Consider the following 541,331-nt stretch of genomic DNA (forward strand, 5'->3'; position numbering starts at 1 on the left):
AATAAAAATCATAGACATTTTCCTTTACCTTTTGAACTATGATTCCTTGCAATCATCCTACAGTGCCTAGAACAGAAAATAGCAACATTTCCTTAAAAATTGGTCTATTATTCTGTAGAGGCAAATTATTTTTGACAAAAGAGGTTCTTATGGCAGAGTGTTGACCAAACTTTTCCATTATCCTTTTCTTCCACCAGGAAATGTAGCATGCCAGGGCAGACTATCAATCTTTGAAATAATGAATGTGGTACTAAATATATAAAAATTATAAGGGTCATCTCAGTGGATACGTGTGTATTATTTTTTTTCCATTACACTCAAAAATTAGAAGTCAGTAAAAACTTCTACATTTTTGAGAGAGAATATATATTTTTTAAGAAAAACATAACCAATGTATAATTAGAACTGCCAGAATGTGCATAAAAACATCATTTTTATGTTTATGTTTTTGGCAAATTGTTCAATGAAAAAGAGGTTAAATTTCATTTTAATGCGTATGCTGACAGCACACTATGTGATTCATCTGCAAGGGTATCTATGAGAAAACACATTATTTTTTACTTCTCAATACCTTAAAAAGTAGAAAACGTGTTTCTGAAGTGGCACAAAAGTTCAATCTACAACAAATTTGGAAATTAATTATTTTCTTTATTTTCCTAATTGTGCTGGATGGACAAAGAAGTATATGAAAGATTGATACTCCGATGCTCTGCTCTGTACAGTACTGAGCAGATTATGCTTTGAATAGACTTGACAGACACAACAGTAGGAAATTGCTTATATCTGAGCCATGCTGTGTGATGTTGGAAAATGTCTCATCAGTCTCAAGACATACATTGCAGAAGTGGGTTTCAACAGGAGTGAATACTGGTAAGAAGAAAAAGCAATTTCTGTAAGCAAATTCTGCTAAATGAAGAAAATAGAGGTATTTGTGGTAGTACCACATTAATCAGACTTCATCTGAGCCTCAAGGTGTGTCTAGCCTAGCTAAATGAGCTGAAGGCCTCTTGCCTTCAGTGGCACATACAAGAATCATAAAGTCATGATTCACAATTGTTTCTCTCCTCTCAGACCAGACACTGAGTAGTGATGATGGTTCAGGTGATGTCAGAGAAGATCTGGCCTGAGTCTAGAGTACAGTTCAAATCCATGTTATGGACCTGCAGGAAATTGTTACAACCATTCTATTATTGTATTTGATAAGTTTCTGGCTGACAGCTCACAATCTATAGCCCTTGCCCTTGGGGGAGACATCAACTGGTCAGATGTCAGCTGGAAACTCAACGCAGCAAAGAGGATGGAGTCTAGGAGGTTGCTAGAGTGTGTGGAAGAAAAATCCATGACATAACTGGTAAGTCAGCCTGCCAGGAGCAGTGCCCTGCTAGACCTGCTGTTTACAGAGAAGGGCTGGTAAGACATGCAGTGTTTGGAGGTTTTCTTGGGCATGGTGATACTCAGTATTGGGCCAGTCTTGTTTAATAACTTTATCGATGATCTGGATGAGGGGATCAAGGGCATGCTCAGTAAGATTGCAGACAACATTAAGTTGGGTGGGAGTGTTGATCTGCTGGAGGATTGGAAAGCTCTGCAGGAGGATCTGGACAGGCTGCATCGATGGGTCAAGGCCAATAGACTGAGGTTCAACAAGGCCAAATGCTGGGTCCTGCACTTGGATCACAACAACCCCAGGCTGTGGTACAGGCTGGGGGCAGAGTGCTTGGAAAGCTGCCCAGTGGAAAACAGCCTGGGAGTGCTGGTTGACAGCAGCTGAACACGAGCCAGCGAGTACCTAGGTGGCCAAGAAAGCCAATGGCATCCTGGCCTGTATCAGCAATAGTGTGACCAGCAGGACCAGGGCAGTGATTGTCCCTCTGTACTCAGCACTGGTGGGGTTGCACCTCAAATCCTGCATCCAGTTCTGGGCCTCCAACTGCAAGAAAGACATTGAGGTACTGGAGTCCAGAGAAGGGCAATGGAGCTGGTGGAAGGTCTGGAGCACAAGTTCTGTGTGGGGTTGTTTATGCTGGAGAAAAGGAGGCTCAAGTGACACCTTTTGCTCTCTACAACTTGCCTGAAAGGAGGCTGTGGAAAGGGCAGGGGTGGGGGGGTCACTCTCTTCTCCCAGGCAACCAGTGACAGGGCAAGGGGAAATGGCTTCAAGTTGCACCAGAGGATGTTCAGGCTGGACATCAGGATAAATTTCTTCACAGAAGGGAGGTGAAGAATTTGAAGGAACTGCCCAGGGAAGTGGTGGAGTGACTGTCCTTGGAAGTATTCAGGAAATGAACACGACGTTTCATGTGGCACTTAGTGTTGCAGTTTAACTGACGTAGTGGTGTTCAGTCAAAAGTTGGACTCAAAGACCTTGGAGGTATTTTCCGACCTGAATGATTCCATGATTCTATGATAATTAAATGTATACATTCTTTTCTGTCTCTTTAGGCTTGTTTCATGTGTTAAATGTAAAACCATCTCTAGAGAAAGATTATGCAAAGGATTTTTTTCTCTGGAGTTGCTACATATAGAGAGCAAAAATAAGAGCTGGAAAAGTAGAAAAAGCAGAATTGTGTCTTTAGTCCTCTTATGAGCAAAATTTTAGCTACCTATTTAAGCATGGTTTTCTTTAGCTCTTTTCATATTATTTTTCAACCATGCTCTTTGGAAAACAAAGCCGTAGAATATTCAGAAATGAAGCTGGTGTTATTCAAGTTAAATTAAAAGCATATGCATGAGTCACACCCTGAGTAGGGAGTTAATTTAAATAGTAACAATATGTTAAAAATATTTTAATGAATAGTTAGCTCAGTTCCTTCTTTGCATACCCTTATGGTAAATTAAAATATTGGCAGCATTTAGACTTTAAATCTGTGTGATTTACGGCATTGTTGCTGTCCAATATGAAAATCGTGTCCTACAATGTTGAGAATTGTACATTTCCTCAAATTCTCCATCTTTTACTTAGACAAGACTCAGATGATGTCAGCAGAACTGTTCATTAGGGTAGGCCTGTGGTCCTCAAGGCTTTGTAAAACCTGGAATTGGTTAGCATGTGAAACTAACCCTTCCCAAGAAAAAATGGAGACTTTCAGCATAAGTGAAGCAAGTAGAATTTTACTCTTGGAATTCATATGTATATATCTGGTGGATTTGTAAACAAGAAATTTACTAGGTTATTAAATGTCAGGCTCAATTGCTTTAAAAGTCTGACAATTGCTCTCAAGAATTAAGATATGTTTTAATCCAGCAGAAATTATTTTTTAAAAAAGAAGTTAAAAAGAGAACATATTTCAATTTACAAGCATTTTTCAGAAACTGAAAATATTGATGCTTTTGTTAAATAAGGCAATATTTCAGAGTAATTTTTTCATTCTGTACTTCAGCCAGGACATCTTTCTGCTTTTTATCAGAGAATCATACCTTTACAAACAATAGCAGTCTCAAAGGATGTTTTCACAAGTTGCCTTAGTTTTAGCACCTTGCCCTGTTTTACTTGCCTACAGATATGAACTTATATCCACTCCTTCAGAGTTGAAGGCTCTTGCTTTCTTTACCTCAAAATGAACATTTTATAATTTATATAAAGTAGAGCTATTTTTTAAGATGTGGAAAAGGTGACAAAGAACTGTAATTCAATAATTAAATATAAATTTGGAAGAGAAATATAACTTCAGATCCCTTGTCCAAAATATACCCAACAGGGACCTTAGCCTGCTCCTCACATTTGAAATCCCTAGTTATTACACTGCTTTTTATTTATGATTTTGGGGAAAAAAAAACCAGAATGGAGTGTCCTTAGTAGAGATGCAGAGATGCTAAAATAGTCATGGTATTAGAGTACCTGAAAGGAGAGCTTGAGGAAGCTGATTTTGTTCATTCCATATTGGAGACTTTGGAGGAAATCCCATTGATGTCTACAACTACCTGGAAAGATGGTGCAAAGAGGATGAACCCAGGCTCTTCTTATGGATACACAGACAGGATGAGAAGAAAAACTAAGAAGATGGAAATTTTGCACTGAATATAAGGGGGGATAAAAAACTCCATGAGAATTTTCAGACTCTGGACCAGGCTTTCCAGAGAAAATTTTGTTCCTTGAAGATATTCAAAACCCAAAAGGACAGGGCACTCAGAAGCATGATCTGGTGGAGCCTGCCCTGACCATGGTGTTAGACGAGATGATCTTCATAGATCCCTTCCAACCTAGGTGATTTTATGGTTCTCTGGAAAAGAAATTACAATAGAATTGAGAAATCTGATGAAATGTTTCACTGAAGTATCCCTGTTCCTCTTATTGAGATATTAAAAATATGGAAGGGAGAGATGTGTTTTATAAATTGAGTAAACCCTTCTTTCCATGATATTAATTCAGACAATATTTTTTTTTTTAATTAAATAAAAATTAAGTAATTCTTCCTGGAAACACTACCCTATTTGCTTTTTTGGATGAATGTGAAAATAAGTCATGAAATAGACAGCTCTTAACCAGAAATTCTGAAACAATTGCACATTAATTTGGCATTTCAGATCAGGTTTATGCCGTAACATTTAATGTCTATCTTAGTATGTTTACACTCTTGCTATGTCCAAGAACTATGTCATTCTATGATATATACCACATATGCTTCATGTGTATAGCTTGTTTTTGTTCAGGCTTTAATGTATTTTTCTCCATATCAAGCACAAAAAAATGAAATATAGATAAAACTAATGAAAATGAAATGCCTAGGCCAAAGCTTTCATCAAGTGTCAGCAATTTATGGAGACCAAGTTGAAAGTGAACATAGGCAGAATTATGAAAAAGTAGCATTTTTATTGGAGCATTTAAAACTATTGAAGCCAAAATTCCTTCACTCTGGTGGAAGTGGATTAATTCCCAACTCTTATTTTAGTAACAGATTTTTCATCCAGCAATATTAAAATAACTCCACACCTCACAAATCCTCTGCAGCAGAATTCTTGCCCTCCTCCTCTTTCCTGGCATCAGCAGTGTACTTTTTTGCTACTGAGATTGGGATCTACTTAGAGAAAAAGAAAGGGAGACTTCATTCACTCCCTGCATTTTCATTTGAGTGATCCCAAATTCTTATTCAAGTGCTGATTTACACAACCTGGGATGGGGGAAAGAGATACAACAATTTATAGAATTAGATAATACCTTTAAAATGTGTGCACAGCAAAAGAAATCAGCACTATGTTACACAGCAGACCTTCCCCCCATTGCCAGGTAACTGAAGCAGGGGGACATTTATATTCTTACTGAGGTCAGGGGTGTGATAATCATATAATGTAGAGCTATCTAGTCTACTTGTAAATCCAGTAAATCCTGTAGGCTGCTGAGGGATTTAAGGGTGATGCAATGCAAAGAGGGGACAGCAGTTTGGTACGTAATTTTTGAGAGCTTCTGAATGCATCTCAGACTAATTGTGCTTAGAGTTAAAGCTATTTTTAAATATTGGATATCTTTAAATCTAAATATGCTTTCATTCTTGCAAAAATTCCAAATTTGGTCTGAATTTACTGATTAGTTGTGAATAAATTTCTTTTGTATGTCTACATCCACATAAATGTTGGGGGGGGGGGGGCAAAATGTTAGATTGGGTACCAGTGTATACAGATTTTCTTTTCTCCTTCAACCAGTAGATTTCAAATGTATCTTTGACACGTCTGACTTTACATTTTGGCATTTGAAAAAAAGGCTTGCTTCCCCAGTTTTTGCTCTTCTAAGGACTGTGGGAAAATGGAGCAGAATAGGACTGACATGATGGCTTTAGAGGCTTCACCTTTAGCTTTTATATATCCACATGTCTACATAAGCCATCTGAAAGGCAGGAACTTCAAGTCCTGGTCCACTCTAAACATTTAACTCAGTGTCTTCCCCCTCTCTCGAGCTCTATCAAGTTGGAAGGTTCTATGAGGTGATGTGTTAGGATACTCCTGTTTTAACTGCTCTGCTATGCATTGAGGTACTTTACATTTCCATGTTACACTTGTGCCTTTTGTAAGTACCCATTCCATAGTCAGAAAAAAGAAGTACAATTCTGAGTTTAAATCACCTGGACTGTTTCTACAATACACCTAAGAGGAAGAGGTTATTCCAAAGTGGAATAGAGCATATGGTCTAGCAGAAACTCAGAAACAAGTTCCATTTAGATGCTTAGATCATACAAGTAAGTAGAATAAATTATATTTGCATTTCATTTTCTTGCTTTTTTCTCTCAAATACACCTGCAGTTTTCTATGTTAAATGTTATGAATTACTGACTGCGATTGCATTTTATTTGCCCTGGCTTAAGTCTAACTGGTAAGCAGCAAAACATTCATCAGACAAAAGTGTGAGGAATATATAAACTTGATATCTGGGACACTAGAAACAATATCCATACCTGCCCAACTCAACATTCATTGGTTTTGCACAGTAACCGAGTGTCTGTATGATCTGTGCACACCATGAGATGTGGAGGACAGTGTAGGCAGAAGTGTCCTCTGTGACATTAAAAGTTATCTGGCATACAGTAAGAGAACTTGGTGGCATAAGGCAGGAATGCACATTTATAGCGTGAAGGTCAAAGAAAAATGTCATGCTTATTTTAGCCCTTAAGGTAATAAAACTTCAAAGTACTTATTTTTTGCTATCATTAAAAGGAAGCTGGGGATATCTAGATGTGTACATCTGAATTTGATCAGATGAATTTGACTTGTGGGCTGTGATGAATGCTATTTAAAGTGAGTGTAAAAACATCACAGAAAAGGAGATCGCTTTTTCTCTTAGAATGGCATATAGCTTGGTTGTTAAGGTATTGTCTTGAAATGAGTTCAAAAATGTGGTATCTGGACCTATTTTTCCAAGCATGATTGAGAAGTCTAACCTTGACCTAGTGGCTAAAAGGGAGAGAAAGAGAACAGCAGCAGCCTAAAGAATTTTTATTTTGCGAATCCTCCCTTTTTTTGTTTTACTTAGAATATATGAAACCTTTCATCTCAGGCCAATATGTTGTATTGTATTAAACTATTTTGCTACATTTTCATTTCAGCAAGGATGAGAAGCAAAAAAATATTCGTAGTTTGATCCAAACTTTTTTCATCTTGGCTATTAAACAGAGAAAGCATCTATTCAAACAACATTAAAGTCCTGGTACTGATCTCATACCAGACTAAATCAGAAATCTCTCCAATACGGTTATTTGGGTATGCTGGTACAAAATGGTGCTATATAAATGAAATCAGAATCAGGCCTTGACAGCACCCCCTTGTAGAAGAAACATGCTGAAACCTCATCTAGTCAGAAGGAAATGAGCTGCAAACAAACCTTGTACCAATTTAAATGTTCCTCACAAGCTCCCATGTGAAAACATTCTTTCTCAAAAAAAAAAAAAAAATAAAGAAAAAAAAAAAAAGAAAAAAAAAGAAAAAAGAAAACAAGAAAACAGTTTTATTTCAGGCTAAAGCTAAATCAGCTAGGCTGATTTTAGTTTTATTTGCAAATTAATTCTTTAGGGTTGAAGTATTTTTCAAATAGTGTCACAGACTGGTTTGGAGACAAAAGGACCTTAAAAGTCATCCAGTTCCAATTTCCCTGCTGTGGGCAGGAACACCTTCCACTAGATCAGGTTGCTCAAAGCCCCATCCAGCCTGGCCCTGGACACTTCCAGGAATGAGGATCCACAACTTCTCTGAACAGCTTGTTCCAGTGCTTCACCACCCTCTCAGGTAAGAATTTCTTTTTAATATCTAATATGTAATCTACCCTCTTTCAGTTAAAAGCCATTGCCTGCCCCTTGTCTCATCACTACATGCCCTTATATAAATAAGTTCCTCGTGGCTTGCTTGTAGGCTGAACTGAAAGGTACTGAAAGGTACTGAAAGGCTTCTACAATGTCTCCTTGGAGCCCTCTCTGCTCCAGGCTGAGCAACCCCAACTCTCTCAGTCTTCACAGGAGAGGGGCTCTCACCCTCTGACCATCTTGATGACCCTCCTCTGGATCTGCTTCAACAGGTCCCATGGACTCGCTCACCTTCAGGTTCCTTAAATGGTCCTAGAACTGATCTTCTCCTGCATTGGGTGGTGCTTCACTCTCCCAGTCTCTGCCTTGCCTTCTGTGACTTGGGTGGTGTGGCTGGTGCATTTGTCTGTGAAGACTGAGGGACAAAAGTCATTCAGTACCTCAGCCTTCTCCACCTGGGTAACCAGGCCTCCTGTTTTCTTCCAGAGGGAGACCATATTTTCCCTAGTCGTCCTTTTAACACTGACATACCTATAGAGACTTTTTTTTATTGTCATTGGCATCTCTAGTGAGATCTAATTCTCAAAGGCCTTTAGCTTTCCTAACCCAATCCCTGGCTGCTTTGAGCAACTTTTTCTGCATTCCTCCCAGGCTACCTGTCTGCTTCCATCCTTTGTGAGTGCTTCCTTTGTGTGCTGAATTTGTCACAAACTTCTTGTTTTTCCATATGGCAGCTTTCTTAACATTTTTGCTTGCCTTCCTATTCATTGGGATCCATTGTTCCTGAGTTTAGAGGAGGTGATCCTTGAACATTAACCAGATTTCTTGGGCCTCTCTTCCCCCAGGGTCTTTGTGCCATGGTAATTTACCAAGCAGATTCTTGAAGAGGCCAAAGTCTGTTCTCCAAATCCAGAGAAGTGAATGTTCTGTGCAGCTTCTTTACTGCCCTAAGGACCTTGAACTTTACCATTTCATGTCCTCACAGGAGACATTAAATTATCGTGAAGTAGTTATTTCAGACAGCTACCAGTCTGACAGATACCAAAGCAATCCTTATCCTGTGCACATTCCTTTCCTTTTTCATCTCAGCTTCTCTCTGTTCTCTTTTCTTCTTTTTAGCAAATTTCCCCCTTCCTTACATGTTTTAGATTACTTTTCCCTCATCATCTTCTTCTAAGCCTTAATTGTAGAAAGAATTCTACAAGATTTTTATTTCATATTCAAGGCACCTTGCAAAACCAAAAGAAAAAACTGTGAGAACAGACCAATAAAAACCCCAAGATATTGCTTAGCTAGCTTAATCACCTGTGATGCCACTGTCAAAAATATGAGGAGTAGTGACATAGCTAGACGAAGCAAGGCTCTGTTTTGAAGGGTTGGTCTGACATATGATCCTTCAGGGGGAAAAAAAATTAAACAGAAAATAAAGTTGAGATAACACAGATGGGGCATAAACTACAATACATTGTTTCTTTCTATTTTGAGCAGTTGATCTCACAGCTACATCTTCCCAATAACAGGGAAAACATGGGAAATTACCATGATTGTGTATTCCTCATTGATGAAGACTTTGAAACCATTTTGGAAGGAGTCGTGGGAACATAGAACTGTAAGAGTCTGAAAACAAGACATGAATGAATGACTAGCAGCTGAATGGAAACATGAGACAAACTATATGAACTCAGATTAAAGGTCTGTTTTGCTTAGTAGCCTTTCCCCACCAGTGGCCCTTTGAATGGGCTTCCTCCCTCCTTAATGTCTCTGTTCATGTTCCACAACCACCTCTGCCATCTTTTGATCCTGATGATAAACCCTAGCTCTTTCTCTGGGATAGCAGTCAGTTTGCCCTCAATGGCGTTCATGATCGTGTAGACCTTTCTTATACCACCCACAGACTTGTACCCACAGACTGGCAGCCTGTGTGGCAAAACCAATCAGCAGCAGGAGCCCCATCTAGCTACAAAGATAATGTTTCCTTCTTTGTGTTTCTGTTGGCCTCAGACAGTCCCTTCAGGGGAAGGAGGGAAAGCTGCTGTCATCGTGTGAAGTCAGACAATGAAGAAGAAATCTTCACCTGGACTTCAGGTTTCCAGACCCTGAAGTTCCCTGAATTCTGTTAGTACTTCTTGCACCTAGAGTTTCATACCATTGCTTCTTTTGCCTTTTATGTGGTCTTATGTTATGCAATACACCTTTCCCAGTTAATAATCATTACTAGAAAACGCTTCTTTCTCACAGATTCTTTTCTTACTGACTCTGAAACAATTCATGTGGGGCAGGGAATACTCCTTGTTACTTTTAATAGTATAACTTGAGATGCTGGTCACCCTACACTTTCTGATCACAGCCCTAAAGGACAAAGTTAATATAGAAAAAGCATTCATTTACAAGAAGCAGATTTTACAAAACAAAGCAGAGTAAACAAAAAATAGCAAAAGAATACAGCATCGGGGGTCTCTTTCACCAAAAAACCTGTAACAGGATAAGGAAAAAAAACACTGATTCAACTGTAATTGAGAACAACTAGAATGGCATATATGCTAAATCTTTCTATCTTTCATAGGTTTGTAAGAAACAGATGTTTTCTTACACAATGATGGTATAAGAACAGTTCAGTGTCTCAGCACTCAACCTCTACACAAGTTTATAATTTGCTAAAGAGCAGTTACTATACCAAAATATCCACTTTCTAACAAATTTTTGTATTTTCACTAAATTATAAAACATATAACGAACTTTTGAAAAGGCTTTGATCCTAATACAGCTTTCTTTGTTCAAGAAATCAAGAAACTCAGAAAGGTTTTCAGGCACGTCAATTAAGATTTCTTGAGACACAGAAAAATCTCAGATAACTTTTATCAATTTTAATTTTAATCTGAAAAGAAATGGTTAAAAATGTTCTTATAAGTTTGTGTTGCCTTTTTTTTATTTCACAGAGCTATCAGATGAAGCTAGCAGACATTCTTGAAGTATGCCCAAATCACATTAATTTATACCAGCTGACAAGATGATCCAGTGCTCTGGAAATCTCATTCAACTTTTTCATGTCCACAGCACAGATTTTTCCACAAAAATACATTTTCTTGACATTTTCTAGGCCTTCAATACATCTAAAAATAGAAGCAAAGTCACACATTCAGACTTTATGATAATTTCTGTTCTGGTAATTTTAAGAAAAATAAGTATGTGTTAATTGTCTCCTTCAGTTGCCTGAAGAGAATCATGGAGATTTCATGAACAAATTATAATATAAACATACTTTATTTAGCACCTCATTCTTTCCCTCGTATGAAGATTTATGGATGTTTTCAGAGCTAGGATTGTTGTGATTACATTGTTCTGAAACTGACTTTATACAACAATTTCAATTCTGGAGCTCTCCCATATTAGTTTTAATGCACAGAGTAATAAGTGGAAAAGAAGTCAGAGATGTATTTTGGCTTTCCTAGCTCATATGAACCTGGTATTTATAAAGGCCTTTGTTTTTCAGCAAGAGATGCCTTCCCAGCAGTCAATGGAGCTTCATACTGGAAAACAAAAAATCCATAATCGAAATGCATTGGCACTGTCGTCTCCCTTAAACCATTAAATAGGGTGTGTTTCTTAAAAACTCTGTTAAATTGATAGAATTGATAAAGGCCAGTGTTTTCTTAATAAACATTATCAGGCTCTGTTTCAGACTGTCAGCAGGTAGCTAAGTAAAAGTTATCTCATTCTTGTAGAACTAGTGTTTGGTAGGGGCAAGTGGCTGGGGCGGCTACATGATCTTTACAAAAAAAGCTTATTTAAGGGCTACATTTGTCACTTCAGTTCTCAGCACCTCCTGCCATCATTGACAGCAGTTTCTTATCCAAATTTATGCTTTGCAGGGTCTCAGAGTGCTTTTTAAGAGCGTATGGGCATTTTGGTGCAAGTTTGTCTGTAGCACAGTAAAATTAGTATTAATGGTGCAAGAAAACTAGAAATGAATTGAACTCTCATGAGTGAATGGATGAAGGGTTTCTCAGTGAAATGAAGCAACCTATTTTCCTTATTCCTAATAAATGTAAATAAATTCTCTTTGTGTTGTACAATTTCTATTTTGTTGAGTGCCTGTTAATGAACAGTGCGGTTTAAATTGAGTCATGAATTGGAAGAGTGCTTTTTTACTTTAAAATGTTCTTTATCCAGAGTTAGTCACAGACTAGTTTCTATTTGAACTTTCTCTAGAGTTTACCAGATGTTCTGTTTGAATTCCATGTTACTGTATTGTGTTCACTGAAGTTAACAGATGGGCTTTTCACTGAACTAATGAAAACTTAATGAAATCCATGTATCTATTTAGCATTTGAGAATACAGTATAATGTGATGCTTTCTGTTGCTGTTTGTCATTCATGCTTAAATTGGCAGGACAAATACAAGCCTTTAAGAGACTGTGAGTTTGCAAGCAGCTAGAAGGTTTTGCTTCTCTTCTTTCCTACTATGTGCCCCTTGCTATCTTGTGGCAGCAGATAACTCCACTTTCAATAGTGCCTAGGTTTTGCTTCTGTTTCAGATAGTAAAATAGGAAAGCAGAGGGTCAGAATACGAGGTGTGTTCAAAAGCATGTGTCAACAGAGTTGGTTAAACTGGAGGGTTCCTGATTTCAGGAACAGAAATCAGTGAGGAAATGAAAACACAAAACCAAAACCAAACATTTTAATCAGTTTTTGTTGAATAGCAGCAGTGGACAGATAACCCCAAATAATACACTTCCTGCTGTCGGGTGTGTGAGTATAGAGGGTTTTGCAATATGAAGTCTAACTAGAAGCCAGTTCCAAATGGTGCTCCCCAGAGGCTGATAGTGTTCAATGCATGCAAGGATGGAGTACACCCAAGTACTCCAAGTTTGTGGGCACTAGTGTATCATGGGGAGCAGCCAGCATGGAGGAGCTGAAGACAGACAGATCTGGACAGGCTAAAGAAATGGGCAGAGAAGAACCTCATGCAGTTAAAAAGAAATTGATACAAAGTCCTCCACCTGGGATAGAATAACCCCAGCACTACAGACTGGGATCTGTGTGGGGAAAAAAGAAGCATTGTGGATGTCCAGAGTTCCCAGTGGTCAGCAAATTGAGCACTAACCAGCACTGAAAATTCTCAACAACAAAGGTGAAGTAACACTGAGCTATGTTAGCAAGAGTGTAGTTAGCAGGTAGGAAAAAAATAATTTGCTTATTTCCCTCTAGTCAGCCCTTGTGAGCTACTTCTAGAAGTGTCTGGGTTTGGACTCCTCAAAGCAAAAAAAACATTGACAAACTGGAGGGTCCAGGGCAAGGCAACAGTGCAGATTAGTAGGTGTGACACACACTGAGGGATTGAAACAGCTGGGTTTGTGCTTCTTGGAGAAGACAAGGTTATAGGAGAAATCTTAACACTGACGTCATCTGTCCAAGAGATTTATAGAGAAGATAAAGCCAGACTCTTCTTGAAAGTACATAGCAAAATAATGTGGGACAATGGCCACAAATTTCAAATTCTGGTTAGTTATTGTTAAATAATTTTTTACAATATAGTCAAGAGCTAAAATGCATCACCCACAGAGGTTGTAGGACCTCCATCCTTAAAGAGAATTGCAATGCAATTGGAGGTGATTGGGCAACCTGGTCAATTAGGTGGATTCAGCACCAAATCTGGATCTACTTCAGAACTCCTTTCTGGATCCTATCACAATGATTCTGTGCTTAAATTTAGGTCTTTTTAACACCTTATAGTGGCATTCTCCTTAAAAAAAAAATATTCTGAGAAAATAATTATTAAGGTCATTACAAGCAATTTTACTCTTCTCTATCTCCAAAGGTACTTTGAATACTCCTTGTTAAAGAAGGCAGTGTTTTGAAAGCAGACTAATGGCTTTAAGTTTGAACAGGAAGATTCTTTCCTAATGAAAGTCTTTGGAAAATTCTGGAATAGAATATTCCCAAACTTTCCAAGTAATGAAAATGGAGGGTCCAGTAATCATTCTGAATAGAACACATCACTTCTTTTCTAAAATACTCACATATCAATTGTATTATGTTTTCACTAATGGTGATAGAAATTTCTGCATGTAATCTTGGGATTGTGACCTTGTAACATAGAGCTACAGCTGTTTTCCTTTATAACTGAAGATGGACTCTGGGCAGAAAAAACTAGCTGTATCACTTTCTCCCCTCAGCATAAAAAAAAAAAAGAAAAGAAAAAAAAAAAGAAAACTTTTTCTTTTAGGAAGGTATACTTGAGGAAATTTTGCAACAGATCATTTTCCCACAGGAAAATGGGGATTTATGAGCACCTGGCTTCCCAGCTCCTTGGCTGCTCATGTAACAGAGTCTTACAGTGCAGGTCCTTGGAGTACCCTGGTCTCATGACATCTTCAGGCAGATGCAGGCAGCCATGGCCCAGGGTGCTTCCCAGCTCCCAGGCTCCAGTGCTCCCCAGCAGGCTCTCAGAGAGCGAAGGAGTCTGGAGAGCACAATGCATTTCAGAAACATGGACTTGTTCCTGTAGTGGAAACAGAGAGTTTGGCTTTTCATCCCCTTCCCAACACTTTTCAAAACACAAAATCGTTTGCAGAAATAAAGTTAAACTTCCCAGCCAGCTGCATGTCTGTGCTGAAGATCCATCCAGTCTTGACTAAGCTTTTCAGTCTGGTCACAGGGAATGTGGTGGTGGCTGTGTAACTTAGGAACACTCTCCTAAGACAGAGCTGTCTTCAGATTTTCCAAAGAAATGGGTGATGAGTATCCCAAAGATGGTACAGGTGTCAGAAAACTGCTTTCTCTTATTTTTTTTAAAAATACTAATGACTTCATAATACATTCATCCAGCACTGACTCATGGAAACACAAGACAACCTGAGAAAAATCATGAAAGTAAATGAATATTACAGTTGTGTTACATTCCCTGAAGAAAACACATGTTCTCTGTGTTCTCTGCTCATGGAATTGTGGCTGGGGGAAGTGAGAACATTTGACTCCATCCATATATCAGTGTGTGAAACCATTCTTTAAAATGTTTGCTACTTTACATTATACCAAGAGTAGCTTTTGGAAATTATTAGGCAGTGTAATATATAGTGCCGATGATACTAAATATGATGAACATTTGAGTTGTTGCAGTCTGACAAGAAGAATTGCCATAATGAAGACATAAAGATGTGTAATACATAAATCAAGTTCAAACATCAAAATTTTTAGATCTTGGCCAGGTCTAAAGAGGACATGTGTTATTCATACATCTTTGAATTACAGATGTGTTTGCACACCTCTGAGAAAACAGATGACATTCCCATATCCAGTTTGAATAATTGTATATATTTTTGTCTTTGAGCGGGGCTTTACTTCAGTTTGCCTGTAGCATTTTTCCTCTTTCTTTGCATTTGTTTTCCATGTTTGGTATGTAAGTTTTTAGGGCCCATGAAGGAAAAGGACCCAGACAGGTATTGGATGAGTGGAGATAAGAGCTTCTTCCCTGAAAAGCTAATTCTCCAAAAAGATGAAATGCAAAAATCCATCATAAGATAAAGATATGGCTGATCAACAGAATATGTGAGCAGATCAGTTTCAAACACCCAATTTCAATGCATTAACTAATTTGCTTTGATTTTGTCCTTTACATTGTTAAAAAAGTTTCAGTGGAATAATATCCAGAATGCTTTGTTAGCTGGAAGATGGTGGAAAGGTGCTGGAGGTGAAGGAAGATGGGAAAAAGAAAAGGGCACAAGGGCCGGCATGTTGAGTGAGAAACCTACAGGGGTAGCAGTGCCTGAAGGTCCCTGCTGAAGATGACTGCCTCTTTCCCTATTCCAGTTTATTTCCTGAGGTTTGTCTGATTGGAAAGGAGAGGAACTGTATAAGACATAGCTCAGTAGAATTTGTTCTCAAGATCTGCATTGAGTCCAGAGAAGATATTTTTAAGTTCAGGAACTGCTAATGCAGTGACAGTGGGTGCTCTGGCTTCCAGGCTGTGCTCCATAAAGAACAGCCAATTTAACGTGCTCCCCTGCTCCCAGAAACAGAGTGGTTCCTTCATGGGTCACTGGTTTGTCCCTGACAGGCATTTGTTAGGTTCCTGAGAAGGTAGCAAGGCATAGCATATCCAGTCCAGAAACTCCTGTAAATCTGGAAGAACGTTATGTCAAAGTGGCTGACAGCTGGTGTCTCATCTATGTCACTTGTGTCACCTGGCACTGCAGATTCAGGAGCGCCTGCTGCCTTTCATTAGACCACCATTGCCTTGGTTTTGAAGTGCTTCAGTGAACTGCCCAGTTAGAAAAGAGTAACTGCACTGCTCTCTTTGGTGCTTCTTCTGACAGCAGAGGCAGGTGCTGCCCCATGGGAAGAGGCACTCTGATTTGCTGTACCTCGACATCTCATGCTGACATTATTCCTGGAGAATAACATCACAATGGGTCCCTGGCCTGGACAGGAACATGTCATTCCCTTAATCTCCTGGCTGACATTAGTGCTAGCTCTGCCTTTCACTATACCATACAAACTATAAGCTTGAAGGAGCAGAAAAAGAAAATCCTCCATTACTGTACTTTTCCTCTCAGAAAAGAAACAAAACCTAAGTGCTATGGGGCATGCTTACATACATTGTCTGCCCATCAAAAGCATTTCAGAGAACCCTTTAAGTCATTAAGTTACACAGAAAGTGTGGCCAGTTCACTTCAATTGCAAATTTTTTCTGTACATATAATTTGTTCATGGCCATTATATGAACATGAAAACAGAGACAATCATCATTAGATAAGATTTTAAAATGTAATTATCAGCTCCTATTTCTGGCCATTTAAAAGCATTTGACTGCCTTTTCTCTTTTGATTTATTCTTATTTCCTTCAAAAAAACGGTGGTGATATTTCCCACTTAAAGCAGTGGCAGTGTGGAAGTGCTGCCCATGGTTAATCTCCTATTCTTGGTTATCATGTTTGCTGGCTCCCAGCTCAGTTGGAGCCAGTTTACTGGCTGGCCTAATGGGATTTCCAGACCTGCATCCTCTCCTTATGGTGGCTGTTCCTCACACACCCTCAGAGCTCCCAGAAAGCATGTCAAAGAAGGGGTTTTCCTTCAGAAGAATTTATAAAAAAAAAATTGATTTTAGGGAGGAAGATAGATCTGTACTTCTCTGGTCTTAAAAGAAAGGGATTGACCTCTCTGTCTCCAGTGACCTCTCTATTTCTCAGCTCAAGCATAAATCAGTGATCTCAGTTTCAGCACTGAAGCTGTCATTTGAGAGTGGCTTGGACAGTGCAATCACATAAACCTTAAAACACATTTTCCTGTGCCAGATTTGGACTTTGAAAATATGCGTATTGAGAAATTAGGCTGACTATGTGCCAACTCACCATTATACAGAGACACATCCAGAAACTCAAAATTATGAGTCTGTGAGGATTTGTGAGATTATGAGAAACAGACAGCAACAAAGGAGGTACTGATTTTCCATATTGCCTTCAAAACCTTTCATAGCATGTTTTGAAAGAAAATATTAAATTCTTAAATTAATGTACCTTTTACCTAACTAACTAACCTATTCCTGGGATTTAAAGACAGACACCGTTTGTCATTAAATGATAATCAAAATAAACTCAAAAAGCTGAAGAGCCTATACTTACACTGAACTCAAAGGACACTTAAGATTTCTACCAGTGGCACAAGCACATCTTAGGTTTTATTGCTTTATCCCTCCTAAAGATTTTATGTGGATTTAACAGACTTCACTCACCATGCAACCTTACAAAAGGTTCATGTCTAGTGGTTTACTTCAACAACTATGAGCTCTTAAATCACACCTGAATGTGGCCCAGCACAAAGGAAGGGAATAAATCCCTGCAGCCATTTTAGTCAACATTAATAATATTAACTCATAATTGTCCAGAAACAGAAACTACACATTTCCAGAAATAGTAAGCTGAGACTCAAACTCATGAATTATCTGGTCAATGAGAGAGTCACAGAAGAACAAGCACTTCAAGAACGTGTTACTTTCATTCACATGTAGCAAAACAGATGTGTAGCAAAAAGAAAAAGTATATTTTTAACCTGCAAAGGTCCTTCATAATTTGCTGAATGTCTATTTCCATATTCTTTATGTTTACAGCACTACAAATTAAAGCTGACACTTTTGCAGCAACCTGTGCTGTTTTTTCCTATATGTGTGAAATAATGACAGAATATCATTAAGACCCACATTTTCCTTCTAACGGCTGTGCTCAACTGCAGCTTTCCAATAAATTGTTAATGCTGCAGGGCTTCATCTCTCTAATTTTCCAGTGACTAATTCAAAGAAAGAAATCTGGTCTCAGTTGTTCTCATTGTTACAAGTTTAGATTATTAGAACTACATTATTAGCACCTTTCAAAAAAACTTTGAGAAAAAGTGATAACACATATCCATTAGTAACATTAAATTAAAAAAGGCACTAACGAAAGACATCTTATGGAGTTAAAATTTACTTGCCTTTTTAGAGCTTTTTGGTCTTTTAAGGATTATTTCTCTTTCCAAAAGCTGTAGATACTCGATAACAGCACTTCAGATCTATAATATCAAAGTTTGTCAGAAGAATGATAGGCAGAATGATAGGCTCCTAGAAGCAAATGAGGGAACATTTTTGCCCATTATCAAATTCACACAGAGGATTTTCCACCTCATAAACATAAAGAAAAGTTTTTTGAGGAAGTAGGGAAAAGTACTTCACAAAATTTTTCTAGAGGGTCTTAGAAATTTTATGCTTCTAACAGTCATTCAGGGAGAGCTCTTTTTCAGTGACTGTTCCACACTATTATGTATAGGCCTATACATGAACTTGAAAAGAAAGCTGGTTTTTTTTATCCTCTCAGCACTCCTTTCACATATCTGCATCTCTTCTGAAATCTTACTTTCTAAGACTGAAAATTGCTTTCCAACCAATGTCATACCAACCCTGAATGTAGCAAAGTATTGATTCCTTTATCTTATATGTGGTATATATGGGTAACATTTGCCCTGTTTTGAGATAAATCACACTTTTGATGTGTTGAACCCAAATATATGTATGTGTGTGTGTGCGTGTGTGTGCGTGCATGTGTGTGTGTGTGTGTGTAAGTGGGTCTGAAATTACATTTTTAACCTCGTTTTAGACAGGAAAGGTAAATTTCCTTTTGTGTGGTGCTGCTGACAGCATTGCTACAGCAAAAAGGGCTGTCCTTTGTAGAGTATAGATAGTCTTGTTGGTCTAGACATTTTTATCTGCAGACCCAGTGGGCCAAGTGAATCAGACCATAAGTGACATTTCCTTTAATAGACACTTTCCAGAGTGAAAACATCAGGAGTAAGGTGGCCACATTTGACACTACCCCAGAGAATGAGAGTGGAAATGATAAACATTGCACTTTCTTCATTTCTTTCTTGGGATTTGGCCAAAAAGGATCTACAATTTGGATTTGTCACTTCTCATTCATTTTACATTAAAAATTTGCCTTTTCTAATGTAACTGGGGCCATGTTGCCTCCCTGTTACTTTAAGGGAGATGAAGTTTACACAAGAAAAACTGACTCACAAAGGAAATAGGGGCACAAGACTCTACAAGACAACATAGCACAGTGATGAAATGAAATGCCACATTGAAATTATTTTTGAGTTTTTATTAAAAATATGTCATTATGCTTTAAAAGTTACAAACACAATGGTAGCATTGAATCAAATGGATATAATTTAGTTTTGTAGGTGTAGCTGATTTCATCTGAGGATCTCCTAGTGCCCTCAGAAAGGATGTCAAGATATACTCCAGCATCTACCACATGAGCTACTTTGATTTTGGCCTTTTACATATATAACAAAAATAAATCTGCTATATTTACAACATCCATTTAAAGAGCATGATCTGTTAAAACTTTTCGGTACAGGGAAGTTGGACCACCTGAGATACTTGTAACCTGAGAATCAAGGGAAGGATTGAAATGACCTTGCAGTTCTAAGGCATCTAGTTACCCCTAGAATCAATGGAAAGCAGTAAACATCTCTACATTATTTTGTGAGTCTTTGGTTTAATATCTACCATAATTACAATTGAGAGCATGAACACCCCTTCTGAAAGGAATACAAATGTGTAGCATGACAAAAGCTCATACTGGAAGGATTTTGGACACTAAACTGAACCAACAGAACAATTCAAGAGATGGTTTCATAGAAGCTCACAGAAACAGTCACCATTCCATTAAAACAGCTGATTTAGAAAGAATGTATTTGTACCCTTGCAGTAAATTTCCCACGTCCTGCTGTGAATGCCATTCCTTTGAGAAAGGAGCCCTCCAGCCCGTACCATCAGAATCAAACACTCAAAAAATGTGACGGGAGGAGGTAGAGGCGTCAGCGGATGGCAGCTCCCTTAGCCCAACCGCCAGATGAGAAGCAAATGTATTAAGAGCTCTGACGTCAAATGACAGGCATCTTTCCAAGAGAAATTTTGTCAGAACTTCATATAAATCAAAAGACAGATTGCGAAGCTTTTTATTGGCAATTGCACTTGTTCGTGAGGTAAGATAAATGAATAGGCAGAAGAAAGGTAAGCCAAAAGGCGTCTTCATTTTGCAGACCTTGCCTTGCAGCTCTGGAATTTCCTGAACTGACAATTGTTAAGAAAATCCAGAGATGGTGTGTTCACATCCACGATTAGTTGCATAGTAAAATAAATTGCAATCAAAAGAAGGGCTTCCTAAGTGGATGTTTAGATGGAATTCCAGACAAAGAAAAGCAATGGAGAACCTTTTAGCCAGGATTTTTGCCAGCTTCGCTCTTTGCCAGCCAGGACCTTAAAGCCAGGGAAATTCAAAGTTGTTCTAGACTACTTGTGTCTTTGGATGTATTATCCTGAGTTTTATAGTGGCATATAGTTCAGCCAGGAATGCAAATTGTGGTCTTGGGTTCAAAAAACTCTCTTGAGAGTTTTCCAAACTGTTGCTGCTGTGACAGTTGGAGAACAGAAAAGTGTTTCAGTAAGAGTCCAAGGGACAGTCTGTCCTCAATATCCCTGCTGCCAATGTGACTTCATTTGCCCAACCCTTGATTTCTTCTCCAAGAGAGATAACAGAACTCAAAGACAGCAGATAAACACTGCAGTCTGTACATCAACAATTATCTTGAAGATCACAAAATTCAGTGCTTTTTGATTATTTAGTCAAGCCTGACAGTTTTAAAATACTGAAAAAATATCTTTGCATAGTACGCTGGATAAATAGTCTCTCATATTATTCTATTCAAAATTATATCAGTAAACAAAATCTAGTAAAGAACTAGTAGGCAGAAACTGCCAAGGAGTGATTTATCTTTTCCTCACAGAGATATCCACTCAAGGTGCCTGTGTCTCTCCTTTGACTAAAAGAAATCTGTGGAAAAAACCTGAATTTAGGCATTGAACTTCAGGTCTGAGGTGTGTCTTTCCACTATGCCCAAAGATGCTCATGTTAAAGATTATAACAATAACACTACCTTCATGCTCACATGCCTTGCATATATCTCTGTTTTTATATTTGAGTTGTCAGGGCCTTTGTTGCTTCTGTCAGGTTCTGTGAATGAACTTGGTCGTCTTCATCTTTTCTAAACAAACAGAAACAATTGCATAAATTTTTTTACCTTTACCTAGTTTTACCAGGTATTTTGTTTTTGTCTAAATCTAAATCTTGAGTAGTGAGGCATAAACCAACAGTCTTGTCTAAAGGATGAATGTTTATGAAAAAATACCAAAAGTAGAGAAAAGTGAAGAAAATATTTATATAACCACTCAGTAAATATTTTATGATCAGAAAAGTGTCATTTATTTTTATATTATCCTTATATTTGCTATTATTTTATGAGCAATAAATCTGTGTTAGAGTTAACTTCACAAAGAAGTTGCATCAGTTCAGAAAATAATGATTGATTTAATATAATTTTAAATAATAAATTTGCTGTAAAAATATCTGGTGTTTTAAAACACAGTATTAAACACAGAAAAAAAGATTTGCAAAGCCTTCAGAATATGCATCTTTCTCATGGGAAGGGAGTATGCAATGGAATATGACATAGGTGTATTCTAATATTGCACTCTTTCAACTGGAAGATTAGTTTAGGTGCATGATATAAAACTGTAATTTAAAAAAAAAAAGCATTTTGGTCAACTAATCAAGAACCAAAACAAGGTGCTTTCTACAAAATAATCTCTATTTCCATGGTATGCCTCTTGTATGAGCTCATCTGCAGTGCTTAATGTAGATATGGAAACTTTCTAGGTCTTACCAACCTCTCCAACAACATGAGGAACTGGAATGGCTTAGGTGAGCCAACAATACAAGACTTGACTCAGTGGTGTAGTTTTTGGACTTGCTTTTTGAGGAATCATGTAATTCACAGTATCAGCATCTGAACTCTGATCGAGAACTCTTGCTGAGAGGAACAGGCAATTTGTATTTTTGGAACTCTGCCCTGGAACATTTACATTCTTCACAGTTTCTTAGACATTTTTACATTAGTTGTAAAATATGTTCACTACATATGTTTGGTAGCTTTGTACCTTTTCACTTTAGCACCTGTGATACTAATCTAGTCTGGGAACATAAAACATGATTTTCTGGTATAGATACTTTCCACCAGGAAGGGTGAGATATTTCTAGTCAGCCACAAAGCTCCTGTGTGTCAATGCTGAGACAAAGGGAGCCACTGCGAAGAAAGCTTTGGCTTGGATGGTGTGCTGGGTGATAGGGGAAACTCAGTCTCCAGGATGTAGGATGCAGATTGATTAATTTTTCTGTATTTCTGTTTTTTTGGTATTAGGTTACACATTTGAATTGCATTATGGGGTGTTTGAGTTGATGTGGTACTGTGGACTCCGCCTCTTGGCTATTCAAATCCAGAATATGCTGAAATGCATGATGATTTCTTTCCAGTCTGCTCAGCATGATGCAAGCATGCAATGGGCATAAACAGAAGCCCAGGAGCCACAGCACACAAAAGGTGCATATTCACTTTCCTTGGGCCTAGATATCAACTTCTAGATCTAAACAGTTATACAGGCCTCCAGGCATCGAGTACAGCCATGCTGACATGCCTATTTCCATTTGAGGCCACAGCCTCTATAGCCCACTCTCTCATGGGATTTACAAAAAGTATAGCTAATATTCCAATTTTACAGATGAGGGAAAAAAACTAAGGTTGGTCTACAAATCTTTTGGGTATTATCTTTCCACTGTTATGCACAAGCAAAATCAACAGATTATTATATCTTAACTACAGTGCCATGTTCTAGCCTGCCTGACCATTTCTTTTTTCTAGAGCATGTTTTATCAGCCATGAGAGATTGGTTTCAGCCCTTTTGTGGCCATTTACTTTGAATTGGGTTTATGAATGCAAAGAAGCAGCCTGAAACCTCTCAAAACTTAAAGAAGGTTCTGCTCTGAGTAAAACACCTTGATTCTGAAATGCAAATACAGCTTCCTACAGTGATCAGTCCAGTTCATTCTGGAATTGTTTATTTAATTATTTAGATGAACATAGTTTACCATTTCTTACAAAATTACATTTTCACGTTTATCAGCTCAATAAGCAACCAACACACTACAAACATAGAAATGCTTCAGCATCTTTATTATATTTCTTTATTGTACATACTCCATACTAACTGCATTCTCCTATTATCTGGAATGTTTTTTTTCACAGACAAGGAGTAAAAGCTGCTGGAATGTAAAATTATTAGAAAAAAAATTTGAACCAAGTGGAGCATGAGAAAAACTAAATAAATTGGCCTTTGATTCATGATGAAAGCCCAGCTCCTTGAGATGAGTTAATAATGATAGGAGAGTCAAGAAGGATGTAATAGTCTTATCTTGGATGTACTGACATTTGTATAACCACCCACGAGAAAATTTCAGTAGTAAAGATCCATCACTATATTCAGCATCTGTGTGTAAGAAACCGTAGACTGGGCTAGAAACCTCCCAGGAACCTTTCCTGTCTGAATTACTCCACAATCCTTCATCCCAGTAATTAAGTAAATTACAAAGAGTAGCATAAAGGAAATGTGATCATCTGACAGTTATGCTGGTATGACTCACACCATGAATGCTTGCAGTGATAAGTCCCGTTCCCACTGATGTCAGTGGGATTCCTGCTTTTAGGTTGGTTTCCAATAGTCTCTTACTCAACATGAGAATGAGGAAATGCAAAATATTGACTCCTAAAAAATGTAGAAATGGAAAAATATGTGGCACAGAAGATTAAGTAGTGATAAAATTTGTTCAGTGCAAAACATCTTTCTGGTACTATAAAAACCTTTTTCATTATCACAAAATGTAATATTATTTCCCAATTTAGGAATTTACTTAAAATATTTAATTTAGGAATATACTTAAAATATTTACCTCAATTACCAACAGCTTTCTCTGTTTTGAATAATGTCTTGTCTTTTTTGAGCTGTATCTCTGTAGAATCAAAGATTCTACATTTGGAAGAAACATTGAAATCTTGTAACAGAAATTGTGGCTTGATACCAAATATTCTGTCTGTAAACTCCTGCTACATGTTTTTTTCTACAAATGAAATTAAATAACCTATTTTATTTCTTCCTCCTGTGAATAATTTTAAGTTTAGAGTAATTTTTAAGACCAATTCAGCTATAGTATTCCAGGTTGTTCTTAGGTAGTTATGCTGCAGTATCTTTGAAGTTATCTTTCCCCTTATTTTTGGTCTGAATATTAAAATCTTATGGTAAGCTTTGAAATGTAGAAATAAACTTTTGCATACCAATACCCAAAGCCTTCCTTTTCCTTATATGGTTCATTGCAGCCTGAACTGGGCTTAAAGAAATCAGATGTTTTTTCTCTCATGGCATTACAGAGTCCTTAAGCTCTTCACTCTCTATGCAGGAAGAGCTGGAAGTGGCAATATTGCCAAATGTGCCTTTGAAATTACACATCATGTTCTACCCCAGAATGTGATCTATTTTGAGAGGAAATAGGACTTCTGTCCCTATTTCATGCCATTACCAGGCAATTGCCAGAGCCATCCTTTGCCAATGTAGAAATAAGAGTACCAGAATAAAGACAGTCCCACATTCCTGCTCCTTCATGCCTGGGTGTAAATACGTGTCATCCACAAGTGTCTCATGGTATGTCCTAGGAAGTCTGTGCTCTCAGCACCTGTAACCAGTGAAATACCACTGGAAGTATAGAAGGATTACTTTTCAATAATATATGTGTCATATTATTTATGATGTAGAAATTGGATTAAAATATGCCCTAAGATTTATGAATAGTTGTTAAAGCAAGAATGCTGCTGGAGTGTTTTTACGACTGTAACACTCACTGTTCACATATTAAAGAAGATAACTACAATAAAAAGATACAATGAAGAATTTATTTCTCAAGGTGCAGCAGTTCATTGTGGTTTCCATTTCTACTCCCAGAAATACTTGAGGCTAACAAATGTTCCATTCCTGGCATTTGTGAAGATAATCTACTTCAGAAAAAGTCAGCATGGTTTTTCAGCTTGTCTTGTGCTCTGGCACAAAGAATACACTTTCCTACTGCAAGGATTTCCAGTTTTAAGAATACAAGGAATGCTTGTGTTTCTGACAGAATTATTATGTTTGTAACAGTGCATCTGTCTTAGAGGGATTAACAGTATGTGAGTTCTACGAAATGGGATTCACTGAGTTTCGTGATCATATACAAAATCTTTTGCCTTTCAAACTCTCTGGTAGAAGATCATAAATTTTTTTCACAGATAGATGTTTCTGATTGCAGCAAGATTCCTACAAATATCATACGTTAGATCCATTTAGGATAAATTGCATCATCTTTCAGGAGCACTGATGCTGGAAACTACATAAGCTCTGCATTTGACAGGCCTGTCATTGTTTGAAAGTTGATTTAACTGATCTCACTTCAGAGGAATACTTTAAGTATGAAATTGCACATGTGGACAGAGTCAGAACACCTGGAAGATATTCCCAAAGAGCTGAAATAAATTTGAAGGGCTTTTGATAGACAGTGTGCAAATGAAATCTGAACTATGACTTATCCATGTCATAAAAAATAGAAGTTCACCATAGTTTAGCCATGATGACCAAGACAAACCTTTACCCTGCTCCAGTGCTTTTTTCTGGAAATATTTTTGTTCCTACGAGAAATTTTTTTGTTTAATACTTTTCTTTTTACCTGGCACTCTTCTTTGTGTCCAATTGTCCTACTTTCCTAAAGGATGGAAGTAGCAGCCATCACTGCCCTACAAAAACCTCTCAAGCTTTTCCTCTCCAGAACATTTATGGCCATCTTGAGCCTACTGGGGTAAACTAATTTAATAAATGATCTTTGGCTAAGAAACAAAGGCAAAGATAAAATAATTTTTTTTTTGCAAAGTGATGCTATAAAAAGACTGACAAATAAAACAGCAGTGTCTCAACCAGACTGAAGGTCAGCTTTTCCTTTGCTGCTTGACTTTTCTATCACTGAATACAAACAGCAGCGTTGGACGCCTAAGTATTTTCCACAAAGAACATGTGCATTTTTAAGTACATTTGAAAGAAACAGTATATTCTGGCTCAAAGAAAGCACAGTACTGCCAGCATTCTTTTTTCCTCTCTGAGGCAAGTCATGTTCCTGGAAGCACAGAAGTGTCAATTTAGCAAAGGTCACCATGACACACATTTTTGATGTCTTCGGTGATATTCTTGCTCATCACCAGTTAAGACCCAAGTCTTTGTCATCATAAAAAGCTAAAAGATCAGCCTTAGCACAAGATAACAAACTTGAGAAAGACCTTGTCCTGGAAAAGATTTCTGCTTTTTCACTTTATCTAAAAAATATGAATGCAAAAAACCCATCAAAGTTCAATAGATTTCAACCAAATGTTTGTTTTGGGCTTTAATTTCATTTCTCATATTTTTTACACCATTATTTATAATTTCTTTTAAACATGCCCAGCTAGTAAGGTATTCAATGCCTTCCATTATTCTGTGACTAATTATTCTTTTTCCTGGCAATTTTCCTTTTTCATTTGTTTCACTTTCCTTGATGTACATATGGCCAACATATTCAAACCAGTCTCTTTAAGTCTGCTAAGCATTCAGTGAAATGAGAATATTTAGGTGATTCTATGTGCTCTTTCAAAACGTCAGCATCTGCTTTCTTTGGATACGGACGTGGAAAGGTCATAGGCAGGAGTAAACATTAACCAGAATAAATAAAAAATAAATAAACACCCTTAAGAATCTAGAAAGTTAGTTGTATCGGGTCTTCTAATCCATATCTCAACTGCAGCCAGGAGCATTTACACCTTCATCAGTCGTGAAAACTTTGTTTCCATTACTCTTCAGGAGTACTACAACTGCAGGCATTCCCCAGTTTCCCAAGCTCTCCAAGGTATACTTCTACTCCCTATGGTAAGAAAATACCCTGATATTTAAACTGATCTTTCCTGTTGCAGAGTGTCTCATTCGCTGGGGAAATTTGTACATGCAAACAGACTTTTCAGAAATTTTATATTTATAAAATTGTTGTTAAATTCTTCCTCCTCTCCTTTCACCATTTGCAGGTCAAGTTCTCTAGATATTTTTCCCGTTTTTTGTCTACACTTCTAGTTGGTGTGGACTAATGCACACTAAAAAAGACCTGCTTAAAATTAGATAAAGCTGATGCCTTACTAATGGTGATAAAGCAGAAGTTTATTTCATGCCTCTTGAAAGCTATGTTATAAAATATCCCAGAACATTCTTATCTGGCATGGTTCATTCATGTGGAGATTGAGATCTATTCCAGCTGTCAAACTTGCTGAAGAACAGCTACTTAAATAATTGTTCCCCTGTCATATTAATATTTTTTTGCCTAAGTTATTGCCTTGCACTTTTCATAGAGAATTTCATCCTAATAAATCTCATTCTGGTATTTTAGACTCCTCATTTTGCCTTTCCTTTTTGAGGGCATATGTGAGACTAAAGCAAGTATGACTCTGAGTTGTTAATGAAAGAGTGACTTCTGTAACTGGCTGAGAAGACCTCAAGGACTGAAATATTTATTACTAAGTCTTAGAGTTTCAGACATTAATTAGATTTAAGCTCATCCACAAATGGCAGAGTAATAACTTGCCTTAATTCATGTCTTTTTGCCTATAGTAAAGAGCAGTACTGTCAAAGTTAAATATTGCCCTTCTAACTCTTTCTGCTGATTATTTTGTAGTAAAATACTGCTCTGAGCTCTCTGAATGGTTACACTTAAGTTCTGTTTATAAAACTAATCTACGCCAAACTTTTGTTAAGTAGAGTCTTTCATCTTGGGGCCTTGGCATCAGGACCTCTGACTTCCACTAACTGTTTTTTGGCTTCTAACTGAGAGAATTATGATAGATGGGGAAAATTACTAGAAATTAACAGCAAGACAAAAATAGGTATTTTCCTCAAAAATATTTAATTTTAGATACATTTCAATGTTTAGATAAAAAAGTGAGGAAGCTCCCTTCTTTGCATAATTTTAATAAAATATCTTGATGCTTTACTAGTTCACTCCCAATTTTTCCAAGATTTGCCAATTTTTCTATTATAGGAAGCACCCAGATAAAAGACCATCTTGTAAAAGAGAAGTCTCTTTTCAGATGATCTTCTTCTAGAGACTTCAATTTAAATTCCCATCAGTGTCTTTGGACTAAACATCTACACCAGTGTGACTGCTACCTCTTTTGGTAGGAAAGGGTTCACCTTTAGGAGCTATCTTGGAGATAAGTAACTGTCAGTTCCCACAGCTGCCAGAAGAGACCAGAACAATTTTTCACCAGCAAACTATGTGCTGGAGATCTGATAAGAGCTCAAGTTCTCAGCTTTCAACCACTGTTTTCTCCTTGTTTGCCCTTATCCTTGAGTAATCATCGAGATGCAGAACTTACAGTGGAATGAGGACAGCTAATGCACCAGAGCTGGAATAAGCATGGCAATCATCAGGGCCAGGTCCAATTCTGGATGACAGCACCATAAATCTTGCTAGCTTAGGCGTTTTTATAGCAACATTATGATGTAGATCTGCACTTCATTTCCCCCACACATCTGAGCATGTCCAACACATTTGAACTGTTTAGTTCAAGCAGCTTCTTCAGAAAAGGATGGATAGAGGACTGTAAGCATGACAACGTGACCAAGACCAACATGACCAACACCATGTTGAAGAAAGGTTAGGATATTGAAGGAATACCTTAGCCTTGTATATTCATAAATTGTAACAAAAATTGTGCCTTATTTTAACTCAGGGTCCTTAAGTGTACATTGAGCCCATTATGTACCTGTGTCATGCTTTGGCTGCAGAAGGAAATACAATCCTTCCAGTTAATTGCTGTGGGAAAAATATTTGTTTTGTCCTAATCCTTTTAATGTTTAAATGTTCAAAGTATTTTTAATAAAATTTTGTACATTTTTACAATCTTGGAACATTAATAAGGAACCTCTTATGAAAATGGATATTTGTCTGCAGCCTAGATTAGAAGCATTATGGTTATATTTTATAAAGATATATTTACACATTCAAAGCCAGAAAGAATATCTTTTAATGAACTAGAATAGTATGTTAGTAGCCCCCTTTTTTGTTTTATTTAACTACAGAAAGATGTAAAAATGTCTTGAAAACCTATATTTATTTACTTCCAAATTAATAACTTTTTCTGGAATAATATGCAGTGTTGTACATGGCACCACATCTAGAAAAGAGTAATGTTCAGCGGTTTATTTCTTTCATACTCACATCCCCCCATATTTAATTTATATGAGCTACAAAATGAAACATTATTCAATATGTAATCATCTATGGCCCATGAGTTAGGATATGGAACCTTGTTCCAGTTTTTTTCCTAGTTCATAATCTTCTCTATTAAAAGATTAGACATTGGTGAAATGAGTGTGGCAAAATGAGAAAAACTGCAATAACTTCCTCCTCCTAGAATTGGGATGGATCTCAAAATCTTACAGGTTTTCATCAGAACTTACGTTGCGCATGCTTGTATTTCCTTGTTCTGATTTTATTATTTATCATTTGTTCACAAAATAAATATGTCTCCATAGCCCTCCAAATCAACCTAGAATTAACCTAACATACTTGATATTCCCTTTGCTGTGAAATATTTAAGATTCTTATGCATACTACAACAAAGACAAAATAAATCAGTCACAGACAGTCTTGCTTCCAGATTGTTACAAGGACCAGCAAAGGGAACTGCAAAACCATATGGCCATAAGGCAACTCCAACTAAAGTTGTTCTGTGTGTTTATGTGTAATTCATCATGAATGGGACACAGCAGCAATAGCAGCAACAGCCCTGTCCTAGCTAGACTGAACCGCACACAAAACCTCACTTCCCATTTTCCTAGTAGAATCCAATGTCTCATGTTCTCCAGAATGAAAGAAATCAATAAAGGGGTCTCATCTGCAGCTGGTAAGAGCATTCTTTGCACCAAATAATGAGCAAGAGCATAGCAGATCCTCTTTCCAAAAGGAACATATTTGCCTTTTCTAGAAAATACTTTGTGAGATTCATAATGTGGTCTTTTTTTGTATGAAAGACCAATCTGCTGAACAAATGTGTTCTCCTTATTTGACCAAAAATTAACTGAGATCTTAAAAAAGAAATAGCAGAAACAAAATCTAAATTTTAGGAAAAGGGTAGGGGGAAGAGACTTCCCATTTTTTCCTCTTTTGCTCTAGTGTGAGGCAAAATATCAGGTGCTAAGTGCTGAACTGCAGAAAATACGTGCATAGGTGGGTAAAGAACTTGGGAGTATTCTGAGGTTTTCAGTGTGTCCACATGATGGACACCATCATTGACTCCATCGCTGGAACAAGTTTTTAAAGTGGAACAATGTCAAAGGGAAAATTACAAGTACAGCTGATACTGCCTGTGCCAACTGAAGAGCCAAGATGAAATTTCATACGGTTTGTTTATCTCCACCTATTAGAGGTTACAAACCTCTATCATTTGGACAGAGATTTTCCACCATGATACAAATTTTAGAGGCCATTCCATGTGTGTGTGGTTTTTCAGCATAACTCTCCTACTCACATCTGTTTCAGTATAACCTCTTGTTCATGTACACAAAATATTCTACTAGGTGCTGGTTAAATGTGAATTATTTATAATCACACAGAAGGGGGAACAAAATCAGAGAACAAAATGTAAAATTCTGATTTTCAGTCCAAGCACATGTCAACGTTGGACCAGCTACTGGGAGTGCTAGTAAACTGGAGTGAGATGAAATTCCTGTAAACACCATATGTACTTCCTATATGTTTCAAGGCTTGTGAAGGAAAGCTATTAATGCAGGTCTTTCCATTCAGTACAAGACCTTTTGAGAATTCCTCTTTCTATATGGGCAATTGAATATGCTTTTACTCATTAAAAGGTTGGAAATTTCTATTGCTTGCCAGACAAAACTTTTGGAGAAGGTACTGGAAATTGGTTTGGAAGGTATTTTGTGGCCTGGAAATAACTACTGATGTTAATTGCCAGGTATATATATATATATATATATATATATATATATATATTTAAAAAGTAAAATAGGAAGAAAACACCTACCTCCAAACTATGCAGGATTCATTAATAAAAGAGCAGTTGTTTGAGGAGGTTATTTACATTTTTCTTTAGCAGTCAAGAAGACAGAAGCCCAGATGAGGAGATGGGGCTTCATCTGTGGTCAACATAATGAAATACACCTCTTCAAAGATGACTACTAGAGACAGTTATAGCCCAACTTGGCTGCTCTGATTTGTCCTCTTCATGCACCATTCTTTCTCCATTGGCAATGGAGACAGATACTTCTGGGGATTTAGCAGTTTCTTCCCCCCTTTGTTGGACTGCAGCAAAGAGCAGTGCTGTCCTGAACAGAACATCACCTGTGTGATGGCCATAAGATACCTTACAGAAATGTCTGCATCAGGCATAAATAAACCACCCCCATCCCTTTGTTTCTTGTCCTCCAAGTCTTTGCTGTTGTCCATACGTAGAGACCCTGCAAAGAAACTGGAGAAGGATCAAACACGTCTCATACTTGGCTTCTTCTCTAAAAATCTGAGTATTGGAAAAACAGATCTTGATTGATAGTGTTTCCAGATATTTTCTGATTCATATTATGACCACTTCTTTTTGAAATTTAATAGTGTTCCCTGCAGAAATTACAGAAAACAAATGTTTAAAAACCCCACTGCATGTTAAGTAGCCTGGAAAAGAGCAATTTTGATGGTGGAAGCAAGTAAAGAATGATTTCCAGTTGATGGGGGGGAAGGGAAATGTATCATTGAGAAGGCCCAACAAGATCTATCGCCACAGGTAGTGCAAAGTGACTGTACCACACAAGGCCTGGCTACTTGAGTCAAGGTCCTGTTTGAGCTTTGCATTTAGAAATGTAGCTCTAGATTTCACTACAGAGTAGTGAAATTATCACACAGTTATCTGTAATACTACTTCAACACAGGCCTGAAAAACAAATTCTTTAGTATGTTAAAAGTATGATCTGAAAGTTGTATCACACTTGTAGGAGAGGACATAGATATCACCCTTGTATGCCCCATTTTTGTTAAAAGAATCATAAACTATCTTGATGCATTGTGCTGATGGCACCTTGCTGCCCAAATTGATCATGGAATCTTGACTTTACTGAAGTAAAAAAAAGGAAAAGGAGGCTACATTTCCTAAAGATTATACCTCTCATGTCAAAAAGTTAAACAACTGTATTACAACTTGATCCCATAGATCCTTCTGCCCCTGGTTATCCTTCCTGACCCATATTCTGACCTGTTTAAGCTTTGGTTTAATATCTCAATGAATTTCACAAGGACTTCCTAAAACAAAGGAGCATTTAAAAGCAATATGCATTAAAAGTGAAAAAGATGACCCAGTAATTTGCAAAACTATTCTGGTATGGAAACAACTGGTTTTTCTGAATAAAATGTGAGGGAATAAAACAATTGCTATAAATCCTTTTTCTCCGTAGTTTCTCATGGGAGAAAATTTATTGATCATATTCAGGACAACTAAAACTATAAGCACTAGGTATGAATCTAAGGTTATTTCCTATGACTTATTAAATCCGGAGGTTTTAGTATATGAATGCAGTGTTTCTGTTAGATTTGTCTATCCCTGAGTTAAAGAAAGGAAAAAAAAAAAAGCTGAAACATTGCAAGGCAATCTTTATCTGGAATCAAAATGGATTACATAGCAGAGAAAAAATGTGTAGACACCAGAGGTCAGTGAAACCTATCTTGTCAGCGGGGACTGCTGCATTGAAGAGTAGGACAAAGGTGCAACTTTAACCAGCATCTGAAATTCATTAGATTTCCAAATGTAAATTCCAACACACAGGGAATTTGAGCTCTGAGTCTCTATGATATTCTGTACTTATATCACACCCCCCAAGCCATCTACTATTTTTGAATGCTTTCTTTGCTTTATTTTAGCTTTTTCATCTGAACTAAATATGTGTTACATAGGAATTAAAAACATATCTTCTAATTAAACTGTAAAGAAACACAATATTGCATCTTAGCCCAAACCTGCAAACACCATTAAAAGCAGATAATGAAACACAGGATGTAAATTTTTCTTCCTTAGTATAGGAGGTGATATACAAATTTTGTAGTGTTCTTTCTCACACAGCCATATTTCCTGAGGAATTATACCCCATCTGGTTGAAAGTGACCACAAAACAGATCAAAGACACAGAGAGATCACGGCTGGAATGTCACTCTGGCCCAGAGCAGCAAATAGCTTTTCAGAAGTATTATGAAAAGTTCCTAATGCCCTGCTCTTTCTTCCCCAGGTGTCATTCCCCTTTTTACTGGATATTTCCCCCCTCTATTTCTTTCCTACTCCTCTTTTAACAAGTTTTCTTATGGGAAAAACAAATCAAAGAGCTCTTAATTTGAATCTAGTTTTAAAAGCTCCAAAGCACAAGTGAATCCAAGATCAGATACAGTTAATAAACTCCATCTCTAACAGGAATCATCTGTGATAGTCCTCATTTAAATTCCTCCATGATTTTCTGCTTAGGAATACAGCTGTCATCTTTCATCTTCTCTTTTTTCTCTAGACTCTTCTTTCACTTATCTTTGATGATACAAATCACTGTAGCTCCAATGAAACCAACTCAATTGTACTAATTTAGAGCAGCTGCAATATTTTTCTGTCCTCTGCTCTGTGCTTTTTTGGCAACAATAATCTTTATGTTACCACTTTATAATTTGGGTGCTTAGACATTTGTTCTACATTAATTTTGGCAAATTGATTTTATTTTTCATTCAAGATTGCTTAAAACTTTCTACAGTTTGAAGATATACCTTTTCTCTTCTGCTTTTCTCTGATGAAAATTTTATTTTGGAACATCCTGTAATTCTATAATGAAACCTCTTCCTTTGGGAGAAACCGGGCCTCTGTAATAACTATTATGACCTCACTTCCATTTGTCACGCTTGTGTCCACCACTGAGCTTTTTTCTCTGTTTGCCTTTAGTTAGAAGCACTTAATTTATTTTCCAGTTTTGTCAAAAAATAATAATGAGTTTCTGTGTTTTTCCTTTCTTTAACTCCAAATATTTTTATGTAGTCCTATGTAATTGAAATATAAGAAGCGTTTACTCAAAACGAATAGGTCCATCTCTCTCCATGTTAAAATAGAATTTTCTTCTCTCTTCACCAGAAAGAATTAATTCTTCCTTAATTTGTTAAATTTTCTTTATCATTCTTGCTATCTTGTGCTAGAGCAGTGGAGCTTCGGGAAACCCATGAATCTCAACAAGGCCAAAGCCAAGGTCGTCCAAGTAAGACAGGACAATCCCAAACACATACAAAATCTGGGCAGGGAATAGACTCAAGGCAGGGAATAGACTCAGCCCTGAGGAGAAGGACTTGGGGCACTTGCTGTATGAGAAGCTCAACATGACCCAGCAATGTGCACAGAAAGTTGAACGCATCCTGGGCTGTGTCAAAAGAAGCGTGGCCAGCAGGGCAAGGGAGATGATTCTCCTTTTCTGCTTCACTCTCGTGAGCACTTGGGGTGCTGCATCCTGCTCTGGGACCCCATGGTAAGAAGGATGTGGACTTCTTGGAGCAAGTCCAGTAGAGGTCCACAAAGATGATTAGGAGGGTGGAATGCCTCTGCTATGAAGACAGGTTGAGAGGCTTGGGGTTGTTGAGATGAGAAGGTTCCAGTGAGACCTCACTGCAGCCTTCCAGTAGGTAAGGGGGGCCAAGAGGAGAGCTGGAGAGGGGCTTTTTCAAGGGCATGTAATGATATGACATGCAGTGATGACTTCAAAATAAAAGTGGGTATTTTTAGATTACAGATTAAGAAGAAATTCATTACTGAGAGGGTGGTAAGGCATTGGAACAAGTTGGCCAGACAGGTTGTGGATGCCCCATCCCTGGAAGTGTTTAAGGCCAGGTTGGACAGGGATCTGAACAACCTGGTCTAGTGGGAGGTTTCCTTGCCCATAGTAGAGGGGTTGGAATTAGAGGTCCATCTTTAAAGGTCCATTACAATCTGAAGATTTCTGTGATTCTTTTTGCTCACAGTCCCATGTTTAAGCAGGCACATTATGTTGAATATCTGCTGTTTTCCTCAATGATAATATTCTTACTGTTGTCATGGGCAAAATGAAACATAGTCTATACGAGAAGCTATGAATTTATTACAAGTATAACCAATTCTACAGTCAGATAAAATTCCTAATTAATATGAGAATCCTTTTAATAAAGGAGTTTAAATTTCTGGCCAAAATCATCGCATAATTTACCCTTTTCTTACGATATTATAGTCAACCTGTCAGTATGCCTCTGAGTCCTGAGTGTGACAATTTCTTGACAAATTCTTGAAAAAAACTTAAAAAAAGGTTAAAAGATCGTGTGCTTAGATAAGTTAACAGCATCTCAGTCTTCACCAGAAGGAGCAAGATCTTACTATGAAGGTTTCTTTCTCCTCAGGAGGTGCATGATGTCCATAGCAATCTTTTTTCCTTCTCTCTTTGGGGTTTACTTCTGTTTATTTTCTTTTTTTTTTTTTTTTGAAGACAGCCTACTCATGTGTTCTTTATTTTTGGTGGATCCCAATTAGATAGTGCTCGTGTTCTCATTATTTCTACCATCTGTACCTCTTTTCTTTTCCAACTCCAAAGTTTGCACTCCTGTCTATAGATGCATAAGTCTGGTTTGTGTTACTAGTCTGAGAGATCTGCTACCATCTTGAGCCTCTGCACTTCTGCATGACATTTTATGCTAGTCCGATACAGTTTGTTTTGTACAGAATAACTACTGATTAGTATAAACTACTAATTAGTATAAACTGAATCTGAACTACAACAACCTTAGACAATGGTTAACTGACTGCTAGACAGGTGCTGCCACAACTGAAACAAGATAACATCATGTCAGCCCAAGAAATGTCTAGGTAAATTCAGAGACCTGTGTTGTCAGACTACTACAAAAGCAGGAGGAAGGACACTGAATTTTGACTTCTAACAAAAAAAATTAAAAATCATTTTTAAAAAAGAATAAGATATTTTATTCAGCAATCATCTAAAATTATAAGTAAAAATTAATACAGTGATAGCACAACCTAATAAAAGACAGCCATAGACAAAAGTTATATAAATGCTGCCTCTTTGCATCATCCTTGTACAGAAACATCTGCTCAGACTGTGCTTTCCCTAAGGAATAAAGCTACATGCGCAAAAGTCTCTTTGTGATAGAGTGGATTAGAAGATGGAAAAAAACCCCAGTACTTTCCCCTTATAAAACCAGAATTTAGCCCTTCTAAGATGCCAGGAAAATGGCTCATGAAACCAGAAAACCTTGCAAAGAGTACAAAGGGCTTGAATAGCTCCAGTGTGTTTGGTATATTGGCACCAAAATCCCGTTTCCACCACAATTTCTGCCACAGATCACCACACTTCTTAAGAAATATGGGCCACTTGAAGCCACATTAAAGCAGGTTTGAGTTCCAGTGGAGAACTTTAAGTGACAGAGAACAAATGAAGCAACAATAAGTTATTATTATCTTATGTGAAAGGGCAGGAAGTATGGGTGAAGGGAACCACTTTCTTCTCTGCTGTAATAACCACAAATCAATTTCCTGGCACTACTCAATGAAGAATCATAATTACACTCTTCAGAAATGGTTGTCCTGGTCGATAATCAATTACCACACTCATTCCAAGGGAGATTTTTATTCTTTACTGGCGACTCTTTCTACATCTCACAACAATGAGGCAGGAAGTTCTGGAAGTCCTGCAACATACCAGATCCACCTCTGCAACAGATCCATATCTTCCTTTGATGACACAAAGTTACCCAGAAATTACAAGTAGCCTTAAAATAAAAATGCTGGGTTGAAGGAAATATTCTTCACACTGTCAGAAATACATTAAGGGAATCAAGCTGAGTTTAGCTGCTGAAGCAGTGAATCTCACTAAATCATTCTCACTGTTTCTCATTCCTTCCAGGGCTCTTAGTAGCAAAATGAAGGTCTAATTTCAATGCTACTTTGGCTGCTCTAGCATGCTTGATCTGAAACCTATATGGAGTCTACAGAAAAATGAAGGCAATCGGAACACTGGGATTAGATTTTATGTTTATATTACTATACAGAAGGAGGTTTGGTTTCAACTTCAAGAAAACAGCTACATTATAATGGATGGCATTTCCATATATTGGCTGAAATGGATTTGAGTGCCTGGTATATTAAACCAGCCATTTCCAAACAGAAACCCACAGAAGACAGGGTGGAAAAATAATTTCTGACTGATATTTCTGTAGTGATACTGCCAGTGGACTGAAAAAGTGGTAAGAAAAAGGGGTCAAATACCTCCAGGTTTCATTTGCCACTGCTGTCTAGAAAAAAAGGTAAAAGCTCCAAGGTGGGGAAGGAGAGTGGAAACAGCACCAGATAAAAAGAAGATGATGTTACTTCAGTTATTTTGGGTTTGTTTGTCTGGTCATTTTTAATTTGGTTTGGAGACTCTGTATGCAGGACATATGCAACTTGAAAGAAAAAAGTAATTTCTAATTGATTATCACAAAAAAAAAAAAATTAGTAACTTTAACAAGGTGACCCAAAACTCCCTAACCAAACACAAGCAGAGTCTCCTGTTTTTTTCCACTAATATTGTATCTTTTCAAGTTGTTATTTCTCCTCTAGTCTTTACCTGGGATCCTAGGCTGGCAAAGAGGAAAGGTTGCCGTAGAGCTTATAGAGACACCAAGGAGAGATAAAGGTGTAGGATCAGAATGTATATTGGGCCTCAAATATGTTTTGTCAGTCCACATGGATTAAGTGTAAATTTGAAATCATTCTCAAAAGCAAATTAAAACCAAAAAAAGTGTAAATAAAGAAGTTGATCATCTGGTTCTGCCAAGAAGTCACATTAAGTGCTTTGTGTTCCGATGAGAGACTAAGTAGGATGCAACCAATCTGTACACAATAGGAATTATTTTAGTTGAAGCATTTTGCAAGCATTACAAAGTTACATATTTTGAATATCTTCTTGATTAAAGATATAAATTATAAGACTCATTGCAATAACCTCAGGTGATCATATATACACTTTAAATACTAATGTTTGGTACAGCAGGCAGGAAGTATTCTTGCTAATTTTTAGAAAATTGTGACTGTCCTGATTGTGACTTGAGTGTTGCCTGTTGGAGAGCAAGCCTGATCATCTATATGTTGAGAATAGTTTGACTGATGTGTCTCTTCTCAGACTCAAGTAGATGGATATTGAGAGAGTCATGTTCTCTTTGTTTTCTTTTCTTTTTCAAAATTATTTGCAAGAAACACCTTAACATATTTCATTTGATTTGTAGGAGGTTTATCTGTACATTTGTGCTCCCAGGTTGTTATAGGAGGGGGATGCCTTAGATTTGGATAGCTAGGTAGCTGTTTGCTGTTATCTGAAGCTCTCTGCTGTATGACACACTTCCTAAATAACAGAAGGATTTTGAAGGATGAGCAACCTAGAGATTCATACAAAGTTCTAATTTCTTATGAAAAGGAAGAAGTGAGAGGATACTTTATGTTCTGTGAAATTCTTTCTCAAGAGTCAAAATTAGTTTTTAAATTTTTAATTATCCTTCACATGAGAAATAAATTATCCTTTATTGTGGATATGCATATTCTACACCATAAAACACCTAGACTTACTGATTGAAGGACCATGACATCCATGAGGCTATAGCCTTGCTAAGAAGAATTTGCATTTAATTTTATGTAGCCAAATTCCATGAAGCCCATGTACCTGTAGGGAAATTCAGAGCCATAAGTAGCTGTTTCTGTGTCTTATTTAATTGCGCAGTACCTTAAAGCTCTTTGAAATCAATAGCTTCCATTTTGGCATACAACTGCCCTCAGTAGTGTCTATCTTTTTCTATCATCTCATTTACCAAAAAAGGAGAGAGTATCACTTCCCTCCAGTTATTCCCAACAGCATTTTGAAATAGAAAAAGAATAAGTAGTTCACAAGAAAATTTTTCTCATTCCGGTAGAATCATACGTAATTTGCTCGAAAAGACTGTGGTCATTGCAATGATTTTAATTAGAGAAAGATGCTCTCTAAAAATACCTTTGAACAGTGCTTCATTCTTTATTTGCTGAACAAAACAAAATTGTTTCTAACCAAGTCTCAGACCCAAAGAATTAAGCCCATATTATTTCTGTTTATAAACCGTTACTCATAATGATTTTCAGCCAGTAAACTTCCTGATGTTAAGGGGCAGAAACATGTACACATTAGTCTGCTCCAGATACCACTGCTCTCTATTAGCTCAACAGCTTCTGACTACTCTATATACAATTTCATTGCAAAATTTGGAGTGCTTTTCATTGAAAAACTAATCAAGGATCACAAATATGTAATTTTTCTGATTATGTTGAAATTCTGCGCCAGACTTGGTATCTGGTATTTTCTCAGTAGCTTTCCTCTCTTCTCACATTGCAAAATTAAAATGTGCTTTCTTAATATTCTTTAAAATTACACAAATGTTGATGGCATGGTCACAAAATTTAAGCTTACACTACTTCCCAGGTGAATCCAAGACTTTTTGATCAGTAATAATTCAGAAATATCACAAATTTATAATTATGCAGTAATATTTTCAGGATGTTAATGAATCCATTGTAATTTCTACACAGTTTCTAGCTCAACGTTGCACAATAGTTTTCTTTACTTCGTAAATCATCATGTCACTTGCTTTCAGTCTTGCTTGCTGTGAGCTTTATTGTACTCTCTAGGGCATTACTAGGAAAGTTTTGGTCCTGCTAAGTTGAACAAGCTGATAAAATGACAATCAATTCTCATATCACCTGCTAAAATCCTACTTCCCATCTGCTTTGGTTCCTGCTGCTGCTGTTTCTTCTCTTGTTGGACAAGACAGGGATTCTTAGCTGAGAAGGCAGTGCTGTTTGTTGGGGAGATTCCTCCCTGCCAGCTTCTCACCACAGCTCTTACCACTTTTTTTTTCAATTTCATCATTATCACCCACATTTAGTAATAATTGGTACCAGATAAGAGTGTGTCTGGCCTTTCTATTGCTGATTTGCATAATAAATAAAAGCACATACAAAACTTGTAGGGATCCTTTTGGACTGTGAGCCGTTTGTGTTACTGTACTCATTCCATACAGTAAAACTCAAATAATATTAATTAATTTTAATTCTAGAAATCTAAAAAACACTGTTAAATCTCAGTTAGGGAGGACTGTAGACAGCTGTTTTGTCACATGGATGGTAGGTAATGTAACTCCTACCTAGAGGCTGTATCCAAGGCAGGGAGTACTAGCAAGTGAGGGGAACAGTCTGCAGCCCTGAATGCCTTTGTTCAAATTTCTGTGGCCAATACATTTTGGGATGTTTATTTGTATTGTAAGTATGACATTACTTATCTTTTGTACATTCATTGCATTCCTTAGATAATCAATATAGAATCATAGAATGGCTTCGTTTGGAAGGGACCTTAAAGATCATCTCGTTCCAACACCCCTGGCATGGGCAGGGGCACCTTCCACTTGATCAGGTTGCTCTGGGTCCTATCCAGCCTGGCCTGAAACACTTTCAGGAATGGGGCATCCACAACATCTCTGGCCAACCTGTTCCAGTGTCTCACCACCCTCACAGTAAAGAATTTCTTCCTATTATCTAATCTAAACCTACTCTCCCCCAGTTTGAAGCCATTTCTATCATGTGTATAAGTGTAAAGGTGCTAAGAATAATTTAAGTAGAATTCATAATGTGCTATTATATTCTGTTAGTACTATGTAGTCATGTTTTATTGCTACAATCATTTCATCTCTGATTCCAAGTATGGTAGCTGAAAATGGCATATTTCTCATATAAATCACTTCTGTTGCTTGTGAGGTCTCTTGAATCTGTGTATTTAAATAGTTCAAATAGGGAAAAGAGTGATGTTTTGACATTTTATTTTTTTTTGAATATGCTGTGATAATAACTAGTAGCAGAAAGCTTCCTGTGTTAGGCAATAAAACAAAGAATTTTTTTCCATGAGCAGAATGTCATGTATTATCAAACTGAGTCCTCTCTAATAGTTTTCCCATGTGTTTATTTAAAGGGCCTTACTGAATCACAGCTTGAATATTTTGATCCAAATTTAGTTTGGGCCTTTTATTAGATTTGGGTGAGCTGTCAATTTGTATAATTGTTATTTATTACTATGCTGCTCCAGTGGTATGCATGTGGAAGAGAATATTAAATTTTTTAATTGCTTAGATTACATTTACTGGAATACATCCCAATTTAGTTAATAAAGACTAGAGATCTTATGATATTTTGTTAACAAAAACACGGAGTAAATCTCTCAGAAGCAAAACTTTGACATTTATTTCTATTCTTTGTTTATATTCTGTAATTTAACTCTGTGATTTAATATTCAGATGTCTTCTTCATATATTATGAAATAGTTGCATTAAAATCGATGTTCAAATTACATTTTACACAAATGCAGCTTAAGACATAACATTTAAACTCTGTACTCTTAGGAAGGGTCTACTTGTTCTCCATGTAAACAGTGTTATACATCAGGCTCAGGACTTATGCCTTAGACTCTGATGTTTTATAATGGAGACTTTTTAAAAAATGGTATGGGATCTGTGTGTTTTCCAACAAATCCTTAAAAATCTTCAACTCAGATCAGAAAATTTTTAAATTTTTTAATGCAATTAAGAGTTCCTCTGTATTAAAATTTCTAATGATATTTAATTCTTGTAGACCACTGCAGTATTGCTCCAATTCAAAAACATATTTGGAAGGATTACCTCCTAGTTTGGAAACAGTGTGGACACATATGTTGGAGACTGCTCCCTTGGCAGCTTATATATACATTTTGCACATAGTTTTAGTAGACCCTTGGATAAAAATGGAGAAGGCCTTCAGAAAATACATAAACAATTACACATCTGTGTCAAAGCTTGCAGGGATCCTTGAAAAACTTCTACATTTAAATGATTTTTCAAATTTAATAAAATTAAATTTGAAATGGGAGAGAAATTAAAAGACAAGAAGGTTGACATATTTAGACAGAACAGCATAGACACTCTAATTCTTTGCCCTACTTAAAAGAATTACATGTTCCAGCTGTATCCTATCTTGTGAATTGTCTTCAAAGGTCACCACTCTGACTCAGTTTATTTAAAATCTTTTTTACCAGGGTGTCTTTCTCCTTTATTTCAGACACAACTATTCAGTTTGTCAGGAAAAACATGAATTAGTATCACACAGAATATTCATGAGGCTTAATCTCTTTCCCAGCATCTTTAGGCAAAAAGAGAGTAAAGATGAGACAAAAACACAGACAGACAGATTATCCTTTGGAGAATTATTCAAAAAAGGAGTTAAATTTAGATTTCTATTTAAAAATAGCCATTGTGAATAAGCCTTTTTTATCCACCCCTGCTACTTCTGAGATAACATTGACAAAATTTAAGGTCCCTTTAGATGAACTTTAAAGACTCCTTCCAACAAAAATCATACAATGGTTCTATTAAAAAATTAAAACACTAAAAGAAAGAATTCAAACACTAGCCCAAAAGAGGCATATTAAAGTATGTACTTAAACAATAATGTAAGCATGGATGCAAGTAGGAAACAAACAAGAACAATGAAGTAATTTCTCTTAAATAAGGACTTAGTTTTTACTTTGATTACCCCTTTTAAACAAATCAGGCCTGATCATTCTTTGCAGGATTCTGAAACTTCAGTCAGAAGTCAGCATATCAGATTGATATGCTGTATTAGCCAAAGATATGTAAGTTTTTTGCAAACCCCACGGACTCACAGAGCTAAATCCCTACCTCACTCTTTGTTCAGTTTACAGCAGTATATCTGCTTATTGCTGTGTGACATAGACTGTTTTAATAGAGGCAAGAATTAATCCAATATGTTTAGAAAAGAGTTGAATTCCCCATTAACATGAAAAACTTGGAAATATTTTTTCAATAGTTAAGTTTTAGTTAGTTTTCAATAGTTAATTCAACAAATAAATTCACAAAAAGAAAGAACTCAGGATTAGCCAACTGTTTGTAGTTCAATAGTCATGATGAGATCTTTTATTATAGTATCCTTAGCTCATGAGAGGATTATATGTCTTCATTTTCCTTTCTTTTAATTTCCCATGAGCCTGAAACATGGCCAATTTTCCCATAGGCAGTCATGTTACATTGTAAAAGTGCTAATTGGTGATTGCGGAACAAAAATAAGTCTTCGATTATTTAGCTTTACTTCTCACTGACTTCTCTACTTTCTTTTCATACAACTCAAACTTGTACTTCATGAAGTCACCTTTCCACACCAGTAATCTAGTTAGTAGAAGCATAACTGGACGAGTACTTCTCATTAGACACTAAAGTTGACTACCCTTCATTCCTTTTGTTGAGTTTTGAGGATTTATATTTGACACTTCCCAATGCCTTTAGGATGAGTCCTGTTCAAGCTTGTGGCGTTGCCTACTGTTGTACTGGGAGAACTAAGTACTTGCAAGGAAGCACTTTCTCAGCAATTGGACTAATGGAACCTCCTGAAATATGAAAAATTATTATTAAAAGTGTATTTCTCCTAATTATCTGCTTCAGGTTTTGTGTTTTTCCTTCTGATACACTCAGCATCACTAACTACCGTGAGCTGGACATAACAGTGCAAAAGATATTTATTTTAACCTGATCCTCTTGTTGCAGAGAAAATGCAGCCCACATCTGTCATGCCTCAGATCCTGAAGCACTGGGATAAGGTTATCACAAAGAGGTGTTTCAGGGAGAGAAGTTAGCTTCAAAGGGGTGTTTGCTGGAAGCCACAAGAGGCTGTAGCCAGCTGGCAGAAGGGAACATAAAGTTATAAGTAGGAACTAAGTCTTGCAACAGGGTGGTGCTGTCACAGTCAATAGAGCTTTATGGAGTTCTTGTGAAACACAACAGGCACAAAGAACCAGGGCACAGACAAAAGACCAAATAAAACCGAACCAGTGGAGTACTTAAGGAAACGGCCAAACCCAACGTAGACAGATATGTCATCAGGGAATAAAATATTTTAAAAATCTGGGTATATTTCCCTCTTTTTCATGAAGAATTCATACCACATTTTGCAAAAGCTATTTTACACAATGTTTTATAGAGAGGCTGTGCTCAGGTCAGCTCTATTTCTCTTCCATGCAGTTGTTTGATAATCATCTGCTACAAATGCTTCACAGCATATGGTATTCCCAAAAAATGTTGTTTCAGATCCAATAAAGAAAGCCACTTGCTGTTCTTGAAATGCCATTCCAGACAATGAAACTCCAATTCAGCAGTTCATAAGGCATCAAAGACTGATTATTTGCAAAAAATCACTGGGAACTAGTATTTATTTCCTTGCCTCTAATTGTTGTAAAAGTTGGAATAGTGTTATGCCAGTTTGCAAAAGGACTGGACTGAGATGATTTTGATGGCTGTGTATCTTCCCTTGCTAGGAATGTCAATGGATCCCAGGACTAGTACAGGGACTAGTCACTCTGAAGCTTTCATTCCTGTTCTGATACCTCTGGGATTCTTTGGTAATCAAATACTTTTTTGACTGGAGGGACACTGGGTATTCATTCTAATTTTGTATTTCAAATATGAGATGTTTGTATTTTTTTCCATGTGCAGAAGATTGCACAGATTCCTGCTGGATTTAGAGAAAGGACTATAACATCTGCTTGTGCTGTGAAGAGGTCCAACAACCAAAGTGACTACCAAATGCTGAGGTAAGCTCTACAGTTTCCACAAGTCATCTGTTTCCAGTAAGCTTCTTCATCTTTGTGGCACTTATTTTTTCAGGAAAGGCAATCTTCCCACTGACTTTCTTCAGAAATCTGTGTTTTGACAGTGTCAGAGGCAGTTTGAAAGCTTAAACAGATTTTTCCTTGTTTATCTTATATTTAAGTAAACTTGGATTTTAAAACCACAACCCAATCAGATCATTACCCTCCAGTGAGTTGTATTCCCTGGGAAGAAACTAATTTTATATGAGTCAGAAATGCAAACTGCTGTTTTGTTTAATGTGTCCTATTTTTCAAACAATGTTTTGCACTAGAAAATTCTTCCTACTTCACAATCATAGGAGGGAGGTGTGGGATATTCAGAAGCCTCCTAGAGCATCAGGATGTCAAGTTTCCATTAATTTTAATGGAAATTGGCACCCTCACCCTTCAGGTATGTTTGAACCCTTTCTCTTTACAAGATACACTGCAGACAGCTTTTGGGTTATTTTTCTTAAATCACAATAATTTTAGTATTTCTCACTTTACTGATGTCACTTAGAAATTGAAGAATAAATTTGTTCACACTGCAAACATAAAATTGCATGGAGAAGCATATTTATTGGAAATTACTGTAGAAAAAATATGGATGCTTCCTAGACACACTTTTCTTGCTTTGAAAGTGTCTTTAGTCTTAGAGAAGAAGATGACAGATGTATAAAAGCACTCCAGGCTACCACCACTGTCCTCTCATTCATATGTTTCCACATGGCCTATAAGGACTGTACTATTCATATGGAAGATTCTGATTCAAAGCAGGATCCACTGCTATTCCAGATCCCAAATTTGTATCTCCTTTCTTTTCTCAATATTTGATTTTTTTCACTGATAAAAAAATTCTTTGAGCAAGTTTAACTGATTGAAGTTAACATTATTGCACTAAAAATTTTTGGTTGTGATGAGTCAAGTATTTTTAGAGATATAGAAATGTCACAGCAATTCATGTCACTTTGATGAAGTTTCTTAGAGTCTCCTGCATGGCTCATAAATACAGCAGGAAGTACATTAGAGGCAGTAAAACTCGTTCAGCCCACATAGAGACATAGAGATGCCCATGATAAACATGCATTGCAATGGGCGTGCTCCTTCCTCGGTTCTTTTGTAGACAGGTATGAGTCCTCTAGATGGAAAATGAAGTGTGGAATGGACCTTGTACCAAGCAAAATGAACCTTTATTCATGCCTGGATTAGGGCAGATGTTCTCGTTTTCCTCTGGTTTTGGTAAGTGTACCATGTATGTCAGATCTTACAAAGGCTGAAGCAAAAGCTTAGAAAGCTGCCAATAAAATGAAATTAGCTTTTCTCAGAGTGATACTGCTGGCCTGACCTGCTCAACTCACAGCTTTTCCTTGCCTCTCAAGGAATCACACAATCAGTGTGATTCCAGTACTTCACCTTGATGGGCCAAATATAGTGCTTCCTGTCACTGCATTCCCACGCTTCCACACTTGGATGAGTATCAGAACTCTGGATTTCATACCATAAATGTCTCTTAGTTCATTACTAGTGATTACACAACACATTGCTCTGCTGAGTCAGTGTACATAGGGGAAACATTTGAACATCTCTTTCAATATGATACATGCAAGGTGGGAACATTTTCACCACTCAGATTTAAGAGAGGAAAAGACTCCATCAGCCAGAACCCTGTGCAACAGAAGCATTGCACTGCTGACCATTTGGCTATCCATCTTCAGTCAGTTAAAACCCTTGGCCACACCTAGGACTTTAGAAATAAAGCTGTATATGTTCTTTTGATTCAGTGAAATCTTCTATCAAGCATTCAGTTGCACCATAGACATGTGCCTTCTTGCTACCTTACACATGATCCCATGCAAGGTCAGGCTGACACTCACATGCTTTGGACATACCAATGTCTTACACTCTTTCTAACCTCTTTTACCACGTGTCACTGGCCATTGTGTTAATTCTCCATTGGCATCTGCAGCTTTCATCAATTACCTTTAGGAAGAGACTGCATCAAACCAGAAGATCAATGGCTAGGTGAAGCTGCCTGCACACTGTTACCAATTTACTGGCTACAATTGCAGCTCAAGTCTAAAGGATCTTGGGTTGGGCCCAGATTCCAGTTATGAATGGAAAGTCAATGGAACGATTCCCCTTAACTTGAAAGTGAATTTTCAATTGAGCCCATTAACCACAAAATAAAATGTTCCTTTTGTACAGGCACAACAAGGACTTACTGTTGCTTGGCTGGTTTGTTTCTTGCGAATCATATTTTTATGTTTACTCTTAGCAAGGTTTCCTAATACCTCAGGCATGAAAACCTTGCTTCAAAACATTTCTACTACTGAAAATGTATCTTTCCATAGAAAGATTGCATGATATGGGGCTGCATTGCTTGTTTTGAGATCTATAAGGCATACAACCTGACTAATGAGTACCTGCAAGAGGCACCAATGTGCAGATCCTCCAGTTGCCATCTTCCTTTGTTCACAGTTATTCCTTTCTAAATATACAAGCCTGGATATTGACTCTTCTTATCAAACAATGAGAACTAGACCTGCAAAAAATGGAGAGGAAAACTTGTTTTCCTGCAGATGCTGATCCATGTCTTTTACCTGCAATTCAGGAGGGAAATAAATTACTCAGTGTTTGTTTTCTCCTTTTTGCTTGCTCAGATGATGCACTCCCTCCACTTGTATCAAAACTATTTAAACCCTTCAAATAGCTTCTGACTGTCCCTGACCACTTCTTTGTGCCAAAATAAGAGTTATGCTTTAAGTGTAATTAAGGAGCATCTCAGAAAAAGTTCAATGGCTTTGAGCTTAAAAGAGGAGCAGCTAACTGCAGAATTAACAAGAAATTAAAAATAAAAAAATCAAAAATCACATTATCTGAATAAGTCCATTCTCTGGAGTCCTGCAAGATTCACATGGTGTCCTTTACATTGGTGACATTGTATGTAATGTCTGTTTATTAGCAAACCTATGAGAAGTGCAGGAGCAGTCAGGGATCAGGATATGTTTTTAGTAGAAAGTTAAAGTGTAAATTGAAACTGATTTCTGGCAGGCTGTGAGAGGATGAAGCAGATGGGTTAAAAGTTGTGAACACAGAAATAAACTGATGAGAAAGTACAAATTAAGATCCTTGCAAATAATCTCCTTGATCAAAATGATAACAAACTTGCTTTCAATATGACCTTTTTGTCCTCTCCCCATACTGAAACTTCATTGTTCTTTTTGTCCCCAGAGCATAATGCTCCTGGAGAAGTCTCAAATGAGAATGTTCCCTGACTGCCAGGCGTGGGTGAGCACTTGAACAGTGCCCTGGATAGATGCATGTCAGGGAGTAACGTGGGAGTAGAACATCCACCCTGTACATGCCACAGTCTGCTATAAACAAATAGGTTCATAGCAAGAGGCCTGTGATGCACTTCTACAAATCTGCCAGGTGGAATAAGAAGGAATTGCAGACCACACTGTATTTTGCTCAGAATAAGAGAATAGGATTAAAATTAAAGTAGGAATCCTTATAAAGAGGTACTATATTGCCAAAGGTGAGAAATTATGCTGAGTAGTTAATTGGTTTAGTAATTCCTCATTTTATTGTTTGTTGATGGCTTTTTTAGTGTTCTAGTGAAAATGCTGAATAAAAGGACAACATATTATGAGAAACTAAAATGCAAAAATGCAAAAAGGTTGTGGCCTAGGATCAGTCACAGAATGAGGGCCAGATCTGGGTGGTCATTGTTATGACCTCACTGAACTTCACGGACGTATCAGCATTACATGAAGAGTTGCTCAAATCATTAATTAAATGAGTGAAAGAAAAATCTAACATTTATTGATAATAAAGTAATCTTACAGAAAAGTGTAAATCCAGTACAATGGTGACTTACTGATAAACTTAATAAAGGTGAGAATTTTAAAGTGTCTGATTTATTGACATAATGATGACAACTGTTATCCTCTAAGGAAAGTAAGACTTGTGAGAAAAATTATGCTGAATCAAATTAACATCTTGAGTAGAAAGGTAATGTCTATCTGCAGCATAAGCAGACTGAAAGTGAATGTGAAATTGAAAACGTTGCACATGTCAGAATGACAAAAGACTCATGCTAAAGCATATGCAGAAGTTATAAATAGGCACAGAAAAATTTTTATTTATTCCCCATTCCACATGAACACAATGAGAAAAATATACAATTAAGTACAGGAGAAATGTATTAAACACCTCATTCCAACTCAATATGCTTTTGCTTGCTTTTACAACTGCCCTAAATACTGTTCCTCAGCCTGTTTTTAATCAGATCTAAGTTAGTTTGAATTGGAAATGAAATGTAACAAGATATAGAACTGTTTCTACAAATATTCAGTCTCAGACACAGGCAAATATTGAGTTTATTCTCCCAATTAAAAAATTTGTTTTTAAACTATGAAGTACCATCAGCTGTGACACTTCTTTTTATTCTATTAATTTCTCAGGGTTTGGCTTTCTGGAAGTGCTTCTGACTATTTAATTTTCCTTGTTCGAGACATTTCTCAGAAGACATGTTTCTTCAGTGCAATCCGTGGCTCGCACTCTGTCTTCCCTCTCAAAAGCTAACCCAGCAGGCCCTTCCATGTCTGGCCAGGGACTAAAAAGAAAAACATCTCTGAAATGAATGCCTTCTTGATTTACTTAAAGGATTTCCACAATTTTTAAATAAATTTTTAAATAAAATGTACTACCTACATCTGTATATCCTTAACCTTTTCTTCTCTCACAAATTAAGACACGCTTCATTTAAAATTGCTGTCTTTCACTGGACAGCAAAGAACTTACCGAGTCACTGCAGTTTCCACTTCTACTGGCAGCTTCCTCTCAAAGATTAGCATACATAGCTAGGAATAAGACTTTTTTTTTTTTCTTATCTCAACATTCTGAACTGTATCAAAAAGTTGCTGGGCTTCACTTCAAAGTTAACCCATCATGACTTACCCAGAGTAGCTGTGGATGTCCTACCCCTGGAAATGTTGAAGGTCAGGTTTGAGACGGGGCTTTGAGTAACCTGGTCTAGTGGAAGGTGTCCTGCCATGACAGTGGGATTGGAACTTGATGGTCTTTAAGGTCCCTTCCAACTCAAGCCATTCTATGGTTCCACAGCAATTCTATGGCTTCAGGGCATACTCCCTTAAGCACTTTCTTGACTATGCCTCATGTGTATAGTGCGATGCTTTTTATTTTCAAGATTATTATTAAAAGACATTGGAATATTCTTATTGTTCTGGATATTATGTTCTGGAATAAGAAGGCATACCTTAGAATGTCCATCCTTATAAACAATTAGTGTATTTACAAAGAAAGTTACGCTTTAAACCTGCAGTCTCATAATTTTTGCTTCTGCAGGCCTGATCTTTGTAAAGATTTAGGCACATATTTAGCACCAGAAATTAGGAGCCAGAATGTATTAGAATGCACTTACTTCTACACCATTTAAAAAAATAGCAAAAATATTAAAACACTTTCCCAGGCTTTTGCTGTATGCTGCACACTACTTAGAAATAAAGGTATTCAACTTTTGTTGGCTCTGAGGGAAGCCGCAAATAACAGCTTCAGGTGCCATTGCAATATGGTGCCTAGAATTCAGGTTTTTAATACTTGTGCCAATTTTTAGTATTGAAATTAGGGATTAAGGGAACCTGAGAAATCCTCTTTACCAAATAGATGTAAAAATAAAAATCTCTCAGCTGAGTCTCACAGCTCACAAGGACTCCTCTGCACAGACTAGGAAACATTGATCAGCTCAGTCATAAATTCCATCTGATGAGCTGTGCTGAACTGACTACCCGAAATTTTGAAAAGTTGGATGAAGTCTATGAAGAAATGGTTGCTCTTTCCAAATAAGTTTCCCATATCCACCAATGGCTTGAATCCATTGAAAATCACTCCAAATGCCAAATCGTTGACATCACTTCTCTGCCAAAACTTCATTGAGTATTTTTGGCTTGATATAAAATCATATACTCTAAGGAAGACTTTGACCTAGAAAATGATTGCCTTAAAGTGAACTGAAAATACAGAAGTTCTTCAAACTGTCCTCATCTTTTTGCAACCTCACCTGATAAGTGTGACAGAAATCCTGAATAAGAGGAGAGGGAAAAAAAGTTGGGAAACCTGAAATATAAGAGTAATTTCTTCAGCAAAAAATATTACCTTGGTATCTCAGTCTCAGATCGAACTTTCAGTAAATAAATAGCATAAGAAAACACACATGTGTTAAATATTAATTTGAATTCTTAGCAGAATTCTCATTAGAATCTATTAATTCTATCCAAACTGCTCAGCTAAACACATTTGCATTCACAAAGAGTTAGCAAAGACTTGTGAGAATCTCAGGAAGCTTGACATGTTACAAGAAAAGTAGAAATGATGTAGGCATTTTTTTCTCTGAAAAAAAAATATAAATTCACTGTCTCAGTGTGTTCTACAACATGTTCAGCTTCCAATATATGTACAAAAAGTTAACAATATTTTGAAGTTCCCAAAGAATTCATGGGATTTTCTGTATGAGAAGACATGAGAGACATAGGATGGGAACTATTGTGCAGAACTAACTAGTTCCTGATGAGAACTCCAAGAATGTTTTGGAAGTGTACGTGCAGATGTGCTCTAAAAATCAAATAAACCCTTAATGATACTCTCAACATACTACCATCTGAAGGAATAAATAGCAGGAGTTTAAAATTTAGAGTCTCTCAATCACTTGATCGACAGACAAAAGTCAAAAGGTGCCTAATCAGGCAGGGTACTGAAAAGAATACAAGTCTAAGCTGGAAGCACATTGTGAGAAATACAGGTGGTCAGAGCATGACATTATGTTAACGCAGATCCTCCAAATTCACCAGCACTCTAAATTCAGTCCAGTGTTTCATGGCAATATCAAAATTCTCTTTGTCTCAAGACAATAAAATATTTAAAACATTGCCTTCTGATTTTAACTGGTTTCATTTGTTGATTATGTAACTTAATACATGTAAAATTCTATTATTTTTTTCCAGTCTTGATTATTACTATGAGAGTAGTTGTCAACTAAGCCATAACAGTCAATGTTGTTTGTGAAACCTACTATATATTTTTATTATCTTTCCCATTTGTGTTATATCCTGCTAAAATTTTAAATTTTCATTAAAGAGATAAACTTTAAAAGATGACAGACATAGTCCTTGAAAATCCAGAAAAAAACAGTAAGTTCATCTTTAATAAATTCAGTAAATCCAGTGTCAAATATCAAGAGAGTGGTATCTTTTATCATAGTAGGGCCACAAAGAATTTTTGATCACTTTAAAACCAATTGAAAAATTTTATTCTGAATGTAACATGCACTCACTCTTAATCCAGCACAATATTTCAGAGTGATGCACAAACAAATATCTTTCCTCTTTCTAACTGAGGATACCTTGTCATGTAGTTTTTTTTTTTCCATTGTCATAAGGAGAACTGATACTGTTTAAAGCATCACATGAACCAAAGTACCAAAAAAGGCTTTATGGTATCTGCCAGCTTGTTATTATTTTGTTCCTATCATAACATAGTGTATGCTTACTTTTGTTTCTCTCTCCCTACTGATGAAACTGTAGAAAAATTAAGAATGGACTGTTGCAATACATATAAAAACTTTTTGATACAGAGAAGGGCATTCAGACAAATGTATCACAAGTTCAGGAAAAAAAAAAACAGGGCCCTAATTATAACAAAATGACAATGTTAGCAAAGGACATTGTCATGTAGATGCAAAATCCATTTGCAAGCCAAAAAAACCTTTCAGCACAAATTTACCAAATGTTCCAGTGAGCACTTGGAATTTAGCTTCCTCGGAATTTCCTCCATTTTTCAGGCATGTTGCTTTTCACTCATCTTCACAGAAATGTAAAATTTGCTAAAAAGTAATGGTTTCTGCTAATTCATGTAAACCAGGAAACAGAAACAACTTTCATGTACTAGACTTGCATATTTTTGGTCCATAGCACAGTGTATAACATTGTTCATTCTTAGGACCTTTTTGAAATCAGAGATACACTAATGTTATTCAGTGTGTGCAAGAGGCATAATAATGAGGGACTTAATACTTCTTGCTCACTTGTATGCAAGAATTCTTCTGTGTTAATGGAAATTATCCTTTAACCCAGAAGTCTTGCCATGTAACAATTTTTCTGTGCCTGGTTGCCCAGCAGATCTGAGGACCTGATTTAGAAAACGAAGATATCTATAACTTATACTTGCATTTGCAAAAATAAGGGAGTCTCTTGCTACTTGTGCCTTTCTTTAGTCAAGGAGCATTGACTATAAGAATGGCAAGTGATTTATGAGCTTCTGGCTACCCCAGGAATTAGGGAGACCTTATGAATCTGCAGGGTCTCACGAAATATTCTGAGAACTGTTCATTGGCCCAGAGGGTAAATGAATGAGGAAACTCCATGACGCAAGCCTATGAGGACCGCCTTTCTCTTGGCCTTGTCTGTGCTTTCTCCCCAGGGAAGGGTGTTGATTGTGTCTCTAATTTAGGGCATAAGGGTTTGGCTCTCCAACAAGTGACTGACTATAACCAACATTCTTAAAGATGGGACTGTACTGAAAAGATGCCAAATAGTCAGAAGTGCACATCCAAAAAAGTCAGCTTTATTTGCCATTTGCTTTCTTGCCCCAAAAAGGTTTCTTTATAGTATGCTCATCTGCGAACTCAAATCTTTCTGTTTCTCAGACTTTGGAAACATCATACTGTTAGGTCACACTTTAGGGAAGTGTCATCTAAAACAGCACATGCAAGCTCTAACCGAAAATAAGACAAATTTGATTCAAAAGCACCAGAATAACCACGCTTTTGTTGAGCACCAGAGGGAATGCAAGTGTTAAGTACTCCCATAGCATCAGAGGTACAGCTTTGTTGAGGCTGTGAATGGCCACTGGTCCTGCCAAACACTGCCTTAAGGCAGCAGGATATCTTTATGATTTATTTAATCACACATACCTTTAAGCTTAGTTTTAAGTAAATCTTTCTAAAACTCACCCTGGATGTAAACATACCTAAACATACCCTAGTACTCTTTTACTTACACTTTTTGAAGGGTCCTTAATTTTAGAAGAAGATCTTTTAAGGTCTCTGTAAGGGTTCCAGTGCATTCTGATATAACAAAATTTTCATATTTTCAAAGCAAAATTTTAAATCCAATAAAAAACAAATTTTTTTACCAAATATGCTGGAAATATCCTCTTTCTAAACTGACCTTACTTTTTGTAATGTTTTCATGAATGAAGTAACAAATAATCTTGTGAAAATATCTTTGCTGTCACACAAAAAGGTTTTGTCGGACATACCCCCATAAATTTTCTATTTTTTGTTAAACTTTACAAAGGTAATTTTTTACGCCTAGAATAAGATTACAGAATAAGAAATAGAATAGGTAAGAATCCTATTTTTTTTTTCTCTCTGCTGAGCAATCTATGAGAAGTTTTTCTCATTGGAAAATACTTCTAATGCTGTCCAAGGTCAAAAAGAGACTGCCATTTGCTGGGTGTTTTGTAGGCTGTGTGAAAGGGATCTGCAAGCTCGGTTTAGTTCCCAGTCAACAAACGTCCAACACAGCTGTCATTAATCGGCATTCCTGCTGGCAGCCTCTGCAAAGAGGGCAAAGGCTAATGTACATGGAAGCTGACCTATTTTATGACTTTATTAGTAATTCTTCAGAACAGGCTTCTCAGTGTGAGGAAGTGAACACTGGTTCTTGCTGCTGTTGCTAGGGCTGTAGGCTTCCTTTGGATAAATAAACTTGGTTTCCAAAGCTCCCAGTCTGGCATCTTTCATACATGCTAAAACTCAATAATAAAGAAATATTCATACAAGTTGCACTGTTTGAAACAAAGCATATTAGCACTCGTGCTGAGAAAGCTATATCTGTTAAGTTTCTTTCCAGAAAGCAATTTGTTAATTAACCATTCCTGTTTCTTTTTCAAATAATATTGTCATGCAGATACAGACATCTTCTGTCAGAACTAATTCTCATTCTGTTATTTAGCAGTCTTTAATTTCTAACACTTTTAAACAAGCTGATTTTCCAGGCAACAGCTTGATGAACACCCGGTAAAATCTTCGTGGGCTAACCCATAATAAAGTACTACTTCCTATCTACAAAACCACGTACGTCCATTCATTTTCTACTTTCCCATTTCTGTAACAAGTAAAGTTTTCAGTGACAGTGATGAACTTGTTTATAGAAAAAAACCTGGTACTACAACAAGCAGTTTGCTAGCTATGCCCAAACAGCATAATATTTAGGGGAATGTACAAGAGAGAGAAGAGATGTAAACTTTTGGGGTTGTAAATACAGTTGGCAATCATGATATTACGGAATATTGATCCTCGGTCTTATGAACTGAGCTAGCTTAACATGGAAGAAAGAGGATTATGGAAACTGGGGGAAATTAATTACAAAACATGGTGATGTAATTCCTTCCATGCATAATTGCACTTCAGACTGTGATTCAAACATTGTTCTGCTAATAAATCTTAAACTGATCACAAACCACTATTTATTTACCAAGCAGATACAGATATTGCAGTCTAGAAATATAATTAATTTAGTGAATATAAACAACTATAGTTGTTAATAATATTTCTATCTGTTTGATGAGCCTGAAGGTTTCACATTCCTTGATCAGGAAGCATAAAAAACAATGAAAAAGACAGGCATTTTGCAAAAGAATGTTTTATGTTTTTCTAATTCAATTTTCTCACTTTAAAAATACTTTTTGAACTTAAAACAATTTGTTTCCATTTCCTTTTACAAATGTTTATACCTAGATTTATAAGCTTTAATTTCATAAGAATCTTTTGCCTTAAATCAGCTTCTGAATTGGACATCCGTTTTCCTTTTGCTAACCAAGGAAAGCAGACAAGTACAAAATGCTCCAAGTTTATATTAAAAGCATTTTTTTTTCTGTTTATAGCATAGTTGTGCAGCTTTTAACATTCATGTACGCTTTGGGTCATCAAGACTGTTTTTCATTGCTCTAAATGTACTTGTTTATTTATGCTTCAAATAGTTTGACATTTGATGTGTTGAATTTTCTCTAAGGAAAAACATTAAAGGGAAATTACTCACAGTACATTTCTCTTGCATATTTTCCCTCATAAAGCAGATTTTCATACATAGCAAACCTTTAGGCAAGTTGAGGTCCATTAAGTGCAGCACACAGACCTTTTTAACCATTTTCATAGCACATGGCAATAATAACAGAGTACTGTCAGACTACTGGTCACCTACTCCAATCTGTCATAAATTTCTCTTTTAGGACTGTTGTATTTGAATGCCACTCAAGCACATATTTTTGACTTGCAATTAATGACCAGTCAGGACTGGCGATATCAGTCTTATATCAAACACCATATCAAACTAGCTAAAATAAGCTTGATAACCTTTCCCAGCTGTAATGAGTGACATATATGCCAAATCACAGCCCTTGCAATGTTTTGTCCTTGAAAAAATCAGAAGTTTTAAAATTATTTTATCAGGTTGCATGAAATTTGAGCAAACAATCAAAGAAAAAGTGAGCCATTCTTTATTGTATGAATAGTTATGAAACAACCAAGCATCACATGTGAACACTCAGCACAAAAGATTTTATGTCCATTATAAGACCTTACATGCCAAAAATTTGTCATCTTTCCTATAATGTATCTATTCAGAAAGGTTCACAAATATATCATTCAGAGTAACTGAGAATTTGCATACATGACCCCAGTCTTCCTGTCTCTATGTCTCACATTTTCCTTCAAAGTTTAGAGGTTATGTAGACCTCCATGGCAGCGTTAAGTAGCCATAATCATAGACAAATGTTTCACAGGAGACAGTGAGACAATTACACAGGAAAGGGATGGCACGAACATTTTCAAAGAAAAAATTCCATGTACCACATCTGTCACTTACTGTTCATATTGGAATTGCCTGAGGTTTTTTCTTATATTTTTCTCAAGCTTTCTGGTTGCTTTAGTTTCACTTGTTTCAGCTTCAGCAGCATGTTTTCATCACATCCATACTTCTGCTCCAAATATGGTGTTCAAGGAAAAAAAAAGGCTCTAACCTGTTCTCTCAAGTTACTGTTCTCCAAGGATGATCAATGCAAAATTTCTTCCCAATGCAGAGGTGCAGAGCAGGACCTTCTTCCTTTCTATTGTTTATATACTAACTGAAATATTCTTATTGCATTCAGTGCCTGTCATTTTCTTTTGACGGCCAGAATTTTCCAGTATTTTAAAACCATAATCACTTCTTATTAAAAATGTAACCTATACTTGAAGCTACCAGAGGTGTTTTCTACACAATAAGTTGCACAGACTAATCTGCAGCATTATTTGTAATAGTTTCTCATATCCATGTACTTGCAAGCGAGACTCAGATTCCTCCTGCCTATCTTTCCAATTCTTGCATATGCTGAATCACTCTCTGGTGATGCTGATTTCTCCCCAGTGCTTGAGGATGACAATTAAATATTTATATATTTAGATATTTCTATTAACTCAAAAAAGCAAGACAGGATGAACTCAAACGTATTATTAGTTTGAGACCAGATTATTTTCACTGAACTTACATCAGCTTCTAAAATTAATTTTGGACTGCTTACCAAGGGGTTTGTACCTGATTTATAAAAAAATTATTAAAAAATAATGCATGATGCTGTAGCTTTACAGAACAACAAAGCCAACCTGAAAATATTTCTTACCACATTTAAGAGAAAAAAAAGGAATAAGGACTAAGCTATATCTGTCATTCTGTCACAACACATTGATTGCATTCTAGCAATTTAAATACTATAGTAGAAAACACAAGTCTTTTTCTAAGGTGTTGAAATACATCCTCACTTAAAGAGCAATGTATGATTTGACAAAATGGACATCTGCCTATTTGCAGCATTGTTCTCATTTAAAACCAAAGCTGCCCCAGGATTTTTAAAGAATGTTTTTTAATGTTCAAGTCACAGAGGAAATATCCAAATCTCTCACTGATATTATCAGAGCTGATGAAATGACTGACGGTAGTACCATGTGAATTTGAGATCTAGGTACTCTTTGTGAGTCACCAGCTGTAGCTTTGCCTGGCTAGGTGGTGTTAGGCTGCCACAGCCCCTCTCTGCTCCACTGATTCCCTGCTGCCAGGGAAGGCACGGCGCAAAAACAGAAGCAGCAGTCACGGATCCTGGGGCAATTTTATTTGATGTTACTGCTCCCCTTTCGGCTTCTCCAGGACCCTGAACTTGGGGCAGACAATAGGTTATATACCGGGGGAGGGTCACAGCAGAGGATACAGAATTCAACAAGTCAGGAGAACTAGAGATAACATACAAGGCGGCCATTCAGATCTCCACCAATAAAGAATCCCAAGGGGAAAGGACAGTTTAGAGAAATGCTGAATTGACAGAGGAGTTTCTCGAGAAGGCAGTTTTCTTAGGGAGACAATGGCATTTCCTGCCAGAAGGAGTAAAGGAAGTTCTGGGAGAAGAGCTGGAAACCAAAGGGCAGCACAAGGAGATTACAAATCAAACAATAGTCATATTAATCAAACAAAACACATACAACCAGCAGTGGAGTTATCCTACCTGCATGGCTCAATAGACCAGCTAAGCCAAGCTGAATTTTATGAATTTTATAAATTTTATGAAAAGGAATTCATAAGATTCTTCACCTCCATGAGAATTCAGACAGCAATTCAACATCTTGTTACAAATAGGTAGTTACTTAGCATCATAACACTGAAGATTGATGGTGATCCAGCTCATTCAAAACCCCAGTGGCAGGCAGAATGTGGCACCATGATCTGAATGCACTTTGGTGAAGACTAACAAAAAAGTTCTTGTTTCAAATTTAGGAGCAAAACATCCATATTACTTACTGGAAACTGTATGAAATATATAACATAGTGGAATAAGTGGAAATTAGACACATTAATTTCCTGACTTTTATAGTAGTAACTTGCAGATACGCCACTCAAACAATGTTTCTGTCAGATCTTATAAATTCAGAAGGGTTGGGTCTGGCTAGCTACAGGATCAGAAATCTCAAAGGAGTATCACGCATACAGCTTCAAGCAATGCTGACAAGTCAGACAATGATTCCTTTCCCTTTAACTCTACAATGGCACAAGCTCTCTCAGTGTGAAATGTGCCATCATGCTGAGTTGGTAACATATGAAGGGTAGAGATTCAAATAAGTAATTTTGGTTTTCTTGGCTCAGTTTCAACTGGATATAGATGTTTCTTTATGTGCTGCTCTCCAAAGAACTGTAAAGTGCTGGAGCACATTCTGAAGTGGTTGCAGTGCTGCATCGCAGAGGTCACCTGAACATCTGCAGGCACTCTGCTTTTGGTAGATTGTATTGCATTTGGTAGATTTCATTTACAAAAATGAACCAGATCAAACTGCATTTTACTGATACAATTTTATATTGAGTCCAGACATGAATTTTTGCTATTAAATTAGTTACCTACACAGTGCTCCTTCAACAATTGCATTGCTCAGATTAATTTTTTTCTCCACTACTACCTCAACAGAATTTTTTGTATACATACTACCTATTTTGTACCATAACCTATCTATTGGCCACAAAATTCCTTTAAAAATATGGCTGTGCTTTGAAGGACAAGACCTCCTTTACTGTAGGCTAATGTAAATCATAAGGTTTTTGGTGGGCAGGCCATAAACTCAAAACATGACATCATGCTTCACATTTCCATATCAACAAATGTGAACCATATTCTACAGAACTGCAACAGGATATTTTATAAAAATGACCTTTTTTTTATTCAATGAGAAGGAAACAGAGTACATCAGAAAGGTAAGGGCAAGTACATGAAGAGCCAAACCTTGTGCATAATATTTTTTTGTGCTTCACACAAATTGCTACATTGGAATTGTTGTTTTGGGTAATATCAATGATGTTTCAGCAGAATGGCAACCTTGCATCCACATCTGACACAGGTATTTGTGCAGTTGGAATATTACGGAGAGTTGGATATCCACCTTTTTGTGTTTTAACCCCTATAGACAGCTAAATTGCTCACTTGCTGCCTCTTCAATGGGGTAGAGAAGAGAATAGAAAGGTAAATAAAAGCATGAAAACTTTTGAGTGGTTTGAGATAAAGACATTTTAATAAAGTAAAAGTAGCACATGAAGGCAAAGCGAAATAAGGATTTAATTCACTGCTTCCCACAGGCAGGCAGGTGCTCATCTCCAGGAGAGTAGAGGTGCACCACTTGTGACAGTTACTTGGGAAGACAAATGCCAGAACTCCAAATACCCCCTTTCCTCCTCACCCTCTTCCTGAGCTTTTATTGTTGAACACGACACCACATGGTATGGAATATCCCTTTGTTCAGTTGGTGTAGCCCCTCCCAACTGTTTACTCATCCCAGCCCACTCCCTGGTGGGGTGTGGTGAGGAGCATAAAAGTTCCTCAGTTCTGTGTAAGTCCTGGTCACCAATAATATAAACATCTCTATATTATCAACATTGTTTTTCTCACAAATCTGCAACATAGCCCGGTACTAGTTATTATGTAGAAAATTATATCAGCCCAAATCAGTTCATACATTTTTGGAAAGATGTTGGTATGTATAAGTATTCAGGGAAAAGCTAGAAGACAGCCTGGATGATTGAAAACAATATTTTATAATTAAAAATGTGAAGAGACCAATATAAATATTTCAAGAGAAAGCTAGCATCCCAGCTGCAGCCATAAAAGAATTGACATGGAACAACATTTTCAATACAGTATTATTTGTTGGAGAAATCTGCAGCACCAGAAGAGTCTTTAGATGATAAAGTTGGACAAATTCAGCTTAGGGAAGAATTGAAGGCTTGTTTGATGAATATTTTTCCTTTTGAAACTAATTTACCAGAGTAATATTTTTCTAACAATTACAAGAACCCTTGTGAAGAACATATATCTCTGAAAGCCATGTTCTAGTTCAAAATTGAGATGGCCTATGGCTTAAGTGATGTTGGAGGTCACATCACATTCACAAGTTAAATTATAAAAGTGATCTCTTCTGGCATTCTGGAAACGGCATCTTAGATACAATCTTTTTACAACTGATGTTTCAAAAGTGTCTAATATAAACGTTAAGAAGAAAATATGAAAATATAAGCTGTATTTATCTGTAACTTTACAGTCCAGAGCCAAAGAACACCTCTGTGACTTCTCTATGCTTTGTTCATGAGCCAGAGGCAGATGTGAGCACCAGCACAACATACAGTTTTAGGAGTTTATTTACTTATTAGTATGTGATAATCTAAAAAGACCTTCATGTAGACATTATTACCCATCAGGAAATCAACAGTATTTCTACTTATTTTAAAAGGAATTCAAAATAAAAAACACAGTTTACAATGCCAAACCAGATCTTTTTGAGAAAGCCTATTTCCAGCCTATTTTTGCTGACAGAATTGTCTATCATTTCCTTTATGATGGTAACCCAAGAAGGAAAGAAAGCAGAAAGGAAATAACATGTTCTAAAAGTAATAACAAAAGTCATGTTCCACTTTTCTGATTTGCTTAGTCTGCATGGTAAAACCAAAAGGAATATGAAGCTTCCAAAGCCATTAAATTCTGTATCGGAGGTTTATATCTAAAAACATGCAGCTTTTTATAGCAGAAGTGACAGCAGTAAAAATGCATAATTAAATAATACTTTAAGTGCCCTTATTTTTAAGGTGATATAAGCTGTATTCCATCTCAAGACATGAATGTAATCCGAAACCTGTATCTGAACCAAAGAATATTCAGTCATAGCTTCTTTTCTATGATTCACCTTAAAGATGTCAGTCTGAGCTCCAGTTCTTCTACATGTAGGTGTCTACACGTGTGTTAGAGGTGTTCCAGGACTCCAGAAATTCCCAAGATGTTCAGTTTACTGACTTTTATCTGTCTGCTCCACATCTCTCATAGATTTGCATCTGACATTGTGGACATATCAGATATGCACAGATCACATGGGTTCTAGCTGGCAGGCTGGATGGACTCAGTTGTATTATGGATTCTCTGGGTTATCTCACATTATCAGATGGACAACACAAAGAGAGCAAGGCTTTGGGTCTTGTGTAGCTGAACCAGACACAGTTTATTTTAAGATGATCTGAATCAGCTGATGCGTGAATCCCAACTAATACAAAATTTCTATCTTCTTAGAGCACCCGAACCACAAAAGAATGAAAGAAACGCCATAATTCTATGCTCCCTGCAGAGTTTCCAAGTTCAAGACACAACGATTCACAAAGTTTATCTGATTTCTTTAAAATTCTGACTGGAATCAGATCAAACAGATTTAATTCTTCTTGATTTTTGTCATCAGGCTCCACTTAAAGGATCCTTCATGCACTCTTACGGCACAAGGTGAAGAGCCTCTCCTTTTCACAAGAGTGCTGATATCTTTTGCTTTCATGAAAAAAAATCAAACTGAAACCAAGCTTAAAATTATGGAACACCCTTCAGGGAAAACAATTACCTTTCTCCATGCAGCTGTCCTCACCACCCTGTAGAAATGTGTCACAGTAACAGATAGAGTGCGTGTGAATTCTGCTATTTACTGTCCATCTTTGGTTACAGTCATAAAAGAAATTATAGACAAATCTGTCTGCAAAAGTAGGCTGGAAATAGGGTTTCTCAAGGGATTTCTAACATCTTTGGCTTCCCTTCAGGCTGGAAATACCACAAAAGCAAGCTTTTCGTGGTGTTTGTATTTCAGCACATCTGGTTTTATGGCCCACTGAAACCAGGAAGTTTAGAGCACATACAAATGAAAAATCACCTCAAGTAAGCTAAGCAAAGAGTCAGAAGTCCAATTCAAGTTTAAAGAAATATTAAATTCCATTGTTATTTTAGCTTATATGCTCACCCACCCCTAACTGTTGAAACACTTGTTTTAAACCTCTGTTAACTAAGTATGTAAAAGCATAGTATAGAAGTGAAGGTGTCAAAATATTTGTCATATTCGATTTTTCACTAACGTTTGAGAGGACGCCATCAACTTCTATTTACAGATGGAAGAAGTTATCTGAAATAATGAATGGCACTTCTAAATCAGTGATAGGAGCAACAACAGTGATGGTATTAAAACCCAGATGGGTTTTTTTCTAAACAATATCCATTGCCCAACTAATCCTTAACTATACTCTTTGTGCTATCAGCCATTATTCAGCTTCTCTTCTGTCACCTTCTCCTTCCCCTTCATTTTCTACTCACATTTTTCAGTAGGAAAAAGTTTCCTGAGGGTTGTAATGTAAAAAAACTGTAGAAAGGATCAAAAGTCCTTTAAGGAAATCTTACACTCTTATAAAATGCCTGATGTAAGAAAAAGTTCATTTTACAAATAACTCCAAGCATTTAATAGAACCTTTTATTGGCACAGACATGTAGAAAGTTTACCCATATATATGAATGTCTATTATTTTTCAATTGAGATAATTGCTTTGAAAATTCTGCATTTTTTCTTTTCTTTTTCTTTTTGCTTGTAGAAATCTCTATACAGTATAAGACACAGTCATCTATTTTAATAGATGTGGAAAAGGGACTCAGAAGAGAAAACTTGAAAGAAGCAAAGTTTCTCTGGTAAATTTGTGCCATTTGTAACCATACTTAACTTTGCTTACTAAAGAATTTTGATGCATTTTTCAGCTGCATATGGCCACCTTTGGAACAAGATTTTTCAGAGCAGAGGACCCCAAAAGCTTTTTATAACTTCTTTTTAGGTCTGTTGTCTAGAAGTTTTAAGGCATGCTCAAAAGTTCTTAAGGAATAAATGAGTTCTTCCCTCATGGCCAGCAAGCCAAAAGATATAAGCCAAGTTAACTCTTCTGTTTCCCTTAGATAATAGAGAATGCACAAAATTACTGATATTATTTTTAAAAAGTGTTCCAAAATGCCACCAGTGATTTCTGTCCACTTCATTCTAGCTATGAAAGATGATATAAGGAATTTTTTTTCTTCCATTTTGAAGAACAATGTCATCTGTAGTCTGTTAGATGTGGTTATGCATGATCACAAAATAATCCAACTTTCTCAGTGAAGGAATCTTTAAATATAAACTTCCATGTTAGTTTAATGGATATTTTTACTACTTATTTTCAGATCAACTTTCTGCATCACTGTCACAGGTATTTTTGCATGGAAATACATTCAAACACCCAAGCTTGGGTTTTGCCCATACATCACATAAAATATGACAGACTGGCACCCATATTCTGTGAGGCCAGAATATTCACCTATGCTAAAACCATAAATTGGGAAATTTTCTAGCGCCAGAACAAAATATGCCTCCTAGGCATGCAGACAAATTCTACTATCTTATCCTGACTTCTTCCACCCAACAGACATTTTACAAGGCACTGAAATATCAACTTGATGTATGTGAATCAAAATATGACTCCTCCATTGCCACGCCAATCTGCAGTTGCCATACCGTGAGGGTGAAGCTCTACTTTTGCAGGCAGGCTCTAATCCACTTCAGGCAATGCAAGCTCTCTCTGTCACTGAAGAAATGTGACAGATATTGTAGCTTCTGTGGGAGAGCTCTTGGTAGTGTTTATGCAGTACATATGCAATTTATTCTGTTTGTGGGATCAGAAAGCCCAGAGCACTCAGAAATCTTCAAGGTCAGTGAAGGTTGACAGAGGACAGGAAAAAAGCTGGTGGAGGAGCAGGATATGTGCTATAGTTGAGCTGGGAGTATTCTCCATGCCCTCCCCCTGGAATTCAGGGACAAACTGCTCCTCATTTTAAGACAGCTGGTGGCAGTATGTGGAGCTACAGCTCAGGAAGCGGCTCATAAATACTGGCTGAGGGATAACATTGTCAAATTGCATAAGTATCTGAGAAGCCACAGACATCTGAATTCATTAACAGTTCATTTTCAAGAGCGAAAAATTTGGGGTTTATTTTCAATGTTGTTTTGAAAAATGATAAACTTTCTGTTAGGAGAAAGACTTTAAAACACAAATGTTTTAATTTGAAGAGCACTAAATTTTGTACAGCACTAAATATCTAAGCCTTTATTTGTATCTTGCCTTTTTTCTCCAGCTTTCTCTAGCTCCCTTCCTTTCCTTCCATCCTTCTTCTCCCCCATAATTAGAGAGGTAATGGATAGAAAAAATTAAAACAACAATGTTCATGGTATGATACTTTTTCCACTGAATACACGAGGGCACCATAATCATACACTCAGAATTAGCAAAGTTTCAGCAAGTGTTTGAAGAGATTAACATAGATGGTCACATAATGCTTTTTCAGTGAAATATTATGGATGAAAATTTAACAGAATTTCTACTGTTTCAGGAGGAAAATGAATGATATCTTCCCACAGAAGAAGAGTTGTAGTAATAAGATAACATAAAAAGTAAGCAGTATTTAATCTCTCACATGAAAAAAAGGGAAATATAATCTGTTTACACAGATGTCATCCTCAGCTCTGTCTCCTTCCTGCTATAAGTCCTGAAGAGGACGGTTGTGAAGCAATACTGAGGTTCCTCACCAGAGATGGCCATTTTCCGATTTGGACTTCCATTTAAGGACAAAATTTCCTTATTTAAAACAGTCACTCTTTTAATCTTGATTAACAGTACTATTTTATTATTCCTGTTTAGAAACATATGCATTTAGAGGTAAACCTGCAGATACCAAATTAGGTTAAAGTAACTGTTTTGAAGTCCTGTCTATCTTCACAAATATTTTGCAGTCCAATGCTTAGAAATTGTTGGTCTGTGCTCCCAGAGCAAGCTTCTCTCCTCTCTTTTTTGTAAGTTCAGAAAGACAGGTTGGATATGCATTCACTGGACGGTAGATAATTCATTTTTAGACAGAGAACAAGCTTCATTAAATTTGGTTTTACATCAGTGTTTCTGGGAGAGAAGTGTTTAAATATGGAAATTTTAGGATTGAAGTTAATGTAGGTGAAGCTGTACCTACCAACAGAGCACTAAGGGATTCTTAAATTGGAGTGTGGGGGAGACACAGTGAAGGAAGGAGCTGTGTTTCTTCCCAAGAACACACTACATTTTTTACACCTGAATGCTCAATGATAACATTTTTCTAGTTTTAATGGACATGCAGGGGCTGAGAGGTAAAAATTTTAAATAATAATTCTGTTGGATGGATGTTCTTTATGTGATAGTCGGTATGAATTTTCTGAAGGGAAAACAAAAAAGGAGAATTGAAAAAATCAGTTTTCGTGTGAATTGCAGTGGGAAGATAAATTGCCTCTAAAAGTCCCCAGCTCTGTTCCACCCTTTCTTGGAAAGATGAGGGCAGAGTAGGCCTAAGGAGCAGAAAAGTTGGCAATTTGAATAAACAGTACTAAACTGGCATAAGAAAGCCTTGCAATTTACATGTTGTTACGTGCCAAGTAGCAAGGCAAGTCTCTGCTGTTTAGTCTCTTCTCATTAGAATGAAGCAGTCATAAAGCAATTTCCTTTTCACACATGAAATTCATTGCAAATTTGCAACTTTAATTTACAAGTTCTACAGACCACTTACAAGGTCTGTTCATTCAGTCTCCATCCAAGCTGTGGACTTCACCCTGAATTTGCTTTCTTTACATATTTTGGTGCTTCTACTGTTCCTCCTAAGCCAATTTTAAACCAGTACTTTAACAGAAAATGCTAAAATATTTATTTTGCTTTTTTAAAGCTAGCTACTGATTTAATTTTAAATATTCTCTTCCCTGTCTGTTTCTAAACATTGGAAGGAATAGCCAAAGGGAAACTTGCAAAGGTCAAAATATTAAAGAAAACAAATTGCATTTTTGAGAGTCAGTGATTCATTCCAACTTGGCCTGCAGAACTGTAATGCAAGTCCATTGACACAAAAGAATTAGAATTTCCCTATAGCTTTTTCCAAGTATATGAAGAGGGAAAACATGGATTCCTGGTGATATTAATATGGGAAATAAAATACTATTAGTATAATGTAAATGAGAGCAGAATACAAAATGGACCAGTTGTTTTTGGTTCATCTGCAATACAAGTGAGATTACTTCAAGCAGAGTCAGGAAAATGTGTAAAACTCACTTAAGGCTTGAATAGCTGACTTGCATATTGCCTGAGGGTGAAAGCAAGCAAGAATGGAAAGCCTATCCCAAATCTTGATGTAATGAGATAGAATGCTCTCCAACTCTTTGTTACTTTTCCAGCTATGGGTAAGAGTAATGTCTCAGAGGTGAGCAAAAGGCTGAAAGTTGGAAGTATAACTTTTTAGGTTTTTTAATATCGTTAGCTCAGCTGGTCTTGGCATCCAGTGCCAATTGCACATAGGCATAATACTTCTGTGGAACTTGTAATCACTCTCTGCTCAATGACATTCATCTTTTGTATCAGTAACAAAAAGCACAGTTTTGTGGAATGACATATCCATCACCAAGTACCATACTTCTGGGTGAAACCAGGTCATGGCAGTAGATTGGTTTTGCACAGAACTGTGTACTTTTCTGCTGATTTAGCAATCATCTGAGCCTGGTATAATACTTCAGGTTTTAGCAAGTATTTTGGTCCCTCCTGAACTGTCTGTAAAGAGCTTAAGAGGAAATGCCTTGAGCAAGTTCAAACAGCCAAAAATATAACCTCACATCTGCTGGTAATTCAACACAGCAAAGCACAAACAGTCCAGGAGGTTTCTGGAAAGCATTGGTGACAACTTCCTGCATGGGTGGTGGAGGATCCTCCAAGGAAGTGTGTGCTGTTACTGCACTAACTGGGAAGGCCTCGTTGGAGATGTGAATGTTGGGCACAGCCTTGGCTGCAGACAGTGAGATTGTGGAGTTCAGTATCAGGCCAGGAGAGAACAAACAACAAGTAAAATGACAACCATGGGTTCCAGAGAGATCACTTTAGCCTCTTCAGGGGTCGCCTTGGAAGCATCCCATGGGAATAGGTCCTGCAGGGAAGAGAGGTCCAAGAGAGATGGCTGATATTCACAGATCACTTCCTCCAGGCTCAAGAAAGAGGAATCCAGATGAACAAGTAATTGAGCAAAGGGAGCAAGAGACCTGCAAGGATGAATAAAGAACTCCTGTCATTACTGAAGTGTAAGCAGGAAATACACAGGTGATGGAAGCAGGGTCAGGCCATTTGGAATGAATAGAGAGAGGTCGTCAGAGTAAGGAGAAATGAGACAAGGAAGGCCAAGGCCCATCTGGAATTAAAACTGGTCAAAGATGTCAAGGACAACAAGGAAAGCTTTTTCAAATACATCAAAAACAAAAGGAAAACTAAGGATAATGTGGACCTGTTACTTTGTGGAGGGGGGACCCTGGCAACAGAGGATGCAGAGAGGCAGAGTTATTGAATGCCCTCTTTGCACTGGTCTGCCCCGACAAGATCAGCCCTCAGGAACATCTGACCCAGGAGACCAGAGTAAAGGAGTGTTGGAAGGAAGACTTCCTCTGGATCAGGTAGAATTAGTTTAGAGAATATTTAGGCAAACTTGAGATCCACAACTCCATGGGCCCCTGATGAGCCCATGGGCATCCACCAGTCCTGAGAGAGCTGGTGAACACCACAGAGAGGCCACTCACATCCATCTTTGAAAGGTCATGGAGATCAGGAGGGATGCCTGATAGTTGGAAAATGGCAAATGCCACCCTGGTCTTCAAAAGGACAAGAAGGAAGATCCAGAGAACTACCAGCTGGTCAGTCTCACCTTTACCGGCTCCATGTGTTAACTAATCTATCTGGGATGGCATGTTAAAGAATTATGTTACCGCTGGTACCTAACCAACCTTTGATCTCCAAAGTAATGCATCAGGACATGTGCCTCTCTGCTGGAACCTGGCTCATTATAACCTGTGCTGGTGGGTGGCATCCCAGTCTGTGGCACTGGATGAGGGGCTGGAACTAGATGATCCTTAAAATCTATTTCAATCCAAGGCATTCTGTGATCCCAATAATGACACCATCTTTCTTCTCATGTGTCCCTCTGACTGTTCCAACTGCAGAGGTCAAAAGAAATGTCAATTTTTAGCCTGTTGATTCATTTTCTCAGCAGAAGGCCTACTGCACTGCAGTAAATATTCAGGGGTGGGGTTTAGTGATGGACTTGGCAGTTGGACTCGATCTTAAAGGTTGTTTCCAACCTAAATGATTCTATAGTTCTCTACATCCCCTGGGGCCATAGGACAAAATAGTTTTTTTTCCAAGATGATTAGAATGGAGTAATTTGAGACATATAACTTTCCTTCCTAGAAAACAGAATAAAAATGGAAATGCATAGCTCTGATAATTAAGAAATTTATTCTGAAATATAAATAACAGGCATATTTTAAATGTGAAATTATAGTCCAATATGTCAAAAACTGTTGATGCTTGTTTGCTGTCAACAGAATTTCAGTGCATTGTGTAAGACAAAAATCTCAACCATCCTTCACAATAAAAAAAAAAAAACAACTTAAGCAATCAAAATTTTGCATACTATTTCATTTATTTAATTTATTACTATAGTTGCCTTGGATTCAGAAGATGCCAGCTCAAATGATGGAAAGAACACCATTTGTCAAAATTTTAATCAAAATATTGAAACATTTTTGGTTTTAATTAAGGAATTTGTTGATACTCTCTTTTGTCAGAAACACATATTTTGACAAATTAGGTTTTTTCAGACACCAAAGCTTCTTGAAAATGCCTCGGCTGACTGAATAGTTTATGAAGGTATAAAACCAGTCCTTTTACAACCTTGAGATAAAACTTTTTCCATGCTGTCAGTACAGTTTAATTTGAGCTTTCTCCTGCTCTGCCTATTCTAAGCAGTGACTTTAATTAGATAGTCAATACTTTTTGGTCTTCCTCACATAATGAGAAAAGATAAAGCTGTTAGCTATTTTCTATTACTGGCTTCCATATGACATGCATGGCAAAGTATTCATGTTTTTTATTTCCTCTCAGGATTGTCCACCATTTTCCAGTTCCCTTTGTCCTATTTACATCACATGCAACACAGTTGCATTTTCATTATTTGAAAAAAGTCTTTGGTTTTCTTCTGTCCTGAAATGACATACATTATAAACAAATGATCTTACAAGCCCAGCTGCATAGCTCTGTCTCATTTTCTATAAATAAATGTGTTTAGGCTTTTATATACTTTATCTGAAACATTGACAAGTGTTTTGAATAAATCTCTACAGTTAAGTAGGCTAACAGAGTTGGTTTTTTTCCTGACACCATGCTCCTTTATTAATGATAACAAGTAGCAGCCTTTTCATGTAATATGTTCCATAAATTACCAAAAAATCTAGATCTAAAAAAATTATGGATAATCATAGACAATCTGCCTCAGAAAGATATACAAAAAAAGTTAAAAAAGGAAGTGAACAAACCTTTCTTTTGTACTGTTCCTTTTCAGCAGATTTAACATAAAGCAGACAAATTGCTAATTTAAAATGTAATACAATCCAAACCTGCCTACAATTCTGTAGAGGAACTGTATTTTTCTCAAGAAAATCAATAATTACAAAAATGTGTTTGCAGTTATGAAAGCACACAAGGATTTCTAATAGAAAAAAAGCAACAGTAGTTATTTATATTGACATTTAATATTATGAATGAAATGGGCTTTGTCTGACGTCCAGATTCCAGTCCAGTGAATCCAACCAGTGCATGGTGGATAAATCTCATTAGTCAAGAGAAAAATAACACTTTGTTTTATACCTTGCTGATATATATTTACATCCTTTCCCCCTAGCTGTGCTTTCAGAGTTTTTGTGCTGAAGACTCCCTTTTAACCCTATCAGAGACTCGAGCTCCCCACAAGGCCTTTCCACAGATGACCTGGGAGGCCCATGGACTAGGGTGAAACCCATCATGATGAGTCTAGTCAAGAAGTTTCCTGATTCTCCTCACTGCCTATTCCCACACACACCCAAACATGGGACTCATGGTCTCCTCAGTACAGGAGAAACATGGACCTCCTGGAATAGGCCCAGTGGAGGGGGGAAAATATGATTAAGGGACTGGAGCATCTCTCTTTCAAGGAGATGCTGAAGGAGCTGAGCCTGTTCAGTCTAGAGAAGAGACAACTGAGAGGGGAACTCATCAATGTTTATGAGTATCTGAAAGGAGGGAGTCAAGAGGATGTTTCTGAGTTCTTCTCAGCAGTGACAAGCAATTGGACAAGAGGCAATGGGCAGAAACTGATGCACAGGAAGTTCCACCTGAACATGAGGAAGAATTTCTTTACTGTACATGTGACTGAGCACCGAAACAGACTGCCCAGAGAGGTTCTGGAGTGCCCCTCACTGGATATATTCAAGAACTGTCTCATTCCTGTGCCATGTGGTCTAGGATCACCCTGAGCAGGGAGGTTGGACCAGATGACCCACTGTGGTCCCTTCCAGTCGTACCCATTCTGTGATTCTCTGATTATTGGTGCAGAAGAGAATCTTGGGATTCTATGAGGCTTATTATGGCATGTTTATGGGAAGAACAAAAGATGGAGAAAGGGAAGGATCCAGGTAGTTTGTGGAGGAATAAACAGAGATGGGAAAGTATGTAAGGGGCTGAAGGGGGACTGTCACACGTAAACAGGACTTGGTCAGGACACTTGGCTGACCGACCATATGTTTGAACAGATGGGGCTGATCAGTGCAGCCTACCCTGTTTTATCTAACTCTCCTGTTTTTCCTGGATAGAAGGACTGTATCCTGCACGCATGCATGAGATTTGGGAGACAGCTACTGGAGCAACCATAAGTCTCTGTTGGATACTGGAGAGACCATAGGACCTGAAAGCTGGCTACTGCAGAGACCTAGAGATCCAAGCCAAGGACTGATGAAATGGTGTGTCTGAATTGTTTGGTTGAGACCCACTCATTTGCTTGAGTTTGTCTGTGTGAGGCAGGTGGGCCATGAGGTCCCAAGGGCCAGAACCTGGGTAAACTGAATCTGAGGCTGGTTATGCTCAAGGCTGCTGCAATGTCTTATTACATGGTTTCTGTGCAATAGCAAATTTCCTTCTATTTGCCATTGCATTTTTGCAGTGTGTGAATGGTATTCTATCCACAGTCTGACCACTGCCATTAACACAAATACTGCTAAAGCTATGACATAGAAAACTTGTTTCCTCTGTATTGTTTTATATTCTTACACCTTAATGCCAGTTTTTACTTTTATGAAATTGTCTAAATTTATTAAAATAAAGTGGCCACATTTCTTTCCTTTTCCTTAATCTGTATTAGAGTTGAATAAACTTTTGCTGTCACAGCGTGAATTTCTCAGCTGCACTGTACTTTTCTCCTCTGTATTTATTCTCCCTTCTCCCAGGCACTTTACTTTTCTAATAGCTGCAAATCTGAGGTTGCTACACACCTCCATTTAAAAGCTCTCTAAGGCTGTTCTTTTGCTGTTGCATTCAATCCTCCAAAACAGCCTAACTCTTGATCATACCTCTTTGTTTTATCATCTGCCCAGTACAACTTTCATCTGCTCTTCAGCTGTCACACACCCTACCAAACAGTTTTCCTAAAGCCAAATTGCCCATAGTTGGTCATTTTTCCTGTAGCTATTTGGAGCTTAATCATATAGAGAGCCATGTCCTCAGCTTGCCAACCCCAACAATGAATGCAGTGTTCTTCTATGAACTGCACTTAGAGGTAAGCTATTCCTCAGAAGTTTCGTCTAAGTGTGTCTTTCTGCAGAGTTCTTTTTTCCACATCCTGACATCAAAAGTGTCAAGCAACCTGTCTAGAATTTGTTTTCTATGGATTTCCTCAAACATTTCTTTGGTGCTTGACTGCAAGTGTTTCAGGCTCTGCAAGGAGGAATTTTTTAAAGCTTATTCACCAGCCTCATTCTTAGCACTGTTTCCCGTATTTAATTCCATAGACTGACATGTTCTGGTGTCAGTCTGAATATCAGACATGCCACAATTGCTTGTGTTTTACTAGACTGATGGCAGGAATGGGGATCCACAGAGTAAAAAGTAAACTAAACAGAATCTGATTAAGATCCTTTTAAAGCATGTGTTAATCTCAGAAGTTCAGCTAAGCAAGGAAATATCTTAGATTTAACTCCTTCATTGTTTTTTAAAGGCATAGATCATTACTTACCTCACCCTTCATGACACTATATAAATAGTACATAATTGACAGTTTGGACACATTTACCAGATAATTATAATCTAAATATTTATTCTCAAGTCATACTCATTTTCCAGTACTTTTGAGAATGTCATTCATTTTGATCTCTTTATGTGGTGCAGTTAAAGGAAACTTCCACCTCTTACATCTCAATGTATATGTTCCAATTATATTGTTTCATTTACATGAAATTTAAAGCTTCATAAACTGTGCAGACTTTCATGTTATAGAAAGATATTTTGGAAATTGAATTTTATATGTTTAGAGGTTTTGTGTGATTAGCAGTCCATGACTATCTCCTTTCAAGAATATTCCTGTGAAAATTCAATATCCAATATATCTGTACATTACAAGACATTAATACTTTTTTTTTCTTTTTGATTTCTTGGCTGTTTGAATTTTAATTGCACATGCTGCCATTTAAATCAAAAGTACTCTGATATCTCTGTGCAGAAAAAGTAGTTTTACTTTTAGTTAATAGAAATATAACTCAGACTCTAAAGCCACATAACTGCTCTCAGTTCAGTATTAAATGAAGTCAAATGTTTCATCTGTTCACTTCTTACCCTGTTATTACCTCATAATTCTCTCAAACAATATTTTTATACATGCTTCATGTAGATTCTACGAACTGAATCCAATTCTGTAGTATGAAGTCTGGTCAGCTGGTGAAAATTAAAGATTAGATTTCTTTATCCCCAGCTGAAATATAAATTTCCCTAATTCATACCAATTCCTTTTGATTAAAATTGCACATTTAATCTTGCCAAAACTCTACTGGAAAGAGGAAAATAAAAAAGGACATGAAAAATTTTGGACATCATAACAAACATGAAGCTGACTTTTGCAGACACAAGCAAACATAAGGAGGATTACACTTTTTTGCCAGTTTAGATAAAGATTTTTACTGGAGAAATTACACAAGGAATTTAAAGACCTTTAGTAAGTCTGAGAAGGCATGCGTACATTGACAGAATTGCAAATCACACTTATCAGCTCACTTCAGTTAATTTTGTCACTCATATATTGCTAACCACCCTTTGACCCTGTTCAAACAATCTTTGTTGTTCCGCTCTCCAGTTTCCACCTGGGAAATGAATGAATAATTAATGAATAATTTGTACTTTTGTCATTGTATGACTGTGCTGCATCCAGTCTCTCTTATATTTTACCTTTATTCCGTGCCTCCCCTTGCTGCCCTCACTCCCTTTCACCCTCATCCTCCCCTCTCTGTACTATATCTCCTGCTCCTGTTCTAGTCCCATCAACCTGTTATCTTCATAAGTCTTTGCTAGGGACATAAATAGAAGACAAAATTTCTTGGTTTTTTGAGTTCCAAGCATTCAGTTATGGAGTTCAGGTGGAAGAGGGTATACAAATGAGATTTTAAGAAAAAATTAAAAAGAAAAGTCTTCTTTCAAAGAGCTGTGATCCATGTCCTCTAAATTATCATGTGTGTGGTCTGGTTGCTGCTTAAGCAACAGTGATTCTGGTTGTAAATAGGAACAGTCAGCCTCCTTACAGATGTCAGTTACTTTATTGATAACATAAAATCAGGGTGTTACTTGCAGGATGGCCTGAGAGTAATGCTGAACTGAAAAACAAGTAGGACAGAACACTGCAAAACTTTCAAACTTGTGTGGTTTTCATTCACTGATAATATGGTTTATCTAGTAAAGGAGGAGGGGGAACACAAACTGCCATTGATTTTTCCTTTTAAGAACATTTTTCAAGTTAATTCCAAATATTTCTGGTTTGAAATCAGTAAAAAACTAGGAAGTCATGATACCGTTACATAAACCTTTTTTTGGGTCAAGCCAGTCAAAATTGACTTGAAACTGAAAATTGGATTGTACTTCTTCATGTCATTTTTTAAAACATTTTGAAAGTCTGTGTTAGATTTATTTTGAAGGAAAACTGAACACCTTCAGTTTTACAGTTTTTCCATCTCATGACAGAAAGGCTAGTCCAGGTTACAAAATAAACAAGCTTTATGGTTTGATTAATTCGTGTTTCCTTGTCATGACCCCAAAAACACAATTCATAATATTCAATCAATGAGAACTGTGTGTCTGAATTAACTGTGTGGATATTGTTTATCAGATTGCTTTGATAAATCACCCTGCACTTTACCTTATCATCAGGAGCTGACAATCACATCTACAAGGAAAAATTAAAACCATAATTTTCAAGTTATTCATCAAAAATACACTACATATTTGCCAAAACAGTTATTTGTGTTTGGTTTAATCAGCTCCATTTGTCTGTCTAGTTTACATACATCCATAAGTCAAAGACACTTTTTACTGCCTTAAAGAAAAACTGTACATGACCTAATGAATATTTTTGATGATATTCAGAAAAGAGATCATCTGCACCACTGAGCAGAGCCCATAGCAGGTATTGTACATGGCATTTCAAAAGAGAATCATCAACAGCTCCCATTTATGCAATAACATCCAGCTTCTCATACAAGCTAGCTTAAAACAAATGCCTGGATTCTGCTTCTTCCGTATGCCTCCCTGGTACACACAACCCTGTCCAAGAATGTGTGAAAAGTGACATGTTGGATCTCAGTCACAAAAGGCCTTCCACACTTGTGCTGGAGCACCTCACTAAACATGGGGTTTCATTTCTAAAACTAATCCTGCCCAAATAATCCTGCTGTTATATTTCAAGCCTTATTTATATCAATACAGTCATAATCAAAATTATTGCTCAAATCTGAGAGCTTAAAGCATTTTTCAAATACAGATGTTGATGCACAACTGCATGAAAGATGAATTCTTAATTTTATATTTCAGGTAGAGAATCTGAAAACCTATTTCAGTAGCAGTCCTAATGCCAACACACACATAATAAAATCTTTCTACTTACTGCTAGCAGCAGTGGTTTTAGAGAGCAATCTTTCGCTCACTAAATTATTGAATAAAAATATTTTTGGCTTCAGTGATCATGGTGATTCCAGTTACTAAATAAAAATGTCCTTCTTTGGACTTAAATAGGACAGAGAGAGTGAAAACAATTTCTGAATTCCCATCCCCTAGTGTGCTGCTGGGAAGGTAAATTCCCCTGAGACTCAACAAGACCATGTGGGAACTGGTGAAGAGGAGGTCCACCCTAGAAATTCAATTGCACTTGAAATCAATTAATTCTAAACAATCAATCCTTGGCAAACAACCACAAATGCAAACTATGGGGAAAAGGTGTTTTTTTTTCCCCAAAATCCTTCATAAAAGTTAGTGGCAAGAACCTCTTTGTGTATAAATAACCATTTGCATGTTTAGAAATCTTTACGAGCATGTACAAAGATTTGTAGCCAAGTCAAGGAGCTTACAAAAGAGAACAGTGTACTGAGCAGCTGACGGGTCCAAGGACTTGCCTAAATCCCTGTTTTCTCCCTAAAGTGCAGCCTTCTGTTTGCACTGGTTGCTTGGTATTCCTGTTCACTGGACAGACACAGTCATCTTCAAACGGCAACGTGTCCTGTCATGAGACAGACGCCAAGATTCCGCACGCTGTGCTATCCTGGGGCAGGCTTGTCTCTGCATTCACTGCAGGCAGAGCCAAGGCAGCCATCTAAGAGTGCCTGCCTTAGATTCTAGGTAGCTCAAGTTTAATGAGATGAATCTCAACCCTATTCACAAGTTTGCAAGACTCCAAAATAACAAAATATTGCTGAATTATTTATTTAAAGTCTAATTAGAACCCTTTAATACCAATATCTTGTTCCATACCTGACTTTCAAACTGTAAAGCTACACCATGTGTGTCAATCAGACAAGAATATGACTTTAAGACCACTGCAGCTGATGTTAATCAGATATTTTATGATTATACGTTGGATATTTGACTAGTAAAGGGAATAAAACACTGGTATGGCACAAAAGAGAAGCTGTAATATTTTGCTTAAAGATTTGTTGAAAGTTTAAAATTCTTCTCAGGTTCATAAAATTTTTCAAGCAAACATGAACAAGAGATGTCTCAGGTTTAAGAAACACACAGCCAGTGCTGTAAACAGAAACAAAACACTGCACAACATGGAAGATCATATGGTATGCACCACTCCTTCTGAATAAGAATTCTATTTAACTTCAAGTTTGAAGAGATTATTATTGATAGTATCAATGTCTGACAACAAAGAGAAAAGGCATACTCCCAAACAAAATTTTCCCATCTCTATCTCCTCTAAGAGGAAGATTCAGAGAAGCAAAAATTAAAATATAAATCTAGAATTATTTGGCCTTTCTTTTCATAGAAATGCTAAGAAAAAATTCTTTTTATAATATCTCAAAGACAATTAATAAAATTTTTGTCCCACCCATGAAACTAAATTTGTTTCAAGCTGAAGTAGCAGCTATAAAGTGGCCAAAAATCCCATAAAAGTAAGCTTTACTTATATCTGTCATAAGAACACTGTAAAGAGGAAAAACTATTGCAATGATTTTATAGCGATCACAAATCAAACTAAAGATAAAAGAAAAAAAATGTGCATTTTTTTCCTCTTCCCACTTAATTTTCAGTTTAATTTTACCCAGGACACAGCCAACAACAAGTTATCTATCTCTTCTGGCACATTAGAGTGTTTTGTGCAGCCACCCATTTGGTCTCTGAAGGAGAATGAGGTTTAGTTAATTTTCCATACTTGGATAAATCTATTTGTGATAATCTAGTTGAGAATGGGAGTTGTTTAGCACTATTTCTGCTAGTCTGAAAAACTATATCCAGTTCCATATTTCTTGTTGAAGAAATAGAAAAATCATTTAGTGTTTTTCTGCATCACTCAGGTCCAAACTGTACCACAGATTTGAGTCAACCTCACATCCAGGATGCATGGAATGAACATTATTGGAGTGCAAGATGGACAACTCCATGCTCTAACCTAATTCTAATCTACTTCATCATCACTCATTTCCATTTACTTTATGGTAAATAATTACACTTTGTAATAATATAGTTACACATGAAAATGTCATACAAAAATTTCCAGATGTTAACTGTTTATTCTGCATAAGGGACAAGGTTTACAGAACAACAACAGTGAATTTCAAAGTTACGTGCACTGTTCTTCACATTATTTGTGTTTTCAAAAAGATGTCTTATAGTCTATTTTGTTATGCTCTCTTGCATACAGTCCTAATTTTATTATGTAACACAATTTGGAATCACTCACTAACACGTTTAATGAGGTAATGAGATGTAATATTTCCAAACTTTGTATTTTATTCTTTGCCCAACTTTTTCTAATAAAAGCTGTTTTGTATAATTTTAACTGCATGCATCATGTAGCCATTCTACATGAAGTTTGCTTATATGAAGTCTTCTGCAAGCAAAGTCGGAAGAAGGAATTGGTGGGAACTAAAGATGAGGTACTAATTTTTTGTGTGCACCAAAATAAAGGAATTAGTCATTATATTAACACCAGAGTCCTCTTTATGGTGTTTAAAGAACGCAATGTCAGAGAGATTCCCTATCCCACTTATTGTAGGCAGTTAGACCATGTAATCCCTTTCAAAGGCTGATGAAGTTGTAGCCTAAGGCCATGATTCTGCTCATGCTTTCTCAGTTTTTATTGCTACTGCAGCAGGCACAGGAGTATAGTGAACACATAACAAGAGGAATGAAATAAGCATCACTTATTTCAACCAGCCTTAAAAATGTGCATAATCCAGAGTTTCTAGGTCTTAGGAGATGCCTTTATTTCTGTAAAATGCAGTCTCATATAAAAATTTACATTAAAATGTGACTTTGCATTAAATTTTTGCCCTGTAAGATGGCTATTTTGCTCTGATTTGCTGCATCCCACTCGCCTTCCAGCACAAACATGGACACTGCAAGTAAAAATATTTTTTCCAGTTGCTAGGATGGCAAAAACTACAGGAACTGAAAACTCAGGCTATTGCAGACATACTGTGACTAGCATGATGAAAAGACTCATTTTATTTTCTTTTTTCCAAATTTTTTCACCTCATGCTTAAGGGTGTAGTTGTGGTCACTGAACATCACATCTTACAGTTTTGAAAAGTTTGTTATGATAAAACCTGCATGAAGACATACCCTAATGAAGAATATATAACAGGACAAAGTATCAGTAAAAAACTAATACAAATGGCCATGTAAAGAATAGGAAGAGTTGTCTCTGACAAAAACTCATTCTGTCCCTTCTAAATACACAGCAGCCAGTCTTCCAGCTCTCTCGAATTAGCAAGATCTCATGTAATCCTTCAGGAATGCAAGAAGCTCTCTTCTTTAGCTTACACCCTTATACAGAGGAAGAATCTCATGGAAACACCAGTAATTTTTACATTCAGATGATTTTTTTTTTTATTAAAGATAGCATTTATTTAAGATCCATCCATTGATACAATAATTTATAGTTGAGGTTAAACCATAAGACACAATAAAGTTGATTCTAAGACACAACTCCTGATCTTTTATGGATTTTGAAATTTTCTGGCCCAAATATCAGTCTGTGCCTTCTGATATCACCTGCATGAGAGGAAGTGGTTGAGGTAACAGACTTTGTCCTATTTACAGCCCAATGTTGGGGGAATTCAAGCTAATTTTTTTGAGGAATTCAACAATGTACCAATAAAAAAAATACATGGCTATAAGCATTTAGGAGGAAAAAAATAATGTTATTATTTCTGTCGCACATACTCTTTACCATACTTCCTTGTCTAAGCACAATTTTGTCTCCTCAAAATCACCACAGACTTCTGACATATCTATGTAATTTCTTTTTAATTAATTCTTTTTAATTAATTACTACAGAAGTGATTAATCTGGAAAGATAATGAAGTGGGGATAATGCCTTCACAAGGTCTGTTGTACAGTTTATGATAATAGTGTTTTTACCCCTACACACTGCTCTCACCAAAAATCTGCTTGTATCGCATTAAAGATGCTCGAAAGCAAATCCTGCTGAGAGTGATCAGACAGAGCTATTTCTACAGTTTTGCCTCTGATGTTTCCCATACCTTAGTCCGCATGAGATTTTTCTTGTCTTTATGGTAAATATAGCCCTTCAAGTAAACAAAAAATTGCTGCCATGGATTTAACTTGAGTTTTTTATGCCTTATATTAATCAAATATCTGCAAGTTACTGTGCTCCTGAATTTCCACAGTGCTTCTCTTTGGGGCAGTTGTGTTCTGATATCAGGCTTTTCATTATCTTGCTGCTTACTCTAAGCAAGTTTCTTCATTTTTCAAGCAGGGCTTGCTTGTCTGCTTGTGCTTGTCCTTCTCCTTTTAAATTTTTGCCAGTATTATTTCTGTTTGTTGGATTTTTATTCAAATGAAATTTTTAAACACCTGAGATTACCTCAGATTAGCTCAGATGAAATAGCCAAAAACATTAAAAAGGGATGGGTAAGCATACCCAGGCTCAAAGAAATATGATTTTTATGACACTCTTGCTTTTCATTGCATGTTCTATCTCATTCTTATTACATATCCTATCACATTAAATAATCACTCTGAGCCGTCACTCCTACTATCTCCAAAACAAATGTGTTCCTCACTTCTGTTTCATTAAGCCAGGTCTATCAGTATATATTAAGTCAGTAGGCTTTATGTACCAGCTATTTCTTTCAAATTCTATCATTGCTCAGGATTTTGTGACACTTGGTTCCAAATGAGCTCCACAAGAAGAATGTGGACCTCTGGGAGCTTAGTAGGTTTTTTGGTGCAGTAAACATTATAAAGGAACCCAGTAAAATTTCCAAATACTTATATGAGTAAGTATTAAACATTGGGTTTTGTCATTCAGAAAAAAAAAAAACAACCAAGCTACATATAACAGGTAAACGTCTAATATTGCCATTTTAAAATAAAGCACGCTTTCTGTGGAAGGCTTTCTTTTTCCTAATATATTATGGTGATACTTTGTGTGATTCATAATGTAAATGTTTGTGTTTCACATCAGCAACACTGGTGTGAAACATGGACTGCAAAGAAAATACTTAGTTTCTCAAAGTGCTCCACTTGACAGCTTTTGTAAGCAAAACCATAATTTTTTTTTCTTAAATGTACATCAGTGACTATCCCCATATGAAAACGATCTGTGTAATTCTTAACAGAATAAACTTTGAGTTTAATTTCATTTTTCTACCTTCAAAATTATATAAACCATAAGTATCTCCAGTCTCTTTCAGAGGCTAATAAAACTCTGAAATTCCTTCTCACATTTGTTTCTTCCTCTCTTTTTTCTGGTATATTGGTGATCAGTGCTTCTCAGCATGAGATATGTAATAGGAATGGAAGGAGGAGCACCCCAACTTGCAAACAGCAAATGTTTGCTGTCCTCAGAACCATAAAATTTCAATTGGAGAAATGTGGTGACAAAAACATTTCCTATTCATTCTGACAGTAGTATTTCTAATATTTCACAAGTTGCAAAATAAAAAGAAAAACTCAGCACCGGATAAAGCATCAGCAAGTATGGTGTGTGCTCCCAAGAGGTGTTCTCTCTTAATTGTGTTGTATCTTAAAAGAAAATACAGAAATCATACAAGATTGAAAACATTTTCCTGGAAATAGTCATATCAGAAGAACAGAGCAGTTGTGGAGACATATTATCAGGAGTAGACAGTGGAGCATTGCACCACCTTCAACCACACTTTACAATATGACCCATAGGCTGATGGGGGATAATTGGTCCACTTCCTATAAAGTCTTTTTTTCCTGCAGGGGTCTTTCCTGTTAAGAAACAACATGGTTTTCATAATCAATAAAAATGGGGTGAAAGGGAAGTTTGTATTTTTCTTCCAGATGCAGACAGTACCACCACAAAGATAGCCCAGCGCCAGCTAGATATGTCAACATAAATAAACAACTTCCTGTTCCATGTTAAACCAGACAAGACTGAAGACACATTTACTTTGTATAAAAAGCACAATATTCAAGAAGATTGCCAAGAAACCTCTTTTTCCATCTTAAAGCATCAATAGGTTATTGCCAATGCAGAGAATGGGATTGCTTTAAATAGGATACCATAAAAAGCCCACAGATCTATCTCATAAGATCATTTTAGAAGAGATTATTTTTTTCTGTTCAAGCAGAATACAAAATGAAACTTGAAATTTCAATAGCACTGACCATTAAAAATATCTTATTTCATAAGTAGCTACTCAACTTCAGAAAGATTCAAGATTTATTCAACTTTACATGAGGGGTAAATTCATCTATCTGTTCTTTCTTAGACTCATTAAAAAAAGAAGTAAAAATTAATTCATTTTACTGAAGTAAGACAAATTTACTTCAAATAATAGAACAAACTTTTAGGAATGACCTGAGAAAATTACATGGTGATGTGAAAATATTTGTTTAACCTCCTTTGAATCTGTTTTCTCTTAACCTCTAAACCATACCAGCAGACTGTGCATGGCATTCCCATCAGAAAATCAACATGTTTTCTTTAAGAGACAAAGGAATGTGACACAAATATGCAAATAACAGAAGGCAAAACATGGTTTGGTATATTATTTTAATAACAAGACATTCCAGTGATGAGTAGAAAGAAACAATGACTAATTGATAGTGCTCTTTTCATTTGCTGTGCTCAACAAAGGAGTTGAGAAGTGGACAAGAAGCAATAGTCAAAGCACAGAAGAGAACAGGAAATTTCACCAAGTGAATAAGTAACAGAGGTGGCTCTGGAATTCAGACCTTCTAGGAGAAGGGTTTATGCACATACAAAGAGGGCATCTGTTCTTTAAAAATACCACAGATCCATCCGTTATAATTTTTATTATGCATTGTTTATTGACATTTTTTTCCTCTGGTTTATGTCTTGGAAGCTAGTACAAGTGGGCAAACCAGAATATTGAAAATAGATTTACTCCAAGAACACCAATCACAAACTTAGGAAAGGGAATGCAGTTTGTAGAAAGGGGACATTAGATCTGTGTGCAGCAGAATTTTAATCTTCAGTAACATTGAAGACATAGTTCTGCAATGTCATTTTTTTAATAAATAAAAGTCAAAGCCAGCTCTTCTTTGATTTAGGCACTAAATGCTCAGCTATGCCCCAGAAAGGAATCTTGATGTCTATTTTACAGCACTTCTTGCCTCTCAGACCAGGTAATATTTTTTATCATGGTCAGACAACTTCCTCCTAGGTTAAACCTCTTGTCTTGCTCATATTCAGGAAAGCTTTGTTTTATGGAATAAATGACTGGGTGTCTCTGCAGCCTAAGTTTAGGTATCTCTGTAACAGAGCTCTAGGAAGCCTGAAAAGTTAGTTCTGATCACAACCAACACTTACTTTCTGCTCTATTATTAGGCTACATAAAGCATTTCAAATAATACATATTAGCTTCTTCTAAACCTGAGGAATTTCAATAATTTTCCACCAGGCAATCTAAAAACAGTCTTCTCTGCTCATATTAAGGCAGGGCAAACACAGTGAAGCTCACAGTCACTGACACAGTCAGACTCCAGCCAAACACACACAAGTGCCATGATGACAAAGATTCTCATTTTAACAGAGAGATCAGTGTGCTGGGCAGTACTCTGTTTGTCTCCAAATAATTTTTAGGAGCATGTTTAGTGTTCTGAAATGAAAGTAATTGTGTAAATAGGTAAAGACTGTTAGTTCACTGGGGGCTTGTTCAATGTTTTACAACTTGGGCTCCCAGAATCTACAGGGAAGTAAGATTTCTTCATTGTATTACTCTAACAAGTTGCATTTTAAATGATGTTTCACAGAAGCTGAACACCTTTCACCCAGATAATAACAAATCAGCACCTCCTGGTGCAAAACAACTAACATGGAAGTATGGTGTAATGGAGATTCAGAAAAGGGAGAAGGGATTGGTGAGGTGAGATACTGGTGAAGTAACAGTGAAAGGGAAGAAAATCAACAATGAAGTGAGTAGGTGAGCAGGAGATGGGAAAGGAAAAAAAAGACAAAAGCTCAGGGAATCTGCTGCAGCCACCATAGACACAAAGTAACTGGTAAATGAAATAAGATTAAGCTAGTTGAATTATGCGCGACTTACAGTCTGATGCAATAACAAGCATGTTGTGAACTAGTTTATCAAATGTAGTTTTAGGAAATGGTTTTAAAATTTAAATCATAAACTCAAATATATTCCAAAATGTCCAGGATTAGTGCCAAGAAGGAGATTATTTTCTACTAGGTGTCTAAAATCTAGACAGGAAGTCAAAATACCTTCCAGAAGCTTTCCAGGCTGAAAGGCAAAGTGCCAGCATGAAAATCAGGTCAATACTGGTTTTTCACATAGCTTCTCATCAGTCCCACTCCCACTCCTGCCTCTGATGTGCTCATATCTTTCCAGAAAGGAATACAATTTCAAAATCCAGTGTAAAACTGCAAGTAAACAAATACCTGTTTCTGTACTGAGCACTAACTAGATCACATAGCATTGGTATGGTATTAGTTGCCTTTAGAGTCAGTGTTAAAATACTCAGACAAAAATATTCTGATAAATAAAAATTAATTAAAATATTCTTAATAATAAAAATATTACTATTCATAAAAATAATACAAATGTTCAGATAATCAAGATAAGCATAAACAAGCAGAATAACTCAATAACATTGTTAAAAAATTAGTTAATGTTTGTATGCAGTTTGAAAAAATTACTATTTAGAATTCTGAACAAGCATCCCAGCTAAGTTAGGTAGAAACAGTAGAGATTTTAGTTCCAGAAAGCTGCTAGAATGTCTCAGGTTTCTCCTGAGGCAACACATGCTTTCACAATGCTATTCCCCCATCCTTCTCACTCCCCTACCCTAGCGAGGTCATGGACTTTCTGCCACACAGAGCAATCAAGGGCCAGTCAGCGCCAATTCAGCTCCCTGTTTAAAGTGAGGTTTTGTGTGGAAGGGCGTGCTGATGGGGGAATTGAGGTCAATTGGCCAAGATCACTGGTGCCAGTAGTAGCCAAGAGAGGTTATCCCATCAGGGTAGGAGGCACTCTCAGGAGGGGTTTTACACTCTGATGCTTGACATTTTCCTTGTGGGTTACACCTGTGGGACTGGTGACATTAATACTGGCACAAGTGGAAGACAGTGACACTGAGCAGCATCAAAATGGATTTCTCAGTCTTTTTGCCTGTGCTGGAAGCCTGGCAAGGTTGGTGGCTGCAGCAGCAACAACTGCCAGTAGGCAGACTGGAGTATTTATAGCAGTCTTGGAATAGCAACAGCACCTGTCTCCCTTCACACTTGACTGTCTTTTATCCTCCTTCACTACCCACTAAGCAGGAGGGTCTCAGCTGAAACGTGATGGTAGAATTTAAATTTTGTTTCCAGTGCTGAGGAGGTCGGAGCTGCTCTGAGCTGCTCTGCTGGCAGGACAGCTTTCTGTGGGACTGCCTGGTCCCACAGGCCAAATGATGCTATCTCTTTTACTGCCTTTGCCAAAGGCAAAGTGAAAACTAAGATAATTCTTTTTAAGGGGATTTACTGCAATTATAACACCACAAGGAATTTGGTTGGGAAATGACATTTAGTATTGCAGAAGGGCTTTAAATTCTGTAAAACCATGGTAATAATGGAAACAATAAAGGCTTTGAGTAATGTGGGCTAGTGGAAGGTGTTCCTGCCCCTGGCAGGTTGGAACTAGATGATCCTGAAAGTCCTTTCCAACTAAAACCATTCTGATTCTATGAATATTCCCATTCTCTTTGGAAATGAAACTTATTCCCAAAGAGTCTCTGACCTTGACTAGGATAGGTCATTCCAGGCAGGACTCCTGTAAAATGTGTGACTTCTAGGGATCTGTTTCAAATTTATATTTATTTTCTGAGCAGTCTGATACAGTGTCTTTTCATATTATAATAGCAGCCAAAGCAGATTTTACCTATATTTAGACTTATATTTCTGACAGCTTAATCCCCTGCAGTTCTGGAGGTTTTTTGAACTGGTTTACTTTGGAAGACTGAGAAAACCTATCTGAAATCAGGAAATTATCATCAGAAATTGTTACAGGAAGGATACTTATAAAACTAGTTCCTCCTAACTGACAAAAAACCCCCACCAAAACCAAAACAGCACAATCTAAATATTAATTATTTTATCCTGTAAAAATTGATCCAAGTACACAAATTTCCACTGTCTGTCCCTGTAACTTTATGTCTCATTTTGCAATTTTGAAGGCAGTTCTTCTTAATTTTAGCTTTGCATTAAAACCACACATTATTTCATACAGCAGAAAAAGCACTCTTCAAAAGATAGTGTTATATTTGTGAATTTGAAGAGTGCAATTTTTTAAATGTTGAAGCCAATTTTACTGAACCATCCTTAATTTATTACTATCATATATGTATGCAGTGTCTTCTGTCTGGTCCCCATTACCAACAACTTGCCCAAAGTTCCCTAAAAGCTTTGCAGCAGGAAGTTTGTGAGAGGCTCAAGATGTCACTGTAAAGATGGAAGAATGGAAGGAATCCTTTACCTGGTCTTCTGGAGATCAGCACATGGACAACATTGCCCTGCAAAAAGCTGTTGTGGTTGAGGCAAAAAGTTTTTCTGATTCATAGTGTCCCTTTCAGATCTCATTAGATCCTACACGTTTGTCATGCCCATTATAATCTAAGAGCTGTTTCCTTAAAGAAGGGTAGAAACAACATGGACCCTTTTACAAGGTGAGCACATCTTATATTGTCAATGGCTTATCTTTGGATTTGTGTGTGGCTGTGAATGCAAACTGATTAGAAACAGTCCTTTGGTCTGTTTGCTGGGACACACACTGCCCTAGACACACAACCTTCAAGAGAGACTGGAATTAGGAATTATGGTCCTTTACATGGCACATCTCTTTCCTGAATCTGCTTGCTTGCTTGAAGCAAATCTATATCAGCATGCTGAAGGGTTTTAAATAAATATTTGGAGATAATTTTAATTACCAATAATGCAGAATACTAAGATCTATTAAATCCCATGTTCCAGTATAAGTTTCCCATCCTGTCCCACATATTAATGCAGTGCTCCAGAATTAAACTAATGTTTTTTTCAGCAGACATATTGTACCAATCCAAATTTGCCTTTATCCCTAGGCTACGCTTTTACAATCTTTGTATAACTCCTGCTTCAAACTTAACCAGTTAGTGTCCAGTAATTTTCCCTAGTAACTATATGCACATTGTTTATTTTTCCAAATATTTTCCCACAATATTTAAATTGCTTTCAGACTTTCAGTCTTTGTTTTCAGAGCTAGGATATTGGTTTTTTCCTAGATGAACTAAGAAACACAAAGTACACTTTTTTTTTCTCCTTCTCTCAATTTTTCTGCTCCTGGATGGAAATGGAAACACAGACCAGGTGTTTCTACAAAGCACTGCCTGAAGGTTCTGAAGGTGATAACAAATCAAAGCTGAAGATGACAGCCCATGCAGCTCAGCTCCTATGGTTTAACAGGTGAAGTATCCCTTTTTTGATTATTTATGGTGAAAGCCATAAATAAATAGTAAGAAATAAAGAGTTTCTGAACTGGTTGTTTAGTCTCTGAAAATAAGTCCAGCATTCAGCTAGCATGTGGGTCATGTTTACTAGGAGCTTCTAATGTACACATTTTCTTCATTGGGCTTAGGAAGACCCTGGCATTTTAAATGTTGGCACACAGCTTGCCACAATCACTAACATGCCAGAAGCAATTACAGGATCTCTTAACAAAAGGAAAAGAAAAAAAGCCCTGAACGTTTTCAGGTTCTGACCCTGTCAGTAACCCCAGCTATTCTTTTCTTTGTGTTAGAGCAGTTTTTTCCATTCTTCCCTTACCTGTTTCTAACACAGACCACAATCCAGATTTTTCCTAAGGAGCATCCAGTCTAGCCTTTTTCTATAAAATCTGGCTGTAATTTATTTATTCCTCTCCTAAGTCCTCATTTCCTCCCTTTTCCCACTACTGCATTGTGCAAAAGATGATGTAACATGTCTATTCTTAACCTCAGCTATGTCTGTGACACAGTTCTTTTTTCATGCTAGGGGACTAAGCTATGTATGTTAGCTTTTTCCAGACATAAGTCTATTTCCTTTCCTTCTTCTGCCCCTCCGTATTTTCTCAGAAACTAGGAATGTGACCTAAGTGTTTGGGTTTTTTTCCTTGTCCTTACTGAATTGTTGCCACATTAAACTATTTGGTATTATAGGTCTTACAGTAAGCCACAGGAGCTCACTGAGAAATAGCTTTGTTCAGTACAAATGCAGCTCTTTCTCCAAGAGGCTTTAACTGCTGAATAGACAAGAGGCAGAGGGCAAGAAAAAGGACAGAACATGCAGAAGACTGAGCTCAGTGATGGTGTGCAAAAGACTGCTAGCTCCTTTTCTTTGATAAATCAAAATGTGTCTTCATTAGAAGGGGAATTGGTTACAAGAAAAAGGAAGACAAGATAAGACAAGAAAAGGCAAAGATGAGGCAAGGCAAGACAAGGAAGATATCTTCAGGTGAAAAGTGTATGTTGGGGATTTTATTCCAGGGAATTTGATGGGATTATACAGATACTGATTCTGGGAATAAGTATAACAGTCCCTTTCAAGACTAAAAATAACTTCTGAGCTGTAGTTTGCAGTTTCAGACATGTATGCTGCTTATGCTGCTTCCATTCTGATGCAATGGTCGTAATCTTTTCTCGAGAAGGATTTGATCCATGAGGGATGCAAAGTTCAGCAGAATTTTACATTAGAAACTTTGCATGCTTATAAATTGCAGTCTGCCTTCTAGTAGCAGCGCTGGTGTCCTGTACGGGGTGGTAACAGAAGTGGTTTAGGAGATGATAATGGCTGCAAAGGGATTGTGAAGTAGCCATAACAGCACAGTTTGCTAGTAAATCAAGCATACTGGTCTCACACACTTACTGAAGTTTCTACTGGTAGTTTCTGTGCGCTGCTATAAATCTTCACCAAATTTACAGAACCAAAATCCTCAATGGACTTTACAAAAGTGCATAACAAATTGCTGTTGAAATGTTCATGGGTGACTGTGAATCAGCATTACCTGTTTTCTTTCTTCTCCAAGGTTCCCTCCAAATGCCTGAGCACTCCTGGCATGTGGACATCTCAGACCACCTAAATGAAGGGAAAAGCAAAGATTCCCTCCCAAGCCAAGCACAGCCCTCCCTTCTTGGTGACAGACCTGAGGGAAGTGCAGAAGGGCATGGTTCTTAAAAGGATATGAGCAGTCCCATGAAAAACAATGCTACTTATAGCTAATCATAGTTTCAGGTTCTTTGCTGAATCAAGTGCTAAGCCAAGGATTTGTCAGTTCAAATATCTAAGCTGATCTCCAATGCCACAATGTCTCAGGAAATAAGAAAAGACTTTTCAGCAAAGACAGAGATTAAACACACAAAATCAAATTTTAAGTGTAGTCAAGAGGGTGCAAGAAGGCAACCCACAGAAGAAAGTGACCTGCTATAGATGAAGTTAAAACAAGTTCTGAACTCTTGTATGAACAAAAACATAATTTCATTTTTTCTAAAGCTCTACTTTGATACTCTATTTGTAATATGAAATTCACTGATCTTTTACAAAATTGCTATAACTTTTAGAGTAAAATGTTATTTTTGCTAGTTTTTAACTTTGTGCGTGCCAAAACCACGCTATATAATACATGAAATAGAAGTCCTCTGCAACAGCAAATAAACAAAAATAAGTAAAAATAATTAATCAAATAAATAAAAGCAACAATGACAGTTAAATGAGCAATCTGAAGCCATTCCAATTATTAATCATACAAACATTTTACCAAATACAAATATTTAAAGAGTAGACCCATTTTATAAAGGGACCCAACTGCCAAAGCTGATGACAAAAATGAAACAAAGTTGGAATGGAATAGTGTGCATCTAATCTTTCCAAGAGAAAAATCATCTAATGTACAGTTGGCATTTCCCCAGCCATGAAGTATCTATGCTGTCCTCAGGCCAATAGAGTAATTTTCCCAACAATAAATACAGTATCTAAGTAAACATGTTCTTACAAACTGAACCTTCAACTTCAGTATTTCATTATCATTATCAGGAATGTTCAAGATGACTATGATTAGTATGGAATAGTTTAACTCAGCCAGTGTAACAAGACTGGGGTGTGCTGTTGGGAATATGTGGAGAGAAGATGAGGCAAAAGTTGAATCATCCACAACAGTTCTGTAAGGTTTACCCTGTAGACAAATAGACACAGTCCAACATAACATACCTATCTCATACTCCAACATAACATACCTATCTGTTTGCCACAAGCCAATGAAAACATAAACAGTGCATGGAACTAAAGAAGGAATAGAGGATACATTTTTTAAATTTATGTATGGATCTGAAAACAAAGCTCCTCAAGGTTAAACCATCTTTTCTGTTGGGATTTCAATGCCTAGACAGAGCATCCTGGAGGACTTTCTCCACAACTTTTTACAGGGTTAAGCTGACTGGTCTACAGTCCCTGATTTCTCCTTCTTTGAGGATGATTCACCCATGTTGGAAGGGGGGTGCAAAGCATTCATTGCTGTTGTTCTGTGGCAATGGAGTCCAGCTTTGTAGGTAGCTCAGACAGTTCACCATGCTGCACTCCACATGGTCCCATGGCCTTATGCACGTTCAGTTTATTCAAGCTGTGCCAGCACTAGTCACCTTTACCATGGGTAGTGTTTCTCTCCCCCAGTTTGCTGCCAGGCACAGAGGTCTGGCAGGTCCAAGATTAGCTCCAGTGTCTATCATTCAGTCCTGTAGCTGTGTTGCCTTTCCAGTCCTCAGTGGCAGAGCAACCTTTGTCAGCATATATAAATAATGTGTCTTCCTGTCTAAAGGTCATAGGATTCTCTCTTCCGTTTGTCTTCAATATATCTTCTTTCTTTCTCCTATTGTGTCTTTACATTGTGGGAACTATTCTGCCAAAAGATCTAGTTTGTGTTAGATGTGATATATGAGTATCACCTTCAGAGTCAGTAGCTGGAAATCTATTCGAATCACAGTAAATACCCCGCAGTGGGGAAGTCTCATGCATTGTTGCTAGACAGTAATTTATTTTGAATGCTATATTCTGACCCATTTAAATTAATATTCAGCTCTCAAAGTAGCATCTTATATTCATTCTCTAAGGAGTACTTTGCCTATTCATTTTTAAGAATTTAATTTTCAGTTCTTTTGAGAATAAAATTTGTAGTTCAATACGAAAAACCAAGGGGAAAAATCTGTAGTTATTTCATGCAGAAATTAAATAAAATGTTTTCTTTTTAATAATCATTAATATTTTTCTGGCACTCATAACACAGCATGAAACTGTCTGTAAATAGGGATGTCTGTGATTATGTCAAATTGCTCATTCTGAGTTAGTGAAAACATACTAAGGCCATTACATGAGTCTCAGGATATTATTGTAATAACATATTTCTGAAAAATTAATTTTAAAAAAATTTCCATTCCCCATTACACCCCAAATCAAATTTTGTTTCAGTTGGAAGCAAAAAAAAACAAACAAAAAACCAAAAAACAAACAAACAAAACCCCCACAAAACAAACAAACAAACAAAAAACCCAAAGAAACAAAGAGCTGGCATTTCTACTAACTATATTGTGTGTGGTTACATACCTGAATGTGTAGATTTAGTTCATGTTCTTCATGATCTCCATGTGTCCACATTTAAGTGAACTCCTGGCAGTAAAGAGACAAATTTTTACTATAACTTTCTTAATATTTTTAATGCAATGAGAAGCACTATTAATGCTTACAATGAAGTTAATGAGTCAGGAAGTAGAAAAAGCAGAGCTTTTTTGCCTACACCTCCATTGAACCTGATGAGATGCAGATGTCCCTCCTTCATGCGGTTCCTCCTTCACAAGTTCTATAATTAAAACAGTTTTGTTGCTTTAGAGTATCTTTACTTACTTACAGAGGCAAAGTGAGATCGTAAAACCCAGCATTCTAGAACTTATCTGTGGTAAGTTTTTTGAATCACAAATTCACCATCTTACCAGAGCCATCATCCAAATTTGAAAATGACCTGTGTTAACACCTGGGCAAGAAGCTGGGCAGGAATCTGAGGAAAAAAGGCAATATCCACTATAAATAAAAACTTGTTTTATGTGAGTGGAGAGAAAAAATTGTAACTTGGGTAGGGTGGTATCATTTTCTATAAGAGGACACTGTATGAATGAGGTGTTTGTTTTCTTTGCAGCAAAAATTAGGCAGAAAGGTTTTATAGCTATCTACTTAGAGAATAATAATAATAACATTGTCCTCATAGGACATGCACCCTAAGATATGTACACAAAATCTGTGATCTCATAATAGCCTAAGCATAGAAGGAAGACAAAATTCTTTAATGTGCATATAACAGCACTGGGAGTCTGGTCTGTGTCCATGGTGAGTGGCACAGAGATGTTCATGTGTGAGAACTACAGAGCAGGTAATGTGCAAAGGGGCAAGGTGAATCTTATTGCATGATTATTACAACTAATCCTGCAATTTGCCTTTAGAAGAGTAGAACAATCAAGAGAGGATGAGGGATAGGAAGAATTAATTCACACAATAAACACTGCAGCCACAAAAGGATCCAAATACTGTACTATGAAAGTTTATGGACAGAAGTTTTGGTTAATGAAACAAAGGAGAGTACTTTTCTGTTGCAGTCTTAAACTTTCATGCTCAGTGAAAACTGCTCCTTAGCCATAGCTGAGATGCAATAGCAGGAAAGCCAGTGTCGTCAAGAGTGACTTCAAGTCAAGGGGTCTTTGCTGGACATGTCAAGTAGCCAAGAGCAGGTAGCGTGAGATAACTCGACACCTGGGCACTGTTACTCCTGGAAGAAGTGCAGCAATGACTTACCTAGAAAAGATGGCAGCGTTCTTAATTTAGTTAGATTTCAGTTATGAGAACAGAACACAGTACTAACCCATTATCAGCATACCTGAATGCTGAAGTTGTCACTTTCAGCAATTGTGAAGCAACTGTTGATAACTGACAAAGCACATGTGTTTAATGAGGAATGTTTTTTAAAAAGGCAGGAATGGTTCATGCATATGCCATGGGGTAACCCATAAACCACAATTCAGAGGACAGGAAGAAATGTTTTTCTGGGTAGGAAGCCAGTGTAGTTAGAAGGAGATTTTGAAAGCCTGTTGAAAGAGAATGAAAGCTAATATTGAGAAGACTGGAGTACAGATACATGTCCATCTAGATATCTCTGGGAAGAAAAGATAAAAAAAAAGATAAGAAAACCAAAACACAGTGCAAAATGTCTAACACATATTTGACACTGTATGTGGAAACAGGCATGAGGTTGTATGTATCCCAGATGCTGCTGCTGCTGTAACAGCAAGTTTGCCATGTGTAGCAAGAAAAGATGTAAAGGAACATCTGTTGAAATTCTACGTTTGCAAATCAACAGGCCCAGATAACTGACACCCAAGAGCCCCAAGAAAACCAGCTGGGAGCTTTCAGAGCCCTGTATGGGAAACTGAAGAAATTCCAAGTGATTGGATAATTCCAGATATAATTCCAACATTTAAACAGAATAAAATGGATAATCCTATGAATTGCAAATCAGTTAGCTTAACTTGTAGAAGTGCTAAAATAAAGAAACTTAAATAGATTCATAGATACATACAAATAAAGATAAATCCTGGGGTTTAAATAAGTCAACTTTGTCCAAAGACAAAGGTATTGTCAGAAATAAATTTGTGACCTTTATCAACAGCAATACAAATCTGTTTTCCAAAAGAACTGACATAGTAGATTTGGAAGACAGTACATTCCTATGGTTTTCAGTCAGTGCTTGACTTATTACTTTATGACATTTTCAATATTGCATTATCCACTAACAGCAGGATAAAAATTAAATTACTTGAAAACTGTCTTGTTGACAGAGCTCAACATACAATTTTAAAAGTTAATATGTAAAAGAGAAAGAATTAATAATATGAAAAGTTCTTGGACCAGTGCTAGCAAGTATTTTTAGCTTATAAAATCTCTCTGGTAAAAATAAAAATTTATAAAAAACTTCATGAGAGTAAGTAATGAGAACCAGGAACTGAGATAAAGCATTCTAGATCATTTTCTGAAATTTTTAGAATGCAACCAGATGGGTTCAATAAAACTAAACAGAAAGTATTACCTCTGGGAACATACCATGTGAGCTATGGAGCAGGGTGCATTGATTTCACGGCAGGAAACAATGCTGTAAAGTCAGATATATGGGACCGCTGCATGGGAAGTGCTCAGCTCACCTCCTACCAATAAATCAGGATGGAGCAGTTTGCTGATTTGCTAATCATTCGTAAAGAACCAGGCAGCAGTGAACTATATTTCAGTGTCAGTTATGCAGCACAAGCCACAGAGCCTCATGTGGAGGTGTCCCTGCTCCAGCTGTGCTGGAACCCTTGCTGCTGCCGGCACCCACTGAGTCAGCTCTGTGGGCAGGTGCCCCATGCACATCCCAAGGAGGAGTTCCCCCGTGCCACCCCCATATCACCACCCCTGTGCTGGGATTCCTTGGCTGGGTGAAGGCTGTCTCTGCCCCGCAGGCCACAGGCAGGAGTAGGGACGCTGTGGGACAACGCTGGGCTATGCTCCCAGATGTGGAGGAGCATTGCTGCTTCTCCTCCCACTCCAAAGCCTCTGCCAACACCCCCTTCCAGGCTTCAGTGTTCCTGTTTGGTTCATGATGCCTTCATTTCTTTTCAAAGTCACTAGAATTCACTGAATACTCTCTCATTGGCTTGTTTTCATCCTGCTCTTTAACATAATCCGTTTAGTGTGTTCCTGTCACTCTGGGTGTCCTGTTCCCCTCTCAGTCTGGGTGTCCCATCACAGACTGTGTTACCCCCCCCCACACACACACACTTGTCATTTTTATCAGGGCATTTTGACACTGATTTTGTCAGAAATTTCATGAGTAGCATAGAAATTGCATAAAAGAATTGTAAAAGATATTTTGTCAGTTGAGCTTAAGGCAGCCGGATGGCAGATGTGGATTAAACCTTGAAAGAGTTGTCCAAAGGTCGTAGCAAATGTACATTTGGTTGGAATTTTTAAGGGAAAATAAGCACAGTGCTTCAAAAGAAATACTTTGTTTTCTGTCTGCATCAGGGAGGGCAGAGTTGGGACAGCTGGCTAGGACAACCTAGCTCTATGATGTAGCATTCATGACTTTAGAGCCCAAAATTTATTAATAAATTAAACTCAGAGAGCTAGTAGCAATTGCAAAAGATTACATATAAACAAGGAGAATTTTGATTTAAAAATTTTACCTCAATATAAGTCATCAGACATTTGTTGCAGTGTGATGTCATAGTTTGCCTCAGATACTCCAGGTTTCTCCCTGAAGATTCCTTCCCCAGGTGTGTCAATCACCTCTCCTTTCCCCACCCTGACCCCTGCTAAGTACTGTCTATCAATCCTGGAATTCCAGAAGGGTGTCGAGTGATTGGGCAAGTTCAAAAGATGCCCCCTACCTCTGGGGGGCATTGGACAATTCAGGTGTCCTTTGTCCCTTGGGACCTCCTCTCCCATACCAGCTTGGTGGGTTTCCTCTCTGTCCCCTCCCCCTCTCCCCCAGGTAAAAGGGCAAGCAGATCACACGGGGGAGAGTTCTGCTGGAGCTGTTGCTAGACTCACAGGCCACACGGCCCAGAATAAAAACTCTGGATTAAAACCCTCCATCAGAACCGACTCCTTCCTTCACCATTGCCTTAAAGCTTCTCTGGCACAGGGAAACCTGGGGAGCGACCCTCTAGGAGAGTAAGCTCCAGCCACACACTGGAGCTCTGGCATGCCTGAACTCGTTCTCACGTGCCCATCTAGCTAGCCAGATGTGTCTCTGGGGTGAAACACCACAGCTGCCGCTATTTGGCTTAGCTCAGGGGCCAGACAAGACAAGGCACATCCCAATCAGCAGTATTGGTAAATTCCAATCGACATTGATCACAGGGTGCTAATCCTGAAGCTGAGGACTACAGAATCTTGAGAAAGTTGGATCAATATCCAACTGCGCATACAGAAGTCTCCCAGGTGCCTGACTGAAGCATGCTGCACAAAATTTATATTGATCACTGCTTCTCTTATTTTTTGGAGAGAACATCTTTCCTTAGCAAACTTTCCCCTTCTTCTGCAGCCTAATTTACCTTTCACTGATCATCTGAAATCTTAGATGTTATTATATTATAGCACTGATATAATTTGTATCGGTCTCACCTTTTTTGTCACTATTAATGAAATATTTGTCTCTTCTAGTTTTTGTTAATTTCTACTCAAACTTTGCCAAAGAGTGCTATTTTTGTATCAGATTAGCTGGTCTTTCTTTCACATAGAAATAAAATTTAAGAAGCTTTGGAGATTTTTTTCAGTATTTATTTTTTAAAAATTTCTACAAAAACATTAAAAAGCCTTAAAATCAGAAAATATTTAAAAATCTTTAGGAAAAAAGAGGCTCTATTTTAATGTCACACAAAAAAAAAATATATTAGAAAGCCTGGAATCTAAATCAGAAAAATAAACTAATTTCACTTAAATAAGGACAGATGGTCATAGTGAGCACTGTTTTGTAAGAAAAGCTTTGCCAAAAAATAGTGATAAAAAACTGTTTACACTATGATAGTGGGTGGCTTTTTTTATTAATTCTGTGAGGCCATATCCTCATTTGAGAAATTACCCACAGACCATTAAAGATTAGAAGACTTGCATCACTCTCAAAATCATTTGACATAAATGGCAATATTCACTATTAACTCTATAATATTATTTTGCATTAAAGTAACAAGGCTTGAACTGCGAAATGTCAAGAAGAAACCAGAGATCTCATTGGCTGTATGAATATAGTTAATTGTAACAGGGAGGGGAATTGTAGCAGATAGTAGAAAACAAAGAACAGGATAACTAAACAGCAGAGTAAACAAAGTATTTGAAAGCATAAGGAAAAATCAGCTCTTACAAGTCAACAAGAAATGCTGGAGTGAATTTGTATAGATTTCTGACTTTTGGTCTTACACTTCTAGTCAAGTTGAGATAGTTTATGCTTTAAAATATTTCTTTTAATTTTTTTCTGGACAAAAAAATTTACATGAGGAGAAATTTTGTATTAGTTAAAACAATCTGTGAACTTATATGATCAGTCTACAGGAGTCTAGTGATTTGAAAACTTTTAATCTTAGCAAATAGAGCTTCAGAGCCATCATCAGAATTATCAGAACTATCATCTATTGAATTCCTCCCACTAAATCCCAAAACCATACATAAGCAACTGATAGTGCATTTCTTCCTATTCACTCACATTTCATTGTAAATCATTGAGGTTTTACTTTATTCTAAATTTATGTTTAAGATTCACTTTAATATCTATTGCTCAATCAATCCCCAGTATACCATCCTGTTCCTCATTAATTACCCCATAAATTCACCTTTAATTCAAATTCTTTGATATGTCTTTTCTCATTCTTCAGATGTTCCTTCTTCATAGTCCTCTGTCACTTTTTAGAAGGATGTCTTTTCACTCAAAGTAAATTTTTGCAGTTCTGTTTTTTGGTATTTTTTAGGATAAAATTGAAAAGTCTTCAGGTTTCAATGATTTTTTCTATTCCAATTTTAAGAAATCAGTTGTTTGTGCTATATGCTGTGCTACAATCTATAAGCAGCCCATGCAGAGTTCCCTGAAAAATTTACTGTTCAGAGATGTGGACAGATTTTTAGTTCCTTTCTCTGCAATGCACACAAGTGGAGTCCCAACACTGGATTCCATTAGCTGACATTAACAATCAGGAGTCTGAGAGATATTGGTGGTAGGAGGCCTGCATGCATTCAATCTCTCCAGAAGACCTCAAAGCCACTTAATAACTATTCCAGATGGTTCACCTCCTCTGCAATACTCTTTATTTCAATTTAGGTGACAATAAAACTACGATTCAAATTCAACAAAATTCAGCAGCAGCTCTGATCTCCCATACTATATGATCTGAAGAGACTTGCTGTGGGTGGCTCAAATGGAGAACATGAACAGCCTTGGACTCTGTGTCTCTTTGGTGGCTTAAAGAATGAATGAGAACTAAACTCCAAATAAGCTGCTCCTCCTTCCCCCCAGCCCCTCTTCAGAGAGGCAGACACTATGGTATGAGAAAATAATTTACTGAAAAGAAACAGCAATGGAATCAGAAATGGACAGCAACAGCAACAATATTAATCACAAAAGTATACAAAAGAGAAGGTGTTTTACACAAAAAAATTGTTCACCACTTCAGTTCTGTCTGGCTACTAAGACAAAGACAAAATGTTGGATGGTCTCCCCACCTTCTCTGCCCTTGAGCCCAAGACAAAGAAGAAGAGTGATGAACACCCAAGAAACTGTCATTGTCTGAGTTGTGTTACCCGCATTCCAGACCTGCTGGGCTCGGCTGTGGTTGGCAGGATTTGGCTTGGCTCACCTCCACCACTCCACTCCCTGCAGTTTCTTCCCACCATAGTGCTGCAGCACACACACACACACCGCTGGGCTCAGCTGTGTTTGCCACTGGAGTTGAGTTATTCCTGAGGACAGGAAGGGATGGGCAGTGGTGGGAGAGGTCCACACTTGGTCCCAGCAAGGTGCCCAAGAGAGAAACAGAACAAAATGGCACCTCTTCAGGGTGCATTCAGCTTTCCTTCACCCCGAAGCCATGCCACAGGGATGATTTTAGTGGTATAGAGTAGCAACCTATAACCACTATCACACGGATACAGGCTCTGCCCCCTACTTGGCACCCACCAGCAAAACTAAGACAGTCACCTCCCAGGTCACTTCTCCCAAGAGAAGCAAGCAATCAAGCCATTTCTTGAGGAAACAGGCTCAGGTTGCACAAGGGCACATTTAGATTGGAGGTCAGTAAAAAAAAATTCTCCACTGTAAGGTCTGCCAAGCACTGAAACAGGCTGTTCAGAGAAGCGTCGGAATCACCATCACAGCAAATGTTTAAAAAGTGTGTAGATGCAGTGCTTAGGGACATGCTTCAGTGGTGGACCTGGCAGTGTTAGGTTAATTGTTGGACTAATTTAGAGGTCTTTTACAACCTTAATGATTCTAAGATTCTATAAATATACTAAGAAAAGACTAGGATATCTAAACAGCAACATTTCACCTTCCCACCCAGACAGTGGTTGCAATTTTGTGTCAGAGAGAGAGAAGTATTCCAGGCAGGATTACATCATCCTGTGGAAATGAGATGACCAGGAATGGGTCCAAAACATCTGTCTATCCTCAACAGTATCCCCAAGGTCATAAAAGAGTTCAGTAACTATGGCAGGGCAATAGGCAGGATATGCGTTGTCTGGCACACAGCACATATTGCTGCTTGAATTGCAAGGACGCTCAGTCATACTCCAAGTCTCTGTTAAACATCAAAAGAGTTTCTTACACAGCAATACATTGGACTGGCTGAGTAGCTGATACCAGCTTCAGAAACCTAGGTGGCTTCAGTACCACCAATGCAACTTTATTTCATTGTGAACATCTTTATATCTGTGTACATTTCATTTTAAAGCGCTTAGTTAAAATATTCCTGGCAGATACCTGTTTAAACAATCTTTAAAAGCCTGTAACAATGTAGACAAGAATTACACAACCTTTTTAGGTAATCTGTCTTGGTATTTCACTATTCTTAGAAAGTTTTTCCAAATGTCTAGCCTAAGTCTCTTTTTCTGTATTGTAAGGCAATTATTTTTAACACAATAATGTTGTTCCATTGCTAATATATTCCCTTTCCCTTCATTGTTCAATAGCTTTTTTAGTATTCAAACTCTGTTATCCAGTCCAAATCAATCTTTCCTTCTCTAGCCCAATCAACAGCAATATTCACATCTTTCCTCATCCACCATATTTTCCAGCATCCACCTATGCTTGCTGATCTTCTCTTTAACACCAATATAGACCTATATTAAAGTATAGTCCCTCAGACCAATATGCACCTATCTTAAAATATTGTTCTTTAACTGGAGACAGTGTTCCAGCTAAAGTGGTGCTAATGAGCAGATGAGCAGAAGAATTTCTTCAGATGTCTTACAAAAGACAGGAATTATTCTACAGTCTGGTGGGATTCAGTTTGTCTTTCTTACTATATGCAGTGATGTTGCTGTGCCATGTCCAGTTATGATTCACCGCAACCTTGTGATCCTTCTCTGCGGAACCTCAAGGCAACCAGTTGTTTCATATCTTGCATTTACGCAGTGGACATTCCTGGCTAAATATAGAGCTCTTTGCTTATTCTTACTGAATCACATCTTATTTTTCTCTTATCTCCTCTCCAATTTGTCATGGTCCTGGCTAAATACTGGTCTTGTCCTCTGGTGCAATTTTCCAGCTTGGTATTGCCTGCAAATGTAATAAGGATATTCTTTCTTCCATAGTTCATGTCACCAATGAAAATGCTAACTAATGCCAGGAATACTGCATAGTCCTGGACACAGAGAAAAAAAATCCTTCTTTATTTGAGTGGATTGACAGTCAGCTTCTTCTGCCTTCTTTCTAGGATAAATCACCAGAATAAAATAAGCTAAATATTGCATGTATTGACTTCGCTATTAGCACTAAACCATACAAAATCTCCTAGGCAGGATTTTTGTTTTACACTTGCCCAACACTGGAACTATATGTCAGCGCTGAGGGTCCTGACTTAAAACCTTTACCTTTCTTAAACCCATCGTCAAGATTTGCATACCACACCAGCTGGGCATTTTTTCCAATCCTGAGATCTGTGTGGCTGTTTTGGATATCTAGAGCAGACACTGAGTTTTGTCTGCCTGCGTTTCAAGGAAATATTTTCACTGCTTCCTTTTCTACAGAGGCATACCTCTACATGTCTAAACCTCCAGGTAAATAGTTGTGGATTTTTATACATCAGCTTTTTTACACCCATGTTAATTTAGCCCCACAAGTTCACAGGTTTCTTCAAATTGGGGCCCAACAGATCGAACTCCCTTTCAAAATTAATCAAAGCAGACAAATCTGCTTTGCATTTGGTCTGCTTGTATTCTTTAAAATAAAACACCATCTATTCAGCTATTACAACACACTATATAATTACAAAAGTATTTTGTATTTTCTATTTAAAGAATCCAGGGCTGAAGGAATTCCAGAAGGACTTTCAGGAAAGAGTGAATTCCAGTTTTCTAAGATTAGATTTCAGAAAGCTTAGGTAAAAATATTTGACATAGACCATCTCACCAGATATATAATCTGCTTTCTCTACTGCATAGATTTCCAATCTTTATATTTTTTTCTAGTAATTTGAAGTGAATATATGTGTATGTATAAATATATAACCAAAGGCTTCTGTCTTTTGTTTAAATAATGCCTGCCAAGTTTACTGACACTGTGGGTCTTGTGTATGCTTCTCTCTAGCATCTAGATCAATAGAAGCTTTCCTCCTTGAATAAGTTGAAATTTCATACCATTATTTTTCATTTACATATTTCACAACAGCCTAAAACTTTCCTCCTCATCTGAGTCCTTCCTCACCACTTCTTCTCCCACTCTGTCAATGAGTCATAATTTGATCCAAGCAGTAAATACCTTTTCTCCCAATACCACAATGAATTTGTTATTTTTCATTTGCTATTCCCAACCTGTTCAGCTGATAGTAGCAGAGACAACTCCAGTGTTGTGAGATACTGGCATTCATGTGAGGATTTATGCAGCTCTGAAAAACACATGCAGATGCAAAAAGTACATATAAGGAACGATCATTGGTGAAAAACTCAAAATGAGCCAGCAGTGTTAGCTCACAGCCCAGAAAGACAACCAAATCCTGGGCTGCATCAAAAGGAACATTGTCAGCAGGTTGGAGGAGGTGATTATGCCCCTTTATTCTGCTCTGGTGAGACCCCACCTGGAGTGCTGGGTCCAGTTCTGGTACCCCCAACAAAAGAAGGACATGGAACTGTTGGAGCCAGTCCAGAGGAGAGCAATGAAATTGATAAAAAGGCTGGAGCATTTTCCTACAAAATGAGGCTGGGAAATTTTAGGCTGCATCTGAAGGGGACTATCAAGAAGCTCAATTGGGACTCTTTGCCAGAAACTAGAGTGATAGGACAGTGGGTAACAAGTAGACATTGAAAAAGGGGAAATTTAGGTTAGATATTACAAAGAAATTCCAAACTGTGAAAATTGTGAGACACTGGAACAGATTGCCCAGGGAAATTCTGAATGCCCCAGCCCTGAAAGTGTTCAAGGTCAGTGAATAAGGCCTTGAGAAACCTGGTATATTGGGAGGTGCCCCTGCCCATGGAAGGGGAAGTTGGGACTAGATGATCTTTAAGGTCACTTCCAATCCTTAACATTTTATGATTCTATAATTCTGTCAAACTACCAGAGGATAATCCCAAACCACAGTCAGCAGCTCAGACTACAGCAAGAGCTTCCTTCATGATGAAACAAATATTAAAATTTTCACCAGAAATTTTATGGCCCAGGAGACTAAACGTCCAAGATGTTCATCGTATGGAAACATCTGATAAGCAAATAATATAAATGACTAGACATTCAGAACCTGGCTGTGGACCAAAGCATTATAAGAATATTGAAGAGACATATAATATTCAGCAGACCATAAAAGTGTAACCAGAGTTTTTCCCAGGATATGGGTCTGGTGCTGAAAGATTCAGAAAAGAAAGGATATTTTAAAACAACTAATGAATCCTTCCATTGCTCACAACTTAACATGATAAGGGATTAATAATGAGATGAGCCACACAGGAGTGCAAAGAAACCTGGAGCTGGCTGCATATTTATTTTATTGGCCCATGAGCAAAAGTGAGAAAATGTCAGACAAGTGAGAATTGTTTTAGAACAAAGTCTAAAAGTGAGATGGCTGCCAAGCAATTTCCAGAAGAGAGAGCAAAAGTGGAATTACTGGAGGGGGTTCATACAGGTGGGATAATCCCTCAGGTGATAGCTAGCGCACAAAAAGGAAAATCCTTCTCTTGATTCAACTTTACAGACCAGATGGAGAATTCTGAAACTCAGCTTGCTTTACTTTTACAAGGAAAAAAGGATAGCACATTCTGAAATCATACCTCTGTAACTTTTCATGCAAATTCTCCAGGTCCTAGCACAAGGTCCAAGATAGCTGTGATAGGCACACATGCTGGATACCAGAAAAGAGGGGCTGATTTACATAAAGCACTTGGGGAACTCTGCACCTTAAATGGAGTGCACAGTTTGAATTTAAATTCAAATGAGTATTAGCTGCCAGACCCTACATTTCAGACTGAGAAATTCTCCAGTGGCTGAAACACAAGAACCAGGAATTGTCAGTCTTAAGCCCCTCTCATAGAATCATAGAATCATAAAGGTTGGAAAAGACCTCCAAGGTCATTGAGTCCAGCCTTTGACTGAACATCACCATGCCTAATAAAACCCTAAGCCCTAAGTGCCAAGTCCAGTTGTTTCTTGAACACCTCCAGGACTGGTAATTCCAAAACTTCATTGTGCAGCCTGTTCCAATGCTTAACTACACTTTCAGCGAATAAATTCTTCCTTATGTCAAATCTGAACCTCCCTTGTCACAGTTTGGAGCCATGTCCTCTTATTTTGACACTACATGGCCTGGGAGAAGAGGCTAATCCTCACCTGGCAAAAACATCCTTCCAGGTAGCTGTAGAGAGGGATAAGGTTTCTACCCACCCTCCAGGCTGAACAACCCCAACTCTCTCAGACGCTACCCACAGACCTTTCATCAGCTCCATTGCCCTTCTCTGGACTCACTCCAGCACCTCAATGTCCTTCTTGTAGTGAGGGGCCCAGAACTGGACACAGGACTCAAGGCATGGCCTCACCAGTGCCAAGTACAGGGGTGCAATCACTGCCTGGTCCTGCTGGCCACACTATTGCTGATACAGGCCAGGATGCCATTGGCCTTCTTCGCCACCTGGGCACAGGGTAGATCGTGTTCAGCTGCTGCCAACCAGCACTCCCAGATGCTTTTCTGTCAGGCAGCTTTCTAATCACTCTGCCCTCAGCCTGTAGCACTGCAGGGAGTTGTTGTGGCCAAAATGCAGGTGCTAGCACTTGGTCTTATTGAACCTTGTAGAATTTGCCTTGGCCCATGGATCCAGCCTGTCCAGATCCCTCTGCAGAGCTGTCCTGCCCTCCAGCACATCAACACTCCCACCCAGCTAGGTGTCACGCATGAACTTACTGAGGGTGCACTCAATCACCTCATCCAGAGCGTCAGTAAAGACATTAAACAGGACTGGCCCCAAGAGTGAGCCCTGGGGAGCCCTACTAGCAACCAGCTGGATGTGACTCCATTCACCACCACTCTGACAGCTTTTTACACAGCAAAGAAGGCACCTGTCCGAGCTGTGGGCTGCCAGCTTCTCCAGGAGAGAGCCAGGTAGACTTCATCCACAGACTTTCCCTCCTCTACCAGGTGGGTCACCTGGTCATACAAAGAGATGAGATGGTCATGCAGGACCTGCCTTTCCTAAACCCAGGCTGGCTGGGCCTGATCCCTTGGTTGTTTCCTGCAGGAAAAGATATCTAAAAGTATTATATTGCACTTATTTCTAAGAAAAGGCACAGTTCATCAGAAAATTCTGCAGAACACGTAGAAGAGACTCTCCGTCTCCCTTGCAGAAACTGTGTAGCTCTGCAGACATAAATAAGAAGCAGAGGCACAAAGTGGAAATAGAGGAGTACTCAGTGATGAGAATACTCTCTAGGAATTCTTGAGTTTTCATGGCATGATCTTTGCATCAGAGTCAGTAAATGAAAGTCTGTAAATAAAAAAGACGAGAAGAGTATCACTTTGCAAAGTTTTACTGTACTTAAGACATATATGAAACTCTTTTGCTTTAGTATACAACAGAGCAGAAGTATTAATTAACACAAACATTGGCACAGCTGCTTGTCTTTCTTATATTTTTGACTTGTCAACATCCAGAAAATTCAAAGGGAAACTCTAGGTTGGCTTCTTGCAGATTTTTTGCTCTGGGATAAATTACATTTTGCTGCTGGCAGAAAATATCCATGCCAAGTGGAACAGTGTTGTGAAATAGCAGGAAGTCAACAGAAAGACAATTAAGCTATTGTGATTGTATGGAAGTGTTCTATATAAATAAAATATGGCCTACCTATAGGCATTTTTTTAAAATGCGTGTTGCATTTTTGTTTTTTGTTTACAGTACTATGACTGTTTTCAATTAATGTTGACAATATGAAGACAATTTATTCAGGCTTATATAGAGTTTTGTGCTGGCTGCCAATTTCTCTTCTTTTTCTTCTTAAAAAAGAATTTACCTTGAAGTACACTCCCTAATACTTTCCTTTAGAGACCTACAAAAGCAAAAAGACATACTGATTTTTTTTAAGACTATTGCAACAGATACAGATTTAAACAGGGTATTTTTCTTAGTGAGTTCCTGACATACTCCATACTGGTGGTTTTTTTTACTTTGGCTAGTATCTTTTCCAGGCTTAAATACACTTTGACTAACTGCAGTGAGAGATTGATAAGTAAAAAATTCAGCAGGGTTGACTTTGCACAGCTCACAGCTTAGATTTACTATCAAAAAAAAATTTGATCTATTCCAGGTCAAATGCACTCCATTGGTGTTAGTTTAAATAGAAAACATCCAAAAAAAGCAACAAAAGAAACTAACAAAATACCAAAACAACAACAAAAAAAAAAATCCAGACCCAAATGAGGGGGTTTTATGTTATATTGATGTATTTTCATCCACTACTTTTACATGAATTCAGGTTTACCCAGGTGCACTAAATTTCACTACCAAAGTTTGATTTTCGTCATATTGGTAATGATACCCAGAACATCATCACTAATGAGAGTATCAGCAGAAATCAGTTCCTGTTCTAACTACTTGAGAACTCCACTGTGATTTATGTCCTGCCTAGTTTTTCCCCAGGCAACATAAATCCCTGAGGATTCTCCTGAAGATACTTCTTTTCAAACTCCTGCTCAGTGCCCATATTCATCTCTGTGGGACTGTATTATGTGTGTTAATGAAGTCCATAGATTTTTATATTAATAGCTGGAAGGGAGTATCTGGGATATTTGTTATCATGTCAAAGACTTTTGGATTAGTTCCACATAAATCCATGGGGTTTTGAAGCCCATTTCCCTGTGGCCTTTATCCTTTCTTTCAAAATATATTCTATTACTCAAAATACAGTTTCTTCTTAAATACAGATATTTTAATTAATTTCTTTCCTAAACCATTTGCTAAAGTGTGTTAAGCACAGGTGCATATATTTCTTATATTTGACAAGATCTTAAGAATCTGGTGATAGCATTCATACTTCTCATGAGTAAATTCTTACTGTAAAGACAAAGATTGTAGGGAATTATTCTGTTGCAGAAACATGGTTTCATTTAAGTCCTGCAAAAAGTAACAGGAACCACTATAGTTGCAGAAGATTTCATTAGGTTTGAAACAATATATTTGAGATCATGGGAGCTAAAGAAATTCTTCATAAGACATGTAATAAAATCACAAGAGTTGGCAACAATCTTGGTCTATCTCATAAACTCTAGATAAATATTAAAAGATTTCAATAGTGTAATTAATTTTTGTAAGTTAATAATTTTGAGAATCAGAATTAGACACATGCCCTTTGAAATCTAATTAATTTTTGAAACAATAAAAAAATACTTTAAAGGATTTTCCCCTCTGAGGTTTTTCCAATTACGCTTTTTCATGTTTCAGTAAAATTTTGTTTTTTTAATATCGACTCCTTATGACAATATGAAATACTCACTTTATCAATAATAAAGGATTATTGATCTCTTCTAAGGAGCAAACTGTGAAGCTGAGTGTACACAGACAACTATCTAATATAAAGTGGAAAATTCCCTAAAAATAAGGGAAATAAAATTATGCCTTAAACACAGCAATTTTAAGTGTAACTCAGAGATGTGGTTAAAATACAGAACTTTTTAAGAAAGAGAAGCTAAAGATATAATAAATAAATAAAATAGAAGAGAATCAGAAGAAATCAGGAACACACTACAGAAGCCACTGGAGCAATTTTCTGAAGCTTGTTGTGCTATTGAGGTTTTCCTCACTAGGATCTGGAGGGCGTTCATTTTTAGGAACAGGCAATAATCCAAAGACAAGCTATTGTAGCGTTATGTAATGTCAAAAGTTGGGAATATTCATTGATTTAGTTGTCCCAGCAGTTCAATAGTCCTAAGTACAATGTTACAACATAAAAAAAATGCTTTCACTATTTTCCATGTGCTTACCTGTTTCATATGTTTGTAATAGGTTTTTTCCCATTGTGGTGCTTCTACAAAAGGAAGGAGCTGCACATGCAGAAATAATCAGAATTTCAAATTTCATGAAAATATGAATTAAAAATATGTCAGCTGAATGTCAGCTTTTTATGGGGCTAAAAGGCTTATCTTGGATGAACAAAGAAAATCAAAGAGTGGAAAAAACAGTAAGATTTAATTTTCTCCAATATTTCTCTGATAGATCAGACCAATATGGGATCTGTCCTCAATTAGGCTGAATTTTATCAGACAAAGGAGTAACAAACAACAAAAAAAAGAGAACACACCCATCCACTGGGGCACCTCTGAAATCTAAAAGAAACTTTCATAGCAACTAACTAAAATAACTCTTAAATGCAAATTTTCAGTCAGCATTAAATGAAACCAATGAAATTAAGGGAAGGCTGACTATTCAGTAGAGCACTTATGTACTTGAGGTACCCTTAACACCCATAGTTTCTAGCCTTATCTAGTTATCATGCATAATCACCTTTTGCAATGATTTAAACTCCCTTTCCAACATGTATTTTCAGTACAGAAAATCATTAATGCAATTGTATCTCTTGTGCTTTCCCATATGTGTGATGTGTTCACAGCACATTTCTCTGAGATCAGCTGAAAAACCCATGAAACATTTCCACCTTTCAGGCAGCATGGAGAGCTGATCTTCTTACAGGATTTATATTTCGGATCTGGGATCTATTTTGTCTGAACTGCTGGAAAACATTCACTTTCCATACCTCTTGTTGGTGCTGGAGCCATGGACAGTGGAAACCGCAGTGGCAATGGACGCTTGACTTAATATTGTAATGACTCAGGAGCTTTGCAGGAAAGGTGGAGAATTGCCTGGACTGGTGGTTCCAGTCATTGTTCTCTTCAGCGCTTCTGGGTTTTATCTGGAGATGATCCGAAGCATAGTGTACAAACAGTTCTGGGCACGTGGCCCAGGAATTGAGCTTTTCCAAAAGCAGAATTCTCTAAGCTCTATGACACAGAGCCGGTCTGTTCTCCTGTCTGTAGCATAGGCCAGAATCACCCTGAGTGAGGATAACTAGCCTCACAAAATGTTGGGTGATCATTGCATTTCCTGGCCTGGAAAACAGATCTCCTGCTTTCTGGACATGTACTTTGTCAGACCAGTATCTAAAAATTCTTAATTAGGTACAGCAATCTGATCACCCAAATTCTGCAACTAGTCTCACACTGTGAAGTATGGTTTGCTACGCTGTCAAAGTTCATACAAAAGGTGAGTTTTGGGTACACCTGTTTTGAGATTTGGGGGGGTTGCTGACATCACATACTACAACACAAGAGGCTAATTTCTTCATGTGTAGGAATTATGCTCCTCATCCATGCCAGGCAGTAGAAGAAAAAAATACCACACCTACGGACACTGCTGGTATCAGGAATTTCTGTATATCACTATAACGACCCAATTATAACAATCTCACCTTGCAAAACCACATGTTCCATTTTCACCAGCTTTCCATCAAAAAAAAATAGTTCAGAGACATAACAATAAAATCCTATTCAAGAAAGCAGAATAACCACTGGAAAAAATGAAAATTAATGTTTTTTGGAATCAATGTCAGCTATAGAAGGTGTCATATAGCTAGGTTTTACCATACTTCAAATGCAAATTCATGTGTCATGGTGAGCAAAGTAACTGCACAGGTTCATCTCTCCCATGAACTATGTCACCATTCATTACTGTACATCTCTCATGACAAAAAAATGATTAAATAGTTATGTTACTTGATAATGTCAGCCAGACTTTTCCTTTTCAACCATCTCTCTCATATTCCATTTCCCACTTGCACACAGCAAGTCTCTGATCCTAAGGGAATCCTTTGTGTCTGTGGTTATGTGGATGCCACACCTAAGTGAAAGAAACATATAAAAAATTTCCTGGATCCATAACAAAAATTCTCTTATGAGAATGCCTGGAAATGGTAATTAAGAATAGGCCAGAAAAGAATCTTTCATCGCAACAAGTTTGAATTTCACTGTTTCAAATAAAAAAGCCTGCTGGAGACGACAATCACATCCTTCCAGTAACACTAAAAAAAAGAACGATTAAATGCTCCTTGTTGAGAAAATAATGAAGGATATAATGAAAGCCACGGCCCAAACTAAACTGAAGGAAAACACAGGGTCCAGGAATTAATTAGTGAAGCTATTTGTATTCATTTGTCAGAAGGAGCTGACAAGCAGCCAGTGGACAAGAAGAAACTGAGGAGGCTTCAAAACAATCAATGATTGTGTAAACTTGAAAGAAAACAGGGTTTCGTTGGTAAAGCACTGGATAGAAAGTTAAGCTGAGAAAACAAAACAAAGGAATTCTCCTAGGTATCTTAGTCTTACTGTGTTCTAGACAACAGAATTTTGTGTATGGATTTGACAAGGTATCAGATGAAAGAAACAAATAGTTCTAAAGTAAATTTATGCCACATACTGCCCAGTTCCTTGAGCCAAGTAAATTACATGGTAATGTAGTTCTTCAGAGGATTTATATTGCATTCCCTCTCCTGGCTCCTTGAACCAGTGTGATTGCCCAGTCTCCAAGTAATTTTCTGACAAGAGTGCAACTCATGCATGGCTCCTGTTATTGTTCCACAGCTGAAGAAAAAAGTGGAGCCACAACACCCTTCTCATCTCCTCTGCTTCAGCTGGATAGTCTTTTAAAGATTGTTGTGTCTAAATTTACCCAATTATATCTATAAAATAGCTTGTCCAAAATGCACATTGATGAAACAGAAACACTGTGAATTATATAGCAAATGTTACGGAGGAGGATTTGGAAGAGAGGATGAGAGTGATTGTGGCAAGAATAGAACTCTCTGCATTCCAGTAATCACCACCATTAGCAGACTTATTACTTGACTCTTTGATACTGTACTTGTTTCCATACTTGATTGTATTATTCTTTCTATAATAAAACTAAAAAATAGATGCTGCAGAAGCATAAACCCTTGCATGCAAAAAGCAGAATAAATTTTTTAAAATTTACGTTAATTTCAGGAAAGGTGGAAGTTTTTTGTAAAGTTCAGCTCCACTGTTGGTTCTGCTGAGTTGTGGCTGATCACGCCATTTCTATTTCTTAATGTTACTGTCACAATTATTAAATTGAGGAATTTAGTCTGTGGGCCTGTACAAGTAGGAATACCATAGTGCATTACAGCCATGGAAGATAGGAAGGTCGGTGGAAGAAAATAAACATTTCACCTGGTATTTTGGCTGGTAGTGATGTGCCCATGATATGATGATCACATTTACTACTTTACTGGCAATTAGAAATTCCTGATCAAAGATAAACCCACACAACAAAAAATGTGATTGTTTGCATCTCATCTTATATGATAGACAGTTGATTTTATTAAGCTGTTTGTGCTTTTCACCCAACAACAAATTAAACAGAATTTAGTTTTAATAATTATAGGTTCTTGCAGATCACTCATCTTGGTATGCTGTAAAAAATATTCTTTGAAGATAAGATAATTAAATTCACTGCTCAGCAAGCATTCAGGCAATATTTTCTTCCAACTTGTTCTTACTTGTGGTCAGGAGGAAACTGAATTTTAATCAAAATTAAATTTGAAGATTTATGTACTGATTACACTTTCAGCCAAAGTAGTGGATTTATGAATCCTCTTTCTCTATGCAAAAGGAACTTTTATTCATTCAAACTAAAGTACTTGTGATCAAATATCACTTGATACAAACTCTTTTTACCATTAACTTTTTACTATTAACTTTTTACCATTACCATGAACTTCCCCTAAGTTTTGGGCACAAGAGTTTTTGTTGTTGAGCTGAATTTGCTGTTGAAGTCAGTTTATTCCATTATTTAATTAGATACAGATCAACAAATATATTATGGTGGTTTTTTGTTAGTTTGGTTGGTGATTTTTTTTAATCTCTGCCTAGCTGATGAAATTCTAAATCATGGTAGCAGCCAAAATTGAAAAACACCTTCCCTGGGGTACCACTGCTTCTCTTCAGATGCCCTCATATGTAACTAAGTCATTACCTCTAAGAAAAATATGATAAATCAGTCTCCACGTATTGAAAGTGAGAGTGCAGTGAATTTGTTCTTTTCCTTATTGTCTATGGTTCAATTCCCCATGAGGCGAAGACATGTACGTCATTGAAAAATGGAATATCTCTTGCTGGAACTTTAATTCTCAAAGACAGACTATTCAAGCAGGATCCAGCTGTGCCATATGAGCATTGAAGGCCATTTTAGACCTCCAAAAGTGTCATATTAGATACGGCAACCAGCTCCACTGCAGACTGGCACAAGCCTCTCCTCTATCCCTCTATTGTCAATTCCAGCTCCGTCTTCCTTACAGCAGCAAGGTAGCAAGAACGTTGGCTACAATAAACAGAGCTATAACAGGGCATCCAGCCTGCCTGAGAATCTAATTTATGTTTTAATCTAGACAGTAAATACCTATATTTCCTGTTCAAGCAGTGGAGGTAGATAGATAGCTAGATCTCTTGAGGGAGGGTACTACTGCTGTATATCCCACCATAAGCACCTAAGTTACATTCTAAACTCAGTTTATAAAACAAGACTATTGTTTCTCTTCAGGAAACTGAGAAATAGAGGGAGGCAGCAATATGTTTTGGATAAAAATGTCAGAAATTCAAAACATTTATGTGAAAACCAGAAGCTGTTGGCTTTATCTCACTTGGGGGAATATGTCCTCCAGTAGTGACCTCAGACTGTTAAAGACGGTATAAAGGATAGAACGACTCAAAGGTGAGCAGCTGCTACAGGCATTTGAGGGATAAATACCCCACAAAAAATTCACAAAGTGTGAGGGAGAAGAGCATATCCAATATTTATTTAATTCTTATTCTAGCCACACGAGTATCAAATGAAGTATTTAAGCAACACAGAGAAGTAAAATGTGTATATGTGTATACATACAATACAGAATTCTACTTCAATATTGTAGTTGCATGTGACCTTTAATTTTTGCTATTTATTCAGCAATTCAACTATGGCACTGAGTGACATGAGAGCATATCACAAAATTCCTACACCCTAAATTTACAATTCCATAGCAATGCCTTTTAATCTGTTCTATTTCCACAAACAGAAAGAGTAAGCACCCAAGAAGAAATAGCCTCATGTGATTAAGGTGAATTATTTCCACTAGCAAGTACTCAAAAATCAGTCCTTAATTGAAGTAACAGTCACAAAAATTTTATATAACCTTCCAAAAAATCCATGCTGTGTGAAATTTGAATATACTAGAACCTAAATACATGGCTCTGAACCCAGACATCCAGATTTAGAAAAGTACTTGTTTCTCTTTTCTGGCCAAAACTAATGCCTCTTTAGTACAAACAATTTCTAAAATGTATTCTACATTTTTAAGTAGAAAAGCATTATGCTTCTTCCCCCTGCTCCCAAGCTATCCCATTCCAATGAAAGTTCATTTTTCTTGAAACATTGCTTAAAATTCAAAAAAGTACAAATCCTAATTTTATAGTGAAAGAAACCCAAGCCTTATATGTCAAAATAGTCTTCCTATTAACAGTTCTAAGGTCATTGCTACTGACTAAATGGCCATGATTTTTTGCAATTTGATACATTTTTCCTAGAAAAGATCAGTGATCAAAAAAGTATTATACATACCGACATACTGACTCATTGTCAAAAGCTTGGTATTTGTTTCAAGCTTATGACAGATAATTTAGAAAACATCTTCATTCAGAGATACTTATGCATTTTACAGAGCCCATTTGGCATTATATCACACTGTGCCTCAGATTTTTATCTGACAAAACCCATAGGTGCCATTGTTATCGTTAAACCAGTGGGTAACTGAGACCTACAAAATTCCAGTGTGGTTTACCCAGGGTGCCAAAAACAGCCCTTGGGCACAGCACAGCTCTGAATCATGCTCCAACAATGTTGTCTCAGGGACATTGCTGTTCTGTCCTCTGCCTGAAAAAATGAAAATGATCTTGTCATTTTCAGCTGGTAGACATGTACACATACAGACATATTTTTAGACTTATTTTGTGAGGATTTGATTTGCCACTTGGATTATTTCTCAGTGATCAGAGAGTCCCTTTACAGAGGGCATATTCTGTATTTCACTTGCTGCTCCCAGCACTAAGTTTTGAAGAAGTTTGCTGAACTCATGCATACTAATAAATTTTCAAATATAAAATACTACTATAAGGAACAAATAAGTCACAAAAAAAGGACAGATCAAAATAGAAAAAAATCCAGGAATGCTGAGCTTATGCAGAGCTGGGTTATATTCAAAAATCCACTGTTCTGAGGGGTTGAGATTTTGTTCTATAAATTATTCCAATTGCATCCTTGATTTCTTATATCCTTGAAAGGGTAATGGAAAGAAAGCTATTAAATATAGTAGATTTTCTGATTAAAAATGTCTAAAAAGATGTTATGACTATAGAGCTGACAGGGAAAATATTTAGGAGACAGTAGAACTCACTTTAAACCAATTAACTGCTGCCACATAATCAGTTTTGTGGACTCAACCACAAATTAAGTCTAATGAATAGAAATTTTTTTATAGCTTTTTATTGAAGATGTGTCAATTTCTTTCTTTTTTGTAATAGCTGAATATAGGTTTCTTTTTCATTAGGAAAAATAGCTCTTATGTGTTCAAAATTCACTTTTGACAAAATACTTTATGACAATCAGAAAAAATATGGTGCTATCTTGTTCTCTCCTCAAAAGATACTTTATTTTTGTGGTTGCAATTATTCTACTCCTTATTTAGCTTAGTTTCCAATTATGGACTCTTGGCAATGCTATTTTTCACTGTAGGACTCCATTTTTGTGGTGGCTGTAATTGATAGAGACACTTGGCATCTTTTCAGATCAGTGTGGTTAGAGAAGCAGCCCTAAATGTGCTGTACACATCCAGAAAAGTTAAAAATAATTAAGTAATTTTCCAGATAATAAAAAAACCCTATGTGTGAAAAGGGTAAAAAAAACCAAAACCACCAAGCCCAAGTTACAGAACAAACAGAAGTAGATGCCTTGTTTGATAAGTCCTCTTCATCTGCTGGACCCACAGAATTCTCAGTGACTGTATCAGACTGCTATGAGCACCCCAAAACGGCAGTCATCATCCAATTAATCCATTTCCTGCGCTCCATTTGAGCTGCAGAGATCCCTCCAGGGCATGTGGGACCCTGCATGCCCAGATGTGTGAAGCCAGGCAGGCTTTATGAGGTGTGCACTAGATACCTGCAAGGCAGCCATGAGTCAGAAGACAGAGATTAATTGATATGAGAAATCCCAAGGTGTCTTACTCTGGCACAGACATTGCCAAAGATTCTAAGAACCCTTCCATATCTAAATGCTGTCTGCACATTTCCTGGGATTTTTAAATACATTTTGGCACGACCCTCAACTGGCCAACTCAGAGTTCTTCAATTTGAAGACAGACCAGTGTAGAAGGCATCAAAAGAGTGAATTTTATAAATAACTCTCTGCCCTATTCCCAGTGGAGTGTAAGAAATGAGAGCTGAAATGCAGTGTCAAGACAGGAAACTGTCAACCTAGGAAATTTCTAAATTGGTAACCCAAGAGAAAGATACAGGAAATTCCTAACAGAGCAATAATTTAATCTTATTTTTCATATATGTGAGAATCTTCAAAAGTGGGGATAACTACTGCTCTGAATAGACTGGCTTCTGCAGGGAACCAAAATACACTAATCATTAGTAAGAATGAAACCATGACATTTTTGTTTTCTGGTGAAAAGGCAAAGATGGGTCAGTACTGATGTAGTTGATGTTGATATTTGAGTGCAGTAAATTATTTGCAGCTGGAAGCCTCACTGTTAATATTTACTAGTCTGTGCCAGTAAAATAAAATACCATTTATTCTTAAATACCCCTGTACATTTTCAGTGCAAATGGTACAGGGCTTCCACCTTGGAGTCTCCTCAGCCACTCTCTGCACATCATGCCAACACCATTGAAAGGTAAGGCAGGATCCTGGTTGGAAGTGGGATGGGGTGTGGTCCCTTAGGTTCCCCAGCCTGGCAGATTTGGGAATTGTTTGAGTGTAGCTTCCCATACTGGCAATCCTCATCTGTGGGCAGACACAATAATGGATTTTAGGGTGCCAGTCCCTTCCAGAGCATCTCAGTCACTCTGTTTCATTGACATTACCTGTTGGGTTTGGCACTGCTCATCTGCAGAAGATCTGGCCAAGGCTTCTGGATGGCTCACAATGACCTGGTGCTGCCTGTTCATAATCTTCTAATCTTCTAAATGCCTGTGCCCAGAAATAAAAACAATGATGACTACTATGTAGGTCTTTGGGGTTTTTTTTCCAGCTTATCCCTTCTTGAAGAAATGCATCACAAAATCTTTTCTGCAGTCTTGTGTAACTTCAGCCTCTTTTCACAATTTATCAAAGAAAATAATTAATACCTCCACAGCCATGGATGTCACCTGGTGAAGGAATGCAAATATGGAAACTCCTAAGGTGATAAGAAACATTCAGCAGAGATTTATCATAAAAAATGTCATTATAAATAATTCCTCAGAGTAAGCACACCATCTGCTTTTCTGTGCCCCGCCAACTTTCATAGCTCTGATGGGAGAGGCTGCCAAGACAAATCTTGGCAGGTCTCACTGATACCTGGTAGAGCGCTAGCCAATGGAGTTTGTCAGCTCAATCAAATTTCTTTCTTTGACAGCATAAGTGGTTTATAGGCAGGACATGGTATATATGATATGTCTGGCTTTAATAAGCTTGTGATGGTGCCTCACATGACATCCTCATACACAAACAATGGAAATACAGTCTGGAGTGTTTGTTCATGAGCAACACTTAGGGTCATGACTGTCACTAGACTACAAGCTCAAGCTAAAAATGCAGTTGTTTATGCAAGCATTTGGGTTGCACAAAATTATTAGTCTGTAATTAGTCTCTCACGACCAGAATAACTTTGCACATCACTAGACAAAACAAAGTCAATGTAGAATAGGTAAATAAGTAATTGAAATCTACATTGAAAGAGTAGTTACCAAGGGCTCAATATCAAATCAAGAACAATAAGCAAGAGTGGTTCAAAACAGGTTTTACTTATCTAAGTAAAATCTTGTCATTACACAAAATATTATAATTTATTACATGAATACAATTAAAATTTAATGTGTGTTATTACTCATTATATTGTGTATTATATTGTGTGTTGTTATAAATAATATGCAGTACATACCTTAGTGACTTAAATAAAAGATAATTCATTTATGAGCAATACAGTTGCAAATTAAGTACATAAGGATCATTAACAAGTGCCATACATAAGACAGATGAGGTAATTATCTCTATGCTTTGAATCTTTGCATTCAAAATTTTCATCCAATTACTTATTACATGCATTGTAGTAATCTTCCAAAAAGTGACAAACACTACACTAGTTTGAACCAGCAGCCCCTTAGCCAAATTTATTTATACCTTAAAATCTAAACAAAGTTACGATAAGAAAAGGCAATTTTTTAAAAAAAGGGTAAAAAAAGGAGGAGGGAGTGAATTGCCTTAACATTTTCTCTCATTGTTTTCTTTTGAGAAGAAGAAAATGACATGTTGACAAACAGCCACTGTGCAGAATATCTCTAGATTGTAGTGTGCGTATTTATTCCATTTTCATATGTATATTTCACTAAATGACCTTTGTGCTTTAGACTTTCTCAATGCAGGAATTAAGTACTCAAGCAAGGAGACAGATGGAGATTAGCTTTAATTATTAAAAATATCAGCTTTATTTTCCTAGAGATTATCAGTCTTTTCCATGGAATTCATAACTCAAGTAAGGCATTGTTCACCTGGCGGATGTTTCTTACTTCCTCAGGTCCCTTCTTTCAGTAGTCTTTGGACATCTGCCACAAGTGCTCTTTCATGGGAGCATGATCTGGCACTGCTTTCTCATCTTCATATCAATAATCTTCAAGCAGAGGCGCTTACCTAAGTCCCATTAATGCCATCATTCCACCTGTGAGCCATCAGCAAACAATGAGGCAATTCAGAAAAAGAGTAGGATCTGGACATCTGACTGTGTTAAACATTTCCACTTACCTAGCAAGCAAGTCACTACAATTCATTGATGAACACACAGCTTGGATTTCATTCAGTGATAAATGATAGCTACATTACTGATATTCTTGCATTTTTTTATATCACTAACATCATGAGATGAACAGGACACCAAAAAATGAACACGATAGTGGCAGAAATTAGGCCCAGGTTTTGAGGGATCTGTAGAATAAATACTCCATTTTCCCAACCCGTGATGTCCTTTTAATTGTTCCAGAAAACTTTTTGCTCAAAAACACAGCTCGTCAGGAAAAACTTACTAGGAAAGGATTGTGTTTATCAAATACCTACCATAAAAATCAATTTACTGAAAAAGATTAAAAAATAGATAATGTGCTACGTTGTACTTTCTGCTTTCAATCAGACATTTTTTCACTATATTGTTTGACAGTCTGTTTGTATTACAAGACAAGGCCACAAATTATCCCAAATATCTCATAAAGACCTGTTATTTTCTTAAAATAAAACACCCTCCACATATCAAGTCCGATTTAAGTAAATTTGTTAATGATAAGGAACAAATATGAGTATGCCTTGTATGAGTACAGGCATCACTCTTTGAAAAGTATACCCAGGAAAGTAAATTTTAAAGCTCCTCTATTTATGGATATAGCTTTATAAACCATTGAAATGGTTGGCATGCCAGGAAAAGGTCAAAAGCTACATGGCTAAGCATAAAACTAACAAGAGAGCTACAGAGTTCATTAAAAGTCAATCCTGCCGCTGTACATGGGATCAGATATTTGCTTTCTTTTTGTTTTATTGAATGAGAAAATGCATATCATATAACCATAACAATTATTCTTAACAAGATTTAAAGTACCAAGAACTTCTACATATGAGTTGATGCTAAATAAAGATGAGCCACAAAATAAAGCTGTTTCTGTTTTCCTTCAGCTGTTTCCTGTCTCCCCAGGCCCGTCTCTCCTGCTGTAGCAGTGCTGATGTTACCAGCCCCCAGGCAGAGGGAAGCAATCCTTGGCAAACAGTATCTAGATCAAATTCTTCCCTTGATTTCATATTCTGGGGCTGACAGCTGAAGAGTCTGGACTGGCTTCTTACAGGAAAACAAGGTCTCTCAGGACCCTCCTTAGCCTAAGTTCTAGTGTTGAGGTTACCACTGTCAGGAAACAATGCAGTCAGGTCACAGCATTCATTCTGCCCTTTTTGTTTGGCTGTGGTACAAGTGACAAAAGGGCGTGAAAAAGTCAATTTAAGCAAAACTGCTGCTTTACACTGAGTAGGAGCTCTGAAAAATTATATAGACAACACACCATTAAAGAGAGCTTCGGGGGAAGAAAAAAAAAAGGTTAAAAAATCACCAAAGTCAACAAATCTGAGTTCTGAAAATACAGAGCATAAAGCAAACATATCTTAAAGACTTAGCATGGTAAGAACACCCCCTTGATGAAGAAAGGACCCTTTTATCTTCTCCATACTTATCTATGGAGAAGATAAAAGAACAGGCAGAATATTTCTCTGATAGGTTTGTTGTTTCTCTGTTTGTTTGCTTGGTTTTTTTATAGATAAATGATCAGGGACCTTATCTGTGGAAGAGAATACATCTTCACGCTATTCTAAATATTTTCCCAAGAACATTTCCACCATTTGGACTGATGATCATTCAACACATATACACAGATAACTTGGCATATACCATCAACATGCCTGGGAATTGATAGAATGCTGTCTGGTTTAGGCATGAGTTTGAATGATCTGCACAGTAAGCTTAAGGGTATGCAGTTATGCTTCTCCTGTTTCTTATCTATACAAAATTTTAGACTGCTCTGAAAGTTCTGGAACACCTCCTATATGTTGCCCAACACAGCTGTTATTTGCTGGATGCTCTGGCTTTCTAAAATTCCCACAGCTAGTGACTGAAGGTGTCTCTACTAATTATGGTGAGGTAGATGAGATGAATTTTAGAGGTCCCTTCCATCCCAAACAATTCTATGATTCTGTGTTTCTCCAAGTTTACACCCAAGAGAACCAGCATTTTTACAAGAAGAGATGACCAGAATGAAAAATTCCAGTCCAGAGAGTGACAGCTTCCAGAACAACCAAGCATCTTTTAAGACAAAACCATTTTGACCATTGATTATCTTGCTCTTCCTGCCTTCTCAACATCAAAGTATTATTTATCTGAATAAGAGAGAGAGCAGAGAGAAAGCAAGATCTTTAGTGTACTTTTTTATATTTGTGGGCATGCACATACCTTTCCTTCTAGTGAGGGAATTCCTTGTACCATCATATAATCATAGAACGGCCTGGGCTGGAAGGGACCTTAAAGATCATCAAGTTCCAGCCCCCCTGCCATGGGCAGGGATACCTTCCATTAGACCAGGTTGCTCAGGGCTCCATCCAACCTGGCCCTGAACACCTCCAGAATTGTGCCATACACAGCTTCCCTGAGAAACCTGTTCCAGTGCCTCACCACCTCACAATAAAGAAGTTTTTCCTAACATCTGATCTAAACCTTCTCTCTTTCATCTTGAAGCCATTCCCCCTTTGTCCCATCACTGCATGTCCTTGTAAAACATCTCTCTCTCTCAATCTTTTTTTTCTTCAGGTACTAGAAGGCCACAATTAGGTTATCCTGAAGTGTTTTCTTTTCCAGGCTGAACAAATCCACTCCTCCCTGCCTTTCCTCATAGAGGATGCTCTATCCCTCTAATCATCTTGGAGCCTTCCTTTAGACCTGCTCCAACAGGTCCTTCCTGTGCTGGGGACCCCAGAGCTGGAGGCAGCAGTGCAGGTGGGGTCTCACCAGAGCAGAGGAGAGGGGCAGGATCACCTCCCTGGCCCTGCTGGCCACGCTGCTTTGGATGCAGCCCAGGATAGAACTGGCTTTCTGGGTCAGGTCTAGCCTCTCCTCCACCAGCAAGCCCAAGTCCTTCTCAGCAGATCTGCCCTAGATCTGTTCCTTCCCCAGGCTGGATTGGTACCAGGGATTGCTGTGACCCAGGTGCAGCACCTTGCACTTGGTTTTGTTGAACCACATGAGATTGCCACAGGCCCAATTCTCGAGCTTGTCCAGGTCCCTCTGGATGCCATCGTGTCCTTCAGGTGTGTCAACCACACCATTCAGCTTGGTGTCATCTGTAAATGTGCTGAGGGTGCACTCGATCCCTTTGTTTCTGTAATTAATGAAGATATTAAGTAACACTGGTCCCAATACAGGCACCTGATGGACACCACTTGTCACCGATGTCTATTGGGATTCAGAGCCATTGACCATAAGCCTCTGGATATGACAATCCAACCAGTTCCACATCCACCTAACAGTCCACCCATCAAATCCTTCTGTCTCCAGTTTAGAGAGAAGGATGTGGTGGGGACCCATGTCAAAGGCTTACAGAAGTCCAGATAAATGACATCTGCAGCCCATCCCTTGTGCACCCATGCAGTCACTCCATCATAGAAGGCCACAGGGTTGGTCAGGCAGGTCTTGTCCTTGGTGAAGCTGTGATGGCTGTCCCAAATCCCCTCCCCTCCCATGTGCCTTAGCACAGCTTCTAGGAGAATCTGTTCCACAACCTTTCCAGGCACAGAGGGGAGGCTGACTGGTCAGTAGGTCAGGGTCTTTCTTTTTACCCTTTTTAAAGATGGGTAAAAAGATGGGTTTAAAGATGGGCACAATGTTTCCCTTTTTCTGATTGCCTGATTGCCATGACTTTTCAAATATCATAAACAGGAGCTTGGCAACTACATCAGACAATTCCATCAGGATCCTGGGATGCTTCTAATCAGGTCTTACATACTTAAGTACATTCAGCTTCCTCAGGTGGTCACAAATCTGAATTTTACTTATAGTGGGAGGAACTTCACTCTCCCAGTCCCCATCTTGCTGTCCCTCCACTCGAGAGGTGTGAGGACAGAAATCAGCCATTAAATGGCTGATTCTTGTTTGGTTGGGATTGCTTTGCTGACGAGAAGGAAAAAGGAACTGCACATCTGTTTAAAAAAAGAGATAAGCTCAGCATGTAGCATGGAGATCAGGGAACAGAAAAAAAAAAAGATAAATGATTCAAAGTAATTATTTGCTATTTGCTGCTTGCAATAAGATAAAATATTATCTTCCAAATATATTTCCAGAAAAGTAAGTATGAGTTGTAGAGATGACTCATATACAAAGGAATTGGATACAATTTCCTGCTTTTTGGTCTAAAAGGATCACCCTCCAAGTTTTCAAAAAGCAGCGTGAGGGGCTCCACAAATTCCATGAGCTGGTGCTGCCAGTCCCAGCCCCTTCAGTGGCCATGCTCATGAAACTAACCTGCTTAGAGACTGGGTACAAAATGTTCTTTCACAAAAAACTGTGCACAGCCAAATGCAAAAAAAGAAAATTACATGGAAAAAGGTAAAATGAAAACAAGACATTAAATAAAGATATAAATGTATAAATACAAGTATAGCTCTTAAGCAGAAGAGTGGGCTTGAGATTGAAAACAATGAAATACAAAAGGCCTGTGTTGTAGAAAAAGGATTTGAAAGTTTTCAGGCATGTGTATTCACCAAATATTTCCAGCACACAGTACAAACATTAACATTCTTTTCTTTTCTTTTCTTTTTTTCTTTCTGGTGGGTATGTTGCAGGTTTTTGACCCATCAAGCTACAGAAGCAAAGATTGGGAATGACTCACACAAGACATTTCTATCCTATTAGTCAGATATTTGTTACTGGAATAAGTATTGATTCTGTGCCTGCCTAAATGAAAGCTGTGTCTGATGGCTCATGAGGGAAGGCATGTGACATTCAGGGATCATGGTTTTCTCCAGTAAATATATGGGCCTTTCCAGACAGTGGTTCCCAGACTTTGCTGTATGTACTTCTAGTGGTGTTGGAATGGTTTCAGACCAGTTCTGCACATAATGATTGCCAAACCAATTAAAGGTAGGAATCCTGCTTTAGATGGAATCACTACAATTTGCTGGTGGTAGCCAGGGGAGCAGGTCTACCTCTATCTGTATTGAGCTTTTCTGCCTATGGGAACATGTTAACACAAGAATTTAACCACTGGGTTAAATTCTTTGGGTTTCTGGGTTAAATTTATTGGGTTTGCATGGCCAAGCTTTGGTAGCAGGTGGCTACAGAGGTGGCTTCTGTGAGAAGCTGCTGGAAGCTTCCTGCATGTCCAGCAGAGTCCATCCCTGGCAGTTCCAAAGATGGATGTGCCACTGGTCAAGGCTGGGCCAATTAGAAATGGTGGTAACGCTTCTGTAATAACAGATTTAAGAAGAAAGGAAAAAAAGTTAATGCACATTTGTAAGTGTGGCCAGAGAAGAGAGGAGTGGGAGCATGTGAGAGGAGCAACTCTGCGGACCCCAAGGTCAGTAGAGAAGCAGGGGCAGGAGGTGCACCAGGTGCCAGAGCTGGGATTCCCCTGCAGCCCCTGGTGCAGACCATGGTGAGCAGAGGCAGCTGCGCCCCTGCAGCCCAGGGAGGGCCATGGGAATGCAGAGATCCCCCTGCAGCCCACGGAGGAGCCCCCCACTAGAGCAGATGGAGGCCTGAGAACAGGCTGTGACCCTGTGGGAGGCCCGTGGAGAAGGCAGCACTCATGGGAGCAGCCTGTCCTTGAAGGACCACAGCCTGTGAAAGAGTGACCCACATTGCAGCAGTCTGGGGAGGACTGCTGCTCATGACATGGACTCACGCTGGAGAGGTTCATGGAGAGCTGTCTCCCACGGGAGGGACCCCATGGTGGAACCGAGGAAAGACTCCTCTCCCTGAACAGTGAGAGAAACAACCTGTGATGAACTGGCCATAACCTCCATTCTTTGTCTCCCTGTATTGATGGGGGAGGAGGTAGAGCTGGAAAGGAAGGAGGGGTGGGAGGAAGGTGTTTTTAAGGTCTCATTTTATTTCTCATCATTGTGCTCTGATCTTGTTAGTAATAAATTTGATTAATATCTCTAATTTTAGCCTGTTTTGCCCATTAATGTCTTTGGTGAGTGACCTTTCCCAGTCCTCACCTCAGCTCATGAACCTGTTGTTCCCCTGTCCAGCTGTGGATGGGAGTGAGAGAGGGGCTTTGGCACCCAGCCAGCATAAACCCAGTATAGGCTTTTTGGTGGAAATTCTGGGGAACCATGAGGATTTTGAGATGAGAATAGTAAGTGGGACAGGTAATGGGCAAAAAAAGCACTAGGCAATATCAGAGAGTAGAATGATCACAGAGAACTTTTGTTGTTGTTGCGGTGAAGGGACAAGGGGTGGATTTTGAGTAAATTGTCCATTTCTGTGCTGTACTGTGATAATATTATTTTGGTTTTCCTGTGGGGAAATTTTGTCTTGTTTGGTTTGGCTGGTTTAGTTGTTCCAAGTGAAGGTCATGTGATGAATGTGGATTTTAATGATAGTGATGATGACTATATGATTCACATAGGTAAGGGGTGGCAGCTCCAGTGGGTTGGCCTTGGTTGGATGCCAGGCACCTGCCAAGCCACCCTATCACTCCCCTTCCCAGCATGACAAGGGAGAGAAAAATAAGATGGGAAACAAATAGTAGATTGAGATAAGGCAGTTTACTAAAGCAAAAAAAAACATAGCAAAAGTTTGAGCCTGCATAAGCAAAGGGAAAAAAATAATCTCTACTTCCCATCAGCAAGCGATGTTCAGGCAGGAATTTCCCAGGAAGCAGGGCTTCAGCACACATAGAGGTTGCTCTGGAAGGCAAACATTGTAGCTTTTATATCTGAGTTGATATCATATGGTATGGAATATCTCTTTGGTTAATTTGGGTCAACTGCCCTAGCTGTGTCTCCTCCCAGGATCTTGCCCAATCCCAACCCCTTGGGAGGGGTGGAATCGTGGCGGGAGGCATGTTAGAGAAAAAGTGCTGATGCTGTGCCAAGCACTGCTCAGCAGTAGCCAAAACACTGGTGGGTTATCAACACCTTTCCAGCTACCAGTGCACAGCACAGCACAGCACAGCACTCTGAGGGCTGCTGTGGAAAAATGGACTTCAACCAGATGCAACACACTGATCATCAGTATTACCTGTGGGAAGACAGGTGTAAGGCTCACTGAGCAATTGGCTCTGCAGGCCACTGGATGGGTGGTATTTGCTTGTGTGGTGATACTCTCATGATAATTCAGGGAAGAGGTGAGAAGAGATGAGGACAGTCCTGGTTTAGAAAAGGGGAGTGTGAGACAGAGCAGCAAAGACAGGCATGCTAAGGGACAGGAGGGGAAGATCCCAAAAGAATGAAAGGGACTGAAATCGCCCCACTGGTGAGTGCACATCACCTGGCAGAGAGCCATGAGCTGTTTCTGTGTAGGAGGCAATGAAGTGAATAAATGGACAATCCCTATTTTGTGTCTCTGACCCCAAGTAGCTCTTCCATTTGCTTTAAAGGGACCAGGCACCTGCTCAGAATTTTTTTTTTTCTGCATTAGAACAAAAAGTGCTGACTGGTTAATTTGTGTTCATATTGTACCACAATGTCTTATTTAATTATTGGCTTACATACTGACTGGCAGAGTTATGTATATTTAGTTCTATGTCCTATTAACCTCCCTTTGCAACTTGGATTTGTTCTTTCCACAGGTGTCACCAGACTTCAGATTTGCTATAAGGTTGCAATGTCTCCTTAACTGTTTGCAATTGAAGACCTTACTGGAGTGATTTAGTCTTCTTTTAGGAGTTATAGAAAAGGTTCCCTACCTTCTCTATACCTTCTTACCTTCTCTAAGGTATGGAGGGAATCCTCTATGTAGGGAACCTTCTCATGGCAGAGGTTCCTTACTGGTATGTAGGGGACCTTTGCCACGAGAAGACAAAGCGTTTGAGCTGTTATTCTTTTTTAAGTCTCCTGAATTTTTGTCCTTGTTTCAATGTTCTTTGTAAAATTAATTCAAATTATTTGCATTCACAGTGTCACTTTAACAAAATGGCAATCTAATACCAAAAGAACAGGAATCAAGTCACACTAGATACCCCGAGTTTGTTAAGTCTGTATTCTTTCTTTGGACAAAATAAGTTCCTCTACTTGCTGCTATATTAAGAACAAAATCTATGCTTGCTAAGGAAGAAAATCAGCAGAAATATCTATGCACATGTTTACATAATGACCTTCTGTGTCTGGTTCCTTTAAATACTTAAGAAAGAAATGGCTGATGCAGACAATAATACTGGAAAGGTAAAGCTGAGGCCACATTAGAGCTTAGAAAAAGTATTTCCTTCACTAAGTTGAAGTTTTTGCTTGTTTCTTTCATCATTTTTCTCCCTCGAGTACCTTTGATGTGCCATTGTTTCTTGCTCCATCTGCTTATAGGATCCTCTGCACATATACTAAAAAATTATGATCTGATGTGTCAGGCAACTTTTGTTGCAGGGAACATGAACATTTGAATCCCACTCAAGAGACTCTGTCTCAAGAGACAGACCACTATTTAGCACAAACAAGACATTCATGATGGTTTGAAAGCCATCTCTAAGCACGTTCTGCACAGCAGGCGAGGCCAGGTTTTGCATCCCCCAGTGAGTTCACATGCTTAAATTATCTCATGGACAGCAGTTATTCACACTGCTAAACAAAGTGAGAAAGCAGTCTGCAGCTGACCCAGGGGATGAAATCCTGCACTCCTCTTTCCCTGGAAGAGAAGGAAGAACAGACACACTCCCAGGGAGGAAAAAAGGACTAAAAGACATTACATGAATCATCAAGTCCATTCCCTGTCCACAACCAGGTAACATATTGCTGGATCAAAGAACTCTACTCTTTCCCACACTGCAAAACCCTCAGAGTATTTTGCAACATCTTATAATAATTCCCAGACCTTTACTACAAAAAGAGCTGTAGAAAATATTCTTGGCATCTTCCCACAACAGAAATTTTGTACTTTCAATAAAAATGCAAAGATCCTTCCTAGTCAGAGCTGTGGAAGAATTCTTTCCTGAACCCATCATAATGATCAGTCTAACTCTGGTTACAAGAACAAGAGAGAGCAGACAAGCATGAGAGAAATGTCTTCAGCCCTAGTTGTCCCAGATCAGTGTCAGGGAACAAAAGGCAAGGGAAGAGAGGAAAAAAAAAAATTCAATGCTTTACAGTGCCAATGAGAAAATCAATGTACCAGATACTGGATGCAGAGCCATCAGCGCCAGGTCCAGTTAGCCGACTTCAGAGCTGCTTCAGGAGCCCCAAAAAAGTGGTTAAAAGCCGTCCCAGACCCACTAGATGGCACTGTGGGTGGCGATACCAGCGCTTGCGAACCCAGGCAGAGTTCAGCTGAGCCTGGCAGCTTCAATCTCGGTTGTGTGGCTCTGATTTCCAGCACAAGTCCCTCTGCCTGGAACCTCACTCGGCAGTTCTGCACATTCAGCAACTTTTCGGTACCCTCAATCGCTCCAAATTTAGGCTCTTTCAAATAAATATCAGGTTGTTTTTGTTTGTTTTTTTTTTTTTTCTCAAGAAGCTCCACGATTATATTTTTCCATTTCCTGGATCTTCCAGAAAACATTCCAGAGGTTTCAAGAAATATTTAGAAAGTTGGTAAGTCTGAGTGTCCTGGCTGGCTAGTTTTTAGTGTGTATGTCAATGGAAGGGTACAAACTTTACCCAAGCTTTTAAAAAAAGCTGCAGATTACAGGAATTTTGATGTAACCCTAACTTTCCATCTTGGTTGCACCAGTTTTACTCTACAGGGTCAGTCTGGATCCCAATAAAATCAGTTGGGAAGGAGGTTTTCCACTGGGATGGTGGAAAGTTGGATAGGGGCCTCTGTCAGGTTTCCAAACACTTGAAAGGAGTGTGTTGACATTTGGTAAATCTTTCCCCCTTTTCTGATCAAGGTTTCTACCCTTGCTGTGAGCAGTGTTTGATGGTTTATGCTCACTATGAAAATTGGAAAAAACCATTTCCCATTGGAAAAAAACAGTGGGACTGTCATTTTCAGTTTTGGGGGCAACACTTTTGTCAAGTACATATTTCTAACTGAAATGGGAGTTTAAATCCCCTTCTTCTGTCTCTGCTTCTGTATATTATTTCATTACAACCTCCTGTCCTTGGCTTTTAAAAGTTTCTCTTGTGTTGCAGCTTCATTATCCTGAGTAGGGCTCTGAGCCTTTCTTTTCAGTCTTTGGAACCATCTATTGTGCCCCTCTAAGTAAAAGCACTATTTGAAGCCACTCCTCTCCATACTCTCACATTGCTATTTACTCTAATAAAGTGCATTAGGCATTTTCCAGTTGTATCATTTGGGATTCAACTACAAACTGATCTATAAACCACACACCAATCATGCAAGTTGAAGGAAAACAAACAATTCCTTGTTCTTGTGCATTTATCATGAATCATTGAATAGTTTGGGTTGGAGGGGACCCTTAATGGCTACCCAGTCCAAACCCTATGCAATAATCAGGGACAGGTTCAAATAGATCAGATTTTTGTTTCCAGGGATGGGGCATCTGTCACCTCAATGGGAAATCTGTCCCAGTTTTTCTCCATCCTTGTAATAAAAAACTTCTTCCTTACATGAAATCTAAATGTTTCCCCTTTCATTTTAAAACCTGTAGCAGGGCAACAGACCCTGCTAAAAAATCTGTCCCCATATTTCTTATAAGCCCCCTTTAGGTCCTGAAAAGCCAAAATAAGGTGTCCCTGGAATCTCCTCCAGGCCAAACCCCAACTCTCTCAGCATTTGAAGCAGTCTCTCAGAGAAAGCCTCCTTGACTAGGCAGTGCAGGTCAGCAAAACACTCTAAAGAAGGACAACTATGCTCATCAAGCCCTAAGCTATTATTTAATGACCCTTATCTGAAGTTTACATCTTCCAGACATGGCAGACACAATAAATGACTGTATGACGATTCTTAGATCTCTCTCATAAGAATGCCAGGGCTTGCAGGAGCAGGAGATAAGCCAGATATCCATCCTCCCTACTTATCAAGTACTTATCTGGAGATATCCCTACTGATAAACCATGGATATAGGGTGCAAGTTGCAGAGCAAGAAGTGAGAAACAGCTATGTGAAACCGGGAACAGAGTTCTGTGCCCACTTCAAAGGCTGACTATGAGTAAAATCCCTAAACTGGAAAAAAAAAAAAAAGCTCAAAAGATTCTGAAGCACCTCTTCTTTTTTTTATTCATTCTTTGTTCTATGCCAACAACACCCAGTCTTGCCTGGAGACTGCACAAAAATCAAATGACATGAGAAACTCCAGAAATTTGGGGGTGCATCTGGACACAAATTTTAGTGTTATGACAAGTTCAATACAATATTATGCTACAGCATTACAGATTATTAAAACTGGCATTTTTATTTGCTGGATAAAATAAATAAATTATAAAAAATTAAAATAATTATAAAAATAATAAAAATAATTTAAAAACCCCAAAACCAAACAACCAAACAAGCACCAAAAACCAGTCAAGTTTCCAAATGAAAATGGTTTATTGTAGGTGGCTTTCTCAAGTAGACCTCAGACCTGGGCATGACAAGGTTTTGTACTGAACTCACTCACCACCCACAACGAGGTTTTGAGTAGTGTTCACTATAGGAATTTGAGAAACAATCCTCAAGACAGTTTGATCTCCAAGTATACTTTAAAGTAGTTTTAACTTGCACAAACTTGTAATTAAGTTGAGAGAACATTAGACAGTAATACATTCTGGGTTTTACCTATCTCATAAGGCAGGATTTACTGTAGTGGTGCAGAAGACAAAACTTGCTTTCCATATCTTCCACTACATCCATGTAATGATTTTTCCCAATTTTAACCTGTTCACTTCAAAGACGATGGGCACGTCTTAAGTCTGTATTTTTCTCTACATCAGAAGTAAATAGTTTTCATGGCAATTTGTTCATTGGCCTTTGCAACTGACAGATAATGCCTGGCATCCCTTGCTGTAATTTTTGAGAACTCTAGGTAAGAAAAATGGCCCAAAGGGTTTGCCTCAGCATTCCTTTGGATCATGAACTCATGTCTTCCTGCAGCATTGTATGCTGTGGTTCATAAAGTTGTTTTGTAAGTTTGTTTGCTTCTTATAAGAAAAAGGAAAAAAGTGGAACCAGAAATAAAAAAGTCATAATAGTCACTAGATCTTTAAAGAAAACTTTTCACAGATGCTGACAGGTGTGTGCAAATAGTCTGTCCTCAAAGACAGAAAAGTGAAACAAATATTATGAAAATAGAAGCTGTGAAACATCAGAGATGATTTTCCATAAGACAGCTAACTGCATGCCTGAGCGTTCACATTTTGTTCTGTGTCTTTTGCCACTATCAATGACTCATATTTAAACAGCATGAGAATAATATGTCTTCACTTCTCTTGTAAGTTCATGTTTGGTCTTCTAATTAGGTAATTAAAATGAGTATGTGATATTACCAGGCAAGTTGGCAAATACAAATCAAACAGGTTTTTGATGGTGAGCCTGCAGGGATCCTCCCTGAGCTCTTGACGTGTGCATGGGAGTTTTATAAGCAATTAAACTCTATCCCTGAAAATCCTACCTTCAAAGCTTTTGGATCACTTGGAGAGTTTTATTGTTGGCTTCAAATAAAGAGTGCATAGAAGCTTGTAGGAAAAGCTCAAACAAGGAAAAGAAGCATGGAACAAATAAGTTAAAATACATTTAACTTCTTCCCTTCTAGAGTGTTAGTTCTCATCCTATATTGATGGTGCTTTAAACAGATGCTGCATTTGAAACTTCCTAGTAGGATTAGGATACAACATGGAAGGTGCTTTGTCAGTTCCCGTACTGCAGCAGAAGAGCAAAACTTTTAGAAATATGGTAAGCACAAAATATTCTATTCTTCAAAAAATTTCCATGATATGGAACCACTGGAATTTTTTTTTAACACTATGATATTTAGCTAGTGCCTTTAAGTAGTGTAAGATAGCAGTTATGCCTCTGTGTTTGCTTCAACCTAACCATCACTGTCCTCATCCAGCTTTGGCTCACAGCAGTACAGATATCCTCAAACTCTCTGCTCTTTCCTATGTGACTCTTCAGCAGAAGATTTTTGCCCTCCATGCTCTTTCCTCTAGAAAGGGTCAGTGACTTTACTTGCAGGCAGTAAGAGAACAAATGACGCCTGTTATCATTTCTTGGTAGAGTCCATGTTTTGTGAAGTAAGACAGGAAGTGCCTGTTCCACACTAACAGCATGGCTGTATCCAGTCCTGATGGTCTGAACTGAGAGAGGCAAGACACTGGTAATCTGTCTTTGTCCATTTTTCATTGTATGCCTGGACATGAGGTCAGAGACAGTGCACATGGAAAGGCCAGTGTGCAGGGAAGGAGTGTTTTGCATCCTCATTTGCCCCTGGGCAGGCCCAGAGCCCAAAGTATGGGCTGACCTGTTGCCTTTAAATACAGACTGTCCTCAATTAAACCTGTCAAGACTCTACATACAGGTCTTTCCTTTACAGCAGCATAATACTGCTAATTCAACAGATCAAGTGAGGAAAATCAGATCCAGGTTGTCTACACTATTAGTCCGTGGCTATAAACCACATGCAGCTGCAGGTTGCATCTGTCAGCATGTGACATTTATGCCTTCAGCTGGTGTTCACGGCAGTGTGGCTTGCTTAAAGAGTCACATGTATCATAATTACCATTGAACATTCATCACCACAAAGATGCTGATGGCGACACAGGCTCAACAGCTACAGTTACGTTCCTTGCCTCGGGAGAGACCCAGAGCTCTTATTCTCCTCTGAACTTCTGCTGGCTGCAGTTTTTCTTCAGATGGACCAGGAGAAGGTGCTGCAGAGGAAGTTTTTTGAGCCATGCTTTGTGCATCCTGCACTGACCACAAGCAAAGCAAGCACATGTTTTTCATAGCACTGCTATCCTGTTACACCCTTCATTCCTGTGGAGCACAGCGCTCTGAGAGCACTGAAAGTGACTACTGCTTAACCAGTAGGAGACTACATCACTGCTGAGCCAGCTGCCTGGAAATGTTAATGCTGCTCTGTGGTTTCTTCAGGACTCCGGGCCAGCATTTTCCTCATCAGATGTCTTTCCTTTGCTGCCCTATCCCAGCCTGTGCTTTATTCTTGGTGCAATCTATTTTCCATGAGTGACAAGCCTGGAGGTTCCCAAAGGTACTTGAAGGAAATCAGGATGTAAAATGAAATATGAAGAGTATAGGGGAAGAAAGGAGGGGGAAAAACAAAAAATACACCCACTGCTGACATGAGAAATCCTGGCCAGGCAGAGGGTCTGGGAGAGAAGCACAGCAAAGCTAAGGAGGAGGCATGAGGAGGGGGGTTGAAGAGATGAAGATTGCAATTCCAGATGAAGCTGATGAGGCTGCAGAGGAACGGAAGCTGAATAAATTTACAGAACTTACAGAGGCAAAAATTGAGTCTTGTAGCCATTTTTTTTTCCACACAGACACTATCATCATCACGGTTTCACAAGTGAAAAAACAAAACATTTAAGTGATTTACTTTTGGCAGGTTCAGAGCCCAGGTTCTCAAACCCTCAGGCATGGATGTAACTAAGAGATTTATGTAATGTGTATTACTTACAGGTGACTTGGAGAAAACGTATTAAAGTGGCTTTAACTGGGCAAGATTAAACATTCAGATACCAGATTGGGGTGTGGGGGAGGTCAAACTTTGGCTCTGACTTCGACCTTCCTTTTTTACTTAAAAAAGCCAAACAAGCAGTGTCAAAAATGTATAAAAGGAAGCAGAAAAAGAGTCTGAGCTATTTCTCTTTGAATATGTAGCTTTCAGTATTATTAGGCCCATCCTGTGAATCAGTTGAAGGGTCAATAAATCTAGACCTCACTGTGATTACACGCATATTACCTCCACTCTGTGATTTCTGGTTGATGCATCCACTAGTTACTAGTTATGTCTGTCAGCATGCACTTTGCCTTCAGCAAGGAAAAACACTGGGGCTACCTCTCAACCTGTCAGACTGATTCTCCTGTTTGGTCAGATGGTCTGCAATGCTTGCACATGACAGCTTGCCCCTGCATGGGGCACAGCCCACTTCCTGTTGACTTGTGACAGAACACGTGTTGATAATAAACTTCCCATTTATAATCCAACCAGTTGATGTGGGTATCAGCTGACTTAACATTTTCCATTTCTGATTTTCTAGAGCCTGTGGTGGGCATTGCACAGTCTCCCTTTCTCCCACCTCACAAGCAGCAGAGAACAATCTGATGTAAACAGACATTTAGCATCAGGAATGGGACAAAGAAGAGAAGAGACATGTTGCAGACAGTCTGAAGCAAGCACCATCTCTCTGCCTTCCAGTACACCCCCGTGCTTTTGTGCCACTGTAATGGCGCCTTGAAAATGAACCTTAATTTCATAATGATACGTGGCAATAGTCCTTTCCTGAGAAGCTACCATGACTGTGGTTGGTAAGCATATATTTTTAAATGGAAAAGATAGATAGTCCTTACAGAAATTAAGTCTCAAAGGGTACTGCAACTCCAAAAGTAAATCAAGTTCAAAACACGTCTTGTGTCTTTCTCAGTAAGGGCTGGGGATTCAGAATGTGGGGATATTGATTACACCCTTTTTTAGCTTTCAGCAGTAGGTTTCCAAGGAGGTAGCTAACTAGAACGGAATAGACAACCACATTTGTGCTGAATAGCTAGAAAGCAAAGAAAACACATTATGTGGTTTTTAAAAAGTTTTGTGAATTGTGGAAAAGATATGTAATGTTTCTGCTGAAAAATGCCATTATAATTATCTATATGCTTTCTATTTTGCTCCAAGGATTTTCAGCAATGAATCGTTTTCTTGGTGCCTTCATAAGTATTCAGGCAGTGAGGCTGCCTGAATAACTGGCAGCCTCACCGCCATGAAATGCATCTATAAATGATCTTACTCCTACACAGTTGTCTGAACACTGCACATATTACATATAAATAGTTAATTTTCCACCTCTGACAGACTGGTTTATAAAAAAAGATTAAAATAAGTAATGTTGACTTGAGGGGTTTTTTGGGTTTTGTTTTTTTTTCTACAGAGACAATCACACTAAACCCGTCCCTAAGCACGTTTGGGCTCACACAACATACAGCACCATGTGTGTGCACACTTCAGAATTACTTCCAGACACAGAAAGGAACAGATCTGGAATGAACACTGTCTTGGGAGCTTGATCTGTAGCAGAGGCACTTTGCTTTTACTATCCTTCACTTTCCACTGATCATTCATCAGTTCCCTTCACATATTCTCTTTCTTGCACTTGCCTACTCATGTCAGAACTGATTCTCTTTGTCAATTACACTCTTCTTCAGATTCCCTTCAAGATCAGAAAAATATTTGCTTTACTTTCACCTTTCAGTTCACTGCCTGCTTTGGATAAAGCTGAGCACAGAAGTATTAAAATACCAGGAGAAAGCCTGCTGTCACAATGAGTTTGATCTAAAGCCCTTTGAAGTCATTAATGAACACTGGTTCCCAGTTATTGCCTTTGGTCTTTGGATCTGCCCATGGCTTTCTACTTCAACAAGAAGTGTAAGTATTAAAAAGTTTTCAAAAGGTCTATCTGATGGGATTACCAGCTTGATTTTCTGAATAATGTTCTCTGAAGATTCAAATAAACAAGTCAACACTTCAAAGCTCTCTGTAACACCTCAGGCTGAGATTTAAGGTCCTCTTCCGTCACGGCGCTCAAAGTTTCAGAATCGGTGGATAATTTCAGCCTAACAACTGAGATACTCCTTGGTCTCTCACAGCTAAGAACGGATACAATGTCTTGATTCTAGCACCAGAATCACCTGCTGCTGTCGGAAACTTAGTCTTCACTGTTGAAATGGTTTGAATTCTGGTCCAATATTACTGGAATAGTCCTGGCATTGTTTTGTCTTGCACAGAGGGTTCTTGGACACTTGCTCACTTGTTATTCCTGTGACTCTTTCCAAATCACTGTGTTTCTTCCCAGTAGCCAGATAGGTTATATTTGAAAGGTATCATATTAAAGGATGTCTAAATTTTGTATCCACAGTCATGGATAGCCGTGGCAGTTCATCTCATAGAAAGATCACCTTTAGCAAGCAGACACAGACAGAGACACATATATAACGTGCAATTTTACACCCAGTTTCTTTTCCCATAAAGTTTAGGCCCCCTAAGATATTTGGCTCTAAAATCCTGGCTTTTGGAGTACTGTTTCGAGGACTAGAGGTTTACATAGATAAGCCTATAATATTTGATTTTGGTTCTGAATCTGAAATGCTGCTACCATCTGAGGAATGTTTTGTGCTTTTTGGTAAAAAATTTCACTTTTTTACTAATGCCTCAGTCTGCTGAATTCAGGTACAGTGCCCCACAATGATGCATTCCTTATAAGATTCCCTTTTAAAACTACACCCTAGGAAATACTGCACTGAGTTTGCAGGACATACAGGAATGCATTGCAATGAACAGAGTATAATTAATTACTATTGACATAGAAATATCAAATTTTAACCCAAGTGCTTTGCTGAGCTGATGCAATCAAAAGGGCAAGTACTGATCTCTTCAATCTCATGCCCAGTGATAGTTCTCAAGGAAGTGGCCTGAAACTGAGTCAGAGGAGGTTTATGTTGGATATTAGAAAAATGGTTTTCATCCAGAGGGTGTTTGGACACTGGAACAAGCTCGCCAGGGAAGTGGTCACAGCACCAAGCCTGACAGATTTCAAGAAGAATTTGAACAATGCTGTCATGTGTATGGTGAGATTCTTGGGGCTGTCCTGTGCAGGGGCAGGAGCTGAACTCTATGATCCTCATGAGTCCATTACAACTCAGGATATTGTAGGATAGGATATGATAGGATATGATTCTATGATAATGGCCAGTTGCTGCCATTACCTGAGACTTTGAATAAGTCAGAATGCAAAATAAAACTAGATTGATTGAAAAAATTACTTAGATCTTCTGTATTTCCTAATTTGACCTGGAAAGAAATGTGACAAATATCCTAAATAAATGAGATGGCCTGAGAAAGAATTCTAGTTGTGCTTTTGCACTTGGAACATTGGCCTTGATGCATGAATGTATTAATGGAGTGGAGCAGTGGTTTCTGCACATGTGCGAACAGCCACACCAGGGCTATTCAGTTCTCCGAGGAGGTCTTCTCTTCAAACAACTGCTCCTGTTCACTCCAAAAGAAAGGCGGGAAATGGATAGGAGCACTCAATAGATTAGACCCAACCAAGGGCTACCAGGTAGAATACTGTCTAGTGGTCATCATCTCATGTTTAAAATTTTGCTTTATTATCACTGGTTAAGAATTATGCCCATGAACATCATACAATACACTGAAACAGGTAGCTGATGTTATTGAGACATCATTGATTCACACAAAAAGTAGATTTTTTTATGCTACCAGGAGATTCATTTACTTATAAAAATGAGCATGAAGGGTTTTCAAAATATTATAAATAGTAGGAGCTTTGATTAGTCTACTGTTCTGATTAACAGCTGAAAATTTCCATAAAAGAAGTAATCATCTCTAAACCAGTTGCACTGCAGTCTTGCCCTTTGATAAGGCAGGAAAAAACTAACACTTTACACAATTAGCAACTTTATCTTAGAAATTAATAGCTATAAATGAACAATAAGTTGAATTTGGCTGGACATATCTTTGCCACCTTCCTGTAACCATTCATTTATCCCCATCAGTGTACACAATGAGAAAAGGATGTATTTTTATGTCTCCAAGCAAACAAGGCTCCCTTGGTAAGGCACAAGTTAATTTTAGCATCACAGACGCTGCATTAATTTTTCCTATGATAGAAACTTTTTTTTGTGTGCATGAAATATTATTCCTAGCATTTATTTCTTTCTTTGGACACAGTAAAAGACACTGTCAGCAGCACTAATCAAGACACTGTATAAGCAAGTAGGATTTCTTCCCTTCAGTAGCGTGCAAATATTCTCGAGTCATTCCTCTCCTTGAAATTACTGTATAAAATCTTTATTTGTCCTTCTTAGCAATAGCACAGAAAATATGTCATCCAACCCTACCAGTTGCCTTAATGGAATAGAGCGAACAAATTGTTGCTAGCTAATAACACTGGAGAGTGAAACATCAAAGGAACAGAATTTACACCCATGCCTTGTCTTGATTAGAGTATTCAAATTTAATTCAGCATGCCACTATTTCCTGCTGTCTGTTCCTCTTCATCACCACTTAGAAGTTGTTGATACTGAACACATGGACCCAGTTAAATCTGTCATGACATTTACTTATTTGAAGTTTCAGCCCTGATGTGGTCTCCGATTCATTCACCAAAAGACTTCCATTTACAGAAGGATTTTTTTTTACTTGCAGTGGAACTCTGAAGTGTAGAACTGAGTGGACATATATGTCCATAAAGTGGACATATTAGGCACCGAACTTGCCTTTGATAGAGTGCCACATTTAGCATTTCAGGCACTTAAGCTATGATCATACTAGTTTTTGAAACTGGGGCCTATTCTGGTCAGTCTTGGACATTTGTTAAATACTACTATATGTATAATATTTATATTAAATATGCATCTACAGAGAGAATGTGTAATATATATAATATTGACTAAAGGTACACCAAAAAAAGCACCTCAGAAGATAAAGTAACAAAATAGAAATTAACTAAAAAATCTGGTCACCCTATTCCTCTGTGGTTCAAGGTCATGATAAAGAAATAAATGTGATCTGTTCACACCTCACATTGTGCCAGAAAATGTTTAATACTACCACTACCACATTTCATTTTGGTTATCCTTTTACCCTTGAGGCAGACTGTAGTTCCAGCTAAGGTGGCTGAGATACAGTTAATTTTTTTCATAGTAGCTTTTTTGGAGCTGGTTTGGCTTTGTGATGAAAACAGGGTTGATAACACAGGGGTGTTTTAGTTATTGCTGAGCAGGGCTTGCAGAGTCAAGGCCTTTCTGCCCATCACCACCTCACCAGTGAGTAATCTGGTGGTGCATGAGAAGTTTGGAGTTGACACAGCCAGAATCCCAGCTGATTAAAGGGATATTCCTTATCATATGGCATCATGCTCAGCAATAAAACCTGGAGGGAAAGTTTGCCAGGGCTACAATCGTGAGGTTTTGCATCACTTGTTCCATTTTGGGCTTTTGAGGAGTGGGAGGTTTTTGTTCTTTGTTTTTACTTATTAAACTGTCTTTTTCTCAACCCTTCAGTTTTCTTACTTTTGTCCTTCCAATTCTGCCCGCCATTCCATGGTGCAGTGCTGAGCTGTCAGATGGGGTTAAACCACAGCCAGTGCTCACACTGAAAATAACTAGGTTTTGTTACTGTGGTTGTCGTAGCATCTTGTCATGAACCAAACTTTATTAAAAACACCTATAAACACCATAAAACCCAAGAATCCAGCATTCATATTGCTCTTTAAGGAGGGGATCAATAGTAGAAGTAGATAGATGAAGGATCACGCGAAGATAAAACCAGTCAATGTTAATTTTATTGAAAGTGGTGTTGGCAAATACACTGTGTTTGTGGAGGGAGACACTGCCCTGATGCAGCAGAAGCCCTGCAGTTAGAAAGTGCATGGCTGGTGCAGATGGCAGTAGTCTTTCTGACACGTCCTGGACTCAGCAGCCCACACAGTGCTCACATAAGGGTGCATTGTCCAAGCCCACTTACAGATTGCTAACACCCTATTCCCTCTCAGGAATCATCAACTCTCACCAAAAACAAACAAACAAAAAACAACAACAACAACAAAACAATCAAGATGCACAGAAAGCACAGAGAAGAATAAAAAAAGAATAAAGAAAGAATTCTTAAAGGTCTGATTAAATTTAATATCCAAATAATGACAAGAGATAGATGGTACATACATATTTTTCAACAGTTTAACTTCAGATTTCAGAAGAAAATAAATAGTATCTAGATTCTAGCATTTGTCCAGAGCCTGGAGGAAAGGACATTAGGGCAAAAGCCATAAATATTCCTGAAATCTGAAAGGGAAGAAAGTCAAATTACAGGAAAAATTAATGATAACAATATATATCAGGTTACAGAGACCCTTCTGTCCTCTTGAAAGGATTGTGACAGGTCTCTTGCTCTGTCAGCTTCTGGTGGCTGTGATGCCTACACTGGAGCAAAAAGGGCAGCAAAATGAGCTGCATCAGAACACAGCATGCAAGGAGGTGGTGACAAATCCAAGTGCCAGTAGCAAGCTCCAGCAGGACACTTAATTTCTAGTAATGCCTTGCCATTAATTGCAAAAAGTTGATCCCACTGCTTTTTTGGGATGCAGCTGAAATATAACTGGCCTGAATGTGTACATCATTGAAAAGGGAAAGATCTGCTGCACAGTTTATGATTATTTTCATCCAAGAGGGTGCACCCCAGATGGTGATAATTACTCATAACCTTGAGGATATAAAAGAGCTTTAAAAGGTTTGATTTAGAAAGAAGCTGCTTCATGAATGAACAACTGAGGGCTGAAAGATATTTTGATTATTTCTTACCCTTTAGAAGTTTGATGCTGCTATTAGAGTACAAGAGCTTTTATAGCTCAATCTGCCTGGAGACCAAGTCACTATCTTTAACTTGCAGCCAAAACCAAGAGCATCTACCAACTAAAAAATTAATTGAGCAACAGTAAAACACCACACAATACACAAAATTTTACTTAAGACATCTAATGGAATGACCCTTACATTTGGATTTTTTACTCTACTCCTTCGCGTATCCATGTATTTTTTGTCTCTCAGCTCCTCAGAACTCTTTCCTTCCTGGGCTTCTGCTTTTTGCAGAACATCCAGCTGATGGTAAGTAAATACAGATAAGAAAACAGCCTTCCAACTCAGGTTGGAAGCTGCTTTGAGACAACTGCTGTATTTAATTATTTTTAAACTGTTTATGTAGCCTCTCAGCCTCTGAAGAAGCGCCCTTTACCAAGGATGCCTTTACAAAGCCTTTATAAAGTGTAAATTAGTTGTAAGTTGATATTTCCCCCTCCTTTGTTTTCCTGAATTGGATGTTGCATTCTGGGTCCAAAGAAGCTTTTTTCCAGCTATTTTTACTCTGGGTGGAAAAAAAATCTCTTTGTTTTCTAGCTTTTGTGACTGCTATTTTATATGTCTGTACTGAATGCTTTTGCCAGTGATTCTGGATTGCAGTCCAAAGGGCATCTGTGATGGAGTGTCCTTACTGCCCTGTGCCCTTCTGCCAAGTGCATCACACAAGAAGAGTAAGCTGGAAATCCTGGTGGTCTCCAGCAAAGAAATGACTGTCTTTGCTGTGGGAAGCTTGTAAACCCATGTTTCTTTATATATTTATACTTCCTCTGTTCTTTTTCTTTCCCCCTTTTCTTCCATATTCCTCTAAAAAAAGAAGCTACAACAGCCGTCCAACCCACGCGTTCTCCCTGGTCAAGGCTCTCAGTTTTCAAGTCTCCTACCCCTGGCACCAAAGACAGGATTTCAGCAGTTCCTACTGGCCTCACAGATGCCTTAGAGAGTCTTTGCTATGTGACATACCCCAGAACCACATCAGGAAGCATCTGTCTTCACCTCCTGTGTTGTATGTGCCAACTCCATGCAGATGTGCCTCAGACACTGTAGAGCACTTAAAATGATTCTGCATAGGAACCCAAATCTCTTTCCAAAAATATTTTTTTTTTAATATGACAGTACAGGGGTGGGAAAAGAGGGGGGTTTGGGGAAGTAAAAAAAAGATAAGGAAAATAGAGCATGGAAAGAAGAGTGTGCAAGTGTTGAAACCCAAAGTAAATTGAGCTGGCTCATCTGCCTTGGAAATACAGTGCATCCTAAACAGAAGGTTTTAAACCAACCTTACTTCATATAGCTTTCATAAAATCCTGCTATGAGAATTCTTTCCAATGCAAAAATAGGTGTCCTGCCTTCACAGACACTATTTGGGGATCGCTGAGAAGTAGAAGGTATTTAATGAAGTTTATTTTGCAAAGAGGCATCCCCATGCAATTTTTTTCAGCCAAGGAAGGGGAGAGAGCCAAGGGGCTGGAGTGCGCAGCACCTCAAAGTGATGGCACCCTGCCAGCTTCTCTTTGCAGGCATATCCATGCCAGAAGTGCTTAAGTGCAAATGGCATGTAAACCAGAAACACCTGTCATTGTGCTGGGGGTGTATGTGGATAATTATGTGAAACTCTGTGAAAAAACTGTTCTTTCCTGCCCAGAGAATGTAATGAAAAGTTTTACTGTGTTGAGCAGTGTGGCTGGAGCGGTTGTGCTGATTTTATCAACAGCTGGCCTTAGAGCATGCACCAGGGCTCTGCTCAGCCCTCCCTGGAAGCACCAGCACACCTGGACCTCCCCGCCTCCTCTAGATGCCTTTCCACACCCGCCTCACCCTGCTCACCCCTGTGCATCAGTCACAGTATATGGCTACACTGCGGTGAGGCTCACCTGAGACCTTTTCATTTCATTTCAGCAGTAGTAAATCTGTCATTTAGATTGTAAATATGGATTTCAGCATTACCTTGCCACCTTATCTTCTGTCTTTGTCAGCAAGCAGTAAAGCTCTGACAAGACCCTGAGAGCAGTTTTGCAAAGGGCACTCAGGGTCTGATTTTGTGCCAGCATGGCATGAATCCAACCCACAAGCAATCTCCACAAGCAAGAAACAACTCAGGCTCTACAGCTCTTTGGTCCATCTTACATTACAGGACCTCAGTACATTTGTCAAGGAACTGCACTTATAATTTGGGGGTACATTCCTCTGGATGAAGCAGTCTTTGAGTTCAGTATAGCAAGAGAACATTTTCTTATGGATCTCCTCATGGCTGTGAGGAGCCATGAACCACTGTGGCGCAGGAGAAACCCTCATTTCCCCTGCCCTCCTCCCCAGTCAGGCATGATGGCGCAGCGCTGTTTTCTCTGCCAGCTGGTACAGGGACAGTGTCTGGGATCGGCTGCTGAAATAATTAGGATAAACTTCTGTTCCATAATCCTGAATGTAGCTGGTACTCAGGACTGAAAAACACCTATCTATAGAACTTTGCAGTGAAAGTTCTACTGGTAGCACTTAAAACACAGAGAACAAGTATGTCAGAAGGCAAACGAAAGCAATGTAGAAGAAGAAAAGAAGAACATTTTTATACTAGAAAAAAGCTGTTTAGCTGTGGGACCTGTCAAGTCAGATCCAGTTGCTTGTGGTAAAGGAGGATCATGATTCATAAGAAAGTGCATGAACTGAACAGGAAAGGTATTTTATAGCACAAACAGTGTTGGTTTGGGACCTGAGAATACGTTATAGTGATGAATAAGACTCAGAGAGGTTTGTGTTTCATCTAGATCAGTTACAGCCAGACTTCCCTTGCTCTCCTGCAAATTTGACCTATAGAAGTTGTATAGTCTACTTGTGATGTCTCTGCAGAAGAAACCAGTGAGGTGAGGCTTCCATCTGGCTGGGACTCAGGATGTGTGTGCGCCTGGGCTACAAAAAATAAGTCAGGATTGTGGGAGTTTCATCATCCATCAGAGGAGCCTAGAAAAGTTCTACATACCACAGGTGTCCCTCGGAGAGCTTAGCTCATGACAAAGCCTCCTGGATGGAATTTAGAGATTATCTTTGTGCCAGACTGCCAGGCAGTGAGTGGAGCTGCAGTAGCTGGGACTACCCTTCCTGTTTGCTCTCTAGCCACATTCCATACAGGGTGCAAAGCACAGACACGTGCCTGGCATGAAATTCCCCCCACCCCATTGGGTCCATATTGGCCAGGCTGTACTTAGAGGCCTCACGAGTGGAAGGGCTGGCAAAGGTGGCCTTGAAAAGTGATTGCAGGGCTGTGCTTACCCAAACAAATAGATCCCTCTAAACTATTCCAGATTCCCCAAGTCCAGTGCCTACTACTCAGTTGTGGGGTACAGTTTGGGTTATGGCTCAGGCTCTTGGCAACCTGGAAACCAATCAGTTCAACTTTCCATATCTGAAAAGTAACCTAGGAGTTCAGATGAAAAAGCAGTGACCAGGAGCTACCACTTGGAGTCAACTGTTGAGAAATAACAGAATTCTTGCCAGGGATTGGTCTCTGGTAAATTTTGAAATTTAAATAGTTTCACATGCTGTGCTAAATTTTCATTAATAAGGATGTTTACTGCAATCTTCCCATAATTTTTTAGAGTGAACCAAAATATACTACAGCAGGGGTTCATTTGTTGTATTGATCTATTTTAAAGTTGGTTCAAGTGAAACACCCATATTTTAGAGCCAACTTTTCATGTCCCTGCAGTAAAGATTTTCTTGCCTGCAATGAATTTAATAAAAATAGTAGGATATTTTTTTTTTTTTTTTTAGTCTTTAAGAAAACAAAACATTTTCTTAATCTTCAAATTCTGCCTGGCTTCCTAGTTCCCAGATTAAATAAATGTGGTCTGATGTACCTCATGCCAGTCCATAAAGTGCTCCTGAGTCCAGGCCCACAACAAATGCCCCATACACACATCTCATTCACAGAGTTGTTCTTAGCTGCCTGAATTAAGATAGCTGTACAGGAGTATATGCACTTTTATAGATATTTTATACATTAAACCAGTCTCTGTTTTTTTTCCCAAAATTTCCAAGTTATCCAGAGAGTGAACCAATTTGAGACGCTAACATTTCTGCTTTCATTCCTGTTGCTGCAGAATGCTGTTACAAGTGATAAGAAATTGAATCACACTATAGAAATACCTTAAAATTTATTTCATCACACATAATAGCTTCTTAGTTTTGATCAGAGTCCCAAGTAGAAGTATCTCATCCTGAAACACCTTAGGGCTGCATCTCAGCCTTCACCAGGGCCACGTACTGATCTAGCTGCTCATACATAGGTCAGTTCTGCAGGTTTTATTTAAAGTCAGTTTTCTCCTAGTTAAACAAACCAAACCCCTCAGCCTCTCCTCATTCCTTGCATGTACCAGCCCCCCAGACATATTGGTAGCTCTGCACTGGGTACCATCCCTTGCTAATCTTTCACTGGAGATGTAATACTGGAGAGATGAAAGCTGGACACTGCTGATATGGACTTACAAGGGCTGAGCGAGTGGAATAATTGTGGTTCTGGACCAAATAGTTACTACAGTCCAGGATGCGATGAGTCTTTTTCTCTGCAAGAGCATCCTCTGGACTCCTGTTCAGCCTCATGTGTACCAGGACCACCAGACCTTTTACAGATTTTCTCCCAACCAGCCAGTTCCCAGCCTGAGTTCATTCCCTCCAAGATGCAGACTTTTGCATTTCTCTTTGCTGAATTTCTTCAGATACTTGTCAGCTTGCATATCAAGATCCCTGAAGGCAGTCCTACCCTCTTGTGAGTCAAAAAATTCAGATAAGAATTCACTGATATTACTGTATGAAATCCACCTTAACAACTACCACTCATTCCTAAAAATAACTCACAGAATTGATTATTTTTATTCTGTAAAATAAGTCAGTATTCTGTGATGTGTATGTCTCCAGGATTAAAGATATTCCCAATTTCTTCTTGTTACCATATTGTTCAAATAAATTAATAAAAATCATTAACTTTCTTCTACTCCAGCCTGGGAATGACAGCTACTGTTAGCTGGGAATGACAATAGGGTCAAGTGAAGTCTTCCCACTCACTATGTTTCCATTGTCAGATATTTGCCAAGAGTTCAGCCACAGTTTCTTGGCTTGTGTTTATAGCACTGGAAAAGCCCAGGTGGTCTTTCTATTCAATTACCCCCCAGGCTGGTATTAGCTCATCATATTAGTGATGAGTTGGAGACATCACACTTTAGTCTGGCAGAGCCAAAGGCAAAATGTGATAATATGAAGCATTCTATTTCAACAGTTTTTTTAAGCAATATGTGTTTCCCAACTTCCTTTTTTGGACTGCCAAATAGTTTTTAGAATAGGAAATGTATTAAAACTTGGGTTTAGTTTGGTGAAAATCCTCAAAGTTTTATCTCCATCAGACACTGCTGTGGTGGTCTTCGGAGGAACATTCTACTTATACTTTCAAAAAAAAAAAGTCCATAAAACAACAGAAGAAGAATAAAAATTGGTTGCAATTTCCACCATATTGCTACTTTCATGGTTAGTAGCATTCTGTATCTTCTTTTTCTTTCTGTACCACTTACAGGAGTTTTTCCAATTTCTTTCAAAATGTAGCATGATGAGAGAGAAAAGTGGCAGAAAATTCAACCAGGTGAGTTTGTGGAGGAGAAAATCTGTGAGAGAATGATTGGGAAAATATTCACAGTATAAATCTCTCCTCATGTGCATATGAGCCACAAGAGAGACAAGAGATGTTGTCACCATCCCTGCTAATATTTACCATCTGCACAATGGCAGGATCCAAATTAGAAAATTTGGAACCTCTGACCTAGACAAAACACCAGACAGCATGTTCAAGCCGCAGTGTGGTCATAATAACTGACCTAAAGGTTGATCAGAGAGCAGGACCTGGAGTGTAAATAAAGTACACAACATCACCATTACATGAGAACCACTCCTCAGACCAGAACCTCTTACTTCTCAGACAGCCTTAGCAAATTGAATAATAAACCCTAAACCGGGGCTATTTTATACTAAACAAATTCAAAGAAATAGTGTTCTTTCAAAAATGACTGTGACAAAATGCTTGCATTGTGTAGATTTTTCCCAGTCTTCTAAGAAATGAGCAGTATTGTAATTCTTAATTTTAATTAATTCTGCCAGTAGAATTTCAGGAACATGTAGGGGTCTGTAGTAATGAGACTCCACCCTGAAATCCTGCTGATGCACTTACAGCTGCCAGCAGTTAAATGTTAGGATGGACTTTTCCAAAGTTGCCATTGACTCATAACAACAAATCACTGCATGTCCAAGATTCTTCTATGTGCTGGTGTTACAAACCCTGTGGGCAAGGGACTGGGACAGCTTTCTATTACCTATTCTACTTAAGAAAAATTCATCAAGGGATTAGTACTTCTATTTATCACTCACTGAGAGGAAGATCAGCTTCATCTTATTTCCTTGATTTGGCTGCTAGATGACACAAAAAAGTCACAGTCTATTAATTTATTCACATTTGAACTGAGATTAAAAAAAAAAGGCTAAAGCATGAAGACTCAGTGGAAAAGTAGGAGACAGGGCTTTATAATATGGCAGGAACTTGGTATATTTAACCATGTGACAATAAGAAGGATAAAGTTAATTCTGTTGCAGAAATACTTTTTTTTATTTTTCTCCCTGTCTTCAAAACATTCTTCAAGTTCATGGAAAACACTTCTCAAAATCTCTAGTGACTATACTCTGTCTACCTAAAAAGCAACTTCTCATTGGTTGAGAAAACATTATCAACTTGGAAAATAGAACATAATAGAACTTCCTTAACTGCACTAGTTCTGCTAATCCCATGAAGTAACCAAGAGTTTACTTTCTGGGCACCACCAATTGGAGACTGTGCAGATCTTGGGCTAAAAATTGCAACCAGAGCCTCAGTGTATTTATCACACTTCCTTAATTGTGACAGAGGTCAGACTGTGCTCTGCACCATTTGTCTTTATTAGAAGTTCTGCAGAAGTCAGGTCATAAGGCAGTTCTGGATTGTTTTCTGCATACCTTGCATGTTGTAGACAGCCAATTATATCTATCCAGGTAGTTATGCTATAAAAGGACCATTATGGCCCTGTTCCCAGTTTGAACTCTCTCAGCAGCTTCTGCCTTTCTTAGCCTTTAGGTAAGAGAAATTTTTTCCAAGAGAGTTATAAGTGCCTGTATTTGACTTCACCCCAATCCTTGAAACAGGGCTACTTACTTTCTGAACTAGATTTCCTTTAAAAACATCTCAGGGTTTTCCCATGGCAGGACTCTAACATAATATACACTAAAGAAAGCAAATACACTGCTCAGGCCCTGATCTCCCACTTACATGCATAATTAGTTTCACATGCAAAAATATTTCCATTGATTTAGGACTCTTCATTAGCGGAGTATGCAGTTCATATGTATTTGTAGAACTGGGGGTCATAAACTGTACACAACTGAACATTTGGTATTATTATTGGGGAAATATTGAAGCAAAGGCCTGGAGATTTAAATATCAAAAGAAAAATAAATTTTTATGGTTACAGTGTGGAAGCCTTTTCTAGGATCAAGAAGAATCACAATATAATGGTTTTCTGGCTATTGGCACATAGGCTTTATGCTTTGCCAGGTCACCTCTTCAACAGTATTGGCTAATCCAATACATTTTGAAATTTCCCATTCTCTAAATTACTCCAATCTAAACAAATCAGTGATTAACTTTATATCTGCATTCCAAATGGCATAGTCTTCCAGCTCTTTAGTTAAGCTTTCTCTTTGCAAAGGAATTCTTATTTGCTTTTATTGCAGTGTTACATTGCTTTTTGGTCTAGATGTGAAGGCTGTTTAAGCATTTAAAAACTAACCTGCTGTTTGGAACAACAGGAGTAAAAGTTTTGGAAACCCTCAGTCCCTTTGTCTGACTCCAACAAACATCATAGACCACAATATTTTTAAAAAATTCCAAGTACTTGATCAGCTTGGAACAGCTATTGGTATGCTGGCAAAAACTTCACTTAAATATATGCACTTAATAAAACTTTCATAATGAGAACAATTAAAATTCTATTATATCAGAGTTCTGAGCAGGCAGCCTTATTTCTACCTCTGTAGGAATAAAACAATTCATAACTTCAATGCCCACTTCTCACTGCAGAGAACAAGCTGTTTAATGCTGTCAACAACACCAGGTTCCCCTCCAGCATCTGCATTATTGGCCAACACATATAAACAAAGTAGCTCAGGTCATGCTTCCTGCTCATTCAAAATAAGGAATACCAGATATGAACTCTTTTACCCTACTTGTACTGAGCTCCAGAACCTAAAACAAAAAGAATCATTTTTTCCAACATTTCTTGCAATTCTTACACCAGGAGAACACATTCGTATATAAATGTGAGACATAAAGCAGTACTTCCTCACCAAGTAATATGGGAGGTGAAAAACGATGGAACTAGTGAACACAGACTAACATTATAAGTATACTAAAAACATTACTAAGCTAATGCAAGCTAAGATATGGTCTTCTTTCTCTAGTGAATCTTCCGTCTGTACTAGCAGCAATTTGAGGAATAAATTAATCTTTTTTTTTTTGCATTGTTTGAAATGTCTGGATTCTTTCACAAAGAGTTTTGTCTAAATCGCCAGTCAGGTCCATTGGGAAATTCAGGCACCACACCAATAGCCATTACTACCAGCTTCTTAATATTCACCAGAATTCCCAAGCAAATTTACCCTCCTAACCATCTTTCATTTTAGAACACTAATCTCTGTGAAAGAAGAAACAGTAACAAAAGGTTTCTCAACCTTCTTTGAGATGGATAGTCACTAATCCTCTATAATTTTTAGCTACTGTAAGGTAAATGCTTTCATTTCTAGCTAAAGAGAACTACAGAGATTAAACAGGAAGGTAAAAATCCACATGTGAATCACTACAGAAGATTTCAAATTTTAAAAAAATAATTCCATTCTTCTCGTCGCTTACCAGTGGAAAGCTGGTAAGCTGTGCCACTTAGAATGTTATAAAGTATCTGTGATTTCTGGTGAGCAGCACAGTCTATTCATTTGAGTTTTTTCTGCCTAACAGCATCAGATCACAGAAACAGAAGTGTTTCTGAAACAAACCTCTGCAAGTCTCAAAATCCCACTCAGTGACAAACAATTGCCAGTATTAGATCAGGCCTGGCATAGCTTTGTCTACCCAAGGCTTGAAAACCTCCAAGAATGGAAACTCCATCAGCTCTCTGGCTGACCTAGGGCTGTTTCTCCAACCTCTCAAAATGAACTCTGTGCTGTTGTCTCATATCATCTGCCACTACTGTAAAGGACCTTAGATCCACACCTTTACAACTGCCTTTCAAGTATTTGCAGGCTGCTGCCAGACTATCCCTTCGCTCCCCTTTTCCACACTGAACAAGTCAGCTCTCCTAAGCCCTTTGCAAAGGCCCTCTGTTCAAAATCCCTGCCCTCTGAAGTAGGAAGGCCTCCTTCAGATTCTTGCCATTTCTCAACATCCACGTGAAAGCGGTACTTAAAACAGGTTGCTGCATTTCAGATGTAGTCTCACCAGAGCCATGAAGAGGGTTATAATAAATTCCTCCAATTGTTTCACCACACTTTCCTAATGTGTGCCGTAGCTCATTATCCACTTCTCCTTGTTCTCCTTGTTATGGCAGTGCACTTTTCTCTTATTCCAGTAGTTTTTCAGAAAATCCTCTAGTGTCCCTGTAGAAAAGTCAGTAGTGTGCACACGCAGAGAAGAAAGCCAGCCAGCTTTTGGTCTGTATTTAAAGAGTTTAGCCAACAGTCAAGGGAAGTGACTATTCCCTGTTTCCAGCTCTGTGAGGCCACATGTTTTGTATCCTGTTTTGGGTTCACTCCAGTACAAGAAAGATATGCGGCTTTGGGATCACTCCAGCAGGAGAGTGACCAAGGTAGTCAGTAGGATGAAGCACAGGATGTTCAAAGAGAATCTGAGGGATTTGGGTTTGCTCAATATGGAGAAAGAGGCTTTGGGAGATACTATTGCTACCTACAGTGTACTACTGGGAGAGTGTAGAGAGAATAGGCCCACTCCTCTCTGAGGTGCAGGAAGGACAGCACAGAAAATTCCAGGTGAGTATAAGTGACAATTCCTAACATGAGGGTAGATAAACACCATATCAAGTTGAGGTGTGGAGATATTCAAAATACAGTAAGACAAGGCCCTAAGCAACCTGATCTTAAAATGACAGAAGATTCAACAAGTCAACCTCCAGAGGCTTTTTCAACCTATTTGTCCTTCACTGTATTCTCAAGGTCTCCTGCAGCAAGGCTGCTATTCAGCCAGCCTGTTCCCAGTCCTCCACATGCAGATATTTGTTCTTGTTATTAAAACTCATGTTGGCCCAATCCTCAGGTTTCTCAAGGTCAGTCTGAATATAAACTGTGTCCTTTGCTGTATCAGCAGCTCCTTCTTATCTTAATGATGCCTGCAAATTTGCTGAACAGTGCTTTCTGCTTTATTATACAGGTTGTGGACAAAAATACTGAGGAACATCAGCTCCACTATCAGCCTTGGAATACTTTGCTTTTTACTGACCGCTACCCGAGCACAGAACCATTTCAACTCATCCAATGGTCTGATCACCCAGCCCATCCTTTCTCAGCTTCCAGATGAGAGGTCTGGGGTCAGAAACCCTACAAAAGGCATATCCACCCCTTTCCCCTCATTCTGATAACCAGACATTTCACCACAGAAAGGAACCAAGATGTCTGTTTCTGATTACCTCCTTGTCCTGTTTGAGTTTAGAACTGGGTTCCAAGAGAGGATCGTGCGCCACAATCTTTGCAGGGACTGAGGGAAGCCAGCAGCTGATAGCATTCCAGATCCTTTTTTTTTTTTTTTTGCCATTCTTGAACATGACTGTATTGTTTGCTTTTTCCATTCACCATGATTTTTCATAGACAATACACAGCAGCCTTGGAATCACAGCAGCCAGGAAGCCAACTACAGCAGCCAACTTTTCCAGCACCTTTAGGTCAGTCCCAGGAATATGAATATGTCCAGATGAAGCAGTTTCTAGCTTGTTCACACAGCACTGGCTCCTTCCCAAACTGTTCTGATATTTGCAGAGATCAGGGAGAAGGTTCTGCCTGTAATAACAAAGGTGAAAAAGGTCCTGAGTACTTCAGTTTTTTCCACAGAACCCACACTGTGTCATCTCTTATACACCAGCAGCCGTAAATCTCCTTTACAATTTGTTCTTCTTGCTCAATATAATGAAGCTATTTTTAGCTTTAGGGTTCTGACTTTCCTGATTTTATAACTTTAGGGTTTTGATTTTCCTGATTTTTTTTTTAGTGATCCTTTCATATTCTTCTTCTGTTGCCTATTTTTGTTTCAGTTCCAAACACCTTCACTGTTTGTATTACAGTTCATCAGGAAGCACCCTTTCAGGCAAGCTGGTCTTGTTTTGAAACTTGTTGTTTTCCCACATAAAAGGATGTCTTGCTTATGATCCATCACAAAGGATTTGAAGGAGTCATACAGCTCTGTTAGATACTCTGCTGCTGCATGGCTGCTTCTCAGACAACTTTTCTTAGCAATGCCTTGAATAACCAGGTCTGTTCTCTGCAAGTCTAGAGCCCTAGCTCTGCAGTTTTATTTCCAGACTGCCTCTAAATCCTGAGCTTCATTGCCTTGTGCTTCCTGCAGCTTAAGATGCCACCAGTGACTGTGTTTTTCAGTCCTTCTCAGCCTGTGGACATAAGTCCTACAGAGCAACACCCCCAGATGGCATCCATAACATTTGCATTGGAAATGTGTCACCCACACAATGCAACCTTGGGCTGCCTGCATGGAGCCACAGTGACCTCGTAGCAGTTGTCTGGACAGCGGAGACCAAGGTGCCTGCAGGTGGGAGGCTTTCACCAGTTGTTTAGAGAAGGCTTCTTCCCGTTTCCTATCAATCAGGTCTGTGGCAGACTTCCAAGATGTCCTCAGTTGTACTTTCCTCTCTGAAGCTGACGCAGAAGCTTTCAATTTAGCATGCCTCTAGTTTTGCCCTATAGAGCCCTGTGAATATAAAAGATAACTTGCTCCTTATTTTCCATGGATATCACTCCTCAGGGGCCTGTTTGCTCCATGGATTACTTTCCTTATATTCCCTGTCTGATGCAAACAGACCCTGGTTGAGACTGGCCCCACATTTTGTCTCCACAAACCTTGATCTCCTGCTTCATCAAGAGAGGTCACTAAAGGCATAAGGGCAGTGAAAACATTCTAGATATTTAAATGAAGGCATATAAAAGTAGGAATAAGTAATAGCTTATGCACAATTATTCTCAGGAGCAAATGGGATTTTTAAATTGTACTAAACCACCTAATATTTGCATATAATTGCATATTGACATAAATTGCAGAAGTAAATAAAAAGCATTCAGCTTGGAATCTTAAGCTCAAATTTGTGCTCTTCATCCTCGGATCCATAATCTGACTCCAGGGCTTGTGTTCTTTGTGCTAAGTTTTTAGGTTCATGTAAGAAACCGCTGAAGTGTCATACTAAAATCTTAAACCTTTTTTTCTACTGAATTCTACTAGTTCAGGCTGGAGAAAGATCAGCTTTATTTATCTTTATTTTAGCTGTTGTGACTCTTTTAACTGCCAGATTCCCTGCATTTGCATTGAACATTATTCACAATAATACTGAGCATTTGTATGAGCAACCATGTATGAATTCTTACAGTCAGTGAGTAGTTTTATATGCAGCAACTAGCACAGTTTGACTTTCAGTTTATTTTAAAATACTTCTCTTTTCCTCTAGCAATTAAATTGTGCACTACAACAAACTCTACAGCAAAAAATTGTAAGTCATATTAAACTGCTCTGGCTTCCTAAATGTAATGTAAAACATTTGGGCTTCATTTTCTTCCAGACACATTAAGTTTTTATGACTTCTCTTTGAAAGATTGTGCTGTGCTCCATTTTTCGTATTTGTTTCTGCTCTGGCACATTACCCATTTACCAATAAATTTATTATAAGATGGATTTTTGAATTCTTGTCTTTTGGGTTTTTTTAGAAATTCTTTTCTGGGTTCATCTAGAAATTCAAATTAATACCTCAGACAAATACAAGCAGTTATCTGGAAGTCAATCCAAAAATAAATGCTCAAGTGTAAGCAGAGTGCAGCATTTCACTCCTCTGTGGTGTTCAAAAAGAGTACAGAACAGCTAAGTTGTATTGAGATGTCCATGTTTCTATTATTTCATGCCATGTTTGAAAAATAAAATTATTACTTCAATAAAAATTTTATTATATTCTTCAGGCATTCTTTTTAGTAACAAAAATTAGGCACCATTCAATCCCATAGAAAATATTTTTAGATTTACATTGTCACTATTTTAGGCAAAAAAACCCCAACCTTGTGGGAAACTAAATTAGAGTTTCCATCACATGAAAAAAACCCAACTTTTAGTTTCTCATAAATTCTAAGGTTTTTTAAGAGGTGGCTGAAGGCAGCTTCTATTAGGAGCATTGGCACTTACCATCACTATGAACCTCATCACACATCTGTAACACTCAGTTTGCTTTGAAACCCTTGACCACATGTGGTTTACAGTCAGCCTCCAGCCTCTGGAGTTAAGGTTGTTGTTAGAACAAATAGTGTTAGAAAGCTTTGTTCTTCAAGGCCAAAAATGGTTTCTGGTGATCTGCTTCTAAACAGAATTCTGCACCTGCATCTAAACCTCTTTTTTTTCTGCCTGCTTGAGTGCATCCTCTTTATGATAGTGATCATAACTTCTGTGGTGTAAGAATGCACCTGGTGCATAAAGCAGAGCTCGCTGGTCCCCAGTCAGGCAGGAATTTGACAGAATAAATACAACTCTCCTTTCTTTCAGATCCATGTTGAATACAAGACCCAAATTGTAAAACTTCAGAAAATTGTATCAATGGATAAATTTAAGCCATATCAAATTAGATATTTTCCAGCTCCTGACCCTGAACCTTTTGTTAAAACTTGAACTCTGCAAACCAAATTATTTTTAGCTTCAAAACTCCAGGCTAATTTATTTTCATTTTACATGTCCTTGTGCTTCCAGTTTCTGGCAACTTCTACAAGTAAGAATGCCAAAGTCCTCCATTCGAATTGTATCCTCAGCCAAGTGAAAAGGGGAAAACACTCAAAATCATGCAAGACAGTCTTTTCTCATGAGTTTTCTGTTCTCATGAACTTTGTAGGCCAGTTTTGGATATACAAAAGTTCATAACATAAGAGACATCAGATAAGGAACCTAACTTCTGGGATTCACACATTTGTCACTAATTCCTCTTCATTTTGGAAAAAAAAAAAGGCAAGACTGCTGAAGGGAAGAAAAAGCATAATGAAGGGAGAACAGTCCAGAAATTAAAAAATAAGAGAAGATCTGTGAACAGACTGAAAAGTAAGTCCTGAAGAAATAGAAATTACAATAGGATGGGCAGAGCTGCATTCAAGAGGTAAACTCTGGAAAGATGGGATAAGATGGGCATTTGATTGGATAGAGACATGTTTTATCTTAAAAGCTGAAACAACTACCGTAATCTGAACACCTCAGTTCAGACAGCCAAAGCTGAGGTGAATAACAGATAAATATTTGCTTTCTTATCACCTTCTTTCTTCTTTTGTGTACATCAGTAATTCTTCTGTTCTACAATATTGGTAGTATTTTAGGATCCTTATTTTTATACACAGATGTTCTGGTTTTGGTTCGGGTACTTTTCTTCACGGTGGCTGGCATGGGGTTCTGTGTTGGATTTGTGCTGAGCACAGAGTTGATAATAGAGAGATGTTTTTGTTATTGCTGAGCAGGGCTGGCACAGAGCCAGGGCCTTTTCTGCTTTTTTTACAGCCACACTGGTGAGGCGGCTGGGGCTGCATAGGAGGGGCTGGCACAGGTGATCCCAACTGACCAAAGGAATATTCCTGACCATGTGACATCATGCTCACTATATAAAATGGGGCAAACAAGGAAAAAGGGGGGACATTTGCACTAATGGCATTTGTCTCCCCAAGTCACCATTACACACAACGGGGCCCTGCTCTCCTGGGAATGGCTGAACCCCTGCCTGCCCATGTGAAGCACTGAATCAATTCCTTGTTTTGCTTTGCTTGTGTGCAGTTTTTGCTTTTCCTATTAAACTGTGGCATTACCTTAAGCCATGAGTTTTCTCACTTTTACCCTTCCAATTTTCTCCCTGATCCCACTGCTGGGACAGAGCTGCTATGTAGGGATTGGCTGCTAGCTGGGGTGAAACCAGGGCAACAGGTCACTGGTGGACTATTTATTATAGGTCTTTATAATTGTGATAGATGCATCAAAACTCTTAATCAGAATAGAAGCCTCTATCTCAACTTTGTGGATAAAACCTGCATATTTGAGTGCTGTACTACAATAAATGGGAACATAATGCAGGGGCAAAAAAAGAAATGTGTGGGGAAAAGGACAAAAATCCATTCATGTTGTTTTACTTCACTGACAGTCACATACCTGTAGATCCATCTACCCAAGCAGTGCAGCATTCTCTGAACTCCCACCATGCCACTGCACTCCTCTAGCTATTTACAGTCTCTAGACATAAAGAGCCTTGAAAATTGCCATTATCTTGAAACTTGGAATTATAGACACTTTAATTGTGTGGTTCTTATATCATCTGATCAAATGTTCCTAATCTTCTGAATTTTTACAGCATTGCATGACTGTTAACACCATGATTTTCACTACATTTGTCAGGACACTAAAAGCTCACGTAACTTTGAAAATGTACATGTTTAAAAGGTTCTTGCTATTATTATCCATGCATGTCTGCTGGGATCCCCTGCAGTGCTTTCATGGGCTACAGGCTGGTTTTAACTGTTGTGAATAATGTTCTTCTCATTCACCAGACACTAACCTTTCTTTGCTGAGGTCACAGGTCTGCAAAATCCATATTTTTTACTAAAAAACCCTACTTTTTGTGACTAAACTGATAGTATATTGGTTAATGTTTAGCAGAAATCAATTTCATTTTTATTTTTCAGTTTTAAAAACAACAGAGCAATCATGACTAATGGAAGAAACCTCTTAACAGCAATCCAATGTATACACTAAATATGCAACTGTCAATGAGAAATATAGACATTGAATATGTAGAGACATACTTGTAAATGCTGATTATGGAATAAGTTAGTTAGCAGAGGTTAGAGTATTTTTCTTTTTAAAAAATAGGTTGTTTTTTTCCTAAAAAACCCTCTCTTCCAAAAGATAAGACAAACTGCAGCCTGCTATTGCTCAGTGGCCACCCTGTAGCTCTTAACATTAGCTAGCAGGTTCTCCTATTAGTCAAAGCAAGTATTTTTCCAAGAGACCCAGTTATGGGGTTCTAGATACCAGTCTAGAGATACCAGTCTATTTTTTTTCCTTTAGGCAGTGTATAGGAAACTCAGCTTCCCAAAAGGGCTGGGAGGAACCCAGGAGTCCTGCCCTCACACTTATAGCTCCATACTTCAGCTCTTTACTCATTTTCCTCAACAAGAACTTTCAAACAAAGGAAGAGAAGACACTACAATCAATAAGTAGCTGAAATGTTTCTCCTCAATTGTAAACAGCCTTGGGTCTTCTGTAAAAGAGAACACTGCACTATTTGCTGGCACTAATAGAAATGTCCTTTATTAGAGATACCTGGTGTATATTGCAGAAATACAGCATGCTGGATGAGAGCAGGTGTCCTGGATCCAGTATTCCTAGCAGTGGATTTATCTTGTTGCAGCAATGTAATTGCAAATGAGAATAAGAAAAACCTTGTTACCAACCACCTTCTTTTTCAGCCTGACACAGCCTTGTACAGTTTCAGGAAGGTATTTTAATTTCTGCCCTCTTGGAGATAAATTCCTGGCATCTTGAGTCTCACAAGGTGCTGGGGTGATCACCAGGAGCAACAGGTCTGCCCTTTGCTGGTCCTTCAGCCCACTTCTCGTGTGTCTGGTAATGCATTCCTAGGGATGAAGTTTCCACTGAAACATACATTTCCTCAGTGAAATGCAGTTAGGAAAGGTTACACCTTCCGTTAATTATTTCAGCTTTCTGCTGAATGCTCAGTGGGACATAGCCAGGCCTTGCTGACTCTGAAAGGCTTGCAACCCAGCCACTACTTTGAGGTGCATCTGTCTGCACTTACAGGGACGGTGCCAAAAATAGCAAAGGTTTAGATCTCTGCAGCCAAGATTTCTGAAAACGTGGCCCAAAAAGCAGTAATTTTGACATCAAAATGAGTCAAATCCAACAGATGAAAGATTACAATACAAGGTTAGAAAACAGAGCTGCCCTTTGGCATGCAGATCATTTTCACCAGCCTTCCCCCAGGCCAGCAGCTTTCTCCTGATGCTCTATGTTGCAACAAACACTGGGCAGTCTGCATGGGGTCCACTGGGAAGGTTTTCTTCCCACCACCTTTAAGATGAGTGTTAGTTCCCTAAACCTCTCAGAGAACTTCCAACATCTAAACACCACAGACTCCCTCCAGCTGCCTTCCTCATGCTCCATACCAACCATTCCATCTTCTGCTCCAGATGCTTAGATAGTCCAAGAGAAATCTCCCAGGGGCTACAGCTGTCCCAGAGAGCAGCATCCAGGACAAGTCAAACAGGGGCCTTCTCCTGCTGCCCAGCCAGTAATAAGGTAGTAGGCGCATCAAATGAATGTCCTTGTGTCTCTTCCATCAGTTTATCTTATCTTCAGTGATTACAACTCTGTTGGCTGAGAAAAAAAAAAAAAAAAAAAAGACAAAACTAAACCAAAAAACAAACAAACAAACACCAAACCAAACAAAAACCCAAAAGAAACTCCAAACATAAAAAACTCCCAGAACTTTTCTCTCTCCCCAGACTTTAACTGATGAATGTTTTCTCTTTACTTGCCATTGTGGTGTATGTTCACAGATAGTCCTCTGATTTTTCTAAACTCAGTTGAGAAGATCTAATTCCTTTTTAACAGTCATACATTTCTTCTATGATTTGTCACTTATATGTAAGAGATTTGTTTCATCATATCCTGACATACATACATCAAAGTTTTCATCTTTGCTGTTTCTGATAACCAACTCTCTTCCTTACAGTTATCTTTTTCAATTTACTCTACATTTCTAATACTGTCTCTTGTCATAAATCTAAAGTCAGTGTGGGCTTATAAAATGGACTCATTCATGTCTGGGGATTCAGATGATTAATTCTTTAAAATTTCATGAGCAATTCAAAATGCTGCTATTAAACATGCATGCAGAACTGGCCAACCTTCACTTGCAATGGTGCTCCTTTTCTGCCTATTTTCCACTAACTGCTTAAAAAGGTAGTCTGGCAGATAACATATAATCAAGTAAACTTCCAGTGTCTCCAACATGTATGTCTCAGGTGGCATCCTTCCTCTTCTGTGGCTCAGCTCGATGGACAGGAGCTGTGTAGGCCATGGTACTATGCAGTAACAAGATCTTGAGAGTTTTTTTTTTTAATAATTCACTAAAAAGTCTGGGCTGGAGAACAGCCTATTACCACAACAAAATTGTATTTAGACTTGACTGATGGCACAGTCTGTTCTGAACCCCTTTAAGTCCCCAGGAATGATGATCATCCCTGCCATTAAAAGTTTTATGAGGAATATGGCAGTGGAAGTTAAGGATCCTTCAATTCATACTGTGGTAGTCTCATTCATCCTTAATGTCTCAGGGGGCATTTATCTTTTGCATAGAAGCTCATGTTTCATCTCCATGAGACCTTGAGCATGTCCCTTGCTCTTTTGGCAAAGGATTTGTAAACTTAGGATGTGATTAATGTAAAATGTGTCTATAATTAAATTAATGGCCTGTGTTGCCCAGTCTGGCAATTCCTAAATCTAGAAACATCTAAAGAAGTTTTGATGCCCTTCTGGTTATCCTGAATGTTCTCTAAGAAGATGAAGTACATACTTGAGGAGTGCTGGATTCAGCAGCAATTCTTCTGGAAGGAGCTGGAATTTTTAGTGGTTCCTAAACTGATCATCTATGCTCCATTGATGAAGAAAACAGAAAAATCCCATTCTGACGAAGAAATAGGGATCTGCAAAGTGCATGAAGAAAAAAATCCTTTTCATATACTCCAGATGAAAGGAATTTAGCTGAAGTATTTTGTGCAGTTAAAGGTGCTGCAGTTTAATAAAACTGTGGATCATTTAGGAAAAGTCCAAATGAGAGCAAAGAGAAAGTCTAGAAAAGGATACCTAGGGGGAAAAAATTAAAGATACCAGAAAAATTATTGAAGTGCAAAACAGAAATCATTGGGATGATTTCTGTTCATCTGCTCCATCTTACCAATAAAATGGTCACCCAGTGCAGGCAGCATATTTTAAAGCATTTCCACAATTGAATGAGCTTCTAAATATTTTAGAACAAATGATAGGATGTAGGAGTTTAGCCTCCTTCCTTACTTCTGCTATCCTTAGTAATGGATCTAGTAATAGCTAGTAATCCCACTAACAGCTAACTTCAAAAAGGACACTACTCTCCAGATTCTGCTCTGGATTCAAGGATGACCTCAACAATTAATCTTCCACTGCTGTTCTTTTCTTGTAAATAAAATTCCACCAGCTGTTACATTTACGCTCCTTGAAAAGTGAAGATGTCACCCTTCAAATATTTTAGTGGTTTTTTTTCTTGGGTTTTTTTTTTTTTTTTTTTTTTTTAGGCTTTGTCACTAGCCTGTTATTATGTGAGGTTTTTTCCAGATATGGTGTTTGTATCAAACCAGTAAGAAATAGCTGTGGTGCCAGGATGTTGAGCTTACATAAACAGAAATAATGTAATTTTAACCCGTGGACTCTTATTTATGGAGTGTTCTGGACACTTCTCCAAGGTCAGTAGATCTGGGTCAATGAACATCGCTGATATCTAGAGGGTAGAAAGAGTCATTTTTAAACATGCTGTTTTTCAAAAACGCTTTTGAGCTAGTAGGTCATCCAAGACTTCCAGACTCTTAAAAACAGGGAAGTTTGTCGTTTAGACTTTAAATACATTCTATCACCTTGACCCCACATAGGGGCAATAAATAGAAAGGTTTCAAATCAGGGGAACTAATGAAGTACATTAACCACCTCTCATATACTCTGCTCCAACACTGTGCCCATGTTGACCCATCACATGTTTATTCTCCCTTTCCCTAAATTTCAATCCTACCTGTGTAAAAGCATGTTCTATGGATATGATCTGTATAAAGGGTTTCTGTTAGGGCCTGAATACTTAGGAAAAAAATCCTTCCCTGAGATCAGTGACTACTCAGAACATACAGCAAATTGGATTATAAGCCTAAAAATCTGTTCAGGTCATCTATTCAACTGAATTTCAGTGACATTTTAGGGCCTATGAAAAGAAGGGAAAGTTCAATGCTACACAGTATCACAAGCTGACCACAATTAAAAAGAAAAAACTTACAATATATCTTCCTTCTAGGATATTTCACTTCTCTTATAATGTAAGCCAATGACAAAGTGTCTAAGGACAATGTCTTTTAACAACTTAGTTCCTGGAAAAATTACAGTATCTTACATGTCCATAAGTTAAAAACTTCAGAGTGGGATTTGCCCTAAGCAGTGCTAATGTAGCTCTGTCTTTGTGGAAGTTTTGTTTATCTGTAGGAAGTAATACTGTAGTGGATAGTAGTAGTGTTGGCAGTGTAAACGGCCATTAGGGAAATGATAAAAATTATTCCAAAAGCTAAACATTTTTAGAAATGCTTCAGTTGCCCTGCTATTTCATTCTTTTTTCCCCCTGATGTTTTTATTCAGCTTTTTCAGTCTTTGCCAATCACACAGCAGTCTTTCTTGTTTTACACTCCCACAAGGATACCCCAAAAATCTCATGCTAAGACCATGAAAAACATTTTTTTTTAAAAAATGCTTATCCTCTGCCCTTGTGTTCAGGCACAGATGTACATGTAATGGGGCTGTGTCAAGAAAAACCAGATGTATATTATAACCTTGATCAGCCCTGAGCAGGCTGCTAGTGTCAGGAGCTTGATTCATCTTTCCACACATAAGCATCTGATCCCATTTCACGAGTACTCTACACATCCTCCAGCTGCAGGTCTCAAAGGTCATGGCTCATACCAGTACCAGATCTCCTGGCCTACTGACAATGTCTCAGATTCATAAACATAAATACCTAGGATAATTTTAGGCAGCCAAAAGTAATTGAAATGCTGCCAACAGAATGTTTACATTAGGGTGAAGTTGTTCTCTGGGCTCAGAGTAATGAAAAGACGTTCAGTTAGCTTGGCACATCTGATACATCCAAAAACTTCAAGAGAAAAATAAATAGCATAGGCAATAAAGAAAAGAGCTAGGCTGTTATATTGAGCAAAAGGTGAAAAGCAAGGCCTGAAAGTATTTCTAGTCCAGTGATGGCTACCCAGAAATTTGGACAGAAGAAGCACTGAGCACACAATGAGTAGTCACCCTACCACAGAGGAGCACATCAGAGGCCTCCTGAAAGGAGCAATGCACTGTTTGTAGGTACCAGCTTTAGTGGAGCACAGCTCTAGTATTATGCTTTTCTTTTTACAATGAGGGATTTCTCCCCTTGGAAACTTCAGGGTGTTTATTTTTTCTTTTGATACTGGAACTGTAGCATTTCAGGTGCAGCACTATTCCCTCACCTATTCATCGTGCTCCACAGTATCACTCAGGGCTAAAGCTGAACTGAAACCCCTGGGCTCTCAGTTATAGATGTGGATGTAGCCCCAGGTGAAGATGGTCAGGGCAATTAGGGCTTATTTCTTCCCTCAGACCCTGACAATAAGAGAAATTAAGTCACCACAGAACTGTATTAAATGCCCTATTGTGAAATTAGATTTGGTTAGACAAGAGGAAGCAGTGTTTCAGTAGTAGCATCCCTTGGGATGTGCTCTTTGGATTAGTTTAATTCATATCTTTATCAGTGATCTGATGAGAGGAACATGGTTATACAAGAACATAATGAACTATCCAAGTCTGGCAATGATACTAAAACCTTTTGCCTACTAAAATGCTCAGTGGGTGGGCAAAACATGGTGAGTTTCAGTATAGAAAAAAAAAAGTCATAGATTTAAGTACAGGGCTAGAAATATGATTTTGGGGCCTGTATCACCTCAGTTGTGAGGAAAGGCTGGGGGAGCTGGGCCTGTTTATCCTTGAGAAGAGAAAACTGAGAGGGGGTCAATGCATGCAAGTATCTAAAGAGAGTGTGTCAGGAGGATGGAGTCAGGCTCTGCTTGAGCAATAGGACAAGAGGCAACAGGAAAAAAAGGCACACAGGAAGTTCTACCTCAATATTAGGAAGAACTCCTACACTATGCAGCACTGGAACAAGTTGCCCAGAGATGCTGTGAAGTCTCTTCTCTGGAGACATTCAAAAGCCTTCTGGACACAATTCTGTGCAGGATACTCTGGGGGACCATGCTTGAGAAGGGCTATTGGACTAGGTGGCCTCCAGTAGTCTTTATCCATTCTGCAACTCTGTAATTCTTTGAAGTAGAAATTATGTATATCATACACAGTGTACAGATGCAGTTCTCAGGTCTAAATTCAGCAACTCAATGTGCAACTCAAACATTTGGAGTCAGGTCTCTGAAATTGGCTTAGTGTGCAGGAACAGCTTAAAAAGGAGCATTGCAGTGCACTGTGTCACTAGAAAGGGCATGGAGAATTTCATGGGCATAATTTTGCCAGTGCTGAAAACTTTGTTGCACTTGCATTTGGTATAAGGTGTGTAGTCCTGGTCTTCACCTCTACAGGGAGCAGGAGATAAATAAAGTGCAGAGGAAGGCCCTTAAAATGATCAGGAGGATGAAGTAGCTGCCATACAGTAGGAAACTAAAAACCCTGGGACATTTAAATTTGGAAAGTAGGAGGTTGAAGGATATATTCATGAGGTTTACAAAGTGGTTAAAAAGAACACAAAACTTTTTTCAGAATAATCCACAAGACCATAACAGCAGGTACTGGGTGAATTAGCAGGAGGTTATTATGAAACAGCTCTAAAATGAAGTACATTTCTAATACAAAAGGTAGTGAACTTCTGGAACTTTTTGTCACAGAGTTTGTGGAGACAGGAAATATCAGCAGGTTTAAAAGGGTATTAAACAAATTCAAGGGCAGCAGATGTACAAACAGGCTTTGAGACTGCAAATTGTTCTCAGTAGGAAGTATCTCATTCTTCACTGCTCAATATGGCATTCTGATTGTTTATCCTTGAGGCGTTGTTGTTGGACAGGCTTTTATAACTGGCAGTGTAACAGTTATCCACAGTTTATCTACATTTACTCAAACTACTCTCTTTGTTAATGCCAACATGAGCAGGGAGCAGAAATCTCAACCAGCTTTACAAAGCAGTGGAGCATAGAGGGTTTGGAAGCCAAGCAGGCAATCTAGAAGAGCACAGAGAAGACCACCAAGCAGATTATTTAGGCTCCCACCTCCAACAATCTCTGAACAGCTGGATACACATTGTATGTACCTGGCTCTGTTGTCCAACTTATTTCATAAGAGACTCTTCAAATTAGTATGGGTCAGTATGATATTTGTCTCAGGTAATTCCCTGGGCTGAAACAGTTGGAGGTGAGAAGAGTATTTGGGAGAAACAGCTCACATGGTTGCCCTCTAGGATTCTCCTTGCTCTTGTAAAAGGATATTGGACTGAGTCAGCATGGCTGTTCCTACTCTGACCTGTGCTCCTCCCATATATTAACTACATGAACAGAGTGTGCTAATATTAAATTTGAAATTAAATCCTCTTATCCATTGAAGACTATATAATTAATATACACTCTCTATAATTACATTAGTTCACTTTAGTACATAAAGCCCCACTATTTCAGAAACCATGTCTTGACAAAGTTTAAGAAAGGAGAAGTGCTAACTCAACATACTGATGGAAAGCCAAAGCCTGGAGATACTACGTGACTTCCTTGAAGTTACTCAGGGAGTAGCAGAGGGGCTAAATTAGTGCTAGATCTCTTGGGCTCTGAATCACAACCACAACATTGCCCTCCCTCTTCTCACTACTTCTGCTCAAACCACAGCTTCATATACTGGTCTTCTGCAACTACGTTCCTAGGGAAACCCTAGGGAATCTATCTTTTCGGACCTTCCTTCTGTGGGTAAGTGTGCTGGCAGATGGATGGCCAAGTCACAGATGCCAAACATCTGACTGGGTGAGGCTAAGCAGTAGCCAGAGAGCAAGGCTGCCAAGCTGGTCCCTGCAGACAAGGATCAGAGCCTGCACGTAGCCAGGAAATGTCCAAATGAGGATGTTAACAAAGACACAGCTCTAGCAAGAGTCATGTGTTTTGGCTCCTCCTCTGCCTTACACCACCACAATGACCCATCATGGTAAACCAAACTTGGAACAAGACAAAAACTCTGGACACATATAAAAATGTAGTTTATCCAAAATAGTATTTTCCAGGCTTCCTCTGGGGTCAATGCAGTATTTGCTTACTCTGAGCAATATTGCTCCCAGCAATACAGACATTGAAAAATACAGACCCAGACTGAACAATTGCTTTTAATAACGCAAGCCCTTAAACTCATCAGCCAGAGAGGTTAGCAGAGTTAATGAAACTGGAAAACTCTGCCATCTTGGAGTATTTGCTCAGAAGTGAAAGGAAGTACCAAAAGAAGCATTCCCAAGAGCTAAATTTCATCCAATACGCCAGAACTGTTCTGTTCAGGAGAGAAGGGCCTGAAAGCTGTAAGCTGAAACACATCTTAGAGGTTGTCGGAGAAGAATATTTCCCTTCTTCGCTTGTAAGGCAGCCATTTGGGGAAAGCAGCTTCCCATAGGTAACTCAGGACTTTGGACATGATCCCAAAACTTCTGGCCTTTGTGAAGGATTTACACAAACTTCAAAGGGACTCTTGAGACCTTGTGAGCCATCTTTCTCTGACACAGGGACTTGAGCTTTTTTCCAACTCACCTGTTTTTTCCAAGTCCATTATCCTTCCGTGTCAGGGCACATCCTGTGGGATACATTAGATATTAACTAACTAATATTAACATATTCTTCTTTGTGTTCAATCTTTAGATCACAGGTGATTTCAAGTCCAGATAATGTGTCATTAGGAACAAACCCAGTACTCATAGCAGCTGTTTTGCCAAGAAGCCTGGAAAATCTGAGCCAGGATAGAGAAAACCATTTCACTTTTCTTCTCTCATGACTATCTCTCTATTCTGCTTATGGATCATCACTGAAGTATTCCCACAACCAGATCGTATGTTTCCAAAGTGTGCACAGCTTTTACTTAAAGATTTAAATTGTGAGAAATTACATTTCCTTAGTTACAACATTTTAATAGTTACCTTCACAGTCAATAGTGTCACCTGGTGTACTTGGGTTTGATTTCCAGCTGCTGGACCTTTTGTTTTCTATTTTAAGCTGCTTTATTTTTTCAGCAAATTAAATTGATATCCCCGTGAAGAAGCGAGAGGAAACTATTTTAATAAATGATGCAACATAAACATAATGTTAGTTACTGGGTAATGTGCTTTAGCTTGTATTAGGTGACCTGAACAAAACCAGTGTGAGCTGCCTCTAGGTTTTTACATGCATAATTATTCAAAACAGTAGTGCTGCATAGTAATGACATGGCACTTTTTGCTGTTTTGCATTGCTTTTGAGGTGAATGTTAGATCAGAAAATCAGGGAGACAAGATTTCTTTTTAAAAGTAGAATGTAAAGTACCATGAACATGGTGAACCATAAGTCAGTATAATCAAACCTTACCCGACTGCTTTTTGAAAACCATATCCTCTGATAATTTTGTCTTTGAGCAATAACAGTGTTTTTACAAACATTCCTTAGCTCAGCAAATCCTTTTTTTTTGTTAATTGTCTGTTGTCAGTCATAAAATAGAAGGACATTTTAGTGAGCGTGTATATGCTCATACAGATTTGCCTGAAAAATACAGTGTCTGCCTGTGTCATTTCTATCTCACCTTTTCCAAAGAACTTGTGCCCTATCTGGCACAGCCTGATTAAATACATGTTAATAACAGATGTTAGATTCCTCTCCATTTCCTACACACATGATAATTTTTCATTTCTCCCCTGAACAGAGCCCAGGATGGGACCTCATCCCCTGACACATGGAGGAGTGTCTTGTGACTATTATTACTGCTACTTTTTACTGATTATTTGCTTTAGTGATACCTCTGTGTGTCAGTCACATTCAGAACCCTTGTGCACTACACAGAGAATTTGTATATAAGGAAGAGACAATAGTTAGATCTGCATAGATGGATGGATGGTACTTAACCTGATAGACAACTCTCTCAGCATTTCGCCAACTAATTCAGAGCCTCTCAGGTACTTGAGAAAAGGCAGATGCAAAAACATCTCTGAGGTTATTGAATTTATTAATGTGCATGAAGAGGTTTCTATCTCATCAGAAGAGCAACTTGGGAAAATGCATGGAGATGCTTCTCATAAATATGTGATTGGAGGATGGTACTGTATTGCTTAGAGCTGGCACTGGCAATAAACAGATGATAAAACAGCTCCTCAGTGCAGTTGGAAAGGACAAGGAAAATAACACTTGCAGAAACAGTCCTAATTAGGAGCCAAAATATTTGGCATGCCATTTTTAGGTCAAGTGCTAAAATACTATGCAAATATGAGGCCAAACTAAAATCACAAAGGAGGAAATCTAACCTTTTTATTTATTCTATTAGATAGCCTGAATAATGGTTCTATATGGCTTAAATTTGTGTTAAGAAAAAGGTTTAGTCAACAGATCCTTTATTCCAACTTACATGGTTTCCCAGCTACATCCACCCCTCTACGAGCTGACAGACTCTTCTGGTGGGTAGACTAGAGACAAGGGGTAGCAAGAACTGAAAAGGGGTGTCTGCTGTGCCTTTCCACTCTGAAGGAAATCAGTGCATTACTTAGTTGCATCTGAGGCAGCAGCTCCTCAAAAATGTTTATGCCAGCTGGAGAGTTGGAGGACTTCTACAGCAGAATGCACTGCCAAAGACAGCAGTGGAGGAAACAGAGAAGTGAGTGGAGCTCAGGGTGAGGGCTGAGTCCTGGCTCATGTCCCTACAGAGACACAGCCTTGTTGCAAGCTAAGGGAGAACATCTGATCTGATGGAGTTCTACAAACCAGTGGAAGGAGCTTCAAAGCAGCCTCATAGAAGTCATGTCCTGCAGCTGTCAGCAGAGTTAACTATTACTTGAAAAAAAACAAGTACAGAGCAGAGCAGAATTTTGAATATACTAAACTGACTCAGGGCCCTTGCCTATTTGTTGTGATTTATATAAAAAAAGAGGAATAAAAAGCCCAGAACCCTTCACAATTCTTTGTCTTGAGTCTTACAAGCTAAAAGTAGCTGTAGGGTTGTGTTGGATATGACCCAGATTTGCTAAGAATAGAAAACCTATTAAATTCTTTGGCTTTAGGTAGCAAGAAAATAAGGAACAAGGACCTATCAAATAGTAACCACCTGCTCTGCATTCATTAGTGTTCACATGTTCAAAAAACCCCCAAAACCTTGAAGCAAGAACAGAGACATCCTAACCCTAGACTAGCTGGGTTTGGTACACACATCCTAAGGCTCTTTATGACTGTGTGGTCCTGCTCATTCTTCTAGTTTTTGGTGGGAGAAAAGGGAAGTGGAAATCCTTAAATTGCCTACATGACAGATTAAACAGCCTGGTCTCACAGTAACACTAAGGAACTCGCTTGCAGACAAGGCTGAGCAGGAAAGCAGGACTTTGCTTGCATCATATCATCATTAATATTTACAGTGGTATAGACAAAAGCCAGACATCCAAAGATTGCCTACATTTCCTTCAGGCAATCCACTCCAGATGCTGTCAAGTGACTTCTAGCAGTGACCTGCTTAAAAAGAGGGATTAGCTGGATGATCCCTACAAGGGCACTAACTCATTCCAACATAAAAAATGTCAGAAAGACAATATATTATAATTATTTCTATTTCTGACACATCATACACTACACAGTTTCAGAAATTGAAAAATATAGTTGGGAAAACCCCAGCAGTGATGACGTAATTTGATCAGAACAGTAGTATGTTATAAATCAGGAAATTTATTTTCAGGAATTTTCAGGAATTACTGAAAAGTCTACCATTCATACAAAGCTTTGGTCCTACTGACTAACAGCCTCTTTCTTCTTTCTCTGTTGGTATATCTCCAGAGAACTTCCAAAAATAAATTCAACTTGTTTTTAAACTATTTTGGATTATACTTCTGTAACTAGGAGATTGTGGAAATGTCTAGGACAGGAAATTAAAAATCTGACCATTAAAAGGAGGGATTTTGCAAGGAACTTGCAAGGAGCAATCGTCCCAATTGACCTAAAGGTAGATTTAGAAGATAAGTAAAAAACTTCTAAGTGTCATTGGGATTTTTGACAATTCCAGCTGCAAAAAGAGGTAAAATTGCATGCCTGGTCACAGTAAGAGAAAAACCTTCCCAAGGTTAGGGAGTTGTCAAAAATAACGCTCCTTGCCTTCCTTCTGTATTGATTTTCCATAATTAGTTCCTCAGGGTCATGAATGTATCAAATGTAGGATAATGCTGCATATAATGGGATTTTTGCCCCCTGAAATGGGCATCTATTGGTCTGCTGCTCCTGTTCATGAAGAAGTGGAAGTGCAGGTTATATGGCAAGAGGAGGTGCTGGTACTCACAGTGAACCCAAAGAGAAGGACGTGACTACTGGAAGAATTTAATCAGTGTATGTCTTTTCTCTGTCCCATAGCCAGTGTCCCATGCTTTAGCTGCACTGTTCTGTTCTAGTACGTCACCACATTCAACTCTGGCTACACCAAACTCTTCCTTCACAACAGCTAGACAACAGGAGGGATCAGATAAATTAGAAATTTCCCCATGTCCCTAAAGCTGCAGACAAATTCAGATTGGATCCATAGAGGAAAAAAAAGAAATTTGCAGGGGGTTGGCCAGGCAGAAGAGAGGAGAAATAGCCCCAAGAATATCTGTGGTGGGAATAGAATCAAGTCTACAGGCATAACCGGACCATGTGTCTGATTAAGGGAAGACAGCAGTTGTTCTGCTTCCAGTCTTCCAGGACTTATGTTGTCTTTTCCTAAACAGACTTTGAAAAGGGCACAAGCTCCTGTTTCCTGCTCTTTTTGCAAAGAAGAATCTAGAGTGCAGTCCAGTGCAGGAGGGCTCGGTTTGGGGTATGGAATCATGGCTCCTTTAAGAAGAATGTGGTTAGGGTTTATATGTGGGAAAAAAGCTGTTCCTCACCCCCACATTCATTCTATGCTCACATGTACTCCAAATCATCCATAAAAGGTCTGCAACATAATCACTAAACTGGTCACATATGAAAGGCAGTCTTTGAAAATTTTACTTACTCACACTGCCTGTGTGAGTCACCTTTCATTTTCAGCAGTAAGTAAAGCATTTTTTGGCTCTTGTTGTCACCACAGATGAAAATAGGGATGAATAGATTTTCTGTAACTGTAAAGCAAATTGTTCTTCTGTGCTACTCTTCTCATGGCATTTTTGGAAGTCTGAATACAAAGTGATACATTTGTATCTGAATACAAATTCTGATCCATTTTTATTGTTTTTTTCTAAAAATCTATATGCTTCCTAGACATGAAGAGCACCCAGTGCATATGCCGAACCTCATCTTTTGATTTATCTGCAATTTTACTTTTCAGGATTTAATCAAATGGCAATGATAGCCAGCTAACTTGAGGAGATCTTTCCATGAGTTTCCAGAACAGTGAATAATTGTCTAACTAGATGTTGCCCTCTGTTGTATGTTCAGCTGTTGATGTCTAGCACTCCTCTCAATGGACACACTGGTAATGACTCAGTCTTAAACATATTCTGCCATATTTGGGAAGGTGCCACAAAGCTGAAGATTTTTTTCTTTGTTCCTGAAGCTGATTGATAAACCAGGCCAGATTATAGGACTTCTACTGAAGAAAGCAATTGTTAATCACTTGTGAGGCACTTGTAAGCAAGGAGGAGCAGCTTTCCAATCTTCTCACTTCTGTTCTTTACACACACTAGACCTCTTGGGAATATCTGAAGCATTGCCAGAAGTAATTTTTATTTTCTCAGCTAACATGAGTAAAAGGTTACAGATGCTGAATGCAGTTTATGTTCTACTTAACTGTGCCATTGATTATGCTCACCTGGAGAAGCAAACGTCCTTCTCAGGAATACTTATGGGGAACCAGCTGCCAGTACAGCACACAGCTGTCTTTTAGACCACTATTTCTCAAGAAAAGATCAACAAATTCTTAATTATTTTGGTTATTGTTTATGTAATTATTCTTGCAGTGTTTTCCATCTGTGCACGTAAGTTCCCTGAAAATGACTTACCAATAGTATAATTTGTTCCAGTGAACAGGATTCTTCAGGTCATTGGTTTCTGGTATTTTTTTAATGTGATGATGGGAAGTTCAAGTTCCAAGCGCTCACAATCTCTTAAATGTTGTAATGAAAATGAACATGAGAAATAACTTCCAAATTGAGACCCATGGCTGTTCTCCAGTACAGTATGATGTTATATTACACCTGAAGAGATTATTTGAGTACTTTGATAGAGTGTACACAGAAATTTTCCCTTGTATGTTTTTGCAGCTCCCTTGGTAGCTGTATGCCTTGCAGTCTTCAGTGTATTTATCATAGCATAAATACATTCATTGGGACTAGTCCCCACAATGGCAGATATTGTACCATGTAACCCCTTCCTAAGACACTCCCTGGCTACCAACTTTGCCAGAATCAGATTGCTCCCACAGCATTCCCCTCCTTAGACTTACCAATCCTCATCTCAAAACTCAGTGCTTTTGTAGGTTTAGCTTATATCAGAGGTCTGTTTCAAAAGTCACTGTGTTCCTACTTTCCAGGCCATTTTCAGAATTACACTCCACCTTTCCTGAGATTTACTAGTTCCTGCCATGCAGCTAGCTAGGAAAGTTTTTGTTATTTTTTTAATGGCTGAAGACTTGAGTCACAAGAAAACTCAGCACCCTGGAGGACTGGAACAGGTTGGATAAAGGCATCTTTCTTTTTGTAAGTGTGACTTGGATTTGAAAAAGCTGAATCTTTGAACTCTGGCCTACTGCCTGCATTTCCTGGTAACTATAACAGACATGGACCATTTGTGAACAGCTCAGATATTTGGACGCCACTTACATATACAAGACTTGATCCAAAACCCACTACAGTCAATGGAAAGACTTTTGGTTGACTTCCATTCTCTCTGGACCAGGAATACTTCATAGGGCTAGAACATACATGCTGTCTTTTGCTGCTTTTTCTCCACGTAGTAGCACATCCATACTGCCTTTTCAAATATTTTCCAAATAATGGTCCAAAACAAAGACCCAAGTGCCTCAGCACAAAGTTCCCTTCTTCATAGAAAAATTCCAAAGAGCATAAACAGCAACTGTGAGTCACCACACCCAAAACAACAAATCAGTGAGTAGCAAACGCTCAGTAAAGATAATATATCATCTATAATGTGTGGAAAACAAACAGAAAAGCTTTGAAACAGGATTACCACTATGAAGGTATGAGTTTGTACAAAAGCTGATCCATTTATGAAACATTGCAGCAGTCAGAATTGCCAGGGAAATTAACAAGAGAATAATGTGGGACTCTACCCTAGAAGCCACAGACACAGTATTTTTTGTATTTAAAAAATAAAAGATTTCTGTCAATTTCTAGCAGAAGTATTTGATTGTTTTCCCTGACAAAAATTATTGTTAGATTGCCAAAATTGTAAAATAATCATAAGATGTTTCATCAAGCGTGACAATTGAGCTGAGCTCCTGAAAGAATGGGAAAACTTGGCACACTGAAAACTTTGGGCTCTTTGCACAGCCTGTAAGCAAAAGGAGATTTTCCCCGCAAACTGTTATGAAAGGATCTTAATGTGTCTGAGAGAGGGAGCACAGGAACTTCTCTGGCTGGGGCTGCTGGACTTGGATTTTTTGGAGAGTGGAAACCCTAGCACTTCTGGGACACTGGGGCTAATTGCACGAGTACAGCTGGTGCTGTGAAAAACAGCAGGGGCCCTGCTGAGTCTCCACCCCATGGAATCACATCACCACACCCCTTACTGAGGTGGCACAAGGGTCAGCAGCAAGAGTCACCGCAGCAGCACAAGATAAAATTAGGGGTTAATAGTAATAGAACAGCTAGCCCAGATTCAGTCTCCAAGGAGCACCTCAGGGAACCAGGTTCAGAGCAGGTGAACCTGCTGCCCTGCCTAGACACTTGGGCACTTGGAGGCCCTGGGGTCCAGGCACTGACCATGCACCCACTTGTACTGCTTGCCCTGTTGCTGCGCCCCACTGAGGAAGACCCAGCTTTCACTGCCATGAGACCATCAGAATGGTCTAAGTCATTCTTGAGCCCAAGGTACTGCCATGAAAATAGTATTTATTGTGTCCTCGCTCTTGTGAGGCTGCTCCTGAATTTGAAGCTAGGGCAAAGTGCTTCAATTCATGAATTTCCAAGTGTTCTGGAGAAGCGTTCTGGTTTTAAATCGCCCAAATTTGATTGTAAGGTTGAATTAATTGAAATGATCATCATAAATTTGAACACACCAAACCAAAGTTTCTCTTTGGGGATGCAAAAATAAAAACAGGAAAATATAGAAATCCACCTAGTTTTCCAGTTGCAGGTAAACACTGGGCAATCAAGGCCACTGACCAATCCAATCAATACTGGATTAGTGCCAGGGGAGGACTAGAACAACCCATCAGAAAAGTTAAAATGGCAAATAAAAGATCAAAAGAGAAGATGTTTATAGATATAAAAGGTAATGTTTGCTTTTCTTTCCAAACCATGTGTGAGAACCCAACATTCTTCAAGAACAGACTGTACTGGCACAGGCAGACAAAAAGCAATGGGAAAGACTGGTAAATCCCCCTTCAACCACATAAACAAACTTGTCTCTAGGCATGACATCACAACACATAAAAGCCTCTGGTGCTAGGGTTTCATTCTGCTTCGAGTGTCATAAGCATTAATTTTAGACTTGAGTTGTTGAATAGCCCCAGAGGGGAAAGGAAAACAAGCCATCAAGACTTTCCTCTATTCATCAAGTTCTGAAGGCAGTTTCCCACTAACTGACACTATGTATTTCAGCCTTTTTCTTGAAGAGCAGCATAGCTAGAAAGGGCTATGAGACATGGATTTTCCTCCTAGCAGGGAGGTGAACTGCTAGTTTATATACTGAAAGGTCAGATGCTTTTGTTTGTTCACAGTATATTGACAGTAACAGAACCAAGAGGGTCTATGTTGACGTATATAAACATATAATTCATCCCTTCCTGAAAACGATTGTTTGTGATAATGCCTGGCAATAAAACAAGCTTCCACTGAAAGGCCCGAATCTACATCTCCAGAAAGAACAATTTAGTGATAATGTCAAAATAATATGATACATCCAAACAATAATATGCCACAAAGTGACAAACCACTGAGAGACAGATGACAGTGATCTGAAAAATCAACAAACAACTCCTTCATTGGATAAGAAGGTTCCCCCTTGGGCAAGTCACTGGTGTTCCAGGTAGTGCTGGGGTCCATGCTCCAAAGTGTTCTCTGAGTTGCAGCTAATGGTTAATCTGAAAGTAGAGCATCTGAGGGAAGGGAAAGATTGGTCTTCCACTTCTTTCTCTTCCATTGCTTTCAGAGCCTTATGAGGAAAGAGAACCAAATTGGACAAAAAAGAGCTGCATCTATTGTTGCTTAAATTTTTAAGCCTAAAAATAAAAAAAAAGATTCTTCTAAAAATCTCACTTCCCATACTGTCTACAATTACTTATTTTGCAAGGTGCTGGGAAAAGGTTAAGAGCAGGAATTGGATGAGTACAGTCAGAAAATCAGCTATTTCATGACCTACCAACTCCATTACCCTTCCTTGGTCCTAAGATGGCTCTTTCCCTAAAAACTTTTCCATGGAATAAATCACCTCAATTTTGAATCCTACACAAACCAGTTCAGAACTGCAGTTTTTCAAACCATGGTAGAAACTGGTGTTTGAGACAGAGCACACAGTTCCTATGTGTGTGGGATCAGAGCTATGACATGCTGGATAACTTGGGGTGGGAAATGACGCAGTCCCTGGAACTGGATCCATGGAGAACCCAGCAGAAATGCTTTTAAGCCACCTCTGCACACATCCTCCACCAAAACTGCAGCCACTATTTAGTATTTTGTCATCTGTTTACACAAAAATTTTGTCCTCTCTAAGGGTTCACTTCTGAAAATAAGCCTCTGTTTTAAATGCCTTGACAGTGACTGTATAAATTTACATGACGCATTTCACAATCCTTGGAAAATTGCTTTGCTTATGATGGATACTCAACATTTCTTTGAGATAAGTTTGCAGTGGGAGCTGCGGGGGAAGGCTACACTGGCAAGACATCAAAATCTGAGGAAATCATAGAACACTGCTAATATCTTTGTGCTTTACCTCAGCAATTAATTTTACAGTGTGAGGAATTGTGCCAGAAATTCAAATTACATTCATTTTATTGCATTTGCCCAAGTGTTTTGCATGCAGGTATAAGCCACTTTGCACCACAAGAATTAAGTAGGAGCCTATTACTGAATCATAGAATTAGAGAACTGTTGAGCCTGAAAGGAGCCTCTGGAGGTCCAATCTACCTAGAGCCAGTTGCCCAAGACTATGTCCAAAGAGTTTTCGAATGTCTGTCCAAGGATGGAGATTCCACATTGTCTCTGGACAACCTGTAGGCCTGCTTAGTCACTCAGTCAGTGAAAAAGGTTTTCCTGATTCTCAGATGGAGCCTCCTGTGTTTTGGATTGTGCCCATTGCCTCTGGTCCTGTCACTGGTTACCACTGGAAAGACCCTGGCTCTGTCTTCTTTTCTCCCTCCTCCAGATGTTTATACACATGGATGAGATCCATCCTGAGCCTTCTCTTGCCCAGAATGAACAGCCCAGCCAGGTTCTTCCACCCACTGCCATTATATTTTCTTGAGTGTAAATACCCAGCTGGTAAATCTGACCCGTTGCTTCTTTACCCTCTGCCCAGTGCCCTTTGAAATGTGTTTAGATGATTACAACATTGACTTTTTCCTCAGTTAAGAATAGCAGCACTAAAATTGACCTCATTTTTCAATACACATGAAGTCACAACTGGATAGGAAGCAACCCCTAAAAATATTGTGTTAAAGAGAAAGCATAAGTTGATGTTTGTTTTGGTGTTTTTTAAATTGTTCTTGTTCAACTACCTACATTTCATTTAAATCTATGTGATGACAGAGAAATTGTAAGAATTATAAAAGTGATTTTAGTTTTATTCATCTTTTGCTAAAATAATTTGGCTTTTATATAAGCTAGCTCATATGCTTCTATTCAGTGGGAGATACTTTGAGCAGATGTGCAGCTTGTGTCTTGCTTCTTAGGAAAGATGGATGGATATTTTTAATATGAAAGACACAATTCTTTTATCTATTGTATTTCTCCTTGGAGTGTTTTCTTGTTTCTACACTAATAATTGCCCACAGGAAAATTATTCTGCATTTTGCTTTTGTATGTAACATATTTAGCTAAGAATTATTTTCCCAGTCTTGGGCTTGATAAAGTTCAACAGGAACTGAAGTTTTGTATCCCAAAACATAAAGTAGGCATGGGATCCCCACCACAGAGCACTTGCTATGCAGTTTCTGTCTAAATGTCCTGGTTGGCTAATCAGGGGGGAAAAGATTTTAGCAAAAAGCTTCATAGTTTACTCTTAGCTCTCCACCTCTCTGCAAGAAGGCACCTCCTCATGCCTCATGGAGAGCACTGGGTGACTGCAAAGCACAGTTTCGTGATGTAAAGGGAGTGAGTTTACTGTAGCTATGGATGGCAAGTAAACTAACAACTAACAAGTGCTCTATGTGCATGTTCATGGAAACCTCACAATGAGTTCTATGATGGAAGGCATTCTTGAAAACGTGACCACTTCATTTAAATTAAGGCTGCATAGAGGCATGTGTTAACCCAACCTGCATCTGAAGATCGGGAGTTACAAGTCACCTCCCATTCAGAAGTTACTTAGATGTATTAATGTGGTACTAGATCTCATCAAAAACTGCTATCATACTCTGCCATCATCAGATCTTGCTAGCTGGGGCTCAGCACCATGACAGCACAGCTGAACAGGCTTCCTCAGAAAGACAGTTCATGTCTGAAACCAGACTATAACCAGTCCCAGTGCCAAACAGAAGCTGAACTTTCTGGGACAAAAAAACCCTAACTTAACTCAGGGTACTGAGACCTATTGCAAATCTGGGCATCATTCATGGAATTCCATGCTGATTCATTTCCAATGAGTTTATTAAAGGCAAAACTCAATTGGTTTGGAAGGAACTTGTTCTTTCTCCAGTGGCATTTCCACCACACTGAGATGTGGGTTTTCCCACAGTACAATGCACAATGCTACTAATGTTACAGGATAACCATAGTCCAATGTAATGTGCCAAAAAACTGCATTCTAAGTGAAAAGTGTTGGTTGTAAATTTTGGCTGCCAAAGCTGAATCGATTCATTCAGCTTTAGAAATATGTATCCTTTTGCAGTAATCTGTGTAGGTGTGCAACCTGGGGAAAGACTAGCAAGAGTAAGATCCAGTACAGCTTAGAAAGGAAGGTGAATTTTAAACTGGAACAAAATGCCATACAATATTGGTATAAAAGTAAGATCTTCCCAGCTGCTGTAGCCGGACCATTCTTAAAACTGCAAAAGCAAAATCAGTTGTAAATGAGAAATATGTATATAAGACATATATATATATACATATATAACCTTTGAATCACAAAACACATTTTATTGTAATTATCATAATTTATCATAATGATCATAATTTATCATTCTATTCACTCTGTTTACACAGAATGCAAAGCAAGGGGAAAACAAAAAAAATTACATGTGAAATATAAACTATTTGGATCTTCTGGGGTTCTAAAAGCACAGTTGACTACACTTTTTTAATTTACTGTGTAGTGGAATGTAGGTATCATAGAAGTATTCTTCCAAAAATAAAAATATCTTAATGAAAGTTATGGTGTTGTAAGTTACCACAAAACCAATGATTTATATTCTGACCTTCATACATTTTTGAAGCCTTGCAATACATGCACAAAGTCTGACAAAGACAGTTGACAGGTAAGAAAAATAAGGGAGATCTGCCTTTTTTGATCACTTCTAGGTAAGACCTATACCTTGATCTGAAATGAAACTATTCTTGCATATGTCCATCCAGAGGGGTTTATACCTCTCCAGCATTTCTCAGTTCAGCCTGAACACCACCATCTTGTGAGACCATCTTAGAAGTGCTTTTAAGAAGGAATGAATAATATATTTTGGTTTTGAGATCTCAAGAACTCTTCATTTACTCCAATATGCAAGATGGATCTATTAAAATACATTATGTTACTATGGAGAAAATAAGAAAAACTCTTCTTGTGATACCTAATCATATGTGTATATATATATCTACATATACACACATACACACACACATATATATGTAGCTGTAGCATTACCCATTCACCTCTGAATTAGAGACATATAATGATTCAGAACTAAGAAAATAATTTTTCTTCATGTAAAAGAGAAATTTAAAATTATAAGTTGCAAGTCTGAGTAATGCATTTCGATTGAGTAGGAGACATCAAAAATGGACTGAGTCACACAGCTGAATGACTAAGGTTGTTAAAGAAAATCTTTATTTCAGAAAATCAGTAATTTCACTCCTGACACAGTCAGTGTTTGGCTGAAAGATTTATCATTTATGTCTCCTTTTAATGTCTTTCCATTTAGAGGCTAATTTCAATGAGAATTGGCTAAAATATCTATTTATAAAACCTGCCTGTGACTCTTATCCATTCTACATTTCTAGGACTATTTCTGTATACTGGTACAAAAGGCAGGATATAGCTGTCATTCACATTTCTAACATATTCCCTTTTGAAAAAATATCAATCACAGTCTGCTTCCAATTACTGTATTTTTAGAATATGCAGAAATTGTGCCTGTGTATTGTCTGCCAGAAAGGGATGGTGAGTACATTTATTTTATAGCATAGGCCTCTTACTTCTATTTTTATATTTCTGTAGATCATCAGCTACAATCTTCACCATGTTTTCCCAGTAAGTCTCAATTAATCACAGCACAGAGCAATGCCTTAAATATTATCAAGAGGATTTGTGAGCAAAACTGTAGGTTTTCTTAAATTTTACTTCTACTTCAGTGTCTGTAATTCAAGTATTTTATGTGCAATATCTCAGTTCCTAATTTATTCCATTTCTCTGTATCCAGCAGAGGCCTTATTTTCATCTTTATTTAGTGACAAAAGTCACTCTCTTCCATCCCTCCAGCAAGACTCTGCTGTGCTGAGTCATGTTCCAATGTCAACAACCACTGTCCCTCCTAGTACACCTTCAGCCTTAGTAGGAGCAGACCATACAAATCTGTCCTAAGGGAGAGGTTTTGTACAGTTTTACCATCCAACCCAGGGAAGGAATAGTCCCAGTGACAACCATTTAAGGATTTCCCAAACTAAATATTGTTACAACACTGCATGAGCAGAAAATAGTAGAAAACCTCACAATGAGTTCTTAGATGGAAGGCTAAGCTTGACTGCTGAGCTTGACTGTCCTTTCCAAACAAACATGGGGACCTCTCCACCCTCCTGTGCTCCAGGATGCCATTTCAGCCCAGCCTGGGGCAATCAGCCCCTGCCCCAGCACTGTTGTGAATCATGAAAACACTTTAATTTCATACCACTGTCTAAGGAAAGCTTTTGATCTTTACTATACATTTAAACATCTTTCTCTACAATTGTCTTAAAGCTTCCTATTTCACTAGGAAATTTCTTGCTTCCTTTGTAGGGAAGCAAGTGCCATAAAAGGGAGACACATCTTTCAGACTGGACAGAAACTGGACAGATATAGGAAATGTTTGGTGCTGTTTTGACTTTTGTTGCTACTGAAAAGAGATCAGTTCAGGAGACTGAGAAATATAACTGCAGGACACTACCTTAGAAGATGTACTGGCTGGGATTTTACAATCTACAGGCATTTTCTGTGAAATGTACTGTACACAAGGGCATTGCCAAATAACAACAGAGAGTATTCATGGTATTCTGAGGAACTGCCAAAGAAAACAAGCCAGCAGATTACCCTTTATTTGATGTTATGCTGACATTTTTCACATGAACAGGGTTTCTGGAACTGAAAATTAAAGGATGAACATCTAAGAATGGATTCTGGGCCAGGATTCCTGCTTTCTATTCAAAGCTCGGTTATGGTTTTATATTTTGCTTATTTACCCATAATGCAAAATAATGTAAAGATTAAAGGCCATTGCAATTAAAAGACTCTTCTTTTCCACTGTTTTGCAGTGCACCAAAAAAGTATTTTTGTTCCTTGGAATTGCATAGAAGTAATAGATTTGGGTTAAAATCATGTCTTGAACCATCTCACTTCATAGTTCACAACTGTGTAAAGCTACTTATAAGAAAATAATATAATCTACCCAGAAGACTTCCCACTTGTTAATCTATCACAACAGGAGTATAAAATCTGGAAGAGGTCTAACAGTTCAAAAAGATACAGGGAGACTTGGAAAGACCAATACTTTTAAAAGTGTCAGCTATAAGAAACCCTAAAACTCGGTGTCCAATCCCCTGCTTTGGAGTTCTGGATGCAAGATGGGTAATAGCAAAATGCAAGTCACATGGAGTACATGATTCAGGAGCCCTAGAGACTTTCTTAATCTTTTGTCCATATACTGCCAGAAAAATATCAAGTGCTTGGAATAGCAGGAAGGCAAAGGGAGTGGAAGAGAGCACAAAGATTCCTTCTTGTCGGACTTTACTTTGCCAGGCTAAACAAGCCCAACTCCTGCAATCAGCAGGTGCTCCAGGCCCTGGACCCCTTGGTGCTCCTCAGATGAACTAGCTGAACATGCCCTTATCCTTCACATTTCCAAGAGCTAAACAGGCAGGAGGCCTTTAAAGTGGGGAACAGCACACAAGCCTCAGGAAGGAAAGAGGAAGAAGGGAAGGAACACTGTGCCAGGCACAACATGTTGGCATAACATGAGACACAAAAATGCTCCTGTGCAATGTACAGTGATTTTAATTACTTTGCTCTGTTCATTGTCGTGAACAGAACCCAAAGCTGCAAACATTGAATAAAGTGTTGCAATTTTCCAGTAGAGGTTGCTATGAGGCATAAACATCTGGGCACTAAAACTGATAAACGTCCCAGTTTTTTTTTCAGTTTGGCAGCTGCAAAACCAGTATTACTCAAGGTATTTATCAGTTTTATATACTTCTGCTTATCCCAGACAAGAATACTTTTTTTCATAATGCTGGAGCTCTGTTTCTTGCTCAGAGACCAATAATTCTGGTGAGGTTCATGACAGTAGGCCCTGGATATGTTCCCTCTCTAATGGAAAAAGACACAGCTTTTGTTTTCTTCTTTCTGGTATTTCCTGTACATCTGAAGGTTTTCTTCTTTCATTACAGATGAAGGAAGAAAATACATCTCCTTCAGTATTTTTAACTTCAGAATTTTACGGGACAACACACTCTGAAAATGAGAAACAGAAATGTTTTATTTCTTCTCTGTCCCATTTTCATTGATTTGTTCAATATTTAATATTACAGAAATAATCTTTGCAGTGACTTGGAAGGTAACTCAAGGCTGGTAAAAGAAGCCACGTTATTAGGGCGATATTGCTTCTGAAACTCAGAGATCAATGGGTGTCTCAAAGTAAGCACCCAGAAATGTCATGTTCTTAGAACTTTAGGAACTCTTGAAAATCCAGTGAGTAGCTTGCATCAGCCCAGGAAGTAATAAATACGAGCTTCACAAAGAAAATCTACAGTGGTAATGGAATAAAAACCTCAAGACACCCTGGACTCCCTACAGAGGAATGATGGACGGGGGAGTCAAACTGCGCACAAAACAATTCTTTGCAAGCAGCTCAGAAACAAACAGGAGTGCTCAAGGATGAAGAAATTCATAACCACAAAGCTGACACATAAATGAAACTGAGACCAGTGCTTGTGTGACAGCTTAATACAGTCTTGCTGTATTTCCTCATCAAAAAGCAAATCTCTGATTACTAAGGGCTTTCTAAATCTCCAAGCTTAGGGAACAGATTTGTTCACTCAAAGCAGGAGTAAAAATTAAACCTCACTACATTTGGTGGAAAAAAAAATAGTTGATCATACAAGAGAATTTCCCAATCACTCTCAGAGGTGTAACTGTCACAATTAGCTCAATGATTACACAAAATAGCAAAACCAAAAAGGTGCAAATGTATTAAGCATAAATCAATGAAAACACAACTGAGCTTTTTTTTTTTTTCAGATGCCGAGAGTGTATCAGCACTAAAATCGCTGTTGTATTATATTTTTTTTAGCTAAGTGTCATCTCAGAAATATTCAGATCTGGAGAAGCATTCAAGGGAATTTCTTTTAATCCTCAAGTCCTTTTCCAGAACGTGAAAGTGATCTCGTAAGCATTCTTTAACTAGTCAAGGCAAAACTGTGAGGCCTTCTGCAGGATATTGACGGTAATAAACCCTTTACTAGAAGCTGTGTTTTCTTGAGGTCTATAAGCTATATAAGGTATGATCTTTTTACTTTGAAGACCAGAAATACAAACACCTTCGTATCAGTAGGTTCAATGGTACATCAAAAATAAAATTATACACAAGGTGTTTATTCTTATTTAAAAACTGACATGAAAACAGCTACTATTCTCACAATGCATCATCTTCCCAAATTTTTTTCCCATTCATAACTGCAGTCCAAAATGCCAACACATTATTTCATTTCTTAACAGCAAGGGACAACCTCAAGGATTACATACCTTCTTTAATGTGCTTTCCACAGGAGAATATATTTTTGAAACTTACTAATAAGAATTATTGCCTTTAAGATCTACAAAGTTTGATCAATGTATCAGTAATATATGTATTTTAATTTATTTTTACTACAAAGAGAGGCCTTCACGGCAACAAAGATCAACTGCTTGTGTTGTTTTTCAAACCCTTTTTGTCTGGCCAAATCAGTTATTTTCCATGTATCTTCTTTTAGAAGTCTCTCTGTGCAGTCAGCACTAGGGAATTCCACAGATTACTGCAACACCACACCAAAAGTAAAAATGAAGGGCAGCACTGTTACATCCTTTCCTTTGCTCCATTTTTGCCCACTATTGCAGAGAGATTTCAGCAGAGATGCATTACCACGATATTTAGCCTCTGTAAAGCAGTAGCATTGGGTATTTTTTCAGTTTGGCTATCCATGCTATCAGAGATGCAAAGCACTTGCTCTCTGAGCATGGGGCTTGTGGAACAAAGACTGTCTTCATTAAGCTCCTCTCTGCAAACACGGCATCACAAAATGACAGAGTCACAGAATGGGCAAGTTTCAAAGGGATCACAGTGGGTCATGTGGTCCAACCTCCCTGCTCAAACAGGGTCATCCTGGAGCGTATGGCACAGAACTGTATCCAGATGTTTTTTGAATATGTCCAGTGAGGGAGTCTCCACACCCTCTCTGGGAAATCTGTTCCAGTGTTCAGTCATTCACAAGTAAAGAAGTCCTTCCTCATATTCAGATGGAACTTCCTGTACAGGAGTTTTTGCCCATTGCCTCTTGTCCTGTTGCTTGGCGCCACTGAGCAGAGCCTGGAAATATCCCCTTGGCACCCTCCCTTCAGGTACTTACAGACTTTGATGAGCTGCCCTCTCAGTCCTCTCTTCTCGAGGCTGAACAGGCTCACTCCCTCAGTCTATCAAGCACTTCATACTGACTGCAAGCAAGCAGCAGCCCTTTCCCACCTGCTTGTTTGTATCCTCAGCTTTTGCCAAAATGAAGGGAAATGTGTATGCAATTAAAATTCTCCTTTCAAGCAATTTCTTTCTTTCGAACTGCCAGACTATGTAAATGGCTCAGTTGTATATGAAATATTCAGGAACTGAAATTTGTTTGTATTTGCATTGAATCTGTATTTTTCCAGGATTTCTTTGGCTCGCCTTTGCAACAACTTTCCTAGAAGTGTCATCAGTAGCCCCTACCACCTCCTTAGTGCCATTTCCCTGATAATTCCTGGAAATAAATTTTCTTCTTTGTTGGCCTCAAACAGTAAACACTAGTTTATAAGCTGCCCAAACATCTAAGGTATTTTCGTCATATTCTGGATGGCCCAGTGAAAGTTCTTTTTGTTTCAAAATGTCAAATAGGTGAAAGAAGTGTTAACCAGCTTTGGGAATTATGAGAATTTTTAAATGAAACATAAACACTTATCAGCAGTTATCTGAAGTACACAGATGGTCACAACTCATACTTTGCAATTCTGTAGGGAGCACACAACCTAGAGCTTACATCTACCCTACAGATCTGTGAGCAGAAGTTTGTCATTAAAAATGTATTGACTACAAATAAGCTCAGGTTTTATTTAATGTTTTAATATTTCAGGCCACCAGATAATCAAATAGTGGCATCTCTATTAGGATTGATATCAAATAAAGAGCACAAAAAATACAAGGCATCCTTGTCAGGCATTTGGTGTATTTTTTGAAGAAATAAAAAATAATTTAAAATATATGCTTCCAAAAAAGGTAAAATTTTCTGTTTAAAGGACAGAAAGGAATCTTTTAAATGAAGACATGGGCATCTAGTGAAATTTGTCGTAGAGACAATGCCTGAAACAGACAGATGCAAGATCAATGCAAGATGTCATTATTTTTAAATATAATTCAGATAAACCTTTTAATCACTTCTCCAAATTTCTACCAGTATCTTTTTATTTTACTGCCTGACACAAGCCTATCTTTATTGTACATGAAACGGCAGAATGTGTTTTTTGATACTCAACTCTGAGCACTTATAAAAAAGCATAAAGAATTAATAGCTTTGATTCTCCTTCCTCAATTCAACCCAGAATTAGTCTCTTGAAGACTAAAAGACATGTGGATGCAATCAGGATCACTCTTTGAAATGCCATTTGTTTGTATTTCATTTCACTGATAACAAGTCGGGCAGTCTAAGGAGTTGTGTAATTTCCATTTGTGGACACTAACATTTTCCATGCAGCTCCCAGTGCAGATTCAGTGATCAGGAAGCCAGCCTGCATATCTAGCTTCACTTCTGCGACAGATGTCTTGCATGATGAGAAACATAGCTCCAGTTTTCCCAGTTATGTTAAAAGGCTTTGCTCCAGATCCTATGGCAAAAGCTATTTCTACTTATCAAGAGGACAGTGGAGATACCATGTAAAAGAAGGATCACCATAGTCCATTCTTTCCTCCTCAGCAAGTGACTCTCCTGGCCCACTGTTGTTCTCTCCTAAATCACTCTTATCACCCTCTGCAGGTAGAGCTCCATCACAGCCACCACTGCGGTCAGAGCTTGTGTGAATACAGATGACCTCCCATGGAGGGAGGAGTCACCTCTCCTGCAGTCCCGGAAGGATGGAACTCGGCAGACACCACACCCCACTTCCTCAAGCAAACTATTTGCTGATGTCAGTGCTGCCACAATGCTCACAGCTCATCGGCACTTAGAGGCTGTGTAGCTCTAGGCACTCTCTGCAGTTCCAGTAGCTCCTCAGGTGGAAAGCCTCTCCCTGCAGCAGCCATCCACCAGAAATCCCCCAAAAGACAGCAATTAATCCTCACAGTCGATATAATTTTCCTCACCAAAAGCCTTGCAGACTGAATTTCCTAAAAATTATTCATACCTCAGCTAGAGGAGGCATCTATCTCCTGCTTTCATCCCACCACCTCTAGCCACCACAGTCCAAATATCTATTAAATTATTCCCATTCTTATTGATTTCTGATACCTGGCATTTCCAGATTATTGAGTATATAACACTAATACAATACAAATACATCAGTCCCACAATGCCTTTCAAAAAATGAATAGACACATACATTTTCAGTAGTTTTATTGAAAAATGCCTCTTTCATTTCAGAAATAAATAATATAAGGCAGTGAAATTCACAATTTGCAGTTAAAATATAAAAGCAGCAATTCTATATCCATAGTCTTGCAAACAATTTCCAACTGCTTTTGGTAACTAAGAAACATTGTATTCTGAAAAAAAAATCCATACTAAATATACAACATAAACATGCAATTCCATCTCTGCAGGAGTGACTGCAATTTGGCATAAATGTAACTGTGTCTACAAACAAGGAGATTTCAGGCATTATTAAACTGTATCCAGCTGATACAATGATTTCAGCTACTTAATGTTTGTGGTGTTTAGAGGACATGTATAAGAGCAGTACATGCTCTTCAGAATAGAAGAAAATTACAATGATACTGGAAGGAGAGGGAAATTTTTGGTTCTTTTTAACTAGATATTGCAGACCTGTGATCTGACTGAACTGAAAACATGCATTTGAAAAAGAAGAAAAATGTAGAGCTAAAGCAGACAGTCCTTAGAAAACTTGCCACAGCTCTGTGGTTATTTTTGTTTTGGTTTTTTGGTTTTCTTTTTTTTTTAATACATTTGTTTTTACATTACTTCGATGAAAAGGCAGCACTGGGATAACTGAATGCACACCTTATTCTGTATGCAACCACTATAAGCAACAGTATTTTACAAGCGTTTCCAGAGCAACATGAAGTGTTTGGGTACACATATTGCTATCCCCACATAAGCGAGATACAAAACAGGGGTGCGTCTGATATGAAAAGACCAGAAAGCCACATTGCAAAAGGAATGATGCACTCTCCCTGTGTGTATCTGCAAATGCAAGCACAGCAAAAAAAAAAAAAAAAAACAAACAAAAAAACCACCAACCAATAAAAAACCCCAAAACAAGACACACATATCTTTTACGGTTTTGTTTTTGCATTTCTTGAGAGTGATCTTTTCCAGCGCATGTGCTCAGGGTATTCTGGTGAATGCATTTCAACTCCATAGTCCTCATATTCGTCCTCTCTCCTTTCTGACTCCATAGGTACTATAAAGGGTTCACCTTCAGGCTGATAGGGTCCACTTTCAGGCACGTATGGTTCTGGTTGAAAATAGTTGTCCGATTGAACATAATAGTTATCGCATGTCTTTGAATCCACATATGCAATGAAAGTTAGTCTGTCTACATAATGTTAGTTCAACCTTATTTTCATATAATAAATACATAAATAATTATTTCACTGGGGGTACTTCTCAGTTTTGCTCATGAATGCTTTTTTAGCAGTAAAATAATAAAAGGTTTTAAATTCATCTTGAAAGGCTTTGTATTTATAATACACAAAACAGTGCAGAAAGAGTCATAAATTAGGCAAGGGACAAATCATGGTAAAACTATTGAAAAAAAAACCAAACAAAACCAAGAAAATCAAATAAAATTACTATTTTACAGCTACTTCAGTAAATCTAAGCATTGGGCTTTATTTTAAACTACATAATTAATAGAAGACATGGAGCAGGTAAAATGAAGAGATGGGTTTGGCGTATGCTAATTTTCTCTGAGAATGGGAAAGTAAGTGTAGACATAGCTATCACCAGCGGCAATATACAGTACATGTCATTTTGTCGTGCTGTTCCTCGTAACAAACCGAGTTACAGCTGGTGCTTCAGGAACACCAAAAACTACAGCAAAACAGAAGAAAAATTATTATAAAACTTTGGTATTTATAACTGCAGTTACAGATCCAACAAGATTACACATAGAAAAAGGTATATGCCCCAATTCAGACATGTTGGTAACAAGCAACAGACAGGTAGGTTTCTTAAGTTGTCAAAGATGTTATTCTGGCATACAGCAAGCAGCAGCAGGCTTTTATGCAAAAGTATCACGTAGAGTTGTTAACAGATTTTAGTGGATACAGTCCCATACAAATCATCTACAAGCCAAAATTAGTTTACTATTTACATCAGTTATTTCTCATTTTCCAGGTTAAATCTGTCTCTCTTCTAATGGCATTACCTTCGCTGGTTAGTAGTTTTACAAGCCTCCTTTGCCACTGAGGTTTTTGGTGGTCTAGGTCTTTTTTTAAAAGAAAAACTGTCTATTTTATTATTGAAACACAATGGGCTTAATGAATTGACGTAACTGTCCTTTATCTCATTCATGAGTTGTGTTAGTAAAAGTATCTCCCCGTTCTATGAGGTCAACATGGTTCAAGAACCATATCCGTGGTGAAATATCCATACGGACTCATTTTCTAATAAGCACGTGCGCAAACATCTCAGAAACAGGATTTTCATGTATTCAAACTGTAAGCAGCACTGGCGACTTAGAAAATGTGTTAGCCGAAACCTGAAACAGGTCAAAGATGATGTTAGTCTTTTAAAAAGTCCATCTGATGTGCAAAAACATACTTTCATCCAACTAAATACATTACAGTTAAGTCTTAGGCATATATTTATATATGTATACATAGCTGCTTGCTAGAAAGAACACTGCTGAATCACACACACAATTTTCTTTATTTTTCATTTAAATAAGAATTTTTTGTGAGATGTGCACAACCACCTGGCTCTTTAAACCAGTATCAATCTGCAAGTGTGTACATATATATATATATATATTTTCTTTTCTTCTTTTCATGGATACATGCACAATTACACTAACAGCAAACCACATCCAATAGCAGTATCACATACACTAATTTTGAGATCTGGCAAGCCATTCATATTAATTTGTTAACAATACTGTGGTCCTGCAGGATCCCTATGTTAAAATATATTAGAATCTTTCCAGTCAAAAATTGGTGGTCACTGTGACCCTTCATTTTGGTTCTAGAAGCAGCCTACTGCTTTGAGCAACATCACAAAGTGGAAGGCTTATATGACTCAGGGCTAATCAGAGACTCCATGGCATTTAACTTGGTAGATATTGTAGGACAGCAGTGCTTTTCAGTTGTCTGCACTGTTATTAAGAAACGGATTTCCTTTGTGGAAAATTTTTATTTCAGGAATCAATTTTGTATAAATCCTAACATGGATTGACTTGGCTCAAAAAGAGACACGTGGAAACTGCCAACCACAGCATTCCTTTTATTTTTCAAGAGAAACATGGAGAATTCAACCTTGTTCTGAAGACGATTGGAAGGGGTGGTGATAGAGGGGGAAAAAAGAAGAGAAGAAAACGGTCACTTAAATCCTATGAGCAACACTACCAGCTAGTAACCAGCTACATTAAATTAAAAAAAAAAAAAACCAAAAAACAAGACTATAATATTTACTCACTACTTCCTATTTAAAACAAATCATGCATAACATCAAGTAATCCTAGACCAAAGTGTAAATGGCTGCTCATACACTTGAACATTAGCCTGCTCACTGACCCATCTCCTCCTGACTCACTGTGCTCAGATTAGTAGGACTGTCTCCTGTAAAGCAGTTGTTCATAACCTACCTGGGAATCCTTGGCCATTGTAAGGGATGCTAGCACACTGGGATGAATCACAATATCCTGGTGGCCCTGGGGGACCCCGAATGCCCGCATTTCCAGGACGGCCTGGTGGCCCTGGTGGTCCTCGTGATCCTGTGGAGCCTGGTGGACCGGTTCTAGATTCTCCTTGTGGACCTAATTTTAGAATTGAGAGGTTGGAATGTTGTTTTTTTTTTTTTTAAGAGACATCTTGATGAAACAGCTGACAATACTTCTGTCTAGACTACACAGCCCAGGCTGTCTTTGGTGAGAAAGCACTCACACTCTGCTGCTGTATGGGGGTCAACAGAAAGAAATACAAAAGAAATCTAGGAATGTGACTCATCATGAGTTGCTTCCCTGTGTGTGGCTTATTTAAGTATTTATTCTTAGAAACTAATTTAGTAAGGTTTGAGCCAAGTAAGAAAGGTCAATGTATTCTCTGGTTAATTTCCCCTTTGTGTAAGATATGATGACCTCAAGGGAAACTACTAGATTAGACAAGCACACTGGATTTCTATTAAAATATAGGAGTACATCAATTATACTGCCCAGTAGCCCCAGGATAGATGAGGTAATGTTATTTTTGGAACCAGTCTTATTATGGTTAGCAGAAAAGTAAAGCTTCAAGTAACTGGGGTTACAATTTGCTGCAAGCATATTATGGTTCCTGTAATGAAAAGCCATTTTAGCCTAGTAAACTACAAGCAGAAACAAGTGATGCAGCTGAGTTATGCTATGGCATAAACAAAATTTCACAACACAAAACCCAAAACTAATAATCAAATAATCTGTATCTATTATCCGGTAATTCTTCATTTGGGAGTATTTTGTAGTCTAGCAAGTAAAAAAAAAAAAAAAACAAAAAAAACCAAAAAACCTACACACTACAAAAGTATCATCTGATAAGACTTATGAAAAATATCTGTCAACTATTTGGACAATGTATTTTCATGAAACACATTTTCACATTAATAAGCATGCCAGATTACTAAAGTAAAAGATGAAGATAAACACCTGTTAGCCATGTCCAAAAATTTCCAATTTCCCTACATTGATATTTTTGTGGTGATTTCCTACAAATTTATTAGAGTAAACTCTAGTATATGTCAAAAATATGAAGTGGGCAAAGGGCATTCATTCACCATATCAAGTCTGGTTCTCTATGAAGAAATATTTGCTTTTCTCCTACTTTTTTGTAATCTGATTGAACAAAAAATATTTACCAGGTGGTCCTGGCAAACCTCGTGGTCCTTGAGATCCAGTCCCTCTTTCACCTTTCTCTCCAGGGATTCCTACAGAATAATAAAAAGGCAATGAAAATCAAAGAAAGAAACCACATTAGCAGTTATTTCTTCACGCTCTCTCACCGACATTAATATTTACTTCCCATGATTTAATACAACAAGAGTGGTTAAAATTTATGGTCTGCAGATGTTCAAATGTGAATTTGCAAAAATAATTTGGATATAAATATAGTAACCCAAGAATAAAACAGGATGTAGATGTAACTTAGCATGAATAAGCTCTCTCGAACATAGAAAAGTTTTGAGAGACTGAAGCACCATAGAATCTTTTTATCTTAAACTACAATCAGAAAGGTATTTTCTGTCTTGCCTACTTCTGCTATAAAGGATGGTTTACACTCTCTTAGGAACAGTTATAATGAAAAAAGTTCAAGAAATTCTTCTGAATTCCTTGATTTATTCCTAGCATTTTTAAGAGTGTATAAAATATATCCTAGAAAACATAGCACCGAGTCTATGCTATAGTGGAGTAGTGGAAGTAAGCAAAGGCCACAAAAGAGTACACTACAGACATCCCATGTGATTGCAGTGATCCAAGATAGATGTAAAGTAGGTTTACCCATATGTTTACTTTCAGTTCAGCTGCTTCTCTCCCTCAGATTATTGTAAAGAGCTAATGATCGATTTGTGTTGATCTAATTCTTTAAAGTCCTAAATTTTCTCTCTGAATCAGTGTTCTACTTTGCAAGGAGTTGTCTTACTCCAAACAGCCTTTCAAGATGCAGCTGTATAGTGCCAGAAGAGATCTGAGAGCATTTGCTTTCCTGGGATATTATGTGGAAGTCTCAGACTGCAGCCAAAATGTTATACCAATTTGTACTTCATGAAACTGAGCAAGAGAGAGACAAGAAAGCACTGATCTAGTTAACCTTGTCCTTCAGTACACCAGCGTCCCTCAGGCAATCCAACTGGCCTAGCAGGGCTCCCTAGTCTGACGTGGTAAAGGGAGCAGACTGCTCCTCTGGCAGCCTCTGCACTGTGTCCACACTACAGCTGCCTTGGAATTTATTCACCTCTTTCACCAGGTGGTCCTTGAACCCCAGGAGGTCCTGGGAATCCTGGTCTTCCTCCAGGTCCAGGTTCTCCTCTTGTCCCAGCAGCTCCTGGGGGACCAGGCGGACCTGGTGGCCCTGGCTGGTTTCGGTTTGAATAATAATCATTCGGGATTTGATTCAGCATTTGATTGAACCGGCTCATCTGACCTTCAAAAGAAAATAAAAATGTGAAATGAGTGAAAATCTTTTATCAGAGTGGGATGGAATAAAATATTATCTCTCTTAATTAAATCCTATTCTTGTTTCTATTAAATAAATTAGTACAGATTAATTAGAAAGACATAAGATGAATGTCCGATAAGAAAGCTGAACATAAATGGAGGAGGGAGTGGGTCAGGGAGGAAAGGTAAGGGAGCTTCTAGAAGCCGATGACATAAAACAATTATCATAGAACTATTAAAATCAAAAAGAGGCAATTTTTTACAATACTCTTGCCCTTGGAGTTCTATTTCGAGGTTGTTTTTACTCTGAAGAACAGAAAGGATTTGCTCCACTTCTAAAACTGAAGTATCACATTTCTCTGTACTTTCAGACCTCTGCAGCTACCACAGGCAATATAAATTATTTATGCATAGAGTTAACAGCACAGTCGATGAAGTCATTTTCTTAAGCCTGTAGGATGCACAGGCTTGTACCTATACACCTTCTACATGTGGGCAAATTTCATTTCCAAAAAAAGATTTATGAACAAAAGCAACACCATTTTGAAGCTATGCAGGAAGGAAGCCTTAATGAAGAGACACATCTGATTAGTATAATGTGTCAGTACTAGCATAACACTGAAGAAAGAGATCAGCTGAACACGAAAAAAATAAGGCAGGGATGCTCTAAGAAATGTTAAAAGATCTTGGACATGATATCCTTATTCATAAACCTAACACATTCGCAAATGTACTTTACTTGTTCTGTGATGGCTAACTAATAGAAATGTTTTTATTAGCAGCCATCACAGACATTTCAAAGGACATACTGTCCTCCTCCTTGTACACAGGCACTCCTAAAGATCCAAAAGGTGTATCTGTTTTCCTCAGTTAGAACTTAACCTTGTAAAAGATACAATATTAAAAAACAGTTTGCCTTTGTCTTTCTGGGCAGGTCTACTGATAGCAAAAGCAGTGATTCAAGATCAGAGAGAAAGCCTCTGTAAAGAGCAACTTCATGGGCTGCAGAGCTGCACTATGTGGCAGTAGAGGACTGAAATTAAATCTGAAGTCCTTTTCCAAATAAATATTGTTTCTACTAGCATAGCACCACTGATTCTGTGCACAGTGTTTAACCAGCACTCATCTGTCTTTCCCTGCTGGCAAAGTACCTGCAGTAAGCATCCTTTTTCTCACTGATTCCTTTCTCTTGAAGATAAGACATGTTTAATGAGAAAATATATACTGATTTTATTGCAAAAAACTGCTGCTACATTTTTTCCACCAAATAATTTGCATTGGACAGCTATCAGATTGTCAAGCACTTGCTGGGCTCTGTGGCAAGTATCTGTCACTTCAAATTTAAATCATTGTTTCATCTTTTTAAGAAAGTAGTTAATTACTTGTAAGGGATATAAAACAAGCAACACTGTTTACCATTTATCAGTTGTTCACAAACTTGTCTTGCAACTGCTCGCATCATGTTTTGAGAAGCAATATCACCCTAAATAATCAAATCCAAAACAAGTATTTCATTAGCACTTTGTACTTTTAAAGACATAGCAAAATTATGAGAAGAATTTACTTTTAAGAAGACTTACTCTGTCACCTTTTTCTCCCTTCATTCCAGGTGCGCCCTAAAATAAATAAGTAAAAATTAAGCAACTGAAGGATTATGTTATTTCACCCCAACTATAAGTTTGAGCTGTGTAATTCTAGAAAAAGTTTTGATTCCTTCAAGAAGAAAGATCTAGTTCTCCTTGGTCTCATTTCAGAGATGCTAAAACAGGTGCCAGAAAAAAGTGGAGAAACAATGATCTTTTGTCTGTCATCAAACACACTAATCGATAGAGAAGAAAAAGATCTGAAGGAAAAATTCAAAGTAGGATCAAAAAATTGATGTATTCTGACACTTGGATCTCACTGTCAACTTCAAAGTTGAATTTCTAGCATCATATTTGTGTAAATGATTAATGGTCTTCTATGAGTCATACATGATGGTTTAATTTTAAGACAACTTATTACAGAAGGTATGTTAGGAAGAACAACATACGTTAGGAAGAATAACATACATAAGGAAAGGTAGCTGTCTTGTTGAATCCATATAAAAAGGATTCTATATTAAGTGAAATAGAGTTATGCAGAGATGACACATAACATGGAGAGGGTACTTATTCTATTTATAATGACAGCTTCCCTCTTAATTCTCAACCATTTCTAGTCTTTAAAATGTCTCATAGAAGTCCTAGTTTGAGCTCCTTTATAATTAATAACATTTGTCAACTTTTCGCTAGCAGCACTTTCCATTTGCCTTTGAATAGCTTACTGGTTGTGGGATTTTCAGTTTTCAAGAGTACTATGAAAGTAGCAAACCCAGGAGGACTGATTCTAATTTTTATGTATGTATGTGTATGTGAAAAACACTGGGAATAATGGTGGGGTAGCATGAGTTCACATGTATTTTGATTTCTAGCCTAAATTACTACTTGAACATAAGGCATATTTCAAAGGTGAAAGACCACTTTGCTCATCTGCTGCTCTGCATGGCTCTCCACATAGTAATACACACATCCTGAGTGTTACTGCTTTTTGCAGTGTAGTATTTCTTTAAGAAATCTATTTATCACCATTAACAAAGCAAAGGCCAAGTGTGGGCTGCAGCTGTTTCTCATAACATTCCTACAGTACCCGCAATTAATTTCAACAACATGAAACACCAAATCATTCCACTGAGGTCACAACAGACACCTCTTGAATGTGGTGACACTGTTTCACAGACTTCTGTCGAGGGCTTGGGCGGACAAACACCCTTGGGGTATGTCAGGGTGTGAGCTTAGTGTGGTCTCTGAGCTTCTCTGCTGCAGAGTTGCACACACCTACCCCATGACATGCCACTGAAAATATGAGACAGTTCATCCATCACCAAGTTAAGCAGTTGTCGTATGGTACATTTGTATCATGAATAACAGATAGTTTTTGCAAAATTAATTGCACAGACTCAAATGAAAGATTTAGAATGGTGACACCATAAATGTGCCATTGGAATAAATTATGCCACCAATAAGGCAGCTGCTAATATGTATAAAATATACTCATGAAGCTGATGAATATCCTTTCCCTTCTGTCCTTTGCTTTTCATCAATATTTTTCTTACTCTGTGAAGTCCACGGGGAAATGCTTGTCTTTTAGTTTTAGCTTATTACAGCCATATGCTGAAACAGACTATGGACTTGTAAATGCCATACCATAAATAAATGGTAACAACTAAAACCATCAGGAAAATATAACATTTCTGTCTGTCATTCTCCAATAATTAACACTGTGGTAAATGATGATGTATTGAAACTCTAAAAAACCTTAATTTGATTCACAAATAAACAGATATTAACATCTCCTTCATAAATTATTGCATGTACCTGAAATATTCATTGAACAGAACTGTAGGTTTTTAATTGCACTAGTCTATTATATGAAAATCTGTTGCGGGAAAATGGTAAAGAAACTATTCATGCTTCTCTTTCTGTTTGAAACTGTCCAAATTTTCTATTTCCGGCAAGTGTATCCCTTTGAAATTATCTGCTGTGTATGTATTTATAATACATTCTTGTTTTATTCTCATTCTTTCTATGGCTTTCATAGTAAGACCTTCTACCAGAAGCAAATCATACGGTACATCTTTTGTGTATTCACTAGGTAAGGGGAGAGGAAGGAGGCAAGGCAGGGCAAGACATGCCAACGAGGTCCCCCAGCTAGGAAAAAGCTAATGTCATGTACGGTCAATTTTAAAATTCATTGAAATAAAATGAGCCTCATTCCTCAATTTGTGACCTTGCAAACACACACTGATTCAGTCTTGTGGCTGGAAGTCTAGAGCCTATTTGGAACTAACTTTAAAATTTGAAGATTAGAGGCTGACTGGCCATGTTAACAATAAAGTGCATTTTCCACCTGGATATTTTAGAAACAAATTTTCAAAAAAAGTAATTACAACTGCAATTACTGAGTTACTATTTGCATCTTCCTCCCTCTTGGTTATATGTCACTTAAATTTTCTTTTAATAGACAAAAAAGTGCAGTTTAGCCTACTGCTTGACAGCATTTTGAGAAACAGCAGCTGCTGCTGGCATTCTGTTTTGTTGCTATCCTGCAGTGAGGGAGTCACTTGGGGTCAGTGCAAGGAAAAGCTGGTTTATGCTGCATGTGGGATTTTTCTGAGCTGTGGGATGAAGGCTGGGGCCGCAGCATAGTTCTACTGCTGAAGGAGGACAAAACAAAGGAAGTTTTGCTATTTTTACTTTTAAAGATAATGCACTCAATTGTTTTTTCCCAAAAGAATGTTCGCTTCCCTCAAGAACCACCAGGTCATTGCTCCCAAAGCAGCTCCTTTTTGAGACTTCTTCTAGGACATCTGCATAGATGGATGCAAGAGCAGGGAACACATGGCATCAGAGAATGCAGACTTCTCAAAACCTGCATGTAACTCACAACAGACTTGGACTACCCTTGGAAGGTTTTCACAGTTTATTTGGTCCTGGAGCCATCAGTTTAATAGCACCTTGCTTATTAAATTTAAATGCTTTGCATTTTTTCCCTGGAACTGTCTAAATCAACAAAGTCACAACCTGTCGTCAGAGAGTCTGTTTTATAAACAGGACAGCTCTACCTTAATACAACTTAGTCTGCCTACCCATCATTACTGTTTTCAGTCTCACACCTATTAAACAAGTACTGGAACTTTTCCTCTCTAATGGTCCAGCATCTTCTATTTCTCATTATATTTATTCATAGAAAACACATCTATTTCTTCTTGAACCAATATCCTCTTCTAGTTTAGTGAGTCTTCTTACTGGTGATGGTTGTTACCTTATGATATGTGTATGAATCACTTTGGAATTCTCACTCACTGACCAGACAGACAACAGATATTTTAGTCTCCTCTAGGATAGTCTGCATACAGTTCTCAGTAAATTACTAACTCATTTGTGTTCTTACGGTTCCTTTTTCAGTCATTTTGTTGCTACACTGGAAAAAACACCTAAGTTTCTCTTGGAGGTACTTGTAAGCAGACCAAAAAGCCAAATTTCCTATTTCCATGAAAATTCAGTTAACACTTCTAGGATTTACTTGTTCTCATATAAGTACACAGTGAGGCAGAGAAATGTTTACAGTGTGGTCTGCCTCAGCTTAGCACATTAGTGGTACTGAATACATCAGGAAGGAGCTCCAGCTGACCACATTCACTGGGAGTAACTTCAGAACACCAAAGCTGCTCATAATTTGCAGGTAACTGTATACCTTTTACCTGGAATGCAATATTCCTTGGTTTGCAGGGATCTTTCTCCTCACTTTTATTTAATTCTACTAGCAATACAGATTGATCAGGTAGAAGAAAAAACTGGCAGGATCTGGTGAAAAATTATTTATTCCTTGTATTTACTAGAGGCGAAGGGAAGCCTCATTATGTTTCTCTTCAGGCAGAATTATGATTCATGACAGTGTAAGTTGCATTTGGCTGTCAAGCTGCACCTTTGGCAGCTGTAATACTGCAAACAAAGGAAGGCCTTGAAATTCTGTCCACCAGGAATCTGATAAAACATCTGTACAAGGTACAAGCCAGAATTCCTGCTGGGATCTGTTCTAGAAACATTAGAAATGGTAAATATGATGCTCAGTGTCCCATTACAAGAAAGTGCAATAACTGCGGGGGAAAACATTTATTTCTAATTGAAAGAACTCTTAAGAATTAGAGTGCAGGAGAATTTAGACATGGTGCATGGACAGGAGTTGACTGCCTTGCTTTGCAAAAGCCTTTAAACTGGGCTTGTAGCCAGATTTCCTTCTGAACACATTATTTACCTACAGAAGATCTTTACTTCTGAACTGGGTCAGCTATCCATTGTCCCAGATGAAGGAAAAATCAGATACACCTGACAATTTTAAGCTCCCTTGTGAAGCACAGCACTTTTGTGTTCCAGCCATGTCTTTTCAACACATAACCAAGCACGAATATCCCATTAACAATATCTAAAGGCAGGAAAGCTTCAAGACTTTCCTAAGACACTCAGTGTCCTCTACTACAAGGAGAAATAGAATTTATAGTCTGGCAAACGCAGACTGAATTCAACGTGTGTATGACAAAATAACCCAGCTTCCACATGCTGCTGAGAGCTTCCACTTCTTGGCCATCAAGTTTCCCAGCCGCCCACTACATATTCTTTCAAATTATCCAGCTTTTTTAAATACAACTACACTGAGGCAGGATAGAAAATTCTAGATGACAGCCATATGTTATCCACAAGTAACGAATGACTTCTCATTTCACTTGCTGTCTCTGCTCCTGACTCAAGCATAACTTCTCCGAGATCCTATGAATGACTCTAATTAAATTTCCCCTGAAACTGTTGGGAGGAAGCACCTCCTGCTCTTTCTCCCTGTTCAGGAAGCACTTTAAAAGTTTGAATAGAACCCACAGAAACCACTCCTAAATAATTGTGAAATAACATTGTAAAAATAATGAAACATTTGCAAAACAGAACTGATTATGTAATATTATCAAAGATTGTCCACCTTCAGCAGTTTATCACTTTTTTACTACACACACATGCACTAGTGTAAAGACTTTACAATCATTTTGCTGACCTAGTTTTCCATGCTTATGCAGTGTAGGAATGACTATATGTCTTGGCACATAATAGCCTACGATCTTTTTAGTGGAAACCAGAGACCACAATTTCCAGCCCCAACTATTAAACTCAGCAAAATGGCATACTGTAAAAACAAAATTATTTTTAAAAAAGACTTGTGGGTTTAGGTCAGCTCCACTGTATTAACCACCATCATAAGTGCAAGACAACTATTTAAAGCAGCAGAAGTCTCGTGTTCATCAACAGACTGTAATTTTAAATTTGATACTCTAAGTGTATCATTATCTTACTGGTGTCCCACGATCTCCTGGTTTCCCTGGTTTTCCACTTGGACCAGCAACTCCTGGAACTCCTGGAGCACCCTGCAACAGAAGACATATAAAATGTACCGTGGAAACACACAATTGCCTAAGCGCTAATAAGAAATGTGTTATTGTGTTGAGTACAAAGAAATATTGAAAGTAGTTCCTATCAGGCTTTTTTCTGTTAGGTACATATCAGGCTTGAAATTTTTTTTATGGAATAAACAGTTTGTTTTTCCTTGGAAATATGCTCTTTTATGTAACGCCACCATTTAACTGACATTGTAGCACTGAAAGATGAAGAGGGTGTGTATATGTTTTTGGTATCATTCTTAATGACAGATTTCCAAAGCAGTACAAAATAGTTAGGCCTTCTAAGTTTGCTGAACAGATCTGTGATCCATGTAAAAATCCACAACAAGAAGACCAAAAGCCATTCTAGTGATACTAGATAAATATGAGAAATTAAAAGACCTGTATCAGATTACATGACAAAAGCTCATCTGCACATTCACAAAGGAACATGAGAAAGACAATTGTGGAGGCATGGGGCCAGCCCAAATAATACCCTGCCTTAGAGACTGCTGTCTATATATGTAATGCAAAGATGTGTTCTGTGTGCCTCTGCCTTCTGGAAATGCACCTTCCAACTTGCTATAGGTTGGACCTGGTGACATGGGGTTGCAGCAAATTGCCTATCTCAGGCTCTATGATCCAACATAGGCTTTTCTCTAACAGGCAGCTTCTTTTCTAGCATGGTCTCACAAAAAACAATGAAGCAGCTCTGTAAGAAAAGACTAATCCTCGAATACTCTTGTCAAGAAAAACTTGTATTAACAGTGTTTGTTTTCACCAGTGGACAAATAATAAGCTAATTGGTTTCAGAAGACCTAGCTATGCATTTCAAGATCATGGCTAAAGAACCAGATAAACTGGTTCTTCCCTTATTTACCCTGGTAGAAATCAGTTTCAAAACCACTGTTATGAACGTTTGTGAATGTATGCTTTGCCGAGCTCTCTGCTCGCCTTCTACCAAGAGTTTTTCAGACCCATTTAGGAGACTGAGCAAAGGATCATATTTGACAGAAATTGAAAATGTCAATGTGGCTCTCTCTTGGCTCAGGTCTCTTAATTCAGAGTATTTCAAAGACAAAATTATATTTACCGCTGGTCCTGGTGGGCCTCTGGGACCTGTGGGACCATCTTTTCCTGTGAAACCCTATTCAAAAACAAAAGCAAGATTAGAGAAGAGTGGCCTTTACAATTATATAATTGTATATATATGATTACTACTGGCATTACTTTTAAAACCTATCCACAGTACAAGTTATAAAACAGCTATCACAAATCATGGTGGAGAAGGCTATGGAACAAAGAGCTTCAGACATTTTAGATGTTCAGCTGCTGTTGATTAACTGAAAATGAAATCAATGTTTCCTAATATTTTTCAGAAAAAGAATCATTATTTTATACCAGAGGAGCAAAATCTCTCTTTTCACTGTTCTCTCATTCATGGCTTAACTGGACCATCAGAGGTTTATACTTAACTGGAGAGCCACCTCCCTCTCAGATATTTCCTCTGCAAGAATGAAGGCTGAGAAATCCCATTTCAGTAATCCAACATAGCATTCACAAGTTGATATTGATGGTCCATGTCCCACCAATCCAACAGTATCCTCTTTGGCAACTGGTTATTACACAGTCATCTATTTTCATTTCCAGATTGAATTCCCACTAAAGGACAGCTATAAATGCATATATCAGCTACTAATTTTGACTGTAAAGGCAAATAATTGCTTCAGTCATCTTATAGGTGATGTTCCACTGTGACAACAAAAGAGATTTACTTGACTCCAATTAGAAGAAAGGAATTGCAGCTCCACAATGAAATACCTGTGTACATGCCCTTCAATAGGAAGACATTTCAGAGTTCTCCATCCAAAGAAGCTCCTGACAGCTAAAGGTTTAGGGGCAAGCCTAACCTTCACAGTAAGTTTGACACATACACATTCCTTACCAATATGGCATCTCCCAGATGTTGAGATAAGCAGAGTTCCAAAGGGATCCCCTGTAGCAGCAACAGTGTGGGGAAGACAGCAGGGCTGAGTCCCTCAGCAGAGCCCTGCCTAGGGGACACACTGCTCTAAGGGTGAAGGCAGCTGAGAACCTAGTCAGGGGAGGGAGCAGGGCAATTTTTACAGAACCTATCTGGGGAATTTTTACAGAACCTATCCCCCTGTATGGGGAGGTTTTCACCCTTGATGTGTTTCCTGTGAAACCCTATTCTTTAGGGTTTCCTTTAGTAGAAGGAAACCCTTCTACTTTTGTGTATCCAGAAGGGATGCTGATAAAAGGGCTCCTCTTGAAAAAACATTAGAAATTTGAAAGAAGGAGAAAAATCCAACAACACACAAAAATGACATTACCTGGTCTTTTCAGAACATAAACTGAGGAAGCCTTACCCTTTCTCCTGGAGGTCCCACTGGTCCAGGTGGACCAGGTAAACCTGGTGTTCCCTGGAGGGAGAAAGAGTGAGAAATTGTATCCATGACAGAACAAACATCCCTGCTATGTCGTTCTATGTATCTCAAGTATCTACATTCTTCTGTCCTTTCTGTCTAATCTCATTGTACACTAACAGATAGCATTGCTTCCTACAGGACATTACTACTCCCTAAAAGTATACTACTCGGAGTATAAGGACTAATGAAACAGATAAAGAATACAAGGCTCTTGGCCCCATGACTGATCTTATCTGATATATAAAACTAAGTCCACAACAACATTTAAGCATTCCTCATGTAGTCTTTTTATCATCAGTAAAATTAAGAACAATATAGTAATCAAGGAATATTCATTATGCCATGACATGTGCAGATCAATGACCTTAGATTATCTATAAATTTGGCCAATTAAAAAAGACCTTAATTTTTTCTCCTCCTTGTCTGGTTTACAATACAGAAACCTGCAAGTAACTGAACTTAAATATTGGTTTTCTTCCTTCAGAAAACATACAATTAATGTCCCAAGGCCATTTGAATTCCAAAAGTAGAAAGTAATTAGGCGACATTGCTAAAGGGTGCAGCAAAGGTTCTGCAATCTTCATTTTAGGAAGACATTTAACTGCAAGTGGTCAGAAGACAACAGACCTTCCTGGGGAATTATCAGAGTACTTGTCCTAATCGAATGGTCTGTCATTGTGCATTCACAACTGTCCAGATGGACATTTGGCTTGACCAAGCACATCTGTTTTTTTCACGTTTGCTGTTTTGAATGGTTTACTATTACCTATATTTCAAATTTCTAGGTGTAAGATAACTGTGTTTCCAAAACTGCAGCCCAGGGAGGCATGAGAAGAGCCCATGAGGTTGCATCAGGAATTGTGCAAAATGACATCACCTTGTCTACGTGTCAACTTACCGATCGCCCTGGGAGTCCAGGCTGGCCAGCATCCCCTTTCATTCCCTGACGACCCTATAATTTTCACAAAGGATTACAGAATACATCATACTTCCAGGACACAAGGTGTAGGAGGATATAAAGAAGCAATTTGTTGCCTTTCACAGCTAGCTGGCCTTCCATATATGCTACAGCACTGTAGTATAAATGCACAGCCCAAACCCACATGAGCTAAACTAGACAAAACAATATTCATTTTTTACAGTGGCTTGCATGATAATCCAGCATTAACAACTGGTACTAACCAAAAAACTTGTAAACATAGACCGAGAACATGATTCGCAAGTGATAGGAAAAACTAAATTACATGACTCAAAAGTGCTCTAAACTCGTGTTAGCTAATAAGAAATTCCATGAATGTTGGTGTTTTCATTCTTCAGGCTTTTTCAAGTGAATTTGACAAATAAATGGCCTATTTGCATTACACATGTAAGAGGAATGTTTTTCCTTTCTTGCTCTTTGATACCTCTAGATATTCTTTAATAAATTTTTCCTCCCAGTGTATAACCAAAAAAAGCATGAAAATAATCTACACAGGGTAACAAAATCGTTCTACTTTGTCCTTACAAAACAGAAGGTGTTCCTATTGTCTATCTTAAAGCACATTTTGTTTTCCATTTCCCAAATTCCATTACAGATGGAGCAGGTAACCAATTTTCAAATGAAAAGTGACACAGCATGCAATTCGACATCACTTCTTCTTTCCATAGACTTTTACATTTTGATCAAAGACTTCATAAAAAAAATCTCCTGAATATATTAAAATTCAAGTTAATCCTAAATAGGGAACATCAGATATATATTCTTGCTTGTAGGGTGATTATTTATTGAAATATGGCAAAAGCAGCCTCAATACATTCACAAAGCAGAGTTATGCATGCAATCTTCAGTAAAAACCAGAACACAGTGAAACTTCATCAGTGTTACTAAGAATTACTCTGGTTTTAAAGGCATGCACATGCAATCAGGAATAGCATCTTGCTAAAATATGGATGCTGTAGCCAAGAAAACCTCTAGATACTGATTTAAGTCAGACAATAGAAGTTGAACATGAAGTCTGTGAAAAAGTCTTCAAAGTAATACTGCATGCTTAATTTTCCTGTACCACAGTTTGACAGTTTTGAGTCCTTAAATTGGAATGCCTAGCAACTCTACAGAAAAGCCATTAAGACTGACAACAGAGTAGCACAACTTACATCACTGCACTCAGACTTTGTCCCTTCATTAGAATCCCATAAGCACATGTAACATTCAGGACAGAAAATGCTATTTTATTAAAAGACTTGTTTCAGAAAGAGATGTGTTTCACAATGCTATTGCGTTGCAGGGACAAACAAATGCTCTGGCAAAACTGCCACCCTCTCCCCAAGACCACCCTCCCCATGGGCAGCTCTGGCTCCACACATACTGCCTGCTAATGGCACTCAAAAGGGACACTCAAAAGGGGCACTCACCGGTTCACCTGGGATTGACAGCCCATTGGGACCCTGTGGACCTGGGGGACCTTGAGGGCCCGGAGGACCTGTCTCACCACGAGGACCGGGTGGCCCCTTAAAACAGAAAATTAAAACAAATTTGTAAATGACAATGCCATCTGAAATCCATAACTGCAAAATCCTTTGGGCTAGACACTTAAGGCAAGGCAGAAGCCTGGAGACACATTTAATACTTCTGAACAGTGGAAATAGCTGTTCAAGAGGCATACTCTTTCATGAGCTATTCTCTGATTCTTGTTGGCAATCTCAGGCCAATACATGCCCTCTGGCAGTGCCAATTAGAAGTATTGCCATGTCCTCTGTACAGATGAGGTAACAATAATGCTGCAGAGTGTGTATTAACACTCTGATGTACATAATCCCAGTATCCTGATGTGTGGTCAATGCCTTTGAGGCTACATAGACTGTGATATATAGTGTCAAATAGATAGGCTGCACATAAGTAACATAAAGGCATATTTTCAACTAAATTTTTTATCTACATTCTTAGACTAAAACTAAGCATAAAAATTTTCAAACAGGTAAGCCTGTAGTAATATCATTATAGATGCATTTTGGGAAACATACTTACAGATGATCCAGTCAAACCCCTTTCACCTCTGGGACCTTTAGCACCTGGGCCACCCTAAATTGAGTATTTGGAAAGAAAAGGTATTTCATACACAGAAAACAAAGGTGCATAATACTTATGTGCATTATGAATTCTCTTTAACAAACTCTTAAGTGAAGCCCCAAAGTTTTGAAGAGTACAGATTGTACTGCTAAAAAGAGTAGTAGAAGGAAATATGCATCAAGAACTCAGGGAAACCACATCAGCTTCAGCCTTGCCAATTCAGCCCATGAAAAATTATTATTTTGATTTTTGTCTCTGCAGACATAAACTTCAATTTATATTTATCAAAAACTCTGAATACCTCTGTAGCAGACTACCAGACAACTTAACTGGGCTTTAGATTCTTCATGCAGCATTTTTGATAGTTTCAAAGTATGACTACTGGGCTGACTATAACTCCCTAATATTCAAAACAATTGACAGGACTATGTCCATTCCATAATTTAATATCTCTCCCCATTAAAAATAATTTATTTCCCTGACAGAGTAAAGAATCTTTCCTTGGAGTGAAATCTTGACTGTGTATTTAGGAAAAATATTTTTTCAGTCCATTAAAAATGTCCTGTACATGATGTGCAAGATACACCTGACAATTTAAAGTTCCCTTGTGAACAAAGCACAGAACTTTGTGCTGTGCCAATATTTCAGCCTATCAAACAATGAGCAGCTAATCTCAGTGATCATACTGGAAATATGGGAAAAGATCATACAAGCAAGTAGATGTGGTAGGAGCTGATGAAAAGGGGATGAATTACCATGTTGTTAAGGATATATTGACAGAAACTATGTCTCTGACTGACATTAGTTTTACCAAAGCACAGACCAACACAAAACTACTTCCATAAATTTAAAAATCAGAAAATTTTCTATTGTGAATTGTTACAGCTGGTAACTTACAGCTGGTCCAGGAGGTCCTGGAGGTCCCACACTGTCTTGAGTACAGGTACAAGCATTTGGAAGAGCTGGGCACTTTGCTTCATCTCTCTGAAAATTCAATCACAACTTATTACTGTCCTTTTAAAGAAATGTACTCAGTGGAAGAATGTTTTTCTGAAACAATAGCAAGAAGACTCTCTATTATCCTGTTTCCAAGTAAAACTCACAGCTAAACTGTGGTTTCCAAATGTTTCTACAGGATCTTTTATATTTTTAGCAGATTTTCTCTGTGAGCAATGCAAGGCATTAACAATAGAGGCATGAGCAAAATGTTGTTGTAGTATTTATATGGATTTGACAATCAGCTTGTGCTGACAAAGAATAGTTACTTTTTGAATGCCACTCCAAGAACAGATTAAATAAATAAATAAATTCCCTATTTATAATACCTAGAATTTGAAACATCACTGGAATACAAATTGACATTTTTTGCAAAATTTCTAAGGGACTCAATTCTAGCATTACAGCTTTACTGTCTCAGACACAACTTTGAAATAAGGTGCAGTTGACTGGCTGCTCTGACATCTGTGATTTAGATGTGTTGTCAGTACAAGGTTTAATAACAGCCTAATAATAATATTATTAAATTTACTGTCAATAACATTTTTCTGGATAGTTCATTTATACTTACCATAGAAGGGAGATCACAGCATCTATCTCTGCTAGTCCAAACTGGACTGCATACAATGTCAAAATTCTGGATTTCTAACTGTAAAAGAAAGTAATACTCTTGAAAGATCATTAAGTTAGATGTGTTCTTAAGTACGAAATCTATTGATATTATCATTAAAAATCACTTTTATTTCTAATGATAGAGTATCCACAGTATATGCACTCAATCACTATCAGCTCTCCCTATTTAAAGAAAAAAACTCCTGCTCTTGTTTGAATTTACCTGAGTGCGACTTCCAGCTACCACATTTTTGTTCTTGCAATTCTGCTAGAACGAGAAGCTGTAAAGACTAGACTGTCAGGTCTAATGACTTGACAGTACAGATGCTTGAAAGCTTTGGATGATGCAACAGTAGTTTTCCAACAATCCCTACTAGCTATCCTCAGAAAATGTCAAGGTCTTGCAAAAATTCATATTTCTTGCTTACTGTTGCTGATCTTCGGTCGCCTTTTAGAAGTTTCCCAAGTATTTCATAGCCATCAGTTGTGATATTGCCGGCCTCTTTAATTGGTTTTTCCATTATTTCACTGCAGTCAATGTAAATCTTCACATTTGATGAAGTAACAACAATATGGACCTGAAAAAAGTTTAACAAAATATTTAGACACGGCTCATGGGCACAGTTAATAGTATTTCAGATTCAATAGTACTATTTTAAATTTTATTCCTAGTAATCGTGCTTTACTTCCAACTGGTGGAAAAATTCAAACTCAGAAAAAGTCTAGGATATTTACAATGTCTTTAGAATGTATTGAAGGTCAATAAGGTGAACACACAAGCATAGCTAATACCATTGAATGTAACAGTTGAACTATTATTAACTAATTTAAAAGCTTGCCTTAATTTTTTTTTAAGATGGCATAAAAGTAAAAAAAAACAAAAGAACTTTTGAGAGGAAGTGAATATAAGCATTTCTTGTTCTCTTCTGATGCTGGGACCACACAAGATGTTTACAAGCCTGGAACTGCCCACTGGCTAACAGACTGTAGTTCTGAGAGTAGACTGTTTCAGACCCAAAGATACAGAGTTCAGTTTCCACAGATGACTCAACCAGAGGCATTAACTACATTGAGATCCAGGAAGTGACCAGAGAAGCCTGCCCAGAGCAAGACAAAATAATGGACGATGCAAGAGAAAATTTCCACAAAAGAAATCTAGTTACACAAACATGTGCCAAAACAAGGGGAAACAGGGAAAAGGAAGAGATTAGTTATTGGAAATAGAAGACACATAGGAGGGAGAAAAGAATGATTGTAATAGAGAGTAAGTTTACCAGGAGACAAGAATGAAGTGCTTGGGGGAAACATAGTAAACAATTAACAGAGGAACATACGAAACCTAAGCGAAGATTATCTTTCCAAACATTTATAGTTTGTATGGCAAATGTTACAAAAGTTAATTTTCGACATTTCTCTGAAAGCACAGAAAATATTTAGGGGTCTCTGAGAAATAAACAAGGGCCACTTGAGCATGTCTAATATGCAGTTGACGAAAGAGGATCTTCAGGCAAAAGAAAGTTTTCAGGGGCTTTATATACCTTACTGACAGCACATATTTCATATACATCATTATAATATCTATGTAATTGTTAAAGTATCAACACATTAGGATCAGGAGTAAAGAATCCCTGAAGTATGTGGGGTTTTTTAATATTCTCTTATCACAGCAACAGAAGCATGTTGCTATTTGATGACTGCTTTAAAAACTGGCACAAAGTTGAGAGACTCCCCTAAATGTTCTGAGTCAACAAGTGCCTGAACAATCTCCTGGGAATTTTTCCTTTTTTTTTCCATTTTGAATATTTTCCCATGCAGACTTGTCTCCAAGGCATCAGGACAGCTTAACTAAAACTCTTTTAAAATTATGTGCTTACACTTTATATCTCAGTGCGGTGTATACAAGTGAGGATTTTAATTAAAATTCCCAACTGTATTCATTGAACAAATAATAATAATAAAAAATTATTACTGCATCATCCAGTTTAAACACATCACAGATGTAATTTACTAGCTCTGAAAGGTACCTAATATGCAAGTCTTTCTACTGGAATGTTAAGTATTTGTCACAACTTAAATGAAATAAAACACATTGCATAGCAAATATAGACTATTATATTTTCATTAGCACAAAAAAAAAACAATTTAGTAAAGGTAAATCTACATCAGAATGTTGAATAATGAGATCAGCTTGAAAAGGTTCAAATAGGAGTAACTGCTGAGCATCACCTATCCATCCAAAGAAGAAGCAATCCCAACAATCAAAAATAAGGAGAACTCTCCCAAGTCATTGACTCAGTCACTTAAACACTTAAATCACTGCCAGATCTGCATTCCAGCCTGAATCTCATGACCTAGGCAATAAATCTAATTAAATGAGGCATCTGGTGTTTACAGTAAATAACACGTCTCTGTATTCAACTCCAACACATTTTGTTTTCAACAGTTTCTAACACACCAACATGAAGAGTCTGCTCTGATTAGTTCTGACTATTTATTTAATTTATGACATTTTAGGAAAGAAAACATACTTTAATTTTTCTCTCCAGCTGCTTTATAAGATAAAGTCTGATGGTATTCTGCTCTGCTGCTAAGTGAATTGCATCAATAAGCCAAGCAAACTAATTTCCTATAAGTATATCAGCAGAAAGATATACACTGATTATCTAATTTCCTCTTGCTAACTACTGCAAAATGGCAAGCTACAAGTCTAGTGTGGTAAGAATAAGAAAGTAGAAGCTGTCTGTCTCTCCAAAACATCAGTTAGAAATTTAATGACTGTCTCAGGCAGTCAGAATTTTTCCTATGGAACTTGCCAGATTCAACAGCTTCCACCATGGCTCTGCTACACAGAGTGTTCAAGTATGCCAAAGTAAATTTCCCCACAGTTAGGTGTAGTTAACTGTGATTCAGTGAATAAGCCAGTAAGTCATCAAATGAAAGCCACAAAAATGTTTAGTATTTTGGAAAACCTCTCCTTGAATTGTAAAGATTTGTCATTTCTTTGAAACTGGACAGTAGGAGAAATTTCAAATGTACCTTTAGAAATGTGTTAATCTTACTTTCCTTCCTTCATCCATCTGTAACTACTGCTGTCCATTATTAGGAGCTAATCAACACAGCGGATGCATAAGGCTTTCCCAGCAGGTGGGCTAAGGAAGCCCATTATACCATCATTAACAACCTGACTGAGATAGCAATTTTAGTAATCATCTGAAGAGAAGCCAGAAAAGTCATCTTAGTTTCATGGTGAAAAATCCCTAATGTAGCTCTAAACCAAGGCTCTTCCAGCTACCTTAAATATTATCAAAATCTGAACTTTTGATTCCTTTGTGGGGAAAAAAAAGACAGGGAATTACACATTGCATTAAGTAAATGAGAATTTTTTTCTTAGGAAATAGTCTCTTCAGCAAGAATTCATAATTATAAAGCTTTAAGATAATTTGCAAATCACTGCTACTCCTGTTTATTTTTTGGCATCTTAGGATCACTTTCTCTCCATATGTATTAGTGTATTTAACTATTAAAATGATATAAAATATTTTATTTTTATTGGTCCTGTAATTTTTAATTTATTTTTTTTTTACTATCAAATGTAATGGGCAATTTTACATAACTTCCAATTTCTGGAAGCTAGTGAGTGGCACAGGTTTTTCCCCATTTGCTCTGATAAATGAGCAGAACATCACTGTAAGGGCTGTCAGATAAGTTTGATCAATTCTATCACATTTAGAGAAACTATAAGGGAAAACATGATTCTAAACATCGACTAAATTAGCAACAGATATTTAAAACAGACTGCTGGCAGTACAGCATGTGGAGAGTTCCACACCAGACCTGAAAAAGTGTCAGTTCTCACAGTGAGCTCTAAAATGAGGCATGCTACATACTGCTTTGCATCTAAACAGTACTTGGGGATAACTCAACCATCCTACCAAAACAAGACACATCCTTGCCTTTACTGATAATTTTTCTCACTCCAGTAGATTCACATTTGCTTAAAATTGTGTTGTTCTACCAAGCTATTAAAAAAAAAAAAAAAAAGCAGAAGTCAAAGACAAAATAAAGGCTGCTAAATGTAGGTATGATCCAAAGTTAGTCATAACTATCAGCTACAAAATCAATGACATAAACATTTCTTCATATAGTCAAAAATAATCAGGCCTAAACTCTAAACTAACCAGGCATAAATTCTAAAACAAGAATAACAGGATATAATATAAGACCAGTTTGGGAAGTTACTCTAAATTCTGAGGAAACCAATAGCTTTTATAGTACTGTGTTATTTTCATAATCACCTGTTTTTTAAACAGATGAAGTCACAAAACATTATAATGCTGGCACCAGTTATCTTTACTGACTTTCAATGTAGCAAAGTTCAGTTGACAATTTGGCCTCCAGTATCTGGAAGCTGACAGAGGCAACCCCTTATCAGTATCCTCAAAGGAATGCTGGTAGTGACAAGTCACGCAGAAGATGGTATCATAAAGAAAACAAATGCTATACTCAAGCCATATTTAGTCATCAGATGAAAACTTAACTAAATAGAAGGGAGATAAATGAAAACATAAGAATGTGCATTTCAGCTAACCAAAAAGTATTGCAATTTCAACTCACTTTCTTGCCCTAAACATATATACTTAACACAGCAAGAAAACAGTTTTAAAATATTTTTAAGTGTAGCCTGAGTCAAGCACTTCCTGATGACTAGAGGTAAGTAAGCTTGGGAACATCAAATTTTCATAACTTGGTGCACAAAATTAGAAAAGCAAGCACAGAACTATGACAAGTGAAAGCCCATGCAGCAACATGTAAAGATTTCACTAGCCATTTCATCAATTCACAAACTGTAAGTTTCATTCTAAATTATAACGTGACCTTCTAAGGGTTCTCTCTCCTTCTTGTTGCTTCCTCACTTAACATGACATTGGAATATTTTAAGCCCAGTGTTTGTAAGAAAAAAAAATCATACTTATGAAATGTATTATATTTGTTAAACATACAAATCTTATTCAATGTGTTATTTACCTCCCAACACTGGTTCCCTGCCTACTCACTTTCTCTGGCTGTATCTTCCTCTGATCTGAATGATTTCAAATCATTACACTCCCATGCAATCTTTTCTCACCACAACTTCCTTTCCTTTTTTTCTTCCACTTTAACTTTTATTCTTCCTCTTTCATGTGGCAGGAACCAGGCTACAATTTCATCTTCAGATATATCCTTCCCTTGTATAATCTTAACAAATTTTTGACAAATCTCACATTGATTCAGAGACCCATAACTTCAGAGATCTTGTTTTACATGATCTGCAGATCCTTATGTCAACTTAAAATACTATCCAAAAACCAGGTACAGTCACCTGACAGTGACTTGTGCTTGGCTTTCTTCTATTTAAAAGAACAGTACTTCAGAAAACAACACCATAATTTCAACCCTTTACCTTATGGAAGCTTCCATAGAAGATTTTCTTTACATCATCATTATCAAAGGTTATGGTTTGAACCTCTCCTCTTGCATCCTTGTTGAAGAATGACAGCACTTTGCTGGCAGCTGCAACAAATAAAAATAACCCATTTCATTTCATACATACTACTGAAACCACCATACTAATACAACCTTATAGATAAAATCTAGTTTATCCCTTATTTGGGTAAACACAAATCATAGGTGATCCTAATGACCTGTAAGGATAGAGATGTACTTTCCTTTGATTTTAGAGTTAATACTAAAGTTGAAATGCAGTTTAGATTAATTATTCTTATTTGAACTATAAATGTACAAAGTTTTAAAAAATTTCTTAAAACTAAAAATGTATAATCCTTTTATCATGTAGAAATGTTTTGGGTTTGGAAATCTTTGGTAAGACCACATGCAAAGTAATATAATGTGTAACTTCTCTATGCAATAAGTATAATCATCCTTACGATCAAGCACAACTCCAACTTGTGGTTTGTAATCTCTGTCTGTAATCTGCCAAATTGCAAAAGGCTCATTGGGGGATTCAGGCAGAAGACGGAATAACAGAATGATAGTGTACGCCTGTGGCAGCCCCTCCGGGTGAATCTCCCTGGTAAGACAATATAAAGACATTTTTTCACACGGAAACACATGACGAAAATAAGATCATCATCATTTGCTCTTTTTCAAAGAAAAGACACAAGAGTAACTGGGAAAACAGAGTGTTTCGTTGAATAGAGCATTTTAACTACTCTCTCAAATAGAAAAAAAAACATTGTGATATAAAAACACTGTGATTTGTTAAGAGGAACTCACAGCCTGTCTTCAATTGGTCCCAGCACCACAATTAGAGAGGATGCCAGAATATGACCAAGAACTCTTGGGTATGTATTCTTGTGGCAAAATTCTGCATAAACTACACATGTTTTAAATTCCTTGTTGATAAGTACAGAAAAAAAAAAAAAGACTACAGCTTTATTCATTTTTTTCATCTGGCCTGCTTCAGTCAGGCAACAGCATTTAACTATTGTTGTTGCCCTTCAGGCACAGATACCGTGATGGAATATTTAATGTTTTCTTTGCATTTGGGCTCCAGCTCATTCTTTAGTGGCTCAGGTTTAAATTTGTGATATTTGGACTATTACACATTAAATAAGCAGAGAGCCAAAAGTACATAAAAACATGCATGAAACGGCCTCCAGAATTTTCTGTAGGGGACAGGAGGGAATGCAGGAAGAGAATGGCAAGAAAAGAGGTGATCACTGCTTCTCCTTAACCATTATAATGGAGCTCAGAAGGAGATTCAGTCACATGAACATCAACATAAAAACCTTAAATTAAAAGAGGAGGTGCTTTGTATGCTGGACAAAGCTTATGAACCCATACAATTAGGAACACTGCAGTAAAAACCACATCACTAAGTCAACAACATCACAGTGCAAGAATTCAAATATTAAAGTAGATATAGCAAAATAATTTATAATTTGGATAACTAGTTATTTCAGATATGGAAACAACTATGCCACTAAGATCAGTATGAGTTTATTGCTTTGCTGACTCAGTCTAGAGTTTTATTTTCTGGATTCTTATGAAAAGTAAGTGCCCAGAATACTCTGGCAAGTCTATTCCACCTCTTTAGCAGACATTAGACTATGTACCACAACATTTCTAAAAACATGAAATAAATATGAGGCCTATCTTTGTATTTTCATCAGCTTATCCTAAATGCAATATCTATCAATGCAGAAGAGTTGCAAAACTGGGATTATCTGTATTTCCCTAGACAGCAAAAATCCATGCTGTCAGAGACCTAGCATCCCTACAGGTATTAATGGCATGCCAATGAACTTAAAAACCCTCAAGACCTCCACTTTTAAAGCTGTGATCTCAGAAGGCTAGCAAAAATAAATTATTTCTTCATAAACTTCAGCTTCTGTGCTTGTGATCTTATCTTTACCCACTCTGGCAGAATTGCAGATGATTTCAAAGGCTTCCATGAAAAGAAAACTAAATTTTCCTAAATTTAATGGGAACAATGGGCTATTTTAGGCATCTCCTCTGAACCAGAATAACCTTTTTTGAAATTTGCTTAAATAGATGGGAGAGAAAACAATTTAAGAGAAAAAAAAAAAAAAAGGGAGAAAGGTACTGCTGCACTTCCAGTAAAACTAACTGCTAAGTAAGTCCTTTTTTCCTTTGGGAAAAATGTTGGCAAGAATAACCATCATATTGCCCATCCATAACCAAGCTCTAAGACCACAGGCCCTTGAAAACTCTGCCAAGTCAAGTAGAAGAGAAACTACCCTAATTCAATGGCATCAATGTGCTGCCTACTGCAGTAAGGAACAATGCTTCTGGAAAAAGTGATGCTAATCCCTCCATATTGAAACCATTTCTGTCCAGCAACATGGAATTCATTGTACTAAGGAGGTTGTTGTTCAACTGCCTAGGTATAAACTGTGGATTATATGCAACTTGAATGGTTAAGAAGCATAATCTCAAAGAAAAATAAGCAACTAGATTAATAGTGAACTGTGATTGCAGCGGAAGAAGTAGATTAGCATTTAATGAAAAAAATGATAGATGTTCTTCAGAGTGTATTTCTTGAAGCTCAGTAAAAAGAACATTAAATTAATGCATCTTCCATAACACATATGCTATATAAAAACTCTGTTAATCCTTCATCACCTGGTCACCCTAAATAGAAGTCTTGAAGTTTACTTACCGTATTGGCTGGCTAACAAAGGCATTTTTGTGGAGTCTATATGCTACATAGCTTGGGAAAGAGCCTGATTCCAGTGAAACTCCTTGTACAGAAGCAAAATGCTTCTCTGTTAGATTGTATGATTCCAGCATCTTGAAACCTTTAAGTCCAGAAAGAAAATTAAAAATAAGAAACACTGTAGAGTTGAAAAAGACACAAATGAACCTATGCCAGAATATTAGACAATGACTTACCAGGTGAAGTGTATCCATCCAAGTAAATAAGGGGACAAGCTGAAAGATATGAAACAATATATAATTCAAAATTGCTAAGCCTAACAGGATATGAACATATGTATACTTCAGAAAGTTTTATTACCAAGAAGTCTATGCCATTATTAATTCTGAGACAGTCTTTGTTACATTTGTCACACTGTGTCCTGTGGTAGATGTAATGTCAAAATCTCTACTCATACTTTTAGTAGGGTATTTCTACTCTGACAAATCGTATGGAATGACAAATGAACCCCAAATTTTTTAAGATTATAATTCATAAGAAGAAAGGAGGTCAATGACACAGTCTTTCCATTAATATTTAAAGCATGAGTCAAGCTGCATAATAGCTGTCAGATTCTCAAGAAATAACTGCAAATTTATGTGGCTCCTCAGGAGCCAGCAGATGAGGCAGTTAGGGAACATGCAGTTGCACATGACAGGCCTGAGAATTTCTTACTTTTGCCATAGAAGGATTTCACTTGAATAAACAACTGAGCTTTACTTAGATAGTTTTAAAACAGCATCACACAGTATAGCTATACATCTTTAGCACTTATTCCAGGGGTAAATAAGAGGCTTGTGCCCTGCAGTTTACATTAGGTATCATTCTATTTTTAAAGTTGTCAGTGACTGTTATTCTTTTCTTCTTTTAGTATTACTTTTGAAATGCAAAATTAGTTTACATAAAACACAATACTCATTTCAATATTTTAAAAAGCAACTTGCTCCCTTGAATTATATCCAGTTATTCTGAAATCTAAATTTTTAATATGAACATACCTTCTGGTGTACCTTACATAAGATGGCTAATTGTATTTGGTTGGCATGGCAAGGCTTTGGTAATGGGGGAGCTACAAGGGTGATTTCTGTGGGAAGCTGCCAGATGCTTCCCCTGTGTCCAACAGAGTCAGTTCCATCTGGTTCCAAGACAGACCTGCCACTGGCCAAGGCTGAGCCCATCAGAAGTGCTGGTAGTGACTGGGGGATAACACATTTAACAAGGGGCAGTGGGTGGGGTTGGGGGTTTTGTGTTTTGGAACAGCACAACAGCCTGCAGCTGGAGAGAGGAACAAGAATGTGTGAGAGAAAAAACTCTGTCAGGCACCAGAGCAGAGATTCCAGCGCATTCCTGGTCTTCCCTGTGGTGAAGACTATGGTGAGGCAGGCTGTCACTCTGCAGACTGTGGAAGTCCAGAGAGGAGCAGTATCTGCGTGCAGCCCCTGAAGTACACTAGGGCAGAGCAGGTCTGAAGGAGACTGTGACACTGTGGGAAGCCCACACTGGAGCAGGTTCCTGGCAGGACCTGTGGCACACTGGAGGGAAAAGCCCATGCCAGAACGGGTTTGCTGGCAGGACTGGATAACCTCATGAGACCTACAATGGAGCAGGCTGTGCCTGAAAGACTGCACCATGTGGAAGGGACCTAATGAGGGTTAAAAAGGGCAAGCATAGCATCCTGCACATGGAGAGGAATTACCCCAAATTCACGTTGGGGGCTGACCTACTAGACAGCAGTTCTGCTGAAAAGGACATGGAGCTTTGGTGGATAACAGACTGACCACGAGCTGACAGTGCCCTTGCAGCCAGAGAGGCCAGTAGTATCCTATTCCATCAGTATTCCACCAGGAAGAGCGGCCAGCAGGTCAAGGGGAGTGATCGAGTGATCCTGCCCCTCTGCTCTGCCCTAGTGAGGCCACATCTGGAGTGCCGTGTCCAGTTCTGGGCTCCTCAGTTCAAGAAAGACTGGGAGCTACTGGAAAGGTTCTAGCAGCAGAGCATGAAGATGTCTAGAGCAGCTCTCTTGTGAGGAGACACTGAGGAAGGTGAGCCTGTTTAATCTAGAGAGCACTGAGAGGGGATCTCATTAATACATATAAATATGTCAAAGATGGGTATCAAGAGGATGGTGCCAGACTCTTTTCAGGAGTGCACAGCAACAGAAAAAGGAGTGAAGGCCACAAACTAAAACACAAGGAGCTTCAACTCAATATGAGGGAGAACTTTCTTATGTTGAGGATGGCAGAGCACTGGAACAGGCTGCCCAGGAAGGTTGTAGAGTATCTCTGTGTAGTATCTACCACCTGTGTAGCCTGCTATAGGTGACCACAGGTGTTGGACTGGATGATCTCCAGAGCTCTGTTCCAATCCTAACAAGGTGATTCTGTGATTCTGTGACCCACACTGGAGCAGTTCATGAAGAACCGCAACTCATGGGAAGGACCCATATTGAGAAGTTAATGGATGACTGTCTGCCATGGTAGGGACCTCCACTGGAGCAGGAGAAGAGCTTGAAAACTACTTCCCCTGGGGCGGAAGGAGCAGCAGAGACAATACGTAATTAACTGCCCAATGCCCTCATTCTCTGTACTCCTCTGGTGCCCCAGGTGAGGAAATTGGGAGTAAAGCTAACTCCAGGAAGAAGAGTGGGGTGAGGAAAATGTTTTTAATACCTGGTTTTATTTTTCCTTATCCTACTCTGATTTCATTGATAATAAGTTAAATTTTTCCCACATTGAGTCTGTTTTGCCCATGACAGTAACTGCTCAGTAATTTCTCCCTGCCCTTATCCCAATCCAGGAGCCTTTCATTGTATCTTCTCTTCCCTGTTCAGCTGAGAAGGGGAGCAAAAGAGCAGCTTCGGTGGGCAGCCAGCATCCAGCCAAGGTCAGCCCACCACTCACACTTAGCAGTATATAAGCAAACATTAATTTGGAAAAAAGGAAACCAATGTCTTCTACTCACTTGAGGTAGCTGTCTCACACACAAAGGTGACAAGGTTATCTTGAATCTTTTCAAAGGCATCAAAGTCATCAACAATAAATACGTGACGCTCACTGGGCTTGCTTGCAATCTTGGCCAGTTCATTGTAATCCACATCAGCCACACCAACCACAAAGACACTGAAGCCTGTAAAAATAACACTTGTTACTTGAAATGCAGTAAACATACATTAACATTTTTAGTGTTAATATTGCACAAACCATTAACTTGTGATGAGCTACCTATGAGCACACATTCCAGATCTCTTTTCACCCTGTCAAAGCTCTGAAAGATGTTTCACATCTTTCTTTCAAAACTCCTCTTTCACTGTTTTTTTGGGGCAGCATCCAATCTCATGCGGCCTTGGCTACATAGTCTCCTCACTCCTTAATACAAAACATACAATTCTCTCAACTCTACAGTATCTTAAATCTGTTCTGTGGCCAAAAACTGTGCAGACTATTAGCTATCCAGGTGTCTACCTGTTTCTATCTCTTGCATTTCATGCCTCTTGGTTTCTCTTTCTTAGAGTGGTATTCACCTCACCAACTTCTATTTTCCAAGTTAAGTTGCCTAGTTTTTCTCTATAATCTGGAAGCAGATTCAGAAAGCAATTCATTTTCGCTCCTTCACATGTTGAATTCAGGATAGGAAAAGTCATTGTCTATAGTGCCTATCATTGCTCTCTTCACCAGTCATAAAAAGACCCTACACGATGACCTTAGACTAGATATTTAGTTGTCAGGTGTCTTAAGTTAAATGAGAAGAACCAGACCACAGAAGTCAATCATATGTATCAGGTGTAAATTTCATTGAAGAGAAACTGTGCAGACATTGGAAAAGCCAGCTGGAGGCTGAAACTGGGATTCACATTTATTCCAAATTATAAAAGTAACTTTTTTTTTTAAATAAGGTAATTATTCCCCTGTAGCCAATTCTGGTGAAACTTGGGCTGAAATACTCTGTCCAGCTTTGAGCATGCTTTGTTATGTGTAGAACACAAAGCAAGTAGATAGGAAACTAAAAACGATAAGGGGTTTCAAAAACATGATCAACAGGACATTGAAGGAAATAGGCTCATTTGGTCTAGAAAAGAGAAGACAGAAAGAGGAGATGACAAGAGGTTTCCTGATTAACGAGGTAAATGAAGACAACAATCTCACTAGTATGGAGAAAGACTTGGTGAAATGCAAGACAAAGGTCTCCTACCAGTAGGGTAGTTAAGCACTGAAGCATATTGTCCAGGGAGACTGAGAAACCATCTAGAGAGAGTTAATTCTTCCAGATTAAAGAGACAGAGAAGATGCCCATTTTTGCTTTACATGCATGTGATTCCCGTAAGGATGTACAACATCTCCCTGCTCAGAGATCCGGACTAGGTGGCTCATGCACTGAAACGCAAAATGCCAAGTGCTGAGACAGGAACAGATTACTATAGTCACATAAGCCACAACCATCAAATCTGATGAGGAAGTGCTTCTTAGCTCAAAAGGCGAGAGAGCAGTCCATTCAGACCCAGCCCCTTCAAAAACAGTTGCTTAAACTAGAGATCCACTGGTTTATACCAGATAAAACATAAACCTCAGCAAACCAGGCCCATTAAAACATAAGCACTAGTATGGAGTACACTTCCCAATGATTTCTAGGGTCCACAGACCGAAAAGAGGATGTAACCAAAAGCCACATCTTTTAAATGATATTCATATGAAATCTTTGGGAAGTCCTATCCTTCCCCAGAGAGAAGGCTTGAGAAAGAAAATGTAAGTCTAGGGCCAGAGAGCACAAATTCTTTTAATAGTTCTGAGGTTTTCCCAAATACTCAGAATACATTTCTGAGTCCATAAAGGATGAGTAAATGATTTCCAGATAACTGAAGCAATACAGAAAAGAAACAGCCAGGTAGGTGCTGTGAGTTACTTACCAGAGTGCTGTATGACTGTTGCTGCTTTCCTCACCTCATCCTGAGACCGACCATCTGTGACAACAACAAGTACCTTGGGGACACCTCGCCGCATGCCGCTCTCCCAAGTCAAAACCTTTTCTTTGATAAATGTTAGGGCTTTGCCTGTGAAGTATACAATAAAAAAGGAATCATCCATATTGTCCACTAGAGAAAAGTTCTTTTATTTCATGAGGGCAGCAGCCACAGAGCTAAAACACAACAGAAAAACATACTTCTTCAGCAATGCAATACTAGGATAATTGTGCATTTTCTGAAAATATTTGATCTTAAATAAATATAATTAGAGCCCAGAATTACCTGTCCTTGTGTTTCCTCCTCTGTACTGAATGTTTTGAAGAGCGCCCAGGGCCTGGGCTTTGTCATCAAATGTATTCAGTTTAAATTCAGATTTTGCCTCATCACTGTACTGCACAAATGAAACCTGAAATGGAATATAACAGTGTTCAGTCTCATACCTCCACATTCAGGCCAACTCTCTCCATTGAAATATGTATGTCTGTATATTAATAATTTTAAATAATCAAAAATTATTTTTCAAATATGTCTGATTATGCACACACATACGCATTTATATATATAGACATCACACCAATGTGCACACAATTATCTTTTCTTTTTTTCCTTCTCTCTTTCTTTCCTTCTCTCTTTCTTTCTTTCTTTTTCTCTTCTGTGTATAAATGTAATATGGCCTTAAATGCATATGATCAAATTCTTCCTATTACTATGTTGAGGTATATATGCCCATTTTATAATTCTGAGCAGAGGTACAGTATCTAATAAACTTCTTCCAGCTGCTTTTTTTTTTTGGAATAAAAAAGAATTTGTCAATAGAATGTCAATAAAGTTGAATACACACATAAGTACATACTCGTTTGCCTTAGGCACTGAAATACAATCACTAAAAATTTATCCCTACATAATCTTTACCTTTTTTTTTTTTATTTTGCTCCTTTTAATATTCTGTAAAATTGCAATATTATAGTATTCTTTTTTAATGCTGAATAGAAATATTTCTGGTTTGTATATATGCACATTTGCTGTAGTAAATTCCCCTTTTAAAAGTATTAATTTTCAATTAAAAACCTCAGATTGCTGCATCTCAAGTGGTATGTGACTACATCATTTTACTAATCATTAGTGTTTATATGTATCTGTCACCTTTATTGTCTTCTCTACTTCCATATATATTAGCAAGAAAAATATGTGGAACAAAAAACAAATGAACAGGAAAACTACCCAGTATAGATTAGAGCCAAGAATGATAAAGATTGTCTGACACAGACAATCTTTGTCTGACTTTAAGGAGTATCTTTTCCTTTATAAGTCTAGAGAGTTAAGGTTAGGGAATCAAATTACTAAAAATATGCCCAGAAGATGAAAAGCAGACCTTTAACAATGTAAATATCCTGTCAGCCTTCTAACCAAAGAAAATGCATTGCACCTGCAGCTCTCTGCAACCAGAAATACCATGTAAGAAACTCTCTCAGACCTCATGTCATTCATCTCATCTCGAGAAAGAGAAGTGGTTATGGGAACCTAGACATTGATTTCATCCAGCTTCCTACAAGTAGAAGAAAACTGACAATGGCGCAATGCTGATGGTAAGAAGCCTGACAGGAAGTTACTTTGGCATAACTGTGAGCAGCCCAGAACTCCTGAAAGTCTATCCTTCATCAGCAATTTCTGTTTACTCTCTCAAAATGCACTAATTCATTAAGAGGAACTTTTCATACTTTTATTATGCCCACTGTGGAGTGGACCCATGTTAGCACAGCATGAAAAGGCTTCTGCAAGTGCCTTTTTCAAAGGCATTCACTATTTAGTGCAGTGGGAGTCCAGGGAGCTCAGCAATGGCAAGCCAGCTGGGCCCTGCAGGCACAGGACTCATCTTTTACACTGAGAATTGAAAATGTAGGCCTCAATCAGAAGTCAGAATCTTACAAAAACAGATTTCTGATCTGACAGAGGATAGGATATAAGAACTAAGCAGTGTGCCAGTTGTTGATCCTGTATACAAATAAACAAAAATATAAAATTGACCATAGATGGTCCCAGTTTCTCTACCTGGAGGATTCCCACAAACTGTAACATTTGTATTTCAGAATATTAACATCTCAAAATAGACTGGATTTCCCTGATATTTTTAAAATGCCAAATATATTTAATAAATAATGGGCATGCACACCCCTATACATGTGTTTTACAACAATCTAAGATAAAAAATTACAGCATTCTGAAAGAAAGTAACAATTCAGTTAATCTTCAATTTCCCGCCAAAATGCACCCTATAGGAATAACAAACCTACCTGGATTCCAGCAGGATTGATCAAATCAAAGGCTCCTACTGTACTAAAAACAAATTTCACTACTTTGTTGAAATTATCATCACCAATACTCCAGGAAGCATCAGTCAAGAATACTATGTCTGCTTTGGCACCTCTGCATACTGAAAGTCCAAGAAAAGGCACCCTTAAAATACATCAACCACATTACCATGAAATACATATTGCTTCAAAATTTGAAAATTCAAGAATGACAAATATTCAGCAAATGTCTACTACCACACATTCAACCTGGCACATGACTAATGCTCTACACAAAAGCATTTATTAAAAGATATCAAAGAAAACTTCAAGAAATGTGAAAGAGTTCAAGAATAAAATGTAAATGTTGTAAATTAGTTATTTTTCCTGATGGCTATCATAAAACATGAATTGTCTTCTGAGAGCAGATAATCTTATAGACTTTCTGCAGAGCTACAGAATATCAATATTTTTTCCCCCAAAAGTTTGCATCTTGCTGTTCTAAACCAGGAAATGCTGAAGTCCAGCAAAGCTCTAGAACAAAGGGATGGCATTAGGAAAAGTCTCAATCTTCATCTCCCTAAAAGGCTGTGCTAGTTTTAAATCCACTTAAAGTTATGAAAAATGGAGGTAAACTATGAAGTAGTACAGCAACTACACAAAAATATTGAATAATTCTAGAAATAAGCATACCATCCCGAGCTGGAGGGATTGTGGGAGGTGGAGGAGGTGTAGGTGGTGGAGTTGGTGCCTCTGTAGGTTTGAGGACTGAAAAGAAATAATAAATTTATTCTACGGCTGAAACAAGACAAATTCTATATTTAAAACTTAAAGTTCACAGTATCTGTTACCTACCTGTATGCTCCCTCATAGAGACTGGAGGTCCCTCAAGGTTAGGAGTCTGAACAAAGACAGTAGCATTGTATTCTGTGTCTGGTGAGAGGCCAGTAAAACAGTGGCTCGTTTCTGACCCACGAATTGTGATTTCTTGTCCTCTGGAACCTGTCAAAAAAAAAAAAAAAAAAAAAAAAAAAAAAAAAAAAAAACAAACCAGAAAGAAAGTTAGAACCTATTAGTTCTCTTCTAATGTATATATACATAAGTGTAGAAATGAAGAAACTTCTGGAGAGGAGGTTAGGACAGCACTCTTATTCTTGTCCCATAACAACCTTTCTAGACCAAAATTGTGTGGTGATTATGAACGCTGAAGCACGCTGGAAAGTACAATTGCAACATGTGAAACCAGACAACTGGTAGGTCCACTTGACAATAAGCAGTACTCCCTCTTTGCAGCCTTTTCACCACTCAAGAAAAACAGGTTGTATTCAGAGCTTTAAAACTCAACCAGATCATTATGGTTGGTGCTTGCCACCAATCCAAATAAGTGGTGCTGTCAGTGACAAAACACAATTATGTTTCTAGAAAATGCAAAAAATAGAACATACTTACCATCAGTTGGGTTTAGCTTCAGTCTGTAGGAAGTTGCTGCCCGATGAGGTGACCACCGGATACAGAGAGTATCCCAACCCACCTTGTAACTTGTTAGGTCAGTGACATTCAAATATACTGTGAAAAGAGAGAGAAATTTTTCTCTGGAAAATAGTATGTAATAGGTAAAGCACACCAAAATGAAAATTATATTAGCAGTGCTGGTTTGGAACTTGATTTCTAAAACCACTTGCAGAAAGAAAGAGCTTTTTTGATCAAACCTCTTTATTTTACACCCTACGGATCCCTACCTAGCTATTTGCAAAGGTCCCAGATCCCATAACGGGTAACTGCCCATTTTATCAGTTTTCACATGAAGTTGATTTCTTTACAAAATAAGAAACCTCCAAAAATAAAAATCTGACTCATATACATAGCAGCATGAAAAGAATGCACTTGATTCAGCGTAATTGAAGAAATTTTTAGAAGTTTCTTAGCTGAGGCCATCATCAAAATCACTGCACATTCCTATGAGGTAAAAGCAGAGTATCAAAAAGCCTGGACCTTCTTAGTAACGTAGTTAGATTCTGTAGTACCCTGAAGAGATAAAGATTGACTCCAACTATAGCTTAAGAAAATTTTAGGAAATAGACTAGAAAATTTTATTTCATCAAGTCATTACTTTAAAATATATTTTTATTACTCTTTCCAAGATCAGTGTTTTTAAGATCTACCTCATGGACAGATGACAAGTATTCTCCATGAGAGGATGCTCAGGCCTCCTAGCAACCAGCCATCAAAATCTTCTCTTAATCAACATTATTTCATACCAGCGTATGTATCTAGCATGACTACAACAAAATTGTTTTGACTTACATGTAGTGCCTTGATCTGTCAAAGGTATGCTCATTCCAGAATCATACTGGGCATAAACATTGACATCATAAGTAGTACTGGGAGACAGATTATGCAAAGTGTAGGATGTCACTTCTCCCACAAAAAACTCCCTGGGCTCATTTGAACCTTGAATCAAGGAAGCAATAAGAACAGAGAAAGGAAGAATTACATGAGCTACAAAACTATTCTGTCTCACACATGTCAGTAAATGTTAACCTCATTTTTTCTTAAACAAAGCATATTGATTTCTTAAATTTTAGCATATTACAACATTGCAAATAGAACATACACATAGTTTTACAAACTATTGTGCAATGTTTGTGTTCAGCTTCTAGAAAGATATGTCTATTGTTTGAAGGCCATATAAAACAAAAGTTCTGCAGGGCATTAATACCCAAATATCTGTCCAATATCATCTCATATACACCAGTTCATAGCCTTAGAAGGACAAGAGGTATTAAAGAGGCTAAAAACAAATCGAGTCACTGTATAAATTTTAAACTATACAATTCAATCCCTGTAATTGAATGTATGGAACTGCAATTGATAGTTTGTGTTTATTATAGAATGCTGGTCATAAGACTAAAGTTTTCATGAAAATTGGTAAACAGGAAATAAATATATCCTTTAACACAAAATGATACATATGTGATACATATGATTTCTACTCTGGTCTTCCATTAGCTACTCACTGCCCTAAGAGTGGTATACTCAGAATGAACAAGTTTTCTTACCCACAGGCTTGTATACAATTTTATAGCCAAGAACAGGGGATGGTGAAGGATCCCAGGAAACTCTGAAGCGTGTATACCATTCATCAGTTATATACATATTTTGAGGAGGAAGCAGGCCAACTAAAAAGAAAGAAAAAAAAAACCATTCTAATTAGGCTAGTAATTGTTTTTCAATTTTTGGAAATGCAGATTGTTACTCTGCAGGTAACAATCACATCAAGGACATAATTAACTTAATGAAACCTTTACAATGTTGAAGCGTTCAAGGAATATATCTTAAATTTAAAAAGGAATGATCAATATGAAAACTATAATTACCAGTTCTGCCATTTCCAGTCAGTTGTCCACCATCTCCATCTTCGTACACAGCAACAACAGTAATTTTATATGGCGTATCTGATTGTAGTGGTTGTAGTATCACATTATTCCTTATGCCGGGAACTGTTGTCTAGAATACAAAAGAAACAGAAGTAAACACATTCACATTCTTGCAACTGATTAGTAATGACAGTAGCTAGAAACAAAATTTGTTCTGACATTTGGCACACTATGTTTTATGTCCATCATAGAAAAAGTCATTCAGAATACCTTAAGGGTTATAGCCTATAAACAATTACCAGTATTTTTTATTTTGAATTACAAAACAATGTGGCCATCACAAAAACATAAATCAAATTTATTCTTCAGTCCCAACACACATCAGACTGAGATGATGCAGTTATCCACCAAGATTTCAGTACTCTTCCCTCATAGAAATATAGAAGTCATAATGATGTAGAGTTTTTCTTGGCAGAAACATGTTATTCAGAGAGGGAAGCTCTAAATATATTGACATATAAAAATATCCCTATTTGTGCATCCCTCAATCTCAACTTCCTTATGCAGCCATGTACTATTGCTCCCTTCTAATGAATATGTAGTTATAAACCCAGAAATAATCCTGCTCCATAAGGAAGATATAAAGCATTGAAACAAAGGGAAGTAACTTGAGGCATCTCTCAAGTTAAGCACATGCCAGTCAGCACTTGCTATGAATACTTGATTAAAATTTTCAGTTGTTTGAGACTTGCTGTTTTTATGGTTTATCCAATCTTTTCTGCAAAGAAAAGATTGACAATATGTGTGTCCTGATTAATGAGTCCAGTAGGGAATTTTCAAACAGTGAATTTTCAGCATGTACTATACAGTAATATAAAATCAATAAAAATGTCATTTTGGCTGGTGGCAGTTGGCAGGAATTCTGCCATTGTCCTCTACAGGATCGGAGCTTAGCTTTGCTATAAGTACTCTGTGAATTTTATAAGCATTAGAATAACTTGTGCTATCATTAAGGTGCAGGAAATGAAACACACTTACAATTCATACTGAAACTTAGAACAGCAAATTAGATGCTGAATCAAAGTTACCATTGCTGTCTTATTAGACTCTGTCAATTCTCTTCAATTTATGAAATGCAGACTTATGTTTATTCTGTATCCTAGAACACTACCCTTGTAATGAATACAATATGAAGTAATAGATGGCTATTCAATCCATCACACTTCAATGAAACGCCAGGAAGTAGATTCTGTTCAGAATATTCTGATTAGTGTGTGACTCACATATTTTTTCAAGAAACCATGTATTTCCTGTAGCTTCATGAAAAAGAAAACCTGTTTTATATAAACTGTGGCTTCCTAACATTGACAACAATGACCAGAAAACCTACAGAGCCTGCACAGTGTACTACCTGTAGAACACATGTCTTGTTTTTTCTGTAGCCTAGAGAATTGACTGAAAAGATCTCAGTACTTACTAAGGAATTACAGAACTTACGTATTCGTCGATTGGGTCACCCACAGTGGGTGAATAAATGATTCTGTACTGCTGGACTGGCCCATCAGCATGGTCCCATTGTACAGAAAGGCTGTTTGTAGTCTCATCAAATACTCTCACATTCCTTGGACCACTGCGAGGCACTGAAAAATGAAAATACAGAAGGTTGTATGGAGCATGATACCTCTAGATCAGTGTCACCCTCATCAATTCAAATGTTGCCCTGAAGCCAAAGTCAAGGGCCCTTCCTGAAACCCTGAATAAATAATTATACATGGGGAGATTAAGTGAATGATCATGCAGCAGTGCCTGAAGGTCCTAAATAGAAAGAGAGCCAAAGTGGAACAGTACAGAAGGGAGAGAACATCCAGATAGATGTGCAAAGTGAGCATCTACACACATTCTGCTTCTCAAACTCCAGCAGAGAAGTGTAACTATAGCCTGTCACATCTGCAAGTTTTAGCAGAATATAGGGATTTTACAGGGAAAACATAAAAGAAGCAAAATTATTGCTGTGGACAGGTTCTTTTCATGTTACTTCTAGTGTGAATTTTAAGGAATCTAAGCATAACCCAACCAAGATCCTATGAGATAAGTTGTAACAAGGAGGTTTTGGTGTTTAGGTGTCTGCAGCAAAAACCAAACAGCTGGAGAGGCCAACACATACAATTACTATGTCAGACACCAAACATGAAGCTCTTTTTTTCTATTGACAAGTAATTCTACCCATCTTAATAGGCTAAATTTTTTTTACAAAATATATATTGTTATTCACTGGTAATTTGATTTTAAAAAGAGCCTTTTAACTCTTACACATTCAAATTAAGCTTATTTCCCAATTGAAAATTACATTGCCAATTATTCAAGTACCACAACTGACAGACAGCATAGCAAAATTTCCCTGCCACAGAGGCCTATAATTGCTGCAGGCATAATTCAGATGCAATAATTCAGAGTTGCACTAAATTGCTTACATTATTTGTAATTGTAACTAATTTTATACGTTCTTCACACACCAGTTTTGATGCATATTTCACAACACAAGTACTGACTGTCTCTTACATGTTCTTCCCTGTGCTTGGCTTGGATTTCCTTCTCCATCTGCATACAGAGCTATAACATTTATTGAGTAAGCAGTGTCAGGAGTCAAGCGTTCCAGAATCACATCACGAGTGTTGCCTGGCACCACAATCTAAAACAGAAACAACAAGCACCTAATAAATAAAGTTTCAACTTATACCATCTTTTTTTAGAAGACAATTTGAATGAAATATACAAAAATTGGAAACGTGACCATGTTGCACACTGTCCAAGAAAAATAACATAAGTTTAAAATAAACATGCAGTATTGATAAAAATTCAATAGAGGTGAAAAAAAGAACAGTATAAGGAGCTCTCATTCTGCAAATAGAGTTGTTACTTTCTACATTTTATATTAAAATAGTTCAGAAAAAATAAGGGAAACATTCATAAACAGAAACTAAACAAGTAATTTCTGTCACAGTTTACTATGTGTAAAGGACATAAAAATTCCTTACAATTCCTTACATAAAAACATGTACATCTACTTGTACAATATGGGTGCACATTTTATGTTAGTACATTCATTGCTGAAATTTTAAAACTGCATTAATTTCTATAGAAATCCAAGAATTCTTACTTCATATCTGGAGGGTACTTTTTCACTCATATCCAGATTTCATTGCTCACCAAACCAGACGAAAGAGTAATGATTTAGGGTAAGCGGATGGTATCTGGTTTCATAATTACACAATTCCTAATAAATATTTGTTGTCCCTTACTCTCTTGAAAAAAGAAATTATTTAACTCATATTTACCTGCAATTTGATAAAGGATACTCAATCATCAATACCGAGTTTTAAATGGGAGAGTCTTATTTCTTATTTTCTTCATTTTACCAAATTAAGCCTTTATTAACGATGGACTAGGCTCCTATAAACACTGTGCTTTCCACAGAGACTCTCCTGGGCAGACAGTTGGCCTGAGTTTACAATTATTTTTTACACTCAGTGAAGGAAGCAATATTCTCTACACACATTTGACTAATAGTATAAAAGCTAAATTACTTACAGATTCTGATGGCCTTGGGCCAGACAGTGGAGCATAATTAATTCTATATTGCTGTACTGGACCTGGAGCAGGTTCCCAACGGACATTCATGCTGTTTGGTGTGGGATTGTAAACGTGAATGTTTCTTGGTGTTCCTCTCTCCACTAGATCAAGGATAATTTAAATTAAGTTTTACAAAGTTTCTTGTGTAAGTTCTATTTCTAAATGAATTCACAACAGTGCTCAAAAGAAGCTGAAAAGCACCTCAGCCCAAGAGGTTTAAACTCACTATTATGAACACATTACTTTTGTTAGCCCAAAATTTACAAAGCTAAGAATCTCCATGTTCACTCTTTCCAAACTTCTGTAAAAGGCAGCAAATTACATGTTTGTACTACAAATTGAAAATATGATCATAACACTTTGATTTTCCTATTGTTGATCAGATATTTATGAAAAATAACCACAAACCACACATTTTAGGTCAAGCTGACATTAGTAGCCCAAACTTCCTGGAAAATTTTGAGTACATACATGGACATTAGTATGGATTAACACCAATATTCACTCTCTGTTCACAAGTATTTCTACTAGTGCTACAATTAAAATGTTACTGTTCCGTGAAGTAAACACTAAGTGTGCTGCACAACTTTTGGAGCTAAGCTTGCCTGAGTTAAGTGGACTGAAAGCCTCCACACAAATAAGCAAAGGAAACAGAATAAATTACAAAGCTGCTAAATTACAAAAATAACCAAACAGGTAAACTTTTAATTTAAAATAAATTTCTAATGATCTGAGGCCATTCATAAAAAAACTCCTAACATTTTCTTGAAAAGAGCTGTTTTACTTACAGGTGCGTCCGGTGTCAGAGGTACGTCCACCATCCCCCTCTGGGAAAACTGGAACCACAGTTACAGTGTAAGGTGTGTTGGGTTCAAGAGTTCTCAGGATGACATAGTTTGTATTTCCTGGCACTGTGGTCTATAAATTTAAAAAGAAAGGGTCAAGAAACTTACAAAAACATGCCAAAAACTAGTTTAGGCTTTTTTTATTTATCACTTACTCCCCTACCATATCTAATTTCAGACTGGATGTGATAGAATCTTAACAAAAGATGAAGCTTAAAATAACATGGTTTATGGTATCTTCTAGAACTGCTTTTCAAGAAGATACTCTCTCAGACTTAATACAAATTAGTTCTATGCACTCCTATATAGCTCTCTCACAGCTCTCTCCTCTTTTGGGTCCAGATCCTGCTGTACTAATGAAAGTAGCAGAACCTGCAGTGATCTTTTTAATGACTACTATTTAGCAGCTCAGAGGCATTAAAATATCAATTTCTAAGTTAAAAAAAAATTACATAGCACTACAACATGCTGATGACAAGAAGTATAATGAGCAGCTCATGCTAAGAAATAAAACTCCATAGCACATTAAGAATATTTGTCATCAATAGCACCTTAGTTGCTATGAAACAATGGCATTCACGTATGACTCATTTCATGTGCTCATTGAATTGCACTGATGTAGAAAAAGACACACAACTGGGAAACAATATTTCCCAGTCTGCAGCAAGAGTTTCCTATTTTCAGGATTCTTTTAGCTTTTTAGTAATTAAATAATTTGGGGAGATGAGAATATGGATTTTTCTGCTTTCACCAATACCATTGAAGCCTACAATCACATGACTTCTTAGCAGTAAAGATGGGTAGAAATGAAGTCTGCCAACTTTATAAGCTTTTGTACACCCTGAAGTCAGCTTTGCATTCACACACAGTGCCCTAGGGATAAAGAAAAAAAAAATAGTGTGTGGTATTAAATCCCATACTAAGAACTAATCAGTGATGGTCTACTATATGAAATCAAACATCTGTAATACATATGGGAGGAACTTTCATGGAAGTGCTGTGCATTTTTTCCAGGGGTGCTATGAAGAGAAAAAAAGCCACTGCATAGGCAAACAAGACCTACTTCACCCAGCAGCATTTCTCTCACCACCACCATGAGCTGTAGTTTATCTGAGATGGTTAGTGAGATCCACATGAAGAATTTACCATTTCTTCTGCACCTCCAGCTGTAGGTCCATAAAACACTTTGTACTGGCGAGGACTTCCTTCTGCATGATCCCATCGAACATTCAGAGTACTGGTGGTTGGGTCATAAACTAGCAAATTCTTCACAGTGGTGAGAGGTTCTGAAACAGATCAATAAGATGTCAGAAATGTGGAACGCTATTCTTTCCTTTTTGCTGCCAGATCACACCTCTGTAATGTATCCTTGGAAAATTTTAAAAACAGGTTTAGCAGCTCATGTTAGGTCTTATTAATCTTCATCACTCAGAACACATCAGCTCTATCCAACAACACAAACGATGCTAGTTAGAAAAATTTATTTCTGGACACTATTTTGGAATTATGCAATGAGTTCATTGGGTTTTTTCCTTCATTCCTCACCAAACCCATTGCTGTGTCAGACTTTCCATTTCAAGCTCATAATTAAAGTAAATGCAACTGAATTAATAATTTTATAGTTATATAATTATTTAAGTAAATACATTGAAATGGGTTTTATACCTGGGAGTGTCTCTGATGGCAAATCATTCTATGATTTCTTTAGCAGGATCAAAAGAATGCATCAATATAAAATGGTGGAGTCATAAAGTGCACACTATGAAGTTCAGCCTCTAAACTGAAGGTGCTTAAAAGCACACAAATATGAGAGTAACATGCCCTCAGATACTTTAAGGTGTTTACTAAGTTATGGCATAAAACAATTAAACAAATTAAAATGAGGAAGAAGTTCCATAGTAAGATTAGGATTTCTCTCAGCTTTAAAAACTGGGCATCCAGTCAAAGGCAGTGGTCCAGACAGGTGTTCTTACTTCAGAAATTTGAAAGCCACCAAAGGAAAAACGGCAAATACAGATGAGATGAATATCACCATAAGAAAGTTTTCTCAGCTCTTCTGAAAAGCATCGATGTTGTCTTGTACCTAATGAGAAGACCTGGAGATGTTACTTACTGGTTCTGCCTCGTCCTGTCATTCGTCCCCCCTCACCGTCTGCGTACATTGATGACACAGTAATAGCATATGGTGTGTCAGGCTGCAGCTTCTGTATCACCACACTGTTCTGTCGTCCCCCAACAGTAGTCTGCAGCAAAACAAAATGAAAATCCCTTTAATACTCTGTCTTTTGTGCTTATTGCTACAGTAAAGAACGCGAGCATTTGATGCAGAGTGGAAAACACTGTCATGTCTCAAATGCTGCAATTTTCATGTGACTGACACTGACAGTGGACTTTGAACAGTAGTAATATTTAGTACATATTGGTTTTAGCAAATTTAGACACAAATCCACTATTCTTTAAAATCTCCAAATTTGAATACAGCCACAATTGTATGTAAATGTCCAGTTCTGTACAAGCACAAATTATATTGTTAATCCTATCATTCTTTGTACTTTTAAGACTATCTGCACATTTTCAAAGCCTATTCAGCTAATGTGTTCAGCATAACACTTCCAGTCATCTGCTGATGAACTGACAATGAGCAAGCATTTAAACATCTTCACATTTTGTAGCAGTAGATTATTTTTATTTACAAGCAGGCTATTTTAACTTACAATCAAAGAGGTTTTTTGTACTCAAGTGTACAAAGCTCCTTTCAAAGCACAAATGCTATTATCATCCCATCATGGCTGCCTCTACATTTTAGTATCTGATTGCCTTTCAAAACCTGACCCTAAATGATCATGATGGTCTCTGCAGTTCTGTGTGCAGTTTTTGCAGACTTTTTTTCTGTCTTCAAATCACCTGCGATTTCTCTTGGTGCTTAGGTCATTAAAAGTCAGACAGGACAATAAACCCCCCCCCCCCCCAGAAATTATATTTTAAGTACTTTGGTGGGGACTATTCCACTGCCTACCTAGCACCTACAGTTTCATAAAATATCAGAGTAGCAAAAGAAGACAAGGAATTATGATCATATGACTGCAAGTCATTTGCGAACAGACATTAAATGCCATGAGCAGAATAGGAGAGTTCTGTGTGCTCTCCTCAAACAGAGGTGTTTTCTCCAACTGCCACTGCTTGACTCTATCCAGATGTAAGCAATTAGGTCTATTAACCATATTCTTGGCACAGATTTCAAGAGAATGATCATAATTCCCTTTTTACTCCACTGCCAGCAATTAATTACAGATGTTAATTAAACGTGTTGCTGTTCCTTATTCCTCTAGTGATTTCTCACTAAAATAGTGTTTGACTGCTCAATATACGTTTCAATTGCCTCAACCCAAATGCATGTTGCTCAGAAGAGAGTTAAAATGGGTGTGTAAATATCCAACTGATTCTAAAGTAAATATTCCTAGATACACTTCTGAACATGAGTGATCTCCGATTACAGAGGTGAGCTGAATGAATGTGGTTCTCATCTGAGACTGTTCCTCTGACTCATTTGACAGTAACCACAACAGCCTCTCACTAAGAATAGGGCATTTTTAAGTAGCACACATTTCTGATAAACAGCCTGACTGAATTACCATTTCCAGGCTGCGTTCCATAGACTGCCAGTAGCCAAAACCATTCGTGCTGACAACACAGGGAAAGCTGGCTGATCTTAAAGTACTGTCTCTCCATAGCATTACAGCTTCTCATCATAGTAAAAGAGTCTAAAATACCTTAAATACTTCATTAGCACATGTTTTGCATGTATTTCTCTTTACAACTGCTACCTCTGCATGTTTATTCTGACCCTAGAGTGGTGAGAGACAGTCTCAACTTCTCACAGCATGTTCCATGGCAAAGTCTTCTGGTAACATGGGAGCTACACTATGAAAACGATGGAAAATTCTGGACTATGAAAGTAGTTCATATTATTGATTGTCCTGATACCTCTATCTGTGACTTGTAGCCTTAGATGCCAATTGACTTATTCCTCAACACACTTTATTTTAGTTTTATCCATGGATAAACAGTCAGAGTTTATGAACTCAAAGATCTTTTCCAACCTAAAAGAGTCTATGATTATGCGATTTTTGAGAAAACAAGATGCATCCAAAATTATTGCTGCTCAATTAAGAGTGTTCTAACTTGGATTTGAATGGGGAGGAAAAAACAGTGGGAGTATATACTTATTCACAACAAATATAAATCTTCATGTAAAAGGTAATTAATATATACAGTGTGGTGTATTGAAAAGAAATTATTCCAATGGATTACTTTACAGAAGGTTGCATTTAAGCCTGAATAACTTAAGCACTTCAAAATTAGTTACCGACTGTTCAGGGCCATCCCCACTGATAGGCTGGTAAATGATCCTGTATCTCTGCACTCGACCACTGGCTGGATCCCATTTGACAGTCAAACTGTGTGAAGTTGCATTGTACACCTGAAGGTTTCGTGGGCCACTCTTTGGGGCTGAGAAGCATAATAAAGCAAAGAATAAATATGTAGCTCACCAAAGAGCAGAGACAAACACTTCATTCTTACTTTTAGGGCTGCATGAATGCCTGATCAAGAGCAGAACGTATTAAGTGCAGGGGAACATAAACTGTAATGTTTGTAAAATAATAAACATGTGGCAATCTAGTGTTTAGTATTCTTCCAAACACACAATAATATTTATTAAATGATCTCAGCTTTTTAATGTCAACATTTGTCACAGTTTAGAAAAAGAGAGCTATGAGTTTCCTTCAATAAAATGGTACCTAGAAATTCAGATTCTTACCTTGTGTAGTGATAGGTACCAAGGGTACTAGGAAAAAAGTAGAAAGAATTTTCAGAATTCTTGTATGTGTATGCCTTCTGTTTCAATAACTATGAATAACAACATGCAGAATCTCTTTATTTACTTACATGTTCTTTCACTGCCAATGAGCTCATCACTTTCTGATTCATCAGGATAGATGGCAGTAACTGAGACATCATATAATGTATCTGGATTCAAATTTTCAAAGACCAAACTATTCTCTTCCCCATTTAAGATAGTCTTGTGAAGAAATTTTTTTAAGAAAGGAAAAGATAAATAAACAAAATCAAAACATACAAATGAAACAGAGTGGGATATAACTGAGTTTTTACTCAGTAACATCACTGAACATGCTGTAAGTATGTGTCCTACACCTTCCCACTGAATTTCCAAGTTATAGACTTATATTTCCAAGTTATCAATTACATTTCTGAGTTTAAAAATACACCCTCTGAGATACTGCCCACAAAAGCATAAGGTGGCTGGCCATTCTTACCTCCTGTTTTTCTCCTCTTCCATAGGGCCCCCATGTTATTCTATATAGAGAGACATCTGGAGCTCCATGATCCCAAGTACCTCTGAAACTATTCGTAGTTATATCTGTGATTCTGAGATTGACTGGTGCTGGCACAGGCTCTATTATGAGAAAAGGAAAGATATTCCACAAAATGTAACTACAAAATAAATACAGTTAAACAAAGGAATTACTCAGACAAATAATTTTCCACTTACACCAAGCAAATTATCCCTTATAAGGTCACATTATTAGGTCATTGTCTGATAAAACAGACCTCAGTAGAGGTCACAACTCACATGACTACTCAAAACAACTGAAACCCTGGCTGTCCTAACATTTTGGAGTTAAATGGAGTGAATATGAACTCACATAGACACAGGTCAAGTTCCTGTAGGAGTTTCTCACAAATCTTAAAATTCTTTATATAAGCCAAATAAGTCACCACTTATTTAGAAAGAATTCATAAAGGTTAACTGTAGGTTAAGGAGGGAAAATACTATAGCCACTGGGAAGAAATATGTAAATGGGTAGAACCAGATAATTAAACTTGAAATAATTTATTTGGCAGACCTTTCCTCTTCTTTCCTTACACACATATTCACACAAAACCACAGGTACAAAGCAAACACTAGCACAACAGCAAGCAGGAAATTTCACAAGCATTTTTAAACACATCAGACTACCAAATGAAAAATTCAGAAGAAAAAATGAGATAAAACATTAATGGGTTTTTTTCTTCTTTTTCATACCAGATGGAGGGACAGTGAAAAGGTTAAATTACTCTTTTCTATTGTAGGTTTTCTGGTTAACTATATTCTTAAATCCTAAGCTTTGATCAGGATGAGATCTTCCTTGATAGCTGCTTTCTCCTTTCAGTCTGGCACACCTCTTGTATGGAGATCAGCTCTTACAGCTTGTGCACCTCCATTTCCTTGCCTTTATTTGTTGAGGTTATTCAAATGCCACCTTTATGAGTTTCTAAAAGTAAAGGCTGCTTTAGCATTCCATGATGCAAAAACTCTCTAGGATCAGAGGCAGGATCATGTCTCTCTAATCCTCTAGTATATGGCCCAGCTTCTTACTCACTTAGATTAGCTTCTTACTCACTAGATCTCTGTGAAGACTTACTAAACGTTTCCTCTATTGTCCTCATTTTTTCTTAGAGATTCCAAACCTACACTTCTCCTTCAGTCTTTGAATAGAAATAGTTTTGCTTCAGTGGCTCTTCACCTCTCTGCAGACTGCAATGTCAATGTTCACTGCAGTAAGACACAAGTCATCTAAGATTTCTGCAGTAGATTATATTGCAAATAATGCTACAAGTGCAAATAAAGTATTTCTCACATTAAATTTTAGCTTCACCTAAACTCAATAACATATTGCAACACACACCATTTAAATCAAACATAAGGTAAAAACAATTAGGAAAACTTACGAGTGACAGCCTCTGCATTTGTTGGTATGGATTCCCCTTCGTCATACACAGCAACAACTTTTACATTGTACAGTGTTTGGGAGGAAAGGTCAGAGAGAGTAATGCTGGTTTTGAGTCTGTCAAGTTCCACCTAAGAGTAAAAATAGTGACTTAAAGTATTGTAAATTACTCTATTTCTTACTCTGCATTTGGTCTAATGGCAGAAATTCCTGCACTGAAAAACGAAGTATTCTGCACTACATTTTACCATTTGCCCTTAAATGTACACCTAAATATTGAGAGTTCTCTACTAATTCCTTTGCAAAACATATTATATCAGATACATCTAGTCCTTGTGGATCATTCACTGCTTTAGTCCTTTGGAAACAAGGATGCAGACTGAACCTTTGGAAAATTCTGTTTCCTTTAAAAAACAAATATAATTCTCCAAGAGCTGGTTTATGTCTTGCAGCACAATTAAGGAAAACTTGTACATAACTAGAAGACATTTCTAACAATGCTCACACATGTTCTGTCAGTAGGCAAAGAGGCTAACATACCTTTATTCCACTATCTTGTCCTCTTAATTGTAAGCTGTTCTTAGACCTTGGCAGTATATTTAAGTAGAGTGTAGAAATGGCTATTTACCAAAACATATGAAAATTCTCCAGTCAGTTTAAGGATTTTTTTCCTCTCTGGAGGAAGAGGAGGAGGGAGAAGAGAGTACCCAAGAAATCTATCTTGTGCTCAGTCAGTGTCCAAGAAATCCATAGACTTTCCTGACTGCAATCACAATGAACTGATGTTCTTTACTCTCACTGCTGAGTTATAATAGTACCTTTACCATTATTTTAGTAATCTAGCTTCTCAAAATAAAACTTTCCTAGTACTTTAAAAATTTTACCTCCTTTACATCAGCATCATCAGCTATTTTGTATCTTAGGATGTATTTTCGAACTTTTCCTGGGGCAGGATCCCAAACAACCTTCATGGTGCTGTGAGTAACATCCTGAATTGTTAAACCTCTGGGTCCAGGCAAAGGTACTGTAAAAAAAGTGATAGTAGTACATGAATGCTATTCATAGCAGAGGTATAGGTCTCTCACAGATAGAAGTGAATTCTCTTCATGTCTTTCAGTTAAAGTCTTTTCAGTGAATGAAGGCAACCACTTTCTGACAAGTTCATTGTCCTGGGCATTAGATGAGAGAGTTCAGAAGCTTATTTTCCCAGCAATGAGCAAAATAGTTATAAACTGTGGTACTTTCACCTTTGTAACTTATGAGCACAGTACTTCCAGAACTATCTGGAATTAAGACCATAACGTTTGGTGACAATAGCCACTTTTTATCTATGGCTAATGGTTTAAAATTTTAAAGGACATAAAAGTAACTACACTGTATTCATCTAGACCAGAAGCATGGCTGTGCCAATAGGAAATGTTTATGGAAAGGTATAAAAAAGGAAGCCATTTTTAGATCTATTTATTTTCTTGATATATGTTTCTTTAGTACTCTCTATGCTTAAGAGGATGTCTGATTTTGGGAACAAGGTTTCTAAATTAATACAAGCAAAATTGAAACCTTTTAATAATACTGTGATCTCAAGATTTCCTTCATTATTCAAGTTAAAAATTATACTGTTCCCGTTGCAGTAGCTGGACCCTTCTCATTGAAATTGCCTTTGAGGCCTTCAGGAAATGTGTAAGTGTTAGAAAATGCATAAAACATGGTTAAGATGGTCTTCTAAATTAAACAGATGATATAAAAACTGTTGCATGAAATATAATTAAAATTAGGTGTTGCAGAAGCAATAACAAAGAAAAAATCAAGAGGTCCATACACGTCACTTCCTGTGTGGTCAGTGGGTCACTCTGCATATCACCAAACAATACGTAAGCTGTTAAAGTGTACTCGGTGTTGGGGATGAGATCTACCAGCTGCACCTCATTCACTGATGGTCCCACACGCATCTGCGCATGAAAAATAACACACCATGTTTAAAAACTGAAGAAAGCAATGTCAGAAAAGCAAACAATGATTTAACTTCAAGGGAATTTTGTTTGTGAGATTCACAGTATATTTACAGTTTCCTGACTGATGTCATTGTATATAATATATCCCAGCAAGTTCACTGCACTTCAAGAAGTACATGCCAGTCTTTTGACTATTATGATAGTCTAACATTTTTTTTCTTAATTTATTTTTGGTAGAGTACAGGTAGCAAAGACAAATTCTCTTACCTCTTTCTCTGTGGCTGGGACTGTAGCATTCACAGGTTCATATGTTAACAAATAACCAGTCGCTCCATTGAGAGGTTCCCATCTCACTCGCATGTAAGTTGATCCAATGTCATAAACATTCAAGTTTCTAACTGAAGAGATTGGCACTGTCAAATAAAAAATACACATCAATTTATTTCATTCAGCTTCTTAGTATTTTTTATCACAGGTCATACCACTGAGAATATTGCACATGGGTATTAGGGCATGTTATGGGTAGTAGAGAGGCGATCAGCAAACAGTGGTATTTAAATCCTTAGTTTAAGAATGGTAATACTGTTTTGAATGTGGCCACAGATTTTCTACATACACACCTAAAACTCTTACAAGTCTGCACTGGAACATTTTAATCTTGTAAAAGCAACATTAACTCAACATTCAACATTTAACATTGAAAATTCTAATATGAAGCAACATAACTGGCTTGGGATCAGTTCAAAGAGGATTTTTGTCATTTCTTTTTGTTTTCTATATTTCTCAAATTACTAAATAAATGAAAAAGTAACGCAGGCTTCATAAAAATTATATACATTTTAAGGATTTTTGACAAGTCTACTACAAAATAAAGAAGTGCAGACATTCAATATTATTAAAGAGGCAGAAGAGTCACTCTATGTTGAATACAGCATAAATATACCTGAAATCAATGTAGACGGCTCATAGGAGAAATATAGCTGAGTTATAACTATAGAAGTGGCATAATTGTGTTGAATTAGCTTTTGCTAATTAGAAATAATTCTATCTGGTAGTAGCAGGAATTAATTACATAGCACAAACAATTTGTTTATTATCGGATTTCAGAAATTTATAAACTCTGTCTTGTAATTCATGTTTGTTGTTCTAGTTTTGTACAGCCATGCTTTATGAGCCTAGAAAGAACTGGGACAAGTATTTTCTACCACATTGCAGTTTCACTTTGCTGAAGTCTTCAAGACAACAAGGTCTGAACAACCAGAGTAACACAATACAGCTTGGTAATTCAAATTAAATATTTTACTTCTGCTAAGAAGAAAGCCCATAGTGCTGAAAGTTCTACTGGACAGCTCCCCAGGTGCCAAACTGGCTGCTAATATGTTATTCAAGACCCATTTCTAACTTACAAGTTGTTTCCCTGCCGATCAGAGGTTCACTGCTTTCATCTTCTACCACAGAAAACACATTGACCACATATTCTGTTTCAGGTTGCAGATCTTTCAGAACTGTTGTTCTTTCCATCCTACTTACATAAAACTGCAAGAGAAGCAATATTAATCACTGTAAGAAAAATATTTTTGTAATCTTATCTGTAGGAAAAGCAATCATTCCTTGTGAAACTGCAGAAATCAATGACAAGGAGATAAGTCTGGTCCTAATTTTGTATGCATTTTGTCTGACAATATAGCATTATTTTTGCAAAGCAAACTGTAGGGAAATCTCAGATGGATACTTGTTTCAAATTGCGCTGGATCTGCTTAGCATCACTTACAGTGCATTCTGATTTCACACATGGTGAAATTTTACACTTCTATATCACTAAAGAACTTAAAGAAAGGACCAGAGAATACAGGGCCACTTTGGGGAAAAATTTCAAAATCTGGGATAATCTAGATGGTTACAGCACTAGGCGTTGGAAACACCTTGTAGAACCAAAATGCCAGGAAGAAGTCAAATTGTAAAGTCAGCCTGCCCTGGAAAAACAGCTCAAACTTCAATCAAAGACCAAATCTTGAACTCTCCATGAGCCAAATACAATTTAAAAGCCACAATCAGAGATGGGGCGTTCAGAGCTAGGTACGCAGAGGTACCAAACTACTTTCTTCTAGACACTTCATTTTCTTAGATTCTATTCTGTTTGGTTAAAGCCAGTAGTGAGCAATTCAGATTTCCCAGGACCAAGAGTTGCCAGCCACTGGCTCTCTGTGTAGAGAAGTAGTAACCACAAGATAAGTTTGATCCTGTACAATAAATAGTTTGGAGTCATATAGTGTTAATCTGAGCACTTCTTACAACCTGTATCCCTCAACTGTCTTGTTCTCTACAAAGAAGGAAATGCATTAAAAGACAGGGGGCCTACCCACAAGTATGGTCAGAAAATTTCTGGTGCAGACATATTTCAACTAATATATGAGAGTGGAGTATGAAAATAAAGGAGTCACTAGAAATAGAGGACAACTATTTATACAAAATATATTTTATTTCTGGATTCATGACATTAAAACAACCCAAGTAATATATATGCTCCTAATTTTTGTAATTTTGTGTAACATTTACCAAGGCATGATATTCTTGACTTTAGGAGCATTTTTAAGTCGCTGTTACACCCTAATCAGCACAAATTCAGAATTATATTACCATGATGTAGAAGTCCAGGGTTATACTGGACAATGTAAAAGATGAACATACAATACTAACCTGTTTAGGGCTACCTCCAGAGGTAGGATAATATTCAACTCTGTATCTATCAACACTCTCAGGAGGTGGGCTCCATCTCAATCTGAAAGAACGAGGTGTCACTTCTGAAATAACTAAATTTGAAGGAGGTGGCAAATCACCTGCAAGAGAGAAACAAATTAAAAAGATATTCATTTATCTTGTCAGAAGGGAAAAAACCCACTTTGTGTAGTTGCTTATATTTCTTTTTCCTAAGGAATTCTTACAATAACTTCATGAAGAGATAGCGGATATTAACACACTCAAGATTAAAGAAGTTCCCTGTAGTTCCTATGCCAACTTCAACACCAGTGTTTCACTGAAGAACCATCAGCTAACATTACTGTTTTTTCATGCTCAGCTTTGGTTTTGGGCTGTCAGACATTAATACTTGAAAAGAGCAAGGCTGCTAAAATTTTCCTTATTGAATGAGTATCATCAAAAAACATGCCACAATGAATAGAAAGCTGACACACTAAGAGACATACTTCACAATTCTGAGAAGAAAAAGAAGGCACATCCAGCAATGTCATGCTGTGTTAGTTATAACACAGTCACTGTTGGAAGGATAGGAAGGACCCCTGCAGGGTAGTCCAGGTGGTCTGCACAACTTCCTCACACCAGCAGCTGAAAAAACAGCCCACGGCTAACACAGTGTTCCCAATAGTAATAAAAAGGAACTAGCAGTGCAAGCACATAAATGGATAAAGAATGAAATAGACTAAAAATCTGATGTACCTGGACCTTTCACACTGTTACACAGATTCGTGGTTACATTATCAACAATGGTAGCCAGGAAGGAGAAATCTGCAACATTGTAAGCATGGATGTCATCTGGATCTGTTGCAATCTGCTTCAATTCATTTTCATCTGCATTTTTAATACCTTACAAGAGAGAAGAAGAAAGCAAAACCTGTTAGAAATTATGGCCATGAAGCACAATAACATGCAACTAAGTCCCTAAACACATTCTTCAAATAACCTTTTATGTACTTATGTATGTGGCCACTTCTCTGTGGGTTTAGCAGATGAACAGGAGGGGGTTGCTGCAGGCGATGCCTTCATGGAGTACTTACCAATTGCATACAGTTCCACTCCCTCATCTCTGAGTTTTCTTGAAGGGGCGACTACATCATCTTGTGATTTGCCATCAGTGATGAGAACACCAATTTTGCGAGCTCTGGGCCTTAAGCCGGCGACTGGTTTGAAGTTGTTTTTTAATATGAAATCCAAGGCCATTCCTAGCATCACACAAAGAAAGTAACCATCACTGTAAAGTATTTTCATACAGAAGTCACAGTAAAATAAATTAGTGCATCCTAGTGACTTCACTCTGACAACATAGTTCCACAGTTTATTTCCTTATAGAAACATTTTTAATCTAATTGCAGCCCATCATCTAGATTTCAGGAGTGGTACTATTCAGGTGCTCTCTTACCTGGTATGCATCACCCTCCTGACTTCTACTACCTCTCCTTCTGGTTCCTGGTTGTCTTCATCCCAACCCTGAAATGGAACTGGCCTTTCTTCTTCTCATAGGCTCAACAGCAACACAAGCTCTTCAGCACCCAAAATCTCTTCTAACATATTTCTCCTGAGTTTATAAGCCTATGCTCGACCTCTTCTTTTCCAACCACACTGCACTGAACTGTTAAGTCCCTTTCATCATGGACACATTTGAGTTCACTGAATAATATCAGGGTCAGCTACTAGAATAATTTTCACTGGAGCTAAAGTAAAATCCTGGCACTGTGACATACCTGTTAGAGTATTGCCTCCTTTGTATGGTAAGTTGGCTACAGCCTCTAACAAAGATTGTTTGGTTCGGTAAGCATTGAGATTCCATTCTGTCCTGGGATCACCACTATACTGTGCAAGACCTGGGAAAAAAGCCATCATTTACTCAGTCATTATGTGTCTCTGTAGCAGTTATGCTCCACTTTCCCTCCAACATACGAGAACTTACCAATCTGTACTTTGTCAGGACCAATATCAAAAACTTCAACAATCCGGGCAATGAAGTTCCTGATGGTTTTAAAATTTGGCCGCCCGATGCTCCATGAGCCATCCACCAGCAGCACAATATCAGCTTCTGCTCTGGTTCTACATTCTAAACCTGCCATGTCAACCAGAAAAATATAGCCTTAGCATGATGGTTTTCTTTCCCCATCCTTTTAGATGACATATGTCATGAGTTAGCTTCCAAAATAGCTCTAGTTTTATTCACTGGCACTCTGTCAAGTATGACCTATTTGAGAGCATTATTCACACTAGTCAGTGGTTCCATGGCAAAAGCTGTCTAAATTCCTTCATGTATGTTTCCTTTTAAAAATAAGCCTTTGCAAATGTCAAGGCCAGTGTTCTCTATTGTCATGTCATTGCCTGTTTTGGCCTTTAAATATGGCTGATAACTTGATTTCAGAAGTTTTGTACAAGACTACTAAACAAACCACTGATATGGCAGTAAGCACTATTAGATTATACAATGTTATGGTATTTTGGTCCGTCACATACAGCTAAGCTACTGATTAATTTTCAACCATGTAACAGTGGGATTAACAGCATGTACTATGATCACTTTCAAATAAATAGCAAAATTCCTCAATTTTCAGGGGAAAAAGACATAATAATATGTGTGGTATAGAAGTTTGCATGTACAGAAAAGAAAGAGCACAATCCAGAGAAGACACACAAGCATAAACACAGGTCAAGAGACACAGAAGGAACAAGAACAAACATTCATATAAAGTTGCAATGTTCTCTAAAGGTAGGAAGTTATTTCAGATATCTTCAGTTTACAAATTACAAAACAAAATATGCATCATATTGTTTCCATCACAAGGAAAATCACAAAATATTTATACAAAACAGAAAGACACAATCATTTTATCCACAGCCGTTTGCAAAAAAAAAAAAAAAAAAAAAAAAAAAAAAAAAAAAAGCCAAAATCCTTTCTCTCTTTTTTTTTCCTGTAGATTTTGTTACCAGCTGCAAATTTTCTGGCTTCCTGCCATCAGAGCTTCTGGTCTTTATATGGAAGAAATCCCATTGAGAAAAATCATCCACACTCATCACAGTTGAAAGATATTGTGATTTCATATATGTTCCACAGAATTGATCCAACACTGTAGACTCATGAATATAACTATTCCATGTACCTGGGGGTTAAAAGCATGATCCTCTTCTGCACAGAAAATATAGATCTAGTCTTTAGTCAGGACAATAAAATCAGTTGGGAGTAGGGTTTAAGTCAAACTATGTTAGTTCAAAAAATTGCATGCATAACTTTAATATGAAAGTTAAAGTTAACTTTATGTACAATTACGAAGTTAATCTATTTTGACTTTTATGCTTCTTCCAACATACTATAGTACCCCACATGGAAAATTCTAGTAAATGTGCCAGATCTAGGATGATTTTCCCCCCCATGAAAAAATAATTTACTGTTACATTTGCAGTCCAAGATATAATTCATCTTTAACCATGACTCAAATCCATGCATTAATAAAAAAAAATAAGCTTAAAGAGTATAACACTGAAAACAGAAATGAGAGCTGCTATAATGAAAAATAACAAACCCCTCTTTGTGCAATTTTTGTTGCCAGCCTTATTAAAGCTCTAGTCTAATGCCACTGATGGTCTGATTTAGGGGTTTTTTTCAGTTTTACCCTCTATTATTAGACAGAGTAGGACACCAATTATTCAGGAAGTTTCCAAAAATGTTTCAATAAAGTCATATACAAGATGAGTATTTTTTGCACAGCCCAATGTGAGTTAAGCGAAAACAAGCTGTCAGAAACCTTTTTTTCTTTATTTAGCTCTGAAAGGGCTTTGCAGTTAGGTTCTTTAGCCTCACCAAATTCTCTCTGATGGTTATCCAAGCACTGAAATGGCAGAGGAGAAAAGGCTTTGCTTATTCCTGTATACTTGGCTATTCAGAAGCAGACCTGCTTTTTTGTGCTTTCCATGAAGGACTGAGCCCTGAAACCTTCTTCAGGTGGTATACTTGAGAGTATGGTGAGCACAAATATTAACATGCAGAGGCCTATTAAGCACACCAAAGGGAGGTAAATATAATAACATTCAAAGAAATCTTGAAAGAAAGGTTTTCTAGCTACAGGTTTACTAGTGAAAAGCTCCCAAAGAGATACTGGAGAGCATTCTGCAATTACCTCTTTGAAAAAGTCTCCTCCAACTATAGAAAAAAAACCAAAAGACTAAACAATGACTATGTTGAATATAAGCTTAAACAATAAACATTAACACTAGGACATTCCCAACTATCAGATCTTTGTTCATTATATCATCTTAGTCTTAAAAGGAAAAGTCACCATTTAAGGACAAGAAAAAGGCCAACAATTTGCTTAAAATTCCTTGTTCTACTCCTGTGAAGACCCCTGTAGATGAGCCATGATCTCTGTTCAAAAATTTGACCTTATGTGATCTAACACAGATGTGGACAGCTTGAAAATGCAATGCAGATGGCTCTGAATAATCAGGAAAACACAGGTTGCCTGCGTTATCATATTTGTAAGATCATCTGGAGGGTGCAGAGGACTAGAACTGTGAACTGGGTCATGCTTTGAGGTCATTTCAGAACAGGGTTTATGTCATCAGGGAAGGGAATATAATTAATTCTGTAAACAAGTGTTTATGTGCATTAGAAAACCAAAAAGGTAATGTGGTAAACTTTTTATCTTTTCTTTTTATCCAAAATACAAGACTGCCTTTTCTTTAATTTAGTCATGTTTACCTCTAGATAAAAATGGCTCCGTAGTAGTATCTGAAAGTGTGGTCATCTCTTGTCCAACCAGAGGGTTGCTCTCTCCTCCTTCAAACATCCCAAAAACATTTACCTTATAGGTAGTTCCTGCCCTGAAATAGTCAAAGAGGTGTACTTTAACTAAAGTCATTTGGCTAGTTAAATGCTAAACACTTTGCCGATTAAATTCTCACAGGAAAAAATACCTCATGGAAGAGAAGGTGCTAAAACATGAAGCCCAAATACTGGCTATTCCACAAGACATTGATGTTTCAACAATTTAAAAGCTGATTTTACACTCTATAGTTAAATTTGTAGCCTTCCTCATTCAAGATATATAATTCTGTGAAGAGAAATTGTCCAGGCAGCCAGAGATCAGGTTAGGAAAACTAAAGCCCTGATAGAATTAAATCAGGGCAGGGACACCAAGGGCAACAAGAAAAGTTTCTATGGTATATCGATGAGAAAAGGAAGACTAGGGAGAAAATAGGCCCCCTCCAGAAGAGAACAGGAGACCTGGTTACCCAGGATATAGAGAAGGCTGAGTTACTGAATTATATTTTTGCCTCGGTTTTCACTGAAAAGTGCTCCAGCCACACTGCTGGAAGGTCACAGAGGGCAAATTAAGGGACTGGGAGTGATGCCTGGGCTGCATCACGAGAAGCAACCAGCAGGTCAAGGGAGTTGGTTCTCACCCTCTATTCTGCTCATGTGAAACCCCATCTGAAGTACAGTGTCCAGCTCTGGAGCCACCAATATAAGAAGAGCTTGGACCTCTTGTAATGAGTCCAGAGGAAGATCAAAAAAATGATCAGAGGGATGGAGTACTTATCCTGTGAAGACAGGCTGAGAGCTGGGATTGTTCAGCCTAGAGAAGAGACCTTATGGTAGGCTTCCAGCATCTAAAGGGAGCCTAAAGAAAGCTGGAGAGGCACTTCTGACAGGGGCGTGTAGTGATAAGACAAAGAGAGTAATGGCTTTAAATTGAGACTAGATTTAGATCAGTTATTAGGAAGAAGCTCTTTACTGTGAGGGTAGTGTGACACTTGAACAGGTGGCCCGGAAAAGTTGTGGGTGTCCCATGCCAGGGCATGAAGGCCAGGTTGGATGGCAACCAGATCTGCTGGAAGGTGCCCACAGCAATGAGGCTTGAACTAGATGATCTCTAAGGTTACTTTCAACCCAAACCATTCTATGACTGCATGATTCTTTGACTTAATGATCCTATTTTAATTATATTTAGTATATTTGCCCAACAGATTTTGACTTGGTGTGAAGCCTGCTTTAAAAATCTAAGCCTCTGATAAAATGAATCAAGAGCTAAACTAAGCATCTTTTGAGAAACATGAGACAAGAAACTTTTGAGAGTAAACTTTAGAAATCCCAAATATCCTTCATTATTCCCTTATGTTTCTCATATATGAAATACAGCTCCAGCCTATATCTTTGCCTCTTTCAGTTCCTGTGAGAACACCACAAGTGATGTAAATGGATAATCTTAGAAAGAAACCTGCCAGGTACCTTTCAGAGATGGCATAACAGGATTGTCATAGCTAACTGACAAAATTACTTGCTTAACTTACAGTAGCTTTTGACAGGCATTTCAATATCAGATCACAATTAAACAAAATCCTAGGCTAAAGTTATTTAAAAGAAAAGAAACGAAACAAAAACCAATATGAGGGAGTATCCATACCTAAGCTCCTCCAATACCACTGTGCTGTCATATGGCCCCACTATCAATTCTCCAAGGCTCCCATCATCTTCAGTAGGGTGGAAAGTTACTTTGTAACCCTTCACTCTCCCCGGGGCTGGCTCCCAGGTTACTCGGAAACTTGACATAGTTGAATCAGAAGTTCTCAGATTTCGAGGTGGCTTAAAGGGAGAGGCTGAAAGGGTGGAAAACAAAAGAGTTTAGATCAGGTCTACACATGGCAAAAAATGAACAAGTATGCTTTTAAGTATATATGTATATGTATATGTATATGTATATGTATATGTATATGCAAATCTAGTAATAGTGGCAGTCCTAAATTCTTTGTTCCTTTCTTTAGACACAAAGACAAGTATCAAGAGATGAAAGATGAGATTCCTGACACTTACTTTTAGCTATCTAACCAATAGGTACATGGGCTAAGTTGAGGGTCTCTCTGCAGTCAGTGTTCTGAGGGCTAAATTGCCTGGCAGCTAAAGCAACTCCACCAACCACAGGTGTGGCAGTGTGTCAAAAATCAATTCTTCTGAGGAGTGCCAGCCAAACAGTTTGAGGTTTTTAGGTCAAGAGCAACTTCCTCAGGAGACTAACAGCTACCCACTGCAGGGCAGAACTCACAGACAATGGTTAACAAGCTGTTGCTACCTTCTGCATTTTGTGCAACTTTTGCTTGTGTGCAACTCTAAAATACATCATGGAAAATAATGCATCAGTGTAAGCTCAAAGTTCAAAAAAAATGGGAATTAGAGTAAACAAAAAGCTACCACAATAGCTTTGCCCTGAGAGACAGAGGGGAAAAAAAATTGCCTTGTCCTTGTGCCTATGCAATTGTCTAGCTATAGCCAAAAGATCATAAATGGCCTCAAAATGAGAGTTCTGCTGAGAAACAGTAGATACAATCCTACTCACAAGGAAAAGTACAGATTCTCTGTCTCATGTCACTACAGGACAGGAAACAAACAGCACGTACACTGCTGTTCTCAAGATGAATAAAAAAGGGGAACATTTTATTTTCTGACTACAAGATTTATAGATTTCCAAAAGTGACAGTGGATTGGAGGGCGACAGTGCCACCTTTCCAATGACACTGGACAAACCAACAGTCCATCAAATTTCTCCTCCTCCATAAAGGAATTTAAAACAATGAGTAATTTACAGAAAGTGTGTGAGAAAGTTCGTTACAAGAATGTAAACATCAAAAACTTAGAAAATCTTAAAAAATCAAAACAACAGTCTCATCTCTCATCATATTCCCTGAATTATCATGATAGATTCCACTAAAAAGATGACTCAGGCCTCACTTGCTTCCAAAGTATGTTTACCACCACAGTTACTTAGACTGAAAGCAGAGACACATCCATATCAAGATGAAAAGTTCAAAAATCAAAAGCAGCTGGATTATCTAAAATTTATCTCAGTATAAAACAACTATGTATTGGCCAAGAGCTGATCCAAGTTATTGTGACTCTTTATATCAACCACATTTTAGTTTAAGAAGAAGCCTTTCTTCGGTGACTGAGGTGCTGATATCTCCACTGTTAGGATACCTTTATCTTACTTCCTGTCATTCAATATAACATATATTCAGAAAACAGAGAATGGCATGAACTTTCTATAGAGTACCTCAGTGAATGGCACTAGTGTCAGACAGGCAGAAACATCCTGAAAAAGATTCTCTTTAGATAATAGCTTTCCATCTATGGAAGCAGAAAACTGACACTAAAACTGATTGATCTGAACATATAGAGAACATTTCCTTACAAAATATAAGACCAGCAACACATTCCTACTAAAGGTAGAGCAGAAAATGAGTTTTGCTTTTTCCACTAAATTAGAAAGTCTCTCCATTGAGACTTAACATTTTAAAGTTTCAGTTTCTGAGGGAGAAGACAGCCTGTCCAAAAGACCATGAAGTCAGACTTCCACAGATAAATTTTCAAAATCATCTCCTCCCCCTTTTTCGTATCTTGGATTTTCCACAGAAAATATGGTGACCAGAGAAGACAAACCTAAATAACAGGATGCTGGGTAGCTATTTAATCAATACCCACAAGCAAAAGGCAAAATATGCACCAGCCGACAACTCTTGATTGAGTCGCCTGTCTTCCTCACAAACACCTTGTTTGAACTTCTGATGACAGCATCTCAAAACAATTCTAGTATTTTCAAACAGATTTTATACTGTACTTACACCTTTTACAACAGCAAAAAGCTGTTGATAAAAAGCTGTGCTAAGACTATGCCACAATGAAATTTCAAACAAATCAAACTCTCTTCTCAACTTACAACATTTTCTTCAATTTTCCTGTCAATTCATGGTCTTGGGAGACTCCACCATGCTTTTTTTATGTTTCCTGATTATTAATTTTAAGCTCAAACTTGCAGTATGAAATCCTGTACAACCTTGTGGTACATACCTGTTGTTCCTTCTCCTTTTCTTGATTTCCCATGTCCAAAATCATAAATTGGAACAACAGTTATGTCATACGTAGTTCGGGGCTTAAGTCGCTTTAACACTATGCTGGTAGCAGGAGCATTTACTCTTCCAGACATCTGCCTTCCTCCGCTGCGTGCTCTGTAGTTCACACGGTAAGACAAGACTTTCCCAGGTGAAGGCTGCCACGTAACTCTCATTGTATTTTCTGTCTCGTTGTCTACTATCAGAGTCCTGGCATTTGGTGACACTTTTCAGTGTAGAAATATGGATACATTTTTACTTTATCATATACAGATATATTCAAATGCATGACTATAAAATTAGTTCTGCTGTACTAAAAAATAAAATTGCTCTTTTTAAAATTCCAGTATTTGATCGTGGGGAAGATACAGGGGAATCTCATAGGCTCTTGTTAATTATTTTTTAATTATAATGGACTAAACAAACAGATGTGTGGTTTTCACTAATGAGACAAAAAAGGAGGAAGTATAAATCACATGATGACACAGCATAATTGGACGTTTAATTTAGTCATGTTTTTCATTAATCCATTAAATAATGGATTCAGCACTCTCAAATAAAAGTGACAAATTATAAAGTCATTGATTTTCATGAACTCAATGTCCTATAGATTTTCTAAGTTTTGACTTTACAGGTCTGATAAGGTACTGGTGAATATCTAAACAGCTGGTTGTTGAACCCCATGCAAACTGTCCTTCAAATAGAGGTAAGTGACTTTCCAAATGCTTGGAAAATCACTCATCACAACATAGCATATGTGCTGAAATAGGCCCTTGAATTAATAAAGCATTTTCTCAACAAATTGTAGCATTCAGCTTCTAAGAGATATTTTCCAGACTGTACAAATGGTATAAATAATCCCAAGTGAACTGACAGGTATGCAATGCTGGCTGTCAGCCAAAATAAGCCATCCAGGTTTTGGCAAAGCTGAACCCTCTTGGCATGGTGGAATCAGTGAGTATTTCAACACACAGTAAGGTAGGCTTTGTAGTTCCTAGGAACTGACAATTTCTAATTGTGTGTATACCAGAAAGATACAATAGTTTTGGGCTATTAGCCCCCGGTCTGGGGCTATTGATAGGCCTAATATTAAGTTCCCTTAGTCAGCACACAGGGTCAGCACAAATGATAAGGCTAGACTACCCACCTAACCTGGAAAAGCTAGAACAGCTAGTGTTGCTGTGCTTGAAGCAAGAAGCCATGGGACAGCAGTCTCCTTTGGCTCTGGGGAGTCAGCTCTTACTAACAGCAGCAATCACTACTCTTGCAAAACCTTAAGAACAACTGCACTGGGTCAAGGACAAAGGTTAACGTAATTCAGCAGCCTGTCTCCAACAGTAGTCAAAACAGATGCTTAGGACAGAGCACAAGAACATGTAAACACACATGATGCTTCCCCAGAGCCCTCCCTCAGGCTTTGTCTTCACATGGTCCCTTTAGGCAAACAACAGAAATGTCAAGCCCTATCCAGGACATCCCTTCATTCATTCTGATTCCTTTACTTGCAGTTCCTGCTACAAAGAAACAAGCCATCCCTGGTCTCTGTGTTTTTTCACTTTGCCTACATTGCAGGAGAAGCTTGGGCCTGCTTTGACAAATACAATATAATGTTTGTCAAATAAGAAAAAGAAGAGGCCCAGAAGGGTAAATAAGAAACAACAAAATCACCCAGTGAGCCTCAGTTTGAGGACTGTGAAGATTGGAATGGCAATAACTTGGAAAGGAAACTCATTGATTCTGTGGGAATGTGCCCTATCTTTCCTCCTTGCTCTATCCATACTTCCTTCACCTGATTTTTAGCAGTAACACCAAACCTATAAAAGGCTGAATTCAGAGTAATATGCAGACCAAATAATATCTTATCGTGGAAGTAATTCTTGCTGAATCCAAACCTACATGACATAGAAGAGATTTTTGTAGGTTTTTTATTGGTCCAATAAAATGTCAAAATTGGCTGAGCTGAGGTGGCATTTTGGTTTGGGGAAGCTTTTCATTAAAAAATGTGAAAAATAAGATCCATTTTATTTAAAAATAATCATTTCATCAAAAACAGAATGTTACAAATGGTGGTAATGTATTACACTTACCATCAGTAAAAGCCTCTCCTTCTACTGGGTCTCCTTCTCCACTGCTGTAGGCTGCATATACTGATATCCGGTATTTAGTCTCTGGCTCCAAGCCTTCTATAACAGCATCCACTGTATTTCCAGGGACTCTCTTCTCTCCCATAGTGTCATCATAATGTGATTTCCATACTATCCTGTAATGGTTAACTGTTCCTGGAGCTGGTGTCCATGATAGCCCAACTGTAGTGTCAGTTATGTCTGTGGTAACTAAATTACGTGGTGAACCGCGTTCTGCAAGAAAGAAAACAGCAAATTCCCTCTTAAACACAGATAGCAAAAGTTAGCAAAGTACAAATGTAAAAGTCAAATTATCTTAAGAGATAAACGAAACTTTTCCCATCAATATTATTATCAATAACATACGAGGGTAGTCCCAAGAGAAAATAGATGAAGGTTTCAATAAAATGCTAAAAACTAACTTTAGACTATGAATGATCTTATCCTTACCATGTAAAATACTTTGCAGTCATGCTTTAAAATATGCAAAATAAAAATGGCAGTATTCAAAGACCTGAAATGAAGCCAGTGCTTAAATGTAGTGCAGCTCACTTAGGTAAATTTTAACTCTCAAAAAAATGATTTTATTTCATTCATTCATTTTCATTGTTATGTGTGTAACCTTTTTCCTAGGGTTAAATAATGGAGACTTTTCACAGAATCACAGAATCTGTTGAGTTGGAAGGGACTCAGAAGGATCACCAACTACCGGCCCTACACAGCACCATCCCCAGGAGACACATCATGTTCCTGAGAGAATTTTCCACACACTTCTCAAACTCTGTCAGGCTGGTGCTGTGACCACTGCCCTGGGGAGCCTGTTCCAGAGCCCAAACACTCTCTGGATGAAGAACCTTTTTCTAATATCCAACCTAAACCTCCCCTGACACAGCTTCGGGCCATTCCCTTGGTCCTGTCACTGGTCACCACAGAAAAGAGATCAGTGTCTGCTCCTGTCTTCCCTCTCATATTCAACTTTCCATCAAAAAGGACTCCCAGGTCCCTTTCCGTAGCACTGCTTTCCAGAATCTCATTCCCTGCTCTGTCCATACATCCAGGGTTGCCCATCCCAGGTGCAGAATCCAGCACTTTCCCTTATTGAACTTCATATGCTTGATGTCTGCTCAGGCCTCTAATCAGTCAGAGTCCTTTCTCTGACAGCTTTATTTTGTAATTTATTAGTACTAGTATATTCCCAAGTCCCACCTACCAGATCAGCTATTTCATTTTATGCTCACAGCTAATTTGCATGTGTTTACATCATCTCACACTTACTGCAGAAAACACTCTTCACCTTTCCATTCATAAGGCCTGTACCCCCCTTCCCTCCCTGTAGTTTCAGCCAGCTTGGAACAAAGGAAGCAACTCACTAGTCTGTGAAATCCAGTGTCAGATGGATATGTGAGTCTCACATAACACACCAGAGTAATTCCTCTGCTTAAAAATGAAGCTCATTGGTCTAAAGTGGTGCAGTGAAAGGAGTGCCTCTGCTTACTGTTTAATGTACATTTATAACATATGTTCAATATTCCTGTTGCAATGGCTTGCTTTTGATAGCAGGAAAGGAGCATTGGCTGGTGGATTTAGTGCAACAGCCTCATGGTAGAAAAATCTGCTCTATGAAAAAAAAAAAGGGCTCTATGAAACCAGATCCACATAGACAAAGAAGTACTCAGTTCTTTGGTGTGTATTCTCTGTGGGATTTCTCACAGTACAGGACATTCCTGAGTGGTTATTGCTTAGCAAGAGGACTTAAACACTTGGGGTGGCCTCATGGCATCACAGTTAAGTTTTACCTTCACTGATAAAAATATATCCTTATACTAATCCATAGCAGCCACAGGAGCAGAATCAAAATTCTTTGAACACAGAGGAATTCAATACTTATCCAATTTCCACTACTTAGTCTCATTGCAAGAACAGACCTCACTACATTCAGAAGTCTGAAGCAGTTTCAGACTGAGTAGCAAATTGCTCAAAGTTATAGTCTGAGTTTTCACTTTTCATATTCATTTTTCTTTTACTTCCACCAAAATCTGCAACATTTCCAAACACAATCCCAGTGGAGGAGAAAATATTATCTGTAGAAAGTTTTGTTTTAGAAACATCTCATTGCCAATGCAACTTCATTAAAAGTGAGACAACTAATCCCACTTGACTTCATGCTTAATAGAAATTAATGTCAACCTATCAAAGATTCACCAGCTACATAGAATGCAGAATCAGAGAGTACCATAACAATCACAAAGATGACTCTCAAATACAGGTAACAGAACATGTGTTGGGGGGGGATTCTAATTTTAATTCAGTCTTAGGGACATTCCATCATGTTTTTCTGGAGACAGTTCTTTTTCTGTCCTAACTCTGCATCAGTTCTTAAAATTGTACTCTTGAAACCGATTTCTAGCCGTACAATATAAATTACCATAGTTTATGGCATCTTCTCTTCAAATAAAGGTTAAGATACTGAGGGTTTGGTAAAGTTCAGTTAACATTTCACAACAGTGATTGCATATACTGAAAAAGTTATAGTGAAAAGGCCCGATTCAGCTCATGCTTCACAAAGTCTCACCAAATTCTGTGACTGCATTAAATGAAAGCCAGGGCAGAATCTTAGCTCCAAATAACAATTTTCCTGGAAGCCTGAAAAACAGATTTGCCTTCAAAAGTAAATTACAACAATTTTTCTGTCTGCTCTTAAGCTCCTATTCTCAAATCTTGGCTTTTTCATACAATAAAAAAAATATTAAGGCAATCCAAATGGAAAAAATATGGAAAACCTAACTTGATAGAATGCACAGATGTCTCACAATAAAAACCTTTCTTTCCATATTTTAATGTAATATAAATATACAAGTCACTTTATTTTGGCTACTTTAAAACATGGCTCTGCCACAACATGATTTCAGTATTCAAGTATCTGCTACCACAGCACAATTTTTTGCAAGTCTACTCTTGGATACTACAGCTAATGATATATGTTGGAAGTATTGCAAAAATAACTTCTTATTTAAAACCCTTATTGATTAAGTCATTATTGAGGTCATTAAATAACAGAGGAAAATAATTTGTTTGGAATGGATTATAATGAACAGCAGTTACTGTAATATGCTGGTTCTGAAAGAAATATTCTTTGGAACTAAATGTCTTTTTTATAAGTCAAGGTAAAAGAGGGAAAAGGAACTGGGATTTCTACCAAACCACTAGAACCAAATGGAAAATTTGTACTTCAAATAGTTGGAAACTGCTGACAAGACAACTTACCTACTAAGGGAAATTGTACATTTTATATGTTACACGGCAACTGAGAACATTTCTTGAACCTAACACGCTAACTTGATTTGCACCTCACGTGTGAGGTGGAAGTTCACTCACAGCTTTTTTTCTGCTTCACTTGATCTCCCACAGTGGTTTATTTTTAATTTATTATTAGGAGAACACCCCTGTTTAAGATGAAGTCCAACTGTAAGTCTTAAACTGTTAGGATTCCATGAAATATTATCAAAGCTGCTACACTCAGAGTCAAGAAAGACATTTACCCTCCATAATAACAATTGTATAATGTGGCCACTAACAAACATACAATGAGACCTATTAAATATTCTTCCCTTGGATTAAAACAAAATACCTGGGTAGCTTGCTTATATTTCATGTACACACAAAAATCTACAACTGTAACACCTAAACACTTATTTTTATTCTTTGGTCAATGTGTTCAGAAATACTTGTTGAATATCCACTTCTTACCTGCTTGTTTAAACAGGATGGTTAAGGAGCATGGAGAGACAATGCACATCATAAGAAAGAAAATTGCTGGCGGGCTAGCAAAGGAATCCTGCTTTTCTGTGACTGGAAATAGAACCTAATGTATGTTCATCACTTCATACAGCCCCAAGACATCAACAAACAAGGATGGAGTTGTTTTTTTTAAACTATTCCCTAATAGGTGTGAGTCCAATGATGCTCTGGAGCATCAAACCAGCTGGTAAGCACAGCTGTAAGCTGTGGTGAGTACATACACAGGAAAACAAAATGCTCGCAAGGACAGGTCAAACCCTTGCCTGGGAGAGCAAGCCAGGCACCAGCTTCAGGCCATCAGATTCACTTTGGCAGTTTTTATCTCAGAGCACTTTTCACTGCCCACAGCCCCCTGTACAACTTTACCATCGCTTAGAGCAGACACACTTTGAAAAATTCACTTGGTAACCTTCAGTCAGGTGCTTTTATACCCTGCTCTGGAGTTCTGAAATGTCCAGTTTCCATATTAAGTTTTTCCACTGCAGGGTGCCAGAGACACAATATTGATATTAAAGCAGTTTCCCTCTGTCCACTTGGCTTACTTCCCGTAGCTCTCCAGCAATCACTGTTGTTGTTGAACACAAGACTGAATCAGCTAAAATTAAAATGTTGACATTCATAAAAATCAAATGTCCTTATTCAAATGGCCTTTCCCCTCAGAGACATTTACACGACTCCAGCTGATCTCAGTGGGATTTTTACATGCAACTTGGACCCAAATTTTAAACAGCTTTCTGAATGTGTTTTTTAAACCAGGTTTCAAAATTAATCTGCAGTGGTAAATTTTGTGCAGAGCTATGTTTCATTTAAGTTAAGCATAGGGTTTCTGTAAGCTATCATCCTAAAATATCAGAATCAACTAAATAAGCCTTCACTTGTAGAGGCATAGACCAAAATGTTCTGGCCCGAGTCCTGGCTTGTTTGCAATGGACAAAAGGCAGGAGAATCCCATTGGGTCAGGAATATCCCATTGTGTCAGGAGTATCCCATTGTGTCAGCAGGCTAGATTGCTACAGCCAAGGATCCAAGTGCATGTATCAGATGAGATGATATCAGATAATACTCTAGATAGTAAATTGTAGATGATACTCTAATGGTCAAACTTTCTTCAGCACTGGAGGAGGCAACCCCTTGAGTGGGCTGATATCCCTCCCTCCAAGACATTAAGTGGTTAGCAGCCAGCCCTCAGGCAAGTACAGAGGGGATGTGGCCACGGTGCAGGGGAAAGCCAAAGACTTACTACACAGAGGCATCCTCACATAACCCCTCTAAAGCAGATTTCTTCTCTTTTGTAGAAAGGCAAGAAGATGCCAGCCAGGAGAGTTCTAACCCAAAACAATGGTTAGAGGAACTTTAGCCAGAGCACTCCTGAGTCCCTGATGTAGGATAATGCCAACAGGTATTCACGTTCAGTCCCTTTAATATGCTATCTGTCTTTTCCAAAAGTTATTCCGTTAACACTGTTAAGAAATATCTTCTTATTATTCACTCAACCTTTCCCCGTTGGGGTTTTTTTTCTTATACATACTTCATTTCCTAGAAAAAACTAAGATAATTTTCCTTAGGTTATCAAGTCTGTTTCAAAGGTCACACTCAAAAATCTTGGAATGTATAATTTTAAAAATGCATGATACAGCATTAAATCTCCTAAGGACAATGAGTCCTTGTTTCTGTCAGGACGGAAGCAGCACTACGCTGTCTGACCATTACGTTAAGTGCCTGTGATAGGCTAAAAATCTCACTGTAAGAAAATGTCACTTGAATTTGTACTATTCTGTCTGTAGGAGGCCATTCATTTCTAAAGCATTCTTATGTTACTACAGAAACAGCATAAAAGAATCATTTATTTAGCAAAGAACTGTTACTCATTTTCTGACCAAAAAACAAGCCTGCCTCCAAAATCCCCAAACCTAAACTATAAGAAATATATGCAAAGGAAAATCACTTCAAACTGAAAATGACCCAGATATGACAACTTTTTTTCATATCTTGTTTTGGTACAGCCTAATTCTCACAACACAATTAGCTACTCCTCAAACAGGATGGAAGGTTTGGACCCTATATCACTAAAACAAGGACTCTCTTTCTAAAGCAGAAGACACAATGATATAATTATCTCTCAAATATATTTATAGTCTCCTGAATATAATACAATATATCTCTTTCTGCTTATTCTAAAAAGCAGAAAGATAAGAAACAAAACAGGCTGACACCTCTGCTAATGGAGACCAGCACCCTCACATATGCCAAAGAACTTTGTTCTTTTTTACCAACAGCGTGTCTAGCGTAGAATCTTCACTGATATAAGTGGAAATAGTTGGAAATTTCTCAGTGCAAGCAAGATGGAAACCTGATTGCTGAATATTTTTCTGGAGAAAAAAACATGAACCAGACTTTTTTCTAAATTTCTCTGAAATTTGTATTTAAATTGTGATGACTTCCCTAATTACAGTCAGTTACTCATATATTCTTAAAACTTTTCTGCAAACCATATAGCTGCCAGCAAAAAGACACAAAAAACAGATCTTCAGTGTTCAAGCTTTTCAGACATTTATTAGGATTAAGCATTTCTGTATTGATTGCTTAATCTAGCAATGAATTTTTTTAGTCTTTAAAACAACTGCAATTTATGAAAGTTAATCTGCTTAGCAGCTAATGTACAATATGTTCTTTTCATCTGAGAGCATGCATTTGGGCAGAAAATCAAACTCTTGCCAGACTTAAAACCACTTCTCTTATTAAAAAACAGATTAGAAAAACAGTAGTTCTCACAAACTGCCTGCTGCCTGCTGCATTTAGACTCACTGCCTTCACCATGTTTCTCATTGTATTTTTTTTCTGGTGTATGAGGACTTGGGTAAAGATCATACAATCCCAAGAAATATTGAAAGCCAAATGGTTTGTTTGGAGTGTTTGGAGATAAGAGAAAGACTTTTCCCTAAGACATTCCAGGGGTGTTTCTCGCTTGTTCTTCAATGTGTATTACATAACATCAAATATAACTATCAGTGCAAATTTGTTTAGTTCTCCCAGCTGTCACAAGCCCTGTTCCACCCCAAGGCCAATGGCAGCCTTCACTGATTTAATTTACCTTAGCAGTTTCAACAACTTTGTGTGAGCTGAGGGGAATCATAGCCAAAAAAGTATGTCTGAGGAAAATTTTTCCATGGCACCTTTATAGAAGTGCTCCAACCAAAGCTGCCCAGTGATGGATTGCCATGCACTTTTGCAAGTGAGGGAATAAAAGTGGAGACTTTTCTACAGCATATATTTTGTATGTGCAGTTATGTTTAAGGCAGTATGAAATATAAAGCTCCAGAATTTTCACCTCTGGATGGTACTTCATAACTGTAGACAAAATCAGCCAATGACTGAAAGAGGTCATATAAAAGATGAGAAACACTATAAGTTTCCTAAAATCTGGAGTACTGAAGAAGGAAAGCATACTCCTTCAACAAAGGGACAAATACATTGTTTCCCTTTTCCTGCTCCAAAATCACACACGCAAAAAAAAGAAATAAATCCATTCTCTCTGAATAACAATTACCTGGTAATGGAACAGCACTCAAAATGAGTCATTTTCTGATTACTCATTTGCTAAACTCTCTACACTGTGTTGTCTGTGAACAGTTCATAAAATGCTGATCCTCTGGCATGTGTTTATCTTTGGGCTGGACCAGAGAGCTATGCAAACAGTTTATAAAAGAGATTATCTACAGTTACTTGGGGGAATATTTGCCCTCTCTGTTTTATGCAGAGAAACAGTAAGGGCAAGCATATGCTTAGCAAAAAGAAAAACATCAGGAGAAACTGAGATTACCCAGATGGTAAATTATATCAAGTACACAGAAAGGTTTCTGAGTTTCTGTGGATTGATTTTCCCATGAATCCTGAAACAAACAAGCCACTTCAAAACACTGCAAAACTACCATGCAGAGTAAAGCAGAGGAATAGGGGGCAAATTGTAAGTGCTCCAAAATATTTTGGAGATAACAAACATAACTGAAGGGCCTTCAATGAATTCCTGGGCAGACATGTCCATGCAGATCAGGTTAGAGCACCCTAAAAATTTCTGGCTTTTTCCTCTCTGCTAAAGGATACTCTTGTCTGAGAGTAACTGCCCATGTGGGTTCTACTACTACATGCAGAACAAAATAAATCATTACTGAAAGCAGGAAGAATGCTTGCCTACATCCTTAATCACAGGAGACCATTTAGTGATTGAGTAAAATTCCATAAACATCTGAGAGTTTGGATTTTTCATTTCCTGCCTCTTGACTATAAGAGAGTTGGAGAAGGTACTGTATCCAACTCTTCTTTTCTCACTTTCCTATTAGTGCTGAAATGTTCTCTACACTCAAACTCACTCCTCTTAGGCTACATAGCAATTCCATGAACTAGCAACCATCCCAGTTTGAAAGGCAATCTCAAGCCTAGCTCCTGATATGACGAGCAACTATGGCACCACTGACTGAATGGGTTTGGTGAGAATTCATATGGTGAAGACATCAAGTAAGCCCCATAGGAATTCCTGATACAGAAAAATACTTAAGTGCTCAGTCTTTCTGGGTTGTTGGCAGTGAAAAACACACACCACACTATTTTGTTTCTCAGACACCATGGCTCATGGAAAAACTAACTAAAATACTAAACACTTTTTTATGCTTCCTTTCACAGCTTTTTTGTCATTACTGTTGATAAGTTTATTTCTCCAGAAGTTAAGACCTGTCCTATTTCCAGCCTCAGTCAGACAAGTTATTTCGGCTACTCATTAGTCAAGTATTCACTTCACTGACCTATGTAACTTTTCATCCTGGTCCAGCCATATTTATTTTAGCTTCCTAGCCAGCATGACATCTCTTTTCATGTAAACTTCTATATTGAGCGTTGAAATTCGAATGTTACCTTTCAGTTCCAAAATTGCAACTCTTTTATTCATAATTGTCTGGATTTCTTTAAAGGTTTTGTTATTTTATCCTTCACTGTGGTGAGATAGGGCCATACAGGGAAATACTGTCTTATATGCTGCAACAAATATTCTGAAAACCTTTCATACTGTTGGTCAGAGAGTCTTTTAAAATACCTACAACAATGTTCAAAGAGTCCTGGCCTAATTCAAGTACTTTTATTGCCCCATGAAACCGCAGATATGCTGATTACTGAAATACATGGTAGATATTCCATGAGCAAATATCATGAATTAGGTCTTTTGCTGTCATGCAAAAAGAAATTTGTATTCTGTTGGTTCTCTTTGATCATCCAGTAAGGATTGACATCTCAACAGTGCTTTTACTAACATTTTATCTAACCAAGAAAATTTAGGAGACAGTTTTTATATGAAGAGTAATGTTTTCTGAAGAGGACCCTGATAGGATTTTCAAATTCTGCTGAATCTTCAAAGAATTTACACTTGAGTCATAAAGCTATACATGTCAAAATTGTATGTAATTTTTAATTTCGTTTCCGCCCAGCTGAAGTACTGGATAAGAAGTCAATCAGTTGAGTGATAGGATGCTCCTTTATTCATATTTATCCCAAGAAAAAAATCTGTCATTGAATTTTTAATGTAATGTTTTAGTTCAGTTGCTTAGAGCAAAATTTCTTTCAGAAATGCTTCTGTGACTTTTAGGTCCAACACCCATTTTAAACTTCATATGGTTGCATATAAGGCTATTCCTAAGCTAGAGGCAAATATTCTTTTAAATTATTTGGCTCTTTAATCAATGTCAAAAATATTTTTCTTCTTGTTAACAATTTAGCAATGCAGAAAATCGAAATAAGAATCAGAGACCTCAAGAGAGACACAGGGCAGGGAGCACTGAAAGGACAAGAGAGTCTGTACCTGAGATTGAATTCTGTTTTTCTGATGATTCTGGCTTTTGGATTCTACTGTATTTCATTCACTGCTCTCTCTAGGATGTGTTTTAACTGAAGCTCTAGGCAGTGCCCTAAAAGATTTTTCTTTTGCTCAAGTTTTATGATAGGATAAAATGCTACGCTTACTTTATGAATGTGAAACACTCTTGACGTCTCCATGACTCCATGTTAATAAAGGAGCTCTCCTAAGTTTACTGCAAACATACTCAATGAAAATGTTTCCACCAAATGTAAACAGCTAACTTGGTCAAACCTTTACTAAAATTTGAGGTATGTCCCTAAGGAAGTGAACCATTCAGTCTGTTTAACAGTGAGACAGAGGCTTCTCAAAATTTGCAAAGGAAGACTGAGACATTGCCCTAGGCACTGATAGCACAGAGGAGAAAGCAGGGCTGTCAGCTTCCTATGTCTACTTGGGACTCAGTTTGGTTTTGTTCTGAGGGTGAAATTTGTATTCCTGGATGGACAGTGGCTCATGTTCAGTGGAAAGAATGAAGGAGACTCTTGCCCAATATATTCTGCAGTAGTGTGAACCTGCTGGTGTATGGAGGTGAATTCAAACTCTCCCACACAGCACAAAATCTACATTTTCACCCTCCCTCTTCCCTCCAAAAAATGTTAAACCTAGAAAGTAGCAGCACCACCACCAAGAGGCAAGTTCATTATGTCGTGATCATCTCTGGCTTTTCTGGATGTTATGGACAGAATGTTGATACCTGATCTCATTTACCTGGATCTCAGCTATGCTCTGGACAGCAGACAGGCTCTTTTCTCCTACAAAAGGAGCTCTTTTGACCTTGCATTTTTATGAAAGCAAGGGAGTTGGGAAACTTTCAGCATGAACTGCAAGGTGCCTGATTCTCTGACAGCTGCATCCATCAGAGTAAGCAGGTCTCAGGCAGTGGGACAGGCAGACAGTATCTAGATCTCTCTCTACTTACTCCTTGTATAGTCAGTGGACAAAGAAATGCTAATTTGAAGGAAAAATGATATCTCAGATGGACTATCTGCCTACTCGAAGTACTTGCCTTTCTTCATCAATCACAGAAGAATCCTAGGGAGCCCATGCTGCAAACAGCAGTGTTCAAGAGCCTACATTTTAGTAGGAAGAATCCAGCACATTGGTGAATCATTGAAAGTGATTTTTTAAATTGTTTTATTTTATATTTTCCTATTTAAGATACATGTTCTGAATTTTTTCATAACCTATGTAATAAATAAAAAGTTGAACTGGTGGAGAAACTGAGAATCAAGTATATTCCTACTGTCACTTGACTAGCATCAAGAGACAAGCCTTAATTCCACACAATTCATCCATAAGATGTTTTCAAGTGTGGTGCCTACACAGCTGCTGTGCCAGATTTCAGCAGTGCATCCCTGGCCAGCACAGAGCTGAGTCACACTTCCTTTCAAGGCCTTCAAGGAAGCTTTCCCTGTCCTCTGACAATTTACAGATCACATTGAGAATGCCTCACAGAGAATTACTCTGGGAAATTATCTGCTCAATGTCAGAGAAAGAACAGCGTTTCCTCTTATAAGAAAGCCTTTGGGTCTGACTTATGCTTTTGCCAGCATTCTGTTTATGGTTAGCTTCAGATTCTTTGCTAGAAGCAGGATTTGACTCTGTATGCCTAAGACTATGTGTTGTTTCTCTGATGCAAAAATGGCCCCAGAACATCTTTCAAACTCAGTACTGTGGAAATGCTGCAAATTTTCAAATGGATGAGATACTTTAACCCCATTAATTAATCCTGTTACATTAAGAAGAATATGCCACTAAAACAGCTTGGAAGATAACAGTTATAAGACAAAATATTTAATGGAGGCTGGTGTGGAAGTACAGTCAGTTGTGGTTGGTGCTTCTGGCAATAGCTTTTTCAAGAGACACAGAGTCCCCTCCAAAACTAGTGATTTAACCCACTTTTTTCTCTAAAGACAGAAGGTTTGGAAATTCCAAGTAAAGTAGGAGAGTGTCTATGTCTATTTTTCATTTAGAAAACTTGGGAAGACACTTTAAGACACAATAAACATCGATCTGATAATAAATAAATAAGAACAGAAACAACAAATAATTACCTTCAAGTGTTTCTCCCTCTCCAGAAAGGGCATCTCCTGCTCCAGAGGCATACAAGGCAGACACGGTCAGTGCATACCTAGTGGCTTGGTCCAAGCCTTTCAGCACTTTAGAGGTAGTGTCACCTTTCACAGTCACTTCCTTAGTTTCACCTCCTGCGACTGGAGTGTATGTTATAAAGTACTGCTGCACTTTGCCAGGAGCAGCACTCCAAGACAGCTTCATTGTTGATGTTGTAGCATCAGAAACTCTCAAATTCCTTGGATTTCCTCGGACTGCACATGTTAAAAGATGTTGAAAAAAAGTTTAAGCAAGCCTAATTTCTTGGTTTATTTTTAGGTTAACACTACATAGGATTTTATGCTAAAAAATAATTCTCTAATAGGCTGGACCAACACTGTTACAGTGTACCTTTACTGTAATCAGGACTGTACGTTCCCATCCCCACCCTCCTTAGGCAAAAATGCACAATAAGGTCCACAACTTTTTTTTTCCTGTTAAAGCAGGCTCAATCCTGGAGCACTTATACAGACTAGCACCTCTAGATATGCTCAGATTCAACAAAGATCCATGTTGAAGTCACTGTCTTCAGAATCAAGTCGAAGATGACAAATGAAATGTGAAATTAACGTGTTTTGGTTTCCTAAAGAGATCTTTTTGATGATGACTTTCACGGGTCAGTGAAACTTCAACAATGATCAGGACCGTCATACTTTTGGTATTCTCTGGATTTTGTTTAATAAGGCATGATATATGTTAAAGGATCATGCATTCTCACATACATTAAATCTACAGTGATAACTTGAGAATATTAAATGTTCCATTAATTTATTGCTAAACATTCAGCACAAAGTGCAAACAGAGTCTGAATTTATATAAGGTATATAGTTTATATCATTGACAACATGAAGAATCATGGAGACAATTAATTAAACATACAAGTAGATTCTTTGCCCACGTTACCTTGCCATTTCAGGTTCAAAATACTATATCTTGAAATGAAATATTGCAATTTTGATAAATTCTATTGTTTTATGTTATCTCTCAGTTAGGCTCGATCAATGTTATGACTCTCTGTTCATCTAGGATAATACATATGGACTATATGGCTTATTCTCCTTTCAGTATTAATATGTCAACATGCAGTGAGTATTTCTCACTGTTTTATGTTCACAGCATTGATCATGTACCTTCATCAGTTTTTGCATATCCATTCAATGAATTCCCAGGCCCAGACTGATACTCAGGAACAACAGACACTTCATATCTTGTATCTTGGATCAAATTCTGCAGAGTAGTTGACCTATCATTTGCTGAGACAGTCACTTGTCTCCTTTCTCCTCCAGTAAGTGGTCTATAAACAAGCCTGTACCGTAGGACGTTTCCTGGAGCTGGAGTCCAGCCAACTACAAAGCTATCAGTAGTTTCATCTGTAATCCTTAAGTTTCGAGGAGCACCTTTAACTACAAAAAATATACACATGTAAGTTGTAAATATTAGACTTTAATGAAGAAGTATCTGAAGCAAAACCACGTCAACCATTCTGTTAGTTAATCCAGTTTACCAAAACTGCTTGTGTTGCCCTCCCATTGCTTTAGGGTACACACACCTCTAGTAATTTCTGAAAATGTAAGGTCATAGTGGCATTCAGCAGTGGAATGAAGTTGTCTCCAAAAGTACATTCATCCCAGTTTATACAACTGCTTCTGAAACTTAACATAGTCTGACTGTGTTTAGTGGTAACAGTAGAATTGAACTGTGTAAGGGACATTTGGACATAGTGAGGAAACTTCTTAACACAACAAATGGCTTAAGTTTCCTTGCTGCAGCCCTTTGCTTCTGCACTCCTTCCATTTACAGGTGGAAAATGGCAGTTGTCAGATACACCTGACTACACACTCAGCTATCCTATCTGCAAGAACAAACAAGGAACAAAGAGCAAAAAAAACCCCACCAAACCAATTCTATTTCTTTGAATATTTCAAACAAAAAAAAATATTCATTGAAATATGAGTTGTATCTAATGTTTAAAAATGGTTTCTTAATTTAGTCTCTAACTCAGAGAAATGGCTTGTTATCCTAGAAACTAAAGAAAAAAAATGTGGTGATCCTTTAACCTAGCCTGGTCCTTGACAAAAGATACAGCAGTTCAGATGAGCTCAGTGGGCAGAGCAAAAAAGACTTGACTCTTCCAACAGAAATAAAGATCTACTGTACTGCACACTGCCGAGCAGTACGTAGCATTGTCACTTAATGAAAAAAAGTTCTGTTTTTTTGTTGTTTGCTATCTATATTCTGTAAGTATTGTTCTTCAAAGTTAAGAGTGGAGTAGTTAATAATCCCAGTTTGAAAAAGAAACTTGTTTTCTATTAATCAGAAACACAATACTCCACCTCAAATCCTTTAAAAGCCTGAAACCAAAGTTAATTGCCAAGAAAGCCATCTGGCTCAAACTGTTAGCTAGATCTGCATGGAGAGCTGCTGATGTTTACACGTGGCTGTAGAAGAACTCTGTCTTCTGAGACATGCTGGGACATCATCAGATCACAATGTTAATAATTATTTAAGGTAGTATCAGTTACAAATGGGAAGACAGATTATTTTTATTAAATCTTTTCCTTCTCCTGTCCCTTATACACACAAGCTACACGTTCTATCAGCCAAGAGTTTGTCTGTTTTCCTAAAATTATGTGTGGCCAAAATATTCTGACTGGTACAGTCATGGAAATGTGCACGCTGATAGTGAAACCTGTATCTTCCAAACTTAACATCCAAACTAAGCAATTTTATAAGTGTTTATTTCTATCAATCTTAAGAGGAAAGAGCAATTAACAAATCTTCAAGCTGTTTCTTTTGCTCCCTTGGAACCATTTATGTCACCAAAGGTCACAAATGACAGCATGGAATAATGAAAAGAGTAGATCAATATTTTTAAAAGCATGATTTAGAGTAGTCTGAGTGTTCAAGTACTGGAACAGAAAATCAAATCTACTGTCATGCTGCTATTTTCAATCAGGAGAAATGCATCATGGCAACTCTATCAAGAAAAAGTAAAGCTACCATGCTTAAATTTACAGCCACTGATCACATAAAACACATACTGACATCAATGGAAGTTTTGAATCAGTTATTGGATCAGAATAATGAATTTCTGATTAAAAAAAAAAAAGCAGTTAACCAAAACTGAAGGTCTTTCAAGCCTATTATACATAGAACAAGATTTCTATTAGTGTTATATTAGATGTAGACATAGCAAATTGTATAGGCACACATTTGTCTTTAAATGTATTGAAGTCAGCATGCATTCCTGCATCAGTCTCATAATTATTAAACAGAGGAGAATAGAATTGAATAGTTCCATTTGAAAGGAACTACAATGCTCATCTAGTCCAACTTGAGTCTATATGGACAATAATTTATGCCACAGAATTTAACATTAAGAGTACACTACTTAATTTGAAAGCAGGCCACTGCAAAGGAACAGAGCAGAGGAACACATCCAACCTCAGAAAAATTAAAGTCCAATCTTAGCAACTTAATGCTTGCATATTATTGGAATTTTAAATCTTTACTGAATGCATTGAGATACAATAATGTTTATTCTCATCCTGTATGGCAGTACAGCTTCTCAGCCTTAGTTGACTGTTCCTCATTTCCCCATTCTCCAGATAAGCAAATTCTTATTTGAACATATGACTCCCTTGTGTCTGAGAATAATGGGAATCCTACCTTCTAAGGTGGTTTCCTCTCCATCCAAGGGAGGGCCATCACCATCTTCATATTCAGAAATCACACTGACTGCATAAGTAGTTTCAGGTAGTAAGTTGGTGAGAACTGAGCTAGTACTGGAAGCTGGTACAGAAACAATGAATTCATCTCCACCGACTGCTACTTTATATTTAATGAGATAGGACAAAACCTCAGATCCAGCTGGAGACCAGCTCACTTTGAAACTCTCTGATGTTATGTCAGAAAAGACCATGTTCTTTGCAGGTACATAAGCTGTATGGAAATAAAAATGTGCATATGAGGCATACTTGCCAGAATATTTTAAACATAAAATTTCTACCATAAATAATTAAATGATCCTCAATAATTTGATTTATTCTAATTGAACAGATTTTTTTTTTTTTGCATGTGCACAAGATTTGTTTTCTACACTTGCTTATATCTATCAAATTTCAAGAAGATCATATCTGGGCTGCCTAAAATCATTCACACTAAGTAGAAGCACCAACTCAGTAATTTCTAGATCAGATGAAAACAGTCCATCTAAAAAAATATATATTTATGAAAACTAAATTTAGAATCCGATTATCAAGTTGGATTCCTTATTTCATATGTCCGATGAACAGCAATAACATTATGTCCTCAATGGAAATAAAAATTGCTGGTTTTTTTTTTTTTTTCCGGATCTAGATTAAAAATAAGACAAAATAAAAATCAGTATTTTTTCAGGAATGAAGTCAAAGCAGGAACAAGGAATTTGACACAAGGCACAAACACAAATCTGACATCCTGGGCTTGTTTTGCTTGGCCTAGTCAGCCTGTCAGTAGGGATCTTAAAATTGTTCAAGCTCTCCAAAACAAAGGCTGCTTTGCTAGTTTGTTCCTCAAAGCTATCCTGAAACAAAAGGTTTCATTTTAAAGAGAATTGGGCTTTCAACAATGGAGACTTTTCAATGTTAGTGTCCTACTAAGCCCAGGTAGGGGAACTGTGGGTGCAACTAATCACAAGTAACTTTATCTGACCAAAGTTGGCAATTTAGAAAACTTTTGAATGTTAAATATTATCCATGCTGGCCTAATTTGGATGCACGTGAAGACTTTCATGCGCTACTTCACTTCAGTCTTTACAGTTAGATTGCAATCACTATCACCTAGCATCTGCTGTGTCAAGTTGTCTTCTCTAAGCTCATTTCAGAGGGCCATTAATTTTACCCAAAAACTTAATGAATTTGCCCTCTAGAGTTGTTGGCCTTACTTCATTGCACTTGAACATGTAAAAGACAAGCTTAGACTTGCCACCTAATTTTGTAGAGCTAAAAAAAGAATGCTCTGGTAACTGTTTCACTCAAGACATTGAGTGCAAAGCAGAGCATATCCACTAAGGTCATTCCAATAGACACACATTTTATTAGCTTTTTAGATACCTAGCAGGGGTGGGGGAAAAAATTTCTCCAATATTTTTTTAATTTCCATTTATCCATTAATTTCACCTGTTGCTTTTAATATATTTGAAAATGAGAAACAAATCCCCGGTTATTAAAATTATCATTTGTATATGGACAATTTCATCAAAATAAATTCTTAAGGTAACTATAAGCACAAAACATTGGTTCAGATCCTCTTTTCATTGCATTTTCTACATTCCTCTAAGTAATAGTAGTTGCTTACATTTTCTCCTTATAGCAGCCAGCTCCTGCTCAATTCGTAGGCAGACAGACTGTGTAAGTTCAAATGATATTCTTTGAAAAGCATCAAAATCTTCCACTGTGTAAACATGGGTGTCCGCAGGAGGTGATGCGATAGCTTCCAACTCTGTACGCACTGCGTCCTTCACGCCAACTGCAAATATTTCTACATCTGCCTCCCTCAGCTTAATTGCAGGTTCTTTAAAAGCATCTGATGATTTTCCATCAGTGATAAGAATCATTACTCTCGGCACGTTTGGTCTTGATCCTTTGCTGGTAACAAATACTTTCTCCCTCACGTATGTCATTGCTTTGCCTGTGTTGGTAGATCCACCTCTGTAGGGGAAGGTGTTAATAGCCTGAATTATGTCTTCCACTCTGTTGTATCTGTTCAAAGAAAACTCCATATGGGGATCTCTGCTGTACTGGACAAGACTTATCTGTACTTTTCGAGGTGATATCTCAAAGCTTTTAACTAACACTTCCAAAAAGGCTCTTACTTTTACAAAATTGGCAATACCAATGCTGTAGGAACCATCCACTAAAAACACAACATCAGCTTTTACATCCACACCACGTGAGCATTCTGCAAAGAAAAAGAATAACCACTGTAAATGGATTTTCAATAACCACATAGCATTACAATCGCATCTGTACTTCGTGTATCACACACAACTGCTTATAAACAAAGTCAACCATGCTAAGCAAAGCTGTGTCTCAAAAATAATAAAGGTATGATATTAAAACAAGCATCAGAGGTTTTGTCAATGAAGAGCTACAATTTGAAAATAAGGTGGCTCCAAACTCACCCACTTGAACTTTTACTTGCTGTGTTTTTTCCATTATCGTTATTGGCTCACTGGGGGTCAGTCCTTTCATTGCATAAACATTAATTTGATACTCTGTGTCTGGAGAGAGATCTTTAACATTCAGAGCAGTTGTCTGAGGACCCACACTCAGTACATGTTGTTTTCCCCCAGCTATCATTGGAATGAACTGCAGACGATAGCCAGTTATTTGGCTTGTGGATGGATCCCAAGTGATTCTAACAGACTTTGAGGAGATCTGAGTTGCCACCAGATTTGAAGGAGGCTCCACCACTGAAAGAAATCAAAAGCAAATCCAAAATATTAGTTACAATTATAAACATTTTTTTTAACAGTTTTTATTTCTGGAATAGGTTTAGTTATCTTTGCTTGATCTTTACTAAAAACCACTTTTGGGTTTTTTAATCATAAATAGACAGAAATTAATTACAGGACAGTCCAAATGAGACATCAGTGAGAGGGCAAAAATATGAACAATGCATTTGCGGTCCCCCAAGCATAGCATAAGTTCCAGGAGAAGTGCTGCCTAGCTCTAAAACTGCTTCAACCATAAGTGAAGGAACCACTCACAGGAGCATGGTAGAAAGTATGAACAAATGCAGACTTGACCAAAATACTACAAAATCAGAGTCATCTCTATTGCCATTTTTGTCAAAGAATAACTAGTTATTAAAACCTTACAGAGCGAGAAAGCTTCATGTCTTTGTTTTCTCAGTTTTCTCCAGTTTTCATGCTTTGGTTCCCAATCCATTACATATTTTGACCCTTCACCAAGCAATTTTTTTCCCTTTAAGACATTTTTCCACAGAAGCAATGCCTGTGTCCAAACTGCACATCACTGTGTTGCCTTTGAAACTATGGAATAATGGAGCTATTCCAAATCTGCTACATCACATGTTCTATTATCCTACGTTTAAAGACACAAAACTGAAACCAGTTTTCCACACTTGCTAAGTGAGGCAACGGATGAAATTCTAGAAACAAAGCAAAGGAAGTAGGGATAGCCTCCTCAATATACATTGGGATAAACTGAAGCTACATTTTTATAAAGTATCTCACCTTCTTCCCCACTAACCAGTTCACCTAGTTGTTCATCAACACCGGAGCACACTTGCAAGATAATTTCATTCTGTATATCCACAATTCCATCAAAATTAGCCACATTGAACACATGCTTCAGTGATGGCTGAGATGCAATTAGCTTGAGTTCCTTTGCATCGGCTGCTTTGATACCTAGAAATTGTAATAGACAGGGCTATGGTTAAGTAGCCATAAAATATAGACACCTATTACATACTTGTGAAGTATTAAAACATCCTGGGGTAAAGCTGAGTTTAAATTAGTTCTGCCTTCTGTCATGATCAATAATCAAACTACAATATAATGATTAATGATATGAGGTGGCAGACTCAATTTTTAACCAGGGAAAATAATGTGGTGTAAGTGAGAATGAGGCCAAGGTTGAAACTATGCTAGTCAGTCATACTAATCTCCATGCGGGAGCTACATAATTACCATCAAATTAACACAACTGGCGTGTTCCATTCTGGGGGGCACAAATGACCCATTTCAAGGCACATACATGAAAAGAGGGGCATAATGAAATTCTTCAACCACACTGTCTGCAAAACTTTTAAATTAACTTTTTATGAAAGTTAATCTCTCAATCATTAGAAAAACTCAACATACCCAAGGAAAAAACTTCAACTCCTATGTTGCGAAGCTCTCTTGCAGGAATTTCTACATCATCTTGAGCTTTTCCATCAGTAATGACAATGGCTACTTTGGGAAAGCCTTTTCTTGCTCCAGCAGACTCAGTGAAGGTGTTTTGAACAAGGTAATCAATAGCCTCACCTAAAACCAACACCACAAGTTATGTCCTTTTAGACTTGTATGAACTAGGATTTAAAGCAAATACGAACTATGACATGAAATGCTGAATAAACATGTATGTGGGAAATCTGTACCTGTCATTGTGTTGCCACCTTTGTAAGGTATCCTTTTAATTGCATCAATAAGATCACTTCTTCTGAAATACTGATTTAAATTGAACTCGGTTCTTGTGTCTGAACTATACTGAACAACTCCAACTCTGGTCTTTTCTTCCCCAATGTCAAAAGCTGATACAAGGGCAACCATGAAGTCCAGAATATATCCAAAGTTATTTCTTCCTACACTCCATGAACCATCTACCAGGAAAACTAAATCTGTCATTGCACTTATGGAGCATCCTAGAACACAACAGGGAAAAAAGGAAAACCAACTCCATTAGCAAATTAGCAATTGCTTTCTTACAAATCAGTGAGAAATGTCTAATGGAAACTTAGTAGGTAAAGGCCAAAGCAAATACATATTTAAAAGATTGAACTTATCTGGGATACTTTGCTTAGGGAAACATTACTCACATAAGTGAGCACCCATATGAGTTTTCTAACAGCAATTATCAAAAGAGAACTGCTTTGAGACATCTTTCATGTTGATCCACAAGATGTGTTATGCCACAACAGATGAAAACACCCATACAAAACTTTTTGCAATGATTTGATGCTACAGAAAAATTTTATTTTGTTACCATTTGTGCCTCACATCTTTATTTGCCCATTGTAGCTGCATAGGTTCTTCTGCAAAGCCTTTTATCCATAGCACAACACCTTTAGTTGATAGGACCAAGACACTCATGGACTTGCTCAGGTTAGCTGCATGAAATCCCTCGTTTCAGTACCAAGTTTCAGTACCAACTTTGCACCTTAACTTTTCAATGCAGCTTATCTTTCTATCACAAGTCCCTTCACAAGTTTTTTTAACTCTGCACAACTTTACAAGTTAACTTCTTGGTAGGTAGCACAGAAGCACAGTTTAACTTTGCAAGCTAGGCTTCAGATAAGACAAATGTCAGATAAGTTGAAAAGCAAAGCACCTTACTTTGTAATTGAGCCTCGACCTTCTTTTCCTCTGGTACCCCTGGGCCACCTGTCTGAACTACACAAAGCACAACATAGACAGAATGAATGGGGGAAACAGGGTTAAATTTTTAAACATCAGAGAACAGCACACAAGGAATTAGAGACATGCATCTAACAAGCCTCAGAACATGAAAACATAAATGCAAGTTCTGAATATACCACCTGTATTTACAGATTTGACAACATAGTATTCAGCATGACACAAAATACAGAAAATGTAAATATCTAAGAATCTTCTGTATTTGTACATCTTGTAGAGTCATTTCCTGAAAATTACCTGCAACAGGCCTGGGAGAAATACCAGCATTACCCCTCTCTGACACCTAGGAGAATTGATAATTTTCCCATGGTTCTTTGTGAAGCCCGAGACATGATACAAAATGTCTCATAGAAAAGAGTCTGCTGTGCATTTTTATTTAATTAAAATTATGTTATGCTTTTTAATTATTAATATAAATTATTAAAGCTTAAATTCCATATTTTAGTATGCATTTAGGTATATTGTGTCACACTCTATTATTATATGATGAATATATTTTGCTTTCTCATACAGGATGCCAGTTCAATTCATTTGTTACTGAGGTCAACGGTTGTCTTCCCCTTGAATTCAGCAGATGCAATTTATTGGAAGGAGGTATAGCTCAAAAAACATAGCGGCTTCCTGCCAAGAATTCTATAGAGGTTGGCAGACACTCTATCCATGTTAGTATCCTTTGATCTCTTGCAAATTTTCTCTGCTTCTACTAGGACTAATAGAAAAAGGCTGTTCAGACAGCTCCATCAAAGGAGAGTTTAGGTATGTGGCAATTTTGTTTGAGAACTGGATTGAAGCCAAGTTTTGTGAATGACCGCTCAGTTATCTTAATTGACTTTCTAATTGTACTGCAGCAACTTACTTGTCAGCTGGCCAAAAACAGGCAGACTCTCCTCTCTGTCATCATATGAAGCTATTGATACAATATACTCTACATCAGGTATAAGATCTGATATGACAGTTTGCGTAGTGCTAGGTGAAAGAGTAAATTCTTTAGTAGGTCCATCTGCAATAAATAAATAAAACACTCAATGCAGCCTTAAAATACAATAATATTGATAAGCTGATTGTAAAGCAAAATGCAACAGGCAATAATCTATCTCAAACCCAGTAGTAATTTTAGAATGATACACCTTCTGTTTTCATGAAGTATAAATATTGAAACATGAAATTTTACGCTAATGTGATTTTTTTTAATAGTGAAAAAAATTGCCAAAGTGTTTAATAAATTCCAGGAAATTTGAAACTTGAAATGCACATACAAAACGTTCTATCATCTAACAAATCATGTTCTGTTCTCATTCAATATCATTTTACACTGATTATTTCTTAAAGTGAAATAGAATAATGGCTGTCTTACACAGCATAATACAATTCTTGAACTTTAAGGTGAAAGCACAGAAGAGGAGCAGAGTGATGATTCTACCTCCTTTTTGTTCCCTACAAAGCAAAGACATCCAAAACCTGTTACTTGCAGTCCCAAAATGGTAAACACTAAGGCAAGAAAAACTCTAACTTGGAAGAATAACTGTTTTTCTATGTATGCGTTTGCTGCTACCCAGGCTTGATCACTAACTTACAAAAGATTTTAGTGGCTACTCTCATACCTAAGTTAGATATAGGAAAAAATAAACTCAGCATTTCAAAACACGAAATCATGTTTAAAAATTTGACAGAACTCACCATTTGTTGGAACCACAGTTATTCTGTAACCCACTATTGCATCTGGTGGCCTTTTCCATGACATTTGAACATTATGTTCATCTATAATTGTAAAATTCAAGTCTGATGGTGGGTTAACTGCAAAAGATTTATACCAGGTAGATGTTTAAAATCTTGAACAAGTTTTGGCAAATGAATAAATAAAACAATGTTGAGCAAAGCTTACTAAAATTGTCTTTGCATAAATTTGTTTCCAACAAATATAAAGATATATTGTTGGAAAAAGAGTAAAATAAAAGCTGACAAAATATGACAAAACATCAAAGAGTATATGCATTACAGAGGACAGCACAGAACATATGTTTCTTGAGTTGCCAAGACATTCAAGAATGGCCAGCAAAATCAAGCACAATAGAAAACACATTTGGATACATGTACAATGAGTTCACAGATAATCACCACATATGCAAACATTTCACATAACAATTAAAGGAAATTTTTTTTACATGCTGGGTGCAATCCGTACAAGCATGCCAAATCACAACCTGCTTACAATATCATGAGATCATTTAGGATGTGGAGAACACAGTACTCTTCATAAATAAACATCAAAGAATTGATCAGCTTTTTTTAATATTGTCTCTGCATATGATATTTCCTCTCAATTTTACTGAATCTAGAAACTTGGCAGAGAAAATAAACTATTTAAAGAATACAGGAAAATACTGGGCATTTAATATTCAGTAAAACAATTTCTGTTAGGGTCTAGATAGGAATATACATGCAAAATGTATATCAGCAATAATGATACACTGATGTATCATTTTATTACAAAATATGGAGAACTCCACCCCTTTGTTCCTAGAAGCCACTAAAGTGGCTTCTTTGCATATAGCAACAAACAATTTAGGAACTAAGGGAATAATAAATGGCATTAGTAGTGGTTGCAATTTGCCAAAATATTCGAGCTGATGCAAAGTTCTCAAAAATAAAATTCTACCTGTTTACACCAGATTTCTGTACAATTTCAAAGGTGTAAACTATTGTTTTCATGTTCCCTTTGCAGCAGGTGTACCCATACTAATAGCGGCATTTTAACATAAAATGCCAGTATGGTTCCAAACAACAAAATGGTTAATTATGAAAAGACAACATCAAAATATACTTAAGGACATTTATTTTACAGAATTTATAGAAAACGGCAAAGAGGGCACCAGTGAACTGAACAAATGACTGCAAATAAAACTTGTAGGAGCTGATGACAGAAGTAACTGAACAGTACAGAAAGAAATAGTTTATATATGCTAATTTGCAGCATCATGCATATGTAAATGAAATGTTGATTATTGGTTTTTTAGCTTCCCACAATGGACAAAGCCTCCATGTACAAGGTTCATTACACAAAGACATTTAATAAATATTTTATAATGATATTCTCTTTTTTAAAATGTCATGCTTATTCATGCAGTATTTTACTGACTCACTGTCAGTGCATGGTAGGTGTATTATATATTATTGTTTAAATAGGTCTACAAAGTAAGATTAGATCCAGCCATACTTTCCTTAACTACTAGTGAGAGAGTTTTGCAGGCATTTTTAAAAGACAGATCTTCTGTTTCATAGAAGATCTCCATCATATGTCATATTTCATATCAGATTTGAATATCATTTTAAAAGCAGATAAAGTAGTAAATGCTAGAATGTTTAATTATGTAAAGACACTGTCCAATTACAAAAAGTAAAACTGAGCTAAAAATATATGACATTTTTTTCCTTTTAATTTTCTGTAATTTCTGACCATAGGATAATATGGCTTTATAATACTGATACAATAGATAACACTAGTATTGAAGTAAGTGTTATTTTTCCTGTTGTCCATACACAGGCAGTGAGATTAGACCATTAACCTGCATGCACAGTTTTATTCATCATTCAGTTTATGAGTATCACAATGCTAGAAATGGCAGGGTAGTTACTTAGTATCAAAATCATGCAACATGTGTTAATAATAAAATACATTTAGATGATAAGAATATCATTATAAAATATTGTTTCAGTAGCAATGGCTCAGGACAAATTTAATGCAAAGGCAGAGACAACTGACCTGAGCATGCTTTTTAAAAAAATTCAGTACATGGAAAAAGTAGCACCACCAACCTTGCAAGTAAATTGGCATGTTGCAGCAGAGACTTTAGGCTTTAACTGCTGAAGGACAGCAGCAGCCCAGCTTGTTGATATCCAAATGACCGGATTCCAGATAAACTGAAAAAGCTGACTGTGAGGAAAAGTCTTTAGCATTTTAAAGGATGTTTTTCCATTTTATGAAAATTCAGATGCGGGTCTTGGCAGTTAACAAGAGAACATTGACACATGAGTGATGTATCCATTCATCCAGGTGATGATAAACAATGGCATTGCAGGGGAATTTGAAAGTCCCCTTGTCCACCTCATGGTCAAGACAAGACTGGCCACCCTGTGTCATTCCTGAAATGTTTTCCTCAGATCATTCTTAAAGACCTCCACTATTTTCAAGACTGACAGCTTCCCAGCGAAATTACTACACAACCTCACTGCCTTTATCATCATAGTTATTTCTGATACCGAATCCCCACCTTCATTGCTGTACTTTAAATCCATTCATTCTCAGCCTATGGCTGGCTTATCAAACTCAAGCACTGAATACTTCTCCCATAGAAATCCAAAAAGGAATCTTTCTTGAGTGAAAAAAAAAAAAGCTGTTTAGATCCAATGTCATCAAAATGTCTTCCAGATGGCCTGTGAGCTTTTGATACTCAAATAGAATCTCCAAAACATCCATGGACCTTCACAGGGGTCAGATTTCACCCAAGTGAAACCAGCTGTGGGGTGAAGACCAAACCATGGTCATATGACTGAGAGTAGTAAGCTGATCTGCAGTACAGAAAAATGTTTAGATGATAAAAACCTTATTGTGATAATAAAACAGGGCAACTATTACTCCATCTCATTAAAATTCTTCTTCCAGAAGGGAATTCACCAGTGGAAAAATAATACATTTTCAAAACTGAATCAAACCAGAGTCTAGGAAAAAAATGCCCCTTGTTGTAGTAGGAGTTTGCCCCTTTACAGGGATAAACCTTAAAACTTCACTCAACAAAATCTTATGTGTGAGTGCAGCTTAACTCCAGCAAGCAGTCTTGGTGTCAGGCTACTTGCAGCAGTGAAGTTGCACCTATTCTCAGTGTAGTGACACTGCTGATCCTGTGTCCATCAACATCCATGCCAAACCTCGGACTGACGTGTCAAGGTGCAGCAGGATCATGAGCACAACGTGTCATGGTGTTGCAGTACTACCTTCATACAGTGAACCAACTGTTGATGCACAGAAATGCATGGCTCCCCTACAGGTTTCCAGAGTAGCAAAAACATATCCTGCTGTATAACAATCATGTTTCCACAGCTTTAATTTTTACCACCCTTAGAATTTGTTATGATAATTTCCTTAACTGGATCTTCTATATTATGCACCACAAAAGAAAAACAAAAGAAAAAAATCAGACATAATGTACTTAAAACATTGCCAGTTTTCGTGTTATATACACATGTAATAAGGTTATAATTTTTGAAACAACAAAAAAAAAAAGAGGGCAAAGCATCTTTCTCATGCTATGCAGATCTTATATGTCTTATATTAGCTTGTATTACTTTACAGAAAATATAAAAATTTTATAGCTTTTTGCAGATAATCCAATGTGACTGCTAGAGGATCCCAATGAATATCTTAACAAGACAGAAATAAAATGTAACTGGAATATCAAGTAATTTATATCTAGAACCAGATTTAGAAGTTATATAAGATGGAAGTAGCTGCCATCCACAATCTCTGTGTGAAACATATTTTGTGATTCCATCACTGGAAAAGACACACTATAATTAGCATGTAAAATAATGTGTTAGCCCATGTTAAAATAACATTCAATCTACAGAAGCTGAAGGGTAAGCTCAGCCTTACCATCCCAGTCATAAGGCCTGCTGAGGCTGGAAGGTGCCAGAACTCTTCATTTACTATTTTTTTTCAGAAATTGCATGAATTTGGTACAACTAACTAGATCATGACCCCAGTTGAGCTCCTCTGAAGCCTGCATTGTCAATGAGACTGGAATGACCTACAGCTTAGAAATGTAGTTAAGAGCAACTTCTAAAAAAGGCAGCTTCTCAGACTTGTTAGATATTCATTGCCAATCCCAACAAAGAAACATTGCCATCTGTATCTTTGCATGTTTTAATTTTATATATGTTTATGAAACTTCTTCAAAATAGAAGATGCACAGCTCATAAATGTACTTTAAAAAATTTATTTAAAACTATATAATTATACAAATAAAGACATACATATTTCAGCCTAACCCATATATATACACACATTGTATGTATGAATATTTTCCAAATTTTACACCTGTGTGAATATATATGTGTATATACACTTACACATGCATGTATATTTTGCTTCTAATTAGCATCAGGGAAAAGTATAGTCATGCTCATGTATATAAAAATTTCAATTTCACATGTCAATCTACACGGCTCTCTATTTAGGAACTTTGAAATCATCCGCTTCTTTCTCAAAAGATATTGCCATCAAAAAATAATAAAATAATGGTTCTACCAAACAGTTTCAAAACTTTAAAAGTTTCAGCTATCCCAGATCACCTCTGAATCATTCAGTCAATGAAAATTAATGCACTCAATACAGTTTTATTACAAGCCAAAAATTCTAATCCTTTGCAACTACTATGCTGCAATTATTTGTCACTTACTATACTGGTGTACTGGTAACAGATTTTTCACCAAACCTTTTTATGTGCAACACAAAGGTTCCACACCTGGATCAGTGATGCCCTCCTTCCCTACCTCCAGCCTAGAAAACAGAATTTTCTAGGTCTGAACCAATTCCTGAAAAACTGAAAAGTCAGCACCTTCAGAAGCTCAGGCAGGCTACACAAAACCAATTATTTCCTCATTTCTTTCATGTGCCTTTGAAAAATCCCTCTGTATTAAGAAACACCATATGCTACAGAAGCCACGACAACATCACAGCAGTAACTGGAGGTTATAATTAATAGATTCTTGACATGCCAATGTACTTAACTGTGACTAGGATAAGAGCCCTTGGCTCTTTGTGATCACAGATGAAAAAAATACTGTAACAGAAAGAAATTCTGACATGTGGACAGACATGGAATGCACTGGAGTATTGCTGTGCTGGACTAAAAAGGCACAAAACAACTTTAAGTATAAACAACTTTATGTTTAAGTATAAAATATAGGATCATACACAAGGGGTTTAAGCTGGAAAAGAGGTATCAGAAGGATTGCAAAATAAAACTAGAAGAAATTCACTGTTAAAGAAAAAAGCAAAAATGCTGAGAATGAAAACAGATTTGCTTCCTTGACCACCGTAAACAAACAACTTCCCCAGTGAAAGGGCATGACTTCATTTAGACTATATGTGGGCTTTCCCCCCTCTACTCCTACTGTGACTGCCCAGCTAGAAACTCCTGTTCTGCTCTACCTCTATCAAAAAGCTCTAATGCCATTACTGCAGCTCACTTACTGCTCATTGCCAAGAGCAGCAGAGCACAGCCCTCACAAAGGACTTCAGAGCAGCTGTGATGCTGATGAAGAACCAGTTTCATACTGAAAAGTTCAGGAATCTATGGACAGCAGCACCAGATAAACACCAGATCTCCTCCCTGGGGAGCCCGAAAAATGAAAGCTGAAGGAGGGCAGAAAATAAAACTAAGCTTTTTCTTTCCTCTGCTCTCACCCTATCTTTCTACATCATATAAAGAATTTTCATCACATTAAATGGCCCTCTCCCTTATACTCCTCTCACTTTTTCATTCCATCAAGTGTCTACCCACACCTTTGGGAAAGAAATTTTAAAATGCATGTCCTGTGAATGGTACATGGAGAGTCAAAAAGAACGAAGAAAAGAGACACAGGACTGAATGACTGATGGGGGAGGATAGCTTTGCCACAAAGTGATCTGAAATTTGGAAGAAGTTCACAGGAGAAAGTCAGTTCAGCAGACAGGATCTAAGTTGCAATGACACCAAAACAAAGTAAATAAATAAGTAAGGAAATAGCTTGCTAAAGTAAATAAGATGCAATTTACAAAATTATGCAAACTTGCAGCAAAACAAAACAAAATTAAAAGAGTGCAGAAGAATTATCAGTGTAGTGCAAACAAAAACCCCAGTGTAAAAATCTCTACAAAAGCAGTTCCCACCACAGCAAGTTCTAAGGCACTTCTAGTTTTGAACTTTCATTTTCAGCACCACTATTTCTCACTCCATTTTCAGCACCACAATTTTTCACCCCATACCTCCCTGCTCTTTCTTCAAAACTTTGGAGCTAGGAAAATTTTCTCATAGAAACATGATCACTGTAAATTAAGTTATTTTATTTATCAAACATTTCTGAGTGCAAAGTAATGTAAGTTCTGTCCAAGAGCCCTCTACAACTCTCAAGATCAGGTTTTATCCACTCTTTTGCTTGGCAATAGTGCATCCTCCAACATCTAATCAAGGTCATCCAGCTATGTGTCAAGATTTGCTGTTATAACTCTGCTGCTCCAAATACATTTTTGTAGCTTGCTTTAACAGTACTGAAGCTGTGGCTGGTCTAGTCTACACTATAGCTAAATAAAACACCTTTGCTTATGTTCCGAAATAACATACTCCATACACGTAAATCACAGTGCAGGACAACAGCAATATTAGTCCAGCTCTAAGTGAGCTCCCTTTTAAGATGGGGAAGAATGCACAAACACATCCACTCCCTTCCTCCATCAAAAATGTACACTTTCTCTGCTTTCTCTGGCACAGCAGTCCAGCGTGTCAAATGCAACTCTGAAATGACTTCAAATGACCTTTTTCGGTTCCTTTGCCAACAGCAACACAGCACGAGAGGAAGGCAGTGGACTGATTCTCTGCTAGGGTAACCAGATGTTGCACTACTGGCAAAAATGCCATCTTTTTCCAGAAAGCCGGTGCACTTTACATCTGCATGCCCCAAGCGAGCACTATTGCGACTGCTTAGGGGGCAAACACCGCAGAGGCCTCTCTGACACCCCATGCTTTTAGAAGAGATCAGCCAAGGTGACCAGGTCCAGACAAGCGTGGCAAGCCATGATCAGGAAATTTGTTTCAGTTCAAGACAGAAAGAGAAGGAAGGCAAAAAAAAAAGAATTATCAGTTGCTGGCTTCTGTTTTCTTCCAGTAAATCCAGGGAAGTTCACACCTACAATGGAGTCAGGTCCCAGAGGTCAGATCAAGTCATTTCAGTTCAGGATATTCAGCCTTTTTATTTCCCCTGGAAGCCACTGCTAGCAGAAATGCCATGACTATGACCAAAAAACCAAGCAGCTCACACTGAGGGCACAGGACACCATTGCTGTTAATCCACTGGTGAGCAAATGCCAGGCCAGGCCATGTTGAGCCACTCTGTGCCAAGTGTGGCAGTGAAGATGGGTCTCCTCAGGTCTTCAGCCAGAGGCAGGATACTGCCCAGGGCTGACAGGGGCCTCAGCCTCCAGAGAGACTGTGCTGAGGGCTGAGGAGGAGAAGGAGGAGAAGCAAAAGGAAAGCCTTTTTGGAGGTGACAGTACCACATGCATGCCAGAGCCTTGGAGCCCCGGCTGACACAGCACGGCCTGGCCCAGCCTTCCCTTCAGCGGTGCCCATGACGCATGTCACAGCACTGGCAGCACCTCCCCAGGCGTGTTCCCCGGGTCAGACCCACCACAGAAGCTGACGTGTCCCTGAGGGAGGCCACCCCGAGGCTCAGCCGGGGGTCGCCCCGCCGAGCAGGGGAGGCCGATGCACCGGCAGGCCGGGGGGCAGGGGTGAGGCGTCCGGCCGGACAAAACACACACAGGCGCAAGGAGCCAGACTCTGTTGGAGCATTTTATTTCAAGGTTGCGGGTTGTTGAGTAGTAGGTTTTCCGTTTCCTCTCTCAACATTACTAAAAGAGGCCAGAGGCCAGCCCTTCTTGGTCCATCCCGGGGGCAGAGCCATGTCCCCGGCCACGCCGGGCTGCCCGCCAGTGGCAAAGGGCTCCTCGGGGCGCTGCGCCCGGGTGGCCACAGCAGCTGGCCCACGTCCTGTCTGTGGGGTGGTGTGGACAGCACACCAGAGGGACAGAGAGAGGGAGCTACGGTCCGGCTCACTAGCCGGGAGAAACAGAACACAGAAGGAGCTGGGCAAGGAAGGAGAGGCGTTTCTCTGAAGGAGAGAAAGAAAGAAGGTGAAGTATTCACACTCAAAAACAGAGAGGGAGAGAGCCAGTAGCTCAAGGCTGATGGGGAGGTTTGCTGGTCAGCAGGGCACGGGGGCAAGAGGGCAGGGAGGAGAAGGTTACCTTCAGCCTCGATGGAGGAGAGGAGGGTGGCTGCACACAGAGCAGCGACTGCCGAGCACAGCGCTGTCTTCATTTCTGCCCTTTCAGATCACAACAACATGAATGAATCTGCAATGATGGGGAAGGGAGGAAGGGGGAGAAACGAGAAGGAAATGATACATGTGGATTAAAGGATTGTGTGGGTGTATTCATGAAACATAAAAAAGACAAACCGTGGATTTCACTTTGTTCCCTTATCCCCAGCCCCCACCCATGGGACCAGGTTGAAACCTCTAGACTTGAAAGCTGTCCAAGACGACGAAAGATCTGTATGACTAACTGGAGAGTCTCGTCTCGCAATAATGTGCCTTTTGTTGCTGAACCCTTTCCAATCACAGTAAGCACATGAAGCTTTAACCTAGTTAGGGTTAATTTGATCAGGGAAGCGCAGTGAAGATCTGTGCCTCCGCACAGGCAGGAGCCAGAAGGGAGCTCCATGACTTCATCGCTGAATGTGATGATAGCTAATTCAGAGGTCATTCCTGCTTTGGATCAACTAAATGTCTCTTTCAGCTGGGGATTTTAATCGGCTCCTTTTTCATAACTGTTGAACCACTTAGTTAGCTTTGTTTTACTGGTCTCAAGGCAGTTTGGAAACTGTAATAAAACTTTTTTGAGGGGTTCTGCCTACAATTGCACTATTCTTCATTTCTTGAAAGTCTGAAATAGGTTATACAGAAGTGTGTGTAACACACATCTGAAATTTGACACGTCTGTCTAGCCATGATGTTTCAACATCTGATAATTCATTTACATGTCCTGAGAGAAAATATATTTAAAATACACTATATAAAGCTGACAGGCATAAGAGTCTCACAACCACTGAAGATTGTCCAGCAAAAGAAGTGGGATTAGGCCAAGTTAGTGGCTCTTAATTGCAAACAGCCATACCTTCATAACTATATGCTCTAGTTCATGTAAAATTACTGCCAATTACTCCAGCAAAACTTCCAAATTATTTCCTTGTCTAAGTCTAATACGAACCTACACATGCATGTCAGTGTTTTTACAGTTTCAGATTTTCTATCTCAAGAAATAGGAGAGTGGCAATTTGTAAGAATAAAGTCATACATGCATCATATATCATAATTAGGCTGGGGGAAAGAGAATTCCAAAAGCAATTAGGCAAAAGATTTTATCAGGAATGTTCCAAGAGCAAAACAAAAGAAGAAAACATAAATCATTAGCCCACAGAAACAACTGAAAGGGAAAACAATATTCTTCTACCATCTAAAGTACTACCCAGCAAGGCACATTTGGTGGAAAGACTCTATGAAGATCCAGGAATTTCCCAATTACTGACTCTGAGCTTAATAGGCTTCATTTGAGCAGCTGTATATACTTGCCTTAGCCAAATGCCTTAACTGCACATGAAAACACCAAAAGCTCAACGAAAATCTAAGCAAAGATTTCAGTCTAATGGCAGTTCCAGTGGCTAAACAGAAGAGTAATATTGACCATAATGACACTAACACAAGAAAGGCCAAGGTTAGTATTAAAATGCTCTGAAAGCTCCAAAATCGTATCACTGCTCTGCGTGGGAAACAGCTGCCCCTGGGCAGATCTACAGCATCCTGCAGTGAGTTTAAGGATCGTCTACATTCAACGTTAAAGGACATTTTGTCCTGATAATCTCGTGTGAGCTTTGACTGCCATCTTTTGATCGTTTTGAAAAGCAACAGAAATTAATCATCTCACAAAGGCATCTAGGAATTCTCCACTGCTGCAGGTCTGCCATTCCTGATACACGTTTTTATTTCATGAAATACACCACTTCAGCCAAAACATTCATTTGCTAACCTAAAAACACTGTTTCCTTTTCGCGAATTTAGGTGTGTGAAAGAAACCCTGGAGATGGCAGAGGACACCTCCTGGCTCAGCAGGGACACAGCAGACTGCGTGTCAGCACTAAAGGTGGCATTGATCTTTAGAGACCACTTAGAAAAAGTCAACCCGGAGCCTTCACAGTTCTAGTCCCATCTCAGGCTAATTCAACCTACAAAAGCTTAGCCAAAGCATTTCTAAACCACACAATGCACGACATTTAACACTTTCAAGAAAAAAACTAAACGGAAAAAGAAAAAAAAACGCAGGAAAAGCCCACGACCTATCAAAGATATAAAAAACTGGAAGCAGGATAAAGCATCACCGGCAGCTGCACACGCAAGGGAGGGAAGCGAGAGCTCCTGCCAAAGCCGCAGCGGTAGCGTGCCTGCAGGCGCCCTGGGTGCTGACAGCAGGCTCCGCCTGGAGCCTCTGGCCGCCCTGAGCCTCCGTCTCCGGGACACGACCGCCCCTGCCCGCCTTTCTGCCCGGGCACCCGTCCGCCAGCAGCGCTCGGGGCCGGCATCCCGTCGGGCTTCCCCGTGCCTTTCCCCGGGCCGGCAGCCAGCAGCCCCGGGGCGCTCTGCCCTGAACCTCTCCGCCCGCCCGGCCGCACGCCTGCAGCCGGCTCTGACATGCCCAACGCGCGCACACACGCTCCTTCCTAATCCCGCGTCAGCTTCCAGCCCAAGGTGCATTGGAAGGGGCTGCGTGCGTGGTGCGGGCGGACAGAGCGGGACACGGGGGTCGGCGGCGGGACGGGCAGGGGACTCCGCTCCTGCGCGGGCACACACAGACCTTCCGAGGTGGCCGCAGGGTGCCGGGGTCGGTGACGGGACAGCTCCGGCGACGACTCCGGTGGTGCCCGCAGCGGCGGGAGCCGCAGCCGTCGGACCTGGATAAAGGGAGGAGGATGAAGGATGAAGCTCCGGGGGCACCTTGTGGAGGGAGCAGCAAGTAGCAGCAGCGGCGAATGAGGAGCAACAGCAGCGGCAACAGTGAGCGCAGAGGAGGCGTCTCGATTACTGTAGCTCCCGTTGCGAGGGGTCTGTCTGGGAAGACTTGCCTTCTCCAAGTGGGAAGAGCCTCTTCTCAATCTGCTACTTAATAGAGGGCTGTTCCCAACTCTCAATTTACCCTCGTAAGCGGTTACGAAACTTCAGGGAAGGTGGACTGCTGCCACCGGGTGATATATGCGCTGCTGTGCTCCAGCAAGGAAGGGGATCCACTTCTGGAAACTGGCGCATACCTCCGCGCATTCCTGCGGCATGAGACGGGAGCCGCGGCGGCAGCGCGCCCGGAGGCAGGGGCCCGGCCCGCCGCCCCCTCTCTCCCTCCCCTAGGCTTCCCAAACGGGGAGGACACGGGAGGGCAGTGGAAAAACTGAGTCTCCGGGCAGGCTCCGACGGACGGCGGCGCGGAGGGTGTCCCCGGGCGGGGGGTTCCACGCAGTCCGCGCCGCCCCCGCCGAGGAACCGAGGCTGGGCTGATCCCCGGCACAGTCTTGCAAAGGAGTGCGGGCACTCCCGGGAGCCTTGAGGGCAAAGGCGATAATAATCATTGTGACACGGTTCAGGTGTGTCTAGCCTCAACGCTATGCAGCCATACATATATTAAACCTCCATTAAATACACACTCCCTCCGACAGCTCTCCGCCTGCGGCGGGCGGGTAGGATTCCCCGGGCTGAGGGACGGGGCGTACGGCGGCCCTGACCCTCCCTCGGACCCCGCGGAAAATCTGAGCCCGTAGCCCATGTCTGAAATTCTGTGCCTTCAAGAACTTCACCTTCCAAAATCGGATAATCCGCTGGGGGAAAGGCTCCGCGAGGGTCTCCCATCACTCGCTCTCGGGAGCCTCCCCGGGTCACCCGAGGTGTCCCGGCCTCTGCAGCACGCCGTGCCAGAGAGTGACACGGCGAAATAGCCGGGCCCTTCTCTGCCCGAGGGCCCAGACAAAGCATCCCAGGGGCCCCGCGCCAGCAGCGGGGCTGCTCCCACACCCGTGGGGAACGGCATCCCGGGTAACGCTCGCGGTCCTCTGGGACCCCTTCGGGCTAAAATACGGGATGTCACCGTCCCCTCGGAGCGGGTGCGCAAACTCGGGACCCGGAACAGAGATAAGCGAGGAGCAGGGGTAAACAGGGAGGGGGAAAGGCTGCGGTTTCTCCCAGCCGCAGCCCCGCTCGTCCCGGAGCCCCAGCGCCGCGGCCCCGCCGCACCGCGGCCATCCGTGGTGCCGGAGCGCCCCCCGGTGGCGGCGCCGGGCAGGAGCGGCGACCGACAGACCGACCGTCCTTCTGTCCGTCTGCCGAGGCTGCCGCTGGGCCCCGGGGCCAGCGCTGTGGGGACCGGATGGAAAACAGGGCCGAGAAGGGCGGAGAGAGGGAGAGATGGGGCCATGCCTCAGCGCAGAGCTTGGGACCCCCGCTGGGAGTGGCCGGGGAGATTCCGGGCCTCGCTGGGTCTCTTTCCGTGCACGACGTGACTGGCGGAGTCATCGGGGGCTCCAGCCGGGGTGGCAGTGACCGATAGCGGAGATTAATATTTTATCAGAGGACTGCTCCTGGGCACTTTTACGCAGGACCTGTCGGCAGGAGGACAATGTTGCTTCATTTCTGCAACAGACCTGTCATCTACACAAGAACCCAAATGCTGAGAAGCAAGTGATAACCAGAAGACATGTGCTGACATTTCCAGACACTTTGGAAGCGAGTCAGCTCCTCTCTGGGACACGGCACAGTTTCAGCTGTCTGGTATTGATAGAATGCACTTTCCAAAAGCAACATCTCCTCTGCTGATAAAACTCTTGACCTATTAAACCCCCTTGCCCAGCTGTTGAGTTGGATTTTCTCTTTTGGCATCATTTTGGCATGGGGAACTGGATTTCTTCCTATCCAGGACTGATATGGGAAAAGCAATATTTCTTTGAATAGAAATAACACATTTTAAAAACTTTGAAAAGAAATAACACATTTTAAAATTTTTTGTTCTCTGAATGAACACACCAAAAATATGAGTATAAATGTGGTGTGGAAAATAGGTTTTAAAAAGGGATATCAGGCATTACAATGAAATATCCTTCCACAGGAAGTGAATTAATGCAAATGATGTATTTTTATCACTTGTGCACTACAACGGGATTTTTTACAATATACTGTGGATTTTTTTCATCATAGGATAACCAAGTTTTTTGTTAATAGTTAAAAGCAATTAGTGCAGAAAATAAGGCTGGAAGAAAATATACATTATTCTATGTAAAAGTTAAAGCACTCCAAAATATTGTTTTTAAATGTTTAAATAATTTGGTGTATTGCTACAAGTGGATTTACATTAGTGGAGACTTTGAAAGCAAGGAGTCTCTCAGGTCTGTATCTCCCCTTCCTCTTAGCTGACCAACATTGCTTAATTTCTTTGTATAAAATAAGATTCACAGCTGGCAAGAGCGAACAATTAATTGACTCCAAGGGCAGCAGGATTTTGTTCTTATCCTTAACTCCTTATTCTAACTCTTCTAACCATGATTCTCCTAAGATCATTTATGTGCAAAATACACCAACAAATTGCATTTAGTGTGCTTCCATATATCACAGTAATTAAATGGGTTGTTTTCAATCAGCACTGTTGCTATGTACATTCATAGTCTGAGTACATAGTTTGTGATGCAGAAGGCATTTCTGAAATGCATAAACATTTACGAACACTCTCCTGTCTGCTTGTTTCTTACACAAGTGTTAAACATATTAAGACCATTGCACTCCAACCCCACAATTTTCTTTGCTATCTATTCTGTACACACTGAACAGTGGCCGATTTAAATACAAAAGCCAACATTTAAATTCATATTTATACTTTTGATAATATTTTCCATTTCTGGTGTAGGTGTGTAATAGTAATGTTGCAGGTAACCAGGAATTTCTTAGAAATTTTGAAATAGTTTTGGATCTAGAGTAATTCAGGAAACTTTGTCTTTCTGACGCCTCTTTTTTTTTTTTTTTTGTTACCTCAAACTGCATTGCCAGGGCAGAATAAAACAGTATATTCTGCATTTCAGCACTGTAAACCTTAAATATCATTTCCATGTGTTTGTCACACTAGATTTGGCCTCTGTGTTGTCCTGACAGTTAATTGCATCTGCTTTACATATGAATATGGTAAATGTGTTATTCATATGTATATTTGCACTTGACTATATGTTTTGCACAGAGGTGGAAAAAAAAAAAGTGTCAGCTCTTTGAACATCAAACAACATATAGATTAAGCATTAAGTATTGTTGTACAAGCAAAATTGTGCTGCTGCCAGGGACTTGCAGTCAGTACAGTACATCTGCCCAGGAAGAACTTCGTTGGTCAGTCTATCACTGCATCTATCACTGGAGTACGTCTAAATTAAACACTGTCTTAGTACAATCATTTAAGAGGCTCATTTATTCCTGAGGCTTGTTTATTCCTGACTGCAGAATGGACAGCCTTTCCAGTATATTTTCTATTCCCTATTAAATCAGTCATAAGACTAATATTGCACAGGACTACACTCATAAAATGCAGATATTGAAATATCTGCACTCATGAAATGCAGAAGGACAAAACACATTAAACTGCTTCCACTAGGCTCTTCCTTATATGAGAGATTTCCAGTCAATGGCAGGAGAAAAGCTCAGTCTGGTGTTTGTTTATTTGGATAAGTTCATTTCTGAGCTGGAATTCAGAGAGCAGAATTAGTCTGACCTCTCATAATGAGGACTGGCTTCTTATATTAGTAGTGTTCAGAGAGGATTTGTTCTATCTGAAATTTGCTCATTCAGTGGAACAACTACAGAAGCAGCATCCCTGGAAAGTGTGACAGCCATGAAATAAATATCTGCCTTACCAGGTATGTTTCCTTAGCAACTATTTATTTCTCTAATTTGTGGAATTGTTTTTTCCCATCATGTAATGTTTTGAAAGTTAATTATTGTGGCTCCAGATGATAAGTAGAACTGGAAAAGCAAATAAATCTTTCAAAAGCAGAGTTATAAATAGAAAGAATCTGGTGTTTAGTGGAGTTTGTGAGTCTGAGAAAGTCCAGTTAATTTGTAGACAGTCATTTTAAAAAAAATGTATAGTTCTTTAATACTAAAATTGGGAAAAAAAATGCAACAATCTATATATAGTCCTATATATATGCACAAACACACTTTATATTGTAACATTTCTAAATAAAGTTGCTTTCTTTCAAAGAAGCTGGTCCATTATTTCATGACAGAGTCCTGATCTATTCAGGATGCATTTCTCTATGAAACCAGTACAAATCTTCCTTGATTAAAGAGGACAAGATAATAAATTGAGGACAGTGACTCTTTATTTTTCAGGTATCACTGTATATGTTTTAAAGTAATTGTTCCTGTCACAGCAATGGACTGGCCACAAAGAATTGTGCAGATCTACGCATTCATCTTCATGTAGCTGAGGGTTTCTTGGTGAAACAATGATGATTCACTGAGAAAACCTATAATTTTGAAAAATTAAAATAGTTTTAGAAATCACTAGCCACTAGCTGCTACTTGCAGAACATTATAGTACGGTGCTCACTTAGCACCTAATTGGATTCAACATCTGCTGAAGGGTTAATAGCCATGGGTTTCCCTATATTTGGGAGGACTTCAACTATTGCAAAGTAATTTCTTCCTATGAAGAAGCTCTAGATATTAATTGGCAACAAATGCTGAAATAGCGCAGTGCCAAGCTCTGAACAGGAACACTTTGCTAATTCTTCTTAGTACTTCTATATATGAAAAAAATCAGAATCTAGTGGGACAGCAGGGTCTGTGTAGGTGGTAGGTAGTCTCACAGAGAAGTTAAGCTTGTGTCTGAATGTAAAGTATTCAAAGCTGCTGAAAGTTCAGCTTGCATTAGCTAATGAGTGACCTGATCCTTTTGTTGCAGACAGTGGAATAATTAATGATGGGAGGGAATTTTAAGACTCAGTACCTTGTCATCAGGCCGATTGCTGATGCTGGCCTTCTCTCCCCTACAGACACAAATGGCACTGAGGATGTGGTGATTCCTCTGACTGGAGAGCAGGTTGGAGGAAAGCTCTCAAGGGGGAATAATCAGCTGCTGCTGCACTCTATCCCAATATGTATCTTTCCAAGAAGGTTTAGAGGATGTAAAGGTCAACCTCAAATCCTCAGTTCAGCAGGACAAACATTCAAAACTTTAAGCATTCTGACAAGTGAATCTGATGTGAATGCACAGAACCATAGTAAATGAGGCTGGGAAAGATCCCTAGAGGCCATTTAGTTCGTGACCTGTTATTTCAAGTACCCCAGGACTTCAAAGAGAAATTCTCCATACCATACTTAGTACTGACAGCATACTTTGGGGAGCTGTTTTGTACCAGCTGACAATAGATAATAACTTGTTTTAGGTGAGTTGCAAGTTGTCCAGAATTATGACTATGAGCACAGCCATCAGAAATAAAAAAATACAACTACACCAGAGAAGCCTGTATCTTTGGATCAGAGAATTATAAAATGGTGAATTGGAAGGGACCTTAAGGATCATCAAGTTCCAACCCTCTTGAATCCACAAAAATAGCCTTGGTTTATTGTGAAAAATTGCTTGCTTAAACATTGCAGCTTAACTGGCATGTCTGCAAACTCTCAGAGAGCAAAGAAGCCAGACTGGGAGAATCCTTCTTGTATGTGACTGTCAGAGGTACAGATCCCATCATTCTTTCTAAAACCCCTTTTTCTGTTACAGTATGTCTGTATATGATAGTCACATAAATTTTTTGACCATTTCTTAACTTTGTGGGAGGTGGACTCCATGGTCACCACCATCCCTGCTCCCCAGTCCCCCCAGCTTCTCAATCTGAGTGCCTTCATATTCAAATGGCAGATTGTGTTGTTCATCACAGTTTTTTCCTCTGCAAAAGAAAGAGCACCAGCGGCAAAACTTGTGGCAAAACACAGCTAGGGAATGCACCAGGCCCAAGGAGCTGGATAGCCTAAATTATATATACTTTCCTGGGACATACCACCCGAGGATCTCATCTGCATGTCGCCTATCACAGATATTGAAGGACACCTGGAAACCTTGAAGGTTTGTGGAAAAAAGAGTCAGGCAAGAGTTTAACTCAAAGGCATTAAAAAACAGCCTAGGTATCACCTGTCACAACATTTGTGAACTCCACATAAGCCAGCTTTGAAAAAGAAACGTGTTTCTTTTGCAAAAGTTTTAATTGGCAAGTGACTAAGGAGGAAAATACATGGACTAAAACAATGCAGATCTAAATCAGTATTTCTTAATGCAGCCTTGTGGCTGCTGCTTCCCAATATGTTGAATATGGACAGTTCCAAATACCAGAACACAAGATTTATTTGGATTATAAATAGATGTTGCCCTGTGCTTCAGTATCAGAAGCACTCTATTGTGTAAACAGAAAACTATTGGCTTTTGTTTCTACTTTTAAAGGTTACTTGAAAGCTTCCATGTACTCTTTGCTGACAGTCTTTTTCACCTGTTGGAGTTGAGTCTCTCACTTGGGTATCAACACCTCCACAGCCTGCTGAGAGGCTTCACTTGAAGCTGCTAAAATGTCTCCTCTCATATGCCCTTTCCTCCGATCTCTTGGATGCTCTCCAGCTGGCCTCACTACTCTGTTAGCTTTTAGTCAGCCCGGTTTAGTGAACATGTCTTGGGTTTGGCATTGTTTTGATTTCTGCATTTATTTTTTATCCAGAGAAATCTGTTTGCTACTAGCTCCAATGTCTCTTATTTGTTTAACAAAAATAATAAATAAATAAATAAATTTATATGCTTAGGGTTTTTAAATAAATATGCTTTTGGCAAATCTGACCTGTTGCTCCTTTACCCTCTGCCCAGTGCCCTTTGAAATATATTTAGGGGATTTCCTGTTTAAGGCACATCATAATATGGGCCTTTACCACGTCATTATCTTCTTCCCCAGTTAAGAACAGCTGCTGCAAGATGAGATCCCTTTATGCCAGGAGCAGCTGTCAGGACTTTATTTTCTAATAAAACCTCTGGAGTCTGCTTCTCTAACTTCCAAAATGGTTGAGGAGGCAGGCAGAGGATGTGTACTCCTTGACATTGGCCCCACCATTGCAGCTTTGCCCTTTAGGTACATTGGCTGTGCCCACTGCTCTGTCCTGCATGGCCACCTCAGGTGGCATTTACTCTGGGTTATGGTACATTATGTGCCTGCACATGAGCCCAGCATCTAAAGTTCTGCAGTGACTGATGAAGTCCTGAGTTACTGAACTCAGCAGTGCCTGAGCAGTTTGGCCACCCACCATCCATGGGGTTTGGATCAATTGCTATCACAGTGGGCTCTGGAGCCATCCGAGCGTTCTGCAGCATCAGAGATCTCTTGTGGAGCTGCCAGCTACAGACAAGGACCCACATAGGCTGACACATCTCAAACTGTTCCGGACCACCCAGGAGGCAGAGGCAAGCTCCCGGTGCTGTTTTGGGTGTTACAGGCCTCCTGATAGTTTCCCTTTCCGATAATACAAGTGTATGAGCCTCCTGCAGGTCCTCTGTTGTATTTACCAGCCCCAAGCCAATGCCTCAGGTATAACTTGAAATGGTGTTGGGCACCCCAGCTGAGGCATCGGATAAAGCTCTTTTACTTTCCATCGCTGGTACTTTAGCCAGTGAAGTCTTCTGCTGGTGCAAAGCTTTGTAGCCGACTCATGTAAATAGCTATTTACCAGAAACCAGAATAAGATCAGTAAATGGGCCTGGAGCTGATCAAAAGATGTGATTTTCAGGTCCTACTCATCTGCTTTTCTGCTTTTGGATCTCAGGCCCAAACAGAAAGGTACAGACAGAGATTCCTGCCTAGCTCTGTAAAATACATCATATACAGAGAGACCAGCCATAGTGTTGAGGTCTATCCTGCACCACAACCATTTTGTGACTTTCTTTCAGAAACTGCATTTATACCCCACAATTAATTAAAATGGGGAAACCAAAAGTTGTGGTTCCCTTCTTCTTTCCCCAGAAATCTGCTCATACATTTGAGCACTATTTCCAGAAATAATAACATCTTTCCTTGTTGTTATAAGACATTTTTCTATTTTTTTATTTTAATAGAAGATAATTTCTTGGTATTGCTTTTCCGGAAAATCAGGCTATTTATGTAAATGTCAGAGTATGCATTTAGCAGTCTAAGTTTAAGCATTCTTTCTGAAAATCTCAGCCAAAGGGAGGTGGGCTAATATCCCATGCACTGCACTCCAGCTCTGTGGCACAGTGATCCCAGTGCAATGCTCCACACGGAGCACTTATTAGCACACCACACTATATTTAGCAAAATGAGCCCGCTGCTCCTAAGAGATGACTGAATAAACCTTGATAACACAGTTGGCTTGAATCCTGTGGGACTTGTAACTGCCCACTGAGCAATAGAGATCATTATAATGTTTTAATTATATAATTCCCTTTTGCATAGTGCTATGATAGATAAGATTGAGTGTGTGTCAGCCTTTCCATTATAAACTTCAGGACCCAGAGCATTAGTCATCCAGAGTAAGTGCTCATGTTGAGATGAAACAATGCAGAACCATTTTTATATTACATAAACATATATAACTCAGTTAAGAACACATTAGTAACTTATAGGTCCTGACAGAATCACAGGATTCTCTTTGGAACCCTGTAGGAACAGAAGCCGCTCACAGTTTTTCAGAGCAAACTGTCTCAATGCCTGCAATAAAGTGTAACAGCACTGAATCTCCCTCTCTCTCTCTATTATTCCCAAAAGCATTTCCAAACATCTATGAATCATGTTACAGTCACATTGATGAGGATGATACCATAAGATTTGCATAGAAACTCTTAGAAGAATCTTAATCTGAAAAAAGGAACATTTTGGACAGATCATGTACTTTGGGTCCTGCACAGCCCAGATTTCTTGGCTAAAAGGGAAAACTTTCACAGAAAAATAAGACAGCTATCTACAAGTATTTAATTTTTTTTCTTCTGTTTCAGATATTGTTAAAACTGGACTATGTCTCTTTGGGCCTGAGAAGTCATCTACAAAATGTTTAACTCAATTAGTACATTTTAAGTATCTCCATTGAACATCTTACTATTCCTTTCAAGGAAAACATTCTTCTGCTGCTCCTGGTGAAATCACAAGGAACTGTATCTCTAGGTGAGCATCACAGGCCGACTCAAGAGAGCTATTCCACAATATATCTCTAAGGTAAAGGATTCAATTTTATTAGATTGACATCACAAGACACTCTACTTCTCTCTTATTTTACAACTCTGTTAGCAGTCAAACGTAGTTCACAGAGGAGAGTGCTGATGCTGAAATATTCTTTTAAAGCAATACTGTGAGCTTGTTCATTTCATACTTAGTTTGCAACAATTCTTTTTAGGAAACCTTAACTTAGGTAACTTTAAAACTCCAAGCCTCCTGTGGTCTTTTTTATTGTAACTCCTTCCATGTTCTTGTGTACATAAAGCTCAAATATTACTGAATCTTACCTCATCATCACTTTCCAACTTATTTCCATGCCCACCAGACAGCATCTTGTCTTTTCTTGCAGAGAGCAGAGACCCAACAAGGCAAGGGACAGACATTTTCATGAATGAAAATACTAAAGCAGGTTAATATAATAATAAAAGAATGAAATACCGTGGAGGCAGAAGGAAGATGATAAGATTGCACCTGATAAACCACACTGAAGAGGTAAAAGATCCTTATGTTTCAGAAAGTTCACACTTGTGGATTGGGAACTCAAAACACACATAAGCAAAGGACAAATTCTTCTCTTTGGCAGTTTTCTCTGAGGCTCTGCAGGCTATTAGCAATGGGAGTGAATGTTTTGAGAACTAAGAGAGCTGCATACAGACACTGGTTTTCTCAGAGGATCTAAACTCAGAACTGCCTGACTGGGGACTCAGTGGGATAACCCCTTCCTTCAAGTACCTCCCCAGCCCCCTGAAAATGAATTTGGCTTGTCACAACATTTATAAACAGGAATCCCAGCCAATAACCACTTTTGACAAGGATGCATATTTTTGAGGAAATAGGTACAAGTGTGCTTTTAGCTCTAGATATGTTTTGGGGGAGGCTGTGATCAGTTAGTCTAATGGAAAACCCGTGAATAATAACAACAACTCCTCAAAAATACCGAGGCAAGACCAAAACATGTACCACACACTGTATGTGTTGCTCTCTGAGTTTGAAAACTTGGATATAGGCTGGACTTGATGATCTCAAAAGTCTTTTCCAGCCTAGTTACTTCTGTGATTCTGTGAATACTTACATTCAGAAAAACTACAGTCCAGCCAAGAGATTCTCCTCAGATGGTGTTTCTGGACAAGCCATTATTTTTACAGCAGAATTGACTTAGTACTGAAAAAATAAGTGGAAAGGCTCAGGCAAGTTAGATTAGAGAAGGTGGTGTTATTGCTAAAAGGAACTTCTTTAAAAAAATAATTGCACAAGCATGCACATGAAAAGATAGATTAGTTCTGACTTACTCATCCCCTAAATACCTTATTTAGGGTCAAGTCAGGTTGATCAGATTGATTTTGCCTCTGAAAGTCTGATTCACCCTAGCAACTGTGAAGGTTAATCTCCAGCTCTGATACTGAAAAGAATTGAGAAAGAATGGGAGAGTAAGGAGTGACAGCATATGAAAAAAGAAAATAAATTCATCATGGTTTCTCATGGTTCAGAGCAGTGATGGCTAAGGTGAGCAACATTAGAAAAGTGGTATTTTTACTCTGGGATCTGGAAAAGGAAAAAAAAAGAAGTACAATGAAGATCATACACTTAGAGATCTCCCTGGAGTTTTCTTTTTACTTCAGAGAGTTTCTGAACTTTTTCACGGTGTCTTTTAGGAAGTCACTGCTGTGTTATTGTGGTATTATTAGTACTAAGACTTTTACTGGGGAGATTTTTGTGTGTTTCAGGCTAATTGGATGTATACATGTATTCAGCAGCCAAGAAAATGTAGCCCAGGGCACCATTCTAAGAGTTGATATTCTGAGCTACCTCCCTAATGGAGAAAGTAAAACATGGTCTGTACATCTGGAGTCTCAGAAAGGATTGTGGAACTTGGAATTGCAGAATTTTCTGTTTCATCCGTTTATTACTTGAATATTAATTTCTCTTACAGTGGCATCAAGAATTTTTTTTTTCATTTTGACAAAGCTGGCACACTTCTGAGCTGATATGAAGCCCATGCCTTCATATCAGTGACCATTTTATTCCTTCATAGCTACAACTTTTTCACATTAGCAAGGAGTAATGGATGTTGCTTATTTTATTTTCTGCTACTCATATAATACCAATAGGAAGATTGAATTTAAGATCTTCAGATATTTTAGCAATAGAGAAGATACATAGCTCTCTTTTTGTATTTTCCTAGAGAGAGACAGTACATAGGCAATACAGGCAAGCAGTTTACCTCTCACAATTTGTGATGTGGTTGAGCCTGCAATGAAATACATGTACAGCCTGCACAGCAGATGGGAATTTCCCTGCTAGTGTTGTAATGCAGTCCCATAAAATGCTGCTGAGCAGCTGACCGTGGGTTTTGTTTGGTTTCCTCCTGCTCCTGCAGCAGCAGAGCTCCCGGAGCGCTGGCCGCCCCGCAGATCGCGGATCGCGGACGCCTCCCTGTGAGCGCCCGGCACAGCTCCCGCACAGCGCGGCCCGGGCAGCGCCGCCCGCTCGCCCGCCTGCTCCAGCTCCAGGGACATACCCCGGGGATACTGCACCCAACTCTGCCAGAACAGGTTTTTACCATTTGATATTCATTTAAGTAACATTTCAAGGCTCTGTCTATAAATAGTGATTGCTCTGTAGGATGAAACTTTTTCCTAGCTTGCCTTTTACCCCACCGTGCTCTTCTACCAGGGCTGCTGCCTGCCCCACACCTCACAGCCTGCTGCGGATCCCGGGGACATCGGCTCTGAGACACAGCTCAGTGCAAAAACAAGAACAGCTGCACATTCTGCTTTGGTTGCACACACAAACATGTACACACAAATTTACTGCCTAGCTCATCACAGGATTTTTATAGTTTGGACTATTTGAAGAATTACTCCTTTTAAAAGTCTTCATAATCCCTGTAGGCAGGAAAAGATGTGGGCTTTTTAAACATGTTGATCTTTCCTCACACTGCCTTCCAGATGCCCATCACTTGGTCCACATCTTGAGGGTAACACTGGCATGTGATGGCAGCAGAAGCCTTACCAGCACTGCACAGAGCAGACTGATTGCTTCACACTCTGTGTAGTATAGTTGACTGTGCCATGGGGTTTTCTCTTCTTTGTAGGAATTAATGTTCATCCCCACTTCCCAAACCTTTTTCCAACAAATCCATCCAGGTATTTCTTATTCTTTTAGTCATGCAGTTGGCCAAAGCCACCTGTGCAGAGAAGCTACCATTGAGGGGTATTCCCCCATTCACCTTTTTCTTAAGATTTTTGGTTCTACTAGAGAGAGTCCTGAGTACACTCCTCTTCCAGTTTGCCTCAAGTTTAACAAGTATACTCTGGTTCTCCAGGACAGCAACAAAAAATTTGAAACAAACTTAATCCACAAGAGGTTTAAAATAGCATTGTAGTGGGAGGCTAGATGTTTGAGCTTGTTTTCACATTTTGAAAATTCCACTGTTTCCTTGAGAAGAGAAACAAAAGGATTACTTTGATGAAATAGTTTGGGGTTTTTTTAGAAGCCCCGTTATTTGTCAGAGTCAATACCAGACTTTGGGCATAACAACCCACAAGTAGCAACTTGGCAGGAAAGTTAATAAGGCACAAATTCTGTTAGGAACATAAAACTGAACTAGGGATACACAGCTACAATGTGTTTCCATTATGACTTTCCCCAATAATTGCAATAATCAAGCTAGTAAGAGCCATCAGAGTACCTTACAAGCGATGCTTATCCCCTGCTGTGTTGTGCCTCCTACAGAGACTGGGATGAAGTCTCCCATGAGGCTGCTCCTGTCCGTCGACAGAGTCATCCACTCAGTCCTCCTGGTCAGATGGCCAGCAACAGACCCCCATCACATTGTCACCTGTCCCTGTCCTCCCTTTAATCCTGACCCCTAAGCTCCCCGTCAACTCCTCATCCATCCCCAGGCAGAGTTCCATGCACCCTGGCTGGTCATTGACACGGAGGGTAGCACCTCATCTTCCCTGCCGGTCCTTCCATCCCATCGCTTCTCTGTGATGCCTCTGAGACCACAGCCTTGCAGGTACAAGCACGCCTCTACCTCCTCCTGTTCACTCCCTATGATGCATGCATTCCCACAGAGGCACTCTTGTGTCCCCGATGAGAAAGACTTCCTGGCTGGAGTGTCTGTGACTCCTTTGTGGTGCTCTGCAGGTGCTCCTGCTGACCTGTAATCCCTTTCCTGGCTCTGGGCATCTATGGCTGGCACTGGCATTCAAACTGAGATGAGGAGGGGGATGGACTGAGGCTCTCCTCTGCCAGCAACCTCAGTTTAGAGCAACCTCTTCAGCAGCTTGGCAGCCCTACGACCAAAAATGCTCACACATAAAGAGATGACACAGTCCAGACACCCACTACACCGCGTAAAAACTGCTTTATTGATTGCAGTTTACATGTTACAATTAACGTATGATTCCAATCATTAGGCCAGCTGCTTATAATAAGCTGCCACCACAGTCACATGGGAACTGGACAAAGAGATGTTAGTTGCTGAGGCATCCTCAAATGGAATCAGTTTGGCTTCTTGGGCATTGAAGAGACAAGCAGATAATAAAGAGTATACATTGTTCCTGAATTAAGAGACAGAAAAGATATTTTCAGATTAGCACATAGAATTCCTTTCAAGTCAGCTTTCCAGTTTGTTCCAGAAGAAATACTGACAATAAGCAGCTGCAATTCAGACAAAATACATTTCCACAGCCATGTCTCAATTTTTTTGGTGATTCATATTTTAGAGAAAAAAAAACCTTAAAATACATTTCCACAGGCTGCAAAAATAGAGACGGGGAAAAAAAGTGGAGAGAGGCATGTCTGTGGAACCTACACAATCAAGAAATAAATTACTCATTCTTAAAGCAGCTGAACTGAAAATCCATTTGATCAACACATTTGAGAGGCTACTGCAAAATTAGGTAACAAGAAACATAAAGATTATATATACACAGTATTATGAACCTTGGTTATAATTCCACTAGTTTTCACAGCACATGAAAACTCAGTACACTGAGTATCACCTATCAGGAAGAAGAGTCAAGCTAGTGTGTAAACTGTTCATATATGTGCTATAATTACATTTTACTCCTTTGCAAAACAGATTAAGTAGTTCTGTTTTTCTCTAACACCATACATAAAACCTGAAGGAGTATTCAGACCATGGTGCTTAGTTTGGGAAAAAGCCATATGAAATTCTAAACCTGGAAAAAGCACAAATGAATACACAGTATGTCCAAATGTGGTTTTTGCTTCTCTTTTGCATGTTATAAAGAAGAGACTGAAGACATTGCATAATTATTTCACAGAGAAAACACCATCCATGTTGGAGATTGTACCAAAGAAAAAATATTTTAATATTAGTGCACTAGAAATCATACCAAAGCAAAAATATTTCAATATTAGCCTTACCAAACAGCGCCAGACCCGCAGTGCTTCTATACAACAGTGAATCTTTTGCCCCACCTTTAAGATGCACTGGGAGGCCATTATCCTCCTAATGGAAACAAGTGACAAAAATTAACTATTTATATGTAGTTCTTGCAATATTGTGTTAATATAACTACAATCACCCAGCAGAAGAATTACTACCCCACATTATCTTTCTGACTCCCAAAAGACACTGAACCTTATTTAGATCCTGCTCTGTCTTGAAAGCTTTCACTCTGCTATCAGGTGATGACTCACAGAGAGAGTAAAATAAATCATGTGCACAGTTCTTATCTAAAGCAGTGACTGGCAGATGCCTGAACACTGCTGACACCAGCCAGACCCCTCAGGTGCATGGGATGTGATTACCATCCCTAGAAACCTCCTGTCCATCTCCAGTACAGTCAGTCCCTGCTACAGGAAGCAACAGGAGGAGGAGCCTGTATTGTCACTTGGTGGCATACAGGAAATTGTTTTGCTCCACGCAAAGTAAAACTCTGAAACACCAGACCCATGTGATCTTTACCCCTGTCAGCAAGACGATGCTGCTCTGGATTTCAAGCCAGCCTCCAGTGCTGGTGACCTGCACCTTACCCCGGTTTCACTTGCTGTCCCACAAGAAAGGAATGAAAGGAAGAAGAGATATGCCTATAGATCTCTGCCAGCAGAAACTGAACCTCTGACCCCCTCCCATCACCATCATCACCCTCCCATTTCCTTCCCCTTGGCTCACAATGAACACCGTGCTCCTTTGTCAAGTGTCTCAACAAGACTGGCTTTCTCTTTCAGGGGAAAGGAAAGCAATAAGAAACTAAAACTATTTAAGTGGGGCTTCTAATATACTTAGTCCCTTTCACTGAGCTGAAGACCAGTTTACCCTCAGTATGAAGTTACAGCTCCAGGTTGTGGCTCACAGCTAGGATTACTCTCTTGAGTGTTCTCTGCTTTTACTACTTCACTTAGTGGCCCTATCAATCAGGAACAGAGTAATTCAGAAATTACTTTTAAAGATTCAATATTTTTCAAGGAATTAATCCAATCATTTAAGACCTTTACAGTTTTCCTAACTGTGAAATACGGTAATACCGCATCCTCATTAAAAATTATGGGGCTCATCTATGAGCTATAGAAAGAGATATAAGATTTCAGGTTTACCTTTTCACTGTTATTTCTGTATTTTCACTCTTTTTCTCTATTTGTTTACTGGACATACTTCCCCATACCAACTAATTTCAGAGTACTTTATCTTTGTATAGTATTAGCAGCGGCCTAATACTTACGGGAAACTCCAGTACAAATCATTTCATGGGGTAAAGAGTCAGCAAGTCAAGAATGCATGTAAAAATACTCAACCTCTGCAGAAAATAACTGCTAATTGCAAATGCTCTAGTCATACAACTGATTTTGAGAGCTCTCTTCAGATGTAAAGGGGAGCCAAACCAGTTCTTTAGAAAAAGCCCTGCAGTTATGATCTACTAAAACCTTGTTAATCTACTAACATTACTCAACTCATTCATTACCTGAAATAGCTTCTGATTCTCAGGAACTCTATTTTCAAGCTGCCTGCGTGAAGCAGTGCTTATGGTTCTCTGGGAAATCTGACGAAGAGCCTGAAATAAAAGATAAACAGTGTTTTAACAACAGTGACATTTTACAGCTCTGTCCACACTGGGTAGAAATTGCTTCTTTGAAAAGCAAGATAGAAGTGGGACAGCAAAAAAAGAAAGGCTTTTAAAAACAAACACATAAAACTTCACCAAAACATGCTAGATTTGAATTCAGTAAATTTTTCAGCAAACTATGTAAAGGACTGCTTGACTAGCTACCTGAAAAGGAAAAACTCAGGAAAATTATTTTCAGTAAGATACAACGGATTTATGGATCTGAAGTATAACCTTCAGGTTCCCTTTCAGGGGAAATCACAGCCTCTGCCCCTTAGACCTCAGTTTTAGGCACCATTTTCTGTGTCTAAATAGCGAAAGGGACAATAATACTTATGACAAAAATATTTGTGTTTGTGAGGACAAGGAACTCCTGTCACTGCTGCAGTTCATCTGGGAGCCACCAGCACAGGAGAGAGCCTTCAGAGTGCTAAGGAGGCACCTTCATCCCACCACACAGCTTAAATCACCTTGCCGTGTCCTGAGCTGGAATTTGTTTCCACAGACTGATCATGTAGGGTAGCCTACCAAAATCAGTGACCTACCTACAATTCTTTAAGCTGCCTTTGCTAAAATGTCAAGACTCGAAGGGCGTTAGCTCTAAGCTGCCAGCGGCCTCGGCCTCCTTCAAGCAACACTGACAACACATCGTTCCCACACAATTACCACCGCTGAAAACGCAGCCACGGGGCGAGCAAACGTACAGGGGATGCTGGTTGCAAGGAACGGGACCAGGAAACTCTCCTTACCCACCCCAAACTAACACGCTGTAAAATAAATCTCCTTAGAGACGAGCTAAGCGTACCCGAGCCCCGCGACTCAACCTTAACCTCGCAAGTCCCTGAAGCTCAGCGCTACATGGACCTTGCCCCGACTCCCGCAGGTCATTCCGCAGCGCCCGGCAGGGAGAGCGGCCACCACGGCCGAGCCCCGCAGCCGGGCGGGCACCCTGAGCGAGCCCCACGCACCGCCGGCGGCAGCGGGCCGCTCTCCCCGGGCCTCACCTGCACGTTCCGCCACATCGCGGCTGTTGGTCCTGTCACCTCCCGCCGGCAACAAGGGCAGCGGAAGGGGAAGCGGCTCCCCCGCCCACGGCGCACGCACCACAGAGGGAGCGGCCCGGAGCGCCGCCGCAGAGCCCACAGCGCCCCCCGCCAGTCCGCCCGGCTGGGGCAGCGCGGCGGGGCCGGGGCCCGGGAGCCCGGGCTGAGACCCCGGCACCGGGGAGGAGGAGCGGTGACCTCTCAGAACACGCAGGGCCAGCAGCGGCTGAGGCACACCGGCAGCCTTTGATTGCCACGCCACAGAGCCCCGGCGGGGAACCTGCTGCCACGGGATCCGGTGGTTGCGGCCGCCGCCCCGCGCCATCAGAGGGCGCCTTGGGAAATCCATGAAACGTCCCCCCGAGCTCCTACATCCAGAAATTTAAATCTCCTTTCGTTTAAAAGTTTAATACCTGCAGAGGGCGGGATGCGTGTCCTGGGAGAGCAGCGCCCTGTGACATACAAAGCTGTGTTTCCTGTCAGGTACATACAGGCAGCGTGTGTACTTGTGATTGTGATATGTGCGGAAACTGATCATGGGACAATTAAAGGACAAATTCTAATAAATAACTGAGGGAGTAAAGTATGGAAGAAGGCCTTTGAACCTATCCTTTGTTGCAATTAACCTTTATAGCATCTGAATTAAAGCTTTAAGAATGCTGCTTTCTGGACGTAGCTAGGCATTGAACAGCTTTGCAATAATAACCTTTTGAAGTATAATTTTAGAATATTGCTTGTAGTAAGGAGCTTTAAAACTATAGCTTTAGAATATATGTAAAGGAAACATGCTTATCTCAACACCTTAGCAAAACAGTAAAAAGCAGCTTGAGAAAGGAAGATGAACATCAACTCAAGGATTGATAACTTCGACCAAGGGAACCTGGACATCACTGTTACGAGATTTATAGTCTTTGCAATTAAAAAGGTGGAGACACATCTGGAGTCTGGACCGCACCAGCTGGAAGACCTCTTTCTTCTTTCGGAAGTCGGACCCCACCATCTGGGGATACTCCTTTCTGGGGTACATCCTGAGAAAAACTAACTCACAATAGTGTATAGAATTGTGTCGTGAAAATTTGGAATAGAAACTGCTGAGAAAGTGTGTGTGTACCGCTATAAATACCTGTAAGCCTCAACCATCAGTGTGCAGCTGGAGGGAAAACTTCCCCCACTGTACCCAGCACTGTTTTGCTCATACTTTACCACGTTAATTAATAAATTGATTGCTGCTTGAATATTGGCCTAGTCAAGCTTCTTATTTATAACAACCCTGGGCTGCGCCTGTTCATGTGGACTCGCTGGACATCCCCAGAGGCCGCCACTTCAGACAAGGCAGAGCCTGGGTCCAACGCAGGGGAGGGGCTCTGGCACCCCGGGTGGATGTGGAATCCTTTGTTGAGCCACTACACTCAGAAAACCCCAAACTACCCCATGTTAGTACCTGCCCACTGCCTCAAGATCCATTAGTTGCTGGGATACCGAGTACTCTGCATGTGGGGGTAAAAAAAAAAACAACCAAAACCCAACCACAACGTATAATTACATAGAGTGAAGAAATGCCAGAATTGTATGAAATACAAACCTGCTCGAGTCTCAGGAAAGAATGATTTGCCTTTCAAGAAACTACTCTGAGAAGCCTGTGTTTTTCCTGCATTGCAGATCTAGCCCCGTAATTGCATCTTCTCATGCTTCAACCTTATGCTGAAATACAATGCTGTCAGGAATGCTCTTTCTTGGCTTTGCTGCAGTTGAAGTGCACTTAGTTTTTGGCATTACTGTACTTTTGTACTGGTGCCAAACCTCATGATCAACAACGTGTGTCAAATACAACAAATTAGTGCTCAATTCAGTATGAAAATAACAAGGATCGTATCTCAAAGCACTACTCAATCTTCTGAGATGTCCCAGAAAAAAACTAAAAATGCAATGATGAAGAAGTATTTATAGATATAGCCTTAGCTGTGCAACATATTAAAAATAGCATTTAAAAAGCACAGTCATGGATAAATAGGTGCTTTAACAAAGGAAGAAACTGGATGCATTATTTAACAAATGGTTTTCAAACACTCAAGCAGTGCTATCACAGAGTAACACTTAAAAATACATTACTACCACTCTAAGACAGATTTCCATTCATTCCTTTTGCAATCTTATGAGTGTATACAGTATTTTATTCTGATTTTCATACATTCAGTTGTAGTGAAATACTGGTAAAAGGATCGTAATTCACAGAGAAATTATTATTCCTAATTTCTGCTGTGTGGGCTACTTTCTGCTATGTCTGAATCTAAATTTCAGGGGTATTTTCTGTAAAAATACACTTTACAACAGAACAGCCATACTCACATTGACATGTGAGTTACCTACCAATCAAAGCTACATAATAACTGCTCAGAGCAAGCACTGAAGGTGTCTTCAGTGTTGACTAATTAGTGAAGAAATGAAAACTCAAGGGAATGAGAAATGGCAACTTGCTGCTATGACAACATGAGAGATAATCTTCCAACTTCAGACTTTGCAGCAGCAGTTGATGTAACAGGTGGACAGTATCACTTCACTTTCAAGCACAGGCTAAAGATGTTCAGACTGGGAGGCTTATAGGGACGTAGTTTCTTACTTGAGACTCAGGTCATGTAAGGACTTGCTAATTCTTATCAGGCCATTTCGTAATGGTCTTCAGTCTTAATTGATACTGTCAAATAAGATTAGACTTCACATGTAGGCACAGAATGCAATACGGTGATCGAACATTCTGTGAGCTAAAAGGGAAGGAATTTTTACATGAAAATACTCCTGGTGCTCTGAAGAAAATTTAATACTATTTCTAATCAAACAAGTAAAATCCCAAAACTTTTCACAATTGGGCTTTCTGAAAATCAACCTCAGAGTCTATTTTTACACTGCCAGAAGCAGTCTCCTCTATAAACTGGCCACATTGCTAAGAAGCAAGCAAGAATAAAATTGACTTCAATTTTCATAGTTTTTTCTTCTCCTTTGAAAGAGAGTATTTTGGGCAGGTTGTTCAATACAGACAAGCCTTTTATATGTGTAACATTTTGGGGTATTGAAGAGGTTTGATGTTGAGTTATTGAATTTTTTAAAAAGCCCAAAAACAACTTATGTAATACCAAGGGTAGATCACATTTTCAGGAAAGATCAGAAACCCTTGTCTTGTCACAGGAACTTTGAAGATCGGATTACTCTGTGTTTATGCAATGTTTTGTCTTCTTCAGCAGTTGCATTCCAGTAAGTAACTTTTAATTTACTGTAGGTACCTGATTTAGACTTAAGTCACTTTTTTCCATTAAGCACTCTCTTCAACTCAGTCTAACTTCTTTTCCCAATGCAAGTAAGGCATGTGAGAGAAGGGTGCAGTCAATAACATTTCTTGTGAATCCAATCCAACCAGGCATGCTCATTGTTCTGTTTGCAGATGTTACTTGACCTACACTCTCATGGCCTTTCCTCCCTCAGAGATTTCTATTAAAAAAAGACAAGACTTGCATCCTTCAAGGTTTGATATTCATAATTAATCCTTGGAAGATTCCAAGGATCCTCCAAGGATCTCCACTGTTATCAACATGACATCCAGACAAATGAGCATGAGTGAAGGAAGAGTTTACAAATTTAAACATTATTTTGAACTCTTATATGCATTTTAAGCTCCATAGGCACACTGTCCCATGTATTTACTGCTAAAGGCTCTCAGAGAACCTACTTAATTGCAATAAAAACCAGTCAGCAATTCTCACCCTGGTGCACTTCATTGAGATTGAAGATACATTGGCAGCTATAGTCAGTAAAAAAAAAAAAGTTAGGCATTGAAAAATATTACAAGGTGAAGACAGAAAAATACTTCTTTTTTAACTCTAAGCACAGCCCAAAAAGCAGCCTTTCCCACTTGGAAAAAATAGGAATTATGAATGAAGCAGAATATATTTGCATTTCAAGTGACAAACACAAACTTTAAAAATCAGAATATTTTAATAACCAGTAATTGTGAGACATCCCCTTGCTTATTTACTCTATCTTGGACTAGCAGCTACTCCGCAGCTGAAAGCCAGTTTAACATGTTCTGCAAGTTTTCAAGGGTGTATTACCCTTATTCTGTAACTCCAGCAACACGAATACAACACTGTAAATAAAATCTTAAAAGGTTTGAAAGCCCTGTTCGGCCAGGCTGTACTATGCAAATAAATTATTATATGTAGTTACAGAAAGCAAGCACACTGGAAATGCTGCCTCATTCCACAGTTTCTCCAGACTTACACATTTAAACTCTTAGGCTACACAAGTAATTAAGTAAAACCAGTTATGTGATTATGTGATAAATAAATAGTTTTGTTTAAAGTTGCCTGTAGATTAAGCTATTGGACCATGCATTTTTGTAATAAATATGCAATCCCAGAAATACAACTCATTTAAAACTGCATTTACACTTAATGATGTCTTTTCATCCAGATAAAAATAAATATATGTTCAAGAACAAAACCAAATCTCTTATTAAATGGTTTGCAGAATTTATTAGGTCTCTTTTAATATACTCCATACTTTATCAAGCTAATTGCATATAAAGTGATCTCCACCATATACATTGAGGTTTCTGTGCATCATCTAAAAAAAAGTCACCAAAAATTAATATTTTATAGGTTGCAGTTAACTTGTAATTAACCTAAAGGTGAATCCTTATGTAATTTAAGACACTAACCAGCACATTGTGTCTAACTGCAATATTTGAATTATGTTTCACAGCAAGCTAAACCTGCATTTCAGGGAAAAATGTCACTGCCATCTCAACTTCTGAACTTCTACAGTTTACTTCCTAAACACCACAAAAAATTAATGTGGTGTTCACTCCAAATAAGGAAAAAGTATATAATTCCCTTAAAACAAAGCCTGCTCAGAATACATATGCTCTAAAAAAATTAGGAAACTCTTCAAGTAAAAGGAATTCATCCCAGTAAAAGGAATTCACCCCGATGTATGAATGGAAAAAAACCTTTTAAGTTCTTCTTGATTAATGCTTGGTGCTGCTCATAAAAAGCAAAACCAGCAAAAAGTGAACTAGGATTGGATATGACTTAAAGCAAAGAAAATTAGAAAAATATTACATCTCCAACAAGCATGTCCCGATTTAGAACAATCTTTTAAAGGGTCTCACGCAGATAATTAACAAATAGGTTTTCTGGTATTTTCATAGGATGCTTGTTTACTGGCCAGGCACATATACTGTAAATATACAAAGAATCCAGAGTGCTGAAGTTTACAGAGCACTTAAAGGATTTAATATAATAGAGGTGGGTAGGACACAGGAAAAATATTTAACAACTTGTATAAATATATTAAAATCTCAGCAAGAAATGTAGGAGCCCATGCACACAAGACAGTAAATTGAAGAAAACATTTAAGACTTGACTTCTTCCAACAGCACTGACACCCGAATTCTGGAAAGTCAACAATTTACAGTATCTTATAACCATCTTTCTTCACACAATCTAAATGTACTGAATCATACCGACATTACATAGCACGTGAACAAGCAGCAGATGCATCAAGGGAACAGGAGCTATATGCATCATGTGGCCTGCCCAGTTAGAGGCAAATATCAGAAAAACTGTTTCTGACATAGGCAGAGATACAATCAATAGAGATAATTGTATACCCGTCATTTTCAAGAGTTAATCCACAGTACGGGAAAGGGGAGCTTTAGGTAAAAATTATGCACCCAGTCTCAGAAATGACAGAAGCAGAGATTTGTCTTTCAAAAACTGGGTCCATTCTGGACTGGCCTTGATGCACATGCAGTACATTTATTTTCAGAATGCAAGATTAATTGGGAATGTCTGCACTGGTGTTTCGATTGCCGTATTTGTGATGAATGAATAGCAACACCACTCCTAAGAAGAAGCATATGGACCCAACAGTGATGTAAGCAATTCCCAGGAAGGGATTTTTTCCTCCCATCCATGAGATGGTGCTTAGGATCATTCTTTTTCGTCCATCAAAACTGTGTACAGGATAATCTGAAAAAACATTTAGGAAAACAAGAAGCAAGTTTCTAAACCAAGCTTGAAGTGGGCACATGAAAATTTTGGGTCATTTTAATCAGGTTCCAAATACTAACTGCTGCCTCTGGAACTGGAATTGCAAATATGGAACATTCAGCTGTTCTTTTTGGATAAAACTAATCTGGGCATTGTCAGCTACTCCGAAACAAAAGCCATGTTAGGAGACACTAACCCTGAAGAAGAGTAAAATGCATGATTTTGTGTGTTTATGAAAGTAGCTTCAATGAAGTGAGGGAAATATAAATTTTAGTCCTTGTGTCTATTTTACTACAAAATTTTTCTTTACATTCTCTGTTTTACATGCACTCCCCGCAGTTTTACAGCAAAGGAGAACAGTGCAGTAGCTATATAAAAAGTATCATTAAGTGCTTTTGAATTTTAAGAATTCAGTAACTATGAAAACCCTCCTTTTCTAGTTGCCTGCATTTCTACCTTATATTTAAGTCTCCTCAACAAAGAATGACAGACCTTCACCTGATCCACAGCTCTGTCATTTCTGTGACCTTCAGAGTCAGTCTGCCTTTCATCACATAATGTCATTTCACTTTGAAGTTACAGTTCTTAAATTCCTTTGCTACCAGCCACCTCTGTTCTTTCCTCTTTTCCTATGCTTTTCTCAATTCCTTCCCAGCACCAAACCAATCCGATTTCCCTGTCTCTGTGAAGCTATTAATGCTATAAAACTAGCACTTAGAAGAAGTAAAAGATGTAACAGTCTATCTGGGTCTCAGTGCCAGTTTTCAACCACAGGTCCATACCATCTCTTTTAGAGATGGCAAGAAGAAAGGCCAGTTCCATCTGATAACTTGCAGATTATATTTGCATAATCCAGCTAATGCCTACTTTCAAAGGATACTGTATGCAATATCCAAAGAGTATTTTCCAGCCTGTAAGGTAGGCTGAAAGCTGTTCTTCCTTTCGATCAGACGATAGAGCTTGCGAAACGTTGGCAGAGCAGCTGTGCGCATCCACACGATGAAGTCCTCATTGATGAAGCCGTTGTTGTCGGGCTCTGAGTCCAGCATGTACACTGGCTTGGGCCAGTTCACAGGTTTTGTTGTGCCTAGGATTAAACAAAAATAATAAAGTATTTCAAATACAGGACTGAGTAACACAGTGGCTTATCAAAATCCATTCTAATGTCACAAAAAAGCACATTAACTTCCAAACACCATGAACAGACAGGCTGACTCACTACTGTTGCAACATACTGGGCTGCTTAAGAACTTTTTATTTTGCAGTTTAAATTGTTTGAATTCTATAAATAAATAATATAATTCATAACAGCACTGTCCATTTGTTTAAACAATTCATGCAGGTGGGAAGTCATGTCTCAAAGCACTGCTTGGTGGGTAATACTCCATTATGATAGGCCCTCTGCTCACTTGGTAGAATTTGAGAACCACAAGCATGTAATATTGTAAAAATCACTTCAGATTACATCCAAATGCTTTTGGTACTGTTATTGGAAATACTATTCCATGTGTATTAAGGTAAGGCACTTGCTTTTCCAAGGGTAGCCATCACACTGACAACACGTAATTAGGCTATGACTAAACAAGAAACACACATCGGGTTAAGCCTGAAATTATATACCTTGCGTAAACACACAGGCTCTTAGAGCCCTAAGAAGGGGCTTTTATAGTAGCCAAAGAAAACTTTTATAGTAGCCAAAGAAAACTTTTATTTGCCAAACTGTGTATAATCTAAAAAATGAGACACATCAGTCACTTCTAATAACAAAAAAAAGTCAGTTTTTTTAGATAACAGCACAACCTAGCCATAGAAGCATTTAAATGAAAACTCCATATGAAGAGTTTCGTTTAACACCTGCAGGATTTCTTTACAAGTTAAATCCAAACATGATAGAACTTGTACTGGTCTTGACTGGAATAAAATTAAATTTCTTTACAGTGGCTGGTATGGGACAATGTTATGGATTTGTGCTGGACACATTGTTGATAAAGAGTGATGTTTCTGTTACTGCTAAGCAGTACTTGCCAGCATCAAGGCCTCTTCTGCTCCTCACCTCACCCCAACTGTGAGGAGACAGGAGAGGTGTCCAGGAGAGATTGGGAGGGAACACAGATGGGGATAGCTGATCCCAACTGACCAAAGAGATATCCCACACCATAGAAAAGGGCAGGTAGAGGTAGGCAGGGCCTACTTTAGCTCAGGAACTCAGATGGTGGTGAGCAATTATTTTCTTTTGCATTACTTATTTTTCTTGGGTCTTATTTTCCTCTCTCCTTGCTGTGTTTTTGGTTTGGTTGTTTGTTTTTAATTCCTGAACAGTCTTTACCTCAACCTATGTGCCCTCTCAGCCTTCCAATTCTTCCTTCCACTGAGCAAGGGCATGGTTAGTGAGACACTGTGTGATGCTTAGTTGCCAAGTGGGGTTAAACCCCAGCAGTGTACATTACACATTTTTTAGTATTCAGGGTACAAGAAAAAAAACAGAAATTTAAAAATTACCAAATTAAAGATTATAGTAAAGGTAAAAACCAAACATGTTTATCAGAAACTTGCAGCTTTTATTATTTAAAGACAACCTTTCAAATAGCAGAGTAGTCCTCAGCTTGGATTTCTTCATAGAACATTTATTTAGTACATTCAGTAAAATGTCAGTGAGGCAAAACTCTAAAATCAAAATGTGTTTGAAATCAAAACTGAAATCAAAAGGTGTTTGAAGCATTTTGCTGTTCTTAAAATTTCACTTTTTTTCTTTTTTTTACCTTGGAAAAGCGCAGTTAAGTTGTTTCCATCTCCTGTAGGATTCCTGAACTTGACATTTTTATCTGTCCACCATGCAATGCCTTTTTTGATCAAAGGAATCGGAGTCCTTGTGTCATTATCAATGCGGTATAACTCCAGTGTATCTAAAGACAAAATCAAATTAGAAAACCAGCTGCAGAAACATTCATTAGACAGATGATCATGATAAGCACTGAAACAATTACCTCCAGGAGAAAACAAAACAAAAATAACCAGGAAAGGCATTTACTATCTGCCTGACACAATAACAACCTCTTCTGTAAGAATCAGTGTATATAAGATAGCAGTTTATTATCCATAGATGATATCTATGTTTCTATATCACAGCAGTAGCAGATTCTCACAACAGGTATTTCCATCCTTTGTTTGCTATGAGATTAAATTAATTCTCCCAGCAATTTTTAAACAAATACAAGCAGTACAAGATATCTATTTTATTCTGAACAATGAAAATGTGTAAATTCAAACAAAAAAAAAACACCCACAGTATCTTCATCCAGAATAATGTGCAACACAACAGAAAACATACACTAGATCACAGACCCATAGAAATGATAACTTAAAATTGTGACCATACCATTAAACATACTGTTGGCAATAGCTCCACAAGGAGCAATGGGTTTGTCCTCATTTGTGCGATAAGGCTCACATTCCTTACTTGGATTCTGATAGTTAGAAAGAAAAAAGGCAAATGAATCTGTTCTAGTTTACACAACTAACTTGCTTTTTACTACATGATCAATACAAATTATAATACTTTACAGTTATTTTCAGTAAACAAAATATCAATTCCTTATGGTTGTCTGCTGTTATGCAAAACTTCTAGCACCTCATTATCATGAAACTAAGTATTTTATGTGGTCATTTATGCAATAGTCAGAAATTAGTTGCTCATTCACATCCAAGCATGAATACCTACAAGTAGTGAACTGTTGTCTCCATTTAGCTGGCTGTCATCTCGAGATTTCACATAACGACGGTGGTTTTGATAGAAGTTGGAAAGTCCATAATACATGAATACATTGCTCTACAAAAAGCAAGATGGGGAAAGAGAGATTTCATTCACACAAATCTGCAATTTTAAGTTCTTAAACTCTTAGGTTTATAGCAACATTCATAAAATAAGAACCTCAACCCTCAAACTTAATACAGAGTACGTTGAAGTACTATCCTAACAAGGCTGAAGTCAAACAATATAAAAGTGCCACCAGCTATCAGAATGATATTCAGCAGCACTAATCCCAATACCTGTCTTGTCCAATGTAGAACCCACAAGCCTCATTTGCTTCCAATCTGCCAGAAAGCACTTATCTGGTATTTCCAACTCCTGTTAAACTGAGATTTTTTTGTATGATGCAGGAACAGCTCATCTACTCTCCAGCTATGTGACACATACGGTAGCTCTGAATGTGTAAAACATAAGCATTCCCCTTAATGTTTGACATTTCCAGATAAACTGAGGCATTAAGAAACATCTCATCCCTCCTGATGAAAAAGGGAACACAAAAATCAGATCCAAGTTCAAAGGAAAGCTAAAACTAGTCCTCTAAAACAGGAAAAAATACCTAAGTGACAAAACTTTCATTTTCAATATGAAATAGATAATATAAACTGTTCTGACTTCATCTTACATACCTCAAATGAATGCTCCAGTGTGAAATTGATGGTGCATGTACAAGGGGGTGTGCTGTCCCAGGACACATTTAAGCATTTGTTGCAGGGACTAGAAGGTTCTGTTCCCGTATAGTCAATCTGTAACAGGAAAAGCAGTCATTACTTTACAACAGGAGAGTAAAGAAAAATTATTAAGCAAGAGAGTTGCTGTGGCATTTATTTTGCAATCATATTATATCTCAACACCAAGAGCACATTCAGGCCTATTGGATAATCTCAAGAAATCTTTTCCAACCTTTACCATTCTGTAAATGAGTTTTTGATTCTGCCTATATGATTGATTTTAGATGCAAACAAATAGAACACTGAGGTGAAATTACTCTTGGAGCAAAACCAAACAAAACCAACAAGCCCCTCACACAGCCCCAACCCTGCCCCAAACCAACCAACCAAAAAAAAAAAGGCCACCAAAACAAAACCAGCAGACACTCCACACAATGTGATGTTTCCAAACACACACACACTATGAAGAGCAGATCGCAGTTTTTACATGCTTTCCAGAGAGACTAAGCTTTTAAGTCTAGCTATTTAATAAAAAAAGATTTGCATTAGAAAAACTTGCTTTGTTGACCATTTTTAGCCACCTAATTAGAAAAAAAAAATTAAATTTAAAAATCACTTAATGCCCAAAAATTGTCCTAAAACAGGAAAGATTATTACACCAATTTTATTTTGTCAGGAATGGTAAAATAATCGGTATATGGACAAGAAAGACGATCAGTATTAATCTGGCTTATACAGTATGTTCTGTCTTGAATATTGTAGACCATAAAAAGCATTTTTTTAAAAATCTGTACATTCAGCCTTAGCAGCCACAAGCTCACTCTACAGTCCAAGTCAACTCAAGTAGCTTGACCACATCAGTTCTCTCTCAAGTGTAGCTCCAGCAAGTATGGCAGGAGAAAGCTTATGCCTGCCTATAAAAAAAATGTATTTCTACACTTAACGTGAATTACCTACTCCAGAATTTAGACTCAGATTGGTGAAATATATACTTCACTGCAAAAAAACTGTGCAGCAGCAGTAGCATTTAAACTAGAACATGTATGCACTTATACGAAAGGCTGCTACAAGTGGTTTGTCCTGATTTATGTTTGTAGTAAAAGGCATAACCAAGAACTAGTGATTTATGACTGGTCCTAATACTCGTATTAAGGTTACCTAAAATAAACACACAGAGTGTGTTCAGGAAAGAACTGAAGCATATTTTCCTCGGCATCTTCTTCAGGGTCTCTCTTCCTGTGATTTCTTCAGTATCTATATTAAGCTGCAACCAGCTCCATCAGCAAGCACTTTTACTGATTGGCATTTGCTCTGCTGCCAGATTTCTGACAGACAAAACCTACACGCTAATGAGCCTAGCTGAAACTAGACAGCTTCAGAAGCTATTACCTGGCAGAGAGAGGGAGACTGAGAGAGGATCATGATCTTCACTGCTCAGCTGAACACGATATTAAGTTTATGCTGATCTAGAAATAGCACTGCTGCAGCAGCCATGACCAGCTTTGTTTAGCTACAGCAGGCAGAGCCCACTGCTGCTCTCAATGAACAATGAATCTCATTTGTTGAAGGCTAACTCAGGGGTGGGTGTGTTCTGCTAAAGTAAGCTGAAGCCAGCATTTCCTTTAGAAAGAACTTGCCAGTGTGAGAAGTTGTTTCAGGTCAAGAGCGCACGCTAAAGACTAAGATTGCAAAAGATCTAAAGACGTCACTTTTAAAAACATAATGGACTAAATTCTGTGGAGCATGAAACTGATGTATATTGAAGCAGTACTATGCTTTGATGCACTGTTATCAGCTTGCATGCTATCAAAGAGCTTTCCTGTACAGTAACTGCCAACACAAGTGTATTTTTCTGCATCCACATTTACGGATTACATTCAAGAGAGCTTATTTAAAAGGATGAATCCATCTTCACCTCTTGACAAGGTAATACTTTTGACTGTGAGAGCTAAGGACTGATTATGGAGTCCACAGCAAGAACCTGCCTGACCCCACTGGTTCTGTCCCGTGGGATCAGCCAACATCTGACAACCAGACACAATGAGCCCTTCCAAAAAACTCCAGATTTAAGGACATTGGGTATATCCAAGTTATTCCACACCGACCGCCTTTCAGGCTGTTGATGTCTGTCAGCTGACAAACACCTAGAGAAATAACATAATTACTGCATACACATACTCTCCAAACTATTTGTGATTTTGCAGACTTTATACTTTGTCCTACTCTGCTTAACCATTTCTTGTATAAAAGGCAATCCATAAATCTAGTCCTCTTTGTAGGTTTTATTAATTTTTGTATCATTTCTGACATGGGGCTATAGGAACTGCACACGAGGCTGAAGATGCAGGCAGCAGTAATGCACTTACTTTCAGTAATCCATTCCTAGCCGTGCCTTAAGTCAATCTGGCTTTTTATCTACCATTATGCATTTCACAGCAGCAGTCACAGCACAAAGATCTCTTTCCTACACATTTAATACTTTGTATATTCCTCACATTTTTTGTAATATATTAATATGCTCTGTCAGTATTTCTTATTCGCTCTGTATATATTTAAAAAAACAAACAAACAAAAAACCACCAAAGGAAAAAAAAACACTTCCAAGAAATACAGAACTCTCTCATCCTTTAGTAACAGGCAATCATATAGCTGATTAATTTTCCACCCAAATGAACTATTTTAATGACAACTCAAGATAAATGACTGATTATACCCTTTTGAAAACATGAAAAAATGCTAGAGAAAACACAACAAAAACCCAATACTTCTAGTACACTTAAACTAATGGAAATCTTCCATATTTGAATTCCAGACATCTTATAAAGAAAATCGATGGAAGAGGTACATTTTGCTGCTCAGTCCTTGCACCTGTAGAAGAACATGGCAGAGATACTAATGATAAATACTAGAGATACTAATGGCTCCCATATCTTGCTTCAGGAAAGAGTGACTTGAACCTAAATATGTATTCAGGGTCACAGATTATAGATCCTGTTCAATTCCAATACACTAAGTTTACACAAACACAAAGATTTCAGAGGTATGCTGTTGCCTAGGAGGTAAGTGTAAATCACCACCTGTGCTTCCTCCCCCGATTACATCTCTAAAAAAGCTTAGTCACTGCATGTAGCTTCTGGATGTCTTGTCTCCCACAGCTAAACTTACAGTTGTTTGTGAGTAACTTTTGGAGGCTGTAACAAAAACCAGCATTCTAAGCAAGGATGTGTGTAATCTAAGCATATATGTGACAGCAGTGTCTTAAACTACACCCCTCAGTGGTGTTTAGAGCCCAGATGTTGGTCCTAATTGGTAAAATGCTTTATCTGTGTTTTGCAGCTGCAACTATAAAGCCTTTTTTGATTTAAACTTTTTTTTTTAGTTCAGCTGCCTTTAGGATGATAATCTCACGTGCAGAGTGTCACTTCATAAAACAAGTATGAGGATCAGGCAACACAACACAAGTTTCCCCCTTCTGACTTAGCACAGACTCCAAAGTCCCTCCTGTCCTCACAAAAGCCTAACAATCAGACTTTTGAGAATTTCAAAAGGTGAAAGAGTAAATCCATACAGTAAAACAAACAAATGAAACTCTTTTCAGTCTTGAGTATCTTGAAATTGGAGAGGATTGAAGACTTGTGCCTGCCAAGTGGTCTCCACTACAAATGGTTACTGCTGCTGTATGTACACTACCTGACTGTGTAGGGGAGCGTTGGCTGTGCTCCCAGCTCACCTATGACTTTTGTGCCAAATGTTAGGTGGGAACAGCTGCTTTTTGGGTTCTACTGGAACATACCAGGAGTACCTGACTGAGCTGCTTAAGCAACAACAATATATAAAAATCCTGTGGATGCATACAGCAGCAATATAGGCACAAGAAGTCACATACGTTTTTGGACTCATGAAACGGATGCATTTCTTGTTCCCATAGATCAATGCAAATTCAGTCATAATGGAAAAAGGATATATTTGTCCAATTATAATGATCCAAAACTTTGTACTGCTTTGCTATAGAAATGGCTATTTTAAATGCAGTTGTCAACAAAAATCAGAGTTCACAAGGATATTTTTATACTGCTCTCCACAGAGTCTTGAAAACATGCAATTGCAATTGCATTTACCTTAAATATGCTACAACATGACAATTTTAAAATCTTTGTGCCCATAACAAGTTGCCCATGTTCCCTAAAGCACCTGTGCCAATTTTCAGATGCTCAGCACAACCTCAACACCTGCTATAAGAAGGAACTATTTTCTAAAAAATATGCTTACATACAAATTAGGATGCTGTAAAATACACTTCAGCTTTTGGGTTTTCCCCTTCTGCTTTTCTCCTTAAGTGTAACTGCAGATCTTAACATAAAAGGGGGTAAAATTGGTTTCATTATAACCTTATTTGCATTTTAAGAGAAATATGGAAACATCACTCATTCCCTACCTCATGATTTCTTTAGCTAATTGGGCTTCAGTGACAACTTGCCACCAGCCAAGCTACTGCCTTAAACACTACTTACTTCAAAGTGACAGCTTAGTCCAGTAACTGGAGTGATTTGGTCCCCAAAAATTCATACTCTCCAATAAAAAACCACAATGAACAACCACACATCTTCTTCCCTACAATCAATCTTAGTCATATTAGCTTACTGAAAAGAATAACAGCTGTCAATTGCTTCTCAAGGCCTAAGCCCTGCGCGTTGTTTCCTTTCAACACGAACCGGTTCTGTTATCAAATGGATCTATCTGTAATATACAGTTCAGTTTTCAGCTAATGCTCAGCAAATTTTCACAGCAGCAGAATGGCTGATTATCAGACATAAACCTGATAAAACTGTAAATCTGATAAACTCGGACTGGAGTTTTGTAAGTGTTAATTAGAAAAAGCAATACTCTTTGATCCCTGTTTCCAAGCTTACTCTGGACACCCTGGTCTCCCATCCACACCTGCAACATTCAATCATCGGCGCAGGTAAGAATAACAGCCATACATTCACCACAGAGCTTCGTCCTGAAAATACAATTGCTTTGGAACATTTGGAGATAAATAATGGACTGCCACACGTTATCCCATGGATGATGCGCTTACTGTCTGTACTGCTGAGGAATAAAACGAGCACTGGGTTGCGTCGATTAAAGGCAGGCAGTAACTTCCCTGGAAGTTCCCTCGGGAGCACTGACAGAACTCACGGAAGAGCTACAGCCTATGTGGAGACTACTGTCAGCCCGGTGTCTGCTCAGGGTAATTAAGGGACGCTTTGCTGACGAGCACAGACGTCAGCCCAGATCGGAGCCACCCGGGTGCCGCGTCCACTCCGCACAGAACCCGCCTGGGTCCCCGCCGCGTCCCGGCAGGCCGGGAAGGGACCGGCTTTCCCCGGAGTCGCAGGCGGCCTCCCGGCAAGCGATCCCCGCTCGCCCTGCCCGAGCGGGCCCCGGGCGCTCCCCAAGCCCCGGCCGCGCACCCCCGCCCCGCGCACCTCGTACTCGCGGATGTTGTTGGAGGTGACGAAGATGCCGATGCCGATGGGGATGAAGATGAGGCCGATGATGAAGAAGGCCGGCAGCACCGTGCCCGCCGTCAGGATGGGCTGCCAAGCCGGCAGCCGCTGCTGCTTGAACGCGGTGTTGTCGGGCTTGCGGGTCTTCACGACGCCCCCGCCGCCGCTGCCCACGGCGCCGCCGCCCGGCACGCCGACGCCGCCCGAGGGGTGCCCGTCCGCCTCCTCCTTGGCGCTGTAGTTCACCGCCATGGCGCCGCCGCCGCCGCCACCGCGCGACACGTGACCGGGGGCACCGCGCCTGCGCACTCGGCCGCGGCAGCTGCGGGAGGGGGCACGGCGGGCGCGCGGGCGGTGACGCGCCACGGCCGCGCGCCCGCCCACATCGTGGAGCCTTGGAGCCGTGGAGTCCCGGAATCGTCAAGGTTGGAAGAGACCCGCAAGATCATCCGGTCCGGGCATCCACCCGGCACTGCCACTGTGACCCCTAAACCACGTCACCCAGTGCCAGATCCAGTCACCTCTTGAACACGTCCAGGGATGGTGATATACCACCTTCCTGGGGAACCTGTTCCAATGCCTGACCACCCTAATAGTGAATATTTTTTTCCTAATATTGAAGCGATACGCGGAATAAATAAACTCCGCAACCAGATACAGTTATGAAGTGGGTATGTATGTCAGCGCCCGGCACAAGCGGGATAGCTCCCGTGAAAACTTGTGCGCCGAGCTTTAGTCTGTCCCACATCTTTATTCACAAAGGTATTCCATATGCATTCCATACACATTGCACAACTTTTTCATGTACATTCAACCCCTGCTCCCGCCTGTCCTCACCTCGTATGGCAATCAGATCCACGCCCTTCTGGGCATGCGTTTTTTGCTGTGGTGGTCGCACAGGGGTCTCTGGTGGTCTCTGAGGCTGAAGGCTGTGGTCTTCCTCATGGCTGAACTTCTGAACTTCTCTCCTTAGTGCATGCGTTTTTGGTCCCTTGGTGCTTATCTGAGTACGTCTGTTGGCCTTAATAAGCTTGGAGACAGAGGAGTTCCTTTATCTGGGCTTTTTGTATCTCTTGGTCTTCTCTGGTATTGTTCGTTATGTAAGGAACTTCAGAAATTTGCATTTTCTTATGCCCTTTGTACCATGGTAGAGGTTTCTTAAGTAAGAAGGTTAAAATTCAACACCTACATAGTTTTACAGGCTACAATTTAAATGCTTATTTCATATCGCTAATTCAAGTGAACTCCAAAAATCTCTGTTTCAATATCTAATTTGAATCTCCCCTGTCTCAGCTAAGGCCATTTCCTGTTGTCCTCAGTGCAGGCACGGCAGAACAGACCAGTCCCCACCTCACCCCAACCTTTCCTCAGGGAGCTGTAGAGAGAATGATGTACCCCCACCAAAGCTTCCTTTTGTGCAGGCCAAAATGCCCCAGCTTCCTCAGCTGGATGTGTTCTGGCCAGGCAGGCTCTGCTCTGGTGAGGATTAGGATTCCAGACTCAGGGCAGGGGTCCTGCCACCTCATGCTCAGGGTTGAGGCAAGATCTGGGCCTGCAGCCTTGTCATCCCCTCGCAGTGCTCCAGGAGCACTGCCCTTCATCCTCCCTGTTGGCATGTGCTGACCCAAGGCAGCATCCATTGGGTCAAAACTGGAGAAGTCAGCTTCGGCTTCCTACCCTCATAAATAGGATTAGTGCCACTGTAGAGATGTAACAATGCATGAGAGTTTTGAGAGCTTCTCTTAATGGAGCCGTGTGTGCCAACCACCACTTTTGGGAGCTGTTTGGCTCTATATTCCTGGTCTGCTGTCAGGAGGTGTGAGCGAATCAGTGCAGTGAATACAGAATCACAGAGCGGGTAAGGCTGGAAGGGACCACAGAGGGTCATCTGGTCCAACCCCCCTGCTCAGGGTCATCCCAGAGCACATGGCACAGGACTGCATCCAGACAGTTTTTAAATATCTCCAGTCATGGAGACTCTGCAGCCTGAGAAATCAGTTCTAGTGCTCAGTGACCCACACACTGAAGAAGTTCTTCCTCATATTCAGGTGGAACTTCCTGTGCATCAGTTTCTGCCTGGCCTCTTGTTCTGTTGGTTGGCACCACTGAGAAGAGTCTGGCTCCCTCTAACTCGACAGCCACCCTTTACGTACTTACACATATGGATGTCGTTGTTTCCCCTTAGGAGCTAATCTGACTGTGCTAAATAGAATTACAGAATCAATTAGGCTGGGAAAGACCTCTGAGGTCATTGAGTCCAACCTTTGACTGAACACCACCATGCCAACTACACCATGGCACTTGCTACCATTTACAGTCTGTTCTTAAACACCTCCAGGAACAGGGACTCTACCACCCCTCCAGGGTCGCCTGTTCCAGTGGTTAAAACCCTTTCCATGGAGATGCAGTGTGGGAGTATGTATTGTATCCCAGAATACCTGCTTTAGCAGGCATTGCTCAAGCTAATGCAACCTTGGAAGTCCATGTTCCTCACTTCATTGGCACTTCTGCATTAAAGTCTGTTTTGTGAGGACTCTCTAGTCCTTCCTATGCAGGACCCCAAGAGTGCTGCCAAATCCACATTCAGCAAATATTCATGTATTTACTTGATTTCAAGGAAAAAAGTAAGTAGAACTATTCATTAAATAACTTTATAATGTAGTCCAATCTGAAGACTTTTTAGCTAGCTATGGAACAGTTTTTGTAAAATAAATGCCTTTTAGTTCTCTGGAGCACCGAGAGCATCAGCCAAGACCACTGGGGGGAGCACCTGACTTGTGCAAATGTGTTTCGCTCTGGAGGCACCAAAGGCTTCCTTGACATAGCGGAGGAAATTTAGATATATATAAAAATATCTAAAATTATAAGCCTTAATTCGATGCCTAAATAATTATATAGGTTACAAAAGTTAATCGTATTCCTTGTGGCATCTGTGCTAAAACTATATTTTATTCCTAATTTATCTTTTCCACTATCTTGTGGACGCCAACTTTTGCTGCCATTCCCCCTAAATAAGCCCGTTGTCTCCAGTACCACCCTTTCCTTTATTATCTTCTGTTTGCAATTATTACCTTCAGCTATAGTAACTTTTATTCCCACAGTATCACAGAGAATCCAGAGAGATGCAGCCTGGGATCCCAAGGGAGCAAGACTGCTTGTAAACCTGTGGTGAGAGATGGCAAGAAATTTCCCTGGCAGCAGGGTAATCACGGAGCAATATTGGGAAGCTGAGACCTGATGCTCTCAGGTGTGAGAGGACTGGCAAGAAAGGGCATGTTAAATTTGTCTAATTATGTTTCACAACAAGACAAAAAGAAAACTCACAGGCTGTAGGGTTTATTTCTAGAAATCTAAGTATTTGAGATTTTTTCATGAATTGAAACTTTATATTTTATCACTATAATTCTACTACACAGGTCTTTCAGTCCTCTTTAGACAGTAAGAGATCTCTAAGGGAAAAGCAGATCTTTCACTGGTTTTCTACTGCTTAACAGCTTCTGATATCTATAGCATATATATAATCTATATTTCACATTATCTTAGTGTGAAAGCTCTTCCCAATTACCTCCTTTGAAATTACAGTACTTGTAGAAATTAATCACATCGTTAGTCTATATTAATAGATTTCTTCCTGAGTGTCCCCAAAATGCAGGCTAATTATGTGGCTAATGCACTTCTTTTTCATATTTATCTTAGATTCATATCCAAGTTAGGTAATGTAAAAAATTGACTAGGAACATAAATGCAAGATGAAATCACTAGTCTCCTACTCCAAAGTGTTGCAGTTCATCAAAACTATTTTAAAATCCAAATTATTTCAATACACCATGATTGTATGTATGCTTTAAACAAAGCTTTATTTTGGGAAGCTTAAAAACTTGATGTAAGTGCAAAACCATAAAAGTTTATGCATTTGTTTATGAATCATAAACTTACACTCATAATGAATTGGCTTTATATTAAAATTTAGACAAGGAAAAATATTTTCCACTTTGACTGGGACCTTTTAAATCTAGACTCAATTTTGGAATACCATTATACTTGTGTCCTACTCATATTTAAAAGCTGAAGTTTATTTCAGGCATGTCACTGTCACTTTCAAATAGCCAGGAATTTCAGTCCAGCTGAGCTTAGTGTAGATTTTAACATGGATACGTTTCAATTCCCAAGTAATGTTTTGAAAATAGAAGATCTGGGTCACTACAATGTTCGTTCTGCTGTGCAGTAAACTGAAATGTGGCACACACTAAACTTTATTCACCTCAGCTGTATTGCTCTCTAAAAGCTGGAATTGTTCTTAGCTTGCACTAAAATGTGATCTACAGGCACAGCTATGTTATTGGCATATATTGTCTGTTGTACAAAAAAACCCCACTCCTTAAAAAACATGCTGTACCAGCTAAGTATAAGCTATACAAACGAAATTACTCTTCTGCCAGGATAAGCAACACTTAATTATGATTGCTCAGTATGGCTGTATTAGTAAACTCTTCATAATGGAGGTCAGCTCCAGAGTGTCAGCATTTGCTGCAGAACTCATATGTAAAAGGAAAAACAGCTCCCGTGGCTCCCATGAAGACCAAATTGACTACATAGCAGTGTGATATTCCAGCTTCAAAGATGGACCAACCTAACCATCCCAGTGGGATGCTGCATTAATGTAGTCTTTCTGGCATCTCACAGCACATCTCCTGCAAGCAACACTTTCCAAAAAGCAATTTCTCCCAGTAGCTTCTGCAGTTAAAAATCTGCAGTATTTTAGGTATGTGCCAGTGACTTAGAGTAAAAATCATTGGTTATGAAATACAAAAGAAGAAAAGAGCCTCCCTGGATTGCATGTAGCTTTATTTATCATTCATTCAAAAATCATCCTAAGTATAGCTGCCACAGAACTCTCTGGATGCTATTTGAGAAGCTACAGTCACCAGTGTAAAAGGGGCCCCTCAGGTGTGGAGAGCGCCTGGTGTCTAGTCGAGGTGCTAGTCCAGGACTAAAGATTCACAGAATCACAGAATCACAGAATCTTCTAGGTTGGAAGAGACCTTTAAGATCATCGAGTCCAACCCTTGTTCTAACACCTCAACTAAATCATGGCACCAAGTGCCACATCCAGTCTTTTTTTAAACACATCCAGGGATGGTGACTCCACCACCTCCCTGGGCAGATGATTCCAGTATTTGACCACTCTTTCTGTGAAAAACTTCCTCCTTAATTCTAGCCCTTGGCACAGCTTGAGACTGTGTCCTCTTGTTCTGTCTGTTGTTGCCCGGAGAAAGAGACCGACCCCCAGCTCACCACAGCCACCCTTCAGGAAGTTGAAGAGAGTGATAAGGTCACCTCTGAGTCTCCTTTTCTCCAGGCTAAATAACCTCAGCTCCCTCAGCTGTTCTTCATACGGCTTGTGTTCCAAGCCCCTCTCCAGCCTCGTTGCTCTCCTCTGGACATGCTCAAGCATCTCAACATCCTTCCTAAACTGAGGGGCCCAGAACTGGACACAATTCTGACAGTACCAGTCGAACACCTCTGCCTGTGCTGTGAAAGCACAAGGTTAGAAACAGTTAAGTCATTAAGGGTTTGGTGATTGATCCATCTCTGTATCTTCTGAGCCTACAAGAAAGATGGAGAGATTTGCATGGGCATGTAGTGCCAGGACAAGCAGGAATGGTTTCAAACTGAAAGACAGTAGGTTTAGATTAGATACCAGGAAGAAGTTTTTCACTTTGAGGGTGGTGAGACACTTGAACAAAATGCCCAGAGAAGCTGTTAAACAGCTTTCCTGGAAATGTTCAAGCCCAGGTTGGATGGGGCTTTGAGAAATCTCATCTAGTGGAAGGCGTCCCTGCCCATGGCAAGGGGATTAGAACCACACAATCTTTATGGGCCTTCCAACCCAAACCATTCTATGAATCCGTTTCACCATGTACATCACTGTGACACTGTATGAGACACCAGTCAAAAAAAGGAACTTCCAAACCCATATTCTGTTCCCATAAACAAATACATAGATGAGCAATGCCAGCCTTAAGAAACTGGAGTTTATATGCAAACACCTCATTACATTTGCATAGTTGTGAAAATTTATTAGTTACAGTGTAATGAAAATCAACTTTTTTGGTACAGGCAGAAGTAAAAACATACTTTATATAGAAAAGAATCACAGCTTTAAAAACTGACTTACATAGTTTAAAATGAGTAAATTTGGTTGTATTTCAAGGCATTGGACTTTAATACTTAATTTTATGCCAAACCATCACACAGTGCAAGAAATATTCTGCAACAAATTCCATACAGCAGTCTTCAGAGTATTAGTCTCACAGAATCTCATGGTGGCAAAAAAAATATACTGAATACTTTTCCATTTAAACAGAAAACATTGCTGAAGTTACATTTTTCTTTCTTCACATACTCTCTATTACAAAAATATCAAATTGCAAATTTGACAGTGTATTCTACAAATAAATGCATCATAAGCAACAGGAATTGCAACTTGGGCACAGCTACTTTACAAAGTGTATTATAAAAATAAATTATATGGCAAATATCAAACAAAATCAAGCGCGTGCCTTAGGCTTTGCAATTAAGAGTGAAATTCAGCTGGCAGAAAGACTGCTGCTCTCTCTCTCTCTGATTAGATACTTTTAAAATACCAGCAAGGCCATTGGTTTTTAAAGCTCTACCAAGAAAAAAAAATATAAAAAATCTAATGGAAGCAGTAATACTTCCACAAATAATCAGTAGCACAAGTGACCCTGGTGTTGATGGCAGAGAGCTTCTATAGTGATCCATCCACAGGCATGGAGGGTAGTGCACACAGAGCTCTAGCGGGCAGTAACTCATCTAGAGTTCACGCGTAACTGGTGAATGATGACACTCTCTAAAAGAAAAGAGAGCAAAACATTTGGGTTTATGAAACTACAAACGCATTGCAGCTTACTTTAAAGAAGAATAATTACAGTGGCAGGGCAAGGCATTTTTCTAAAAAGTGTCACAAACTTACTCTCACATCACTGCTTGATAAAACTGTCTTGGCTAATGCTACAAAGGGAAACTAAATTAGTACCTGTCGAGGGCTCAGAGGGCCTTGGCTTCCACTTCAGTGTCAAGACCATCATTTGGTTGTCCACAGGGAAAAAGGAGTAATACAGTTGAATGGATTAAAGCAGAGGGACACCAAAGTTCCAGTTCCACATCCAAACTAGGCATAGAAAGACTTGGAGTTGGGTGTCTAGTATATTGTCTAAGCAACTTCATCATAAATCTGGTGGCATTTCATAAATAGGGATGAGGAAGAGATATGGGGTAATTTCTCTTTTTTTTTTTTTTTTAATTTAAACTTGGTTTATAAACCTATGCTGTGTTTATTCAGCAAGTCTTCTTGAATTTTGCTACTGACTTCAATGGGGATAAATTTCAGCTATGACTTGCAAAACTATGTGTTGGCATTTTCTTTAAAAGGCTGGAATTAATTTTGCCCTGTGTGTAGTATCAGAGGTCCCTGACCCTGATTAATATGCTGAAGACCTAATGGCCTGGTCTTCTATTCTTCTGCCTATATATACAGCTCTTACAGGCAACTTTTTTAATATAAAAATTTAATTGTCAATTAACATTTTTCTCTGAAAAGGTGTATTTTATGCATTTCAAATAATGTAATTATACCAATACTAATTAAAGCATATGGTTATACATTTTCAGAAATATTAATCTTAATTGAAATTACTTTTGTTACCTTCCTTTCTTAATAGTATGAAAAATTTTCAAACTTTACAGGACCCAAGAAATGACACTATTGATATAATTTTTGCCTTTTTTATAAATATATATATATAAATTTTATATAAATATATGTATAAACTTTGCATTTTTGTTGGTTTCTGCCTTTATCTGCTTTCTAACTAATATATGCAAGGTGTTTCATGAAATTACTTTCTAAGAAGAAAGAAAAATGAAAATATTTTCCATGTACTCTTAGTGCCAGAACTTTGCCACTAGATGGCAGATCCCAGTACTGCTTTTTATAGGTGGTGAAGTGAGACCAGGGCTGAGGCAACGTCCAATAAAATACGTTAAGGCAAAGGAAATAACAGAATTTCCCGAATTGAAAGTATTTATTTTCCATAAAATTTATCAATACCATAATATTTTCAGCAAGAAATATTCCAACAAGTTCCACCATATTTGAGCACTGAATGTGAAAGAACCACAAACTATTTATTGCATGATTTTACCCTACTGTTTTAATTGTGCTGTTCTAACTTGAAGCTCTTGTGGAATATGTTGTTAAAAGCTACATTTACAAATTATTTTCTTAATATTAAAACATTATTTTTAAAGAAAAAATTTAATATTCACTGTGCACATTTAATAAGGATTCAAAATTCTAAAAAAATGGGCAGCAGAAAAATATCATGCTTCTTGTTAAGGCTCAGTCACTGAATAAACAGCAAAACTACAGTCAGTGTCTGAATCAGACACCTTTCTCCTACAGACCCAAAGAGTAATTGTGCAGAAAAAAGAAGGAGAAAAAATATTTTTTTAAAAAATCAAGTAATTTCCACTGATACTTATCTTTCATTCATTTTTCGCACACCTAGACAACACATACTCTAAGTTTGTATCAGTTGTTTCTATTTAAAATCCTTGCATACTGATTTGTATGTATGAATATATATATATTATGTACACACACACATGTGTAGTTACTAGAAGAGGTGTCTGAACAGTTACTAAGCTAAAATCAGAGTAGGGGCAATTTTGTCAGAGTTCTTTTGGGCCACCCTCTGTAGGAATATGATTATATTTTAAGGATATGATTAAATAAATTTGTCTAGGCTTCCAGATGCGAATATTTCAAGGAGCTAAGTATTCACTTAAACAAAACAATTTATTTTAATGACAGAAAAAGAAAATGAAGTTAATGTTAAGCAGTTAATTCTGCTTTCAATCCTACTGATGTAAAGCAGAACTTCTCGAGCAAACACATCAGGATACCAGTTCATATAATGAAGCACATCAAATGACATTTTAACATATAAAGTTTAATTTCTCCTTACAATATATACAAGTATTACCAGATAATACAAAAATGAATGTACCACAGACAATGCACACCCAAGCAACAGGACAGAATCATACATCAGTATTTCTGTTTTTAAAATCCCAAGGAGAGGTTTTTTTTGTTTAGAGAACCATTCACACCTGAGTGTTTCATACCCGAGAGCTGATAGCTCTGCACCCGACAGTAGTTAACCCTGGTTACATTTTAAGGAAAAAAAGCCAAGGTGAGAGCAGTGTGTAGGGAGTAAAATTCAAAATGAAGTTAACATATATAATGAGAAATATTGCATAAAATTTTGCCCAAGAGAGCTCAAGCAAAATAAGGAGAAAGAGGATAACTCACACTGACACAGGGGAGAAAACCATTCTCCTAAATGAAAACAAGTTCAAAAGATGAGCTCACAAAAAGTCCTGCCAGCAAACTATGTGTTTCAAAGCAACTCAATGAAATTGGCCACTGATGTGTGATGGGAACATATAATTGGTCTGAAAATTGTCCTGACTGTTGCAGCTTATGCCAAGTACCTGAAACCCAGCGGGACAGTAGCTTACTCTATTTAAAGACCCGCTCTTCCACATCTGATCAGAATTACTGAATATTCATGTAAACACTGAGCATATTTTAGAATCTGCATGGCATATTTCAAGCAGTGACATATGACTTGGCATCCTGTTGGCATGGATCAACATATTAATGTGGCTTTGGAGATTACTCCCATGGTGGTAATTACTGTGTGCTGTAAGTGGTTTGAGGTTTAAATACAGTGTTCTCTACGGGCATATTACAAAGAGTCACAAAGTGTTTGGTTTTTGAAAAATCACACCAATGGGTGTCACAAAAGGAAAAAAGGTGAGCAAAGTAAATAAAAATCTCTATTTTTCTTCTACCATTTGCTTAGGATGTTTACTATTCTGAGAGAAATTCCTCTAGGCATTACAGTTGAAGCTCTGTGCTCCTTTTTCAGTCACACTTAGTCAAATGTATTGATCTACTAATGACTACATTAGCAATACCCCTATGTAGCAGTAAGTCTGGTGATGGGATCTAACTCAGGGAACACAGTAGAAAACTTGCTAAGAACTAGACTTAAAATCAGAGAGATCATCTGGAGAACTGAAGGTGTACCTTCTCAGTCCCTGTGTGCTGCTCCTGAATGGTTGGCATTTTCCCTGCTCCTTCCTGTCTCCACCTTACTGCTGGTGCTAAGCCATGTATTACTACTGCTGGGCTTGAGTTATCACAACTGGTTATTCGGCCAGGTAATCAGCCAAAACAGGGCTTCTCTCCAGCTGACATTGTAACTATCATTATGATTCTGAGTGAATTATTTTGCTACTGAAATTGTTCCACTTCATTACAAAAAACCCAAACAAAATGACAGAAAAAAGTTAAGAGAGAGAAAGCATAAGGATGAGTGATTCCAACTGATCATGAAGGAAGGCTTAGTTTATTACGCATTATAATCCATTAATGTAGAAAACACGAAAGCCCTGTAAATAAAGCCCTAATATTATCCTTTGGATTGATGTGTCAGAGGTTGATTCTTTGGTGCCTAGTAAGATCTGAGGTCTGAACAAAGCTTGTCCTTGTGGCATTTATGACATCACTCTTGTGTTCATTCTTTGATGCTGTATGAAGGTGAGCTCATGCCCTACTCTTCCACACAGTGAGGCACTGCTAAGGTCTTGCTCCTCTTCTCTGCCATCCTTTTCATTAAACTGGAAAAACTTCTTATTCTGGAGATCCCTATCGCTCTGTCAGGTTTGCATGAAATTGGTTGGTTGTTCAGTGTTATTCATCAGGGAAAGAGAGATGGAAGGATGGATGAACACAGACACTTCATCTTATAAGCCTCCTTTTCAACAGGGCCAGGCTCAAAGGCAGCCTTTGGAACAGGGACACAGATCTGGGGGTGGGGAGCTCCCTCCTAGTTCAATATCCTGACCCCTCAACCACTTCCTTGTTTCTGCTCAGTGAATACTGAAGCATTCCATGCAGAACGGCACAGCCTTTCCAGGAGGGAATGAGAATGCCACCTTCTTCCTCTTCAGCTGTCAGTGCCACTAGTGAACCTGCCTGCAGCTGCTGTGGGTTTGAGTCTCCTCGGATACTGTCTCCTATCTTTGAAAAAAGGTTTCAATCAAAAGCTTTTGAAAACAAGCAGCACTACCCCTGCATTTGTGTGGTATTTGATCTACTAGAAGGCATTCATGATCCTAGAGTCATTTTAAAACACCAACTGGTTTCCTGTGCCCTCCTTCTTTCTTTTCCTGGCCTGTGAGCCTGTGTTAAAGGCTGGCCTAAGCTATGTTAAAGCCAGCCTTTACACTTTTTTGCCAGATTCCTTTAAATTCAGATCAGTTCCCCAGTTAAATTCAAACACTTGTGCCGGCTCAAAGGACTACCACATAGTCAGTAAGTACTTTCTTGGCTAAAGGTGACAAAGACAAGACTACAGCTTTTCAGTCCAGTGTGGAGTTACATGCTGACTTTAAGTGACCATGAAATCCTGGCTTGACTTAAAAGCCTCAGAGGAAATACAAGAATACCTGCATTATGGATCTCAGTGAGGTACAGCAGCTGCAGCACTACATTTAAGTCATAACAGAAACACTGACTAGATAAGGTCTGTGAAAGAACATCAGGAAGATCTTCAGGATGCCTTTTGGGCTTAGGCATTGTTTTTAGATTTGGTTGTTTAAATTGCCTTTTGGGGCTGACCTACTGAATGGAGAATCTTACTGTAGTCACTAAACATAACTGGCTTCAGAGGAAATTTCAGTGTAATACAAATAGTTAGGCTTGAACTTTTAAGACTTCTGAACTATAGGCTTTCTTTTGTCTTCATCTTACCCTTCCACCTTTAGGAAACAAGAATGTTAGGTCAATTAAAACAGATGTCAAAAGTTTTGAGTATAACGAAATACCTGGTTACCTAACAGTTTAACCAGCTACCCGATTCCAACTCTTTAGACTTCTGCTGCAGAGCAAAAGTCCATTTTGTTGCGCAGCCCCTGGGGAAAAATAACAGGATCCTAAGTCTGATGTCTCTGGAATTTCTGAAGTCTGTCTCATCAAATCCTACTGACTCTACAGGAGCAACTCCCATCCTGTGTTGCAATTCTGGCTCTAGCTGTGCCAGTTTGTGTGCCCTAGATTTCAGGTACTGTGAGGCTGGCTTGTTTCTTCAGGTGAATTAGTTTCTTAGACCTCAAACAAAAGCAAAATTTTCAACCACAGGCACACACAGAACATTGAATATGGCAACAGTTAACTAAGGAACTAAGTTTCTTTGACACAAGGAAGGCTTCAGGCAGCTGAATCAAGCTACATTAGCTTGGGGATCATGTTTGCAATATTATTTGACTGTTTTGACCTTACAGCTTAGTTTAGTAGGAGTATTTAGAGTGAATATCCAGAAAAAAAACCCCTTTTTTTCCTTTAAATATCTGTTAAAAAGTCTGTTTTACAAAAAGAACAGTAAGATCTCAGCAACGATTTATTGACATACTGAGGCTTTTAAGTGGTAAGAATTCCTTGAAAGGATCTGATGTATTTCTGACATATTAACTCACATTGCTTGCTTATTCCAGTTTCCAAGTTTTATCCAAAGTACTGGGAATAGGAGTTATGAAAAAATGCTACAAATACGAATCTGATTTTTGGATGTCATAGGAACTAGAACCTTAAAATTAACAGGCATTTTAGGTGCTACACATATAAAAAAAACAAAACCTACTTTTTTTTTAATGTGGCAAAGAAAAAATGCCCTTCATGGAAATAACAAAATGCCAGCTTTACAATGGGATAATTGTCATATCCGGATGTGAAATTGGAGAGCAATGCAAAGCAGATGGAAAACTAAACATTGCTTGGATTGAATATAATTTTGTTGACCTTCGGTGACAGAGTTCTTCCCCCAAATATCTTCTCCCAGACCAAATTTTGTATTTGACCCACCAGTGCGTTTCTCTTTCTGTGAATTTTATTTATAATTTATTGGTGGTCTTCCCAACTTGCTTTCTGTTTTAACCACTGAGGCCTTCACAGCTTGCTGAGGTGGTTGAAGCATTATACAACTTTAAACCCGTCATTTATTGGTCTGCTCAGCTTCATTTCTTTTGGTTGTGACCTTCTTCTGTGAAAATTGATTGCTTAATGGAAATGTGCTTTAATAACTCTATTGTTACTAAATAAACAATCATAACAATCATCAGCATCCACACTATTTCCATGCTGGAAAAATTCCTTAAAACATGCTTGAAAAATGCAAACATACAGATGAGGAAATCACAAAGAGGGAAGGAAAAATGATGAATCACCATAGTGTAAGGTAGTCTTCATTTTATGACAAAATATTTTAAACAACTGAAAACTGAGGGTAATTTCCTTACCAAACCCTCTCTCTCTCATTGTCTGTACCTGAGCTGTGCCTTTAGATAGCAATTCCTGCCACCAGCAGGCTGTGCTGACTTACCCTCTAAGACATAAGGGTGCTTGGCAAATAAGGTTTAAATGTAAGACCCAACCAGGAAAACTGAAAACCCAGTCAGGTCAATGGAATGAGTTGCTTCATAGCCATTTGTGGTCTCTGGAGCAGGCACAAATGAATTGTACTGATTTTTGCCAGATAGTGTTTCTCAAGCTTTTGCTGAAGACTAAACACCTTCTGGCTCACAAGCCTTCATCTGAGCCCTGAGCTAGCAGTATTCCAGTGTGTGTAAGTCAGGGACCTTGTTCTAAGTGTTATCTACAAGTGTTGACTCTCTCAAAGAGAGAAGAATTAAATTGCTGCCAAACTTTGTGCAACATCCCTATGCCCCTGAATTTATTAACTATCTTGAGAAAGCAGCTCACTGCTGAGAAATGGTGATTTTTATGGGAGGCTCCTAGAGAGGATGCCACATGGTCACATTGTGCCCATCCTTCCTCTCCTCCCCTCCCCTCCCACACTTGAGGTACTGGCTTTCATTAAAACAGGACCTCAAGTGCACATGGCAAGTCTTCTGGCATTGCTTCCCTTGGCCATGTGGCATTTAAATAATGTGATCAAGGCAGGAAGGAAAGTAGACCACGCAGCAGCAAAGGTGGAAAGTGATCCGTTAAAGTGGAAAACAATCTAGTTAAAGTGACTAAGTCTATCATTAAGAATTCCTGAACTAGATTAATAACCTAGTGCAGTTACCCCATTCTCACTTCCTAGACTGAAAAACTTCCTGGCATAAAATTGCCTTTTTGACATGTTTTTTTTTTCTTTTGTTTTTTGTTTTTTGTTTTTTTTTTAAACTTGTGTAAGGAAACAAAAGGATTTTGTTATTTAAGTAGTCAGTGCACACACTTATTAGTTTGTTGTTAAGTGATAGCTGCAGGACTTTGTTAGTACAGGCAAACGTGAACAGCTACACAGACAGGGGAGCTGACTTCCATGGCAGCAGTAAAACCTACAGAACGTACCCCCTGAGCCACTGCCATCAGCCCTGACCCCCGCCCAGGGAGGCAGAGCTGCTGGCTGAAGATTTCTTCAGTTCTATTTTCATAGACTGAGTCTCAGCACGAGGCTCGAATTTTGTCACATTTCCTGCTCCTGGGGCTGCCACTACTGGCTTTCCTGCTTTCATACCTTTTGACACAGGAATTCGGGTGGGTGTAGGTCTCGGGGATGACCCATCCTGTCCTGTCTGTGAAACAAAGAGACAGAGAAAAATGCAGTGAATTAAGGACTTTTTCTCATACATGCTCATCTTATACTTTTCTTTGGTTCTTCATTTACCTCTCAAACAACAATATCCCAAATCATACCTATTAGCAAAGTAATATTCACACCTGGAATCTGGCCATGGCACAAACTGCTAGAGTAGGTCCAAACGCACAGTTGCAATCAAATGAGTTTCCCAGAGGTGAGGTGCAGTGTTTTGAATCAAGATGTCATAAGGAAGGGAATTTGTGCAAATCTCCCATTCTACAGCATGACACAGTTCAGGATGGCCTTAGAGGCTACTACAACATTGGCTTGGCTGTCAGGACAGGTAAAATATTAGCATCTTGTACAGACACTAGCACAGGTCTTCAGAACAGCTTAGTCAGGTGAGGCTAATGATGAACCCAGGGTAATTGCCAAATTTGAGGAGCTGGGGCATGATCACTCAGCATTGTAAATAAAATTGAATTTTACTTCCCAAAGTATGCTGAGCTCATGGCTGGGGCCACTTATTTCTGCACTGGGAAGAGCAGGGGGCTGGGAGAGAAAGAGACGGAGAAAAAAACATCTGGATTTCCTTTTCCTGTGGCTGTGGCAGGAGGGATGTGGGAAAGGGTTCTCCCGGTCCAAGCACAAATCACAGCTTGAGAAACTCTAACCCAGATTTCCAAGGATACCGCAAGGCAGTGTGGACATGGTCATTTTACTATCTCTGCCAGTCTTTTGCCCAGGACAACAGCCTAGCAAGCACACCTATCCTCAAGTTTGAGTAATTCAGAATGTAAAAAAAAAAAAAAAACAAAAAAAAAAAAACAGCCTAAGTGGTTGGCTTGGGGTTGGCAGACCCAACACAGCTCCTGTGTCCGTATGGAGCCCCAGCTGGAGACCAGGCCAAAGCTACCCCATAGCTTTGGCCAGATAATGATGCACGTACTCTTCAAGGTCAAATGTGGAGCTAACCCATATGAACCATGACTTAAAGAAAATACTTATAAACATGACAATTCTGGAAGGAAAACGGGCTTTATCTCCTGCAGTGTGCAATACAGACACAAATGATAATGGTGACAACTTCAGTGTCTTGGCTAAATTTCATATGTGACTGACATTTCTGTTCAGATTATGGATTAAGACTTTGATCTCACAAAAGAGAACAGTTCTCCTAAAATCCTGTAATCCTAGCTAGACCCACCTGCTAAATGACAAAACTCTGCAACTTATGACATATAAGCAAAGTAAAACTTAACTGCTGAAATAGACTGGATTGGGGGCCCACGTCAGCTGCAACATGCATTTGTACATTTACTTAAAAATGCTCTACAAATGTTTTTCAGCCAGTGGCATCACAGCTTTCTGTCTGCATCCTGAGCATGCAAAGGAAAACCATTCCTTAATCTTCTAAGAACAGTTCAAAACCCCATGTGTACACTCAAAAAAAATCACAATTGGAAAACTTGAATGCTGTCTGCCTGACAGGAAGGAAGCCATTTTCAATAACTAAAAGCAACATTTACAATAGCAGTCTAAAGGCTAATATGGAACTCACATGTAGATGTCAAAACAAGTTAGGCCCATACAATTCTGTAGGGCAAAACATGCAAATGCATTCCATCAGCCTTGGAAAATATGTCAACATCCCAGGGAACCCAAATGACAAACATCTTGTACTCCCTGAAAGAGTCCCACAGTGAGTAAACATGAGGCAATCAAATGGAGTAGCTGGAATCTCAGGCATTTCTTCAGCTTTATTCACATGTAAATTATTAACTAAGGATTTGGGCGCTTTCAAGTTACTCATTTCAAGCCTAAATCACTCAAAAGCACTTTGAAAAGAACTCGAACTTGCTTTAAATTTCTTAGTTGCCTTCATTCCAGCATACTAACGTGTTGATTGCATGGAAGCTAATGCCTGCTTCCCAGGCAGCTGCAAAAGCATTTTGTGTTTGCCAAGTGAGATGGCACAAAGGTGCCTCCCCAGCCGGCTGTCCCCTTGGGCGCGGGAAGGGGCAGCAAGCAGAGAACACATCCAGTCCACGTCTGTAGCATCTGTGGCCGAGAACCCACACGACTGCCTGTCTCTCCATTGTTTCTTCCAAGAACTCAAAGCCATTCCTTACAGCTGTTTGTCTGTAGGCTGCTGTCTTCTGGTTGGTCCAGGAATGTGGCTCCAACCAGAAACTAACCCTTACACAGCTGAAATGGAGTGCCTGAGACGCGGCCCTGTGGGACACTGGGTGATACAAGCTGGATCTGAGCTGGCAAGGCAAGACAGGGTGCTGGAACAGGGAGCCAGTGTGGTTACACAAGACAGTACTGAGACTGAGATGAACACATGCAGCTGCCATGGTGCAGTCATATTCAGCTCTCACTGCAGACACAGGTGTATTAACCTGTGAAGCTGCAGTAGGGTTGGGCAGTCCCATTAAAGGAAAAAAACAAACTGAACATACAGAACACGTACCATGTTTGTAACAGATCCTGCTTGGTGCATTTTACTGACACACAAAGAGAGTGCTTTCATGCACACACTGGCTTCTGGAATATTTTTATTACAAAAGTGCTTTTTCAGCATTTGTTCTCAATCTGATCAGGCCCCAGCTTGCCCTGGACAGAAATGGTTCAGTTCCGCGACCAACAGACACCTTGTGCAATTTGAAATGCCCTGGGCTACTCAAGCAATGTACACAGGGCTGATAGACAAGACAGATGACCCAAGGAGACCTAAAACTTCTGATAAAGCAGCTGGAAGGTAGGTAGATTACTTGACAGCACTGAAAATGGCACTAAAATAAAGTATGCTTAGATAACTTTATCCTGAAAGGCTGGGACTTGAGATCTAAGCAATATAGTCAGCAGAGCCAGTGGGCCATTCAGCTCACACAGAAGCTAGCCCAGTCTCAGCTGGATCACCCCCAGCCACCACAGGCCAGCACACAGGCCTCAGTGCTGCCATGGGGAGCACACAGACTACAGACTGACTCAGTTGCCCACACTGAGGCATCTCGTGCCATGTGAGGCGTCCCATCAGCTGCCACTGCAGAAGGGTACGGGTCAGTTATCCCTCCCAGCCCCACACACGTGTCTCAGCTGCCACAGGCACACAGCCAGCACCACAACACCTCTGCACAGGCAGGTGAGCTGCCCCCTGCCCCTCCAGGAGCTCCAGCAGCAGCTTAGAGCAGACATGGGACACCTACACAGAGCTACATTTAGCCGATCTCAAGCTAAGTGCTGTCCAATTGCAAGCGGCCTTACAGCTGCACAAACACTTGTCCCCTTTGCTCTGGCACCCAGCAGCTTCTCAGCTGGGCCCTCCTGCCGTGGTCACAGGACGCCCTGCATGGTTGGTGCTGTGCCACCGTGCTGGCTCTGCTGCAGCCGGGATTCCCTCTGCTCCCTGCAGATTTGCGTGGCAGTGGAGTCACTGTGTACCCTGGCAGCATAAACAGCTGGCACTCAATGCCAGGCTTGTAGGAGGTGGGGAGCACAGGGATTAAGTGATTATAGGACTGACACTCATCGTGGTAGCCAAAGAAGATCCACATTCACAAGTAATCCTATAACCAAAGGTAAGGCCTAAATCAAACAGGATGCAGGCGCCACTGTTTTGGGGCTTTTACCAAAGAATACTTGGGTTTATTCTGCGGGATTTTTTCTGCAAACTATATGAACTGCCCTGTTCTTACTCTATTTGACACCACTCTATCTGACACCACTTCACCTTTTTCTGTTGCTGTCCTGGGAACAGAAATTTGGGCCAATGTGCTAAGGGAAGACTAAAAAGCAGGCTCATTTTCCATAGGTCTCCATATCCTCTGGTCTCTGTGGTCCATTTGCAATTTAAAAAATCATATCTTAGATCTGCTAGGATAGTCCAAGTATTTTCCTGGGAGTGAGTTTGACTCTAATCAAGCTGAGGAGGACTAAAAACCATTTTTTCTGTTTCTATGGAAACTATCCAAATCCATAGGCTGCCATAAAAAAGGCATTAATACATTGTACAAAGCATCTTGTGTGAGGAGAGTTAAGACAAAAATTAAAACCAGTGAGCTAAGAAAGCAGCTTTGTATCAGTTCATCTTGTTCACTTTTTATTAACTTAAACCTCAAAATTGTATCTGTTGGTTTCGTCTAGGGTTACTGAGTAAATGATCACAGTTGGGTTTTCTGACTAGGGACAGTGAAGTGTGTTTGTAAAGTTGTCATTTGCAAAACAGATGGTGAATGCACTTTTTTTTCTTTCCAAGAGGCTGGGGAGGAAAAGACACATTTGAGCTTGTTCGAAGTTGCCTGCTCAGCTGACTAGGGACATTAAAAAACAAAGGGAAGCATAAGATAAAGTAAATCTTATGGTTGAACTATTTTCCTTACATTCCAAATCAGGGAGGATAAAGTGAAGAAAGAAGACTGTTTTTTAGCCAGAAAAAAAAAAAAAAAGTTTTGTCTGCCATGGTTCACTGCATCATCACAGTAGAGACACACATGTAGTTAAAAGAAAATGTAAAAAAAGTTTTCCAGGCTTCTGAGAGACAAAGGAGTTTGTAAATTAATTCAAGACTTCAAAAAATGAGCAGTTGCCTTTAATATGTAAGGAAACACTGTATAATAAAGCATCTACAATACTTTATATAGGTGGGAAGAGAGAGGGAGTGCATGTGCAATCCCAAACAGATCTGTGTGATGAATGCAAGCTTTCTTAATTCAGAAGCCTTAAATGGGAATGGCAGCTTCTCTCCAGAAGTGTGAAAGTGTATCTTAAATACACTTCGACATTTCGGCTTGGGAAGAGATGGCTGACAAGGCGTGTTGTAGGGCTCTGCTGACTCCCGAGCAGCACGGACAAATGAGTAGGGGATGATTATTCAGTATTTGTCAAGATACAAGAAAAAGGCTGTAACCAATGAAGGTATTGCATAAAAGGTATCAAACAAAAAAGCTTTTCCCAAAGCCCACAGCTGAATTCACTGCCCCCTGATGTTGTGGAAACAACAGTGTAAATGAGTTCAAAAAGCAATTAAAAGAATAAATAGAAGAAAACGCTGCCATGGTCTATTAAAGACAAAGATGTGGCTACAGGCTCTGGTTCAGAGAGAAATACCCACCTATTGACTAAAAACTGGGAACAGACACTAAGGGAAACATTACTGTGTGTTTACCCACTCAAAATAATCTTCCCCTAAGCATCTGTTGCAGACTCTGTCTAGCTAAGTAAGTTTTTGGACTAATACAGTACCGCTGGTTTTCTGTGTTGGTTAAATTCTTTCCCAGGGTATTTCCAACTCAAGCAATAAAAACTTATGTCCAGTAATAAACTGGGGAAGGACTATCAATAAATACTGCCCACTATGGTTAAAGACAGAGGTGAGAAGTCTTTCACTATGAAAAAGAAGCTGGGGTACCACCACAGAAGCCCAAAGAGAAAGCAAAAACAATATGTTACAGGAAGCTCTATTGTAATACAGCACTTGCAGAAGTTCAGAGGAACAGAAAGAGCTCTACTATTCACTGGCAAAAGAGGCTTGCAGCTATAAGCAGTGATAACATGTCTGCTTATTTATTCCTTTGGAACTCAGTATTATAGCAGATATTAACTGAATTATATGGGGATCACGAGATTATATCAAAGAAATGCCAGCCTGCATAATTAGAGTCTGAAGAGTTGCTAGTTGAGCCAAAAAAAAACATGAGGTGTATTTTGAAAATTCAGATATTGCACCGATCAAAAATAAAAATACAGCTTCCTGCTCTGTCATGTCCATTGTTCTTTGTCCCTCTATCTCTCACTCATAATTTTGCTGGGTTGCCATTATTAAAATAACTTTGAAGGGACTTCCTCTGGAAGTTAAATGCTTTCGGAGATAATACCAAAAGTGTACCAGCATCCAACACTGGTACAAAAATACATGAATTGGGCAAATTCTGATTATATAATTAAGCTTGAGCCTGGAAGAAATGTAGGGAAGACAAGAGTTTCTCTTCACCCCTTCTGTTTTCCCTGCTGGTGTCTCCAACCTGAGCTATGGTTGGTCCTTCTCCCTGCCATGAAGACCACACCATGAGATCACACTGCTTACCACTGATTGTGTTCCTCGTGTGGAAGATGTTGTAACAGGCGTGATGGTGATAGTACTTGTCACCTTGCTGGCTGCAGGTCGTGGGGACAGGTTGTTCCGAGGGGACCGAAGGACGGTACCAGTTACCACCTCTTTCTCTGCCGCGATGTTCACCGGTCGGACTGTTATCACAGGGCTCGCACCGTCAGGCACGGCACTGGGAGAACGTTTGAACTGGGAGCCCAAGTGGATGTGGATTTTGTTGTCTTCTGTTGTAATAATGTTGGCATTGGCATTGTACTTGCGGATTGGAGTCGGGACGGTTTGCTTTTCTGGCGTGACTTTGAAGACAGCCCTGCCCATGGTCATGTCTTGTGACTGCGGAGAGACAGAGATTTCTGCCGGCGCTGCAGATGTCGATACTGTCATGATCTGAATTGGCGATGCAGGTCTGTCAGTGAAGGGTGCTCTCCCTCCCTCTGGGGACTTTTCCCTGGAGAATGTTGTTATAGTGACTGGAGACATGGAACGATCTGGGCCCATGGGACTTTCACTGCCTTTTCCTTTTTGTGGCATAACATTTGGAGAGGGAATGATGGTTATTCGTGGCTTCTGATTTCCCAAAGTAGGAATGACAGTGGTACTTGAAAAAAATTCCTCTGCGGATGGACTGGTTATCTCCAAAGTTGCTGTACTGTTCTCATGGTCTGGTGTCACCCGAATATGAAGAGGTTGACCCTGCTTTGGTGAAAGGACAACCTCCCCGGGATGTGCTGGACTACTGTGGGTTCGGGCTCCTTTATCAGGAGTTGTCTGAGCCCCAGTTTCCCTCTTTTTCATCCATGGTATCCAGGATTTCCTCATAGCAAGCTCATTTGCTGCTGGAGGATATCTCTCAAGCACTGAAGAACGCTCCATGGGTTTTTTCAGACCTACCTGTCGCAGATTGCTCATTATATGATTCTCCTCCTGGAAGGATTTCCTTATAAACACTGCTGGAGTTTCTTCTTCTGCTGCTTCATTGCTTAGAGCATCTGTCTGCACACCGGTGGATGTCACGGGAGCATCAACCATTCTTCTCCCGTTCATGCTGGGCCTCAGGGCACGGCTGTAACGCTTAGAAAGCTCCAGCTCTCTTGTCAGGTTCAAAACTTCCTGCCCCATGCTCTTGTTTTTGTTTTCCTCTTCCATAAACCTTTGCTGTAGAACTGAATAATCGACTTGGAGCTGAGAAAGCTGGTCTTCTTTGTTCATGAGCTCATGGATTTTTTCCTTAAGTGCTTGAACTTCTGCTTTCAAATCTCTGCTTTTGGCCTCTTCCAGACGAAATCTGTGCCTCAGCTCTGCCTCCTGGCTCACCACTTCACCTTTTTCTATTGCTTTTGTTTTGGCAATCTGGAGTTTCATCTCTTCCAATTGTTGAGAAAGAAAATTAGCTTTATCCTGCTCAGTCCTAAATTTCTGCTCTAGCTGATCATACTCATCTTCAGTCTTCATCAAATCTCCTTCAACCACTTCCAGTTGTTTGAGACGTTTTTTCAATCTTTCAATTTCAATGGTAAGTTCCTTAATCTTGTTGTCCTCATGACAACCATGCTCTGCTCCTTTCCTAGTTCGACCTCTTGTAATTTCTCTTTCTACTTCCTCCATACCATCAATTCTTTTCTTTAACAGGTCAACTCTACAGCTCAAGTCAGATGATTTTTCTTCTTCACTTCTCAGTTTGCCAATTAACTCATCCCTTTCCTTTGTCAAGCTAGATACTTTTTCCTCCATTTCAGATTTCAGTTTCAAAAATTTCTTACTTTCTTCTATTAATTTCTCTGTTACATCCATAACTTTCCCTTGTTCAACTTTAAAATTCTTGTTTAGGCCCTCAACCTTTTTTTCCTCCTGTTTTATTTTTTCCATCATATTTTTTCGCTCATCAACCAACATTACAGTAAACGACTTCAGCTTTGTAAGGTCATCTTTTAAGCTTATTTCAGCCTTTTCCAACTTGCTTTCAGATGTCTCAAGGTCTTTCACTCGAGTCTTCACCACTTCCAACTCATTTATCAAATCCTTAGTCAAATTTTTTTCTTTCTCCAAGTTTAAGTGCAGCTGAGTGCATTCTGATTTACTTTTACTGAAAGCCTCTTCCAGCTTCTCTAATTCTGACATTCTTTTCTGCAGTTTTTCCACTTCAAGTTTCAACTCTTTGCTATGATGCTCTTCCTCTTGCAGCTTATTTTTCAGCTCTTTGCACTGGGATTCGGTTTTTGTGATCTCTTCATCTTTCCCCTCCATTTCAAGTACACGCTTGCGGAGGTTTTCCACTTCTGCCATTAAGCTAGAGTTCCCACATTCCCCTTTCGCTATTTTATCTCTTAATTCTTGAAGTTCCTCCTCAGTTTTTTGAAGATTTTTGTTAGTTTCTTCTAGCTCCTCTATTCTGCGAGTCAGCCCCACCAGCTTGAGCCTTAGTTGTCTGTTATGTGACTCTTGATTAGCCAGTTTAGCAGTCATCTCTTCATGTTCTTGACAAAATGATGATGTTTTGTGTTCAAGTTCTGCCTCTAATTTCATCAGTTTTTGTCCATCTTCTTTTGTTTTTGCACTAATAATTTTAAGCTTTTCTTCTTCTTCCTTTAGTTTTTGGGTTAAGTCCTGTATTTTCTGGCTTTGTTGACCAAGTTGTTCAATATGCATTTGTCTTTCATCCACCAGCATGAGTGCAAATGATTTGAGCTTGACTAGTTCTTCTCTTAGTTTATTGATTCTCTTTGTATGCTCCTTCTCCTTCCTGGCTTGATAGATCTTCTCTTGCTCAAGAAGTTTCTTCAACCTGAAACAAGTTAAAAGAGATGTGTTAGACTAAAATATATATGTGTGTGTGTGTATCTCTCTTTATTTTAGCTTCTTTTTTTATTAATTAATAATTAATTTATTAGTTTTATTTCATCTTCAAGAAATAACTACCTACTACAGTTGTGCTCCCAAACCAAGTATTTTGAATTACAACAGTTAAATGAAAAATACATAAAATCATCTAGAAATCTGAAACACACTAATATTTCATACATGTACTGATAACGTATACATCAGGTTTTAATTTTCTTACATTTATTTCTCTGTTAGGATGATGTTGGTAAAAAAATATATAATATCCCAACAGGATAGGTATTATCTACTCACAAATCCATTTATACCAAGTTTGTTTTACAAGGTGAATTCCTCTTTATGTCTTGCACACAGAAAAATGTGTAAAATAAGGTAAAATATTTAAGCTAATTGTCATACGCAGCCACACATAAACAGACCAATCCTGGTTACAGACAAACCAGCAGGACAGAAGATTACAGTAACACACAACTGATAACCATCTGGGCATCACAGGCTTATGAAATTAGCAGGAAGATAAATTTTCCAACACAGTGACTATTATGCTAAAAGGTTTCTTCTTCCACATTTCATTTAGTAGATGTTGTGAACCACAAGGATCAGACTAGTCAAACCTTTGGCTATAGCTGACCTCATCTGGAAAATGCTCTTCTCTGTATGGCCTCGAAAGCTGTGTTTTCAGACAATATAAAAGCTTGCCATACATCCAAATTAGGTGTCTCCTCAGAAATATAATAAAGGCACACATTACCCAGCCTTAGCCATGCAACATGGAGTAATATAACTATTTTATACCTGTGCTTTATATTCAGGATCTGTTAACACCAACATAGGAAGTTCCTGCACATGTTCTAAGCACTGATTTATGAGGCTGGTGATCCTCAACTGAAAGGGGTACAGATAACACAGGGATGTATCCTGACCAATCTAAGAGCCTTCTTGTAAAAGCAGCAGTCTGACTTAGAAAGACACAGGTATGCACACTGAAGTTACTGGGAAATAATATTTTTTCCAAACCGCTGTCACAGCACCTACAGTTCCCACATCGTCTATCAAGACATGAGATAATTCAAATCTACTTGGTTTGCTTACCCTAAGTCTGAAGCTTCTCAGCTTCCTTTTTATAACTGAGATGCATATCCAGGTGGTAACAGCAGAGCAATCCATGCCTGGTAATTAACTTTCAGTAACTGGAACACCAATATCTTAGCAAAGATCAACTTTTACCAATATTCTTATCTTACTGGATAAGAATAGGATTGCAGATGACAGCAGGTGGAGCACAGATATCCATTCCTCTCTGCTACTCCAGCAATGAAGTGGTGCCAAGGGCCCCGGGGCACAATGTCATACACAAGGGATGTCTCCCAGAGCCCTCGCCTGAACTCTACACTCCTAGCAAGAGCCAGATTGACTCGGTACTCAGCAACTGTTAATGTTTCACTCCTTGTTCCTGGGGGACCAGAATCAAAAGGAACTGGAAAGAAAAGCCTGCACATGTTCTAAGAAAAGAGAAGGAAGTCAGAAAGCAGAACACAGGATGCAGTAGGTAGGGAAGGAGAAGGCTGAAGAATGCATTTGAAAACAAGACTCGAATAGGATGTGGGAGTAAGAGAATAGTAGGAACCAGCGGTAGAGAGAAAAACAAACAAACATTGCAGCCAACCTTGCTGGGTCACAGATTATTCTCAAAAGAAAAGTCTCTTTAGTTGTGGCAGCTCTTTGGAAAGGACTGAAAAGGCGTGCTGGTGGATGCCTCATTATTGGTCAAGTTAGAATGTCAAAAGGTAAAAAAAGACCCACTGTCACTCACAAAGCATGCACTTTTCACACTGAAGAAGGAACTTTATTAGCATGCAATATATTCCCTGGCTGCTCTGTCACAGTGCTTCATGCAAATGTTTCAGCCAAGAACTCTTCCTCATCTCCCCCAGGCTACATTCTTAAAGGAATAGTATGTACCCTTCCACAAAAAAAAAAAACAAACCTGTTTGCCGTGACAGAACAGTGTAGTCGAACCTGGTGGTGCTCTAAATGACACATCTTCCAAAGTTACCATCATAGGAGAAATGTTTCCAGCCTCCCCTGTCCCACAGAAAAATTTTAAGTTGACCCCAATAAATTAAAAAACCCCAGAAAGCCACTTAAAAAAAAAAAAAAAAAAAAACAACAACTTGACACCCAAATGCCTAGAGATGCTTAGAAAATTGTCTTTGATTTGCAATTCCTAGGCCTGCACATGTGATTTTCACCCAGCAATTGCTCCAGGCAGTACACGCCAGCCAGGCAGCTTAGCAGAGTGCAAAATAATGCACTGACCATCCATGGGCCCACGTGATTACCTGAGAGTCTACTGGGGAATACTGCCGAGAAAGCCACTGAAAAAAAAATGCAAATACCTGGTAAACTAAGACAAGAAAATGCCAGTCATGAGGCTGAGCAAGAGAAGAAAGCATGTTAGCCCTGTCACTGCCTAGCAGGAGTGCTAGCCGTGGGGAATAGCCAACTTGGCCCCTCTGGGAAAATAAAGCAACATTCAGCACTTCATTCTGCCTCAGCTTTAGCACAGGGAAACTACATGTCTTAAATATGACAAGCCAGCTTTCAGAGAAGGTACTTAACAATACCTCTGTTTTTCATGTCTATGGGAACTGTTTCTAAAATCTGGTTCTGTGGGGAGGAGTTGGAAGGCAGCGCACAAATATATGTGTTAATTGCCAAAGTAATTTAAAAATCTACACCTTTTCAGTGTTACTTCAAGAGACTAAAATAAAGCTGAGTTTAAGCTTGCTCCTGCTTTTCCATTTTTGTACAACTTTCATACCTCAGTGGTTAAACTGGAATTTCAGCAGGACTGCAAGGTGAGGTCGTCCCCTCTTGACCCTCACAGCACATTTGCTGCTATCAGGCTTCTCATCTGACTGCTGCTGCTAATGTTTGCTAAGCAACACCGATCTACCTGGGCTCCTCTGCAACACTAAAAGCCCTTCAGACTCCCAGCACCTGGTCTTCAATGTGTGAGCCAGAGCAACTGCATGCTGGATTGTCAAGAGGCTGAAAGCACCTGCATTCAGGATCAAAATCAAAACAAATAAAACCTTTAATCGTGAAACATGAGATACAGCCAAAACACTGACAATCCAACAATTTGATACCTCTCAACCCAGCCCCCACCTGTGGTGTCTTGGTTTGTGTTTTTTTAGAAACAGAAATGAGAAATGTTTGGATACAACTGGATAACCTGCATTCATCACTAAGAGTCTCAGGGGTTTGGCTGAATATCCCCAGAATGAATCACATGCAGATGTGATCCAGTTCCCTGCCCAGAGAGGGACCGTACTGCCTGCCCTCCTGTGGACAGCACTGCCACAGTCTGTGTGGCACCTCTTTTCCCACGAGCTACCACAAGCACCATGGCAAAGCACGCAGCCCGAGTCGGTCCCTGAATACACAGTCATTGCTGCCATGGGGGTCCTGGTGGTCTCTCCCTCCCCTTACTATCTGTCCTCCCCACAGTATTTGAGGAACAGGTCCAGTACTCAAGACAGGCACATTACCCCTTGCAGTACTGTATAAAAAAGCAGCAAACCCTCGGGTATGATAACTGTGTGCAACTGCTAACTGCCTCAGTTAAGAACAAACACCCCAGGATGCTGCTGCTCCGATTATGTTCTATAAAGAAAGATGCCTGACTGGCATGGTGCAGGACGCTGGAGTACAGAAGCCACTGCTGCAAGCTGCCATGGTCCTGCTGCACAGGGAGCTGCCTCTCCTGGATCCCCACCAGCCTTAGCTGTTCACAGCCACACCAGGCAGTGCTGGGGCAGCAGGAGAGCTCTGTTGGCAGCCGTGCTGGGGAGGAAGGAGCCTGAAAACTTTCAGCAATCAATCTCAGTTGCAGACAAAACAGACATCGGACTGGAGGAAGAGCAACTATGGAATTATTTTTAACAACTTTCATGAATGGTGTGCTGGAAGTAGCTAGCAAGGAGGAATGTAGAGAGGATGGGCAATACCCAGGCTCTCCCTCTCCTCCTGCCTTTAGGTTTGGAGCTGAAGTGTTTCACTGCACAGTCTTTCTGCTTCCCCTTCCCTCCTCCAAGCTATGAATCGATCAACAGAAGTGCCTCCAGTGATGTTGCTTCATTTCTTTAGTCATGGCTCCTCTCAAAAAAAATCTACTTCCAAGTGTTTAAAACAGAGCATGCAAAAGCAAATAGCCCCCTAGGCATTTACTGAAAATCATACCAGGGGTGTATCTGCATTTCTGTTTGTACTTCCATCAAGATGAGAAAACATCACAGGTACTCATACAGCCTTTTCCACTTCTAGCATAGAAATGGGCACTCACCTACACAAGGAAACCCTGGGAAAGCAGGGCAAGCCAGATGATGCTCTGAAAGGCCATAAGCTGCTCCCATGGTTTGCATACACATCAACATTTCAGCACCATAGTTCAGCTGTGTTGGCTTGTTTCAGCCCCCTGCTCTGCAAACAAACAAAGCCAAGCTTCCCAAAGTGTCTCCCAGTGTTTAATTAAGCACTCAAAGGAGGGGTTAATGTGGAGGGCAATCTGGAGAAGTGGAGAGCTATTTCTCCTGCTATCAAAACTGGCAGCAGGAGGAACAGCAGTTAGAAGAAAGAGGATGGAAAGGAGGCAAGCAGATAAGGTCTCTAGGGGACCTTATTAATTGAGTTCATACACAGCCTGGAGACCCACAGAGTTTCTCACTGCTGCTCTAGCACAAAGCCATGTGACTTCCCACTCCTGCAGTACCTTACTTTGTCATTTACATTCCAAAAAGTCTGTTGCTATGGGGTGGAATGACTTCTATCCCATTTCACGGATGGCCTGTAAGTGGGGGTTAAGGCAAATACATTAATGAGGACTTGGTCACTCTAAGGATCAGGTGACTGAGGGCTGATGAAGGCTGCTTCCTCCTGAGAGGCCAACAGCATTTCTGCGCCACTCACACAGCAATCCCAAGGGAATTTCCACTGGGAAAGCAAATGTCTTTGCAAACTCATCTTTCCTCTTCAAACCCAAAGTTTGCTACTGTACGTGCAGAGTTAGAGAGACTGGACAACTTCCTACTGGTAGCTAGAAAGCTGCTGCCCATTAAGTGATGCTAGAGTCTGTAATCCCAGGACAATGAAAACCAGCAAGAGGTGGCTTAACTCAATAAAGGAGTTCCCTTTTTTTTTTTTTCCCTCTGTTTAATGTACAACAGCTGATTTTGAAGATTATTTCTACAGCCACTGGGAAATCCTCCACATGTCAGGACTACTTCCCAGGGCTTCCGTGTTTGGAGCCAGGCTGAGATACCCAGAAGGCTGAATTTTGCTAGTTCTGAGTACTTACAACTTGAGTGAAGTCAAAGAGAGCCAAAAGATGGTCAGACTCTCCAGGAAACAAAACAATCGAGCCTAAGACTTAAATTAGGCGATTAGCTCACACTTTCGAATCATCAGCTTCACTACTTCCCATATATCCATCTCAACTGGGAGAAGAAAAATGTAAACGAGATCAGATCCCATGGCAAGAAAAAGAATAAAGCACATCTGTGTTACTTTCTCCTTACTATCCATTACATTTTAAAGGTAAGGAATGAGAAAAATGTTTGAATGACCTGACTACAGAGCTTTCCAACTTCTTGTTCAGTTTGTCACAGGGTCAACTCTGAAAACAAACACAAGCTGGTTTAAAAAAGTTCTAGTAAACCTAAAGACAATTTTTTGTGGCTACCTAATATACAAACTCAAAATGTAAAAAAGTGCATGTTCTTCATTGCTGAATTAACTTTTGGAAAGTGATTATATCAAACTATATGATAAGCAAATTAATATTCTTGCTGCTTCTAAACTACATGATAGTTTCCAAAATATACTGAAAGTAAAGGAAATGTTTTCTTCCTTAGGAGGACACATTGCTTGTAATCTACAACAGTTTACCTTCTGTTTCTAACCCTGACTTTGTAAAAATTAACATCCAGTTTGCTGAAATAGTTCATTTGTGTTGAAAGTGTCTTACTCCAACTGAGCAGTGACTGAAGGTAGTGCTTTGGAATACAAACACACTTACTAGATTCTGCGTCCCCCCACCTTTCCAGCACACTGGTCACGAAAGAAAAACACGAAAGATCTTTAAGAAAAAAACCCGACCGACATCCTTTCAGACTACAAAACAGTATCACCCACATTAATTCCGGAGGTTAGAGGAGAGGAAAGGGGATGCACAGAAAGCAGGCACACAGTATCAGAGAGCGAAGGCGAAGCAGCGTTCAGCTGAGAGATGAGAATTGCCAAACCTGTCTCCGGGCTGCGGTTATCCTTCCCTGACCCCTCGGTGCGCGGTTCGGGAGGGGAAACCGCACAGCACAGCCCCACCAGGTGCACCTTCCAAGGCTCCAGCCCAACGCTACATCAGCCCCGGGCCGGCCCGGCCCCTCGGCGCTGTTCTGCTTCGTCCAGCCCTCCTGTAGCCGGGGCGCCGAGCATCCCGGCGCGTCCGCTGCCCGCACGCCGCGCTGCAGCCTCGCTGCGTCCCGCCCGCGCCTACGCCACTGCCCGGTGCGCTCGCTGAGCCAGCCAATTGCGCATGCACGCAGCAATCAGCGGCGCTCAAATTAAAAATACAATTTAAAAAAAAATTAGAAAAAAGAAAAAAAAAAGAATTATCTTACAATATACCTAGACCTATTTTTTTTCTTTTTCTTTTTTTTTTTTTTTTTAAGCAACCAAAACAGCAACCAAGGGGGCGATGCCGGGGCCCGGCTCCGCGGCGCCGCTGCCAGGTGAGGCTGCGCCCCGCGCTCGGGGGCTGGAGCTGCCGGGCCGGGGCAGCCCCGCTCTCCCGGGGTTTATTATTGACAGCCCCTCCGGGCTCCTTATAGGTACAGTTCATAGGTGAACGATTAAGAAATAAGAATTTGATCGCAGAGAACCGCTGGGAGTTGCTTTTGCTTAACTGGACTGGGATGCACGAAGCGCTGCTGCTTCCCAGTCCCAGCTGCCGATTCATTCCGCTGGCTCAACAAAAGTCCTGTTGCTTTCCTCTTGTCTTCACGGTGTTTGAAGTGGCAGTACTACTGCTGGTACGCGCTGGCTGGTCTTAAGATCGGCTGATAAAGGCATGAATACATGAAGAAAATCTCCTGGGGATTTAGTATACGGGCGTGTTTGGTTTTGAAAATCCATGCATAGTAGTAAGCCTAACCAAGTCTGGTGAGGTCTGAAAAGCACCATTCTGTTAGCTCCCTGCTTTAAAGAAGTCCTAAACCAGCCCTTTTATTCCCAAAACAGCATAAAAGAATTTGGGGATTCCTTCTATTTCCCTAATGATTTCCTATATTGCTCACAGTCACTTTTTCAGATTTCGTGAAGGGAGCTAGGAAGAAGGCTTCCCTTCCCTTTCTCTTACGCCTTTGCTTTCCTCATTCCCTTCCCGTTCACGTTCCACATTTCTTAGAAAGCTTTCAATAGCCAAAAGCACTGAAAACATAGAATTTCAAATATTTCAAATCTACTAAAAATGGATGTGAGTTTACATTTTTGAGAAACTGTCTAATTTAATGATCTTTCATTATTTTTCCTTAGGACCCTCATTCAGCACATAGACTGGACAGAGCTCATTTCAAAAGCAGGTGCTTAGAGACTAAATTTATGCTGTTTATTCAAGATGTTATTTATCTCACCCTCTTCAGACTCTGCTGAGAACAGAATTATTAATTTCTGGGTGGGAGGTGTAAGTACAGAGGGACCAAGGTTTTGCTTGGGACACCTGTTCTGGGGTACATTGAGTGTCAGTTTCAGAGTGCAGCAGGGTGGGTGGTGCATGCAGATCACAATCCCTGAGATTTTGCCTGTGCCCAGGAATGGATGCTGCAGACTCCTGCACGTCTCAGCCCAGATCCAATATGCTCCCCAAAATAAGAACCATTCTTAGAGTGAAAAATATTCACAATCCATGTAAATTAGCTTCACATGACTTTACTAGCACCATGTAGGAAATCTGTCACACCAATGCAACCGTAAAGTCATTTTCCAGGGAAATCTAAACAAGTCTTAATCATTCTCTCCCATTTCATATTCCCTTTACCTCATTTACTAAATACTTTCCAAAAGATGAAGCTGGGGTCCTACAGAGAGATTGCTGCTTCCTGTGTGCAAAGCTGATGCACATTGGTATGTTTCTATTTTTCCAGTGTCAGAGGAAAGGTTTCTGTACAAAATGTGTTTGATTGTGCAATTACAAATAATCACATGCATTGAGCAGACCAATGTTCTGCTTACTCTGTTTACTGTGTCCTTTGCAATCCCATTGTTTGGGAGAGCTAAATATTCTTTAAAAAGAGGAAATTGCATACACAATGGCAAACACTAAGATATTGACCATTGAAATGTAATGATGTGGCATTATATGAGCACTTTAATAGATCGTCAGGAGAGTTTAGATCCCTTGTATGGCCTGCATAAAAGTCTGAACTCTAAGTTAACAAAATAATTTATAGGCATAGCAGGGTGTCAGCCTCGAGGCAGTTTGATACTAGAAATGCACAGAGCACTTTGCAAGCGAGTTTCAAAACCATCTGGTGACAGATGGGTTTGGCTGTGATCAGCAGCCAGGAGCAAGGCTCTGTTCCACCGGCGCTGCTGGCTCGGCAGGAGGATCTCTGGTCACACACCCCATACCAGCTGGCTCTGGGCTTTGAGCTCATTGCTCAGCTTGTCCCAGTCCCACTGCATCCGCTGCTGAGTCCCAGGTTCTCCTCACCTCTGCCAGATCCTACTTCTAACCCCCACCTCTCCCAGACAACAACCCTTCTAGGTGTCCTCTCGTGTCTGCTCTGGCTGTCCTTCTGTCTGTGTTGCCATGCTTGGGGCGGGCTGGCACTGCAAGCGACACATCTTCCCTCATCTGTGTTTTCATGGTCTCAGCTCTGAGCAGAAAGGTCAGGGGTGTCAAGAGGATGTTAGAGAAAGTGCAGTGTAGTAGCAGTGAGCCTACACACCTGCACTGGTTAAGTCTGCACCACCATGAGATTTCACAATTAAAGTATTCTCCCATCACCATTTCAGCTGCTCTGGGTACCCACCACTACCACGGTACCAGACCTGTAGAGGATATCAGGTAGGATGTCACAGCTCAGGTCAAGCAGGCCTTTAATATTTACAGCTTTTCGTTTACTGCTTCGAATCACATTATATGTCTCTATAAAAATAGAAGGGTACTTCGTATGTTGTTATTGCTCAAGAGTACCTCATCTTAAGTCAATTCAAAGGCTGGGAAAATTTAACTTGCTCATGAATTTTTTTGTTCACACTTTCATTGGGATGAAGCAGTTCAAGAAGCACATTCCCGAGTAAAGCAGCACTTGCAACATTGTGAGAGCAGATAAGAAAAACAACAAGAAATAAAAGCAACAGAGGGAATAGATAGGAATCCCAAATTTCAACTCATCCTGAAAGTCAGAAATTATACTTTGCATCTGGCACAATTGCCTACTACAGAGAAGAGTAACTGGGAAGCAAAATAAGGAAATAAATAAAAGTTGAATGATGTGCTAATAGACTACACGTTTGTTTGATAAGCTGCTCTCTTTAAAAATTTCCTAACTATGCACAGCAATAGATTCCTCTTGTGGATCTTAGAGACTTGTAACAAATTATTGCCTGATTATAGAATTCTGTCTAAACAGAGCTTTGTAACCTTCCCAGCAGACTGCCCCTGCTCTCGGTTGCCTCTTCACCTTCAGTGCAGAAACACATGTGACATTTATAGTGAAGGCAGAGAGCTTGTAACTCTCTCCAAGTCCTCGAACATGTTACAAAAAGCCCAAAAATTTCTGTTTGTGCAAAGCAAAGCTTTTCCTAAATTTGTGTTTACTTACATACATGAAAAGGTACACTGTGTGCTTGCCAGACTTTTTTATTTTTTGTTCACAAAAGCTTCAAAGCAGTGAAAATCTTCCATCACTATTTTGTTTCTCTTTTTTTTCCCCTTCTCTTGGTTAAGTCAAACTCATTTGGTAAGTCAGACCTGACCTCCACTTTCTGCTTCCAGTTGTACGCTCTGAGTGCAACAGATAAAAATTTATTGAGTGACATCTTGATAGAACAAGAACATTTTGAATATTTAGGAAGAGGCTGATTTTAATTTGCTGCTGAAGATATAGTGAGCAAGGTGATCCACTGGGCCTTTTGGAGAAGAGAAATAAATAATGAAGATAAATGCAGTAAATTCTTGAAACATGACTGTGTAGGAAAAGCCTGAGAAAAATACTTCAAGTTGGACTCTGTGCTGTTGTATCTCAGGCAATACACTTTATATGGCATACGTCATGCACATTAAAAACTTCAGTTGGTGAGCTGCCCTGACAACTGGCTTTGTTCACCTTTGTTCTTATTTAAAACAGGTTGTTCCATGCAGCTGTTAAAGAAATTGTGTGTGCGCACACACGTTTGCACACAGGCTTTTTTATTGCCCCTCAGATCTTTCAGAATAAGTCATGCTGCCTAGGTTTTAAATTATTTTTCTGTTTATTACAGCATGAAAATCACCCTATGTTGGGATCTGCTGCCTTTTGTGGAAGCATGATTCAAAAGTTTAACAAAAGCATTTCTGGCTTTTTTTTTTTTTCCCTGTTGCACTCTACCCCCTTCCTTTTGGTTTTCTGCTTTCTTAGCACTTGTGCGTATCCTTTTGATATCTGGAAAGCTCAGCATCTCCAATACTGCTGGGATTATTTTAAGTAGAAGTGATTACAGCTGAAGCAGGACCTGCCTGTGTCATGGTTATTGCTTCATAGTATGATTTGGTCATATTTTGGGAATAAGCACCAGGAGTATCATAGAAGCCTGTTTTGGCCCTTCAAGAAGAGTGTCTTGGGAGCCAAGGGAAAAGGTGTCCTGGAGTTTAGACAAGGACACTCGGCAGGATGCCACTTGTCCTCTGTGCACCCACCGTTGTTAGTGCTGGCTGCTTCACTACCTGTGCTCTATCGGAGCACCTCTCCAACTCTGCCTGCTCTGGGCTCCACCCTTGTTCTTCTAAGTTACTTGCTTTTGAGGTGCTGGGTGTTCATGGGGAAAAATTAGGCGGAAGAGTGAGCTCAAGTCTTTAAAAGCAGGGAGAACCATGCCTATTCTCAGTTTACTGAGAGAAAATTAGTCTTTTGGGAGTGTCTTAGCCTCTTTTGCTCCAACTGGGTCTAGGATGTGAAATTAGTTCTGACTGGTTTTCTCCTTTCTGTTGCTTTTGTTCTGTTGCCCTAAACCTGTCTCTTTGCTATTCCTCATTTTTTACAATCCAGGTCCATCAGTTCAGTTCTTGCCCCACTGCTCTCACTCCTGCTGACCTTTCCTGGACATTCTTTTCTTTTGTGTTTCTTCTCACTGACCCTTCCTTCAAGCAAGGTAACCCAGTGACTCACTGGGATTGAAAGGCACCTGGGTCCCGCACCTAAAACTAAAGGTTGTCTACCTCACTGCTCTGCATTTGAAACACCACTGGAATATAGTATTTGATAGAGTGAGTAAAACTAGTGGGCAGGAAAAATGAGAGAAAACAGGATTCAAAGAATTCCTGCTTCATTTAACATCAAACCATACAAGTGATGGTGTGTCTGGAGTCACCACGAGAGGGTTGCAAACATTGGAAAGTGTGCCAAAAAAAAAGAAAAGAGTGACAAAATTTAAAATCTGGATTTAGGAAATAGCATCATCAATATTGTCATGGTTTTTGCATGCAATTGCACGCACTGGGCTAGTCAAGCATGGAGAAGCTCACACAGCTGTACAACAGCAATGCAGCTTGACAGCAAGAAACTGTTCAAGTGGAGTCAGTATAAAAACTCATCTCTGTCAATGCAGGGTCTCAGACTTTTTTAGAAATACAGCCTTTGTGTGCACTTGTTCATATCATATTCAGCCACCTTGGTCACAGTGACATAAGAATAATACAATACACACCTATAAAAGCAGAGAAAAATAATCTAATGAAGATTCCTTCTTGATTTTTTAATTACTTCCTTGTGAGTGTCATATTATCAATGATTTACCTAATAATGAATCCTCAGAAAAATTTTAAAACGCTGTAAAAGAGCAGCCAGCAGCTGCTTTTATGATCTACAGAGGGACTGATAGATTTTAACAACATCAGCATAGCATAATCCTGGCTGTCACACCACATCCTAATATGCCATGTCCCAACTCTCAGTCTGAAAGGCTGTGAAGGTATTTCCATCATTTTTGATGCCAGGACCCTCAGCTCTTGCCCTGAACACAAAAGAGCACACACTTGCCCACCACATCCATCCCACAGCCCCACCTTTGCTACTGCTTTTTGCCTGTGTTCCAGAGGTGCAGCATAAATGGGCACCTCTCCCCTCAAAAAGAAAAAAAAAAAACAAAACAACAAAACAAACAAAAAACCCAAAAAACCACCAAAACAAACAAACAAACAAACAACCCCCCCAAAAAAACCCCCACAAACCCATCACAACTGTGAAAAACCACCAAATAAATCCCCCTACACCTAAACAAAGCTTTTTGATTACCACATAGCTATTTACTACAGCTCATGCAATTCTGAGATTTGCTGATTGCATTAGATTTGTGTCTGTTGAGAGACAATTAGAGAAGAGTCTGTCCCCACAGCTCCCCTCCCCAGCCTAGAGGGGACACAGGGCCTAGACTCACCCGAGGTTTGAGCCTGCTATTTTAACCTTTTACTTCTAGTTTCTTAGAGCAGAATTCAAAAAAGACACCCATAAATATCTGGAATGCAATCAATGAAGAATTTTAAAAGGAAAATATAAAGAAAACAAACAAACAAAAAAAAAAAAAACCAAAAAACCCCACCCAAACCAAAAATACAGAACCAGTACACATATAAATATGAATGGTCACAGGCATCTGATTTTTGAGCAGATCTGTATTTTGGTTGCCCAGATTTGCTGTTGCACATCCTTGGCAGTCCTGTCATCTTGCCTGAACTGAACATCCTTCTTCACCTGAGGTTATTTGGGCCTCATGAAGTACATGTCTTTAAAAGCCAGGCCTTTGTTCTGATGACGAGAGGCACACGGGCTGACCACAGCCCTTGCACAAGAACAGGAGCTGTCAGTGCTTCCATTCAAAGAAACAATTGTACCAGCCCCTGTGCATCCCTTGCCACAAAAAAAGGCATGTGTGGTTTTAGTTTTCGCCTCAGTCTGAAATAATTCGAGTTTGCATTACCCCTTTCCAAGAACATGTCCTGACTGTAGACTGTTGAGTATATGAATAGCAAAAAAAAAAAAAGGACAGGGAAAACTCAGGTTCTGAGATGGAGAGCAAGCAAGGAGAAACTGGGCCAGTTTCATAGAGTAAGTGGGAATTAGAAGGTGATGTGCTTGCCTCTGTCTTCAATTTTTTTTTCTTCCATGTCTGCATTGCCCTCTGAATAGCTGCAGGGCTTCAGCAGTCTGGCCCTGTTGCTCTCTAATCAGTTATTCAGCTGTTGGCTTCCACTGGGCATCCTCTCTTACAAATCACTATTGTTTTTTAAAATCTGTTAGTGACATAAGTGCAAATGATGCCTCATGCACGAGGAGGCAAAAGCTTACAGCCTCCTTGGTGGAATCAATAGGCAATACTGACCAAAAAGAATACAAAACGCAAAGGCCTAATTTAGCCATGGAAATTGTGTAAAAAATTATAGTCATTAAAACTACTCCTATTAATATTGCTGTTGTTATTATTGTTGTTGTTATTATTACTATTATGGTTTATTATTATCGTTGTTGTTGTTATTGTTATTACAATTACTACAATTGCTATGATGACCCCAAATGCATATATGAGTTATATAAAATATTATTTTACAGGAAATATGCATTGCTGACAAGTTAATTTTCTGGAGAGCAGACTCCCATGCAGAAGCTATAATTCCACCCAACAAACTGCTGTACGTAATACATTTTTATATGCATGTATAGACTTCTACAGGTACAAGCATACACGCATTTCAGAATTCCTACTCTGATTCTATTAATCCCATTAATCAAGAATAGCTCTTCTGACTTCAAAGGAGTTGCAACAATGCCAGCTTTGTGCTCATAAAATCCAGCATCCAGGATTAATTATTTCCTAAGACCTGAAGAAGATGGATGAAGAAAGCTTGGGTGTGCTCATGGTGGGCACAAGGCACTGGTGCTTGTCACTGAAAGCGAGTTGGAGCGACAGCACTTGTTCTGTCAGGTGAGGACACGAGGCAGTGAAAGCAGGACAGACTCTCCTCTATTGCAGGATGAGCTGTGCCCATGTCACATGAGCTGTTCTCCACACTGCCTTTCGCTGTGATGGACACCACTCTGCCCCTGCTGCTTTTGGAAACCATGGCTGTATCCCAAACAATTTTCAAAATGAAAAAATGTTGAAAGCTATGCATCATTTTAAAACTAGCTAAGTCATCTAGGAAAAGCCTGACATTTAAATGATGAAAGAGAATACATCTATCTCTTTCTGGTTCCTCTGAAAATGAACCTTTTAAATGGAATTGTACAGGAACTTTCATTCTGTGATATATGTACTTGTCACCAAGAGATACTTTTTCAGCTATGACATAATTGCTATCATCAGAAAAACACTGCTGTCATTCTGCTATAATTTAGCCTCATTTTCTGCTCATTTCTTTATCTTTCCTCATTAAGGCATTACATGTTACTATTAATCATTCCCTAACATAAGCAACTGCATAACAAAGCTGTGTGAGTAATTGTTTTTTTCAGTTTCAGAGCTAAACCAAAAATTAAAAAATATATTTACAAAAGCTTGTTCTTTTTCTCTCATTCAAGTGAAAAAAAGTGTTTCATGTGGATTTCAGTGAAACATTTGTTTGTTTCAGATCAGTCATTTCATTTCCATTTTTGTCATTTTAAGAAAAGCAGGGGATAGAAAGGACTGTATCTTGGCCCAATTCACCAAACCAACAAGTGAAAAATCCTCCCTTTTTCAGAAGATCAAGTGATCTGCCTGGACCAGTGAATTCCTCTGTCTGGGAAATTTGAATACTCAGGCCCTGACCTATGAGAAGATTTTCACCTCTTTGGTGAAAAGAACCCAAAATCATATAACTGACTTGTAAAAATATAATGATTTTTGCCAGGAAAAAATGGGAACACCCCAAGGAACCAATGATGTGGCCAGAAAGGCCTCCTCTGAGAGGTGGATTCAGGTCCCAACAAGTTGATAGAAGGATTAAAAGTCTGTCGTGGTCCAGGTGAGTGGCATAATCACAGGGTTATTTGATACGTTTTTTTTTTGACAAGCTGGTCCCATGAATTAGGTCTCCAGATTTTCTTTGTTGACATTAATAATAGTCTTACACCCAAAATGGTATGTCTTAATGAGTTTTTAAAAAGTTAGTTGAAATGCTAACTATGGCAACACAATATTATAGTCAGGCACCTACTCAAGTACCTTACAAATAGCTGGTGAATTAAACATTTTGCATTTCTCTGCCCTCACGTTTTCACAGGCCTTGGCAAATTTCACAGGAACGCTTTGGATATTTGCACCCCCTGGATTCTTTATTTCTGCCTTAAGATTTCTTCACATACAAGCCTTAAAAAGAAATAAAAACGGAAATTTATGGAAATATAAACCTCATTATTTCTAATCTCCACTGCTGCTGGAGATGCTGCGGGAATGAGAAGAGATGCACGACTTAGCACCCTTTTGGGGAAAGAAGATGGAAAAAGCATTACATCACTTTAGGGTTAGGAAAGCTTCCATATAGTCTCTCTGATTCAGAATAACCCCCCTAGTCAGATGATGTCTTGAGGTTCTTCATAGAACTTATGTAAGTTATCAGACCATACAGAACAGGTCTGGGATATTAGTAGGACATTAGGGCAGTAGGTCATATACTTCACTAATTAGACTGTGCATCTCTGCACAGGTAAACTTGCATTTAAACATAAAGCAAATACCCAACATGTTCAAGCTTGAGAGCCCATTATATATTTATACTTGTAAATCAGTGGTCTCTATTTAATTTTTTTAGAAATTCACTGAAACCTGGCATTTCAACTGAAACCTGTTTCTAATCTTTCTGAATGAGGAAGCAATTTTCCCTACATGACCCTGATTCAATTCTTGTTTTCTTTGCCTAAAAAATGACAACTTAAAAAGATGGCCTCAGTAGAGCTGCGAACTGATATTTATTTCAGTAGTATAATAACTCTGAAACATGCCAAAGGGCTCCTAAATGTTCAAATTGTTACCTATTGCACCCTGGACAGAGTTTGAGTTCGTGAGTAGATTTTGAATGAAGTAATTTTTTCCCCCTGTCTGACCCTGGGAGCGTTTGAATTGATGATTTTAGCAAGCAAACTTGCTGGGAATAATGAAGTACATATAGTTTTGTATAATAATTCTCTCTCAAGGGCTGTGAAGCTGATGCCTACTTAGAAAAAATTTTGGAAAAGTAGCTGAAACAACACATGATGCCATTTTATATAATCCCAGAAGTGACTGAAAGACTGGACAGTTTTGAGGATTATCCAAGTGTAAAGAGATGGATTTGGATTGGTCCCAGCTCACATTGTGTAAGACTTGCAATAGTTTCATATTGTTTCTCCACAGTCAGATGTAACTGTTTGTTCACTCCTTTTCAAATTACCTTTGGAACCATTTTGTTGGAAGCTGGGACCAGATTCATTAGTTAAAACATAAACTTTTAGACATCTCTGCCTTGCAGTCAGCTAGAGCTGTAAAACAGGACCTGCAAAATGAATGGCCTTCAGATTTACTTAACTGTGCAGAAATTGTATTTGTCAATGCCAGGTTTTTTAATTCATTTTTTTTAATAGACTACCCCGGAATTTCTGATCTGTGACCCTGTGAATATATTATATTGACAGAAAATAACCAGCTTTTCCAAACCATACCGATAGCATGTCAGCCTGAAAAGATAAAAAATGCACTGCTACCCTTGTTTTCTACATTATAAAATTAAAAGTTTAGAGGTGCACTCACTGAAAGGTAGACAGAGTGACTCAGTGCTCTAGTAAGGCCAGTAATGTGCAGTAAGATGAGTAACTGCTGTAGGCAATGGTGAAGTCCCTTTGGGATGGCTTTTCCCTTTTCTTGCTCACATTTTGGAAACCAGGACACAGAAACAATCTCCATATGAGAAAAAAAGGCAGAGTAAAAATATGGCTAAAAGCTCTTGGGGGGGGGGGGTGGGGAAGAAGATTGCAAAAATATTTCTGTAAAGTAACTTAATTTCCAGACTTTAGAGGAATCACCAACAGATTACAGTTACAGGCCAAAATCTGTGTTATATGTTATGTAATCTGTGTTATTATTCTTATACCTCATCCCAATACTTCTGTATGAGCCCATCCTTACCACAGAATTTGGCTTTATGGTGGTAAATCACAGAAATTTATTAGTCCTGAACACTTCATATTTTTGGCTTGATTGCTCTCTAAACAAGTAATTGACTGATGGATACTCTGCCCTGCTGTCTTCCTGCCAGCTCCTTTATTTTACAGACTTCATAAACGTCGAGGGAAAACACAAACTGGAAAGTCAACACACACAAAATCTCCAATCTATATCACACTCCAGCATTTACACTTGCTCGGATCCATGAAATACAGGGAAACAAAAAGGCAAGCCCTTCCCAATGAAAGGCTTGGTGCTGCCGTCTCGTGGGAAAAGGGAGAAGGGAAGCTTTGGTAATAAAAGCAGAAATGCAAAAAGGAGAGAAAAGGGAGTTTGTAAACTTGTTAACATCAACACTCCCATTTTTGTTTCAAGAGGGCTGTGTGCTTTATTGCTCACAGATCAGTTTCCTTTGCAGGTGATGTGGGCCCAGAATTACATCACCAGCAGAGCAGCCAAGAGCATCTCGGTGCCAGCATGACTGAAGTCCAGAGGAATGTATTATCACAGACCTCCGAGGGCCTTGCCAGTGCATTCCTTGCTGGGGGTGCTGCAATGGGGAAGGCAAAGAGGAGACAATTTTATGTGAAGACTGAAAGGGAACTTTGTGGGGAAAGAGCTGGGGTCACAGTCTTGCTGTCTCCTCTAGGCAGATCTAATTATGGCCATGTACTTCAAAAAGAGGGTTTAACTAAAACCAGATTTAGCAGGGCAATGCTTAGGAAGTACAGATTGAATCTTCAGCCTTGCCTTTGAGGAAAACGTGAAATGCTTCAGTGCACTGAGAACACTCACAGAGCTTGTAAAGAATAATTTGAAGCACTGAGGAAAACAAGAACCAATATTAAATCCTCATCACTTCAGTGACTACAATAAAATATTCAGTCTTACAATAAAACATATCTATCCTTTAGCACAGACAACGCTGAGATACTGGGTGTATATTTCCTGATCGCTGTGTGGTGGGGTGACAGTCTCAGCAGTCTCAGGCATCATGCTGGAAATGGTCAAATGACACACAAAACAGTCACACGGATTGATCCCCCATAACAGAGCTCCAACAGAGCCTTCCTGCCACATCACACCCTCTGTTTGGCAACCCACCTCTCATCCATATAAAAGAAATTCCCTCCTTCTCCCATTTTTGCAGGCTTTCAGGCTATTTCTTCTGTCCATCCTGGAAGGCAGGACTGGCTCAGTGGTCTTCACCTCAAGCATCTTTCTGAACCTTTAGAATCAATGGGAGCTTTCCAGTGCTTTTAATAGGAGCAAAATGTGCTGTCAACCAACAGGATTAAAAGAGGGGCACAAGCAAAAATTTTTGGAGATTAGCACCTCTAAAAATGTCAGCATTTTAAACCTCATTTCCTAGGTCAATCAAAATGTCAAAGAAATGCTGAGATTACAAAGATTTCTACCCTTTTCCACCAGGAAAAAAAGCCCTGCTGATCAAATGAAAAAGTTTATATTTGATAAACTAAAGATTTTCCCCCGACCCTGCCCCCAGTTCCCTAAAAGGACGAGCAAGAGGGCTGGGACTAGGCAGCACAGAGAACAGCCAAGTACCATTTCATGTTAAGCCTGCTTTATACAATAATTTTTGGGGTCATGAAGTAGCAATAGCTGGTTTAGCTGTGCCCAGCCCAGCCCAAAGTCACGTCACCAGCTCCCTCTCCAAAGCACAGCTGAAGTTCATAAGGGTGCCTGTGCTGGGAGGACTGATTTTATCCCCGAGGCTGCTGATGCCTGCTCTGCTGCTCTCCAAGTGCCCACTGCAAGCCACAGCACCAATGCAGTTCTGACCAGACCCTTCATTCTCCACCTCTCAGACCAGAGACTCCTTACACCACCATCTATCATCCAAGTCTTTGAGGGGGCCTGGGGGCCTTCGGCTCTTCTCCATATTCCTCAGCCTCCTCAGGAGGCTCCAGGAAGTTTGCTTCTGCATTCCCCGGAGTCAGAGATACCCAAGCACAACTTGATGTTAGAGGAACAGCAGCAGAGGTGGGGAAGCATTGAAAAGGGAAATTTGATTGCACAGAAAAATAGAAAGTACTGTCCATAACTTTCAAACATAATCAGATACTATTATAGCATGCTATAGGGAAATTTGCAAAATGCTTCAGCCACCATGTCTGTAGAAGCATCCTCCACTAAAAGTACCATATTTCTTTCATCTTCACCGGGCAAATAGTCATCACTACTCTTTTCCTGTAACATGCAAACCTTTTCCACAATCTTTCTTCAGGTCAGTTGCACTTGGTCTTGCAGAGCCAACAGCAAAGGTGAGGCCCTTCAGCCTTCTCCATTTACCCCCACATCCCCAGCTGTCTACATTTTGAATATCCCAGTGCACAACTTCATCTTTTTCATATTTTTCTTGCGTCATTATTTTTGAGAAATCATGTTTTCCTGTTACTTCCTTCCTGTATGAGGCTGGCCTAATAATTAGTCACGCATAGAAACTGTTTGCTTTCATATCGTGTTGCTGTCGATGGATTAGAGATAATGTATGAAAGCGCATGTAAAAAATGTTCCAAAGTAAATACATTAAGAGAGTGTTAGACATGCATTAGAACTGAGGCATATTTCTTTCCTAAAGAATCCCCTTTTTGCTTTGTTCAAACTTTCACAAGACAGCAAAAGCATATGTGGCCTGCGAAAGTTGATGTAGACAACAATGGTTGGGGAAGATTGATAAAATGATGTGAGGAAAGAAACTGCTGAAACTACTTAGAGCCAGTACAGAAATTATTACTTCTCTCATTGTAGCAGACTGCTGTGAGATGGCCATCCTGCAGCACTGTTCTTCCTCTGGCTCACCCTGTCTCATTAACATTATAACTGTGAGTGCTGCAGAGTGGCTGACGGGCAAAGTTCAACTCTGTGTCCCTTTTCGTTTTCATGGAGACTATAAGTATGTTCAGCTCTTAATAAAATAACCCTCAAAGTACCACAATAAAATGAATTATATGTATAGTGGTACTTATAAAATAAGAATGCCTAAGCAGGACATTAAAAAATGCCTTTGGGCAGGTCAGTTTTCTGTCCCAAATGTAGACTGAATATGAGTCTTGCGTGCTTTAATCTGTTGCAACTTAATTTTTCCACTTCAAACTCTTTCTTTTTGACAAAATCTATTGCCACGTTGGGGCTTTCCTAAGAAGTCATCCTATCACCCTCTCTTTCTTTGTGAATATAGCCCTCAAACAATACTACTACTAGTTTCTAATATCTACAAAGACGTGGGTGCAGCCTCAGTTCCATGTGCACTCAGAAAACAAATGTAAGAAATTGAGATTGTTTAAGACTTTATGCTTAGCAAGTGGTTTCCAGCCCATCCTGATTTTGTCAATCTGCTCTGTAAGTGATCTGAGAGGAGGAACCTGAAGAGGGAGGTACATGGATCTTGGCTTTTTATGTTTAGCTGCACGTCATGTTCTCTCTGCTTGGTCACTACTATCTTGAAACAAATTAGTGTCATAGACAAACAAAGTGGATTAAATAGCAAACATCAGATTTCTGGTGTTACTCAACATAAAAGGGCTTCAGCTCTGCAATTATTCCCCTGCAGCCACCAGTACAGAGACACTGGTGAATAAAGCCAGTGCATTTAGTTGCTCTTAAAGATCTGCTTTCAAGAGAAATTCATATTCAAATTTTCCTTTTCTTATTGCTGTTTTTCCAAAAATTGTAGAATGTAGAAAGCTGGAAGTTTGAGAGAGCAGGAAGGGTAAGAAAAAATGCTGACAGATCTGGCACGTGATATCTTAGTGGTAAGACAAAAAGCTCTTTAATCACTTCATTAAAGGAAGTCAATTCAACACAGGTCATAATAGTAGACTTTTTAGTGGTTTTCACACATTGAGAGGGAATAATAAGAAGGCAACAATTGTCAAATTAACATGAAGATTCAAATATAAGGACAAATGTAAATGGTATTTTAATACCACTTTGTAGCATTTTAGTGGCTGCGTGTCCACACATACATGGATATTCAGCATAGAGACAAAATATCTTCTATAAGAATCGGATGTGAAGTTGCTCCTTACTTGAAAATACAACATCTTTTATTTCTTAAAACTTTTTTTAATATATTTTTACATTTTCCCTTTTCTACTGTGAGAATCAATTTGCTAAGATGCAGAAGCATTTTTGTTCTTTCGTTCTTTTGCCAGTCAACCCAGGAAAGTAAAGACAGAATAAAACTAAAACCTATTAAACCAGGAAATATGGTCACTGTAGCTCATGTGCCACCTACTTAAAGTTAGCGCTGAACTGAGTTCAGGAAATACACTAAACAGTTTTGCTCCTGGCTTTTTGCAAATGTCTGCCACAAGCCTGTGGTTTCCTCAAAAGCATTTCTTCTTTGAACTTGCCTTAAGTATTTTTCTTAGAGCCTTAAAAAAAAAAAAACAAAAAAAACCAAAAAACAACAACAAAAAAAAAAAAAACCAAAAAAAAGAAACACAACATGGATTGACTTCAAGTAGTTTGGTATAAGCACAAAAATTTCATATTGAAAAACTGAGGCTTTTACTGAGTGCTCAGTCTTCAACTAAGGTAGTTGATCTTTCTTTTCTTAGAGACACAGAGAACAAATTACTCATCCAACAAGCAGGATAAACACTCAAAAAAAAGAAATGGGGGGTGTATGGGACTGTGAGATAAACACCGCAGATAGTCCATCACAGGCTGGGCACATTTTGTAATGCATGATAATATTTTCTTCCAGATAACTTGCCTGAGGCATGCCTCTTCAAAATGTGGAAAAGAATGCAAATGGTTAGTGACTTTGCAAGCCTAAACGCAAAGGGCATGGCAGAGTCCCACCACCTGTGTGCCAGTATCCTAATGTGAGTTGTGGTTTTCCTTACCCTTCCCTCCTGCTGTGACAACAGTGCTCTGTCCTTCGCAAAACTTAGCACTTAGCTAAGCAAGCCAGTCCCAAACTTAGCCAACACAAATAGCATCTGATCAAAAGCTACCTGTAGGTGAACCCAAAACGGGCATGACTAATTCAAAACAAATTTGTTTCTTAAGTCAAGCTCACACTACAGGAACATTCAGTGGTATTCCTCCAGCTCCAGACTTGCTCAGTAATGTACTTACAAATGACAGGAGTGGACCAACATTTACAGATGTTTTACACATAAGTTTAATGTTATTTAACCACAGAAAATACCAGGCTGTGTCACTGCTGGAGGGACAAGCACTGGGACACTGGGGGTGGTCTTTTACTCACCTCTCCCGCTCCTGTTCCAAGAGGTTGGTAAAGTCATCGCTCTTGTTCATGTAATCTGTATGTTTATGTTTCTCATTCTCCAGCTCGTAAACGGTGCGACGGTGGCACTTCTCTGCCAACAGGAGCTGTTCCAGCATGCGCCGGTACGTCTCCCTCTGCTTTTCTTCAAGTCTGTCCAGCTGGATTGTAAGAAAGGAGAACAGACTGTTTTAAAGGTCTCCTTGCTTGCTTCATCTGATTTATTGACCAACAATGTTGTGTTTGGTAAATGCAAGTCCTGTAATTATATAATAATTATATGTCTTGGATTTTACATAAAGCAGTGACTAGAAATAAGAATAACTGCCCCGTGAAAGTAATGATTTATTTGGATGACATATTAGCAATAAACATTTGCACAGTTTTCAGATACACAAAGGACAGAATTTCACTTAGCTGTAGGGTAACAAATAATATTGCTGCAGTGCTGTATTTCCCCTGTGGTGAGGTGCTGTGCAAGCTTTCTTCATTTCACTAGGAAAAAGCTGTAGCTCAGAACTCAGAGCCTGGGAGCCTGAATTCATACACCTGTATGGGGACTGGACACTTTCATGTGATGCATAAAGTATAATCTGAAGGCTGAAATTTGAGTTATGCATCTTTAATACACCTGTAAGTCTGCTGAGATAAAAGATCCAAATTATTTCGATTCTGTCCAGATTCAGTTTTGCATTACCAAATACAGTTAAATATAAGCCTCAGGAGTTTCCCCTCAGCCTTTTTTTTAGACAAAAATTCTCTTTATTTATTCACAACCATTTACCCCTTTCATCTTCTCCACTTTTTTCTTAATCTAATATGCCAACTGTTATTCAAACAAACATTAAAACCAGGGAGGTATGTCTAAAAACTTGCCAGGGCACTCTAAATCCCCCACGGCTATTCATGCTGCTCCTTTTGCTGTTTCATGGGTGCAGATGACCAACTCCAGCCTCCTCCGTGCTGAAGCAGCTCTCAACCTTGGTACTTGTCTGGTTGTTCGGCCCACTCCCAACCCTTACCCTGTGAGATCTCATCTTCCTCAGCCCCAGCTGCCCCTGTTGTTTCACAGCATATGTCAGTAAACTGAGGGAAATAAGAGAGCAGGAGGACCATGGCAGTTTGCTCTCCAGAAGCTGACCATGGCAGTCAAAGTGAAAAAGTCATTGCATTTTATAAAAAAGCCAGATTGGATTCAGCTTTTCAGAGTAGATTTTTTGCACTTAATTTTTCTGTTTTATTTCAATGTAAAACTTGTGAATCTGTGCATGACAAAAGTTTTACATTGAGGTCCCTGTCAAATTATCAGCTTCTTTGGAAAAAAGCCTTGCTAAGCTCTTTAAATCTTGTTTGAGAGTATTTTATGTATGCTCCCACATCCTATGGTTTGATTTCCTTATTTACTAACATCCCAAGAATTCCAAGAGATGCTTCAATGAGAATACACAGTACAAAAACATGGTAGACACAACCACTGGTGAAAAAATTAAATGTTCTAATTGGATGAGCTATGCTGTTGTATGCTCCTTCCCCATGACCTGGACTGTTATGAAACTATGAACAGGAGCAATGGCTGTTTATTTTGGCATTCACTCTGGCCTCAGACATTCTCAGGTCTACTCTGATTCTCAGATCTACTTGACATTAATTTATTGCTTAAATTTTAAAGCAAGGAGTCCTATAAGTCTCCTTTAGGGGCTGAGCTGACTTTGCAGTCCTAGAGTTTAAGTGATGTAAAATGAATATGGATTTATGATCCCATAAATATGGTCAAAGTCAATCTCCAAAGGTCTTCTTTTCTTAACTACCCTCATGGCAGTGTTTTAGTATGCCAAGGAAATCAAGGAGTAGTTACCAGTGCTGTGAGCAGTACAGGTTGAAGCCTGTAATTGAAAGGAATTTAAAAACTAGAAATTCAACACCCAAAGATTTTGGTCTTGCTTAACAGCACCAGCCCTAGGAAGCATACAACCTCTCTATGGTTTGTGTTCAAATCCAGCGACTTCGCTTACAAATTATTCTGCATATGAGTGAACAAGATTTTATTTTCAGTGTACGAATTCTGTGTAATCCTCTTGCATGCTTTGCATACATCCAAAATATATGGAGTCTCAATTCTGGTTAGGCTTCCCCCTGCACAGACATAATGTTGTCAATCAAGAAGTTGTACCTCTGAAATCGGTTTCTCATAAACGTCTTCCCCTAGAGACTTTTCTTGGGCAAGGATGGCATCCCTGTGTAGCACTCGAAGCACATTCTCTGGAGTTGCAGATCCATAATGAGCTTCTAAAACTTCAGGTTTGGTTTTCTCTGTCTTCAGCATGTGGATCACATCCTCTCTTGCCTGTAATATTGCAAATCACTACCATGAGTCAACCTATTAACCAAGAAGGAACATGGGGAAAATAGGGGCATTTCATATGTACAGACTGCGTACACAAAAATAAAATAAATTAGAAAAATGACAGGCTGCCAATGCAAACATAAAAATGTTGGGAAATCTCAGATTAAATATGATCTGTCCAATACAAATATTGTACTTTAAGGGGTGAATTATTCTGTTCCTGCATGACATTACATTTGAATGCTATGAATTTTTATCTGAGTTGCAACTATAGCCAGGGAACATCATTATTCTTCACACACTGGATCTTAGTTGTTGCCCCTGCTGTTCCCTGAAGGGATGAGGAAATGAGGAGAACAAGCAGCACAAGTGAGCTGAACTAGTATTTCTCAGACAGCTACTTCCTAGTCACTCCCTTAAATACTCTTTTCAAGTAACTTTTAAAATAAATTTTTCTTGGATTTTTTTTTCAACAAAACCTTAGACATTGCAGACCCCAGCTGACGAGACAAGAAATGTCTGAGCAAATGCTCCCAGCCATGGAGGATGGCTGTGCTGCTGGAGCCAGGGCTGGGAGCAGGGGTGCACCGGTGGTCAAGGGCAGCCTGGAGCTCCCTGCCCCAGGTAGAAGCCCCCAGTTCCAGCAGCATGAGCAAACATCTGGGCATGACCAGACAGCTCTGCAGGGCCACCTGGCTATGGATAAGGAGCATTTTAGGGCTATGCTGTGGACTCTGTTTCTAATGATACTCACCAACACCTGTTAAGCCATCTGTAAAATGGGGGCAGGGCACCTGCTTGTCTTTTTAAGGCATGTTTATGAGACCACAGTCCAGGGAGGGACTGTAAAACCTGCAGGTTTTTGGTGGGCAAAGGGGAGCTCCTGGATTTCCCTAGAGAACATCCTTCCCACAAATGCAAATGGATGGGGGAGTAGAAGAGTATGGGCATTTTTCTCTTGCCTGCCTTTCTGAGCTGCCGGCTTAACCCATGTGAGCTTGGGAAGTAAATTAAGCACTAAGGAAAGGTTCAGACATTTTAGGAAAAAAATTCTTTACAAATCCTGCTCCTATATAAGCAATGACTGTTTTAAGATTTATGAACTGACCAACTCTTCATGCTTTTCCATGCTGTTCATAACAGCATTCAATTCATCCCTGTAACAAATCTTAAATCTTTACCCAGAACCACAGAGAAACTAATTTTGGGAAATGGCAAAGATCCTTTAATTTTAATTTATTTTTTTTAAAACAGTCTAACATGAAAATAATTAATGAACTTCAGGCAAAGATCATGCCATCTAATTAAGAACTAGCCCAATATATATAACATTATGCATAACATTTTGTAACCTGAAGTAAAATCTTTGCACTTGTCTGCAAGATACAAAATGCAAATTGGAATGGTATTAATCTTATTTCAAAATGAGAGTGGGAAAGGTTCATCACTCATGGATGTTACAAGTAAGTGAATTATGTGAGCCAGTCCCAAAGGAAGGCAGAAGAGCATGTACACCTCACTACATCACATCCTAAGACTGTGCCATTCTCAATACAGGAAAAATGTTATTTTAGGCAGGTTCTTGACAGGTTTGTGAATGTATTACTTTTCTCTATCCCTGTAGAAATAACAGATGTCTTAGTGTCTTCATCACCATGAGGCCAATGCTTCTATATTGAAGAAAAAGCCTTTAAAAAGTCCAATAGGATAGCATGGGAGTATGGAGGGATTCCTAAATATCCAGATTTTATGATGTGTTGTCTTAAGCCCTATTAGGAGGAGGCAGTTCTGAGGCCATGAGGTTCATCCTGTCCCAATGAACTAATTTGGTATCCTGCTGTGTGCTTCCCAGCAGGGGCCCTGTGCCACAGGCATGCTCAGGGAGAGCACTGTGCAAAGGGAGCACCAACACGGAGGGGTGGGGGTGAGGGAGCAGCTCCCTTCTGCCCTCTGCACCAAGGGACACAACCAATCATGTTGAAACGTCTTTTTGTTTTGATTCTGAGCGCACAAAGCTTCATGCCCCACACTGCCCTTTCCTCAGGGACTGGCACACCACAAACCCTATTTGGGAGGGAATGAGGATGAGTTCATTCTCTCACGTCCGAGCTGTTGGGCCCCGGATGGCATAATTAAACACTGGCAGGGCTGGGCAGAGCAGACAGAGACAGCTCAGGACTGGGGATTTAACACTGAATAGGCAGAGCAAAAAGCTGGACTCCACTCCCTGCAATGGTTATTTGATACAGAAATAGCTGTGGAGGCAGCTGCTCTGCCCAGCAAGTGCCCCAGCCCCTGTTCAGTTGTGTACTGCCTGACTTTCCTGCTGGCCTCATTAGTCTGTCATCACTCACTGTTAAAATGGAGCAACTTCAGCACAGGGGAGTAAGAGTCCCTGAAACAGCTAAGAATGTCCCTGCTAACTGAGAAAGGCTCTGGATGCTGCAGGTTTGGGTCCCCCAAAAGCCAGAGGGAGTCAAGCCAGAGGGAGCCAAGCCAGGGGAGTGGATGATGCTGAATGGAGGAACTGACAGCCCGAGAAGGAAAATAGGTGCCCAAGCTCAGTTCAGAACTTTGAAGAAAACAACCCATCCATTGCTTCATCTTTAAAGGGAAGCAGTGACACACTCAGCTCCAAGGAGACAGGGTAGGACAGTCAGCACTGAACACCCCTTGCTGCAGCCCATGGGGAGGGTACCTAGCCCAGAATCAGGCTGGGTGACACCATCCCCAGGGGCACAATCAGCTGCCCTGTCCTGTACCCTTCTTGCGTACCCCGCACTCTGCTGGCCCTCGGGATTTGGATGGCGTTAATGGAGCAGGCTGCCTTTTGCCTTTTCTGGGCTCAGCCATTTCTCCTATCCTTATCTTTTCAAGGGTATAGGTTAATTCACCAAGTACTTCGTTTCAGTTGTGATAACAGCTTGTGAAAAACAAATGACAAACAGACACACAGGTTGCTAGGAAGCATTGGACCAAAAAGGGAACCTAATGCTAATAATAAACTGGAGACAAATTTGATTTTATTTGGTCAGAAACAAGCTCCATCACAGGGAGGCTCTATCTGAAGGGCAGCTAACCTAGGTCAGAGAGACATCCAGGCAACATCCATCAGCCTCAAGGTCTGTGAATTCCAGTTAGTCTCTCTGAAACTCCTCAGGATAATGTAGAGGGAAGGAGCTGAAACAATATGCCTGTGTATCTTGTGATTTCATATTTCTCCAGATGACCAGTTTTCCCCTGAAACAACTAGAAGAGAGGTCAGATAGAGATGTTTTCTTCCAATGTATAGTGATCCACAGGAAACGGATCATTTTCAGAAAACAATTCAGAATAATCCTGCAGAGGAGCGCTGGGGCTACTTCAAAATTCATACCTGTGAATTTTGTAGTAGCATACCTTTGAGCATGGGAGGCTCAAAGTGGGGGTCCCTCGCTAAGAAGAGGGGGACTTTACTGGCAACTCTTTCTACTGATGGACATGTACTGTTGGTGCCTCTCTTGCCCTAAAGCACAATCCTGTTTTGTGTAAATCCTAAGCTAGGAGACAAACACAAGGAAGATATTTCAAACTGCAAGTAAACTTGCTTATAAATCCCAGAGAACAGTTTTTAGCTGTTTTGGTAGAAGGAACATGATGGTTGGCACAGGAAAATCATCTCTCAAGTCCTGCTTTTGTTTTGTTTTGTTGATGCTGTGATGAGAAAGAGCATCCAGGCTTGAGAAGACTGCATATTGCAACAGCTTGTAACACAATGAAACTTATTTGCAAAAGTCCAGAAGACTGCAATTAGTCAGAGAAGCACTTTAAAGTCAAAATACAGAATTAAAAAAATTTACTTTTATTAGTTTTTCATTACTTCAATTGTCCTGCAGAAAACACTGAGCTACCTTTCTGTCTATACTGTTAAGATTGTGAGTTCTTGAAAATAAAGATACTTTTCCATTAATAAAGTGTTCCAAGTACCAGATTCTCTAAGCAGTAGGAACAATAAAGACAGATTAAAGATGTACTCATTTAACTCCTTTGGTTGCTGCTGCTGATAGAAGAACTCTAAAGTTGAACTATGTCTAAGCTTGTTTTATGCTTACTGGAGGTGCCAAATCTAAAGGCTGATGACCTCAGTTCTTGAGTACACCCATGGAAGGCCTGAGCTGCTGTGGAGCACTGCTGTCCCACAAAGTTTAGCCTGCTCTCCTTTCCCTCCCCTCTATTCCCCATTCATGAGTGCACTTACCAAAGAGATGGGGTCTGCGTTACTACCTGGGAAATCCAAGACAATGCTCCCCTTCTCTCATGAGTGCACAGTGCTTGCCCAGATGGAAGGCTGACATGAGCCCACTCCTCACCCTGAAACACTCACTTTTTGGCAGAATAAAGTAGAAGGACTTTGTTTTGCTCACCGACTTGAGCGGAGCGGGGGGCCGTGTTCCAAACCTCGCTTTACTACATGCCTAGTAAAATATTTAAAATATATAGAAAGGATGTAAAGAGGTTCCTGCATAAAATTGAAACCATTTAGGAAACAATAGCATGACTCTGCTGCTTGTAAAAGGGGTCCGGCAGCCTAGCAACCAGATCCTTGGTCAATGGAAAGACTGTTACACGAGCTGGGTGTTCAGACGTGCTTCTTCCTCGTGCCCTGCCCTGCCAATTTACTACAGCCCTCTCTCCCCATTCCCACAGTCTTTGGCCTCTCCCATGAGCCTGCTGACAAAACTCAGCACCCACTAAACGGGGAATTTTTGCCACAGGCCATTTGTCACCTGGGAAATGGGACTGAACTGATCAAACTCGTTTCATATAAGTGCATCTAGTAAATCGGGGGAAAAATTTAATTGTATTCAAGGTGGGTTGAATGGAGTCAAAGTAATCACTGTCAGCTAGGAGTAAAACCCAACTCAAGATCATTTGCCAGTGCATGTCCTGAACTCTTCTCCTGATTTTTTTTCATAAGTAGCCTTCCTGCAAATTCATAGTTTGTCTCTCTCAAAATCAGTTACGGGTAACTATTGCCTTCATAGTTCCATGCTTGGAGGCATCTAACTACATTATGCCCAACTACTTTAGAGAAATCTCAATATTTCAGTAACATGACAACAATCCTCTTAATTAGATGAAAGAAGTTTTGAAAATTCAGGACCAGGAGTAATGTTAGAAGAAATGCAATTATGTAATATTTTGGCAATCTGATATTTCCAGCTTCTGAATATTTCTTTTCTGATTATGAAGACACTTTATTATACCTGCACAAGGAAGTGCACTAAGTAGCAGATGTTTAATATTTATGAAGTTGTATTTTTCTTGCCAGTGATTAATGACAAAAAATAACTATGAAACCACAGACAGGAACCTTTACTTCTACTTGTGTTGTTGTTCCTTGCATTGCCCACAGTTCAGGTTATTTATAGCACAACAGCTGCTCTGTTCAGCATCCGAAACTAGATAAGGTCACAGGTTATCCATGTTGGGGTCTTACCAGTGACTGATTTCCTAAATGCCAGTAGGCTTTACAAGTATTTCACCTAGAGTTAATAAACATCACACTCAAGGCATCCAGAGGGAGATCAGGAGAATGTTCTCACACTGCTTTCTGCGCTATCCAGAACATGACGTGTTGCCATCAGGGCAGGAATAGCCTCATTTCTGAAAATTTCCATTAGAGACCTCAGAAAGTGGATATCACTAGCTCGGTTAGTTGATTTTAATGAAAGAAAGCACCTTCAAGCAGGAGTACTCAAACACCTGTATCTGAAAATCTTTCCTAACACTAATCCACTAGTCCCTGTTTAAGACCAGTAACTTCCCTTCATTCTTATCTTAGGAGGAAACAAAAATAATTAAAAGGAAAGGGTACTTTCTTAATTTTGTCTCATAATACTATAAATATGTGTACAGAATGTAATAAAAACTACTCCTGACATCAGGAATGACACTTTCGTTGAAGGCCTGATTGCTCACTCTGGCCCTTCATACTGCTACAATGACTGGGTAGCAAATTGCCTTCCAGAACAGTTATAGTTATTGCACAAAGCATGTTTCAAATCAGGGAAGTTAGATGCTCTATTGCATATTGCATCACACAAAGATCTTTTTGCTAAAAACTGAGTAATTTTTTTTCTCCTATACCAGGTATCTGAAGTAGCCTTGTTTGTACCACTCACTCAGTGATGCTAGCCATGCAAAATGCAGGCTAATTACATAAAATCATAGAATCGTAGAAGTCCTGAGTTGGAAGGGATCCACAGAGAACATCAAGTCCAAATCCTGACCCTTCACAGGACAGCCCCAAGAATCACACCATGTGCCTTGAGAGCATGTCCAAACACTTCTTGAACTCTGTCAGTCTGGTGCTATGACCCTGTGGAGCCTGTTCCAGTGCCCAACCACCCTCTGGGTGAAAAAACCTTTTACTGATATCCAACCTTAACCTCCCCTGACACAACTTCAGGCCAGTCCCTTGGTCCTGTCACTGTCACCACAGAGAAGAGATCAGTGCCTGCCCCTCCTCTTCCCCTCACGAGGAAGCTGTAGACTGTGATGAGATCTCCACTCAGTCTCCTCCAGACCAAACAAACCAAGGGACTCCAGCTGCTTTATGGTTTCCCCTCTAAATCCTTCACCATCTTCACAGCTGTCTTTTGGACATGCTCTAATAGCTCTATATCTTTCTTATATTGTGGCACCAAAACTACACACTCGAGTCAAAGTAAGGCTGCACCAGCAACACGAATACATCGGGGTTCTTTTGCAAGGAAGAATTTATGTACAGCAAAGGTTTTTTTACACCTTTCATCTTAACCTAATTTCCTAATACTTGAAACTGTGGATTTCACTTGCATGAATTTCTTTTAACTTTTCTGTATTCAAGTCTAGGTACACAATTTACTCTGGAGGTAGAGATTACTTCAGCGAAGAAAAGTGACCATTGTTGATTGCTGATTTTGTACAAAGGGTAAGTGAAAGATATACCCAGAAATACAAATGATCCCTCATGACCCTGAGGATATTGAACAGAACTGTCCTGTCTTCTCCACACCATGGAGAACTTTCTGGCCTTGTGTGATGCTTTTGGAGCTCTACACTGTATTTAATTTTATTGTGCTTTATCTTGTGATAGCTCAGAAAGCTCTTCTAAAATCAGTACTGGAGAAGAGGCGCATGATAGACTAGCTCAGCCACTGCATAAATCTTCTGAAGTGGCTCCAGAAGAATTACATCAGAAATTAATTTGGCCTCTTGTGTTTGAAAAAGTCCCTGCTAAAGATTGTAGAGCTGAGGAGAAGCAGCACTGAGCAATGTATTACTTCTTCCAACAAGCCTTGAAACAGATCAAATGAGCGCTAGAAGACATCTGTCTGTTATTTCCTGCCCACACAGCTTTGTTCTGCTTTATTGCCAGAGCGCTCCATGGATGATGTCACTTTTTTTCTGAAGAAAACAGGCCACCAGAGCCTTTCACTGACATAATTAATTATCTGTAGTCTGGGCCACAGCCAGCAAAATTCCCATGGCAAGACCCTGAGAAGTATTAACTCCACACTGCTTGATGTTTTCAGAATTATTATGGTCTGGGGTACCCTGTCTTGTCTTTTCACACTGAAAGAGTGCTTTGCTTGATATTATCAAGCCGTGGGGCAGTTACTGCAGCATATAGAATTACAGTGTCATGATCCAGTCAGCACAGAGACACCAGGGCAAGGGGTCACTGTCAAGTTATATGCGTGACTCTGCATGTTGGGATATGTTCTACATGCTCCAGCAATGCCTCACAATGGCTAAACCCACTATTTTGGGTTTGCTGTATCCAGTCACAGAGTTTTTGTCTCAGCCAACATTAACTGTGTAATATTTTTCACATGGCCTGAAGCCCAGCAGCAAGCAGAAACCACAGACTGATCCAACTAGCCATCAAGTTGCCATGTTCCTTTTGTAACCAGAACTTATTTTGTGATACGTTAGAAGTGCTTTAGGGAGGGAAAAAAAATTACAAATGAAAAGGCAGTATCAGGAAAAGCATTTTTTTTACCTCTTTCTTCTCATATCATCTGGCCCTATTAGTAAGTCTGGACCAAGACACAAGAGACCCATGGATCATGAACCTCCTTCTTATGCTTCACACATAAAATTAACCCCACCATGTTCCAATTTCCATTGCATAAAGGAAATAATATTTCTCATGAATGAGATTTAATTTCCAAATATATAGAAGATCCTCATATGCTACAAATATGTTACAAAAAATACGACGCTCTGACAGACATCAATATCAGTGTTCTCTTATTAATTTTTCCCCGTTTGTTATATTTTATTTCCTCCAGGCACAGGTTCTTCTGTACTGTCACCCAATTTGTTGAAATCCGTTAGAAACTAAAAAGTATCTTCATTAGATGTGTAACTCATCTTGTCTAAATTGCTCTTTGCAAGTGTTGCATTGGCAGTATAAGGAACAGAAGTATCTGAAATTAGGTGCTCTGACTTGAATTTCAGGGATGCACTTCAAGCAGCTGCTGTGAGAACCTTGTCTCCAAGAGGAACAAATCAGCCCAGGCATTTTTTTTTTTCCCACAGTGATCTTGCTGCCTTCAGGCAGGAACAAGCACACAAGGAGCAGGATGGAGCAGGACAAGCTGGAGCCAGCAGGGCTGTAACCACCCGGATGATGAAGTCAGAGGCATTCCTTCTGCCTCCTCTGTGGAGACAGGAGCATGTGGGACACTAACAGACCTAAGTCTGTGTACATGTGTAATAAACTGTATACACAACTTTCTCTCGTCCAAGCATTTTGTTGGCTTCAACAAGATGTTTTTGAGTACTCTGTGCTGCACAATGTGCATCCAAGTTACTGGTGGCTGATGAATGGGCAAGAACAGTAGGACTGCATTACAGCAAGCACTCACCAGCACAACCAATAATTTGAACGGAGGAGTCGTCAGAGGAAATGAGGGAAGTGGCCAAACTCTGAGTGTGAAGCAGTGAGGGAGGGTGGGCAGTGAAAGGCGCAGAGTGAGAGCTCCCAGCCATGCCCACGATGCCCTCAGTTGTCTCCAAAATCCCCCTGATTTCCCCCCAGTGTCAGTCCTTCCCTTTGCCCTCCCCAAGCCCCACTTGGGACATCCTTTCCCCTCTCTGTTCTCCCACTGCATTTCCAAGAATGACTCTGAAGCTCTTCAAAATGCAGTTTTACCTGAACTGCTGAGATTGCCCAAGCCAATACTGGAAAATTGTGGTTTCATATTCACATCAATATTTCTGTTTCTGATTTGTTTGAACTTGAAGGTGACAAATGCCTGGAAGTTATCATGCAACTGTATTTCAGTTAGTTCAGTTCCACTCATTTTTCTGGCATGGAAGAGTTGATGCTAATTTTTTGCAAAGAAAACCAATAATTTCCAGGATAAGAAAGACATCACTTGCAAAATGCAAACCCTTCCTGTCTCAGGAAAGGACTTCCCTTCATAGTGCCTCCCTCAGCAGTGCCTCATTTTGGGTGCCACATCTGCCCAGCCCTCTGAAATAAGTCAGAGTTTACTTCATGTTGGCCATCATGCAAACACTCAAGGCAGCAATTTTGTAAGCTGTGGCAAGACACAGGATGTTCAGTAGGACCTGCAGTTTTCTGAGTGCAAATGTTACATTTCTCTCACTTTAGTCAGCCAATAGATGGAGCCTTTAACCCTAGAAACAAGACATTTTCTCAGCCATGTTATGACAATTATTATGCAAAGATTTATATTTGCATTTATTAAAGCTTGTTTTGGATGAAAAATAATCTGTTTTGCTCTCAAGAGCTTATCTGATCCTCAGCTAGAGGACAACAGACAAAAACTTAATAAACACAGAACTGGGGCAGCAAAGTTAATAAAAACAGGTTCATCTACTGCAATGTTAAATTAACAACTGGTGACTCAGAGTACTGGACAGCATTATGACACATAAGACATATGCTCGTTGCAAGCTCTCCAAAGAATCCCAGATATTTCAAAGCCAGAAAGATCATGCATTTAACATTGATTGCAAAATGATGGGCCATGTGCTCTCCCACAGAGTGAACTTTCAAGAAAAGTGAGAAAAGATACAAACTTCTTCTTTACTGTCGCACTGAATATACAATTTCAAGTAAGTAAATGTAAAGAAAAAGAAAAATAAATAGTCAAATTATATCATTATTCAAAACTAACGTTTAAGAGTTTGCAAGAGAGGATCAGTTTGGAAAAAGACCAAAACTTTAAAAGCTGATTGTGGGCAATTCTGTTCTGCTTTGAACAGAAGACCAAAAATTATTGGAAAAAAAATCCCAAGCTGTTCCTACTCTTCCTTCCACTCTAGATAAGATGCTGAATGGGTCAGAGACACTTGCCAGTTATTCCTCTCACTTCTGATCCTTCAAGCCTAGCTAACACAATAGATACAGCTCTGTTAAGTACAGTTCAGGCATTACTAGAGAAGGATGTTAAAGTATCTTTGTGACAGAGTTCTTCAGCCTACAGCTGTCCCATGACAGTGACATTTTACTGAGGATCATTACTTTGAAAAGCATACATGTAATTCTAAAGCACTTTTAGTACCAGAGAGATGGATGGCTACCATCCCTATAGTTGATAGTACCTCTGCCCTTTATTTCAGATGGAGCAGGAAATTGCCTAAATAGCACAATTTAACTATATTTCAGTATACTGTCTTACCTTTGCTTTTTTTTTTTTTTTCTCTCACAAAAAAGCCAGGTTCTATTTTAAAATTGATGATTTTGGGACTTGCTAGACAAGTTCTTCTTACCTCCTATGGTATGTTCTGCACAGCAGCAAATGCAAGCTACAGAAAATAAACCTCTGGTTATAAATTATTCAATAAAATATAAGAGAGCATCTGTGGTCTGATTTTTTTTTTTGTGTGTGTGTGTGTGTACTGCAAAAGCATTCTTCACCAGGAAAACACAAACCAGGAGTCAGTAAGAGATGAGACAATTTTTTAAACTCATTTACTGATATGCCAGACATTTTTAGGGTTTGTTTTTATGCTCTTATTTTGCTACACTGTGGATACCATCTATCCCTTCATTTTCTTGCCTTTTGTGTGCCCACTTTCCCGTGTCTAGCTTGGCTCCATTTATCTCTGTTGTATTCCCCTTTTGCTTACACTCTTTTTCTTCTATTGCCCAGCCTCTTTCCCCTCATTCCATTCTGCTTCAGTCACCTCTCCCTCCTCACATTAACCCTATCTTCTCTTTCTCCCTGTAGCTCTGAACTTGCCAAGGTTTTTCCCGTGGGGAATTTGTATTTCATCTGTAATAGGCTCATAAATCCTAAACTGTTTCAATTCAATCGACAAGACTTCGCAGATACCCTGCATGCACTTTTCTCTGGCTTTACCTATTCTTTCTGCCTTGGCCCATCTGCAGCTTGTTAATCTGTGCGATTTTGCTAATGACCATTTGAAAACTTCTCTTCACTGCTTTCTCTGGTGCCAAGGCAACTTGCCCCAGCTTTCTCTTCTGATTTCTGTACCTGCACATGAAACACATCTGGTTTCTAATCACCTATCTATTCTACATTCCTCACTTGAGCTTTCAGGCAGATCCATATTTATTAATATAAATGCAAGAGTATAAAAAAAAGGCACTGAAGAAAAATACAAAAGTTTGTACAGTGTTTTTAACTAAAGAACTAGGTGGCTCTCCCAGTGTGGTTACAATGTCTTGGAAAAGTCAAAACAAAAGCAGTTTGAGGCATTACATGCAAGTTTACACGTTGCAGAAAGAGGAAAAAGAGACGGAGAGAAAAACATCACAACAACAGCTACAGAGTCAAATTCTCTTGCTTATACTAGTCAGAGTGACAAGCGATGGGAAGGCCAAGTAATGCCTTAAGTGCCTTAAGACAAAGGCAAGTATGAAACCAAATACACAAGGCACTAGGGAGCTCTCTCGTACAGCAAGCACCACGTGCAGTTCCAGCTACAGACACCAAGAAGGTGAACCCAGGATGTAACTGCTGCTGGTCAAGGGCTGATGAGGACATGGAGAGCCTATTTTGCCTCTCAGCAGGAGGAAACAGAAGGAATGTGGTAGGGTAGCACAGCAAAAACAAAGGCTCAGAGGAGGCAAGGCTGTCACCTACAAACACATCAGGCATTAAAGGCAGGAGGGACAGAGGTGGGCTTTCAAAGCAGGATCACTGTATAGCAGAGTTTCATAAAGGTTTCACTGGACATAATTAAAATTGCTTTAGAAATTAAATGGGAGAAATCAGATAAACATTAAAGATTTTCAGTTCTGGGACTATTTTCCAATAGGAGTTGTCAAAGTAAACAAGCCACCTAATTTTAAAACACAGCTTACTACGTTAGCAACAAAGGTTAAAGGAAGCATTTGCCTAAAAAATTAGATTATGGGATTTGATATACAGTAGAACATCTACAAGTTTATCTCTAGAATTCTCAGGTCAGTCGATGCATCTGCAGTATAAGGATAAGGGAAGCCTGAGCTGGGAAGTAACAAAAAGGTACAGTAAGAAAAAAGGTCACAACTAGAAAAATAAAGAAGGGAAGAAAGGTGAATAGGGAAATTTAGATCTTGGTAAAAAGAGCTGAACAGAGCAATTATAGAATAAAAGGTATTATATAATATGTCACCCTGCAAAAGGGAAAGAAAGTAGAAAGCAGAAAGATGGGAACAGTAAAGAAATTTCCTTTCCTTTGCATTTACAAAGCATAGTTTTCTGCTAGAAAGAAAAATACTAAATACTAAAATACCTTTTAAAATATTAAAATGCAATGGATAGTTTATCACCTATACCCGTGTGAGTTAGATGACTTTGTTTACAGGGAGGATTTTCCTGGTGGCAGGATGTGCAGCCACTGATACCCACGTGTTTCATAAGGACCTTGCCAGGGAGAACAAAACTGAGTCCCCTGCTAACCTTTCCCTGATCTTCCCAGGTTGAGAAAAAGTCTTGCAAGCCCCCTGAAGGTGAACTCTTCCTGTCGCTGTTGTATGAGAGAGCTCCTTCCCCCAGGACTGTCTTGTTTCAGCAACCAGCCTCCCACACCTGGCCTTCAACAAGCTGTTGCTTTGGCACCTCCTGTAAGCACTCAAATTAACCATTAAATGCAGTCTTGATTAAATACTTGTGAGGAAGGGATTTCTTTGACAGCAGAGTGATTTGGTCTCTCCCTTTCAACCAGGAATCCTATATAAATAGGTTTACCTCTGAATATTTGCTACACAGTGTTTCCCTTCAAATATCAAACCAAACCCAACCCAGTGTTACATTAGACCCTTTGGAAGTCTGAGGACTTGTCAGGAATTTTATCTTGTCTAATTCATAAGTGTTCATTTATATATCCCTTTTACATTACACATACGGTTCCTCAGGACATCACATTTCACATATTGCCCATCTGCACCCTCGGGTCTGCAACAGAGGAAATGTGCAGCTGACAACTTAACATGCATTTCCTTTCCACCCCATGGCTGTGTGGCTTTGAGGAGCTCTGCTCCTCAGCAGTGCCAGGCTTGCAGAAAACGTTCCCCTCAGCCCTGAAGCATGCAAAGGACCTCGACAGGAATGAGGGGCTGAGCTGCAGGGGATGAATGCCATGCTGGCACTGGAGAAATGCAGTAAAACATGGACCATAATAAAGGCCTTGAGTGGAAAAGTTGCTCCTTTCTGAATTGTGAAATATGGGAAACTGTCTTCCTAGCTTAAATTGTCCTCCAGCAACAGGCACAGAATCTGGATAAGAAATTATTTTTCTTGAAAAACCTAATGATTTGTAGTGGGATGCTGTCTTTATAAATATACTTTTATGATTGTGGGTTTTTTTCCCCAAACATGCAATAAAAGAGTGAGTCTTAAACATGTAGGAATACTCCTCCTCATTTCCTTTTGGGCCCCCAATCAGGAAATGTTGAAAATCAGTGTTGGTATTGCTGAAGATTAATGGCTGCTGCTCAGAAACCATACAGAAAGGGAGTATGTTCCTGCCAGGACAAATACATAGGCCATTGGACAAAACTCTGTGAACCACAGATAGTATTATATCATCATTGTAAAGATCCACACTGCCTGTCTTGCTCTGTAATGAATAATATTCACATGTGGGTTTGACTGAAATCACTGTAACAACCAGGCAAATTAATGCCATGTCTTCATGGTCCAATTTATTCTACTGGTATTTGAGGTTTTCTTTTCAAATCAGCTTTACAGTATTTAAAAATTAGATTTTTTTTCCAGGTATAGGAAGCAATCCTTCATGGATTTTTTGCCACTATATGTTCAATATGGGTTTAAAGACCATGTAATCACTACTTTTTTTTATATAAGCAGTTAGATTTCACAAGAGAAAATACACTCCACTGAGCTGTAGGGCCATTAAAATAAATCCCTGTCATCAGTTCATTTGCTTCCCACTCTCCTTCAGAGAGGCTGTACTTAAGAGCTCTCCTGCCATGTATATTGGGACACATTCTCATCACCACAGCTTCTGTAAACTTCTTCTTCTCTTTTGTTTTCTTACAAAATAAGGTGTAGGCTATGGTGACCCCAGATGTTTATGAAAAGTTTTCCTTCTCTATATTTAGTAAATATACAGGGTCCAGCCAGGAAACATGAAGACAGGCAGAGCTGAGTCCAGCTTGGTTCTAGAAGCTAAAGCACAAGCAAGCTACCTGAGAGTATTATAATTTTGAAAACCAGTCAAGGTAAAAATGAGGACATAAACATCATTTCCAGGGCATCTCTGCATGGTTTTCTGGCATGTTTGACTTCAAAATTAAGAGCTGGGGCATCAAGTTGTGAAGTAAGTGCTCAATATTGATACCAAGATCAATGTGGTGTGGGTCTATGTTTTCAGATGATGTGAGTAGTGAACTAAGAACATGATGCATATGAATACATTACCAGTTTACCCTGCTAACCCCACAGTTCTCACTGTCACACATTACCTCCCATGGCTTAGCTCGCTGTTTGAGGGTTCCAAGGCAGTGTCACCCTGGTGGTACAGGCGTAAGATGCTCCCTGCTCATGGCTGAGTGAACAATTATGGTATTTTATGGTATTTTATCCCATTATGGTATTTTATCCCATTATTTTTGTTCAGAAAATAATGGATCTCCCTACAGGTACAGCCTGATGTTATTCTCAAAACGAAATCTTTTTACATATGCCTAGATAATGTTTGCTTTGCCAGTATTGAAATGGCTTCAAAGTAAACCTGCAATATGATTTGTCAGTCCAACAAAATGCCAGCCAGCCACCAGAGATGTCTGAAAAGATCTGAAAATAAAAAGCCATGAAATGACTCAGTGCATTAGGTCACTGTGACAGCCAGGAGGTAATACCAGAGTATTTACTTTGGCTGGAGCCTTCCTTGGCTCATCTTCCTTTGTAGTGTTAAAGCCAGGCTCTCATCTCAAGCCAAAGTGCTGTAGCTTGCCCACTTCAGAAATGGGTCAGCACAGGTACCAGGGAAATAACTAAAAAGGGGGGTTTGACATGAAATTAAAAACTTGTATGGATTAAAAATAATTACTCTCTTCCCTGCCTGGCTGCAAGGAGCAGAAGAACAGACGCACTCTACAGCTACCGGTGTGGGTGTCCCCATACCCTCCTGTCATGCCAGGAAACTTCAGCAGTGCCTAACATCTCTTTGGGGTCTGTATGTATGAAAACCCCTAAAAGTACTGTCCAGGATCTATTCCCATCATCCCCACAGGGATAACAAGGACATGGGCAGTCCTTCAAAGCTTGTGTAACTACCCCACAAAGTAAAAGACTATGGTGAAGAACAGGAGAATTACTCAAGCAATAAAGACCACATTTATTGCCACACAGGAAACATTAGTGACTTTCTTCACCACCTCGCCTTTCCAGACCACAAAGGTGACTTTTTTTTTTCAGGTTTTTTTTCTTTGTTTATGAACAACATGAACATGATACATTTCTACTGAGGTTTGGCTCTGTCCACCACAGAAGCTGCACGCTAGCTCCATCTCTAAGGAAAATACATATACAAGATTTTGAATAAAGTAAAATGAAGCAAAATAAAAATGGTTACTTTTCTGTAATGGTAATTTCTTTTCTTCCTCAGAAAAATTGCATTCAACATATTTTCTTTCTTTTTTCCCTGTAGTTTTTATTGTAAAATGACTATTTTCTGTCTTTGACAAAATTATTTATTTTGAATGCATACTTCTTGTAACTTGACAGTAGTTTCTGACAAACTAGAGGTGAATTATGTGCAGAAAAAGTGATACCTAATGATACTTAGTGAGATGGAATCTCAGAGTTGTGCTAATGGTGACTCATGTACCAAAGAAATTAACAGAACAATTGCTTCTTGTAATCAGATAAGATGGTAACAAGATCAACATTAAAGTAATAATGTTATGAATGCGGGTTTCAGGGGGAAAGTATAACCTTCTATAAAAAGCTAAACAGTAATGGTTAATTGGAATAAAGGGATTAAGACAAAATGTTTCACACAGGTCAGGTGGCTTTTTTCTGCTTGTCCATGGATTCAGTGAAAAAGGTCACAAAAGTACAACCAAAAGAATGTATGAATTTGAAAAGCAGTCCTACCACAAAAGGGGATAAGTTTTGAAAAGCCACAAGTCTTCATATTGACTTTTTGAAATACCACATTTCAGCTTCCTATTTTGGAATCCTCTGGAGGCTCACACAACAGAGAGTTCAATGATGTATTAGCATTAAAGAGAATCTCAAAACTGGACAGATATTTGGGGACAAGTTAAGTGCAAAATCAGGCTGACTGCCATCAGGGACTTGCTACTGGGCTGAATTAACATGCAAACCAGGACAACTGAGAAAGCTTTCAAGCAAGCACTACTCCAAGAAATAAAACTAATGGATCTTTGAAAGGCGAGGAATGTGCAAAGCACCGGACTCCAGAAATCAGACAGGACAGGGAGAGCTCTGGCTGAGGCCTCAGTAACATCTAAATATGCAAAAGTTCCGGGGGTCATCCTAAGTCCATTTTTAGTATTCCTGACTTGTATATTGGCCTCTTGAATATTATTTTGAATATTTTCAATAATGATTGCAGTTACATTCCCTATATTTACTTGTCTTCCCCCCCTCCCTTCTTCCCACCCACCACTGATCCCCCTGTGGTTGTTTTCACCCTCACCTGCAGATCCATATTTGTTTGTCAGGTGTTTCTTTGACAGGTGTTTATAATTTATCTTGCTTGGGTCGCTGCAGTAGTAAATAAAACATCACTTAAAACTATGACTGTTAAACACCAGCTAGCACTGCTCTCTCCTTGTGGTCCTTTGCCTTAAATATGGATGTTCCTGTTAGTTGAGCCCTGTGCTCTTTGGACAACCTAAAAATAGATAGGTACATAGAAAATATGGTTTAGAAGATGTTTCATTTACCTGCAATTCTCCTTCCATTATACTAAGTAGTTTTATCAAGTCTTCTTTAGAAAGCTCTATGGACTTCTTGTTCTTTCGCTCACTAGGAGCAGGTGATTTTGAGTGCCGTTTGACAGTCGCTGAAACCATGACCTCATCTTCCTTCCGATGAGGTTTGTTCTTTTTCTTGGCATCCTCCTGAAGTTTTTCATTCTCTGCGTGGCTGATGACAGGCTTGGAACTGGAGAAGTGCCCGTTAGAGGAGCTTTCTCCACCTTGGTTTCGGGACCTCATCCCTGCCTAGAAAGAACAAACATAAAGATGCATTTGTAAACAAAATTACTTACAAAAAAAAGAAAGCCACAGTGGAAATACTGCCTTTGGTATGAACAACTGAAGAATAAAAAAAAAAATATTCTTCAGGTAAAAACTGAAGAATACTGTCGTGATCAAGAGACTGTGGTAGAAATCTCAGTCATTCCAACAACTCTGTGTGTGGCAGAAAAAAAGTCCTGAGGTAAGGTTAGCCATCTTTTTCAGCAAGCCAAATGCTGATATGAGTTTAAATGTAAAGAACTTAAAATTTATGTGGGATAACGTGTTCCAGTGTTTTCTTTTCTTCAGCTGACATGTTGATTATTCACAATTCAACACTACAAAACAAAGCAGGTTGTCAAATAGATCTTATTTAACATGTAGCTTTCTTGAGAAACAGAAATGCAATTAAATTTTTGAAAAGCATATTGCTGGAGTAGAAATTCTCTATGAGAGTGGAGTGCCAAAGCATGACCAACGTCAGCCTGCTGTTTCTCTGAAATAAGCAATGATTTTATTGCAGGTAACCAAGAAGTATGGAGAATGCAGAGTAAATCAGGTGGCAAGCACTGCACAGGATTATTAGACAATAAGTTCCATAAAGGAAAGTTGAAAAGAAGTTTGAAAAATGAGAACAAATTGTATGAAATCACTAACAGGTAAATGAGCAATATCAACACACTCTTTCCAGAAGATTAGGGGTTTCTCCAAAGGTCTCATGGTTATTCAGTGCTCACATTTCTGTCTTCTTAAGCACCTACATTGAGTCTCAGACTACGACAGCAAACATTTCTCAGCTCTGTCACTTGACCAACTGTACTGCTAAATTTTTATAGCAATAAATCTAATGAAAAATATTCCACTGCTTCCAAGTATTTCCTCTCATTTAAATGAATCTCTGGTGTTAGTTTGCAGTTTGTTCATTAGTCAAACAGATGCTTTTCAACATCAATAACATCACACACACTTCTGATAAGGAGTTCAGAGCAGTAGCTCACTAGTGAGAGAGCAAAACCTAAAATACATTGACTAATCAGCTTTGCTGAATTACCCTGGGTCTGCAGTGGCTTGCCTACATATTCGACTCAGGCCAGCATTATAAATCTCTTGCCACAATTGGCCTTGCACTTTAGTAGTTTCACACTCAGCATGAAGATTGTCTTTTTATTATGACTGGTTACTCATGTCTTCACTAATTCAGTGGAATTCATCCAGCAGCACAAACAGGGAGAGAATTAGACCCTATATTTTGGAGTGAGAGAGTTTCACAAAGAGATTCCTTGCATTGTAGGCCTGCTCTTATCCAAACAATATGTGATACAGGTATACAATGGCCTTTAGCTTCCTGAATGCTTATGCAGGGTGTTTTTCATCAAACAGTTTGGATTAAATACATGAATTACACTTTCTAAAAACAGATCTCCATTATAAGCATGAACAATACCTGAGAACCTCAGGAAATCTTTTAGGTTTCAGATTTATAATGGAAAAATAAACATAGTACTATGCTTCCTCTCAGATAGGGCTTTTCAATTTGTTTAACTTTAATGGGTTTGAAACTTTCCAACCATGCTTCCTCTCAGGAGAGAGCACTTGGGATTCAATCTGTCTCTATTTTCTAAGTATTTCCTTCTGAGTCCCTGTGGGTCACAGCCTCCAGCCACTTTCATCTCTAAACCAAACCTATTTTTTTATGGCTTACAGTGAATAGCTTCATGGATCCAGGACATCATCCCACGTGTTTTAAGAACAAATATTTGAAGACTGTCTTGTATATGTTTTGTAGTGGAAAACAGATTATTATATTACAGTACATTCTGCTTAGTAACGTGCCATTTTAGGGTTTTCTCTGTAGTAAGGCGACTCAACTCATAGACCTGAAGGTGCACAATTAATGTTAAATTTAACTTATGTCTAGTTGAGACACATCATCAACCTGAAAAATTGCATAATCAACCAGATGCACTTAGCTGAGTATGTTAGACTTCATGAAAGGTGGTGTGTCACCCAGTTACATGGTGTCACCCAGTGGCTCAAGACAGCCACTTTGATCCATCTGTCCTCGTGGGAGCTGAGATAACAATTCATGAGGCCATGTAAAGCAGTTAACTATAGGCTTATCAACCTGTTAACAGAGAAATTAGGAATGCATATTTCAAGTGTGCTTATGCTCAGTGTAAATCAGTAGAGGCCCACCAAGGACAAATGCAAAGTTATGTTCATTTAAATGGCAACAGAGAAGCTTAACCAATTGACCTGATGTTTCGTATCATCTGGCTAATTACCATGTGATTGCTGTTATAGGAGATTGAAATTGGCCTCTTTCAAAATTTCTTTTAAGCTTGTAGATTTATTTTGCAGCAAGCCTTACCTGACAGTAAGTGTGGCAGACAGTCTGCCACACTCGGGGACACTGCCCCTAACAGCCTTTCTTAGTGTGAAAGCCTGCCAAAATCAGAGTAATGTTAACACTTACTCTGTCTTCCCTTATGATGTTGATGCTTTTTCAACACATTACGCAAATGCAAAGGTGTCATGTGCTGAAGCCAGAGATGTAGGTGACAGAAGCTTAAATGGTGACAGAAAAGGCCAAAGTTTCGATATTCACACAGTGATTTCCAAGGAGTTTAAGGGCCAAAATCAACGGCGTGACCCAGCTGTTGTGCAGTGCTCTAGGAACACAAAGCAGCTGTGAGGATGACTGAGTTTTAATTAGAGCAGCGTGAAGTAGCCAGAACATACCAGTGATGTTGGCTGAAATACTGTGTGCTGGAAAGGAGTGCTCAGCATTATCATTTTGGATATCCGTCCACATTTCTGATGGCATCACGATAAAGAAAAGTTTCTGAATATTTGCATGACATTATTTCAGTATGCAAATATCTAAATCCCAAAACTTCGCTTATCTGTTGTTTCACCAGGGTTCCAAAACTGATTCTGGGGACACTGCCAGTCCAGCACTGGTAACAAATGACCTCCTGCTTTCAGTCCTGACCACGTCTCCATATCTTACAGCATTCCTGATCTGCTGAAGGGATTGTGTTCCCTGAAGAAATAGCTCATATGATTTATAACAACTTTAGCATTTAACTCTACGTCTTTTTTTCCCACTCCTTATCATATTGCATATTAAGCTGGAAACCTTTCCTAACAGCTTCCAGTCAAACAAGAAGATTTTATGTGATCAGTCACCTTGATTTTGACATTTATTGGCTACTCATTTCAATATGTGCTCACAGCATTGGTACTCGGCATGGGAACTCTTCAGCCCCTCCTCTAGTTCAGCCATTTGTTAAGCTTTATGCACAAAGGACAAATGCTATGGTTATTTACATGAGCCTGTATTGTTGTTCTGGGCATGGATCCTTCAGTTTTCACAAGTTAGAATCCACACAAGATTTTATGAAATAACCTTTATGTTGGTTTTACTGACATCAGGAGGAAATCTGTAAGGAATTTGCTGAGTAGGATGTCAGGAGAGGACAGGCTGCATGCTATTCCAAGTCTTTCCCCCGCTGATGGCAATTTGTTCTCCCTAAAGCTCTTGAAATGGCAGGTTAGATTAGGCTGTTACTAGTTCTGTTAGAATCAGATAACACAGAGAGGTTCTTTGAACTTAATGTGTAGCCCCCCTTGCTAATTGGACACGATGATTTTGGCTCCATAGTACTTTCCCTTGAAATAATAATAATAATAATAATGTTATAATATACACACATGCACAAAAGTTGATTTAAAGCCATGATATGGTTGTTGCCATTGGCAAAAGGTTTGTAGTCTGGATCTCAGTTGCAGATCTAACTGATTAGAGTATGACATGAAAGTGCTGGGTTTTTGACAGGCTACCAAAGTATTGCAGGGACAGTGCAGCTGGGTTAGTGAACCAAAACTGGAATTTATTTCTCTGCTGTGGCTTTGGGAACTGTATCTTTCAGGGGCTCTGCTGTGCAGGAATTTGGAGTGGAGCAAAGTGATGTGCAGAAGTGCCTGGGTACACAGGGTTGATTGAGGAGAACTCAAGCACTGAGCAAGACCAGTTTCTGCCTGGTGATTATGGATCACTATGTAAGACTAGGAGAGAAAATTAATTTAAATATACTCAAACTGGAGACCAAATAATGTAAACCCTCCATCAGATCTGAAACACCTCACAAATTATGAGGAGAGCTAGAAAAAATTTTAAATAGTGTCAGTCTGTATCTGAAAGTAGTAGATACCAATTTTTAAAAAAAAATCAAAGACAAGAAGAGAAAAGGGAAGGGAAGGGAAGGGAAGGGAAGGGAAGGGAAGGGAAGGGAAGGGAAGGGAAGGGAAGGGAAGGGAAGGGAAGGGAAGGGAAGGGAAGGGAAGGGAAGGGAAGGGAAGGGAAGGGAAGGGAAAAAGACATTTTCTCAAATGAGGCGGAGAGGAGGATGGGGGCATCAAATTGACCTTGTTGGCTTAGAAGTCCTCAGCAAGAACCACCCCAGATGGGAATGGATGGCTTTAGCCCCAAGGGATCTGGATAGCCACAACTATGTTTACCTGGCTTCAATGGTGTGACTTTCACAGGACAATAATGTAGAGATACAACTGTTCATACCACCTCAGAGACTGATTAAAATTATTCGTTTTCATATTGGTTATTCCAGGTCATTTTCCTGGGCTCTGCAGATGTTCATTATTTTGTCTGGCTGGAAGAGATTAAAAGGAATCCCATTCCCAAGAGGTTGTGATAGGACCAGTAGGAGCTGTGGCTGCACTGAATGAGCAATGCTGTGCGGTTGGACTCTAACCCTGCGTGAAGCAGATTCTGGATGTGACAGACTCTGGACTGTGAATGAACTAGGCCAAGGGAATGCAGACCTCATTCTTGCTTTTGCTTTTGCAGATGACTCCTGTGTTTGTTTCAGTCATGATGGTCACAGGAGAGTAATAAACCTAATGACTAATACAATGAAGAACAGAAAAAATATCTGACTTTAGTAATCCTGGAGTTTCCTGAATTTCTAAACTTTCAATCCTAAAGTACTAATCTGTTGTGCTGTCTACCCCCAGTCTCTTGTCCTCATATGCATCATGATTTGAGCAAACAAGAAAAGGTCTTTGTTCCTTTTAACAGTGTTGTACTTTGCCAATGTGCTTTTGTGAGAGCACATGTTTGCTGCTTGCCCTTCTTGTTAGACTCTTGGCATGGAGCGATGGATACTCTTTGAATCAGGACAATTCTGTCTTTAGTGAGCAGCTTGAATAACCAAACCACCGGGCTGTACAGACTAGGAGAGGACCTGTAGCTAGTCTATCTATGTAAACCATTGCTGCTTTCATCCTTTCACCTGGTCTGCTTGCTGCCCTGGGAAAGTATTTGTCATACAGGTGTTAGGAGGAGCAGCCCCCCTGTGCTGAGCCTCATGCACTGAAGAATAAATATTTGTTTCATCCTGTTGACACTGCTGCCATAGGGGGGTTTGCTGTTTGCAAGTAGTGTAGAAAAGTAGCAAGGTTATAGCGGACATATTTGCTGAGGTGCAGCATGAGAATCAGCAAAGCCTTTTTGATTTATCAAAGACTTATTTTTTTTATTTTAAAATTGATTCGTGTAACAGTAACACATGGGCTGTGTTCACCAAGGACTATATCAACAATAGTTCCTTTGTTTGGACAAAAAAAAAAAAAAAAGAAAAAGAAAAAAGAGGAATAAGCATAAATGTACTCTCAGGAAGAAAATAGATTTCTGAAAATTCCATATCCAGGTGTCTTTCTAAATAAGTATAATCAGCATGAAAGCAGAAAAGGATTTCACAAAATTAAAAGAGGAAACACAGTCATCACCAAGGCAGATTTATACCACTTTAACTCCACTTTTTTAATTCCAAAGTAAACTCTTCTCTAGCTAAATTATGGCACAGATTTACAAAGAACAGAGTTTATGCTGGTATAATTCCATTAATTTTGTCATTTTCAGGAAAACTTGTGGTTTCATCTGGAATACTTTTACATGAGTAATGCATGCTGACCAACTAAGGAGTAACATAGACTTGTTTCACAAAGATTCATGTTTCCCAGGCTTCATCTGGAAAAACATCTTGGATGCATGAGGCATGAGGAATGATAAGCTATTAGATCATAATTGAGTCAAAAAATAAACTTTTATATATCACCCTACCCATGTTTTGATTACTGTGCTTCCCAGCTGCCAGAAAGTACAAACAGGAGTCACAGAGGAGACAGTTCAAGTAGCTGACACCACTAGACAAACATGCCACAAGGTCTGATGAGGGCTGAGACATTTATTCTCTGGAGTGGCCATGTGGCTGAAAGGGACTAGCCAGGAGCAGGAGGGTGGCAGCAGTGCCAAGTGCCTGCAGTGCAGCCTTTCTAGCCCATTTCAGCTGAGCTGGGAGAGGTGCACGAATCATCCCTCTTCCCACTGGGGTGTCTCATGCTCAGGAATACCTCTGATCTGAAGGAAGATGAATCTTTGGAGGAAAGTAATGCTGCTGCTTTCTGGGGCCTTGCACCCAGCTGATGAAGCCTGTCTTGAGACACAGCCATCTCAGAGTGCTGGATTGAGCGCTGTGCCCTGTCATGATTCCTCACATACTGTTTTACAGCTTTCTGCTCTTTTGAGTTAACCCACTTCAAATCAAACCGTGAACTCCAGATGAAGACAACACTAGCAGTGTCACCATTAGTTCCAGTCCACACCTCCTAAACATTTGTTTTATCACCTGACAGCCAGAACGTGCCTGGAGAATGGTAAGAGAGGTGATGCAGATTAGCTGGCCTACCAAAGATTTTTCACTCCTGCAGCTGGGAAATCTCTGGTGTTAGGTAAGCACTGGTCATTTCGTTTTGTTGGCAGCATAGAACCAAGCTGATAACCCACAAGGTGAAATACACCGTGGACATAGGAACAATGCTCTGGTATCTCTAGTAAGTAGTTTCTGAAGACCACTGCTCCTATAACAGTGCACAGTCTCCTGCCAAGCTGGTAGAAAACTGCTGAAAGCAGCAGTACACAGGAGCAGGCTGAAGATCATCACAGGTCTTGCCTTGTTTGTATCTTCACCATGAACAACCAAAATACCTAAAAATGATATATCACTGAGGGAATGCAACACAGAAACTATAGTCATTCCCTGAGCCTTGCAAGCCTGCTTTAACCTAGGGATGAACCTGGGGCAAATAGCAAATACAATTAGGAAATGAGGAAGCCCTTAGCTTTCTACAAAATAAGTTTCAACTTTTCACTTAGAACTTACTTTTTATTTCAAAATTATCTTGTATTTTTAACAAGTATGAGATGAGACAAAATGATTAATGTCCCAAAAGCAAACTCTAAGCTTTGGGATGAGGTAAACATTTTGCTGTCTCTTTCTGACCTGATGTGGATCTTGAATCTGTCTTTTTTTCAGTAGCCATAATTTGCACATCTCTGATTTTGCTGAAACAGTAAACTATAGCTACGTTTTACATGTGACTAATTTATCTTTCTTTTGCTTTAAAAAAATGCAAAAATAATCGCAATGTAGATATCCTTACAGATTTTATGGCAAAAGGAAAAAAAATTAGACAGAGGACCTGTATCTTCTACAAATATAGTCTCCAAGAGACAACAGTGTAAAAAAAAAAGCCATCTGCAGCATCTCAAATTTCAACTGTCAACCAAAGCAGGGAACAAGTTCCAAATCTCTGTCAGTGACTCCTTTGTAGGAAGTTTCAGTTGTTGATAGACACAGAGTACCAGCTTGCACATGAATGCCTTGTCATCTGGTGAGACGTGAATTCAACCCCCTCCATTAGACTGGGCTGCCTTCCACCTCCCAAAAGGTTCCTCCTCTGTGAAGTTTAATTGGTTTCAAAGCAGGGAGTTAAAAATAGTCTCTGATACAAAACCTGCCCTTGGGTTTCACTGTCAATTTTGGTGATTTTACAATAATATTTTTCCCATTGGAAAAAAAAAATTCTCTGGCTACATGTATGCTGGAGATTAACCATGGCCAGGACTCCTCTCTGACTGTGAGGCCAGCTGTCCTGGAAAATACTTCAGGCTCTTAAGCCCTCTTAGCATCCATAACATGTTGGCTGCATCCACACTGCCCACTGGGATTTGCTCCTAGCCCATGCTGCCTCCTGAAATGTGCTCTCACATGGGTCGGGAGGGTGTTAAGTGGCTCGGCCAGAAGTGTGCTAAGGACCACTGCAAGAGTTTAGCAAGAGTCCACACATTCACCTTCCAGTATCTGTGCTCATGCCCCATCACTGTTTAATTTACAACCTTTCCTTTCCACAGCCTTTACAAACAAAGGAAATGGAAAACTAATCTGCCATGCTGAGGGAAAGTGCAACTCACCATAAATACACAGTCTGGAGAGAGAAAATAAGCAGTGGGTGGTGGGAAAACAGAAAAAAAAAAATCTGAATTTTTCAAGTTAAGTCAAAGCATGCAGAACTCCAGTTCTTATTCTAGAGACATATTTTTAAGTTGCTGATGAGGGATATTTTGGTGATAGAGAGGTTCAGCAGGAGTCAGGAAGAGACAGAGAAGCTGAAGCACAGAGAGAGGTTGTACAACATCCTCACTTCACACCAGGCTTATCCTGGCTTTTCCTGGGCTTGGTGGCACAAACTTAGAGCTCTTAGTGTCCCTGATAAGGGGACTAGCTCTGTGAGGCTCGGAGTGGCCCTTGCATTATTCAAAGCCCTGGCCTCCACTTGTCATTACTGTTTGCAAAGAGGTAAAAGGAAAGGAGAGTCTTACTTCATTCCTGGCAGTGCCAGCCCAGTGACTGTCATCATTTCCCTGTAATCCTGCAGGCTTTCCACTGACTTCAGAACTTGTGGCAAAGAAAGTAAAGAAGTAAATGTCAGCCTAAATGATTTAAATAATACCAATGTCTCACGTTGCTGACAGGGAGCAGCACAAAAATCTGCAGATGCCTCACCTGGGCATTGAGAATGGCCTCAGCCACTTTAATAGTTTTCATTTTTAGAAACCATATTTGCACGCCTCTTCTAATGTCATGGTTTCAAAATCCCTAGACAACAATTTCTTCACTTGAAAAGAATGAAGTTAAAGAGTTATCCTGCATGTACAGGTTGAGCTGGTTTTGATGGGTTTTTTTAACAACCTTTAAATGTTGATCTGCTTAAATCTTCACCTGGCCTTTTAATTCAGAGCAAAAATTCAGGCTAAGCTGAAATTTCAGCATAGTTACTTTGAGTAAGGAAGAAAAGGAGAAGGAAGAAGCAAGTAAATATTTCTGCATGGGCTTGGTCATGCATTAGCATTACTAGGATTACCTGATGCCAGATTCTTTCATGTCTGTGACATCTTAAAATCTAATTTCATCAGGGATAAAATATAAGTTAATTGTGTTTGTCTTGTTGCAACTAGCCAAACACTCTACCTTTCTACCTTTCTTAACTTCATTCAAAGGGTTTAATTTTTTATTTTTTTTTAACTAGGAAGGATAGAGAAAAACTTTCTCAGCTGCTTTTCTTAGAAAGTAATTTCAGTTCAGAGCCATGGAAAGATATTAAAAAGAGATCCAACAAATGGAGTGGGTGTTTTACATGCATACGTGATGTTAAAGTTGTCTGCACTGGTATAAATTCATGATGCTCAGCTTTAAGTACCTCACTTGTGTGACTTAGGTAGAAGTTTAGGTTTCATCCATAATCTGCAGTGTCTTTGAAATGGAGGCTGAGCTCTCTGAGGCTATGTTTGAACTGCAGGTGTGTGTCCTCCTCCTCCTCAGTCAGGCAGGTCCAGTGACCACTGCTAAAGCCCACCGTGGCTCCTATTTATCAGGGAAGGCATCCCCTGATTATCTTCCCATGGTAAAAGGTGCTGGGTAGAGGGTGGGGTTGTTCCAGCCTCCCTGTGAGAGGACATGGCTGGAGGTCTCAGTTTTGCCCCTCTGAGTCAGCCCTATTCTCTCCAAAGAGGTGGCACCCTTAATTTGGGCACATCAGTGAAGTGACCGATAAACTGGGGCTGGATCCAGAAATGCATCATCACAAAGGCCGATTTTGCTGATGGGTGGGGAGGCGATAGCAGGTATTTGGCACCTCGTTATCAGCATCTGACACAGTGCCACACTTGGTGGCAAGTGTTAGGACATAGCAGAGGCTGTGGGACTGTGTCTGCCCCTCACCTTCCCTGCTATAACCAACCTTGCTGCTTCGTATTAATGAAGTCACAAACTGAAGTGGCTTGTGCTGTTGGGATGGGTTTTCTACAAGGCACCAGACCTCTGCTGCAGGCACACTTCTGCCTGAGAGGGGCAGAGAACACAGTATTTCTAGCAAGCACCGAAAAGAGTCAATAGATGCCCCTTACTGAGCTCCCTAACTTGGAAATGAGCTCGTTTGGTACTCCAGCTACAACCTCTCATGCTAAACTCTTTTCCTAGGAGAAAGAGTGGGGAGAATTTGGCTGTAATTGTACAAAGCAACTAATTTAAGAAAGAGCAATAAAAAATGCATCTATGTTAGGTTTCTTTCAGTTAGGGAAGGTGAAACTAGAAACTAATTTTTATTAATGAAAAATTAGAAAAAAATTATTCATAAAATTTCCAAGTTCCTATTTATTACGAGGAGCTGAATGACAGAAAAGCAGTGGGGATCTCTGTTGCTGAAGGGAATTGGTGAGATGTCTCTAAATATTAGGGCATCACGGGTCTTGGAATACAGATGGCATATTACTGGTAGATCAGGTAAGTAAGCAGCATATAAGTACATTACTGGTTTTCTTTATTTAGTGAAAAGCTGTCTGACCCTGCAGTTATGTAGTGTCTCATCATTCCTTATTTGTTTCCTTAAATATTTTTCATCTGCCTTCAAGGAAGTTTAAGTGACTGAGAAATTACTTTGAGCTGCTTCTCCTGTGTGATGGACCCAGGGCCTTGGCAAGGACCAGGTGCTGTTGCTGCTGGCAGCTCTATCATGTCTTTGCTCTGCTGTGACCAAGCTGGACCAAGCTGTGATTGGGAAAATGAAGAGTAGCCAGTTTTCCTCCTTTGAGGAAGCAAATCCACCTCTTGTCATATTCAAGGTGCCATACTTACTTATCTTAAGAAACAAGATTTCATTTACTGTTTTACTCCCAGTGAGAATAAACCTCACTCACCTTTATATGCCCAGTGAAAGCGTCTAGGTGAGCTCTCACTACCACTGCTTGCTGTGGTACTACTCACTACAGAGAGCACAGAGAAGAGCTTTTCCTTATCTGCATTTGTCCAGATGCAGACTGCATGAATTTCAGAGGTAAGAGGGTTTTTTCAGACCTGCACAGATGAAAGTTAAAGGGCAGCTCTCCAGAGCATGCAATAGCCAATTGCTAAGCACATCTGTACCAAAAAATCAAGCTCAAACTAAGCAGTTGAGTCTCCACTGTATATATACTGAAAATATGTCCCAAGGCTTTCAGAAAAGTTAGAATGAAGTCCCCATTTTGAATAAATATTTCCTTACTTTTACTTATAATGAACATTTTATACCTTTAAACCTGAAAGACTCTGCTAAATTAAATGGAATTTGAGGAATACACACACCCTATGCTCCTATATTAAATTGTGCAACTCATTTAAGCAAAGTAAATTCAGAAACATGGTATCCATCTTTTCAATTCATCCTGCACAACATCATTGACTGCAAAAAGAAACCCAACATAAATTTAAAAACAAAAAATGAAAAAAATCAACCAGCAATTTGTCAGTGAATTCTAGGCCTGCAAAACCACCCTGCTATGAAATGGCCAGAGAGTTTAGAGAAACTCTGTACAGCTGGCAGATGGCCACGAGCTCAACCTAAGGTGGCTGTCATGCTTGCAAAAAATTATCTTTATTCTGACTGTACTTACTGGTACTCTTACTACTTTTTGCCATCAAGAAAAACCAAAAGCCTGCATGGAAAAGTGCTCAGCAGCACATCCCAGTGTTGTGGGATGACTTGGCTGCAGCACTGGATTTCCAGGCACTAGAATTCACCCCGTGGAAGCAGCAAACACCAAGAATTTGACAAACCTTGGACTTGTTAGATAAGCATACATGTCAAAGATAAAGAATTACAATCAAAGGGATAGGAAAGCCTAGAAAATAAAAATATTGGCAGAATCCAACACTTAGGAATGTGGTACAAAAGTCATGAACTGATGTGGCAAGTCCCCTGTCTTCTGCTCAGCCAGGGTGTGACACAAGGTCTCACAAAGGATTTCTGCAGGTAGCCAAACACATGACATCACTATGTAAGACATTGCTATGTATGACATTACTAAGTAAGCAAGAACAAGGCTGGGGAGCTCTGTGTAAATACCTGCCACTGACTGATCTCTTATATCTTGAAGATGCATTTCTAGAAAGGAAAAAAAAACCTGAAAATTGTTCTTCTCATTGTGTATTCAAAAAAGCTGAGAAGTGCCATTATATTAGTCTTTCTCAAACCTCAGAGAAACTTTTCCAAATGTCTGTATAGGCAAATATTGAATAAATGGCTGGCTGAAATAATGGAACAGTTGTTGGACTTTATAACACATGCATATTTTTAAAACAGAAAGAAAATACTGGGAGGGGGAGTAATTTTTTTTTTGTTAATTGTTTTGAAGTCCATAACTAGAAACACATCATTACCAGTTTGTACTCACATCGATTTTATATCAGAGAAACATAAAGTTTTGTTTGTGTAACATTGTTAGATAAAACAGGAACTATATCAATTTAAGAAAGCAAATCGCTTATGCCAAGTTAGTGTCAATTAGCATTATGGATGACAGTTTAAGGAGGATTATATGATGTATTGCAGGTTTGAAACAACTAAAAATAGAAAAGCTATACAAGCCATAAAAATTGCACAATGTGCAACTTTCAGTTCCAGGAAGATTGTGTTTGCAATCCTTGACTACAAATGGAGTTGCTTTCTGGGATAGATCTTCTGGGGCCATAATTAATACAGACAGTCCCGAGCTTTCCAAATGACTCAGACATTTAAGAATATGATATGATATTGGGCTTAAAGCAGTGAAATTTTTATAAAATAATTTAGTGTTTGCCTTCCAGTTTCTGAGCTGGGTTCACAGCTCCAAAGTGTGTTCTAGCACCTTGAGGAACTTTAAAACTGGAAATAAAGAATGCTTTATAACCAATGTGATACTAGCAATGGGACTTTTAAAAGACAGGAAAAATCCAAGATGAATATTGTGAGACATGTAATATAATCATAGAATTCCATGGTGCCTGCTGCAGAGTTCCTCGTTACACCAAGTCCTTAGCTCAGGATACTTATTTTTAACTCGTTATGCTAAAAAATTTCAGAGAAAATAATGTGCATTGAGATGTCCTTGGGAATTGTCAACAGTCCCCAAGGGCCTTAACATCTCTGCAATTCAGATGAGCCTTTGAAAAACTCTTGGTTTTCAGATTCACATGTTCTTGGTTTGAAAGAAGTAATTTTTGTTCCCTCCCGGAGCTGACATCTGCAGAAAGCTCAGGTATTGCTTTCCAGCCATGCTATTGTGACAGCTGAATGTTATTTATTGAGGAGTGTGGCTCCACCTGGGAGCTGTGTGTCAGCAGAACAGCCCGTGGTGTGCAGCAATACCTGTGTCGAGGGATGCTCCCAAGGCAGGGGCTTCACTAGAATCTAGGTCCGGAGTGGGGAGGAGGGAGTCGAGGGTAGAGGTGTCCCTGTGCCATCGCTCTGCTGCTCCCACCTGAGGCTGACTGGGGTCCCTGCTGCTCCCTAGAGAAGAGATAAGGCTCAGGGGCCGCATGCCAGGACAAAGAGAGAAGCAGCACATTCTGCTTGTCTGCCAGCCAGCCAGCAGGTCAGCTAGAAAGCACAGGTTTCCACACCTTAAGTGGCTTGAAATTACTAATATTTTTTATTTAGAGACTCCTGTTGACTTTATCCTTGTTGTTTCCAAAGCCATGAGAGTACACAGTGGCCTGCAGAATCCAGGATACACGAGGATTTGCAGGTATGGTACAGTACAGCAACCAGGTGGTGAAACCTCACACTCCCTTTGCCTCCAAAGAGCCGCACCACGAGCCACAGCTTTCTGCTGTAGTCTGGCCATCGACACCAAGGAACCCCTCCATCCCAGAAAAAGCAGCCGTAATGAGGGAAGGAAAAAGCTGGAGGGTGATGTGCTGGGTTCCTCCTTGAGTAGAGCAGTTCTGCAGAGTATGTGCAGGGCAGTGACACAACGTGGTGACAGGAGAGCAGAGTATCAGTGACACTGCAGGCAGTCTGCAGAGTCCTGCCTGCTCAGTGGGAACACAGGACGCCTGCAGCTGGCTGAGCTGCCAACCTGCAGCACAGCAAGACATGGTTTCTCTCACAGCCCACAAAACAAAGGAAGGCTGGGGACATGGTGACAACTCCAAATGCTGTGGAGGTATAGAGGACTTGCAGGGAACCAGGAGTTTGCTCCAGGAGAGTCGGGGATGTTGCTGGGCATATGAGGATCAGAGCCATCACACTGGATAAAGGCAGGGTCTCATGTTGATAAATGCTCATTCATGAATTTGATTGAGTTGCCTAAACAAAGAGAATCGTGGACTCCCTGAATTCTGCCCTGACCCTCCTGACTGAGCAGCACGGTTATGGCATAAACAAAGTTCTGCAGGTCAAATACACTCCAGACACAGCTGGCATGGAAACACCAGAGCCAGTGGGTCTGAGCAATGCTGTGTCCAGGCAGGCTCAGCAGCAGGACTGGAGAGCTCACAGAGATTCTGAGGGCTGTGAGACCATGGAGGTCTTTGCTGGGCAAGGAAATCATGGTGTTCTGGGAAGCTGTGATCTTTTTAAATAAAACAGTAACAATTTTGTTCAACTCTACAAAATGACTGCTATTTAAATAATTTATATAGTTCTAACAACAGTATAGTCATACAAGGAACATTACCATTCAAGGAACAAAACAGAACTACTGCACTAAGTTAGTAGCAGTCAGAGCAGTGTATGACCCATTTGCCTATTATTTCTTAACAAACTGTATGTGAGTCCTTGCAAAATAGTAAGTCTCAACTTGGTATTTGTATCTTTTTTCCCTTGCTCTGAATGGAAAGAACAAGATCTATTGGATTATGGGCAATATAAGGAGAGGTACAGTAATGAAATCTTAACCCGCTGTAATTGGTGCATACGTATTAAGGAAAACTTAGCTTAACAGGAAGGTTATTTTATTGATAATATTTTCATTTTCTAAAAAAAATGTGCTCAGAGAACTTCAATCTTGAGCAGCAGCTACTTCTTGGAAAAAGATTGAGCAATTACCTATTTATTTATTTATGAATAGCAGAAAACATTTCCTACATGTGCAAGAATTTGGGTTATCACACTGTTATACCACAAGCCCTGAATCATATCTCTCATGACAATTCACAAGAAGCAGAATAGAGATAACTTGTATGAGGCACATGGGATTTACAGTAATTAATTCTTTGGCCTGTGAAAGGATTGTCCTTCAAAAAAATTCAGTGAGAGTTTTTTTCATTAATTTCAATGGAGAAAGAATCAAGACTACTGTCTTTAAAAGTATCTAGACCTAGAAAAAGAAAATTAATCATGTTTTTGTAATGAAGAGCTGAATTTGCAATGCAATTCACACAATGTAAGAAAGAAAGAAGAGTTTGCTGTCAACAAGCACATACTAATTATTAAGATACAAAAAGGGTGGACCAAGGCATAGTGGGTCAAATTCTGACCTCATTTGCCTTTACTTCTGAGTTTAAAGATGTTACTCTGGATTTTCATCAGCCTAAATGAGATTGAAGTCTGGTGTTCTGTAAGCAAACAAAAGTGGCATTATTCATGATTTGCAGAAACCTTGTTCACAGAAGACATTGTTTAAAATAGGCACTTAACGGTATTTTCTTTCCAGTATTTATTGTTTTAAAGTCATTTTACAAGTGTATTAATGACGCCTATATCTTTCCAAGAAGACACATCCCGGAACAGAGATAGGATTTAAGTAATTTCCATCCTCTAATACTTGACCAAGCAGCAGGATAAGGCAGACATAGTATACTCTTAGGAAAATCTTTTTCTTCATTAGGCATTAAAATATCTCAAGATAATATTTGTACCTATACATGTCTTCTTCATTTTAATTAAGTGATGACACAGTAAATATAGTGAGCAAAAGAAAGAGTCAAGGTGAATATCACTATAGCACTTAAAATATTCCCCACTATACAACATTGTGCTGTATTAAGAAGTCCATGAGATTTTGCTGCTGAGCTGAATACTGATACAGCTGATACTTCACTCACAGACATCACACAGGTGCATCAAAACGCTCCTAAACCCCTGTTAGACTAATGAAAGTCAAAGCTTTGGTTGTAGGCTTTCCCTCAAGAGCAACTTAAACCTAGCAGGGCTGCAATAGCATCTCAGCTTTTTAGGCTGCCTTTTCCATCCCAGCTGTTGACAGTTTTGTCATGTGCGCTAAACAGAATAATTTTTGTTTGTTACTCTCAGCAGAGTAGTCAGAAGCTATTGATTCTCTGTAGATTGGTTTTGGAGAAAGCCTCTCGTCTTTCTTTGTTCAGATACACATGTTCCCTCTCCCCCAGTGAAGCATGGATCAGGAAACCAAACCTAGCAGAAAGCTGAAGTTTTCTTTGGCAGGTTTGCCAAGAAGCCCTAATGAAAGGGGTCAGTGAAAGTCCCCATGTTCCCATTGATCTACAAGCCACCGTTCCCAGGACTTTCAAAGGAAAAGCCAGGGAAAGCAAAGAGCTCTCAAAGCTGCTTTTCACTCCAAGCTCCAAGCCCCAGCAGCTACACTGGGGATGGTACAACAAAGGGCAAGTCCTGGGCAGACAGTCTCGTGGGCTACTGTGAAGGTCTGGCTGTGCACATTTAGTCAGAATGGGACACAAAATGAAGCTGATTTTGTCAAGCACCCTACACCCCGTCAGCATCACTGGACAAGGCTTTGGGATGCAGGAAGGGGCACCTCCTTCCCATGACCCACAGGCCCCCACGGGGGCAGGAGGCGTGTGACGGCTTCCACTATCAAATCAACCTTTTGACCATGACTGTTATCATCAGAAGTGTTTGTTAGAATTACAGTTCCATTTAATTTATCATCCGTGCCCCAGGTACCCAGGACCCCACATCAGTTCCCCTGGGGCCACCAGTCCCAGTCCCAGGATTGCCACACAGCCACACACAGCCCAACCCTGCCCTGCCTGCCCGTGGAGGCCACCAAGCTGGGCCCTCAGCCCATCGTGGGCTCCTCCTATCTCCAGGAATGTGCCTGATGCCAAGGACTGGGGCTGTCCCCACCTGTCTCCCTCAGGTCTCTGTTCCCCAGAGGATTGCCATCCCCAGTCCTCAGAAATCAGCCACTCCTGCAGTGCCCTGACATGTACTTCTTTAATTGTCTACTTAACTGCTTGTATTCACAGTTGGGATTCCCCTTTGCTCTTGTTCAAGTGTTGTAAAAGTTTTACATTTTCATTGATCTTCATATGTACATGCAGTAGCTTAAATCTGTGCCTCCCTTTTCCTATGGTATACATATATGGTATTACAAAAGCTCTTTTGGCCTTCTGCCGCAGGGCAGAAAAATGGAAATCAGCCTGTTTAGTCCTGAGAAAAGAAGGACTGTAGAAAAACATATGCTCCCCCAGTATCTCTCCTTTACACGTACAGAGACATCCTGTTCTGCAGTGATCATGATGCCAAGCACTGGGATGTCAGGCTCAGAATGACTGGGAAAAAGTTTCTCTCTGAAGCTCCCCTTGAAACTTGACTAAACTATGAACTCAGTAAGGATTACAAGTAAAACAGCCAAAAAAAGATTGCTATCACAGTCTCAATACCTGGCAGACAGGAGTCTCCTGGAGTTCTCCAAGAAGCTATGGCGCAAGAGACCAGTTTGGATGTTTGGATTTGACCAAACATCCTTTTCTCTGTGGTCCTGGGAGGTGGTGGGATCAGTTGTACCCACATTCTCTTCTGCTTTCCATTGGCTCACACCAACAGGTACACCCTGTAGAGGTAATTCTGGGGTAATTCCAACCCTCCAAACTCTGTAACTGAGATTTCTAAAGGGCAACATGTGAATGCAATTGTGCCTTCTCCAGGAAAGGTTCATCACATATTATACAGCGTTCATAGGAATTTTCCCAGTCAGTAATTGTAAAACTTTGCCAAACAAACTTTCAAGATGCCAGACCCATTTCTTCAATTATCACTTTTAGAAATCTAATGAACTGCATACAATGGTGGCTGAAGGTCTCAACCAAATAAAAATTTTCATTGATTTCCCAGCTTTTGATTGAAACCCTAAAGCCTTTCATACTTCAATGTCAATCAACAACTTGGGGAGGTAAGGGGGGACCCACATTATTTCTAATGAATATCCCCTCAGAAGATTCAAAACCTTTACTCAACCTCCTAAATATTTGGCACAGCACATCCTTGCAAGCCTGAAATTATTACTCTGTTTGCTATGGTTTCTTTTATTGTCCTATTATGCAAGACTGTTGTACTTTGTCATTTGTAGCACATTACCTCAGACTTGTCCAGGTACAAAGATGGACTTCTGGGATGATCGGGGTAATGGAGAGCCTATCATATGAGAAGACAGAATGAAGAGCTTGGCTTGTTTGACTTGGCAAAATAAAGGCTGTTAAGAGATCCAGTTGCTGTGTATAAATATATCACAGAGGCAAACATCAGGGAGATGGGAGAGCCATTTCAACTAAATGACAGTGTTGGCAGTGGAACCAAATGGCATAGACTGGCCAGAATGCAACTAATGTGAGAAACCAAAAACAGGTTCTCACATGGGAGATTTTGGGAGATCACAATGAGATTTGGGAACAATTTTACAGCTGGAGAAACAGCAGCAAAACTCCTAAATGCACTCACAGTAGAACTTGCTAAGTGTATGAAGGGGATTATAAAACATGATTCCTTCAATATTCTAACAATATATTTGATGACCCATTAGATCCTTTCCAGTCCTGTGTTGCCATATAGAGTATAATATCTCATGCAGATTCTGTACACTTCAATCATGTATGCTTCAAAACAAGATATGCCAGCATACTTTATATGTTTCAAGCTATTTAAAAACAAACCAAACCAAACCAATAACTCTAACCAAATAGTTCAGTTTAGTAAGTATATTTGTTCAGGGTAGGGATAAAACTTGAAATCATTTTCTCTCCCACAATGGCAATATATTCAGTAGAACCAAAATATGTTACAAAATAAAAATATTTTACATTCAGTTGTCCACCACCAAAATTCCTAAGATTATTGATAATTAGTTCTACTTGTCATCTAGAACTGTTTAAGCTTTATTACAATTTTTGTAAAATATTTTATCCATGGATTTAAAACCTTTGCAGCTGAAGTTCAACTGTTATTTATGGTATTCTGCTCTAAGCTATAAATTAATTAAGGACAAGAACATTTTTGTGTGCTAATGCATTTTATGTTGGAGGGTATCCAAAAGATATAGCCAAGGGAACAGAATTATGATTGTTTCTAATTTATGTTGGTCATAGCATGGGTAGAGCACATGAGAGAGAAGACTTTTTTCAAAAACAGAGTCATCTGGTTTTGGAGATACTTCATTTTTTCATGCTTAAAAGGTTTCTTATGCTGAGCTTGAAGTAAAAACCCATGAACTCTACAAAGCAGAAAATTTCTTGGGTAAAAAGAAATAGTTTGTAAAAATCTACTTCCACCAAAATCAGTAAAACAGTTACATAAAAATTAATCATTTATAAAAAGTTCTTCTTTCTAAATGCAAACCCACACACATACACACAGAGACCCCCTGTGAATGGGACCAAACTATAGCCATGACAGTACTACAAATATTTTCACTTTCCTGTAGCTCTTTCTTGAAATTTTGATGAAAATACCAGCATGCTATCTTCATATAAAGTGTACTAGCTCAGTGAAGGCAAATTTTACTCCGAAGATGCCCCAAAATTAGTGTAATATCATATCTTATGGTAATTAATATAAAATTCTGATTCACTCTACTCTCAACTAATATGGCTTCAAAAACATAGCTTGAGGTTTCCTGGTTTTATTAGCAGCTCACTGTCTAAAAATTAGTTAACAATCTCTCACCACTTTCTTGTGAGCAATGCTGAATTCAGCTCTCAAGATTCAGCATTAGATACTCAGGAAGAACGGAAGACACATCTCCATTGTCATCAGCATCATCAGCTAATGGATGGCTTAGGACCTGAATTGTTGACTTCTAACAGCTTTTCCTAACTTACATAAAAATTCTTGTGAAAGCATTCTAACTTTCTGACTTTAATCAAAGACAGTGAAAGTCAATTTACATATATCTACCCAACTTTGCATGCATTTCTTAATTTAAATTTTTTTTTATATGCACATTCACTTATATTGTGAAGGAACATCCACCCATCCATCTTCTCTAGCCTCTTGTTATTCAACATCCTTCTTCCATGCCTCTTCACACCCTTTTCTCTCAAGTAAACAAATCAAAAGTTTCGCTTTTGACTCTGACATTGCTGGTGATCTTCATCATAGACTGTTCCTACTCCTATTTGTGCTGGTTTTGGCTGGGATAGAGGTAATTGCAGTAGCTGGTATGGGGCTGTATTTCGGATTTGTGCTGGAAACAGGGCTGATAACACAGGGAGGTTTTCCTTACTGCTGAGCAGAACTTGCACAGTGTCAAGGCCTTTTCTGCTTCTCACCCCACCCCACCTGTGAGGAGGCTGGGTGTGCACAGGGACTTGGGAGGGGACACAGCCAGGACAGGTGACCCCAACTGACCAAAGGGGCATCCCATACCACATGGTGGCACATTCCGTATATAAAGCTGGGGGAGGAAGAAGGGAAAGGGGGGACATTTGGAGCAATGGCATTCGTCTTCTCATGAATGGAGCTCTGCTCTCCTGGGGATGGCTGAACACCTGCCTGCCCATGGGAAGTGGTGGATGAATTCCTGGTTTTGCTTTGCTTGCATGTGTGGCTTTCGCTTTGCCTGTTAAACTGTTTCTATTTCAACCCACAAATTTCCTCACTTTTACTCTTCTGATTCTCTCCCCATCCCTCTGTGGGGAGGAATTGAGTGGCTGTATGGGGCTGAGTTGCCAGTTGGGATTGAACCATGACACCGTTATATATGATTAAGGATTTAATCAGAAGAGATAAGCATTTTTCAAGTTCCTGATTTGCTTCAGCAGTCCACATGACACATATATATCAAAACAGCCGTGTTTCCTCCTTAAACTGCTCCTTTTGTCTCAAGCAAAATTAGTTCTTGATTTGAACAGAAACTGTCCACATGCTTTGAACTCTTTCAGAAGCAAATTGGTCATGAGTAAATGAAGACTGATCGATTTTCAGAACACTGATATTCTGAAATATTTTCTCTTACAGGGGAAAATGTCCATGTTAATTTTAAGAAAAAAACTTGATCCATATTCAAAAGAAAAAGTTATATACTGTCTCACACTAGATTCTGGATTTACACATTATTCTGAGAAATTCTGATACAATCCTTACAGGCCACATTATTTTGCTCATGTTTGTGTGTCAGAAACAAGACATAGCTTCACCAAGGAATCTCCAGCACAGTAGGTTTTAAGTCCTTATTGTGACTGGTCAAAGTATAGTAGAGCCTCTGCTATGACTGCTGAAATATTAGTGAGAAACAGTGTAAGGATGGTCAGAAAGCGTATGATACTAACTCTAGGTTTAGAACCCTGGACAACAATTTCATGTGCTTATATGCTTCCTTTTGTGTTTGTTTTCATTTCCTGTGGAAGACAAATCTGTTCTCAAGGATCTCTCAGTTATCAGGTGATTTCTGTGCATCATGGCAGCCAGAGAGCATTTGTTTTGGCTTTCCTTGGTCATCCACAGCTCAGGGATCTGAACTCTGCAGGGCTCTGGCACTGACTGCCTTCCATCCTGGCTGTGTCTGGGAAGAGAGCCAGAAAGGTGAGTGATGCTGACACCTTTCAAACCCACAGAGTTCTAGCAGAAAATTAGTCGATGGTCCTATCGTATTCTGGCACCTGCTCTCTTTTGCTGATTATTGTTGCTTTACATGGGCTTTGAAGAGTCTCCACCAACAAACAGAACGGGATGGTTCTTCACACACTGAAGAGCACAACTACAGAACAACTTCTCCATGAATGCAGAAGTTAACACGACTTGGGAAGAGACATTCTTGGCACAAATACTTACTTATGGTTGCTACCCAGATAAACCACATCAGATTAGGGCAATCTTTTGAACTGAAAATAGCTAGAGACAGAAAGAGTGCTTTGGGGAAGTTTCAAATCCTTGCCATGCACTTGCTTTCCCCTGCTGGCAGTTTTCAGCTGCTGGTTTGTGTGTTGGTTGGTTTGTTTGCTTGCCCAGAGTGGAGCACAAATGCAATCCCCAGCTGCCACTAATTATGCTGCAGAGCTCCTTGCAGCTGATTGAATTTCAGGGGGTCACACAAAGAAGCCTTGAACCTCACTTTGGGAAAACCAGTGGTGGCTTACTACTAATTCAGTAGACTCCCCTCTCTTCATCTGATTGCTTATGACAAGACATGGAAGTAAAACTGAAGGACTTGATGCTCAGCTATTTTAAACTACTGTGGCTTGGCTGGTACCCTTGAAAGCAGGCTTTTTGTCGCACTGTAGTTCTGACATGAAAAACATACTGTTATCTCGGCAAGGATGGTTTATTGAACTGTTTTGTTCAAATACAAAGGACTTCTATTTTTAGAAGCAAAACTGTAATTCATACAACAACAAAAGGCAACTGTATCCTGAGCTGAGGTACACAAAAAATTATAATACCTCCCGGCAGGTATCTGGAGCTGACTTATGTTAGTCTTAAACCACAAAAATTTACTGCCATTACTAAGCAGTTCAAATGTGAAAACTATTCTTGCAAAACAGTTACTAATGAGCCTGCAAATAAGAACAGAACAGCAGGGAACTGCAAAATGTTATCTCAAAAGTACTTGCCTCACCCTTAAATGAAATCCAAAAGCAACTCTTCCCATGGAAAGAAAAGAAGGGCTGAGCACGTTGCTTGTTGCTGAGCATGTGAACAAATTGCATACCATAGCTCAGATGTCACAGCACTTTTTCAATAACACTTATGAGCTTTCGCTAATGCCTCAAGCACCTAAAATTAAAGGTGAAATATCTTGGATAGGAAGGATCTTAATCTTACGTATATTTAGATATTTATATTTATTGATGTAACAGTTGTTTCTCAGAAACTGTTCTGTTGAATTAGTGCTGGAGTTGCAAGTTTTTAAACAATCTGTATCCAAATTTTTATAAAGCCAAAAAGACTATTTAAGATAAAAGTAATGGAAACATAAATTATGTTTTCAGAGCTACAATTTAAAAGTGTATTGAGTTGCTTCTTAATTGCAGAATAATCTTATATCTGAAATCATTAGCAATGTTCACGGTGCATGTCACAACTAAAATTCCATTTAAGCACATTTTTAAAATTATCTCTCGCTTAGCCATTTTGTTCAAGAATCCCTTTCTCATGGATGGGTTGGTAAAATATGCATCACTCAAAGCTCTGTAAAGAATGCAGCCTCTGCTCTGCTTTATGTCAGATCATTTCATCAGCTCTTGGAGAAGGATTTCAAAGGCATGTTGGCAGATGAAAGTCTCTTGGTTTGCTCTAAAACCGTGATTTTCAAACTTTAACAAAACATGCATTGAACACAGGGCATTGAAAACTTATGGAATAAAATGGGTGGTCATTTTCACTTCATGCTATCACTTCAGGATGGTTCTGCTTCACTTACAGAAGTGAGCAACTCCTGGGGCTCTAAGGCACCACCACAGTTCTTTCACAGGAGAGGACGGCCAAGGAATTCATCTGGTCAGTCCTCACGAGCTGCAAATTCCAATGCTCTGCTTTTGCATGGAGAAGTGCAGAAGGCCCTGCAAGGCCTGATATCCCCACAAACATAAGAGTTGTGTGCTCCATTCTGGTGAAGAGTTTCTGGTTGGTTTGTTGGCTGTTTACAGTTTAGTTGTTGATCTATCAAGACATTTTGGGTTTTTTTTCCTGATGGAGCTTAGAATTGCCTGTATGAGTTTTTTGTGTTACTCGGTGAACTGCTGTGCAACAAAAAACAGTCCTCCAAAACCACATATGGTTAAAATTAACTTCTTTTGTTGGCTTTTTTTTCTTGCTAACATGTTGCCTTTTGAAAAGGAGATAGCCCTGTGAAATCATGTGCCCAATTGTGCTTGTAGCTCTAAGCACTGTTTGTCTATAAGGAACTAAGAAGACCCAATGAGGTGTTATTAGCTTCCACTCATCTGACTCAAGTATCATCTGCTGTGCTCATTAATGAAGGTAGTTCAGGTGGAAACACTGATCCCTGAGCTTTATTAAAATTGTCTGTGTTGTTTTTACTCACCTACTGAAATGAGAAAAAGGAAAGTAGATAGTAAAAAAAAGATGTATACAGAGAATATATACTAAAATAATGCCTAAGGAACTAACTCAAAAAATCAGTTTAAACACGTGTCACAAAATTTTTTCCGATGCTAGAATTTTCCAGTGTTAGAAGTTCAAAATATGCTTGGAAAACAGTCTCCTAGCTGTAATCTAAGAGAAGTCTGATTTAATAATAATGTAGTATAGCTTTGTAATGCAGAAATATTTTATGTGATTGTTCAGATGATCCCAGGCACTTGGTGCGCTCAGGTGAGTGTGACATGAGGATTCCATCTAAACTAGGAGATTAAATAGTGCCAGGGCTTGGTCAAAATTTTGGCATGGACTAACCAGGGGTCTTCCTAGAATGGTTCAGGAGTTAGCCCTGCCTGGGGATTAACCTAGCCAGAGTATGGCAGTCTGAACATAGTGAACCTGTTCTGAAGCCCACGTTTAATAATGTAGGTATGAGCAGCCAATGACAACAGGACTGAGGGTCAGAGAACCAGCACTGGCATTGTTTTGTGTCACCCACATATTTTTAACTGTTTCTGCGTGGCTTTCAAACTGTGAGAAGTGGAAACACAGATTTTTGCTTTACAGAACAGCAGCAGAACAGCAAAGCCCTGGCTTTGGAGAGGAGGGCAAGCAAGTGAGGAACACTGAGACAGATGGCACAGTCAGATGGAATGAATTCCTTGGGGGGACTGCAGCAGGGAGAAGAGGAACAGCGAGCATGGTAAAAATATGGGAACAGCAGCTGCCATTGCTGTTTCTACAAGAGCAAAGCAGGTTGAGCAAATTGCCTTAGGAGCCTGCCCTGTACCCAAATCCAAAGGGAAGAACTAAGAAAACAGCTTTGCAAGGAAGTGTGGTACCTTGCAGATGGGTGAAGTTGGAAAGTTGCAGCTATTAGAGGGGGATTGGAGACTGAACACTTCCAAAGCTCACGGCTGGAAGATGAGCTGAGGTGGATGCTGGGACCCAGAGAGAAGTCCAGTTTGCTTGGCAGGCAGTGGTGAATGCCAGACAGTGCAATGGCACAAATCTCACACCACAGAAAGACACAAATAGAGATAATTCTGATTCCAAATGTGAATCAGCTGAAGATTGAGATAAATTCCTAATAAAAGCATATTTACACTGGCAACGTGTCGGTGTGAGTGTTGATTATTCTCTGCCTTCCCAAAGGCAAGAATTCCATCCCACACCAAAGTTGATGACCAATATTTATTGCTGGCAAAGAAATCCTGACAGACAAGGTACAACAGTATCACAAAAGGACTGATCACTGTGCTGTTCCTCACCAGTGACCCTCCCTAGCAGCTAGAGCAATCATGCTAAACACACATCTTTTGCCACCATGGCATAGGCTCTGCTGAGGAAGTATTGTTGAAACAGAAAAAGCAAGGACTTCCATCTCATTTTGTTTTGAGCTGTAAGCTGAAGCACCAGGTGAAGGAGAAACTGCGGGAAAAGCGTCACTCAACCCAGTGGTGCGCAGAGGCGCTCTCTGGAAATGGCACGTGCCTAAGTCACCTGCAATAGGTGAGATGGCAGGAACTGGGACAGCTTTCAGCATGCGTGGGCTGTCTGAGAAATTAGTTACCAATCTCTACCAGGTATCTTTTCCCAAGATATCCTTGGTGAAATGCTTTGTTCGGTGGCTCTAAGCCCGGCATAATTTTCACAGGAATGGCAAAAGTCAATTTGCTGCCACAGAGCAATTTCCTGGCTGAATTTCAGTAGATCACTCTGGAACACAGAGACATTAAAGCTCCTCAGCAAAATGGTTATGGGATTGTTTTCACATGGGCAAACAAGAATTTTCTCTCAACTAATTCTTGGAAATGCTCAAAGCATTCTAGCTGAAAGTTCCAAAAACAATTCAGACTCAGCCAGACATCCTGCCTGAACAACTGAAGTTTGGCAAAGCTGTAAACAACTGGGCTTCATATAAGACTAGATTTTTAATGAAAACTGTCAGGCAAACTTAGATAGGGCTTTGTTATCATCTTGCTCTGCAGTATGTGCTCTCTTCTTATATCCCAGCCTAACATTTCATTTGTAAGTCAATTGTCATGACTGTTATATTATAGTGTTTTGATAAAGCATTTCATATCTGCTCACATTTATACTTCAAATTTTCATATATTGTGAATTACCAATAGTAAAGCAAACCTTCAAGGTAAGAGAAATCCATCAAGTGCCACCATTAACAGAGTTTCAGGTTATTGTCTAGATAAAAGAAATCTGTCAGATGCATAAAAGTATCTCATGGAACAGCTTGATTTTTACCAGTTTTTCCTTGACTTTAAGGAAGTACTTGCAAAGAAAATTTAAGAGAAAGCCACTGAAGAGACTCAAAATGTACCATCTAATGTTGATAAGACTGGTTATCAACAAATCCAGTCCCTCCCTTCTGTGTTCTAAAAGAAACATTTTTAAAGATGCTAAAAATAAAACCAGAGGTTTTATTAAATAAATTAATATATTTTTGTTTGTAGTCAAAACATCAGATGTGGTGTCTGTTCCAACTTTCACTATCTTATTCTTGGTGGATTTTGTGGTTTCTTAGAGAATACATGAAAAAAGGACATGATCATGATCTGGGAGCTGACATACACAACACATTTTCAGACATGCTCTAAGAAATTTCTAAATATTCCTTATTATTATTTCAGCCAAACTTGCTAAGTTTTTTTCTGTATTTGATCTGCAAATGATGCCTATTTTGGCAGCACTGAAAAAAATGTAAAAATAATATAACGTCTGCAGTTTGTGTTTTCCTGCCTGCAATGCTCTGTGACAGCATTTTTAAGATGAACCAGTCTGACACTGCCAGACTTTTGTGCAATGTCCTTGGGAATTTTGACCTATTAACTACAGCAGATTTTTAATGCAAGCTGTTTCAGGCAGGCTTGTTTCCATGAAGAAAATGTTTTGATTTGGGGGGTCACACAGATGAAATGCCACTTGTCAGAGTTAGAAACCAGATGATTCCACTGAACTGCAGCACAGAATTGAGAAGTTTTGCCTTCCTTGAGAAATCTGTGGAAGGGGAGTTGCATCAAAGAAGAGCAAATGGATCCAGTATAACACAACAGTGCATATATTAGGTATTTCTTGAACTGTCAGAGACTATATTATCTAATATCATCACCTGACACAGAAAACTGAGGTTCACTGCCTTCTTCATAGTGTAGTGACACTGTATTATTTATTTATATTGGCAGGTATGGTTTTCAGTGGTGGCTAAGGTTATCTCTCTGCAGAGAAATGGGAATATGAGGTTAATGCCAATATTCTCCAGCCATAAATTGGGTCCCAAGGGCCCTAGAGAAGGGCTAGGACACCTTCACACTACCTGTAAAGACTCAAGGATGTGCTTTTCTCAGCCCCTGGTGTTACAGCTATGCAACCATCCTGCTGCTTGCCTCTTGTGGATTCCCACCACAGGGGAACTGGAAGCACAGCAGTCTGATTAGAGCCTGCAGCTGAAATTATGCTGGGCAATTTCCTCTAGTAAACAATTCATTCTGCCTAAAAGAATGGGTTTGAGTACTCTGAAGCAGATTTGGGTCAAATTCAGCATTAAGTTGAAAAGAAACAAGAAGTGAAAATGGAATATATGAACTGCAGAAACAGTTCCTTTTCCCATTTCTGATATTTTTTCCCCATACAAAGATCACAAGAAGTCAGAGGTACTAGGGGAGGGAAGTAGAACAATTTTAAGAAACTTATTTCTCTGCCTTCTTTCACCAAAAGTCTCAATTTTCCATCAAAGCCCAGTAGTGTCTTAAATTCATACAATACAGAAACTGTTTTTCAAATTGCCTGTAGGATTAAAAAATGGGTATTTGAACAAAAATGTGTGAGTTTTGGGTTGCAGGGAGCCAACCAACTCTATCACTTTGCAGGTAGCTTTGGGTCTTCCCAAGTGCTAGCCCTTACTCCATGAGTATTTAAAGATTTCACACAAAGTATTTTCCTGGGAGATGTTTTAATGTCTATACTGTAGTAAAAAGGTACTGAAACCTTTTCCTTTCTGGGTTGTTTTGGTGGGTTTCTTTCATGGTTCCAAACTCCCACTTGTCTTCCTGTTCTTTAAATTTTGATAGATGAGACACATAACAAAAGCTAATGGATTTCACTGCAAATCCTAAAAAAAAAAAAAAAAACAAAAAAAAACCAAAACAAAACAAAAAAAACCCCATAAAACATAGCAAAACATGTATTTGTTTTACTTTTTTAAACTCTGTTATCAATCAAAAAGGTACAGATATATCATAATTAATTTTCCTGAGAATTTTTCTGGAGGACTAACTGAGCAATGCCTGTTTCTCATTTTTCTTTGTCTCTCAACCTTACATGTTGACCTCCTCCAGCTTCTTCTTTCTAACAGATATGGATGTTCAAGGACACAACTGGGAGCACCATAAATGTTCTTGTTTTCTCTCAGGGAGAAAAACAGTCCCACATTTGTGAACAGTTCCTTTTGTGGGTGGATCACTATAGTATTACTGAGTGCTTGATTATGATATGAAAATTCCTATGAACCAAGAAATCAAAGCCTGTTTGCTAGGGAATTATACACTAAGACGGATAAAATAACTTTTATGTTGTCAATGGTAACAAATATAATTAAAACAAAAATATAAGGTGACAACTAATGTAAAATGTAAAATATCAGTTGACATACTGCAGAGCTACGTATGCAAAATTATTTTTATTCCCAGGCTCAGGTGCCTATTTTCTTAGGACGTGGGAGAAGGAATGAAGGGAAAGAAGAGGAGCTGTTGCTGCACCATTCACAGATGAGAGATGGGTGATGCGCTCAGCACACGACCTGCCTGCAGCCCTGAGGCTGCTGCTCCATTACAAGTGACCAGTGAATGACTGCACACTTGCACAGTTGCACTGTGATGCAGGTAAAGCCACAAGGCAGGCAGCGTTTTCAGCCTCAGGGAGCCTCGAGACACAGTTGATGTTGGGGTGAACTGAAATGTTATCTGTCAGCTGTAGCTGTCAGCAAAAATATTAAAGGAATAGCAGCTGCATCATGCCACAAGCAGGGGAGTGGAGCAGCCGTAGATCCAAAATAGATTTGAGAGTCAGACAAGAGTTTTCTTTTCATGAACTCCAGTAATAGTCAAGGACCATTTATTTTCTAAGCTGCTTTGAGCCAGTTGATAATGCTACTGCTTTTAAAATGTTTTAAATGTTTGAGATGCAAGTAAAGTAGAGTTATTTAGAATAGGATGTACTGAAAGGTATGTTACTAAACCTTTAATTTCTAATTTTTCCTACAAATAGTTTTCTGCTTCTGTAGCTTTAAATTTGCCCTCACCATTTTATTCTGCAAGTTCTGAGACAGCAAAAAAAACTGATATGACAATAAAAAATCATAACTATGTTTCTCAGCTGGAAGAAAAATTATTGGCTTAATATAGCTTCTGTAGCATTTATTTTTCCTTTTCAGATAATTAAATTATTAAGATACCAAGTTATCCTAAAGGTATTTATTAAAGAACAGCATCTTACAATTTTTTTGGATAGCCATTAAAGAAAATAATAACAAGCAGTGGTGTCTTCAGGATCTTGAATTCCAAGATAAATGCAATAAAGCTTGTGGCAGTGTGTTATTGTTTACTGCTTGGAAAAACTTACGCAACAGCAGAATATTGCTCTGATTTTTAAGCTGCTGCTAATGAAGTACAACCAGACAGGGTACAGTTGTTATGAGTCAGGAAATGTGGATGTTCCTGGACAGGGGCCAGGGGAGCTTAGACACACAAAGATGAGATGTATATGCATCCTTTGGAGGAAATACACTAGCTTGTTTTGAAGCATCTCAAGCTGCCTCATCCAAGAAGCATCCAAATGATCACCCAGAAGAGGTCATTACCTCTCAGTTTCTCAGGGTCCCTTGTTTTTATATCAGGAAAACAACAATGAAGTAGGCTGTCCAGGAGAGCTTAGAGATCAGATATTAGGTTCAGCCATGAGACAGTAGGCTAAAAATCCTAAGGGCTTAACTTTGTTCTTTCACTATGAAAAGAATAAAAAAAAATCCCACAAAAAACCCCACCAATCCCATACCCCTAAATTAAAAAAACCCAAAAAAAAACCCCAAACAACCTAACAACAGCAACGGCAAGAAAACACCAACCAACCAACAACTAACCAGAAAAGCCCCCTGATGTGCTACAATTTGCTGTGAGACTTTAAACAGACCTTTTGAACTCATATTCTGCCATAGTATGGTGTGAGTTTTTTGTAAGAGAATGGCTGTTACCACTGTACACATGGGAAGAAGCTCCACTCTCTACAATGACAAAGCATTTGCTGAAATGCTGCTACAGTTCAGTACATGGTACATATGCAACTCCCTTTCCTTCTTCTGAGCATTCTAAATGTCATCACTGCAGGTCACTATTTTTTAAGTGAAATTAACTAGGATCATTTAAAAGAAACTTTTTTTTCCTTTCCACACCTCTTTCTTGCATCTGAATATAACTGCCCCAGAAGACTGATTTTTTCATTCTTTTGGTAGGTGACTTTTCCTTATCTTCCCACAACCACTCCCCGTGTCATTCCCCAAAAGGGGACTACAGCTTTCACTCCTCTCCCAGCAGAGCAGGACATGCAGACCATTTTTCTATGCTGGTAAACCCAGGATGTGGGTGGCTGTTCTCACATTTCACACCTTTTTTTCAGGGGAACCCTCACAATAAAGACCTGAGCTCCCTTTCATGAAATCCAAGGAAGGGTCATTTATTACTCCATTCTCTCCTCAGCCTGAGAAGCTCACAACTAAACTAAGAAATTATTTCCAGACCTGCTTTGTTCTGGGCTGGTTTTGAGGCCACCTGTGCAGTTGTCACTGCTGTTCCACCATGGCAGGGCACACTCTGCCCTCAGCTGTGTCCCAGCAGCCTCTTCTGCAAGGCCTCTTCTGAGCAGTGGCACATCTGTAAGGGTGAGACTCTGCCCCGCTCCCAAACCCACGATCCCCTCTGTGCACTGGCATTGCCAACCACACAGATTCAAAATCTCAAGAAAATCTTCCATAGCTGTTTTTCAGGACGTTTTAAAGCATCATGGCACCAGATCATTTAGATATCAGAGACTTCAACTTCCTTGAAGACATCAGAACAGTATTTTCTTCCAATTTTCTCTGGTTTTAATTAAAGCTGAGTGCCATGTTATGGCAGCTTAATTCCTTGGTAAGTTCTTATCAAAAATCCCAGTCAGCAAGAGTCACTTGAGCTGCCACCATTGCTTTAACAAAGCAGGCACGACTGGAGACACTGGTTACCTGCTCAGCTTGCAAGAGACAGGCAGCACTACAGGACATTTCTGTTTTCCAGGTGCTCCCTTTTCCTCCCTCCCCACAGCCCCATAGTGGCTCCAGAGCTTCCAAACACCAGATAATTTGGGCAGTGACATTTGGCTCACACCTTCTCTCAAAAGTTCTTTTTCCTTCAGGATTATTTTTTCCCAGTGGTCTCCTCCTTGTACTACAGAGTTTGTCCTGAGTGCTCCCAAAATAACAACAAGCTCACAAGCTCACAGCACCCTCTTTACCCAGTGAATTCCTTCTGGTATAACTGAACCTGAGGGAATGGTTTTGACTTTCCTGAAACATCTTAGTATTGACATTAGTTTGGTTTCTATTCTGGTATGGTTTTGTTCCTGTTCTGGTCACATCCCGGGTCCTCCTCCTTCCTTTCTTTGCTGTGCTTTACCAGTATGGCTGGTTTATTGTGACCTACAACTAAGGGCACAGCTAAGCTTCCCTCCGGGGAGCTCCTCTAAAAATACATATTCTTGTCAGGCAGACTAATTCAACTTCTATTCCTACTTCTCCCTGCAGAATCTGGTTTCTAAGGAGGGCTATTTAAGTCTTCTTATTCAAAGCTGTTGACATGATGTTCAACACTGCAACATCTCAGAGTGTCAAAGTCACTACTATGTTTATTCTTGTAACATTCCAGGTTGTTATTAAAAGTGGAAAAGTAACTTGCTGAGCGTCACGCAGGGAGTCAGTGATGTGAAAGTCAGCAATTTAACCAGCATTTCTCCTCCCTGGTATGACAACTATCACCTCACATTTTAAGGCAATATTATTTTAAATGACAAAACTCAAACATCATGTGAATATTTTGGAGAGGGAACCTGAATTTAGCAAAGTGCTTCTGGTGAATAAGGAATCCATGAGATGTGCTGCCACTCTTTCAGCCTTGCAGTTCAATCACACTCTTGCAGTGTGACTTAGACTTTGTTTACACAACTAGTGCTGGTGGTAAGTAAACTAACCCTCCTTGTGTGCAATTATGCTTGCCTTATTTCTAGACACTCACTGCTCTCCTGGAGGGATTTTTGGAGCTGAAACCAACAGCCTGTAGAATTGTTGCCATTCTACCAATTCCTTAACAAACTGTTACAAACTGTTGTGTTTCGATGAGTGTATTCACTGAATACTTCTGTGGATTATTCAGTTTATTTCTGTTTATTTTCCTAGACTTCTTTTGTGCTAAGATGAGAAACTCATTACACTGTCTTCAGCTCTCACATCTTTCTCTAGCACTCCACTAGTTGTTCTCATGGACCTGTAGTGATAAAGGTTGTGTGGCTGATAGTGATACAGACCAGAGGCTAGAAACTTGTATCACTGCAGGGAGTTTGTTTCCTTGGAATGAGGCAGCTGTGTCACTATCACAGAGAGGGCTCCGAACAGTTCCTCCTGGGCCCCCAAGTACCACAGCTGTTCAATCCTGTTGTGTAAGTTCTGTAAATTTTCATTTGCAAATGGATGCAATTCTGTACCAAAGATACTTACATTGCACCCCTTCTATGGTTCTAATAAAAAGCTGTTCCACGATAATCTGGGGTTTTAGAGTATGTTCTCTGAAAGCAAAGGAAAATCAGTTTAGGTAATTTTTTCTCCAACCCACTAGCTACTTTTGAAACCTCTGCCCATATGGATACAAGGCAGGGTAGTTAAAGATGTTTACCTGGTAATTCATGGTTAAGAGGTTTAGAGTTTAGCTTTAAAATACTTCCTGGCCTCCTGCTAAAGCACTTCTTGTCTGTCCTAGGCTATTCTGGTGTCTTTCAAAGCATGAGCTCTTCTTCCTAAATCTCACTACATTTCTCACTAAATTAAGCCCACTGAAGCTTGTGGCAACTTTTTTTATTAAAAAGGCTGCAAGGGTGTATGACAAGTGTGTGTGTACCAGCTCCTCCAGTTCTCTCTGCAGCCAGTGCTGGGAGTACAATGGGATCTGAGACCTCTGTACACCACCAACTACAAGAATTCCCTCTCCTTTTTCCCTCCATATGTACAGATGATGACAATATTCTAGTTAAAGTTCCAGTGTTAGGAACATTATTTATCTACAGAGAAGCCTACCAGTCTTCCAGGGTTCTTATTATATATAAGAAATCCTATATGGAAAGACTGACTGCCAGATCCCTTTGAGTGTCACAAGACCTCTGCTTTGTCCTTGCTTCATGCTACAATAGTCACTAACAGATAAATTTAGATGCTTCCATGAGTTGGGCTTTTTTAAACTAGCCCAAGCTAGTCTCAGGTTAATCAGAACTCCATCTAGGAATCCTGTTTGCCATATGTGCATCACACTCTGCTCCTGATTAGGATACAATTGGAAAGAGATGTTCAGTGAGAAAAGGAAACTCAGCAGTGGAAACAGTGTCCAGACTTTCCTTCCTCAAAAGCAGCATCTCTGTTATCCTTTCTTAGATACTTACTTTCCTATTACTTAACATTCTCAGTGCTAGCATTGCAGCTTATTGGACTACCTGGATAGAATATATTTAACATTTTTCAGAATTGTTTTTGCAGAAACAATTGTTTTTGGCACCTCAGCTATGCCTAAACGTAAATGTTTGGCTTTCAAGCAGAATGTAGCAGGCAGAAGGAAGAGGGTGTGCACTCCAAAAGCTGGAGTAAACTGAGATAAAATATTACATACGGGATTTTTTTTGTCCTTATTATTCATATTTTAGGACATAACACATCAAACACAACAAAATCAAACAAAAAAAACCACAAACAAACAAACAAAAAACCCCACTACAGGTGGACTTTTTTTCAATTTTGAAAGTGCCAAAGACTTGTGATTTGTTACTATAAAGCCATTTTTTATTCAGTGTTTTATGTACTTTGATATTCTGATTATCATTTCTTGCAAAATATTCCATAGCTAGCCATGTCCAAAACTTTCTAATCCAAAGATCTCAAAGATGAGAGACCTTAGAATATTTTAAAATTAAAATTACTCAAGATATATGAAAATAATCAAAGCCCTGAGCAACTTGATCATAGTCTGGAGATGCTTCCACTTTGAGGGAGACTGGATGACTTCTGCCAGCTCCTCCCACCCGAATTATGGTTCTGTAAATAAGTGGCAGAGGATATGCTACTGTGACCCTGCCTTTTACTATTTGCACTCTGATGCCTTTTGTGCCTGGGATTCCAGCCTCTGTCTCGTGCCACTGAAGCAGCAGTGGTTCCCACAGGGAGCTGCCTCAGAACACGAGGCTGCCCTGGCACTCAGGAGCACTGCTGCCATGTGTGTCCCTCTGTGCACAGGGACATCTTGTGCTGCACTGCGTTTGACATGCCTGAGGACATCCAGCATGGCATCATTCCCTTCCTGCCACCTCCTGCCCAGAGTCAAGAACTTGAATGTATCATTTTCTCTAAAGAATTTTATCAGACTGAGGAACTGAAATCCTTATCTACTGGAATAAAATGTATGTTTCTTTTCCTTACAGAAGTCCTTGTTGAAAAATAAAAGGAGAAATAACACACTATAGAAGAACTACTGAAACCTTTACCTTAGATCCAAGAGGCTTTGCAATTACAGATGGTGAGACAAGTGAGATTTTCAGGATAAGTATGAATGACAGACACAGGAATAGAGTAACTTATATAATAATAAATATATTTATATTTTTAATAAATAAATAAATAATAATATAATATAATAATAAATAAATAAATAAATAAAAATAAAAATAAAAATAATATATAATAAAGCATGAGAAATAGATGCTTAATTAATTTTAGCCAGCCCAACAGTGACCAGTCATCATTAACCACATGTTCTTTCCCACCCTTTTGTTAATGCCCTTGCATATGGCTTTTAAAGGGTTATTTTTTGAACAGTCTGGATTATATATTTTAAAAGTAAGAATGTTCTTTGGGACACATAACTAGATAGTGTGAGATTTTATGAATACCCTTTCTACTGTGTTCACCAATTTGAACTTGAGGATAAACTGTGTATGTTTTTTTCAGTGTATAGTTGTTGTCACAGTAACTGCAGTTTTCCCAATAAATGGAAATTGCATCGTTTCCTTAGCATTCAGGTTATTGCACTGAAATAGCACCATGAACTCACCATTACTTCTCCCTTCCTGTTGTCAAGTTAGATCTCATTTAGTTGCAGGAGCAGGCACTAAAACAGGTTAGTTTAGATTTGTGTGCATTAGAAAGCTGAAACAAGTCTGCTTAGCTGCATTACATCCTATGACTCATGCCTGTGTGGGAAAGACCTTATTTTCACAGAGATCTCTTAGATAAACAAGGCAAGTTGGCAGCAATTCGATTACACTGATGCAAGCAGTCTCTGCTTTCTGTTGCATTCATTTCCTTTATATTTTCTGAAAAACACAAGCAGGCTGATAAACACTAGTGAGAATTCTTCTACCAAGGACACATGAGCTTTCATTTTCAATTGCTTTTTTTTTTCTAATAGGAACAGCCTTAAACCCAGTTTCTAAAAAACCCTATTCTGTTACTGCAATAAAATCCATTTATTATCAGTTGGGTTTTTATTAAGTTTGTTAGCGAAGCTGTAGCTCTTGCTGTCGACAACCAAAACACACTAGTCAGTTAAGATACCTCCCTCCCACAAACACACAAGCCTCTAAATACTGTGGATTTCAGATAGAAAATGGATTTAGATTCCAAAATATCACTTTTACATATGCACTGGAACAGATTTTTGAAGAGCATAAATCACAAAACATTACACTCTTTGTCACCGTTTCCCCAAAAAGGAAAAGTGAAGAAAGTAATCATTACTGTATTACAGAGCTCTAAGTGTGTGTAAATCAAACTGGGCAAGTTTAGTGCAAATTCATCGAGGTTTCTGCTCTTGTTTTGAAACCCCACCAGTTTATATCTGAATGACTTTGGCGACATCTTAGATAATTAGGATTTTAATTGTCATTTAATCAGTTTTGAAATGAAACTCACTTGGACAAAGTGCAGCAATCTTTTGGATTCACACCCCCCTTTGCCTCTGACAGCACACAGCACCCAGACGGGTTGTCCATTTAAGGGAAAAAGTGCAAGCTCCAGCCTATTTCCCTGTGCTCTGGATGTGTTTGTCCCACTCCTTCAGCAAAGCATTCTGTTGTGCCAAAAAGCACTTCCTTCCTTGCAAAAGTCATGTGCACATGACCACATATACTCCCATTTCTCATGAAGGTTTAATTAAGCTTTTAATTGTATTTTCTCTGTATTTCTCAGTGTGTAAAATATTCTGAAGGATGCCACAGTATATGTAATATTACAGATGACCATTACAGCTACAATTTTCATGCTTTGCTCGTAGAAAAGGTTTAGAGAGATAGTTTGGACAAAGTAGAATGAGAATCACAGGGCCAAGCCATCTTGAATTAAAAAAAAAAAAAAAACAACCACAGCTTTCCCAACTTAGGAAGATTTTCTATTTGCACTTATATTAGGACTTATTTTACTATGATGCTGAGAATAAAAAAGTAATATAGAAAGTACAGATTATCTGCAGAAGCAGGAGGAGTAGGTGTAAAGACCCAAAATAAAAGGGAAAATCTAATCAAGTGTCCTAAAATGTAGGATTTTCAAAAATACATGAGGCATCACACATTTTCAACACGATCAGGGACTCCCACTGTCTCTCGTGAACAGAACACCAGCACAATTGTTTCTGCCCTTCACCTCAAAGCACAGCTGCAGGACCATGTTACAAGTTCTAGTGTCACTAGCTTGGCACAAATACTGTCTACCAAGTAGAAATAGAGAGGTTAAAGAAAAAAATCTTAATATTTTATGAATTGATTGTTTTCTCAGTTATCCAGTATGCTCCAAAATGAAGAAAAGCCTGTAATCCCCAAATAATTACTAATATTCTGTATAAAATTAGGAAACAACTTTCAGTAGAAAACAATAGGAGAAAGGAAAACAGAAAAGGCTAAAAATGAAAACTACCTCAAGCTGAAAAGTTTAGACATTTGGACTTCTTGTATGCAAATGTTTCTATACAATAGAATAACCTTATTTTATCTTGCTAGCTTTCAGTTCATATCCTAGGTTTTATATACTAAACATTTTTGGTGAAATAGGAAGTATAAATAGATGGAGTTCCTTCTCATTTGTAGTGTTGTCTCATCTAGCTTCTTCACAAATATTCACTTTATTTCTCCAATTGTCATTTTAGTTATGTAAAAGGACAAAACCCCTGCCCAAAATTCAGTTTATACATTTAAATAACAGGGCAACCTGCAACGACAGACCTTGAGAAAGGAAGAAAAGTAAAATGTCTCTGAGAAAAAAAATCTTTGGACAGAAATAGAGATGATATCTTTTGTTAAATGCTCTTGAGGGGACCAGAAATTTATCTGCTAATTCCTGAATACTAAAGCCTGATCTTATTAAATTCAAAGGAGCTCTCATTCTGAATTCAGTGGCATAATCCTGACCTTTGTGACAGCTCTGAGGCATATTTTTAATTTCTGCCTGGGGGTACCTGAACTGAGTTAGATAAGATTACCAAAAGCCTTAAATTAAGTATGTGTGGAATGTCTGCCAGCAGAAAGATCCTGCATCAGGAGGCGTTTCACTGATACACCTTTACCAATAAGAAGCTTTTATTATGGAAATGGCTATAGTGGTGAAATTGTAACCTAGAGGAGCAAAACAGGGCATACCAGCAAAATGGAGATTTCCTAATATTTTAATGCTTAGTCCACAGGCTGCTTCCAGGAAGCACATCCGGTTTTTCAGGAATCCTACTTTGGCTGACACAGTTGTATTAATATGGATGTTTAGTCTTTCCATTTGTGTCAGTGTGACAGTGAGCAGCACTACAGAAAACTCAGATGCCATGAGGTGTCAACAAGCTCAGTAAAAGCAGTAGCATAAAGGATGTACCAGTAAACACCAGAGCCAAAGGTCAATCATCTACCACATAGGAGCAGGAGGAGTTCAGGAAAATCCAGGCATACATAAGCAGGGACAGAACAGTGCTGAGCTCTGAAGATGAATTTCAAGTCTTTGAATTTGGTGTTAAAAACAATCAGATCCTCTACAGAGAGACTGAAAGACTGAGGTGATGAAAACACTCAGTTAAGATGGTGACTTTAGCTGGGGCTAGATCAGCTAAAATTATAACAAAATTAATTTAATAATGAAATAATAATAATACATAATAACCGTAACTATGAAAATATTATAATAAAATCAAAAAAGCCACCAACATAGTCTGAAAGTGGATTCAGGTTGGAGGGAGTCTTTAGCACCATGAAAGGCACCATCCATACCACAGTTATGTAAATATAAACAAAATCAAAATTATGTATGAGGGAGAAAATAAATAGGTATGCTACGTCTACTTGTCTTCCACAAAAATCACCATGTGTATCGCCAAAACATAAATTACTTTTTGATTTGATATAGAATCGACCTTGGTTTCACTGTAGTCATTAGAAGAATTGGCTATCTTTCAAATATGAAACCATCTGTTGAATAGCTACATTATATATTCCACAGATTTGATTGGAAAATCCCAGAGCTTCTTTGTGGACACCTGTTGAAAAGAGTAATTTTAGCCTCCTCCTCCTCCGTTTTGAAGTGGAAAGGAAGACAGATGTATGTAAAACCACAACTCCATGTGTTCGAGTTTGAAGTTGCTATTAGACTGTTCAAATGTCACTTCATTTGACAGTTATCAGGCTAATAATTTGTCCTTTGATTTAAAAAACTTGGCTAAAAGTAAATTGTGTGAAAAAAGGGAAGCTGTATAACCACACATTACACTGAACAACAATGAAACCAAAAAAAGAGTCAATATTACCATAGCATTTTCCCAGATTTTGCCATCCCTACATTTTCAGAAGGTCAAATTTTTCATTTCTCCACAGTTTAATTTGCCAGATATTTCATTAAAGAGAAGAGGCAGTAACTTTCACTCTAATGTCAAGATGACAAAGACTGTACAAATCATATTGTCTCAGATTTATTTCTCATTGTGTAGCCTTCTTATGAAAAAAATTACTTTCTCAGGATATGCCCTTATTAAAATGTAATTCCAAAGTTTCTTTTTGAGACTTAGATATGGGATACCATAGTGATTTAGTAATTCCACAATAATGATTATCACATTCAATGATAGTTGCCAAAGAGTGTTTCTGTTTAGTGCTTTAGTGTGCCCCTTGCTATGAAATAAAATGTACACTGTGTTACTTTTTGCTTTTAAGAATTTTCTTCCATCGTAATACTTAACTTATTTTATCATTTCACAGGCAGTTACATTCTCAATCACCAAGCACAAGTTGCTTCAGAGTATTTTAATTCCATCCAATCCATCCACTGCTAAGATGTGGTATTGATGTCATTTATGTAGTATGCAGGGATGCAACTAGAATTATTTAGCTAAAGCAAGACATTCTCATCTCCCTGAGGCAGTCCCAGCATCCACAGACTAAGTGTCAAACACCACAGACAGTCAGCACAGACTCAGTTAGTTCATTCCTTCTTTAGGACAAATATTTTTCGTCTGAGACAATTCTACATAAATCTGTGAACAGGGTTTTAGCACAGGGTAAGTGCATTCTTTAAATCTCTGCCTTCGTAGCTGAATTCACATTGCATATGAACTTACAATCAGTCTCTTAAAAATTCATGCGCACTAGATTTTTTTGTTTGCAGAAAACAGCTTTAAAAGAGGTGGCAGGGAGGAGTGGAATTCATTCTCCAATTGATCAAACAGCTTTTGTCAGTTAAGACAAAGTAAATCACACTAAGCAATTCCTCCCTTAAATTACACGACCACTATGGGGCCACTATGAGATATGCATTTCCAACAACAAACAGGCTTCCATCCTGCTGCCAGGGTAAAACTTCTGAGAACTGGCTTCTCATTTATTTTGCTGATAGAAACATACATTTTAACAACAATGACCCAGCTCAAGCACATTTAGGTACAATGAACATAAGGTCAGTCCTTAGGACAGCTGCATTATGCTGATAATCAAAGCAGCAGAAATTAATATTCATTCTATGTAAATAAGCACAAGAACCAAGAATGGTTGTCACTAAGATAGTATGAAAGGCACCAGGTGTATCCTAAAAGTTAGCAAGGAAACAAAAAGCACAAATGTGCTGGGCCACAAACTATTTGGTTAATTCAGTTACTGAATGGCTGTTTCCTTTTATTTCTCACACAGGTTGTCACTGTTTTTAATAGCTGCTGGACTATCCTTGGTCAGAGACGATATGTATTCTATTATTAAATCTTGATTTGTCTTCTGTCTGCATGTAAGCAGATATAAACAAGATACACGTCAAAATCTATGCACATTTTTTGATATTACTACTATCTAGTTCATTATGCTTGTTCTCAGAACTGCAAGAATTATTTAAGCAATGCTTTTCTAAAATGAAAACATAAAAAAAACCTCTAAAACTTTTATCTCAACTTCCATCTATTGACATTTCCAAATTATTCAGAAGATTGTTCAAAGAAGGAAAGAGACAATAGACATTAGAAAAGAAAATTTTTGTTAAAAAAGACACTAGAAAATAAAGATTATTGTGAAAAAAAAACCAAAACAACACGATGGAGTGGTTAACTCAGTCTTACCTGTCAGCAACACGGACCTGGGAATATATCCTTTACAGTGCAAGATCACAGTAGCCTGTCCCACAGCACTACCACAGGAGTAGAATGATCCAGCTCAGGAGATCACAGAGACTTCTCCCACTTTTTTTGGTCTACCAGCAGTTGAAGTAACGAAGGAAACAAGGTAGAGAGCAGAAGACCGGAGCTGCTTCTCGCAGAAATCCCAGGCAGGAGAAGTAGGAGGTATACTCTGTCTGTGTCTCACCCAGACTTTTGTTTAAAAGTTTTTTCAACTGTTGCTAGGTGGTGTTAGGCTTTGGCAGTTTAGTTCTCAGATTGTATTTCCCCTCTTCTGGTCTCTTCACACAGTGTTACAGCAATGACTTTGTTGAGCTCAGCTCGCTTGTGCTATATTTAACCAGTGTTCTCAGCAAGTCAAGCCTGTCAACAGCTGAGAAGTTTGGAGCAGGCTTTGCTGAGTTCCTCAGCTGCTGAATTATCAGTGGATGTTGCACTGCACAGCCCAGCTACTACATTCACTGAAAGATTGTGGGGAAACTGTCAAATCCTTTTAAGGGCTTCCAGTGACTTCACAGGAGTAATTACTATTTAAAGCACTAAGTTCAAGATGTGTGTTTAGGCATATATTTTAGACTGCTAAAGAAAGGATACTTGTGTTCACTGCAGATGAGTTCAATTATTTATACAGTGAGAATTTTCCTAGGACAAGTAGGAAGTTTATAATTTGAAAGGTATGCACTTCACTTGAGGAAAAATTACACGTGGGAAGAACTTTTTGCAGCATAATTTCTTACAGAGTTTAAATATACTAAGATGACATGGAGAAATTAATGAAGGCTTAGGGTGGAAAGTTTTCACTCTGATATTTATTCCAAAGACAACCTTTTTCTCCCAGACCAAGAGCTTCCTGCAGTTATTCCTACACTGTCTCTCACTGAAGGAAAGGAAAGCCACACAAATCACAATTGGTTTGACAGGAGTATTCAGAACACATTACTCCGGGGCTGTAGGCACTCTGATGTATCCACACTTGCTTCTGGATCTAATTACTATTCCTAATTCTAAGCCACAAGTCTCTTAATCAACAGACCAGCAGTAACATTGGACAGCTTTCAGCCCACAAACTGTCATGGTATCAAGACTCAAAGATGTTGCAGTTCTCAGATTCTAGAACGAGGTTCTACCATCTCATGGCAGAACAGCCTCTGTAAAGGTCTCTGGCAAGGAAAATTCCCTACCCCAACTACTCCGTTCTCATCTGAGCAGTACTTCAGCGTTAAAGGCAGAAAGAGCCTCCTTTGGAAGGCTCTTCTCTAGTGATGATCTGAGGTATTGATCTAGGGCTAGATGAAGAGGCAGGGAAGAAAGACAGGAAAGAAAAAAGCAAAATGATGCCAAAAAATTTGCTGGTTGATATTTATATGTGGGGACACACCAACCTTGCAGAGCAAAAAAAATGTTCAAGCAGGTGATAATAGGACCCTGCAGTGATGCTGGGTGTCTGTGCAAGGAGTAGGAGTGCAAAGGTATCACACTGTGGCAATTTCAACATGCAGGAACATAACTGGCCACAAGGATATGAGACACCAGAGGGTGAGTACAAGCCTTACGGGAAGCAGCTGTGGGATGAGCTGTAGCCTGGTGCTCTAACCCTGTCTCTGGAATTACTTCTGCTTGATCTGTGTCATTATCTAAACAAGCAAGGAACAATGAGAAAATACTTTCATTCCCAAGTTGCTCATAAAGAGAAAATGAAATAAATTTTAGGTATTATGTCAAGTAACTGATATTTAGACATTGATGACACATTTATGAAAGCTCCAAACACTTCCATCACGTCAAATATATTTTGTTTTGGAGACCAAGTAATAATCACTAATTTCCATTTGCATTTCAATATTTGACTTGGACAGAATAGTTAGAATGTATAAAAATTAGGAAAACTTCTGTTTTTCAAAAACAGTTATTTGGAAGATTATTTTAGAGACAAATAATATATTGGCATAAAGTTTGCTGGTATATGCTGCCACTTTGAACTGAAGTGAGATACAGATATCCACATTCTAAAATGAATTTCTAACTTAGTTCCCTCATAAAATTGAGGTGCTCCAACCAGATGTGTAACTTTTTTACTATTCTGGCTTTAAATTCTTGCTCAAAGTGCAGTATTAACAGCACTTTATTCATTCAAGGATAATAAATCAGGCAAACAAAACAATTAACTTGGCTTATAGGTCTCAGAAAAAACCAAGTGATTCTCAACATTTCTCTCCCATTAGCTCCTGGCACATTCACTGAGTGGAAAACAATGCAACTTCTTAGGAGGCATTCTCTGCTGCCAGCCCTTGTGGGTGAGTTTCAATAGTGACCTGCTGGTGCGAGTCTGCTTGTTCTTGTACACTTGCAAACTCGCTCCCCAGCTGTGCACCATGGATATAATGTTCTAACACCAGGGGAATTTCAGAAAAAAATGTAGGTAAAATAGAATAGATTAGGTTTTTCAAGTCAGTCAGAGATTATATAAAGACTGTATGGGAAAGGGTGTAATTAATCAGCAATACTGGAAGTGTAAAGCCTTTAACTCTGTGCTGTATGAAAATGGTCCTCATCAAAGTTTTTCCCCTACTGAATAATGGAAAAAATAATAATAAATAGACAGGTTGTGGAGGGTGGAAAATAAAAGGAAAAACAAAACCATGAAAGAGACCTTTTAGTTTGGCATCCTATGTTAGGTCCTAATGTCAATAAAGACCGTCATCCAAAGTCTTAGTGACATCCTCCAACTAAGTCTAAAGAGTAACCTTCTTATAATTTCTGATAATTATGTTCTCTCTTAGTCAAGCAACCAAGATAATGGAGTCCAAAGTAAATAATTCTAAGAAAATTTGTGACGGAAGCCAAATATCTCTATTATTTAAATCAAACCACCAAAGGCCAGAGCAATGCAAAAAAGGGAGCAAAATGTGGCATTAGAGAGAGAAGAAGAGCAGCAGCAGGACTTGTTGCCATTTTCAAAGATAATGCTAATCACTAATACTGATGAGGGCCTGTCACTGTTCACACGACCATATTTCTTTGTACTTACATTGCTAGAAAATGAAAGAAAAATGTTTATGTTATGAGCTGTTCTAGAGAAATTCCAGGCTTGAGGCAGAAATTACTGGCAGAAAATCTATGGTTTTTACAGAGAAGATCAAAGCAGATGTCTTCTTCTGACCTTACAGGTTTCTCTTGACCTTAAAATGTATGCCTGTAAATAAGATTTTTCTGGAACACATACAATAGTATTACTATGTAATTTTTATCTCAGCCATCCATCACTTTGATGTACAAGTATATCTCATTCTCTTAGTCATGGAGGCATTCAGAGATACAGCCTAGTACCTTTGTCCTTTTGAAATATTTTGAAATATTTTACATCAGCCTTAACTGGACCAATACACTGGGAAAAAAAATCTATGTGAACTTAGATAACTGTATGTCCTGGTATAATTCTGTGTGAGCAACCACTGTGAGTTCTTCATCGAGCTGCTCCTTAAAATGTGTTGGAGTAAGTAATCAATATTTTAGTTTCTAACATATTGTTTTTTTCATTTGCTTGAAAGGTAGTGCACCACAGTTTTGTGATAACCTGCTTTCATACTTATTGCTCACATCCATCGATCTCTATTATTTTAGACTATGCTACTGCTTTTAGCTTTGTTTTGGCTTTACAGTATAACTTGTGCTTCCTTACAGTTTGTTGGAAGGGAGGGTGTTGAATCATGTTTTGATTAATAAGATCTTGGCTATACCCCTACAAATCTGTATTTTGGGAGGGATAGGTATTGATTTTTTTAGTTTTCCAGATAGTATTGTCACCTTATAAAAGCCGACACTGCCTTTTAGATGTTAGGTGTGCTATATTTTCATCCCAGCACCTGCTTTTTTATAACCAAAGAAATAAACATATTTCTGCATTTAGTTCATATATTCAGTTTAGTTGTCTATTTTATTAGCCTGCCAAAAAGATCCCCACCACAGTCACCTCCAGGAACACTTGGAATGTTATAGTATTTTCTGTAATAGTTTTGCATGCTTTATCAGTGAAATAAGACAGGGTGTCTTTCATTTCAATTCTTCATATGCTGTCTTGATCTATATACTGTCTTCAAGAAACATTTTTTGCTTTTTTTTAAAGTTGTAATCTTAATGAAAGCAACATATTAAAAGGCATGCCCATTTCAGTTATTTTATATTTATTTTTCCATTGTACAAAGAAAAAATATTGGCATCCCATAAGATGTCTTCAAATGAAGTGAGGTGCAGATCAAACATGGGACAGCTAGATATAAAGCCACATCAAGAACATCAGATGGCCCACTGGACTTAGGCACAACCCTGTCTCCAAAAAGGACAGAAAAAACAGCGATAACTTTAGAATCACATTTGAACACTTCTGAATCCAAAGCCCCAGAATCTGGTTTCACTACAGATGGGTCGAATAGAGACAGCAGGAAGCACCAGTCTGTAGGAACATGTCAAATCAGTCCTCTGGAAATGGAGTAAATCATCTTATTAGCTTCACTGCCACACCCCAGGAGTGGTACACAACTTGCCCAAAAACTAAGATAAAAATTAGCTGAAAATTGACTATTTGCTTTTAAGGCCAGAATAAACTATTTTCATAAGCTAAGAGAGCCTCCTACACAGGAAAGATTGTGGAATTTTCTTCATGCAAAACAGTAAGTTGCTGCGAATTAAAGCACATCTTTGAGAAAGATTACATAAATCAAACACGGATAATTTGCCACAGTGATGTATAAGTCCAGGAGTCAATTACACTGCCTGTTTCAAGCAATCCCAACCTTTGCAATCTATTTCCAGTTTGATGTTGGCTGACTTGAGCTCCTAGACCATGATGGTTAGTCAGTGGCCTTCAACCTCTCTCTATTTGTTCAATTCTAAATAAGTTCCTGTGGTTATTAACAACATTGAAGAGGAAATCTTTTTACTAGTGCTGTCTCCCAAACCACCCCCCTCATACAAATTAATAATTTTCAAGTGAAATTAAGAATTCTGAGATGAAACAGCAGTGTGTGTAAACTAACAACAATATACAGTAAACACGCAAACTAAGAGCAAAGAGTATTTTCTCTAAACAAAACAGATCATCTGAATTTATTATTAAAGCGGTGACACCTAAGGGCCAGCTCCCCAAGAAGGGTGGCTCTGTCCTTGGCAGCAGCAGCGCCAGCGCTGTTGGCTGTGCAGCTCTGGTCTGCCATCCCCAAGAGCACAGTGCCACCTATCAGCGTCAGGGTTAACTCATCGCGGCGGTGGGACAGGATGGCGACAGGCAGCTCTGCTCTCTTCACCCCGTTCTGCACCATCCCTTGCTTCCTTGCTTGGTCTTCTGTGGGCTAGGGGGAGGATTCCTCCATTGCACATCCCCAGATTGCAGCTGTATTTCCTATAACACACTGGCTTCTGTCATCCACTCAGAGCCAGGCACACGGCTCACTACAAGCCCAGACTGGTTACATCCTACTGCAATTAAGACATTGTAAGCCAACACTCATTCATTAGTGCTTCTCCAAATTTTACTGACAGGAGCCTAAAGTCATTATTACCTTATCTGTGGATCTGTAGGACTTGAACTGCTGAGGAGAAAGAAGGGGCTAAAACATATATAAGCATCCCAATAGTTTAAAAATAAGTATCTGCCCAGACTCCTCTATCTAGGAACAACTAGGCTAGGAAGAAGTGGTCTTTCCCAGTTTTGTTTTCCTGGAAGCCTCAGGACAAGATGCCCCAGAGATAAACCATAGATGTATTCCAGATGTAAATAACAGTCCAACTAACTTTTTTCTGTAGAGCTGTTTCCAGTCCCTTGACCAAACTGTTCACGAACACCTCTCAGAGACAGTCACAGCACTGGTACAAATAATTTGTGTGCAACTGAGCAGGAGAACAAGGAAGGGATAAGGTGTTTAGATTCAGGCACAAATCTGTGCTTGAGGAATATTTCTGCAAGGAGTCAGAGGCAGAGTTTTGAGATTCAGGGTTTTTAATCTCCATGAAGTATCAAACACATGCCATTTTCAATGTAAAGAAAAAGAGAATATATGCAAAATAATCTTACTGGACATAATTTACATTTTCTGGTTTTACTTTCACAGATCAAGAGGAGGAATCTGCTTTTTGCTTTCCTTTATTTAAAATGTAGTGAACAATAATGAAGAGGGCTTAGTTAAATTGGTGTTCCAGTAACTTGCCTATGAAAAGACATTGCTTGCCAGTGATAGAAAAAAGTACTTAAAAGGGACTTGTTTTTAAGCAGTGCTGTTTAGAACAGTTCCCTAAGCACAGCATTTACTGGGGAGTGTTAGGTGAGATTATTTTGCTTTTTTATTGACTGTTGAAAGGGCAGGATAATATAGATAACAAAACATTGATAGTAACAAGTGCAGGTGGAAATAGGAAATCTGGGGGGAAAGAATGTTCTATTGCTTTAGAGTCTGTTTTGCCCATATTAGCATACAAACTATCTGTATATTTTGGCATGAAAACTATAAAAATACTTTTGTTTTGGTTTGATTTTGGAAACAGCAGAAGGATTTCTATTTTTAAATCATATCTGTTGGAAAACATCCTCTGTGAAAAAATCCCCAAATGCTACTCCTGTTATTGCCCATAAGTTATCAGTTGGAATTACAGAAAAAGTTTGAACTATAACATGTTTGGGCTGAATATAAAATCTGCCACCTTCATTCTGACTACAAAGCACTATGCTGGAATACTAACCACCATATGTGACTTAAACCACATGTTCATCATGCCAAAGAGCAAACTAACAAATCTAAAGCCCTTTCTTTTGTATGCAGAGCCTATGCAACTGCTTAGGGAATCTATCTGAACCAAAACCTGCAATGAATGTCTGATAATCTCAATACAGACTGGTGTCTAATACCTTTCTACTCACACAAATTACTTAGATGAAAACCCCTCTAAGTTGGAAGAAACTACCTGAGACTCCTTATTCCTCATAATTAGAATTCAATTTTTTAGAGAAACAGTGATAGGAAATGAGATAAGGAATCCACAGGCAACAGGGAAATATTTTGGTGCACAATGCAGAAATAAAGAGAAGGGATACAGAGGAAACCAAACCTACAATAGCAAGAACACTACAGGAGACTTCCTCATAAGGCATCCTTCCTAAAAAATGAAAGGGAAATAAAGCAAGTACCTTAAACACTCCTCATCCTCTAAACTACTGCCTTTCAGGGTATGAAAAATCTCAGCAGAACAAGGTACTTACTGAGTCAAAGGTAAGCATCAATCACCACTGACAACCATATAAGTTTCCTTCTTTTTCATTACCTAATTTAAGCAGACCTATATTCAGTCAGTTCCTGAGGATCCCCACTTGTGGTAATCAAAAGCATAACAGTGCCAAGACTGCTTAGCAGAGAAGCTATAGACAGTAATGCCCAAAGAAATTTGTAAAAAACCTCTATCATACTATTCATTCTATTAGGTCACCTTTGTCTTTACAAATTAACATATTACTACTTTCTACTTGCAATGTCTTAGTTTGGTTTTGTTGTGGGGGGGGGTTGGTTTTTTTTGTTTGCTTGGTTTTGTTTTTTAACATATGTCACAGAATCAGACAACAGTTCAGATTCAGAAGAACTTCTGGAGGTCATCTCATCCAATTCTGCTCAAACAAGGTGACCTCCTAGAGCAGGCTGCCTAGCACCATGTCCAGACATCTTCTGAGTATCTCCAAAGATGGAGTGAGCACAGCAAATGAACAGTACCTCAGAGCAGATCTGTCCGCAGCTGGGAATTAGGTACCCAGTCTGAGCTGCTTGGTTTTGCTTCCTCTGTAGTAAATCAACATCAGTCATTGAGAGGAGATGATTGACCCCTCATTTTAGGACAGTAAAAGTAATCTGATAAGAATCTAGTCTGCAGCACAATTCCACATCTTCTATTTTTCCCAGAGTAATAATTTGGGTTTTTTCATGAATGTTTTTAGTAGTATTTCTCATGTGTTATTTTATGTAATGCATTATTAAGAAGTAAATGAAATTTAGGCTTCACAAGAAAGTGAAATAACCAGATAATTCTTTGGGTTTTTTTCCCAGAAATTTCAGAAGTTTAACTTCAGAAGCCAGAGTTCAACTACCTAAGAAAGGTCCAAAGAATATCTTGAACTACGCATTTCAGTGATACTGAGAAAATTTACAATTCAATTCAAATTCAGAGCTGATGCACTTTATGCTACTTCTGTTGTATTTTCTCTAGAATCCACATTAAATCTAAGATTTCTTTAACCAAAACCAGATCTCTTTTTGGCAAATATTACCCCCACATTCCTCCTTTACAGAATGTGGGAGGCCAAGATTTTTCAGTATTTTGTGCTTCCCTCCCACATATATAACTCTAAAAATTGAGGCTTGCTTTATTTTGTCATGTTTTTCCCCCCAACTCTTTCATATTAAGCAGATTTTCTTTCTCCCTAAGGTCTAAGTAAATCCTTCTAGAAACTCAAGAATACACTCAGGCATCTCAAACTATTCCTCTGTATATCTGTCAGAGAGATGGCCTCCAGATCATCCACTAAGTGCTTCTGCATTGCTTGTGTTTTATTAGTGCTGCAGGTATGATTGGTTGGGGTATAAAAAAAATTGCAGCAAATAAAAAATCTCCAAGGCATCATAACTAAGACTCTTTTAGAGACAGTTTACCCTTCAGAAAACAACTAATTTAAAAAAAACCAAAATTAGTCTCCAGACTATAGCGACACAGTTGGGAATGAAACAAAATAGAACAACATGACCATTTTAAGCTAAAACCAAAACAAATCAGTAAAATATTGCAAAACAAATAAAATAAATCGTTCTCAACAGAGAGTAACAAAGTACTGAAGCAAAACCTGAGCACCTGAAGAAAATAATAATTCTGCTGCAGCTGAAACATATGGCTGGTTTGTCACATAATTCTGTAGTGCTCTATAAGACAAAAAAAAAAAAAAAAAACAAACCAAAAAACCCCCAAAAAAGCCCAGAATTGCTTATTAGTCAAAGAAAACAAAAATTGATGCAGAAGGGCTCTGTGTCCTTCACTGTTAATTAGTAGGAATTGTAACTTCTCTATTGTACAATAGGCTGACAAATAAGAGGAAAAAAGCTCTTCAGATACAGACAATCTAACCAGGAGGGGGAAGAAAACAGAAAAATGTCCTGATGCAAAGAAAGCGGTGAAAAGGTAGGAAGGGCAGTTTAGTGCACCCAATATATTTTAGCAGGAGTGCAGAAGTTTCAGTGCTGAGGGCAGTCTAAGAACCTAACTGTACAGAAACATCTGTTTTGTTCAATCAGTTTGGCTTACACTGCCAGCTGACACACACCCAAGAAACCCAAGTCCTGTCAAATCCAAGATTAACAAACACTTCTTATATGAGTGTGAGTTTCAGACCTTTACCTGCATTGAGGTTTACTTCTACCATTCATAACAAAAATAGGAGGTGTCTCATAGAGCAAGGGGTGGCCACCAAGATAGAATCTGAGCTGCAGACAGGGCATTTGTGATTTTTTCATGCCTACACATAAAGACACATAACAAAGCAGTTTACCTCCAAACATTTAAATAAACTTCAACAATCATTAAAACATGGATTATTGTAATGTCAGAAGAGAAATAATGAAGTAAATTAGTAAGGGATTTTAACTAGCTTCCTGTACTGATAATAGAAGCCAGTTAACCATTACATTTTAGGAAGGAGCTGCCTGTGTACACTGACTAGTATAGAGACCTTAGGTTTCCTCAGGCCTGAGGGAAAGACTAACTCAAGAAGCTGAAATGCATCTGAAGGCACCATTCATCTCTAACAGGCCAAAATACTGTACAAATATTTTCTTTTTGGAAGTAAGCAACAGAAAGGAATGGGCAGCACATCCTCATGGACAGTAAGGCTGAAGGGAAACCAGAGTGCTGGTTTTCCATCTGATTCCACACATATAGCCATTGTATATCCTGCCACTCACAGGATCAGCCTAATCGCTGTGCCCAAACCACAAAGAAAATTCTACATTCCTTCAGGAAGTACATTAAAAATAGAGAAAAAAATACAGAAAAATACCATTTTGCATTTGCTCATCAGCATTTTTGGGGGTAGGTCTAAGGCATAATGGAGTTCACCAGGCAGCAGCACAGTCAGAGTAGTACTAAGTGGGTACAGCAGCACATCACAGGCCTTTCACATCCTGGGAAGACCTGAAACTGATGGGACAAAGCAAACCTGGACAAACACTGCACTTGAATGTAGTTGGCAATTCTATGTAGCACTCCTGAGCAATCAGATTACTGATCTCAAATCATCAGGATGCCACAGGTGGAACTGAGATAGATGTAGAATGAGATTTACATATAAGATGTTTTATTAGGATGGTAGGAAAGGATGCAGCTCCTCACTACACATTTTTCCTCCTGTATATAGAGGAGTAGTAGATTGTAGTAAACTAGAAAGGCAAGTCAAAGCATGGCCAGAGTTTGAAGTTATGCAAACACAGCCTCCACTGTGCTGGTAAGAACATAGGCAAGCCCTAGGAAAGCACTTCATCCTAAAGAAAAAGGGATTCACTTCCCAGTGAAGAGCAGTATCCCCTTACTTTGAGAGCTCTCTCCATCAAAACCAGTAAAATATTTATTTACAGAGACACTGTGGGAAAAAGTTCTTCCACTACTGTCTTCAGGTCATGGACAGAAGTTGGAGGGACTTTAGAGAATGCTATCTGACGGTTTAGTCATTCTTTTTTATTATCACTAATTACCTGTGCTTTTTTAATTTAATCCCAGCTAGTGCATGTCCTTTTATTTTATCTTGGATATTTTTCCTGGATACATGACAAGAATGTATGGAAAAATAGGTTTCTCCACAAATACTATGACCTGTACTTTTGAAAGGTTCCACAAGTGACAAAATGTAGTAAAAAAATATGTGGTTCACAGAAACTCCAAATCCATTTATAGAACTGAATATCAATATCTCTCTATTCTTTATGTAAATTTTCTGAGGCCCCAGATCTCACCTCAGGTTATTCAATGAACAAGTAAGTTCAAGAGAAGCTAGCAGAATAAGTTTGACATATTTTTAATAATTCTTCAACATCTTTGTCTTCACAAATTAGAATTTTATAAATATTAGGAAATTTCCTTGTAACAACAACATAAGCACAAGTATAGCAAACTGTATTTATGAAGAACAACTTCAAAAACAAAGACAAATTTTTGTCTTCTCTACTGTTTGAATAAAATAAAAGCATATAGAAGGAAAAGAAGGAGCACTGAAATGTTGCCCAGAAAGATCACTAATGAACAAACCCTCCCAAATTCCTCTTCTTTGACTTCACCACAATCATGACATTAATTCCTGTGGAATATAAACAGGTTTGTCTTCCGTTACCAGCTACCAACAAAATTAGGTCAGCCTTTGCCTGACCTTTGCAAAAAAATGGAATCACAGAGATACACATTCCCCTGGACTGCCCATAGCTTCTAAAGCTTCTGATTCTTTCTGTGGTACACCTCATTTTAAAACAGCAATGCACTATTTGTTAAAAAAACCAGCATGACCCTTCCTTGGTTAACTTGTGTTACTTGTCTAGTTCCATCAATTTATCAAACTCCATATTGCAACTTTTCAATGTATTGTAATATGAAAATATTGCTTAAACATTATCCCACAGCTCTGAGACTACTTCATGAGGCTCACAGTGGTTACACAGAAATACTTAATTTTAATACTGCTCACAAAAAGAAACCCTACAATTACTCTTCATACAAGGAGTGTGTCTGTGAGAAATCTGATTAGATACTCTCATCTAACAAAACTTCATGGCACTGTTTGTGACTTTGAGCTTCAACCAATGAACTTTACATTCAATAGCAGGAAAACACAATTATAATGAGCTCAAGATAGCTATTTATTATATTGTATTTAGAGAGATGTCAATAGAGCAGCTAAAACCTCCCTAATTGATTTACTTGTTTGGTACCAAACGCCTATCAGTTTTAAAATGCTTTGCAAGCAAAGCTTGAGGAATTTCTACAGGAAGGAGGGCTAAGGAGACTGTTTCCACCACACTCTGATTTGAGCTGTAAGTGATAGCCCCCATCATTATATTATGATACCCATAACACAGGTCATGTACATTACAGTCACCTTAGGATTCAGTTGAACTAATACACTCTTGAGTTATTTACCCAGTCTCCCTGTGCTATTGAGAGAAACAAGCACTTCTAAAACAGAGCTTCTCTCCTGCTAAAACAGTTGGTGAAATCACTCCCTAGAAGTGTTTTGTTCTCTCCACTGATGGTAAGATGCTGATTTTAAATCAGGTGCCCATGACATCTGAAAATAGGTTATATGACTCTCACCCTTCCCATCTTAACTTGTTGCTCTGGGATCCCAAGTATCTGTCTCCTCTCCAGGTATCTGCAACTCCTTCAGAGATATGAAGCTTTCATTCAAACAGCTATTTTAGACAGCTGATTTTCTGTTCCCCATTTTAATTACATTAGGCAGCCTTACATTTTCCATTTTTTCTTCAGCTTTTCTGTCTAGCCAGAAGATCATGCCACAGACAGTGAAGACTACTGAGACTGACTAGATCAACAGAGATATGGACTTAGCTAAGCTGATAAATGTTTTTCTCCAAGTTTCAACCCATCTTTTCTATTTGAACTTGAGCCTGATGTAAACTATCTCTGTGGTCATGCTTATATCAGCTGAATGCACTATAAACAAGAAATGGCATAGCACAAAATACCAAAACCTCTTGGAAGCATCCTCATTATCTCAGGAAAGTTTAATGGCTCTGATTCTGGCCTTATTTATATCAGATCTTTATAAAGAATGCTACATCATACTCAGTGTATGCAAAAAAAAAATCCCGAACAAACCAACCAACCCACAAACCAAGAAAGACAGAAAGAAAGAAAGAAAGAAAGAAAGAAAGAAAGAAAGAAAGAAAGAAAGAAAGAAAGAAAGAAAGAAAGAAAGAAAGAAAGAAAGAAAGACTGCTTCAGACAGACCTAAGTTGGTAGCAGAAAGACTTACCTATGAAGGCTACATGAAATACACCTGTATATTAACAGATTATAATATATGAAGCTTATTCTATTATACTGTGCACTGTAGAGTGACTGGTGAAATAACAAACTACTACTATTTATTATACCTTAATTTGAAGAGAAATTTGTTAGATTAATCCTGAAAATAATTACATATATTTTTATATCTTCTGCTCCCATGTTCTAATGACAAATAGTAAAAGCTCACAGGATAGGAAGTTTTTTCCAGTAGTTGTGCACTTACGGGTTACAGGCATACACTAAAAAAGCTGCCTGCAAACTTTGACAGCTTCCTGGATCTGGAAGAGACTGGAGCCACAAATTTAGGTTTTCCACCATGACCAGATCTGAAGACCCTCCACACCCTGCTGGCACCATTACCAACAGGAAATTTAATGAAAGTAAGAAATAAGAGTTTTTTTAATGAACTTTAACTAAAAACATGCCTAAACAAGACTCATAGATGAGTGAAATTTGAATAGTTATCAAAATTCATGAGAGAAATTCAAAAACTAACTTTGCTTTAATTTACAAAGGTGAATCAGCAAAAGCTCTACACCTGTAGAGAAGCGGTCAGAACTGGGGGCATTACTAACAAGATGAGCCTTTGGGCTGCAGGCATTGTCTGCAGAACTGAAGCACTGGGAAAGTAGCTTCTCATGGGTATTTTCTCTCATTACAAAGCCATCACAGCAAAGAGCCAGCTGAATAGGATTTGTCAATAAAAGTCCCAGTGGCTGCAGTTATCTGGGTAGAGATACACTGAGGCAGCAAATTTGGTGTCTGAGACTGGATTTCAAGAACAGTAAAAGTTATGAATAATTGGTCCCAGTAGTTAGTCTCATTCTAAACAACGGGAACATTTGCAAAACTCCTAACTGGAAATGAGTGTTGACTATCATCAGATTTTGGAGTTATTCATCTCCAGGGTTTTCAGTGAAACCCATCTGTAGCAGTAAATCAAGACTGAATACAAATGGTGGCACTGCAGAAGAAACCTTAGATTGTATGATTGCATTGCACTCACAATGCCTTTATCATCTGTCCCCATTTTTAATATTATTAAATACCCCAGAGATCATTTTAAGTGCATATGAACTGCTAGTCTGAGTTAATAAACTAGCAATTACTGGTATGCTGTTACAAAAACAAAATGCAAACGTATCTTAGTTCCTGGACTTACACTGATACCTTTTAAAGTTGTATGAGATGTTTTGATTACTATTTGTAACTAAAAATATTTGTTGTGGAGCACCCATTTTCATTTTTGTACCGATTTTCAGGTAACCTGTACGAGTTATTAGGATCTGCTCCTTTTTATACATCCCCAATGACCACAGGATGACATCTAGTGGTACCAGAGGGCTTCAGTCTTTGTTTACTTTAAACTGCTAAATTTGAATTAAACATACATTGCAGTTTCCAGGATGGGAACTTCCTTCACATATAGGAACCATAATTCAAAATATGAAAAAAATTCTTGAGGAAGAGAACAAAAACAAAAACCAAAACCAAATCAAATCAATTCAAATCCCATTCAGTTGTGTGCTCACTACCTTCTTGCAGAAATATATAATCTTCTGCCACAAAATCTGTGAAACAGTGATAAAAATACCTTCCTAAAAATGAGAAGTGAAATTATTTTTTCAAACTGCAATAAATTTACTAAATACCTTAATATCTTGCACCTTACATATGTGTATATAAGCATATATTGTCAAAAAATCCAAGTCAAAGAATATAGCCTTAAACAACATCATAAATTACATCAGGTCTTCTTTCATACTGTGTTTGACATGAGGTCAAGATTTAAAATGGTATTAATAAGTAGATTATATTTTTTCTACTGAATTAATATTCAAAATTAATTTTCCAACATTTTAGTTCTATACATACTATAATACAAAACTGAATTTAAAAAAAAATTCCTTACCATCACCTTTGTCACTGTTTTCCAAAAGTTTCTGGTCATTCTACTTTGTTACTAAAAGCAAATCAAAGAAAAAAGATCAGATACACATCCTAAACGATGTTTTAAAGTGCATAAGAAGTAAAAAGCCCATTCATGTCCAAAAAGATTTTAAAGGGCTCGCTGAAATTTGCAAACACAGTGTGCTGAATGTTTGCCATCTGGTCTGTATCTCTAGTTAGATTCTAGAAAATGTCTTAAAGAGGACTTTGATTCTGTTTAAGTGTGGGATGTACTGTCCACAACAAAATTATGCATATTTTCCCCTTACATAATGTCCTGGACACAATGAATAAGGTCACTACACACCAGATATCCAAGTAGGAGTAATGGTAGCATGGAATAAATATTTGGCATAATAAATACATTTCTGTTTCTCTCATTAACTATGACTATAGGGCTCTTAAAAATACAAGATATATACATAACAATTATGGAAATGTACATAATGCTGTTCTTAAGAAGAAAAAGTCAAAGGCAAGTTGACATCTCGCTCTTTCAGAAATAAAGAATAAATTTCAACAACAAGGCTTTGTAATGCCTTTCACTTGATCTTAGAACAATCACCACTCTGTACTTCATCCCACGTACATATGACCTGCAGACTGAGAAAAGAGATCTATGGCATTCACTCATTTGTACCAAGTCCAGACATTTGAGGATATGCATTTATACATATGAAGATATATAATCCCATTTAAAAAATTTGTGTTTGTATTTGTCATCAGAATTTAATGTCACATATTTTAATCAAATGCCATTTCCTTTGACAGTTTTTATCACTACATCTATATATTTTACACACACACACATATATATACATATATATATATATAAATAATGTAAAAATTACATTAAAAATTACCAGCTAGATTCTATTTCCTATATTTTCTCATACCTTAAACATCTGAGCTGACATTTTCTACTTATGATCTCAGTTTCACGCTCAGGTTATTTTTATTTGGTTTGAGATGTTTTATTTCAGAAAAAAAAATCTTGCCATCTTCTTGTAAAGATTAATTGCAACTCTGCTAGAAATAAGATTTTTTCTTTAATCTTGTCTTACATAGAAGACCCAATAGATACTTCTGAAGATGGGTTGCTTCTACAGTGTAAAGCCACTATTTGGTATCAAACCATAACCTTGTGAATTATCTCATTTCGCACATGCTTAAGAGGCAAGTGCTTAAAACTGCCTCTTTTGTTAAGAGTTCTGCAGATAGAAGATTCTGTCTGCATAGACCAAAATCCATGCTGAGGGAAGACAGAGTATTTTGGTGAAATTCATCCCTGAAGTGCATTTAGATGTACTTTGATTCATCATCTCTTGTCTATTTTCAGCAGGTGTCACTGGTAGTGGTTCTGTTACATGTGGTTAGACGTGGAATTTTATGGAATTATTACTGGTTTTCTCTGGACACAAAACAAATTTTTGTTGTTTATTTTCTGGGTCAAAATTCAGGAGATTCTTTAACATCTCATTTGAATTAGATACTAGAATGTACTAAGTGTTTGGGGTCTTGAGCACAGACTTATCTTGACAAAGCTGAAGCACTGCTCCTTTTTCAGTAATATGTAACATAGTGAAGCCTCATTGTAATATAAATAATTTTGGATGCTGTTACTTTGAGTTCCATAGCAAAGTTAAAAGAGACAATAAAGATTTTTTAAAATGTTTTGTGGGGTTTTTTATGTTTGTGGGTTGGTGTTTTTTTGGTGGTTTTTTTTGTTTGTTTGGTTTCTGTTTTTTTTTTTTTTTTTTAAGAAAGAGGTTTATTTATGGAACTATATTTCTACTGGTTTAATTTATCTTCAGAAATAATTTTTATTTTTAAAGGGTACTACATAGTACCCATTAACACACGATTACCAGAAACTGTGGTTTGTGAATTTGAAGTATTGAAAACAAGCTTTAATTAATCAAATATTTCTCACTTGCCTTTTTAAGTTATAAAAGTTATGAAAGTGGTATTAGCTAATAATTTGCAGTGGTCAACAGAACACTCTGTGAGTAGCGAGTAGAATGGAAAATCCGTGACAATATATTGTTTAATTTCATTTCTTGCATTAAAAAGTTACAAATACAATCCCCCAGAATGAGCATTCATTTTGTGACTGAAACATTTAAATAAACCCCTCACCAGTAAATGTTGATAAGGAAATCAAACTGCAGGCAGCAATGTACTTAAAGAACTCGCAAGAGATGAGTCTGCTGCGCCTGCTGACTGCTGGGGGAAGTCAGAGAGTTGAACAGCACCGATCTGCCCCCTTGTGGGAGACCAGCAGAAATTGCTAGATTGATAAAATCTGGAGTCCTCCCACTAAAAAAAAATAACTAAGCGTTCAGTGGGTGAAACTGGAATCAAAGTTATCTGCCTGGCTCAAAGGTTCTCCACGCTCTTGTTGAAATACAGCATGACTAAATACAGAGTGCTAAAAGTCACCAGAGCTATACTTCCTGATGCCTTATACCACTTTGGCTACATTTGTCCTAATACTGTGGTCCCTTGTGTCTCAGAGTTTAATGATATGAGAGGGTATTTTACAAGATTTGTAAATTCTTCTGAAGAGTGAAGTGTTCATACATGCTTTCATGATTAATTTCACCTACTTTTAAGATAAACACTGTCAAGATGGGGTTTTTTTCTTCTATGTTAATGGAACAATCTGGACAAAACTAGCTTCATAAAAAATGAATATTTTCAGCTGGAATTCATCTGCCTAAAACTGCATTTCTAAAAGCATGATTTGAAAAGGTGACAAAGTAATTTGTAAGGAGTTTTGCTCTTTTATTATTGTACATATGTAGTTTAGAAAGCGAAGACTGTCTAATGACCTATTTAGGAACTGTTTCTCAGTTCACTGATTAGAACACTCCCTCAAAAACTTGAAGGGTCATTCTTCAGTCTCAACTTTACAAGGGAATGAAAAATGAAATTAACATAGTCCTTTCATTTACTTTGTAAACATCTTGTGGAAGGACAGTTTTCCACTTTGAAGCACAGACAAGAAGACTATAAATTTGTATGTTTGTTTAAAATTTTATATTCATATTCTTCAAATGCATAGGTCAGCACTGTAAAACATTTCCATAACAACACATTTTCAAGAATTGAAAAATTTTCATTGCAGAGATGACAAAAGAGAGAAGTCTTAACAAAAATTGATTAAAGGTTCTGCTTCCACAAGTAAAATGATATCTATATGAGGCAAGGTAAGAAAGAATTTGGTTTAAGTTCCCTGTTCTCAGGAGATAACAGTTAAGGGAAAATGTCACATAGCTGTTTCTGCAGTAAGTGATGAAGCTAATAAAAAGGGAGAATGATACTGTGGATGCAATGATTATAGATGCAGACTGCATGAGGTGTAGCTGTCACTTGAAATTCCTGAGGAGATTAACACATCATTTTAGTAAAAGCCAACTCAGTGGAGAATTTCAGTCTCACTGTACTCCAATGACTGTACATAATATCCTTTGCTCACTATAGAATATCTTCTAATCTTAATTAGTCAGATTGCAAGTTTAAAAATAGCTTGTTAGTTCCTTGTTACTCACACCAGTGTAGCATCAAATTTTGATTCTTCCTATCTAGAAAACTGGACACTCTTTTCTTTAGAGTGGTGGATTCAATCAGCTTATATGAAAGAAAGAATGAATAGCTTTAAAAATTCACCAATTCCAAGGCATCATTCTGCCTTTTCTATTTTACGTACCTGCAATGATCTACCCTATTACACAGACGTAATCCTAATCAGGTGAGCAGCAGACTGTGCAGCTGCTCTGCAAAAAAAGAGATGGAAGTGTCCTGCAGCTCTGCCTACATGGTTACTTTGGATGGGCCCCCTCTGCCTATGTTCTGTGGTGATCAAGACACAGATGAGTGCAGTACATTCGTGCCATGCCAGGGCTAAGCAGGCTGGTCAGTGGCATGGTTATTTGGCCAAGCCAGGCCCTGGACTCAGGCACTCTCAGCTGGCTCTCACTTGCAGTGTGAGGCTGAATCAGCTTTCAGCACTGGCACAGAAAGACTCTGTCTAATCAGACATATTCTGAACATTAATCAGAGTCCAAAAGCTTTAGGGGACAACCTGTTGTTGCATTAGGAGTACAGAGATATGGCAGAAAATAAACCCCCTTGCTTTCCAGCTCGTCCTGGAAGATTAAAGGTGTTTGGGTGTAGCTAAGCTTAATTTATTATTATAACCAAGATTGCTGGTGACAGATTCACTAGATTTACAAAATATAAGCGTATCCTGCTCTGTATGAGTGCTCAGGAGTATACTCCCACACAGTCAGAGGTGCAAATTTTAACAAAGAGGCATCACTGCTTTGGGGAAGACTGAGGAGCAAGCCCATCAGTTTGCCTGCAAGGCAATCCTATTTTCTGTCCCCTGACATGGAGGATTTCAAATGCCAATTCACACTTTTGGCAGAAGTGGAGGTGAGACTGTAGTCAAATATCCTGTCACTGCCATTATAGATGGGAAGGGAGGGGGAGACTATTTATATGTAAAATAGTTACAAAAAGAGATTACAAACGCTGTGGGTCTTGCCCAAGAGTGTACCTGTGACAAGTTAGGATCAGTCTCTCTTCCACTGAAGTGATAAGGGTCATTAGGCCTCAGCCTGATTACCTGTCAACCCACCAGAAAGCCATCATGCCCACGGTAATCCCTTCATATATCTCATGGCATGTTTCATGGCAATATGCCTCATTCCTACAGCTGCCCAGAAAAATCAGTGAGGAAAGGAATAAAAATTTAAATTAATCTGGAGACAATTGCAGAGGGCACAGAATTCTAACATTATTCAGTATTTTCTTCTTTAAGAGTAGGGATTTATGTGTGATTCAGGAAGTCAGATAGCCAGCCTGTATTTTCTGCTAAGTCTGTCAGGATACAATTCATCTATTCAAATAGAGACTCCTACACTATAGAAATCTACATCTGAGCTAGACATCTAGATACCCTTTATAGTAAATGAAAAGAAACAGGAGATTTAAGGAAGCAATTCATCTCATCCTAACGTAGATAGCTAAATATATCTCAAATGAGTCATACCTCAGAAGTGCTTATTTCTCTCCATTAAACATAAAAGAATGACAGAGCTCCCGCTTAGATGTAGACTACACTTCTGCATTCATCTAAAAACATGAAAGACAAATCCTGTCAGTGCTTATGTTTCTTTAAGTGAGGGTAACTGTATTTCTTAATTGTTAGGAGAATTTTAAGGCATTAGAAGCTGTGAATAGTTCAAAGACTGATTTCTCAGGGGCCAGCTAGCTGTAACAGACACTTATTTCTATAATGGAATTAATAGGAGAATTCTTACTTCTAAGGACAAATATTTTGAGATTACATATATATGAGATATTTTGTTCTTAATAATACCTGGCTTCATCCACACATTTCACAAACATCAGTCAGTATTATCTGTATTATGCAGCTGTCTCATAAAAACATAAAACCAAGTACTAATTTTCTGACTTCATCTATAATTACCCAAATAAATTGTTCAGTTCTCTAAAACATTTACTAACTGGTCCTGACGAAGGACTTAAAAGCTTTATTTGGATCTCTTGGTCCTCCCTCATTCTTGTTATCTTCCTCCTCCCAGTTCAGGATCCACTGACTCCTTGCTCCCGCGATTGAAAGAGTTCAACCACTTCTGTCTGAAACTCCAACAAAATAGGTCTACCAACTTCTTTCAAGGTTTGCTACTAGTGATTAATCTAAAATTAGTTTAGAGTTAAACTGGATTTTCCTCTTCTGTGCTGACTGCTGGTTCTTAGTAACAGTATTCTAAGTGTTAATTTACCTTACAGCACTGATACCTCATTGCTAATCTTTAGTGTTTCGATCTATGAGAAAACAACTTATTTAACAGTTACATCATTGTTACAAACAGAATTGTAATTATTGTACCAGCTGATCCAGTTAAAAAGTAGGCATGCCTCAGACAGTCACTGATGGTAGATCTCTAGCAAATTAATCTTAACCTCTGCTGAAGAAAGGCATCCACAAACCTTACCTCTGAAACACAAGTTGCTAGTTTCTGACTTGTCTGAGGAGAAGTGGGGGTTATTGCTTAAATCAAAGAGCTCTGTATCAGAAAGCCATTACATTATAGCTTGCTAATGTCCTGCAGATGGTACACCCTGAGTGTAAAAGCATCATGAACATCACCAGGGCCTAAGATGGGCAAATGATGACAATAAAGTTAACTATCTCTTTGCACTTACCTTTGGTGGTACATCTTCTTACAGGTACATTTAAATTATGGGTAATTCAAAATACTTACTCTTCACTACAGTTTTTATTTATGGGTTACTACTGTTTTATAGAAATTGAAATACTGCATTTGTTGTTCATAATACCAGTTTCATATACATATCTCAACCTAAGTGTTGGGAAGCTAACCTATTTATTTATAGTAATTTAAGTGCTATGACCAATATGCTTACAAATATCCTACATGATGAACAATGATAGGGAAATGTTGATGCTTATGAAGTTCATAAAAATAGCTTGAGCAAAATTAGAATGGCTTGACCAGCTGCCTAAGAAAAAAAGAAAAGGCTTGTGAGTTTTCAACTGATAATAATGCTTATGGTCTCTAGACTTGCAAACTGCTCTCTTCAAGTAACATGGCAACCAGTGTCTATATTTAACCACAGCAGTAACCCCAGGTTTCATTAGACAGTTGCAAACTCATTTTTGCACTCAGCCAAAGATCCTTCCATCTGTCCTCGCCCTTTACCACCAACAAGGAGCAGCCAGAGCAGAGCAATGCCAGAGCCCTTCTTTGAGGCGTGGCTCCACTTTCCAGCATTTACAGGATGGGAGGGAGGCAGTGCTATGCCCACTCAGGGCTCTCGTGCCCCTCGAGCTGGCCAGCACCGAGGCAGCAATTGAGGTGACGTTGGGCCGCTGCCAGGAGTGGACATTACCTGGAGCTGCTCCAGAAAATCCCACCAGAAGGCTCTCCAAACAAGGGATTTTTGTAAGACATTTCCTTGTCCTGTTTCAAAATTCACTTTCTCCAGGCAGTTGCTATGAGCCTGTAAGCAGTCACACACCTGTACACTTTAAACTTTCATGCTTTTCCCCCCATTATTTTCTACTTATGCGTTTTCAACTCAGCTATTTTCTCACTTTGCCTTACCAAACTGTGTCTAGATGAAAGCTGCTCATTCTGGCCATTCAGATCCTTAGGATCTCATGCGTTTCCTTTTTTGTTTGGGTGAAAAAAAAGAATCTTAACTTTCTCCCACTACTATCTTCAATGAAGATTTTACAATTAAATGTACTAGTTCCAACAAAGTTTAATCCAGCAGAGCACAATGGGATTACTGCTTTGTAACATTCCTGTAAGAAAGAGGATATTATTTGAATAGTTCCTCATTACAATATCTATGGGGAACTGTTCAATATTTCAGACTGCTACCCGCCTTTATTTGTCTCATTGCTGTCTATTTATTATTACAGGAAACTAGATACTTCAGGGATTTGCCAGTCATCTAATTGTTGAGTGTCAGATTTCTTCAGAGCTAACAGTGGTTAAATGCTAGCAGTATCCATCCACTTCTAACAACCTTCAAAACATTAACCATGTCTTTGTAAGTATTTTTTATTGGAAAGACGTATTTTGCAATCCAACTGAGGAAATGGATGACATTTCTCTCTTTTGTGCTGGTAGAGTTTTTCTTCTTTGTATTATCCTTGTTTTAAAATCCTCTCCAAATTACCAGATTGCCATCTGGTTTGCCACAGTTTTATATCAGTGCCACACAGAACACTTCCAATTCCAAACATACATTTCAAGGGTGCAGAAAAATACCAGGGATCTCAACTTTTCACCTTCATCCAGAACCAACAAAACTTTAAAGTTTGATTACCTGTGAGCAGCAATGTCTGCACCCAGCATCCTGAGTAGAAATCAAAACTCATGAGCTGAGTGCTGAGGAACCTTATCCAATGCTTGTAAAAATACATTTCCATGTTCTCTGAGACAGTCTTGTATCAAAAATCTCACAGCTGAAGAATGTAGAGTGGAATCAATGTTAACTGTCTCTGCTGGTTCAAATACACACATAAACAAAGTCAAGTTCCTCCAAGTCTTTACACATAAATCAGGTGTTATTGTCTGCATCACTTCAATACTGGGTCAAATAAAGTATAATTTGTCTTTCTGCAGTCAATGTAAACCCTGAATAATCAAAGCACTATTTTGTATTTGCTCAAAAGAGGTGGTGTGTGTTGTCCTATTTAATCTAGAACATATCTGTATTGTCAAGTGAATGTGAAATCATTGATTAGACATTGGTATCAGTGCAGTCTGGGGATAACCCATAAGACACATTAGATACTCAGAAGAATTATCTGAAAATCTCACTTCTTTTTGTGGGACAACAAAACTTGGATTTATCTGATTTGAAGCAACAAATTAGGCAAGGAAGGAATCTCGACTGGTATGTCTGGGCCTACTGTACAGTCAGTGGAGTAAGACAGGCAGAGGGCAGATCACACCTCAGGAGGACTGGATCATTGTTTGGAGACACTCTTCCACCTCCCTAAGTTGTAAAGAAATTGTGAGGTTTACATATAACTTTGGCCCCATTTTTTAAGTGCTTACAGTTAAATGCAATGATTTCAGGCCCTGAAGTCTGCCCCTTTTGAATTCCCACATTCTTCTATGTAGCCGCCGACCCTGAAATATAATTACTTATAATTGGTCAGTCTCCTTGTATTATTTTTTAAGAAATACCAACAATTTTCTTCTCATAATTATTTAGCCATTATACACAGGCAAATAGATAACTGGGAAACTAAAAACATGCCAAAAATTCACTTGCAGGCAGAATTTATGTCAATGATGTTATAACAACATGTTGCAGCTTACATAATTTTTTTTCTAGTATTTATATATGTACAGTAGCTCTACAAGGCACAATGATATAACTTCCTTTGAAGACAAAGAATTTGACAAAACCTTGTGCAGTTAACTCACCTATTAAACTGATGTTCTATTTATGGAATAATACAGCCCATTCTCTAGCAATATGTGGTCATGTAAAAAAAAGACCCTATCACACAGACACAGGAGGAGACAGAATAAGGTTGCTATGGGAACCTTAGCTCTAAATGGTCTGGCTTTTGTTGGCTTAAAATCTCAAACATTGTGTTGCATTAATTATGTTTTGGTTGAGCTTCTTTGCACTGAGTATGAAATTTGTTTTGCATGCTGTTTCAGTCTTATATGTACGTATGCAACATTTTTAAAAACAGAATTACGTGTGTTGGCTAATACATAAGAGAAGAATTTGTTTTATTACCAAACTGAGTCATGGCATTGAGAAAAATATTCACAAGAAATAAGGGCAAGATTTTCTTTTTCCTCATCTAGCTAAATCTCAGATAACACTATCCTCCATTATCGAATATGGACCATGGATCCAAACCAACTAATACAGCAGAAGCAGCAGTGGGAGGGACCCACAACAAAAGGCAAGAATGAGGTGGCAATTGTGGGACAAAAAAGATTGGAGAAGTCTCTGTTGGAGGCATGGGAGGGATTTTGGTATGGAGAGATTAGATGGAAAGAAGCTGAAAACAGAAACTGAATGAAAGGAAAGAGCCAGAGGAAAGGATTTTAGGGGAGATTGAGGGAAGGGAAGAATGAGCAATGACAGAAGTTGAAGGACTGCACTTAGTGCAGGAGCCACAGGGAGGAAAATGGACAAAGAGGTTCTGAAAACAAGGTTGAGTCTCTCTGTTGAGGAGGAGAAAATGGTAGCTGATAGTTTGCTGTAAAGTAAACTAATTAGGATAGTAAAATAACTCAAAATACCCCCAAATTATGAAAATATAGTTAACCAGTCCTACAAATGAGGATAGCTTATATATTGTTCCAAGGCATCTTAAAATCTTCTGCTGTATGAAAACAACCAAATTTCATACATTCTACAAATTAGAAACATTTTACAGCACTGAATTTCTTCACAGGACATTTCAAGTGTCATGATGATGATTTCAATGACAATTTTCCTCTTGTAAAACTAGTTGTGAGTCATGAATAAGATTTAGTTTCTTTTCTTTAAATAACATTATCTATTCTTAAGATTATTATATTTAAGTTGCTGAATTTGAATGATTACAATCTTTATTCATCTTTATGGGTGGTACAGAGTCTGGAATTTTTATGATGAAAACTGATACAGCACTTTAAAACTTTTCTATGCTGAAAACCAATACATTTAATTTCTATACTACCAGGCAACAAACAGGATAGACATTAATAACAGGTCAGCTCCACTTTAATGTTCTCATATGGTAACCATAATTTAAACAGTCTGTTAAAAGTTTCACATAGTTTTAGCAACCATAGACCCTAGATCAAAATACATATATCTTCACACTGATTGAAACTGTTTAGTTTTTCAAACAAAATAATGAAAACAGTGTTTGTGATCTAGATTAATTACAAACAAATTTAAAGAGTTCCATGTATTAAAGTAAGCAAATTTATTCACAAGTTACAAGGTTTTCTCAAAAAGAAACAGAGAATAATGTCTTCATAATATTAAAAGGAACATTATCTTTCTTCTGAGCACTAAACAGTCTGAGTAATATGCTTACATATGTTCACAATATGCTTTCAAGCTGATGTGGACCTCAGACTCCTAGAAAAGACAAGTAACTACTCAAGCGACTCATGAGCATTTTTAACATAAAATGGTCAATAACACCAAACACAGCATAAACCACTCCTGTAAAAGTCTGCAGGCCAGTCACACAGCAGTTATGCTCGCAGTGGTTAAGCTCCACTTAGCTTTTGATGAAACCAACAGCAGTACTACTGGTATTCTAATGTGAATGACTGTGTTATTATAGGGGGCTCCAACGATTTGTGACAGGAGTCACAGCAGCAGCAGCCACTCCCTGGCCCCAACTATCTCTTGGCTTCTTGGCCTCCGACTTTTAACAGCTACATCTCCTTGAAGAAGAACATGACCTAATGGTATCCATTAGGAATAACACACCAAGAGTAACCAGATTCATCTTGTTTTTATACAGGCAGCTAATGATAAGGATTATACATGCCTGGAATGAATCAAAGACAGACACTTAATGACTGACATCGTCATTTATCAAAGAGCATAAAGACTTGGAGAATCTTTAAAGTTAAAACAAATGCTTGTGATAGGCCACTTTACAAATTGGTACAGCTTGTTAACAAATACCACAGATCTCACAAGTCACTGTGAGTTAGAGCATCCCCTCCCACTAAGATGTCCTTATACCGTATGACCCTGGGCACACAAAGGTAACTCTTTATTTCTTTAACCTCCTCTGTCTCAGGGCATATATTGCTTTACATCAATCAAGGTTCTCTACAGAATCCATCAGGGCCACACTCTACACCACAAATACTTTTTGCACCTTATTTCATAGGGGCTAATTGAGTTATAATTCTGGAGAAAACTTCATCTCGTCTGGCATTTGACAATGCATGCACAACACAAGCACACCTTCTGGCATTTGACAATGCATGCATAACAGCATTTCATGTGGACTGGTGCTGTTAGGATATAACTTCATTAAAGAATGTAAATTACATCTTTAAAAATAGCAGCGGACATCCACATCCTTCTAACAGAGGGAAATAATGTCTCAGAAGGCCATTCTCATCTTGAAGAAAAACACTGAGAAGATCAAAGCACTCTGGATTTCTACACAGATGTGAATGTCTTCTTACAGATCTCTGGGACTTGTATTCCAGTCTCCTGAGAATCACTGAAAAGCTCTGATGTTATGCTATACCTCTGTCCATCTTCTTTGGAATAGCTGGCATGTAGGATCAATAGGGAGAGGAGAAAGCAAGTAATACTGACTCCAGTAAGACATTAACCGTTGTGTATGACTTCTTAAAACTGAACCAGGAAAAAAGCTGGAAAAATGCACATTCGGTGTGCTTCCCTGACAGTTTGAGAGAGGCACTTGATCCTACCCAGGCTTATCCTAAACAGGTTTATTCTAGCTATAATTTTATTATTTTCACTGTCAGACCACAAGTACTGCAAGCACCTAACAAGGGGTTAAGGACAGGATTAGAATTAAAAGAAATTACTTAAACCACCAAGGTGATACGCAGCAAAGAAATGTAGAAAATCAGACACTTTAGATGGAGAAATCAAATGAAGTAATACAAAGCGAGATACAGCTGCTAGGGAACAACACTACAAAAAAGGACGGAGGGTTTATACTAGATTACAGATTGGCCATGATCTGTGGTTCTGTTGAAATGTATTTTAGGATATACTGAAGGAATTGCATTATGTCAGAAGTAGGAGACAGTCATTCCACTCTATTCAGTTTTGGAGAGAGCTACATTAGTATTGCATTCTGATTTGAATGCCCCACTTTAAATACAGACTAGTTAAAGAGACTCCAGTGAGACTGAAAATAATAAATGAAGACTGAAGGATCTGTAGAAAAGAATGAGATACACTACAGCATTCTCAAAGTATAGAGAGGTTACTAAAAAGTGCACAGTGAATTCTAACTGAAGAAGAAGAAAGCTATTTCTAGAAAAGATTGTTTAGGTTAATATGGACATTCCCCACTCCCCCTGTTCTAGTATACTATCTGTGGAGACTGAAGATCAATCTTAAACTGAGACTTTTAAGGACATATACTACTGATATATTAAGTCATAAATCTCAGCAGAAGGACACATGAAATTATCCCTTTATCTCTTTTAAATCCTGTATTATATGGATTCTATTACTTGCAGTATGGTTATTATTAGGTATGCTTCAACTGGCTCCACTTCCCAGATGAGACAGAGCCAGTACAGAACTTAACCAGTACAGTGCACAGACAGGAGCACATCCATCTTCCCAGCCCAGACCTCTGAACTCCTGTATACATTAAGAAAGAGGTTTCAGAAGTTCTTCTGATTAGAAGGCAAACTTGCAAGGAACAAACTTGGTGTCTTCACCGGCGCCCTGAGCAGTAAGGGAGTAAGTCATCCAAATTGAGAACAGGGAGGATGCTGTGCTTTCATTATGATTGCTACAGCCCCATGGGTCATGTTCATAGGTACAGAAATTTGACCTTTTTCTTTGCTTTAGAATGTATTTTTGCATGTATGTGTACAGGTTAATATTTGCCATTTTACAAGCCCTTGGTGTAATTTATTTTTAGAAATATGATTCCAAAATATACAGAAGAATTCCATATGAAACATGTAACAACTTTTCCTAAAAGACTGCTTTAATTGCTCTGAAGCACAAGTATTCTTAAAGCACCAGACACATAGGCATCTAATGAAACAGACAGGCAGGGAAAAGTGATCCTCCTCTAAGAGGTGTGAGCCTGCAGAAATATATCAATAAGACATATTCTATTTATTACATGCATTTGGTTAAATAAGCCATCTCTAGTAACAGAGTTCTTAAAGCAAATGGTTATTGACAAAGGATCTCCAAGGATATCAGCTACAAAACAGTTTCTCTTTCTAACGGTGAGACCATTTTAAACAAAAGCCATCCGCAAGTTCTGCTAGCTGGAAATTAAGAACATGTATTTCTCTCCATGAGTGATCATGAGAATGACTTCTGTAAAACTTCATACAAAAGAAGTTTCAGTATCTATGTGTTTAAACATACTTTGGAGGTTGACTTAAGACATATTTCCCATTTATTTGAAAAGCAAGAGATTAGAGAGACAAGATCTGACCCCGTGCATAAATGTATGTTTTGTATGCTGGATGTTTTTGGATGCCTGACATGCCTGAAGTAACAGTCTGAGCCTTGCTATGCTTTCATTATTTATGCTTAACTTTTATTGTAGAAAAATGTATATTTTATTTTTCTCAATGCATAGTCTTTGTATCTACAGCATTTCATGCTGTAGATACTTTTTTTTGTTAGTAGATGAAAAACTACTACGCCATACTATTTAGGATGACAAATGAAACATTTTCTAGTTTTTCTTCTTTAAATCAGTTAGAACTTCTGCTCTTATCAGTAAAATAATGAAAGAGTTACACTGAAAGACAAAGAAAAAATTTATGCTGTTGCCGAATCTTAAAGTTGAAATGCAATCAATAAATGTATTTCATCAGTCTCTTGGCAAAACTGTATTTCCCTTAGACCATCACCATAAAAATACCAGAAATAAATAAAAGCAAATTCAGATTAACAACACAGATGCTATAGGAAACTTAGAGAAAATATGATAAAGCAAGTTAGACATTTTGAATATACACTGGAAAGTATATTCTATGTCTCTTAAATGTACCATATTTTTCTTGAGCCTTTTATATGCTCCCCCTTTAACACTTAGAAAACTATTAACATTTTAGTCTTTTGTTAGTTAAAGTTAAATCTTTGCCTCAAAGATTTAATGTACATTTACCTTATGTACATCACTAGGAAATAATTAAAATATGAAAGATTATCCCCTATTTTTCCAACAGAATAGTTTATATTTGATTTATAACTGGCTATTTTTTCTATAGCATCATTTCATGCATATATTTGAAACCATTCTCATTTATAATGTTTTATTTTTCCTCATTGATCACAGTTACTTTTCTATTTAGAGATGTAAATGATGTAATGGTTCTGGACTGTGCAACAAATTCTATAAGTTTTTTCCTCTATAAAAAATGACGTCCCAAATGTAGCCCAACCCTGCAAAATGAAATTTTTATTTCCAAAAGTAATATCTAATGCTATGTTGTAGATAACAATGTTGGCATATGACTCAATCACTCTTTTATATTTATAAAACTCAGTTTGATGCTTAATTAGTCGTTATGTTTTTTAGCCCAGCACAGTTGCCTTATCTCACTGTCCAGTAAGAAAACTTGCAGATTTAAAGCAAAACTGTTTCTCTTTGAATAGTTCTAATGCAATAATGACCAAATGCAAAAGACACTTAAATCAATAATGGCCATTTTAGATTTCAAAATGTTTATAACAGTATCAGAAAACCTACAAGGTATTTGTTTATTATGGTTACTTTTCAACAGCACAATGTTGAGTTTTGAGGTAAATTGGTGAGATTCAAAAAACAGGTCTCCTTCAAGGAAAGAATTAGGAAAATAGTTTAGACACAATCTCAATGATCTTAAGCTGTTCTTAGTTATTTACTACCTACTTGACAATCTACCATCTTTGATACCACAGTTTAACAAAAAACCTTTTCCACATCCTGATGTATCACTGTTAAGTCCCAGCACACAAATGAATAGTTCTCTTCCCTCTGGAAACATTCCTGAAGAGCTACCTGCAGTATGCCAGCTGTCCTGGAATAGTATGAGACAACCCCTGAAATTAAAGCAATAACTTTAATAACAAGAAGAAGATATTGCCATACAAGAAATAAATCTGATTTTGCTTTGAAAATGCCAAAGAAGAAAACTAGGCAGCAGGTCATGAGGACAGCAAGAAGACAGTTACTTTTTTAAAACTGAGAACACAGACCGTGTTTCATTAATATGTTCAAGAAACAGTTCTAAGAACAACAATGGAAAACAGTGAAAATTAACTTCACCCCAGAACACTTACTTCCTGAATGATGGGACTGTTAAACAGAAGTTATTTATAGTCTATAGAGCAGGTTCATGGGTTGTAAATAACAAAAAAATATTCAAGGTGCCTATAAATTCCCTTAAATATCTATATTCAATTTATACACCCGTACAGAAAACTAAGTTATGTACATTACCACAACAGAAGCTGTAAAACTGCAATCCCAATTCCATTTTATTCCTTAAGCAAGGAAGTAGTGTTTCTAGGGAATAACTACCCCCATTTTCTTGGCTAACCTTACAAGAACAGAGAGGAAACAAGAAGTAACTGGAAAGAATCAGAAATACAAAAAAACCCCAAACTTTTCAGTTTCTGTAAAGTAATTTTCAGCACTGAATCATCTAAGCCACATTCATTAATAATAACTTTTTCATTGTGGGAAGAAAAGGAAAAAATAGATTTCTAAGATGAGACAAAAATTCTTCACCACTCCCTAATGCAGCAATCGGCTTTCCACCCTACACAGAGCTGTGCCAACAGAGCTGAGCACAGGCCAGTGTTTGTAAATTCTGTATCTTACACTGGCCTGTGATTGTCAACTACCCACAGAGGGACTGGTCAACTTCTAGGGGATGCTAAAGGCCAGAAAGCAATGACCTGATGCATGTCATCCCTGGGCTCTTATTCTGTGAACACAATTGAATTCTTCCTTCAGAGAGAAAGAAAACTCAGTGAATTCTGTAAGATTTCCCTCAGAGTGAAGGAGAACACTAACTTTCTCTTTCTCTTTGTTCATTCTGTTACATGAAAAAAAAAAATCTTCTGGTTCTAGGCAAAGTTAAGAGGATCTGAAAAGATTTTGTAAGACTTGAGTGCTCTCAGTATTGCATTCCCTCACAAATACTTCTTGAATGAAAAAACAAACCACTCTAAGGCTGAGAATAGACTACTAATAAAAGTTTAATTATTAAGAGTTTTGACTATATTCTATCCTCTTGCATCCTTAAGGAGCTTCAAAATAAAGGAAAAAAGAACAGTGCAATGAGATGTAATTCTGGGCAGGTCTTTTCCATTAAAAAGTTTATGTTAAATTATCAATCAAAAAGTCCAAAATCAATCATGCATCTAGATTAACACTGATAGCTTATTCCCTTATCCTTTCTACTTTAAAAGGGTATTTTTACCTATACTGCATCTCAGTTCACTAAAACTCTCAAGATGTATTTGATACCTTGGTCAATGAATCCTCTACTGAGCATTGAACATTTACTCAAATAGTTCATATCTCTAAATCCTTAGTTTTAAAAAAATTATGTAGACTTGTGTAGACCTGGATCAGTCTAGTCTCAACTGTCAATAAGAACTTGTTTTTGTGGGTTAATGCTGTAACCTCTGCAGTAAATCCTCTAACTGGACAATACGCCTCTGAGATACAAAACTGTATTTTTGAAAGTTAGATTCCAAATTTCTTTTTTTAACTATGAGGTTTCTATTGAACAGATTATTTTCTTGGTTTCTCTGTAATTAGCTGGGACCAATTTCTCCTAATTGTTTCCTGTTAATCTCATTACTAATGAAACAAGGATAGTTTGTGATCTCTCTTTCAGGAAGCCTTTTTTTCCTAAGGAGATTTTGAAGACTGAGATTTGTAGATTTGCCAGCAGTGTTACAGCTTTTGGGATTCTTTCTAAGTACTTTCAAGCTCTGGTGGTGAGATGTACCACTTGGGGAGCAGTCTGATATCTCCTGTTGTCTTCCAGACTGCTTTTTGCCTCTCGATTGCATAAAAACGGAGCACTCTTGTAAGTATTTTAAGCACGCTAGGTGCGTTCAGGAACAAAAATGCCAAATTTAGAAGACTTAAAGGAAAACTACAATTTTCCTCTTTCTAGCCTTTAATCTTCATATGCACTAGGTGCTTGAATTTACCTAATTTAGGATTTCAGTCTGCAAACAAGTCTTCAGTTCAAGCATTTTTGGAAGATCACTTTTCAGGGATTAGAAATGTTGGACACCAGGTACCTTAGAATTCCCCAAATCTGCAGTAAAGTTAGGGGGCAACAGGAGTCAACAGAATCCCAGATTGAAAAACCTGTCCAAGGAAGGAGTATCTGGTGTTGCCTAGCTACAGAGTGCCACAAATTATCTTTCCGTTTTTAAAGGATGCATTTTTTTTGTATTTCGGCTTTACAGGAAAGCTTTTTAAGATGTAAAACCCACACATACTAAACCTCAAATGCACCTGAAGCCATGACTTGCAATTTCACTTTAGCTGGCGTGGCAACGCTGCACGTTTTGCAAAATCCAACATTTGGATTGGAATATGATCAGGCCACAGAAGATTTAAAGATTAATAGGAATCTTTCAATCTTGCGAAGACCTTTTCCCCGAGCTTGAGCGAGGTGAGAGGCCAACGGGCCCCAGCGCTCCGCCATGGACTCCGGCACTCCTCTAACTTCATTCATTTTACCCGAGCCACCTCCTCGTCTCCCGAAAGCTGCTGCCTCCAGGCTGATGGAGGAGGGAGCGGGAGAGCCCGAGGTACTGCCGGGCGCAGCGCCGCTGCGGCCATTTTCTCGTCCCGGGGCCGGGAAAGCCGGCGGCTGCCGCGGCGGGCGAGCCGCAGGTCGGGCGGGCCAGCGCCGCTCACGGAGCAGAGCGGCGGCGGCGGCGCGCTCCGAGCCCTCGCCTCCCGCGCTCCCGGGGGCGCGTGCGGCGCAGCGGCGGCCAGGCCAGGCCCGCCTGCCCCGACGGGCGCCAACGGGCCCGGCTGCGGCCGCTCGCGGGTGCCGGCGGCGGGCGCGCTGAGGGAGGAGCGCCCGCGCTGCCGCCGCTTCCTCCTGCGCGGGGGCCGGAAGGCAGCGCGGCCCGGCAGCGGGAGAGGGCCGGGCCTCGGCGGTAGTGCCGCCGTTGCGGGTCAGCCACCCAGCCTTCCGCAGTGGGGGCGGGCAGGCCGGGGGAAGGGCCGGGCCCCGCCGCCGCGCTGGGCGATGGAGTGAGGGAGCGCTGCGCGGCAGCGGGAAGATGGCCGGTGGCGGCGGCGGTGGCTGCAGAGACAGCTTGTTTCTGGAAGGTGCGTGCAAGGCTGCGAGGAGGGAAATGTGGCCCGCGAGCCGCGTTTCCCTTCTGGCGACCAGTAAAGGGGCACGGCACAAACTGGGGAATGGGGGAGGCGGGCGTGTGAGTTCGTGTGGGGGGTGGGGGTTATGGGTCCCCTTTGGGTGCGACGACAATGAGAGGTGGCTTCGTGGTGGGGGAAGGGTGGCTGCCGTGGTTAGGTCTGGTGAAAAGGGACCTGCTTTTGAGGGAGGGCTTAGTGAGGGCGATTTGGTTCGGGGTTTTTTTGTTTGTTTGTTTTTTTTCCTTCTTTCTTTCTTTTACTGTTTCGAGACGTTGGGAGTGCGGTGTTTCTTTCCTTTGTCGGGGCAGCGCCGAGAGCAGCCCGGGCTTGGTGCGGCGGCAGGACTCAGCCGTGGCTCGGCGGGCGCTGGGCTGGGGGCGGCGGGCAGGGTGAGCGCTGGGTGAGAGGGGAGGCCGGGGCTGCCCGCCCTGCCCTCAGCCCGCTCCCAGGCCCCGGCCTAGCCCGTATTCTTTGGCCCCACCGTAAAATAAGTCTTCGCCTGCTCCTAAAAGGCTCCTGTAAAGGTTTGGGACTGAGTTTGATTTTGTGAGGGGGGTAATGCTTAAAATTGTGGTACAAAGGGGAGGATAAACCTTATTACCTGCATTTGAAAGAAACCTTTTGCGTTTGTAAAGCCCTGACTTTTTTTTCTTTTTTTTCTTTTTTTTTCTTTTTTGTTTTTCTTTTTTGTTATACGGTTTTGGTGTCTTGAGGGGGTTTTTGTTTATCACTATAAAGCTTTCAATTATAATGTGAAAAGCCTCCTGAAATGGGAATATTTTTAAACTGTTGAGTCTTTACAGTTTCATTGATACATCAAAAAATTTACTGCTGTAGCCTTGCAAAATTGCTATAAGCACATGTCCTGATGGCATAGACCAGTAGTCTGGTAAATTCTGCCAAATTACCACGATGATAACAAAGAAAAATTAATGAAATTAAGTACTCCTCATAAGCAGAGTTTTTCAAGTCAGGAGGAAGTTTAGCATGGGAGATTTGCAGTACCTGCATTGCACAGAACATAACCTCTTGCAGATTTTCTCTTGCTGGAGGATGTTGGATATTGGCTTTTTATTACAAGATATTCTGAAATAGATGTACCATGTGAACAAAACACTGCTTGTTGTTTTGAACAATTAATCTGGAATTTTGATATTCAGAAACTCTGGTTAATGACAGCTGTCATGTTACCTCCCTTATACCTTTAAAGGATTTGGTGGTGAAATGTGGACACCCCATTTTTTTTCCTGACGTCTCCACAGATTATGGTGAGGTTTGTGCAGACAGCTAAAAGTCTGAAGGTGATGACTAGTCACTGTCTAATATGTGCACCTTGGGTACTTGCTGGCTGCTCAGGTGGCTGAGAGAATATGAATTTCATATGCAATAGTCACACTTTTTTTGCTTATGAATTCTCGTTCCAACAGCAGGAGCAATACAATACTGGATAGCATCTCCATTTGAAGCTTCAGTGTTCCACGATGGGTGAAGTGAAGCTGGTTTTGTGTTTCCCCATTGTTTGGGGACATGTTCATTTTAGGACTGATGAGGTGATAGAAACCCTAAGAGTGCAGCCACATGTGAAGAAAAATCTGGTGTAGATGGTGGTGACAAAAAATTTATGGGGGTGGCCCAAGTCCAAATGGGACAGTCACACTTGGGCAGATTTAGAAAGAGCTGGTAAAATCTGTACTGATTTGAAGCAATGGGAAAAGGCTTTCAGATGTTACTTGATAGGTACTTATTAGAGATATTTATAGAAAAAGTACAGGCATAGAAAATCTATAAATACGTATATATACATGAGATTTTTGTCAGTCTCCAGTCTGGAAAGATAGCATATTAGATCAACCTAATGATGTTACCTAGAAGCACTGTTACCCTAAGGCTAGACAAGCAAGAGAGTGCCAGATTTGTGAAATAAGTATAGTGGAGACAAAAAAGGGGATTGAAGTGTGCAGAGTAGGAAATATGGCAACTTCTGTTGCCAGATGATGGTTATTAATACATGAGCCTAGAGCTGTATCTATAACTTGTCTGAGTGTATGTTTCATGGAGTCCGTTGAAGGCTGTGTAAGCAACAACCAAAAATTGTTTACTTAATGTTTTCTCAAAAGGTGTTTTCTCAAAGACTGGCAGGACTCCTCTGTCCATCCCTGCCTTGAACATGCACAGTAGAGGAAGTCTGGGCGAAATGGATGTCAGCTCTATCACCAGTTAAACTCAGCCTAAGGGACACTGGTTAAATACGTACCTTCTTTTGTGTGTATACATACAGGTACACAGACACTTCTGATGCTGTCCTGCTTATGTTGACTATCAGTCAGACTTAAGATAAATGTACAGTTAAGTGAAATAAATCACTTTTCAGTATGATAATTGTTCAGAATTTTGGTTTTGATTCCACGTGTCCGGTGAGATTCTGCTTTTCTTTCATTTAGTGTAACTATTACTGTGAAGAAATATGTCTGTCATTCTACTGTAAGAGTGCTTCCTCTTAACATTTTTATTATTCTATTCTCCAGTAAAAACAAAATGGTCTTTCTGGAAGGGTGTTCCTTGAATGATTGATTTGTTGCCTTTCTGGTAGTACCATTCTTGAACATAGTGATTCATAGTGATTCATGGTTTTTGTCCAGTTCTGTGTATCTAATGTGCATAATTTTTTATGCTGTAATATATAGACTGTTTAATGGAAATGTGAAAGAGATCCCTAGGACTATGATGGACTCTTTTTAAAGCTGCACTTGTTATCATTCTGAAGCAGTGATAATAGTTGATCACATATATGTGGATATACAGGGCCTGCATGATTTCTTCACTTGAAGTGCCAGGACTGTTAGAAATGTGGAAAGCACTCTATTTTTGTTATTTAATCTAGATGCAAGTGAAATTAGTAAAACTGTTCTGAGTTTGGTTTTTTAAAGTGATGTTTCAAAGTTATGGGCCAAACATGCAGAAATTGCACTAAGTATTTCTCTTTCATGGGAATTCTTTCCTAATATTGTGGACGAGAAGTTCAGTGACTAGAAATTTGTGTCTGCAGCAGTTCCTGTGTTTTTTAACTGATAGTCACATCTAGAATATAAAGAATGGTAGGCAAACTCATTTGGACTTAAGGTAGGAGGCATGTTAAACATGTGGGAATGGAGAGTACTGTTGATCATTATAACCTTGGAGAAAAATTGCAGGGACTCTTGTTTTCTGACTCCATTATTACTGAGTTGCGAAGAAATTGTAATTTCTCTTTTCCAACATGAAATTTAAGTTTACCTATGTTTATGCAGTAGATAATAGGTAAACTTCAAAATGTTTTCCAGAATAAGGGAGAAATGTATTATTCTTTCCTATCATTTATTTCAGTCTTCTGGTGATTACAGTAGTGATGCTGAGAGCCAGTATTGAATTTTCTTTTTGAGGATCTCCTTTCTAAGGAATGTTGCCAGTCCCTAGCTTCAGAGCTGTTGAGATATTTCAGTGCAGTCGTGGCAGGAATTTGCTCAATTTCCATTCCTATTTCTTGGCTACAGGTTTCGTAATAACAGTAAACAAAACTATGTGGTCTACCTGTTAACAGCAGTAGAATAAACTTCACAGTTGTCTGCCAGAGGATTCCACAAGACTGCTTTGTTCTTCTTTCAGTTCACTTGTAAAGAATTGTCTTCACCAAAGCAAGAGCTGTAGACTTAGAACTTTTTGGGAGTTTTCTTAAAGGTAGCTGAGATTCTGGGGTGGTACAGAAGCTTGCAGCTTTTGTGTATTAGTGTAGAGTTACAGACCTACCTTTTGAAGTGGTGGTAAGCCCCTCCTCTCTTTTTTTGTTTCTGTTTTTAACCATACTGAGAAATCTCTGACTGGAATAATACAAATTAGGAGGGTGGAGTGCAGTTTATATTCAGGTACAACACTTGAAACATTTCTACCTGCCGGAATTTTCTACTTGCAAGATTCTTCTCTTTATTTTTCTCTTAACAGTGAAATTTAATTGTTGTAATTGTCTCTAATAAGTCTCTGGTGCTTTGTTTGTGATCTAATGGAGATTGTGATCAGCTTGAAAATGTGGGGAAGAATTGTTTCAGGTATCATTGATCTTCTGTGTCTATATGAACTCCTGATTTATCCTGTTGAATTCTTCTCTGGTTTGTGTCTGTCCCGTCAGTGTCCAGACAGCTTCTGTTTCTTCTGTTTTTTTTGAGAGTGGCTTTTTTTTTTAAATGAGAAAGTGTGAAGTTTGTGACTTCTATAGCTTGTTTATATATCCCAGTCCTTTGACCCATTCAGATTTTTTTTCCAGCACTGCACATGTATCTTCTTAGACTTGAGGAATGTTGGGCTGTTCTCTCCAGTGGTTTTGAGAATAGGAAACCTTCTGACTTGAGTAACAGGTTATTTTCTATGAATGAAACTCACTTGTTGAGAACTATTTCTCAACAAAGTCAAATTGAAAACATTTCTTACTGTCTTATTTTTTCATACATGCCAGACTAACTTGGGCGATAGGTGGCATGAAATATTAGGAAAGACAGGGTACTTCTTAAAGTATGCAGAAAGATACTAAAAATACATCTAATTTATCTATTACTGCTTTATAACATGTTGCAATATGCTTGGGAGCACATTCTAAGGTAACAGGCTGTGTCCCAGTCCTCTTCCACATCATCACCTCCTTAATTTTGAGACAGGATTCTAGGAGCCCAGGCTTGTCCTCAGGCATTTAGTATTTGGTAGTTTTTCCTAAGTAACTGCTGCTCTATAAGTTTTCTCAAAGTGGGACATAGAAGCTTCTGGTGTAACTGTCTTCCTTGGGATGCCTCATCCACTATTTTCTGGCTCTTGGATTTGGTAGTAAAGTGCTACTCTTTCCTCAGAAAAAAAAAAGTACAGAATTTCTAGTGGCTTTTAGTGGCAAAAAAAAAAATTAGTTAAATGAGAATGTTCCTAAAAGAGACCCTTACACTTCTTTATGTAATATAAATGAAAAAGTAATAACAAAAGTAGTAGCATTAATACATGGTGGGATAGCAAACATTAAACCAACAGTTAGCAGATGTCATGCTTGCACAGATATGGGCCCATTTAGATATTTCAGTCTTTCCCTTCTTGTTTTATGTACAAGAATAAAACAAAATAGGTTATTTATTTTAATGGTTTCAACAGCAACTTCGGCTTTTATTACTGTTGTTTCTGGAAGACTGCACATGGATTTTGGTGCAGTATCAGACTTCACCTAGTCTATAGTTTTAGCTTTGTCTCATAATTGAGGAGTACCAAGGTGTTTTGTGCTGTAGCAGATCCTATAATATGAGAATAGCCACTGAACTTTGCATTTTTAAATACTGCTTTGTAAGAATATGAAGGTTTTTTGAGTCATCTCATAGTATTGCCTTCTTCCTTCCCAGTAACAGGATCACCTATTTCCAATCCGCTGCCATAGCCAGGGACGCTTTCCACTGCACCAAATTGCTCAAGGCCCCATCTAACCTGGCCTTGGACACTTTCAGAGTTGGTGCATCCACAACCCCCTTGGGCAACATCTGCAAGTGCAGTGTCCTTGGCTAGTGCTTTCTTGCAAGTAACAAACATGGTAGCGTAACTTTTATTTTTCCAAAACTTAAAAACCTCTCATTTACAGAGATGTAAAGATAAAAATTTTTTACCCTTTTGCCTTACAGGTAAAAATACAGAAGTCTGTGAAATTTGCTCACTCCATTAAGCAGGGAAGTCAAATTTAGTGTCCCTGAAGCTAAGGTTTCAGTGTTGCCTGAGCATGGTTCAGTTTGCTGCTCACTGGTGTTAGTTCCTTCAGTGGCTGAGCAGTCAGGGGTCACGGCAGCGAGAGGACTTGGGGCACAGGACAGCAGATACCTTCATGTGTCTGTGTTGCAAAGAAAGGAGTGGAAGAGTGTGCAGGATAGCTTAAGATGCTGCAGGAGGCTGAGAAACCGAACAAAAATGGAGCTGTTGTGGTGGAGGATATTGTGGAGATACCAGGAACAAATCTGGGTTTGGGAAGAAAGTTCAAATGTAATTCTCTTGTCTTGGCATTTCTGAAAGGCATTTACTTTGGGGTGAGGAGAGCACATGTGTTAAGCTCCTTTCTTTTGGCCCATGTTTTGGTTACAGTTTGGAGGTTGGTTACAGTTTGGAGGTTTTTAAGGTAGTGATAGTTTTACATAGATTGAAATCTGTCTAATGCTCTGTACTTACTTTCTATGAAGAAAATGAAAGCATTAGTAGAATATTATTTTTCTTATTAGATAGAATTAAATTTGTTAGTAGCTTTATCTTACACATTTAATTTTTAAAAGCATGTGTTCCTAACTTCTGTTTCTGTGTTCAGCAGCCTAGGATGCCTAATGCCTAATATTTTCAGGTTAAGATGACCTTAAGCTGTAATTAAGTCAGAATTGGTGTCTGAATGTCACCTTAGTGGGTGCTTGAACTCTCTACCACCCTGGAGACTTAACCTATTTCTTGCCAGAGAGATTGAACTTAGTCTGTTCTGTCTTGCCAGGTTGGCACTTTGCCAAAGTTCTGTTGAATTTGCTCATTGAAGGGTAACTGGTAGATGCAGGACAATGGCTTGGATGGGGGAGAGCATACAGCCTCTTTTTACATGTGAGAAGAAAAGGACGTTTCCTGTTCCATCTCTGCCTGGTGATCTGTTAAGTCAGGCTAAGGTGTAATACATAGCTTAAACTTTGTAATAAGTATTTTAGTATAAGAGCAGCTTTATTCTGCCCAAGGAGACGCAATTATTTTAAATAGCAGGTTATCTTCTGTGAAGAACAAGGTTATGGTGAAGGCTGGAGACTGGAGGGAATAAATTAACAGGCTGTGGTTATTTCTTCCCAGGTTGGTCAGCAGGCCTTTAAAAAGGTTTTGTTAACAGACAAGGGATATGAGCGCTGCATGAGGCAAGGAGACATTTCTGCATGTGTGTCCCAGTAATTCCTTTGAAAGAAGAATTTGGTGTGAAAGACTTTGGGGTATCTTTTTTTGAGTTAATCTTGAGTGATTATAGATAAAGAGCTGTGATGATTCAAAACTCTGTTAAGGCCTCCTGACTTTTTGTTTGTTTGTTTTCAGGCCATATGAGCTGGAGCAAAGTCTCCCTGCTCATATCTCTGTGAGATTTTGTTTGTTTGTTTATTTTTATTAGACTTGCCACAACAATGTTTTAGGAATGAAAAAATACCAATAATACTCTGCTGTGGTTAAACATATTACTCTATGACATGATTAATAATAAGTAATCTTAGAAATTTATGTCTCTAAGAAACAGCTGCAAAATATTTATTTTATGAGTATGTTTTTATTTGATGTCATACAGTTGTTTCATTTGTACTAAAATTCATTCTACTGATGTATTTTTATTAATGTCACAGGATATAATGTTGTATTTGTTTGACATGTACAATTTTTATGGCTCATTTAGCAAAATATGAGTATCCTGCTGATGACAGAATTTAATACGACAGTCTAACAGAAAGATTATTCAAGAGCCCATTAGATGAGAATTTGAACTATGCAGTAGATGTTAGGTTTCATATTTACAATTGCCTTTGTAATTTCTGAGGCTCACTTGTAGAAACATTTACTAGAGTTTGTTGTAATTTTATTTCTACCAAGGCTTACTGCTTAAGAAACAATTTAAGGATCCTTTACATTTGGGGACAAACTTTCAAAAGTGAACTTTGGGACTATGTTGTCCCAGGTCATTGTGTTTGCATATACCTGGCCCTGGGACAGCAAAACTTCAATGGAGATTTTATAGGTCTGCCATGAGGCAAGTATGTTGTAGCTGAATCTTGATAAATACCACAAAATCTATCTGTCATTGATAAAGTAAAAAGTTCTTTGTCATGTAGCAAAGCCTATGTTAGATGAAAAAGGCACCGCTCATTAGGTGGAAGAAAGACTGTGCCCTGTGAGGCACAGTTCAGTAAGTTCTGAGAAAGAGCTTATAGTTCAAGGTAAGCAGGAGTTTCTTTGGATAGAAGTGGCTGAAACTCTGGCTGCAGGATGGTCATTTAACAAGTTCTGTGTTTTGATTTAGCTGTTTTTGGAGTGCTGTTTCTTGAAAAGTAGTTTTATAACTAGGTTCAATTAGCAAGATGGCATGTGTTACTTTATTAAAAATGAGTTGATAGCCCATCTTAATTTTTGTTGCTTTTATGAGTAGTTACTGAGAAAACATTTGTTTTTCATGGGATTTTAAAGTGATTTTTTAGCTTTTTAAAAAATAAAGCCTGCTTTGTGGATCTTGGTATACTGTGACTTAGTTATCAGTTGTCAGTGCTCCTTAAACTCATTGCTGTTAGGTCTGGAGAAGTTTGGTACTTCCATTACAAAGATTTCCGTGATCTTAATGCAGTACTCTAGTTGCATTATTTCACTCCTTGCTGCATTGATGATTGCTAATTGCAAGGGAGTTAAAGTAAATAGTGTATCTAGTCTGAGCAGAGGGCTCTTGCCTATATTTATGTTGCATTTCTCTGATTTTTTTTAAGAGACATAGTGTACATAGATCTTAACTGTGTGTGGATTTGCAGAGTCATAGCAAGACCCTGTGTGTGGGGCCATACTGTATGGCCACACAAGGAATTGTGCCTGCAGTTGACAACACAGCCAGGCCCACTGCTGGGTGCTGCTCCGAGGGACAGAGCTGCTGCCCCTCCCAGAGACAGTGAGCTCCAGCTGTGCTCCAGTCAACACTGGCACTTCACTGGCTTCATGGCAGGTTGGCTGGAGGAACTGAATTGACAGAAAACTAATCTTTGGAGTGGGGAGAAGTGTTGGTGGAGCTAGTCTATTCCTTTTCAGCCATATTAGAAATCCACCTCAGCTGACTGCTGCCTTGTATGGGTATGAAAGCTTGCCAGTGTCTCTAAGAATTGGAGAAAACTCCAGGTATTTAGCCTTTACAGAAGGGCAAATGCAAATATTTTTCTTGCCACATAGTTTAACTAACTCTTTCATCATCCTTTCCCTACTCAATTATTTTCTGAAATGTGCTTTTTTCTTGTGACCAAATATTTGAGGTTTTTTAATTGATCTTGTTGAGCATTTTCTTTATATGCTTTCTTTACTGTCTATTTCATGTGGATTTTGAGCAATTGACAACATCAAAGAGGTGTCTTGTGCTTTTTTCCTACTTCAATTACATTTAGAGTTTCTTCTTATGGAAGAAACATTCTTGTGGAAGTGTTCAAGGCCAGGCTGGATGGGGCTCTGGACCTGGTCTAGTTGAATGTCTCCCCCTGACTCATGGCAGCAGGGCTGGCAATAGATGATTTTTAAGGTCACTTCCAACCAATACAATTCTGTGATTCTTCTGTCCTGCATATGCAAGTTAAGTTCTTGCAGAGATTGTGGAACCTTTCTGGACTTTTAAATTCTGTGTGTTTTTATAAAGGGGATAGTATCTATCTGACATCATCTATGAGACTTTACAGGTTAAAACCAGAAGAATTAAATAGTACAAATTCTTTTTTCTTCCTCTTGGTATGTAAGATACAGTGCTTTATTTCATCCTGATGTTCCAATTTCTGCAGCAAACATGGAAACCTTCTCAAAGTGTCAGTTGCCTAATTTCCAGGTAATTTGGCTAAGTTATTAATCTTACTCTGTATGTAACTGCCTTTCAGCACTTTCTAAAAATAGATTGCCATTTGTTTAATACTGCTGTATGCTCAGTTGCACAAGCTTAGGTTTTATTTGAAGATGGATCCCATGGTGCATAACAAAGTGTGCAAATCACATGCATAATATACTGTAAGGTTTCACGCTGTGTTTTGCTCATCTTCTAAAACTATTCCAGTGTTCAGAATTTGAGATAATCTGTGATTAATGTAATATACTGATTGGCCACAGAAAGTATATTCTGGAATTCTTGTTCAGAAATTCTTGAAATGGCTTGTTAGCTTTATATATTTTTCATATTTTGAGAGTGAATTGGCAGTTCAGAAATTGTTCTTAGGCTAACGTCACCTTTTATCCTCTATTTTTATCTATAAAGTAGGAATATACCTCTCTTAGACTTAACTTTCCTTAAAAACAACAAAACTTTCTTCCTAATTTCTGAATTTTCGGTATATCTCCAAGTCTAGCAGTAGAGGTCTGAGGTAAGTAAAGAATTCATAATGCTAGAGATGAAAAAATTACTTTATTGTTTGTTTCTCCTCTTTTCCCTGTTTATTGTTGGCTCCTACTTTTGATGTTACTCAAATTATCTTACTTGTGTGGAAAGTTTGAGTGGGAGTCAGACTTACTCAGAGAGGGAAAAGAAGAAAAGTGACTGTTGTACTCCTTTTTCGAAGTTGGAAGTTTTTCTGATGGGGGTGCAGTTGCTTCGGGGATGCTTTGTACCTGTGAATAGTCTGTGGTTTTATTTGAGGGCTGGCTGGATTCAGATGGGTTGGAACATCCTGTTCAAGCCAGACCCAGTTAGAGCAGGTTGCTCGGGGATTTGTCCTGTCTCTATTGTCTCTCAGGTCAGTGTGGTCAACTCTTGAGCACACATGTGGTAAAGAATAAGTTCTGTCTTTTGCAGACTAGCCTGTAGTTCACCAGGTCATCCTTGTTGCCCTTCTGGAAGGGCAATGATGTTTTTCCAGGCATTGGATACAACTGGCTGAAGTGCTCCTTAATCACATCTTCCTTGACAATGAGTGATACTGCATTCCCACTGATTATGCTGATAGAAATGGGGAACTGTGAAGTCAGAGGACCGAACTTAGCAGTGAAGTCTGGGATGACAAAAAAATAAATCATATTCTTAATATTTTTTTCATGTCTTTTGTCATTAGGTTTCTGTCTCATTGAGCAGAAAAAGCCCACAATTTTCTGTAGCATTCTTTTTGTTGTTGGTGTAGACAAAGAAGGCCTCTTGAAGTAGTTCTGCATTGTTTTCTGATGCTTTCATAAGGGCACCATCCTTGGGTGGTGTAGATACCGCTATGCCTCTGTGGAGAGAATCAGTAGAAAAGGTGAAGAAGCGTTAGTTGTCCATTGTGTGGTTATAATTGCTGTCTAGCCAGATAAACTTTCAAAGGCATCACAAAGAAAATGTTTAACATACTTCAAAGCTCTAGCCTTTCATCCTCCTCTGTTACTCCTTGTTAATACTTAAAAAATACTAAACAGTTCAGCAAATGATCAAACTTGGCAGTTCTGTCTTTTTCCGTCCTGTCATCAGTGCAGTAACCTGCAATGTTAGCAGCCCAATGTGCTTACAAGCCCTGAAAAAAACGCAGTCATTTACCAGAATATGCAGATGATTTCCATCTTTAAAGTACAGAACTTTCAAAAATGCTTTTGCTTTCCAGGGGCTTTTGTCCAGAAATGAATGCTCTATATTTATAATTTGTTTTCTGTGGACATCAAGTTCTTGGAAGGGTGTGGGTGTTTTTGCTAGCCAGCTAAGATATTGAATTCCCTTCACGTGCAAAGGAATGTCTGTGTTTGATATCCATTACACTGGTATCATAGAACTTCATTATTAAACTCTCTGCTTCATGTACTATCTCAGCTACTGTGAGGTTATGATTACTGCCTGTTACTGTGTTACTGGGACTTTTTTTTTTTTTTGCCTCTGCAGGTAATTTAGGGAGTGGAAAGTTAAAGCATCTTGTAAGCACCAGATATTTAAATCTCTACCTATAAATGTAGGTTAGGTTACAATTCCATGGAAATTTCCTTCGTATCCATAGTACTTATGATAGTTCAGTTCCTGGATGGACCTTACCTTTGCTGTGCTGTCACAGCTGCGCTGTGTTAGTGTGGTTGAACAGGAGGAGGGACCTGATGTGGTTGAAAAATAACTTTTCCCCTCCCCTGCTGCTCAAGGGGTTCTTGCCTGAATTAGTGTCCTTCCCCAGCTTTTCTGTCAGCTTTTCTGTGCTGACATATGCAGGGTGCAGGACAGGAGTGAGAATTGGCAACTCCTAGTAAGAATGAGGGGCCTGTATCTTCATGGAGTGCTGCTTCAGACTGTGAAAATGCAACCTCACTGTGGTTACACAGTTGATATAGTAGAGCTGATGGTATCAAAGCTGGAAGATAAAAAACTGTTTTGCATAGAAGCCTGTCTGGAAGAATAATGAAGCAATGGGGAAAGTAAATCAAAAAATATTTCTGTGTCAGAGTTTTATGAGCACTTGTATCCTCTTAACAATATATCTGATGACTCTAAATGAGCAACAGATTAGAAAGCTTAGAAGCATTTTTTTTCATTTATTTAAAGATGAGTCTGGATGAAGGCAATGATTCTGAGTACATTTAAATTAATTTACATTTTCTGTGTGAGCAGAAAATACTGCAGTATCTGATAAGCTGGTTGCAGTTGTGATGGTGTAAGCATTTGTAATATGAGGCTTGCAGTGTTTCTTTACCAGCAACTGGGGAAAAAGAATGTAAACTTCAAGTCATCCTGAAAAAGCGTCTGGGTCCTGAACCTAACCTTTGTTTGATCTAGATTGTGTGTTTAGAAGGGTTCTTCTACACACAGAAATAAATGAGATTTCAGCAGATGAAGGACTTATAAAAGCTTCTATGTATGCAATAGAAACCGTGAAGTCTCTGTTGTTGTGTTCTGGGGGGTGCTAGGGAGTTATTTTGGCAAACCAGTGTTCTATATGAAAAGATTTCTTTCCTAGAAAAGTTGATCTTTGTGTGGACAATAAATGCATCTGGCTTCTTTGGTGAGTTGATCTTAGAGAATCATACAACTGTTGGGTGTGAAAGTGATCTTAAAGAGCATCTCGTTCCAACACCCTTTCTGTGGACAGGGATACCATTCACTAGATCAGCTTGCTCAGGGCCCCATCCAGCCTGGCCTTGAACACTTCCAGGGATGGGCATCCACAGCCTTTCTGGGCAACCTGTTCCAGTGCCTCACCACTCTCTCCCTAAGTATTTCTTTGTAATATATCTAATCCAAACCTGCCATCTTTCAGTTTAAAATCACTGCCCCTTGTCCCATCACTGTCTGTCCATATGAAAATCCCTCTCTCTTGGGCTTCTCTCAGTGATTTCTTCTCCCAGTCTGTACTCATGTCTGGGATTTCCCCAGCTCAGGTGCAATACCTGGCTCTTGGGCTTGTTGAATTTCAAGGGAAAGCCCACTTCTCAAGTTTGTCCAGGTCCCCTCTGGATAGGCATCATGTCCTTCCACTGTGTCAGCTGTACCACTCAGCTTGGTGTCATCTGCCAACTTGCTGAGGCTGCACTTGATCTCACCATGTCATTGATGAAGACGTGGAAGAGTACCAGTCCCAAGAGTCAGGAGAGACCTGAGGGATGCCACTCATCACCACCTGGACATTGGCTGTAGTTCGCTGGCTGCATCCACCCAGCCAGTTCCTTACCTGCTAGAGAGTCCATCCATGTCTTTCCAATTTGTCGATAAGGACATCATGTGGAACCATATTAAAGGCTTTACAGAAGTGTAGGTAGATGGCATCTGTCAGTCTTTTCTTGTCGACCATTGCTGTCATTCCATCATAGAAGGCCACCAGATTGGTCAGGCATGATTTGCCCTTAGTTAAGCTATGGGCACTGCCTTGGGCCACCTTCTTGTCTTGTATGTGCCTTGTATGTGCCTGTCTTCTAGGAGGATCTGCTCCATGGTTTTCCCAGACACAGAAGTGAGGCCCTCTGATCCCCTGCAGCTCCCCACTGCCACCAAAATCTTGCCTCACAAACCCAATGCAGCATCACATACAAAACAATAAAGCAATAGGGGTGTTTTTCTGGTGAATTGTAGTATAAATTGGTACAGAATGATTTGCCTTAGAGGCACAAGGTACAAGACATGAAAAAACCAAATCTTCCAATATGATGTCTTTTGCTGGACACTAGTACTTTACTAAATACTTCGTATGTCACTTCTCCTTTAGTGTTTTGGGCAGGATTTTAACAGATGCTTTTTTTTGCAACTGCAAAATTTTGCTCTTATTTCATGGATATTCACTATGAAGTTTGTTCCTTCCATTTAGGAATTGCTTAGTGACATTGTTGAATGACAGTAACTCCTGCTGATGGAGTTTACGAAACAGTGTCCATGCACAGTAATTTAAAGGTGTTGATCTCCTTGCTGACATTTTCCTACAGGCATATTTTGCTTTCTAATCCAAAATGTGGTAATTCTGTTTTACACAAAAAGACTGTATGGGGATTTTTAAAAGTCCGGCTTCAGGGTGTGGTTAATAATGACATAAATGTCCTAAGAAAACACACTATTTTTTCAGGATTTTTTTAAATTGGCTTGTTAGAAATTACATATAACTGTTGTTTAAAAAAAGCAGTGAAATGTGTCAGCTGCGCCTGTGTAACTTCTCTAGTTAAATTCCGGGTACTTTCTTGGGCTCAGAACTGATACCTCCGTTGGTGTAACAGCACCAAAGGGAGTTAGTAGTGGGAGGAAAAAGGAGAGTGAAATCTGCCTCCAGCATGCTGTGTGACTTAGGCAGAGGTGCAGGGATTACCTTCTCTTGGCATAATATCTTAGGGTTAGCTCTGTCTTTATGAATATTTTCACCTCTGGGTATGGCTGTGCCTTATTGATTAAAAAGACCTTGAATGGTGCACATAGTGAAAATTGCATCATTGGGGTTCCAAATTTAAGTCTTAGTACAAAATAGTCAGCAGCTTAGCCTTAGTGACAGATTACTTGTTACCCCCTTAAAAAAATTAAAAATCTTGTATGGAATCAGATACCAAGTGGCTGTTCAGATCACGTAACTCAGGTGAACACTTTGACTAACATGGTGGTATACTTCTAGATTTACATTTTTGTTAGGACCAAGAGTGCTAGGGAGAGTGAAAATTGATCCAGAGTTGAATGAGCAGAACTGAGATACTGAGACATTTTCCATGGATGGCTGCACTGATCTGTAGCAGTGGATGAACCGTCCAATACAAAAATGCTTAATTAAAAGAAGAATTACAGAAAATACTAGGAAACCTTTTGAAAAAGAAAGAAAATATGCAACTGGAGTGTGAAATACTTGTAGCCAGCTTGGGAGTTATTTAAAGGTATAGGAGGCTTACAGCATGCATGCTACTTGTTTAAGTAGATTTCAGAAGGCTCCCCAAATGCTAAATGCCTGGCTAAACATCAGAATAAGATACTATATCTGAAATAAAACTTCATAGTTCTTGAATGAGATCTTTTATCTGAGTAATGAAAATAGAGAATAATAAAAGAGCTGGTGGATTTAACCTGTAATTATAATGAGGTGGGGAAAAAATTGATTAGTAACTCCCAGCAGACATAAAAACTATTGTTAAGTGTTTCAAACTCAGCAGGAAAGTTTGAGGAGTGTCTGGAGGATCAGTAGACAACCCAGTTGAAAAAGGTGGCTTTGGAGTATGTAAGGTCATAGCTGAATAATGGAATTGCTTGCACTCACTTTGGCAATGCTTAGAGAGCTCTTCATGCCAGAATGTTTCTTAATAAGGAGTGTGACAGAGTGTACAACTCAAAATGAAGCATCAGTGGAAGAAATTGCAGTACATTGAGCAAACTGTGAACAAGGCAGCATGATCAAATGGCATTCATCCAAGTGTTGTAAGAGGAACTGGGGGATAAAGGAGCTAATGACTGCAGTGTGTTGCTTGTGGTTAGCATCATATTTCTGCTACAGGTAAGAAGGGTAGCTGGTGTGATCTCAGCATTTTAAAAAGGCAGTGGCGATATTTGAGGCACTTTACATCAGTGAGCTTTGTGACCATGGAACCTGAATTCATGGAAATTATAATGGAGACCAGAATTGATTTCATTGTTCCCTCTGTAAAGTCATTATCAAAGGCTTTAGGAGAGGCTGAATTACCTCTGAATAAAATGGAAAATTTTATAAGAAACAATTGTGAGGAGTTAGAAAAAGAGGGCAAGAAAGGTTTGTTTTGTTAATAGAAGTAACCAGTTGAATTGCACAAGGATCTCTGACATTGGTGCACAGTTACAAGGAAAAGGGCATGATAGCCAGGTGACCAAGTTAGTAGATGTTTAAACTATACTTGGGTTAGTATAATGGTTAGCTATTTAAAGAAAGTTGTAAATGCTCAGGTTTTGAATTATGTGGGTTGAAATTGTACATGAAATTCAATGTAGGTAAATGTCAAGTAATCTAAGTGAATGAGAAGTAAAAAAGGGGCATTTTTGTAGGTAGCAATTGGCTCTGAAGTGCTTCTTAACCAATCATGAGTGAAAGATGGAATTATCTGGTACCTAAAGATCAATGCAGTTTTCCTTAGCAGTGAAAACAGCAAATGCAGTGTAAAGATTTTCTAGGAAAGGAGCAAAGAACAAAACAGAAACAACATTCTGCATTTGTAGAAATTCATGGGATGTATGCATCTCGAGTATTCCTCATAGTGTGTGTATCCTGATTTCAGAAGGGGTACAGTAGACTAGATGAGGTTCAAAGAGAAGCATCAAGAGGGATTTAAAAGCATGAAACAGTTTTCATGTGAGGAAAAATTAAGCTGACTCATTTTTTTTCTTGTTCTGCCTGGGAAAGGATGACCATGGAAGAACACAACAGGAATCGATGCAATCATGAGGGAATAGGGAAGGGTTACTTATTACTGTCTTCTCGAGTACATTGACTGGAGAAGTAGAGTACTAAGAGCAAAAGGTGCCAGATTGAATCAGAGTCAACAAAAGGAGATACTCCTGTAATTAAGCTGAGGTACTTTCTGCTGCAAGATGTTGTTGATTCTATACGGCAGTCTTGATTAAAAAGCAAACAGGGAGAAGAAAAAGGTAGGAAAAGCTGTTAAACACAAAAATATGTGTTTAAGTTATTCACCCATGCCTCAGGAAGCCAGCAGTAGGTGCAAGTAGTTGGAAGCAGAAGTTGAATATGAAATAAATATTTCTGTGTGCCTTGTTTATACTTTATCCGAAACATATGTTGTTGGTTGTGATTTTCTTACTCTTTTCTCTCAGAGTAGATCAGTTTCATTCATTATTTCTACATGCATTTTCAACAATGTAAAGACAAATGTGGTAAGAAAAACTACACTTAAACCATAATCAAAGCAGCTGCATAGTTTGTCTCACACAGAATTCCTGTGAGACAGCTCTTAATTGCAGTATTTAGGGCCCAGGGGGAACAGTGCCTTGCTTTAATGAGTGCTGTCTCTGTGCTCTGGAACACCTTCACTTAAGAATACCCCATGCTATGATATTATATGAAAATCTCCATAAGGGTGGATATTGTAGTAGAGAGATCTGAAATTTTATGTACTATGACAAAAGTTTTTACTTAGTTCATGCTAACACTGAAATTTTAATTTGCATTGTATGTTAATTCAGGTCAGCAACAGATGTTGAATTAAAAATCCAGCATATTAGGTTGAAATTGTACTTCAGACAGTTCGGAACTGTTGCTTTTATATGGAAAAATTCAGTATACATTTGCTTATTAGTCATGTAAATGATATATTTTAGGACCCTTTCTGTGTGTGGCATACAGTTCATATCAGAGAAACTACCCTTAAATTTCTGAGTATCAGTAAAACAGTTGAAAATAGTTACTACATGACCTCAGGTCATAATTTTTAATAGCTTGCTAACATACTGCTAATAAGATGTTGACAGATATTTTTATTTATTTAGGGAAATAATAATCACCACTGCATTGATGGACTTACTGATCAAATGATAGTTAAACACTGATGTCAATAAAATAAATACTGGGGGAAAATACATGCATCTGGTTTACTCCTCTAGTTTGTGTTGATTAATAACTCAGCTTGAAGTCAAGACTTATCTTAACTTGTTCTCATTTCAGCTTTGGATAGATCACAGTCCAAGAGAGATGGAGGTTTTAAAAGTAATTGGAGCTTTGATCATGCAGAAGAAAGTGAAGGAGATGCAGAGAAAGAGTAAGGATGCTTTTATCTAGGCTATTGAAAGTATAAATGTGTATTGATTATTAAATACTTTTTTTTTGTAACTTATTAATAAGAAACAATATATAATATTTTAAACTTTCAGTGATTAAGAAGAATATTTCAAATAAGTTATTATTTTAAATAGTATTGCCAAATAGGAGTTCATTATAATGTAAGTTCATTAAAATGCTTTATTGGGAAAATGGGGCTTACAACACAGGGCATGGTAGATTTCACAAGAGTTGCAGTTATCTTTGGAGCTTCTGTGTAAGTCTAAGGAACATAGACAAGCAATATGTGCACATGCAGAATAAGGAAGTTGATGGGTAGGGTATCCAAGCAGCTTCAGCTTTTCCTTCCTTTGATGATGATGCTACTCAGAACTTGACAGTTACGGTTCAAGTACCGCAGTAGCTTTAGGCCTTCATCAAGTTAAACTGAGCTTAAATATTCTAGGTTTTTCTTCCGCTGTGTTTATTTCATTGAATGGAGTTAAGGCTGATTTTTTTTTTCTTATAACTTAATTATTACTTGGTATGTTTGGATTATGGCTAAAATTTTAATCCTGTGTGTATAGTTTGGATGCATAATTTGTCCTTGTGACATTTTATTGTTACTAATATGTTTTCTCAATATGAATGTATCTATTTCCAAAATGACTAATAAATTGTTAAAAGAACAAGTGTCATGCACAAAGAATTCATGTCAATTTATTTGTTGTTCTTAGATATTTGGAGAGTAGAATCTGCAAATTTAAAAGGTATACTGTGGTTCTTTAGTAAGAAGTCGCTGAATCCTGTGATTAAGTACAAAAATAATTCATATATGAATTTGTATAATATTCTGCCAAACACTATGTCTTGAAAGGGAGGTGGGAAAGTAGACATAATCACAGAGGCTGCAGCAGCAGGCTATGCTGTAATCTTAATAAAACATTAAGAAATGTTAAGTTTTAGTAATTAAAAAATGAATGCAGGAGTTCATTAAAGTGTGAGGTAAGCATTATGAGCTCTTGTCAAAACAGAACTATATTGGAAGTTAAAAGCACTTTTTAAAGGGTTCACAAACTAAGGGCATTTTAGTTTTATAAAATTAAGGTTGTGTTGTTCCCTAGCAACTTTACATTCATTTGTAGTGCACACAAATATGTTCTAAGGGCAGTACATACCATACAGTTACTATTTCCATTTTGCTTGCCTTCAGAAAGAAGTCACATTTGAAAACATAGCAGCTTTTTTTTCTACTAGTAATTTACTGCTGTTTTCCATCAGTCTTCAGCTGATGTTGACTTAAAAACACAGAATGAAAAATGTATAATGATGCTAAAAATAAAAGTTAGAAAAAATATTATGAAACATAATCTTTATGTAATTGTATCTGATTTTAAGATTGTATGTCTGGGTGATTTTTCATTTCTTTCAAATATTCTCTACAATAAGCAGTTTTCCCGTAGCTAGAATTGAATTTTTATTGCCTACTAAGATCATTTTGATTTGCTTTTATATGTGTGAATTATGCAGAATCTTATTCTGAACTATAAATAGAAGAGTAGCTGAAAATTGATTTAAACTGGAGATCTTGTCTTCTTTGCTTACCCATTCCCTAACACCATTTGAGGCATTTTCTTATTCCCTCCAAACTACTACATGTTTTAAGCTGCCCACGTATTTACTTTTGGTAACACCTGGGTTTGTTTATCTTAAAAACATAGCGAGCTTTTAGCACTTTGAAATAATTTGTGGTTTTTGCTTTTTTGATGCATTTTTATTTCATACAGCATAACATTGACAGAAGAGAATCTTTAGAAAACAAGTAACAGTAAATTTTCCTTCTTTTTTTACTTCTAAATTTCCTTTACCTTTAGTAGAACATTTCAAAGATTAGCAGCTTTAATTCATGTAATTGTTCCAGAATAAAGCATTGTGTCCCTCTCAGTATTTTGAGTATATTGTACAGTAAGTAGGTATTTGCTGAGGTGTGCTGATACTAACGACAATGTTTGACTCTTACATGGTTTCTTTGTGGGGAGATCTGTAAGTCTGAAGCAAGCAGCTGGATGCATCTCCTGCTTGTTGTGGAGGCACTGGGGTTACAGTGCCTGATTTTATCAGAGTTTTTTCCCCTCTTAATGGCAGACACACAATTGGTTTGTTTTGAACTAGCCTAAGAATAACATCTCAGCACTTAAAGGAGTGCCTGTATTCTTGTATTACCCCATGAGACCTGTGCTAATGATGTTGGTCAGCACTGGATGCCTGCTTGCATGATCTTTTCTTCAGTGAGAGGAACACAAAGTATGTGGTTAATGACCTCCTACCACAGCAATTTTTAGAACAGGTAGATTATTTTAAAAGAAGGGTGTCATTTGACTTACTTTGGATGTAGGTGAGATGAGTCATAATGGTTAAGATATCAAATAATGAACACAAAAAGACTAAAGAATATTTGTAAACTGAAGCAGGTTTGGAAAAATAATGATCACCCAACACTATATAAATTTAAACTGATGCCCGAGTTGATACTCAGTGTGGAACAAGAGTTATAGAAATTGAGAATGTAATTAACAAGTATCTTATCCCATAGTAGGCACCTGCAGATAATACTCCATCCATTTGAAAGAGTAAAAGTAGCATTCTTGATGTTCTAAAAAATTTGATCTACTCAGGATGGTAGCAAGTGGCTTGAGACTTTCCTTGCTTTATAGTTGGAGATCCCATAGGAGATCTACCTTTATGGAGAAGAAGAAAACACCAGTTGATCAGCTGAGCACACTGAAACCTGTGTAGTCCATCACAGAATAAATGATGCAAATTAAGCTGATCTTGTGTAGCGGAAGATATGAAAGGATGGCAGACTTAAGCAAACCTAGCCAGAGTAATATATTTGTGTGATTCATGAAATTAACATGTTATGTTTCCTGGCGTTACAGATGATTCTCTTGAAGTCTTGGATAATTTTTATTTACTGCCTTTGTAATATCTGTGTAAATGTTTTTAAGATATATCAGTGTCCTCCATGGTGGTTTTGTAAATGGATGGGCCCAGATTTCTTTTGGCTGTTATACTGTTTTCTTTATAGTCTAGACTTCTGCCTTCCACTGAGATAACAGTACCCTTATCAAAAACAAGGAATACAAATAAATGAGCTTAATATATTTGCGCCACAGTGTCTTTACTTAACCACAATTTTCTTTCAAAGAGCTTTATCTTTTGCCCCTTCTATCTAAATAGAAGGAATAAACCTATTTTTTCCATGTGTTGACAAATGGCAGCTGTACTGTGTTACATATTTACATTGGGCATTGTACTGTTTTATATATTTACATTGAGTTTTTTCCACTGCTTATAAAATTTGTATTACTTTGTCAAAAAACCCTCCCATAGTTATATAGATGTTTTATACTTGTGTTTTGAGCTCATTAGTAGGGCACTGTAGCCCTTAAATTGATGAACACGTTTTAAATTACAGCTAATTTTAATTGAATGGCACTGTAAATGAGTTAATACTACTACTTCTTTTGTGCCTCTGATAGTGCAGCTTTTTTAGTGTGCTGCCTACAACTATATAATTTAAAACAAAGAATGTACACAGTGTGCTGTGAGGGCAAATACGTCAGCCTGCTGGTTTTATATCTAATAGTTTTCAGAAAGAAATTCCAATTATGTTTGAAATGTGACTGGATCGGTTGATAGAAATGTGCTTGCAGCTTATTAAAGTGTAACCTCAATAGTCAGCAGAGGTTTAAAGTTTGGGTTGCTTGTAGATAGTAGTGAAAACATAGCCTATTAATCTCAGCTGTCTAACTAACTAATGTTTTAAAACATGAAACAAATGGCAAGTGATTAGAGGTAAGTAAATAGATTTTTTTTTTCTTGTTCAGCGCCTAAATATAAATGTGTAATTATGAACTTCCCTTAAGAACTCTTTGTAGGTAAATTACTTCCTTTTTTCCCCCTAATATTAGTAGAGTTAACATTCATTTTTTATAAAATTTTAAGGAATCTATTGAAAAGTTAGAAATTATGTTCCAATGTGAAAATAACCAGGAAACCCATGGTTCCCTGGTTAAAAGTGACAGAGTGTGGAGATATCCTCCCAGCAAGATAACGGACGTTTCATGTCTGGGATGTTAAAAATATTACTAACTAGTATGTTGGGGGAGTGGTGTAGTGTTAGTTTTGGGTTGCTTTTGGTTTTTTCCTGCCTGTATAAATTGCATCATTGAAGCAGGCAGCAGGAAGCATGTGATACATGAGCAAATAGACATTGCTTGGTTGCTATGTATTCTGCTCTCTGAAAAAACAACCTTTCTGGTTCTGATGCATATGCTTCACATTCCTTAAGATCTAAAAGTATTGGTTCATTTAAAACTTCCAATTTGCTAATACTGCTCTAGTCATGTTGCATGGTAAGAGTTACTCTTGTTCATTTTGATTTGAGCCTTGGCTCAGTGTTTTGGTCATTTGCAATGTGTTAACCTTCTCTTACCTCCCCTCTCAATTGCCCTTGGTTAAAATGGTTGCAGTATTGAAGCATGTTGAAATCCTAAAAGTATCAACACAGTACAAAGGTGTTTTGAAAATAGCCATCATTTTTGTATGAACTGAAGCTAAAGAGCAGAAACATTTAGAGGTTAAATGATCTGACTAGGGCAGCACTGTAGGCAAATGCCAGAGCTGCAGATACTGTAGGTTGCTGTTCATGTCTATGCTGCAGGGTTTTGTTTATTTTTTAGGATGTGGAAAATTTCTGAAATTGTTAAGCTCTGTGTCTACTGATGAATGTTTGAGAAGGCTCCATGAGCCTCCTTTGAAAGGATGATTTGTTCTGAGTGTTTTAAAAAAATGTTGCAGGATGTAAAAATTTTAATATCCATGTGTAGTCTGTACAGAATTACGACTGTACTCTTTTGCCTTTGTTTGAAATTAGTGATGAATCTACTACACTGTTTGTTTTACCATTGAGCACCTAGAATTGTGGTGCTCTGTAAGTGAAAGGAAAATACAGCAGTGCTACTGGCTGTATGTTCACTTTTACATCATTCTTCCCTTTTCAAAATCAGCTATATGCACAGTCTTATCTCCTGAAGTTTCAGAGCCTGTAGATCTCACCCATTTTTATTTTATTTGCTCTAGGGATATTTGTATCACATTAGATGGAAAAGTAAATTGTAATGTGAAGTATTGTGCATGGAAAAAGTGTTAGGAACTTGAGGGATAGGGCACTGAGTAATTAGTTTATTTATATATGAAGAGCTAAAGTCACTGTATGGATTGCAAGCCAGCATGTCAAACTGATACAGCTAAGAAAAGTTTGTTTCTCTTGTGTAGTTCTTCCCTTTTAACACCTGGCATAACTGCTTAGATTTTAAGGAATTTCTGCCTGAGTGATGTTGATTAAAACTTTTCAAACCACGCAATTACAAGTGGGCTAAAAGTGGTATTGTTTTTTGTCACCAACATAGGAGTAACCTTATCAGGTTTGATGAGATGGGATTGCCTGAAGGTTGCTCCTCCTGACAGCAAGAATATGTTAGACTAATCTAGCTGCTGTCAATATGAAATGTGTGGTTGGGGTTTAAATTTAAATATTTAAGATTACTTGAGGTTAACTGCCTGTTACTGGAAAGTTTTAGTATGTCGTGGAATGGCTTGCTTTTTTTTTTTTTTTTTGGTCTTCCTCCTTCTTCCCCATTCTAATGGTTGGGGATTACAGACATTGAAAGTGCTAAAAACCACATTTTAGTAAGCAGTAGAACCAAACTGGTATGTTCTTTTTAGGAACACATACTTTGGTAGTAATTGCTGTGGGGTGAAATGTAGTTACATTAAGTTCTCCTAAAGCACTACGAAGTCTGCAGTTTTAAACTACATACTTGAACATTGATAGGCATAAGCAAAGTAAGATCATGTTTTATGGGTTAATGAAGTTTTGGACTCAATTTATGCAGATAGTGTAGAATCTAAATTTTAGAGTGTCAGTAATATTGTTGTAACCATATTGAAGGCTCAGTATCATTGTCGTTTTTGAATTAATCCTTTTAGTTTTGCTTTTTGCAAAATAATTTTATGTACACTATAAGTTCAGGTTCACATTATGCATTTGATCACTCTGTTGCTCAATTCATGTTGCTGTTTTATGCATATTTATACAATGTGTATATGATGCATTTAAATGTAGAGGGAAGGGGATAAAAAAGCCTTTTGCATTTAAAATGTTTGTATGTGCTCTGTTAGATTACAGTGTGTGTGCTTTTCTTTCCCTGTCTAGCGAGGCAAATCTGCTCAGTTTAGATGACAGTGATGGGTCTTTCAGTCCCAATGAAGAAAAAAAGGTAAATGGTTGGTTTATCTCATGGGGAAAATGTATCTTTAAAGCTTTTTAGATTCTTAAACAGTATTGCATAGCCATTTGTCCAGTGTAAAGAAATGAAAGTTTCTGATGTGTTTTAGGAACATAGGCTCAAACTGTTTATCTGTCTACCCTTAAAGTTTTTGTTCCCTTCTTGATCTCTATAGTATTCTGAAAAATATGAGCAAGAGTAATTAATTCTAAGTTTAGATAATTATCATAAATACAGTAGTAAATATGAAATAGGTATTTTACTTTGTTTAGTAAGATGTCATAGTATAGGTGTAGACTGTGTATATTTTCCATGAAACTTGGTATAAAAACAGTTTGAAAATGAAGCCAAAGTAATATTTATATTAATATTTTGCATTAATTTTCTCCTAACTTCTACACAAGTATGCAATTATTTTAATATATGTGAATTCTGTTGTGACAGTCAGTTCGTTGTCGACCTGGAACTATTGGCAGCAGCAGCGATGCCATAAAAGCATATGCAAGGCGAGGCAAAGCTGGAGGTTTCAAAGTTTTAAAAGGGAATGCAATCGGCCTCAACATGATGGGAAATAGCAAGAAACTGAGGTAATACATTTAATTTATGTGTTCTTGCTTTGATCATTGATACAAATCAGTACACAATAAACAGAACTTCCAATCCATTTACATTGTGTGCTGTGCATTTTAAGAAGCTGTACTGTTCTGTGCTTCTGAGTAAAGGGGGAAACCTCGATTGGGATCTTGTCTCTTACCAAATATTTAACACCACATTAGTAAAGTACCAGAAGACTGTTAAAATGGATTTAGAGCATGTTTGTTAGTACCTTACTCATGTTGCTTCCATGTGTTATTTTTCCTACCTGCTATCACTGTATAGAGGGAACATAGTTTTTACATCCCCATCCAGATTAGCTTCTTTCTGTGACACTGAGTTGTCAGGGTTGACTCAGGATGTGTTTTCTGGTTTTCTTACTGCAAGATATAGTTGGATTTTGGATTCACAGACTTTTTTTAAAGGATTCAGCAAATAGCCATACTTGTATAGAATAGCTTGAGACTGTCACTTGTGTTTATAGCGGACATGAACAGTTTTTAAGCATTCACTGTTGGACTTGCTTGTTACTATTGTCCCTGGTTTGTATGAGACTGCTTTCCTTATTTAGTAAAAGTGAGTAAAAAGAGTAAAAAGTGGTATATTCACCTGACTTTCTCAGGGGTGTTTCATGTTGCTCAAGTGCACTTAATTTAAATGTTGGTAACCTTTGCAGGAAGGAAAAGTTCCTAGAGATACCCAGCTATAGATGGGCCAGTCATCAAATATCCCAATGTATATGTGGCTACTTGAGGGATGTCCTTGTCTTCATTTGTGTGGTTTATCACCATCTGGAAACTAAACTCCAAATAAGCCATTTCCCTTCTTGCCCTCTCCAGTAAGAGAGGGACAAAGGCAGATACCATGGGTTAAGATAACCATTTACTGAAAGCAAACAGCAGTGGAGTAAGAAATGCAGAGGGACAGCAGCAATATTAATAACAAAATACTAAATAAATACAAAAATAAAGGAAGGTGCTTTATGAACAAAATCTGTTTGCCACCTTGACTTAGTTCCATGTGGCTGGTAGGAGAAAGACAAGATGGTGGGCACTCCTCACAGCTGGCTCTCCCCATCCCTGAGGCTGAGACAGTGGAAAACAGTGAAAGACAAAACCGTGGAAGTGAGAGCATCTGCTGTGCTGCACCGCTGCTCCGCTGCACCAGGCTTGGGTTCAGGCTCAGCTCAGGCTCAGTTCTGCTGCTGCTTTGGACCACTCTGCTGGGCTCAGTTCCACACAGCTCTCCTGCTTTTCAGAACCACATCTTGGGATCACATCTCACAGGAGTGGGAAGGTGGTGAGTGGCAGCAGCAGAAGATGGAATCTGCAGGGCTGATCCCAGCAACTCAGCCCTTATGAGATGAGTGAGACAAAAATGGCACACTTTTGAGGATATGGTCCTTATTCTTCCCCCTGCCACAACCCCCAGCCTTGATTTCAGAGGGGCAGAATAGCAGTGTAGCTGTGCCCACGAGGTAGCCCCAAGGTCTGGCCCCTCTCTGCAGTCAGGACTCTTGTATGCTGTAAGCACTGTTAGTTCGTGGCGCCATCTTACCATAGCCACTTGAAAGAATAAATCCTCTAAGTCCTGAGTGATATACTGAGTGATATATATTCTTTCCTGCTGTTTCCTTTGAGCCTGATTTCTTAAAATAAACTGCTGGACTGTTATGTGAAACTTTAAAAAAGTTTTCTTAAAATTTATTTATTAATGAAAAGGGATTTTTGTTATAGGTTATTTTTACATTTACACAAATTAGCACAGTACTTCATTGTCCTTGATTGATCTATGCAAATAATGTTTTGTCTGTAGATTTCTTTTTTTTTTTTTTTTGGTATACACAAGAGATTTGTGAGATGATATCCAGATTTTTGCCTTGCACATCTTCAAATTCACCAGTTCTTACAGAATCATCCTGGTCATTTCCATTCTTTACTATTCTCTTCTGGATTGGAACTGCCTTCTATTGACAAATAATACAGTGTGAACCTAAGGTCTAATAGGATTTGTAAAATTCAACTAAAAAAAGTAAAATCTGTGGCATTTAAATGAGCAGCCAGCTTTTGTCTAGTACTGAGCTGCATATTCATATTGAATTTAAATGAAAAATATAAGTGTTCAGCCTTTTCTTAATAAACTCATTTATTAAGGACTTTGTTATGAATAATGGATGTGTATAGGCCACTGTGACTACTCACATTTTGGTTACTGCATTTTGTGGTTATGCTCAAAGTGATTATCTCAATTTAATGACATTGGGATATTGTTGTACCTTTCATAACATGTATCAGTAAAGGTTTGGGCTCTAGTCACTTTAGTGATGATTGCTGGTTTGTTCACATTCATATGCAGAATGGAAGGTGCTTAATAGTTACTCTTTCAGTGTTTAGACTCTTCAGCTAGAGAAGATTCTGAAAGTTGATCATGAAGATAAGCTGTTAGATTAAATACAAGAAGATCAGATACTTGATATTCTTTATCTGTTTGTTGTGATTTTTATCACAATATTGGAGTCTTTTTTTCCATCTAATCTGCAGAATAAGGACTAAAAATTTCAGATCAATGGGGCTTGACTCAAACGAGTATTATTCTGGTAGAATAGTCCCTAAAATTCAGAGAATAAGAGATAGGAAGAAGGGATATGCAAGGACAGTGGGAAGAAATATATGCTGTACTTGTCGGAGAAATTTAAACCAAGAAAAAGGTCATGATCTGTTACCTGGTTGAGCAAATCCAGTATCAAACTATTAACCCCATTAGTTTTGGTAGTAGTTTTTCAGTCATGAGGACGTTCTTTAAATAGCTTTATTTTTGCTAGCTTTCAATAACTTGGATTAAGGCCCTTTTGGATTTTCTTTGATAATGTTTTGTTAAAAACATTATTTGATGAATAGCAGAATTAATGTAGTCTGTAGTTGTGAGTTTTTGAAATGTTCTTTCTTTACTTCTAGCTCCATCCACTTGCCCAGTGCAAGAGTTTTTTTCTTTTGTCTCTTGAATATGTGGTGGTAAGAATTTCCTAGGTATCAACTGATAGCACGTGATAGTAAAACCTTGTTTTTGTCAGAGCCTAGGCTTCAAATCATTGTGTGGTTTCTGAGCTAACATTACTGATGCATTTGTTGTTAAAATACTCCTAAGTTCTTTTTAGAACATTTATTCTTTCAAGGAACTTCCTGGCCATTGCATCACCCTGCTTTTAGTGTGTTATACTAATTTTCAAGAAATGGTGCTGAAACTTACAAACTCAGATTTCAGATCTGATGTGCCTGTTTTGCAACTTGCTAGGACTTTATGATTGCATTTTCTGGTGTTTCTTCTGTGTTGCGTACGTTTCATTCAGAGAACAAGATTATAGAGCAGATTGTGTTTTAGAGCTGTCCTACTTGGAAACATGTCTGACACCATATGAACCATTTAAGTGTGCCATCTAGAACAGTCTGCTTTGACTCAAAACTGATCCTGAGCAGTCTGTGATACTCTATTACAGCACCTACTGGAGTTTTCACTACGTGAGTGAGGCAAAAAGCAAAAATGCTGCTTAACAGCTTTTTTCTGCTGTGGGGGCACACAAAAGAGTTTCACCATCATGATAGTTTGGCAAAGGTCAGATGCAGCAAACACAGTGGTAAAACAGGAGATACATGCGCACGCTTGCTTGCTTGTTTGAAATCCTTGGGTCTTAAGTATTTGAGAGGGAATTCCTGCACTCTGCTTCTGTTGTTTTTTTTTCCCCTAGTATCTCTTCAAATACATGAAATGGGAAGCCAAAGAGGATTTGACATATTCTGAAGTATTTAGGGCAAGTAGCTGTCCACTTTTTATTTCTGAGGTGGAGGTGGCAGATTAGACAGAAAGTTGACTGTAGATTGATCTGGATGATGACTGACCAGCTGGAGTTGCATAGCCTTGACTTAGAAGCATGTGAGATGAGTGTGTTTACTTTGAGGCAGTTGGTGTTTGCATGGATGTTACTAGTTTTCAGGATGTTGGACTGTTAACTCAAATGGTTTATGATGTTTTTAAATTTCATATTTTAGAAAGGAGGGTTTAACCCTTTGGGTTTGATAAGTCTTACTCTGTTATGTTTGTGGTTATGTTAGGGCAGTCAGAAGTGCTCTAAAAGTTTCTCAACTTGACTTATGTAAGTCTACCAAAGGGGTTTGTAATGCTAAACTGAAAATTAAAAAGTGCAGTAATGGTTTACTCGTTTTCTTCTTTGGGGGGGAGTGTAAAGGAGGGATTAGGAATTGGTTGCCAGCTTTTTTTGAATTGTGGTACTTTTCATTGTTTCTTTTCATTGTTCATAACAGGACAAATGGCAAGATAAGTTTTCTGAGAAATATTATTAGTAGGAATGATTTTTCACATAATTTTCTCTAGTGCAATTAATATTTCCAAGCAATTTGAAAAGCACAATGTAAGCACTGTTTTTCTATAGTTTGAAACAGTTTGCATCATCAACGTGCTGTCTATTAAAAGTTGTGTGATTTTTGAACATTTGAAGCATAGTATTGTGTGTCCTGTCACAGCAGCGTGCAGGATAATTCTTTAGGTTTAATGAACTCTGAAGGAGCACTGTATTATTGCTCTATTGTATCTTAATGTCAACTTTTACTAGAGAGAGTAACGGTAAGAAATCTTCTCTCCATAATTACTGGTTTTACATAATAATGAGATAAAAGTTAAAAGGTAGCAGATGAAACCCAATAAATGCTAAGATACATTGGTGAATAAGAGTCCTGTTGAGATGTGAGTACCTGAGAATCCTTCATTTTTTCTTTTTGAAATGTGTTGATTTTTTTCAGTTACAAGTCATCTTCCATCCATAAATCTGCTGTGTTCACTTTTTTTTTATGAGGGACATTCCTGAATTCAGTCTGTTCACATTTTGCCCCTTAAGTCATATTAAAGAAGTTAATATTATGCCTTAATAAAATGAGAGATGAAAGTATAGAATTAGTTATAAATGGTTGCAATTCATTAAAAAGGCAGTGTATTTTCGCAGTACAGGGTTGAGTAAAAAAAATCTTTACCTTGTCTTCCAGGAAAAAGAAAATTGTATATTTTTATGTGTTCATTTTGTTACAAGGCTTGAATGTGTATATGCCTGTAAAATGATCCTAACAATATCTATTATTGGTTCAGAAATATGTTAACAACTTGTTGTTGTGTGGCTGGTCTTGTAAAATTAGGACACCACATGTTTTACCTAAGACTGTACAAACACACCAGAGTCTTTCTTAAATATTTTCTATATGTTTGCAGTGAAAATGCTCAGAATATATCTGGTCCTGTAACTGTGGTACATGGCAGACGTTTTCACCATGCACACGCACAAACGACCGTAGTAAAAACAGCAGCCCAAAGGTAAGACTAATTACATTTGTTTCTGCAGGTGTTTCAATTGTAAAAATTCTCCCTGGTTTTGTATGTAATGATTTTCCTTATGCTATGAAATATTTTAAGAAAATCACATGGGTGTATTCTTGATTATGAGCTTTGACCTTAGTTACTAAAGTTTCATAAAACCATTTAGGAATTACTATCATATAATACTAGAATTTAGTAATTTTAAAGAATATTGGCAGGTAGTAGGAGAGCACCTGCTAATATAAATGTTTTGAGAAAATACTTTGAAATAAACAAACATAGTTTGCAGTAGAAATTCACATAACTGACAACATGATCAGCAAATACCGTCACAGCAACTTCAGCTTGTATAAAATCCATGTAAACATTAAATCACACATCCGAAAATTGTATATGATCTGTATATATAGTGTAAAACATATAAATTGGAACAGCTAACAGAAGCAAAGTTTTGCATCTATGTAAATGATTTTTAGAAAGGATGACTGGAAACCAGGGCATCTTACTGAACTGTGCTGAATTGTCATTGGTTTGAAACTTAAAACCCTGTCAAACTTCTGTAAATTGCAGTGTGGGTTCTAGGTGTTTTGTACACCTAATGTGTTTCAAAAATATATGAAATAGTAACTGTCAAAAGAAATTTTCCTTCAAAGTTTATCCTTTCAGAGCTCTTTCTCTTTATGAGTTCTGTGGATTTCCACTATCCTTCATGAGTGCTTTATCCTGTCTGCATTTTGTAGCTTCCTTCTTCTGCCACCTTTTTCTTCCAAACTTGTATTACAGTAATCTGGCATTGAATAAACAGACTGAAAAAGTCACAAAATAATAGACTCATAGAACAGTTTGGGGTGAAAGGGACTTGAAAGGCTGTCTAGTCCAATCTCCCTGCCATAAGCAGGGGTATCTTCAACTATGTGGTTGCTCAGAGCCCCATCCCACCTGACTTTGAATGTTTGCAGGGATGAGACAGCTACCACTTCTCCAGTCAGCCTGTTTCAGTGTTTCACCACCTCATTGTAAAACACTTCTTTCGTCTGTCTAGTCAGGATCTACCCTCTTTTCGTTTTAAACTATTACCCCTTGTCCTATTGCAACAGGCCCTGCTAAACTGTTTGTCCTCATCTATCTTTTAGGCCCCCTTCAAGTACTGAAGGCCACAATAAGCTCTTGCTGGAGCCTTTATTTCTCCAGGCTGAACAACCCCATCTCTTGCAGCCTTTTCTCTCAGGAGAGTTGCTGTCTTATCCTGTCCTTGAGAACTTAGGTTGTTGCCTCTTTACTTTTCCAACAGTACTGTAGTCTGTAAATGCTATATAGGTGTATATATATGGTATATAGGATGGACATTTCCTTCCCCTTAGTAATAGCAGATGCAGTAGTAGGTATCTCTTTTCAATTCTTTATATTTCTTGCCATCAGTGTGAGGCTGATGACTACTAAAAAGGATTAGCAGTTTTTACCCTGAGTTAAGCTGAAAGATGGGGTTGATGTTACCACTGTGGTTTAGGCTGAATCAGCTGTGCTTTTGCTTGCATGAAGTCCTTTTTAGAATATGTTTGTTCATTGAGGAAAATGTGGGCCATCTCTAAGCATACATGCTCTTTCCTTTCTGGTGGATTTTGTTTGTTTGTGTTTGTGCTTGCTTTTGTTTATTTGTGGGGGAGGAGTCGTTTGTTTCTGGGGTTTTTGTACTTCTGAAGGATAAAATTTTGATTTTCAGTGCTAATGAAAATGATTTGAAGTAAATTACGCAAGACTGCTCTGATTGTTGTCTCAATAATTCTTGTGCACTTGATTAAGCTTTGTTGTGAAATGGTTCTTCAAACAGCCAGTCAAAATGGCTTCATCTTAGCAAGTTCAGTGCCATAGGTTTCTTCAACCTGCTTCAGAGATTAACAATCTCCAGCAGACGTTAGATTTGCCTGCTTGCCTTTCTTGCCTGTGGGATTTACTTCTTTATAAGCCTACAATGTAATGTGAAGGAAAAAAAAGGTAGTGACTTGGCATGTGTGATACACATGCCTATGCGTAACATAGGCAAGCTGAATATTGTGTGAAGTAATTGGATAGTAGTCATCTTGAGTGTTCTAAATATGTTTTCTCTTAGGATTGTTGTTGTAGTTCATCTACATAAGCAACAGACAATTAACTCTTATGCTAGGAATATTTTTGGAGTTCTAAAGGCAGGAAATAGTCATAACAGTCCCAGCAGTGCTTTGTTACTGCAGGATATCAGAACCAGCATGATCTAATTGACTGAGGGTGAGCTTTACGTAGGAACTTTGCAATGATGTTTAAATCCAGTAGCTTCTGACTCAACTGACTGCTTCCTAAAAGCTTCTAAATCTGTTTCTGAATTTGAGGATTGAAAATTAATAAAATGTGACTTCCTGACAGACTTTTTTTAAATAAATAAAAGTTGAGAGATTTCAGGGCTACTTGATGTTGAAAACATAGGTTTCTGAGTGAGAAGGCAATTGTCAGAAAAAAAGCCAATTACAATAGGATTATTTAAAACTGACTATAATATAACATTCCAGACCATAAAAACTGGGTAATATATTTTGGTTATGTATTTTTACTTGTGTAGGAGTTCTTTGATATCCTTTTTTGGCTCGTATTTACTGACATTAGGCAATAGTTGAGTTTAAAAGTAAATGCTGGTAATATTTCCTCAAAAAGGACTATTTGCAGAAAACGTGAGTGACAAACCAAGAGTAAAATTCTAGGTATATGTCAAGACAGAAGAGCTGATAGCATGGAAATTGAGCTCTAATATTTTGGGTTTTTGTTTTCCTGTGCTAATTTGCAGATGACACAAAGTTGTGTTATGTTAATTTTCTGCATTTGTAGATTGTTTTATGGTGTGGTGATCAGTAACAACATTGGGAAGATAAAATTATCTAATATATTGTACTCAAATCAATGGTAGATTCTTGAAAGGATAACCAAAAATAAAAACAGTATTATATGAGTTGAGCAAATTTAGTCTCTGGCACTGATGTAACAGATTCTATGACTTAAACTGGGTTCTTGGAGTGGAGATGCTGTCACATGGAGCAAGCTGATTATGAACTCAGTTATAATCTCTGTCAAGTTGAATTTGTGTATGATTTGTGCTGCATTTCTTATCTCCTGCAATTTTTTTTGCGCATGCATGTTAATTTAAAGTTTGTCTGAGTATCTGTTGCACTCATATGTGAAATGCAAGTTTCTAGCTCAACAAAATTTGGTATTTCAAAATAATATTATGATAAATAGTCATTTTTTTCTAGTGCAATCTGGGGATTAACTTAAAATTCGTTAATGTTTGATACAACAGATTTTCAGATATAGCTTGCTCTAGTGTTGTAGTTGGTTCACACTATTTTGCTTCATTTAATGGATGCATAGTTCTATCTTACGGTATTGACTGACTGTTCATCCAGATTTGGCATTGAAATAGCATGTATGTACTGCATGTTTAACAAATCTTGTGCATGAGCTGCATGAAGTAGTTGATAGGGACAGTCATCAATCCAGAATTCTCATCTCTTAATCTTCCTGAGGTATAAAAATGAGAATTCCTTTAAGTGCATTATATTGGTGAGGAATTTTAAAACCAACAAATAAGGCATCTGATGTAGTGACAGTGCATAGTATCAGGCATTCTGGAAATTTTTTTCCTCCTCTTAAGTTTCCTCAAGCATTAGGTATGTGTTCTTTAACAGAGTGACTCTTTGAAGCACCTGTAAACAGTTAATCTGAGTTACAGACTAACTGTGCAAAGGATGCAAAGATACAGGATATGGCTCCTTCCAGGCATGGTTTAGATCTGGCTGGACTGATAAACTGGGATGTGACCTGCACAGAAGCAGTGTTTCTTGTTAGCGAAGGCTAGCTCCAGCTAGGAGCAGTTCTCCACCTTCACACAGCACTGGCTCATTACCTACCACCCCCAGTTTTAAGTTGCCACGGTCACATTCAGTTTTGAAGTCCTTTTGTTCTCTTCCCAGAGCACTATGGAGATGGAATGTACTTTCATACTACACTCTGTAGGATTATCAGGACTACATTCTTACCTGCTTTGCTTTCACTCCTGCTGTTTTCTGACTAACAAGAGAATTAGTTTGATCTATTCTTGTGAGTGTACTGTTTGTGAAAAAGAAAGGAGGATGAGTTTTTATTACTGTGTAATATCATTACTCTGTTTAGTTTGGCTGAAGTAAAACAGGAAGCAGTTTGAATTTGTTCTGTTTTAGAATACAGTTAATGTAATGCATGTATGTCAGAGGTTTGTTAGGCTTTTGATGTTTGGGAGGAACAGTCACATAGATTAAAAGCTTACAGCATTCCATATTGCAGATTTTGAAAAGACAGAAGATATGTAGATGCTGTTTTCAAATTGTCTGTGTGCTAAGCTTAAGTTAGATTTACTCTTATATCAGTCTTGGTGTACAAAGGACCAGAATTATGGGCATCAGCTACATTCATTTCTGTGTTAACTCATGTCAATGGAGATGCTTGTCAACCAGTGACCCTAGTTCCTAGGTTCTTCTGGGAGATTTCTTTTTTTGGCCTAATCCTCAGAGGAAGGTTTCCATTTATCCTTCTCTAGCCTTTCCGTGTGTTTTTTTTAAATATGTAAAGACTGTTGCTGAAATTTGTTTCTCAATTTAAACACATACTTTTTATTAGTTGGAAACAAGTTCTTACATAATTGTTTTCTCTTTTGCATGGCAGTCAGGGATTGTTTTAGTGGTTGACCCCTGTCTGAGAAGTCTTTTCCAACATTAATGGTTCTGTGATTGGAAATGAGGCTTGATTATAATTAGTGTATTGGAATTCTATCTTAATGGCTTCTGCATTGTAAGTGAATTGAGATGACCAGGTTAAGTTCAGAGTTAATCAAATTCTACTCATTGAAAAAGAGTCAAGTCAATGTAGTGCTTAGACCACTGACTGTTACTGCCTGGAAGTAGTGTTCGTGCATTTCTAATTACTTTGACAAAAATGTAGTGAAAAAATTATGATGCTTGTTTGAAAATTAGACTGGTGAGTGGAAGACAATGAAACAGTTACAATTTATATTTAATGACTTTTGCATTTAGTGATGTGCAACACATGTGGGGCTTTACATCTTATGTGTTTTTTTCTTTTTTCATATTTTAAGCAATCTGGACCGAAAGGAAAGGTAAGCTTACTGTTGATCAAATGAGCATGGCAATAAGCATTAAGAAAATTAACTGATTGAGTGCTGTATTAATGCTAATTAAAAATATTGAATCCAGTCAATCGTATCTACTCATATATGATAGGAGTTGATTGTTTTTAGTTGTTTTTATGATTCACTTACTCACTTTTATTGAAAAAGGACCTTTTACAGCCATCTCTAAGATGCCGTGTTACTGTGAATTTTGGGTAATTCTCCACTGGAAATTTATTTATATATCCAGTGCAAAATTGCATAAACATTGTCTGGATTTTAAGAATTCAGTGCTAATTCTTTTTGTAGAGCAGCGAGCTTTGTGTAATAAAATGGTTCTGAAGCATCTTAGTAAAATGATTCTGAAGCTCTTAGTGGGCTGTTTAGCAGCTCTCACTCCATCATCTCAGCTTGGTTTGAATTGCATTAAAGGTTTTTATTGCATTACTGTGTATATTTTGTTCATGCAGTGTATATATTAAAGCAGTTAACAGAAAATGTATAGCAAAACCTGACACACTGGGTTTTTATTGTTCATTCCGGGCTAATTTCTCACTTGTTTTGCATCTGGTTTACTGCTGTTAATATTTTGTTAGCAGTATGAAATAACATCCATTTATTTTTCTTCATATACAGCTTACATTTATATTTTAGTGAAAATGTTTTCTTGATAGTAATGAAGTTGTTGAGTTTTTGTAAATATCCTGTCTGTGTAGGTGGCTTTTGGCAGTATGAGCTTGACACCAGGTTGAATTATTTAAAAGTATATATAATGTTTAACTGGTAATGATATGATACAAATAGCACCGTTCTTTCTGAATTCAGAATTTTCTATATTTATTTCAAATTCAGAAAATCAAGCCTTTCTGTTTTACTCCTTTTGTTACTTCTTAAAAGAACTACCAAATAGATACTTACCAGCCAGTTAGTGTCACTGTATGGCATAGAAGAAAAGGTTTGAATTCCATGCTGGTGTGATCTTAATTTTCTCACAGGGACACCTGCTGCTTCTTCATCCAGTACTACTGGATATGTTCCTTTTTCTTTGCCTGCTTTTTGTTGTTGTCCTAGCAGGGGAAGATGATGTAGGCAGGAGCTGCTAAATTTAGCTTTAATCATTACTGTCATGATAAGTGCAGCAGCAGCTCCTGACTTTCTGGGCCAAATGGGGTTGCTGACCTGTGTTCTGAAAACCCCTGTTCCCTGTGCTGCTGCTTCTCTTTTCAGCCTTTGGTTTTTGTACTCTGCTCTTCCTCTAACACACGCTGAAGGTAAATCTCACCTCAGCAGCTTTGTGCTTCAATCTTATTGTGCTTTCCTCTCTTTTTGTGTAATGATGTAGAAACCAACAGCCTGCCTGCAGTGATACATCTCCAAATAATGCATACAGAAGCAGAGGAAAGGCTGGATAAGGTGGCCTCTCAAAGAGCCAGGCTGTGCATTAAACACAGCTCTTATGTAAGCCCTGTACCTCAACAAAATTAGGAGCTGGTGCCGCCTTTTTGACATGGCTTGTACCAAATCATAGGTAGCACTCCCTCACAAATTCCCAGATCTTGATGTTTCTTCATGTTTATTTGCTTTCTGGCATAGACAGAAATCGTGGACCTGCCCCTTCCCCTCATTCCCCCCACCACATTTCTGTTTTTTGTTTTCTTAGAGAAGAAATTTTAAGTGAAAATGTCACTTTGTCTGGAGAGTTTCATAAAGGTCTGTCTACCAGGCTAGTGTGAAGACACTAAGGTCCAACTCCATCAGCAAGAGAATATAGCAGTAATAGTGAATGTTTGCTGAAAATATTAAATCAGTGACGCCATTCTGTCTGCGCAAAACATGCTTACTCAAGAATATTGTGGCATCTAGCAATTAAAATATGTCAAAAGTTCATGATGCTGCACAGTTCAGACTGCCTGAGTATTTCAGTCTGGTGTGTTGCAGACAAAAGCTTGATCTTTCCTGCTCCTGTATTAAGCATTTTGCTGTTTGATGCTTTACTACTTCCTGAGATTGCTTTTTATCAAATACTTGTCTACTTCCCTTGTACTTAAAGGTATTAAAAGTTCTTATAATCTAGAACATAAACAAGATGCCTAAAATTGTTTCACCTCTGAGCACTGTTTTTTTTTAACTGTTAGACAAAGAATAGAGGTATTCTTGCATTGTGATCAGCTCAGCTGTTTGATCCCTCAATTATTCCCATTTAAATGGAAGACTTAGTTTTGGTCAGGGTTTAACAGCAAGAAGGTGTTCCTTTAGAAGTGCTGTATGTTCTTAAATCTGTTCTAAGATTTTTTTTTTCTTTTCCAGATAGTCCTTGTAAAGGTAGATACAATGTTTGATTTAAAAAACAACCAATTTTCCCTTCTGTTTCTGCACTCACACAAAATTAAATGGCTCTGTGTGCTATGTATTTTACTGGAGAAGGTATTAATGGATCTGCAGCTGTTCAGGGAGCAGCAAACACTGTGCTCAGAAGGGCAGCTTTGTTTTCTAGTCTGTAAAAACTTCATGGTGGCGTGCTCTTCCTTTCTCTTTGTGGGTTTTTCAGGAAAGTAGTAGAAGGTGCCTAAAGTTGTTGCCCTCTTGTGGAAGGGCTGTCACTGTCTCCAAGAAAGCATTATTTTTAAAAAAAATTTTTAATTTGAGCTGAAATCTCAAATTAAAGTGTGTTTAAAGTTGTCTTCACTTTTCTTTCTAATTCAAATAAACTTCAAGCCTGACCTTGAATTGCTAACCACTCTAAAGTGTGTTGGGAAGCCTCAGTTCTCTTGGAGCTTATTTTTTGTGACTTGAATTTGGGTGTTACTGGTTCACTGTGTGAGTTCTGTATTGTGGGAGAGGAAAGATAAACTTTTTTTTTTTTTTGCTACCGCTTCTGTGTTCTTGCAAGTGTTTGGCTGTTTAATAGCTATAAATACGAATCTATGCTGCTGAGATAAAATTCAGATGGGAGTAGATAATGCTAGTGTATTCTGATTTATTGTAAAAGAATTATTTAGCTGTATATGATAAATAATGAATTTATTATCTTTATAAGATAAATACATTTTGCATATTAAAAATGTAATACAAATGTATGGTTCTTAGAAGAAAAGTTTTAAGTTAGAAATGTCCAAAGACCTTGAATTGTGAACTGCATTTTAAAAGAAATTTTAGTAGTCTAAATCTGCCATATGATTTGCTTTATTTTTTGCTTTCAATTAAATGACAGTTTCAATATTGTTTCTCTTTAATATAATTTAAGTTTTAAATATTTTAGACATCTTCTAGAAAATAATTTTTCTAGAAGTAATTATGTTCAAAACAAGACTTACTGTTGTGAAATACTAGTGAGAGATAGTTATGACATGTGACACAACAGCTTTTCATAATGACACATTTGAGCTCTGCCTTTTATTTCCACTAATTCTGCCTTAGAGTAATTCCATGTGTTTGAATTTTTAAGGAAAATTATCTAAAAATATAGATAAAAATATATCTATAAATATAAATATATTTAACTATTATTTATTATTTATAAAGAAATATTATGTGTTTAATAAATAAATATCTATAAAATAATGTATTGAATTTATGAATAAATATTTATACTGAGTTTCCAATTTTGATTTAAAAAATTCTGGGAGAGAAGGATTGTTCCAGAAACACATTTGACACAATCAGTAAAAATAAATTACCTAATCTGTCATCTGTGCTATGTTTGTCAGCAGTCATGATAAAGTACTATGGCATCGCTACATTCTGAGTAGCCATGCTTGTTTCTCAATCCTTCTTTATGTCAGATTTTTTCTTTCAAAGGTGCAGCCTATCAACACAGTCAGATGTGTTTGGTATTAGGTAAGAAGTGTCTCAAAGGGCATTGTAGATTAATCTTGTTCCGAAGATATTAATTAATAATGTTACCTAGAAATGCAGAAAATTCAAAAGTTTTATAATTTGATTAGGAAATGCTGTGCTGAAAGAAAAAAATCTTATAACTGAAGCTAAAGTCTACTTCAGCCATAGCCAAATTTTTGTCAGATGGGTCCTCAAAATCTAGCTGTTAGTGGTGATGTTACTGCCTGCAGCTGTTTGCTTTGCCCTCTTGCTGTTGATTAATGTCCTTGTAGTCAGAGGTAGCAGTATGGGACATATGTGACCCATTTGCAGCCCAGTGCTTAACTTTCCAATAAAACCAGTTTCTGGTGAGTTTGTTGACAAGGCCTCCTGTGTTTCAGATGTGTGCCATCCTCTGTTATGACAAGAATAGTAATCTGAGCTGCAGTGCTCAGAGCACTGAGGAAGACAAGTGCTACAGGCAGTAACCCACCTGCACTGAGCTTCAGGAATCTTAATTTGCTATCAGCATGATTTGACACACATGTGTGTAAACTGAAAACATCTTTCAGGAGACTCAAATCTTGTTATAATACCATATATTTTATTATTTGCACAAAAATATGTGATAGCTATATTATGCAAGTTATACCAACAAAATACTTACTATTCAGTAATTTGTCTATATTACAATATTTTAAAAACAAATATATGGGAACTACGTCTGCTGTGTTGTTCTTTCTGGTTTTTGGCCACAACAGTTTTTGACATCAGATTTCTTTCCTCTGTTTTGCATCTTCTTTTCCTGTTTTTTAAGTTGTGGAACTTGTAGAATCTACTTTAATATTAAAATAATAGTGGTTTCTGTTCTTGCCTTTTAAAAGTATCTGTCTTGTGTTTCATGAATGAGGAGGAGGATAAGATGCAGGCTTCAATATTTGGAAACTTGTGTGTAAAAGTGACAGACTCCAGAATTATTGATTATTACAGAGGAGATTTAGATCAGAAACACTTCCAATACACTTATTGTGGCTGTTTGTATTGCTCTGGTAATAATTTTTTTATGTGTACAAATAGCATGTAATAGAAGTTACTTATTTGTAGCTTTCAGATACATTTCACGTTTGGTTTTTCATGTATAATTGTGACTAAATTATAATGGTGTCTGTTAAAAGAACAACCATACATCTAATTCATTTTCCAGAAAAGAATATCCACCTCAGCTTCAGAAAGTGGAGGCAGACCACATTAGATTACCACGGTCTCAAGGAGTGGGTAAGTTATATTTAGAGTTCTCATTTCTTCTAAGCAGAATAATTTTTTAAATACCTAATTTGGGTGGGTGTGTTGCCAAATCTTATATAACCTTTAGTTTATCTACTTACAGCCTTAGATTGTGTTATTCTAGTTTTGTACAAGTTTGTGCATGAAGGGATGATTTTGCCCTTCTTGACAGATTTCTGCAACTAGTTCAGTCATGTAATAATTTTAAATTAGGCTTCAGTTATTTTAAAAGCAACAGAAATAGGGAACATTAGGGATCATAAAATTGGAGATAGAACAGATCTCTGGAGTTAACTAGTCTGAGCCCAAACCCCCAGCTTGTTTGTGAGTTATGGTTGAGGAACTTCTGTAGCAGTGTTAGTACAATAAAAATGCTGTGTAGTAACCAGCACTTGGTATCAAGTGTATTCATACACTGAGGGAGTTAATAAAGAACCAGCATCAGCTCCATACCTCAGCTGAAACATGTTGGAGGTGCAGTAGAAAAAAATATAGTTTGGTTTCAGGTGTGGAAATTGTGAAACTGGAAAAGAAAATACCCTGTGTTTTGTTAAGCTGTGTTAGCATAGATACGGTCTGTAAACCTGCTGTTCAGCTGCATAGTCACCTGCGCTGGCAAGTTGTTCTACTGTGCCATTTTAGGTTAAATGTTAAGTAGATCTTCAGCAATACTACTTTAAGTTAGGGAAAAACCTCACCTATTACGTCTTTTTTGAAACTGATCCGTTCTTTAGTTTTGAGATGTCTTCTCATAGTGGGATGTTTGTGAGACCATCAGTATGCATATTGAAAAGGTGTTCATATATATTTTTAAAAATAGAGTCTTAAAAAAAGTTCTGTGGTATAATAGCATAATCTAGCATCCTCTCCTATTTTTGGCAGTAGACCCTCCACTTGATTTGCAGTGAAGTTAGCACAGATTTGCAAATCCAAAGCTTCTTGCAAAAATATAAGATAAAAATTGTCAGTGAGCGACCCTGCAATAGTATTACTAAAACTACATTTTGGAGTTACTTTGGGGAATGTTATTTTTCAGTCATACAACAAATCATGAGACATTTGAAACAGTGTAGATTTTTGAGATTTAAAAAATGTGTTCATGTTTAATTCAAGTTAGTGTATGTAATAAAGTAAGATGATCATAATTATAACAGTATATGAGTGGGCATTTCTTGCTAATGTTTTTGCATCTTCTTTTCCCTTCTAGACAGTGTAATGGAGAATACAGATGACTCTGAATCAGAATCTGACATTAAAAGAAAGGTGCGACAGAAAGGTCATTGCAATTCATATCAATCTGACTTGAGTTTATCTTCTGCTACAAAAAAATGCTTAACTCAGTCAAAGGTGGGTTAGATTTTAAAATTATGTAAACTCTTGTTGAATTTTAAAAGTTGTTGCATATTTTAAAAACAGACATTTGGGAGTAAAACAGGTTGAGGTTTTAAAAATCCATAGAGTTGGGAGGAAGAGTTACATAATTTTAAAAAAGTTACAGTGATAGAGATGTTTAAGTGCTAATATTGCTACTAGTTGTGAAATACGTATTTTCTGACTTGAACAGACAGAGGCTTCACTGAAGAGAAACGGAATCTTGATTTTATTGAATAGCTGATGGATAAACCAGAGTTTGATAATTTTAATTTGCTGAAATAGAGGAACAATATTTTGCTCCTTGACAGTTTGTTTTTTCTTCAGTGTCATGTTTTTCTGTACTCAAAACAGTAAAGATTAAAGTACTGCAAAGATGCAAATACTTTTTATTAAGGTGCTCACTTTTTCAGTGAGAGTAGTTCCTTAGGTATCCAAATGGCATTCTCTGGTCTACATGCAGCCGACCAAGATGTTTCTGTCAGGAACTTCTTTGAATATCAGGTGTAAGATACTTTGGAAATTGGTTTAACGCTCTCTGTATTTTTTATCATCTTCCCAGGCTACTGTGGAGGTTTCATAATGCACACACACAGGTCATGTTGTTTGACTATCAAAGCAAAACTTCCTGTAAGGAGATTTTGGTTTAAAAAAAAAATATAGATCTATGATTTTTATATATGCTTAGCTTTTGTTTGAAACACCTGGTACTGCTCTTTGGCATTTCCATTGCTTACTTAGTTAATTAATGTGATGTTAATAAAAAAACTGGTTTAAAATTTTTGGCATGTTTTTGAAGTAGAGGGGTGCGATTACTCTACACTTCAGATCTTCCCTGTACTCTTGTTGCCTTCCCTTGAACATTTCTAATGTCTGATTGAAATTCTTCAATGTGATAAGCAGTTTCTTTCTAAGAACTACATCCTGTAACAGCACTGAAGCACAGTGCTGGTTTACATTGTAACTAGCTGTCATCCCACAGCTCAGATTTTAAGGGTCTGATATATTTTATACACTTGGGGTTTTTTGCTTCTGTTTCTCTATGGTATGTATAGCTTTGTTAAATTGAAAAAATTCTGTAAAAATAATATGTTCTCATTGTATGATTTTCATCTTTAAATTTGGGGCTTGAAATTACTTCCCACACCTGTGGAAGTCCTCTTTTGGAGGTGTGTTCATGGCTGGGAGTGGGGAGAGGTGTAAATTGTGAAAGCTGTGTTTTCATAGTAGATTCTGAAACTTTTTCGTGGGATGTAGGTATTTGTTGCATTCAGTAGTTCACAGTACAGTGGTTATGCCATTTGAATTCAGTGCTCCAGGAGACAATAACATGCACTAAATTTTCATCTTTAGAGATGTCCTGTATTCACTTTCGTACTCATTCTGTAGTTTTCATGTTATAGAAGTCCAAGTTCTACACTTATAATACAAAATTAAGTGGGACCTAGTAAATGTGAGAAAAACAAAAGACATCTGTGATAGGATGCATTTTCCCTTGTAACCCCTGCTTGCTTTTTGAAAGTTTGGGGAACTCCTATTCCTCTTGTCCTGTCTTCTTCTCTGTCACACATGACTCTAGAGCAATATATGTACTTTGCCTTTTCTTCGTCTCCCTTGAGGAGTGAATTTTCCTGTATGCCTTGCCGGGCTGTTAAAAGATACTTTGGAAGGACAGATAAGTTGGACCTACAAGGTTTCTTCAAATCCTCCGGTACTGCTCTAAGGATCTGTAGGTTACTTTATTTTGTCCCATGGAACTGTTTTTACAGAATTGGTATAATTGGACCATCTTGCTGATAGATACATGTATCTGAACAGTGTGCAAGGTTTTGTTTATGGAAGAAAATACTGGAAAAATCTGAATTGTCCAACATCAATCACTTTAAGAAATTGTTACAAATGACATTTGTTCCTTTTAGAACATTTTTTATTTTCTTAAATGAAATAAGAAATTAAGCTGTGTTTTAATGTTTGCTTTCTCTACTTACTCTAATGGCTAATGTAGTGTTGTCAGTTTCCACTGATATTATGAAAAATTTTTTCACCAGAAGGGTTTTCAAGCACTGGAAGAGGATGGCCAGGCATGTGGTTGAGTCACCATCCCCAGAGATATTTAAAAGACATGTAGATGGGACACCTGGGGATATGGTTTAGTGATGAGAGTTCTGTGTTAATAATTTGACTTAATGATATTAAAGGTCTTTTCCAACCAAAGTGATTGTATGATTAATTCTGAACAGAAATCAAGTATAAGATCTGGAAATTGTGTCTTTCTGCTTACAATTACTAAATGTGTGTTTGTTTCCCCTTTAGCTTTTGGAACAGATTGATTATTCTACTGAATGCCCAAACTGTGGGAGGGCAAATGAAAATCAGACCAAATGCCGACATTGTGAAAGTGCTTCTCTAAAGGATTTGCAAAGAGTCTCCAGACAAGCTGTAACGTTAAGTGACTCTGTGGGACCTTTATCACGTTCTTCAATACATCAGAATTCAGCAGGGCAAAAATCTTCAGGTACAGGGTTCAGCACAAAGAAGTTTTATAGTTCTGCTGTTGGAAAAGGTCCAGCGGATATTCTACTGAGTAATGAGGTTGTAGGACATTCTATGTTACGACAGAATGGAAAAATTGGTCTTATAACTGGGACAAAAAATCCTAAAATTACGGGAAGCTTAAGACAGAGGAGTACAAGACCGTCTGAATTAAATGATCCAAGTAAGTACCTTTTTATGAATACAGCCATTAGCTGGAAACACAGAATATTGTATAGTGAAGGAACCTCTTGTGCAGGTTTACATAACTGATCTTGCATGGAATATTTTTGTGTGTGTTCTTGGGAAAAAGGAACAGAACTTTTGGTAATTTCCTTTTCATATGTAGAGGTACTCTTCAAGAAAGGTGAACATTAGGGAAAACAAAAATTACTTAATGACTTTTTTTTCTTTTGTTTGTTTTTTAAAAAATATTTACTTTTGGGGTATTGGAAAACCAGTATTCTTAGCAGAATTCCACCGTTCATTCTCCCAAGAGGAAAGACAGTATTTGATTTTTTTTTTTGTGTTTTCTTTCCTCTTTTCTTCTAAACTATTTATGTATTTAAATTTCATAATTTGTAAAATGTTAATTTCTGTGTTTTCTCTTTGTAAACTCAGTAAGCAGGAAGGATGGAGTAAAGGAAATTATGTTTCCAGGTCTGTGCTTAGTTTATTAAACCATGTTGTCCTACTGATTTGAATTATTTCAGTCATAATTTCTCTTGTCAGTTTTTAGGTTGTATTACTTATTGTCAATTCTTGACTGAACCAAGTTCACTTCTGTCTAGAGGTGGATTAATGTTACTCATTTTTTGTATAGTTAGTTATAAGAAATGAAAAACAAGGCAGAGAGTGCTTGCAACCAGATTCCAAATAAACATTAGTAAAAACATAATATAATTATACATGTGGATTTTTTTTGGCACTGCAGGACAATTACGTAAATTACTTCTAAGGCATTACTTGAAAAGGAATTTCTGTTACAAAAAGATATAGTGGTTGAGAACATAATATTTTCTGTTTAGTTGTTTTGTCTAGTGAGGAGGAGGAGGAGGAGAATAGTGGCAGCACTAGGAGCGTGGAAAGCATTTCACCTGGTCTTGCAGATTCAGCCCGCTCCTCCCTATCTCCTTCTACAGGAAAGGCGGAAGCAGCATTAAAGGAAAACAGTTGTGGAATGGAACAGAGAATAGGTAGTATAACAACAGTACAGAAATTGCCATCACGCTAGCAAGAAAAGCCAAAAATGAAAAAAGAAATTTATTACAGAAAAATGTAGTGGTTGAGAATGTAATATTTTCTGTTTAGTTGTTTTGTCTAGTGATGATGATGAGGACGAGAATAGTGGCAGCACTAGGAGCATGGAAAGCATTTCACCTCGTCCTGCAGATTCAGCCCGCTCCTCCCCAGCTCCTTCTACAGGAAAGGTGGAAGCAGCATTAAAGGAGAACAGTTGTGGAATAGAACAGAGAATAGGTAGTATAACAACAGATACAGAAATTGCAGTCACACTACCAAGAAAAGCAAGAATGAAAGATCAGGTACTATTTAATGCTTTGTTTAAAGAAAACAGAATCAAATAATAAATCAAATATGTAAAGGCTTGTTTGTATTGTCAGAAGTTGACTGTATTTGATTGTTTTTCTTATTCAGGAGCTCATCAAGTAGACTTAATATTGGAAACATAAGAAAATGTGTTCATTACATTTTTACAAGCATTCATAATGATTTTAATTATGCTGTTAAAATAAATGCTTCTGTGTTGAATGTTTACTGTTTGAGACTGGACAGGGGTGCTCTGTGAAGCTCAAGGTCTCAATTTGCAACAGAATATCAGTACCAGCTGTTGCCTGTTGAGACTTTCTGAAGTGAAACATGATAAGAGACACTGGGATCAATAATGGTCCTTTAAAATTAAAATGCTTTGACAACTGTCCCAATTAAGAGCACTTATTTTAGGACTTTTGTGGTGGGACTTGTGTTTTTTAGTTGAGTACTACTGTAATTGGACCAAAAAATGCTCCATGAGCACACCTTAAGTGTGGCCAAAGGGGAGAGTTTGCATACTATGTTAAAAGCCATCTCAATTGTGATCCATTAAAAGGAATAAATTCCATGTGGCAATTGGTAGTGGAATAATAGTGCTGATCAAAACAATTCTTGACTTACTTGTCCAGTTTCACTATTGCGAGTTTGATTCAACAAGAGAATCCGATCAGATTTCCAATTATTTGAGTTAGAGCGCTGAAGTACTGATGCCAGAACCTTCTTGCTGTGTTGAGATTCAGAAGCCAACATTCTAGTGCTGTAGTTGATGAAATTATGGATGTTTATAATATGTTGTATTATTAATCACCACTGTCAATGTGAAGCTGTGAACCTCCAGCCTGCAATAAAACTGCGAGGCTCAGAGCTTGGATTATAAATAGTTCTTGAATTAAGTTATACTGGCAGTATGTGCTGAATTAATTGAAAGCATTGCATTGTGAAGGCACTGGCATCTGACTTCTGAAACTCTCCCAAATGGTTTTTTTTTATATCCATATGTTGCTGTTCACTAGTCTTTACAAACCAGTTGTATTACTTTATGTTAGATTATTTTAGAGTCCGAGCCTACTTTTGGAAATGGGGGAAATAAAAATTTTTTTGGTGAAATATAACACAAATTTTACATTGATTGAATTAACCTATCAAGATTTGGAGATATCACAGCAGTTTTCTTAGATATAATAGAAAAAGCTTTATTCAGCTGTCTTTCTTTCAAAATACTCATTAATTGTTTACTGAAGAGACCAGTTGAATATAGCATCACTTCAGACTTCGGTGTTTTATTGTTTGTCTTTGATTTGTTTTGAGCTTTTAATAACATTTAACCGGTCCAGCAGACAAAAAGGAAAAGCTCTTTTCAACAAGAAGTCCAGGAAAACATTTTAATTACAGGGATTTAGAATCCCTACTTTCTCCAGTGTATAAAATGAAGGAAGCATCCAAAAGTAGACTTTGAATTATTGCCAAGATAGGTTAGTGATTCGGGGCTTTGAAATAATTTTCAAGATTTAGTCTTATCAGAAACACTGAATCCCTTAGAATGTTTTTCTGTGGGAGTTTAATTGCATTTTGTAACGAAAACCAATGTTTATTTATGGGCAGCTTTATGAAACAATATAAATACCAAAGAAAAGACTAGTGTACAGAAAATCCTTCTACAAAATAGAGCAGTTTAAGCAATACAACAAATAAATATACTTGTAGGCTTATCAGCAGGCTTTATTTCATTGCAGTAGGTTTTTGGTAAGATTATTCTGTTGGTTAACAGGATGCTCCATTGAGATTACAGTTTCAGTCAGCATCTAGGGACTTTTCTTGAACTGGGGCCAAACACCACATGGCCTTCTTTCAATGTTTAGTCTTCTGACCTTGGAATCTATCCTAAAACCATCTTAGTTCTGTAGAGATGCCTTAAGGAAGTTTGATTTGGTTTATTTATTTGTTTCTTGAAGACTGTACTCTGTTAATGTGGTGATGCAATGTACTTCAAGAATTAGTCCTCAAAAGCTTGGATTAATGAAAACTGGAAGAAAAAATTAAACCACCACTATTGTGGTGGTTTTACAGTGTTAGTGCTTTTTTATCTAAATAAAATTTATTAAAAATAACTTTCCTTTCCTAGACTGCATAGTGTTTCCAAAAGATAAAAATTAATTGGTTTTGGCAATTTAGAAGCACTGTTTGTGGTTTGGAAATGTCAGTAAAGTGTCTACAAGTGTCAGGTTACCTTTTATTTTCTTCTTGAACATAGCAATATTAACATCCTCAGGTGTTACAAAAAGTCTTTTAGGAATTATCTCCCTCCTGTATATGTTTGAAATGGATGCTCCAGTAAGTAATCCTGTTGACCAACAGAAGAGTAGCTAAAAATTTTGTCATTAGTTTCAACAAGCTTGGTTTAGCCATAAACCTTGGTGAGACATTCTGAAACCTGAAAATTACTTTTCAGTTTGGGAACATTGTGTCTAACACTCCAATAAAACGGCGCAAAGTTATTTCTCAAGAGATGGTAACCGAGGCCGTACCTCTAAATTACCAAAACTCCTGTGAAAGTGTCATTCTCAACTGCCGAAGCATACGAATAGGAATGCTGCGCAGAATGGTCGTGGAGCCTGTGATTGTAAGTACCCTTGCTCTTTCACAGCTTTCTTTTCAGGTTTTGATGGATATTGTATTTTTGTATTTGAACAACATGATATTTTGCCTTTGTCTGGGGAACAGTAAGTTTGTCTCTAATTTCAGAGGCTGTGATTTCCAGAGAACCTGAAATTACTGCTATGCTCTAACACGTACAGTCTAGCTCTGGTTCTTATTAGAAATGTTGTGCTGCAGCACTCTGAAAGAACTTGTTTGCATACTGGGGGGAGGTTATGGGCTAGCATGCATTTGTTCAAAAAATTGAAAACAACAGCTACAAGAATTTGATAGGTGCAAGGAAGAAGCATTGTCCTAGAGGTGAATAATTTTACTTCTACATATTATTTTTTTTTGTCAGCCTTGTAAGTTACGCGGAGTTTACAAGGAGTCCTTGAGTGTTAGTTGTATGCAGTCAACCAGAATAGAATGGATCCTTCTTGCTGGAGTAACCACAGAAACAGCAGAGTGTTGTTATTTGTTCTTTCCACCTCTCCACAAAACACTATTTTTTGATTTACCTAAATACTGAAAGATAACATTTTCTTTTGAAGAAATATAATTTATTTTTCAGAGTATTGTAAAAGTTTTTGAAAACAGAGTACTTCAGAGAGATCCAAAGTTTAAACAGTCAGTATGACTGAATGAGACTGGAGTAGCAAAGAATGTGCTTGCCTCAAGTTGTGCTAAAAGTACATTTTGTTTTTTCTTAAAACTTGCATTTTAAATACTAATTTTTTAATGTTTATTACTTAAATACTAAGTCCATTGAAATGTGTTTGCTAACAGTTTAAAGGCTTTCAGTCAATTAAAATTTGCAGAAGATGTGAGATCTTACAATTGTGTTGCCTTTCAGTTTTGCCTGGATTATATCAAAATACGCCTAGAGAGTCAAGAAGGTGAGTACATTTTTCATTTTATGTTAGTACTCATTATATTTATTTTGAATTAAGTAACTGTCAAAGGTATTAACAAGTGAATCCTTACGTAATATTTATTCTCATTTTGTCATTTATGTAGTAAATTATACTGGGTGTCTGTAGTCAGATAAGAGAAAAGAAAATGAAGAGTACAAGTTTGACCTGCTCTTTAACAAAAGTGATTAACAAAAATAAAAAGCAAGAGCAACCCTCCTGTAAAATGTTAGCTTTTTAAAACTTTATTAGTTCTTTTATTTCAGTTGTGTTAAGTAGACAGTAAAAACCACACTGATTTCTTAGACCTTTCCTGTCTAGATCTGTCTTGATAGTTTTGTCTCTAGTGTAAAAGTTGAATATTTCATGTCGCAGAAAGAAATACTGACATAATTTGGAAAGGGTGAGTTACAACTCCTACTCTGTTTCCTTTCTTTTCTTTTTTAGGATTTTGCTCTAGGCCTGAAAAGCTTTGTTACCTTTTTTAATATTAAGTTGCATTCTTAAGATCCAGTCCTGTTGCGTGTTGCTGTTATTTGTAAAAGAGAACTGTTGTATTTTGTAATTATTACATGCAGAAAAGTGTCTCACAACCTGTAAGGATAAGTGTAGCCTTTGCTCAGTTGAGTATTTAAGTTTATGTTGTATCTAAAATACAGATGCATAGAAACTGAGTTTTCATGCTTTAAATGTATTTTTAAAAATAAAACACTGAAGAGCTTAGTGTAATTTGTAGAAAATAGCTATCAAGTTTTAGTTAAATCCGCTGTGTGGTGCACTTATTTCCACGGCACCTAATCTGTCAATAGCATATAAATGCTGACTCATTAAATGCTATGTCTGTTGGGGCACTTAGCACTTCAGTATTTTTTTCTTTTTTTTCCTTTTTTTTTCTTTTTTTTTTTTTTTTTGAGTTTTGCATGTATATCCACTTCTGTATAAAATTTTATAATACAGGTTTTACAGGTAGAAAACTTAACATTGGCATTGATAGCATTAGATGCAGTGTTAAAATTTTACCATGTTACTGACATTTCTTTTGGGGAATAAACCAGGAGCAGTCCTTTATTTCCTCAGGCAATCAGATAATTTCTCTGCATGTGTTTATGCTCTTCTTTTTAAAGTTATTTTTCATATGAGAACTTGGTCAAAGATAAATGTACAAAGAAAATTTTACAAACTTACTGTAAAATATGCCATAGCAATAGTTGCAAACTTAAATCACTGGAAATTGTGGGGATTTTTTTCTGTGGACTGAAAAGAGTTGGTGGGCAGAAGACTCTTTCTGATGCCTTTCTTGACAGATGACACTGGAATTTAGCCTGTCTTTTAAGATTTGAAAAGCCATCACTTCTTGCATGTCTGTTAATTTTAAAACTTTAAGTGCTTAAGAAATTTAGTGAGCACATAGCAATTACTTGTTAAAATCAAGGGGGAAGCTGTAAAGGAAACTTACAGATTTTTTATTATATTTTAATATATCATTTTTTCTCAAAGAATCAGAAAGTGATATCAGAGAAATTAACCTGAAAACTTCAGAGCTTACTAAATGTGAATGGTGTAGCGTCCGAAAATTGCCAGTAGTTTTCCTACAAACAGTACCTTCAACCTGTAGCAGTCTGAGAGATCAACTGAAAATGAGTAAAGATAATGTCTGGTACGAATGCAAAGGAGACAGTAAGTAAAACAATTTTAATCTACTCTTCACTTCAAATTTTATTTTCATGTTTTGGGTCATGAATGAGTGCATTAAGACTAAAAGGGTCATCACTGGCTGGGGTAGGTGTAGTACTATTACCTTCCTAGGCTGAGAAAGAGAACAGTTCAGAACAACTGGGCATCCTCTTTGTCCAGAAACATGCTAGTTACAACACTCAGTCAATTTAGTACAACTTTTTTCACTAATATTTGTGCTAAATGAAAGCAAGTTGATTTGGTTAGTTTTTGTATAGGAGCCTTTACATTTATATGACAGCTTTTGTAATACTTCTGCCATCTGTGCTGTTCTGCTAACAGGCTTTAGCTTTAGTAGAAACTGTTGTATAGGTTTCCTTGGGTTTTTTTCTCCTGGCATACTTGTCATGATGATATGAGATAGACAAATACTTACTTGGAGAATATGTGGATTATCTTCATGTATATTAAAATTAAATTTAATTTCTACCATAATTTTTAAAGTCCTACCAACTTAATATGCACACCTGTTAAATGTAACATTGAGTCCTCTTTCTCTTCAATAGGCTTTTCTCGAGGTTCAATTTTGTGGTTATTTATACTTACACACAGTTTTGTACATACATGACTGCATTCAAACAGAGGAGGAATGCTTTCAGCAATTTTAGAATTGAGTGCTCCTATAATACTGTGTAATAGTCTCATCCATGTCCTGTAAGAAGTATGAGCTGTAAGGAGTCTTATAATTACAGAAGTAATTGGAGAGCATGCAGGAGACCTGGACACAATTCTGGGAGCAGGAATTAGACCCCAGGTGGACACAGGTGTTCAAAAATAAAAAAAGCTTCCCTAGATGTCTGTGTGAGAATGGCTCTCCATAGTGTCCCCACCCAGCTCTTCTCCCTGAGGCTGTGGCACAGAGTTTTACATCCAGCTGCTTTATTGCATTTGATATGCAGGAGCACTTTGTGATAACACAGTTGCTCTCTGCTTTCTAAGCAATTAAATAAAATTTAAGTCTATATCCAGAGCTGTGTAAGCAATTGTATGTAGATGCCTAGCTCCCAAAACAGAACACCCAAAAGCCAGTTAGAAATCTAAATTCTGTGTGCATTGAATTGGGAATTATACTGCTGAAGAATTATTTTTCATAAGAGTTGGCATGCTGGGTTAAGAATGACCAAAGGGAAATGGTTATGCTTGTGTCTGAAATGCCTCTTACAGAAAAACAGGTCCTGGCAGCAACGTGAGACTGGGATTTGTGGCCTGAATTCTATACCTTTTTCTGACTGTGTAGAATAATTCCTTTTAGTGCAATTTACTGCTTTTTGATGTTTCGTATCATATAAGTGGATGATGCTTATATAACAGCTGATTGATCTGAGTAATTCTGTCCAACTTCTTCAAAAACAGTGATGTTTTACAGCACAGTCTTCTAGGATCAGAATATACAATTTTTGAAATTGCAGTAAACAATAGGGTAGGAACCGCAGTAAGAAAAAGAGAAAGTATGGGTTACAGTCTTACTCTGTGTAAACAAAGATGTTATTTCAAAATATATTTTGGCTTGCATTAGTGTCATTTAAAAATTTATCAGATGTAATACTTAACATTTCTTGATTAAGGTAGAATTTGAATGCACTCTTTGCAAATGCAGATAAGAAAGGTTTGGCAGTAAGGCCTTCTCTCTTGTTTGCTCACATCTGTAATACTTCTTACATACTTTATCAGCAGTATGTACTTGTGTTGGCCTAAAATTCCATTAAATCTGTTTATAATTGCAACATGCTTTATTTTATTTTATTCCTAAATGAATAATTTTCTCTCTGCTTTTTTTGCAGGTCAGGAAGAACAGTACATAATTTTAATTTTTGAAACTGGTCTTGATCCTCATGCAAATTCAATATTTGAAAAAATAATTATGGACATTGGTATTAGAAATAACATTTCTGACTTCTTTGTGAAAATTTCCTTTGAAGAAGCCAATGCCAGGCTTGTTGCATTTACTAAGTGCTTGGAGGACAATTCCAAAGGAAGCCCATCTCACAGAGAAAGCAAAATAAAAAATGTAATTGTTTTTGTTTTAGAACTAAGTCATTGTATTACATGGGTTACAAATACACTAAGGATAGTGTGTTAATCAGCCAAAAAAATTCTGTCAGCTTTTGATGACTTTTATATGAAAATTCCCAGGCTGGTTTATGGTGGATTAGGAAACTATGGGAAATAGTCTGTACAGTCACAGTATTTTTAGGGTATTTAGTTTGATTGTAAAGTTATACAGTGGTCCACAAGTAATGTTATTATTTAAAAATTATTGAGGGATGAGAAATCAGACAACATAACTTTTACCAACTGGTAAAATTATGGTATTTCAAACAAGAAATTAAATTGCACTGTTGTATTTACAGCTAATTAATGCTTTTATTAAACAAACTACTTTTTAAAGACTTAAAAAGTTTTGTGATTCTGCAAGAAATGAGCAAATACCTATGTGTAATAGATGAGGTAGGAAAGAAAAAAAAAACCCACAGACCTGAAGTTCTCAAAAAAACCAGATATTACACTGCTGGACTTCACAAAGTTTTATTACCATTTCAATAAAATTGAGCACAGTATGCTATTTAATACTGACTCTATTCTCTTAAGGTTGCTTCTGAGTCCAAAATGCAGCAACGAAATAAACAGTTACCATTTTTTGATGATGATGAAGAAATTGGCGAACCACACACAGTATTTATTGGTCCTATAGAAAAGTAAGATATTTATTTTTGCCTGTAATAATTCTCTGAGGGGTTTTTGACATTTCATTCTTCTTATTGAATGTATTTTTCTTCTCAGGTTGATAGTTTATCCACCTTCTCCAGCTAAAGGTGGTATTTCTGTGACCAACGAAGACCTCCATTGTCTAAATGAAGGAGAATTTTTAAATGATGTTATTATTGATTTTTATTTAAAGTAAGTTTTATTTCACATCAGTTTTTAGTTGTCTTTTACTTTGAAACCTGAAGAATTCTGTCACTAAAAATTCATAGGTCAGTTGGTAACACTTGGTCTCCAGCTATGTATAGCTGTAATTTTAAGGGTTGTTTTTTGATCTTGCAAGAAAGTTTGGTTCTTCTCTTGTCCTCCTTGACAGTGACATTGTTCCTACCTGGATAAAGGTTCTTTGAACTTTTTAACATCTCAAGAGCAAATTTAACTGGGAAAAAAAAAAGAAAGGCTTTTTTAAAGTTCAGTTGTTCTTTCCAGAGTAGCTGTGTTTCCTGGAACTTAATTTGTTTTGATTAATGTAAGTGAATTTTGTGCTGTCACCGAGGCTGCAGATGTTAGAAGTATATTAAATTGTTACATGCTGCTGGTTTTATGCTACACATAAGGTGTGTATGTGTATTTTTCAGTCTATTAACATATTTTAGAAGTAAAAATCAAATCAGTGTGTCACTCTTGGGACTGTTTGGAGATCTGGTGGCTCAAATACAAAATACAGGTCTCTTAGGTTTCTATGTAACAAATTCCTTGAAAATTTGTTTTCCTGCCATGAAACAAAAATAAATACAAGAGCAGCAGAACAGCTGGTTAATTGAGCAGAGCAATAACACCTTGAAATATTAATACCTTGAAATATTTACATATGTTTTGCATTAATTAGTTCCTGTGGATAGTCAGCTCCAGATAGCTGTTCTGTGAGAAGCTGCTACAATTAGGTGGAAAGCACCTGTTAGCAGTCTTTTTTACTCTGTTGCTGAGTATTTTGAGTTTAAACCTCCATTATTTTTTCTTTCTTTTTCTTTTTTTTTTTTTTTTGACTAATTAGGTATTTGGTACTTGAAAAGCTGAAAAAAGAAGATGCTGATAGAATACATGTGTTCAGTTCATTCTTCTATAAACGCCTTAATCAAAGAGAAAGAAGAAATATTCATGAAACTTCAAACCTTTCGTAAGTCTGTTGAGAAGTTAGTTTAACATAGAGCTAAGTGCAGTGAAGACTCTTAAAAACAGATGTTATACAGAGAGAAATATCAGCAAAACTCTAGGAAGCATCCAGACCTGTAGCAGACATAGAATATCCCTTGAAAATCTAAACAACCCGTTAAGGTGAAAATATCTGGAAAATGCTCCCTCAAATATAATAAGCCATCCTACAAATTGTATGTTGGTTTCTTCTTTCAGAATACAACAGAAGCGACATGGGCGAGTAAAAACGTGGACACGGCATGTTGATATTTTTGAGAAAGATTTCATTTTTGTTCCCCTTAATGAAGCGTAAGTGAACATACCTTTTTATCACATTTGGTAAATGCTTAAGCTTCATAATTCTGAAATTGAAAGTTATATTACAGTATGAATTTAAGTCAAAAATTAAGAGAATAAACATCTTTTTCCAAGTGATAAAAATTAAGTAGTTACGTAAGACCTTTAAACGTTGTAGTATAAGAATTACCAGACAATATAAAGACAGCAAAAATTAACTTCTGTGAGTACTTTTTCTAGGTTTTACCTCAGTCTCTTGCATTCTTTCTTCTAAGCTTCTGACATTGGTAACTTTTGGATTTATCTTTTTTGTCCTTTCTAATGAGACCTCTCTGGTATAGATGGGATCATCTTTAGTTACAATAAATGGCTATTGAAAGAAAACTTAATTGAAAATCACTACTGCCTTGAGAACTTTATTCTCTTTGTTTATATCTCTTTGTCCTGCTGTTTGTTAAGGGTTAGGAAGCAGACCATTAGCGTTCTAATGGTTGCTAAGAACTTTGATGCTTGCTTTCCTTAAGGTCAGAGCAAGTTGTCAAAAACACATTTCTGTATTTCACAGAAATAATCGAAACCATTTGTAAGCCAAAATATTTATGAAAGTTAAAGTACTGTGTTTTAAATGTATGCAATAAAAACAAAATAAGGACAGATAGTAATTTTCTAGCTAACATCTCATAGGCATACCTAGCTGATATCTCAAAAACTTAAAAAGAGGTTTTTTTCTAATAAAACATTATTTATTTCGGTACTGTGCCATTGTGCAGTGAGAGGCAACTTTCTAAATCTTCTCATTTTCCTGCCTCCTCTCCAGCTGAATTCTGAGGCAATCAGTATAGAGGCAGTTATGAGATTACTGGCAATGTGTAGATCTGTCCTTTTTACAAAGTTTTAGTTCCCCAACAAAGGTCTTCATCTCCACTAACTTTAGTTTTGGATGTACCATGACTCTGGCAAGCCATCCAGATCTAGGGGATTTTAATGACTAAGGTGTAAGTTCCATTGCAGGTGCCTGTCCACTGCAGACTTCATCCTTGCATGAAACTTCATCCCTCTCCCATGAAACTTCAAGTACCAAAACTTTGAATTGTGTGTCATTTAAATTTTAAGCTGTGTTTGCACTTGACATATAGTTCACTTCCCACCATCCTCCCATGTGTCATTCACATCTGCACATGGGTTATGCATAGGAGAAATGAGTATGAATTAGAAGTGACCTCAAAAGGAAAACAAATAGTTCTGTGGTTTTGTAAGAATTATTTCTGTTGCTAGTAACTTAAAACACAGTAGTTTTCACTGTCTTGTTCATTTACTGACAAGGAACTAAAGCAATGTCTTTCTCAGCGAGTAGAACATAACAGTTCATACTGAAAGCATAACATTGATACCATGTGTGAGTTGGTGATTTCAGGTTAGAGTTAGCTTGGTCTCATGGACTCCTCCTGTTGTGATTAGAGCATGAGAAGTGTACTCCTGGTGTGCATCTGTTACCTGGATATAATCCTGTTCACACTTCTCAGAACTGTCCCTTCACCGTAAGCTGAAGCTTGTCAAATGGTGGTGGTAGGACATTCATTTGCAACAGTGGTTTCCTGGTACGTGCAGTAAGAATATTGCAGAGCAGAAAAATAAACCAAGTAGCCAGAGAGATGAGAAAGAGATGGCTTGATGGGGAGTTGCTGGGTTTTGGTGTCTAGTTCCAACAAGTTTTTCCAGACTATCTCATAACCGCTAGATTAGGGAATGCAGACTCATCATCTAACCAGCTGACAAACTGCAGTAAGTGGAGGTGGGCAGGCTGGCTCCAGGGCAGAATCATCTTCAGAACAGTGTGTTTTGATTTAACCACGACTACATCCGTGTCCTCTGGCTGTACAGTACTTCTTGTTCAGGTCTCCAGTGAAAATGGGTTATTCTCTTAAAAGTAACAAGCTGTTCTCTTTTTACATCCAGGTTAATATGCTAGTCTGCTGACATAATGGGTACATGAAGTCTCTGTTAATAAAATACACATACTTTCCAGGGTTGGGCAGTACTTAATATGTTCATTTATTAGATGTGGTGAATCATTCAAGACAAACCATACCACACATACTGCTTTCAATGGCCACTTGCTTTAATTGCCATTAAGTTTTGATGCAGTTTGGGCTTCATAACCATCTAATTATTTTTTTAGCATGGCAGTTAGACATGCATTTTTAGCTACTGCTTTTTCTTTTGTCTCTGAAAACACATTGAAATGTGACTTCATCTGTATAATACGTAGCTAGCTTCTGTTACTTGCTGTAGACAATCAAAGATCCCTAGGAAAATTCCTTAATTGGACAATCAAAATCCACCTTTAATGCCTCAGTCCCTAAATTTGCTCCTGCTCTAGTTGTGATTGAGTGGCAAGTCAGTGAAGCCTAAAGAAGCAAGGAAATAGGAGGAGACTGTTGCATAACTTACACTTTGTGTTGGGGGATATAACTGGTTTTGGTTTGAAAAAGTTAGAATGTGAGTTCTGTGAACAATGAGGGAGACAGCAGAGCTGTTGTGATGGCATTAGAAGCACTCTTTTTTTTCTCCTTCTTTAACTCACTGTTGACAAGATTTCTTTAAAAATGTGAAGTGTTAAATACAGTTGGAAGATCACATAGGTGGAAGAGTATGGGCAATTCAGCCATACCATTACATCTGACTCCTTGTGTTGCTAGTGCTGAACTACTAGAAAACTTCAAACAGCCATAAAACATGAACTCTACAAGCTTTAATTAATGCATTAATGATGAAAATACTAAAAAAGAAATAAGTTTCAATTCAGAGAAATAAAAAAGAATGTATAAAGGGTGAGCAAATTGAAATAAATATTTAAGACAGCATCCGTTTTCAACTAACTGCATCATATTAATTAATTTGTTGGTGATTATTTGCATGGAGAAATTGTACTTTTACAGAAGCCTGTGAAGGCTTGAGTAAAACCTGGTCAGAAAAGTGAACAGCTAGTATAGTTTATCTTTGAATAACTATAGGGGCATTAATGTAATTGCAAGTTATTTATTTATTTTTTTCCTTTACAGTGCCCACTGGTTTTTGGCTGTTATCTGTTTCCCTGGTTTAGAAAAACCCAAGTATGAACCAAATCCCCATTTCCATGAAAATGCTGCAACGCCGATGAAATGTTCCTCTTCAGATGGAGAGAGCAGCACACCATCTCCTTTGCCAAATGAATTAGATGCACAAAACTCGCCTTCTAAGTCTACAGCAAAGAAGACTTTTACCAAAAAGTACAGTACAGCTTTAATCGACCCAAACACTGAAATAGAGGACAGTGAATCTTCGTGTTGTAGAAGAAGTCCTTGTAGGGGGAAAAGTGCTTTCAAAAAACTGAATCAAATAGACAGTGATGTGGAAGAACCTAACACTGTGGAATCAGCATGCCATAAACTAGACCATAGAACTCTGGATGAAAACGGTATACAGGGTGAATTCACAGCTGCTAGCCAATCTATGGGTATGTAACTGTAAAAATATGCACATTTTAATGAAATATTTGGAGATTTCAGATCTATTACTTCTGCTGCAATGGTGTAAACTTCATACTTCAAAAGATTAGTATATGGCTTAACTTCAAGTCAAGTGCTTGCAATATCAATAATTCATAGCTATTGCATTTCAAAAGTTTTTGTGGCTATTGACATAACTCGCATGGCAGAGGGCTGGAGATAAAACACTGCTTTCCTAAATCAGATTAATTTTTCAGTTCTATGACCTTTTTTCAAACAAAATAATTTTGTATATACCACTTTGCATCCCTCAAGATTGCAGTTGTTAAGGAAAGTAGTAGTTGACCTTGGATCCTTATAATGTATGTGCAGGGGAAAGCTGACCTAAGATTATGAGAACAGCCTTAATATTGGTGTCTTTTATCATTTGATGTTTTGCTTCAACACTGTTAATTTCTCTAATGTCCTGATAAGAAGGTATGTAAAAAGAGTAAGAAGAAAATAATTCTAAAAACAAAAAAAATTTCATGTAGGGAGGCTTTCTCAATTCATTGCTGCTGTGGAGACTGAGCTCACCAATCTGCAACGGTGTTTGTACCCAGGTGCACAAAGGAGCTGGCATACTTTTAAAGGCAGGTGAAGGAATTAGAAAAGGGTTGTTTTCTCTGTTCACTGCAACATTTGGATCTCCTTAAGGCATAGAGTAGGAAAATGACTATGCAAAAGCTTTTACTTTAGACACCAGTAGTATTCCTACTGACTTAGTTTATACAGTAAGGAATTGTATACCTTATAGTACAAGTTCTGAAAATGTTGCCAATTGTATGGTTTACTCTGTGTACTGCAGGCTATTACAACTTCAATATCTTTGTGGGTATAAACAGTACTAATTTCTGTTCTAAATGTATTAATTTGTGATAACATTGTCGCTGTTCCTAGAAGGTCTTGGAGGGGTGCTGGTGGTGCATGTAGATGTGTTCTTGTTTGAATCGATTTTTCATTTTATGTGTGATGGTTACCGTTTATGATATTGCTGCTATATGATGTGGTCTCATGTCTTGGTCGCTGCTACTGTTGCTTTTCTGTAATTAGATGGAATGTGCATGATGACAGGTTTTTGCTAGGATTACATTTCTTGTGGGTTTTTTTCTGGCTGCATTGTATTGGCAGCTGATGGTCATTCTCTTTCTAACTTGAATGCTCAGATTCTCTTGCTCAACTATTGAAGATGATGCACCCTTTCATTAAAGCGGATGTTCTCAGGGGGCACAGTCCTGATTTAAGGGTGAGATTGACCCTAAGGATATGTTTAGGCAGCTAAATTTAGATGCATTTTATTTAAACTTCCATTTCAACCAGATGGAAGATAGGCATTCTGCCTTGGGTTATCTGAGCAGCCTTCATCTGTTGCTCCAGAAGGGTGTGGATCTTGACTGTGCCAAATCCATCCCTAAGTCCTGGATATCCAAGGATATCTCAAAAGACTGCAGGTGCCTCTGATAGTGTAGTTAGTGAACCCAAGAGACTTTCTCTTCTCGTCCTACAGCAGATACAGAGTAGCTGTTCAGTTAAGTAGCTCTGTGCTCTGGTTTCCTGACATGGAGACCCTAGGTGATGACTATAAATGGGAGCCTAAACTCAGATGGCTTGATCTCAAACTAAATCCTGGTGTTGAACTTGTGAATAGAAGCTCATACCTAAATAACTTTGCACTCATCCAGAATACATCTATTTTTATTTCTTATCTAAACATTTTTTGCTCAGTTTTTGAACAAGATGTGTTTTGTCTCAATATTAATACTTATTTTTTTTGAAATCTGTCAGCAATAAGTCACATTAGTATATGACCTACTTCTTATGCTAAGGTCTTTTCAAAGGTACCGAGTAAGACTAATTCCCAAGTTTTTCCCTGTGGAACTTTACTAGTGACCTCTTTCCAAAGTGTTACCTTAACATCTCTTTTGAAACATTCTCAAATGTGTATGTTCTCCTTTTTTTTTTTTCCATTAGCTACTTCACTGCCCTATTTACTGTTACAGAAATCCTAGTTTCCTTTAACAGGTAATATGTCCTCCAATGACACCATAACCAACACTGTTTTTGTCATTGCTTAGACATATTACAATAGCCCATTTCTAGGAAGATTTCAGGTTTTGCTGGCATGAATTACTTATTTTTCATTTATTTCCATGGTTTACTATTTTTTCCATCAAAAATCTGTTCTAAAGTCTTGTATGGTAGTAGTCAGACTAGTGAGCCTGTAGCTGTGTGTATTTGCTTCTTGTACAGGTACAGCTTGAGCATTCATTTTTTTTTCTTCTGATGTTGTTTCCCACTAAGTATGTGACTAAATAGATAGAGGTCATTGGGAGTGAATTTACAGATAATCTTTTATGTAGTAAACTGAAATATTTCTAAGCTGCTGCTCCCAGGAGAGCTGATCCTTCATTCTGCCCTCCCCACTAGTGTGTTCTCAAGCTGTCTTTCCCCTTTTACCAACACAAGTCTTTATACCGCACAGTAAACTGATGGAAGAAATGATTCCAGTTAAAAAATAATAAGCTAGTGACTACCTTTTCCAGTGTGATCCACTGTGTATATGGATGTATTTGGTATTAAGAAAGGCACCAGCTAGGGATAGGAGTAGGTTGTTATTTTAGAGAGCATATCAGAGTCCCCATTTTTGTAGCAGTATCAATTTAGACTCTTATAAAGATGGAACCATAGGGAAATTTCATAGTGGGTTTTAGTCCAGCTGTTTCACATTTTTTAGGTGTTTCACACAATAAGAAACAGTTTCTGTTGTGCTACTTAGAAGAAGCTTTTCATTTTTGTTTATATGCATGAGTTAATTATTATATGTGTTAACTGTATCACAGTTACTGTGAGCAGTCTTGAGGAAATCTGAGGTATTTAAAATGAGTTTGGTCTTCAGTAATGACATAGTATTTGATATTTAAATATCCTGCTGTCTGTGATTGATACAGATGGATTGCACAAAATCAGACTAAACTATAGTGAAGACTCAGCTGATGGCAGTAAACTAAATGAAGATGAGCTTATAGATTTTTCTGAAGACCAAGATAACCAGGTAAACAATTTAGCAATTTTATTTAGGAAATATGAAGTGTTGTGTTGTATTTTGAATGGACAGCTTAAAACCTGTATATAGATTGTGAATGTGCATTATCTAAAGCTACTTATCTTTACAAGTGACAAGTCGAAAGCACTGGTTACCTACAAAAATCTGCAGGTTAGCTGACAGAGAGGACTGTACATTTGTTCATTTATCTGTTTATTAGAAAATTGCTGTACTGATCCTGCATTTTTGTGTTTTGTGTAATGACAGTATTACACAGTGATTTTAGTGGAGACACTGAAAGTCAGTACACTTCTGTCTTTTGTCTCCCCCACTCCATGTTCATCTACTAAACCCAAGAACAAGTTACTCCTCTTTCAGCTGCATTTCCTGGATACAATCAGACACATTTTTAAGTATGTGCGACTCTGTTGTTTTGTTTCATTGGTGCTGCTCCTAATCAGATTTACACAGCATGGGTTTATAATCAAGTACCGTTCTTGTTCATATTGGAAAACATTTAGATTTTAAAGCTGTGGGAAGACTGAGTATTAAAATGTTGCTGACTCAGTCTGTGCTGGGTATGAGGGCATTATTCCATAGCTCTGCTGCTTCTAGAAGTGTAAGTTCAGTGCAAGCAGGCCAGAAGTTACACATTTGCTCTTCCTAATTGGCCTGCCTGCTCATCTTCCAGGTGTATGACCTTTTCTGGACCTCTGAGTCCAGAACAAACTATTATTTTTCAGTCTGCATCTCTCTGTAATGACTTCCAAGTAGCTATGTATATGTGTACCCATACATACATATGAAAGCTCCCGTTGATGTTGAAACCTAACTGTGTTTTCAGCTGGACTTAGCCCACATCTCCTGTCATGCCACCTGTGCAAACATTCTGAGTTTTGCCTGATGGAACTGCCTGTCTGTTTTGTAGCAGATAGAGTTTCCAGATGGAGATTAAGTAGTACAGTATTTCCAGTGTGAAATACATGGCATGAAGGCAGGGAAGCAAGCACATGGCCAGCTGCGTTTCTTGAGGAAAGGAACAAATTCCAAGCTCATTAGTTGCCATGTAGCTTAGAACTTAATTCAGGCAGAAGCTGTCATTGATATTTTCTAGAATGCACAAAGCAAGTTTAGAAATGACCATGACAAGCTGAGTGGACCAGCCTTTTCATCTGCCAAAAAAGGAGTTGAGGCTGCAACAAAAGCAAGTGCATGGGGAGCTAGGCAGTAGTTGCTAATATGATTACATATTCACGGCATAGCTTGAGGATTTCAGCACAAAGATCCTGTGTGTTAATGAAATGTACACAATGCACACAAAAATGTTAATAAATCATGCTGGTAGAGGGATTCCCATTTTTGGAGAGGACCTCCTTCCCCATAATGCAGTGATCCGTGAAGTAATGTTGAACTCAATGGAAGGGTGAGAAACTGTGAATCACTGGAATTCTTTTAGGTACAACAGCTTAGTGCTTAGTACAAAAACTTCCATATCATTCATAGCAATCAGTAGTGAAATCAAAAGGCCATAGGATATTTCCAGCCTTGTGATGTGACTGGTTTTGCAACCCATAGTCCTGTGTATCATGGTTTAATTTTCCTTGCCCTAAGAATCAAGTTGTTGCATTTTGGAGCAAAAATAGAGATTAATTTCTCAGCTTGTTGCAGATCTTGTCTCATTTCACCTAGAAGAAAACCTGTATGAAACTTCCAAGCAAGTTTCTTGTATTGACTGGCAAGGAAAAGTACTGATAATTTGGATTAGAACCATATAACGGAGATTCACCTCTTCTAAGCCAGTGGTGTTTTGAAAATGTCAGTTGCATTTTATAGTTTCACAGTCCTTAAATAAATAGCAGCATTCAATCCATGTCATTCTAGCATGAATTTCAGAAACCACGTGACTAAAAGTTGGTCAGCTTAACAAACAGTGAATAATTTTAGATTAAAGATATCATTTCTTTATTAAACTCAGTTATTGGTGTTGAATGAAAATGTTAAATGTAACAATAAATTCCTTTGCATCTGTTTGGAAAAACAGTATTAGCTTTTAAACACCTGTAACAACATTGCTTCTGTAGGAAGACAGTAGTGATGATGGTGGCCTTGTAGATGATAACTGTAATTCAGAAATGGGACAGTGGTACCTGAAGCCAACTATCTGCAAACAGTAAGTATTAAAACAGTTAAAATGGATATTTTGTAGAATTTTAGGAAATATAAAAGGTAATGATTTTGAGAAATAGTCATACATGAACCTTAATCAGCATGCTCTTAGGGTTTGAGAGAGAACTTCATAGTAAAATCTTCAGTGAGCAGAAAATTTATTGAATGAAACTACTAGTGAAATAATAGCTTTTTTTGGTTTCTATTAAGCCTATGTGCTGCATCAGGCAAATGAAGATTGTTTCTTCCAATAAGGCTGTTTGGTATTTTGCACTTGGATTCCTATAAAAAAAAGGTGAAGAAGCATGTTCAAATGTATCCTCCATTAAAAAGCAGATTAATGTTTTTAAATTAAACAAATTGTTAGTGAAAAAAACCTTTATCACTGCTCAAACTAGTAAAAGAAAATTGGAGTAATTTTTAACTGCCCTCTTGTTTAAATAAGATAGCTGTTCCTCTTTATTGTCTCTGGTTTTTTTCTCTAATAAAAGTGTTCCACACTTCTTAAAATTCTTTTATCTGTTCTGGATTTGAAAACTTTTTAAATATTTGATATCCAGGAATAACTTCTTAGTAAATATTTACTGCAGTTCTTTGCATTATGGTGTGACAGATGCATGATTCAAAATCCAGAAATATTGCTACTAGTATTGCTGTCTTGACAGTTCTCTTTGTATTTTTTTCATAATTTATCTATTTTTGTATTTCCTTTCTTGACTACAAGGTTTACTAGAAAGGTGAAGACCCTCACAGTACATTCTTAGGAGGCAGAATAGAATTACAGATTTATATATGTTATGGAACATATGACAATACGTTTTCAAGAAAAAGTCCATCTGTGTTGTGTTTTAAGAATATTTATGAGCTTCTGATTATAGCTTGGCTAAATTTGTCCCATTTTGATGACAGATTATCTGTGCATAATACTTTCCAGCAGACAGTATTTTAATCCATTGTGAAATTTCATAACATCTTTGATATTTAAGTATCAAAAGTCATTAAGGGCACTTTAATACTTTACTATTAGCATATTTTAAAATTACTTCTGTATAAAATAGAAAATAACCTTGAAAAGGTTGTAATTTCTTCCCCCTGCAAAGTACTACTTTTTTTAGAAGAGCATTTTAAAGAGCATTTAATGCTTTTTGAAGAGCAGTACCTATATAAATACTTTTATCAGAAATTAAAACAAGTACAAGCAAACATTAAGTCATTATCTGCTTATGCCTAAAAAATTGCATACATGTAAATTACTTTTTAAATGCAAACACACCTATGCATAAATGCCTGCAGATATTTTGTCTGAATTTGCTAGTTTGAAGTTTCTTTGAATGATACTTTGAATGTATATATGTTATTGTTAGACAAGAAAAAACACATATTTGTGAAAAATAATTGCATTTATTTATCACTCAGAATATATACTACATTTAATGTTGGAATTCTGAATTCTGATACGAGTTAGCTTTGATGTATAAATCCAAATTGCATATAAGGTGGCTGATAAGATTGCTGTGCTTGTGGTTCCTGAAAAGGTAGTGTGCTTTAGATCGAGTGATAGGATACCAGATCTGTAGAGTGCAGGAGAGGACTTGAGCGGACTTGGTTCTCTAGAAAATACTTGGTTATAGATACCTTTTTTAAAGTCTTCTAAATAGACTTTTTAAAATTATTCTAAATAGAGTTGGTGGGGGTTTTGTGTACAACTACCAGCTACATTTCAGATCCATACTGGGATCACTTCTTGAACATGCTTTCCCAATGCTTTTCTTCTAGTGTGCTGTGGAGTGTCCCATCTATTCTCAAGCTGCTACTCCAGCAGGACTTTGGTGGGCTCTGTGCCTTACTCTCTCTTGCCAGTGTCCCAGATACCTTGTACACCTAAAAGAGCATTAGCCACCTGAAGGTCTTTTAAGCAACTGTAACAAATTGTCTGACAGTACTGTGTTTTCTAAGTACATTCCTAAATGTACTTAGTGTATGGTTAAATATAAAGATAACTTGTCATTTAGTTATCCCTATTAGGAGGTTACAGCAGTGCTGGTAGAACTTTGCAGTATTGATCTAGTTTTGTTAAGGCCACCCCACAAACTACTTCTGTGTAACATTGTGTTTTTCAAGCTGCTGTAAAATACTGTGTACTTAAAACTTGTGTTCTCTGTTAGGCCCTGCATTTTGCTTATGGATTCACTGAGAGGCCCTTCCCGGTCAAATGTTGTGAAAACACTAAGGGAGTAAGTTTCCTATCTGGTGCTTGGGGCTTTTTTAGTTTGGTTTGGTTTGGGATTTTTTTTAAGTTTGGTTCAGGTTTCTGGTGGTTTTTTGTTGGGTTTTTTTTTAATTCTTCAAGGAGTAAAAAAAAAAAAAAAAAAAATTTTAATTTGCATGGTCTTTTATTGTAGATATCTAGAGGTGGAATGGGAAGTCAGGAAAGGCAGCAAAAGAAGCTTTTCCAAAGATGTCATGAAAGGTTCCAACCCAAAAGTGCCACAGCAGAACAACTACAGTGATTGTGGAGTGTACATCCTGCAGTATGTGGAGAGCTTTTTTGAGGTATGTATGTTCTTGAAGCTATTTTTGATTCCTGCAACAACCAAATACAAGCTGTGAAAATTATTACAACTATAAAAGGCTCCTAGTGTAGCTCAATACCTATCAATGGGATTATGCGTTGTAAACTAATTTATGCATAAACGCAGAGTAATTTTTTTTTAAATAAACTAATTAACCTTTTTAGTTGTATGTACATAAAATAATTGTAAGCCATTAAATTTTCTGAGAGAATCTAAAGAAAACACATTTAGAGTCTTCTTTTCTGTTCTTCTGCTGTGTACCCTTTAAAATCATCCAGTAGAACGTGAGTTCAAAATCTAAGCTAAAAATGCACTACTAAAAGCTTAATAATTTTCCCCTGAAAACTGTGACTGAATAAATTCAGAAATGTGACACAGGTAGGGGATTTATGTTTCTTTTGGGGGTGTTTTTAACTTGTAAGAAAACATGTAAGTGAAATCATTGCAGCTGAATGCCAATTCTTGTTTCCATTGAAGGAATTGTTTGTATGCTTACTTACTTGCAAGCTGACTTGGTCTTCAAGTTACAGCTCCTTTCACAAGAGGAGGCATTAGCACCTTCTGGTCTGGATTGGGAGGAGAAATGATGGTCAAGTTAGATGCTGCCTGCATGGGACAGTAACTTTTTAGAATCCCTGGTGCTTTTAGAGCATTGTTCTGAATTCTCCTGTAGCTAACCCTTTCCTGGAAAAGCTGGCAGCTTATCCATTCCTCAGCCCTCCCTCCCTCCATCCATCCATTACTCAAGAGCAGTAAGGCTTTAGCAGAATGCATTCATGCAAATGGAAGGTAAAAGCTTTGCTTCACTGATGAGTTCCCGAGAGCTTAAAACCATAACCAAGTGCCTCGTGTTTTGTTCACTGGGGGTACAAGGAGCAACCGAGTTTTATTAACCCATTCCTTTTTGGAATGGTCTTCTCCAGGTTTTATTAGCCCATTCCTTTTTGTGAATTGATGGCTGGATTATGCCAGGCTGAATCCCTTGTCCTGCCTAGTCCAGCAGTGTGCAGCAGCTTTGTCTGCCAGAGAATAGGCACGACACATACCTGTGTCAGAGGGCAAATCACAGGATATTCTCAGAAGTAACTCCAGTGGGGAGGGAAAACCTGAGATGGCTGCACAGTACTAGACTGTCTTGAAGTTATTCAGCGAACAATTTCAGCTGCTTTGTATTTGGAAAATTGCCGGCAGTCTCTTTTTGCGCCAGCTCTACGAACTGGAAGGGGGAGTGTGTGGGCGCAGGTGCTTAATGTGGTGTTAGTGAGCATCAGCGGCCGCCAGGGGCCGCTGCGGGCGGGGCAGCGCGGGCTCCCCGAGAGCCTGCGGGGCGAGGGGCGGCCGAGGGCAGCGCAGCGCAGCTGGCCTCTCACCGGGGCGCTGCTTGTCCTCCCCGCACTCACCAGACACAAAAAAATACTATTGCTAGTGCAACATTAAGCACTGACATGTCCCGCTGAAGAATGTCGCTAGTTCTTTTCCCAAGCAGCCTTGCTGATCTTACCTCAGTGGTGAATGTAATTCACTCTTTAAGAGCTCTAATGATGTAAACAGGAGTACAGAAAGGGGGAAATTTCTCTGAGAGACAGCACTGTTCCCTAGATTGTCATTTGGTTAGGGTGGAATTGTTGTATGGTATCACTGAAGAGGAGTAGAGAATGCTTCATAATAATAATTATCGTAATTATTTGGATGAATGTTACCTAGCAAGAAAATAGAATGCAAGTATAATAAGCATTGGTGGTAGGCAGGAGCTTTGCTTTCTAGGGTGAAATCAAATCTGTCTTGCCTAGTTGGTCATGATTCTAAAGGCTAGTTTTAAGAAGAAAAATGTTTGGACTCCTGATCAGCTCTAGATTTTGATGCTTTAAAAATGTCCTATATCTTTGCAGTAGTTTTCTCTCTCACTCTTTTTTTTTTTTTTTTTTTTTTTTTAATTAGGAGAATTTTACACATTTATGCAGACAAGTGCTTAGTCTAAAAGTTGTAGCAAACACAGTAGATTGTTCAGGCATCCTTATAATCAAGAGTGTGATCTGGATGATTTTAGTCCGTAACATACTGAAGCATGACTGATTTTACCGTAATTATACATGTACAAAACATGGAAATTATAGAAATTTTGTTCCATGCTCATGGAATGAAGTGAGGAAGAATGTGCTTTTCCTCACTATAGTTTTCTTCAGTCATTTAGGTTATAACTCTTCACTGTAATATCCAAATGACCTTTTTTTTTCAGAATCCCATTTTGAGTTTTGAACTACCAATGAACTTAACACACTGGTTTCCACGCCCAAGAATGAAAACCAAAAGAGAAGAAATAAGACAAATAATCCTGACGCTCCAGGAACAGCAGAACAAGGACAAGAAGGGACAGAAAGACCCAAATTCAGTGTTGCAGGAAAAGACAGAACAACTTACCAACAACAGCTCAGACTGAATGTTGTACCTGTTGCATGTTAGCTCCACAATCAAAACTGAAACCTACATTTCTGTCTGCCCAGACTAAAGATTTGGCGTGTTCTCTGCTCAAAGTTACTTGGGAATGTTTAATGCCTGTATAAATGTGTGTCATAAAATGGTTTAATTCCCACAAAGATGTGTATTAAGTGAGTCTGTACATATGTTAATGAGGCCAACTTTTTCAGCATTTGTAATTACTTTTTTCCACTTGATAGGGAGCTTTTGTTATGTATTTCTGTTAATAGAACTTAAATAGCAACTTCTAAACATAAAGGAAATAAAGAAAATATAGGATGAAATGGTTACCTTTTTCTTTTTCAGTTAAGTTTTACTGTTACATGCTTAAGTAACACATAGGGAATGATTTGGTAGTGAGATAATTAATTCATATTTTGACCCTATTTAGTTACCCTTTACAAGATTATTCTGCTTGCGCTACAGACAATAGTATGGGTAAGTGTCTCAATGTACCATGGCCTCCGAGAGGGTGATTCCCATCCTCCCAGTATCTAAGTGTAGGCAGTGTCATAGTTCATAAGACTGCTTCAGATTTGGGGGTTTAGAAGATACGCATTGCAATTACAATTCCACCCTTGCTTTAGTGGGACAGGCTACAGAAAGGGGGAGAGTGCTCCTTGACCAGAGATAAACTCTTACAGTATTATAAAAGTGGTTTCAATGAAGTGATCTTGAGTGACTCTATTAAATCATATTTTGTGGATCCCAGTTGTTGTACAGGTGTATTTTGAGACTTTCTTCATTATAAAATTGTATTTTGGTAAGTGTACTTGGAATAGCAGATTGCCCACATTACATTTTCTATGTTACAATTCTGAATGTTACATTCATATGTGCTTTATCTAAGTAATGAACATTTAAAAAGAAAAAAAGTGTATGATTACTATTTTTTCTAATATCCATGCGAAAAACCAAAATACTAGTGTTCATTGCTTGCTTGTTTGTTCTTGGCTTTACGTAGCATCAGACTAATGTTGGGACTTGCTTGGATATTTCCAGTGTATTTTGATTTTACAACAATCTAAAATGTCACTGTTGCTTAAACTGCAAATGTAGCCTTTTATCCCTGTTCTAGAAAGGCTTTTTCATTGAAGTGAGGAAAGTAAGAAAAGATTTGTGCAAGGATATATATCTCCAGTTTTCTACTTATACAGATATCTTTGAAGGGAACCAGGAAGTGTCACTTCCCAGGAAGGAATTTTTGGGAGTAGAGAGGGATCTTCTGTCTCTCCTTACGGCTAATATTATCTCTCCCGATTTTTTCTACTGGAAGTGTCATTTATCATTCCCTTCTCCCAAAGAGAAGCAGCAGAGAGTTCATTAGCTGAACTCTGGGCCCCTTGAGATTTTATTTTTGTACACAGCATCCAAGTCTAACCCAGTGCTTCATGGCCTCCATGAGTTTTCATTCCCAGTAAACCCTGAAAATGCAGCTGCTAATGATGTTATTTCCAGGGCATTCCTGCACAGACGACTCTCTGTGACACCCTCTGTTTAGAGGGGGTTCTCTCACCCAGGCAGAGTGGTTGCACATAGAGCAATACAGCTGTGGGCTGCTAATCTTTTGTACAGATAACTGTGGGATTTAGGGGAGTTGTTCATTCCCTGGTTTCTCTCGCATAAACCCTGGGCCCCATGGAGATTATGTAAGTACCACATATATGTGTTCTGTTAGAAATGACTCCTGCAGTTTTCTTGTTGAAAGAATGTGGGGGCAATTTCCTGGACTACAAATTAAATATGTAATGTGCACACCTCTGAGTTGTTTCCTCCTTCAAGTTTTTATCTAGTGTTCTTGCCACTGGTGGGGAAAAATAGGGATAAAATAGTTCCAGATTGTGGAAATGCAGGGTCTTGTGTTTCTGGCTTTAGTGCAACTGACATATTGGAATAGTAGTTTATACAAGAGAGGGAAGGAAAATAATTTCTTTGAAATAGAGGAGAGACAATTGCAGGTAGAATGTATTTATTCCTTTCTAGTCTAGGCTTTCCCAGTGGTATGTTTTATTTATATGGAATATATCCACATTTCATCAATGCAGTAGTTTTCCTTTTTCTTATATTTGTGATGCAAGTTCATATTTTGATGCTGTAGAACTACTTGGTTCTCTTACTGGGAATGACCTGGTGCTTCTTCCTGTTCCTTTCTCTTTCCTGTCCTCCCCGTCATCCTCCCTCCCTCTTTACCCTTTTTCAAAGCTGTGAAGAAAGTGTTGGATTTACTATCATTCAATGTTAAAGGTCTCAAGATCTCCAGTCACATACAGCAAGCTAATATACATGTTAAATATAGGAAACTTATTTTTTTAATAAAATGTGACGTTAATAGAAAAAAACGTACAGAATTAAGAATGAGTTATTTAAGACCTTCCTGACTTGGTTTAACAAGCTCACTACTGCATGTGCTTGGTAAGTGTTTTTTATTAACATGATGGTGGGCAACGCTGCAGTGTTTTGCAGTATTAACAAGTTTTACCAGTGCCTTTTCTGAATCAGATTTGTTCAGTGGAAGCTAGTAGGGTGAGGACTTGATAAGTGTATTTAATAATTACATGACGACACATTCACTCTATGGAAAGTATATGTTGTATATTTCTTTAGAGGATTCAGGCTTTCAAGTGCTTTAGGAGTAGCCTGACTGCATTCTGCAGTGTAAGGGATCAGATGGCCACCTAATTAAATGTATCTGTTTGTATTGTTTTTCAGGTTGGGTAGAATAACAGTTAAGAATTCCTATTAAGGTTTTAGATTACTTAGCATAAAAAATGCATGTACTTGTGGTGCACATTTGCAGGATAGCCTCAAAAGCAGAAGGGACATCTAAGTAGTCCCTTGTGACATTTCTATTTTTCCTGCTGAGAAACTGAGCACACTCACTAAAAACCAGAGACTTGGAACAGAATTGATTTTTGAGATTGCACTACATTCTTGTCTTGAAAGAATCTGACTTCCAAAACATTCAGTAAAAAAGAGTGAAAAATCAAGCAAGCTTTACAGCAAGATAGGAAACTATGGTATTGATTTTCGTTTTTTTCATGTCTTGCATAGCAAATGAGTAAAGCAGAAGATGTATGATTTTTAATTTCTATTAATATAGTACCTCTGGAAACTGAAGTACTAGAATTTTCTTACAAATGAACAGCAGAGATCTCCTTAATTTAGTAATTGATATTTTTTCCCTCTGCTTTTTAAATAGAATTTATTTTTGGTCACTGGTTAAAGCTTTACATTGGTAACATGACACTTGTATTTTAGCATATGAACAGAAGTAGGTATAAAGATGCTTGCTCTTTGCAGTCTTGATTATTGGGAATAGTTAGAGGTACTGGAGTCTGATAAAAGATTTTATTTTTATTTTGGTACAACACTTTTTATAATAGTCTTTCTTCAGTGCTGCATACTCAGTACCCCTGAAGAACCTCTGTGCAATGAGTTGAGTTCACAAAGGTACTTCTCCCAGTATTTTTACTTACCCCATCTACTTCTGGAACTCAAAGGGAAGCTGATGTTACAAATCAAAGCTTTGAAACTAAGAGTGAGCCATTTTACTTACCTCTCACCACCATATTTTTGAAATAAATCCATTCTGCTTTACTCAATAATGCTTGCTGAAAGATGAGATGAAAGATGTCTGTTTTCTAGGCTCCAGTCTGGTTAAGGGAGGATGTAATCTGCAAGGTGATTGTTTTCTCAGTTGTGGTCTATTGTAGTTTTCTGACAGCCTTAATTTTGATTGTTTTTAACAAACTGGCATTTGGAGTTCTGCAGCCCTGTTGTTACAAAAGGAAACTGGGTAATATACACCGTTCCTTAGGGATTCCTTACTCAGTTTTGAGAGTAATTGCTTGCCACAACCTAGATTCAAACAGCCAGCCTATTTCTTTGCTAGTGTATGTTTTCCCGTTTGGTTGGTTGTTTTTTTTCCCTTAGTTTTTTCTTTTTTCCCTGTGAGATTCATAGTTTGATGTACCTGGGGGAGAGTAAGCAGTGCTATTTGCAATGCATGATGCTTAAAAAGAGAGATAAGCTGCGTTCATACATGAATATATATGAACAGAAGATTATCTGGATTTAAAAGTATCCAATTTCTAGTAAATGAGACAGACTTGACATACCTGCCTTTTTTATTTTTTGTCTTCCCTTCTTCTTTCTTAGTTCTTAATGCTTGTAAGTCATTATGTAACTCTCTAGAGTTCTTTGGGGTATGACTTTACCCAAACAATTATCAGGTAAGTGATTCATCAGTGGCAGGAAAGAAAACTATTGCAATTTTTTAAATAAAAGATTCTTGTATATCTGCAGCAATAGGGCTGAAAGTATGGTATGAATAGATGGTTTATTTCAATAGAATAGTCAAATCCACATCGTACATCTGTCCATTTGCACAGGTCATAGTTTTAGATTATACTTTTCCACTGTAAGCTGACTGGATAAGGGTAATGGAAACCAGACTAGTTTGACTCAGCTGAGTATTTATTCCCTATAAGCTGTGAGGATCCACTTGGAGAAAAAGCATCGTGCTCCAGCCAGCCCGAGCTTCCTGCCTGCAGAGTCTGTGTAGACTCTGGCCTAAACATCAGAGATTAAAGCATGTTAGATTTCCTCAGTGGTGTACCTTAGGGAAATGAATCAACTATTTACACAAAACTGTATCTATTTAGAACTGTATTCTAAGTTTAGGAACTTGGTTTACTTTTGCTGATGTCATATACTGATGTCAACTACATATACTGTAACTAAAGATACCAATGTCGTCTCTACTACACAGCAGTAGTTTGCAAACTGTTAGCAAACCTCTACCCCATTGTCTTCCAGATGTAACTGTTTAAAACAAGCTCTGTGACAGTGCCTGTTCACATCAGGCTTCTCCTTCCTAACTTAAATTTTGAAAAACTAGCCTGTTTTCCATATCTTTATGTATATGTTAGAAATACAGTGGTAGCCTGGACAGGGACATTATTATACATCGGACCAAATCTATGACATTAATGATAGGAACTCTCAGGAATTCCTTTGTTTGGAATTTCAAGTTTCTAGGATCTAAAGATTTAGGATCATGGAATGGTTTGGGTTGGAAGGCACCTTAAAGATCATCTAGTTCCAACCTGGCTGCTGTGCACAAGGACACCTCCCAATAGACCAGCTCAGAGACCCATCCAACCTGGCCTTGATGAATGCACCGTTTATGTAGCAGACTGAAAATAATAATTATTTTAGATCTAGAGAGCTTCATATCTGCATGTTCAGGCAATTTTTTTCATACTACACATCAGCAGTATGACAGATATTGTGTCAATTCTGTAATACAAAAAATTCAGACAGGCTAACCCCAAAAGAGTGCTATTACAAGATGGCACGTTTCTCACAGAAAATGGCAGTAAATAGCTCATAAATTGTACTGGAATGCAAACAAATGGAGTATGCTTTTTACTTAAATGTTCCTCGGTCCTGAAACTTAAACTGCTTTGTAAACAATATTGTAATAATATCTCCATGTTACAAAAGGGCATTAAAAGGCCGTGAGAAGTTGCACAGCTTCCTCCCATCCTATAAAACCACTGAGATTTCTAGACTTCAAACAAAATTTGTACTGCAAATGAATGTTTAGGTTCCAGATTCAATAAGACATTTTTAAGTAAATGTCTTCTGTAACAATGTGTTGAATGTGTTTGTATGGACAGCTTACGATGCAATATTTAATTTAAAAGTCATATAGCTTTTTAAATTTTTTTCCTTCTGTGGAAACTAGGTCTTTGTTTTACAAGGACAATGTTCTGTGGATGAATTAATTACCTCATTTTTGGCTCTACACCTTGCTGTACAGTCTTTTTGTGAGTTTTTCAGTCTGCTCTGTTATTCATCTTTCATGCATGGATAATGAACTTGAATGCTGTATAGTTAGCCTGATTTCTAACTTCCTTTCTCACTTGCATCCCTGTGTCTGGGTTGTCTGTGTAAAGCAAGTAAGTTTGTGGAGTCAGTGGAAGTTCCCTATTTCCCATTGTTGAATATTGTTGAATTCAAATAGTTTCTTGACATTTTTTTCAGTAAGATGCTAGGTGGGGTGAACTTGGTTTTGCTCTTATTTTGTCTAGTCAGAGTTGCTCCATATCATTATCTCCATATTGCAAGTTAAGTACTGGAGTTCAGAGAATGACGTTAAGAGCATTTTAGTTTAACTAAGCTAAGCTACTCTAAACTGCTGAAATTCATGCTTCAGCTATTCTCACTTGTGAGCATTGAAAAGTAAGCTTAAAAAGATGCTTGCTGTTTACTTACCTACTTGAGAGAAACCAGTTTTGTGGTTAGAACTGTTTGCTTAGACTGAAATTCTATTGACCTGAGATTTATCTGAAGCCAATGTTGAAGAAAGTGTTTAATTCTGTTTTCCAGTTTCTTGCTCTGTTCTTTAAACAGTGAAGTGCTTTACTGTACTTGTATAGAGCTGTTGTTTGATTGCTCTGCGTTTGGAAACTCTGGCAAATCTGACCCTAAACATCTCAAACGGGGCACCTGAAAATAAGGATGTAGCTAATGATAGCTGGAAAATATTTGTAAGTAACTTGCCAAATGGATAATTTTCCTGTAGCAATAGGTCATGTGCTCATGTTTGAAAACCATTACTTAACATGATTTAAAAAGTGATACTTTTTTTTTTCATTACATTCTCATGAACAATATGAATCATATAGGTCATAGTTGTCTTTACTGTGAAATTTTAAGTTCCCTAAACACTGTTAAGTTCCCTAACAGACTTAGCATCTGTTGCAAGAAGTGGTATCTTGTAAGAAGAAAGTGTGATCACACAGAAGTGGACTAAATTATGCCTCCTTATACAGTCTAAAAATTATTGCATGCTTTCTACTTTCTTAGTGCTTATGTTTGTCTTGCTTAATTTGTGTTTTGCATTGTGCATACTTTGGGTTTTCCATTGTCAGTATAGGATGGTCACTCCTAGAACTAATGCTGCAGTTCTTATTTTTGTTTCTCCATAAGCAGTCATAGTGTGTTGTCATTTTCTTGCTTACCTAGATGAAAACATGTGAGGGGAGAACTTGTTCTGGTGGTTTTTACAGATTTTACCCAAACATCACTTGTCCCTTGCCGTTTTCTCTCCTTCCAAACCCCTGATGAGATCCCTTGTATACTGGTTCTTCTCCAGTCTCTCTTGGCTCTCACATCTGTTAATCTTTTATCATGTCTCTAAGCTCTGTTCTTCTATCTATACTCCAGAAAAAAGGCCACTGCTATCTTTTTCCCTCTATGATCCTGTGTTGCCAACTTCATCAGCAGAGAAGTTGAGGAAGTATGGGCTGGATGAGCAGACAGTGAGGTGTATTAAGGGCTGAGTATCTGAACCTGGAGGTGCGATCTATGGTACAGTATCTAGTTGGAGGCCGTTAACAAACTGACCAGAGGCAATGGACAAAAACTGAAACAGAAAAGGTTTTCTCTGAGCATCGGGAAACACTTTTTTTACCTTGAAGGTGACCAAGCACTGGCATAGGTTGCCCCAGGAGGCTGTAGAATCTCCACCCTTAGAGATACTCAGAAGCTGTCTGGACATGGTCCTGGGCAGCTGGCTCTAAGGGTCCCTGCTTGAGCAGGGGATTGCACCAGATAACCTCCAGAGGTCCCTTCCAACCCCTACCACTCTGTGAGTGATTCTGTGAGTTTGCTCTGAGTTCCTGTACTTGGTGCGACAAACCTGGCTGGTGCTGCAGAGGAAATACCAGGGAGTGCTGCAGTTCCAGGTGTGCTGTTCTGAGAATGAAGCTACAGGTGTCAAGGCCAGCCCACATCTGATGCTCATCAGAAGTTTGCATCTTCACAAAATCTGGTTGCATTTCAAGACTGTTGGCAGAAGGCACAGCTCTGGCGTAAAACACAACTTGCTTGCCAAACTTAAAACTATGCTACAAGTCTCTGGGCAACTTTATTAGAAAGTATAAACCATGTTACTGTTCTTTAACTGTGTGAGCAGAAGCATTTTAGCTACCATTCAATTTAGAGCAAATACCTAATTTGGAAAACTTTAAACAGAGCAGCCAAAGGTTAGTGAAGATAATATAAGCAACTGAAAGCAAAATGCAGCAGGTTTTGATACCTGCTATTTTTTCTGGAATAATTTGAGTAGGAGTGCAATTCCTAGAACTGTTTGTGAACAGATAGGGGATTCAGATTATTAGCACATTTAGTAACTGAGTCAGAACTGGACAATTTGGCACTCTCTGGGCCAAATAAGCATGCCAGGAGAGAACGTCATGCTACAGTGAGTGTTTAACTTCTCGGTGAAGTTTGCCTTATCTTGCACTTAAAGTCCTACCACAAGGGGTTGAAGAGCTGGTGGTGGAATTTAAGTGTGGGTGTAAAAGCCAGCTCAAGGGCTGCTCACCACCAGGAAAGCACTCAGGGTAAGGATTAATATCATCTAGTTATCCTACATATGGGAAGGGTATGGGGAAGCATCTTGTGTCTGTCTGTGCTTTTGGTAGCATTCAAGTGCATGTGTAACTGCGCTGCAAAGGAATAGAGAGAGCTGAAACAATGGGCTGCTTTGGCAGCCTATTTTTCTGGCAAAAGAGTATTACTCCTTTATACAGTAATCAGGGGTCCCCCAGCAAGCTTGTTAAGTGGTTTGCCCAGATGGATAGCATCAACAGAGTTCACATCTTTGAGAGTGGATTTATTCAACAAGCAATGTAAATTAAACTCTGTTCTGCATAATAACCCTACAGTGATAAGTGAAGGCTAGACAGGAGGGTGGTGCCTGCAAGAGCTTTGCATTCCTACCTTAGTAGCATTAGCAATCTTCCTTTTTAGCGTTTTTCTCATGCATATTTTTTCTTTTCTTGCTTCTTACATCAATATGAAGCTTAGGAGAGCTACAGCTGGACCCCTGTATTTTGTGAGTTAGGTTATTGCCAGACCTCCTCTGGTCCCTGCCCACACGTACTGGAATTTCAAGGGAATTACTTATTCCTCTTAAACTTTTCTTTCCCAAGACTAGCTCAAAAACTAAAGCTAAAAATGTCTAAAATGAACAGTCTGAAATGGGATGGAAAAAACTCCTCAAGGTATGTTTAACAGGACATAATTGTTCAGGAACACACTAGATGAACAGTGGCTTTTACAGAAAGATTTACAAATTAGTTAATAACCCCACAGAAGAAGTGTGAGAAGCTAAGAAGTGTGAGAAGCTCTCAGTACCATGATCTCAGTACTGAATCCATACTGAAGTTCATTTAACTGCAGGTGAGTAGCCCCTGCTCCATGAAGGAAGGACAGCCATACTCCTGACATCTACAGGTCACCTATTTACTGCAGGCTACTTTTGTTTTTCAGATGAGCCTGTGGTTATTTTATTGGCAGCTGCTGTTCATCACCAAAAAGGAATTCCATGTAGGTGATCACAGAGTGCATCGAGGGGGAGTGGGAGCAAGAAGCTAAAATTAAAAAAAGCCAACTCTGTGGTAATTGCTATTGTGTGTTATCTGAGTGGCTTTTCCCTGGTTCTCTTTCCTACACTAGAGCTCCTCCCTGTCCTCCAGATGATGTATCTAAACCAGTGGGGCCCATTCTCCTTTTAAATATGCATGAGAGTGGGCCCATGATATCTTTGCCAAAGAAAAGCTTCAGCAGAAACAAAAGAAAATTCTTTCCCCAGAGACATAGGGCGTGTTCTACCAGGAATGGAATCCATCTGTCTTCAAACACTGGGATGGCTCCAGGAATACTGTCCAGCTACTCTGGGGTACTGTAATCTCATTTTCCTGTCCTCACCATTTGTGTTTATAGAATGAATTCACTCACAAAAGTAAAACAAAAAGCAGTGGGCTTCTGAAGGATTGCAAGTTCACAAGTCAGGGATTCCCCTTACCTCCTTTCATGCTATTATTTATGCAAGCCTTGTTCTCTGGAGCTACCCACAATTCAAAATATTCTTTTTGCTTAATTGAATTATCCTTTAAGGAGAGGAAATTGAAAAATGGGGCCAGTCCAAGAGACTCACTCTCAGTCAAAAAATAGCTTCAGAAACCAGTCACACATTGCTAGGGGTGAAAATGCAAAACCATCTATCTGCCTAAACTAACATGTTGTCAAAGAAAAAACTACTCACAAATTGAAATGAAACAGGAGGACTTTATGCTTTAAGGTAAGAATTCCTATTTAATGTCTAAAATTTTCTGTAACTTGTATGAAGCTGTTGAAATACAGAAGGTGTGTGGAAATGTTAGAATATTAAAAAATATTCAGGCATAGTCAAAATAGATGATTATGTAAACTCTGCCAGAAAGAGGGAAAAAAAAAAGATCATTTCACTACTGTCAAAATTGGAGAATTATGTATGTGCACGTAACATTAAGTAAAAGGGAGTAGATAAAATAAGACTTACACATTTATTTCCAGTAAATAATTTACATGATAAGGAAATGAATGGCGCTTATCTAGAGTAAGCCTGCTTGGAAAGAAACCAAAGATTGATCCTGGAAGGAACGTCATCTACTACTGCTAAAATCCCAGCAAATTTTTTTGTTCTTTCTCTGAACATAAGCTGCTCAACCTTGAGCCAAGTTAGAAAGGCTCTTTTACAAACCTATGAATAACCTATTCTTTATCCAGACAAATAATAGATAAATTGTGCTGGCAGCTTCAGTAGCCACATTAGCAAACTCTGCATTTGTAAGTCCAAAACTGTTCTGTAACCAGTGGCTTTAATTTTTATCAGAAACTGACTGTAAAACTATGAAAAAATTTTTGGGGAGTATACAAGTGGTAAACCAGAATACTCAGCTGTTAGGAAATGCCAAGAGTTGCTCCTGGCAAGCTGTGAGGTGTTTTACCATGACCACATTACACAGATACAGTGTCATTACATCAACTCATGTACACTGAGAGTATGCCAACAAAACAGTGTAAAGCAAATGAACTTCTGGCCTCACATTAAGTCATCAGCTGTGACTTAAGTCAGTGCCCATGGACATTTTTACAGGCAGAACTTTACCCATTACATGTGATGTGTAAAACAGTTCTACAACTGTTTTACACATCACATGTAATGGGTAAAGTTCTGCCTGTAAAAATGTCCAGTTCTACAACTGTTTTACATGTGGAATCCACAGGGAAAGCTAGCTAATATCAACATGATTCAAACACAAGCATTCCACCTGGAAAGATGCATACAGTAAAGGCTTGAAATCAATGTCAAATCAGATTTTTGCATTTAATTTTTCATCATAAAGTGTGGAGAGAGAAACTGAGCAGTCATGATACTAAACACTTAAGAACAACCCTTTCAGGAGTGAAACTTTTAATGCAAGTATGAGAGCCTTTACCTTTTCCTATTCATATTGAATAGTCTAAAGTTTGATCCACTGAGTTGTACACAATAATTCACTTTCATTGAAATTTAAGTAGGACATTGTATAATATTCTTTGAAATGAAAACACATGTAATATCTTCTCAGGGTTTTCTGAGAAATCACCTGGAGTCCTTTACCTGCCCATCCTTTCAAACTACCATTCATCAAGGCCAAAAGGGGCTTTGAGCAACCTTTGGTCAAGCAGGTGTCTCTGCAATGGCAGTGGGGCTGGAACTAGATGATCTGTAAGGTCCCTTCCAACCCAAATCATTCTGTGATTCTGTGAACACAAACCTAATACCCTCTCAGGGTTTTCTGAGAAATCATCCATTACCTGCTCAATTTTCCAGACTACCATTCAACAGCTCTGACAAAATATGGTGGTTCCTACAGTAACATATCTTTTTTAAAAATATATGGCAACTTTAATGACAAAAGCTGTTTACTATCATAACAACCTGGATTCATATTAAAATGTTCCGTTTTAATATCTGGGTGAATTAAGACACCTTGGGCATCTGAAGTATTGTCAGTCCTTTGCGGCAGGGCTGCAAGAGGTGTGTGTGCATGTCAAATGTCAAAATGTCATGCTGCCTTGTATTGTTGATCTTTCTGCCTTTGGAATGTGTGTGGAATTCCTGGCAGGCCATCCAGAACACGGAGTTTGCACATTGAAGAAGGTGCTCTTATAGCTCTGGTCCCTCACAAGAGACCCTCTTGCTGCGGTGTGTACCGTGTGAGCCTGCCCCGAGTCCCAGCAGCGCTGACACGCCACCTCTGTGTGTTAACGCTTGGCAGCGGAGGCTTTTCCACTGCTGTTTGCCCTGCCTGGTGCACCGAGGTGTGGGAGGAACAGGGTGATGCTAAAGGCACTCTGTCCTCCCTCCCAGCCTCAAACTGCATCTGCTCCTTACACAGTTATAAACAGAGACTGCTCGGCAGCTCCAACCCATCTGCACTGTTCCTGGTGTTCTGGAAGGTTTTGGTTAGGCTGAAATTACACAAGTTCATCCAATTTTCCGAGGAATGAAACTGGAAATGCTCCTTACATACAGACAATGGGTACAGTAAAACATGTTTTGCCTTTTTTTCTCTTTCCACTTTTTCCACTTCCCCCCCACCCCTTTGCTTAGGTTGAAGTTCTTGCCCTCCGATTTCACTTGTGAGTCTTCCTGTATTTTCCCTGAAGATTCACAAAACAGATGTTGCTGTGTCTTGGGTTATTTTTAAATTTCCCAGGGAGAAAAGAGGGGAGAAAGTAGAGACATGCTTCTTCTGATGAGGGAGAGGCACATCAGAGGGTAAGATAGTGCTCAGCACTGCTTGGATTGTTTACACTGGAATTATTTTGTTGATTGTTTCCTGACATTACATCCTGTTTTGCTAACAGAGGTGGTTCTAGCCAGTCACACAATTTACATTTTCATTTACTTGTCCATTCACTTCTTTTTTCCCCCAGATAACAGTTATCCTTATCTCTCTTTTACAAATAAAAGTAAGGCTGACTGTACAAAGTACTGAAAGGTGATGCCAAAGACAAGTTTCTGTGCTCTAGAAGTTATACAATGTTTTGATTGTCCAAATTATCAAACATTCTAAATTATGTCAAGTGAAGATGCAACCATCAAATTCACCTTGCCACTTTGCAGGCAAGTGGAATGTTTTAAAGACCAAAACAAGTCCACGGCACATTTCAGGAGCTGTAGGAATGTTAATGCGGACACAGCATTGAACTCCACCCGTGCTCTGCCCAGGATGAAGGATTACTCATGCACCTAATGCACTGCCATTTTGCTTCCATGTGTACATCCACTCTGATCCTTGACAGAACCCCCTGAGTTCCCCCTAGAGAAGCCCCTCGGATTTCTCTTTGTCCTCTAAAAGAGGCCAAGGCATTGTTATGAGTATCATATCTACATGGGCAGCTATGGCTTGAAGAAATTTATGTAAATTATTTATGAGCTAGTGACTGAACCCACAATGTCCCTGGTGGTGTCCAAACACTCAAAAAGGATGCCGTGAAGTACACCCTGCTTAAAGAAAGGTAGCTAGGGCTGCAAAATCAAGAAAAACACAAGATTTTGAAGTATTAATTGGATTGTTTCCCTTTGTCAGCAA

General features: G+C 38.5%; 5 protein-coding genes across 18 annotated transcripts; 1 reads left to right on the forward strand and 4 right to left on the reverse strand.

Moving 5' to 3' along the window:
* Positions 1-183,885: 183,885 nt before the first annotated feature.
* Positions 183,886-284,348, reverse strand: COL12A1 (collagen type XII alpha 1 chain). 6 transcript variants are annotated; one of them, XM_038130680.1, is made up of 67 exons: positions 283,964-284,348; positions 283,513-283,609; positions 280,852-280,959; positions 272,469-272,585; positions 271,648-271,791; positions 270,711-270,767; positions 269,756-270,019; positions 269,478-269,642; positions 268,848-269,021; positions 267,771-268,061; positions 266,945-267,547; positions 265,277-265,549; positions 262,738-263,010; positions 261,550-261,822; positions 249,763-250,032; positions 247,635-247,901; positions 245,200-245,392; positions 243,495-243,616; positions 240,708-240,857; positions 240,502-240,621; positions 239,818-239,982; positions 239,480-239,626; positions 238,724-238,863; positions 237,433-237,562; positions 236,294-236,439; positions 235,894-236,023; positions 234,959-235,098; positions 234,076-234,205; positions 232,620-232,759; positions 232,231-232,363; positions 232,103-232,129; positions 231,650-231,792; positions 229,397-229,526; positions 228,430-228,569; positions 227,227-227,356; positions 226,397-226,539; positions 225,368-225,497; positions 224,306-224,448; positions 222,809-222,938; positions 222,491-222,610; positions 221,736-221,882; positions 220,881-220,997; positions 220,287-220,433; positions 220,125-220,199; positions 219,435-219,574; positions 217,426-217,549; positions 217,087-217,230; positions 215,148-215,312; positions 212,384-212,422; positions 212,151-212,289; positions 209,893-210,035; positions 209,409-209,518; positions 204,397-204,546; positions 203,928-204,005; positions 203,258-203,344; positions 202,319-202,372; positions 201,706-201,801; positions 200,213-200,266; positions 199,255-199,308; positions 197,958-198,011; positions 196,781-196,852; positions 191,448-191,483; positions 191,284-191,350; positions 189,665-189,853; positions 188,571-188,639; positions 187,330-187,500; positions 183,886-184,980 (listed from the first exon to the last, which is right to left on the reverse strand). In XM_038130680.1, exons 3-67 carry the CDS (start codon positions 280,922-280,924, stop codon positions 184,799-184,801), a joined length of 9,369 nt encoding a protein of 3,122 aa, XP_037986608.1. In that variant the 5' UTR covers positions 280,925-280,959; positions 283,513-283,609; positions 283,964-284,348; the 3' UTR covers positions 183,886-184,798. The 6 variants fall into 6 exon arrangements, with proteins under 6 accessions (XP_037986608.1, XP_037986610.1, XP_037986609.1 ...); XM_038130682.1 differs by lacking the exon at positions 283,964-284,348 and having other exon boundaries at positions 183,886-186,228; positions 283,513-283,955; XM_038130683.1 differs by lacking the exons at positions 183,886-184,980; positions 283,964-284,348 and adding an exon at positions 186,248-187,006 and having other exon boundaries at positions 283,513-283,955.
* A 12,935-nt stretch (positions 284,349-297,283) lies between these two features.
* LOC119698597 (cytochrome c oxidase subunit 7A2, mitochondrial) lies at positions 297,284-301,145 on the reverse strand. The gene is made up of 4 exons (XM_038130687.1): positions 301,014-301,145; positions 299,869-299,958; positions 298,331-298,415; positions 297,284-297,498 (listed from the first exon to the last, which is right to left on the reverse strand). Exons 1-4 carry the CDS (start codon positions 301,029-301,031, stop codon positions 297,440-297,442), a joined length of 252 nt encoding a protein of 83 aa, XP_037986615.1. The 5' UTR covers positions 301,032-301,145; the 3' UTR covers positions 297,284-297,439.
* Positions 301,146-305,017: 3,872 nt separating this feature from the next.
* On the reverse strand, positions 305,018-317,364 carry TMEM30A (transmembrane protein 30A). Its single transcript, XM_038130686.1, has 7 exons — positions 317,044-317,364; positions 311,531-311,647; positions 310,815-310,922; positions 310,473-310,560; positions 309,856-309,999; positions 307,977-308,183; positions 305,018-307,075 (listed from the first exon to the last, which is right to left on the reverse strand). Exons 1-7 carry the CDS (start codon positions 317,314-317,316, stop codon positions 306,882-306,884), a joined length of 1,131 nt encoding a protein of 376 aa, XP_037986614.1. The 5' UTR covers positions 317,317-317,364; the 3' UTR covers positions 305,018-306,881.
* Positions 317,365-323,123: 5,759 nt separating this feature from the next.
* FILIP1 (filamin A interacting protein 1) lies at positions 323,124-425,357 on the reverse strand. 8 transcript variants are annotated; one of them, XR_005256218.1, is made up of 9 exons: positions 424,869-425,357; positions 397,072-397,212; positions 383,197-383,475; positions 365,625-365,798; positions 363,437-363,615; positions 337,894-340,699; positions 331,577-331,800; positions 324,125-324,259; positions 323,124-323,938 (listed from the first exon to the last, which is right to left on the reverse strand). XR_005256218.1 is itself a non-coding variant. In XM_038131156.1 (8 exons), exons 3-7 carry the CDS (start codon positions 383,467-383,469, stop codon positions 331,594-331,596), a joined length of 3,639 nt encoding a protein of 1,212 aa, XP_037987084.1. In that variant the 5' UTR covers positions 383,470-383,475; positions 397,072-397,212; positions 424,886-425,357; the 3' UTR covers positions 323,124-323,938; positions 331,577-331,593. The 8 variants fall into 8 exon arrangements, 7 of the variants coding, with proteins under 7 accessions (XP_037987084.1, XP_037987087.1, XP_037987082.1 ...); XM_038131156.1 differs by lacking the exon at positions 324,125-324,259 and having other exon boundaries at positions 424,886-425,357; XM_038131159.1 differs by lacking the exon at positions 324,125-324,259 and having other exon boundaries at positions 331,743-331,800.
* A 31,513-nt stretch (positions 425,358-456,870) lies between these two features.
* SENP6 (SUMO specific peptidase 6) lies at positions 456,871-529,602 on the forward strand. Of its 2 annotated transcripts, XM_038130976.1 has the most exons (24): positions 456,872-458,580; positions 476,433-476,526; positions 482,806-482,869; positions 483,323-483,465; positions 488,744-488,845; positions 494,001-494,021; positions 499,054-499,124; positions 500,341-500,480; positions 502,818-503,220; positions 504,348-504,580; positions 507,037-507,207; positions 508,078-508,120; positions 509,633-509,812; positions 511,651-511,877; positions 512,459-512,565; positions 512,651-512,767; positions 513,627-513,749; positions 513,983-514,075; positions 517,126-517,559; positions 520,539-520,642; positions 522,715-522,803; positions 524,965-525,033; positions 525,202-525,352; positions 527,609-529,602. In XM_038130976.1, exons 1-24 carry the CDS (start codon positions 458,532-458,534, stop codon positions 527,807-527,809), a joined length of 3,429 nt encoding a protein of 1,142 aa, XP_037986904.1. In that variant the 5' UTR covers positions 456,872-458,531; the 3' UTR covers positions 527,810-529,602. The 2 variants fall into 2 exon arrangements, with proteins under 2 accessions (XP_037986905.1, XP_037986904.1); XM_038130977.1 differs by lacking the exon at positions 494,001-494,021 and having other exon boundaries at positions 456,871-458,580; positions 527,609-527,809.
* The last annotated feature ends 11,729 nt before the right edge of the window (positions 529,603-541,331 follow it).

The sequence above is a fragment of the Motacilla alba genome, chromosome 3, assembly GCF_015832195.1.
Source record: "Motacilla alba alba isolate MOTALB_02 chromosome 3, Motacilla_alba_V1.0_pri, whole genome shotgun sequence".
Classification (NCBI taxonomy): domain Eukaryota; kingdom Metazoa; phylum Chordata; class Aves; order Passeriformes; family Motacillidae; genus Motacilla; species Motacilla alba.

Coding starts and splice junctions, on each gene's coding strand:
- COL12A1 (XM_038130680.1), bottom strand. CDS start 280,924: ATGAAGACAGCGCTGTGCTCGGCAGTCGCTGCTCTGTGTGCAGCCACC. Junction 263,011..265,276: donor AGAGGAAACCACCTTAGAAG/GTAGGATTCCCA, acceptor TATTTTTTGTAG/TTAAAGGTGCTCCTCGAAAC. Junction 217,550..219,434: donor TCAATCCTGCTGGAATCCAG/GTAGGTTTGTTA, acceptor ATTCCATTTCAG/GTTTCATTTGTGCAGTACAG.
- LOC119698597 (XM_038130687.1), bottom strand. Junction 298,416..299,868: donor AGAATCAGAAGCTATTTCAG/GTAATGAATGAG, acceptor TGTTTCCATTAG/GAGGATAATGGCCTCCCAGT. Junction 297,499..298,330: donor TGCGGGTCTGGCGCTGTTTG/GTAAGGCTAATA, acceptor CTCTTAATTCAG/GAACAATGTATACTCTTTAT.
- TMEM30A (XM_038130686.1), bottom strand. CDS start 317,316: ATGGCGGTGAACTACAGCGCCAAGGAGGAGGCGGACGGGCACCCCTCG. Junction 311,648..317,043: donor ACAACATCCGCGAGTACGAG/GTGCGCGGGGCG, acceptor TTCCTGTTACAG/ATTGACTATACGGGAACAGA. Junction 310,923..311,530: donor CACTGGAGCATTCATTTGAG/GTATGTAAGATG, acceptor TGCTTTTTGTAG/AGCAATGTATTCATGTATTA.
- FILIP1 (XM_038131158.1), bottom strand. CDS start 383,469: ATGAGGTCCCGAAACCAAGGTGGAGAAAGCTCCTCTAACGGGCACTTC. Junction 365,799..383,196: donor TAATGGAAGGAGAATTGCAG/GTAAATGAAACA, acceptor GCAATATTACAG/GCAAGAGAGGATGTGATCCA. Junction 363,616..365,624: donor ATGAGAAACCGATTTCAGAG/GTACAACTTCTT, acceptor CTTACAATCCAG/CTGGACAGACTTGAAGAAAA.
- SENP6 (XM_038130976.1), top strand. CDS start 458,532: ATGGCCGGTGGCGGCGGCGGTGGCTGCAGAGACAGCTTGTTTCTGGAA. Junction 482,870..483,322: donor GTCCCAATGAAGAAAAAAAG/GTAAATGGTTGG, acceptor CTGTTGTGACAG/TCAGTTCGTTGTCGACCTGG. Junction 511,878..512,458: donor GAGAAAGCAAAATAAAAAAT/GTAATTGTTTTT, acceptor TATTCTCTTAAG/GTTGCTTCTGAGTCCAAAAT.